Genomic DNA, 464,340 nt, shown 5'->3' with positions numbered 1-464,340 from the left:
TCTATGTGCTTAAGCACAATGACTATGCAAATACCTTAATGATGGTCCCCTTTAGTGGAAGGAGACTAATCCAATTCCAGTTTTGTCTTGGGAGCATATAGGATGCAACAGATTCATTCTGCTTCGATGGTGGTGATAACCTACAAAAAATGTAAGAATCTTTCAAGATAACCCTGAGTCAAACCAGTCATTAAACAACACAGAGATCTGCTTTGTTCTCACAAACTGTGGATGAGGGAGTAAACCTGTGTCTGGATTGTATTAAGACTGCAAGTGGGAATTCACATGACAGAAACAGAGAAAGTGGTCTGTTCTATCTCTCTTCCTGGCATGCTCATTTTCTGTGTATAGAAATATTCATCACAAGTTGGCCACAGTTGAGTTTGCCAAGGTCAAACTGATTGGAAGACATGACTTTTACACAGTGGCATCACCAGGATTTGCGTCACCCAGTATAGGAGGCCTGCACGTCACCCCATGCAGTGGGCAGGGCCCCAGGTGGTGGGTGTGGTGATGTACCATTGCCCCGCCCCCACTGGTTTTTTGGCTGTACCTTTTGTTAGAACAGATATTTCAATGTGGTTTGTTTCATTGCATTCTGCATGAAATTATGAATTGATTGATATATAACATGATGGGATTATTCCTCCAAACTCTGATTTTAGTGATTTTGAAAACTTGTAGAGTCTCACACACAAACTTGTAGAGTTGACACACACGTGTCAACTTACTAACAACTTATTGCAGCAGTTCTCAGACTTTTAGCACTGGGACCCACTTTTTAGAATGACTGTCTGTCCAGGACCCATTGGAAGTTATGTCATGGACATAAGTGATATCATCAAATTAAAATAATTATAAATAATTAAATAAGGGGGAGCCAGTCCTGTTCCACCAAGTTAATCTACTCTGAAGTAAGTCTTATTGCGGTCAGTGGGGCTTAATCTCAGGAAAGTGTGGGTAGGATTGTAGCCTGTGAGCCCAATCCTATGCATGTCTACTCTGAAGTAAGTCCCATAGTGGTCAATGGAGCTTACTCTGTAGTCTGCCTGCAATAACAACCCCCAAAAAGAATCAGTGAGATTTCCAGCCCTCCCAGTGCCCAGTTTAAAGTTCTTCTGTTTCAGTCATATAAAGATAACGACCCAGCTGGCTTTGCAAGTGCAAAATAGAAAACATTTCCCATTCCCTCAACCCTCTTTTTTGTCCTTTTTAGTGTGTGTGTGGGGGGGGGGGGGGAAGGCTTCCTTCTGGAACATCTCCAGCTCCATCTGATCAGGACCATTCTGGTGTCCTCACATTCCCCTTTGCCTGGCTTGACCAGCAGCCAAGCCACGTCTACCTAGTCGGGAGGAAATACAACGTGAGGCTGCTTGGCTTTCCATAGGGCTGAATAGACTGCAGCTGGGATGGAGGAAGAGACCTCCTTCTCCCTTTTGTGATTTTGGGGACTGCATTCATTGGATCAGGACCATTCTGACCTCCTTGGAGTCCTCTCAGCTGCCCTTTCTGATGGACTACTTGCAAGTAAATGCAGCCATGTGGCTTCCTTTGAGCTCAGACTCGCAGCTGGGAGGGATGGGAACTTCTCGGGTGTTTTTGGGAGGCTGCATTCATTAGATTGGGGCCATTCTGGTGTCGTTGGATTCCTCTCAGCCTGTCCTTTCTGAAGGACTTTGGCAAGTTCGCCTACTCATGAGTAAACGCGTGATACGGCTCACTTTCACTTTTCATAGGGCTCCATGCATTTTTTTCCTTCCCGTTTTTTGGTCATAACTTTTGAAGGAAAGGAGCGATTTCAATTCTATTTCTTTGCATTGCACTTCGCCGGCCATTCCACATCCAACGATTTATGGCATGATGCAGTAGCTCCTAAAGCTGCAAAGTTAGCACATCCTCCCCCCAGGGCGCGTCACCTGGTGCAGCCTGCACCCCCCTGCACTCCCCTAGCGATGTCAGTGACATTCACCCACAGCTAAGGCCAGTTACACAAAGTAGTCTGGTTTGGAAAAAGTGCTATTTTCCTGTCTCTACACCATCATTTTTGTGCAGCTTTTAAAAGGAGTGAGTTACTTTGACTTCATAGTTCATGTGCAAAACTATTTAAAACTGAATTTACCAACAAATTGTATTGTATTTGAAAATGATAACAAGTCAAGTATACAGACACAGAACTCATGTCATCCCACATCACTTTAAATACTTATCCAAGAACCTTAAGAGTGCTTTCATTTATTATTTATCTATTATTCTATCTATTTATGTCTATAAATAGACATAATGTCTATTTGTGTCTATTATTTTCTATGTCTCTCTCCACAAACCATCATCTTAGCATGCAGGATTGAATTCCTTGATTCGCAAGTCCTGCCACAGAAGAGCATAAAATGATCTCCAGTCAATGTTTCTTTCATAATAGCTCAAGATTCATTCAGTTTTAGGCAAAATGGTGGTTCTCTTTTCAAGAAGACTCCAAGTTTTGTTACCAATGCCTCCATAAGAAGGGGCGTTTGAGTAAAGGTGGCAACTGGGCAATTTGAGCATATGACCAAACATGAAGCACAATTTCTTAGCTTTCAGTGCAGCTCAGCACCCTTCTTTGTCTTTGCAAATTGCTTTCATAAATTTGACTTGGAAAGCACGCTGTGTGATGTTTTAAGCCTTACTTATGGGATTGTACCCTAGAGCAGTGAAAGGCATGGGGTATTGCTCACCATGGTACTGGTCAATCTACCCACTAGAGGGCAGCCAAATTCTTTTCTACTCCACCTGGAAAAAAGTTGAGATAGTGATTTTTGCTTAATAAAACTTAATCTGCTTTGCAAAATTAATTTTGTTATGGAAGATCTTTGGGAGAAATACCTAATTACTTGTGATATAAGCCATGCCCCCCCCCCAGGCTTCTTCAAAAAGATATACATTATTTCTGGTTATAGGACTTAAGGGTTTGTTACAAATCCATAGCATTTGTGGCTTGACAGTCCTTTACAATCCTTATGTGGTTTCCACACAACTCCTTGCCATGCAGTTAAAGTGACATTGTCTAAAATTTGCTTTTCTTTGCACCTGTTAAAAATTAAACAGCCCTGACCTCTTTAGTACCTGGCCATCTTCATCAAGCTAGCAAGTCTCCCCTGCTCTTGATGCGTGCGCTAAGTCAGAAGAAAAGAAACAAAACAGACATGCAAGAACTAGTAACTTAAATTACAGTATCATTACACAATTAGATTATTGCAATGCACAGCCTGGTCCCACCACTGTTGTACCTGCAGTGTAGGCAGGTGGAAACAGGCAGGGCACTAGCATTCGAAGCAGTAACTAGAATGTTTGACTGTGCAATACTCATATTTGACTGTGCCATGGTTGCAGATCCAATGCCCTTCAAGGGTGGGATGGGGATGCGTGCTTAGCCATTTGGGGGAAGGGTCAAGTCATAGCATGAGGGAGGCTCACCATGGCAAAGCCCCCGTTCATGTTTGTGTGTGTGCTTTTTTCATCTATCCTTCATCCCACCACTTTGTACATGGATCTTGGCGTCTTAGTTTTCAAGGGATGAGCTCAGAACCAAGCTGGGAAATGCATGCTCTGTGGAGCTGAAGAGTCCCTTACGTATTCATCACAAGAAGAGGGAAATCACCACAAACATGCTGCATAAGTTGCCACAGCAGAGAGATAACTGACTGAGCAGCTGACCTTTTGTGTTGAAAGTGGAACATGTCTCTGGCTGAACATGTCTTCAGGCTGATGAGAGCTCCCCAAGAGAGCAGTGCTCACCTGTCTTTCTTACACTCATACTTACACTACCTCCATCCTTTCATACAATTGCTAACTAACCTGCCTCGTTATCTTTAATGGCAAGGGAAAGCTTTGAGATGAAGGAAAGAAACTTTTGCAGACATGGCTTTAATTTCAGACAACTCTTCCCCAGCCAATGTGATTGGATTATTAGCAGGTTGGAGCAAGCTATACTACTGCCTTTGGGCCAAGTCTCCTTAAGAATGCACTGAATATAGAAAGTCTTAACATTCCATTTACGTGTACAAGTAACACAGAATGTGACACTTGTGTAGCTATTCTAGCCATTAACTAATCCACTTGGTTCCCTTCCTCCCCTATTTCTGGCCCGTACAAAGGCCCAGAGGTTAATCCTTTTAGAGATGGATGTTTTCAGAGATGAAATTCTTTGCTCCCCTGCATCACTAAGTGGGAAATCCCATTCACCTGAAGGGCACTGAGAAACACTGAAACAGTTCAGACTGCAACCGTTGCTGCAGACCAAGTGAGACATATGCAGTAACTTCTGCTTTCTACAAAGCACAATCCAGCGTCTTCAGAGGAGGGGTTGAAAAAGAGCTGAGGTCAGTTTTCAAAGAGAAGCTTGAGCTTGGTAGAAAGAAAGAATGAACATCTGCCTTGTTTAAAAGCTCTAAGCTCCACCATGCCTGGGCATGTCTCCTGTAAAATAAATAAATTCAACTCTGCAAGGTAATTTCTGCTATCTATGTCAAAGTTTTTGTTTGTAGTCTCATGTTCTAGGATGTAATTTAAGGCTCACATGATAAAGGGTGATCTATTTGCTGATGTCAACATGGCCTCTTAGGTGGGTGCTGAGTATAAGGGAGTGCAGGGTTTCAAGCTGCTCCCACGTTTCAAAAGAGGGACCATAACTCAGTGGTAGATCACATGTTTTGGATGAAAAAGGTCCATGGTGTGATCTGGTAGCTTCAGTTACAAGGAGCTCTGGGAAAGATAGTTGGGGAGCTATTCCCAAACAGAATAGAATAGTCATATATACTGAGGCTTCCATGGCTAGAATGTCCAATATTCTAATTAAAAGTGTCTGGGCTTGAAGGCCATGGACCAATACAATGTCTTTCACCTGACATCTTGCCCCCATCTGTGGAGGCAGTTTTGAAGGTTCCACGATTCAGAGATCACCACCATCCTCTTCCTGGAAAAAAGCAGAGTTTTAAGTCCTACTGTTTGCTAGGCATGTGTTTTCAGTCAGTGCCTAAGGTTGTCTATTAGCCAAACAACCAGCCAGCTGCTGTCTTAAAGTAGTGGTGCTGCTTTCTTTTCCTTGTTCTTTCTTTGTTAAAGTGACAGCACCATTTTTCTCTCATCTTGGCTCTTTACTATGTGATCCCTTGATCTTTGTGTTCTTAAGGGCTGCGAGCCAGGCATTACTGATACTTAGTTTTTCCTCCTTTCTATTCATACTGTGTCAATGCATTTGTATTTCTATTACTTTTCTATAGTGAGCTTGGTAATGGTTTTCTGTAGATAGCACCCAAGTCTGGTCAAATCTTACCTGATATCCAGTTTTTAGAAAATGCTCTGCCACTGCTGATTTCTCTGCCTGCTGTAAGTGGCAATGTGTCTCATGCTGTTTTATTCTTGTGACCACACTCCTGTTTGTTTTACCTATATACACCTTGCTGCAACTACAGGGTATATGATATACTCCAACTGCGGAAAGATGGTGTCTTGAAGCCTTCACCAAGCTTAGAGCTTGCTGGACCTTCTGTGTTAGCTTGTAGATGGGTTTTAGGTTAGCCTTCTCCAATATTTTACCTATCTGATCTGTTACATATTTAATGTACAGCAGGAACACCATCACCCTTGCATCTGACTGTTCTTGTGATTTGATTGACTGTTCTTGGCTGCATGGTCCTTCTAATCTCAGACTGAATATCCATTTGTTTGCAGCACTCATGTTATATTAGTTATGTTAGTTATATAGTTTTTATATAACTATATATAACTATATAACTATATAACTATATATATATATATATATATATATATATATATATATATATATATATATATATATATATATATATAACTATATATAACTTCGCAGCAAAGTCCAACAGACTGCCAGGAGATGTGCTAACGACTACTGGCTCCAGCTCTGTTCCGAGATACAGATAGCAGCTGACACGGGCAACATCAAGGGGATGTATGATGGTATCAAGCAGGCCCTAGGTCCAACACAGAAGAAAATTGCCCCTCTGAAGTCTGCCACAGGCGAGGTCATCCAGGATCGGGCGCAGCAGATGGAACGCTGGGTGCAGCACTACTCTGAGCTATATTCCAGAGAAAATGTAGTCACCGAAGAAGCACTGAACAACATTGAGTGCCTGCCTGTGCTGGAAGAGCTTGACAGTGAACCAACCCTAGAAGAACTTCACGTGGCCCTGGACTCCCTTGCCTTTGGCAAGGCACCTGGAAAAGACAGCATCCCTGCTGAAGTCCTAAAATGCTGCAAAGAGATCATCGTCACTGAGCTGCATGAAATCCTCTGTCTCTGCTGGAGAGAAGGTGGAGTACCTCAAGACATGAGGGATGCAAACATCATCACGCTGTACAAGAACAAAGGTGACAGGGGTGACTGCAACAACTACCGCGGCATCTCTCTCCTTAGCGTTGTAGGAAAGCTGTTTGCCCGAGTTGTACTAAAGAGGCTCCAGGTACTTGCAGAGAGCGTCTATCCAGAATCGCAGTGTGGATTCCGAGCCAACAGGTCCACCACTGATATGGTATTCTCCCTTAGACAACTGCAGGAGAAATGCAGGGAACAACGACAGCCACTCTTTATAGCCTTCATAGATCTCACAAAGGCTTTTGACCTGGTCAGCAGAGACGGCCTCTTCAAGATTCTCCCCAAGATTGGATGTCCACCCAGGCTCCTCAGCATCATCAGATCCTTCCACAAGGACATGAAGGGCACTGTTGTCTTCGATGGCTCCACATCAGACCCTTTTGACATCCGAAGCGGAGTGAAGCAGGGCTGTGTTCTTGCACCAACCTTGTTTGGGATTTTCTTCGCTGTCCTGCTGAAGCAGGCCTTTGGAACTGCAACAGAAGGCATCTATCTCCGGACCAGATCAGACGGAAAGCTCTTCAACCTCTCCAGACTGAGAGCAAAATCCAAAGTCCAGCTGAAATGTCTGCGTGACTTCCTCTTTGCCGACGATGCAGCTGTCACTACCCACTCTGCCAAAGATCTCCAGCAGCTCATGGATCGTTTTAGCAAGGCCTGCCAAGATTTTGGACTGACAATCAGCCTGAAGAAAACACAGGTCATGGTTCAGGATGTGGACTCACCTCCCTGCATTACAATCTCTGAGCATGAACTGGAGGTTGTCCATGACTTTGTGTACCTTGGCTCAACGATCTCCGACACTCATTCTCTCGATGCCGAGCTAAACAGGCGCATCGGTAAAGCAGCTACCACGTTTTCCAGACTCACAAAGAGAGTCTGGTCCAACAAGAAGCTGACGGAACATACCAAGATCCAGGTCTACAGAGCTTGCATCCTGAGTACACTTCTGTACTGCAGCGAGTCATGGACTCTTCGCCCACAACAGGAGAGGAAACTGAGCGCTTTCCACATGCGCTGCCTCCGACGCATCCTCGGCATCACCTGGCAGGACAAAGTTCCAAACAACACAGTCCTGGAACGTGCTGGAATCCCTAGCATGTATTCACTGCTGAAACAGAGACGCCTGCGTTGGCTTGGTCATGTCGTGAGAATGGATGATGGCCGGATCCCAAAGGATCTCCTCTATGGAGAACTCGTGCAAGGAAAGCGCCCTACAGGTAGACCACAGCTGCGATACAAGGACATCTGCAAGAGGGATCTGAAGGCCTTAGGGATGGACCTCAACAAGTGGGAAACCCTGGCCTCTGAGCGGCCCGCTTGGAGGCAGGCTGTGCAGCATGGCCTTTCCCAGTTTGAAGAGACACTTTGCCAACAGTCTGAGGCTAAGAGGCAAAGAAGGAAGGCCCATAGTCAGGGAGACAGACCAGGGACAGACTGCACTTGCTCCTGGTGTGGAAGGGATTGTCACTCCCGGATTGGCCTTTTCAGCCACACTAGACGCTGTGCCAGAACCACCTTTCAGAGCGCGATACCATAGTCTTTCGAGACTGAAGGTTGCCAATACAATATATAGTTTTTATATATATGTCTATATATATAGACATGTATATGTCTGCAAAAGCTGGGGTTCTGAAACTAGTTTCGCCTGAGTCATTAAGGTGTTAATCACCCGTCTTTGCCTAATCCAGTGATTTTCAATTTTTTTTTTGTTTCATGGCACACTGACAAAGTACTAAAATGGTCAAGGCACACCATGCTGTTGGTGGGGAGCTCATATCCCCCAATGGCCCTACTAATAAATGACTCTCCCCCAAACTCCTGCAGCACACCTGCAGACCATTTGCAGCACACCAATGAGGCATGGCAGAGTGGTTGAAAGTGGCTGGCCTGAACTACTGCCTAGGCCCTGATTGAACACACACACCTAGCAATCAGTAGGACTGCTTTCTTCCAGGGAGGGAGAATGAAATGGTGGTGATTTCTGGATCATAGAACCTTTGAAAATGCCCTCTGCAGATGGGGACAAAACATCAAGTGAAAGACACTTTATTGGACCATGGCCTTCAAGCCCAGACATTTTTAATCGGACTATTAGAATGGATAGTAGTGGGCTTGATGGACAAGGCAGCTTCAAATGCATTTGAAGTAAAAAAAAAAAAGTTACAGGAGCTCTGAACCTTCAAGGTGGGCTTGGTAACTGGTGTTTAGGTGAGTATGATCAATGGAAGGATCAAGAGTGACAGCAGTCTCACAGTTCTGAGATTGCATTAGTATTGTATTTTGAATGGTCAGCCCAGATGTGAGGTGGATGTGGGATCCCCTGCCTGCTGTCTCCCCTCAGTGGCATCACTAGGGTTCACATCACCCCCCCCCATGCAGTGGGCGGAGCAACTCTCAGGTGGTGGACGTGGTGATGTACCATCACTCCGTCCCCACTGGTTTTTTGGCTGTACCTTTTGATAGAACACAGATAGAACACATTCTGCATGAAATTACACATTGATTGATACAGGTCCAGCCTATTTATACACAGATTTGACTCTACACGAATGGCCCCTGCAAATGAGAAGGAATGTGCTGATCCCTGGAGAAGGATAAAATTCACCCCTTTAAAATCAGTTTAAAAAACTGAACAGTCCTTTCACAACAGCCTTCTTAATGAGAGAGAGGGGGCAGCTGGCTGACAATCCATCAATCCTTCTCTCCCCAGTGGACCCCTCCCTTCCTCCTGAGCACGAAAGAAAGGTGATCCCTTTGCATTGGTGAAGAGAGGGGCTGAGTGTAAGCTCTCAGCTCTTTGTAAGCTCTTGGAGGAGGACTGATTGATGGATTGCCTTGTTAATGACTATTATCTTACATCACAAAGGTCAGCAAGGCTGTTTTTCAATCACAAAGCAAAGAAACTTTGTTTTTTAAATTGATTTGCTATAGTTCATTTTTTGCCATCCTTGTGAGTGCTTGGAATGGAACCCACACGAATAATTAGTCTCAACCTATATATAACATGATGGTATTATTCTTCCAAATTATGATTTTAGTGATTTTGGTCACTAGTGGTATCACATACCCTCCAGGGTATCAACTTACAAACACCTTATTACAGCAGTTCTCAAACTTTTAGCATTGGGACCCACTTTTCAGAATGATAATCTGTCGAAGACCCACCAGAAGTGATGTCATGGTGGAAGCGACAACATCAGGCAAATTAAAATAAATAAGTATAAATAATAATTATATTTATAATAATAAGTATAATTATTATTATAAATAAATAAGTATAAATAAAGTAAAACAAATAATTAAAGAAGCAGAAGCCAGCCCTGTTCCACCAAGTGAATTTGCTCTGTAGCCTGCCTGCAATAATACCCCCCCCCCTCCAAAGCCAGTGAAGTTTTCAGCCCTACCCACTGCCCAGTTCAATTTAAGAACTTCTGTTTAAACCAGATCACTGTCAGGATCCACCTGGCTTTGCAAGTCTCAGAAAAGTTCAACATCAGCTGAAGCCTCTGTTTTGATCCTTTTTAGTGGGGGGGGGGGGGGAAGGTTGCCTTCTGGAGCACTTGTTTAGCGCCAGGTGCATAAGATCCAGACCATTCTGGTAGCCTTGCACTCTCCTTCACCTGATCTTCCACACCAGCCAAGGCGTGTTTGCTTACTCATGAGTAAATGCAACCATGAGGATTAGTTTTACTTTCCACAGGGCTCAATACATATGTCTGCTTGGAGGGAGGGACTTCCTTCTCAGGTGTTTTTTGGGGCTACATTCATTGGATCAGGACCATTCTGGTGTCGTTGGATTCCTCTCAGTCTGTCCTTTCTGATGGACTAAGGCATGTTCACCTACTTGTGAGTAAACACGCGATACGGCTCACTTTCCATAGGGCTCCATGCATTTTTTGTTCTCCGGTTTTTTGGCCATAAAGGTTTTTTGATAGAAAAGGAGATACTTCTCTTTGGTTTTTTGCATTGCATTCTGCTCGAAATTCCACATCCAACAGTATATAACATGATGGAGTTACTCCTAACCACCATGATTTTAGCGTGTCACCCCCCCAGTGTGTGTCACCCCCCCTGTGTGCGTCACCCGGTGCAGCCCCACACCCCCCTAGCAATGCCACTGCCTCCCCTTCTCTGCTGGCCACCCAGCCCCTTCACCCTATGCTCTTTCTTCTTACTTGCTGAAAGGATGAGGAGGCAGTTGCTACTCACCTTTTCTCCTGCACCACAAACCACCATGGCAGCGATAATGGAGGAAAAAGGAGCAGGGGCTACGGTGAGCTTGTTCTGATCCCTTCCAGGAGAGTGAACAGAGCAGGATTCATCTGCTTCCTTCTTGCCCACTCAGCCACAATCACAGAATGCCCCCAGGCCCTTATCTTTGCCTCTGCTGCCTCTCATTTGTTCCTACCTGCCACATCTTCAAACAAACAAGTTGGGTGCAGCATGCTGAGAGTGGAAGAAGACTCCTTTTCCAGCATGTTCCACCCCATCTATTTGTCAGAACTGGCTTGGTGGGAATAAATGGAAGGTGATGGAGGCAAAGATAGGAGGAGGAGGCAACAGTGGTGGGGCACTCCAGGATTGCTGCATTGTGTTCCCCTCCCTTCCTACTGCCCATCTAGCTGCTTCTTTAAATGGGGGGGGGGCGAAGAGAGTAGTCAGCAGCAGGGCATGTGTGTTCACATATGTCCCATACAGAAAAAGAGATGTTGAATATTAGGCTACCTTGTCACCATTTTAATGGGATGGTGGTGGTAAACTGTGCTCTGTTAGAGGCAGCAGCACTTCTGTCCTGTTCTGGGTAGCTGATCATCTCTGGCTGAATACAAATATCAACTGAAGCACACAGTGACAATTGCGGGTAGGATTTAGCATGTTGTTAACAGCCAAATATCACATGTAGGGCACAATCCTAACCCCTTGTGTCAGTGCTTTCCAGCACTGACATAAGGGCAATGCAGCTCCGAGTTAAGGAAGCAGTTAAGAAGCAGTTAAACCTTCCCTTACTTTGAGGAGGCCTCCATGAGTGACACCCAACTGCAGGATGCAGCACATGCCCCATTGGCACCACTATGCTAGTGCTGGAAAGCACTGACAAAAGGGGTTAGAATTGCACCCGTAGTTCTTCATGTTACATATGAAAAATACTGCTAAGCAACTGAAGCTCTTCATGGGTACAAAAGTGAAGCTGAATGTATGGCCAAGTTTGAGTTCTGCTAAGTTTTGAAAATACTGAAGTGTAACAAAAAGGAAAAGAAAAATTTTGTAAAAAGAACAATTGTGATAAAAATCTTCTCTTTAAATCTTTTCAGCATCACATTTTACTTGCAATTTCAGATAAAAATTTAATTTTTTTTAATATTTAGGAACTGCAATGAAGAATTTAAGGCGTATCAGTGATTATTTCTAAAGCAATTTTTGAATTTATTAATGAAAGTGCTGCTTTTGACAGACTGTAATGCTGGTGCTGCACCTAGGAAAAGCCAGGTGCATATTAGTATGCATCTGATAGGACTCTCCAGCGGAGATGGAAATAATTTTGTATTATATATAAAATCCATATGTCCTCCATGCCGACTAATGAAGTCCAAGTCTTAAGTAACACCGCAGCCGTTTTTTTTTTTGCCCACAGGCATAGACTGACATTGTCAAGGCAAGAATCTGGGTGATGCTTTAAGTGGCTAGCTGGCTTATATTACCACAGTATACTGCAGATTGAAAATACACATCTCAGACTCAATCACTTTGGATGGGACTCATTAAATTCTATTTAAATTCTGCATTTCATTCCACTGAGATGGGCATTTGGCCAGAGGGATCTAGTACCTAGTGTATCACCTTCCCAAAGTATTTTTTACTTTTAATTTCTTTTACAATGCCTTAATATCTTACAGAGTATTTTTTATGTGTTATCTCAAGGTTTCCTTAAAATATTATACTATAGTTGATCCTTAGTCTGCTTCTCATCACATCTATCTGTTATTTATGCATTATCATGAGAAAGCACAACACTATTGAACTCTTCGCTCACAACAGGAGAGGAAACTGAACGCTTTCCACATGCGCTGCCTCCGACGCATTCTCGGCATCACCTGGCAGGACAAAGTTCCTAACAACACAGTCCTGGAACGTGCTGGAATCCCTAGCATGTATGCACTGCTGAAACAGAGACGCCTGCGTTGGCTCGGTCATGTTGTGAGAATGGATGATGGCCGGATCCCAAAGGATCTCCTCTATGGAGAACTCGTGCAAGGAAAGCGCCCTACAGGTAGACCACAGCTGCGATACAAGGACATCTGCAAGAGGGATCTGAAGGCCTTAGGAGTGGACCTCAACAGGTGGGAAACCCTGGCCTCTGAGCGGCCCGCTTGGAGGCAGGCTGTGCAGCATGGCCTTTCCCAGTTTGAAGAGACACTTGGCCAACAGTCTGAGGCTAAGAGGCAAAGAAGGAAGGCCCATAGCCAGAGAGACAGACCAGGGACAGACTGCACTTGCTCCCGGTGTGGAAGGGATTATCATTCCCGAACTGGCCTTTTCAGCCACACTAGACGATGTTCCAAAACCACCTTTCAGAGCGCGATACCATAGTCTCTCGAGACTGAAGGTTGCCAACAACAATTGAACTAAAGGACATGCAAAGAAGAGCCCTGTTGTATCAGGGTTTCAAACAGTAGCCAGCCAGGAGTCTCTGGGAAGCCCACAAGCAGCAGATGAAGGGAGCAGCTCTCACCTGTAGCACATCCCCAGCACCTGATATTCAGAGATGCTGAATATACTTCCTTTGAATGGGAGGGTTCTAGTTAGCCATCATGTGCATGCGCTGCTGATAGAACTGTCCTGCTGTGTCTGTGCTCCAGTGAGGTAGTGTGGCTCCTGCAGCTGTCAGCAAGCTCTTCTGGGTTCATCCAGCTGCTGAGCTGCTTGTGGTCATCCAGGGAGGCCCTTTGTTGGTGGCCCCAGAAGCTATTGGCGCACAGGTGTGATCTGGAGAGGGCAGGACTGGCCATGAGGGCTACACTATGCCTTGGACTGATGGCCACACTGGATGTCATGCCCCCTCAGGACACCTCTGATCAGAAGCACTTATTAAAATTGCTGATTTTGGGGGGTGGTGAAACTTTGTGGACCACTTTTCATGTTCTCACAGACCACGGGTTGGGAACCACTACATTAGGAGAACTGTTGAGTCGCTTTTGCCTACCTGATCCTTGTATCTTTGGATGGTGAATGTCAATGATTAGCTTATGAAGGTTAATGTTTTCTATATAAATAAAAGAATCCAGAACATGCATTTGTCCTCAAAGGATTCACACTCAAGGTAAATAAGATAAAAATCACGAGGAAAGTAGGAAGTGCGAATGAAAATAAAATTTTATCTCCTTTTCTGCTCCTAGAGAAACTAGTTCTAAAAACAACTGGTGGGTGAGCAATCCTGGCTGTACTTGCAGCAGCAGGTGTGACTGTGAACATTTCAGTTTGTCTGGCATTAACACCTTCCCCCATCCTGCTTACTACTGTGGTGATGGGAAAAGTGGCTTCCATGGCCAGAGATGTTCACATGAGGAAAAGTGGGAAAATGACCAAACCCCCAAAGGTGCTTTATCATGATTAGTAAGCAGCTGAGTGGTTGACAACCAGTATTACTGATGATTTACAGTGATAAATGTTGCTACTACATATTATGTGTTGAATCCTCCACAGCCATGGAAATGGCAAGCATTTGTATGCTTTGGATAACACATTTGTACAGTAAAGCCATTAGTTATTTGATTACAGTTATTTGATTAGTTATTTGAGTACAGCCATTAGTTATTTGATTTTTCTCTGTAAACCGCTTTGTGAACTTTTAGTTGAAAAGTGGTATATAAATACTGTTAATAATAATAATAATAATAATAATAATAATAATAATAATAATAATAATAATAAAGGTCTAGAGGATTGAGCCTCCGTTTGCCTGAAGATAACATCCGAAGATCGCCAGTTCGAGGCCACCAGCACCGTGAATGGCAAGACCTTGAAGCAGCTGACAAGCCAAGCCGAGTTATGCTGAGTTATTCCACCTGCTCTTGGAGAGATGAAGGAGCTGCTTGTCAGCCTGCGTGGGAGGAATCTGGAGGCCAGAAAGTGATAACAGACCATAAAAGATCCATCTGAAATGTTGTGCGGTTCTTGAAAGATAGAACCTTTCTTCAATTGTAAAAACCCCTATGGGGATTTAGAACAGCCTGCCCATGTAAACCGCCTTGAATTAAAGTCTGAGGAGAAATCTGATGACCAAGAAAGGCGGTATATAAATGCCTGTAATATTATTATTATTATTATTATTATTTTATTATAGTACTGGAATTACTGGGGGAGAGGATGAGATGACCAAATACTGTGGGAGACAAAAGAGGGATGGAGGAAGAAAATGAGAGATATGCATGAGAACTGAAAGCAAATGTGGCTGATGTATACTGTTGCTGTATTAGAGAGGTGTGGTGTGGTATTTACCTCTTATGTTACTCTTCCAATGCACTCTGTGTCACAACATGGCTCCCTGACCCAGCCATCACCACAACCCAGTCTGGTTCCTGATTCACTGTCACCAGAGATGTATTTAGGAAACTACCTCAAGGTCACTCTCCAGCTGGATTGGATATCCAGTTAATCTGTTCCATTATCCATCCTGGAACACATCATGGAGGAGCAAAAGGGTGCCATCTGTCATGACTGATCATGCTCCTCTGCTTACCCCTGCACACACAGCACCTCTGCATTTCCTCAGTGCTCATACAGCAGTAACAGCACCAATTCAGAAAGAATGCATTCCATAATCTTTGGGCAATAAGCACAGAGTCAAGGTTCTCGATAAGCTGCACAGCCGTGTAGCTCAAAGGCAAGCTCCACATAGCTCAGAGTTTGGCAACACAGAAATTTGGCAATGATGTGTGATGTCATCCAGAGAGGGAATTGTAATGTAGCCATGATACCACACAACTACAGAAGGGGTTCACACAGCAGCACAGACCGAATAGTGGCACAGATCTACAGTCAAAAACGGGAAAAATGTAAAAAGATGTAAAGTCCAAATAATGAAAAATAAATACACCCTATATCTGGCAACCTTCCAAGTACACCTGCAGGGCATGCATAGATCACAAATCAGAGTCCTTGGCCCTCCAAACATTGACTCATAAGCCTGGTAATCCATCTTTAACATTGAAGTTCCACCCCATTCTGCACCCAAATGAAGTTGTCAAGTTGCAAAGTTAAATGAGAGGTGTCCACCTTGCTTTTACAGAGAAGCTAGAAGTCCCCTGCCCCCCCCCCCTCGCAACCAGGACAACTGCCTTGAAAAGCACAATTTAATGCTTAGACAAACATAAACTACAAACAGATCAAGCAAACATCCAAATATGTGAGGAGTGATGGGATGGTGTCTGTCTGAGGAATTCCCCCTAGCCCAACTTTCCAGCATCTTCCTTTTCCTAAAATCAGTGGTTGAATCAGGAAAACCTGAGGCCTTAGCTTAAAAGTAAGAGCTGCCAAATAACCTGCTAGGGTGTTAACGCCCTCCCACTTTCCTTAAGGTGCACCATAAAATGCATCAGGTGCACAGGAAGTATTGGCCAAGTATCACCTAAGCCAAGTTGACAACATTTCTGAACTTTCCTTCTGTAGCTAGCCCATGTATTGGTTGCTGAGGTTGCCCACATGGCTACCTGCGCCTTTGCAAACCAAGGCTCCAAGGCTACTGAGTCATAGCTTCCTGGTCCAGATGTACAAGTGGCACCAGCTGAAAATGAGACTCTCATGAAAATGAGAGACAGCATCAGCGATTCCTTTATGAAAATCTGGACCATGGCTGGCACCAAATTAGGCATTAATACATAGGCACTAAAGCATAAAGATCCTAACCAGCCTCATGACCCTGGGTGACCCAGATGTTTGCTGGTTAAAAGACAATGGCTTGGTTGTCACACCTAAAGCACACTGTTACATTCCTGAATTTGTTCTGCCAGATGTGGACAGCGACCACAATGGAAAATAATTCTGGAAGTGTAAGATCCCCTGTGTGGCCCAACCAAATCTATTCAATAAGCCAACATGCAGCACACCAGTGACCCCTGAAGTATACCAGGGAGCCCATTATTCCTGCAGCATCGGAATGAACCTGGAACTCCGCCTCCAGGAGCCATTCAGGACACCAAAAGGAGACCTCATTAAAATTCTGCAAGAATTCCAACCATACCCATTCATCATTATGCATGCTCTCGGTCACATGGAAGCGATAGTGTGGTAGCTTAAGCCCAGCCATAGCATCACAAAAGCACCTCAGAATGGCCCTCCCAGGGGTCACAATCCTGTAAGTGAAGGAGCCCTAGGAGCACCTGCAATTCTTACAATTAGCCCCCCCTCTGACAGCCCTCAGCCCCCATCAGTGATTGAGGGGGACAGAGGGAGCAGAGATCCAATACTTCTCCTACATTAGTCTTCAGTATTTAATCTCTGCTCCCTCTGTTCTTCTCAATCACACCTCTGCTAAAAGCCCATTCACACATTGCATTCCTCAACTTATACTCTCAGCCCACACAAATTGAAAGTTCTGTATTATGAGCTGGAAAAGGTAAAAAAAGTAGCAAAAGGTATTATGTGAATTAGCTCCTGATAACAGCAATTCTTAGTTTTAGACATCTGGAGTTACAAATAACTGTGTGTGAGTAGCATGAGGGTGAGGAAGGGAGGAAACCCCCCAAAATAAAAATTAAACCAAAAGAAATTCTCAAAACTCAACTTATGAGTTGCCAGCATTCTAGAGAAAAACATTTAGTTTCCAGTATACTCTGTGTATATGTGTGTAGAGGAAAAATGCTGTAAGACTTGCTCTAAACAAAAACGTAAGTTCACCCTTGCACCACCCACCTCTTGACAACATTTACAAGAAGAAATGGTTTTACTTTAATTCAGTACTAACAAAGAGCCCTTTTAGTCATCAAATTCCATTCATGTTTGGCCTCTCTGGATATCAGTAGCTTCACCATTCAACTTCCTTCTCTGGTTTCTCAGTCTTGTTGACTGCCCTGGTGTTTGGATTTCCTGTATTTCAAGAGCCAAATGAGGAGAAGGGAGGAGAGGAGTCTTGCCTGCTTTCACTGAAACGAGACACAAATCCTGGAAAAGGTTTCTCAACCAGCTCCTCTTCTTCCATTCGACTTAAGTCATTTCTGTCCAGCATTACACATACGCAACAGGGACCAAATATGTACACCTGTGGGCTGGGCAAAAATAGGTTGATCTGCATTATCTAAATAACTAGGAAATTCTCCTGTAACCAATATTTGTTTAGGGGTTAGCTTTTGCTCTAGTTTTTTCCCCATGTGATCTTGAAGTTGTACTTCTCCTATTTCCCCCCCCCCCAAACAGTAGCATAGCTAGTGGGGGTGCAAAACACCCTCACTGTGGCTTGAAAGTTGCCCCTCCCCCTCCCCTTTGGAGCCATTCTGGGCCACTAGAGCAAAATGGAGGAGATGTCTCCAATTTGCTTTAGCAGCCTGGAATGACTCTGAAGGGGAGGGCTAGTTTGCAAGTCACAGTGAGGTACACTGCAAAACTCAGTGGTTTGCTACTGGCCCCAGAAATGATGAACTAGGCTTCAAGGTATTCTCTCAGGTATAGATGACTAGTCTTGGAATGAATTTGAAAATTCCTTTTAAAAGGGCATTATACTCCATATATTATCCAAGCAACAGAGTTTTGGACTTTGTCTAGGACAGGGGTGCTCAATAGGTGGATCGCGATCTACCGGTAGATCGCGAGGCAAAATGAGTAGATCACGGAGTGCCGACTCCCCCCCTCTTCAGGTGCCTCTGGGAGGAAACGCCGGGAGTAAGGCCCATTGTACTCAATGGGGCTTACTCCCAGGTAAGTGTGGCTAGGATCGCAGCCTCACAGCCTAATCCTAGGCATGTCTACTCAGGAGTAAGTCCTGTTATACTCAGTGGGGCTCAAGATACACCAACATACATTGTACACATAAATGTTATATGTTATGATGGCACGAACATTGTAAAAAAAACTCTGGTAGATCTCCGGGCCTTGCTGGGTTTCAAAGTAGCTTTCAAGCCAAAAAAGTGTGAGCACCCCTGGTCTAGGAAAACATGGTTCAAATGCCTGCTCAGTCACACAGCTCAGTTCAGTTCCATAAATTGTGAGTGCTACACTGATGTTATAGTGGGGTTTCCTTGCAGGAAAAATGAAAAGTACAGAAATCATACATGTGTGTAGATGTACATTTGAACACCTGTGTATGTGCACTTATATACTCTGATCAGGTCAGGGTTTCCCCAGCAAGAATTAATGGCTGTTGAAAAAAACAAATGCATGTATGTATGACATCCACACTTTTTGGACATTTACACATTCTATCACAAAATGACACCCAAGGCAGCTACATCACCATGAATATTTTGGAGGATGAGTGACATAAAAATTAGACAGACAGACTCTATTGTCTCTGTCCTGAATTATAGAAACAGCCTGATCTTGCAAGTTTACTCCCAGGTAAATGTGTACAGGATTGCAGTCTGACAGCCCAATCCTATCCAACTTTTCAGCACCGGTGTAACCGCAATGCAGACCCAGGGTAAGGGAACAAATGTTCCCAAACCTTAAGGAGGCCTCTGTGACTGCACCCCCAACACAGGAAGCAGTGCATACCCTATAGGCACAGCAGCACCGGCACTGGAAAATTGGATAGGATTGGGCTGTTAAACAGTTATATACTGTTTCTCTTAAAAAATAATTTGAGGGGCCTTCTGACAAAACCAATCCAGTCATTCCCAACCCAGACCCAATTTCAGTCTTAAATCTCACTCTGAAACCAGCCTAAAGCTCAGCATATGGGGGACGTACAAAGGCCCTATTGAAATAAAAAGTCTTCCCTGCTGGAACTCACCGGAAGGCCATGCCCCGTGTGGTGCAGTCTCATCTGTTGACTTCAATACGCTAAGTGAAGATGGGGAGATCACTCCCCATGGGGATGGGGATCACTCCTGCCTCTTATAGCACCAAAACATGAGTCTTCAACCATGCGAGTAGCCAAGTGCACAGCTCAAGAAAGAAGCCACATCAGCAGCCACATCCACACACTGGCTGCCTCTTTTCATCTCAGGCTTCCCCTGGCAGCTGCAATAACCCCAGTAATAAATCTCTTTATTACGAGCACCAAGGACAAGGGACAAGAGCTGGACTGGTGTTGAATTTTCATAGCTGGTAGGTAGCTTGTGTTGCAGGAGATTCTCATGAATTTAGTATTTCAGCTGTCCCAAACATGGGTGGGGAGTCTCTGCTTGACACAACCCTCCTTGCCCTTGACAGGAGAAGCCTCCCCCAGTTATTCCTTGCAATGCCTCTGGGAAGGTTTAAAGTTTGGATTGTTTTATATTAATTTTGTGAGCTGCCTTGGGTCCCCTGGGTGAGGAGAAAAGGCAGCATAGCAATACTTGCATAAATAAATGGTTTGAAGATCTAGCAGGTATGATGGTTTGAGATGTCACCCTCCTGTGTTCCCCCCACAATTGGATACACTTGGGAATGGCACATATGACAAGAAATGGTTGGACCTAAGCATCAAACATGCCTTGTTTTCAAGGGCAGCCTCCCTGTCAAGTAACTGGTGCTGATCTCTCCACGCACCGATGTTCCAAATATCATGCTTCAGTCCCCGTCCCCCCCAACCAGAATGCAAATCCAACCATAGTGGTTTTGCTGGTCCCTGGAGATTAGCTCAGCAGGTGGTTGATTAGACATAGTCAGCTCTTTCCCAGTCATGATGGAAGATAGCTGCTTTCAGTTAAAATGCTCTTTTGTGCAGCTCCTAATTGAATTCCATTTTTCTACAGAATTCAGTCTGACTAAGATCAAATGCATAAAGTTAATTATCGAAGAAGAACTACATTTCTGAAGATAATAGAATTTAGATCTTTTAGGCAGAAAAATGTCAGGCTAAATGCTGGAGAATTGTTTAAAAAGGCTCAGTTTTAAGTCCAAATCTTGCAAACACTTACATGTGCATCATCTCACACAGAATAATTTTTTCTATCTCTATTCATATCTTTGTCTAAAACTAGAGGCAGTAGGCAGTTAGCTATACAGTATCTTCAAAAAACATGAAAAAGTTACATTAGAATGAACAAAAACAGATGACATTATATGTTGCCAACCTTTTCCTAGCAGGGATCTTGTGCCTTTAATGACCCTGTGACAAGTAGGGATCCTGCATGCAAAAAGTTTATTTTGTCCTGATCATGCAACAAATATCAAAGGGGACTTGCCAAAAAAATGTAGTTGGCAACTCTAAGATAACTAACATGGTATGGAGAAAGGGGATTGGGGAAACTTTTTTTTCTCAGAAGACTGGTGGTTGGCAACCTTCAGTCTCGAAAGACTATGGTATAAGCCTACAGCACCCGGTATTCCCAGGCAGTCTCCCATCCAAGTACTAACCAGGCAGACTAGAACCTGGAGATACTCAATTGAACTGCTTGGTAGGAGATTTCAGACAGACAAAGGCCCGTTTTCACACAGCACATAATGGAATCTGCTACCCCAGATGTGGTGATAGCCACTGGCTTAGGTGTGACTTTGAAAAGGGATTAGATCAATTCATGAAAGTTGTCTATCAATGACTATGAGTTATGATAGCTATCACCAGGATCAAGAGCAGTGTTCCTCTAAAACAAGTTGCAGGGGGGCAATAGTGGGAATGGTCTGCTTCTCTCTACTGCTTATGCCTTATGGGCTTTTCAGAGGCAACTGCCAGACCAGCATGGGCCAGGAGATGGGCCTTTGGTCTTATCCAGCTTGACTTTTCTAGTGATTTATGTGTACACAGGATTTGCATGATTTGCACATGTGACTCTTTCAGGACTGAGGTTACAATCCTATCCATATTACCTGGGAGTAAGCCCCATTGACTATAGTGGGACTTACTTCTGAGTAGACATGCATAGGATTGGGCTCTGAGGCAGCTGCCTATTTTATCTGTTTAGATTACATAGCACACAAATACTCAGGAATACATTTCACTATGGATACTCAAGCATGCCATCATTTTAGTAGCAAGAAACAACAACAAGGTATCATTCGCTGGGAAAGGATGGGACAGGGAGTGGAAAGCAGAAAAAGTATAAGCGACAAACCTACATAGAAATGACAATTGACAAATGTTCTTGCGGATGTTAAATAACAGCCTGAATGAATTCATTTTGCTGGCTCCACACACTGGCAGATAATGAAAGCCAGAAATTCAATTTGGACAATGGAAGTCAAGAGTTCCACAGCCCAGTGGAAATTTTCAGGGCCTGGTCAGAGCTTTGGACTGGAACCTGAAGGGAACTTTGGCCCAAAAAGGCATGGGAAGCCAATCTCTCTGACCTTGGGAGTAATCCCTGTTTGGGGCATGTTGCCATCTCTCTGCCTGAAAGTGCACTCTAAATTAGAACTGGCCTACTCCCACCCCCAGGGTTATCCCAGAAGTGACTACAGTAAGGACAGCAAAGCCATTATTAACTGCTATATGTAACAGCAATTACAGGGTCAAAGATGATAATAATAATAATGATAGGAAACTGAATATTACTCAAAAAATTTAGGGAGCTCCTTCCTTGGTAGTACTCCCAAGGAGATCCAGGTTATTATCTGTCAGCAACACTTTGGGTCCAAGACATTCTGTTGCTGCAGGGGGCGAGACAAGAAGGCATATGAGATGCCTTCTAAGACTGACACCGGGGAATCTTTGCTTGCATTATGATATGGCCACCACACATTGCAAAGCCATTGCCTTGCTTTGTGAGACAACCATGTTTGTGCGTTGTACACACAGCCCCAAAATAGCACATTGGCCCAGCTTGCATGTATTTTTTGAAAAATACATTCCGCCTTTCTTGTGAACATCCTAAGGTGACTTTCAACAATAAGCATAAAAATGTAATTGAACACAAAACAACTAAATCAAGCAAAAACACAATAGCACCAAACACAACAGTCCTTCCAGGAAGCCAATAAAATATAACATACTCTCAAAGTAAAATGAACAGCCGCACTTTAACTTGGTGCCGGAAAAAATACAATGTTGGGGCCAGGTGGGCCTCCAGTAGAAAGCCTTGCCAGAAAGTTGGTGTCACCACCCATTTGCCTGCTTGAGGGTTATAATGTTGTTCTCAGGGTCTCTCTTTGACACCCACACAACAGAGGTGACCAGATAAATGTTTCCAGTCCAGAGCTCTTAAAACACACTGCATAGGTGGGCCTCCAGCACAGTTTAAAGCATCAGCCAAATAGCAAGGCCATCTCTTATGTGCAGTCTGCAGGTTTGCTTTCATTGTAGTAAGTATTTCTATGTAGAAATTAAACCATTTGCGCCCAGCCCACAGATGTACACATTTCATCCCTGTTGCGTATATGCTACATTTGGGCAGAAATGGCTAAACCAGATGCTGAGAAAGAACCACTATCACCCCAATCTCTTGAATGGACTATGTCTTGCAGTGCTGAAGTATGAAAGAAAGAGAAAGCGAGTCTATTGGTAAGGTAATGACCAGCCTTGTGGCTTTCCCCCTAGTAGTTCCTGTCCTACAGGGCACAGGCTTAATGGGGGAGGATGTTTATGATGTGCTAAATCAACTCAACCTACTCTTCTTTCTGACTTTTCTCATCTTCTGTGTACACCAGTGAAGTCTTTCAGGAGACAAGCTACATGTAGAACAATATAAAGACAGAGTTATTCAGCACCTGTTGAACTCCACAAAGGGCTCAATATTCATGCTTAGAGAAATGAGTACAGTCACGATTCTTATGAATGCCTGAGCATTTGGCACATGAAGGAAATCTCAGCAGCCACACAGTCAGTGCTGCCAGGGTTGGCCCAAGACCTTCTGATTCCTGACGTAACATGCCAAATGCTGCCCCACATATTTGCCTCTGCTCCCCTCACCAGCCTCTTCCCCGCCACATTACCTCTTCCTCTATGTCCCCCCCTTCCTTTTCCAATCCAGGGAGTGGAAGGCGAAGAAGCAGTAGAAACAAGAAGACAGAGATGGACACACACATACCCCAAACTGCTGCCTGAGGCAACTGCTTCAGTTGGCCTCATGAGTGGGCCAGCCCCGAGTTCTGCTGACTATATTCTGCTGACCCCTGCTAATTGGGTAAGAGGCACTTTTTCAAGTGGGTGCTCCTTTTTTTAGCAGGGGGAGAGTAACTGGCCCACCTCACCCCAGCACTGTCTGTTCTAGTGGCAGTCTGCTGGTATTCATTTGCATCTTTTTAGATTGTGAGCCCGTTTGGGACAGGGAGCAATTTAGTTATTTGATTTTTCTCTGTAAACCGCTTTGTGAACTTTTAGTTGAAAAGCAGTATATAAATACTGTTAATAATTAATAATATATTTGGCCAATCACTGCAATGGCTCCTGCCTAGCCTCTGTCATGACATTCCTGATCATGCTGTCTTCAGAAGGAAGGGGTGGCAAGGGCTTGATCTGGTTGCTTTGTGAAATGAGGTCTGAGAACAGTTATACTTGACAGGTATGCTGCCTGACCCAGGTATTATTTTTATTCACATTGTATCTTACCCCTTTCCCCTTGAGCTCAGAGTGCCATGCATGAATGTGGTTACCCTACTTTTGTCTTCACAACCACCCTGAAAGGTAGATGAGAGAGAGAGAGAGAGAGAGAGAGAGAGAGAGAGAGAGGTCATCCAGTGATCTTTCTGCCTAAGCAAAGATTTGAACCCAGATTTTTCAGTCCCTCCCTCTAACTACTGCATCACACTCTCTCAGGCACTGAGGGCCCAATCCAATCCAATTTTCTAGGGCTGGTGTAGCTGTACCAATGCGGCATGCACTGCATCCTGCAGTGGGGGGACAGTCACATAGGCCTCCTCAAGGTATGGGAACATTTGTCCCCTTACCTCGGGGCTGCATTGCAGCTGCACCAAAGCTAGAAAGTTGGATAGGACTGGGCCGTGAGTCATTTGTGTGGAAGAGATAGACTGAAGGTCTAGTTATGCTGGCTTCATGCCAAGATAGACTCACTTCTCCTTGGAGCGTAACTTCAATAAGGATGATGTATGTAGTTAGGAGTAAGGTCTGTCTTCCTAAACCATCTCACTTGAATCAGGTTGCTGTGCTATGCTTGGCTTTATACTGTAACAGCAATGAGGAATACCAGCCCATCAGAGAGACTTCAGCATTTCCCTGACAACCAGAACCAAACTGCTGGGTCCTTCCTCTGGCTCTCACCTGTCAGTCACTTTGCACCTGACGTGACAGCAAAGAAACCTGACACTGCTTGGCAGCTGAGAGCTGACACCAGGTAACAAGCTCTCTACTGGGGCCTGACCTTGTGCCCCAGCAAGTTATGCGTCTCAAGCAGAACAGACACCAAGTCATGCAGGCCACACTCAATACTTGCCATGAACATTTTATCCCTTTAGCATACCTGGAATTCAGGTCTTTAAAAAAAATGGAAGCATAAAGACGGCTTGCTCTTACTGCTAACATTTATAAAGGCAAATAAATGTGTCACTGTGATATTATCAGTGTGCTTAAAATTCTGTGCTCCCTTGCCCCCTGTTCCAAATCCTCATCCTGAAACACAAATGAGTTTGTACCTATGTAATTGATTTAGAAACTAAGTGAAAGATTTAAGGTTGCCAGTTGTCAACCTGGAGATTGAGCCGGTCCCTTTAAAAGCCAACTTTTGTACACTGCACTGTGAAAATCACAGTTGTTAATGCAGTTCTTGTTAAACGCTGTGAATTGTGCTAAATGCCATGAAACACCAGAAGACTCTCTCGTCTTGTTCCTCCACCTGTTCCTTTGACTATCTTCCTCCCACACCTGCTGTGGGGGAAAATTAGACTCCAGCTTGCTACAGGAAGTGAAGGAGGCAGGAGGTGAGAAGGAATGTTTGGGAAAAGGGCCTGTGAAGTTTCAGGGGTTTGCACTCTTTAGGCACAGGTATGGTCTCCAGGTTGACAGCTGGCCACTGTAGCAAATATAGAGTTTGTAAAACACAATGAGGGACAAGGATATAAAAGGACAAAGGAGGAGGAGAAAAGGAGGGGAAGGAAGTGGGAGCAGAGCTGAAAGGGAGGGCTTGAAGACCCCCCAGTCCCTCACTAGCTTCTTCAGCTTTTGGAAGAAAGAACACATCTTTTTAGACTTTTTTTTTCTGCAACCACAAAGGCTAAAAATCTCATCCTTTCTTTAAAGCAGGCACCCTCAGAGTTCTTCATCAAGGACTATATCCTGCTTTAATATTCAGAGGTATCTCACATTTTGCAACCTAACTGGAGCAATGCAGATTTCTAGAGATTGTGACTTGCGCAAAGCAGAGGGATGTTTTGAATCTGACCTTCAACACATCCTAAGTCAAACACTCTCATTTGACGGATCTTTATCACCAACACAGCAATACATAGTCAATGAAGGAACCCAGTGTGTGGGCAAGAATTGTACTAGCTGAGAGGAAATCCTCCCAGTGCTTTGGTGCATATTAATCCATATACATCGGCCAAGCTCTGTAGATCTCAGCAATAGGAAGTGAATAAGGAAAGCAGGGTCTGATCCATCCAGGTTAAGGATGCCCTGCCCTCAGAGATGCTTCCTGAAGCTTTATAATGCCATCTGATGTTCTAGGAAAAGGCTTCTTGGAGGCCTGAAAACCTATGAAAAGATTTTGCCCTTGAGTTTAGGACATGGCTCTGTAAATGCAAAGGGATGGCAGGCAGAGGTTGGAGCTAGACCTGTGAAGGCAGAATGCCTTTCTTCTCCTGCCATTTGATTTTCTTTCTGCCACTGCAGTTCCAGGACTTTGTCAGCATTCTGGCATTTCCAATGAAAATGGATTTCAGGCGGAGAAGGGAATTGGGCCATGGACACCTCCTGCTCTCTGCTTTAGCAGGCCTGTCACAGGGTTCTTGTAATGCAGAACACATCAAACAAATAGGATGATGGCTTGATAAGGCTCAATGCTCTGGTTTTGCCTTCACAAAAAGAGTGAGTCAGGTCCACTCCCCTTAAGGCTAGGCTTGCATTGCTTTACAATTAAAAAAGGAAAAAAACACACATGGAAGATCAAAACTCAACACAGCAGTGACCAATACAGAACTGCCTGTTATGCACAGGCCTACCATTCACCCCAACAGAAAGCAATCTTTTTTTTTTGTTCTTTTCAATGTCAGATCTCCATAAATAAAATCTGATACTGTGTCAGACAAATAGTTAATGTCATCCAATGTTGCCAATGGGCCCTACACCCTGCTCCTTTCAGAAAACAGCAATCTAGCCTTGGAGGACTAGGTTGGATAGAAAGGTAGGACATCCATGTTTGACATGAAAATGAATGAATGGTGCGGTCTCTTGCTCAGCTTCTGTTCATTTCAGTGGACCTCACACACAGGGTGACCAGATACAATGGAAGACAGAGTGCCTCTACCTTTAACCATTGTGCAGAAGAGGGAATTTTGGCAGGTGCAGCTCAACATGGAAGGGTTGGAAAAACTGCACCTGCCAAAATTCCTTTTTCTATTCCATTGTTAAAGGCATAGGCACTCTGTCTTCCATTGTATCTGGTCACCCTGCTCACATAGGAGTTCTCGGTGGACTGTGTCCCCAGGTTGTTACAATAAGATGTGACACAATGGCAGTTCCCCCCCCCCAAAAAAAAAAAAAATCCTGAGCCTCACAATAGTTCTGAACCAAAATGAGAGGCACCCTTTCAAATCTGCACCATGCTCAGAGCAGTGGCTTGCACAGAGATGCAGCAGGCAACTCCTCTGAGGACAGGAAAATTCTGTGACAGGTGTGATTGGATCATTCAGGACTGCCACACATTACATCAAGCCTGTATGGAGCTTTTTTCCTGAGTGAACAGCACCTTCAGGTACTCCTGAACTGGACTGGGATTGTGGTCTGTGGGGAGGGGACATCAAACCTTTCCCCTCACTAAGGCCCCAATCAAGATAATCCCCCCCAGCTACTATTTGCTTTGGGAGAAAAGCTTTCACTGACACCTGTGAGAGCTTTCCTTCCAAGACAAGTAGCACCTGTGTTGAGAGTGATCTGGACTGGCACAGTGGTAGGGCAATGGACTGTATCCTCTCTTCTCCTATATCTACACCATGATCACAAGGCTGCTATTTATTCCAGGAAAAAAAACAAGATAACAAGCCCTAATAACAAGCTTTGTATAATGTGTAGTTTGGCACTCAGTCACTCCCACTATATAGCTGAATTACCTATGTTCCTAGAGGCATGCCCAGAACCCCAAAACAGCCTTTCATTAACTTATTGCTTGTGGCACAGCAGTTTCCTCAATCACACTGGGGTGTCTCACCACATAGTTTCAAAATGACTATCACCAGGCTGACTTCTCCCAATCTCTAGCCCTGAGTTCTAGCCTTTCCACAAACAAACTGGGCTAAGTCCTGCTTAAAGTTGTCAAGGAAAACTGAGAGCCCTTGATTTTTATTTGGTTCCTTGGAGGACAGCCACAGCCATGTGAGAGCTGTGGGTCCATAAGGAAGGAACTACAAGATAATCTTACTGAGTCACCTGATGATGGTTAGCCATGTGCAGTCTCCTGAACAGTGTGTGTGTGTGTGTGTGAGTGTGAGTGTGAGTGTGAGTGTGAGAGAGAGAGAGACTGCCAGCCAGCTTTTTAAAACCGAACTAAATCTGAGTTGGTTTAAGGTCTGAGCAGAGAAGTGAACAGAAGGTGATTTATTGGACCAAAGCATTTTAAGCTGGTTGCTTCTTGCTCAGGTCAATGGGAATGAATGTGGCAACTGGCAAAGTAACTGAGGACTTCACTACATGGCGGGGGAGTACTTGAGATGTGCTTGTTTTGCCAGGCTTTGGGGACAAAGTGAGGTGCAGGTTCTCTCTGGCTGTGATTTCTCCATGTTGTGCAAACCGTTTCAACGGTTTTCTTGTATGTTGTTCCTATGATATTCTTATGTTAGCTGCTTTGAGGCCATTCAGAAATAAACCAACACATAACCAGGTTGCAATTCATTCAAGCCACATTGATTTTATCACTGTCATGGATTTTGCAGCACTGTGAATTCAACTTTCTCTCCGTTCCATTCAAAAAGCTTTGATTCTTCAACTGATACAGCATAACAACAACACTTGAGTTGCTCTATTTCCTTCCTTGATACATGGCACTGTTTAGCCTCCCACTAGGAATCCAGTTCACTTTGGTCACTGTACAGATATGCATGACAATCACGATAGCCTTTTCTAGGACTAAATTGCTGATACGCATCGGTATTTACACATAGCACATTTTAAGGATTAAAAGTGCTTCACATACAACAATCCTCTAAGGTAGGTCAGCATTTTTATCCCCATATTGCAATAAGGTGCAGAGGTGAAGAGCTAATGGCTTGCGTGAACCCTGCAAGCTCATGGCAGAGGTGAGATCTGAACCGCACTTTGCATGAATTCATTGAAACTGCATTCCCAACATACCAGCATGGGGTAAACAGATATTTTCTGTTTTAAGGGGCAGCTCAGAGTTGAATGCACAGTTGTGCATTAGCTCTGTGCCTGCAGCCAGTTTGCAGTGGGCACTTGCTGTCCCCGGCAGAGTTGGGCTTTCACATGCCACTGCAATCCACCTAAAGGTTGGTTATGGTACAAGAATACTGTGGCTGCCACTCTCCTTTGGCCCCTTTCCAGCACTTTTGCTTTAGTAACTTTGTAGCCTAAGCAGTCACTTGAGTAGGGCTGACAAGAAGGTTACCTCCCACTTCAGCAGTACTCTCACCTGGGGGAGGGGGGAGAACCACACTGGTATGATAACCGTGTAATGGCCAGGTTACCAGATACCAAGATTTACCAGGTTATCAGGGGAGCTTGGGGGTGGAGATATGGGGGAGGGGGGTCAGAATCACACTGATTCCAAGAGCTGTCTTGGGCAGGTGAGCAGGTGTCCTCTTTTTTATCCTCATGTCCTGGAAAATAACTCCTTTTCCCTGTGAGCGGGCTCATGCAGGCAGAGCATAGCCTCTTCATAATCAATAAATTATATGTAATAGATTTTTAAATGTAATAATAAGTAATATAGTGTTTAAATTAACCACAAAAAATCAATATGAGTATTTTCAGCTTTTATTTTGTCATGTCTTACATTTTCACTGAATGTCCTACATTTTGAGGTGCCTGGTTGCTTTTTGTGGTTATGAAATCTGGTCACCCTGATCTTGAGCCCAAAATGTGAGTCTGTGGTCTGGTCTGTTCTGTCCTCTGTGTAGGTATGGCTGATGGCTAAAGGGAGCCTGGATATTTGGGAGCCTGGGGTTAAGGCAAGGCAGATGGGAAAGAAGGGTCTTTGCCCTGATCCTCTAAGACACTGAAAGGGATGCCTAGTTCTGCACCAGATGGCAAGGCTGGTTTCAACAAGAGGCTCATTGATCTCTAGTCCCTGGCACATCAGAGCCTCCTCGAGTGGGTCCAGGAAACAGGCATGGATGGTTCAGAGCCCAATCCTATCCACACTTTCCTGGGAGTAAGCCCCATTGACTCTAATGGGACTTACTTCTGAGTAGACATGCATAGATTAGGCTCTGAAGGGCCAATCCTATCTGATATTTGAATGCTGGTGCAGCTGAAATGCAGCACTGAGGAAAGAGAATAAATGTTCCCGAACTTGGAGGAGACCTCCATGATTGCCCCCCACCACAGGATGCAGCGCATGTCCAATTGCCATGGCTGCACCGGCACTGGAAAACTGGATAGGATTTGGCTCTGAAGCTGCAATCCTATCCACAATGACTTAGGAGTAAGCCCACTGACTGTCGTGGGACTTACTTCTGAGTAGACATGCATAGGATTGGGCTCTCGTTCAGTGCTTGAGCCCAAGAGGGACGTGGCCAGGTTCAGGCAGCAGGTTGCAACCGCGGCAAAGTCCTGCGCCGGGGCAACACCTCCCCTCGCCCAACCTGGCCAAGCCGCTCCAGCTGCGATGCCGCTTCCTAGCAGCGACGCCTCGCCCGCGAACATGCAGCCTCTCCCTGGCTGAGCGCGCCGGCGAGTGAGCTCCGCACAGAGGGAGGCGCCTGGCTCCCTGCGCACCTCCAAAGTCAGCCCGCGCGATCCTCCTCCCCCCCCTCCGGTGCCGGAGGAAGGCGGGAAAAGCAGCGTGCCCTTCGCGGCGGGGCACGGCGAGATGCTGCCCGCCGGCTCCCTACCATGAGCCCGGCCCGCTCCCCTCCGCCTCCCCGCCCAGCCCTACCCAGCCGGCAGCCGCGGGGGGCGGGCGGAGAGGCTCGGAGCGCTCGGGGAGGCGGAGGGCGCAGGTAGCCGAGCAGCAGCAGCAGGAGGCGGCTGGCGGCGGCAGCGCTTGGCGGACGAGAGGGGCGCCGCAGCCTGGCCCCGATGCGCGAGTCGGGGGCTGGGGAGGTGCGGGGGGCCGGCGCAGACTGCCCCCCGGCTGGGGCCCCCAGCTGCGAGCTCCCCCCGGCCGGGGCCGGGCGGCGGCGCAGGACGGTGCGCGCCCTCAGCAGGCTGGCCCGGCGCCTCCTGCAAACTTTGCGGGGGGCGCGGCGGCGGCGGCGGGAAGGCGCCGAGCTGGAGGACGACGAGGGCGGCTTTCGGCGCCAGCCCGGGCCCGACCGCGACCGCGCGCAGGCAGGTGGCGGCGGAGGCGGCGGCGGGGGAGCCCGGCTGTCCTGGGGCGCGCTGAGCCCCGCGCCCGCGCCCAGCGCCGCGGAGCCGCCGCGCCCGCTGGCCCCCGGCGCGCAGGGGCTGAAGAACCACGGCAACACGTGCTTCCTGAACGCCGTGGTGCAGTGCCTGAGCCACACCGAGCTGCTGGCCGCCTTCCTCCTGCTGGCGCTGCCCGACCAGCAGGGGCCACCCGGACCTGCGTCCGGATCCGCCTCCGGCGAGGTCACCCGCCACTTGGCCGGGCTGGTGCGGGCGCTCTGGACCCTCCAGTACACGCCGCAGCTCTCCGCCGACTTCAAGGTAGGGGCCGACTGCCTGGCACAGCCGAGCGGGCGAAGAGCCCCAGCCCGTGCCTTCTGCTCAGAAGTAAGGGTCCACACTGACCTGGGAGTAAGCCCCATTGACTGTAAAGAGGCTTAAGGCACCTTCTCTAGGAGGAAAGGCTACGGCGCTTGGACCTCTTCAGCCTAGAAAAGAGACGCCTGAGGGGGGGGGCATGATTGAGACATACAAAATTATGGACAGAGTGGATAGGGAGATGCTCTTTACACTCTCACATAACACCAGAACCAGGGGACATCACCAAAATTGAGTGTTGGGAGGGTTAGGAAAGACAAAAGAAAATATTTCTTTACTCAGCATGTGGTCAGTCTGTGGAACTCCTTGCCACAGGATGTGGTGACCAGATGTGGCATCTGGCCTGGATGCCTTTAAAAGGGGGCTGGAGGAAACATCCATTATGGGTTACAAGCCATAATGTGTATGTGCAACCTCCTGATGTTAGAAATGGGCTATGTCAGAAGGCCAGTGCAAGGGAGGCACCAGGATGCAGGTCTCTTGTTCTCTGGTGTGCTCCCTGGGGCAGTTGCTGGGCTGCTGTGAGATACAGGAAGCTGGACTAGATGGGCCTATGGCCTGATCCAGTGGGGTTGTTCTTATGTAGACTTACTTTTGAGTAGACAGGCATAGGATTGGACTGTCTGGCTACAATCCTCTCTGCGCTTTCCTGGGAATAAGCCTCATTGACTAGAATGGGACTTTCTTCTGACATGGGACTTCTGACATGGGACTAGAATGGGACATGCATAGGCTTGGGCTCTTAGGCTGCAGTCCTATCCACACTTTTCTGGTAGTAAACCTCACTGACTATAATGGAACTTACTTCTGAGTAGACATGCTTTGGCTTGGGCTCTAACCCTTCTGAGCCACCTGTAACCCACCCCTAAAGCTGCCTTCAGCATTGAGGCTTTAGGGACCCGCTCCAAGACCACCACATACTGGCAGTCACTGAGTCTTCTGAAGTCTGCCAGACCTTCCATAGACGTGGAACTCTCGGTGATGCTCAGCGTTCACACGTGAATTCCAACTATTCTAGCACTGGTGCTGCAGTGCACAACCGACCATATCCTCAGTATGGCTTTGGTGGTACTCAGCTGGAAACTGTGAAGAGGACCGGCTTATACTGTCCTTCCTCCAGCAGCCCCCTGTATTCTTGAACTGCTTGCCATTCTGGTGCAGCAGGCAGATCTGGCAGTGGGACCAAGGGTCTCATTGGGCTCTGCCAACACATGGGGTTCCCCTATGAGGCTGACCAAAGAAGTTTGGTGATGGCAGTGAGCTGTTCAGAATTTGGGGGTGATCCATTTTATCTACAAGTGAATTAAATCTGGGCTCCTCTGTGAGCAGCCTGATACGTTGCTACATAGAGTGGGTCACGGACGGTTGTGCCTGGCATTGCAATAGATGTGATTTCCCACAGCATATGTCAGAGCAAGGAAGAAGGATACTTTCTGTCATTAGGAAGTGTTTTGGAAAGAAGTTCTGGGACGATCATATTGAAGAGTTTGCTTAGCAAAGCCAAAGAGGAGGGATTCTTCATGCCTGCCTGTCTCAACTGCTGCAGTGATCTAAGCTGTTGTCTTTCTCTTTTGTCATATGTATTGGGGGTGGGTAACTAGCAAGCACCACACGTCTGGGGAGTCCTGCTGAACTCTACGGTGCTCAACACTTGTACGTGCTTTGAAGTTGAAAAATGGAATATTTATTATGGAGTAATTGCTGTGGCACTCCCTCCCTTCCCCTCCTGAAACCCTTTTGCTAGCGTGACGGTCATGGAGCTGAACACGCCAGCAGGTGGGGAACAGAGATCAGAGAGGCAGGGGGCTGGCTTGTCTTCTACTGTTGCTCCTGCAGAGCACTGTGCCAGTCCTGGGCCAAGGAAGGGAACACATACAACTGTTAGAGGGAACCTTTTTTTCCCTACCCCCCTCCTTTGCACTACTCCCCACCCCAGTGCATTTACTGAGATTCCCAGCTAGGATGACAGCCCAGCTGGGACAAACCAGCACTATGCTCTGGGTTAACAGTGGCTGTTTGGTGCTAGGGTGGTTCTAGGAGGGAAGAATTCTCTGGAGAGAAATGGGGGAGGTTTGGGGGAAGAGCCCACAGCTGCTGCTTACAGACATAGACTGTAGGAAGGTAGGACATAGGGATGGCCATAGGGAAGGTCATCTACACATTCCTTACAGGGCATGATTACCCATGCATCTGCTCCACCCTGATCCCAGAGACTCAGGAAAGCATTCTCTTCTGGGGTGGTGGTGGTGATCTCAGGTATTGCTTGCCAGGTGTTCAGCAGGCTGTGCATGGACCAGATGTACATAAGCTCCCTTAGGATACGGCCTTAAGCAAGAGGCTTAACCTGGACTACTCTTTGTCCAGGCTTGCTTCTTTTTCTTACTGAAGAAAAGGATGAATGTGTGCTATATATAGAGGATGTTGACTCTGTTGACTCAATAGCTATATTGATGGGTAGGCCTCTCTTCCAAGCGAGAGTGAGGGAGGGAGGAATGGTGATGGCAGCTCTGGAGTTTGCTATCTTTAGGATTTGATACATTTCAGGAATGTGTTTCCTAGAGAAGTGGACCTAGGGGAACTCAGAGGCTCTATGGACTAAGGGCTGCTTATTTCTAATTGCTCTTATCTGGTCACCCTTGATGACAGATTGGATTTTCTTAGAGGCATGCTTTCCATCTCTGATCTTCACATGTTGGCTGCGGGCTCTCAGAGGCTGTGAGAAGCATACACCTGAGCCATGGCTTTGTAAATCTCATGTTACTAATTCAGCTCTTTGTGACAATCCTGCTGATGGACAATCCTGTTTGGGGGGAGGCAGCTGGCTCTTTTCATATCAACTCAGCAGCCACTGCTGGATGTGAAATTGTTTTAGCTTCATCTAGTTATGTTTTCATCATGTGAGAAGACTAGGCTAAGGAAGAACCCTAGATGGGTACTGGATTACAGACAAGTCTCTAGAGTCCTGCAACACTTATTTTTGTGGTTGTTTCTGGAAATTCAGATTTCAGATTCTGCAGGGAATAACATGAATCTTCAAAGTAAAATATAAAACAAAAATTACCATCAATATTCACCCTTAAAATGATGGTAGGGAACTATAATCGAGGGGATAGATTTCCAAACCACAGAATTCTTTAGAGCTCTTCCTTATTATTGCAGTCACATTTTATAACTGGCAGACTTTTTTCAAAATTTATTTTGTGTAGTTGCTTGAGGCTGCAATCCTATATACACTTTCCTAGGAGTAACTCTCATTGAACACAATGAGACTTACTTCTGAGTAGGCATGCACAGGATTGTGCTGTAAGTTTAAATATTCTGGTTTATGTTAGAAGCAAAATCTGGGCTTTTGTAACATTTCAGAATTTTTGGCAGGGAACAGGATAGCATAGGGAGGATTTGATGGGCCATGTTTTTGTAGAATCAGGTGCAAAGAGGCTGGAATGAGAGGGCAACACCTCATCCTTCTGTAACAGGGATGGGCAAAGTTTCAACTTTAGGGATCCTGGACCTTTAACACTTGTATAGAAGAAATTATCTTTCCTACACAATTGTTAAAGGGCTGGGATTCCTAAAGTTGAAATTGTGCCCACCCCGCTCTATGATTACAACATCAAATGAGTGTTAATCTGTGGGAATGAGTTCTAAAGATTCCCCCATCACAGGAACAAAAGAGATAAACAAGCACTTTTTGTACCTCTCAGCATCACCTCAAATGCAGGTTTTCAGCAGAGTTTGTTCATCACATTATCTGCCAGTCATCAAGGATAACCCAGGGGTGCAATCCTAACCAACTTTCCAGCATTGGCATAGCTGTGCCAGTGGGGCATGTGCTGCATCCTGCAGTTGGGGCGCAGTCATGGAGGCCTCCTCAAGGTATGGCAGTGTTTGTTCCCTTACCCATAAGTTGCATTGCTCTTATGTTGGTACTGGAAAGTGGATTAGGTTTGTGCCCCAAATTGTGTCAGTGGACAGAACTTGCAGGTTCATAATTTTTCATTCACACAGTGAGACCTGAAAACATTTACTTTTTATTACATTTGAAAGTGGGACTTTTTTGCAGACAGCTGAGAATTTCATATTTGTGTTTGTGATGGGGGTGGTGATCTGCCCAGTGAGAGCAAAACTGGCTTTTGTGTTTGAGACATCACAGCCCTAATGTGAGAGAAATCAAAGAAATAAGGAAGAATGTCTGCGCCATCCCCATCAGGGCCAGCCTATCCATGAGACCAACTGAAGCCATTGCTTTAGGCTGCAGATTGATGTCTGCCCACTTACCTCCTCTGATCCCCCTACTCCTCCCACTCCCTGGATTGGAAAAAGAAGAGATGGACAGAGGAGGAAATGTCTAGGGGAAGAGAGTGCTGAGCTAGAACATTGAAGGGAGTGGCACATCTTTGGGTAAGCAGGCAGCATTTGGCATGCTCCTCAGGCATCAAGAGGACTTGGACTGGCCTTGACTCCCTTGTCACCTTATCTACAAGCTTTCAGAGGAGTCAGTTCATCTGTTCACCTCCAGCAAGCAAGTGTTGTGTATTCATGAGCATGAGAGCTGGTGGAGTGTAATGGTTAGGCTAGGGCTGGGGAGACCCTGGGTTCAAATCCCTGCTTAACCATGAACTTTGCTGAGTGGTCTTGGGTCAGATACCCTTTCTCAGCCTCTCTCTCTCATAGGGCAGTTGTGAATGAAGAATGCTGCCTTGAGCATCTTTGGTGGGATAAGAACATAAGAACAGCCCCACTGGATCAGGCCATAGGCCCATCTAGTCCAGCTTCCTGTATCTCACAGCAGCCCACCAAATGCCCCAGGGAGCACACAAGATAACAAGAGACCTCATCCTGGTGCCTCCCTTGCATCTGGCATTCTGACATAGTCCATTTCTAAAATCAGGAGGTTGTACATACACATCATGGCTTGTAACCAGTAATGGATTTTTTCTCCAGAAACTTGTCCAATCCCCTTTTAAAGGCATCCAGGCCAGATGCCGTCACCACATCCTGTGGCAAGGAGTTCCACAGACCAACCACACGCTGAGTAAAGAAATATTTTCTTTTGTCTGTCCTAACTCTCCCAACACTCAATTTTAGTGGATGCCCCCTGGTTCTGGTGTTATTCTGGTGAGAGTGTAAAGAGCATTTCTCTATCCACTTTATTATCCTTCCCATGCATGTATGTCTCAATCATGCCCCCCTCAGGCGTCTCTTTTCTAGACTGAAGAGGCCCAAACGCAGTAGCCTTTCCTCATAAGGAAGGTGCCCCAGCCCAGTAATCATCTTAGTTGCTCTCTTTTGCACCTTTTCCATTTCCACTGTGTCCTTTTTGAGATGTGGCGACCAGAACTGGATGCAGTACTCCAGGTGTGGCCTTACCATCGATTTGTACAATAAAATATCATAAATCAAAAACATGATAAAAATATGATAAAACAGTATTCAAAATGGTTTTATTGATGGGTATGAGCCAGACCCTGTATCATGCTGGCTGTCAGCCTAGACACAGCCCAATCCTATCCACACTTTCCTGGGAGTAAGCCCCATTGACTCTAATGGGACTTACTTCTGAGTAGACATGCACAGGATTTGGCTGTTAGTAGCCGCTCCTAGGCATTTTCCATGTGGAGTGGGGCAACTTATTTGAGACTGGAGGAATGGAAAAGAAGGACTTTCCTAGGGACATTGTTCAAAATGTGAACATCATAGTTAGGATTTCCTGCTCTGCATTTCTGAAATGAGCATGAGGCAGCCCAATTTTAGCACAGGCTGGAGAAGTTCTCACATTTTGTGTGAGTTTGGGGGATTCTAACTTTGCTCAGACCTAATTTTGCCCAGACCTCCTTCTCCAGACCTAGATGGAAGTGTTGTGTTAGCCTCTATTCAGCCTTACTCTGTGTTTTGTGGTTTTAGCTATCTGGGTAGGAAGGCTCCTTGGTGTTCCCACACCCTCCGTTTGTTTATTGTAATGTTGAGTAGTGTGTGGCTGTGTTTCTAGGAAACAGCATGCCAAAGGACTCCAGGAAGAATGTGCAGGAAAAAGACAGTGAGGATAAAGTCCTGTTGAGTAAATTTCTTAAATTTACATGATGGCATGTTGGTGCCATCACAGACAATTTTACATTCCTGTGGAATAAAATCTGCCCTTTTCCAGTCCCATTCTAGCCTCTCTCATACACTTCTGTGTTATAGACAGTTTGGGAGTGATGCAGCCCCATTGAGACACACACAAACCCCCTGTTGTATAGTCACTTGGGAATGGATTGCCGCAGGGAGCCTGTTTGGTAACCCTACCCTGTGAGCTGCCCTGGGAACAAGTGTGCAGATCTTTCATTCAGTTCTGTTTCATTCCTGGTGGGCAGGTGGAGAGGGAGAGGCTTCTGATGGCTGGCAGGGCGGAGAGCCGTAGCTCTTTAGCTCATATGGTCAACATGGAGTCTGCTGGGTTGCTCCTATGCCTTTTTAAGCTGCTGCCTTATCCTGTGTGTTCTCAGCTGTTTCAGAATTGGTTCAAGTGTCCTTCCTGGCCACATACATCCTCTTGTTGGGAAAAACCTACACCTGAAGTGCAAAAGCTGCCCTGAAAAGTCACTGGAGTGCAGGCTTCTAGAACTGTCCTGAACCAAACCTGCCTGGGCTTCTGTGGATGCTTGTTAATTGTTGTAGCAGTTACAGATTGCAAAATGATCCACAAGCAAGGGTGGAGAGTAAACTGTATGCCCTTCATAATGAGATGTAACAAATCTGGATACCTCAGCAGCTGATGTCTTTGGGAGAAGATGCTTTTGTGCAGAGAAGTGGCAGAGGGAAGGAGTGCTCAGTCCTTCTCTTATCCACTTTTTTCTGCTATGATGCCATCCCCTGCCAAACTGCTTTCCTCTGCAATGGGGTTGCACCTTCTCAAGTATGTACTGTAGCTAGAACTCGGATGGAGGGTGCAGAAGGTCTTTTGGGAAGATGGAAGCCCATGCACTGAAGCAAAACAGGAGAGGAAAGGGTTAGACACTCCTTCCTGCCCCACCACTGTGCAACAATCCTCCCGCTTGAAGCTGCTTCAGGGCCAAATCCTATCCAGCTTTCCAGCACTGATGCATTCGTACCAATTGGGCAGGCACTGCATCCTGCAGTGGAATAGTACTTGTGGGGGACTCAGACTCCTGCTGCCTGGCAGTGACCCCAGCAATGCAATGGTGACAAGCAGCAATAGGAGTCTTGGCTACACAGGCAGAGCTCCAGCATGTGCTTTGCCTGAGCCTCTTACTGGTGTTTGTCATGTTGCATCTGGCCTCCCAATCTGGAAGTAACTGATGACATTGTCACCAGTTATTTCTGGTGGTATGTCTAATTGGTGGACCATGCGAAGTGGAACAGCGGGGGGACAAACATTGAGAAACACTGTACTAGAGTAATCAACTCTAAAAGGACTTGATTCCCATGGACTGATCAAGACTGGAAAACAGAACCCAGCATCACAGGATTATTTTCCTGAGTGTCTGAAGTGCCTGTTTCCCATCATTCCATCATTTCGTGATCTAGTCCTTTTTCAGTCAAAATGTGCCAGGGTGTGTTGAGAAGTTTGGTGCTCATTCTGGGGCACTGTGATGTGAGGCGCATGCAAATAATTAGACCAAGGGCTGCATCAATACTTTTCTCCCCATGGCTGCCTGGAACCATTTTCTTCCTTTCTTCCTTCAGTGATTCCTATGGTTGGTGAATTTAACTGGCACAGTCTGGCTTTGCTGAAAACAGTCAGTATTGTCTTCCCATTGTAGTTGAGTCAGTCAGGATTGGTTAAATGGATATCTCATCCTTGTTCAGAACAGGTGTCTGTTGATTTGGTCTGCTCTGAGATTGTTGTGCAGCTCATGTTTGTTTATTGCCTTGTGCCTGTACCAGTAATATCACACTTTGATGCTGCTGCCACTGACCTTTGTTTTCATTCTTGCAACAGTTCCTTGATCAGCAATAAAGGGAGAAGAAAAAAGAATAAAACCCACAGCAGGCAGATTAACATTTGAAGGGAACAAAGCTTTTCAGCTCCATCCAGAAATTGGTTGAGGAGTACCTGAATATAAGATAATGTACCTCCATGCATGAACTTAACTACTGTGGTTTAAATCTACATTCTCTGGCTTAGCCACTGGGATGTAAGAAGAGCTTAAGGAATTAGGCTCCGTGTAGGCTTCCCCCCTGCAGTTGTGTTCATGTGGTGATATGATATATACTGTCCTGTACATATACTCTTGACTCATGGCCATTTATTGTAAGAACATAACAGCCCCGCTGGATCAGGCCATAGGCCCATCTAGTCCAGCTTCCTGTATCTCACAGTGGCCCACCAAATGCATCAGGGAGCACACAAGACAACAAGAGACCTGCATTCTGGTGCCCTCCCTTGCATCTGGTGTTCTGATGTAGCCCATTTCTAAAATCAGGAGGTTGCACATACTCATTATGGTTGTAACCCGTAATGGATTTTTCCTCTAGGAACTTGTCCAATCCCCTTTTAAAGGCATCTAGGCTAGATGCCATCACCACATGCTGTGGCAAGGAGTTCCACAGACCAACTACACGCTGTAAAGAAATATTTTCTTTTGTCTGTCCTAACTCTCCCAACACTTAATTTTAGTGAATGTCCCCTGGTTCTGGTGTTGTGTGAGAGGGTAAAGAGCATCTCTGTCCTACACAATTTTGTGTGTTTCAGGGCCCAATCCTATCCAGTTTTCCAGCACTGGTGTAGCCGCAATGCAGCCCCAAGAGAAGGGAACAAATGTTCCCATGCCTTAAGGGGACCTCTGTGACTGCTGCCCCATGACAAGATGCAGTGCATGCCCCATTGGCACAGCAGCACCGGCACTGGAAAATTGGATAGGATTGGGCCCTCAATCATGTCTCCTCTCAGGTGCTTCTTTTCTAGACTGAAGAGGCCCAAACACTGTAGCCTTTCCTCATAAGGAAGGTGCCCCAGCCCAGTAATCATTTTAGGTCCAAATCCTAACCCACTTTCCAGCACTAGCATAGCTGTGCCATTGGGACATGTGGTACATCCTGCAGTTGGGTGGCAATCATGGAGGCCTCCTCAAAGTAAGGAAATGTTTGTTCCCTTATCTTGGAGCTGCATTGCCCTTATGTCAGTGCTGGAAAGTGGGTTAGGATTGAGCCCTTAGTTGCTCTCTTTTGCACCTTTTCCATTTCACTATGTCCTTTTTGAGATGTGGCAACCAGAACTGGATGCAGTACTCCAGGTATGGCCTTACCATTGATTTGTACAACGGCATTATAATATTAGCCGTTTTGTTCTCAATACCTTTTCTAATGATACCAAGCATAGAATTGGCCTTCTTCACTGCTGCTGCACATTGGGTCGACACTTTCATTGACCTGTCCACCACTACCCAAGATCTTTCTCCTGATCTGTCACAGACAGCTCAGAACCCATTAGCCTATATGTGAAGTTTTGATTTTTTGCCCCAATGTGCATGACTTTACACTTACACTGACACACATCTGCCATTTTACTGCCCTTTTTGCCAGTTTGGAGAGATCCTTCTGGAGCTCCTCACAATCACTTCTGGTCTTCACCACTTAGAAAAGTTTGGTGTCGTCTGCGAACTTAGCCACCTTGCTGCTCACCCCTGTCTCCAGGTCATTTATGAAGAGGTTGAAAAGCACCGGTCCCAGGACAGATCCTTGGGGCATACAGCTTTTCACCTCTCTCCATTGTGAAAATTGCCCATTGACATCACTCTCTGTTTCCTGGTCTTCAACCAGTTCCCAAACCATGAAAGGACCTGCCCTCTAATTCCCTGACTGTGGAGTTGTGTTGTAGGGTCTGCTGGATTAAGCTGTAAGCCAGCTAGATTTGGCTTTCTGTAGGTATTTTATATAGAATCCACCCTTTTCTCTTCTGCGACCTGTCTTTCACACAGTGACTCTTTGTTAAGCTTTTAACCAATCTGAAATAGAGCCAAAATGCTGTTGATATGATTCACATCACCTGATGTGATTCAGTACCTAAAACCTGGAGCTTTTCTTTTTGGTGGAACAGAGGAGAATATAACAAATGGGACAATTCCTTCTTCTTCTATTTTTTTTTTTTTACTTATATCTCTCTCTTTAGTTCTCAATTTCTGTTCTGTGGAGAGAGTTGAAGGCATGCCAGGTAGGAAGCTCATGCTGCATTTGCTAATATCCACTGCTAGGGTTGATTCAAAACATCAGTGATGGAAAGGCTTTGATTCACTAGATGGATGCTTTTCAGAGACAGCAGAAAAAAATTGTGCTTACCCTACACCAGTTCTTTTGCCAGAGTGCCAGTAAGTTGGCAAGTGATGGTCATGTCAGATTTCCCTGGGAGTGTGCCTTTAGAGACATGGTTTTGCTTTTTCCTCCTTTTCTCTCTCAGCTGTAAGTACTTGAACAGCTCATCTCTTGGTCCCACACATTGCTGACAGGCAGCTGGTTTGCATCAGCCATATGGACAACTATCTCAGTGAAGAGAAATTAAGCAAGTGAAACTTACTTCATTTTTATTAATAAGCTAGGAAAAGTTTCACATGCTGAATTTCTGCATGTCGAATAGCTAGCTGTTAAAGGCATAGGAGCAGGAATAGCAAAAAGGGTTGGCAACCCCAAGTGAAAAAAACACCTCTGTATCCTTCCTTTGTAAAATAGCACTAAAGAGATTGTCCAGAGTTAGAGGTGTTTGTTTTGTTTGAACTTCTGGACAATGTTTTTAATGCTGTTTTTCAAAGGATAGGTCACTTTGGAAATGCCAGCAGTCTCACATCAAGATCCATTTTCTTATCGAAATTGTTCATTCATTGGCACAGATGTAGGAATCTGCCACAGTGAAAAGCAGAGTAACCAGCCCACCTTTTTTATGGATTGTTCTGTGCAGCAGTTTTGGTGATTGCTACCCACTTGTTTCTGAGGCATGGAGTAACCCAGAGTGGCTGCTGAGAGTGATGTTTTATTATAGTAATATTCCCAAGCAAATCCATGCTTAATTTCTGTTTAATAGGATGGTTATTATGCAGCCATAAGCAATAAGGCTTTAGTGATGAGCTACCTGCTGAGGTTTCGCTACATGCTACAGATAAGTATCTGGAGGGCAGATCTGTTAACACTCAGGATGCTCTGAGGATCTTTTAATAATCAAGTGCTTGTTGGCATTTAATTGCTCTTTAGTACCCAAAGACCATGACCGGGAAGCTTTGTTTGAGGTAGATATGGGTTTGAAGTGTATCCGCTGCCCTTTCTGGCAGCGTTCAGTATGACCCAGATTTGGAACTGGGCAGCAGGATGTGACACAGACCTGCCGTCTGGGTTGTTGTTCTTGGGCATGTGGTGGGTGCTTTGCTCTCCGATATTTCATTTTATTTTATACCGCCCTTCCTCCAAAGAGCTCAGGGCGGTGTACACAGCTGCTCCCCTCCTTTTGTCCTCATAACAACCCTGTGAGGTAGGTGAGGCTAAGAGAAAGTGACTGGCCCAAGGTCACCCAGGAAGCTTCGTGGCTGAGGGGGGATTCGAACCTGGATCTTGCAGGTCTAAGTCCACCTCCCAAACCACTACACCACCCTGGCTCTCATTGACATTGTGTTGGGTCAGTTCTTTGATAGGAACATTCCCTTAGATATGTGGTAGCTTTTGCCATTCTGCAGAGTGGCAAAATGCAGGAATGCAATGCTGGCTGCCTCAAGAAAATCCAGATGGGGTCCCGTTCTTCCTCCCCTTAGTGGTTGGTCCATATGTTATACCACACCAACACGGGCTGCACACTTACCTGGTAGTAAGCTGTATTGACTACAATGGAGCATTTTTGTGTAAACATGCTTGGGATTGGGCTCACAGTGTATGTAGATTTTCTCTGTCTCTCATCTTCTGGTACATCAGGAGCAGATCCTGTCCTGTTATGTATAACTTCTTAGAATGCCCTCACAGAGTCCTACTAATGTCAAGCAATTAGTACCCAGACAGCTCCATACGTTCTGATATTCCAAAGCATGTACTTCTATCTCCCATACATAAAACAAATGGGGCTGTGTCTTTTTCACTCCTTTCCCTCCTCTTTTGTAGATAGCATCTTGTATCTGTAAACAGAATGTAGTTGCCCTGTGGAACTGATCATTTAGTGCTCTGGGTACAAAAATTTGCCACCTGAAACAAAGGCCTCAGTTTGCCGCATGATAAGGCCAGTTGCAGGACTGAGAAAGCCCATGTCTCAAGAATTTCCACTTCTGCACAAGTGTTAAAGTTACAAGCATCTTATTTTCCGCTCTCCCTGTTCTTACTACAAGGGGGCCTTGAAGTCAGCATTGTGAAAGGGACTACATGGGCTTCCAAATTGAGTTAACTGGCCCTGGCTTGTTATGATGTATTTGTGTGGTGGTTTTTCTAGATCTTTTTGTCCCTTCACCCTTCCTAGTCCTGGAGATCAGACAGACCTGAAGGTATCCCATATATATTGTGGCATTACACTTGTTCTGATTCCAGTGTTGATGTCTGGTCACATAGTAAGGCATTGGTTTTCAAACTTTCCTGGAGAGTTTGAGCCACTGTAAGTGCTTGCACGGTTGGGGGGGGGGGAGGCAGCGGGGACGGGTGGAAGGCAGCGGCGTGATCCAGGGGCTGCTCAGGGGGCTGCAGGGTCTTGGGTGCACTTACTCAAGCCTCCTGCAGCCTCTCTGGGGTGCGGGGAGCCTGGTGTGACCTTTGGCAGGGCTCCCCGCAGCAGTGAAATTAAAAGTGGAGTGATCACGCCCCACCTCCTCTAAAGCTTAGTGGGCTTAGAACAGGACACTTGTTTGGCGACATGGTGGGTACCCAGGCCTCCTGAGCAATTGTTTTTTCCTTGGGTAGCCAATTGCTGGCTAATTACCATTTGGACCTATGGATGCAATCTGGAGGCTTGTCATCCCTTTGAGTGTGGCAGTGGAACTGCAGCTGCTCTGGACTTGCCAGATAAGGAAATGGTGCATCTCTGGTCCTCGGGCCTTATGTCTGACACCCTTGCTCTAAGGCCTGTACCTCTTCATCAGTGTTCAAAAATTGCCACTTCCTTGTTGATCTTGGCTGGCCCAAAATTCCTGTGAGTAACTAGAGTGTTCTACTTGTTTCATTTTTTAGTCCTGTCCATTTCAAGTGGAACTGTGTTGTATGGCAGGGCTGTGACTGGTTCCTTGCCCTGTTTACCTACATTCCAACACAACTGCCTGAGTGCCCTGTCTGGCTTGATGCCTCCTGCTTGACACTGGTTTGTTTTTCTTTTTTTCCCCCCATGCATGCCTTTGCTGCATATTTCCAGGCACTTAGCATTCCTGTCTTGGCATTCTGAATGTCACAGTTAAACAAGCCTAGCAGTATTTAGGAAGCAGCTTTCTCTCAAAGTAGAGGTTTGGGAGAGGCTAGTGTGGCAGGAAGGGGAATGGGGGAGTGTAGCTTTGGAGTACAGGTGATGGATGCCTTTGGAATGGAGGATGCCTCCAATTATAGCTGGGAAAAGATAGCTGATTGCTGGATGCTGGGAATGAGAAGGAATGGCCATCACCTTTGTGCCTTGACTGTGGGTGGCCAGAGGCATTAGGCTAACTGCTGCTGAAGACCAAATGCTGGGCTGAATAAACTGTTTTACTGTTTTTTACTGTTTCAAGAAGGCAGTCATTTTACTTTTTACTGTTTCAAGAAGGCAGTCATTACATTTTTTTAAAAAGGCACCCCACTGTGATTACAATATTGCAGTCAACTTGTCAGAAATATGTTGTGTGACTTTGAGGTAAGGTGGGAGGGGGAGCTAACTGGGAAGGGTTGGGAAAACCAATGATGCTCCTGATCTGCCAAGGCACAGAGGCAACTCTGCCTTGTGTAAGAGCAGTTCCTCCCCCACCCTAAACAATGAGTTGGTTGCAAATGGTTGCCATGTTTTATCTCAGGGGCCTTCAAACCTTTTGGCCAGAGGGCTGCATGAAATATCTGGTGCAGTGCTGAGGGCCAGAAAAAAATTTAAATATAAAATTTAAATAAATAAATTAGAGATGGAACTTAGATGAATGAATAAATGAATGAGTGGGCTCATTCACTGAGCCTCTGTGGCCCTCAGAACACCCTCCAGATGCAATTGGAGCACAGCTTTGGTCATGTTCAGTTGAGTGGGCCAGAGGCTTTCAGGGGACAAGAGGCTGGCCGCAGGCCGGATAGAGGCTTGCTGAGGGCCACATCTGGCCCCCGGGCGGGGTTTGGAGACCCCTGTTTTATTTGATGGGACATTTGTGCCCTAAGCTGCTATATGATAAGCAAGAATGTAAAAAGTGGCAACCTTTTGCAGCAAAGATGCAGCAATGCAGGAAGTTTCACCTGTGGAGTGACTGCCCATGTTTTGTTAAAGACATAGAAGCCTAGCAAGGAAAAGGGATGGCATTGTAGATAGTTATGGCAAGCTTGTGGATAAGGTCCTTATCCAAGGAGTGAGTGCCTCTGGGTGTGTTAAAAGTGCCTGATGATAAAGGGGTTTCCAGTTTGTGTTTGCCTGGGTGGGGTCAGAGTCAGTAGGAGTCTCCCTCCACAGAGACTGTTGGAGCCTTCAGAACACCCCCTTTACCTGCAAAGCACAACATGAAGTGGCTGGTTTTGCTTTGTGATCCAGGAGGGTTTATTTGCCTGGCAGCTGTTGTATGGAGAAGTGGAGTTGGAGTGCCAAGATGCAGCCCTGAGAGAAAAGAGCAAAGTGAAAGGCAAAGGGAAGAGACCCTGAACTCCTCTTGAGTTCTTAATAGTGTAGCTTTAGTTGTCATGGCAACTATTTGGCAACCTAGTGGCAGGCAAAGCCTGTGTTTGTCTCCTGTAGAGCGACAGGAGGGATCAATTTAACATCCCCGCCTGTTGCAGCAGTTGTAAACTGTGTCCTCCTCTTCCCTGCCTAGTCAAATATAAACAAGGGGCAAGCTGTTCAGGGGCAGAGGCTTGTAAATCTCAGTGTTTTGGGCCTGGGTTGGTCTGCTGATTTTAAAAAAATTGTGGATTGAATGATTCTTTGGAATGTGTGTGGAATCGTCCAAAAACGTATATGACTATGGTCCAAATCCTAACCAGCTTTTCAGCATTGGCATAGCTGTGCCAGTGGGACATGTGCTGCATCCTGCAGTTGGGTGGCACTCACAGAGGCCTCCTCAAAGTAAGGGGATGATTGTCTGATGTATGTCGGTGCTGGAAAGTGGGTTAGGATTGCACCCTATGATGATGATGACATCATTGTGGCAGTGTAGCATATACCTTTATAGGAAATAAAGAGCCTCTGCTTCAGCCTGCAAAATCTGACCTTTTTGCTAAAACAGAGCAAGATTCTAGTCCTCAGTGTCTTGGATAAAAACCTCAAAAGTGTGTGTGGTTACATATAAAAATACATGGTTAGATATAGAAAAATATGTGGATTGACGGGTTCTCCTTAATGTTGCCTTGAGGTTAACCTCTCTCTTAACCCATTTCTTTAAGAAGGAAGGAGGAAATGCTCAACCAAACTATCTTGTTTTCCATGTTACACATCTAAGGACCAGATTAACATCTGTGTTCAAGCCTGCTACACCCAGTCCGTACCTGCAGATCTGGCAGTACCTGCAGAGGCTTCTTTGTCTGTTAGGTCAAGAAGAGGTTATAGACCTTGTGCCAGTTCCAAGTATTCATCTGTGTAGTTAAACATCTTTGGGTGCAATCCTAACCAACTTTCCAGCACTGGCATAGCTGTGGCAGTGGAGCATGTGCTGCATCCTGGAGTTGGGGGGCAATCATGGAGGCCTCCTCAAGGTAAGGCAATGTTTGTTCCCTTACCTCGGAGTTGCATTGCCCTTATGTCAGTGCTGGAAAGTTGGTTAGGATTGCCGCCTTAGACTCAAATCCTATCCAGTTTTCCAGCACTGGTACAGCCACAATGCAGCCCCAAAGTAAAGGAACAAATGTCCCCATACCTTGAGGAGGTCTCTGTGACTGCTCCCCAACTGCAAGATGCAGCACTCGCCACATTGGCATGACTGCACCGGTCCTGGAAAATTGGGTAAGGGCCCTAAGGGCCCAATCCTAACCAACTTTCCAGCATTAGTGCAGCTGCAATGCAGCCCCAAGGTAAGGGAACAAATGTTCCCATACCTTGAGAAGGCCTCTGTGACTGCCTCCACACCACAGTATGCAGTGCATGCCCCATTGGCACAGCTGCACCGGCACTGGAAAATTGAATAGGATTGGGCCCTTAGTCTGCTATCCGATGCACACTTAACTGGAGTAAGAGCCCAATCCTATGCATGTCTATTTAGAAGTAAATTCCATTATAGTCAGTGGGACTTATTCCCAGGTAAGCGTGGATAGGATTGCAGCCACTGTCTCATTAAATTGAATGGGGCTTACTCCTGAGTAGATGCAGTGGTGTAGCTAAAGGGGTATAGGGGTAGCAATTGCACCAGGCAGCATACTTTAGGGGGGCAACAAGCTGCGCTTGACACTAGGGGCCAAAATTGTGAAAACCTTGGTATATACAAATAATACCATCATGTTATATATCATTGGAAAGGTAATTTTATGCAGAAAGCAGTGAAGTAATCCACATTTGAATATCTGTATTCTATCAACTGTTATGGCCAGTTAACCAGAAAATGAAAATACAACTGCCTTATGGAACAAAAAGTGAATTTCCTTAACTCAAAACTGAACTATGAGACTGATTGTTCTGAGAGCCAATGAGATGTTGTTATGATACAGCATGGAACCAATAAGGTGTTAATATAAGTCAGCTCTCATCAGTGATGTTGCTAGGGGTGTGTGGGCTGCACTGGATGATGCACACTTGGGGGTGATGTGCACTAGTAACCAAAATTACGGTTCGTAGGAATAATACCATCACCATTTTATGCATAATTTACAGCAGAATGCAATGAAAAATGGAGTGAAATATCTCTATTCTATCAAAAGTTATTGCCAGAAAACAAAAATGCAACTGTCTAATGTAACCAAAAAATTACATTTCCTTAATTCAGAATGGACTAATGAGACTGAGATGTTGTTATGACACAGCATGGAACCAATAAGGTGTTAGTAAGGTGACACCCTGGGGGAGTGGCACCACTAGTGACCAAAATCACTAAAATTATGATTTGTATGGTTAATACCTTCTTGTTTTATATCATTAGATGTGTAATTTATAGCAGAATGCAATGGGAAAAAAACTACATTGAAATGTCCATGTTCTATCAAAAGGTATAGCCAAAAAAACCAGGGTGGCAGGGCAATGGCAAATCACCACACCCACCACCCCAGGTCCTTACTCCACCCACTGCATGGGAAAAGGTCCAGCATGGGGGTGGTGTGCTGGCTTGCACGGACTGATGCAGATCCTAGTGACGCCACTGGCTCTTATTCCATGTATCCTAATGCAGTTACCCCTGCTAACTGGGTAAAGAGGCACTTTTTCAAGTGGTGCTTCCTTTATATTTAGCAGGGGGAGAATAAATATCCCTCTTCACCCCAGCACAGGGCATTCTTACCAGTAAGAGGCACAATTTTTATTTATTTACTTAAATAAATTTGGTTTTGTTGTGGGGGGGGGGAGCAGCTACAAAATCTTCTTTGACCCCAGATAGCAGATAAATGCCTTAGTTATGCCACTGGTTGAGGCAGCTGAGTAAGTGGGTGGCAAGTTGCTGGGGAGAAGGAGGCAAGTTTTCCCCTAATTTTCACTTTTTAAAAAGCCTGGGTGTGATGTCACTTCCAGTTGCGACATCACTTCTGGGGCCTCATTTTAAGCTCAGCACTGGGCTACGTGATCATTAGCTACACCACGGAGTAGATGTGCATAGAATTGTGCTGTGTATCTCATTGGGACCAGCTTGGTACATATAGGGCAGTAAATGGGGAGTATGCTGAAGCCATCGAGGTGCTTCCTTGCACTTCTTGCATATTTGCCTGCTTTCTCCCTTCCTATTTCCTGTTTCCCTCCCATTCCTCTTCCTATGTTCCAGACTCAATGTCTTTTTTTCCATCACTGAAGTCTAGTATGTTCTTTTAAAATAAGCATCTTAGAGTCACCTAAATTACATCATGCAAATATGATGCTTGGGTGTCAGTGAGGTGGGGAACATATGCCTGGCCTGTACCACTTCAGACTCCAGGTTGAAGGCTTGCATGACAACATAGCCTTGCATGAAGGCTTGCTTCCATGCAAACATTTTGTTTCACATAGTAAATAAGCATGTCAGTGAAAGAGCTCTAGCTTGCCTTCTCCTTAACACATACATTTTCTATGCAAAGGGAATTTGGGGGGAGGGGGGAAGCATTCTCTCTTGTGTGTCATCAACTGCAGCCCAGACACTGTTTATCATTTCTGTGAGAACTAGGCCTTATTCTGATTTCTGCTTTTTTGCTGTCATGAGAATGCAGTCCTCCTTGATGCTGCAGATGTACAATTTTCATTACCCCAACTTAGTTTTACTGTGAAAGAAAGAAAAGCTCAATTGGAGGAAAGACTTGAGGGAGATTGCCTTTTGCCTGAATGCTTTTTGCCCCTTGTGATCAAGGGAATGGAACTGTAGCTCAATGAATGAGCTCCTGTTTCCCATCCAGAAGCTCCAGGTTCAATCCCTGTCATCTCCCAGGAGGGCGGGGCAAGACTTCTCTCTGAAATGTCAGGGACCCTGTGCTGCTAATCAGCACAGAGTACTGAACTAGATGTACTGAACTTGACTCGGTATAAGGCAGCTTCCTTTCTGGTTCATATAATGTTATTAATGCTTTCACTTGTTTTAACTGCAGAATGTCGTCTCTAAGTATGGCACTCAGTTCCGTGGGAACTCGCAACACGATGCCCTGGAGTTTCTGCTGTGGCTGCTGGACCGCATGCACGAGGACCTGTGTTCTGGGTCTCTTAATCAGAAGGTGAAGTTGTCTGGAAAGGTCAGTCACTGGTAGGGGAGACCAGCTTTTTTGCCTCAAAGCTCTCTCACCTTCTGTTGTCAGTATAACATTGCTTGCCAAATGTATGCCAAATTGTTGATATGTATATGGAGCAGCTGTGATAGTTGTCGCTCAGTTTTGTTTTCCCACATTAATGTTTGATGCTTTTGCTTCTAGCAGACTTAGGATAGCAGCCTTTATCCCTTTCTTCAGTATGAGCTGTGTTTGTTGCTAGACATGCAAATAGTTCTGCAGTGACAATGGGGATTGGCTGCTGAGTTGACTAAAGCCATAGAAAGCTGTAATATTTCCCAATGTATTTCTTGAGGGAGGGGGAGACATGTGAGGGGCTGTGACCCACGTGTTTCCCAAACTCAGCCTATAACCTTCCCCTCCCTTTTAGCTTTCCAATGATCCCAGACTGGCAAATAATTCTGGAGGAGAAGGTTGACACCTTATTACTAGAGGGTGTTAGTTTCCGGTGAGTTAGAAAGGTTTACAGCCTTACTGATCACAGTGGGCTTACTTCTGAGTAAGGTAAAGGTAAATAACACTGTTTTCAAACACGTCTGTAGAAAATATCTCTATGCTCACAGTGTGAACACAAATGTTGCAATAGTAGACTTTTGTGTTTATGGCTGGGGAGGATGGGAGCTGCAGCCATGAATTTGAAATACTGGGGGCTTACTTGCTGTCTGTATGGTGATGTGCAACACACACATATACCAGCACCTTGCTATAAAACAGCTGTTGGAAGATGCTATTCAAACTGAGATCCACAACTCATATATCTCCCTGACATTTCCTGATGTTACCTTTGGGGGTGGGGTGTGCTGACTGAGTTGGGATTCCCTGTCCTTCCTGAGAGCTGAAGTAGGAAGCTGAAGTAGGATGTTGAGTAAAACAGGATGTGAAACTGTCAGTCTTCTCTTAGGTTGTGGCATAAGCTTGTGGTGTAAAATCTGAAATTCAATCAAAAGGACTGAATCACTGAAGGTGATTATTTATATATTCCCAACTAGAGCTATGGAGATATCAATGTGACCTAAAGTAGCCTGTGTCTCTTGGCTGCATTCCAGAAGTTTCATCCTAAGGATTCAGGCACAGGCTTGCCTGGCTTAGCCGTTTTTTCACTGTAGCAACCCGTGCAAAACCGTCAAAAGCCAAAACTGTCTCTTACCAGCAGACACTCATTTCCTGCGCTCATTTTGCTCTTTCTGTCTTGAGTTCTGTCTTAGCTCTTTCTGAGATGAGTGTGTGGATGAGAACAGCATCTGCTCAGAAATTACCAAGGATGTCACCCAGTCGAATGAAGTCACAGACATAGTTTGCAACAGGAGATAATAGATTAAACCCCTGCTTCTTCAGCTTATAGCTGAGGGTGCTCCTGTCCCATCCATACAGCATAGCATGACAACATCATAGCATGATTGTTCATCACAGTGATTCAGAAGCACTAAAGATCTGTCCAAAGATCCAGCAGTCACAGGGAATGAAATTAGTCAGAGTAATGATACTTAACATTGGTGTGCAAAGTGCTTCATGTGCGTTATCCTCATGTTGCCTTTCTTACAACCTTGTAAGGTGAGTGAGGGCCCAAGCCTATCCTGCATTCCAGCACTGATGCAGCTTCAAAGTAAGGGAACAAATGTTTCCTTACATTGAGGCCACTGTGAGTGTCCCGTCCCCCCGTAGGATGCAGTGCATGCACCATTTGCATGGCTGCATCACCACTGGAAAGTTAAATAGGATTGGGCCTTGAGTATTATTATCCCTGTTCTGAAGCTGAGGCTGAGAGGAAGTGGTCTGAAACTTAAGAGTACATGTTTATTTTTTTGGAAGCTGAGTTTGTTCTGCTATGTTAGAACCAAATTAGAAGTGAAGTGAAAGATCTGTTGAAAGCTCTCCCAAAGTCTTTTTCTTTGGTTAAAAAGTGGTTGTGTGTCAGTGTGGGGTGAGAGGGGGAGGTGGCTGGTTTGGATCAGGACTGTAATGTTGGGGAGTGGGTTATCCTTTCCCTTTGTGATGTTTCCGTGGCTCAAATCTACTCAAAGCTGCTATTTACCATAAAGGGGAAAAGGATAGTATTTTTCTGCTCCCTGGCTAATGGTGGCCTCAGTGAGGGAAGCTTTAAGTTGGGAAAATGGTGCATCAGAAAGGGTTAAACCCACCTTCCCCCTTTCAGTACCATGACCCCAATCCAAGTGTCCACCTTCCCAGCTGCTTTTCAAGAAAAAGATGTTTGGAAATTCCATCACGAATCTGCTCTCATACATCACATCTGATTTAGTCTTCCTGCAACAGGAAATGGAAAGGAAAATATTAAATTTGGCATTTCCATTTAATAAGAGGTTGCCTTGAGGGAAGGAACCATTTACACCTCCCTGAGCTCGTTGCAGGAAGGGTGGCATAAAAATGTAAAAAAAAAAAAAAATAACATGATTACTATTTTAAAAACAGATGATGAATTGCCTGAAAATTCTTTAATTGGTAGGTGACTCTAATTAAAAGAGCTAGCAGACAAATGATGCACCCTTAGATTCCTCAGGCTTCATCTCTAACAGCTCACTGTAACTGCGTTGCTATCTCACATGTCCCTTGACAAGTTCTGAGCCAACACAGGCTCCCTGAGTTGCTTGCAAGAAGTAAACACCGAGGGCCTTACCTTGCCGTGCCCTGTTCTTGGAAAACCAAGTGTCCAGCCACACCTTTGGCCACTACCACAAGTAGACAGACATGGCCCAAGATGCATCAGATGCACCATAGATTTAGGCCCAGTCTGTCTCTCAGTTCGCTGTGTGAATCGGAGCGCTGCTACTAATCTGTCACTAATTACACTGCCAGGCAGTTTTCTGGAATGGAGTGGCAGCTGCTTTGCTTCTGGCAAAAGCAGTAATTAAAAAAAAAAAGCAGAAAGCCTTGATGCTACAGGATGTGTCTCTCTGTCTGACTCACAAACATGGGGCAGAGTGCCAACCAGGGATTGGTTTTAAGATAGTGTTCAGGAACTGGACTACTGAGGTGAACTTTGGGGTGAACTTACTGTTTTGTACAGGTTTAAACACTACACTTACCCCTGTGTCTGTGGAGAAGAGGGTTGGGGGATGGGATACTAGAGGCAGTCAGTTCACAGATTTGCTCTGCTGTGCAAGTTCACTATTTTGTTCTGTTCCATAACAGGAGCATCTCTGCCATCACAGGGAAGTGGTGGCCCATTCCACAATTCAGCGGTCATAGTACTGCCCTGCTTTACAGGAAGATTGTGATCATTTTTGCAATAACACCTGTGAAGTGCTTTGAACACTCAAAAAGGGCTATGTAGGTATTGGTGTTAGTTGGTACCATTACAATTAGAGCAATTAATCTTGCCCAAGCATGATTTCTGCAGCTAGTTGATGCATCTGTAAGCACAGGAGGAAGTATGTGTGCTGACACACACATGTGCAGGTGAGTGAGTGGTAGAGATTGGGACTGGCTGTATCAGAGTGGAATGACGGAGAAATAATATTGATAGTCCACGGCTGTCTCTCACTGCTGGTATGTACTGCAAGTGTTTGGGACCCTGGTACCAAATTGTTGGCACTACCACCAGTGTCTCCAAAGCCAATATTTGAAGTTTCATATTTGGATCTTGAATTTAAAATGTATTGCCCAGATTAAGTCCATATTTACCTGTTATTTATTTTAGCATTTTATATTTCAACCATCCTCGTAAAACAAGCCCAGGGCAGCTAACAAATCGATATCCATAAAACCAATCACAATAAAATACAGCCTGTAAAACAAAAGTACGAAATAAAGCAGCAGCATAAAATCAACTTATCGGCAGAATAAAACAACAGTATTAAAAGGCCTTGTGAAATAAAAGAAAGTGTCTTCAGTGGCCACCTAAAGGCAGGGAGGATGGGAGTCATTCTTTTATCCCTGGGGAGAGAGTTCCAAAGTTGAGGTGTCACCATCAAGGAAGCCTCATTTCTGGGTCCTGCCAAATGATCAGTTTAAGACAGACCAGAGAGCAAGGCCTCACATACCTTATGTGCCAACATAAGGGCCAGAGCAGATTCATCTGGGAGGATCTGGTTCAGAAGTTAACCTGGCCCAGACTGTTCAGGGTGTTGCAGGTCAAGACCAGCATTGAGCTCAGAAGTTAATTGGAATGCATTGCAGCGGCCACAGAATCAATGCAATATGGGCCGAGAATCTTTTTCCTGCTAACAATCTGGCCAGTTGCATTTTGCAGCTGCTGTAGTTTCTGAACTATTTTTGAAGGCATCTCCATGCAGAATATACTGAAGGAATTTAATATGTATGTAACTGGGATGTGGGTTACTGAGATCCAGGCAGGGCTGCAGTTGGCAGAACTGTTGAAGCAAGAGAAAGACATTCCTGAGCAATCAGGGAAGCCCTGGATTGAGAAGCACACACTGAGTACTTGCTCTTGTACTATGTACTGTGTGTACTGACTGTGTACTTGCTCTTTCATCTGGAGCAGGTTGCACATCTCCAGCCTGATCAGCAGAACCCCTGACAAGCAGGACCTCTGACTTTTCTGGATTAAGCATGTTTGTTCTCATCCAGACCAACATTGCCCCAACACACACCTGATTTTATAGTGACCCTCTTTCTTTTTTCCTGTTATTTTAATAATAATCCAAATCAGCGCATCCTTGATGAGAAGGTGTTCTTCGTATCATCTGAGAAAGCACACAGTGTATCCTCTCCTGCCTGTTTTGAGTATTACGCAGATAATGTATGTGATGTGCCTTGAATACTTAATGCTTGGAATGCACTGTTGTAGTTTGTTCGAGTTCTTAATGTGGTCCACAGCATGTCCTAGTAGCTCTTTCCCTCATATCTCATCTCAACTGTTTATTCTTTTCTTCACTATGCTGCTTTTTACACATTTAGTTCCTGGGCTGGTGCCAATGTAATGTCCAGGATCACTGGCTGAGGTGGGATCAGTCTGCTTGATTGTGGGCTTGAACCCTTGATTCAGCATTCCGTTTGTTCTCTCTGGAGCAAATGTCCCCCTCCTCCTTGAACCATAGTTAAGCATTACATTAAAGCCATGGAAGTATGAGATTGGGGACCCATAGCTAATCCCATCTCCCTCCTGGGACCTGATTCATCTGCTGCCCACCCAAGTTGCTGCCTCCCCCAAGTTGCCACCTGCCCCTATCTCTTGTGTCTTCACAACAACCTTGTGAGGCAGCATCCTGAGCAGGGCCAGTCTTTGGAGCTACTAGGCAAGACAGTGAGAAGAGGCTGTGCAGGAGCATATCAAGAACACAGTTTTGATAAGGCAGTATCATTTTTGGATAGGATCCAAGCCCTCTCTAGCGCAGGCTTTGAAAAGTTGCTACAGCCCCCCCCCCACATGAGGCTTCACGACCCCATTGGGGTCTCAACCCACAGGTTGAAGAACACTGGACTAGATGACCTCCAAGATTCAGTCTAACTCTAACATTCTATGATTCTGTGATAACCACAGTCTCTTATAGCTCTGTCACTGGTGCCAATGCTGCCATGGCAGAAAGGCATGCACTGCATCCTATGGTGGTGGGAAACCCAAAGGGAAACAAGGTAAGTAAAAATAATTTTGTGTAAGTCTGAGTAAGTCCATGGGTCTCCCTGGCCACTCACCCCCAAAATAGGGGTTATAACCTGAGTGGATTCCTAATAGATCTCTGCATTTTTCTTACAACAGTATCGTCTGTGGTTTGCTGCAGCTCCCCAGCAACACATACACCATGTATGTCTTTCAGTTTTCTATATTATGAAACTTCTGTCTATGCTGAAAAACAATAAAAGGAAACCCCAAGTATCAAATCAGATTTGGAAAGTGAGCCAGAAGTAGCAAGAAGGACAGTTTTTCTTGACTGGCTTTCACTCTTGTAACATGTTTGGATGTCGGCTATTTGTTTACATCTTGAACAAGATCCTATATCATTGTTTTGCTTTCTCTAGCAATGTCAGGCTGGGCACATTACTTCTGCAGAGGTTGAATGCACCGTAATCCTACATGCTGAGATAAGTGCTTGATTGTGCAGCCTTATCTCTTGTTTTGCCTCTGGCTGTAATTTGCTCTGGTGGTTCTCTGGGGAAGATGGGACTGTGTGATTCCTGAACTGTGCCTGGCAATGCAGCATCCTCCCTCTGCCAAACTGTGGTGCTGCCTATCACCCCATGGGGTGACTCAGCTGTGGCCACTGGTGCTTGAGATTTGCCAAAGTGCCACTACCTGCCGAGGTACTGCAAGTTACTTGTGCTTCTGAGCATCCAGGAGTGCTACTCAGCTCAGTCTCCTGCAGACCTGTTACACTCGGGCCTATCAGGAACCTATACCATCAAAGAAACCCCTTTGTGTCTCCTTGGTCCTGAGTTTATACATTCCAGGAATATTAGTGTCTGTAGATACAGTATAAACGATCTGCTATGATTTTATTTTTCCCAAAGACTGAAAGCACATATCTGTGACAAACAGAAATGCATAGGTTTTGTCTGTTATCCATTAATACTTTTCCTGTCATTTTAAAAAAATGTGTAGTAAAGATACAAAATGCTAGCACACTAGATAGATCAATAATTCAAATGTAATTATCTGCCAAGCATACTAATGTGCAGATGATGTTATGGACTTTCTCACACTTATCTTGTGCTCTCTCCCACACTGTTTTTCATGCACATCTTTTCACTGCATGTACTTCTGTATCTCTCTCTGTCTTCACACTGTACACGCACGCTGTCTTTCTGTCTGTCTTCTACACACACACATACACAATGCCCTACCCAGAGGAAATCACCTGCTTTTGGATAAGATACATGAGGCTGCTGAGCAGTTGAAGTGAAAATTAATTGGCACTTATCTCAGTTTGAAAATGTGCCGTTTGCAAGGGTGTGCGGTGAACACTGAACTCCTTCTGCGCAAAGCGCTCTTTTGCTAATTGCAATTGGAGGCAGCAGCCTTGGGAGCAGAAGCTCTTAGAACCCGATTCTGCCACAGGTGGGAGCTGGGTGGATGCTGGAGGGCAAGTAGACATGAGAGGTCACTCAGCTGCAGCTTCGAAGGAGCCTGCGGAAGGCAAGTCTTAACAGTAGGACAGCACCCCTAGTATTTGTGCCAGGACATTAATTAGCAGGAGGCAAGGCCTTTGTTGGATCAGCAAAAACAAGACTTTGCAGCTCTTAGGATGGAATGCCTCCTTAAGTCAAGATCAAAGTCTGAGTCTCTCTGGGGTAACAAAGTGAGCTTATTGACACAGAATCACTCTGTGCCCTGATTTTGGAAACCCATCTGGCCCTAAGAAGCAATAGAGCTCAGGGAAGCAAAGGATAGCAGTTGTGTTGTGATACTTCTTTATTTCTGTTATTTGTTGTTGCCCTGGATAATATATTATTATTATCAGTAATTAATATATTATTATTATTATTATTATTATCATCAGTAATTAATATATTACTGATAATGTGAAAAAAGAGAGGAGCTTCTCCAGATACTAATAATTAACATTGCAGCTGAGAAGCACAGTGGTCTCATGTCAGGAAGAGGCAGTGTGCTTTTGGCAGTCTGCCTGCCTGAGACACACTGAGGAGGATTGGATCAGGTCAGGGCTTGTACCTTTCTTGGTGACCAGCCATGCTTCTCTGGAGAAGTTCATCGCTACAGTTTTGGAACTCATGCATGGCAAGCTCTTCACCTCAGATGAGGGGCCACATGAGGAACAGCGCTCTCTCTCTCTCTCTCTCTCTCTCTCTCTCTCTCTCTCTCTCTCTGGGGAATGTGTTTCATGCCTGTTACGTGTCAACTTCTTCTGTCCAGCTTGTGCCTTCAGAGGTTCACAGCTGTCTCCGCTGCAGACCCCATCATTCCTGCACGTCCTTTAAATAGCCGTTTCTGCTCTGGGCAGATGGTAGAATTCATTAACCCTGGCTGATCTTCCCCTCGGCCTGATTGCATTGGCACTTTTCATGAGGTGGCTCACGCAGGGCTTCCTGCCCAAGCAGCTAATTCAGTCCTGGAAGCATACGGAGGCAGAGGAGGCGGTGGCAGGCTGGTGGGTGGAGAAAGGACAGCTCCTTTCACGCTGACTTGGATCCTGAAATTGCAAAGTGGGAGTTTTGGCTCTGTGTTGTCACTTAGGCACTTGTGTACCAGGGGAGCCTTGAGTTAAAACTGGGCAGAGGAAGCTGTGCAAATATAAAGGAAGGAATATTTGGGCTTTGGAAATAAAGTGGGGACAGTTTATGTGCACACGTTCACCCCTAGGCAAAGACTGTAAGCCGTAAAGCCATTGCAGGATGATTTTTTTTCTTTATTCACATCTGTGACCTCCTAGCATACCTATTGCTATAAATCCAGTGCATACCTGTTGATGGCTTCACTGCCTCAGCTGTCATCTCAGTTGCTTGTTGAATCCATCCTCAGACCAAGTCTTACATCATCATCACACAATAGATGATGTGAATCATGAAATAGATGAATCATTAAGTAGATTCTGTAAAGTGACTTGTGCCTGCTGCTACCACCTTAATATGCAGCGCTGCTTTCCAGGTGACTCTTCCTTCTGTCAAGGAAAGTTTCCACATCAGCCTTGGATGCTGCCAATCACAGACTACACTGATGTGTATCTTTCCACGCCAGGCAGGAGATTAGAGTTAGATTGGAGAGTGTTTTGCAGAAGATGAGGCATCATGCAAAGGTTTTTCATGATTAAAAATAACATATTGATGAGGACTTAGTGTGGATGTGCCAAGGGGGTGAAAGTTCAGTGGACATACAAATTCATGGCTGAACATCTAACTTACTTGTGACAAACGCAAGAGATATAAGAACCAACCAAGGACCTAGAGCATTCTTAGTGGTAGGAATGGTGTGTGCGGGGCCTAGGAGAGGGGGGTAAAGTGGGTAGTTTGTACCTGGGCCTAGGGTCAGAAAGGGGGCCCAGGAGCCAAAGGAGAGGGCCCAGAAATTTCCTGGGATCTTACATTTTCCAATCTCACCCAGACTCACTGCCCATGCGGGATGCTGGGGGTATTAGTGTGGGCACATGGCAGCAACTACTGCCAGAAGCCATACACACCAGGCCTAGGGATGCATACATTCCTTAACAGTGTCACATCTGGGAGGAAACTCACCTGCTACAGTAGCTTTTTGGCTTGTGGATCCACTTACCATGAAGGAGTGTATAGGAGGAGCTCAGTGACACAGCTGTGGAACTGCAGCTGCTGCAGAAGTCAGTTTTGGTGTACACAGGACACTTTCTGTTCTAGTGTGAGCCTAAATGCAGTGATACTAATCTCCTGCAATGGTTTTCTATATTTGAAAGATTTTTGAGAGAATTAGGAGTGAGTTTGGTTTTTTTTAATTACTGCATCTAGTTGCCAGCACCAGGCGGGCAGGTAGACCTGAGCTCTGCATTGGGAAGACTGGTAGACCTGGGCTGCAAAGACTATTCCTGCTGTTGCCAATTTCCCCCTGCCTGTTTTGCCCCCATTCTGCCCACCCCCATTGCCACCCCCCAGTCTGTTTCATCCCCTCTGTCTTTGGGAAGGAACCCAAAAGAAACTTGTACCCCCTAATCAAGTTCCTCTCAGAGACCCTGGCTGTGCCACTACCCCTTGCAGTTCCTTCTTGGACCAGAATTGGACAGTGGTTCCACGCCATCACCTGACATCACCATTTCTGGTCCTAGGGCCCCTCCCAAATGTAAGACTATGCAAAGGAGACTTTCCCCAGGGGGAAAACGCTGGGTAGGGCAACCTTGATAGGAGAATTGGTGGTTGCCTTGTGGGGTCCCCTCCCCTATGTGAGCTATGATTAATATCTTTTCATCATAAATGATGCTGTTTTTATGAGTGATACTAAAGATTTGATACAACTCAGGCTCTTTAGACCAGGGAAGGAGGAAGGTAGAACGGAATCTACTAGTATATCCTTGAGTGATTTGTTGTAAAGCTTTCCAACTCTCAGTATTTTAGAAATAGCCAGTGCAGTTGTGGGGTAGTAGTGTGACCCAACCATGAGGCAACTTGAAATGGCTGCGTGGCAAGCTTGGAGGAGTGGTGAACAAACGAGCCCCCAGCCCATCAGTCCACCACCCTTTGCAGCCTGCTGTTCCACTGGGTGCTCCAGTCCTAATTGACGATGGGAGGGAGCTGGAAGATTGCAGCAGTGGCAGCCAAGGGGGGAAAGGGATAAAAGGATGGTCATGGTTCCAAATTGCTTTTCCCCACCTACTTTATAGAGCACTAAGAAGGGAGGAACAGGTACTTTGTACATCTCCCCCTGCCTTTACAGAGATCACACTCTGTAGCCTCCCCACTCTGGGCCTCTTCTGTTCACAATGAACAGGGGATGCCGGGTTCCTGTTCATGTCAAACAGAGGGATGTGGAGTGGGGAGGCCGCACGGCATGGTCCTTGTACATCAGGGGTGTCCAAAGTTTTTGGCAGGAGGGCCACATAATCTCTCTGACACTGTGTCGAGGGCCAGGAAAAAAAAAGAATTTACATTTCAAATTTGAATACATTTACATAAATGAATATATTAGAGATGGAACTTTATATGAATGAATTACAAGGTCTTGTAATAGCTCAAGGCCTACAAAGGCCTTGCACAAAGCAAGGCCAGCCTTTCCTTTGCTGCCGCTGCTGCATCACAGATGTGAAACAGCAAGAAGTGGAGGGAGCCCTCGTCCCACAGCTCATGCAAGAGGTCAAACATTTGGCTGTCATGCTGAGATCAGTTGCATCAGGCCAGTGCGGGCTCCAGCAAGTCTCCAGAGGGCCAGAGGCTCATTGGAGACTGGGGGCTCCCTGAGGACTGGATTGGGAGTCCTCGAGGGCCACAGGTGGCTCCAGGGCCGGGATTTGGGCACCCCTGTTGTACATAAAGGGTTGTGTAAGCTCACTTGTCCTCCCTGTACTGGAGAAATGCGTGCATGCATACCCAGAGGCAGCAGTGGGTGGGATATTCAGGTGGCACGGGAGCACCTGCCGCCCTGAGTACCATAATAATTCTCTACCATGGAGGGCTTTCAGCTTGTCACTTTTCTTTCAACCTTAGTGTTCCTCAGCTGTAAAATATGAATATTTATTGTCTGTGTTTGACCATGTTGCTCTGCTGTTCAGTTTCAGTTTTGCATTTGAACCTCCAGTAACCCAGATGTAGGCTTGTCTGTGCAGGCTCATCAGGTGCAGGAGTTGACTGGCTCCAGCTCCTGAGCCATCATCTGATTCTCTTCTCACCCTCTGAGCCAGGCCCCAGTTAGCAGACCTCATAGGTGCTGCAAGGCTGAAGCCTTAATGCCTAGACTGGAGGTGATGATGCAGTCACCTGTTATTTGTTGGAATGTTCTCACTCTGAATCAGAAATCACATTGTCTTATATTCTTGTTTAGCAATTCAGGGCCTTTGCCTAGTCCATGATTTACACATGTAACTTTCACTGTAATTGAGAAGCTCTTTGTTGTACAAAGGAGGAGCTAAGTCTGTGTGTTTTGCTAGCAAAGACATTCATCATCATTATAATAAGGAATGTTTATATACAGCTTTCGTATTATACATGGCCTATGTAGCAAAATAAATAGAATAAAAAAGAACATCCCAAAAGTTTCCTTGCTACAGTCTAAGGGGGAAAAATTTTAAACTTCAGGTCGACTTTAAAGCCACTGCTGGTTGAACCAAGTCCCTTAGGAAAAATACAGAACGTTGCACTGGGCCTTCTGGTGAATGTTTCTGCTCACTCCTTCAGCCCAGGGTAACGCAACAGTTGGAAACGAATGCCAACTCTTCAGGAGTAGGCCACTCACAGAATTTTGATTCTCTTGCGCCATTCATCGTACCTTTGAAGATTCTTTGCCTGTCTTGTTAGGTGTTTCTTTGGGGGAGGGTAAGTTTTAGATTCCTGGGAGTTGGTGGTGGTCACCCGGCTCCTTTTAGAGCTTGTGCCTCTGGATGCTGACAGCTTAGAAAGGGCCAGAGGAAGTTCTGTGGGGTCTTCATCCATGCTGTTGCTGGGCAAAGCTCTTCTTTCCCAGCTCCTGTCAGTGTTGCACAGTGGCCTTCCTAATTCGACTGGATCTGACAAAGGCCGGATCCCAAGGGGGTTCTTCTGAATGGCAGGGTGGAACCCACTGCTGCACACGCTCCACTGACTTTTCTTGGCCAATCCTCAGCTGTCACTTTGGGCTGTGCCCAGTAATGTTTACAACCTAGACAGCCTCTTTTGTTCCCAGCTGGAGCCTTGATAGACATGTGTTGTTCGGGGATGAACCTGTGCAAGAGAATCCAACAGGCTCCTTTCTTTATATTGGTTTATTTTGTAAAAATTGTATCCTGCCTTTCCCTTTGCAGAAGGGAGACACTCAAGGTGTCTCATAACATTTGTTTTTTTTATATTTATACCCCACCGTTTGATCAAAATGATCCCCAGGAGGACTTGTAGTAACAACTGAAAACAACCCAGAAGCTCCTGAGTTCTCTGGCAAATGCCTCCATTCACTTCTTCAGTCCCAAGGCAATGCAGTAGTGGGAACAGAGTTCTTTTTCAGGCTGGGAGAGGGAGGCAAATTCCTTGCAGCTGCTTCATTCTTTGGTGGATGGTGGAGACAGACTGATCTTTCTCTTGCCATGGTAAGAACATAAGAAGAACCCCGCTGGATCAGGACATAGGCCCATCCAGTCCAGCTTCCTGTATCTTACAGTGGCCCACCAAATGCCTCAGGGAGCACACAAGACAACAAGAGATCTGCATTCTGGTGTCCTCCCTTGCATTTGTGATTCTGAAGTTGCCTACTTCTAAAATCAGGAGGTTGCACATATCCATCATGACTTGTAACCTGTGATGGACTTTTCCTCCAGAAATTTTCCAGTCCTCCTTTAAAGGCATCTAGGCCAGATGCCATCACCACATTCTGTGACAAGGAGTTCCACAGGCTAATTACACGCTGGGTAAAGAAATACTTTCTTTTGTCTGCCTTGACTCTCCCAACACTAAATTTTAGTGAATGTCCTCTGCTTCTTGTGTTGTGTGAGAGGGAAAAGAACATCCCCCTATCCACTTTATCCATCCCCTGTATAATTTTGTATGTCTCATTCTGGTGTTCATTCTGCTTTGCAGGGAGTGGGAAGAACTTATTGCATTGGGCATATAGGTACCCTGGTGTATTTTCCGAGGATGGGCAAGTCAAGTGTGGCTTGACAGAAGTGGTGTCATGAGTCTCTGCCCACTGCACCTCGAGTTAAAAAAAGTCCTAATGGGCAGTCTTGTACGCATGTTCTTGTACGCACACATACTGTGAAATATAGTTGCCCAGAGTGTTTTGGCTACTCAGAAAGACTTGAGTCATGAGTCTTTCCCTTTAAAAAGCCAGCTGCGGCTCCATGGACAAAAACAGAGCTGCCTCCAGGCTGTGTGTGTGTTTTGGAATTCTCTTTAACCACTTCCCTGATGTCCCCATCACATCTGTAAACAAGGTGGGAGGGGGTGTGACGGACTGTGTGAGAACAGGGACAAGAGCAGCAAGAGGGAAGACAGTCATGTGCAGCAGCTGGGAGACTTTCCAGGATGACCCAGTGCAGCTCTACTCAGAAGTAGTCCCATTTGTGCCAGTTGTTCAGTGAGGCTTCCTCCTCCCAAGAAACAATGGAGCCCAAAGGAGCCATGCGGATGGGAAGCGTGATTGCTATGAACTGCCTCCTTCGGCTTCCCCACCTCCTTTTTTCCCTTCCCTGGGAAGAATTTTGCCAATTGTAAGGCAAAACCCCCCTTAGGCTCCTCCATCTGCCTTCCCTCATCTAAAGAAACAAATCAAACCACTCATCCTTCATCTATTGACCATTGGTTTCTTCAGAGATGGACAAGAGAGCCTGCTCCCACCTCCCCCCCACCCACCCACCCCCGCTTGATGCAAAAGGAAAACGTTAATCCTTCCCTGCCTCCTGGTTAGAACTTCCTTGCTGCTTACCCAACCTGAATGTTGGCTTCACAAGGTCTTTCATACTGCACAAAAGTAAGCAAGCACAGATTCAAGTCTGCAAGCGTGGGGACCGAGCACCAAGTCAGTGGCCTCAGACTCAAGTCAGTACCCGAGTGATTGACGAAGGTGACTCGAGTCTGCACGGGTCAGTGAAAAACATGTTTTTTTCAGCTCGGACTTGAGTCACCTGACTAGAGTTTCCATCCCTGGTATTTTCTCCCTGGAAGCAAGCTCTCCTTCCTGGAAGAGGAGTGCATAGTGGTAGCAATTTGCTAGGACAATTTTCACAGAAGGAATCAGAAAAAGCAGCTTATGGGCCTCCTCTGGGTGCATTCAGTATCATGTGGAGTGCTGCAGCAAGAGAGGTCTTTCCAGGCCTTTAATCTCACAGCAGAAGAAGGTCTCATTATTTTTGTTGTTGTTAAGAATATTCATCGTCATTGAATCTCATTGTGCACTCTTTTCTTAGTTGTGCTAAAAACATGTATCTTTCCCCATCTCCTGTTGTCTTAGTCATAACCCACCTTATAGCAATTTATGCTAGCGTGCACTTTGGTAAGTGAATGTAGAGTTAATAGAAATTTAACAGAAGGAGATACCATGTGCACTGAGGACCATTTGCCCTCTGTAATGTAGGCACATGACAGTACTGTATACACATCCAGCTTATACACATACAGTGACAACGTTGTAAATTAATGATACCATCCAGTATATTCCAAGCATGCTGGCATCAGCTATCAACTTCTTACCTTACTCCCACTCAGTTTTTTTGCGCATGCACGCCCAGGTTCTTGTACACACGCACACACAAAATACAAACAGGTGGGAGTGTTTATGTTTGACTGCAGTATGCCCAAATTACCTCCTGCTGCATAGTAATTAGCTGCTATAACTGGTATTATCAGCCTGGTTGTTAGAATGTAGATGAGTTGTAATTTGGGAAGCTGACTGATGCAGCTTGCTGGCTGAAGCTGATGTGTTCGTGTCTCACTTTTGCGCACACTGCTTAGCAGTGAAATGGCAGAGAGATTCCCTCCCTCCCTCATTCTTTCTGTTTATATGGGGCAGGTGAAATTCTAGTTTAGGAGCGAGATCCAAGTTTATGCCTTGGAAAGGGCTGAACCGTTTACAAGTCATAATGATGGAGGCAAACACCAAGTCTTGAATGCAAAGGAAAGCCAAGGTACAGAATACTACCCACAAGGCAAGGGAAGAGACTGAATGATGTGCAGTTGCATAGACTATTGCTTGCTGGAGTTGCTTGCTGTGCAAAGAAAAGGTGTTACCAGCTTTGTACTCCTGATGGTACTTGCTGTGATGGGAACCAGTGCATCAAACTGCGATAAAGAGCAAGCCTGAAAAAACATGCCTTCATTTCTTCCTCCTGGAGTGCTGTGCCCATTTGAGGTAAGAACATGGGGCACTCTACTGGATGTGTGTTGCTCCTCTATGTTGGTAACATTTCTTTTATAGTATAACATCTACATAAAGCCCATTACCACTGACAGCTAGATTTGGTAAACCAACTGTATCACTGATTCAAGCAGTAACCTGATTCAAACTGCGTAACTACAGTGCTCCCAACTCAGACACAGAGTTGACAGTATAAAGACAGCAGGAAGGAATGAGAGCCCTATTTCAAGGGCTTCTCAGATCAGGTTCCCCCTCCCCACCAGTCAACCTAGTAATTGACAAATCTGGGTGGGTAGGAGGTTAGAATTGAAGAAGGCTAGGCACCCCTGGCTTATGTCAGAGTATGGGCATTTTGTTCTTTCGCATCCAATTCTTAAACGGTTTGGCTCATAGTAGCATTGTTAACAAGTGGTTAAATGTCTAAGAATGGGACCAGAACCTTTGAATCCCTAGGTGAAACTAGGAGTAATTTATCTAAGGCTGGAAGGAGAGCTACACGTAAACAAAACAAGGAAGATGAAAACAGTAATCACTGCTGAAAATGTAAGAGCTAAGTTACAGTTGCCATAAGCTGAACACATTTATGCACTTTGAAGAAGAAAGGATACTCAGTCTTGCTCTCAGAATCGTAATTACGGGCCTGCAGCCAGGCAGTAAGTCATCCGCTCCTAACCTGTGCCGTTTAGCTGTATGGATGTGGGTCAAACTGGCAGTCAAACAAAAAGTCAAACAAGAACTTTGTCAACATCCCTATTTTAAGGGAAACAAATACAAAGGGGCATTGAATGGTGTTATAATAGAACTCTGTAACTTCTGACCAACACTGGCATCATTCCCAGGGGTTGCTTGGCGTATCAAATCTAGTTGTGTTTTTTTTTTGGTAGAAACAAAACTTCACTAAACATTGATGACGTCGGTCCTGCAAGATATCACCGAAGCCCGCATTCATGTAATTCAAGGTCACATTTAAAGAATGTAGATGAAGCAAGACAAGCAGGCACCTGCTTAATCTGGGTATGGACGTCAGTGATTATTAATTCAACCAGGGGGCTGTTCAGTGTCTTTTCACTGCTTGTGAAGCAACATTGTAAGATGTGAAAATCTTCAGCCTGCAGTCCTGTGGATTCCTCCCTGTAAACTTAATAACAGGGCCAGCCCAAGACATTCTGTTACCTGAGATAAAGCTTGAGATGGCTATATATATGCAGGCACACATTCTGTGTTTATTGTCACCAATTTTCCACCTAGGTTCCAGGCTGATTGGCCCACTCCTGTATCTCAGATACAAGTCACCTCTGGTCTGAGGAGAGTGCTTGCTCAGCTAGAGCAGTCATGGGTCCTACGTCGGTCATTATTGAAGACTTCTCTCACATAGTGGATCGTATGTCCTGCCTATCTTTGCTTGAATAGACAACGGTTGAAGCCCTGGTTAGCCTCTGGAGTGAGGAAATAACCTGGGTGATTGACAATGTTGCTCTAAAACACTCCCTCTGGCTCGGTGGAGCCTGTGCATTTCCATGGTTTTCCAGAGAGCTAAAGGTAATGAAGCAACTGGACAACAGTTGGAGCAAGGGTAGACAAACATTTTGACCCAAGGGCCATATTGTATAGAATGTCATATCATGTTCTTCCCCAACAGCAATCCAACAAGGAAGGAGTCTTCCCCTCACTAATTATGAAGATAGGAAACTTCTTTATACTGGGTCAGACCATTGGTCTACCTTGATGCTGACTGGCAGTGGCTTTCCAGGCTTTCAAGTAGAGATTTGTCTCTGCCTTTTTTGGAGATGCTGGGAATTTACAAGCACACAGATGCACATGTTTTTAACATTGTAAGAACGTAACTCATTGTCGCATGCCCCACGTTAGCAACTAAAGCTGCATTCCCCCCTCCCATTTACAAAGCACTCACCACATAAACAGTATCTTTAAGCCCTTTATAGTTTGGGCCGTCAATACTTAAAGGAAGGTCTACTGCCACCTGACAGGTGTGAGCCTTCAGCAGTGCCCAACTGGCAGACCTCTGAGGCCATCCCTGAGATTTCTTTTCTTGCTTTCCCCATTGAGCCGAGTAGCAAATTACTCCTATCAAATATGGGGTATACTGAGAGGTCCAACTGATATGGCATAGAACACAAACTTTTTCTTCCTCACACTGTTGTGGTAATACTTAAATATGGCTGTCGCAGGTGCATAATGGCTGAGTTGTTTTCACAATATAGGGGTAGTACAAACTGGATTTCACAAGATTGTGGGACCAAGCAGCCTCTTTCCTGCATTGCACCACCACCCAAGCACAAATGACAGCCAGGAGTATCTGGAAAGCAGACTTCTGCAGCTTCAGTCAATCCCATAATTAGAGGTAATGATAGACCACCAGCTCTGTTGGTTGTTTCTCTTGTGAAAGACTGGAAGCGGGAAGCAACCTGAAGAATCATGTGCCTGCAGCTGAAGACGAGCCAGGCACCCTGGCTCTTTGGAGTTCCTCTTTTAATCTCCTTGCCACTTGTATCTCCTCAAATTAATGACAGACATTTGTGTAACCCTTTTAAGTGTTCGAAATATAATTGTTCCCCATTTGAACTGAGCGTGCACTCTATAACACACCCAGTGCTCCCTGTGGCTTGCATTGTGGGGAAAAATTGGCAGTGGTGAACAAACTGTGTTTCAGAGTCAGGGTGTCTTTCAGAGTGTCTGTCATTCCTGAACTTTTATCCAAAGGATCCCAAACGTCTAAAGAACCCCAGGTTTCCCAGGAAGCCATTGGAATAGATGAATTTATAGCTGCACAGATGTCCTTTGAAATGTATAACCTCATCTTGATACACAAATGGTTTGATCTCTCTGGAAAAGATTACCGTCATACAGTTAGGCACCATTTTCTTCTTTAGATGATGTCTGTGACTTTGGGCCAAACGAAGCATTACCTAAGACACATGGAAATTCCTGTGAATTTTTCAAAATTCAAAATGGTGCCATGGGACTGGATTTGATTGGAGGAACAGGGAGGCTGAGGTAGCTTAACCCTTTTCCTATGATCTACTTCCTTATCACAATCACTTTCCTCGAACTGCCTTCCTCCCAGTGTGGGGCTTATATCATTTCTCCCATAGAAGCAGCAGCAGCCAGGGAGTCATTTCATCACCAACTTCCTCTTACATCAGTCCTTTCTCCTGGTGGCAGACTTTCAAGTCTGTTTTTTGTTTTTTATTTTTTAAAAAGCTGGAGAAATGTTACGCACATCTGTAAGAAATGTTGAGTTTGGCTCTTTGATGATGTAAAAACACTGCTGTTTTGACTGTGTCTTAATATGGTTGGGGGGACACTAGTATACAAAGCACCTGCCCCTTTTGGTTTTGCGTGACTACAGACTTACTCAACACTGTTCGGCTAGGTATGGTGTTGTGTACTGCTGCAGGATCCAGTTACATTTTCTGAAGCGTACTTAGTGCCCTTTCTTATGTAGGTGTGGTCCAAATTGCTTGTTTCTTTTTTGTCAAAATTTTGTTCTCCATTTTTTTATTTGAACATATGCAGAGGTCATTCCAGGCTCAGGTCAGTTATGATGGGGGTCTGAAATAATCTGTCAAACTGATTGTATCCAAGGCATGACAGAACTGAAATTCTCACTAATGAACCCACTTGTCCTCTCTCATCTGCTGAGTAGCCTCTCTACAATGTTAGCTCCGATTATGCAGAAGCTCAAGTCTTGTGCCACAAGATGTATATAGCGTAGCAATTTTTCATACTCCATACTTTAGTTTCAGGCTGAAACTAACGGGCCCTGTTGTTGTACAGTATGTATATCTCTATCAATTTCCCTTTATAGGTTAAAAGCAGCTGTGAGAAGCTGCAATTTTGAGTGTAGGACTGATGCAGGGACACCTGTTTGCATTTTCTCCTACTGATGGAAAAGCAACTGAGGTATATAGTTTCTAATGGAAAAACAGCTAGAGGGGAAAGCACTGAGCAGCTCCTCCTCTCATACCAATCTTTTGCTTGAGTTTGTCATCTCCTGCCGCTGTTCTCATGAACAGATGAACACCAGGGGCAACATACATGCAACCATGTAATGCATATTGCTTCAGCCTTAAGGCATTATTTTGAGCAAAGAGTCTGGGGACCCTCTGAAGCCCCTAGTAATGTGGGATATACTTGGAGTTGTGTAGAGTCAGCCATTGTTTGTGATGAACAGGAAGTCAGTTGTGAAAGTTGGGCTCCCTTTCCCCCAGTGGGCTAAAACTAAACCAGCAGAAAGGACCACAGGCAACAAGTGTAACTGAAATGCATCAAGTGGTTGACTGATTTGTGGGAGAGATAGCCAGGTCCATGAGATTATGGAGTAAATAAAGATACAGAATAGAAGTTACATTGACAAAACTACCAATACAAAATTGTAAAATACAATAGATATGTTGATGATTGACCAGGGAATAATTATCAAAATAATAAATGTAAATGAAACTATATCATATAGTGCAAGCAACTAATACTGTTTTCCAAAAGTTGCCTAAGCTCCTCCTTCCTCATAAGTAATCAGACATCTGCAGACCCCACTGGATACAGTGAGTTTTGAGAAATTCTGGGCAGGGTCACACTAGAAGTTCGCTCATTTAACCCAATAAGGAACTGTTGCTCAAACTGTGGGTCGAGACCCACTAGCTGGGTCGCAGGCCAATTTCAGGTGGGTACCCATTTATTTCAATATCTTATTTTGAGTATATTAGACTTGATGCCAACATGGTATGTGATTGCATTTGGGGAGATCTGTACTTTTAACAGGCTACTATGTATGTGCTTTTAGCAATGTTAGTCAATGAAACTTACTCCTGGGTAAGTGTGGGTAGGATTGCAACCTAGAATTGTTACAAATTTTTCCTACTTGATTATGTCACTTTTGGTGGGTCCTGACGGATTCTCATTCTAAAAAGTGGGTCCTGGGCTAAAACGTTTGAGAATCACTGCAATAAGGCAGCCCCCACTGAGTTAAAGGAAAATGATCAAGTTCACTTCTACTAGACTTGTTTGACTCTCTCATGACTGATTGCTGGAGATGAAGAAAGATCTTCTAGAAAATAGATTATGACCCATAAGACTAACTCAACAATGGAAGTTAGTCCACACATTTAATGAAAAAACTAGTTGAGGCAAAAGTGGAAAACATTTAATAATAAAATGCATCCACAAGGGATTTATTAAATAATAAAATGAAAGCGTGTCTAATCTCAGAGGGACAAGACAATGGAAATGCCAAATGACAAAAATTACCAAAGAATGAGAGAAAAAGACAAAAGAAAAAGCATCCCTTTTCATTTTGTTGTTGTATTCTTCTTTCATTCAACTTCACACACCAATTCCTTTTAATGCATCTCTTTTCTTCATGCTGTATTTAGAGTCTATAATTCTGTATTGTGTTTGTGTTAACCCAGCTATAGCATGTTGCCTGTGTTGCACGCAGTGTGCCCTTAATGAAGTCCCCTTTGTTTTCAGAATCATCGTAAAAGTTTCGGTTTTATCTGGTTTTCCCCAAGAGCCTAATCTGTAAAGCTGAGATACAGTATTGCGTTCTCCACTGCTTGGTGTCATGATATCATGAGCCCACTTTCTTTGTGGTCCTGTTGTTCAAGAAGAAACTAGTACTGTATTTGTGTTTTCCTCCCATTTGGCTCAGGCAGCCTCATTTGTGCAAACTTCAGCTTTTCTTGACTGGGAAACTTTTAAACCAAAGGTGTCACATTCATTTCAGACAGTGGTCTGCTGAGGGCTGGAAGTAACGTCATTAAGCAGGAAGTGACATCATTAAGCAAGCAATGACCAGAAATAAGCACTTTTGTCTCACCTAGGAACTCATTAGCTGCAAATGACAGAAGAGAAAATATGTAAATCTGATATTATTTTCAAGATATGGGAAAGCCCAAATATTATGCGGGCTGCCGTTTCAGCAGCCCTGCTTCTGCCAAAGCATCACTTTGCAGCTCAGAACTGAGAGTTGCTCTGCAAAGTGACCCTTTAGCAGAAGTGGTGTTGCTGAAATGGTGTCCTGCATGATAATTGGGCTGTCCCAGCACTGCCCTTTCAAGCAGCACTTCCCTTCTCCCTCTTTCACCCCTTTTGGTCTGCCCCTTCTGCCCCTGCCATTGCTTACCTTCTGAGGACTCCTTCCATATCTCCCTCTTGGCACCTTGGCAGAACTGGTGCTACTGAAAGGGAAGCGCTGAGAGAGCCCAACGATCATGCAGGCCACCCTTTCAGCAGTGAGACCTCAGCAGAAGCAATGCTGTTGAAAGTGTGGCTTGCTGATAATTGGGCACTCCCAGCGCTGCACTTTCAGTCGTACCACTTCGGCCGATATGTCACTTTTCAGCTCAACAACTGAGAGCAGCTGTTGGTGGGGCTTAGAGAGCCCAATTGTCATGTGGGCTGGATAAAGAGTTTCTGTGAGCCATATTGACTAGTAGACCTTATGTTTGACACCCCTGCTTTAAACTATCCCTTTTAAAGGCCTGACCAGCCAAATCCTATGGGCGGGATGCAGTGATGGATCACATGGTCCATCACTGCATTCTGTAAGCTGCTAGTGCAGCAGCTGCTCTGGAGTGCTGGTGCAAGTGCAAACTCCTAGAGAATGCATACAGATGCTAGTGAATTCCAGACCATCAGCTGCACCAGTGAGTTGGTGGTGGGGAGGATCAGAGCGGGAGGTAGGAGGGGGATGATCATGGCAGCCTTGGCTACCAAGATCCGATGTCCCTAGCTCAGGTCCGAGATACCACCTTGGACCTGCCAGATTTATACCAGTAAAGAATCTGGTGTAGATTGGTGTAGACCCACTGGGGACCAGGGCATAGTGGAATAGGTAGGTTAAAGAATTTTTTATTTACCTCTCTGCCACTGCCTGATCCCCAGCCAGCCCATGGGATACAGCGGGGACTGTGTTGGCGCCACTGCATTGCACAGGCCAGCTGAGCATAGGATTAGGTACCAAGGCAGCAGTCTTAGAGTGGTTCCCTGGAAGTAAGTTCAGCTGAATAGGGCTTTCTTCTGAATATATATGCCTAGGATTGCACTGCAACTGATGTGCCCCGCATCTTTCCAGGACCAGGTCAACATGTGGCACAGAACCAAAGAAAGATATACACTTGCTTTCTTAATTTGCAGCATAACTTTACCATAGGAACATATGAAATACCTTGCCTTAATACTGAGTCATATCAAAGGTCCATCTTGCATGGTACTGCCTACAACAGCTTTGAAAAGCCCCAGGCAAAGGTCTTTCTTATCCCTCCTACCCAAAGTGTTTTCATTTGGAGATGCCACTCATATATGGGTGTGCAGCTCTGTGCTTGCATATATACACAAACTGTTCCTGTCGGATATATACAGTCTGTCCCTTTCGTCACGTATCAGCATGCAAACACTTGCTAATTCCTTCCAAACGCTCAGTCCTGGAAGACTCTTACTGTCTCTCACATGCAACATTTGCAGAAACTCTTTCTAGGACAAGTATTGTCAGAAGGGACTATGGTAATGGTTTGTTCTTTGTTGTGTGGCTGAGTCTAAGTTGTCTTACAGTGTCTTTCTGGCACTGTGGTGTATCATTTCTTTCGAATCAGTTGCTAAAATCTAAATGCAGTCTCTGTGCAAGTAAGTGGGGCGGGCTGAGGCCCAGTTTCAAGTTTTCAGTAGCTGTTAAGGTTCCAGGCTACTGTTTCATTTAAATGCTCATCATTTGCGCTGGACCATGTGACTGCATTGCTAATATGACAGTGGCTCTGACCACTGATAAGTGCATGCCAAATGTGTATGAGTTGTTGTGCATCATAAGAGCACAATCTATGCTGTGGCCACATGAATGGCTGGTGCGCGAAAGTGATTTGTGCATTGTCACTGAATATTTACGTCCGCCCTAAGTCAGAATAAGAAGGCTGCATCCACACCTGTGTGCATTCAGATCAGTCCAGGACTGATTCACACATGATATTTCCCCATGCTGGTTTCGCTCCTGTGGGCAAGGAGCTGTGTACACTGACATACATTGCTGTGATGGAAAGAGATTTTGCGTATAATTTTATGTACATATGAACCAGTTTATTTATTTATTTATTTATTTATTTATTTATTTATTTGGAATACTTATATATTGCTTTTCAACCAGAGTAGTTAAGAACATAAGAGCCCCGCTGGATCAGGCCAAAGGACCATCTTGTCCAGCTTCCTGTATCTCATAGTGGCCCACCAAATGCCCCAGAGAGCACACAGATAACTGACACAACCTGTGTCCCGTTGCCATCCCTTGCATCTGGCAATCAGAAGCAGCTTGCCTCTAAAACCAAGAGCTAACACATACCTACTATGACTTGTAACCCGTAATGAACTTCTCCTCCAGAAATTTGTCCAATCCCCTCTTAAAGGCATCCAGGCGAGATGCCATAACTACTTCTTGTGGCAAGGAGTTCCACAAATTAATTACACGCTGGGTAAAGAAATATTTTCTTCTTTCTGTCCTAATTCTCCCAACAATCAACTTTCATGGATGTCCCCTGTTTCTGTTGATATGTGAGAGGGAAAAGAGCATCTCTCTATCCACTCTGTCCATCCCCTGCATGATTTTGTATGTCTCAGTCATGTCCCCCCTCAGGCGCCTCTTTTCTAGACTGAAGAGGCCCAAACGCTGTAGCCCAGGGGTGTCAAATTCATTTCATACAGAGGGCCGATGTTAGCAGTCAGGGCTCCAGCTGAGGGCTGGAAGTGATGTCATTAAGCAGAAAGTGACATCATTAAACAGCTTATCATCAGAAATCAGACCCTGTTCTCATATAGAAACTCATTAATTGCAAATGACAGAAGAGAAAGTACGCAAATCTTGATCATATTTCAAGATTTGGGAAAGCCCAATTTTCATGTGGGCTGCTATTTCAGCTGTAGCACTGCAGCAGCTGAGAGCCTGAGGGCCAGATAAAAAACTTGCGGGGGCCGCATTCGGCCCCCGGGCCTTATGTTTGACACTCCTGCTGTAGCCTTTCCCCATACGGGAAGTCCCCCAGTCCAGTAATCATTTTGGTTGTTCTCTTTTGCACCTTTTCCACCTCCACTATATCCTTTTTGAGATGTGGTGACCAGAACTGGACGCAAAACTCCAGGTGTGGCCTAACCATCGATTTGTACAACGGCATTACAATATTAACTGTCTTATTCTCAATGCCTTTCCTAATGATCCCAAACATGGAATTAACCTTCTTTATTGCTGCCGCGCATTGGGTCGACACTTTCATCAAGCTGTCTACCACCACCCCAAGATCTTTCCTGATCTGTCACAGACAGCTCAGAACCCATTAGCCTATATGTGAAGTTTTGATTTTTTTTACCCCAATGTGCATTACTTTACACTTACTTACGTTGAAACGCACTTGCCATTTTGCTGCCCAGTCTCCCAGTTTGGAGAAATCCTTCTGGAGCTCTTCACAATCTCTTCTGGTCTTCACCTCTTGGAAAAGTTTGGTGTCATCTGCAAACTTGGCCACTTTGCTGCTTAGCCCTGCCTGCAGGCCGTTTATGAAGAGGTTGAGAAGCACCGGTCCCAGGACAGATCCTTGGGGCACACCGCTTTTCACCTCTTTCCATTGTGAAAACTGACCATTGACACCCACTCTCTGCTTCCTGGATCTCAACCAGTTCTTAATCCAGGAGAGGACCTGCCTTCTAATTCCCTGATTTTGGAGCTTTCTCAGCCTCCTTTGGTGAGGGACCGTGTTGAACGCCTTCTGAAAGTTCAGATATGTAATGTCCACAAAGTTCACAAAGTGGTTTACATAATAAAATCAATCAGTAGTTCCCTGTCCCGGAAGGGATAACAATCTTAAAAAATAAATACAGAAGAGACACCAGTAACAGCCACTGGAAAAGATGCTGTGTAGGGATGGACAGTTGTTCTCCTGCTAAATATAAGAGGACAGCACTTTAAAAGGTGCCTATGCCTAGTTAGCAGGGGTAGGCAGCCATGTTAATGTGTCCTCCATTTTAAACTGATGAAAACCTGCCTGCTTGCTAGAATCTCTGAGCCATTGTCTCCTCTTCTGTTGTTCTTTCTTGCATATCAAGAGAGATCTACTTCTTTGTTCTTGTAGAGGAAAAACATTTTCCCAGACAGGAAAAATGGTTTGATTAATGGTGCCCTGAATTCGTTTCTTTTCCATCCAACTACATTTGAGAAATCCATTAAAATGTTAATCTGTCTTAATGGGAGATGGCCATGTGGCCAGCAGAGCTCCCTGTCTCACAGGGCCATGAACACCCAGTTCATGTGTTACCATTACCAGTGGGTAATTGCTGGAAATTCCAGCAGTGGGTGTTGCTGGAAAAAATGCTCTTGCATTAGAGCCCATGCTCTACAGCAGAAATTGATCCAGCAGCAACAATGGTTGCTGGTACATACATACTGAGATTGTATGGTTATTTCCCATGCCAGTAGCCCCAGAAGAAGCATACATGCCAGTGTGTATGTTATTGCTGCAACATGGAGCCTTGACTATGCAGTAGCTAGTTTGGAGCAGCAGTAGATACATAGCAACAGCATCATATAGGGCAGCTGTATCCCAGTCCCTCAAATCTGGGAAGTATAATTGGAAGTGGAGAATGGGGAAGGATTAAGTATCCCCCTCCCCCACATTTCTACTCTAAGGCTGCAATGTTATGCATATTTTCCTGGGCATAACCCCATTGAATACAATGAGACTTACATCTGAGTAGACTTGCATAGTATTGGGCTGTAAATCATCTCCTCCCAACACTGGGCCATTGGGCTTTTCTTGCAGATGTTTGTATGAAACACGTATGCATTGCATGACATTTTTTAAATTATAGTACATCTACTCCTGGAAAACGGGCTGGAAAATGGGCTCAAGGCAACTGATAACAATATCAGTAACAATGTGTGGTTGTTCCCTCACAGCTAAATAAAAACACCAGTAAAGTTTGAGGGCCCAATGCTGTCCAGCTTTCCAGCACTGATACTGCTGTGCCAACCGGGCATGCGCTGCATCCTGTGGTGGTGGGGCAGTCATGTAGGCCTCTTCAAGGTAAGGGAACATTTGTTCCCTTATGTCATGGCTGCATTGTGGCTGCATCAGCACTGGAAAGTTGGATTGGATTGGGTCCTGAATTGTATAAATTCATGCTCACTTGCAGAGGCTGCAGTATCCTGCATCAGTTGTTCTTCCTTCTGTACGAAAGTCCTTTACTCTTCACTGTATGCAGTCTGATACCATATCCTTTTACTGCTTTTAAGTGGCGTTCTTATCTCTGACTCTGACATGCCCTCAGACACTTCACAGATGAAAACAGGGACATGTTCACAACACGTCTGTCTTACACCAAGAATCACTTTGTGGAAGGCCTGCCTGGCTGTTTGCCAGGTTTGTAGCCTGCAGTCATTTGTCCTACATGGAGACCAGATGAATTCATTCCCCACTTAGATGTTTAACTTCTAGAGCTCTGCATAATATTTCAATAAGATATCCTCAAAAGGTAAATGCAACAAGAGGAGGATAGAGATGTCCTGGAGACCGGGACCAGAAAACAGGGACAGTTGGAGCCTATGCTCTTATGTACAACTGTTAAATTTGTTTTTAATGGCCCAGTCCTATGGAACGGAAGGCTCTGGCTACTATAAAGTATCAGTAGAGAGCATGTACTGCTGAAGTGCCAGCAGGAAATCCAGAACCTTTCTGTTTGTGCTGGGAGATCTATGGAGACCCACTGGATGAGATAAGCCAGTGCAGGGGGTTGGAGGGAGGCAAGGAGGGGCTTGGTGGGGGGAGGGCAGAATGGAGGTGTGTGGGGGTAGGATTGGCAGTGGTGGTGCACCCCAAATCTCAAGTCCTTTCTGGGGCCTGATCCACTTTCCTTCGGCAACATGAACTTGTGTCAGCAAGTGAGCTGATGTAGGTCCAAGTTGCCTCATAGTAGCTGCTGGGACCTATCCTGGGGCAAGAGTACAGATGTCTCCTTATCCTGAGGAGACCTCCACCAGCCAAAACTCCCCTTCAAGATGCAGTGGAGACTGCGAGTTGGATAGGATTGGGCCATAAGTTAGTAAACAGTGTTTTTCTAACTACTTTTAGAACATGCAACATTTCTTCTTCCTTATCTTCTGCATGGTAGAATTAGAATGGAGGTTGGGATCTGATCAAGTATGTGGATCTCTGTATTAATTTGGAGACGCATAAGAGGCCATGAGATACTTTCCTTTAATATTATTTTTAGAACGCTAAAGTCTAAAAAATATCTAAGCAAATGTACAAGTAGCATAAATTATTTGTTTGCTGCTGGCTGGCGATCCTCAGGAAAGTCAAAGCAGAACTCTGGTAGTTAAGGAAGCAGGTTCAGAAATGGTGCATTTTACTTCTTAATGGTCATAGCATAGAATTGTAATAACCAAACTTGCCCATTCTTCCTATCTTCTGGGCTTACTTTGGAAACTATTTTGTTTTTTGGGGTCTGTCCTCTGGAATGTTGTTGCAAAGACAAGAATTTCTGCCCTTTCTAAATTCAGGTCTTATTTGAGCAGGAGTGTGAGAGAGCAGTTTTAAGTAGATTGACCTTTGATACAACCTGAAATGTTATGGGGGTGGGGGTAAGTGGGGTAGTGGATAAGATTTTTGGATGGATTGGCATGATTCATGCTAGAAGGGGGCTAGGCTAGACTGTCTACTTCTCTCTGGAAACAGTAATTTGTCTGCTTGGTGCTTTTTATTCCTTGTTGTCAACCCAGTAAGGTTAACGTAATATGTTTGGTCCCTTTAGAGACTTGCAGGCAGTGACCCAGCCTGCTTACCTCAGTTTTTTGAAGGGGGGGAAACACTTAGAAATGGGTAATTAAGATGTTGCACCCTCTTCTCACACGATAAAAGCTTTATAGAGCAGGACAAAGTATATGTATATTTTTAAGAAGCTAAACATGCACACACTAGAGTTCTAAAATGGCAGTTTACAGTGTGGTCATCCAACCAACTCTGCCCTCCCCAACTTCTGGAAATGATTTTGCTACTGAAAGGTAGTGGGAGGTGTGAAAAATGAGGAAAAAAATAGGAGAGGGAGAAGCAGGTGGAAAAGCAGGGACATTGAGATGGAGCCCACACAAAAATCAGTGTTCAGAAGACATGTACCTAAGGTACTCTGAGGAGAAGGTTTGTATTGAAAGCTAATTCCAGTCTTTGCTTTCCCCACAGCCTCCACCAGGACAGGAAGAAAGCTCCAGCACTGAGACTGCCCAGTCAGCTGTCCAACCTGTCAAGGGTCAAAGTTTTGTGCAAAACCACTTCCAAGCACAGTACAGGTAAGGAGTGGGATGACAGTGCCAAGCACTGTATACAGATCTCTCTGCATCGTTTTCTGCACATTTGTAATATTGCCCAAATGTTTCATACATTCTGCCTAGGGCCCAGAAGGCACCCACCTTTGGTGTGTGATAGATACTTCAAGTGGGCCAGTGTCCTGCTTGCATTTAAATGAGTGAAGGTGTTTCTCTGCTAGCACAGTTGCCTAACATAAATAGCAGGAAGAAGCTTGTGATGGGTGAAAAGCAATAATTCCATTTAGTAATCTGTTCCAGGCTTGGTCACAGAATAAGCAGGTAATCTATCTGAGGCAGATGCTCAATTGGAGGTAGTGTCTTGATAGCCAGTAAGGACCTTGGGTAACTCCAAGAGAAAATAAAGGACTGTGGTTAAATGCTGTGGTCTGAAGAGCTCAGATGTGGCTCCAGCAAGGATTTGTGACTCACTGCATATCTTTATGTCATCTACTTAAGGAGAATGTCTCTGTCCCTTTAGCCTTAAAGGACTTTCACCCAGTCTTGTAAGTGCTGGTTTTGATGGTGCAGGGAGTGGGAGGTGTTGGCTGTATGCAGGACCCGTGGAGTTTGAGGAGATGGACAGTACAATGTCCTTGAGTCAGAGTGGGGGTGATGGAACTATGTCTTGGGATTCCCTTAGGGGCTTCAGATTAACTTGGGAAACTAGGGCTTCTCACGTTTAGCATCAGGACCCACTTTTTAGAGAATGAGAATCTGTTAGGACCCACCGGAAGGAATGTCATGACTGGATATGAAATCATCAAGCAGGAAACTTTTTAACAATCCTAGGCTGCAATCCTACCCACACTTACCCAGGAGTAAGTCCCATTTACTATCATTGTTAAAAGAATATACATAGTAGCTTGTTAAAAGTACAGGTCTGTAACAGTTCTCCAAATGCAGTCACATACTGTGGTAGTATCAAGTCTAATATATTAAAAATAAAATATTGAAAGGAATGGGGACCCACTTGAAATTGGCCTGGGACCCACCTAGTGGGTCTTGACCCACAGTTTGAGAAACACTGCTCTGAGGGAATTCACCTTCCCCAATGTGTCTTCAGCCCTGGATCTTCCACTTCATCCTTGGAACAGGTGGGGTTCTGGTCTTGTGGTCGTGACACTATGTCCCCAGGTTGGCACCCAAAGACATGACTGGGCCAAGCTTGTTAGGCTATTGCATGCGGAAGCAGTGTGCGAGCTGAGAAGCGTGCATTTAGCTGTCCAACTCCTATGATATTTCCTTGGGCACATATCCCTACCTATAAACTCGGTGTTGCAACTGAGCTCTATAAATCCAGGATGGCTTATACTTCAGATTCTTCCTCACTAGCTACCTGCACTGGAGGTGGGGATTTGCAGAGCCTGAATGGATTGGTATCTGAGGTGGCAGGAAGGAGAAATGGAATACTGGATGTATTTTCACGATACTGGGCAGCCAGAGAAGAAAGACCCCAGGATTGACTTCTTGGCTTGCTGGAAAGGGTTCCAAGTACTTGTATCCTAACTTGCGTGAGAGAAGAGTGCTTTGCATTCTGATTGTGAAGAGCCACACTAGTTCCCCAACATGCAGAGTTTTCCCAGTTATCATTTTTCGTCTGCATGTGCTTTATATACTTTGTTTGCATGATTTGTTTGCATGCCTGTAGATCCATCACAAACCTATCCATAGCAGTCATGCTGGGAGGGCAAGGATTTTGGAAGTAAAAGGATTTAGGTATGGAATAATTAATTAGCAAAAAAAAGGGTTGGACTTCCTGGAAATACGCTCTGCATTGTTACTAGTGCACTGAATAGCAGAATGGCCCAGTTGTTTTGTTGGTAAGGAGTATAGTATTGCAGGTCTTGCTCTAGGCTAGGGTGTGGTTGCTTTGCTGTATCTGACCATCTTGTGATGGGGCAGTGTGCTGAGGATCTGTGTCCAATACACAGAACTCCACCTTTCACAATTTGGCCACAAATTGGGTTCTGTGATCTGAAATGATTCAGCCTGGGATTCCATGGAGTTGAAAAGCATGCTGAAGGAACAGGCTGACAGTGTCAAGTGCTATGAGGGGTAGGTTCCTGTGCTTGCAATGAAATAGACCAACTTTGTGAGAGCATCTACCACTGTCAAAATCATGGTGAAGTGTTGGTGGGGTTAGGTCTGTAATAGGGTTTAGTATTACAGTTCTCCAGGGACCTTCAATGGTGAACCAGGTGCAGGAGGAATCCTACTGCTTTCCCTGTGTGATCCCTATCCCCGGATGCAGGTCTAGCAGATGAAAATGAAGTACCATGCATGCTCTCATACCTGAAGCACCAAACATCTCACTTTACTTGATGTAAAATCTTATATAGGCCAAAGTATCTTCCTGATAGAGAGTCATGGCATACATGTAGTACATGGAAATGGGTGCAACCAACTGACACAAACACCTAGGTCTGATACAAGAGAGGAGGTCCTTTACAAAAAGTAACCTGTGGAGGAAGAATTTATGTCCTGCTGGAGGTTACACACTGAGGGAGTCTTTGAAATCCAAGGAGATGGGCAGAATAATGTCCTCAGGTGAGGTAGGGTGTGATAGATCTGGCTTGTCAAGTTCCCCTTGGAAAGGGGATTCAGGTGAGCTAGGGGGGGGAACTGGGACCTATTTCAAAGTAAGTTTCCTTCCCCAATCTGTCTTTTCCCTGGGTCATCCCCTTCACCTCCAGTTCTGATCCAGGGGTCCAGATCCAGCAGAATTGATTCTCTCAGAGCCAAACCTATCCTCCCCTCCACTGATGTACCACTGCATCCTCTTCTACCACTGCGGGTGGGGGGGGGCAGATTGAGAGGGAAAATATTTTTCCTATAAGCTCCCAGTAAGCCTCCTGATTGCCTTTACCAGCTCTTTAGCTGGCACAAGTCTGAGTAGACAAAGAGGGCGGGGAGGCTGTTAAAAGGGGATAGGATCCAGGTCGCGCCATCACCACTGGATCTGCAGCCTCCCTGTCCCCTGTTCCTCCCATCTCTCTGTCTGGTTTTGACCCTCCCCCGCTTACCCCCACCACCACCTACACCACTGCCTTACCTTCTCCAGCGGGCATGGCTGGAGAAGGTCTCTGGGCAGGGCTACTTTAGCAATCATTTTATGACAGCAGAACTCTGTATCGCCATTGTAAATGCTCCTGTACGACAACCCAATTGGCAAATTAGGTTGCAAGTTGCTCACAGTGCTATAAGACCATGCCATTCTACCTATCTTGAAGCATGGCTCTGCCAATCATTTCATTCATGTATTGGTTTAGGAGATAAGTTAGTGCATAAGTTACCAGCTACACATTTCCAGCACTTCAGTGGTTTTTGTGCTCTTCCTTTGGTGCATTTAACTCTGTGGGCTGCTGAAAATGGAGGGTCATAGTTAGATGTTGGCAAGCACAACATCACACCCCTGCATCTATCTGCTTGTGTTCTTCGGGAGCAACTGATCATGACTGTACCTCCCATTAATACTATGTCCCCCTTTAGGAAAAGGGTCTCCTTTGGCTTCCATAGCCAAATACGGCCAGAGAGGGAATATTCTGTCTGCCAGAGTGCAGAAGGAAATGTTATATGATACAAGTCAGCTGTAGCCAGGGTTGCTTTGCGTGCGCACAGTCTTGCAGATACAGCAGCATGTTCATTATAATGAGCTGGACACTGGCAGGAAAGCATCACAGCCTCAGCTTGGCTGAGGTAGTAAGTGCTTTCTTTAGCATGCATGCACATGCATGTGACTTCTGGTGCTGACACTGCGGCTTTGTGTCTCTGGCAGTGGGATGAAAGACGTGGGAGCAGAGTTAAGTTTGAAGCTTGCGGCATGAGGCTGCTCTTAGAGATAAGGCTTTAATGCCTGTTGCTTGCCAGAGCTTTCCAATGTCCCCCCTTGGTCCCCACTGTATATTGAAGAGGGTGCAGAAAAGAAAAGAACCCCCTCCAGGGCATAGCAGAAGCAGGGATAGTAGCAAGAGAGCAAACAAGACTGTCAGGTTCCCGGGTTTGCATTCCAGTGATCAGAATGGAGTGGCAACAAGTGCTGCATTATCCCACATTTCCTAATATCTCAAGGGTAAGAGAATTTTTTACTAATAGCAAGGAGAAACTAATGTGTTGGCAGTAGCATTCCTACCACCCAGGCCATCAAGTCTCTGACAGAAGAAAGATTTGACGTTTGTGTTCTGGTACTGTTGAAATTGCAGAGGGCTAATGAGCCTCAATGCTTCCATTGCAGCAACATATTTGGGGGTGCATTCTAGTATCGATTGCTCTATCAATCCCCCATTCTTGTGGTCTGCTGCATTTTGTTGGAGCCAGGTTGTTGTGTGCATTGGGGACAGCTCTACCCTGGGTCTTCATTCTCCCTCCTGATGGCATACTGGCTGCTGTCACTGGTACTGAGTGTCCAGGGGTTGGCCTGGCTAGGTGTGCCCTTTGAGTGTGTGTGGTACCAGTGCCTGAACTGACTGACCCTTTACACCACCCCTATACCCAGATACTGGTGCCATGAAGGCGCCAGAGCAAGTGCACAGAGCAAGTATCCCCCCTCTGGCCAGCTAAAAGGGGCTCCAGTGCAGATAGTAGTTGGAGGGCTCAGGATTTTTTGGATAGGAATGGCTAGAAAGGCTAGAAAGCGAGATTTCCTTTTGAGTTTCTTTGACATGACAGTAAAATCTGAGCTTTTCTTTCCTTTGCAGAGTACAATGCCTGAAGTGAATTTGTTTTGAGAAGCGGCTGCAGGAAATCATGGTGGGGCAGAGGGATGGATAAAAGGGGAACTGAGGATCATCAGTGACAGCTCAGGTCTTTTCAGCTCTTGCACAGGTTTTGCTCTGATGGGTAGTTTACCCCATTGCCTGGAATTCAGCTTGCTCACATTTTCATCATAAGCTTGGTTTAATTGATTTCAGTAACTTGGAATAGAATTGAATTAGACATTTTCCTCCCACTGCTGTGGCCCAAATGCACAGTCAGACAACAGAGTTCACAGAAGCAAGTTGCAAAGCGATGAATTCACAAAACACCCAGGAGCAGATTCAGAATATTGATTTAAAAAATCTTAAAGACACTGATGCAACTGACATTGCGGTAGGCTTTGAATGTTGTCATTGCAAAATCAGACTGCAGCTTTGCACCTTACAAATTAGTTTTGTCTTAGGAGTCTTCGGTTCTAGATGCATGTGCAATTATTCCTTAAGTGATGGCAGGGCAGGCAGGAGCTGTGGTATTATGTTTTGCTTCGCCTTTAAGTTATTGAGTGAACCCAAGATAAGAATGGAAGAAGGATCCTGCTGGATCAGGCCAAAGACCCATCTAATCCTGCATACTGTTTCCCACAGTGGTGAGCCAGATACCTCTGAGAAGCACACAAATAAGGCATGGAGGCCAAACCTCTCTCCCAGTGTTACCTCCCCCAGCAACCAGCATTCAGTGGTATACTGCCTCTGAAGCTGGAGGTTCTATGTAGCCATCATGGCTAGTAGCTGTTAATTGCTCTATCCCCTATGAGTTTGCTTTTAAGTCTTCTAAACTAGTGCCCATCACTGCTTCTTGTGGCAGTGGATTTCTTCCTCTTTCTCCATATCACATACATACGTTTATAAACCCCAGTGGTCATCTTTTTCATCAACTAAGGGTGCAATCCTAACCCCTTATGTCAGTATTTTCCAGCACTGGCATAGAGGTGCCAATGGGACATGTGCTGCATCCTGCAGTTGGATGTCACTCACGGAGGCCTCCTCAAAGTCAGGGAATGTTTGTTCCCTTACCTCAGAGCTGCATTGCCCTTAAGTCAGTGCTGGAAAGCATTACATAAGGGGTTAGGATTGCACCCTAAAAGACCTAAGCAACCTTGGGAAAATCCCACCATTCACAGTAGTTTCATTTCACCTCTCTGATTTCCCCCCCCCCCCCGTTCTTTCTTGCTTGTTAAGCTTATTTGCTGTCATGTCTTGTAATGTTGTTTTGTGTTTGTGTTGCACAGCAGGCAGTGGGTTCACACAGAGAATTACACATGTTTGGCTGTTTTGTTGCCTGCTAAACCCCATTCGTGCCTGGAGATTTGGAAAATTCTAGGCTTTATTTGATAGCTGTATCCACCCAGAGACTTGGGTCTTTTCTAACAGGAAGAGAACCAGCTCTGACACTGCCATATGACCAATGAAAGGGCAGCAGCTGCATAGCCCAGACTGGAACAGCTACTGTACTCTTTGATCATGGACCTTCATGCCAGCATGTTCCTTCAGTTATTATGCAGTGCTGCCAGGGCTTGTGTGAAAATAGGGGAGGGTAGCCAGGCCTGGTTCTGGTTTAAAGAGCTTTGAAGAATAGCAGTTTGGCTTTGAGGACGACTCAGTCATTTCTCTTCCTTATGCATCACCAGTGGCATTGTTAAAGTGATGCTTGTCATTGGACACCCACCTGTACTGAGTCTGTTCTGAGAGGGGAGACACACTGCAGGCAACATCCTGCTGTTTGGTTGCACGACATGCCTGTCACAGCAGCATGGGATGCTGTAGGAAGAGAGCTCGTAAGCTAGCCAAGATGCTTCTGCTACATCCTGAATGCAAATGAGAAGAAAAGCTGATATGAAAACAGGAATTTCAGGGATAATGGAAAGACCTTTGGTTGGAGTTGTGTGCCTTTAAGTTACTGAGTGAACCTAAGATAAGAAGGGGACCTGAAGAGTTCACATGTAGGAAGTGGGAAGAATTAGGAGTCCTCTGAGCAAAGTTGCGCTCTAATAAAACCAGATGTTGTCAGGAGCCTTATGTGCTCACAGTTATGACAACACCCAGGCTTGTCTCCTCTGCGGTGTGTGAGCAGGTGGAGCCAGTGGCACTTTTCACTGAAACTTGGAGCCAGAATGAACCTGACAGCAGTTAAATCAAAAGGCTGGTGCATTAAGGGCCAGAGCGTGTCAGACAGGCTTTAGTGAAGTAAATGGCTTAGAGATTGTGTTGTTAAATTTATTCCTTTTCATGTGGATCTCTACAGCTTGTGGTTAGGTGGACTAAGCTCCGAGAGAACAAAGCTGAGCCAGTCTACCAGGCGTTTTCAGTCTTGGTGTGTGCAGCAAAATGACCTCAGCTGAACTCTGTTGCCCATGCCAGAAAACTTTGGAAGCTCTGTGTTGTTGGCAATGTGTGTCACCTCAGGAGTCCCCTTATGGCACTGAAACTGGAGCAAAGTCAGCTGCTCCATTTTTCTGAGTGCCCCATCATTTATTCTTGGCTGTTCTGTCAGTGCTTTCATTGTTTCCTGTCACCCAGTAGGCAAACAGTCCATTGCCAAAGCTTCATGGTGCCCTTCCTTTTGGAGTGCAGTTTGGGCTACCTGCAGTGGTTTCTGTTACATTTTTAATGTGAGTCAGCATGGCCTAGTGCAGCAGTTTTCAACCAGTATGCTGCAGCACATTGGTGTGCCACAAATTATCCGCAGGTGTGCCATGGGAGTTTGGGGGAAGGGTCATTTATTAGTAGGGCCATTGGGGGATGTGAGTCTCCTACTAGCAGTGTCGTGTGCCTTGTCAATTGTGAAAAAACCGATGGTGTGCCTTGACAAGTTTAGAACCTTGTCAGTATGTGGTGAGATGAAAAACTTGATAATTGCTGGCCTAGTGGATAAAAAGCATCAGAATGTGTGAGGCCTGGGTTGAAATTCTTTTATGATAATGGATGGCTACAAGGAAATCTTCCACTTACAGCAGGACAGAACTGCTCCTATCTACCCAGCTAGTATTTCCATAACACTTGAGATTACTGATAAGGATGAAGTCTGGTGAGTGGAAGTATTTATAGTACTTTCTCACCTACTGGGAAAAGTACCTGAGTGTCTGACAGAGTGATCAAGTGAACATTTTGCCATGTGGTCAGCTGTATTGCATGCTCTGTGCTGAAGCTGTGTTTTGGTTGAGTGAATGGCTCTTGAGTGGACTACCTAGTATCTCTGAGGCCTCATTTTCACTAGGGTAATAAAACTTGTGCCTGAACTATATCACTTCAGACTGCAGTTGGGGACTTGAATGACTGAATGCTTAATGGAGAAGACATTCCTTGTTTGTAGAAAACTGGTATGTTTGGGAAATGGGTTCTGTCCTTTTCTTCTCCTTGTTGTTCCAATTTTCTATGTATGGGTTTTTTTAAAATAGAGGAAAGTAAAATCATGTAAATCCCCACTTGCAGTGATATATGCCGCACTCAAGAGTTATTACCTAAGGCTGCAATCCTAACCACACTTTACTGAGAGTAAGCCCCATTGAACAAAATAGGACTTACTTCTGAGTAGACCTGGTTAGGATTGTGCCCTCAGTGAGGCCCAAGTCATAAAATTAACAAAGAAAAATTGGGTGGCGATCAAAAAGGTTTAACCCATTTTTGCCCAGCCCACAGGAAAACACATTTAGTCCCTGTTGTGTATATGCAACGTTGGGCAGAAATGGCTTAAGTGTGGTGCAAATAATTATCTGAATAAATAAAAGCCAATTCCCATTACTCCACCATATTCCAGGGTGACCAAGAAGTGGAAACCAAGACTTAGATGAGGACAGACTTTGTTCACTGCCTCAGGGTCACTAGGATCAGGGGGTGGATTCAGCCTTTCCTCAGCCCATTCATTTTGCCGAGAAGTGGAGTCATGTAAGTGTGGCGGGATCTAGTGTGCCGAGGACAATAAAAAAGAATGTGTATGATTGATTCAACATTTCCCAAATTACAAGGGCAGAGGCGTTCTTTATATGGTATTTGCCTATATCTGCCTTCTGTGACCTTGGATGGAAACACATTGAATCTTGCCAAAGAGATTGCACGACGTTCAGAGGGGTTGATCAGAATACTCAGATAAGGAGCCATTTGCCCATACTTTAGCGGGATAGAGAAATTAAGAGGGGAGCAAATTCTAGAAGCAAGTTCAAAGAGGTTTTGTGCCTCAATGTCTAGCATTCTTTGCTTTACCCTTTGATAAACTTCAGGGAATGGATAGAAACTTTAAAAATCCAATGAAAAACCAATTGATTCGATTTTTGATTTAATTTGGCTATACCATTTAGAAGAACCAGACTCAGATAGCATTCTGGATAGGAGACTGCCTGGTGTAAATGAATGGTTGCCATTCACTCCTGGAAAGGAGGGGGATCAGTAAAGCACTGCATGTGCTGCTGCTGCAATGAGAACAACCCCCTTCTCTCCCCTCTTGACAGTGGGTGGCTGAGCCCTCACTGATGGAGTCCTACAGGACTCATACTTGCTGTATACAAATCAACCTTCCTTTTTCTCACTCACACATACAGAGGACAGGCCATTATGATGGGCATCTTGCTAATGTTTAAGTTTACTAGTTATGCAGCTATCCCCAAAAAAGCATGTGTCGGAATCTTGTGTCTTGCAGCAATTGTTCCCTGTAGATTAGAGAAACCTCTTTTATGGAAAACAGATGAAGGAGTTTGAAGAGCCCCCAATCCCCAGTTTTTATTCCCAAGCCACACACACTTGCACTGGCTTGCTCTGCTGTGACATTGCAGCCATCTCCATGGCAACCCATTGTACTGTTGCAAAGGGTGGCTGGCGTGGTGGTAACTAGGCAAAATCCACAGAAACGCATCCATGAATATTTACTTGAGAAAACTCTGGGAATTCATCTCATCACTTCCCCTACTAATATCTGTAGACGTGACCTAACCGGGGTGAGAGAGAGGAGCCCATGGAAAATCCTTCCTGGCAGCTGTTTTGCTCCACCGGGCACCTACCTTTTCCATGCTGTGGCTGAAAGCATCTGGGCAGGAAACTGAAATGGCCCTGTGCGACCAGTGTGAAATGGCCCTGTGCGACCAATTCACCCCTCTCTGGAAGTTCAGATTCATTGCAGGCTCAGACAGGTGTTACACTTGAGGTTTTTACATTCTTTCCCTGAGGGCTACAGGCACTTGCAAACTGACAAAATTGCATTGCTTTGGCTGGGCAGTCACTATTTGTGAGCATGTACTGGGTTGCATCATGTTATGATTGCAATTTAGTATGGAATGAAAAATTCAGCATCCTGACAATTGCAGCATTTTTTTAAAAGCTAAATTTCTAACCCTTTTGTTAGTAAAGGTAGTTACACAACAACAACAGCAACAGCAACAACAACAACAACAACTACTACTACTACTACTACTACATAGCTAAAACAAGAGCACTAAAAGAACATTTAAATAACCAATCAGAGCAGCAAATCCATTTTCTTAAAATAGCAGCTCAGAATTACAAATCATAAGCTCATTGAAACAAGGGGAATGCTGTATGCCTCTTTTCAGTGACCTGATGATTCCTTTTGTGTCCTTATCTTCCTACTGCTGCTTTGTTTTCTTGCACTATTTTTATTCACTTGTGTTGTTTTGTAAAACCAAACAAAAATAATGTTCAAAGGAGGGGTGCTCAGCAGGTCTCCACATGGAGAGTGTTCTGTAGGCGTGGAGCTTCCACTGAGAGGAGTCCCTATCCTTTGAACCCCACCTGTTTGATATTCCGCAGTGACAGCAGAACAGGAGCAGACAGGAAGGCCTCTGATCTTAAGTCCCAGTCAGGCTCATGTGGGAACATGTAGTTCTTGAAGTGCCCAAGCCCCAAACTATTTAGGCTTTAAAGGCTAATATTAGCAATGGAAATTCTTAAGCAACTATTGAAGATGAAATGAAATCAGGTTGGATTTATGTGCTCTGTAGTTTTTTTTTGGGGGGGTGGTTGCTGTAGAAAACAGTTTTGCAACTGTATTTTGGACCAGCTGGTCCAATTTTGGACCAAGTTTCCAAACTGTTTTTGAAGACAGCTCCATGCAGACAGCATTGCAAGAATCTGTTCTGGAAGTGACTAGGGCTGACGTAATTGACATAATGCCAGGTCCACCTTCTCTAGGAAAGCCCACAAGTGGCAAGTTAACCGAACTGCACCTCTGCTTCTTCAGATAAGGTGTGAGGCGTCTAGAAGAGGTTGCACATCTTCTCCCAGGATGTGAACATCCCCTGACCACCAGTGCTTCCATCTTGTCTGGATTACCTTTCAACGTGTTCATCACCACCACCCCCTTTGGCTCCTAAGCTGATACCAGACGTTGTTTCATCTCTTCTGTTACCTCCATGGGATGGTAGAGCTGTGTTTCATCAGCATAAGCTTAACTCTTCAGCGCAACCATCTGGATTGTGCAAGTTCAGAAGTCAAAGAAGGCACTTTTGTTCTGCTGCTGTGTGTGGATGCACAGAGGTGGTCCTTGCCTTTCATGTGTCTAGACGAACCAGAGAGTTATTTCATAAGGTGAATAAGCAAACATATGCAAATTTTCTCATTGCATGAATACTAGAAGTTGCAGGCCTCTGCTTTTTGTAGTGCCGAATTGATTTATTTCTTTTTTCTTAAATTGGAAGGAATATTAGGGATTTTCTGAAACAGAATGCATAATGCCACACTGGGTCAGCAGAGGCTCTGTTTTGCTTGGCTGGACTGCACAATGCCAAATGAATGCCTGTTCTGTTGCAAATCTGTCCCCTTATTTTGCCTGTGTAGCATTTGCAGCAGTTGTGAGTGGAATTTGAGGAGTTTTAAGATTCTGTCCACCTCCTGCAGAAAAGCAAAGGAAGAGCTTTAGGCCTCTTCTTGCCACACAAGCTTCCCACACACCAGCCCTCCTCATCTACCCCCTTTAGGCCCCTTTTCCCATCACGCTGGTTGGGAAAGACATGCCAGGCATGCCAAATCTCTCCACTCCCCAATTAATCCCTTTCCCATTAATGCTTATTAAAAAGACCGCTTTCATTTTCAGCCTGCCAACTTCAAATCTGCGCGTCAAAGCCTGTCTATATGCAAACGACCTATTAACGCGCAATGCTCCTTTGCTGGAAGCTTGCTGGCTCTGATGCACGGACTAGAAAAACCAGAGTGCAGAGTTTGGCTTGATTTTAATTTAGGATGTGAGAAAAAGCAAGAGCTCAGGAGCCAAACTGGCTATTTTCATCAGATATTTATAATATTCACATGGAGCTTTGATAGAGCCCACGTCAGCTAGGGAGGAAGAAGTGGTGAGTGGGAGATTCAGGACCAAACTACTTGTCTGTCTAAACACATTTTAAAGAGACATGCATATGAGAGGTAATTCTGACTGGGATCAGAGTGTGTGGCGAGGTTAATGTGTGCCCCTCATGCCATTTTGTTGCTGCTCTCTCTGTTGCCACTCTCCCTCCAAGTGGCTGTTTGCCAGGGGCTCTTCATCGTGTAGTCTTGGGCATAAGGGGAGTCGCCATGATGTCATTGCCAGTCATTTCTGTATTCTGATGTCATAGTCTGTGAACACAGGAAAAGTCCTTTCCCCAAAAGCCATGGGAAGGGAGCTGTAGTGGCCTGGGGGTTTTGCCTTTGATGAACTGAGACTGCTTGTGTGCACAGTGCATGTATGGAAACAAAAAGCACATGGACTGAAATTGAAAATGACATAACAAACCTATAAGGTAGGCTAAGCCAGTGAGCTTCACGGCTGAGTGGTTACCTTCTGGGTCATGGCTCTTTCTTATTATTTGTGTTATTCAAGCTCCAAAGAATTTGGGTCCTAGTCTCAGGTGCTGACTGCAGTTTCTGGGGAAGAAAGCTCAGGCATTCTGCACATGCTCAGAGACCCATTCCATCTATTTCCTCACATATACATGGGCTGAATTGATGGACAGGCAAACTATTATTAAGTTGAATCCTGATTCAAATTAAGTATTCTTGTTCAGAGTTTGTTTGTACTGCTGGTCAAGTTCATGTAACAGATTGGTCTAATTACATTTTTCTATCCTTTTTAACTCTGAGTGGATTTCAGCAGGGCTTTTTTTGTAATGGAACGCCGGCACCTTTTTTTCCCCCGCCCCCACCTTTCCCCCCCCCCTGCCTGCACCACCCCGCCCCTTTTTTTCCCTCTTCCTTGCCCCCACCTTTTTTCCCCTGCCTGCACCACCCCGCTCTGCACTGCTGGCTAGGGAGGGATTCGAACCTCCAACCTTGTGCTCCACAGCCCAGCACTCTCTCCATTGGGCTATAGGAAAGCCTATTGTCAAAGTGTTCAGAACAAATATATAAGGTCTTCAGCCCAGCTGGTGGCTATCAGTTAAGACCCACAGTTAAGCTCCTGGAGTGAGCCCCCTGCTGGAGGCAGTGGGTTAAGTCCTACCTGGGACTTTAAAAAAAAAAAGTTCAAAAAAGAGCCTGCCTGGGACTGAACTTTGAGGAGTTTTGCAGCCTCAACTGGCCCCCCTTTTGGCAACTAGCAACCAACCTTTATATTTTGCAGCCATGGAGCACCTTCCCACCTTAAAAAAAAAAAAAAATTATTCCTCAGTGGGATTTGAACCCCACGCCTCTGGCTTCACAGATCTACAGTTTAACCACTGAGCCACCAGAGCTCTTAGGCTCAAAGTGTTTGGAACTAACACTTGAGGCACTGATGGCCACCAGCTGGGCTCAAGACCTTATATATTTGTTCTGAACACTTTAACTACTGTATAGGCTTTCCTATAGCCCAATGGAGAGAGTTTCCTATAGCCCAATGGAGCACCTCCCCACCTAAAAAAAATGGGGTGTTTCACTCCAGCTGTGGCAGGAGTGCTTTTGCTATCAGGGAGCTCACACAGGATGGACGCGCGCGTGTATAAAAAAATGGCTTAAAAATAAATAAATGAATAAATAAATAAATAAATAAATAAATAAAAAGTTGTGAGTTCCTGCACCTATTTTTTTTACAAAAAAAGCACTGGATTTCAGTATTTTGATACCATGTCAGAGTGCTTGTTTATATCCATGGTGCTCCTATGCTTACAGGTGTATGTCCAAAGGGATCATTTCAAGTTCCTTCTCACAATGCACTTAAGAAAGCCACACTATAGAGCAGCACCTTTAGGGCTTTTTAGTGGCATGAGATGATGAAGTGTGCCAGCTGAGAAAGGGTCCTCTCAAAAGCATATGGGAGTGGTGAGGCACCATTGGTGAGAAGGAGATTTTACCGCATAGTATCTAAGTCTACTTTAGATTCTGTTGTATGTGGCTTTGGCTAAGGTTGCGTTTGTGAGATGAAGGTGCAGCTACTGTTTTCTTTCTCTAATAGATTTTGCCTGGCAAGATGATTTTTCATATTCTCCAAAGCACTTCCTCTTTTTGTTATTTCTTGGAACCCTTTTATTTTATGTCAGGGAGAAGTGTTTGATCTCCCAGGTAATCTTGTTAGATACAATCCCATTAACCGGCTCGTACTTCCAGTGGCCCAATCTCATTAGGAGCTGCTCTCTCTTCTGTTGATCAGCTGTAGAAATAAGCTTGAACTAGACTCCCTCTTTCAGATAGAGCCTACATTTTGGTGTGTTATAGAAGCATCCATAGAATCATTCTGAGATAGGGGTCAGCTCTCTCCTTGAATGAGGAAGCGAGGTTTGGAGCAGACTGCTTGAGCCCTTTTGGGACAGGGAGCCATTACTTATTTGATTTTTCTCTGTAAACCGCTTTGTGAACTTTTAGTTGAAAAGCGGTATATAAATATTATTAATAATAATGATAATAATAATTAATAATATAATATGGTAGTTAGATGATAGATTTCTACTTCTTCTCTCCCCCCTTTCCTGAATAGATAAATATTCAAAGAGGTTTACAAAGTACAACGATAATTTTAAAAAACCAACAACAATGCATTATACTGAAAAAACAGCATTGAAAAATGATTAAAAACAAAAGATTATTAAAACATGAACAGCTTGCTGGCAGAGATCTGCAGCTGAATTGCCTGAACTGAACCCCTGACCTGAATCACAGGTTTATAAAACACCATCAGTGCATATGGATTTTGCAGCATAAACTAAATGAAACTCCCTGGGAGTTTGAGAACCAAGTGTGTGCAGGGGCGGGGCAAAGACAGCAATCCCCAGGATTGTGCTGCTGCTGGGGGGTGATTTTAACTTACCTGGACCAGCTCCTGCCTCCTGGGGGTGTGGGAAGCCCTGCAGAGGCTCTTAAAAAGTAAAAATAAAAATAAAAATCAGAACCCACTTGTTTTCTGGTCGGACTACCTTAGAGTCTTCTGTGGGATGAGCTCATTCTGGACCATTTTGCTTCCCAGAGATGGTTTTTGATGGCTTTCTATGATCCATCTCTGGTGAAGGTGGCCGTTTCCTGTTGCATCAAACCTTGGGAAAGGCATGACTATCTGATTGCCCATTAGAGCTGTGCCTCATGTTAGCATTGGCTCTGATTGGGTTGACAGTGAAGTTAGTGAAGGGAAGCCAGTGGCTGGTCCTGTTCGTCTTAATGCCAGGAAACTCCTTGGGATTGTGGCCATGTTTTACAGGATGAATAGGATGCCAAGGCAAAGTGCATCCATGTGGAATTTTACCAGAGGCTTTCTCCAGGCTGGGAGTAGGGTCATCTAGGGTCTGATGAACCACCTTTCATCAGGGGCTTGTGGGCTCCTGACGTGGCTCTTGTGGCCAAAGATGCTCTTCATACCTTTAGCATCTCAAACGTGAAATGGGTCAAAATTTATGGAATAGCATTGGTATCCCTTGACATGGGACATGAACTGTGGTTTTTACTTCCTTTTTAGGTCCTCCTTGACCTGCCCTCACTGCTTAAAGCAGAGCAACACTTTTGACCCATTCCTGTGCATCTCGCTGCCAATCCCCTTGCGCCAGACCAGGTAGGTAAGCCGTGTGTTATGTTAGCATTGCTAACTCTTACTCTGGGTCTGTAGTGGCCAATATCTCCAACTGAAGCAGGTTACCCTTACCCTTCTTGCCAGATCCTGCATATTCCACTTGGTTGAATATGCAGGATCTGGCTTCTTTTCATTTTCAGTGCTGTGTCTGATAATGGGTGGATGGGTACCTGTGCTTGAGGAGGAAACTAGCCTCTCTTTTCACTGAGTTGTAGCTGCAGTCTTTCCCCAAAATCAATGCGAACAGGCCATTTTGTGCATCTGCTGCAGTTTACACACAACTGCTGGGATCTCAGTGGCCATTCTTCGAGATAAGCTCCTTTTACTTGTGCTTGAAGTCATCGTGGAGGCTTCTCACCTTGCCCACCAGGCAGAATGTGGACTCTGTGCAAGTTAGCACAGGGAAGAAACACAAACACAGCAAGAAGAAAAATGAGGGAAGTGGGGCTAATTGGCAGATATAATGGTAGTGCCAAGCATCTCTGTGCACTGAGCCAGTACTCCCAAGGTCTGCTGCCACAGCTAGTATGGGCAGACACAGTGCTGCTGAGACTGCAGATGAGTAAGTAATGACTTACCCTCCAGCTAAAGACTTGTAGTCACAGCCAGTTACTGCCTTCCAGCAAGGATAGTTCTAGTTTTGCATACTGTGACTGATGTCCCTTGTAGCTAGAGGGCTTGTCCATACCTTTGGCAAGCTTCCCAGAATTCCCATTTGTAGGCTGTGTGTTCCTGGAGCAAAGCACAGGCTTGTGAAAATGTCTGTGTGCACAAGTCTGCAAGCAGAGTGGAAGGGAATTAATTGTGTCTCCCTCTGTGGATACCAGGCAAAGAGCTGTGGCTTTTCATGGCAAACAGCTGTGTCAAGAGACGGCTCTCTCTGCACTTGTTTTCAGGATCACATGGTTAATCTGAGGCTGAAACAAACTGAAAGTAAGAAAACCAGCCCCTGTTTAATTAGGAGTCCTTACCTCACTTTTGTTTAAACTTGGGTTAAGCAAGATCATAAGTGGTAGTATAACACATTAAAGATGGAACGCAGGGAAGTGTGGCACTCCACACTCAGGAGAAGGAGACAACAACTTGAGTGTAACTCCCAGAATTGGTTAAATGACCTGATTAATGAGTACTGTTAACTGATTAAAATTGTTGGGCTCAGTCAAAACCTTGGGACCAATTAGCTGATATTACCTTCATGTTGTGGGTTCTATTCCCACTGCACCCCACAGGATCCCTGGTGCCTATACTGCAGTAGGAGCTAAGGCCTGTTTCTCTGTGGCGCTAGAAGGCTTAGCTTGGGCTTGTTCCATGCCACTACTGCAAAGCTTGAGCCGTCCCATACCAGGCAGGGCAGCCTCTCTCCATATAAATGGGTCAAGCTTCATGATAGATAGTTTCAGTGTGTAGGGAGGAGAGTGGGCACCCCTCATCTTATTTAATTTTTTTTTTTAAAAATAATGCCCCGTCTTTTCCCTCCCACTGGGAAGCCTGCAATCACATAAAAAAACAACTACATGATAATTAATAAACATTTAAAACACATCAAAAAATAACAGCAGCATAACAACATAACGGCAACTATCAAATCATCAGCAAGTCAATGAGGCGGAGAAAACAAACCCAAATAAACAAAACCTTACTAACCCCCACCCCCAAAGCTAAAGAAATTAAGTTTTAACCACCACTGAAAAACAGGCAGAGAGGGAGCCAACCTGATCTGTAATGGCATGAACTTCCAGGGGTGGAGTGCCCCAACAGAAAAGGTCATCTCCCAGGTCACTGCCACCTGAACTTCCATTGATGGCAGAACTCTTGAGACAAGCTGATTCATAAGTAGGGGTAAGGCGGTCTGCCTCACCTGGGAACAGTGGGTGGGATGGTGGAAGCGGCCTCCACCTAGCAGCATCCTAGAATGCAGACTCTTCACGCTCTTAGTTCTTCAGTGCCTTTCAAAGAGCAACGTTCATTGTGAATCACCACTGGAAATTCCTGCTTCAGCAGTGCCTCCTGTTTTCTTTCCCTTCGTGCAAGAGCAAACGGAGGGGCTCCTAAACTTTATCTTCCTTCTGTTCAGAAGTCCCTGGGTCAGTCTTGTGATGGAGTCAAGTTTGTGGAAGGAACAGTGGGGGGCTGGGGCTAGCTGTCTTGCTGTCTTCAGCACCACAGGGTGACTGAGGAATAGTGTCAGAGAAAAAGCCTGTCGGCTGGAAATTACTGCTTTGGCAGCTGTTTATGCACATCAGGGAGCCAAGGTCTAAAACCTCTCAACCAGCCTCTCAAGCTGGTTCTCCCTTGAGGACAGAGCTTATAGGGGGTGCCCTGCAGGGGAGTGAGAAACCTGGGGAATGAGAAACTGGCAGCTCAAGAGAATGGCTTTCTAGAATTCCTAGATATTGCTTAAGCAGCATAGAAGAAATAGGGAATAAATTGAGCAGCATCCGGCTCTCTTGGGATCAATTTCTCTTGTCTAGGAGTATGTAAAAGTTTTGGATTTACAATGAGCTCATACTACACCATCCTATGCATGTTTACTCAGAAGGAAATCCTATAGGGTTCCGTTGGGCTTACTCCCAAGTATATGTTATAGGTTTGCAACCTTAATTAGATGGACTGGATCATCATCATCTGAATGCTAAAACTGCAATTCTGTGTGCACTACCTTAAGATTCATATTCTGCTGAACTCAGTGAAATTTACTCCCAAGTAAGGATCACACTACATTTTTTTTACATCATATCAACATGGGACCTTAATCTGAGGCATAGAAACTAAATTGCAGGCTAACAGTGTGTTTTGTGCCCTCTTGCTGTTTTCTGTATGAATTTCTGTATTATGTCACACCATCTCAAATGATGATAATGATTTATCCCAGGGTTGATGAATAGTTGTATAACACTTTTCAATAAAACAGTTCACAATGCAGTCTGGGGCAGTTTACACAAGGCGGTTTACAGAGAAAATCAAATAAATAAATGATCCCTGGTCCCAAAAGGGCTCACAGGCTAAATCAGTGATTTTCAATCTTTTTTGTTTCACAGCACACTGACAAAGTACCAAAATTGTCAAGGCACACCATCAGTTTTTTGACAAGACACACCATGGGGCTCACATTGCCCAATGGCCCTTCTAATAAATGATCCTCGCCCAAACTCCCACAGCACACCTGCAGACCATTCGTGGCACACCAGTATGCCACAGCACAGTGGTTGATAATGGCTGGTCTAAAAAGATGCAGAAGAACACCAGCACAGAGCTATTAGAAAAAGACACTGTGGCAGATTTTTTTTTGTACACAGTTGCCTTCTCCCTGCTAAGAGGAGCACTACCAAAACAGGTGCTGCACCACTGAGTTACACTCCTTAATCCAAGGCTTTGGAGCACTGCTTCCTAAAGGGAGTTGGGAGCACTATAAGTTGTTGCAGGGGAGGGGGGAAGACAACAATGTGATCCCCAGAATGGGAATGGGAGGGGGTTTTTCTACTTATTTTCAGTCAATGCTGCAGTCCTGGGAGGTCCGGGGGAGGAGTGCAGGAAGCCCTGCGGAAAGCACCCTGTGCCTGCAAAAGTGTACAAAAAAGGAACAAAAAAACAGGCAGTTCTAGTTTTGTCGTGAAAACTGGAAGTGCCCATTTTTTTCTTTTCTTTTTTACAGTTTTGCAGGCATGGGGAGCCTTTCATTGGACTCCCCCCACCCCCACCCCCAGGACTGCAGCACTGGCTGTAAGTAAGCAGAAAACCCCACTCCCATGCCCAGCAGTGGTACAATCCTGGGGATCATATTGCTGTCTTCCCCCCTCCCACTGACCTACCAGTTTGGGAACTACTGCTTTGGAGCCATTGAGTAGAGAGTCTCCTGGGTTACCAGTGGCCTTCCTCTGTTTTTCCCTGATGGCCTGAGTGGAGTACTCATCGTAATTATTTAAAATATGGATAAATATTTTAAACACTTATACCCTGCCTTTCTCCTTCCCATCAGGAGGTGCCCAAGGTGGCTTATGGTATTTATTTTTCTACATATTAGTAGATATGTTGTCCCCAATGGTCCCACAATCCTAAAAATATCTTTATTAAATATCTTCATCTTTATTACCTTTACTCTCACCGCGTGTGTGTGTGTGTGTGTGTGTGTGTGTGTACGTACATGTACATGTGTACAGTATACACCTAACACCACTTGTTGCATCAAATGTATAGGCTGTTGTCCACAAAAATCACATATTTTATGTGCCTTTTATGGGTAGGGGTTTTCAGATCTTTCTTGAGTTGCACTTTTGAATAGTTAGATATGCACACAATATGTCAGTTTCATTCCCCAGACTGCACTCACAGACAATCCATAGTGAAACTGACATGAAATTTAAATACCTCTTGTGTGCACAAGTGAGGCTGAGGGATCTTAAGACACAGGTCTCTTTTCTTTATTCTGGAATATGCTAATAACAGTGGATTGGTTTTGATTTCTCCCGAAGAGTAAAAATCCATTTTAAGAAGCCTCTTTTCATGTTGTGGGGCGCACAGGCTCTTTAGCGTTAAGGCTTTTGGGCCGGAATGCTATACACACTTACTGGGAATGTGTCCTATACAAATTTACCTGGGAGTAAATGAACACAGTGGGACTTACTTCTGAGTAAATATGTCTGGGATTGTGCTGCTGGTTGCATAACCAAATACCAATTTGGAGAACGCTTGGTAAATGCCAACAAAGCTTATTCCTTTGCACATCCAGATTGCTGCAGTGGGCATCACTCACTGGATGCTGCTGTTGCTCACTAAGCACTGCCATATGGAAGCAATGGGACAAGTGCTTCAGTGTGCACCCAGCTGCAACAAATTGGCCAGTTGTTCCCCATATCAGCAAGGGACAAGTTGTTCCTGAGTCACTGCTGAGCTTGGCAGACAGAAGTGCCAGAGATCACAGCATATTTGCTTGGCATGGTGTAAAAAAAAAAAATTCCTTGTACCTCTCTCTGTGTTATCATTGTGATCTTCCTTCATTTCTTGCATTTGTGGTGGCATCTGTGTGCTTCCTCGTTGGCTGGCAGAACGTGATAGAACAGGCTCAATATTGTATAGAATGCTCACCCCTTGTCCCCAAATATTCCGTCACTATTCTGACCCCTCAAGGTTAGAATTTAAGTTCAGTTCCAGTACAATAACTCAGTAGATCCAGCAAAGACCTTTCTAGTGAGTCTAGTTATTTGTATAGAGAACGTAACAATACTAATACTAGTATCTATGTAACACTTTCTGGATGTGTAAAGTGTGCAATGTTTAGAGGTGTTTGAAAACAGTGTTATTTTACTCAGAAGTAAGCCCACTCTGTTCAGTAAAACCGTAATCCTATCTTACTCACTGGAAATAAACACCTCTAGTCATGTGTTTTATTCTGTTGTCCTTATAGCAACCTAGTAAGATAAGCATTATTATCTTTGTGTTGCAGCTGAGGCTGAGAGGGAATGGCTTGCCTAAGGCTACTCAGAAACAAGATTTGAACCTGGGTGATCCTGATTTGTGACTCATCTTCTTAGCCACTTTGCTAGAGCAGCTCTCTGATGAAAACTGCCTCCTAATAAGGCCGTTGATCCAGCTATGGCAATATTGCCTAATCTGAATGGCAGCAGCTCCAGTTGTGGACCTGGCCCCTGTGCCGCCTGGGGCCAGGTCCGCAACATGCTACCCCTCCTGCAATACACAGCCCTCCCAGGGGATACTGCCTTTTCTGTGGAGCCTCTCCCAACTTTCTTCAACGCTCTGAAAGCCTTCTGAGACTTCTAGAGCACCTTTAACAGAACATCTCATGGACCACATGTCTTTAAGTCCACTTATTTAGGGCAAAACTGCATGTTATGTGGGATATGTTATGTAAATTTCCTCTTGCATAATTTGCTGCAGAGAGATTTTGGTTGGGCCACAACACAGGAGGAAAGGGTTGAATCCCCTCCTCTTGCACAAGAACCATGATACAGCTGCCCCCCACAGTTGAAAATGATGTTGGGAGCACGTTGCTTGGCTCTTATAGACTCCACTGAGTCTCAGATCTTTATTTCCAATATATGATTTTTTTAAAAATTGGGAGAAAATGAATCCAAATTTTGCATACATAAGTATCCACGCACATGCACACAGACACTGATCTGAGCAGAGTAAGTCAGTTAAATAAAGGAATGCAAATACATTTAATTGGTCAGGCTTAGAAGTGGGAAAAAGAATGGCTTCTGTAGAAATTGGGAAATATTCATACTAAATTCTAGTTCCCTTATCCTCTTGTTCTCCCCTAGGCCTTTGAACGTCACTCTCGTCTTCCAATCCAAGAGCCAGCGATTTGTACGTATAGGCCTGGCTGTGCCTCTTTTCAGCACTGTGGCTAAGCTGAGAGAAATGGTGGCGGAGGAAGGCAAGATTTCACCTGACCAGGTAAGTCAAACCTGTTTCCTTCCTATCAGTGTTGCAGTTGTGACTGAACAAAATGTTATCCAGCAGTAATTTATGATGTGAAAACAGGCCTTTTGGAGGACGTGAAATCTTTCTGAAACAACACTACATCCACCCAAGCTTACCTTTCTTGCATCAGCTTGTGCCTGTTTGCAACCCGACTGACTGTGGATTCAGGGCCATTTTTGTTTGAAAATAGCCCTTCTTCTTAGAATCAGTAACATCATCTTGAAGCCAAATCTGATGGGCTGTGTGATGATGTCATTGTTACTAGGAAGAGGAAGGGATATTTTTCCCCCAAATGACACATATGATCAGAACTGCCAAAAGAACTCCAGGCTTCTGTGGCCACCTGAATATGGGGGGATGGGGGGCACTTACCTCTGTAGCACCTCCGCACCTAAAAATATCACCAAAGAGGTATTTCCCCAAAATATCAACCGGACGGATATGTGTGCACATTTAAGGGAGAAGATTTGTGAAATGCACCACCTGATGTGTAACCACATTGTGGAGAAATTGCCATGTAGGGCAGAAGCTGAGGTGTCTACACCAAACAAGACCCAATGTCTTTTTGTGAAGGGCAGTTCTGGCAGTCTCCCCATGGGTTGATGGTGCATTGGAGTATCATTGTAGTGCAGTCTGAAAAAAAAGAACACTGCTGTGTCTAGAAGAGCAGAAATGCTGACAACAGAGATGGGGTGGAGTTTTGGAAGTCTGTTCAGTTCCAGCCAGGTTCCACTGGAGATTTTGTCTGCAGTTTTGACTTGTGCGTTAAAAAAAAAAAAAATCAGAGAAATAAGAGAGGGCTCTCAGTGGTACTGCAGGAAACACGAAAAGGTGTCTTTTGCACATGAATCATTGTTTCCTGCATACTTATTTGCATTGTTAAAGTATGGAGTATTTCCACTTCTAAAGAGTGTGTGAAGAGCTGGGAATAGTGATCTATGTTGATGATGATAGCAGTGCACTCGGGCATGTTCCTCATGACTATTTTCTATATATGGCACTGAGGCTACAATCCTGTTCACACTTTCCTGGGAGTAAGCTCCATTGACCATAATGGGACTTACTTTTGAGTAGTCATGCCTAGGATTGGGGTATAGGATACCAACACTATTGGAAAGTGACTGGAATTGCCAGGAAGTATACACCTTGGTAACTTCCAGGTAGTGAGTGTGTGTTTTGGATGCTCATTTCTCATATCTCTTAGAAGCTTCTCAGTGGACTTATGTCAGTAATGCACACCTGATATAGAAAATGCGAAAAAAATGTAAATGGATTGCTTTAAATTCCATAACTTTTGCTGAGAAATATGGGTGAAATATTAATCTGGAATTTCATGATTTTACTAGACCTGCCTGTCCCTGGCAAATTTCAACTGCCATTCCTGTCTCTATGAGTTAGTATGGCTTTAACCCCATTGTGCCCTGTGAACTGCAGGCAGAGGCCACGAAAGTTCCTTTTGTTGAATATCTTGTTGGCTCTAACTGTTCTGTCCTGTTGCAGGTGATCCTCACTGAACTGGGCCAATCTGGATTCAAGTGCTCCTTCTCAGATGATGAGGATTTAAACACCATCGCAGAGGGTGACAGTGTCTATGCTTTCCAGGCACTACTCTCCTTTAGCAGGGGCAGTTCTTCCCGCCTCTCAGGTATATTCTGCTGTGGTGGGTGGAAAATGCTTCCAGTCTCATGTAATGAAGGTGCCTCTTTTTGACCACAGCAGCGATGGCCATCCTTTTGGATGCAGTGATATGCCACATGTTAAATCCCAGGTATGAGACCACAGTGCATATGTAGCCCCACATCCTGTGCCTGGATTGTGACTTTGCATCTAGCCCGCTGAGGCAGAGAGCAGGCAAAAGTACAACTCTAAAAAGGCTTGCGTAAATCTAGGCATGGCTCTATGTCACATTCAAGCCCATGGTCCTGTCTGCATTGTACACTCTTAGTTAATAAGATGGAGGTATCTGGCACCGAGAGGATAAAAGCCTTTTATATCATATCAGGAAGGAAAATTAAGTAGAAAGTTAAAGACGCTGCTTTTCTCCCTCATTGATACAAGGCGTTTTTTTCCCATTGTGCACTTCCTGACAGCCAGACTAGATGTGAGAGTGGCAGATCCGTGTGTTTAAACATGAATTGTCAGAATCATGTAGAAAGCAATGAGTAGAGGTCTTCCTGAAGAAATAAGTGGAGTCTGTGAGTGAGGGGAACTGAGCTCTTTCCTTCATCTTACCTCCCTGTAGCCTTCCCCCCACCCTGGCACATTTCTTAGAACTAGGTTTACTTCCAGTATCTGTGTCCGATTGGGAGGGAACATGGAACGTGGCTGCAGGGAGATATGTTGAAGGAGGGCAGAGGATTCGGCTTCTCTTACCCGCTTGCCTCTTTTGCTTCTTAAACCACCCCCTCTCATGCTGCTTTTAACTCAGTTGTGGCATAGCTGGGTTTAAACACATGTGTGACAGCTGCATCTGTGTCTAATGGCATTTGCAAGAAGCCATGATTCCCCATATACAAAGTTGTCCCCTCTGAACTTACTTGCCAGAAGGTTTGGTGGTGTTTTTTAGGAGATAGCACACGAGCTGCTATTGTAATGATCATGGCACCACGCAGCAGAATTCACACGCTTGTGTGAAGAAAAACCTGTAACCTAATGTAGGAGGAAGCTGAGAAAGTGTTGCTGCCTTGATGCGATCTCACTTTAACTGAAAGCTGGGGCTATCCCTCATGCTGTCCTTGACTCATCCAGCCAGCACAGATTAACAGCAATCACAGCAGATAGCTTGGGGTGAGTGGGCTTTAGGGCGCAGAGGCTTTGCCTTGTAACAGCCTCTTATTAAGATCTATAGGCCAGTGATTGCATCACGAGGCCACTGGAAAGTGCCCCTCTCCCTGTAGAGTTAGAAATGTCTTTCTTCCTGGAGCTGCTTTACTATCTGCCATGCAAAGCCATTTCTCTTGTTCCTGCTCATTACCTGGATGCCTGTTTGGCCCTGCAGGTTTGGCCTGGGGGATTCTGCAGCACTGAATTGTGCCTGACGGTTTCCTAACAGAAGGGGAAGCTTCTCTAAGCAGGACCAAGCCTGTGATTACAATTGAACTGCAGCTTCTGGAAAAAAATCATATAAATAGTCCACTACTCCTCAGCCGATAACCCCATTTCCTCCTGATGCTCATGCCCCCTAGCCAGCCCATTCTCCAAGAAGTTTCAGCTGAACCGGCTTCATAAACAATGGCTATTAAATTCAACAAGTGGAGGAACCCAGAAGTCTTCCTCCTCCTCTACTGGTCTTACCTCTAGCCTGGTCAAAGCCTGTGCTTCCAGTTCCTTCCTTAGTTGCTATAGGTACAGCTGTTCATTTGGGGTGAGATCGCCTTTAACTCCTGTTGTGGTATCTATCCTAACCAATAGAAGCTGATTCAAATGACCCAAAAGATTGTGTAGGATTGTTCCAGTAGACCAGGATCACCTCAGAGTGCATACTGTTTGAAAGCACCTTCCACATCAAAACCTTCTGGTTTGTGGAAGTCTTACACGTCAGGGAGAAGGCTGGAAGCAAGGGAGGCTGGAATCATGCAAGGAGACCTTGATGTGGAGGTTCTTTCAAACATGGAGTTCTTCAGGGGAGTGCTTTCTGTGTGCTTTCCAGGCATATAATCAACTCATGTTCTCTCTTCTGACATGAGGGACACTATTGCTCACTGTGAACTATCTGTCTGTCTTTTATTCATAGATAGCTGTTGCAGCTCTTCCCACCCTCCTGCCATGCTTGTCATTTCTGTTGTAATCTTTATGGTTTCTTGTATGCGGCAAAAGGGAAATAAAATATAACAGACTGATAATTTACAATAAATAACGCATGCATGTTGCTCTGCAAGCAGATTCTGGATATTTTGGGAGAGGATGAAGAAAAATCTACAAGGCTCTGATCATATTTTATCGGAAACAGGCTTCCATAGTAGTATAGTTTTCCCTGCCCCTTCAGATTTTTCTAATTTTCTAGCAACAATAATTATGGGTTAATTTGGCCAGATGCATCAAGAATTAACAATATTGCCCAATACTGCAGGAGAATTAGGAACACTGAAGGGTGGCTATAGAGTGGGCACATGCCTATTTTAAGTAGAATTTTCTAGCCCCTCCCTGTTAAAGTATAGGAAGTTGTAGTTAGGTGAGGGGGCAAGGGATTTCCACCAGGAACAGGAGTACAGTTCTCAAGTTCTTTGGTAAAAGCTATGGCATTTATACTGGTTGAGGGTTATATGTAGATGCACCTGTAGCGAGCTGCTCAAAAGTCAAAGGAAAAATTAAAGTAGCCCCCCCCCCATAATTAAGGTGAAATAGAAGAGGACATGGTCTGACTGGTTGCCATCACTCTCATTCCAGATATGAGCAGGTAGATCAAAGAAGAGAGGTGGTAATAGGTCTGTGTGATGCATTAAGATCCCTGAGGCAGGTACCTAAAAACCCTTATAGAACCACAGCTCCTGTGCAAGCTCAGGCAGATAATATCTGGCAGTAAGCTCTAGGGCTGGAAGTACAGGTAAGAACATTGACCTGAAGTGGCATGGGTGAGCTGAGGCTGCCACCTCCTTTCCTGTGGAACAGCCTTTGGGGCTGCATTTTTGGAGTCACTTAAAAAACTTGGTGTGCTTGCTCTAGAGACCAACTACTTTCGATGAATGGCATTTTTATTTATTTATATTTATTTATACAGGTATTTATATACCGCCTTTCTTGGTCCTCAGATTTCTGCTCAGACTTTAATCCAAGGCGGTTTACATAGGCAGGCTGTTCTAAACCCCTGCAGGGATTTTTACAATTGAATAGTTTTAGCCTTTCATAGTACTCCTTGTTCCAGCTGGATTTCTTCCTGGTCATTTTACAATGAACATGTTGCCCAAAGGGGATCTCTTTCTGTTTTGCAACTAATACAAGAGGTTATTTTTAACCTCTTTGGATCTGGCAGGCAGCCAAGCCATCCCTGCTTCAAAGGGTCAGGCTTGAATCAAGATAAATTGACTTTTCAGCCTGTAAATGCCACTAGAGATTCCAGGAGCTCAAGTCAGGGGATGTTGTGAATCCTGGATTGGCAGGAGGATGTAGTTAGGGCAGAAGCTTGTAGCAAGCAAAGACAGGCAAAGGGAAACTACTGTGCCTCATAAGACAAAAAAGAGCTGGATGTTTGGGCTTTCAAAGTGCAGATTTCAAAGAAAAGAAATCTACACAGGTTAGAAACAGTCCAGCAGGTCCTTGTCTCCAAGGGAAGAGTGAGAAGTAGAGGACAAAAGGCTTTCAGTGCTGTGTGTTTAGCCTCCTGCACCATGGCTTGGTGTGTCCGTTCCTTAACTCTGCTAGGTGTTTCCATTCCTTAACCCTGTTCCTTAACTCTCCTTAACACAACCCTGTTGTGATCCTGCAACAAGACAGGATTTAATCTTGGAAGGGGAAAGTCCAGGAGACTGATTATTCTCTGTAGCTTTCATATGGCTAATGGGACTTTTGGTAGTTTGGGCTTTTTTTTAAGAACAGCTGCTAGGGGTAAAAGTAGTCCTGGCGAGCACATCTCATCCAGCTAAAGATAACAGAAGTAGGATTAGTGCAGTTGATCCAGGTACTAACTCCAGTTGAACCACCACGCTAAGATTTTAAGTCAGTGTTGTAATGTGAGTTCATGCAGTATAGTTGCCAGGAGTGGGGCCAAGTCCAAATCCCAGCCATGTTCAGCCATGAAGCTCACTGGGTCACCTTGGGCTGGTTATTATCTCTCAGGCTAACCTACTTACAGTGCTCCTGTGGATAGAATGGATGGGGGAAAGGAACCATTTACACTCCCATGAGATCTCTGGAGGAAAGGCAGGATATAAATGTAATAAGTTATGAATGAATGAATGAATGAATGAATGAATGAAAAAGTGATGGGCCTGGTGTGTCCTGCCATCCCCAAAGGCAACACATTCCTGTGGTGATCCCTTTTGCCCACTCTGAGAACATAACTTCTCCCCTACCTTCTCTTCTCCCCCCCCCACCTGTTTCCTTCTCACTCAATGTCCTTTCTCATCATGAAGATTATTCTAGTGCAGGGGTGTCCAAAGTTTTTGGCAGGAGGGCCACATCATCTCTCTGACACTGTGGGGGGGGGGGGACAGGGAAAAGAAAGAATTAATTTACATTTAAAATTTGAATAAATTTACGTAGATTTTTACATAAATGAATATATTAAAGATGAACTTATATGAATGAATGAAGGTCTTGCAGTAGCTCAAGGCCTATAAAAGGCCTTGCACAAAGCAAGGCTGGCCTTTCCTTTGCTACTACTACTGCATCATAGACGTGAAACAGCAAGTCATCCCACAGTTCACGCGAGAGGTCAAACAGTCGCTCTCACATTGAGAGCAGTTGCATCGGCCAGTGTGGGCTCCAACAAATCTCCAAGGCTCATTGGAGACTGGGGGCTCCCTGATGGCCGCATTGAGAGGCCTCAAGGGCTGCATGTGGCCCCAGGGCCGGGGTTTGGGCACCCCTGTTCTAGTGGATGCTGTCTGTTCAGAGTTGAAAAAGGACTGAGGGTGATTTGGTTCAGTTCCAGCACTAGTTGATGTCTGGATGCCTGACACTAGTTCAGGGGTGTGTGTGTCTAAATATGGCTTATAAGGACCTCTGGTATGGTGCACTCTCCTTGCTGTGGTTCTCTTACCAGTGGCATACCAGATTAACCCATTTTGGGGTGAATCATGTGTTCACATTTGGTCTCTGCTGCATTTATGCAACATTGGGCACAAATGGCTTTTAATGCTGTAAGAATGGAAATAAAGGGGCTCTGTGCAGAGGGATTGGATTAAGATCCAGTGTACACAATCAACTGAGTGACATAGTGGAAGTTTTCCTGGATGGGGGATGTTTGCCTGTTTGGGGGATGTTTGAAATTTCCCTACGTGCATTTAAAAAATCCCTGTAAATTAGCATGCTATGGATCAGCAGTCAGCTCTGGTATGCAATTAGAAACATTGCAGAAAAGTTGGTGGGTGGGTGGAGGGAACATTCAAACATGCACACTGTACCTGCAGACTGAAGTGCTGTAGTTTAGGAAAAAAGCATTGTCATTTTGTTCTGCTGATTGTAGAACCTGACTGTGAGGGACCTTCAGGGGCATCCCCACTCTTCAAATTCAGAGGTTTCTGCTGGGGCTCGATTCTGCATTGCTGAAACTTCAAAAGGACAGCTGGGGGGAGACGTTGGATTCATTTTCCCATTTGTTGAGGGGAGAATGGAATGAGCTGAGTCTTTGCTGTATTTTAGGAGGGATTAGCTTGTATATGCAAGATGAGGAGTGAGACTGGAGATGAAGTGCCTTGGCAGTGATTTATTGCCTCTCCAGGCTAAACAAGAGCCCTTAATTGAAAAACATCAGAGGAGACAGTGTGTAGATCTGGGAGATGGAGTTCATGGCAGTCTTGCCTTTTGGACAGCCCAGTTACCAGGTAGCTTTGATGAATTGTGCAGCCCAAATCTGGGGAGATAGCGAGATCAGGCTGCAAATTGGGGTGCAAGATTACACTGGCTATGCCTGAGAGCTCATGGCTAGTGATAATTAACACCCAAATGTAGTCCATTATTCATCTAGCTAATGATGATTCTTCCTTGTGAATCACAGAGTTGGAAGGGATCAGTTTGGATCACTTAGTTAAACCTTTGTCCTAAGACAGGATATCCTGTATCTCATGACTCTATTACTGATTGTTTCTAGCTTTTCTGTGAAAAGTTCTAGAGGGTGAGAATCCACAAACCCTGTAATCAACTTCTGCTTTTAAGCTGCTTTTATTGTTGAGACACTTCCCTCCTTCATTCAGTATTTTACTTAAATCCAGGACTTCCCGCTCTGCATTATTTTCTTTTCTTATCAAAACAATGTGTAAAGAAAAAGCTGGGTTTTGCCACTTGCATAAATTATGCAAATCAAGCATATTTACATATTGTCTCTTGGTTTGAATTGTGCAGCATTTACCATGTTGCATAATTTATTTTGTTCTTGACAGAGATTGCCACAAAGGGCTTTCAGAACACAGATAATCCCTGTGGATCCTGAGATTTCACCAGGCATTTGCCCATATATTTTCAGGCATATTTTTGCAGCAGTTAGGACTGGAAACGTTTTGCATCCTGCACTTCACTTATAGTTTTCTGCACTTGCAGAGATTTGTGACATCACGTAGCTGTACCTAAATCTCATTTCCCAGATTTGCTAAGACTGAAGAGTGTTTCTATCCTCTGTGGCTTAAAGGAGTTATCTGGCATGGAAGCTGAATTACAGCCTAAGTGCAGAGCATCCTTGAATATCAGTCCTATCTGCTCTCAGCACATTCAAAAACATGTTGCTCAACTTTAGAGTCAGTGTGGTCTCATAGCATTGGATTTGAGCCTAAGAGATATGTGTGCAATCCCAGCATCAGCCACAGACTTATTGAGCGACGCCATTATTTCTCAATCTTCCCCTCCCATCTGCACAGTTAGACTAATGAGCTAGTCCCTTAGCAAACTGATGTAAGGATGGATATGAGGAAAACAGAAAAGTACTGATTATAATATCCAAGAAGTGAGGGAGGGCATAGTCTTGACAGTATCCAAGTCAAGATAGATTTGGAGCAGGCGGTTATTTTGATCCCGACTTGCATCCTTCCTCACATTGTGAGCATTGCATTTATAGTGCATTCTAATTTGGGGACTGAAAATACTTTCTCTTAAAATGTCCGTTACAATTTTCAGATTCACACCTGCAGAGTTGAATCCAAAGCTCCTGTCAGATTGGCAGAATGCACAACTGAATCTTGAGTGGTGGTTCTTGAATTTTTTTCTGTGGGGAGGGGATTTGTTATTTTGTTTAATGTTTTGTAAATTGGTTAATTTGCTGTTTTTTTAATTAATTATTTTGTAAGATTGACTTGCCTTCTGAATCTCGAAGGGTACAGATAAAGCCATCAGTTTTTAGTTGTGAGCACAAAGTGTTTCAGCTAACAAGTACCCAAATTGTTATTCTTTCACTTAAACTGGGCTTTCAGTAGAGTTAGTCAAATTCTGAATTACTTGTGGAAAACTTTAAGCACCTGGGGGGCTCCAGTTTTAGCCTCAGTGGCCCTTTCCTTTCTCTCTCTCTCTCTCTCTCTCTCATGCACACATACATGAATGTTGTGTGTGCACACACATGCCAGCCACATGAATGACACTATCTCAAATGAATATCGTAGGTGTCTGCAGGGCCAGTACTATCATTAGACCAACTAGGCAACCACCTAGGATGCAGACCTCAGAGGGGTGCAGTACTGACCTTTGAGGGGCACAGTTTTATACAGATAGACTTATGAAAAAAAACACATATATTTCAGTTAGCCTTCCCTAGGATGCAAAATAGCCTGGCACTGGCCCTGGGTGTTCAAATACTGTAATAATATGGTCAGGGCCAATTGCATGGTTCTTTTGCACCCTTCCTGCACCTTCCATCCCAGACCAATGTCAGTCAGCTGAAAAGTCCACATGATGAACTCTGCTGTCATAATGTTGGTATTCATATATATACCTCCACCACATGGAATAGCTCCATGGAGGGGAAGTGGCTCCCATATGGATGACATTTGTAGTTGGCACTAGGTCAAATCCACATATCCCCACTGCTTTCTGGGAGACGTTTATTTTCCAAGATGCTTTGGGACAAGACATTTGTAAAAGTGCCCCAATTGATGTATTTAAGACCTTCCCTGAAGCAGATGCCCTCTACTGAAGTCTCTCCTTGGGTATCTACTCACTTGTGTTTTTTCTTTTCTTTTTCTCTCCTTTATTCAGGTTGTCCCCACAGCCTCCCATCTTCTCCCAACTCTTCCGAGCCAGAAGGCCAGCGTTTGGCTCATAATGGGGCCGTTTCGTCAGAGTTCCTGCACCATGGTGGGGGTGGCAGAATCTTGCTTCTTGTTTGCAATGTAGCTGGGTCAGGGCAGCAGGCTGTGAGGTGAGATCTGCTAGACAGGACCTGTTTTTCTAGAACTGTGTCTTTTCCAAAATAGGCACGTGAGCTGTGTGCATGTGGTGGGAGGGGTGGCACGATAAAGCAGAAGGATATTCTTTGTCTTCAGGTCCTAACTCCAGTGCTTTCTTATAGACTTTGCTAGTCAGGATTTGTCAGCATGCAAGCTTTGGGTCAACCCCCAAACCAAAAACCTATAACTTAAAATGGGGCTCCCAGCTTTGCAGGAATTGGTGACCCATACTTCTTTTTGAGTCCAGGCTTCATGGATTTTAGAGGCCTGCACTGCTGATTGCTCAGTAGAATAAAAGCCAATCAACCAAATTTCGCTTAGGCTAAGAGTGTGGCACTGACCTAACTAATTTTCCAGTGCCTATGCAGCCATGCCAGTGGGACTGTGCTGCATCCCACAATGTTGGGACAGTCGCAGGGGCCTCCTCAAGGAAGGGGAACATTTGTTCCCTTATCTCATGGCTGCATTGTGGCTGCATGGTTAGGACTGGGCAGTTTAGTCTGCATGAAGTCCACCATCTCTTAGTAGAGGGAAGGCACTTCAAGCTTGCAATTTTTTTTACTTGCCTCATCGTCTACATCCCAGTCTTGACTTCTCTGCTAATCGGCAATTCTGAGAAGCTGGAAAAAATCAGAGAGCCAGCAGCTGGGTTTGCTAAGAGAAGTTTTCCTTGTGTCATTTGGCACAACATCTGGACTCCATAATGTTAGTGTTAGGTTTGATGAGACGAGCGCAATGGCAAGTTAATCGTCTTCACTTGGTGACAAAGAGCTTGGAAGAGCAGTTCCGATTCTCCTGCCAGATCAGGCTGTGCAGCTGGTCTGGAACAGCAGCACAGAGCATCCCGAGCCACCCCCACTGCTCTGCTTTGGACCATTTGGCCTGCAGCAATGTTCTGCCCAGCGTGTGTGTCTCTCCTGCCAAAGCCCATTTGTTCCCATGCTGGAGATGGGGAAGCCACACTGAGCTGATGACCATGAGAAACTTGCAGGAGGGTGATTGGATGCAAAAGCACCGTAGACGGGTAATGAATTCACATTGCACATCCCAAATGTCATTAAGTAACACTCTGCATGCTTGCAGTGTCTAATAAACTATCATTTGCTGGGAAACAGCTTGTAACATGCTGAGCTTTATGGATGACAATTTATCTAGCAGTAGTTCCATTTTATGCAGGCAGGCCCAGCTTCTCTCTCTGTCTGCCCCTGCCTCTGGTGCTATTACAGGGGCAAGAACGATACAAGCTGCTCCTAGAAAATGAGTCCTTTCCTAAACCTGAACTTGTCACTCACTTTAAGCCCCATTTCTTCAGCCAGACAGCACAGGGAGTGATAGGGTATGGAGAGAAAAGTGGATTCATCCATCTCAGTAGCTGTGTCCTCATACTGACTGGAGTCAGAGTACAAGACATGTTTGAGAGATGAAGATGATAGAGCATGCAATGCTTTGTTTTGGTCCCTCTGGTTCTGCCTTGTTTTATGCAGCAAAGGGCTGCCCAATGGAGGAAGTGGTTTTATTTTTGAAGGATAAAAGGCTTCCTGACTCCCCTTCCTAAAATTTTGATTCATTCTCTTTGTAGCTCTTGCAAGGAGACCACTTTTGTGAGGTGCGCAAAGCAGACCAAAGAAACTTGGTGTTTCAGTCTGTCAGCCTGGCTTAGAGTTCTGCTGCCACCACCCGCCCCACTGCCAGCCCTGAGCCAAAATCTCATTTAAAAAGCATGAAATCCAGCTGTTCCCATCAAAAGGTATAGGTCCTGCCTCTCCAAACCCTAGGGAAATTATGTTTACCTTGAGAACAAATACAAAGAAACAAAAGAGTTATAGTGCAGAAAATCAAGCAAGCATAAAAACAAAGCAGCCCCCTTTTTTAGTCCTGAAATTGGATTATGGGACCTGGATACATTTACCTTTAGTTGCAATATTAGGAAGAAGACAGTTTTCCTACTAGGAGAACCCTTCTTGAAGAAAAGCCAGCTCCCAAAGTGCAAGTCTTATGGATCCCAAATCTTTCACACAGACTATTAGCCAGCCTAGGCTTTCCCTTAAATAATTACTCTTAGCTTTGAAGTGGAAATAAGGTTTAACATTCCCTGTAGTCAATTTGCATAGTCCCCAAGCACACATGCCCTTAACCCACTTTTTGTTAAACTCCTTTTCTCTCGCTAGTCCATCTTATGCTAGCTAAGCTATTGACTGCAGGATTTGCTCACCCGGGTTTAGGGTAATTAATCAGGGGGAAGTTTCTGAGCAAATATTAATTGGAAATATGAGATTTCCAGATAACAAATGGAAATACGTTTTTCAGAGGTCAAAATGTGCTCAGGGACAGAGACCCTGCAGATATCACCAGGTACACCCTGGATATCAGGTAAATGGATGTATCAAACACATTTGATGGATTGGATGGATTGCTTTTGAAGTGGCTAAACAGGATTTTCTAGCATCTTGGAAAACTGGTTGAGCATGGTGAAGGAGCCCCACACAAAGGGAATTAGGAGAGGAAAGTCTCAAAAGTAATCAAAAAGGCATGTAGTGCATAACTTTATCATAGTACCCTTAACTTCTCATGGGCTACAGTCCTACACGCATTTTCCTGAGAGCAACTCCATTGGACACAGTGGGACTTACTTCTGAGTAGATACTTATAGGAGTGTGCTATTAGTTTACTAATCTGTGAAACTGAGAGATCAGTTGTAGAAATTGTAGTGGGTTTGACTCCTGATTCACCCCTGGGAGTTGGAGGCCTCTGTGGAGCCTTTCCTTGTACCCAGCAACCTGTGATATGGCTGACGGTCTGTGACTAGTGTTCATCCAAAAAGAGGCACTTTCCCTTGTTCCTTTGTCTACATTGTCGCCTGCTAGTTTTGCATCAACCTCCTTGACATCTCCTTAACATGGATAAGTGACAGTGTAGCCAGCGGCAACCACTACACCTCATGACCAGAAAACACAGATACACAAAACACAAACTGCATCACCACTCAGAGGGTATCAGCTAATGGGCAGTGCAGCCAGACAACCTCAGGGCAACTGCTGAGCAGGCTGCATGCACGTGCATTCAAAATGAACTCGTCTGAAAGTTGCAGACTCTTCTCCTGGCCATTCAGTTCCAGTGTGATATCACTAAACATTGGAATGAAACAATATTTTATGGGAAGCAATAAGTGTGTGCGCTTTAATTGAGAGGGAGAACTGGCAGATCTTGGAACATTTGTTTTACATAACTCTAGGTTGTTTGTAGTACAGAAACATTCTGCGGTAAGGCAGAAAGATACCTTTCAAGTGAAAGGTAAGGCAGAAAGATAGCTTCAAGTGAAAGATACCTTTTTGAAGGGTGAGACCATTAGCAGAGTATAGAATCTATAGAACGAGGAGGCAGCTGTTATGTAATAATAAACGTGGCTTGTTTCTCCTACTGCTTCTTAGTGAGCTAATATCCAGAATCATAACTTTAAGCTTTTACATCTTCCCATAAGACTACACTCCACAATGGAGAACAGCAGCTGCACAAAGATCAGTGTGAGGTTTTGAAGCACTACAGTAGTCCCTAGCAACTATTTAGCACAAATCTGTGCAAATGAAGATGAGGGATTCAGGCTGCAATCCGGTACATACTTACCTGGGTATAAGGACTTAATCCTATCCCCTGCTACCCCAAAGTATGCTGTGCTGCTGACAAAGCACAGGCTGGGTTGGATAACTAGATTGCTCAGGAGAGATATGTAAACATCTTTTCACTTATCTCTCTGAAGGCTGTCAGGCTTCCAGTAGGTCTCCTCAGACCTGCATGAGTTCTTTAGCTGGTGTAAGTCTGAGGAGACTTCTGGGGCAGGTCTGGGCTGGAAAGGGGGGTTATGAGCTCAGTGTGTGCAACTGCTGCTGAGATCATCCTACTTTCAGCCCAGCTCAGGACACGCTCTATCCTGTACCCCCCAATCCACCCCCACTGTGGCTAACTGGTGATGATGGGGTATGGAGGTGGTTCAGGGGGGCATTGTTATCCATGCATGGTGTCTAACCATTTGCCCTGGTCATTGCAGCCCACCAAACAGCAGAGCAGTTTTCCTTCCATTGGTCTGAGACTTACACTGACAGATTGCAGGATTCATCACCTTGAACTCCAGATAGGATTAGGCTATAAGACTTGTTGAACCCAGTGAAGGACTTATTTCTGAAAGGGGAAACAAGGGACAACTTTGGGTCAAACTAGATATGGCCCTAAACATCTAAGTGACGCTTCCAGTTTTGGTTGGATTTTAGTAAATAGCATTGCAGACTCACAAAATTGCAAAAAATCACTGTGGGGAGGGGGCAGTAGAGGGATTTTTGTACTTCACCTCTGCCATGGTTCCAGTCCTGCTTGTACTACCCCCCCCCCCACTGCGGTTTTTAATGGGGAAAAAAGTTTCCATTGGCTTTCTACTCTAGCTCTATTTCTATTAAACATAGCACATGGGAGGTTTCAAACTCAACCACAGTGGGGCCAAAGTGCTAAAGCCTGTTTTGCCCCCCCCCCTTAAATGAAACAAATGGAAGATTCACTTGCATGTTTAGGATCATATCTTGTTTGACTCATAAAACACTGGGGGAGGAAAATATCAGTGATGTTTCTATTGGTTTAGGATATTAGAAAGAGTTTTGAAAATGCACCTTCATATAACTAAAGTTGAGAGCTTTGTGGATATACTAAGGAAATTATAATTTTACCAATGTAATGTTCCTGTTTCAGGTTTGTCTATTAAACGGGGCATGTTCTACATTTCAGTTTTCTGCTAAGCACAATAAAACATCATCTGTCTGGAACCTTTGGGATCTAGGTGCTACCAGATTAGCAGATACGCCAGACTATCAGGGTGTGCCACCCTGCCCTTGATGGACCACTGTTGCGATGGGATTGCTACTTACATTTACTGCAAAACTGCTCAAGTGCCTGAGCACCTTCCATAGCCGGTCCTGGTGATGCCATCACCAAGCCAGGTGCGATTGCACCTGCACAGGGGCCAGTGAAGTCATGAATTAACTCCTGAACATCTTTAATGCTGGACTGTCGAGAACACCGGACAACTGAGTGCCAGACAGTTGCAGTTCTACAGTAGCTTAATCGCCCTAGGAAACCCCTCAAGTCCTTTACTTTTGGGTGAAGGAATATACAGAAGCCCAATTTTTGTATTTTTCTGGCAATTGGGGCACCTTTGCACCATGCTTGTACTACATTTCATGCTTTAGCTCATGAAGTAGTACGATTCAGTACCTCCACTGGCATAAGGGTCGTTCTTATAGCCAGGTGAGCAAAGGCTGCCGAAGCCCTGCAAGATTTGCCCCTTATAGCAGGGGGAAAAAAACATTTCTCTTAATATGCAGGATATGTTGTATTTCAGGTTTGGCCCTCCACTGCTGATGCGGGAAGACAGAGCTATGTCATGGGATCAGCTGCAGCAGTGCATCTTGGGCAAAATGCGCTATCTGATGAGGAAGGAGGCCCAAGTACAGGTGAGTCCATCCTGAGCTGCAGGCTGCACTTTTTCTCCTGCTCCTGGCAGTAAGAGGGATACACTGGTTTTTTACAAGAGGTGCTGTGCTCAAAACAGAATGTAAGAAGAAACAGAGTACCAAGAGTCAGTAAATATGCCAGGCATCATATAGGCAGAGGATGAGTGACAGGTGGCAAAGCTATCCCACTTTCTCTTATGAAACATCTCTCCCTTTTCTAAGTCAGGAATCATGGTGTGACAGGGAAGACTGCAGTCACCTGTGGGGCAACTCTGGACCAGAGCTCTGTTAGAAACTTTTGGTCTAGTTCTGCATACACTAAATCCCTCCACAGGAGAAGTCATTAATTTTAAACATTACATTAAGTTTTGTGAGTGTGCATGTTACTTACCTTTCAGATTTGTTCTAAGTGGGTAGCATTTTAATTAAATTGCAGCTTATTAAATCATAATTGGGTGCCACAAGGGACCTAAAATTAAATTCCTGTGCAAAATGAAGATTGATGATCACATCCACTTCCAGGATAGTTGCTTGTAGAAGTTTGGCAGGTCTTGTCTCCCAGCATGACTGACACCATCTGGTGCTCTCGGGAGGGAGATAATTGTGCCTCTCAACCTTTTCTTGCTTCTCTCTTTCTTTCAAACTGAACTTAAGAAAACAAAAAGCTGCATCAATAAGCCGTATTGATTGTATGAAATTAGTTGTGAAAGCATTCTCAGGGTGTTGTTTTTGACAAGGAATTGCACTTCCTCCTAGTGAAATGCTAATCATTGTGAAGGCTATGATGTATATAGAGGGAGGGTCTATATATTGCATGGACTCTTGTGCAATGCATTGTGATTCTTTTGCTAGTATAGGCTGCCCATATAGGCTGGACCAGTCAGTGAATGGCAATCATTTATTTATGAGGGAGGAGGTAAAGTGGGTGTCATTGAAATGGTGGGGAACTGAATTTGGTCATGCTCCTGGTGACTCCTGACACTAGGCTGTCCTCTCACTCTTTTGCTGTGGACTTTGGTAGGACCCTATAAGCACTTTCTGGCCCTTGATTCTGGTTTAGATCCCAGGCACTCACCCTCCCCTCTGGTGTGCTTGGGGCCTCGGGAGAGTAGAGGATGAGCTCAGGCTTAGAGCACTTGCTTGGCACGCTGAATGTTCCACATTCAAATCCCTGACAAATCGTGGGAGAGCTGGGAAGGAGCCCTGCCTGGAGAGCCACTGCCAGTTCGTGTGGACAGAACTGACCTAGATGGGCCAAGAACTTGACTCCATATAATGCAACTCTGTATGCCCATATCAGGCGGAGGTAGCTCCTTTGCACTGGTGATTGTGTGCAGTGTTCCCACTAATCTTCACTCCCAAGTGCACAGGAGCTGCGCGGGTGCCACCCAGGAGTGCTCACCGATGTTGTCAACATCACTGTGGTCTGGAGCATGAAAGAGAGCTGTGCAGGGTTTTTGTTAGAGCTGTACAGCTAGAGCTGTTTTTGTTAAAGGGAACAGTGGTCATGTACCCTGCCTAAGAAGAGACATGCTATACTTGGGCTATTGCTGGTTTTTGTATTAGTTTTTATGACTGGATTATCTGCTACAACTCTGAACAGCACCAGGAGACCAGTAAGTTTCCTTTGTGGGGGGAGCTGGCCCATTGCCAGATTCACTCTGGATCTAAGGGCAGCGAAAGCAGTAGGTGCTCTGTTCATTTAGTATTGATCTCAGTCCAGGGTGCTTAATTTGAGAGTCAGTGCGAGTGGGCACAGATACTCTTCAGTGCATCCCATAAGCTGCCTAAGACATCGCTCCAGGTGTATGTGTTGTAAAAGAGGCCAGGGCTCAAGCCTACAAGGAAACCACCACACTCCTGGCTTGTTAGTCCTATTCATCCCATATGTGCTTGGATTGGCTGTACTTAGCAGTTAGTGTGAAGGCACTCTGCAAATGTTCAAAAGCACTCATTATTATGTCACATATGCTGGAATATAGGCTTCGAGGCTCAGCCCTGGTGTACTGCTGTTCAATTTAAACAGGAGGGGTGGTAAGGAAGAATTCGGAATACAGAGAGGTTATTTCTGAGACACTCTGTTCTTACACTGAGTCCTGTGATGGAACTTCAGGTACCTGCTGTGAGTAAAAGTAGGAGGCAAGGCAATTGTGTCACTTGCTTCTTTCTTCATCAATATCGTTAGGAAGAGCAAGGAGACATATATTGATATTTCGGACTGCATCATTTCCTGTAGATCTGTTCAGTCCATTATTTGAAGACTCGTAATAATGATCCGCTCAGAAGAAAACAACACCCTTCCTTAATGTGCCCTGTCAATGAAGCAGTGTTGTGTTTTTCTGCCAGCTGCCTTGAAACATGTCCTTGTTCTGTTCATATTGTTGCCGTTTCACCTTCCTTCATTCCATGAGTCGGGACCCAGCTACACACGACACTGCAAGTGTTATGAACCCTGATAGGCTTTGTTTTTCGGCAGTTCATAGCAGCCAGATTGAGATCATGAGAGGGAGGGGGGTTTAAGCCTCATACCACAGTCCTGATATGTTCGGTTCACAGTCTGGCCGCAGTGCGACCTGGAAAATGCATACGACTAGTGCTATCCCACTGTAATTCCAAAGATACGAGATGAAATTCACGAGTCATCACTCCCAGTGTTTGGTGATGATCTGGTCTTTAACAGCATGTACCTGCACTGTTTGAAGCAAGTGGGCATTTCAGTGGTGTGCTGCACTTGCTTTCCTCTGCTGCTATAAAGGCGGCAGTAGCAGCTCATCTCGCAAAAGAGTCACGGAGAGTGGTGAGCCAGCAGCGCGGTTTGTCCACAAGGGAGCCATCCCACGGCTGCTTGACATGAAATATTAAGATGGAGCTACCTAGCAAGACCACGTTCCATGCAGGAGGCATTGAGAGCCAAGACATTTCCCCCCGGCTGCAGGCTGGGCAGTGAGGGGAGGTTTGCGATCCATGAAGCCTTAACGAATTGGCGTCATAATATCAGCTCTGAAATGAACTCTCCAACTGCAGCGTCTTGGTCAAGCTGCAAACACTGGAAGGGAATGACTCCCTGCTGACTTCCCTGCCCCTGCTGTCACTTGTCACCTTGAAATGTGATGGCTAACCGCTTACTGGCAGCAAACGTTGGACTGGGGGGCAGGCCATTCTGATAGCATGAAATTCACTGTGTAATACCGTATCAAGCAAGGAATAGGGGGAACCCAGTTATGCCCAACTGAGGTGGAGGCTGGGAAGTGCTTCCTCCTCTTCAGTGGGCATGGGGCTAATATAAGCTTCTGGGTGGTGTGATGTGCTTACCTTGTACATACATACATACATACATACCTCCGAGGGTGTGATGCCACATTTTGCTGGGCAGGCAGGACCTTTTCCTCTCAGCAGCAGCTGGCAAAAGAGGATCCACTCATTGCATCCAGATCTTGGTATTATTTTATTATTTATTGAGCTCTCTATTTAAAATATTTATAGGCAGCTTTTCCTGAGCTACATGCAATAACAATAAAACCATTTAAAGTCACAATTAAACATAAAATATATGGTGAACAATGAATCCACCAGCTATCAAATAAATTAAATCAGTCCATCAAATCTTCCTGCCCAGATCATCCAGCATAAATAAGTTTTGTAGCCCTTCTAAAAAGGCACAAGGACAGCACTCATCCTCACCCCCACAGGGAGATAATTCCAAAGCCTTTGGGCAACTGCAGTAAATGTCCCTAGCAGTGAATGCCTTGACCTTGCATAACAAGGGTGGACAGAGCAGGGCTTGATTGGAGAATCGGAGCTGGCGTGAGGGTCCACGAGGAAAGGCAGCCTCCCGGCTATGTGCCAAGGAGGGCCATGAATTGAGTCCAGACATTCACAAGCAGCCAGTTCAGTTGCTGCAGAACTGGCTGAATGTAGCCTGCCCTCCCCATGTTTACCAGGAGGCAAACAACAGCATTTTGCATGAGAATTTTACTGTAGCTTCAGAATAATTTTCACGGGCATCCCCATGTAGAATGCAGTGAATGCTTGACATGAAAAAGCTGGGTGAGATCCCTCTTCTCCAACAAGGGCTGCAGGCTGAGGGGAGAATGCAGCCTGGAAAAACAAGGTGCTCCTGCCAACCATTGTGACCTGCTTTTCTAGCTACATCCCCAGGTTCCAAGTCTGCTCACATGGGCTGAGCATCACCTCTTCCAAGGCAGGCATAACATTTCCACCCAAGAGTAGTAGGGTTATTTTAATGTTTCACTTAAGAGGCCATGCCTGTACTGCTGGTAAGGTTCCCCCCTTTGTTCTTCCAAATTGCTGAAGTGACCCCATCCTTTCACCACCTGAAATGGGGCAGTGAAATTGCAAAGTAATGAATTTTGTCACGGCTCTGCAAACAATCTTTTGGGAGCAGACCATTATAGCTGGTTCTACCAAAGTGTGACATCCGTATCCACAAGTACCTTGATCAGACCTTGACAAAGGCCTTAGTTCAGTGTCTCTGGTGACTGGATCTCCAGTACCCTGTTCCAATGCAGAATGATAAACTGAGAAACAGTATGGTGTAGGGGTACAGGAGCTGGACTTAGACCTAGAAGATCCAGGTTCAAATCCCTACTCAGCCACGAAGCTTCCTGGGTGACCTTGGGCCAGTCACTATTTCTCAGCCTCACCTACATCACAGGGTTGTTGTGAGGACAAAAGGAGAGAAGGAACTATATACACCACCCTGAGCTCCTTGAAGGAAGGGTGGCATTAAAAATGTGAAAAATAAAGATGTTCTCTAATGTAACTCTGGAGAAAAATGTGAAAATAAGAACCAAGATATTTTCAGATCTTGTGAATCCTATGCCAACTTCATGATTTTCAAGGGCAAACCTGTGATTTTCAACATTTTATGCAAGGAACTTCTGGAGAGTGGCAGGAACCAGCCTCCTATTCCTCTGGCAAATGGCTGTCATTTGTGACTGCCATTCGTGTCCCCCCCCCCCTCCAATTCTGAGGTGGTAAGAGTTGGACATGTTCAGTATCCAGGAAAATGACCAAATAGAAACAGAAAATACAGGTGAAGAACCTGTTGCATTTTTTGTGTCCACTTGATGCAGAACAAGGAAGAATGAGCTTAAGAAACAATGATGAAGTTGAACTAAATTGGAGAACAGTTAAATCTAGGATGGAGTCCTTGATCCTATCAGATGTATCCCATCTCCTCCATTGTAGAAACCCCTCTTTATTCCTCTTCTGTCTTGTCCAGTTGTAGCAGATTGTGAGCCCTCGGACCAGAGATTGTGCAACAATGATGTTCTTGGAAATGCCTACTAGATTGTTTGCACTAATTAAATGCTGGTTAGGGGGTAGTAGATGAGAGAGGTGCTTGGAGCAAGTCTGGCAAGAGAGTGCAGTTGAGTGGGTTACTCATCCTCTTCTTACCCAAGGATACACAGTGCACCCCAGCAGCTATGTATATTTTCTTCTGTTTACATCAAAAGAGAAGCCATCTACTTAAGAAGCTAACAAGCCCCCTTGTAACTTAACACAGCATGTTCTGGGCTCGTGATTCTGAAGAGCTGTTTTCATTAAATTAGGTTTAATTAAAACATGTGGGTATTTAATTAACTTATGGCCCTCATCTGTTTTCATGGCTGCCCAGGGATATTTATAGAAGCTCAGCTCACAGTACCAACTGGCTTCTTGGAGGGAAATAAGTGTTTGCGGGGCTGCCCTGTCACCTCAAGGCTAGAAAGAAGGGCCAGGGCAAGCAGGAGAACTTGGTTGGAAGGAAGGAAAGCAAGAGCATTTAAGAGCATCTGTTAAAGGGAGAAAACAAAAGGCAGGGCTCCGGGCAATCGGCAAGATCAAAATCACAGACTTTGGTTTAAAAAAAAGTCTCTCTGTCTCTTCAATGCTCTGGCCAGGTATTATGATATATTTATTTCTGTTGTCCAGGGAGGAACAGGAACCCAACCAGAAAGTCTTGACTGCGTTTGCTTCTCTGGAGAAGAAGAAAGGGGGGAAACACACACACACTCATATGTGCACATCCTACTTAATGAGAGGTTGACCTCACCAATCCCGGTAGGCCCAATGCCCTGTCCCTGCCTCCAAGGTGGTGTCATGTGGAGTTAATGAGCTGAGACAGTCCTACTCTCTGTAGGGTCTTGTTCTTTCCCCACTGAGGAATGATGAGAAATCAGTCTTCCCAATGAATATCCATTAGTATAGCTTCCACTGACTGAGTCCTGAAGCTGTGCTGTTTACTGGTGTTGGAAAAAGGGGTATTGATCAAACAGAGACATATAAAGGAAGACCCTATTTTGCTCCCCCAAACCCATACTGGTTTGCTGCTAACAAAACAGTACCAAGTTGTCAAAGAAAAATATTTACAGTTTAAAAGCACTTACACCTCTCTGAGAAGTACAGGTACCTGGAACAGGGAATCCTAGAGTTATTCTCTGTGCATGGATGCATGAGATCTCATGGCCTGGTGGACTCCCTGCAGCTGGTCAGAGCTCATGGAGAGACATCTTGTATCTTGGAAGATCAGAAGGAGAAGGGACGAGGAAGGAAGCCAGATAGGGATGCACCACCATAGGTCAAGGGGGACAAGAGTAAAAGGTTTGAAATGGGGAGCCTCTGAGTCATTAGCTTCTTGGAGAATACACTGTCCACTACTGTCCTGCAGGTGGCATTATTTCCAGCAATTGATGAGCATTTGGAAAAATGTGTCCCATGGTTTTCTGGATTCTGAATCCCCTCTCCATGTGGTGAACTTGGCTGGGTGAGAGGGGAGGCTAGGTGCTTGTGTAGGAATCTTCAGGTCTTCTGAGATGCAGCCTGTTTCCCCAGAGTTAAGGAGATGAGACACTCTGCTGTTGATGATGCAGGTCAGTGTGTGGCAGGCATCCATGGCTGTTTCTGATCTCACTATGGGTGCTTGACATGTGTTAGCTGGGTAAAGAGCAATCTGAAGAGCAATCTGGAAGAGCAATCTGATAACTCAAGAAGCAGGACCAAGGACAAGGGGAAAAAACCCTTGGCACTACTCTAAGATTCTCCTTCCATCTGGCATCATGTGCATAGAAATGCTCCAAATTGCAGCGGAGTTTATTAATATATATAAATGGAGTTGACTGTTACATCCTCAGCTCTATGTAGGGTGGGAATTTATGCCCTAATCCTATCCCCTACCAGCCTGCACAGTGCAGCAGTGCCAACTTGACATTTATTTATTTATTTGATTTATATTCCGCCTTTCTCCCCGAAGGGCACCCAAGACTGCACCACATATGCTGCATCCTGTGGTGGGAGGGTGACCAGACAACCTAGGAGAGGGAAATAAAAATATTTTTCGATATCTCCCTGTAAGCCCCTTGGCTACCAATGGGTCTCAGTCCTACACCAGCTTCTTAGCTGGCGTAAGTCAGAAGCCTCAGGAGGTGTTTAGGGCCAGGAGAAGGAGGATAGGATCCCAGTGTGTGTGACTGCCATCGAGATCCACTCCCTCCCCCCCTTGAAACACCCCCACTCATCCTGTACCCTGCCCTGGTCCTCCCCCAAACTACCTTTGAACTGCCCCGCTGCCATCTTACCTACTCAAGTGCAGCCTGGGCAAGCCATTGGTGTGCATGCAGGGCTGCGCCAGTGGTCCCGCAGCACATAGTGGTGCACTTGTGCAGTGCCGGACCAGGACTTGTGGTGGGTCACAAGATCCACTTCTGTAAACCCCAAATTGGATTCTCTTTTGAAATGACACCAACTCTGTTATGCAAAAGCCATTTGAAGAAGATTACGGTGGGCAGGAAGAAGAAAGAGTGTTCCTCTTGTCTGCACTGAGGTGGAGGAGGTATGTTGCCCTTTCCAGCATCAGTCTAAGGGAACAGTGGATGATGATCGGAATGGTGTCAGGGTAATGGATTCATATTTGTCTCCTCATCAGGTCTCATTACATTTTCTGTCAAGAAGACAAGGGAACTGGACACAAAACATAATGAAATCCGGAATGCATTGGCTAATCATACTCTAGGTTTAATGACAAAACAGTTTTACAGCAGGGAAGGGAGGAGTAAATTAGCCAATTTGTATGACAGTTGGGAAATTGCAATTGGCAGGGGGGGTGTGGTAGCGGCAAGGTTGCAGAATGTGGAACAATTTTTGATGGAGCAGGAGTCTAGTGAGACGGTGGTGGTAGTGTGGGATCCATCTGCCTGCACGAACATGTCACATGCTTTGAGTGCATTATCACATCCATACTCTTTATTTTAGATTAATTAATCCACAGTAATGATCAACTTTTAGTTGCATATAAAAAATAAATCCCCACTCCATACCAAAACATGCAGTAAACTAGTAGAAATCATGATTCTGTTGGATTCTGTCTCCTGAACCACATTGACTGAGGGAATAGTTTATCCTTCTTGCACATGCCATTGTGTGATGGTGTGTTGGGAATTGACTTTTATATAGATATAGATAGGAGAGAGAGAGAGAGAGGTACTAAAGAATATGAGTCCAGCTGCACTGTGGAAGAGAGGAAAGCCTCTTCTGCAGAAGTGCAGTCTGGGTATGCAGAGAATATTCTGTGTTTTGAATACAGAGAAGAAGGCATGTTAAACTTGTGAACTGAGCTTTAAAGAGTCTGAGCTGTGAGTAGGTTCAGAAAGGGCTTCAGACCACTTCCTACCTTATTGTTGAGAGGTGCAAATGTACCCTCAGGATTCATACTTGTATTGAAAGGTCCAGGAGGACTATTCTACACATGGCATTTTTCCTGCATGGAGGTAAATAACTGTGTAGAAATAAAAGCATACAAAGCATGTACATTGTCTTGTACAAGAGAAGAGGTACCATGCTCAATAACTAAATGAAGGATCACATAGATCCATTTATCTTGCACCATAGATAAATAACTCAGGGCCCAATCCTATCCAACTTTCCAGTTCCATTGTAGCCACAATGCAGCCGTGTGGTAAGGGAACCCATGTTCCCATACATTGAGAAGGCCCCAGTGACTGCCCCTCCACCACAGGATGCAGCTCACAACCCACTGGCACAACTGCACCAGCACTGGAAAATTGGATAGGATTGGGCCCTCAGTCCCCCAAATCTCTGGTTAAAAGGATGTTGGATAACAAAACTGGGAAAGATTTCAGTGTACCACCTTAGAGAGTTGTTGCCAGTCATTTGATACAATTATGGGCTAGATCAGGGGTGTCAAACATAAGGCCCGGGGGCTGGATGCAGCCCGCGGAAGCTTTTTATACGGTCTTCAGACTTTCAGCTGCTGAGTAGTGCTGAGGTGTTACTGCTGAAAGGGTAGTCCACATAAAAATTGGGTTCTCCCATATCTTGAAATATGATCAAGATTCATATACAGGTGCAACCTATTTATCCACGGATTTTTCAATGTGAATGGGGTGGGGGAACCAAAAGTCACACACACCTTTGCCTCCTTTGCCCTGCACTGGTGTCTCAATCCATTTCCAGGCAGCCCAGATCACTGCAAAAAGGCTCTGCCTCACCCAGGCAGGGAAATAGCCCTGGAGCCCTGGAAGAGGTTCCCCTTGCAAAGGAACAGTAACACTTCTGGAGCCCCTGAACCAGCAAAGAGGCTGAGGAGGGGAAGGGGGGCCTGAAAATCTATGTAGCCAGAACACGTGCAGCAAGGTGGAGCTCAGTCACTCGCTCACTCACACTCACACAAGGGCAGGTGTGGTAGCAACAGACGGGATTGCTTTAAAAAACCCAGGGAGTGTTTGCCAAATTCCCCCCCCCATTGAGATGGTGCAGGCAATCACTGACACAAGCAACCCCCCCCCCATGGTGCAGGCTATCATCAACACAAGCAAGCCTTCCCACCAAGCAAAGCATGAGATATAGCCTACAATCCTCTCCACACTTTCCTGGGAGTAAGCCCCATTGACTACAATGGGGCTTACTTCTGAGTAGAAACGCAAAGGGCTGGACTCTTAAAAGATCAGCATCCTAACTGTGAAAGAAGCCTGGCAGCTAGCAACTGAGGGAGAGCTGAGTATGGAGTGGAGCGGAGGGGAGAGGATTGATAACAGCTGCCTTAGTTTCCTTCTATCCGGAAGTGTCAGGCTGCAGTGTATTTGCGTAACTCTATGGAATTTAGCACAATGTGTTTTTTGTTAATCACACCCAGTCACGGAACAGAACTAGCGCGGATAAATAGGCTCCACCTGTATTTTCTTTTTTGTTATTTGCAGCTAATGGGTTCCTAAGTGAGGAAAAAAGTGTTTATTTTTTGTTATGACCTGTTTAATGACATCACGTCTTGCCTAATGACATCACTTCTGGTCCTCAGCAGGCATCATGAATGCTCTGTGGCCCTCCGTATGAAATGAGTTTGACACCCCGGACTAGATTATTATTTTTATTACTAAGAATATATGCTACGTCAGGGGTGCTCACACTTTTTTGGCTCGAGAGCTACTTTGAAACCCAGCAAGGCCCGGAGATCTACTAGGGGGGGAGGAAGCATCTGACAGACACCCCCTTTGATGTATGGAGCCCCTGCTGGACCAGGTCAGAGAAGGCCCACCAAGTCCAGCTTCCTGTGCCCCACAGTGGCCCACCAGATGCTTCAGGAAGCACACAGGAGTCCTCTCCTCTCTCCCCATCCCACATACTGGGGGCAGCCACAGGTCCCCCCAAGAGGCACATGCCCAGCCTTGCTGCACTACAGGGCTAAAGAGCTATGGAGCCTGAAGAGCAGCTAAAGTGTCAGTTTCAGTGTCAGTTTAGTGTCAGCTAAATATGTCAGTTTCGTCTAGTCACTAGACGAAACTGACATATTAACAGTTTGGAGAGACAGGGCTCAGCGATCTACTCGGCGATCTACTCGGCGATCTACCTATTGAGCACCCCTGTGCTACGTGATTTCAGATGGTAGGAAATTCCACATGTGGGGTGCCGCCACAGCAAAGGCCTTCCTCATGTTTCTACTAACTGAACTTTTACAGTGGCAGCATCCACAGGTAGACCCCCTCCAACAGACCTAAGCAGATGGGTCATCTCATATTGGGGGAAAGCAGTGTTTCAGGTACCCTAGGTCTAAACCATGTAGGGCTTCAGAGGAAATCACCAGTACCTTGAAATGCACCCAGGAATATACTAATAACCAGTGTAGCTGGTTCAGCAGCAGCATGATTGGATAAAACTGCCTGGTCCCGGTCACTACATGTGTGGCCATATTTTTGTACCAGCTGAAGTTTCTGCACATCCAGTTTCCACGAATTCATGCCCATGCGACCCTCCCATGCCCATTAGCTTCATTTTTCTTCTTCTTGTTGGCACCAAGCAAGCATGTTTCTTCCTTTAACAGAACACTATAAGCAGGCAAGCTTATAGAAAGACAAGCAGGCAGGCAACCTGAATGCTAGAGAGACACAGACAGAATATTAACAGGAAGCCGGAAGCCAGAGGAGTGCTGGAGGGATACAGGCAGAACATTAACAGGAAGCTTCCTGTTAACCTTCTGGCTGTGTCTCTCTAGTGTTCAGGCTGTCTGCTTGCTTGTCTTTCTATAAGCTTGCTTGCACAAGTGCCTTCAGAAGCATTTCTGTTATCTTCAGTGTCATTTAGGGCGCAATGCTAATGATGCCCAGGGCCAGTGCAAGTCTCTTGAGCAGGCCTGGGACACAAATGTGCTGTAAAGCACGCTTGCACCACCTCAGATGTCAGCTGGGATGGCGCACGAATGTGCACTGGTCCATGGAGGCCGAATCCAGCCTCTGCACCAATGGAGGTAGGTGAGTTCACACCGGCCAAGCTCAACCATCGCAGGGTCAGGGTGTGTGTGGAGAGGGCAAGGAGGAGGCAGGGAGGATGTGTTTTGGGACAGGGAAAGGCGGGCCGCAGGCGGCCCATGGGCAGGTGGCAGGAGAGCGGGACCAGGACCTTGCAATTATGCCAGATCCTGTCCCCCTTCCTGGATAGTGTGGAGCAACTCTAGGCTGTTTGGATCTGCACCATCCCTTGAGGTGGCGCAGATCCAAGTAGACCCATTGGGGCTGCATCAGCTCTCTGTGAGGTAAGGGGAAGCATTTCCCTTTGCCCTGGGCTGAGCTGCTTGCAGCCTGAAACTCACCCTGGATACTGGGCAGGCCTGCCAACCTTCCTGTTCTAGCGCAAGTTAGGATTGCACTGTTAGTATAATAAAATTTATAACACAACCATTTGTCAATAATCATTATGTAAACATTGCAGAACATCCTTGGTGAGTGTCTACTTTGTTGTGAGCACATGCTAGGAAGCCTCTGGAAGTGCAGCTGAGATATATGAATGCTATAGATGTGAGATTATAGGTTTCTTTGGATCTTTAGACACAGGTATGAACAGAGCATAGTAAGATACTTAGTAAGTATCTGCTGGAGATATGATGATGAGCTCCCTGAAGGATGTATGACAGAGAACAGCCTTAGGGATCTTCCTAAAATGCAGCTGCCTGATTTGTTCTCTCCCACAACTTGATTATCTCATCCAGGACTGGCTTTAACCCAGTTCAAACAATTACTCCCAATGGGACCCTGTGCCTAAGGGCCCCCCATGCTAGGGTTAAAAATTAATATTTTTACTAAAAAATCATTTCACAGTCCCTAAAACAAGTGCTTTTGTAACTATTTACTTTTCAAAGGTAGTGTGCCCATGTTGTTTGTTTACTTGTAGACTTACATGTATGCAGTTTTATATTAAAATGTGCTTAGATCCATTTGGTTCATGAACTCACATGCACTTTCTAAGTGCACATTTTGATTGCTTTCTATTCTACCATAGAGAAATACAGTCTATAATAAAATTTATTTATATTTCCAAGTTTCTACAGACCTTGGCTGTGAACCTGAGGTACCACAAGAAATGTTTCCATTTGAGCACCATAGCTCCTAAGGCTTCATTGTAGCTCCTGGTTTTAAAAGATGACTTCTGCAAAAAGGATACAGGATCCTTGGCTCTTGTATTTTTCAATTTGTCTTTTCAGACTACTGGGAGCCTGTTCCGAGTGCGAGTGGTTGGAAGCTCTGCGCTGTGCAGCTACCTCTCTTCTCAGGACAGCCGGCCTCTCTACCATCCAGCTGTGGACAGGTAAGAGTTGAAACACAGACACTTTTGGAAATGATTGATGGTAGCATGTAAACAAAGAGCAGAGAAGAGGGATGAGGACCATACCCAGAGCCTTCTCTCTCACCTGATTGTGACCTGCTTCCTAAACTGTTCTTTCCTTAACTTTATCTGACGGGCTCCTGCTTACTCCTTCTTAGGCAACAATAAGAGTCTTCTTCTTTGTGAATTGAGGAAATGATCATCCTGATGATTCATGGTTTTTATTTTTCAACTGCCCAGTTTCAGAGTATTAATCTAAGCAGCATAAGCTTTAGTGGCTGCATTTAAAGAAGAGAGAAAAATTCAGGATGTTGAAACCTGACCCCCTCCACCAGTATTAAACCATCCAATACTAGTCAGAATACACCAACCTTAAGTATGCTTCTGGGAGGCTTGAGCTTTGGTGAGCATCAAGAAGCAGGGGTGCCCCAGCTGGGAGGCAGCTAGCAAGGATACATCTTGACTGTAGTGTGATCTCTTCTAACTTGGTGCTGTGATGTCAGTACTAATATGAATCCTGTGCAGCTTCTTCTCCTGTTACATTAGGGAACAAGTTTTAGGTTTGCATGCCTGCTGCCCTGGCCCCAACTCACCATTGGTGGAACATAGTAGCTGAACTAAAAGATCTCACACTCCATTGCACATAGAATCTTCCTGATGGTGTGATCTGCCCTGCTCCCAATCGCACTGTAGATTAGGGTTCCAGGGATGGGAATGACTGCAGGGCTTTGACAGATCTAAGAGGTCATCCTGAATTGAAGGGAGAGGTATACAACCCAATCTTAACCTGTGCTGGAACAGGCAGGCCAAGTGGCCTTCACAGTATCCAGCACAGGTTAGAAGGTGAGTGGAGCGCAACTTGGGATAAGGGGATATTTTTCCCCTTATCCCTTGTAATGCCCCTGCCACTCCCATGCAGCTACTCAGACTGGGCTAGGGTAATCACTGACACAAATCTAAGAGCCTGTGCAAGGCTGCAGGGCCCAGAACTGGGGGCTTAGGATGTGCAGTTGCCATAGTCGATCCCATCCCCTCTTGTGCCTGATCTGCCTCCTGTTCCGCCCTCTCCCACCCAAAACACCCCCTCCTTTCCACCCTCCCACCCCCTCTCCCACCCCCTCTCGGGCCTGATCCGCCTCCTGTTCCACCCTCTCCCACCCAAAACACCCGCTCCTTGCCTCCATTCCACTCTCCCACCCCCTCTCCCACCTCCTCTCGGCCTGATCCGCCTCCCGTCCCACCCTCTCCCACCCAAAAGCACCCCCTCCTCACCTCCGCTCTGCCCTCCCACCATCCTCTCTGGCTTGCCTGGGGTGGTTCAAATGCACCTTGTTCCAGTGGCGTGGGGGCTGGATCTGCCGTCTGTGGGCTGGTGCAGGCCTCCACACCAGCCTAGCTGACTCCAGCCTAGTCATGAGTGTTCTTTACAGCACATTTGCAACACTTCTGGGCCGGTGCAGGGGGCTTGTGCCAGCCTGGTGTGACATTAGGATTGTGCTCATAGTCTCTTCTGTGTGCCTAAGCCTTTTGGGCTTTTAGAGTTCACAGTCAGCATCAGAACAGAGCCTTTCTCCTTCCATCAATCTCTGACCTGTCCTACACACACTCTGCTTGGTATGTACACAGGCCAGCATTTGTCTTTGCTTCTTCCTTGAGTTTTCTGCACTGAAAATGTTATTACCAGGCAGTTATCTGGGCGTTCGCTTCTCTAGCGTACTTTGCAACTGCCTGCATCCACAACTGTGTGAAACCCATGACCAAGGGTGTTATCTTTTCTAGTCGTGAGAAAGGCAGCAGCTTACTTCCTGGATTTGCTGCCTTCTGGCCCAGTTGCTGCCATTCAGGTGGGGTGCAGTGGCTACTCCCTGAGAAAGTGGTTAGGAGGCAGCAATAGCAACAAGCTTCTGCATTGGCTGGCTTGCAGTTCAGCTTGCTCAGTTCAGATGGCACATTGGACAAGGCTGCAACCTAGCTTTGCTGCTTTAGTAATGAATGACCAGACTCGTGGTGCCCCCTCATTAGGCTTATGCAGCTGAGCAGCATGTCAGAAACCCAGCTGAAGGTCATTAGGAAACTTTGTAGAGGCTGCTTAAATTTGACCATCCTGTGCTGGTGACCTTTTGGTTTGATAAGTCAGGAAATCATCACAGAGACACCTTTTTGCAGGTGGACTGTCTGACTCTTGTTCAGGTGATGGAGCTAAATGAACAGCAGAATGCATGGCTTTTTGCAGGGGGGGGCACACTCCCTCCCTCAGCACTGTAGCTGCCATGCACCATGCCTGGGAATCTTTTCACAGCTGTGCTGTCTCTCGTGCAGCATGTACAGCTGGTCGCGCATTGCTGTCAAACAGTCACCAAGGGGCCCATGAATTATTAATACTGTACTGCTGCTAGCTGGATTCTACTCAAAGATAATGTTAGCTCAGATAATGTCCCCGGGAAGCGGGTAGGGAATCAGGTGCTGTCATCGAGCCACAATGCTTGCTAATTGCATTGCTAACTGGCTCAGGGGCCTCTGTGTATGGAGAATCCCCATTGGAAAGTTTGTTTCGGGATAGAGAGAGATATAGCAGATATCACAAACAGAGAGAATACAAGAGGGAAAGAAGCAGAAACCCAATCTAAATATCCTTTCCTGTAGCACCATTGAGATCTCTGGGAGCTACATGTCTCTTTTGATGTGTGAGGAGGAGCCCATCACAAAGAAAGGTGTCTGTTGTAGAAAAGGGCAAGGATAAAAGGCTTATGCTTTTACCAACTTACTTATCCTAACTTGAGCAGTACTAGTGCTCTGGTAGCATGCAGGCCTAGAGAAATGTTTGGCTTGTCCTTCTTAGTCCCAGGGCATAGTCTGAGAGTGACTTTGCTGAAGCTAGGCAGGTCTGAGTCTGATCAAGCCTAGGTGGGGACCATCTAGGAAAACTCTGTATGTGATGCTTTTAGCTCTATAGAAGAAAGGTAGGTAGGTAGGTAGGTTCATACATACATACAACACTTGCCTTGCAGGGTGCTGATGCTTGAAGTAATTGCTGGTTATGTAAACAGGCGTCCTGCATCTGAAGATGCACTCCTGCTTCTGAGTTTATGGCTGCTGTTGGAAAAATCAGGACTCAACAAGAAATCTCTGGAGCCTTGTAATAGGGAGCCCGATGTCTGGTAATAGGCATTAGTGGCAAGATAGTGTTGGTGTGTGTCAGGCATTAAGTCTGGCATTTAGACTGCAGAAAAAGTGGTGGCATGGTTTAAATGTGCAAAGGAGTCCAAAAGCCATAACCCCTAGTCTGAAAATCCTGTCCCTTCATTCAAGGTTTGTTCAGCAGTAGGGAAGAGAATACTTTGCACATGTTGAAAAGCATTCCCTAAAACCTTCCTTACCTCTTTTCAGGGCACTGAGAACTTGTTCAGTGACTGTCTACTTCTGAATTCTAGATGTAGGCAATGGGGAAAGGGGAGGTTGTGTCCTGCATACTCTGCTTTCATAAATAATGTACCTGATAGTTGTTGGAAGTGGGATACTGGACTAGATGGACCCTTTTGCCTATCCAGCAAGACTCTTCCTCTTCTTAGCAGCCTTATAATGGAAGGAGAGCAGGGGCAGGAAGAGTGAAGATCCTTCACTTCTAATGTTGGGAGGGAGGAGCAATGACATCACCAGACAGAGCTCACTTGTTGCTAGTCCTCAGCCACACTCCCCCTTAAGCCTTGGTTCATCCCTTTCTGCTTGCCTTGCTGAGTGATGGGAGTTCTGTTGCGCCGGATGCCTGTGGAGCAGCCAGTCACCAGGAGGGGGCATGACTGAGAGGCAGTGGCATTTTCAAATACAGGAGGGGGCTGTGGCTGCTTCTCTGTTCTGCTGTCTACTGAACCTCTTCCTTTCCTGATCGTTGTTAGGGCATCTGCAGCCTCCTGGGAAGTGGACAAGTGAGCCCAGAGATCTGCTCCTTGTTTCAAGATGTGGCCCAGCTAGCACCTAAGTTGTGGAGAAGGCTATCAGTCAATTTAGGCTTGTTTGGAGCTCTTCCTATGGGAAGTCCCCTCCTGCTTCTGGGGTCCTTGGTTAACTGGTTTTGCCCCAATGCCCATTGTCTTGTTTACTTCAGTCCTCCTATTGGCTGTACCAGTACAGACACTTCAGAGACCGATCCTGTTGACTCCTACTGATAATATGGTGATGGGCTTGTTCAGGACACAGGCCTGGGTCGAACAAGAGAGTGAATCTCTTTCACAAGGTCCTTCCTTGAGGTAAAGCACTCCTGCAGCTCCATGAACTGCAAGACAGTCCATTTGTGAGATCTTGGTGCTGCTCTCCTTTTTTCTCCCCCATGGGCTACCCTATTGCCTCGGTACTTGTCATCATTGTCATGAATACAGTGCCATTAATGTGCCTGAAACTTTAGAGCAGGGGTGCCCAAACCCCGGCCCGCGGCCCACTTGCAGCCCGCTGCGGGTCCCCATCTGGCCCCCAGGGGGTCCCCCCACCTCCAATGGGCACCCAGCCCTCACCCCAGCCCGTGCTGGCCCGCCGTGCGAGCTCCACGCCTTGCTTTCCCTCGCAGCCGCTGAGCTCAGTGGCAGTGAAGGAAAGACGAGCCCAGCCGGCGTGCAGGGCCTTTTATAGTGGGATGGTAATGTGAGACTTGCAGGTCTTTCGTTATTTCCCACTATAAAAGACCCTGCGCGCTTGCCTGCTAGTCTCTTCTTCCTTGCCCATGGGCTGGGCTGGGCTGGGATCCGCTCTGTTTGGCTCAGCTCCCCTCCCCTCCCCTCTCCTCCTGCAAGCTGAGCCAGGGGCGGGAGAGAGAGAGAGATCATGAGGGAGGGGAGCCCAGCCCAACTCACAGCGTGTCTCCCTCCTGAGTGAGGGAGGGCTGGTTGGCTGGCCAGGCAGGCAGGCAGGCAGCAGCAGCAGCAGCACATGGGCAAGCAGGCAGGCAGCCCAGGCAAACAAAGGAGGGAAGGAGGGAGGGCGAGGGGGCAGGTGAGCAGGCAGGTATATGTGTGTGAAAGTGTGGAAGATCCCCCCCCCTCCATTTGTGTGTGTGTGAATGGGATCATAAACTGGCATGAAGATCCCCCCTTATTAGGGTGAATGGAATCATAAACTGGATTGAATTCGTTCATTCATTTTCTGTCTCTAATATATTCAGTTATGTAAATTTATTCAAATTTTAAATGTAAATTAATTCTTTTTTTTTTTTCTGGCCCCCGACACAGTGTCAGAGAGATGTTGTGGCCCTCCTGCCAAAAACTTTGAACACCCCTGCTTTAGAGAGTAAAAAGGGGGGGAAGAGAGAGTAAAAAGGGAACAGGTCTCTGCCACAGGTTGCTTACACTTTAAAATTCAGCATAAGAAGGAGGCTTCAGAGGGAAAGGAGGAAGAATGAGGCAAGGGTAGGAGAAGGAAGAATCTGCATTCAGTTCAGTAACAAGTGCTGAGACTTAGGGTGCAATCCTAACCCCTTATGTCAGAGCTGTCCAACACTGGCATAGCAGTGCCAATGGGACATGTGCTGCATCCTGCAGTTGGGTGTCACTCACGGAGGCCTCCTCAAAGCAAGGGAATGTTTGTTCCCTTACCTCAGAGCTGCATTGCTGGAAAGCACTGACATAAGGGTTTAGGATTGCACCCTTAGAGTCTCATCATCTAGAAAAAGGGGGGTAATAGATGGGGCACTCACTTGTTTTCCATCTTCCTGGTTTCTCTGTGTAGTGAGTCCCAGTGTAAGATTTCTTAACAGGGAAGACAAATTGCAGCTTCTGTGGGATGATCCTGCCCCCTGCTGGTTACAGTAGGGACCTCTGGCTTAATTGTGCAGCAAAGACTCTGTGTTGTAATGGCTATTGGATGCTGGCAATGGAGCTACCCTCTGACCCTTTGGCTCAGGTGCAACTTGGTTTGAGAGTGAAAGCTGCCTTCTAGTTTGCTGACTTCTCCTGGGTTATTCCACACTCAGCCTGACACTTGAACATATTATGCCTTGTTCTAAATATATATATTTTTTAAAAGATCCAAAAGACATATTTTCATATACTGGTAAAGGGTTTACACTGCTAAGATGCCTGTAAGAAGTTGCTGTAGCTTCCCTTTTTGTAAGGAAAAGGAGTATGTAGCATGTTCCAATATTACATATTCTGCTTTATTAAATCATTTTTGTTGGTTTAAAATAATTGTGTAATGGTCTTCCCATATTTGAGATCACTCGCATTTTAAAGGATCAGTAAATATTTTCTTCAAGCATTTCACAAGGATGACCATAGCAAGCAACGGCGCACACAGCTTGGAGCAGAATATAAGCACAGATGGTTCTCCAAGGTCAGCTGTTATGCTGTGTGGAACAGGAACAGGAGGAAGGGGAAGACCTCATAAAATAAGTGGACTTCTTTAGAATAATGGACACTTGGTGTAGATGAGCACAGAAAGGGCAACGTATGCTGTTCCATTGCCTGTACAGCTGTTTGCTTGACCCTCTGGTAAAGGTCATGCATGAGTAAGGAATGGTGGCTTATGTTTTATGGACAGTGATCAGACCGCATGCCCCTAAGCCAAGGGGACTTGTGCTTTTAAATCAAGCTTCTTTGGGGAAGTTGCCTTCTGAGGAAGGATCCTAGGAGTCCCCATCTGCATTATATTAACAACCAGAACCTCATTCTGTGACTTGAAACGGGCAAGCTGAGGCATGGCCCCAGGTGTTGTGTTGTCCTCACCACCAGTAATTAATGGCTTCTTCTTCAACACTCTTCCTGCAGAGCACTACAGTTTGGTGGGCCTGGTGGTCCCACCCATGTGAAGCTAGTGATTGAGTGGGATGTGAACACCAAAGAAAGGTGAGTGTGTGTGTGTGACAAAGAAATTGCATGGCAAGAAAGCAGACCATGGGGGAATCTCCCTGAGTTCCTACTGGGGGAACAGGCGTGACCCTCCCGCAAAAGAGCTTTTGGTGCAATTTCCCCCTCCCCAAATAGTAATTAAATTTAAAATGCTTTGAGCCAACAGTGCAGGTGGCATGTTCTGTTTTCCACATTAGTACTTCACTAGACTGGGTAGGCCAGGACATGGTAGAGATTTGACACACTTTTCCAAATGCTTTGCTTGCTCATTCCCTGTCTGTAGAGCTTTTCAGCTCCAATTGCCATTTTCCTTGAGCACTGCCCATGCACCTACATTTGGACTGAGTTTTCATTTAGCACGCCTGTGGCTGGCCCAAAGTCACCCAGCTTCATGGCTGAGCAGGGTTTTGACCCATCATCTGGATCTTCCAGGTCTAAGCCCAGCACCAGAACCCTGGCTTTATCTTTTGCATTACCTGAGGCCTCAGTCCTTGGACAGGCATCTGTGTTGCTGGTTCCTGCTTGCATGTTTGGTATTAGAGCTTAATGACATCTGTACAGTCCTTGGTCAGCTGCCGAAGGGCCAAATCCTTTCCAGTTTTCCAGCACTGGTGCAGCCATGCCATGCACTGCATCCTGCAGTAGGGTGGTAGTCACGGAGGCCTCCTCTGGGTAAGGAAATGCTTGTTCCCTTTCCTCAGGGCTGCGTTATGACTGCACCAGCACTGGAAAGTTGGATAGGATTGGGCCCTAAGGCTGTTACGAATTAATGCAGTTCTGGCTGGGGATCATAAACTGCTAGCTCAGGTTCATCCATCTGCCTTGTGTGAAACCAAGTGCCTGTCCATCTCAGGATGTCCCACTAGGAATGGGGCACTGCTGAGCTGCTCATCTCTGTGTTTTTGCAGCTTGTTTGGCAACATCCAGGAGGAAGTGGTTGAGGATGATGAAAGCGTGCGGCTGAAGCAGCAGCTCCATCAGCAGCAGCATAGCTGCACCCTAGATGAATGTTTCCAACTCTACACGAAGGAGGAGCAGGTATCCCTCAACCACTTTGTCGTGATGAAGAAGTCTAGAGTAGGGGCTGGTGGATTACAAGGCAGCTTACTTTCTGAGTAGGCATGGAAGTGCCCACCTAGTTGTCCCAGATATTCTGCTCTGAGGTTTCTGTTCAGCATAGCAAATAGGGGTTCTGGAAGAGGTGGGCATGGACAGCTCATTCAAGGGGCTACTGAGTCTGCTGTTTTGTCTAAACCAGGGGCGTCCAAAGTTTTTGGCAGGAGGGCCACATCGTCTCTCTGACACTGTGTTGGGGGAAAAATAATTAATTTACATTTAAAAATTTGAATACATTTACATAAGTTTACATAAATGAATATATTATAGATGAACTTATATTAATGAATGCAGGTCTTGCAATAGCTCAAGACCTATAAGAGGCCTTGCACAAAGCAAGGCTGGCCTTTCCTTTGCTGCCGCTACTGCATCACAGACGTGAAACAACAAGCAGTGGAGGGAGCCCTCATCCCACAACTCACGCGAGAGGTCAAACAGTCGCCCTCACGCTGAGAGGAGTTGCATCGGGCCAGTGTGGGCTCCAACAAATCTCCGGAGGGCCAGAGGCTCATTAGAGACTGGGGGCTCCCTGAGGGCCGCATTGAGAGGCCTCGAGGGCCACAAGTGGCCCCAGGGCCGGGGTTTGGGCACCCCTGGTCTAAACCATACTAACCTATTGGTGGCTCTGCTGTCTCCTCCTCTGCAGCTGGCCCCTGACGATGCCTGGCGCTGCCCCCACTGTCAGGTACTTCAACAGGGTACTGTGAAGCTGAGCCTGTGGACATTGCCTGACATCCTTGTCATCCACTTGAAGCGCTTCCGACAGGTGGGCGAACAGCGCCACAAGCTTTCTACTTTAGTGCACTTCCCCCTGCGAGGGCTGGACATGGCTCCCCATGTGGCCAAGCGGAGCCGTGGCAGCAAGTGGGGCCCATGGAAACAGCCCACGCCAGAAGGCAGCCAGTGTTGCTTCCTCTATGACCTGTACGCCGTCTGCAATCATCATGGCAGCATGCAGGGTGGGCATTATACAGGTGAGTGTGCCTTTGGGTGGGTGGGCACTGCAAGAGTAAACCTTTTTTCACATTTTTATACTGCGCTTTCTTCAGGGAGCTCAGGATGGTGTACCTAGTCCTCACAACAACCCTGCGAGCTTCATGGCTGAACTTGGGTGTTCCAGGTCCAGCTCCCAAACCACTCAGTCATCCTGCCTCTCAACCTGGGCACGTGCTGCTGGAGGGGTGCATTTGTCCCAGACTAGAATGAGCACCGCATCCTCATGGGCTGTGACAAGTAACTCACCCTAGAATGAGAGGACTTGAATTGGGAACATTTACATGAATATAGGTGCTTCTTTGGCATATTTTACTCTGCTTATGAACTTAGGAAGCTGCCTTATCCCAAGTCAGACTCTTGGGTCATTTATACCATCTAAACCATGTAGCAGTGTCTCTCTCAGGTGTTAGGTAAGGTTTGGACTTTTTACATCACAGCTCTATGACTCTTTCTTCTACAAATGATGGCAGTAGATCAGAGAGCCAAGGCTTTGCCCAGAGCCCTAACACCCTGCCTTCTCCCTACTAGAAGCTCTTCCCAGCCATTCTCCTGCTTTTGAGGTTTCATTGAGTGCTGCCCACAAATCGTCAAAGTCGTGTTCAAGCTGAAAAAGGTCAAAATTTGCTTTAAAACACAGATCTTTGGGACACAGAATGCTGAGCCCAATGCCAAGTGTGTTTGTGTGGGACAGTCACAAGTGTGTGGAATTCACACAGCCCTTCAAGCAGGAGATCAGTAAGAACTTTGGTTGCAGTCACAGAAACAAATGTATACCTTCTGACCTAACCTGGCCCAACCCCTTAGTGGAAAATTACGCTGCTTCCCTATGAAACCCTGACCCTCTGCAGTGGTGCTCCAATAGGAACCAGGTACATGTGATTGGAGCCAGACCGTAGTTTGAATCCAAAGTTCTGCTAGGGTATACCTGGTACAATGTTTGACCTCTTTCTTTTGAGAGGCTGCTCCCCAGGCTATATCACAAACTTGCTTTCGAAACTGAAGGGAGCTCAGCCCCACCTGTTAGCATTCCCTCCATTCTCCAATCTCTGATTAACTTAGGCCCACTCTCTCCTCAGCCTACTGCCGTAATGCCTTGGATGGTCACTGGTACAGCTATGATGACAGCACCGTGGAATCAGTCCTGGAGGATGACATTAGCACACGTAGCGCCTACATCCTCTTCTACCAGAGACGCAGTGTGACTCCAAGCTGGTCTGGGGGGAACTCTGTTAGAGGTTGGTGGGGGAGACATCCTTTGCCTATAGTGTGGCCTTCCTGTTTATTATTTTTCTGGACATAGAATTGCATGACACTGACATGTGCCCAGGAATTCTAAACAGACATTGGGGTGGATTTTAACTTGAAAGAGCCTCTCCACTGTGATTCCGACCAGTCATGGTATGGTACCATATAACTAATAAAATTTGACTGGGTGACAAATATTGTGGATAAATAAAGCCCTCTGCTGCCCTCACTCTGAATGAGAAGAGGAAAGATGCAATGCATCCTTGTTGCCCAGGCAACCAGGCCGACCCTCTCTGTCTGCATTGCACTGATGGCTTCAGAACCTGCAAGTGTTGCATGGCTAGACTTTTGCCCTGATTCAGTTCTGGTTGTGCACATGACCACTTGGAATAGGTGGGATGTGTTCAGATGCACATCCCATTAAAAGTAATGTGGTACAGAAGGATAGTTCGGACTTGAGGTTTTCCGCCGAGTGTGCTTTTCATTAGCTGGGTGGTGCATTATTTTCCATGGGGTGTTCATTTGTATTCATGTCCAAATGTGCACTCCCATCCAATTAGTTAAGTACACCCAGCTAGATCAGGATATGGGAGCATCTGTGTAGTTGTCTCAGCAACTAGGGAGTCTTCCCTCCCCCAACAACCAACCACTTACACAAGTCTTTTTGTACCGTTTTGCAAAGGGGTATGAAAATAATCAAACAGAAGGGCACATTTCACAGGGGGAAAACTTGTTCACAAAACGTTCATATACATTGGGGTTACCAGGCATTTGGGGAACATTTCTGCTATGCATTCTGGGGTGATGCAGGGCCAAGAGACGGGGAGGAGCCTCTACACAACCCAAAAATTGCTTCTGGGAGCACCTTAGACTGCCCTGCAGCCCTCCAGTCTGATGTGCTAAGGGAAGCTTTTTTTTGCTTTTTAAAAACTTGTTCAACCATTTTTAAAGGGGACTTTTTTTAGCGACAACGCAGATGGCAATGGCCATTTGTGTTATGTCAAATCTGCAGGTTCTGAATCTGTAGATCGAAAGGGTGTATTGTATTCAGGTTTCAAAACTGTTTTGACATTAATTGGGTGGTTGAACCAGTACCTTATTTAGTGTGCATATATCCACATGACCCAGGAGTGAATATGCTCACCTGGCTCAGAATCATGCCCACTCCACCCCCTCCAGTGTGGTTACAGTCTCTCTGAGAGAAGGCTCTTCCAAGGCTTGTATTCTGTGGCTTTCCTTTGCAGGTTCCACCAGCTCTTCTGCCTCTGGACACTGGCTGGCACAGCTCAGGGGAAGCAATGCACGAGAGAGCCTGGTATCCCGGAGTTCTGCCACATACCCAACTCTGCCAAAAATGCCTGCCTCACCTTCCCTCACCAGTGCCAGCAGCAGCCAGGAAAAAGGTGCCTGCTCTTCCCTATTCTGATTGCTACACACAACCTTTCTAGTACAAAGCCTCTCCAGTCCATCTGTGTGGCCATTGTCTAACCAACTGGCAAAGGGCAATGCAAGACTCATAGAAGTCTGCACAGCCCCTTCTGATGCATGGTTGTCAGTGAGAGACACTGTGCTTGGGTACCAGATCAACAGTTCTGCTTTGCCCGCAAGAGCTTAGGATTCAACCAGACAGGTGCAGCTTAAGCAAGAATTTGGGTCCAGTTTTCCTAGCTCACTGTCTGACACAGTGAGCCCTTCACTGGGCCTTATTACTAGAGGTATTTATTTCTGGTGAGTAAGATAGGTCTGGTCTAGATGGTAGAGCCTCCATTAGCCCGAAGATAACATCAGAAGGTCGCTAGTTTGAGGACACTGGCAGCTCCCTGAACGGCTGACAAAGGCGAGACCTTGAAGCAGCTGACAAGCCAAGCTGAGTGATTCTACCTGCTCTTGGTGTGAGCAAGAAGCGTCTTGGCTGCCCTCCATGTGAGAGATGGAGCTGATTGTCAGCCTGCGTGGGGGAACTGGAGGCCAGAAGTGAGACCAAACCAGGAAGATCCATTCTGAAATGTGGTTGGTTCTTGAAAGAGAGAGCCTCTATGATTGTAAAAATCCCCTTGAGGGATTTAGAAATGCCTGCCTATGTAAACCACCTTGTATAAAGTCAGAGGAGTAATCCAATGACCAGAAAGGCGGTATATAAATACCTAGTTGTTGTTGTTGTTGTTACAGTCTAAGCCTTACTACACACAGTGGGCTTACTTTGGAGTAAAGTAAATCCTATCTGGTGTGCTCCTTGGGGCATTTGGTGGGCCACTGTGAGATAGAGGAAGCTGGACTACATGGGCCTATGACCTGATCCAGTGGGGCTGTTCTTATGTTCTTAAATAACATTGTTTTCAAACACCTCTACCTTTTGCACACACTGTCAGGGGGAAATGTTCCTCAGGCATTTTGAAACCCAATTTAATTCTGTGTTTGACTTTTCCATTGGCACAGCTTGGGTCTGTGCAGTTGGCCAAACAAGTATTCGCATTCCCATGTTGGAGTGTATTTGAATCTACCAACTTTCTGGGCATCACTGGATCTCCTGCCAATCACCTTTGCTTTCTCTTCTAGGTGGCTTTGAGTCGCGGCCCCTGGTGCGGGGTGTCCAGGGCCGAAGTGTCAGTATGAAAACATCCCCCAATAAGGCCAAATTTGGAGTTCCCAAGCCCTTGCCTCTGCGTTGGTCCTTCAATGCCAAAGAGTGGCCAGCAGAGCCCTCTGGGGAGCTAGTAGAGTACCTGGAGTCTGGTCGCCGACCTCGGTTCACGAACGAATCCATTGTCCCTCTCATGACCAAAGAAGGGGAGGACAGTGGGCCACTGTTCACCAAAGCCAAGGTGAATCCTGTGCTGCTGGGTACAGGCACCACTGAGAACACAGGCAAAGTGCCCACCGCTACGGAAAACATGAGCACCCTGAAGAGGGCAGGGAAGCCAAAGGAGGATGCAGGCGAACAGCCACGGACCCCCAAGAAACTGGTGCTTTCTCTCAGGACGGTACCTTCCATAAAAGATGAAGAACCCAAGAGTAGAGCAAATGCCAATGGGACCTTGCGCTCTGGGACAAGCCTGCCCCCATCCAAGGGCAGAGGGGTCCAAGACCAAAAGGTCACACCCTGTGTTGGGGAGAGGGAGCCTGAAGGGGAGCGGCAGCCAGAGGGGAAGCTGGCTGTCTTCAGGCCTAGCTTCCTGCGAAGGGACCCCAAGCGGCACAGTGAGTCTGACAGACATGGTGGCCTGGCACAGGCCATGGGCTCTTCTCGGGCATCCCTTTCCAGCGGGACATTGAGTTCGCTTACTGGGGCCAGGGCAAACAGTGCTCTGGGCTGCAGCTCCACAGAGGGGCTGCCAAATGGGCGAATCTGCCATTCAGAGTTGGACATCAAACGTGCTCAGAGCTCCTGCAGCAGCAAGGGGAGGAGTGACTGGCTGCTGAGCAGGTCAGCCTCTCTCTGCAAGGCAAACACCAGCATCTCCTTGCAGGGCTGCACACCACCGCTCACTCTTGAGAGGGCGTCCTGTGGCACCCTCCAGCGGGCAAGGTATCACACAGCTTCCCTGGGCAGGAGAATAGCAGTCCCAGAGTCCAGTTTCTGAACTTGGCTGTGAATCTAGCTGCAAGTACTGAAAGAGTGCCAGCCGTGATGCTCGTTGGGTCTTGGGCTAAGGACTGTTGATTTCTGAAACACTGGAATGGTGCTTGCTTTACAAGGGAATTTCATTCCTTTCAGCCAAGAAATACCATAGCTAAGGGATGTTGCACATGACACTGTTGCCTTGCCCAAGAAACAAAGATGAAAAACAGACCTTGTGGACCACGGAGTTATAATGCAAAAGTGATCAGATGGGGAAACTTAAAGTATTTATTCTACACCCAGATAGAGCTTTATTGATGCTAATGAGAGAATGTACTGTTTTTGATGGTGGCTGTTTTGGTGCCAGGTTTTAGGGCGAGGCATAATAGGAGGGGAGAATCTACGCATTGCTCTATGCAATAATCTTGACTTTTCTATTTTCTGCAGACCTTTGAGTTTTAAAGATCTATTTGTTATTAAAAATGTCTCAAAGGAGTGGTGCGCCTCAGTGGTTTGGGGAACTGAGCATGGAAACGGGTATGGCAGGTGAGGAGTTGTCTCTGTAGGGATATATTCCAAGCAGGGATGGGGTAATTTAGCTTGTTGGTTTAGTTATTGAACTGAAAGCCCATTTTTATTTAGAATCACAAAACAACCTCCAAAGAGCAAATGAAGCAATATCCAGTTACAAGGAAAACAATGCCAAATACACACCAATAACTTCGTCTCAGTGGCAAAGAGGGAATAACCACCACCACATCAGTTTTGGAAGCTTCCTGCAACAGAAAAGTCTTCAACTTCAGTTTAGAACAAGGGACAGAGAGAGCAAGTCTGACCACCTTGGGGAGGGAGTTATATAAGTGTGGCTCCACCATAGTGAAGGCTCTGTCTCTAGTAGCTGCCAATTGAGGGCCCACTCCTGTCCAACTTTCTAGCACCGAAGCAGCCACAGTGCAACCCCAAGGTAAGGGAACAAATGTTCCCATACCTTGAGGAGGCCTCTGAGACTGCCTCCCCAACACTGGAAGCAGTGCATACCCCATTGGTACAGTAGCACCAGCACTGGAAAATTGGATAGGTTTGGGCCCTGAGTCTCCACCCAGAGAGACCAGGGAAGCAGAGCTGTCGTTGTTCATCTAAAAGTCAGGGCAGGCTCACACAGGAACAGGCACTCCTTAGAGTTACCTGGTCGGAGGCCATTTAGGGATTGTATAGTGCTAAGGCTTGCACTATAAATGTCTTCGGTACTGTTAAGCTGGAAATTAATATTGCAACACTCCCCTGGAAGCCAATAATTTTAAAAGCCACAGGACGAAAAGGACTCTGGGAGCATCACTGCTTTCTTTCTGAAGCACCAGCTTACACGCTAGCAGTGATTAAAACTAGATACTCATTTGCATATGATACTCTTGTTGGTACCTATGGATGCTGGACTAGTGAACACCTCACAGGATGCTCAGCCTGTGGCTACATCTCATACAGATACCTTCTCCTAAGCAACCAGTTTACTATACTTCTGTAAACTTCCCAAGGACTGCCTTGCAAAGCTTCTGTGTCTTATTTCTTTATGGAGCTGTTTTCTGACCCACCAGGGCCAACATGCTGCCTAGATCAGGTTATGGTCTTACATTTCACTCAGGGGAGGCAATGGAGAGGTGGGGAGACAGGATGCGTATGTTTGTTTCAGGTACTCTGGTGGTGTAATCTGTTGAAATCAGTGGGTCTGTTAGGCCATTTCTGCCCAACATTGCATATATACAACAGGGACTAAATGTGTACACCTTTGGGCCAGGCAGAAATGGGTTAAGGAAGCTGGAGACTGACCAAAGGGAATAGTGCCTGGTGGTTAGTATTCAGTGCTCCCCTGTCTGCTCTCTGCTTCACAGGTTTACTGGATCAGTGGTTGAAGGGGGGGGGGGGAATTGATAGGTAGCCACTGCTACCATCCCAGGCTGAGGAAACCAGGTGGGGATGTATCTGGAGAAAAACCTTGGGAGGACACAAGCCAGGGGCTCTTGTTTAAAACCTGTGAGTGCTACAATAATTTTATTGAAAACTCCGAAGAAGAAGGAATTAAAGAAAATGGGGGGAAAAGAGTAGAAAAATTATAACAAGCAAGCTCCTGCGAAATGCCTTCACTTGGTTGGATGGACATGAAGAGAATTAACAAAATTGAATGCGGTAACTAGTAATTCCCAGCACAAGGAGCAAGACAGTTACATGAGAGCAACAGTACAGTGGTGGCATTTGCAGGCTGGCTTGGAATGGGAGCAGCAAACAAAACAAAAATAATTCCCTAAACATATCTATCTAGCAACACAGTCCCAACTGTTAGCTACTTACATTGTCCCAGGAATCTTTGCCTTCAGCACATGCTGGGAAGTAAGTGGATGTGCTTTCCATAAACCAAGAACTGATTCCAAGGGCAACCTGACTAAAGATGCCCAGGCTGCCTTGTGCTTGTCTTTAAGAAACATGGTCTTGGAAACGCCAGGGGGTTACATGATTGGAGGTGGGAAACTACGCCGCCGCCACCACCACCACCCATTTACCTAGACAGGGTTAGCTAGGAGCTATTGTCTTTGGCTGGTCCCAAGCATGGAGAAGATCAATCCATGTCTTGCAGCTGTGGCTTTGGGGAATGATGTTTCAAACAAAGAACCTCAGAGAAGGGGAGTACATGTTACTCTAGGATGCTGGATCCTGGATCTAGGATGCCAGGTAGATTCTTGGGAAGCCTTCAGCATCCCAAAGTCATGTTCAAAAATGGGGGGGGGGGAACACACGACTGATCACTGGGGCTTAATCCCAAGTACATCTGCATCTTGCATCCTGAGGCTTTGGTTCTGGCTTAGGCCAAAACAAAACAGTTTGGTGTGAAACAAACATGATGCAGGAGATCTGTGATTGGATCTCCCAAATTAAAAAAGGACACAAAATCCTTCAAATCAGCTGCTGAGGGCTTCAGTTTTGTTCAGTGCAGAGGCAGAAGAGGAAGTGGAAACCATTGAATTGGCAGTAAGACACTCGTCAGTGAATCTGGGGAGTGCGGGTTCAACAGAGTGCCAAGGACAAATGCCAGGTAAGGAGTTGTGTTGGCCAAGGGTGTCAGGCTGGCCGAGGTAAGCAGCGTGCTCCAGCAGACTGCCCTTGTGCTATCAGTGCCAGCAATGCTGTTTGCAGAATCCAATACCTCATGCTGGCCTAGGATATTTTTGAATAGTACCCTTATTCCACTGTAGCAATATGGTGTCGTTCTGCAGCCATGTTGGAAGCTTCTGCATGGAGCTGTTCAGCCAGAGTGGCTGCTTTATTCCTTGTGCATTCTGGTTTGTGCAGTTCTGTCTAAACTCTGCAGCTGTGTTGGTAGCCCAGCTGCATACCGCACTCCACTTTCACAGACTTCCAGGGAAAGGGGGTGGCCCCAGCCCCATTAGCCTACTGACACAAGCCAGTCAGGCATTCCCTTCCCAGGCTTCTGCAGGGTGAGCTTGGTTGGTGGTGGTGGTGGGGGTGGCGGCACAAGTAATCTCCCACTCCCTGGGGGCTCTTTTGTTAAGCCATTGCCTAGCAACCGCTGCAGGAGTGAGCAAGCCATGGCGTCCTCCCCGGCCCACAGCTTTTTATACGAGGCAGATGACTTCACCTTTGAAGAGAGGAGTTCATTGTATGACCTGCAGCTGGAGAGACTGAGACAGAACGGGAAGGTTTGTGCTGGGGTGAGTGGGAGAGAGACTTTCAGGGGCCCCAAATGCATCTTGGACTTCTGCTCCATGCACGCTAGCCTCCCTTGGGCTTAGCATTGAAGGGGTCCTCAGATCCCTCTTTGCACTTGTAAGAGGTGTGGATGTGAATCACCACAAGGTTGCTTTCAATGAGCAAAGGAATTCAGACAAACACTGTCATTAATTCAGAACTGGACTTCAAGCATCTCTTGTTGTTGTGTTGCATGGACCCATTCCATCTTTGACCTGTCTTATCCATCACTTCACCTGTTCTGTCTTGACATGGAGAGGCAATGGAGCCAGCCCAGTGACTGCAGGCTCCAGATTTTGCCTCTGTGCCCTGGAACCACACTCCACTCCAGCTGTAACTTAAGAGTTCTATCTTACACATTTCTACTTGGAAGTAAGTCCTATTCGGCTCAATGTGACTTACTCCCATATAAACATGTTTAGGATTGCAACCTGACAGCACAATCCTATACATGGAGGCTAGACTAGACTCAGCAAATCCAAGGAAGGTAGATTTCCCAAAATAGGGATTGTGACTGATCAGACTAAATGTTCCAAACATGCTCAGGTCAACACAGAGAAGCATTTCAGCACCAGTAATCTGATGCTAACAAACAACAGAGAATCACACTGTTAACTTCAGACTAGCATTGTCAATGGGCTCTGCTCTGGGTCTCAGAATTGCAGCTACCAAAAACTTGTAGAGCAGGTTCCAGTCCTCCCCACACCCTCTGGGTTTATACTCCTGTCACTTTTTCCTCTTAAAAACCCCTGAGTGTGCAATTGCAGTTGTTGAGCATAAGGACAGGAGCAGAAGTTCAACTCTTGTTGATATTTGTGTCCATGGAGAGTATGCCATTAGCTGTCCTACATATTCTCTGAACCTTGCATTTTCTCTCCCTCTCTTTCACTTTCTGCAATTTTTTTTGAGAAGAAAACAGAAGCAAAATAAGGAAGTGATGATGGGGTGTGTGGGAGGGGAGAATCCAGTGTGAGGATTGGGCTGATGGGGATACTGAGGCAGAGAAGGCTGAAGGGGAAGAAAGTTTTAGCAAATAACTGAGCTCCATTGATCCCCAATATCTCAAAGGATAGATGGATCCCAAGTAGTTCAGTCCCAAAGCTACTGAAGATCATAAGCTGTTGCACTGGATGCAAAATTGTCCTTCTTCTGTCATGTACTTGGTATGGGAAATTATAATGTACTATCCTGGATTTGGCATACCTGATTTCCCTTCTTGCCAATGGATGAGTAAAGAAGTGCTTTTACAGTTTTCTAGCCCTCTAACTTGAGATAGAGGATAGAGAAGAAGATAGATACGCAGAAGATAGAGTTTGGCATATACATAGACCTCAGGATGATTTGCAATAGATCATGAAGGGGTTCTGACTCCCAATTGTTGAACAACAGCAACAACAACAAAAAAAGACCTTTCCTTGTTTAAAAACAAATAGGCTACTGAAATTCCTGATTTATGTAGCAATTCCCTGGTGTGGCTCAAGAGGTGCAGTAGATAATTGGCTCCACTCCCAGATCCATTACTTTGCATATGTCTCTGCCCCGAGTTATCATTTGCACCTCGCTCCAGTCAGTGGACTTCCAGGTTCTAGGAAAAAGCAAATTAGATCCCCAAACCCTGCAATCTGCCAATATCTGCTCCATGTTGCATCTCCTGGCACACATACGGTATATCCCCTGTACGTCTTTTTCCAACTCTTAGGCTGGAAACCTGGAAAATCCCCGTCAGGTCTTGCAAGTAGGGGCATCTCAAAGGCATTTGGTCCCACAATCCATAATTTTTGTCCAGGGCATAATTTGTGAGCAACTTCTGTAGAAGCAATGTTTTTATCGACACATGTACATGGCCTAAATGAGCAAAAGTGGGAGGAAGTCTCTGCAATTTGGCAAGCGTGTCAGGAGGAGGAGGAGGAGATAAACAGCCCAGTCCAACCTAGGGCTGTATGGCCATTTACAACAGTAGACCACGGTTCTGTGTATTGTAAATGGCCATATGATGGTGCGTGAAGAGTGGCAGTGGTGGCTATTTTGTACCTGCCGCCACAAACGGTGGTGGTGAAAGAGGCCTGATGCCGGCTACTTTCGGCAGTAATGATAAGTAGGTGCTGGGGTAGGTAATAGGCAGAATGGGGCAGGGAGGGGGGAGAATGGGGGAGTTCCAGGGTGAGAAGAAGGGAGGAGTGGACAGGAGGCACAATATGGGTGGATCCTGGTGAGATTTAGTTGGGGTTTAATTAGGATTGGGTTGAAATTGTGTTATCGTGGGCTCCTTAGATGCAGTTATGCAGCCTGGCCCTCAAAATAAACTTGCCTATGGGAGCCCTCAGGGCCAATCCAAGACCTTTTGATATCTGAAGCTGCATGCCAAACACTGCCTCCCTTTACCCAATGGTGTACCAGCCTCTGTTGCTCCCACTCGGCGATATTCTAGCTCAGCACTCTCCTCCCACATTTCCTCTTCCTTTCTGGTCCCCTCTTCGTTTTCCAAACCACGGAGTGGAAAAGCAGTGGAGACAAGTAGATGGACAAAGATGAGTGCCCCACCACCACCAATTTGCTGCTTGGCGACCATTTTAGTTGGCCTCATGTATGGGCTGGCCCTGGGGGCATAATCCCAAGGTCTAAAATCATTGACCAGGCTTTAAAATATTCTCCAAGTGCCATTGCAGAAGCAATGCTTCTGAGTAACCAGCATCTGTTCCCTGATAAGTCATGCATGTGTCTCCCCACAGATGGGTTCAAAGCAGCTTCTGCATCTTAGGGCGCAATCCTAACCCCTTATGTCAGTCCTTTCCAGCCAATGGGACATGTGCTGCATCCTGCAGTTGGGTGTCATTCACAGAGGCCTCCTCAAAGTAAGTGAATGTTTGTTCCCTTCCCTCAGAGCTGCATTGCCCTGATGTCAGTGCTGGAAAGTGGGTTAGGATTGCCCCCTTAAATATGTATCAGTAACCACTGAAGCCTCATCAGTGGGTAGAGGGTAGAGCCTCCATTTGCCTGAAGATTAACATCCACAAGGTCGCCAATTTGAGGCCACCGGCACCGTGCGACCTTGAAGCAGCCGGCAAGCTGCAGCTGAGCTGTTCCATCTGCTCGGAGCGTGGGAGGATGGAGGCCAGAATGTTAAAACCAGATCGGAGTGTAACACCTTGAATGTAGTGGTTCTTGAAAGAAAGAACCTTCTTTCAATTTGTAAAAATCCCTGCATGGATTTAATAAGCCTGCCTGTGTAAACCGCCTTGAATAAAGTCTTGAATAAAGACCAAGAAAGGCGGTATATAAATACTGTATATATATTATATTATTATTATTATCTGAGACCAAAAAGAGCTTTGGCATTAATGCCTCCTTGCAACTATGAATGTAGGAAAAAGTCAAATGATGTGGATTTCAGGGAATAGTCCAGCTTCTTTCTCTCAATGTGTCACTCCTCCCTGCACACATATTTCAAATGCCATGGTAAGGCCAGAGCTGGGAAGTTAGATGTAGTGTGTTGCCTAAGCAACAACTGCCCTTTCTAGCTACCCTACCAATGGTGAATGCCAAAGGACAATGCAGTGTTGAAAGCCAGGTAAGCTGCCTGGCACTGCTCCTAAGACACAGAGGACTTCTGCTTGTCAACAAACAGCCTTGTGTGTTCAGAAGCCAGCCTCACCATCAGCGCAGAGTGTAACTAGAGCTCACCTGATTAATTCATTGTGCTGCCAGCTCTGTCTCTCGGTGTCAGGCTTTCTGTGGCCAGGCAGCAATGTTGGGGTTTAATGCAGGCCCCTCAGCAAAGAGAACTTACAAGAAAGTCACTGAGCTGTGGGAGAAACAGGAAGCATCACCTGAAGAGGAGGAGAGGACAAACTTCCTCGAGCAGCTCCTCCATGAGCGGACGCACAAAAGTAGCACAGAGAAAACAGTAAGTACTAGTGAGCAGAGCTCCCATTTGCCTCTGCTTAAATTCCCCACTTTGACTGGGAATGAGGGGGCAGTGCTTTGAATGTGAGGTGCACATGAGCTGGAGGGAAAGGCAGCTGGCACATTCAGAAAGGCCTTGGCCCCTTGCTTATGAACCATGAACAAGTCTCCTCCACAGATGGGTGCTTCTGCAAAGAGCACGGTTCCTGTAAGGAAATGAGGGAGCCAAGAGCCCAAGCCTGAGCTCAGCGGGCACTGTTGCAAATGTGCCATAAGGCTACTGCCGGGCGGGTGCTCAACCTCCACTACTTGGGGAAATAAGTGGAGGCATGGGGGGAGATGGGGGCATTCTGGGGAGGGGGGAAGTGAGTGGAGGGCGGGCGGAGGGCAGGGAGGAGGTGTTATGGGGAAGGAGGAGGCAGGGAGAGGGCATGGGAGACATACCGGAGGGGAGGGAGCAGCGAGGGAGGGAGGTGGGACCAGTGGAATGACGCTCCACTGGATCCAAAGCCTCCGTGTCGAGCTCACCACCCAATATGGAGGCACTTGATTCACTGCTGACCTTTTGGTTGGCGGTGAGTAAGTAGCCCCATTGTGGGGCTACTCTGTTTACCCGGGGGAAGGAGATGAAAGTTCCCTTCTCCTGAGGAGCCACCCACTGATGGCTGCCCAAAGCACGTCGAATGTGGCAGCAGCCATTTTTGGCACCCCAGCACCCGGGACAGCTCTGGATTGGGCTGCAAGTTTCCTATTTATTAGGTTGTAGTATGATAAAATAGATCACATAGTGCAGCATTTGTAAGTCAATATTTGTCAGCTTATTTAAATCATTCTTAATTAGCTCCAATAAAACTACACCAGGGCAAGTCCACCATCACCTTTATATTCAGATTCAATTGAACCACATTTTCAGAAAGAAACATGATTACTTGTCTTATAATTCATGTTTAATTTAGCAGGTGCTAAATACCAACAATAAAATTCTTTATAAAATTTTTAGTTTGGATTGATGCATGCAGATTTCATAGCTTCATTCTGAAAGAGCATTCTCCATCCTTCATTTGTCATCGTTTGTTATCTACTTTCCCATCTAATGTTTAACTTTTAATATCCTAAAGATCTTTTGCAACAGAATATGGTTTAGGTAGCATTTCTTTCATACACTTTGCTATTACTATTTTTTTTTCTGAATTCTTAACATCAAGTTCTAAGTAATTGATTGAGGGCCCAATTCTAACTAGGCTTTGTGATATTGTACGATGGTGTGCCTTTATGACATTACAAACAGCGTGACCCCAGTGGCTATTTCGGGACACCATTGCAAATAGTGGCAGTGGCCTTGACATGCTGACATCGAGGGTGGCTTGTGCCGAGGCAGGTAAGCTATCATGGGAGGCTTTCACTGGTGCAAGTGATTTTTCTGGCACAAGCCTGAGTAGCACCATTGCAGCTGCTGGGCCTTATCCCGGGACATGGGGACAATTGTCCCCTTACCTTGAGGAGACCAGTGTTACCAGTGATATGGATGGAATAATGCAAGGAGGAAAGAGTGAAACAACCAGACTTGGGTGTGCCCAGGTGTGGATCTTGATAAAATTACAAATGATTACAGGTAAACTTAAAAACAAAACCAATGCCCTAATTGTGTGTTTAAATCTGTTCCCTCACTGTACTTACTCCAAGGGCAACATGAAGAGTCCAGCACACCCCTCTGACCTCAGAGATGGTTGAGAGTTGAGCCACACATAGCTGCAATCACTGAGTGAAACAAGCTAGAACACACCCAACTGGCTGATTTGCAGCCACCTGGGCATCCCTCCCTCTGACCTGGTTTTGTGGGCTTGGATGCCCAACAAGCTGACTACGGCTATTGCCCAGGCTGGATGCCAACAAGGAAGACCTGGCATCCACAAAGCAACCTGTCTGCTTGGCCGCATGGCCTTTCTGCAATGATGCTTATATCACAGTGAAGCCTGTTTCCTATGTAATCTTAAGCTGAGGCTTTTCTGAAGGGAAGTTGAAGGGAGGAAAGAAGGGAGAAAGGGGAGCTTAATCATCACATGGTCAATTCCCTTAAGTTTCCTGTACCCCAGGGAACACAACTAGCCAGTGTTAAATTGCATGTGTTTCAAATGCAAGCAAGTAGGAAAGTGGCTGTGGCCAAGCTGCTGCTGCTAGTGGTGGTTTCAATGTTTACTGAATGGCTAGAGCACCTTCAAACCGAAGAAATGCATAATCCAATTAAAAAATGATCCCATGTATATCCCAAAGGCAGCTGCCCAAATGACTTTCCTAGTCTGGCACAGAGAAAAAGTGTCCCCTAGGTGACCTTTGAACCAGTCTTCGCATGACCAAGGACTTGGAAGACTAAGTGGAAGACTCTTTTCTTAATTAAGTGTGTATGCATGACTGAAGAACAGCAGGGAAGGCGATCCATAAAGCAGCACACAATCATCTCAGAAGGAGGTGTCTGGCAGAACCCTGGAAATACTGTGTGTCCTTAAGAGAAGAATGGACCACTGATTACCACAAGGCAGCAAACATCACAGATTTATCAAGTAAATTGTCAGGAAGACCTTAGTTCAAAGCAGGAGACTCTTCAAAGGAGAAGTAATTGTTGGAGATTTGCATTTTAATCTCTCAGAATACATGACAAGGAGAATAAAAAAAGAGTTACTATTGGCCACATCCAGAGAAGGGCTTTACTGTGCTCAGGAAGAACATACAGCTATTACTAGCAGAACAAGCTTCATTTTTATAACATCCAAGATGGCATATTTTTTGGTTGTATGTCACAGCATGCCAATTTTAGCTCTCTTCTGTGTGGAAAACAAGACAGACTTCTTTGGTTGCTGCCATTAATAGTGAAAACTAGATGCTTTCTCTTATTTTCTTTAGAAGGCTCTTCTTCACAGACTTATTTTCTTGGCCAAGATATCTCCAGACCTGGCTGATAAAAGGGATTTGGCTGGTAAGGAGAATTCTTTTCCTGGGTTCTTCAGTAGGATGTTTTCTAAATGGCAGAAGGTTCTAGAATGTGACAGATTAATGGAAGGGTCTTGGACTCTGATAACCATGCGCTGTTCCATCACGTTGGCCACACTAGTGGCTGGTGCTGCAAATGTCAGTGGGCTTTCTTTTGTGCTGTCACATGGAGAAAGTATTCAGCTATTGGGAAGGGGCCCTAGCTCAGTGGTAAAGCACCTGCTTTGCATGCAGCAGGTCCCAAGTTGATGTCTTCAGGTAGGGCAAGGAGAGCCCCTCCCCCATCTTTCTGAAATCCTGCATAACCACTGCCAGTTAATGGAGATGATACTGAGCCATCCAGTACTGGACCAGCAATCTGCCTCAGTCTCAGTCCTCTGCATATGCTTGTATAGTTCTTGCTCCACAGCATCTCTGGTGGCTTCACCTGCCATCCTCTCCATCCTACAGGGAAATTTTCATTTTGTCTCACAGTGTGAAGGAAGAGTCACCAAAAAGATTGGTGGTGGTATAACTCATTACATTACCTTTATTGGCATAAAAATAAGCAATTGCATACGAAGTCATAGAACAGAGAGAAAAAGCTCCTCATGAGGAGCTCTAACAGGTCACACCAGCTAACATTTACCTTGACTGTATTACATAATACAGTCCACATGTTGCAAAATTATGCTCTGGGCTCCAGGCATTGCTGTCCTCCTTTGAGTGACTGGTTGTAGATATATCGCTGTTGACTGCACGAGATCCTCACCCTTGACTATAACGCCTGTTCAGACCTTGCTTTCCCATGTTTGATCTCCATGTGGTGGTGGCAGAGCAGGCAGCAAGAATGCACCATAGCAAGACCGTTGCGCTCTGAAGTGCCCATAGAATTTGTAGAAACAAATGCTGTGCCCAGGGAGCGATTCTCTCTGTGCTCGGGAATGCTCCAGATCACAGGGAAAATCTGTCCCTTTGTACAGCATGTGCTGTTGCAGCCAACCACTGTATATGGGGAGGGCGGCGCTTCAGGAATGCATCAGTGCAGTGACAGGGCTTGCTGGAGTGCTCTTACTGCCTCCTGTCACCATGTGGAGACAGGAGGGGACGGTCAGAAAAGTAGCAGCAGGTTGTCCTGGCAGGAAGCATTAATGGTTGCCTTGTTTCTCCTCAGAATACTGGGAACAACTGTTTGGGAGTCTGCAGCGCTACTACTATCAGAGTGAGCCAGTCACAGGCCTTCTGTTACTGTATCCCACATGCATTGTCCATGTGTTGGAGGTGAGCTCTCTTTCTCTCTCTCTTTAGAAGGTATGTATGTATGTAGCAAACAAAATGCAACCTGTTGAGATGCTGCTGCAGTGCACAGCCAGGCTTCCTCATAGGTTGCCCAATAAGTTCTTCTTGCCCAGCCCTTCCATTACTTTCCTCTTGGCTGGAGCTGGGATTTTCCTATATAAATCCCATCTCTTAGCACAACTTATTTGTCTTCCCAGTCCGCCATTCCAGTTGACTCTTCTCAGCAGAAGCTGACTTGAAACAGCAAATTCTGATGACTGGACAGAGGCTGGAGGTGGAGACCAGAGTTGGAGGCGGAGCCAAGTGATTTGGGATGGATCACATGTCCAGTGGTTTGGGGACAGATCAGGGCGATGGAGCTGCTGGAGAGGGGGACCCAGAGAAGGGCCCCACCAAATGGTGCCTGAGAGTCCATTCTCACAGGCTTGCTCTTGCTCTGAAGTCCTCACTGCAAGGGCCTTGCCCCAGCTGCCTGTGCTCTATTCCAGGGCAAGGACAGCTGTAGAACTAAACTTCCTTATGGGAAAATCAAAGTGTAGTCTGTAGTATTGAGTGCATTTCATATGTGAGAGAGGGGGCAAGTCAGAGTCATTCCCGAATCTTGGTTTCAAAGTTCCATGGGGAGGCATCTTTTTCCGATGATCTGCCCCTTCCCCTTTGTCATTGGACTCTTGGATGTTGTGAAGTCAAATTTTTGCTATTTGTAACCATTGCAACAAAAGGCTGAGGAATCTTCTGCTATAGTGAACATTTCAGCCCAGTGATTGCTCAGTGGCCCAAAAATGTTTTAACCGTGAAGACTTCCTTTAATTTGGGAACCTGACTTCCGAGTTCTGCTCCTGCCATTCCCGAGCACAACTCATTGCTCTTCTAACCCCATCTGAAAAGACTGTTGGGTGGCTGGCGGTCTGGGGCACTGCATCTCTCTCTGCAAGGCTTAAACCTGCCCCCCTTCACCTGTCATGTGCACCACAAAGGTACAGTGGTTCATGTTGTAAGAATGGAGTCCACATGGCACTTTTGAGACTAGCTGCTGCTCTTTTACTGGGTCTTCATCTTTCTGCTGGTGGCAGGCAGGTTGGTTGGAGATTTTGCAGCAGGTCATTGCATGTGGTCCTCCATACAATCTCGCTAGCATCCTCCTCCAGGCTGTGGCCTGCACAGCTGAGCACATTATCCAAGAGGCAAAACAACTTGATGTTCGCTACACTTCTATAAGCATCCTGAAAATGAGCATCTCTAGTGGTTGTGTGTTTTGCCAATTTTAGTTTTCAGCAGGATTTTTTTTCTCCCAGTCATCCAGTGATGTGCTGTACTCTGTCCTGCGGGACTTGAGAGACATGGAGCAGCAGCAGAGGTGAGTCTGTGGCAGTGATGCCCCCTCTTCAGGGATATATGCTGATTCTCAGTAGAGAAACTGCTAACACAATGTTTGACGCACCACTGGCACCTTGATTTTGGGGGGCTTTCAACACTAAATCTCACACTGATAATGTTTTTGGTGGGGGAGGAAGGCTAAAGTAACCAAACTGAATCAGCATCCAGCAGGATAGGAAATGCCCTCACAGAGCCCAGAGTAAAGTGGGGAGGGGGGGTAATTGACGCATGTTCACTGCACATTTGCTGAAGCATCGGATAGTGTGTTGACTTGCATGTGTGACTGAGCTGTCATCAGAGCTTTTATGTCACTTCCTCCATTGCAAAGTGTTGCATTTGGCAGAGGCAAGAGTCCCCAAGTCCTGAGACACTGTGTGATGAGAGATATTGTGATGTGCGTATGTGCCTCAGAGAGGTAACAAAAGCAACAAAAAGTCTTGTGGCATCTTAAAGAGTAATCCATGGATTGGCATATAAGCTTCCATGGACTGTAGTCGTCCTCATTAGCTGCATGTCGGGTTGGGGAAGGTGGTGGTCCTCCTCTCTTCCCACCACTTTTGTTACAGGGGGTGGAATGAAGCAGACTCTTGGCAGAAACTGCCTCCTGCTCCATGTTGCCTCCTGGGAATACTTCCTGTTGCGTCCTGGCTGATGCCAGCAAGCAGGACAGCTTGTAAAATGGCCCTGGAGGAGGAAGATGACTGCCTGCTGCTGTTGCTCCCCAGTGAGGGATCCAGAGCCCAATGGGGAGATGGCAGAGGGGAGCAGGCAGCAGCCACCACCTCTTTGATTCCCAGGTGCTATTTCACAATTCTTGGATGCTCCAGTTCACAATGCAGTGTTGGGAGGCAGGACATCTGGGAACTGCAAAATGGCCCGGGGGGGGAGGGAGGGGGGAAGAAGGTCTACCGCTACCATTATGTCCCAGCCTCCCCCATTGCCCAGTAAACATCCCTTTGGACCCTGGCTTCTCAGGGAATGGTGGGAAGCAGTGGGTCTTCACTGTCTCAGGTATGGGCTCTTGTATGGTCATGGGCCCCTTTAGAGCCATCCCTTCTCTCTCCATCCACATGGATAATGGGAGTAAGAGAATAACCACTCCGAGTAGGTCTGTGAGCAGGCCTTCCTTCCTTCCTTCCTATGAGGGGCTGGACCAAGAGGGATGGGTCCTCTAATGGGTCCTGTCAAGTGAAGGCTAAGCTGAAAATCTTATTCCTGATGTATTTGCTTTCCATGTGGACAGTTGGTTTGTTTTGTCTCCTCTGCATGCCTTTACTGCCTGTCTGAAATGATTCTCACTCAGGCCAATATGCTGATGTTGCACAAGAGCGAATTGTTTGCCTACAGCCATGCCTTCCTGTACAGCAATTGAAGCAAGTGTCAATGTTTGGGTCTGTTTCAGAGTGCTGGTCCAGGATGCCAAGATCCTTGTCATGTCCCATAACCTTCCTTCCCGACTCTTCCAGCATTGGAATTACAAAGTGCTGAGTGTGACACAGACACACCTGGACTATGATACACCCAAGGAGTCAGTGGAAGCCATTATCACTGAGTGTCTCACAGCACTCTTGAAACTTGGCCAGCACTTGTTGAAGTATCCCAAGGTATGGCACAGGCTGCAAAGCAGCACCCAGTATGGGCTTTGGGGTGCTAACACTCAGCTCTGCTGATATCTTTGCTTCTTTAGAACTAGCAGCATGCCCATAAGTATGAGACCCCATGGAATCTCCCCTTGGCAGAGGCCAAGCTGCCCATTATTAAGGCTGTTGTCTCAGATGTGGTGGCACAGAGCTTCCTAGATTCCTCCTGAGAATGAATGGCAGCCAGGATTATGCTGCTGGATGTTTTCAAGGAGAGTTTGGTGCCAGTAATGCTTTGAGAAACATTGGGCGGACTGCAGGCACAACCCCTCTGTTTCTCAGCTTTCCTATGGAGGCTGCCTTTGCCTTTGAAACAAAACCTCACACAGCTCTTTTCCTTTCTCTTCAAGAGACCAGCAAGCAGCATAACAGCACTGCCCCTAAAAGGGTCATTGATGCAACACTGATGTTTTGTGATAGGAAAGAATCACTCAGACTACTTAGCAGACATTCCCTGCTGCTTTGTAACACCCTTGTTTCCCAATACTGGCCTTTGGGGCAACATGGTCACAGTGCCACTGTTGCCAGCTACCCTAAGCGCTGCAGAGTGGGAGGGAGATGCTTGCACTCAAATATTCTGGCTTTTTCATTGTGTTGGCCTGCCAGTGAACCAAGTTTTGAAACAAGCGGGCAGGTAAGCAAAATACAGTGTAGGATACAGTGCAGGTATGAATGCTCCTTGGGGACCACAGCCTCAAGCTGTCTTGGCTTCTTATCTGGCTTTCAGAGTCCCAAGAATCTCCCAGACACCATCCTGGCAAAGGTGACAGAGCTCATTGTTCCACAGGACACTATCTCGCACCTGCTGGGGCATCAGGAGTTGCTGAGCCCTGCTCAGTACCTGCAGCTTTATGACTCTCCTGTCAACATCCTGATGGACTCCGGTATGGGCCAACAATGTCAGACTAGGGACAGAAGAAGAGTGGGGGGAGGGGGGAGGAAGGCTCCTACTTTCAGAACCCCCAAAAGCAAATCCCCTACAAGGTAGAAGGGGAATGTAGAAACCAGATCATTTCTCCAGTTTCTATGGGAGGTAGTGGGTTCAAACCACTTTCACATTTTTATATCACCCTTCTTTCAAGGAGCTCAGGGTGTACATGGTTCCTGCCCTCCTTTTGGCTTCACAACAAGCCTGTGAGGTAGGTGAGGGCAATAGTGACTGGCCCAAGGTGACCCAGGAAGCTTCATGGCTGAGTGAGGATTTGAACTTGGATCTTCCAGTCCCAAGTCCAAAACCACTACCATCCTGGCACCTCACCCTAGGGCACCTCATGATTGGCTGAAGCTTATGGGCAATGGAGAATCCAAGGCCTCCTTAGCCCAAACTCAGGCAGGGCCATCCAGACTTATCTCCTGGTGATGAGAAGGAGCCCCAACCCAGCTGCTATTAATTTTAAAAAAAAGTTAAGTCATGGATCTCCCCTGCTATAGTCTAGCTAGTGTCTCAGTGAATGACTGAAACGTAAAGTATGCTAAGCCTTCAGTGCAGTAGAAAAAAGCCATGCTGCACCTGGTGCTCTCTCTCTCATTAAAGAAATAGTTCTGGGACTGTATATGGACAAAAGGCAACAGCAAGTTAGGCTTCTGGATATCATGGGAACGTTCTTCCCTAGGAAGGGTGAAATAAGACATCTGTGTAAGAACTTTACATGCTATTGGCCAGATGAGGTGATGCAGAATACAGTGGTCTTGGCTTCCTGGCCCAGTTGTAGACCTGTCACCTACGCCATTCGGGGGGCACAGGCCTGCAAAATGCCACCCCCCCCAAGAGACTTACCTCTGGTACAGAGTCTTTTGTGACATCTACAGACCCTTCAGAAGGCTGTTAAACAGTACTTCCATTTTTCGGAAAACCGGAAGTACTATAATAGCCCTCTGGAGGCCTCAGAAGGCTTTTAGAGCATCTGGGGACATAGTGCAGGGCCTCCCCAGCCCTTATTAGAACTCCGGAAGGCAAGCAGAGGCTGTAGCAGTGGCACCACCCTCACAGGCATGGCACCCCAGGGCTTCCCCCCCCCCCAACCTCCTCGGCCCACCACTGTCCTGATCCAGTGAGAATTTGTGCTCTTGACCATGCCAAGAAAAAGCAGTAAATAGTTTCTCCTTGAGGAGGGTTTAATTTGAAATCAAATGTTGCAATTATATGGTACTTATTTTGGTTGAAGGGCTTGTGTTTCGAAGCGATGATCCAACCTCAGTTTAAGTTCCTCATGCACTGAAACAGGTACAGTACAGAGAATTCTATGCTCTGTGCATGCTGGCACTTGCATGATGCTTCCTACTGCATGACTAGAGACACAAGTCACCCCAGCCTACGCTAGACTAACACCACTTACTGGGCCCAGAGCCCTTCTAGCCACTTGCCTCATTAACAAGTACTGCTGGAGGAGCAATAGCTTTTGAATGCTACTGTTCTTTTGTCATGCTCATTGCACCAAGCCAAGCATAAGCTTGTGTGAACAGGAAATCTTGCTCAGTACAGAGGTTTTTCTAACAGTCCTACTGTGATGTGAGCACATTTTTCTTAGCTTCGGTACAGGACTCAGCATAGGCAGACCCCAAAAAAGGTGGTTTTGATGGATTAATAAGATCCAACACGTTTACAAGTGTAACTAAATGCGTTGTAGGAAGAAAAAAATGATACAGGCTCCTGGTTCATATCTACAGTGGGGGGCATGTGGGAATTCTGGCACTCCCAACATTTCCTCTAATGCAGTGGTTCTCAAACTTCCGGGAAGATTTACTCCTGAGGATCACTGTGCTTTTTTTTTTTTTTTTTTTACAGGTATTCATATACCACCTTTCTTGGTTGTCAGATTTCTCCTCAGACTTTATTTAAGGTGGTTTACATAGGCAGGCTATTTAAATCCCCGTAGGGATTTTTACAATTGAAAGAAGGTTCTATCTTTCAAGAACCACAACATTCAGATGTTTCTTTCTGATCTGGTATCGCATTCTGGCCTCCATCCTCCCACGCTCACAGCAGATGGAATAACTCGGCTCAGCTTGTCAGCTGCTTCAAGGTCGCACGGTGCCGGTGGCCTCGAACTGGTGACCTGTGGATGTTATCTTCAGGCAAACGGAGGCTCTACCCTCTAGACCAGACCTCTGGCCCCCTGCCCCCACCCCTTAAAGGGAAGGGGCATCTTTACACAAGCTGCTGAGTTGCGACCCACCAGTTTGAGAACCACTGCTCTAATGAGTTGAAGGCAAGCTTTTAAGCTCACACACGTGCTTTCAAAGGAGCACCTAAAATCTGTGAAGAACTAAAGTGTTTAATATGACTATGGTCATTGCAGTGAACAATTCCTTGAAATGCAGTCAGGCTTAAGAAATCCTAGATCAATCTACATAAAATTCTAAATTTCTTTAAATTCCCTCCATTAGATCAGCTGAGAAGACTGATCTTTGTCCTTGCCTTCTCTTTATTTCTTCACACAAGCTGCTGCTCTGAGGGCTAAAATCATGTTCACTCACTAACTCTGCTTATGGAGGTAAGGCAGGTACTGCACTGAAAAACTTAAGGACTCATCTTGCTACTTCTTTACTCATGAGTTTGGAACTATTGACCTAAAGAATTCAGGAGCAAAGAGGTGCTGACCTGCAACTGCTGTTCTTGCAGCAGGCATACATTTGGGGGTTGTGCCAAGTTGTTGCCAGTGCCCTGGGACTCTCACACTGGAGTGAGCCTGTGCATTCTCAAACTTACTATTGCAGACACAACGGAGAACCAAACTCCAATTTACTCTTGCAGAAGTATTTAACACTGATCATCTTTGCATGTGCCACCACTTAAATGTATGTCCTTCTATGGTGAGGTTAATATCTGTGCGCTTTATGTGCTAATACACATACACACACTCTTATAATGCTCACATGATCAGGCACCAACACCTATTGTTATATATATTTCAACCTGCTTAAAACTTATAGATGATGCTGATGGTGGGCATCAACATTTAGGGGTGGCAGAAATTCCCAGATATTCAAATACTCAACAAGCAGCTGATCCTGAGAACACATTAGTATTTATGAACATACTGCTATCCCATCTTTCGACCCCCAGAGCTCTGGAATGAATGCTTGTCCATGCCCTGAGCACTAAGCCTGCCTCGTCAAGATGCAATCCTCCCCCCAACTCACAGCAGACCATCTAGCTCAGAGGTCCAGCAACAAGAGGCTCTTTGAATATCTAACTTCTCATTTCTTTCCAAACAGAGAGAGTGTGGCCTTCGCCAGAGTGGGTGAAACGACATTTTTAGGGAGTTGCAGTAAGAAAAGCGAACCTGCTTGCCATCATGAAATAAGTAGGAAATGCATTTGCAGCACCTCAGATGCAACTGGTAGAACATCAAGACTAAATCCTTGGGCTGTGATGAGACTGAGCCATGCCAAGCGATCACTGGGTTGGAAAGTTAGGCGGAGTCTAGTTTAATTCCACAGATTGTGAAAATAATCTCTTTGGCCTTCTCTAGAAGTTTTTGGCCTTACTCAGTTTCAGGATTCATCACCTGTACATTGAAAATTTCAGACTGAAGCACAGGCTTGTGCATTCTTTTAGTTTGACAGCCAAAACTAAGCTTAACTGCCCGGTAACAGCCCAAAGCAACTAGGAGCAAGTACAAGTAATTGTTCTCTTTGGTGATCACATGGACTCTCGCTTACCCTGGTGATTAACGGACAGATCTTGTTGCCTGAGTGCAGCTATGTTGTTTATCCAAAGCCATAAGTAGTGCAAAACAACACTGTTTAAGCACTCAACCTGTCTCTCATCATTCATCCCCTGTAAATACATCTGTACTACATCATGGAAAGTGGGTATTTGTTACCTCCACATCCTGCGAAGGATTACTTTTTGTCACTTCTGTTCTTACAGCCAAGGTAGTCTTTGCCCAATTTCCTTTTAGCAACTTCAACTACTGGGTCCAGGGGTTTCATGTATTTTGAAAGAGCTATTGTATGGATGCAATACTTGATGTGGAAATAGGGTATCTTACCATACTTCTGCAATCCTATTATTTCTACTGTAACATATGGAAAATATTGTTTCATACCGTGGAAAATTTTAAAATTATCCTAAAGGCCAATCTGTGTCTGTTCTTCACAAGGGAAAAGTGAATAACCAGAGGGAAGTATATACAGAGCTGTCCCACCTAGGACAACTGAGTCAGTCACCTCAGAAAGCAGATTGGCAGAAGGTCCCCACTTGCCTCTGCTACTGTGCTTCCTCCTCCCACTCCCTAGAATGAAAAAGGAAGAGGAGTGCATGAAAATGTGTGGAGGAGAGCAGTGGGCTAGCCAAATGTAGGCTGGCACATCACCAGGTAAGGAGAGCACTCAGCAGGCCCCCTCAGGTGCCAGAAGTCTTGGGTCAACACTGAGTATATATGCCTGCATAGAGATCCCACTGGGTAAGAGCAATCTTGAAAGGTAAATTAATTGCCATGTTACTTCTATTACAATCAATCACCTCAAATAAGAGCCATTTATATATATATGGCTTGCACAAGTTACTTGCAATAATGAGCAAGAAAGACTTCAATTCAGAGAGCAGCAGCTTCTCTGCCACAGAAAATGATAGTTACTTCTAATCCCACCCCCCACCCCCACCAGTAAAATGTCCTTTACTGCTTCCAAGGAAGTTATAGGACCAGGGGGCAAATTGCCAACCTGGGTCTGACTGAGCGCTTGCACTGGAAATTAATACAGGATAATTTCAAAATTCAAAGCACACCTCTTCCAGTGTTTGACCTTTTCCTTTTCAGCTTGCCCATCAAAGTCTGTAATTGATCTGAATTGAGTGTTTTAGGGAAGTATGATCTCTGTTGGATTCTACAAGCAAGGCAAATGAAAAGAGCACATGGCTCAGTTATGCTTCATGTCCCCCTTCTCTGCTTATTCGAAAAATGTATATCCTGCCTTTCCCATGCCGAAGCAAATGCCCAAGGCAGCTTACAAAGTTCCATAATAAATGTACAAGCTTCCACTGCTCAGAGAAAATGGGGTATGCAGATCTCACCCCTCCAACACCCATGAACACTAATTCACTTTTGGAGTACTTGGCTTTCGCTTCCCATGTTAACAATAAGCTGCGGAAAAACAACAACAACAACGACAGTATTTATATACCGCTTTTCAACAAAAAGTTCACAAAGCGGTTTACAGAGAAAATCAAATATCTAATGGCTCTAAATCAAATATCTAAAAACAAGACACACCATATTGTCCTTTTCTCTCAGTTACAAGGTACGTTAGTAATCCATCCTCCATATGGTGCAGCAAGACAGGGCCTGTTTATATGCATCGACATCTGCAAAGAGTCAAGTAACACTAAATATTTGGGGTACAAGGCTGTGGCCAATTTCACTACACCCAGTCTAGGAAGAACTGCCATTTCCATGACCTGTTCAGAGACTTCCCCTCCCAACATATACCTAAGATCCAGAACAGATGGGAAGATGCAACAACTGATCATAAAGCCATCACCTAATTGAATTTGCAGATGCCTCTTGTGCTAATGAGTTACATGCTTTGGGCTTTGATCCAAGGCCCTTCTGAGACAGTAGGAACATTGACACTTGGGATGGACTGCAAACAAACAAGGAAATCCCTGTGGAGTGAGAGCAGCTGTCAACAGTGAGAACATTAGGCTTCAGGCAGATGGGCCCTGGGCTGCCACCATATCCAAGGAATGGAAGAAATTAGACCTCTTCATCTGCCTATAATGTCATCTGACCTGCAATTGCTTTGAAATGACACAACATAAGCAACGTTTGGGTGGTCAAACCTGTAATTAAAACTTTTAGCTTTTTTTTTTTTTTTAACAGTTAAGCAAAACTTAGTGGAATGGGTTGCCCTTATATTTCAGTTAAAATGTTTTCCACCTTGTTTTGCAAGGAGTAAAGGACTGGTAGAAGGTCTCCTTATGCCTAGGACAGCATGCCAAATTGCCAAATTATCCAAGGATATGCCAGCCTCTGCTCCTGCCACCCTCCAATGTTTTAGCTCAGCACTCTTTCCCCTCCACATTTCCTCTTGCGTTTTCAAACCAGGGAGCGGAAAGCAGAGCAGCAGTAGTGGGGGCAAGTTGGCGGCCAGAGATGGGCACCCCCACCTCTGCTGCCTGAGATGACCACTTTGATCAGTCTCATGGATAGTCCAGCCCTGATGGAGCAAGCCAGTTAGGACCTTGAGAAAGAGAGAAATGCGAGTTGCAAGAGTGATGTGTGAATTCATTCCATTGATTCATTTCCACCAGCAAATTAAACTCAAACAGACAAGAGAAACAGAGATACCACAGAAGTCATTAACTGTACTTTAATGAGATCATAAGTTGGGGGAAGTGGGGGGGGCAAAAATGGAAAAAGCAGGAGACTCCCTCAGAAGGAGCTGCTCAGTGCTTGGGTTGGGTCTATTTTGCCATTAGTTGAAGATGCAGCATGAAACACTAATGGGCCATTAACCCCTGGCTGAGCAGCAAATACATCACATGATCAGAGTGGGGGAGAACAGCTGGAATACCTTATTTTTTAAAAATAAAAGCCTTCCTGCCTCTTCCATTTTGGGTGATAAACAGCACATTATCACAGCCTGTGGCAAAGCGAGAGCATCCAGACCTGCAAAACTGCTACCAAAAAACAGGAATTTGAGACATCATAAATCTGAGGGGATGTTGTGTGTGTGTGTGTGTGTGTGTGTGTAAGGAATAGGTATAAGCATTTAAATTTACATTGTACATTTCATACACCAGTTCAGATGGAATGGCCCCAAATAAACCAAATATATATATATATATATTTATAGACTTTATATATATATACACAAATATATATCTATCTTGGCAGATATATATATATATCTCATCTCTTTCTAAAAGGATAAAAGGTTACATCTGTCTTTGCATGCACAGCTGAAAGCTCCGCTCTGCTCAGTCAAACCCTGGGCTAAACTCTATGGGGAGCTGAAATCTGGCCATTCTAACACACCCTACTGGTGGAATTTATTGCCCCTTTCCTGGTCATCAAGGCAGGGGAAAGAGCCCAGCGTGCTGGTGAATGGGAACTCCATGTGGCCAGATTCCAGCTCTGACATGACACTGTAAGGGATAGGCTTGGGAGCCCTTTTATTGCTAATCAAGTTTCTACATCACCATGTCGCAACTACTACCCTCTCCCACTTCTGACCACAGCCAAATAAAGAAGTGCGTTCCTCCCAGTAAAAATTCCTCTTCATCGCCCTTCAGGGGCTTCACCCTGCCAGCCAGAAGGAGTCAAATAGAAAAGGGTAACAACAGCAGTGACTGTAGAAGATCCCAGAAGGCTGAATTCCCTTTTCCTTTGGAGACTCACAGATACGCAGTCTACACTGCCCAAATGCCTTTGCCACGTTTCAGAAATCAGACATTCATGGGTTAATGAGGAAGGACATTGGTTCACACTGTTCTGCCTCCCTTCCAAACAGAACCATGCACCTTTCCTTGGCTAGCCTACAGGGGAGAGAGGGATGAACCAGCACTGATGAAAGCAGAGCTGGGAGAAGGAAGGAAGGACCAGCTGGAGCCACAGCTGGAAGGAAAAGGAGCAAGAGATACTGCCAAGGCCTGTACACCAAACCCAGTGAGTGTTTTCTGTGGAATTCCTCAGTGTCTCAGTCTGCCACCGTTCATCCCCTGTTCTTGTTATAAGGCTGGAACAAAATGAATCCCCACTGAGGGAAAATGGGTTTTATTTTTCTGTAATGGGTCTGAAAGCTGGTAAGGGAGATAAATAGGCACCACGTCAAAAAGGCAAAGTTTGGATAAGGCTAAACAAACAGGAAAAAATAAATTAAATGGAAGTTGCACCAGCAACGCCCTTTGCCACACAGACAGGCTTAGCACCAGGCCCATAGGGCTGTCAGTCTCGCACAAGCGGCCGGCAAGTGGAACTCCAGCAGAGACACCCCTTGACAAGGTCCCAGGACACGTCTCCTTCAGTAGTGTTCACGGGCACCGATATGTACAAGAGAGGGCCAAGGGACTTTGTGTCATAGGGCAGTGCTTTCCGAATCCTCCTCTGAACTGAGTTTTCCTGGTACCGAGTTTCTCTGGACTTGGCCCAGTGGGTCCAGCTGGTGTGTGGCATCAACCTCTAAATGGATGGAAGGGATATCAAGGTGGGCAAGATCTGCAATCAGGTACACAGAGAGATCGAAAATTAGCATGCTGTTCATGGCAAAGTCTGCCCACCCGCACGCATACATGTGAAACCAACAAAGGAGTTGAAGATTTCATTTAGCAGTTAAGTACAATTCTCAGAGCCTAGATGCTGTTAATGCCAGAGAAAAGGGATGTCATAATATGGTTTTGGTTTGCACCTTTTGCTTTGACATTCTTCAAATGTCACTGCTCATTTGACTGAAATTCAGCACCCCATTTCTGACTCCTGGATGATTCTTAAACAGAATTCAGTAACCACTTTCTGGACTACAACAGCAGCCGCTGTCCCATCATGTAGCCTCAGGTCAAACTCTCATTTAAGTTTGTCTTAAATACAAGTTTGAAAATAGCTACTTGTCTGAACATGAGAAAAAAAATCACCACCAAATGACCAGGCAGGACACGAGAACTTGATTTTGCAATCAGGTGTGACACAAGTGATTTACATGTGTACTGGCAGGAGCGTTTAAAATGTACGTGAATTTATTTGCAAGGTTGCTTTACGAGTCTCTAAGAAAAAAATATCCACCCCCATCTCACCTGAGTTAGAGGCACCAAGAATGAGAATCTTCAGCATATCCTTTATCCTAGGCTTAATGAAAATGGGAGCCTCTAGGGAAAACACCTAGGAGGATATTACTACAATGCCAATAAGGCCTGGAAATTAAAATCTTTGTTCTCCCAAAGTGACAAGTATTTCATCTCATTCAATATCTCAAGGATAGTTCTGCATCTCCCATTTTCAAAATTATTTTTTAGTTTGATGGCATAGTATCCCTAGACTTCTTACTAGAAACAAGTGAACCCCCTTCTGCACATGTGATGGGGATATAAAGAACATGCAGACTTTAGCTCATAAGTGCAGAAATACTCCAACTGGAAAGCATTATAAAGCATTATAAATATGTATAACTAACTCTTTCAGGGCACAGCTCCTCTTGAAGTCATTGATGGCTTTGACATAGGTGGTTGGACCTCAGTTCTGAATTTTTGATCTTGCTTAATCCAGAGCACCAGGAGGTGGCGATGAATGGAGAAGTTTGTTCTCGTTTAATACTAGCCTAGGTTGCCAATACAAAGGGTCACTTTTCAAGATCTGAAAAGAGACACCTGAAGTGTGTTTGCTGTGTGCCTCCCATGCTAGTGTTAGGAGATAAGATCTGAGTTTGTGGAAATGGGTAAACATACATCCAGGAACTAAAGTATATAAGTGTGTCACTCCTTCAGATGTTGTAAAGTTCAGAATATATCTCCACAATGGACATCTGCCAAGATACCTCTTTCATATCATGTGAAGTTACTCCATGGTGATATTTAAAGTAGTGGCCAAAAATGGCTGGAATTGAGAAACAAGTTTGGTAATGTTATAAAATGGAAGATTTGGAAAACATGCAGGCTTTTATATAGAGGTGGGTTTACTTAGTTGTAAACACAGAAAAGTATCTAATCCTATGCATGTCTACTCAGAAGTAAGTCCCATGGGACTTACTCCCAGGAAAGTGTGGTTAGGATCGCAGCCTAAATTCTTAAGAAATACAATGTTCCATGCATAACCATGACCTATTCCAGGAACTATGTAGTAAGACATGGTGGCTATGGCATAATGTTCTGTTCCACTTTTGAAGGGCGAGTGGTTCTCACACGTTTAGCATGGGGACCCACTTCTTAGAATGAGAATCTGTCAGAACCCACCAGAACTTATGTCATGACTGGAAGTGACATCATCAAGTAGGAAAATTTTTAACAATCCTAGGCTGCAATCCTATCCACACTTACCCATGAGTAAGTTCCATTTACTATCATTGTTCAAAGCATATATAGGGTAGCCTGTTAAAAGTACAGATCTGTTACATGTCCCAAAATGCAGTCACATACAATGCTAGCATCAAGTCTAATATATTAAAAATAAAATATTGAAATGAATGGGGACCCACCTTAAATTAGCTCTTGACCCACTTAGTGGGTCCCAACCCACAATCTGAGAAACACTGATTAGAGAATATGGGGTATGCTGGGCACAAGGTTTGCACACCTCGAACTTCTTGATTAACAAAAATAAATTTGTCTAAACCCCTTTTGAATCCATTACTGTATTACTGACTTTCACAACATCTTATTGCAGGAGCTATACCAAGGGAGTTGAAAAAGCTTCCAATTTTAAGCAAATTTAAAAAAGATGGCATAAGCATGTGAGGGAGGAAGGCCTAGTGCTGGAGGATAAACTTTTCACCATTGGAAGAAGAAAAAAATCAAGGCTGTGCAACATGACTTGATTGCTAGTGGAGTCCCTTCTGAAGGGGTGAAACACTGACAGAGTTCCTTAGCAACTCACACAAAACTGTGAATGCTAAGCTGGCAAGTGAAATATTTCACATTTGCTATGGGGAAAAGTCTTAAAATCTTTTGGGAAGGTGAGGCAGGCCCCATTGCCCCAATAGCCTTGTCACCTGAAGTCCATGCTGGACATCCCCATGTGGGACCCCTGAGATGAGACACAGTACTATACTGGTGCTGAAATACTCCTGCACATTGTTACCTGCACTGCTGAGCTTGGAACAACATAGGTACAGTATTTCACACCAGCAGTCAGTGACATCAAGACAGCTGCAACTCTGCTACCTCTCAGCAATGCATAAACACACTTGCGAGACCCAATTTTTCTGATTTGCATTGTTTCCCTAACCCTCCTTTTGGTCAGGATGTAGACTGCCTGCCCTTCACAGGAGAATGCTACCCACTGAACTGGTTTAAATCATGAAAGTGTTTTCATAAGTCACTACTTTGCCTGCAAGTCTAAGGGTGCAATCCTAACCCCTTATGTCAGTGCTTTCCAGCACTGGCATAGTGGTGCCAGTGGGACATGTGCTGCATCCTGCAGTTGGGTGTCACTCACGGAGGCCTCCTCAAAGTAAGGGAATGTTTGTTCCCTTAACTCGGAGCTGCATTGCCCTTATGTCAGTGCTGGAAAGCACTGACACAAGGGGCTAGGATTGCACCCTAACATGAGAGTGGTTTCTGCATGTCTATGTAGAAGAAGGGAAGAAACCTGCACACCACTGATCTATGATACTTGTACCACAAGCACAAATCTCTCCCACAATACCATTTCCCACAGAGTGATTTCTGAGAGCACTCTCATGACTTAGAAATGAGAAAGCAACTCCTGGGCAGGGGGCAATTCAGGAGGCCTACATTTTAGCAGAGCACCACACTGTAAAGACTACTATTCTTAAAAGGCAACAAGAGAACCCCTCAGTTTGTGAGTAGTGGTATATTCTCTCTCATACTTATCCTTGACTTGCTCCTGGGCTGCCCATTTGGCCTCATCCACAGCAATGAGTGCCATTAATATGCATTAATGGCAATATCATGACATCCCTTTGGAAAAGAACACATGGAATGGTAGAGGGAGAGAGTCACACTGGTAGAAGGGGCTAGCAGGATAAGAGCAGGTGAATCCTGTGGCTTGGAAAGGAACTTGTTGCATGGATTTAAACTGCCTGCCTAGAAAGGGTGCTAGGCATGAAGGCCAGTGGTTTGGAGAAGCACACCCCCAAGTTTACTAATAACCTCATTATCAGTAAGCTTGGGACAGGGTAGCAGGCTCGAGCAGCCATGCAGTTCTGGGTTAGCGTGCCCCATGCAAGGCCAGCGAAATGGTGAATGGTGTCTTGGGGAACGGAAGTGACAGTCACAGGTCAGGCCAGGGGCAAGGGGGGTGGCGGTGGCGGTGATAGCAGCAGGAAAGAGGGCAGGGACTCCAGCTTACCCTGAGCATTCCCCTCACACCTATCCAATATTGCATCACGTGCCTCAAACAGCTGCAAGGACACAATAATAGGATTGGGAGAAAGGAACAGAAAAGAAAACAGCAGCAACAAGACAAAAGTAGTACACAATGAAAGTGCCAGTCAGAGAAGTGCACCTGCCTGTCTTCCTAACTATCAGCGGGAAGCTGGTGACACAAGGTTATCTCATTGCTCAAGGGGCAAACCTTAGAAACAAAAAATGTCCCTTCAGGTTATACAGGAAGACTGGCCAGTTATTGTGTAAACGCTGCAGCAACGGAAGCTGCCATTACCTCCCATTTTTTGGCTCCTCCCTCTCCCCTCCCAGACGAGACTCCAACAACCACATCCCCGCCGGGCCAGAGGTCACAGAAACACCTCAAAGCCTAAAATCAAACAGCAAGTCGAAAGCAGACGTCAACTTGGAGCAGGGCCAAAAGGGTAGCAGAAGGAGATCAAAATTCCCTCTGTACACCCACCTACCTCAGGCTTTGACCTGCCCTGAGGCAGCCCGCAAAGCACCCCCTTCAAAGTCTTGCCATGGCTCGCAAGAGCAGAAGCTGTGGGCACACAGATATGGAAACCCAGGGAATAGGATTCTGCCCAAAGACAGACTGAAATTATCAATTTCATTTTGTTTCTCTGCTTTTTAATTGAATTGGAAATTCTCAAGTTCGCACAGAACTGCCATCTGTCAGAGACTGTTTATGGCCCCCACGAAAGGCCTTCCTAGATAGTGTGGTCCTCCAACAGCAACAAATTTTCCCTCTCTTGGCAATATTTTACTGCTCCAAGTGGTTCAAGATATTATTACTCCAAGTGATAGCCCCCTTCCATTCACAAAGGAAAAGCAGTGGTCCTTGCATTCCTATTGGGAAAAAGCCTTGCTGTGGCAGAGTCCTGGGGCTGTTTAATTTGCAGGTAACAGAAGTGTGGACATTACCACTGGAGACTGTGAATGCATTGGTCTAAGAGACAAAAATGGGAGGGGGGAGAATGGCACTTTTTTTAAAAACAAAATTCACAGCTGTGCCTTTTTGGAAGCCCTGCCAAAGAGAGACTTGGCACACACATGAAAGTAATGCTGCGTGTCCGATTCCGGCACAATGACCGTGTTGACAGAAAAACATGGGGTGACAGTCGCACTTGCAACAGAACCTCTATTTTCTAGAAACTGCATTTGGCCATCAAAGTGATATGAAGCAGTGGCTTGGTATGCCATGGCTGGAGGAGTTAAGGCAGCCATTTTCAACTACTGTGCCCTGGCACACTGGTGTGCCATGAGTAGTCCACAGGTGTGCCACAGGAATTTGGGGGAAGGTCATTTATTAATAGGGCCAATGGGAGATGTGTGCCCCCACTGGCAGCATGGTGTGCCTTGTCAATTGCTAAAAACCTGGTGGTGTGCCTTGACCATTTTAGTGCCTTGGCAGTGTGCCATGAGATGAAAAAGGCTGAAAATCACTGAGTTAAGGGCTAATAACAGACATGCAATATCCCTAGTTGTGCCTCGAAAAGCCCTCTTTTTTTTTAATTAAGAAGTTCTTAATTTAAAAATAGTTAGACTTTTTAGTTAGTTAAAAAGTCTACAGTACCCTCAACTCTCACATTCATTTTCCCTCAAGGTTCCTCTCAAGCAGCAAGCAACTATTTATTGATTATAAATTTTTATATCCTATCTTCCAATTTTCAATAGCATGCTTAAGCCAGCTAACATCATAAAAGAAAGGTGGTGGAAGTTGTAACATTTTAACTCTAAAGTTTCAGATCAACCACTGTTTTGTCAACCACTCTGAGCACAAACCCTCACCACCAACCACAAAAAAGCTCAATTACCTCAACCACAGCTCAGTTCACCTATTCGTTTCAGCCTAAACTGTAGGTTTCCTTCACCCAAGTAGTGCCCCACCCTGTCAAGTGGTTCTGCCTGCAACACATGCTTCTGTACATGTTATCTTGTTTAAGAGGCAGTGCCACTTGCTACTTGAGAAGTACATATTTGCCAAACACCAGAAATGATGAGATCTTTGTTAATGGAGTTAAAATGGGAGATGGAGCACAGCTCAGCTGCTGCTTCACCATCAAAGGTTATGTGACAGGCTCCTGTAGGGTTATGTGAAAGGCTCCTGTAGGGAAAAAAAATGAAAAGACAATGACACCAGGAAAGTGCACCCTTTGTCTTTTGAATTAATGATGGTTGCCCTCCTAAAACCCTGGTTTTGCACTGGCTGGCTGTCTCCACAGTTTGTTCTGCTTTGTGGAGCCTGTGAGCAGCGGCACATTAAGCAAAAACCTAGAGACTTGGACTCTCCATAAGTTATTATCTTCCCCTGCTAATAATCCCGGCACTCCATTGTTATTCCCTTCTCCTTCACTTTGTTACCTGTCGACATGCTCTCCCCAGGGGACATGCCGTCTAGTATGGTGTGCTCCACGGACTGCGGACTAGATCCAGATGCATTTGACGTGGGTGGCTGTGGAGGTGGCAGCGTGGGTCTCTGTCGTGGCTTGGGGGTGGGCCGGATTTTGGTTAAAGTGCTTGTCAGGGAAGGAGGAGAAGACAGGGAAGGTGCAGCAGCTGGGGAGAGAGGGCCTGAGCCCAGGGAGTAGCCTTGTGGGTAACTCAGTCCATAGGGTGATGGAGTGCTTGGTGGGGTGGGAGACAGGCTGGCAGGGGATGGCTGCCCTGTTGGCTGCTCCGACATACTTCCTGACTGGACAAAAGGAACCTTGGCAGGGACTGGAGTCAGCTTCTTTGAAACTGTAGAAGAGAAGATGAGACAGAGAGAGCAGAGACAGACACAGTTGAGTGCCATTTGCCACTGGAATTCTGGAGAACTTTTTGGTCCTGCCTTTCTGCCTGCCTCAGAGTCCAAGCCAAAACTGGCCCAGCGCCAGCACTGGGTGCCATAAACATGCCATAAAGCATGTTTATGGCACCCTAAGAGTACAGAGCACCAGCGCTGGGCCTGCACCAGTCAGGTACAAGTGGAATTCAGTGAGACCACAATATGCAAAAATATGTTAACACACACACACCCCTCAGACTTCTTTTGTCAGTCTTACCCTGACTAGACCTGCTCATCCGAGTCTTCTGTTCAGATGTGAAGCCTACCTTTTCGCAGAGTGTGAGGGCTCTGCTCAGTGGACAGCTGCGACGTGGGAGCAGGCGGCTGTTGTGCAGTGCCACATGATGTCACGTGACCACAGACCGGGCTACCTTTCTGCCCAGACATAGGAGAGAGCTCCTTGGTTTTTAATGTGCTAAAAAGGAACAAAAAGTTGAACAAGAAGAAGCAGTTGTGAGCCCTGTTTTGTGAAGGGCACTTCTTGCAAACACACTTAGCTCCCACCCCTCAGCTGGATAAGCCAATGATGCTTGCAAAGCAAAGCGTTTTTATGCCCTGCTCTCCAACACACACCCAAAGTAACAGACAAACTTGCATTTCCACCTACAAAGCAGACTGAGCATGACTAGAGCATGAATGGAACTGCAGTCCTCACAGCCACTCTGTACACAGCAATGAGGCGAAACAAAATGGAGGGAAGCTGTTTTCCAGTGCTTATCCTGAGCATACATCTGTTACTCATGGGGGAAAGGGGAGGAGTTGGGGTGTCTTGCAGATTAAAACACAAACTTGCTGTTCTGGGATTGTAGCAACAGCTCAAACTTATTTCTTAGGCACCAGCTATTACACTTTGCATGGCCAATCTGCTCCAAGACTCAGCAGAAGAAGCAAAGGTCTAGCGCATACTGGAGCTGAGGCAAGGGGATGGCGAAGGTGGACCCAATAACATGGGGCAAGAAAGATGCTACTCAAGGTAGCTAGCTTAGACCAATGACAAAATGTGGCATTTTAGAACCTGGATAGCAGAAGGAATTAAGGTCTGCCAGGCTGCACTGTGTGCCTCCTGGACCTCTAGATGGCAGTGCACAGTCTGAGTAGTCACTAGACTGGCACTGTGGCCCACAACCCAGGTCAAAATCTCAAAAGCCTTCGCAACTCTGGGGGAAAATGGGGTCACTCTCTGTTCCAAAGAACAGGTAGGATGGACAACAGTCACTAAAGGTCTATCTAAATTACAAAGATATATTGGTGAGGTAGTAATCTATTTGCCATATTTTCCCCAGATTTGGTGAGGAAGCTCTGAATTCTCCATTATAAATTTCTGGGTTCCTCACAGAATTCTCTGGGGAAGCTGGATGACCAGCAAACCCATTTTTAGTTTAACTATAGCTTCAGCTGAGTGCTTCATTTCCAGGCTCCACCTGCTGATACAACTGAAGTTCTCCCTAACAGACCTGCCACAGCATGGAGGGCCTTGTTCCTCTGTGGAGGAGACGTGGATTTTAGGGTCCATTTCTGTGTTCAGAACTCTGGTACGTGGCAAGCAATTGGCTCTCACCCTTCTACTGTGAATGATGCCCTGTCACTATCAAATAAGCAATTATTTACCTAATGAGCCCGGCTCCTTTGTCTCTGGCACAGGTGCAGCTGACCCAGGGGGGAGAGACTGACATAGGGGAGCTGTAAGGAGTGCCAGGAGGATCGAGTGTGGATAAGGTGAGGGGGGGTTTCATGTAAACAGAGGAGAGGTTAGTCTCATGACCATGCAACTCTGTGAGGGAACTTTGCTTAGGGAGGTGCAGGAAATACGGCTTAGGGTTAGAGTTAATGTCAAGTTGCTGGGGGTAGGGGGAGGAAGAAGAGGAGGAGGAAGAAGACGGGGGAGGCAGAGTTTGGCTGCATCCTGACCACCGGTACAGTGGCAAGGAAGGCTCAGGTCTAGTGCATGGGCCAATCCTGGAGTGGTAATGGTGGAAGGATGGGTAGCAAGGGTACGGGGGAGGCTTGTCTTCCTCAGGGGATGGGTAGATGTAACAGGAATCCGACCAACTAGACGACACACCATCCGTGCTGCAAATGTCCAAAACAACAAAACAAAAAGAAAAAAAGCAGAGAGCATTTGTACAGGGAGGAACTGAGCAGGAGTTCTGAATACAGCCCAAAGCAAAAGGGGATGGGGGAAAGCAACAACTCAAAAGAGTCAAGGGAAAAAAGGAGCTCCCAAACTGCACAGCGGCTGGAGCAGAGGCTCCCACTTTCCTGAGATGAAAGCGACAGGCTTGGCTTCTGCTTTCTCTCCCATAAGCCATCCATTTTGAAATTCACAGCATGTGCTGGAAACCAGAAGCTAGGCCTGTTCAAGGCTGCCTTCTTTGCAGGTTGACTCAAAGACTCAAACATCTCTCAAAATGTTGACTGGGAAAGCAGGAATACATTTTAAGGTACCTGTTGTCGTGAGTGTTTCTTTCTTGGCAGAGGGGAGGGGATATTTTCAATAGGTCGTTTTCTTCCCACATAGAGAAAATGGAAGCTGTGGGTTGGCCTGGTCCCCGTACTTGGTAAAGTTGAGGAGAAAATCAGGTCTCAGGCCCCTTCAGTGCCAAGGCTTGGGCCACTTAAGGGTTCACTGTCCAAGGGAGCATGTGCCTTCTCCTGCATCAGAAGTTTTATGCTTCAAGGGTGATAAACCTCAGACTAGAGGCCCAGGTTCATCATCCTGTAACTCTGGGGCAAATTAACTCATCACAAAACATACAAGTGGCTCACAGAGCACAAACAGAAAAATATGATGCCCAATTATTTGAAAGTGAGGCCCAATTATTTGAAAGTGAGGCATAGTAGGTACAATACTAGGTAGAGAGCTACCAAGCTAAGGAAAGGCAAGGCAGGAAGGACAAGAGAAAACAGCAGGAGTATGTACTGAAATGCACAGCCAGGCAAGCACCAAAGTTGGCAAAGTTACTCCTGGACTTCTTGTAAAGTGTTAAGTATGCAGTTGCTGGTAAGGGATACCCTGGCCCCAAAGAAGCACGAAAGCATGGAATTGGGGTCGAATGAAGTTGCATGTCCTCATCTCAAGGGTGCAGCTTTGCCCCCCCCCCATCCTTTCCCAGGCTCATGTGGGTTCGTAACAGAGCAGCACAGATGCAGGCATCAAAAATTCTCATTTCAAGAAGGGAAAGGAGAAGAGAAACGAGGCATACTTTAACTGGCAACGCAGAGGAGCTTAAATGTAGGTAGCTACCAGGATGATGCTACCTCAGAGCTGATAACCACATTTCCCTTCTTAGTTGCTGTTATGAGGAAGCATCTCCTCAGTTCATCTCCAGCCATCTCCAATAATTGTCACAGATAATTCACCAGAGATAATGACAACTCTACCACAGGATACCTCTTGCAGAGCATGGGGTAAAAAATTAATTCACTCCAGGGAAAATGCAGGGGAAAAAAACCCTTTAAAAGTAGACACACACTGTGTGTGTGCATGCAATGTGGAGTAAAAGGAATGGGCTGTAGGAATTTAATGCATTGCAGCCACACTAATAAAAAAAAAGGGAATATGCTGTAGATACCCCAAGACTTTCCCAAAACTTGACAATTTAATAGAATGGAACGAGTCAGGCAAAATTGTAGCAACAATCTGAAGGCAGGGCTCAATGCCTCAGGACACTGCATTTGAGAAAGAACCAGGAAGATCACAGTGAATCAAGGGGGGGGGGGACAGGCAGCTGCAAATGATGGCTCCTGCAGAGCAGGATAAACCGTGGCAAGTGCTGGATTGCACAGGTTAGATTTTGTGCAAATCTCTCCCTCTGTAATAAAACAAAAAGGTGAGAGGTGCAGATTTTGTGAGCATTTCATTACTACCTTTTCCCTGCATGGCTTGTTTCTTGTGTGTGATCTTTCCCTACCCTGCAGTTTCTAGCAAGCATGCTGACATGCAATACATTGACCATCCAATTTCATACTTGCTTTTAGCAGAGAGCACATTTACGACAGAAGCACAGACCAGAAGCATACACATGATGTCACGTGGATAACCCTAATCTCTGCACGTGTGACTATGGCGAACATGAGAAGTTCTGTCTGGGAGACCCACTTACCATAAAGCTGATCCTACAAATGAATCCAGAGCACAAAATAACGTGTATTGGAATTCATACATTGACAAAACTAGGGAGTAAAAAAACAAAACACCGCAAATGGATGCAGAGGGGCTGCAATGAAATCAAGTACATCCAAGTACAGATAAATCTCAAGTAAACTGAAGTAGTGTTTGGGATAGTCCATAATGAAGCTAACAGGACTGGCATCAAAGCATAGGCATACAAAATACTGGATCAATATCAACTACTATTACATGCTGCAGCTGTCCCAAATGGGGCTATTCTAGCAAGAGAGGGAAAGAAATACTTCTTTACCAAATGCATAATTAGTATGTGGAACTGCTTGCCACAGGATGTTGTAATGGCACCTGGCCATGTATAAAAGGAGATTGGACAGATTTATGGAAGAAAGATCCATCACAGGTTACAAGTCATGAGAGGTAGCCAGTCTCCAAATGCCATACGCAAGGGAGTGGCCACAGGATAAAAGTAGCTAGCTCTCTGTGTTCTTCCAGAGGGATCTGGTGGGCCATTGTGAGATACAGGAAGCTGGTCTAGATACGCCCTAGGTCTGATCCAGCAGGGCACTTAAGTTCTTATGAAACAGGAGCTACCCATCCTCTGCAGTGTCCCATGAGCAGGAAAGAAGCAGGTGTGTGCAAATCTAGTAAAGAAGGCTGCTTTCTCTTATGTTCTCAGTGCCAGTCTCCTCTGCAATTTAACATGGCCTATGTGGCTGTGGCAACTCAGTTGTTTGGCTCTATCAGGCTGCTGCGCTTATGGGTACACTGACTGCTGGTTTGCTTCCAGGCACAATTCAAGATGCTGGTTTAACAAATCAGCTTAGGGCCAGGATAACTGAAGGGCTGCCTCCTTCCAGATAGTTCTGTTCATCCCTTAAGCCCATTTGAGGGAGCCCTTTTATGTGGAGGCCCATTGAGGGAGACTAGATGGGTGGCTACCAGGTGTCAGGCAGTACCGCAATGGTGGAATCCTCTCTCTAGTTATTTGAGAGCTGTATTCTCCCTGGAAGTTTTTTGGTGGGGACAAAAATGTACTTATTTTGGATGGAATTTTATTAATTAGATACTATTTTATGTCTTACTGCTGATTTTATGCTGTTGCTTGATGTAATTTTAATAATTTTACTGGTTAATTTTATTCTGTTGCTTGCAACGTATTGCTACTGCTTGTATAATTGGCTTTATTCTCCTTTGCTTCCCCCCCATTCATTTATATATCATATCCCTAACTCCACCTCTCTTTCCTTAAGACGACCCAAAGCAGCTTTTTTCCCCCCTGCACAATGATTTGTCTATTGTGGTTTTATGATATTTTTATTGTTATTTATGATTTTATTGTTAACGGCCTTGGATGTTGTCCCCCGACATTGTGGGGGTGGGAAGACAGCGTATAACAGCCCTGCTGGATCAGGCTAAAGGCTCGCCTAGTCCAGCTTCCCGTACCTCGCATTGGCCCTCCAGATGCTTCAGAGATAACAAGAGACCTGCATCCTGTTGCCACTCCCTTGCACCTAGCCTTCTGAGGTAGCTTCTAAAACCAGAAGATTGCACATACCCATCACTGTTTGGAAACTGTCATGGATTTTTCTTCTAGAATCTGTCCAATCCTCTTTTAAAAGCATCGAGGCCAGTCATGATCACCACATCCTGTGGCAAGTAGTTCCACATGATGTGGTGATGCTGGGTAATTCCATGCTGGGTAAAGAAATATTTTCTTTCCTTAAATAAGTGATAATAAATAATAAACTAAACATCTTTTGAGGAGACGATTTGCCTTTTGCTTGCATTCAGTTGGTCCTGGGATGGATCATTATTTTGTGCTTGAATTCTCTCTCTCTCTCTCTCTCTCTCTCTCTCTCTCTCTCTCTCTCTCTCTCACACACACACACACACACACACACACACGTACGTGTGCTCGCACAGCTGAAGCAAAACTGAGGAGGGCCCATGCAGGAGTGGAAGTGGCAGATGTGTTCACATAGAGACTCTGGAACCACAGAACGCAATGGCAGCAATTCACACTGCCCACAGCACTTACCTTGCCCATTCAGCCCCTGGTGGGAAACCGAAGCTAGTTGGAGTAGGGGAGGGAGTAGCTGAAATGTCAAGAGATTGCTCAGGAATTGGTGACTGAGGAGTAGCAGCAAGATCAGAAGGCGGAGCAGGGGGCTGCATGGCAGGAGGGGTGGAGGATGCCTTACGAACTATGGAGGTGCCTCTGCGAGCCACCCAAGAGGTGTCCATCACCCGGACGCCCATGCTATGGGGGGGAACACAGAGATACTCCCTTACCACCTTGGAAGCAATGTTCAGAGCATAAAACAAACACACACACTACGGGGAGGGGAGGGGGAAAGAGGGGTATCATCTAGGATACAAATCATCAGCAGACTCCCTCTTGGGATGGCATAAACAGCCAGGGTGACACACAGGGAGCCAACACCAGCCCTGAACTTAAAAACAGAGGCTTCGTCTAGCCAGAGAGAGATCACATGCTTTAAAAGTCCACTGAAAGGAACACAGTAATTGCCCCTCTGAAAGTCCAGGGAAGTTGGCCTTGCTCCCCCCTCCATGAAGCTCCTTCCAAAGATACCTTTGCCATCCTAGGTCTGGTTGCCCCAGTTGTTTGGAGGAGGGGATGGAAAGTTTGGCCACTGTTGAAAATATTTCTCAGCCAGAGCAATCCGGTGCCTTTGCAGAGAGAAAGCTAGCACAATATTCAGGGCTGTGTTTGTTTGGATCAAAACTGCTGAAACACCCAACAGCTGCCTGCAAAGGCAGCTTCAAAAGCAACAGTCTTATCAAGGTTGGCAAAGCTTCACAATCGAAGGAAGGTTTGCCTGAGCAGCAGCTAGAATAAGAAGCCGCAGGAAGGTTATTTTCTAAAGACCCACAACCTTGAAGATAGGACGTACACTGAAACTTGAATTTGCGGGGGGTGGGGGGTGGGGGGGTGGGAGTGGAGAATACAACTTGTCAACCTGCAGCTATGACACCTGCTGTTATTTTCCAAAGAGGAAATATGATGTTCTCTGCATTACAGAGCAACTGCTGCAAAAGAGGGAACTCCTGCAAGGCAAGGAGGGGGCAACAGTGGTGAAGCTCATACTTGCACACACAAGGTCCCGGCTTCAATCTCCAGCTTCAGGACCTCTGGCAGCAGAGCCAGGAAAGACCTCTGTCTAAGACACTGGGGAGCCTCTGCCAGTCACAGCACACTAGGTATGAGACCAGCTCTGTCAAAGGGTACTCCAGACGGGCTCCAGTCTGACTGTCCTCAGCGAGGACAGTCTTCAACTCTGGCATGCCACGGCACTAAGGGTGGCAAATGAAGGTCTTCAGCTGGCAAGTCTAGGGGCTCTACCGGCACTGAGTGGGTCTTGACACTGAAAAGAGGAATGGTTCAAGAGCTGCCCAGAGGATACCATACCTTTGGATTTTCCTAAGGCTGCATGGATAGAAACATACAGATATTAGTGTAACAGAAACTAAGGCCAAACGCCAATCCTCCTGGGTTAGGGTGGCTGCCTTTGGGAAAGGGGCTGAGAAACCCAAGGCTGCAGCTTAGTAGAAGCATGGGAATTAGTCATTCAGATGCAGAGAAGCACATCACTAGGCTGAAAAGCAGGACAGTCAGTAAAAGAAAGAACCAGAGGAAACTAAGGGGTTTTGCGGAAGCTGCAGCATTTGCTTTGGAGCAAGGGTGTGTGTGGTCAGGGAGAAAAGCAGATCTGGAGATGTGCGTGTTGAGACTTCCATGCAATTTTTCTCCAAGATCAATGGGATGGGGTTAGGCACTGTAAACTAGAGGTGGTATTTGATATATGGAGATTATTAGATACCAGTACATGCAGAAAAAAGCCCATTCCTTCAAAAGCTGACTTACTTTACAGTGGCTTCCTAGTTAATCTGTACTAAGATAATTCTATATTTTCCTACCTGTGTTCTTCTGCCATGGCTCCTCTATGATAAACGAAAAATACCCAAATGTTACTTTCCCTCCATCACACTTTTATTCTACTTCCCCAAGCACAGCTACCTGACACAGCCTTGTATGGAGGGCTACAGAGTCTCTCCACATATCAGGCAGAAAGGTAAATTAACATAAGAAGTGTTTTCAAAGGGCTAGCACAGCCAAACAAAAGGTCTTCTAATGTCTTCAGATGCTGCTCTGGCTATTGTCTGAGAGAGTCTTCAGGGACGGGCTTTACTTCCAGGGTACTGGTCACAGGAGGGGAAATGAGCTCTTAATGCATGCTAGGCAGTGCCCAAGCTGGTAAGATCTTTGCACGTTCAAGCAAAGTAAAAAGGGCATTCATTTTCTCAACTGAAAGAACTTAAGTAAAAACTGAAAATTTATTCACTGATTTAAAGCTCACAACTCTACCATTATCCACTATGATTATTGGAATTAAAGCTTGATTAATTAAAGCTTGAATGGTAACTTAACATTCATCCTAAACAACTGTTGGAGGTAACACCAGCAAAGGTCGCAAGTATTGACACTTTGGGAGAACTGACAGGGATGCAGGCTACGGGTTCATGCCATTTCCTTCTTCCCCAAAGAAAATCTGACAAAAAGAAATCTACAGATGACCTTTTCCATTTGTATGCAAAGCTAGTGGACATGGCAACATAACACTATTGGGGATTTTTAACATTAAGAAGCACAGGCAACTGAAGGGGATTCTGCCCTGGTGCCCATTCCCATTAAAAAGAATGGCTGGAATAATTTTTAAACGCTCTAACCATGTGCTGATTAAATAGGTGTTCCCAACAGAATCAGCACTCATTGTCTATTAGAGTCCATCTGGTTGGGTCACTGAAATATTGCCCCTGCTGTGCAGGAACTGCGAACAGAATTTATTTTATTTATTTCCAGTACCCTGCAGAACAGTAAACCCCATACTGTTATGGTAACATAAAGGATCCCAGTGTTTGGTGAATTTCAGTATGCCTTTTAATCACGAATCTTTCATGATACTGATGGGGCGTGAACTTGTTTATTTTTAAATGCACTTTGGCTGTAATCCTATACATACTTCCCTGGGAGTAAGCTCTACTGAACACAGCGGGTCTGATTTCTGAGTAGATATGCATAGGATTACACTTTGAGGCTAGGATATTTTATTAAAATTGGAAGTTTTCAATATTCCAAATTATGCCAAAAAGAGTTGGCTTTCTTTCTATGTTAAAACTTTCAAATATAATAAGTAAAAACTTCACTGGAAAAAGGAGCATCATTCTCCTTCTATCTTCAGAATGATCAAATAAAGACCTTTTCTTATGTTGCGTAATAGGTATTTCATCAACTAATTAACTAATGAATTAGTCAGACACATAAAAATCTATACAGTTGACCACTCTGATAAAGATACATGTATCCATGTGGGCATAAACCAAGTATTTCCAATAAGTACTGTTGGCATCATCTTAACAGTTTTACTTATTCACTCTTTACGGTCAAAACCGGCACCAGATTTTCAATGTATGAAAAACTCAGCTATAGAAGCAGCACTGCCTTGGAGTACATCACACAGTCTTTGCTCCCAGTGTATCACTTCCTTTACCAGAGGGATAACTTCATCCTTGAGGGTGGGGAAGATGCTAGCAAGCATCAATCTACCCATACTGACTGCTTGAATACCCTGGAGAAGAACTATGCATAATGGCTTTTATTCAGTAATGAATGTTCAGCAATACCCATAGACTAAGGAAGGCAGGGTCTGCCAGAAGGAAGTCAGGAAGTTGCTGCCCCTCCACACTGTCCCACAGTCAAACCCATGGCTCTCAAAAGCTGCCAGTGCTTTTGACTATCCAAAACTCAGCCCTTCACAAGTAAAAGTTCTGCATGTACCAACAGAACATGGAGGTGCTGCTTCCCTATTGTTCTTCCCCTGTTCCCTTATTGCAGCAGGGGAACAAGCACTAAGAACTTACTTAGAGAATCTGACATACACTATCAGCTTTTGCATAGCCTGGTGAACTCCCATGCTACCTTGAATTGCCACAGCATCTGGAGTCAACAGGAGCATATAGGCTTGTGGCGGTCATGTGTACATTTTTAGCCACAGTTGCATTGCTCACTCTCTCTCTCTCTCTCTCTCTCTCTCTCTCTCTCTCTCTCTCTCTCGTGTGGAAGTGCTCTTTGATGGGCAACAGAAGCAGGACAAGTTGTGATGGCAGACTGTCAGTCATAGAAGACACAGCCTTGGGAACCTCCTGCTACAATCCTCTGTGTTTTCTACAAGGGTAGTTTTGGATAAAAAGAACTGTGTCAAAATAGTCATTAGGTAGATAACAACTGGAAGCTATCACTCTAAGGGCGCAATCCTAACCTTTGCTGGAGCAGGCAAGCCAGGAGGCTTGTGCTGTATCCAACACAGGTTTGTTGGCTGCAGCAGCTCAGACACGGGCAAGGGGAAGCTCTTCCCCTTACCCGTGGGTGAGGGCTGCGTGTCCCAATGGGTCTCCTTGGACCTGTGCCACCTCTGCAGGTAGCGCAAGTCCGAGGAGAATGGAGCAGCTGGAAGCTGCTCCGTTCACCCCGGTGATGGGGGTTGGGATCCGGCATAACTGCCCCACCCCCGGCTCCCAGCGCACCCGCCCATGGGCCCGCCCTGAAACGCCCCCTCCCCATTTGAATGCGCCGACGTGGCTCCCGTCTAAGGAGGAGCAAACGTGCTTTACGGCATGTTTGTGACTCCTTCGGGGCACCTATACCAGCATAAGTGCTGATTAGGATTGCGCCCTAATTTCTTACAAAGTGACTGCAAACCCCCAAAGGCCAACTGATCGCCTTTGGGATACATTTATAGCACTGATCAGCAAATGTACATTAACACAGATCTCACCTTGGACAAGTTCCATGTTGGGCCTACCAGGGTCAAGTGAGGGTAAGCAGAACTACTGACTCACACTCTCAGCTGTGAGATCCCTGAACTGGTTTACCAGCAACAAATCCTTCTCACGTTGTGATGTGGGCTAAAGCATCCAACAGTTACCCAGCTAACGGGGGCCAGGTGCAGAAAGGAAGAAGTCAGGTGCAACAACCTGCTTCCTTTTAAAGAGGCCACAAACTAGATGCCTGGAGTTGAGGAGGAACTCAGGAGTAGGGTGAGATGTCTGTGACAAGGCAGTGAGGCGTTCGCACTCCTAGAAAACACGGAAGCTACTTCCACCAGGCTAGCACAGCTCTTTTCAGCTTGCACCCCATGGTTTGCTCCCCCTCCTCTTCCCACCAGCAAAGCAAAAGTGCCCCCTACCCATCCTTCTTGTAGAACTCCAGCATCATGTTGTCAGTGGCCACACTGAGCGGTCGCCGGGTCTGATCCGGATGCTTGCGGTCAGCATGGTCCATATCCGGAGAGGGCATGGAATTGTAATTTGCGTTGTGGTTCACATGTACAGGACTGCCATAGTTTCCCGTCAAGTTGAATTCAATATCTAATTAGAGAAAGCAAATGGCCAAGTGTTGCTTGGTAGTCTACACAACCCCTTAGAACCAAAGCACACGGGCCTGGCAAGGATAAGATAACTATCTAACCCCCACCTTGGCAGGAGACATTCTTCACCAGACACACATATCTATGCTCTTAATGCGGATGCGCATCCTTGCAGGCCTACATGGGACTTTCCATTATCTTTAGTGAGGAGGAGTAATTGTTCCTCTTCATGCCAACATAATCTCTTTTCTAGGGGCTGCTTGCTGGCATTTCTTCCTGTATCTTTTTAAATTCTTGGCCTTTTTAGGACAAGCAACCATTTACTTATTTAGCTATATAAACAACTTTGTGCACTTTTTTGTTGAAAAGTAGTACAGAAACATCAATAATATTAATAGTGCCATACATATTATTATTAATAGTAGTAGTAGTGCCATATAAATTGGGTTAAGGTCAGAGGGTCCCAAATTGGGGCATCATGACGCCCCAGTCAGATAAGCCCTGCCTTCCCCTTTAAGGGGCAGGGCGATGGCAAAGTGATCCAATCACCATGATCATGTCAGTTTTTTCCACTTAGCTGTGGTAGTGCCAGCCCTCCGAAGGGTCCGGGAAACCCATGAACCCCTCTTCAGGGCTTCCTGCATCTCCAAATTGCTGTAAATAGTGAAAACTGGTCACTTCCAATTTGGCGATAAAAACTGGAAATGGCTGTTTTTCACTATTTACAGCAGTTTAGAGGTACAGGCGGCCCTGCAGAGGGGTCCATGGGCTCTCTGGAGCCTCTGGAGGGCCAGTATTACCACAGGTTAGTGTAAAAAAACCCTTTTGTCCCTTGTAGTACCATAATAATGGCAATTGTGTTGTGCCTCCCCCGCAAATACCAGTTCCCAAACTCTCTTGGCCAAGGCTATAAACTGGGACCCCTAGATGCATGTTGGAATCACTAATTTGTGAGTGGTGATAGGAATCCAAACCCTGGTCTTCAGAGTCATAGGCTTAGATGCTTTGACCTAGCTAACCCTAGGCGGAATGTGAGCCACCACAGAAGGAAACAAAAATGGCAGAGAAGAATGCTAAGAAGAGGCAAGTAAGAACAGGCTCTACAAGTGACAGATCTAGAGTCTGGTCATCCCCAGGATGATGGGGATGACCAGACTTGCTTTGTGTGTGGTGATTAGAATACAACAAATACACATCAGCAACATATAAAAAATTAAATTGTCCTACCTCCCGGAAAGAACCAATCTGCATGTTGGATAAGAGGCTCAATAATTGCAACAATCTGTAGGGACACAGTTGCCATCATCTCTGTGATATTTCTGGAACAAAAGGGGAGGGGAAAAAAAAGATGAGTCCAGGTTCAGGGGCAGAGCCAGCTAAGGGCAAGAACGGTCAACACAAGTAACTGGATCACAGGGCTAATCACAGACCGGATCACAGACTAATTCTATGCCAGTGATTCCCAACCTTTTGGAGCCTGCAGATCACTGAGGCAAACACTGGAATCATCGTGGACCACCTGCAACTCCCCACCCCCTGTATGCAAAAAATAGAGGTGTTTGTTTCTGGTGAGTATGAGAGGATTGCAGTCTAAGTCTTACACAGCTGCACAATGGGCTTACTTCTGAGTAAAATAAATAGAACCAATTTCAAACACTTCTAGTAATATTGTAACTAGAGAAGATTTATTAGGGATTTATTATTTCTAGAAGAGGTGTGGGTTGCTGCTTTTGTTGCTGGCTGTGGATAGTCTGATCTTTGCCCTCTCTGGTGCTTTGTAGGAGACCATCTCCCGAGCAAGCACTTCCCCATGGACTATCAGAGATGGTGGAGACTGGACTGCCCGCAGCCACAGCTGACACTTCAATGCCGGCTGTGGGCGGTCCGTTCTGTGCCCTCTCTGGTAGTCCATGGTGGGGATCACTCGCTCAGTGAGACACTGGACGTGATGGAATGCAATCCCCCCCCGAGATCTCATAGACCATTTCTCAGGGTGTCACGGACCACAGGTTGGGAACCAGTGCTCAATGCCCTACTGTAGTGCTCTCTTCCATATATTTAATACATTTATACTCTCACAGTGTAAAACATTTCTAGGTGGCTCATCTATTCTAGATAATAAAAGCACAAATTAATGGGTAACGAAAATAGAAGTCAAAACCATAACAGATAAGACAAGATCAAAACTGTGGCATTGAAATGACTACGAAAAGTCACGTATCAGCCACAGTGCAACACTGCTTCGTGCCCAGAGCCTTGTGTCCCCTCTTCCCATTCCAGTTGCAGAAGACTGATTTCAGAAGCCCCAAAGTCTGTGAAAAAGTGGATGCTCTTCTGGTTGCTTTTCCAGGCACGTTCAGGATGAATCACAAAGAGAACAGGATAGACTAGTCACTGCCTTTGTTCACTGCTGACTCATGCTGAAGACAATTGTGTGTCTTGGGATGATGATTCCATTAATCATAGGTTAAAATCGTGGAGCTTTAAATCAGATCTCAGAACCTCGGAAATGGTATGCAGGACTGATTGCAATGGACGCAGCTTCTATCACGTAATGCTGCTGGGCAGCCTCCATTCACTTCAACAGTGCTTGCATGCCAAGAAAGCAAATACAGAGGGAAAAATGTAAGTAGCCCTTAGAAACCTGAAAAGGTTTAAGAGGGATTTCTGCACCCAGCCAGCCAGCCATCTATCCATCACATGTGCTCGTGTTGCTCTTGAAAAAGTAACTTGAAAGAGTATTCCTGTTTTGCCCCTGCTCTCTCTCAATTCCTATCCCAAACTATGGCAACTCTAAGGATATGAAAACTTTCCAATTTTGCAAACTGATCAAAGCATGCACATGAAATAGGTGCTTTCAAAATGTATATAAGAGAATCCAGGCCTAGGGATTCGTACTGACAGAATGTGTCACTTTTAAAATAGGAGTTCTGGTACTTGGTTCCTTACCCTTCTGCCTGGGGCCAAAGGAGATTGGGCCCCAGCACAATTGCTATGTTGCTTGGAGTCATTTTGTTTGCATCCTGGTATTCTGTTAGGTATGCAAGGAATTTGACCAGGTACCTGCAAGAGACATTCAGAAGACACAGAGTTCAACCAAGAGAGATGGGGTAGAGCATCTGCTGCTTGGGCTACAAGTGCATCATGGCTAGCCTCACCTGCAAAGGCATTGCCATGGCAAACACCCTGCCCACTTCAAACATACTCATTTGTGATTTTCAGGCAAAGTCAATCTTGACCAATATTGTTTGAGCATCAAGGATGACACCGCATAACCTTCTTCTGACATCACCATGAGTAAGATCAGCGGCAAAAGCATAGCCTCATTCTCTCCCTTTTCTCAGAGATGGTTGGTGAATGCTGCAGTTCTCCTTAAGCCCTTCTGTGCAGCTCACTTCCAAATGTCCAAATCCTTTGCACTAAAACCCTCTTTTGGCTTCTCTTCTACTCAATAAGAAAAGAAAAACTTTTGTTTCTAATGCTACCATTGGCTCTGTCACTCTGGATAAGAGTATGGGGCAAGTGGGACTTACTTGGCCACCTAACAAGTATCTTGGCATTACTACCTGTCCTTTTCCAACTGTTAACAATTTAAATTAGCCTTAGGATCAGTGTAGTGGTAAGGCAAGTTGCTCAGTGAGCATATGTGGTCTCCCATACTCAGTCTAGCAGAGAGCATGCCAGATTTTCTTCTCTGTTTTGTCATCCTTTGCGAGAATGATTCCTAAAAACAAGTTTTGAAGGGGAAAAGGATCTGTTGTCTTTTTCAAAGTGACAAACTAGCTTCCTTAGGGTGCACTGCAAAGAGCCAAAGGCATGACAGTGCTGATGTGCTCTGGGTCTTAGTGACTCTATTTAAATGCAAAGACCAACAAATAGCCTTATTCTTTGTGCCAGGAGGCCTATTTTGAACACGGCAAACTTTCAAAGTCAATACAAAATTCTCTCCAAGTGCAGACAACTAGTCTAGTTGGTAGTGGGGGAGAAAAGGGTTTTTACATTACTGAAAAGCAGATAAAAAACTATGAGGCTAGACCAGTGGTGGCTAACCTATGGCACACGTGCCAGACAGGGCACGCAGAGCCCTTTCTGTGGGCACACGTGCTGCTGCCCCAGCTGCCAGGCACAGAGGCTCACAGCCCCTGGGAGGCACCAACATCTGCGTGTCTGCCCTAGAAGGCTGAGGAGCCCACGCGCAGCCACAAAGCCAGCCTCCTCCTGCTTCAGCCGGGGCAAAGGAGGGAGGGGCGAGGCCAAGGGGGGAAAGGAATGGACAGCGGGGGAAGAGGAAGATCAGGCAGCGGGGGGGGGGGCTGATGCCAAAGATTCAGGCGTGCTCCCAAGCCACCCGGGGAGGAGGAAGGCTCTGTGAGGGGACTTTCTCACATCACCCGCCCCTCTGCCCAGCAGCCCAATGGGAGCGCTTCCTCCCTTCTTTGTATGGGGTAAGGCAGGTGGCACACAGGAAGCTGCTGCTGCAGGCTTTGGGGCACCAGCCCTGCATGTGGTGCTGGTCCTGAAGTAAGTCTCATTAAAGTCATTTAGGCTTGTTCCCAGGAAAGCATGGCTAGGATTGCAGCCTGAGAGCCCACTCCTAAGCATGTCTATTCAGAAGTAAGTCCACTGTAGTCAGTGGTGCTTACTCTCAGGAAAACGTGGCTAGGATTGCAGCCTGAGAGCCCACGCCTATGCATGTGTACTCAGAAGTAAGTCCATTGTAGTCAGTGGGGCTTACTCCCAGGAAAGTGAGGGTAGGATTGCAGCCCTAGTCAAAAGAGGGGGGGTTTGCTCCTAGTTTAAGAGCCCAATCCTATGCATGCCTACTCAGGAGTCAGTTCCATTATAGTCAATGGGGCTTGCTCCCAGGAAAGCGTGGCTAGGATTGCAGCCTGAGAGCCCACTCCTATGCATGTCTACTCAGAAGTAAGTCCATTGTAGTCAGTGGGGCTTACTCCCAGGAAAGTGAGAGTAGGATTGCAGCCTGAGGGCGGAGCGCAGACATTCCTGTGGCAGGGTTGGAGAGCAGCTAGGATGGAGGGGAGCATAGCTCACAGCGTGGCATAGCTGGAGGGGATCAGAGCTGGAGGGGAGCAGAGCGCTCAGGCCACAGCACAGGCTTTGCGGCGCCAGCCTTGCACATGCTGCTGGCCCTGCCTTGTTGCCCGCTGGAGTCTCATCTGTAAGAACCTCATACAAAACTAATTTTTATATGATCTTAAAGGTAAACCACAGAATTGCTTCTCCAATCCTATTGGAAAAGAAGTGCATGCAGAATTTCACATAGCTGTGAGTGTTCATGAAATACAACATGATGCAGCCATCCAACTAGGATACTGCTAGCTTAATTAAAAAATAAATGCAATCTTGCACAGTATTACTATTACTGACAGCATTTATATGCTCCCTTGTCCGTAAGGGGCTCACAATGTAAAAAGAAACAAAAGAACACCAGCAGACAGCCACCAGAAAAGACACTGCTGGGGTGCGGAGGACCAGTTACTCACCCCCTGATTAATTAAAGAGGAACACCCACTTACCCAGCATGCAATTGCCCAGCGTGTACAGAATGAGCACAATTACCCAGCATGTAATTAACCTTTAGAACTCCTTGCCACAGGGTGTGGTGATGACATCTAGCCTAGATGCCTTTAAGAGAGGATTGGACAAATTTCTGGAGGAAAAGTCCATCATGGGTTACTAGCCCTGATGGGTATGTGCTACCTCCTTATTATAGATGTGGGCCACTGTGAGATACAGGAGCTGGACTAGATGGCCCATTGACCTGATCCAGCGGGCTCTTCTTATGTTCTTATGTTCCTATGTTCCAGCCGCTCATATAGCCACCCAGCCAGCACTCTGCACAGCACAGGCTGAGGCAAGCAACACAAAGATGTTAATGTATGAGTTATTTTTTCTAAACGAAAACCTCAGTATTCAGGTTAAATTGCCATATTGGCACTTTGTGATAAATAAGTGGGTTTTGGGTTGCAGTTTGGGCACTCGGTCTCTAAAAGGTTTGCTATCACTGGGCTAGACCAACTCTTAAAACTAAAAAGAAAGGTTTTTCTCTAGAAGAAAGACCATGCGAGACAATGGCACATCTGACAAGAAAAGTCTGATGTCTGAATTAATAATTTAAAAGCTGATAGAATTTGAGATATTTTTCTGCAATCCTGCATGTTGGTACTACGGTGAACCAGACAATTCCCAGGTCAGACAAATAACACATATTGAACATTCTCACTGGAAATGGAGATAACTAGACCCCTATTTTGCAAAGGAAGTGGGAAGATTGTCTTGCCAAAAAGAGGTTGACAAACATTAACAAAGCTCCACACTCTCCCAAGTTGCCGCACTGGCATTCCTCAGGCCTCAGTGCTTACTCTCACCCCAGCCAGAATCTTGAAAGGACTGCCTTTTGAGCAAATCTTTTGTCTCCAATCAGGCGCTGGAGACAATCAAGAAGAGCAAAGCAGAAACAAGGAGAAGCAAAAATGTATCCTTCAGCAGCATACACCTGCCTTAGATTGTTGTAGCTGGCCTTGGGCAATTTCTCGAGGGCATTCCACAGGGCCTGAAGCCTCTTGTCTTGATCCTGGATGCTAAAAAGCAAAAAAGAGATAGCTGGGATTAATGCAACTGTAGATCATGAGCAATCCTGAATTTCAGACACAATATACTGAGATTCCCTCTCTGTGACTGAAGCATTGCACCCTCCCTCTCTTGTGCCTGCAATCATAAAAGCAGCAGCAGCACTGACAGAAACAGAGGGAGGCACCTTTCTTGCCCTCCATTAATTCCGTGCTCAAAATCTGTCACAGTGCAGACAGACTGTCACTGCTGGGAAGGTTGCCAGTATCTGTCATTTACCCTCATGGACCACTGCTCCCGTCATGCAATGAAGAATCAGTCGCAATGGGGCTCTTTGCACATTCACTTATCTTGACATGACAATTCCCCTGATCTCACTTCAGCATCTGGATTTATGTACAGGTTCAAGAAGAGATTTGAAAAGTGAAGTGGTCTTGAGGAGCCCACAAAGTCTGGTGAGGTCAGGAGCAATTGACTTGCCTTTTTTGTGTGCGTGCAAAGTGACTAGAGCTGGAATAAAGTTCCCATTTCTAGTCTCATAGAGAAGAGTGATATTTTAAAGTAATGACAAAATAGGACAGAATTTCTTATTTTGCCACAGAGCTTTTATTTCTCCCTTTTTCAGACTACTAGAAGCAGCTCTGACCTGGATAATAAAAAAAAAAAGTATGTTGGGTAAACCATTTAAACAGAATGGCAATTGGTCTGATGAAGGTGTTGAAATAAGCACTTGAGTTAGACCTGGATCCAGGAGAAGTTAGCTTGCCTGAGCACCACTGAAATCCCAATGATTTCAACATGGCTTCAATGCAACTAAGGTTCTCTGGGTTAAGATTTTAGTGTAAGAAACAGAGGAGAGCCAAGTGGGCAACAGGACATTATTTGTGCGACATTACAGAGTCGCTTGTATAGCTTTGGGTTTATTCACATCTCATCAAACTAGCTATTAAGACACCTAGAAAGTGGAGATTCTCAGAGATGGTGGTGGAGAATTCTTATATGGCTTCTGAATTTCCCAAAGGCAAATTACGGCAACATGACTGGACTAGTGTCATATAGTTCTTGCTCTTATGATGCCAGAATTTGGGAGCAACCAAAATGTGGGTCAATCTGATTAGGTAGAAAGTTGAGTTTCAGTCCATACCTATTGCATGATTATTTGGAAGTAAATCCATTGAGTTTAACAGAACCTATTCCCACACTTTAAGAGTCCACATCTTAAGTGGACTCTTGCTGATAAATTTTTTTTTGCTGATTTTTTTTTTGCTGATATTCTAATTATTTTTAATAAGATGGCAAAATGATGTAGGGAAAGCTCAAGACCAAAGGAAAATTCCTTTAAGAACTCACTTTGAAGCTTGAATCCATTCTTCATAGAGTTCAAATGTCATGAGTGGTTCTGGCAGCTCCCGGAGATAGGACTTCAGTGCCCCTAAGCACAAGACACAGAATCACAGAACTTGCATCCTCAGAGTAGAATGACCTTTCTCAGTTCTAATAGACAGATTTTCCTGTTGGCCTTCCTTTAGTGGTAGGCAGCACACAACTGATGTTGCTAAAACAGTTTTTAACTAACAAAAGTAGGAACACCACATACAGCACCTACCCAATACTCAGATCATTGTCTATCTACCATCTCCACTTCCTATTGTAACAAAGCTAAAGTACAAATCACTGTAACAAGTGCATAGCTCTCCTGTTTACCCCTGCCTCAATCTCTTCATCCCCTGTCATCTCCCTTGTGTCAAAACAAAGACTGTAAGCCCCTTGGGGCAGGAAGGAGGGAAGATTCCTCCCTCTGTCTTGCCATTCTGCAGAAAAAGTAGTGCAGAGTGATGGTGCCAGACTCCGCTTCGTATCTGGAGCATGGAAGCTCCTCCTATCTGCTCAGGCTACTGGTGTTCACTATGAAGCTAGGCTGAATGCCAAGAGAGTGAAGCTCTTACCTGCAATGGCATGTGGATCTGCCGAGTACTCCTGAACATCCACAACACAACAGTCAAGAGCTGCCTTGAGCTTCTTTAGTTTGGAGGCTGAGGGAGCCACGCGAAAAAGGCCCTGTAAAGAGGGTTGGGCTTACAAATCCCATGAAACATCGCTACGACAGGACAGAACATTGAGGCTGGTTCTCCCCCACCCCCAAGAACCTGCTGGGCAAGAAGGATGCGCAAAAAGAGCCCAGGTCTTAGTATGAACTGAGACACGGCAGTTGTGTCATACAGACCTCCTCCTGCATGCCGCATTCCAAGAGCATGGTGACACATGCCTCAATAGGAAAGGCAATCTCCCGACCGCTGACAGCGAGATGCTCCTCCAGGGGCTTCCCAAAGGAGGGCTTTTCGATCCAAGCTTCTGTGGAAGGCAGCCCAAATAAGAGGCACAAGAGACAAACATAACAGAGCTGGCTCACCTGCCAGCAAGAGCTCTCAGCAACTCAGTATCACACATGAACTCTTGATGACAAAGCAGTAGAAAGACCTCTGCAAGTTACTGATTTGTCTTCAGAGTATCTTCTATGGGATGTGCATGGAGTCTGGAAAACTCTGTTCACTTTTCCGTGGATTGGTGCACATATCTCACGTACGACTGGAGCTGAGAGCAAGGCCTGACATACAGGGTAACAGTATGTTTGCCAAACAACTGCTTGAGCCACTTGCCTATGAAGTGACTGTGGGTCTACTTTCATACCAAAAGGAATGTGAGGGAAGGAAGCAAAACCCATTTTTCCCCTTGACTTTGAGCAGTTTTCTCTCACGCTGTCAGTACAGGAGCCAAACTGGGGGAAACCTGCTTAAAAGCAATGAGTGCAGCAAAGTAAGGTGGAGCGAAGGGCAGGTTTTGCTTTCCAATCCCACACACTCCTTTTAATGTACACCTCCACTTTATAGTTGGATGGGAGACCACTGGGTGCTGTAGGCTTATACCATAGTCTTTCGAGACTGAAGGTTGCCAACCAACCACTTTATAGAGAGAAACATGTGCTTAACCAACATGGGCTTGCCCCAGAGATTTTGCTTCTGGTATTGAATTTTGAGTGGGGAAAATCTGGAATGGAATGTTTTAACAATCTTCTCTTTTAGGTCTAGACTGGTTTCCCTCAGTTGCAAGTAGGATAAAGTCTAACAAAACTCCTTTTATAAGAACTAGAATATACTAATGTGAAATAGGCTCAAAACACAGATTTCAGGATCTACTGCCACTATAGTTCTGTGAAAACTAATGAGAATACAAATTTACATTATCTATTGATAAAAAATATTGAGGAATTGCTTTCCCAGTTCCTATATGGGAGTGCTCAAAGCAACACACACATTTTTCTATATCTATAAATCTATAAGGTCAGCAAGTAAAAAAACAGAAATGATCCATTTCAAGATAAGAACACCAAAATAAAGTAAACTGACCATCATCTGAGAGAGATGATTTTGCTATAAGGCAACTGGAGAGGCCAAATTCAATGATGTGCCTTTTCTGGGTGATGCTCATGGAGGGCTAAGACTCCCAGAAGAAACAAAACAATAAGAGATGAAACAGGTGTGCCATAATAAACTTTATAATTAAAAACATTAAAAAGTTTAAGATGACTTTTCTCGCTTAGTAGTTCCCGAAGTCCTACTCGGACTTTGGGATCGCAGGTAAGTAGTTGCGGTGGTGGTGCCTGGGGCGTGAGGGTGCCTTAATGGCACCACAGTGATCATGGCACTGTGGAAACCCAGAGGCTTTCTCCTTTACTGGGTGTGTGTGTGTGTGCTGGCCTTGGGGAGGATCTAGGAGGCCCACAGCTCCCTTTGTGGGCCTCCCTGATGTTTGAAATTGCTCCATTTGGGAATCAGAGCGCACTTCCGGTTTTTGCCCAAAAACCAGAAGTACGCTCCACTCTCCAAACATCAGGGAGGCCTGCAAAGGGAGCTGCGGACCTCCCAGACCCTCCCTGAGGCCAGAGCAACCTCCCAGGCAAGGGGGAAGGTCCTTGGGTTTCCACAGCACCGTGATCACTGCTGCTCTGTTGGAACTCCCATTACTGGGTCACTCCCCTTAAGGGGAAATGGCCCAGTTTTGGTTCCCAATGGTGGGTCATGACCCACAACTTTGTTGATAACAAAGAAAGTCTGTTTTTTCAATTCAACTGGCTAGACCAGGGGTGTCCAAACATTTTGGCAGGAGGGCCACATCATCTCTCTGACACTGTGTTGGGGGCTGGGGAAAAAAATAATTAATTTACATTTCAAATTTAAATAAATATACATATATGAATGTATTAGAGATGTAACTTACATGAATGAATGAAGGTCTTGCAATAGCTCAAGGCCTACAAAAGGTCTTGCACAAAGCAAGACCAGCCTTTCCTTCACTGCCACTGCTGCATCACAGACGTGAAACAGCAAGTAGTGGAGGGAGCCCTTGTCCCACAGCTCAGGTGAGAGGTTGAACAGTTGTCCTCACACTGAGAGCAGTTGCATCAGGCCAACATGGGCTCCAGCAAGTCTCTGGAGGGCCAGAGGCTCACTGGAGACTGGGGGCTCCCTGTGGGCCAGATTGGGAGCCCCCAAGGGCCGCAAGTGGCCCTCGGGCCAGGGTTTGGACACCCCTGGGCTAGACAAAGAGAAACATTTTGCTCAGCTTGAGCAATCTGGATTCTTCTACAGACAGAAAAGACCCTTGCTCTGGAGAAAGTCTAGAGGTGTCTCAACCAATGTTCACAATGGGTCCATAGTAGTTTGCAAACCATTAGTGGAGTCTTTGAGAAGTTTAGAGTTGGCCCAAGTGAGCCCCAGGATTTCACAACAAGGAGATGGAAGTGGTCTTTAGGATATTCTCATTCGTAGTATTCTGACTGAGTATCCTTCCCACTTTTTTTGCTTTTAAAGACTGCTAGCTGTTCATTGTCCAACTGCTGCTGTTGGCCTGTGCAGTAAATTGGAGAATGAAGATCAGAATCTCTTTGTACTTGGATACTCAAGAGCTCCACAGACTGAAAAAAACATATGGGAATCACAGGGCCTCAGCAAGTAGCACTGATGTCTCCTTGTGTAATATATTTACCACTGTCACATATGTAAGCTTCCTCCCGCTCACCCTAATTTACCTTGCTGTGCTTTGATCTGAGGCAATACGTTCTGCAAAAGCGCTAATGACTTCCTGTGGTACTCAGCTTGCACTTCTATTAACTGGAAGAAAGACAAAATAAGGTGCAGCTAGCAAGAATTCACACTCTGCAAATGACTGCGTTTTCACAAGGTAGGGGGGAAGAGGGGAGAGGAAAGGAGTTTAAGAAAAGCCCACACTTCCTGGTACTTACAGTCTGAAAATAATTTGCATAGTCTATCTCTTTGGCCACAAAATTGTACATGTCTGCTGAGAGCTGATCCTGTAGAAAGCACAGAAACAGCACAAGTCATTATGGGAAATAAAACTGTGTTTGTCAAAGTCACTAAGTGGACTGAAGTACTGCAGAGTGCCTTGCCTGTACAGAAATTCAAATATAATCTAAAGTGCACCTAAAATAGCGAGGACTGTAAATTGGATTTGCACATTGAAATTCTTCTTGGTTACGTTAACCAGGAAGAGGCAAAACAGTGTGTGTGTGTGGGGGGGGGGAATTAAGCCTTGACTCTTTCCTCCCAAAGTGATGACATGCTCAGACTAACATAGAAGGTCTCCATGTGCTACCAACATGGGTTTTGCAGTCATCCCTTTGTTGCATCCCCTTAAGGTGAAAGGATCCTTTAGCCAGGTGAAGAGAGGATGAAAGAATTACCCTGCAAATCTCCACTCTGTTTGCTGCCTCTTCCATCTCTTCCCTGAGAGCATCCGCTTTGGCACCTGAAGGCTGCAAATTACTTGCCAAACCTGAAGACTTGGCTGACTGCTGCCACCTACAGGAGAAAGAAGATAAATGACATCAGCTATGTAAGAAGATTCGCACCTACAGGTAGGTAGACCTCTAGTGGGAGGGAAATCACGCTGATCTTTCTTACAGAGGTGAAGGCCTGCTCTGCCCAAGTCAAGGTACAAGCAGGGATATCATAAGAGAAGATGTAAGCATTCATTAGGTCCTTAGCAGAACTGTCCCGAGAAACCAATTAAGCATTAATTCTCAAAACGGAGTTGCCTTTTGTTTTTGCCCATGCCCCAAAGAGAGAGGAGTGACACTTTTGATTCCGAAAAGAACCAATCAGAAATGCTGGCAGAAGAGCGAGATTCAAGGGAAGCAACATGGATCACATATCACATTCAAGACTTTCACAGAATTAAAGTGTGGGGTGAATCCTATCTACCTCATCATCTCTCAGTCAACTGAGGCTCTTCTTTGCCCTCATTCCACCGACAGTCTTACAATTAGTGGTCCACAGCACAACACTTAAGAAAAGGGCTACAGTCTGTACTGACTCCGTTCCCCACCTCTCAACTATGCTGACTCCCAAGCGAACTTCCCATTGTTCAGAAGAAGTTAAGAGTCAAAGCATCATGTTTATTTATTCATATTTATAACTCGACATGCACACCTGACCATGAACCAATTGCTCCAGTCAAGTCCATATTATTAATGGCAAACAGCCAAACTTTCAAATTTCCCAGCATACCTTTTCCATACAGAGCCATACAACTAGGGCTCTGTAAGTCACTTTGTGTGCCCACTGGGAAGAAAAGTGGGATTCAAAATGAATAAATTATATTCATATTCCCAATTTGTAAATTGAAACATAGGTTGATTGCCTAATGTTTGTTCATTAATCTAAAGTAACACAGAATCTCCCATGATGCAAGCATGACCTGTTCAGACACATGCCTAGACAGAGACATGCTCTGAGGACAAGTCATTCCTGGCAATTTTGCCCTGATAAGTAGACTGGTGATGGTACATAAAGCTGCTACGGAAGGCTCTCCAAGACTGGAGAAGGATCCAGGTCTTTCAGAAATTGTTCCACGCATTCAAGGAAACTTCCCTCAAAGCATATGCGCAGTGACGTCAGTGCGGAAACACGCAACCACAGAATCTGGGACATCTACCACTTTCCTTGCTCTGACACACGTAACTTCCACTATTCATTTTGTTAGCCTCTGCTATAACATCTGAAGGGCTTCGCTCCCAGACTGCACTAACAGTGTCCTGTATGACCTTCTCAAAATAATTTTGTGGCTACAGCAAAAAAACTGTTAGACCTCCTAGCACCAATCAGTATCCCTCCTGACTTTTCCAAGGTGATTATGAGTTCTCTGGTACGTGAAAGAACTGACCTATGGCAGCTTTCTTCATGCCGCTGTGCAAAGTGATCAGAGGTGGATTTCAAGATGCACACAGGTCCAGTTGGGAAGAAAACACTCATCATTGAGCTATGAGTGGATTTCCAGAGAAGTTGAGGCAGGGAGCGTTTTGGACTTCACAACATCGCTCCTGGGGATCTCATGTCTTTTCCAGTTTTGTGGCATATCAAAGCTGTCTCAAGGACATGAGTTCCACAGGAACAAAGTAACAATAGCTTGCTTTTGAGGAACAAGAGAGAAATAGAAGCAGCTTGTGTATTTTTCAGACATGAGCAGAAATACCAGCCAGCTTCTTAGCTTGTCTTGGGAGCATGGTGACAGTGACACAACTTGGATCTCTCTATCACTTTTCAGATAATCTGTTTTGCCTCAGTCAGTGAAAGTTGCAGCCTCCCCATTCCATAGCAAATTTAGCTGGAGGAGGGTGGCTGAGGCAGGGTAGGTAAACTACAATTTGAGTATGATCAGAGGCAAAATATCCTGTGTAAAAGGACATACTGAAGAAACCTTCTCTTTCTTACCAGTGAGGAGCATCTGAGTGAAGACAGCCTGAAACTAACTGCATGCTGAACAATAGCCATGAAAAAATTGATAAACTGTCAGCCTGGAGAGAGTCAAATCTCTCCTGCCTTCTTTGGAATCCTCTGGCAAAAAAAATCAGAGCTAACTTCAGAGTCAGAAAAACAGAAGCAAGGGAATTCTGAACTGACAAGCACTACTTTAGCTGTCTCTGACAGTGTGAGGAGTTCCTAACCAGCCAACTGGGAAATCCTCAACATCCTCCTTCTTTCCAGTCCTGCGCATGAAGAGAGACAGAAGCATCTCACACTGCTCCCACCTCACCACACTGAGGACTTTCAGGGGCTTTCTCCTCCTGAAGGGGCACGTCTCCAGGCTCTCTATCCCTGTAACATACCCTGTCTGTCCAAGATCTCAGTCTAGCAGAGAACTATTCAGGTACGGATCATACATTCTGGAAGCTGCCTTTAAGTTTATTTAAAACAACTGCACGCATTTTTAAAAAGCAAGCAAACACGAAGCAAGAGTCTGGGGCAACAAACGGCAAGCAACAGAGAAAACACATATCTTACCTTGCCCTTGAGGAATCCATGTCCAGAACTAATTTTGCTAAGTGCTTCCTCTGTTTTTGGATGTTTGGGATTTCTACCTGAAATAATTTTTAAAAAAGAGCGTAGGTAAATTCTGTACAGAGTTGTGTTAAACATTCCATTCACTGGAAGCAGGATTTCACACCTACTATTAAGACTAGGTTTACATCAGCTTCTAGAATAGCGGTCTCCAAACTGCAGCCAGTGGTGCACCCGACAACTAGGTCTGAGTGCAGTGCCGAAGCCTTACCATTCTGGTGCAAAGTAACCCATTTTTGTGCCATGAATTTGCGGAGCCTTGCACCAGTGAGCCAATTCCTGAAGGCCGAAGATCCTGGGAGGCTCTGTCCGCCAATTTTCCAGTGGAATTGTCTCTCCGGCAAAGGCTCTGTGCATTCACAATGCGAAAACAGGTTGTTGCTGGAATGGTAAGGCTTTGGCATCGCCGTGCTGGCCTGGATGTACATGAGATCTGACCCATGGACTGGAGTATGGAGGCCCGATCTAGAAAAACAGCTGCTGGGCAAGTCCAAAATGTCAAGAAACCTCAGATTGTTTGCTAACAGTTTGCCTGCTCATCACTGGCTGTTGCTGACAGCAGGTGACTAGAAGGGAAAAAAAGAAACCTCTAACTAGCAGTGATTGGCAACTACCTATATATACATCTACATATAGGTTGTCATGTGAGCCCCAATTTTTAAGGTCCAGCCACTTATAGCAAATGTGATAGAAGGAAAGGAAAGTGACGCCAGTAGCTCAGGAGCCCACACTGCCTTTCCGAAGTACCCCTAGTTTGGCCATAAACATGAATATGTGGTCCATAGCACGTGAGGGTCTCTTACTACAAAGGATGAGAAGTTTTACACTAAAAACCCTTGTAAAGCTGTCTAATTTATTACTATACCTCTATGCCAATAAAGGTCTTATGTATGTATGTATTACTATACAAATATAATTTTCAAGTGAAAAAAGTTTATGAACGGCAAATCAAAACATCTATATGGTATATATTACAGACATGCCTTACATTTGTTGTGTATCTTTTTAATGGCAAAAACATTAAATGGCAACGTGGACAAAAAAATCACTTCAGCAGTGTGAGCAACCTGCTCAACACAAGACACTTTGCCACAGAAAGCAATATAAAGTGGGCCTTTGTGTGCAAAACTGGGTCTGAGGGCTGGAGTGAAATAACAGAATTCAAATGTCAGATTGCTGAAGAAAACCTGACAGTTTTTTCTAAGAAATACCTTCAGAAAGTTGGCAGTTGGCTGAGGAACATGAGGAGCGGGACACAGCATCTAAAGAGTTGCCAGGGCTTAAACACAGAGAAGGTGCTGATCTTGTAGAATGCTATTTAAGAAGAAATGTCATTTTGTTCTACCTTTGTGCTTCACTTTCTTCTGCCCCTGCTGGGCTTCCTGACCTGGCAAAACTTCTTCCTGCTTCCCAAGCCCTGCCAGTCTTATCAAGATCATTCTGAATGAGCCAGCCTCATTCTGTTGATCTGACTATGAACCTGTCTAGCCCCCTTATCAATACAGCTTGGTCTTCTGATTTAGAGTAACTTGTGCAGGTGCTACTGTTGTTTCTTGACTGTCTGATCTCCTAGGAGCCAAACATCATAAGCACTTAACTGAAAGATGCTTTTTTTAAAAAATCTCCTGAGGTGGATCCTGAAACGCTCCCTGCTCCAGAGCTCCTTCCTTTTAGGATGTTGGACCAACTTACACCAGTTCATCAAAGCAATCTAGCCCAGGGTTCGATGGAACTCAAGCTTGGGCAATCTCACCTCAGCCAATACAAACAGAGGCTCAATCACATCCCTTTCAACTTGCAGCTCAAAGTGGATGAGCTCTTGAGCTAGCTTGTCCTCTGCTTCCCCAGATAACTTCAGCATCTTCCTGCAGGGAAAGAAACAGGCCATTCACTAAGCAGAAAGATAAGCAAGAGAGAGAACTGAAAGTGAAACCAAGACTGATTTTCTGAAGTAGATGTGGGCTGCGTTTGTTTTTCAGCTTCCACAGCTAGAAGCACTAGAGAGCTGTTTTGTTCCTCCTTCCAGCAGCACGCTAGGGTCTCATTTGTTTTTCATCTACTAGTGTGCTCACAGTGATAGTAATCTTTCCAGCAAGCTCAGGGGTAGATAACATGGCTGCTTCCATGAATAATGTTATCAATTGCTCTGTTTCAAGGAAAGAACTGGGCGTGGTCATTTTGTATGGAAAAAAGAGGAGGCAGTGGAAGATGAGTTTTTGATCTTGGACAAAAAGGACAAACTTCATTCTCGAGATTTTAAAAGCATTATACAGAAGTTAATAACTTTAAGATTACATTAATAACTAGGGGCAGCCTAAAATGGTTCTATTTTTCATGAATTTTGGTACTATCCTAAAAAGTTATTAATAATAACTATAAGGCAATGATGAAATGACGAGAAAACCAAAGTACGTTGGACACAATTTTCCTTCCATTTTTTTTACGAATTGTGTTTCTAAGCATGCTACACACATGCTAGCAACTTCACTTCCGGCTATTTTCTAGTCAAAAAATGGAACGCAAGCCACAAGTGGTTAGTTACAAACCATGTCAGGCCCCAACAGGCAAATGGGAAAGACGCTTTGTATGGAGGGAGATAAAAAATGGTCCCATGTTGTTCCAGACTTCACAGCATTATACTGGGGTTTATCCCACATAATAAAACAGAAAGGTGTGAAAGTGCTACTTATTCATGCATCCCAGAAAGTGATCACATCAGATGCAAGACTGTAGAGATCTGACCCAAATCAGCTGGCAGTGAATATTTTACAAAGAGAGTGGCATGGCAAATCCAAAGGTAGTTGAAAACTATTTGAACAGATGCAGGAAATACTTCATTAGTATAACATGAATCAATGTGTCCCAAGGCCTTTCCAGACAAAGCAAATCTCCATCATGGGGATACTACTGTGACTGGAAGAACTCTAACAGGAGCTACATACATGCCATTCCTTGGAGGTAGATACTTGAACAAGAGAGTTCTTACCCAAGTAGGGAGTCATCCCCTAGAATGGCGGAACCTTCCATCAAGCACTGGGCAAGTGATGTCAAAGGTAACTTCTTCTGCAACAAAAGCAACTGCTGAATGAATTTAAGGGGACTGGGGTTTCTTATTCATTCATTCTACTACAATTTGACCACATCTCCCACCCAGAAAAATGACAGTATTTTTATCAATTCATTAAAACCCAAACACACAAAGGTAAATTTTACTTATTCATTTGCAGTTTTAAACACAGGAGTGAAAAGCCAGCAGGGGGTGTCTTCTCTGCTCCATTCCCTCCCCTCCTACCTCTTTCTCAATGCAGACATGAAAAGACAAGAGCCCAGCCCTACTGTCTGGTGGATACTGGAAGCTCTCACCGAGCGCTTATCAGAATCTGATCCTTGCTGCCCCTGAAGACATGCAGTCAGCTTCTTGTGTGTGCTGTGAGAGACCTGTTTCACCAGCTCCAAACGCTTTTCCACCTGTGAATGGACAGAGCAGGTGTGGCATTAGATGTACTGTTCATTCTTCCATAACTGCACTTGAGTTTTTCACTCTTGGATGAAGGTGCAGGTTATTTGTATGCAGATAGCCATATCAGAAAATGTAACGAGAATCAACTCTTTGCTATCCTGACTGAGCAACATGCCGCAATCTGAACAATGCAGCAAGAGAGTCAGGGTGGTGTAGTGGTTTGGGAGGTGGACGCAAATTTGGAAGATCCAGGTTCAAGTCCCCTCTCAGCCACAAAGCTTCCTAGGTGACCTTGGGCCAGTCACTTTCTCTAAGCTTTACCTACCTCACAGGGTTGTTGTGAGGACAAAAGAGGGGAGCAGCTGTGTACACTGCCTCCTTCTTTGGAGGAAGGATGGTATAAAATGTAAAAAAAAATCACTAGCAGCCAAATTTCATGGTTTTGGATGAAATCAGTCATGCAGTACAGCGTAGCAGGGAGAAATTGCAGGAGGGCAGAAAACAAAGAAAGTGTCCTCTCCCCTCCCCCACTCAGGATTATAAGACTTGTGATCTAGGGTGGAGGTGGGGTGGCCATTTACATTAAGGAAAGGATAGAATCCAGCAGAGTAGAGATTGAAGGTGGGTCAGACTCCACCATAGAGTCTCTGTGGGTTAAATTACCAGGCCTGAGGAGCGATGTAATACTGGGGGTGTATTATTGTCCTCCAGACCAGAAACCGGAAGGGGACCTTGAAATGAGGAACACATCAGGGAGGTGACAAGGAGGGACAGGGTTGTAATCATAGGGGACTTCAATTATCCTCACATCGATTGGGTCAATTTGTGTTCTGGTCACGAAAAGGAGACCGGATTCCTTGACATGTTAAATGACTGTGCCTTAGAGCAGCTAGTCATGGAGCCCACCAGAGGACAGGTGAGTCTGGATTTAATATTGTTCGGTACTCAGGACCTGGTTAGAGATGTCAGTGTTACTGAGCCATTGGGGAACAGTGATTTTGCTGCGATCCATTTTGACATGCACGTCGGGGGAAGAATACCGGGCAAATCTCTCACAAAAACCCTTGACTTCCGACGAGTGGACTTCCCTCAGATCAGGAGGCTGGTTAGAAGGAGGTTGAAAGGGAAGGCAAAAAGAGTTCACTCTCTCCAGAGTGCATGGAGGCTGCTTAAAACAACAGTAATGGAGGCCCAGCGGAAGTGTATACCACAAAGGAAGATGGGCTCGACTAAGTCCAGGAGGGTGCCCGCATGGCTAACCAGCTAAGTTAGAGAGGACGTAAAGGGCAAGGAAGCTTCCTTCCATAAATGGGAGTCTTGCCCTAATGAGGAGAATAAAAAGGAACATAAACTGTGGCAAAAGAAATGTAAAAAGGTGATATGGGAGGCCAAGAGAGACTATGAGGAATGCATGGCCAGCAAAATTAAGAGTTTTGCTCTTAATTTAAGAGCAAAATTAAGAGTTCAAATATGTTAGAAGCATGAAATCTGCCAGAGAAGCTCAGGATTACCACTCTAAATGAAGATGTGTCCTTTGAGTTAAGGAGTTAAGGGAAAAGGATACGTGGGTAAGAGCTGAAAATGGTAGCAAGTTAAAAAAAACACTTATTCAAGTTTGCTTAATTTATCAGCAGTTAACATAGCAACGAAGAACAGGTCACAAACAAAAAGAACTGCAGCAAATAAACCAGACTTATCTGAATCTCTGACGTATACAAAGGGGGGTTTAAGAGCTTAGGGTTCTTGGTTTTCAAACCCTAAAACCCTCAAGGCCCCTTGCCCAGTAGTACTGCCACCACCCTGTATGTTCCAGTGCCTCAGTCCAGGGACACTGGACTGGACACTCAGTCCAGGGACACTGAGACCCTCTAGGCTTATCTAGAGGACAGGTGACTCTGGGTTTACTATTGTGCAGTACTCAGGATTTGGTTAGAGATGTAAATGTTACTGAGCCATTGGGGAACAGTGATCTTGCTGCGATCCGTTTTGACATGCACGTTGGGGGAAGAATACCAGGCAAATCTCTAACAAAAACCCTTGACTTCCGACGGGCGGACTTCCCTCAAATGAGGAGGCTGGTTAGAAGGAGGTTGAAAGGGAGGGTAAAAAGAGTCCAATCTCTCCAGAGTGCATGGAGGCTGCTTAAAACAACAGTAATAGAGGCCCAGCAGAGGTGTATACCGCAAAGAAAGAAGGGTTCCACTAAATCCAGGAGGGTGCCTGCATGGCTAATGAGCCAAGTTAGAGAGGCTGTGAGGGGTAAGGAAGCTTCCTTCTGTAAATGGAAGTCTTGCCCTAATGAGGAGAATAAAAAGGAACATAAACTGTGGCAAAAGAAATGTAAGAAGGTGATATGGGAGGCCAAGCGAGACTATGAGGAACGCATGGCCAGCAACATTAAGGGAAATAAATAAAAGCTTCTTCAAATATGTTAGACGCAGGAAACCTGCCAGCGAAGCAGTTAGCCCTTTGGATGGTGAGGGAGGGAAAGGGGAGGTAAAAGGAGACTTAGAGATGGCAGAGAAATTAAATGAGTTCTTTGCATCTGTCTTCACGGCAGAAGACCTCGGGCAGATACCGCTGCCCAAACCGCCCCTCCTAACTGAGGAGTTAAGTCAGATAGAGGTTAAAAGAGAAGATGTTTCAGACCTCATTGATAAATTAAAGATCAATAAGTCACCGGGCCCTGATGGCATCCACCCAAGACTTATTAAGGAATTAAAGAACGAAGTTGCTGATCTCTTGACTAAAATATGCAACTTGTCCCTCAAAATGGCCACGATGCCAGAGAATTGGAGGATAGCAAATGTCACACCGATCTTTAAAAAGGGAAAGAGGGGGGACCCGAGAAACTATAGGCCAGTCAGCCTAACATCTATACCGGGTAAGATGGTGGAATGTCTCATCAAAGATAGAATCTCAAAACACATAGACAAACAGGCCTTGCTGAGGGAGAATCAGCATGGCTTCTGTAAGGGTAAGTCTTGCCTCACAAATCTTTTAGAATTCTTTGAAAAGGTCAACAGGCATGTGGATGCGGGAGAACCCGTGGACATTGTATATCTGGACTTTCAGAAGGCGTTTGACACGGTCCCTCACCAAAGGCTACTGAAAAAACTCCACAGTCAGGGAATTAGAGGACAGGCCCTCTCATGGATTGAGAACTGGTTGGAGACCAGGAAGCAGAGAGTGGGTGTCAATGGGCAATTTTCACAATGGAGAGAAGTGAAAAGCAGAGTAATAATAATAATAATAATAATAATAATAATAATAATAATAATAATAATAACAACAACAACAACAACAACAACAACAACAACTTTATTTCTACCCTGCCTTTCTCCCCGAAGGGACTCAAGGCGGCTTACAACATATTAAAAACAATTTAAAAACAAATAAAAACATATTAACACATACTAAAAACAGCAGTCAGAGTAAAAAAATAGGTAAAAAGAGCATAGAGCTCTTTTTACCCCAAGGATCATAGAGTACCCCAAGGATCTGTCCTGGGACCGGTGCTTTTCAACCTCTTCATAAATGACCTGGAGACAGGGGTGAGCAGTGAGGTGGCTAAGTTTGCAGATGACATCAAACTTTTCCGAGTGGTGAAGACCAGAAGTGATTGCGAGGAGCTCCAGAAGGATCTCTCCAAACTGGCTGAATGGGCAGCAAAATGGCAGATGTGTTTCAATGTAAGTAAGTGTAAAGTCATGCACATTGGGGCAAAAAGTCAAAACTTTACATATAGGCTGATGGGTTCTGAGCTGTCTGTGACAGATCAGGAGAGAGATCTTGGGGTGGTGGTGGACAGGTCGATGAAACTGTCGACCCAATGTGTGGCGGCAGTAAAGAAGGCCAATTCTATGCTTGGGATAATTAGAAATGGTATTGAGAACAAAACGGCTCATATTATAATGCCATTGTACAAATTGATGGTAAGGCCACACCTGGAGTACTGCGTCCAGTTCTGGTCGCCACATATCAAAAAGGATATAGTGGAAATGGAAAAGGTGCAAAAGAGAGCGGCTAAGATGATTACTGGGCTGCGGCACCTTCCTTATGAAGAAAGGCTACGGCGTTTGGGCCTCTTCAGCCTAGAAAAGAGACGCCTGAGGGGGGACATGATTGAGACATACAAAATTATGCATGGGAAGGATAAAGTGGATAGAGAGATGCTCTTTACACTCTCACATAACACCAGAACCAGGGGACATCCAATAAAATTGAGGGTTGAGAGAGTTAGAACAGACAAAAGAAAATATTTCTTTACTCGGTGTGTGGTTGGTCTGTGGAACTCCTTGCCACAGGATGTGGTGACGGTATCTCACCTAGATGCCTTTAAAAGGGGATTGGACATGTTTCTGGAAGAAAAATCCATTACGGGTTACAAGCCATGATGTGTATGTGCAACCTCCTGATTTTAGAAATGGGCTATGTCAGATGCAAGGGAGGGCACCAGGATGCAGGTCTCTTGTTCTCTGGTGTGCTCCCTGGGGCATTTGGTGGGCCGCTGTGAGACACAGGAAGCTGGACTATTTGGGCCTATGGCCTGATCCAGCAGGGCTGTTCTTATGATCTACTGTGAAACAGAAGCAGTCAACATTTTGTTTCAGGTTTCCATTTGTACTGAGAGTGCGATAAAGCAAGTGGCTCATGCCTGCTGTAATGTTTCTAAGAACAGAGGCAAAAGACACCTAAGAGCTCAGAAAGCTGCTTCCGAGTCCTTTTAATGAATTCCACTGGCAAATGCTCAAGCATAGGTTCAGAGCTTGGCTTTTTGCCTATCATTTGAGTAAATGAATATAATCATATATGGATGTGATTAAATCACTTGGATGTGAACCTCAACAAGGTAAGTCACTAAGGGGAAGGCCTGCCAAACATTTACCTGAGGGACTTGGGGAAAACATGCAGTTCAATAAAGAGGTAAGAACTCAGAAAACACAGGCTGCAAACGTAACACTGTAATCCCTTTGAGTATCAGGGAAAGAATGAAACAGTAACTTAGGCAAAATATATTCTGGAGCATATATTATATATTCTGGAGTAACTTAGGCAAAATATATCAAAATATATAGAATATATTTCTATATTCATTGAAATATATATATTTCAATGAGAAACCAAACTTGGGAGGCAACCTGAACCTTTCCTATTAAAATCAGAATTAAAATTCCATGGACTATTTTCAAAAATCCACAGATCACCTGCTTGACAGCTATCCACAGAAATACCCTTGAATGTTACCCCTGAATGCAGCACAATGACAAACCTACAGGAGGAAAACAATTTCCAAAGATCCGGTTTATACAGTTGCCTGAGGCTTCACGGGAGTTCAGTCTATCCATTTCTTGGCATACAAGCAAGAAGATGTTTTTGAACTCCAGATATGAGAATTCTTTCATTGGTCTCTGAAGGTTTGCATGCAGACTCGGCTGATGAATTTCTCATACCGTCACTTGATATGAAAATGGCACATGTGTTGCCTGAAGCATGCTAAATTTCATTTCCTCTCTCATCCTATTGGTTGTTGGTAAAGACTTTGTACTGCTCTTCCCTGCTCCCCTAAGCTCAAGAATTTGCATCAGCCAATAGATGTATATGACAAGCAGATCACTGCTTATGACAACTGAAATCCCAATTTCTTATATTTATTTTTATTTTAACCCTTGCAAAATCCCCTTTAGACCTGACCAATGTACAGGAAAAGCATGTGCATAGCTTTCATGGGATTCAGCGACTTCAGTGTGCAGGTAGAGGAACCATGCACTTTCATACTTCCTGATGTGGGAAGTTAGCATGTACAAGAGATGGCTAGGCTTACAGCCATCTTCCTTGAATGCAGAACTTCCATGGGTATGGATTTTTTTTGGGGTGCCTGCATGAAGGGGAATTCAATTTCACCTGCATTGTGACACAGTACACTCTCAGGGGGACTATCACCTGCTTCGTTTGAATACATAACAGACTAGTGGTTAGATGGAGTTCTAGCAACATCCAGTGGAAAGGAAGGTGAGGTTCCGTAATGGTTAAGCCCAGACAAGAAGGCTTCTGTTTTCTGGAGGAGTCTGAAGGTTGATCTTACTAATTATTAATTGGAAAGGGTTTCTGCAGCACAGTAATCCCTTAAAACAAGCTTCTTGTAAGGTTGTTTTGCATCTACTGCATAGAGTGACGTAACATTGGAAGCAATGTTGGTGTTTGCTGGGCAGAAAGATGATGGAAAGGAAGACACTGTACCTGCAAGAGATCTTCACTCAGAACTTCTGTTTTTTCAGCCCTAAAGAAAAGAAAGGAGAAGCTCAGCTGAGAAAGAGTGAGAAACCCAGAAACCCTTCACATAACTCTAGATGAGATCTGTAAAAAAAACAAAAAACCACGCACGAACACACAGTCTGAGGAGCTACCCAGATCGCATGACTGAACCCGACATGGAGATCCCACCGGAAAACAGCCTGTAGCAATAGCAACAGAGACAATGCAGTGGGGCCCAAACTGTCCTACTGTCTTCTTGACAATGTTACAGGAACAGACGAAGGTGGTGAACTGCACCCAGCACATGCTTTCCCCACTCCCACAGCAATCTTTACACCTCTGAACCAGAAACCAGTATGAAGAGGGAGCTTACTTACCAGATAGTCAAGAATTTTTTACTTCAGTTTTTATTAACTCAAAACACATGCTGAGACTAACATGTTAGAGAAAAAAATAAAACCACCATCCTTTAAAACAGGGGTGCCCAAACCCTGGCCCTGGGGCCACATGCAGCCCTTGAGGCGTCTCAATGCGGCCCGCAGGAAGCCCCCAGTCTCCAGTGAGTCTCTGGCCTTCCGGAGATTTGTTGGAGCCCACACTGGCCTGACGCAACCGCTCTCAGTGTGAGGGCGACTGACCTCTTGCATGAGCTGTAGGATGAGGACCTCTTCCACTGCTTGCTGTTTCATGTCTATGATGCAGCAGCAGCAGCAAAGGAAAGGCCAGCCTCGCTTTGTGCAAGGCCTTTTATAGGCCTTGAGCTATTGCAAGATCTTCATTCATTCAAGTTAATCTTTAATATATTTATGTAAACTTATGTAAATTTATTCAAATTTTAAATGTAAATTAATTATTTTTCCCTGGCCCCCGACACAGTGTCAGAGAGGTGATGTGGCCCTCCTACCAAAAACTTTGGACACCCCTGCTTTAAAGCAAGTGCAATTAACTTTTTCAGGGGCTGAAACATCAATGATTTTTTTTTTCTATGTATCACTTGCTTTGGACCAGGGGTGCTCAAACCCTGGCCCTGGGGCCACATGTGGCCCTTGAGGCCTCTCAATGCGGCCCTCAAGGAGCCCCCAGTATCCAATGAGCCTCTGGCCCTCCAGAGTTTTGTTGTACCCCACACTGGCCCAACACAACTGCTCTCAGTGTAAAGGCAACTGTTTGACCTCTTTGCGTGAGCTGTGGGATGAGGGCTTCCTCCACTGCTTGCTGTTTCATGTCTGTGATGCTGTAGTGCAGCAAAGGAAAGGCCAGCCTTGCTTTGTGCAAGGCCTGTTATAGGCTTTGAGCTATTGCAAGACCTTCATTCATTCATATAAGTTCATCTTTAATATATTCATTTATGTAAACTTATGTAAATTTATTCAAATATTAAATGTAAATTAATTCTTTCTTTCCCCGGCCCCTGACGCAGCGTCAGAGAGATGATGCGGCCCTCCTGCCAAAAACTTTGGACACCCCTGCTTTGGACTTTTCTAGCACCCCCGAGATTCCTGGGATACCTCAGAATCCTGAAGAGCTGCTGAGTTGTTCATATTCAGTAGCCATGTTTGCCCCATTCTGTGGTTGCTTAAGTTCAAGCACCTTTTTCTCGAGTAAGCAAAGAACTTGACTTTGAACCAGTTCACTGGAACATGAATTCTACCAGATTTTTAAGAGTGGGAAATTCAGCCTCTCAGGGACACCCTCCCACATCCAAATCTCATAGGCTGAACCCGATTAAAAAGCAGGCTATAAAAAAGCAGGGTTATAAAAAGCACAGTCATGCACCCCCCTTTTCATAGCTGCCCAGGTCCAATGTCAGAACCATCTGGTGCATCACCAAATCAGTTTGTTGCAAGTGTAGATTGCCAGGATCAGCACCCTGGAAGAACATGAGGAAGAAGGGAAGAGCGAGTATCCAGAGAAATTGCATCCAGGTTTTGATCTGCTTTGTTACCACCTCCTTTCCCCACCTCTGCTAGTTAAACAAGACTGCGTTGGTCTGCTCCGAGACTGCCTTGTGTCTGACATGCTGTGTCTCATTCTTGTGTTTTCTTGATTTTTGCTGCCATTTGCTGTTTTTAGTATTTTGTTCTTACTCTTAATTGTTTGGCATTTCTTTGATGGGCATAAAACATCCATGAGGTAACCTACTGCTACATGTGGTTTTGCACTGGGAATGACTCCAAGGGATGGAAGATGTCTCAAGCCCCATCTAGTCCAACTTTTCCTACTCCAAGGCACTGCAGTCTATACCAACCCTGAGTCATGCAATCTAAGTACAGGTGTTCTCTGGAATCTACAGAGGTTCTGTTCTGGAAACGCCTCCTATGGTTACCTGAAACCACAGATACAAGGGAACGCACCCCCTCAACCTCCGGAGGCAAGGGGAGCTCCGTCTGCAGCCTCTGCCAGACTCAGACTGAGCCTTAAAGAAAAAGAATACGACTTCTAGTTTCTCTGTGAAATTGGAAGTGACGTTTTTAATGCCTTATAAGTAGAGCTCTCCTCGCCTCTGGCGGGGATACATGGGGGGGGCGTGCAGGAGGTCCCCGCAGACCCGATCTGCAGATAAGTGAATCCGCAGATACAGGATCCGTGTACAGGAGCCCCTGTAATTACTTTCCCAATAACCATTAGCCAGAAAGGTTTCCACTACTATTTAAATTAAAGCAACCTTATATCAATTACTCCTTCAGCCTTCCTTTTGTGCCTACACAAGACAGTTGACCCATCTCTTTTGGCAACCATTCACACTGCTCTGATTTCTTGCTTCTTTTCCCCTGTACACCAATAATGCTCATTATGCTCTCCCAATAGATCTTCCTTCCAAAGCTATTACTACAATTTGTTGTCCGCAGCTGAACTATAAAATCTAAAGTTTTTGGACTCGTCTCTGAGAAAAGATCCATTATCCATCTGAAAGCTTTCTAAACACCTTATGTCAGTTCTCTCTCCAACAGCTGGGGTGAGTAGGCTCTCTTTCTTCAAATAGAAGCATGACAGTGATATTTGCCAAACTGGTGTCTATCAAAAGAACTCAGTCCCCCTCCCACCCTCACCAACTGGTTCATAGCCACAATCACACCACAGAAATAATCAACTGCAACTTGTATTTATTTTTTAATCTAGTTGCCTCCACATTTAAAAGATCGATTATTCCAAAACATAAAGCACCAACAGATTCATCTAGAAGGGGTGCTGAAAATAAATCAGTTGAATTTGGAGTTGAATAAATCAGGTTCCAGGTCTCTGAATTCCAACCATGTGGCACCTTCCACAGAAGGTAGAATGGTGAGTCATGTTTCGAGACCAACATAAAGGACACTGCTCCACAGGAATGCACATTCCAGCAGCACAGTGACTCAACAATATTGGGCCCTAAATGTATACTGATTTGGCTGCCACTCCTACAATTACAGCTGCTGGAAAAATGCTACCATATTCACAGAGTCAGTTGGTGCTTCATTCCATGTATAGTCCACTCTCATACTAACTGTTCTCCATGTGGTTGTCTATTCTTACCTTTATTAAAGAATGTTGCACACAGCAAAAGGACAATAAACACTCAGCAGCGCACTAGCCACGTAAGAAGCTGCTTGGCCATGCAGCTTATCACTCCCTGGTGAATACAAGGGAAATCAGCCACAAGCCTCATAGATCAACTGGTGCAGCACAGTCTACGGTCACAATTTAGGTCAGTCAAATCACTGGATATCCTTTGCATTTTCACTGCATTGCTTTTATTTCAAATGCTTTTAAACCTGGCACTACAGTCCACATGACATCCAGAGCAGCTCAGAGTTTTAATAAACAAGAACAATTTGAGAACTGCACAGCTGCACTCTTTCAGAGCAAAACAACTAAAATCCTGGCATTAAGAACAGCACTGAAGGAACCACCAGATAACATTGAAAGGCTTTGCGCATATGAAAACATTTTTGCCTGGCACCAAAAAGACAAGGCTATGTGAGTCTCCCTGGTGAAAAAGAGCATTTCACAGTGGGGGTGAGGTGGGTGTCACAACAGAAAAGATCCTTGACCCCCCCCCCCAATTATCACCTGCCTTACTTGAGTGGAAATTTGAAGAAGGAGCTCTTGAGATTTTAAGGTTCCTATAGGCTCATGTGGGAGAAGCTAGTCTTCCAAATACTTGGGTACAAAGTCATTTTGGAGCCGTAAAAGGCAAAAAAAAAAACAAAACAGCACCCTGAATTATACCCAGAAATGAGTTGGTAGTCTGCACAGCTGTTTACGGTTAGAGAGGTGTATTCCATTTGACAGATCCTAGTTGGTAATCTCACTGTTGCATTTGCAGTGATTGCAGATTCGGAGTAGTATTCAAGGGTGACCTCATATACAACACATTAAAGTAATCCAAATGGTATATTACCACAGCATGGATAACCAAGACCAGGCCATCTCACCTTCAGAAGTGGTTGGAGCTGGAACATCTGATATGGCTGGGAAAAGGTCTTTTGAGCCACAGAAATCACTTGGGTTCCTTTCAAGCTGCAAACATCCATTTTCTAAATCTAGTTGTTGTAATGCAGATAAGATGGTGTTTGGCGATTTTGGGGTGGCTGCATAGCCGAGATACGTGTGGTACACAAGTATGATTTCTCTGTTATCAGTTTCATCACTGCTCTCTCTTTGTTGCTATGGTATAAGCAAATACGAAGCACTATAAAAAGCACAAGGATAGCATCTCTGCTTCAGGGAGCTCACTAATGGGAAGGAGGCAAAGCAAGAGCCTTCTGTATAGGTTAAACCTATACGCTTGGCAGTAAAGTGGGTCTTGGCCATCATTTAGCCTGATTTCCAGAACATGCTCAGGTGGCAGGTTCACACATGCACATCACTTGATTTCTCTACAACCAGCAGATGGATACAAGAACTGATTTTTTAATTTTTGTGAAAAGCATTGCTCATGAGGCAAGGTGTGGTGAAGGGATAGGATCCTCTTTGTGACAACCTATCCATAATAGCCTATTCCCAAATTCTCCAGAAATTTGGGAACTGCTGTAAGTCATTGTGCGGGAGGGGCGAAGGTAGTGATGCATGAAAGACGCTGGTACATAATAGTGATCACAAGCACTTATGGTTTTGCAATCACAAACTGGAAGTGGGTCGCAGAAGCCAAGCAGTTTTTGAGCCTTAAGATGATTTTCCCTCCTCTCATTTCTAAGTCACATAATAAACATCCTTTCCTTCCTCATCTCTGAAACATACACACATGTCAGAACATTACCTTAGACCTGTGGCTCCCAAACTGTGTATGAGGCACTGTAGTGAACTCACAGGGATGTCATGGGGTGTCCCTGCTGGCCTCTTCTTTCCGGCTCTCCCTGGTGGAGCCATCTTGGATTACGTGAGATCTCACAGGGTTCAAGATGATGGTGCCAGGGAGAGCTGGGAAGAGGCTGCCACAAAAGAAGGGTGCTGTGACCATGGTAAGTTTGGGAACCGCTGTCCTAGATTCTAGAATAAGCTGAGGAAGTGTGTGTGGAGTCCAATCTTGAATGCTGACTTTAGTCCATGTTCCCTTTGCACAGCTTCCCATCAGAAACTGTGCCTGGAGAGCTGGCCAGGAGACATGGAGTCTCTCATGCATCTCAAACGAGAACACTTAAATAAAAGAGAAACTTGATCGTGTTAAATGTTGAGCGCCTGCAGCCTTGTAGCGAATGAAGCAGCCACATGAACCAATATACAACTGTTCATGCTTTGCTTCCCTGGGACTTGTGCTTAACAGACTAGCACAATTAACATTTGCCTGTGTTGGGGAAGGCTATTGTTGTAGGACAACATTCATGCACCCCAGTAATATCCCCAAAATACTTAATCAGCATCAACTGGCAAGGAAGGGAAGTAAGATATCACTGATGGAGAGAAAAGAGGGGTTTGGCATTGAGGAGAAATCCAGTAGACAATCTAGAAATCCGAAAGACAGAAGTGACAAGGGGCAAAAATAGCAAGCCTATAGGTAAGTTTAAATCAAGCTCCATGGATCTCTGTGTCCCGTTTCCTGTGTGGCCTCCACAAATCCTTGAAGGAACAACAGAGATGAGAATCTGCCTGTGGATGTTATTAAAGCAACCAAAGGACTGCATAACAAGAATTCTTGTCTGCTATTACATTCTTTAGGACTGCTCCCACAGAGAAGATGCAAACAGGTTTAACACAAAACAGCCTTTATATGCCTGTTGCCACAGGGACAGGCATATAAAGAGACTACTCATTTAAGCCTAAATTTTCTCACTGATCAAAAAAGTCAAAGGTCACCTTTTAGACCAGTGTTTCTCAAACTGTGGCTCAGGATCCACTAGGTGGGTTGCGAGACAATTTCAGGTGGGTCTCTATTCATTTCAATATTTTAATGTATTAGATTTGATGCTACCCTGGTATGTGACTACATTTGGGGAAATGTTACAGATCTGTACTTTTAACAGGTTACTATGTATATGCTTTGGACAATGATAGTAAACGGGACGTACTCCTGGGTAAGTGTGGGTAGGATTGCAGCCTAGGATTGTTAAAAATTTTCCAGCTTGATGTCACTTCTGGTCATGACATCACTTCCATTGGGTTCTGACAGAGTCTCTTTCTAAACAGTGGGTCCTGGTGCTAAAAGTTTGAGAACCACTGCTTTAGAACAGGGGTGTCCAATGTTTTTGGCAGGAGGGCCATCATCTCTCTGACACTGTGTCGGGGCCAGGGAAAGAAAGAATTAATTTACATTTAAAATTTTAATAAATTTACATAAGCTTACATAAATGAATATATTAAAGATGAACTGATATGAATGAATGAAGGTCTTGAAATAGCTCAAGGTCTATAAAAAGCCTTGCACAAAGCAAGGCTGGCCTTTTCTTTGCTGCCGCTACTGCATCACAGACATGAAACAGCAAGCAGTGGAGGAAGCCCTCATCCCACAGCTCACGCAAAAAGGTCAAACAGTTGCCGTCACGCTGAGGGCAGTTGTGTTGGGCCAGTGCGGGCTGCAACAAATCTCTGGAGGGCCAGAGGCTCATTGGAGACTGGGGGCTCCCTGAGGGCCACATTGAGAGGCCTTGAGGGCCACAAGTGGCCCCAGGGCCGGGGTTTGGGTATCCCTGCTTTAGAATATAGTCAATAGAATAATCTCTAGTTATTCTCTTGGCCCACTTGATGGTGAGAGAGGGAAAGAGAAGATTAAAGGGGACTTGGAGACTGAAGAGAAATTAAATGATTTCTTTGGATCTGTGAACATGGCAGAAGAGTTTGGGGAGATACCGCTACCTGAACAGCCCCTGTCTAAAGAGTTGTCAGAGGTTAAAAGAGAAGACATTCTGCATAACAAATCTTTAAGAATTTGAAATTGTCAGCACCCATATAGGTGTGGGTGAACTTGCTGATATTATATATCTGGTATTTCAGAAAGCATTTGATATGGTCCCTCTCTAAAGGCTCCTGAGAAAACTCCAGTTAGGGAATAAGGTTGGTCCTCTTGTGGGTTAGGAGATGGTTGCAGATCAGGAAATAGAGGGGTGTAAATGGGCAGTTTTCACAATAGAGAGAGGTGAAAAGCAGTGTGCTTCAAGAATCAGTCTTGGGACAGGTGCTTCTCAACTTGTTTATAGAGTTGGGCATATATAGTGAGGTGGCCAAATTTATGGATGACACTAACTTTTCCAGGTGATGAAGTTCAGAAGGGATTGTGAAGAGCTTCAAAAAGATCTCTCTAAACTGGGGGAATGGGTGGCAAAATGCATATTGGAGCAAAAAAAATCAAAACTTCACATACATGCTGTCTGTGATGGATCAGGAGAGAGATCTTGGGGTAGTGGTGGACAGCTCAAAGAAATTGTTGATCAAGCTCAGGATCACTAAAAAAAGCTTGAGAATAAAACTACTAATATTATGCCATTGTACAAATTGATGGTAAGGCCCTATCTGGAGCATAATGACCAGTTCTGGTCACCACATCCCAAAAAGATATAGTGGAACTTCAAGCATCATCATGATAGGATAGTTTCACTCTCACTTTGCAATAAAGAGGGTTTATAATTTATAAACATGAGTACTGAGTCACTGTAACCAGCATGTCACTGTGAATTTGGCCTGTCATTGTGTTCCTTCAGCCAATAAGTTATTAATAGGAGTACATAATGTTACATTCATTCTGCCTGTAAACTGTCCATATTCTTGTGCAAATAATATTTTTTTCCACCAAGATGCCTTGTGGTCAAATTATCCATCCTGCTTTTGTGGCACACCTACACACACCTGTTACACATGTGGGTGCATGATCAGCAGAGTTTTATTATTATTAAGAATATTTATAAACTGCTTCAATGAAAAAGTTCACATAGTGGTTTATGGAGAAAAATCAAATAATTAATGGCTCCCTTGTCCTAAAAGGCCTCTCAATCTAAAAAGATGCAGACCCAGTTTGAGAAACACTGCTCTACCTGGAACATAATCAGGTACTGAAAATTCTTAACTTCTGCTACTATATAAAGTCTACACACATAAGCCATACACTCTGGAAGAGGAGATAAGACAGCAAGTTACCAATGTACTGATGTCATGCTGTCCCTATCTGTGCTCCGGTTTGCTTGAGTTGCTGTATTAGGGACAGAAAATATATACTGATCTCTTGGGCAGGCCAGGAAAGTTAGGGCCCTCCTGTTGGCCATGCCTTGACCAGCACAGACACATTCCTCCCGACTTCCATAAATATTGGGAGTCTGCCCAAGCAACTGTATGATCCAAAACCCACTTGTGTCCTTGTACCATTGATTACTGAGTATCCAAAATGTAGTATGAAACCTAGCACCAAGACTTAGCAAGCTATCTTCAGGAAGATAGCAAGAATTGGGCTTTAAAACCTCTACTTCCTGAACGTCATCTCCTTTTTCCTTTCTCAGTGTGCAAAATACACATGGCAAGCATTCATCCACCACAAGCCAGGCACATGCACACATAACTTAGGGTTGACTGATATTTCTTACTGCATTTTTATCGAACCATTTGGTGAAAGGGATTGTTTAATGTACCTTATTGTTGATCTTTTACAATAAATCTTTCATCTGCTCGTCTAGAAGCTCCCCTTCTCTCCCAGTCTATTCTTTAAAAGCAAATGTTCTCTTTCTTGCATTAGTGCTGACTTGCAACTAGTTAATGATTCCTTATCAGGGAGATGTTTCACCAATTCACATGCAGCTCCCTTGGTAACGTACTAACCTATGCTTGGTCAGACTGAGGGCCCAATCCTCAACTTTCCCGCACTGGCGCAACTGCAATGCAGCTCTGAGGTAACAGAACAAATGTTCCCTTATCTTGAGGAGCCCTCTGTGACTGTCTCCCCACCACAGGATGCAGTGCATGCCTCATTATTAGCATGGTTGCATCAGCACTGGAAAATTGAATGGGATTGGACCCTCAATCAGAAGAATCTTCCATTTTGTTGAAGCCATTATCCCTGCTGCTTCCTTGTTCCCTGGTATACCAGGAGGTCAACTAGACTTTTATTCACTGTGAGAAGCCACTGTACCTATCACCTGTCATCTCTGTATACCACAAATCAATGATTTATTTGACAGGCATGCAATACTGTAACAGGACAATCCTTAAGGGCTGGGAGAAAATCATCCAGTCTCCTGGGCCTTATCCTAAATGGCCCTCTAACTGGGCTTCTGAAAATCTAAACCTCTTCATAAAGTGATCTGTCAATGACTCATAGATCATTTACTTGCCCAGCAGCAAGCATCAAATCCAGAGTATGGCTTGCCATGCGTGTAGGACTGGTGACATTTTGGTCAAGGACCATGGCTGCAATACATGTCACAACATATTGAACTCTGGGCTCTGAATCCAGGGCTGTACAGGGAGGGAGGGGAGATCCTCAACATCAAATATGATGCCAATTCTTCAAGGGAGACTGTTAGGCATATGGGAAGTCTGTACATGGACAGAATTTCTAAATCTGTCTTGAAATTGGGGCTCTGTTGAACAGGAGACTTAGGGGGAGAGGCAGAATTCCAATACATCACAGTGACTCCTCCTCCCGAAAAACTGAAGATATGGTGGTGCTGCACTGAGAACCAAGAAGGATTTAAATAAGCTACATTCACCCATCTCATTAAGAAGATCTTAACAATGCAAGTCAGATGAGCTTTTTTTTTTGTCCAGGATCAGTGCTTGGGGGAGAAGCTATTATTTGATGTCCTGATGTGGCATTAAACAAGAGCTCCCCAAAGCTCAATTGCTTGTTGATGGGGTTGCCTTGCAAGGAAGAAGAATCAAAAGGGCCAGCCCTCAATTAGCCGATCCAACTCCCACTGGTATCATATCTTCCCTTGCCTGTCACTAACTGAATAGGAGTGCCCCTCCTACCAGATCATTATTGACATGACATGACTAACCTAAATAAAGCAGGAAAAGCAATGGCCACCAAAAATCAGAAACCAAACAAACAAAGCAACAGAAAAAGAACCATAGGAAAAACCCCACCACGTAAACATCCAATGCACAATGGTAATCCGAAGAAGAAACAGATAACACCTCAGAAATTAAAAAGGCACATGGGATTCCTTAAAGCCCCCACCATCTCATACACTTGGGTCAAGGGAGATCCTACTAAAGCCTCACAGAGACATCCTCTGCTGTCAATCAAGGTCAACACCATTGCTCTCATACGGTTCACTCTCATCCTTCCTTCTTACCAGGGACAATTTAGATAGCCCAAAGCTCCAAACCTCAGTTCAAATAGGGTGAGCAAAGTGGTTTCCTAGCCTACACTCCCATTCCAAAACAACAACCTCTTCTGATGTTACCCAAGTCACCCAGAAGCAGTGATCCCTTAGCTGCCCTAGTCAGCAGGGAAATAGTCCACCTGGCATTATGCTGTGGGGCAATGCACCCAGCAAGCTGAGCATTTGTGATTACAGTAGTCTGTTTATTGTATTTGTGAGTAACCTTCTTTGGGATATTGAGGAGAAGGGCCTACAAATCCCAATAAATATTTTCAGTCTTTTGGGGGACAGGTCTCACATCACTCAAACAAGAAGCTGTGGCTCCAAACTAGTGGTGGTGGTTTTCTATGTGTCTTCCATGTAACACTGAGCAGCTCAAAGTCAAAGATTCTTATCCTTTGTTAACTTCTTTGTTGAAAAGTAGCATATAAAAATTCTTCATCATCATCATCCTCTCCTCTCAATGTTATGTGATTTCTGAACATGACTGTGCTGATCAATGTGTATAGCAAATTTATCGCATGCAAATGCAAATGCAAATGCACCTGTAGTCAAGATATGTGCAGTTTATAGGTTCCCATTAACACACAATGTAGCTGCTGAGCACTACAACAAAAACAGGCCTTTCACTCTGCACCTTTTATCTCTCCAGTCACAGATCACACACATGTAACACAGAAGCTCCACTAAGTACCTTTTAAATGCACCACAAGCTTTGTGGTAAGCATCTAAAGTACTTACACTTCCTTGGCTAAAGCTGCCTCTCAGAGAAACAAGCAGAAGCCACAGCCTTGTAACTCCTCTGTGAGATCGTCTCTTCTTTATGCTCTAAACATGGTTTACATGAACAAACATGCCTGGAGTCAGCATTTGACTTCAGGATACTGATACAAAGCATCTAGCTAAGACCTCTAGCACAGTTGCATGCACATAGTAGCTGACACCCTTTATGCTTTCCACAGCTGTCTGTCAACCACGCTCCCAAATCGTGAATGCTGGGAGGAAAAAACTTAAAATGTAAAGCTTTTCAAATGTTCTGCAATTATGACTTCAAGGAATTTTGTTATATAAATAAAGTATACCAGAAAAGCAGCATTGTCCTCAAGTTACTGACTCAATGCAATCCAGGATCTAGACTGTGAAACTTGCTGAATCCGTGTAGGTCTGGGTCTGGTCAAGGCCTGGATTAGAGAAATTCCGGCAAGTCTGTGCCTGCTGCCTTAATTCAAAGCATGGAAGGAAGATATACAGGTCGTGCCTCTTTATCTACTGGGGTTCTGTTCCGGAACCCTCAGTGGATAAAAAACATCAGTGGATACCAAATTAGGGGGAAAATAGCTTCAAAGACCCACTCCCAGGTTTGTTGCTCCTCCACTGTTGCCCCAGAATGCTTTGGTATAGACGCTATACTGCATTCAGCCACTAGATGGGGTGAATAAAGGAATCTAGTGTAATGAAATTATAATTATTTAACAGCCTGAAGGTAGGAAATTGCATTTTGATGCTTTTTTTTTTAACAAGGCATTTAAAGGTGGACCTCAGTATCAGTGCTGAGTCAAATCAGTGGATACCAAGGTCCCACCTGTAAGTGTAATCTCTCAGATCTGAAGACAATTTGGGGTACTTCATCATATAGTTTTTTGAGATGCCCAAGTTGATTCATTTAGCAAAATCAATCCAGAAAAGTCACACTGAACTTGTGAAATTAATTTGCACTTTGCACTGATCCTCTGCCCATTCATGCAAGCTGTGCTGAGGGAGAAGAGCAGAGTCAAAGAAGAAGAAACACGAATAACTAGACTGAGAGGGCAATCCTGAGTAGAGATAGGCCAGCTTGTGCCAGCTCAGGAATGTCACAAACATGTCATAAAGCACATTTGTGCCTCCTTAGGAATCGGCTGAGCTGGCTCAGGAAAGCCAAATTCAATCTCTGTGTCACCGGGAAAAGGTAAGTCTGCACCAGTGAAGGGGCAGCCTCACGGAAGGGGGGTTGGAGAGGGTGGAGGGAGGGCAGAACGGCAGTACTTTTGGGCAGGGGAGGGCAGACCAGGCCCAGGAAAGGGTGGGACTGGCCCGGGCAACTTAGGTAGGCCAGATCCTAACTTGACTCCCTAACAGTTTGATGTTACACTGGGCTGTTTGGCTCTGAGCCAGTGATTTCACTGGCACAGAAACAAGTAGCCCCACAGTGGTGGCTGCCTGTGACACAGGGCAAAGGGAAATGTTTCCCCTTACTCTGAGTTGCCCAGCAGCCACCTCCTAACCTGCACTGGATACAGCATAGGCCAATTGGCCTTCATATTCCAACACAGGTTAGGACTGGCATGCCCATGAAACAAACAAAATAAGAAAAACCTGCTGTTGCTAATGAGTCCAATTGCAGTTAAAAGCACGACATAAGGTTTTCAAAACTCTGGACACCAAATAACCTTCTCTCAAGCAGCTGAAACCTGCCCTAAATAGATTACATCTGTATTGTGCAGGACACTCACTACTGTTCAGACTGGGCAAGACCTGCAATGGAGTAAGCTACACATCAGGGTTGGGAACTTGTCAGGTGACTCAGACTCGAGTTGTGAAAATATGCATTTTTATTGATTCATGGACTCATGAGTCACACGCATGGAAGACAGAAAAACACTTGAGTCAAGGGCCCCCTGACTCATGACTCGCACCGACTCCGATGGCTTGAGCTGCGCACCAACAGAAATGGGTTGCGCTGCCCCCGCACAAAAATCCTCTTGTGTTCATCCAGAAAACCATTCTTTGCGCGTGTGAGCTCCAGTACCAGCAGCTAGCAGAGCACGCTATGTTCAGAGATGGGCCAGAGGGGTGGAGCAAAAGGATTAGCTTTTTCTTGCTCGCTCAGCTTGCGCTGCCCCCGCGCCCACCTGCCTGGCCAAGCTGGGATGCACCCTCGCTCCCTGCCATGTCCATGAAGTGGGGGGGGGGGTTTCCTTCATAGCTACACGGGGAAGGAAAGGGGTTGGTGCATTCCGTGCTGTGGCTGGACATTAGGGTGGGCAGGAATGGCGGGGGAGAGTTGAAAGGGAAACCCGAAGCATGCACACAGGCCAGCAGCAGCCCCTTTTTCCTCCGCAGACTTTTTAAAGTGGGGTGGGGCAATTCAGCTCGAGCTGTGGAAGGGCAACTTGGAAAGTGCCCCCATTATGACTCGTGTCAGGGATGGCTAACCTTTCAACTTGAGGGCTCCTGGACCTTTAACAACTGTGTAGAGGAAGGAATTTCAGCAGGTGCTGCTTGCCATCTGTAAGGCAACAAGCTGCACCTGCTAAAATCCCCTTTACTACACAGTTGTTCTACACAAGTCCTGGAGCCCTCAAGTTGAAAGTTTGGCCACCCCTGCTCTCTGTGATCCTTTTCTTCAGGGTTCTACAACAATCCCTGCCCAACTAAAATCAAAGACATCAACTTTCTCAATAAGAAGTTGGCATGCAGCATTTGTAAGGTAGCACTGTTGTCCATAACCAGCCGAGGTAGTTGGCATAACAAAGACTTTTTAAAGAACCGTATAAAATGACACCATCATTTAAAACTTAGCCATCTACAACCAGCCTTTTCAAGCCAGCCTTAAGTGTTTAACTTAAAACCCATCTATGCAATTGAAGCATACAAGCAGCAGAAGAATACAGAAGAACAGAATACAAGCAGCAGAAGAACAAATATGCAAAGTATTTAATGGAAAAGGCCTTGCTTAAGCTATGGTACAATTCAAGCAATTAAGCCAGTACGATGTTATTAAATTTTCTAATTATGAGATGGTTTCAGGGCATCCATTCAGTCAGGCTGAGGCAATGCAAGTCAAGATGTTCGAATGGGGAGAGAAACTTTACAGGAAATGCAGAAATTGAACACCACAAAATTGGAAGTCAAAAAATGTTCATAAAATTGGCAAACAAATAGAATGAAGGCAGGTTTTGGTAGACATGTTATAATTTGTCATCCACTGATTTGGTGGCTCCACCTGAATTCATTCTGAATGATTAATACAGTAGTTGCATATTTAGTCCTTACAATTTCAGCAGCACATCCAAGATTGCTTTCCTTTTCACATACTGTTCACTACAGTACAGTCATTTTCTCATCCACTCTCACAAGATCTACTCTTGTGACTTGTGAAACCGATTAGGATAACGTACATGAAAACAAAGCCACCAACAGCACCACAGAGCCCATCTTCTCACTGAAGGCAAGAGAAAGAATCACTAGATACCCCCAGTGAAAGAACTGTTGGCTGAATTCAAATCAGTATGTTAAATTCACAAGTGCAAGCAGTCTGCAGTCTCCAAACCTCCCTTTTCTGTTCATTTTCCCATTGTCAAATGTCCCTGTTCTACTTCTTCCTTGGCTTCTCCTCCTTCAACTACTTCTCCCTGCTACCCATAGTTTTCTCAGCTTTCTGTTTTTAGGGCTACTGCCTCCTCTGTTCATTTATGTATGTAATGAGAAAAGCACCAATGATGTTCAGGGTGCTTCAACCCCCTTCTTTTGCCCGTATTATACAGTCTAACTTGAATGCCATGCATTTTTTTCAGAACTCCCTCCCTGCAAATTTTCTTCAATGTATTTCTGAAACAGGTCTTTATTTCTCTTTTCAGAACACTATTTTTGCCTGGGGGGGGGGGGGAATCAGTATGATGCAATTTACAGTAGAACACGTAAAACATGGTTTTCCTGCTGCAAACTATAAAAATCTCTGCGACTATCCAAAACAACTGTTCACTGATCAACCTTAACCAATCATATTGACATGAAAGTTACTGGGAGAACATACATAAAAATAAAAGTCACCATTATGATTAGCAATCTCTCAGATGAGATTTTAAACAATGTAAATGCTTGCTAATCCAGATAAACCAGCAGCCAAGAGGGGGCACCATGACTATTAAGATTTATTTCCTCCAGCACGAACAAAGGAGTGTGGAAATGGAAAAGGTTAGTCCAGAAAAGATGGGGACGACGACGACAAATATCGCTTGTCATATTTTTTTCACTGAATTTGTAATTGTGATTTTGCATATTTTACAGATAGATTCAAACCCTCTTTTCAGTTCCTCCATCCTAGAGTTCACATACCTTCTCAAGGGCACAATCCTAACCAGGTCTACTCAGAAGTAAGTCCTATTTTGTTCAATGGGGCATACTCTCAGGAAAGTGTGGTTAGGATTGCAGCCCAAATCACATACCTCCTTCCCTCTCGCCCCCCTCCCCAGCCTATTCAGTTCCAGCATTGGTAAAGAAAGTACATAAAAACTTGAATAAATCTGCACAAGAACATGTAGTGCGACACTACTTTGTCACATCCCAAGGCAACTTGGGCTCCAAGCTTGAGCTCCAACACCTTTTCTCCTAAGCAAGAGTAGGGTTTTGAATGATCTAATGAACTCATATTTCTAAAACGTATAACATTCCAACAAGCCTTCCTCTATTCCTTTGCATGTTATGACCACCACAAGGTGGCATCTTTATGTTTATGTGCAGTAGCTCGACGGGTTAATCAGATAATTTTCTCTACACAGGGTCAAATATCCATAGGATAAGTTCATTCTGCCCTGGGGAAATAAATAATCCCAAACACATAAACTACCTTTGCATAGGTATGCATACATAACATGCATGCATATACTACCTTTGCATACATTTGCAACAGGAAACAACTAGCATATAAAATGCTTTAAAGCAGGGGTGTCAAACATAAGGCCCGGGGGCCGGATGCGGCCCACAGAAACTTTTTATCTGGCCCTCAGGCTCTCATCTGCTGGACAGTGTTGTGGAGTTCCTGCTGAAAGGGCAGTTCACATGAAAATTGGGTTCTCTCATATCTTGAAATATGATCAAGATTTATGTATTTTCTCTTCTGTTGTTTGCAGCTAATGAGTTCCAAAGTAAGAAAAAAGTGCTTATTTTTTTAATATGACCTGTTTAATAACATTAATTCCTGCCTAATGACATCACTTCCAGTCCTCAGCAGGCGTCATGAATGCCATTCGGAAGGAAGCTTCTGAACTAGCTGTATCATGTAAATGGATCCCCAAGTTTTCTCTCTCCTGTACAGAGATGACACCTTTCACCTCAATGATCTCCGCAGGGTGGCACTGTAGTTGATTAATCAAGAGTCAAGCAAATTTTCCCACTTTCACTCTTGACTTTTTTTTTTTTAACATTTCGGGAGTAGGAGGGAATGCAAGTTAAGATCCACCAAAAAAGGGCTATGCTTCTAAGAGCCCAATCCTATTCTCCCCTCCCCAAGCTGGTGCAGCCATGCCAGCGGGGGCAGGATGGAACGAGAGGTATCAGAGGGGATATTATTACCCCTCTGTAAACCCCTTATTCCGTAATGGGTCTCCTCAGACCTGTGCCAGCTCTGTAGCTGGTACAAAGTCAAGGAGAAGAAAAGGGCAGGGAAACTGCAAAACAAGGGAACAGAATCTGGCATGCGTCATCACGGTTGGATCATCCCTTCCCACAGCCTCCCTGCTCCCGTTCCTCCCCCTTCCTGCCCAGTTTCACCCTGTTTGCCCCTGCTACTGTCTTACCTGCTCTGGCAGGTGTAGCAAGGTCCATTGATGGACATGGGGCACTGCCACCTCTTGTGGCAGCGCTGCCGAAATGGCGGCCAATGGAGAGATCTTTGTGCTGCTGGCAGCCATTCTGCAAAAGCAGAACAGCTCCATTCCACTGTCACAAACACTTCCACATGACAGCCCAATCCGACATAGCATTGAATAGTCAAGTTAGAATGCAAGGAAAGAACAATATGCTCATGCCTTTTCGCATCACTTTCATATGATGGATGGGAGATGCACTTTGTCTCCCCTGTTGCACAAAGTCTCCCCTGTTCCAGTCTACCACAGCACTCTACTTATTCTGTTCCATAATAGCAATTGCTCTCTCTGGCTTTTCAAGAGGCCTCAACAGTCATCATAGATCATACATCCACTCAACTCTGGGTTGAACTAAACTCATAATTCTTTGACACAGTAAGCTGTCCTTGAATCAGAAGTAAGTGACACCATCAGATAAAAATACGGATTCTGTTGGGAACATTACTAGCTTGCAACCGTTTCCAGCCATGCCATAACAAATGCAGTCTTTCTGTTAGATTGGAAAAAGACAGATATTATATGTTCATATTTTCTTCCTTATCTTAGAACTACATTATTGTACTGTATTATGGATTTCATACATTGCCTGTCCTGTTATAAACGCTTTCCTGGCAGGAAAGGTGATAGAAGCATTTGTTGTGGTTATAAATGTCATTCCCTTACTATGTAGTTTGGACACGTGCGCGCACCCCGTCCCCCTTTTGTCACATAATTTCTAAAGCATGCTGAATTCTTTCTCAAGGGCCAACACAGCACTGGAGCTTTCAACAGCCAGCATGGCTCTTTACAGCAGCAAAGCTGCCTCCCATTCATTCTGTTGGAATGTCATGTCATATACCTGGCACTGTTTCAAGGTTTGTGGGCATCTTCTGCTGAAAAACGTATGTTTGTTTTTTTAATTGCGTGAAAAGACAGCAAGGCATTTAAGGCCAGTACTAGTGACTCCTGTGACCAGAAATGCCAGGGAGCTGTCCAGCCTCTGAATTCCTGCTCTCTTCATACACCACGGCTATCTCTGTCATTTTTGGGCCCTGCTGAGCACACAGCAACAAGGTAGGCAAACAGACTCATTTACAGTATTTCCACCATGAGGTGACCATCAAAAGTCAACATCACCAAATGCTAATGATTGATGGTCATGAAGTTAACCCAGGCCCAAAACAAAGTCTGATGATGTACAATTAATTGGTTTAATTGAATATCTCCACTGCTGAGCATGAACTATGTCTGGGTGGGAGACCATCTGGAATGTCCCCATATATAAAACCCGTCTGAGTTTCTTGAAAAAAGGACAGGAAGCAAAGGTAACAGACCTTGAAAGCTACAATTCTGCAATTTTATTTATAATTGAACACTCTGTACTATTAGAGCAGTATGTAGTAAACCATGTAGTGTGTTTTACATGGGCAGAAGGTTACACTTTAAACAGGATGACAAAACTTGGCCTTCTTACTTCCATCAGCAAATTCTGCCTTCTCAGAACTCAACTAGCATCCAGGGACAAAGACACAAACACCACTACATCCATCATTACTGAGCTGTGGTTGCCAAACTGCACACTATTTTATTAGCTCAGAACACCGCACAACCTGGCTTTAATAAACAAAGGTTGGAAAGTACTGTGGCCAAGCATTAGTGAAAAGTCAATTTATGTCAATGGAACAATGACTGAATTTGGAAGCCGTTAAGGATGGCCAGCAAACATACTTGTGAGAGAGATGGCCTATTTTTAACAGTATGCTCAAGTGCCAGCTGGAAGGAAAAGCAAGGAAAAAGTTTAGCAAGGTGCCCTCTTACAGCTTAAAAAAATAAACTGCTCTAAAAGCAACATGGGCAGGGGCAAAGAAAACAGAGAAAAAACAAATCAAGAAAACCTGCCTGCTCAGCTGCATCATAATCACTAATTGACATGTCAAAATACACTAAAGATAACAACAAACAAACAAAAACACCCAACTCTCTTCCCACAGTTTTCTGTTCTCCCTGCGGCAGTTCTGAATATATCTTTGTACCATTAATATTAAAGAACCTACTAGTTTTCTCCAGGGATCAGTTACCTCCAAGAATAAACACCTTCTTTATATACTGTCAGTCGTCTACATTGCCCAGGAGAACATATCATACAGTTATCTGAAAGTATATTCAGGACTGGGGTAAAGTAAATTTGCTACAGTTCAGGTGTGTTGACAAAAAAATTCTCCTACTGTATGTATAATTGTCCCTGGCACACCCCTTCTCATAACCTTTTCACTCTTTTCCACGTTTAGTCTTTGAGATGCAGAGAGCAAGACATTCCATCAAACAGTTTCAACCAAGAAGTGATTTCTTAATCTTCTCCAGGAGCTGCTTAATGTCCTTGTATGGAAAACCCAATACAGTGGGCCCTCCTTATCCATGGGCTTGGCCTCTAAGAATTTGAATACCTGGAATTCATATGGTAGTCTGGGTAACTTCTTAGTATTTATTAAAATGGCCAGCATGCAATGCTTGGAGACTGACACACACCCCGAGAAAGCTACAAATGACCAGGAGGATCCATGTCCAACCAACTAACCTTCTCTAAATGCTACAAAGTCCCAATTTGCTCATGTATTAGCTGAGGGAATCAGTGGCGCAGCTAAGGAGGTGCAGGGGGTAGCAAATGCACCAGGCAACACATTTTAGGGAGGGCAACAAGCTAAGCTTGACACTAGTGCCCAAAATTGTGAAAACCATCATGTTAAACAGCATTGGAAAGGTAATTTCATGCTAAATGCAATGAAACAAACCACACTGCAATTGCTGTATTCTATCAAACGTTATGGCCAATTCGCCCAAAAACATTTTTTTATTTACTTAATAAATTAAATTTGATATCGCTGTGAATGGGGGGGGGGCCTACAAAATCTTCTCTGAGCCCGGGTAACAGATGCCTTAGTTATGCCACTGCTCCATTTTTCACTTTTTTAAAAGTCTGGGTGCAACATCACTTCTGGAAGCATACATACATAAGACCTTTATTGGCATAGATAAAGGAAATACAGAACAACAAACAAACATCCAGAACACACACACACACACACACACACACACACAGCAATCATAATCATCCAATATCCCCTCCCCCCATTCACCAAATATAGTAGAAGACCCAGAATTCCGTCCTGCAAGTATCCCAGAAACAAAGTTGGCAACCTTGTCAAGAGAGTCAGTTTCCTCTATAGAAAGAAGGGTTTGTAATTTAAATGAATCCTCCCAACCCTGCATTTTGTTCAGCAGTGGAGCCAGATAGTTCTTATGAAGGGTGTCATGCAGTGGGCAATAAAAAAGTATGTGATGTAATGTCTCCACACAATTCCTGTCACACGTACAGCTTCTTCCTGAGTAGGGAATACCACTAAACCTGCCCGCTAGCAGAGCTGATGGAAATGCATTGCATCTCGCAAGGGAGAATGCTCTGCGAGCCTGCAGGCACTGCAGATAATAAAAGAAAGAAGCCGGTTTCCCAAAACTGACCGGGATGTGCAGATGGAGAGGAACAAATGTTGTTAGCTGCACAGAATAGCTCTTGACTCTCAATATCGAGCAATCTTTCCTTGATAGTCCTGTAGGCTTCGCTTAAACCAGGGGTGTCCAAACTTTTTGGCAGGAGGGCCACATCATCTCTCTGACACTGGGTCGGGGGCCAGGGAAAAAAAGAATTAATTTACATTTAAAATTTGAATAAATTTGCATAAATGAATATATTAAAGATTAACTTATATGAATGAATAAAGGTCTTGCAATAGCTCAAGGCCTATAAACGGCCTGGCACAAAGCAAAGCCAGCCTTTCCTTTGCTGCCACTGCTGCACCACAGACATGAAACAGCAAGCAGTGGAGGGAGCTCTCATCCCACAACTCACACGAGAGGTCAAACAGTTTCCCTCATGCTGAAAGCAGTTGGGTTGGGCCAGTGCGGGCTCCAACAAATCCCCAGAGGGCCAGAGGCTCATTGGAGACTGGGGGCTCCCCGAGGGCCACATTGGGAGTCCTTGAGGGCCGCAAGTGGCCCCAGGGCCGGGGTTTGGGCACCCCTGGCTTAAACCAATCATACCCAGGCTTGCTGTGTCTAGTCCTATCAATTTAAGCTTGGTGAGTGTATCCGCAACCTCCACAGGCAGTAATGGATCAGCCAGAACCTGGTACATTAGCCCATATGGGGCAGCATTGAAGAGGATTGCAAACCAAAATTTTAGTGATCTCAACCAAGCCAATGTTTTCAGTCCGATAAACCCACTTCAAGACACATAGCAGAGTATGGAACACATCTGGGAAAACCCAAGATCCTCTGCAGGAAGGAGGCCTGTATGCTCTCAGTTGAATGATTCAAGGCCTTATGCCAGATTGGACAGCCATAAAGAACTTGCGAAAGTACCTTAGCCTTGAACGTCTGGCAGGACGTATCTGTTACCTTGGCTAAAAAAAAAAACAAAAAAACAAAAAAAAACGGGAAATTGCAAGGGATGAGATTTTTGATGCATTTAGGACTGCATTCTGATGAGAAACCCATGAATGCTTGTAGTGGAAATTAATGCCTAAATATCTGAGTGTCTTTACCTGTTCCATTTTGTTGCCCATAAATGACCATTTAAATGGTTTCCAATTGTTGGCAAACACCATGATTTTAGATTTAGAGTAGTTAATCTGTAACTTCTTGGATGTAAAATACTCTATAGATTTATTGACGTTTTAAGCCAATTCTGAGACCCAATCTTTGGGAACTAAGCCAGTTCTATCAATCGTTGTGAAGAAGGGTGCAAGCAAGTGAGCCCACTACTCAGGATCACATTTTAAGAGTTCAGTTGGTATGTGATCCGGTCCAGCAGCTTTCCCTGATTTCAATTGATCTATTACCTGTATAGTCTCCATGGGCGCCAGACAGGTAGATCAGAAGAAGTAAAGTTGGGTCAGGTATCTGGGGATTTGCTCTTATCAAAAAATAATTCTGAAAAATGTTTAATCCACATAGAAGAAGAGATTACAACTGGGTCAATCATTTTGGAGCTAAGAGAGACTGATACCACGGCGCAAAACTGTTCACTATTTTTTTTGCTGTATCGCTTGCAACAACTTGATCCATTGAGCATGGGTAGACTTCTGCTTTTTTTTAGTAAGGCATTAAATAGTTTTTTGTAAAAAAAATATTTAACTGCCTCACATGGAGCGCTAGACTTTCTGAAGGACAAACAAGTTGCTCTGATCAATGCCTTGAGGTCTCTGCATTCTTTATCAAACCAGTCCTTTTTATCAGACACACCATGTACAGTACTCTGCTTAGGGTTGGAACCCAGGGTCCTAAGGATGTGATCAATTAGGCTTTCAAATGACTGGATTTGGGCAAAGGGATCAGGCTCCTTCAAAATGGCTGATAATAAATCTATACTTGTTGACTCCCTAATTAACTGATAAAAATTTAAAGAAAGGGTGTTGTTCACCATGATTTTGCCACTACTCTCTGTGTTTACTTTAATCTCTGGGTGTACTGGCGTTCTCCCAGAGTGTAGATCAAGTACCAGGGTTAGAGGGAAGGTGATCACTAATGGTACGATCCCCGATGTCAAACTCTTTCACGTGTGGTTTCAAAGACATGGACACTAGAGCATAGTCTACGATGCTTGAGCCACGAGGGGACATGTATGTAAATTCACCAGCATCGGGGTACTCCTTTAACCCATTAAGCCAGAGAAGATTAGAAATAACAGAAAATCTTGCAAGGGCCAAGCCATTAGCATTGTAATGAGAATTCTTTGACCATCTGTCTAACGTACAAAATGAGGGGAAAGAATCTTCTTCATCCACCATCCATGCTCTAGAATAGATTTGATTAGTTTCCAACCCTGGAATTCAGGTTGCCCAGCAAAACAACTTCAGCTAGAGGATGGTTTCTCTTGAGGTCATCTATACCAGTCAAGAGGTCACTCCAGAGCTGGGATCTCTGAGAACTGTTAAGTAAAGGGGGGATACAGACATTAATACATAATAAATCAATAGCTTCACAGGCTATCACTAAAGCTTGCATCTTATAACACCCTGAAGTTGTGATTAGGGAGCAGGGTTTAAGATGCTCTGCCACCAGTATGGCTAAGCCTGCTGATGGGCGCCCACTAGAATTAGGTTTAATAGCAGGGAGCAAAAAAGTTTTATATCCGTTAAGATGCAATTGGCCCTGGACCCACGTCTCTTGCAACATAATTATATCAAAGGTTCTAAGATAACTTTAAAAATTGGAGTCATTTTCCTTACTCCTCCATCCTGCAATATTCCAGGAAAGGATTCTCAAAAAGGGAGAAACCAAGTCAGGAGAAGGGTTGATCAGTCAATCTTCATTCATGGGCGGGTTCTCATTTTCCAGGGGGGCATGAGACACATAGCTAGATGAGGCTAAGTTTGCCTCCATGGATACCATAAAATCTCTTGAATTAATAACATGTTCCCCGGGTGAAGTAGTTTCTGATTCAGATTGACGACCCAAAGCTTGCTCTGGAAGAACCAAAGGATGCGTTCTGCCAGTCAGAGCTTCCTCATTAGGACTAATAAGTTCTGCTCTAACTTTATCCAGGTATTTTAATATGTTTACTTGTTCCATCCTTGGAAGGCTCTTGAAGGCATTTATAACTCCTTCCACAATCTCATCTTCTTCTTGAGAAGGGGAGGGAGGCAAATTTCCACCACCTGAAGGCTCCTGGTGGATCTCAGCCTGAAAGGGCAACTTCCAAAGGGGGTCTGTTTCTAGAGATGATGTTTGAGGGTCTCGTAGAGATGAACTCTTCAAAGATGCAGAAGAACATTGGGTCAATATAATGTCTGTTAATTCCTGCCAAACCATCTCAATTTTTCTGACCAGCTGTAATTGCTTTTGTTGCGGGAGAACACTGTATGCCTCCAGAGCCTCCCTAGTTAGCGTGTCCTCATCTATGTCCAGCTGGAGCAGCAGGTCCATGGACTGGGAGCTTGTATCACTGCTGTGAGGACTAGTACTCTGAGGAGGCGTTGCAGCTTGTGAAGAAGCATTAGGCAAACACGGAGTGATATCACCAGCGTCTGAGATCTCCTCTGAGCTGAACACAGGATTCCTCAGAAGATGATTCCTGACGCACACTGTGTCTAAGGCAGGCAACTTATCCTGTACCTCTGTGGTTGAGTTTGTAATCCTCACAGGGCACCTAGGAGTAGCAGGCATTGTCTCCATTGGGCAGTCTATTTCTGTGAGTGCACTGCTGGAGCTGGTTACCATGTTCTGAATGGTTTCTCTGTCTCCTCTTTTTCCCCATGGCCTCCACATTTCAAGATTTGGAATAACAATCCACTGTAATCCACGCATAGTTGTAAACAAAACAGGAACTGCCAGTGCCTTTTGGCTCAGGGACAATTTCTAAGACCTCCCGGACAAGAAGTAAATCAGAGGTCCTATCTAGGGAAGAAAAAATGTAGAAACAACTAGGAGCGGCCGGCAGAGATAACCTATTAGGCGGCCGTTTTTTCAACAGAACAAATAAATAAAAAATTGGTTCTATAACTCACTGCTTATAGATCCGTTATTGCTAAATTAGGCTGTTAATAGCCCCAATGTCAGCTGCCTCTCTTGTCACCAGGCATCCAGATTTCATGACATGCACATAAATCAATAAGGAAAATGCTTGAGGAAAGGATTGGCTGAAGTCTTCAGAGATGTCAAAGTACCTACATCACACTGTTGGCAAATAATATAGGCTTTGGTATATCAACTTCCTAGTGCTGCTCTCATGGACTCAATTACTTAGTATTAACAAGGAAGTAAGAAGAAGAAAACATTGAAATGGCTGTGTTAAGTGCGTGGCAGCAATCCACTCCTCTCAGCCCAAATCACACTGTGTGGGCAGAAACATTTACTGAAGAACAAACATTGATCGCTATGACAAGAATAGAGAGTTCTAGCAGTGTAAAGTTGTGGGGGGGGGGGGCTGGCCAGAAAGGGAGCTATCCATCCACTCATACCAAGAAGGTCAAGTCCAGGCAGAGCATGATACATAACAGAAGAGAGTTGATGAGGTCAGAGAAACAAAAGAGACTACCTATGAAGATTGGTTGTCTGTGTGGGGAATGTTCCTCGTGCTTAGAGACACTAGCAATAATTGTCTTGCAGACTATGAGACGGCAGGAACAATATTTAGTACCAAGTAATCTCAGGGACATCTGCAGTGCCCCACAGAACAGCTGTAAGTTCCACATCACATGTCTTTGTAACCATGTTGCAGAACAGCATCTGCTATAATGCACTAATAGACTCCCCAGATCTCTGGGGTGGCCCTGCCTGACTATTGCTCCCTTCCAGGGAATGGTGTAGGAGGCGGCACTGAAGGGAACGTTCCTTTCTTCCAGGCTTTATTTACTTTTTAGAAAGCGCCTGATGAGGGACTACGCAAGACCTTTTCCACTGTCTTTTCACATCACCCAACTGTTACTGACAGCAGAAGAAAAAAAAACCTAGGCACCTGGGTTGTGCTTGAAATGGCAGCATGGGAGGCCTGTTCATGTAGAATCTGCGAGTTAATGAGGGCTGTGTGTTAAAAGAAGAAAGAAAAACTATTTTGTACCAAAGTCATCTAAAGTCCTCAACTAGTATAAATTATGCAAATTAAACGACCATGAATGCATTTGTTGATATTTGCATAATTTATTCTGATCCTGCTGCTGCTAGAGGGGAGAGGAGAAGTTTGCATCACACTGAAATCAGGCCTCTTGATCATTGGTGTCTCAAAGCACTGACTACATACTATCTTCACAGCTATAGGAGATCTTTCTTTAAAAACAAATTAAAAATTAAAATGAAACCTGAGATTCTCTGAATTTTATACTAAATGTGCTTGTGTGGAATCACAGCTGTGGCTTAAGAAAGCTGAAAGCACAAAGAACAGCAGAGAAAACCGAAGTTTTTCCACCAAGTGTAAGGCATGTTTCACAGAATCACAGAATTGGAAGGGGTCCTTAAGGTCATCCAGTCCAACCCTCTGCAACAGCAGGGAATCCAAAAGCTGCAATCTTATCCAAACTTCCCTGGGAGAAAGCCCCACTGATGATCATTGTTAAAAGCATAAACATAGTAGCCTGTTAAAAGTACAGATCTGCAACATTTCTCCATATGCAGTCAACTACAATGGTAGCATCAATATGATATTGATTATTATTAGAAGTAGTATTTATATATCACTTTTCAACAGAAAATTCACAAAGCGGTTTACAGAGAAAATGAAATAACTCATTGATGCTGATATCTTAACTAAAATCTGTTAATTTTAATATATTAAAAATAAAATACACATTGAAACGACTGGGGACCCACCTGAGGCTGGCCTGCGACCCAATTAAGACCAATTAATAAAAGACCAAGTTTCTTGGAGGGGCAGGTGTTGCATCAGGAGCCTTAAGGAGCTTGTAACTAGGTGGGTCTTAAGACATAAAGTCAAAAGAATTGACCCAACAAAATTAAAGAGAGAAAATCAGAGCTGCTTATTCCTCACAAAAGTGAGGAACACTGAAGGCTAACTGACAGAAGTACTCCCCTTCAGGAAGCACTGCCAGCTGAGTGTGCAAGGGAAGAGCTAAGAGTCTGTCCCTGCATCCTTCTGCAAGGTCTGGGTAGTATATGCTTCCACAGCACTCCTCAAAAACTGTCATGCCCTGATTCCCCAGGCTCTTAAGAAACAGTTATGGCAACTAAACAGGCTCTCAGTCCTATATGTAATCCAGAACTGCCAGTAAAGGTGCTAGTCTTTAAGATGCCACAGGACTCCGCTGTTTGTGCATAAGAGAAAAGTGCCCACACTCCAGGGTTCTGCAAGGACAGCTTTAGTGCAATGAGAAAGGATTATGGCAGGAAAGAAATCCTTGCACTGGATATTGAACTAATAGGCATTATTTAAATGCTTCCAGGCTTCTGAATCATGCTCTGCAGTGGAGGAGGAAGCATGAAAGGATTCATGGAGCAAATCAGATATATGAAGAAGCATTAAAGACCCCATCATAGGTTGCACTCTCCACAGTGCATTTCCCAAGTGTTTCTTCCTGCACTGGTCTTCTCCTCCTCATTGATGTTTGACCCAGCACAGCTTCAGATAGGTGCATCTTATCATACTAAAACTGCGCCCAACACAAAGAAATGAGTATAAAACAAGACTATGATGCCATCTACCCTCACCATGGCTGTCCAGGTCAAGGAATGTTAGGAAAGAAGAGTGGCTGAAACAACAGCCATGTTAGCATGGGTACTCACAGTCAGCAATACAGGAGGGCCACGGTGCAGGAAAGACCGTTTCGGAAAGGGGAACTGGCAAGCAGAGGGGGTGTTTAACCCTTTCCCTGTAGCTGATATCTGCATATGCCTCCCAGCTAGTTTCTAAAACCAGAAGGGAGCTAGGCTGAGAATTACGGGGGGGGGGGGGGAGAATTTGCAGGGGCAATGCATGTATACACACCCCTACCAATTCTGCCCTATAAGCTGCCACCCCCCTCCCCAATCCTCATATTCCATTAACTTTCTTCCATATTCCATTCCATTAACATGTTTTGCCAAAGTACCGTAGTGTCTGCTTCTGCCCGCCATTTGACAGGATAATTGTTTACAGTTAACATCAAATGCAATGGGATAAAGCGTCCTAGTGTCTGAGCAAATAATACTTGAAAATACTTCATGTTGTTAGCTAATTGTAAGAAATATAAACAGCTTTGAGGGCTTTGCAATTATGCAGCCCTTGTTAACTAATTTCACTTTCAGCTGTGTGCTTTTCCTTTGGATGTCCAGGTCCTTTTTTCATATACTGTATCATCATAGGGCAAATCACCACAAGGGAGCATTCTGACTGGTTGCTTGACAACCATGATGTCAAGTCTTGTCATTTTGCCAGTATTCAAGCTGAGGAATCCTGGGCACTGGGGGGGAGGTAACATATGGCGAGCACCAGGACCACGAGACGACCTTCGGAGTCAAGACATTTGGATCCTCTAGTCACAAAGCATGATTAAATCCAATTAAAACTCCCTCTCGCCAGGTGCTTCTACAGTGCCTATTGACATGGCTGCTACGGAAACGATCAAACCCTTTTCATCCTCACTCCAGCCCTGGGCACAGCAGACAGGTGCAGATAGAAACTACAGGAACACACAGGTATGGGTACCAATGCCACCTGACTATAAAGTCAAAGTGATACTTTAGGTTTGGCATAGAAGCAATCCCGGTGCAGCCGAATTGGAGGTGACACATACGTGTTTGTGGAGGAGTGTGTGGGAGATGAGCCAGTAGCACAAGGAGCCTAACGCCTACAAGGTTTCCTGGCAACAGGTTCTAGAGTACTAAAATAGAAAGCCCAACAATTCCATGGGCACCTCGCTGAACTGAAGGAATCTCTCTGCTGCCACCTGCTGATCAGGCACCCCCGGGCATTCCATAACTAGCAGGATCAAGCCTCCTGTTCATATCTGGACCCAGACCCCTTTCTTTGCTCTGACTGAGGGGAAAGAGAACAAGTGCCACACTTGGTTGCTGTGGAAGAGCCTTGTTATTCCCAAGCAGCTTACTGCCAAGCGAGTGTTGCTTCCTTCCAGTCCGACACTTGCTACAAACAAGTCCAGATAACACACAAGAGGCAAGGCTGCCAGGCATTTTCATCATGTGCAAAAGGGACTGTCTGGATCTGGCATTAGCCTGCGTGGTGTTTTTACAGGAAGCTACAACACACCAGAGCAAGGGGAAGGAACAGTTTTGCGCTTATTTTCTTTGTGCAGTTTTCAAAGGAAATCGAACTGGAAACACATTTGTTTTTCCCCAGAGGAATTTACTGTTCCAGTTTCTCTATTGGTACATCATGCTGTTGCTAGGCTGCAGTCTATGTTGTTAAGGTTTCTCCCCCTCCCGCCCCAATGTGTCTGTGAGAATTTCATTAGTTTGTTAAACACATCTCTGGAATTATCTTTGGATGTTCTCTAACGGTGAGTCACCTAATGAGCAGATGCGGTCAAACATACTACTGTTTCTGGGTCTATCCTTGCCGGTTTTGGGCCATCACTGCAGCATATAATAAAGAGTATCTGCATGCACAGACTCACACATTTACACGCAGGTGTGAATCTATTTGAAATAGTACAAAGCAATATATTAAATGTGGGTGGCTTGTCTTTTCTGTTTGGGGTATTTCTACCCTTAAAACTCATGGGGCCTCTTCAAATAGCAAATAAAGGTTCTGCTTTCCTTCTCCTGCCCAAAGTGTGAGCCGATGTTCAACTGATACAAATATTCTTCAAACAGAGTTCCAGAACGCATTTTTCACTGTTAAAGTTCACTCCTGGAAGGTGTGATGCAAGGGTACCTTTGAACACGGGCAAAATGCTTTCCCCCCAACCCGAGTAACTGAAATGTGCTAACTGAACAAGGATTTCAGGTCAGAGGGTATGATTTGCACCTGCAGGCAGGCTTGAGCTGTGGTATTGCTCATATTAGAAATTAAGCACAGGCTATGAATCTTCCAGTTCAAACATGTTACCAAGACTGGCCACAGGTTTCAGCATTAAACACGACAATGATGTTTAAAGAAACAGCATTACCTGCATCTTGCATGTCAGTAGCCGAAAGCCAATTGTTTCCAAATAGAATAGCCGTACATGCTCAGCAATCTGGTGACTGATTTCTTTGCAAAATGTAGATGCTTGTTAACACTTGGAATTACTGAAGATAAAGAGAAATGGGACTAGTACCACAGGACATTGTGGTTTGCTATTTGGGTAGTTCGGAGGATTCAGGGAGATGTACAGAGCAAAGACATCACAACTCCATGGCTAATGAAATAATATTTAGATACAAAGTTATCAATAGATACTACTATCACTATTTTTAAAGCCTGTATGCACAATAACGAGGGCTAGAGAAAAGGTCTGTTCTTTAGGTAACAGGCAAAAGACTCAGGTGTCTGAAGGAAGGATGCGCCACAGACTAAAAGTTAAGAGCCAGTTTACAAGACATTATCCACAGTCATAGCCATACAAGATTTCTAGTCTCCTTGCCAAGTTAGGGCAAAGGTGGGCACATTCTGCGTGAAGGACAGGACTGCTCCAGGATCTTCATGCGTTTTCGGTTGTGAAAATCCTAACAATGCTCAGGGTTTTCACAAAGAAATCTGTGCTCACAAAGACAACTCCTTTACCACAAGCACAGAGCCACTGGAAATGGGCTGGGCAAAGGCACCCACCACAGTCATGTGATCCAGTATGTCTCAGCTCTACGTAATCACTGACACTTGACTTCATTCGAAACAAAAGGAGACATAAAACCAGTTTGATGTCTTTGCAATGCTTTGCTTGCCCTTGCAACAAACAGCCTCCAGTGCCAGTTGGGGTGCTGCCAGACCACCCATATCACAAGCTATCAGTGAAGTTTTATTTGCTTTGTCCAGCAGTATTGAACACCTTGATGACAAATGGGTACAGCTTTTGTGTTGAGGTAGACTCATTCATTTGGAATGTTATAGATAAACTAGACTTCTAATAGTGAACCCCTTCAAGCTTCATGATTCCTTTTCGTTTGCAAGAAACAGGTATAACAAAGGTCTCACATTGGACTGCTGTCCGTTTCCTTTCCAATTCTAAGGAGGCCAACACATGTACACCTTCCTCCTCCTTCATTCATTTTAACCAGCAATCCCACTGTGGCAGTAGAAGCAATGTGAGAGCCACAGTTGGCTAAAGATGTATGTAGACATACCATACACAAGCAAAGGTTTATGTCCACTGCAGATATAAAATGGGGAACATTTTTGACCTCTGACTTATGTTCAAAAATGACAAACTCAAACTGGAACTAATGCAAACAGCAGCAACTAAAACATTCACAGAAGTGGGGAGTCCACATTAGAATGGTTTGAGCAAATGTATTTCTTGTTAAAGAAAAAGAAAAGGGTTAAAGAAAAAGATACATTATACAGAGGTGTGTCGCTTAACAACCTTCTGGACCACATATACATGGGTCTCTCACATATACATCAAACACACAACAGAGAGGCTCTTAATGGGTCTCCAGTAGCCTGCACAATAAGTGTCTGTTTACACAACAAAGAGGCTCTTAGTGAGGCAGTTGGTCTCCAGTAGCCTGCACAATTTGGCAGGGAGTGTCTATTTACACAACAAAAGCACTAGATGGGGCTGAGTGTTCGCATATCAACCTAATCTAATAAGTAGTTCACACTTGTATTGGATGCTGTGTTAAGTCACCACTGCAGTGGAAGAAAAATCTGTCAACAGACCACTCCAAAACAAGGATAACAAGGTATCATTTCATCCCTGCTACACATCTGTCCCCTCTCTGCTCCCATTCATACCCACCCTGGTCATAGCAATTTTGCTATGATTTTGCTAACCCTCGATATAGTTACGTTGAAGAGCACAAGACAATCTCCTAATGATTGCAGATACAAGTTCTGGAACACCAACCTCAGAACAGACATGAGAGCAAAGAACTCCTCTGGCTTTCTAACAGAATTGAATCAACGAGGTGCTTTGAAATGGAACTGGCTTTATAGCTGGTGCTGGATTGGGAAGGATTTCACCCCTAACATCTGAAATGGAGCTGATGATTTTCTTTCCTGTCGGAGCCTCAGACTCTAAAACAGGGGTGTCCAAAGTTTTTGGCAGGAGGGCAACATCATCTCTCTGACACCGTGACGGGGGCCAAATTAATTTACATTTCAAATTTGAATAAATTTACATAAATGAATATATTAAAGATGAACTTATATGAATGAATGAAGGTCTTGCAGTAGTTCAAGGCCTGTAAAAAGCCTTGCACAAAGCAAGGCTGGCCTTTCCTTTCCTGCTGCTACTGCATCACAGACGTGAAACAACAAGCAGCGGAGGGAGCCCTCATCCCACAGCTCACTCGAGAGGCCAAACAGTTGCCCTCATGCTGAGAGCAGTTGCATCAGGCCAGTGTGGGCTCCAACAAATCTCTGGAGGTCCAGAGGCTCATTGGAGGCTAGGGGCTCCCTGACGGCCACACAGAGAGGCCATGAGGGCCGCAAGTGGCCCCCGGGCCGGGGTTTGGGCACCCCTGCTCTAAAATAAAGAGTTGATAGGGAGGGGCTTGTATGGGAGGGTAAAGTGTTGAAGAGACACTAAGGATGGGTTTTACTTAAGAAATGCCATTCAGAATTATTCAAGAGAATATTGGTCTATATGTGTGAAATGCTGTACTGTTGCTCAACTTCCTGGTTGCTAAGGAAAGATAAAATGAAATAGACATTAGAAAGGAGGAGGCCAGACATGGACAAAATGGAGACAGAGAGAGGGAGGCTTGTATGGTAACATGGGCTGCAAAAGCATCTGTGAGTCAGCTGTGCAATGCAGGCGCATACAAACAGCCTAATAGTTGCCAGCATCTTTCTAAAGATTTCCTAGTCTGGGTGATTGAGTCACACCATCCCATTTTATGCATATACACCCCAGTATTTTGAAACAAGGAAGAGTCTGCATGTCCCTCAGAGAAGAGCCCAGATGCTTTATTTCTGGATAACAAAAATGGTGGAGATTAAAAATCTTTAATAATGCCCTGTATACAGAAAAGGAAAGCACATATCCACTGGATCATTTGAGTTTAGAAATTAAATTTCTTAGGACTGTAATTAAAATTCATCCTAGGCTCTACATCATATTAAACATATTCATGCATTAAAAAAAATGTTAAAGGAGAAAAGACATACTTGGAGTCAGATGAATGTGTGAAGAACGTGTGATCGCAAAACCTAAAGCGGATACGGTCACCAAAGGAGGCAGTTTGGAGAAGCAAGAAAGTCCACAGAAGGGGCTGAGAATCCCATGCACCCTCAGGAGGCCAGCATTACCCCCCCATATGTTTCCAGCCCCTTGATTGTGGCAGTGCAATTGCAGCAGTGTGGATGTCAGCCCCTCCCCACCCCCTCAAAGACTTTCAGCGGTCTCAAAGTATGAGTAGGACGTTGAGAACCACTGCTCTAGAAAATAGTCACATTCTCTAAATTAATTTCCAGAACCTTCAGTTGAGGGTTTTCCCTTAAAAAGGCATGTACATTCTAACATTTTGTGTATATCCCTCTAATCTAGAAGTACCATGGGAACGGATTCCCCCAAGCTTATTTAACAAAATTTTAAAATGTATCCGTTTTATGTATACCCAGTTGTTAAGTATATCAAATTTCATGTGCTTATAATGCAACCCTATGCACACTGACTTAGAAGCAAGCTCCACCAAGTTCAATGGGATTTTCTCCAAATGTGTTGCAGTCCAAGCCAAAATTTCCATCTAAATTCTGCAGATCTGTCTCTTTATATTTGTGTTTTTTTTTAATGAGGCAGAACTAAAATGGCATGGCTGCTTGCAAATATTAAAGTTAACTGCATGCCACAGTATTTATTTTGGGAAGTTTGGTTTCTTTCTGATTCTCCCCCCCCCCCCCCTTATTTGCAGTGCCACTGCAAATCTCCTTCCTGGGAAAATCTCTCTCAACTTCTTTGACCCTCTCAGACTGTAGCAGCAAATTTTTAGTTAACCCGTGTTGATCTCACACCATATTATCCCAACAAGGCCATTGTTTCTGTACATGTTGCGGCCACAAGCTGGACTCAAAAGGCTACATCTGTGGTGGCACGCTAAAAGCCAATCCAATATGCGCCAAGTTTGGCACATAGTGGCAGCATGCGCACGACCAGCTGACATGGCTGTCAGCTATTGCAGTCTGTTGGAAATCTGACACAGACTGAGTGTGTCAGACAGCAATCATCAATATATGGTCAGGCCCAGACACCTGAGCTCAGAGGCTGTCAACCTCTTTCTTCTAAACATTCCTGCATGGTACGAAGTTACATTAAAGACACCAGGATATCTTCACCACAACTAACCAGCTATCTTCAGTGTGTTGATAAGGCAATGAAACAGCCTCTGAAACAGAGACATAGGCTGCCATGCTGCCAAACCACATCCAGGTGCAAGGTCACATGGGAGAGAAAGGGCTTTCAAGACCAACATCACATTTCCCAAAGGCACAGGAATTATCCATGTACTAAGCTAAGAAACAAGACAGGCATCTTTCCATTCAGCCTTCCACTGGGAAGTTGAGTAGCTAACGAAGAAAGCAACAATTATTCTTCTTTCTGCAACTTGAAGCCCTTCCACTCATGTTGGAAGCCCTTCCAACATATGATTCAAAATCAGAACCTCGTGTGGAACTGGATCCAGCCCAAGGAGTGGGAGCTTTGAAAGACTGAGAACAGAGGAGAGCTTGGAGGTTTCCTCTTACTTGTGGCTGAGAACCACTGGGTTTTCAGCCACCATAAACCAAGTCACAAATGCTTTGCATTAAGGATTTAAATCAATAACCACACTGAGAACTCAGTCCTCAAAAGCCAGTGTCATGCAATCCAATTCTTCTGCAATTTCACTGGGATCATGACACATGCTTTGGGAAACCTTCATTCATTTACAATTCTATTGCTAGCATGACATTACAGTATGGTATATTTTTTGCAGATGACCCATATCCTCCAATGTGAGAGACAGCATCTTGAATTTCACTGGATATCACAGGTTCTGAATTTTGCACTGAAAACCAAATTTCTTCTGCTTAGGTAACAGCTCTCAAGAGCATTATAAAAGCAAAGAAATTCCTCTCCGAACAAAAATGCTCTGGAATAAACCTCACTGTGGAGCAACTCATTCTGTTGTCCACCATTAGAAATCTGCATCCAAGACGAAACCAACAGAAACCCCAAAGCAACCATTTACAACTGGCCCCAAACACCAGTGATCAACACTTAAACCGACAGCACCCTGAAAGGGAGGGCTGGAGGAGAACTGTCCAGCATTGTAAAAAACCAGAGTTTGTTCTCACTCTCTTTAAAGCTGGAGGGCAATTTCTCACTCTGGTGGTTGGAATGAGAAAGATTCATTGCCTTCATCATAAAGCCCCCTGAAATTCAAAAAATGCAAAGCAGTGTCGCTTCCAAACACAGTCTGCCATTTCAATCGGTGGGGAGGACCAACCCAGACACTGCTCCTTAGATATATCAGCTGCGATATGCTCTTGTGCCTGCGGGGAAAGATGTATCTGAGAGCGAGAGAAGATTGCTCCGTACTCGGTCACCGTACTTCCAAAGTGATGCTAAGCCAGTACGACAGGATGTCACTACAGCTGCATCGTGATGGGGAAAATAATTTCTCTCTGCTCAGGGGTGGGGGGGAATAGCCACGGGCTACAGCTCTTGAAAGGACATTTTCCAAAGCCTGCACACAACTCAGACACTGCAGATATTGCTACAACGTCACAGCCTGACTGAGACCTCTTGCACTCCATGAAAGGTTGCTCAGCTGATGGGGGAGGAAAAGCTCTGTGTGTGTGTGTGTGTGTGTGTGTGTGTGTGTGTGTGTGTATAAGCTCGGCTAAGTTCTTTTGTGCTCCTACTTGCACATGTATCCCAGCCAGTGGGGGAGGAAATTGCCTTGGGTGCTGCTCCAGTTTTTGAACGCTTAAGTCCTTACATGGCTTGCGTCCTGGATACATTCCCAGAGTAACGTGCTCCTAGATCAGCCTGCCCTATCAGCTGCCTTACAGTACCTCCCAAGTCAGAAACGTCTAATCTTCCTCAGTGAATTCTTCCCCCAGAGATGCCAGGTCTAAACAAACAAACAAACAAACAAACAAACAAACAAACAAACAAACAAACAAACAAACAAACAAACAAACAAACAAACAAAAGGATGAGGAAGAGCAACAGATCGGTGAAATATACGAAAAAAGCTAAGTCACAAACTGGTTCGGGCATCAGGCAGACTCTAAATACTGATATCATTAAGAAAGCACAATGGGCTTGCAATGAGATCTTACAATAAACCAAAAAACGCTGACATTCAAAATTTGAAAAGATTGTATAGGCCATTTGTTGGGCATATTTATTATTTAAATTTTTTCAGAACAATTCTGCTAACCTAGAACCAGCTTTAAATCAGCTTTATCGAATGTTTTGTTTAACTTGGCTTCAATAGAAAAACTGTAGTTTTAAATCTGCATACATTTTAATGAATTCATGCATTCCACCAGGGATTCAGGATGGTGGGAGGGGGAGGGAAGAGATGGACTACCGCTCAAGGAATACATGTGCAGTATGCGTATGCCAGTTGTCTGAACTGTGGCCTCTGGCAGTTGCCCCAAATCTTTGTTCTCAAGCCAACTGCCACATCAGGGCTAAAACAGAAGACTTCCTTTTTCTTTTCCCCTTGCAGAACGATAAAGGTTTGTGCAGCGCACTGTTCCCTAAGATGCCACAACAGTGCAGATGAACTGGTTGGAAAGAAAGAAGACTGGAAAAAAAAAATCACCAATGAGAGTGGGGGTGGGGCTAGCTGGCGCATCATTGGCAGGAGTGTGGTTCGCACATTTGTTCCCAAAGAGAACAATTCCCTCTCCACAGACAGAAAAAGGCTTTTGACTTCTTCCACCATGGAATCAGGTACACTAAACAAGTTTACTTTCTCTTAGGGTGGCTGTGCAAAATATTTCCTTCTATTTATCCTAAATTTCCAGCCTATCTACTTCATTGGATGACCTGATAGGCAAACAGGGAAGATGAGAGGCAAACAGGGGGGGAAAAGCAACGTATTAAAGACGTATCAAAGAACTGGGTGTGAAGACCAGCTGCTGGGCACTAGGATAGACAGCCTGTAACACTGTACAGGGTTCCTCCATCAATCCTATCTTCACTTTCTGCAACACTGTGGGACTCAAAGTCCATCTACTCCTATGTTCTGACTGCAACTCCATTTCATAGCTGTGTCTTTAAATGTGCTGAGAAGAGGCACTGACGGGAAGCAAGAACACCAACCACAAATTTATCAAGACCAGTGCTCAATGAAATTGTTGGGAGATGATGTAATATTTATTTTTAAAATCAAAGTACAGTAATTGGCTTAATGAGTTTTGATGTCTTTTGGCAAAATGCTAGTTAGCATTGATGCTGGTGCCAATGAATGGTTATTTGGGCCCTGGCTTATTGGATTCATTCAGTATATTCTTGTTCTCCCCCCCCCCAAAAAAAAAATGTTTGATTGGAAAACAAACATCTGTGAATGATAATTGAGGGTGATAATTAAGAACATAAGAACAGCCCCACTAGATAAGGCCATAGGCCCATCTAGTCCAGCTTCCTGTATCTCACAGCAGCCCACCAAATGCCCCAGGGAGCACACCAGATAACAAGAGACCTCATCCTGGTGCCCTCCCTTGCATCTGGCATTCTGACATAACCCATTTCTAAAATCAGGAGGTTGCGCATACACATCATGGCTTGTACCCCGTAATGGATTTTTTCTCCAGAAACTTGTCCAATCCCCTTTTAAAGACGTCTAGGGTAGACGCCTTGATTTAAGCCAAAGGGGGAAAAAACTGAAAAGAAATGGGCTCAAAATAATGGGCATCTGTTACCAAAAGATGTAAGAAAAAATGCAATGTTTTAAAAGGGGAAAAATCCATCCATATTTCATAATCTTTGCCTGAAGATGCCAAAGTGATTTGTGTTGCTCACATGTGCATGTGGTACTGGGTGCATACACAAAGAGTACATGTCCCAGGATAGACATGTGCTGACTTCTAGGCAAGTTTTGCCAAGGAAGCATCAATCCCACAAGCCTTTAGTAAAAGGTAAACAGAGGTTCTTGAGAGCAACTCCTCAACCGCTTCCCTAGTTTAGAGAAGTCTAGCAAAATCCCAGAAGTGGCTGCATCCTGCCCTGTGATCAGACCTGTAAAACAATACCATAGCTCTAGAAGCTTCCTTGACTTTATGATGAACAGGACCATTTGGTGAAGTGAGGGGTCAGAGGCACTTTTTGTGACCCCAATTTCACAAAAAACTCAATTAGAATCTTGTGCAAAATCAGACACATGTCTCATGAGCAATCAAGAAGTGCTTAGTCACACCTTTGCCCAGCAGTAGGAAACCACTGTCTCCCCCAGGAAAGGGTGATAGAAACCCATCAAGAACAAAAGGATGGTTCAGGGTGAGCTCATCCCACAGAAGAATCCACATAGTCTACAGCCAAACACAAATATGGAGTGTCTCACCACAGACCCCCTAAAGAGTGCATTTCTCCTCCCGCCTACCCTTGGTGTGTCTGAGATTTGACTATTGGTGCTATCTCAAATGCCACTCCCTCATTGAACCACCCCTGAGTAACTAACCTTTCCCTCCAGCCTTGCGATTCCCTTTCTTCTTTCCCTGTACCTCCCTTCTTGAACCACAACTCAGTGTCCACTGAGCAGCCTGACAAATCCTCCTTGCCTTCTCCTCTCAAAAGCATTTTGGCTTTCTTACCTTGAGTACCATCACTTCCTTCTCCCTCCTTCATCGACTGAGCCTTCCCTAGGAGTTTGTGGATCTCTCCTATTTAAATCTGTGGCTTTTGTATCACTTTATGTCCAGGTATAAACCTGGGTATAGCCACCCATGACCTAGCCTGGACTATGCACTTAAGTGCATCTTCCTCTTCTCCATGCCTTATTCATCAGCTTTCCTTTGGGTGAATATGCCACATGCCACTATAACAGCAAACACCTCAAATGTTTGGAATTGTTATAAAGCTCGGGGAAAGGGGTTTCTGGATCAGCTACTACACTTGCAGATTCAGCTGCAGAGTAGCTAATAAACATGGTTAAAAGAGCAATGCCAAAGAAATAAAATGCCTTTTATTTGGAGCTATATCTGTAGATAGCTTTGTAGAGAGAATGTTCTCTCCGCTTGGAGACATTCATGCACGCCCCCATGCCACCCTTGCTTTTCATCTCCTCTCCTACTCTCATCTGCTTGTTTTTTGTTGGTTTTATTGTTCAGTGGATAACAAGCAGCAGAGTCAGTTCCAAGCAATCAAGAGGCTTCTTAGTTCAGGCAGATCCTAATTCTCAACTCCGATTGGCTGAATTCATTTTCTAGTGTGACCGGGTGGTAGAATGTTTTGTTGCACTGTTGGGATCATGTGTGGCAGTGCTGGTTCTATTTTCAAACAGGATGCCATCACATGCAGCCATTCTGGGTGAGAAAATGAAAATACGTCAGGTAGGGATTTGTCCATGCTGGGGAGATCCCGGACGCATTAAAAAAATAGCCCTCTCCCAATCCACAAGCACCAGGAAATACATGTGTGTGTTGCCCAGTTTAGCAGTCCAGCTGAAGGGAAGCAAATGGTCAGCATCTTGCCTTCAGCCTACAACCCAAAGAGGTGGGAGAGAATTAATGGTCACAGAAGAGCCCAACTTCCCCTCCAAAAGCAAGAGGGTCTGCCTCTTCACAATTCAAAGGATGGGTGAGGGTGCAGACTCAGGTTATCTAGCCATGCCTAGCATAACATACTAGGACTCTGATCTTCTTCCATTGTTTGGTTAACAGAGAAGTGCTTTCTGTTTGTTGTACTTCTATCCAGCTTCTATACCTTTTATAGTCTGAGACCCCACCTCCAGCAACCCTCCACATTTACATCAGGGTATAGCCATTCATGTACAGCTGAATTAGGACCTATTGCTCATTGACTCCTAATAAGTAGCAGCAACTTGGGTGCTTCTGTCCACCGGTTCCACAGAACAAGTACAAAAGAGGAAAGCTCACCAAGGGGAGAGGGCCTGCCACTTCACAGCATAAAGGACCTTAGGCGGGGAAACTGAGCACCAAAGTCATGCATCTTTTGGTATAAAGTTTCTGAAGTCCAACTTCCCATTGAAACTAAGGGCGCAAACCTTGACTGCCCCCCAACTGCAGGATGCAGCACATACCCCACTGGCACAGCTGTGCTAGTGCTGGAAAGTTGGGTTGAATTGCACCCTCAGACTCTAAACTGCAAGAAGAGCATGCTGCCTCATAGCAGAAAATGCTCAAGTCTAGGTTAAATAGGATAGTAGTCTAACACCACAATCCTATGCATGTCTCCTCAGAAGTTAAGTTGTATTATGTTCAATGAGGTTTACTCCCAGGACAATGTATACATATGCATGCTTGCATGTTCACAAACTACAGATTTTTCTCCCCACAGATCTATACTTACTAGCTATAATTTCAAATGTAAAGAATAAACTATTTTAATAACAAGTCAGAGGCATACTGAGCTGGGTCAAGCCCCCAAACTTATTTGGAACGTTGTTTGGTCTGGTATCAGCAATCACAAAGTTTGAAAATAAGCTCTTTTGGAAGTTTTGGTTATGAAATTCAGTAAAGAGCCATGGACATTAATGATACTGTATTACAGTTCTGATGAGACTTGTTTTTGCAGATTCAGAACAATGTAAGGCTCTAATCGAAGCGCTTCTACTTGCAGTCTGTCATATTTATTAAGAAAATGTTTGCAATGGGCAAGTCAAGACACAGCTTTCTCTTCAGGGGAATTTGAGGCACTGAGTCCTGCAAATAATCCTCTACAAAATGAGCCAGAAATTTAATCAGAAGACAAATGCAGCCCAAGACCTCCAACCATGTGCAAAGCCAATGAAAAAAATCTTGAGCTGTAGAAAGAGCCACTGAGAAAGATATTTATAATGAGAAAGATATTTGAACTGACCTCAACAACACTAAAACTTTCCTGTACTCCCCACCCCTGTTCACATACAGGGAACCTTCACTGCAGTCATATTTGATTCTCCAGAAATGCAGTCAACACTTACATGTACACTTATCTCTGACTGGTAAGGCGGCTTCTAGCCCATCTGCTCCCAGGTATTGCCAGAGTTCTGGTTCTTGTGTTGGTAGATTCCTTAAATTGTCACTTCCAATGTATCTATGTTAGTGCTTCCCAAACTCCGATAAGGGAGTTGGGAGCACTGGTAAGTGTGCAGGGGGGGGGAGGCAGCAACATGATTCCAGGATTGTGCTGCTGCCAGGAATAGGAGGCTGTTTTGTTTGTTTTTTTACTTACCTGCAGCCAATGCTGCAGTCCTGGGGAGTCCAGGAGCCCTCTGCAGGGCTCCCCATGCAAAATTCAAAAGAAAAGAACAGAAATAAAAAATGGGCACATCTGCTTTTGTTGGAAAATGGCAAGTGCCCATTTTTTTTTAAGTTTTGGTGGCACAGGGAGCCCTGTGGAGGGTTCCCCAGACCCTCCTGACACCCCAGGACTGCAGCGCGAGCTGAAAGTAGAAAAACTCCCATCCCTGGCAGCAGTACAATCCTGGGGATTGTATTGTTGCCTTCCCTCCTCCCCGCCCCTTAAAAGTTCAAGGAAAAGTGCTCCCCTGGCTGGTCGGCCGCAATCCACCAGTTTGGGAACCATTGATATATGTCATCTAAGAAAGTTCATTCCCAAACCATCCATGGGTTGATCCTGGCTTCCCCAAAGAGCCTTCCCTATGCTTCTTAAACAGGAGTGTCAAACAGAAGGCCTATGGGCTGGATGCAACCCCAAGAGGATCTTTATCTGGCCCCCATTATAATTGGGCTCACCCAGGGCAGCCTTTTCAGCAGCACCACTTCTGCTGAGGCATCACTTCACAGAGCACCTCTCAGCCACTGACCGACTCAGCTACTGAGCTATGAAGCGACACAACAGCAGAAGCAGCCCTGCTGAAAGGGTGGCCTGTGTGATAACTGGGCTCTCCTACATCTTGAGAATACGATAAAGATTTGCACATTTTCGCATGCATCAATGAGTTGCTATGTGAGAACAAAGTGCTTCTTTCTGGCCATCATCTACTCAATCACTTCCTGCTTAATGATGTCACTTCTGGCCCTCAGCAGGTGTCATGAATACTATTCGGCCTACTATAAGAAACATGTTTGACAACTTATTCTTAAAAAAACCCAAATAAATGATTTAATATCTGTGGTTTTTATAAAATCGATTTTAACTGAAATTTTAAATGGGCATTTCATATTTTTATTTGTTACACACAAATCTTTCAGAATGGCATAAGGCTACAGATTCAGGCAAATGACTAAAATTTCACAATGACCCCTACTCTCCTGGAGTTGTTCTCTCCTCCAAAAGAGTGCCACTTTTGACTCAATGGAGAAGTCCAGATGTTTCTGCTTTCTCTAGCAGGAGATGGGAGGATTCTGTGAAGAAGCCATGCCAGAGAACAGAATTCCACTAATCAGTGGGTTAAACTCAGAGATAAGAAACTAGTTCAGTTGAGTCTATTTGGTCAAGCCGGAGACCTTAGAGCTGGAATAAGTCTCAGCCCAACTTCTTACATTCACAACTACACAGGCTCCTTTTAGTTTAGGGAGCGTGGGGGAGACAGAACCTATTCAAGATGCCACTGCCGTTTGCTGAACAGTCCATTCCTTTGATGTTTACAATGGCATATTTCTGAATTTCAGAAATGCCTAAGCTATCCAGAGGATTCAGCAGCCAAGAAAATTGAAACTGATTCCTCCCTTCAAGCTACCACCCCCCAAGCTAAACAAAAAAACATCTCCTTAAATGCCAGAAGGGTCTATGAAAAGGAAATAGAATTCCCAAATGGTGCTTCGTGAACCTAATAGAAACATTCCACTCCATCCTGCTGTCCAGCTGTACCACTCAGGCCCAGAAAGCAGAACAGGCCAGGGTGGTGGAGCTTAAAGAGCTGGAATGCACTCCAGAGTTCTACAACACTTGCAGAGGGCTCTGGGGTGCACTCCTGCTTTGCACAAGACAGCAGGCAAAAACAGTGCCAAGGAGATTGACATTCTGCTTCCAGTCCTGCTAACTTCCCTACACAAAATGACAATGTGCCCCAGGAGCATTATATGAAGATGAATTCAGGACATGCTCTGACTTTGCACAGGGCAGACATATCAGAACATCAAGGGATCTTGTGTTTGTAAATGAGACATCACAGATTGAATGCAATACATACAGCTTTCACATCATCTCAAAACTCAGTGGAGTCTGTTCCCACATTAAGGCTATATATTCACATGTGGTAGAATGAATGGTGCCACTTCAGGATGTGGATGGAGACAGAATTCTTTAATGTTCCCCTGCATTTCTCACACATGCTCTCTCTCTCTCTCCTCCCCAGTAGAACGCTAGCACAGCAGCAGGAGGAGGGAGCAAGAAACACTGTTCTCTCTGTTAGTTTTCTACCTAGTACAGCATGCAAAAATGGTATTTATCTGCTGCCTGAAGTGGTATAGTGTTCTCTGCTATTTTATGGTATCTACCACCTCATTCTTGCTGCTTGTGTTGATCCATGAACGAAAGTTACAATCACATTAAGAACAGTGGCCTGCCTCCATATGAATTCACTAATATGTTAAGACCTGGGAGGAAAGACTTCTTGCATTCTGAGTCCTCTGAGGCTAGGCTGATGGGCGACAAACGAGAGGACCTTCTTAGCAGTGGCCTCTAACCTCTGGAACTCTCTACCACTTAATGTGTGCATTGCCTCCTCCCTCCCGGCTCTTTGCCAAAGACTAAAGAGTCTCTTTCAGAAGGCATTTCCTGGGCTCTCTTGATTTAGTTGCAGCTTTATGTGTTTTGATTCAGTTTGCTTTGGTTAAAGTATGTTGCTGCTGCTGTTTGATTTTCTTTTTTAAAAAATTCTATGATTTATATTGATTGTTTTAATATTTTTTGTAGCAAGCTCCTTTGGGTCCTCTAAGAGAAAATGTGGGGTATACACTTAAAAAAATGTGGTGTTATTTGCCACCCTTCTGGTAACATGTAATTAAAAGAATTCTACAAAGCAATAAAAGCACATAGAGACAGCAGGTACTGTGTGAGTATGACTTAGCTCTCAGTTTCCTTAGAGAAGAATGCAGGTTGCTGTCTCTCTGCAGAATTTGGAGCATATGAGATCTGGAGTACTGAGCTCCATATGTTTTACACATACTGATCTTTCGTCAGCATATTTGCCATACCTCTGGTTTACTTTCCATAAAGCACTTTGCTTCTGGTAATGAACAAATTTGGCATTTCTTGGCAAAATTAAAGGAACAATTATGTAGAGGGGCGGTGTGTCTGCTGGCACAGACTGTGGGAGGCAGTAGCATGAAAAGTAGCCATGGAGGAAAGATGGAGAGCTATGCCATGCACAAAAGCCTCACTACTAGAGGATTATTAGAAACCTCAGAGCAATCCCCTTCTGGTTACTACCTACATGTTTCCTGCTATAGCAAGAGGAACTATCAACTTGCTTCTGAAAAAAGGGGGGGAGCCAGGCACCTTTCAGTGTGCAGAATAACATGCCAGACACACAGCAACATGCTAAATTCAATCATGTGGTGGATATAGCAAATACAGAGAGCCTAACACAGACGTTTCATTGCACCTGTTATGTATACCTCACACTGCTGCTGTGGGCACATGATCCACTTTTAATCCTCCCCCCCCCCAAACCCCCTAATATTCTTCTCAGAGTAAAAAATTATCGCTGCATCCTCTCTTGTGCTGCTGCTCCATTCGTTAAATAACTCAAGTAACAATATAAGATCTGAATAAATATTACATTGTGGTGAATAATTTAAGGCAGCCTAAGTACCAAGCAGGCCAGGGTTGTGTTTGGTGACATATCTGGCGACATATCTTGCAGCAAAGTGTAGTGAATGTGAAAAGCATCACCCAGCACTCTCAATTATTAAAACCAGCACTTGCAAAAGGCAGCAGTTGTCACAGTGCAGGCTTCCTAGGGAAAATCAATGCCCCCCTTTCACAGGACAGTTGGGCAGAGAGTAGGAAACCAAAGTCACAATTGCATAGCCACAGTGAATGCCTGTAAAGGGGTGTGTTTGGTGGGATTTCCAAAATTGAAACATATATTTATGAACGACCAGTGCAATTCCCCATAGTCCTTAAGAGTCTGAAATGACACAGCAATAGGTAAAGTAAAAACCTGTTACAAGCACAACATCCAGCTGAATCAACGCTCACCAACATGCCTCCTCCTCACAGATTCTCAGATCCTTATAATCTCAAGTATTCAGGAATGAAAGGGCCCATGACCTTAAACAGGATGATGGTAGGGAAAGGCGGGCAGCTGATGCCTTGATACAGGCTAGAGCAGCAATTTTCAACCCTTTTCATCTCATGGCACACTGACAAGGCACTAAAATTGTCAAGGCACACCATCCGTTTTTTGACGATTGACAAGGCACACTGCACTCACAGCAAGGGCTCAAATTCCCCATTGGCCCTACTATTAAAAGACCCTCTCCCAAACACCAGTGGCACACCTGCACACCACTCGTGGCACACCAGTGCGCCATGGCACAGTGTTTGAAAATGGCTGGGCTAGAGAAAGAACAGCATGGATCAAGCACACATTTATTGAATTGTAGATGTGAGGGCACAAAGCTAAAAGAGATCCCAAAGCTCAGTCAAGCAGCCTCAGCTCAGGATTACCAATCTAAATGAAGATGTGTCCTTTAAGGAGTTAAGGGAAAAGGATACGTGGGTAAGAGCTGAAAATGGTAGTAAGTTAAAAAAAACAGCACTTATTCAAGTTTGCTTAATTTATCATCAGTTAACATAGCAACGAAGAAGAACAGGTCACAAACAAAAAGAACTGCAGCAAATAAACCAGACTTATCTGAATCTCTGTCGTATACAAAGGGGGGTTTGGGAGCTTAGAGTTCTTGGTTTTTGAACCCTAAAACCTTCAAGGCCCCTTGCCTAGTAGTACTGCCACCACCCTGTATGTTCCAGTGCCTCAGTCCAGGGACACTGAGAACCTCTAGGCTTATCTCTTGCAGGTGCTGAGCTCTTTTTAATTAAAGCCTCAGTCCTCAAGTTACTAGACCTCAACGGGTACTTGGTAGCTTGCTGAACGGCTAGGCAGGATTCTGAACCTTTGTTCTCAATAGACAATGAAACAACTTGGTAAAAGGTATTTTAGTTTATTAAGTACATAAGGTTACATAAGGCAGCAAATGCTAGAGGCATAAACATCTAGGAAACATATCAGCAATAAAATAATAAAGCTAGCTGGCTATCTCTATTAATCCCTATCTCTCACCTGGGTCAGTTACTCTTGTAGATCTCTTAGCTCCAGGGCTACCTATGGGGCCAGGTGCCCATGATGGACAATGGAGCTCACACGCGTGCAGGATGTTGCACCCAAAACTCTGTCCAAGAAGAAACCTCCACACACCCCCTAGGCACGCATTATTATACTTCTTATGCTAATAGTACTGAGGTGACTTCATACTTATTAGACTGTCCAATCAGAACCCTTGAGGAACAGAACCTTCTCAAAGTTGGCCTGGTTGCTAACCCCTCATAGTTCTTACCCTTCCCAACTGAAGATCCACAGCTGCACCCAATCACCCTTGATAAGGCGCCTCTCTGTCTGCTACAGCAGTGCTATTCAAACTGGGGCGTCGCGACGCCCCAGCCTGAGGGCCCTGGTCTCTGCCCCCTTAAGGGGCAGGGGCAGCCTAGAGGCAGGGGGAAGGGGATCGCACCGCTCAGGGGGCTGCAGGGCTTGGGTGCACTTACCCAAGCCTCCTGCAGCCTCCCTGGGGTGCGGGAGCCCAGCGTGACTGCTGGCAGGGCTCCCCGCAGCAGGGAAAGTGGAAGCGGAGCGATCGCGCCCCGCCCCCGCTAAAGTGGAAGTGGGGCACGATCACTCCGCATCCACTTTCCCTGCTGTGGGGAGCCCTGCCAGAAGTGGTGCCGGGCTCCCTGCACCCCAGGGAGGCTGCAGGAGTCTTGGATAAGTGCACCCAAGCCCTGCAGCCCCCTGAGTGGCACGATCCTGGGGATTGCGCCGCAGCCTTCCCCCCGCCGCTGCCGCCTCCTCCCCCCGCCCCTGGAAAGACTTACTGGCTCTCAAACTCTCCCAGAGAGTTTGAGAACCACTGTGCTAAGGTGCTAAACATTTCAATTGGTTGTAATTCTTGTTATCTGTCCTTCCTGGCCAGCAAAGGAGAGACAACAAATCTTTTTGTTTATTTACCCACATTCCTGTAGCTGGGAACTGCTAGCAACTTCTCAGTTACATTTTCTTAGTTTGGTTCAGGCTTCTCAGGCCAACTTAGGCCTAACGTGTACTTATTCATTACAATCTCCAAGGAAACACCCTCACTCCAGAGATCCCAAGTTAGCCTGCAACAGCACACAACCAATCCCGGACCTTAGGGAGCCCACCATCTCTGAACAACTACAGTGCTCTCACAGTGCCAGATTACATGCCATGCATGATCCCCATGTTGCCACCAGGGAAAACGGAGACAGGTTCCCTTTGATTTATTAGAATCATAACCCTTTGATTTATTGGAATCATTCACCTGTTAGCAGGGGGATTCAGGCACAAAGGAAGAGGCCTGTTGGATCAGATCAAAGGTCTACCCGACTCAACATTCTGCTTTCCACTTTAATTATCTAGGTACCTCTGGGAAGACTGCAGAAGGGCACAAAGGCAAGAGGCCTTGCTTGCCATCACTCTCGCCAGCATCTGGTATTTGGAGGGATCCTGGCTCTGAACTGAGAGATTCAGTACAATTGTCAGGACTAGGAGATCCCAGGGTGGCAAGCAGGCAGACGTGGCACTTCTGAGGTTAAGGCATCCGCAGCCAACCCACAGGCATCAAGAAGATTGACTTTACTGCCTCCTGCGGTTTCCCGGTCCCACAGCCTGCTCGTATATGTGTACATCTGCAAATACAATAGCAAAGCAGCCATGAGGAAGAACAGCCTCTCTCTGGAATCTTGGCTGGAACCCACTAGAGTGAAATATGATAGCCATACACAACGTGACTAGCTCACCTAGATTTATTTTGGAAAGCCAGCCCCTGAAAGCGCTCTGTGGAGTTTTCTCAAAATGTTTTGAAATTGCCCTCCCAACCTTTCTGAACTTTCTTCATTTGTAAAGGTTACTTATTTGTGTCAAGATCACACAAGGGAAACTTGCTGAAATTTGGACCTTTGGCTCTGTCAGTCCACGATGGTGAAGATCCATGGTATTAGAAAAGAAATAGGACATATATGATTCCCTCCCAGATCTAAAGGGGATTATCATTAGATCAAAGCCATGTTATTCTAGAGTTCCCTAATTTCAAGATTGGGTTGAGATGATACACACCAGGAGAACCACAGTCATGCTCACATATCCAAAACAGAATGGTTAGATCCATTGCGAGGGACATGCAATGCACCCAGGTCTTGATAGTGGGATGGGAACCTCCAGAGGGCTATCTTTCCCTGAAATCTTGCACCCCTTCTCCCCCCCCCCCCAAGATTCAGTGTGCCACACAAAATTTGAGAGTCATTTCGCTAATCACATACTTGTGGGGGAAGGGCTAAAGATTAGTGGAACATATGCTTGGCATGCAAAAGGTCCCATTTTCAGTCCCTGGCATTTCCAGATAGAGTTGGGCAAGAACTCTGCCCGAAACCATGGTCAACAAAATGGACACAGATGGACCAGCAGCCACCCATGTTCTTCAACTGATACACCATGACTGGGCCAAGACTTTACAGAACAAGAATTATTATTCTCCACTAGAGATGACTGGAGGCTGCCATCTAGGAGGAGCTTCTTGTGACATCTTGAAAAATGAGGCAACAATGGCAGGAGCCTTGCCAACATTCCAATTCTCCATTCAGCAAGCTGGGATAAACATTACGAGTACGACACTCATCCATCCTTCAAGCATTAACAAGCCACTGGAGGCAAAGAGAATCCTTCTAAGCAGAGCAGGTTTTTTATGGATCCTCTGTAAAAATGTTTAACCCATGAAGAAGCAGGAGACAGCTGCTGCTAAATGGGTCAGTCAACCTGACCAACAATATGGTGGTTCAGTTCCTCCTGATCTAGAGTTGTAGAAGTCTGGAATATAGAATTGCATTCAGACAATATCTCAATAGGGATATCTGGTTCAAACTTGGCCACTCTGACGTAAGGAACTCTTTTAGCACTCAAGCTTTGCATTGCATTATACTTCACTTACTAGGAAAAGCACTAAAGTCACATAAAATATACATTGCAGTCATAAATTACTGCTTGTGTCCCAAGTGGCTGCAACTCCGACTGCACGTTTTCAGCCACACACCAACAGGGATGTTGCTGTACTTTAAATATTTTATGCAGAACAGCATCAGAAGCTTTTTCACAAAACAAAAACTGGGCACATAACTCCTGCAGCTCTAAGCATTATAAAACCAGACCTCATGAGTAAGCAGAGCCATGTGTACTCTATGCAAATTAAGTAAAAATGAAACCACACACTCTAAAGCAATCAAATCCAGCACTAATTTTAAAAACTGGATTGTGCAACCTGCAAATGTTCTGCAAATTTGCACATACATTTTTGTATAATTCATTCTGCAGTTTTACTGTTTTGCCTCAGATATTCCAGTTTCGATAGACAAAAGAGAAGAAAGGACCTACAAAAACAGAGGCGTCACCCAACTGCAAAACTTTAGAGTGACGATAGGTAGCAGCAATTTTCAACCTTTTTCATCTCAAAAGGCACAATGACAAGGTGCTAAAATTGTCAAGGCACACCATCAATTTTTGGCCAAAACTAGACACATCATGCTTCTGATGAGAGGTTCACATCTACTAATAAATGCTAGAGACCCTACTAATAAATGACCCTTCCCAAACTCCCGCAGCACAGCTGCAGATGCTGCATTACACTGGTTGAAAACCTAGATTTTCAAACTGGAGAAGTGGGAAAGGCCGGCAAAACAGGACAAGGAGGAAGAACGTGCAGGAAGTCTGTGAATGATCTGCAGACATTGTGGATACAAAGGCAAGGAGTGGGAAAGGCTCACTCCTTAGGCCTTAAATGTGCTCACTCACTCTCTTTCTCCCATCCCTACCGCAAATTAAGGCAAAACTCAGCCACGAGTACCTCCTCATTCCCCACAATCTTTTCATCAATGCAGTATGATGAGGCCAAACAGAACTTGGCAGCTGCGCTATAATTATGTTACTCTGTTTTCCCAGAGTCGCGTCTAAGCCTAGATCTGGGCATTTTTTGAAAACATTTTAACATCTTCCTCTTTTGGACAGGATTTCAGAACTAAAGGCATATTGGATAGGTTTACATTTGATTTCCATTTCAATATCTCATGCCTGAATTTTATTCTGCTACTTTCTCCATGCTCCCAGGATGGGAGTTCACTTAAAATATACACATAAATTGGAGCACATGCCAATCAGCTACCTGAAAACCAGTCTAGTCAAAAAGATCAAGTGCATTCCTACTAAGCAAGATAGGCTTGTCAGAAGCCCAAAGTGCTCAAGAAATGAATGCATTTTTTAAGATAGCAGGCATGCTGCTTCAGGATGGTATCCTTTACAAGAAACTTGGGATTCAGGAAATGGGCTGAGAATGAATGAAGGCAAGCAGACAAGGGGGGGGGGACTTTAGGCAGGCATGAAACAGATGGGAAGAGCACAAAGGTCTGAGAGTACAAAGTACTTCTGCTTCAGGGACATACCATTCCCTGTGGCCCAGGGAGCACATCAGTTCTCACAGCAAGCAAGCAAATCCAGCTCCAAAAATGAGGACAACAGCTGCTTTTCTTAAGATATACCCCAAGATATGATGGAAGCAGCTGGTGCAATCTACACCTCATCCTGGTGGATTTGCTGAAGACTTCACTTTCCAGGTTTTCTTCTGGAAAAGTCAGAACCTTGGTTAATTAGGTACTGAATTTCCCACCATGCTCCTTGCCATGTCAGTACACACTACAATCGTAGAAAAAGCAAACAAGAAACAAAAGAAGCAAAAATAGAAAAAAAGACTTTTCAAAATGGAGGAAAATGCCAGAGGTAATGGGGCTTATACAGAACAATCCTATACATGTCTACACAGAAGTCCCATTATGTTACTTATGGGGCTTACTCCAAGGCAAGTGGGTATAGGATTTTAGGCTTAGACTGTGTTACTTATGGCCAGAGTAGGACATCCAATGTGGGCATCTTGGCAAAAACCACCTTCCAGTCCATTCACATGTTAGAATGGGTCAAGAGGATCAAAACGGAGGGTTCAGCTCTCTGGGAAGGGAGAACCGGTTTCCAAGCAAGAGGGCACTCTTGAAATTTACCCATAAAAACTATGCACTTTGTTTTCACTTGTATGAATACAATGACTGACATACGGCAAACATCTGAAAGGGGAAATACTGAAAAATGCCAAGTTCCACAACCAGGACAAATATTCCTGGGGTTGCTGGCTTCATGCTTCTGCACAAGAGTTCCAAGGAATCTGCAGCAAATGATAACATCAAGATGAAGCCAAAACAAACCTGTACAGCAAAGAGGTGCGCACTGGTACGCACTTGTCCTCCTCCTATCTGTACAGGGGTTGAAATGACACCACGTCTTCCCATGCCATCCTATGTTCTTCAAGGTCCCTTGTACTTCCTCCTTTTTTCAACAGAATCAAAGTGGGAAGTGCAACCCTGGTAAGAGGTAAAGGACTTTCATTATGATTTATGGAAGAACAGAATATGTCAATGAGGGAAATACAGCATGTTCTATGGGACATGACATTCTGAAATAAGAGCCTCTCTTTATAGAAGGAAACTCTGGTACGCAGACTTTTATGAAAGCAGCTTTTTCCAAGTTGACACAACAGAAGCAAACACAGAAGCTCAGGCATTACATCCCTTTAATCCTTATAACCTAAGGGAGGACATGAAATACTGCAGTTGTGGGTCAGGATGAGCCTTGTCTCTCTTGCAAGAGCTCTTTCCACAAGGTCACCTTTGCATTCTAGTCTAGCCTGAGTAGGGCTCAGCACAGGCAGAAGTTCTGTTCCTCCTTTCTCTTGCCAGAGTGAGAGCAACTTAGGGGCATGCTGATTCAGGAAGCCCCCAGAACCACTGTCATCAGCATCCAAAGGCTACACAAACAGCATGGTTTTCCCACGCGCAGCAGTGATGTGGAGGAGTACAAGCACAGAAGGTGGCTTTGACCTCCTCCATACCATTAATTTCTGACTGCAGTGATAACATTAACCCAGTGGACATTGCAACAGCTGATGTATTTGCAGGAGGGTGGTAGAACACTTGGAGTTAAGTGAACAGCCCTCCCCAAATCCATACCTTGGCCTCCCACGCTCTTCTGCAACCAGCACAAACTTGCTACAACCTCATCATGACTTCCGGTACTTATTTCCCAATATATGCCTGCCTACAATTTTGGTTTATTCCATTTCATGGGGGCAAGTCTCCTGCTCTGTCAAGTGATTTTGTCCATTCCCCCTTGCAGCCACACTGGCAGGGAGCTCCCGCGCAGAATGCCTATGACATCACCTCCCGTCCACAAAACCCATTAAGTCTTCAGTGAAACTTCCTCCTCCTCATCCCCAGTTGAACTGCTGTCCACTTGGGCATGTAACATGTAACTGCACTTACCCACGTTCATCCCTCCTAACACTCATCTCTATCATGCCTCCCTTCCTTCCTGTTCCCCATTTGCAGAGGCCAAAACGGTTTTATTTATTCATGGATGCGGCTGTTATCCTAAAAAAACACCCCTAAAAAGGGGGGGGACTGAAGGTGGTGTTATGTGTTTTTATTCCCAATTAATTTTTATCACATGTAGTCACCTAATGGTTCCAAGCAAACAACTTAAAACACTGCCAAATTAAAACACTGAGAAGATTGCAACTTGAACCAACAGAATTGAACATGGCATTGAATTGCCATGAAAACAAACTGGTTTTAAAGTGCAGGAAAAACCAAAACAAAACACCACACCAACATAGCAAGGAACCGTTGCACACTAGCTTACTCGCAAGTAAACGCAACCGTGTAGCTCAGTTTTGCTTTCCATAAGGTTCAATACATTTATCAGCTGGGGGGGGACTTTCTTCTCAAGTGAGTCTGCATTCATTCAAGGGACCATTCTGGTAGTGTTGCATTGCTTTCGGCTTGCCCTTTCCAAAAGGATCAGGGCATGGTTGCCTACTCATGAGTAAATATGCACTGTGGCTCAGTTTCACTTTCCATAGGGCTCCGTGCGTTTTCATTGGCAGCTTCTGGGCATGTTCAGAAGACTCTACAGCCCATTACAGCAACAGAGCTCTGAGGGAGTCAGGGGCTTAGAAACAGTCAGAAGCACTTGATGCTCTGCAGCCACTCTAATGTTGGTGTTATTTTGTTAACTGAGCAGGATATTGCATTTTATCTCTTTATAACTCCAATTTCACTCTATAGCGGTTTTATTTCGTTTTTACCATTTTAGACTGCCCTACCCATTTGTCATCTTCCTCGCGGTCAAAATTGAGATTGCACTGAGGAGCATTCAGAGTCTTGTTATTACTTGTTATTACTATCTTGTTATTACTCTGAAAAGTAAGATGACACTATACATTATTGTAAAGCGGGAGCAGCATAACAAATGCTTCTGATTATACAGGCCTACAAAATTGAGGGTCAGAAAAGTTCTTCCCAAACTTTATGGTGGTTTGATATGAATTTGAGGTGCTGATTCCAAAAATGGCATCTGTTTTGACCTATCATGTCTAGTTTTGAAGCCATGATATAGGCTTCCTCATGAGGAAGCTGCTTGAACCATTCACTAAAGAAGCTATGCCATGTCTCCAAAACTAGACGTGATAGGGCAAAACGGATGCCATTTTTGGAATTGGCACCTCAAATATACCCAGGAATTGGTGTAATGTTTAAAGAAGCAAAATGTGTGTTGGCCTGTGTTATCAGTAGTACAGCTCTTACTGTTGTGCTTCAGGTGAAACTATTTTTAACACCCTCTTCAGGAAGTACAGTACATGTGGCTCTTGATTTATCTCTCCATATAGGAGAGTCGACCATCTTCATTTCAGACATTAAGGCCTGCTGACTGTCAGCACACAGTCTACCTATCTGTGGGAAAAGAATCTTTAAATCAACAGCTTAAGCTCATTCAGATCAGATTAACACGCAACATTCCAGACCTCCCAGGAAGTATCTGCCACCCCTAAGAGCCCAACCTGTAAACTCTGTTGCTTCCCCCAAGGATAGGCTAATAGATACCAGTTCCCTCCTGTTATCACCATCATCAAAGGCCACAATTACATGCTTCTCCTCTACCCCCAGATCCCCTGCACAAGGTTTTCACCATGGTTTCCTCCCATCAATTATTGAAGTGGGATGATTTATTTAAAGGAGCAACTCAGTACTCCTTGATGCATGCAGCATTTGGCAAGGAATTCCTCTGGGTCTACAGCTCTGCACATACACGTGTGACCTTAAATTAATATCTGTAGTGCAGATCAGGTGATGACTGGAGCAGAGCTGCTTGAACAGACAATAAAAGGAGGCAGCAGTAATAACCAGGGGTAGGAGGGGAGGGAAGCAGAGCTGACCTAGCACTTACTATCCTGTGTAAAAACTGAACAGTCCAAGATTACATGCATTCTGAAAAAGGTGAAAGCCAGAAAGTAGAATAGGATGCATTAATTAGAGAACAAGATATGCATTTTATTATTATGCACAAAATATGCACTTTATGATAAATGTAATAACATGATAACGTTTGGTAAATGTCCAAAGCAGTAGGAGCATATTTATAGCAACTACCCCCCAGGAAGCCACCTCAGACAGCCGTCTATAAGTCGACCCCACAGATAAGTCGAGGGCAAGCTTTGAGCCAACAACCATGGAATTTTCTATGACCATCGGATAAGTCGGGGGTGTCTGACTATAGTTTTGTCTGATTTTACCCAAGGCCAGATCCTGAAAAATAACCTACCACTAATTGTTACCTAAGAACTATACCGTCTCTATTAAAAACATAGTAAAAGATTATAAGATACATTTTTATTCTTTTTTAAATTCTGGTCTTCACCACTTTTTTGTAAACACTATCAGAGTAAGTGCACTGTAAACAACATACCAGTGGTTCCCAACCTGGTATTCATGTACTCCCAGGGACGCTCAACAGGACCTTTAGGGGTAATTGAAAAAGAATGAAATAATGGCAGAAAAAGGCAGGTCGTGCTCCAGCATGCTTTGCAGGGCCAGCAAGGCAGAAAGGAAGGTAGCTAGTTGGCTGTGAAAGCCCCACCAACAGCTAGTTTTTGGTCATCAATTTATCTATGAACCAGTGATTGAAAACCATCACAGTAAAAAAGCTGAAACATAATATGAAAAGTGATCAATCACCCAGAATTTCTTAGCACACTTCTGGTGCAAAACAGTGCAACGGCAGAGTCTTTTCTTCTTCAAACAGATGAAAAGAGAAAACACTGTGATGAATACAAGAAGACTGGTTTTCATATGGAGGAGATGAAGGCTTGCATTATTAATTACAAACATTTTGCTAATAGGAAGGGTACAATTTATGGAAATGGGCTGCCAAGGGATATGCCAGTGAAAAAGGTTGAACCATGAATCAAAGACACCTTTAAGGTGTCTGGTGTGTTAAGCCAGAAGCTCTACATACAACATACAACCCATAGCTGGGAGCGTGCAATTCAATTCACAGCAGAGAGAGGCAGCTGCATATATTTGCAACCCTTTTCACTCAGAAGTAGACCCACTGCTTTCCATGGGTGTTATTCTGAAGTAATGGTGCACTGAATTGTAGCCTGGGAAGGAGGGATCCATCCTGGTGTTTCCAAAAACAGACCTGCTTTGCAAGCATTTGCCAAGCAGAACCAGGCTGCAGCAGAAGGAAGGAGTTTAAAAGGTAAACTTTGGCTGGAATTTCCCAGTTGCCGTAGAAAGGATCTCTGCCCTGCCTGCCTAGTACCTGCCTGCTGCTTGAGAAACTTGGCGCCTGTCTGCCCTTGAGAAACCAAACTGTTCAGAGTTGAAAGGCTCTGCCCTCTGATTGACCCGGAGATAAGGCAACGTGATAATTGGAGCTTGATTACTTGGCAAAAATTTCATGTACTATACGTGAGTATCTACGGTAAATTTCTGACATAGTATAGATCCTGTAAAGGTCTGGTCAATGCCCCTCCCCCAACAATCATGTGTTTGTCATTTGAGTTGGTGTTACAAGAAATGGGCTCCTTATGCAATCCTTTTTATAAACCTTACTCTTTTCATAGCCACATACATTCTAAACTTCTCAGGCTCCTTGAAAGAAATATATCTTGCATGCCACAAAATTCTTTCCATGTGCAACATTTATGTCACAGAATGACAACAAATGGATCAATGAGTTGTTCAGAATACCCAGTGGCTGCCAGTTCACTTGGCTTCATGAAAGTTGTGGAAAGGTTGCTACTGAGTCATGAAGGTCCTTGGGAAGCAGCTACTGACTTGAGTAAAGGACAATATCCCTGACCTTTCCTCCCTGTAACACCTTCTCTCTTTCCATGCTTATCTTCCCACTTGTTATTTTCCTTTTCAAAAGAACCAACCATACTACCTGTTGCAAACGCACCCAGTTGACATGCACAATGCAGAGATTTGAAACTTGAAACAAAAAGCCCCAGTCTGAGATAAGGCAAATAAACAAAGAGGGTAGTTGATCTACAGATACTTGTTAGGGATGCTCAAGACCAAAGAAGCTCATGCTTGTGAAAGAAGAGATACAGTACCAGGGAAAGATGGGCCACAGCTCACAGTTACAGCAGATAACATTCTTGGAATAGGCACCCAAAGACTGTCAGGTGCCTGAGCTGGGAAGGTCCATTGCTTGAGATTCTGGAGAATCACTGTCAACTGTTGCGGGCTGGATGGACCTTTGGTATAACTCCGCATCAGACAAGAAAAAGCAACAACTAATAATGTTGGTTGTATTCTTAGCACTCTAGGAAATTACTTTCTACAAACGTGCTGCCCTTTGTATTGCTGATAAGGCAGGTCCCTTTCTAACCTACCTTACTGTATAAAACAGCACACAAGCTGGGCCCTTCAAAGTCATTTGGCCCTCCATTAGAAGCTACCACAGTGTGCAGGACAAAAGTGATTTGCAGCATTCAGATTCTGTTTCCTTCTACCTCTTTTTTGTCCCTGTTAGAGACCTGATGCCAGCACCAGGTTACTTGGGGCCCTGTGACAAAGATCAACACCGTACCCCATGGCTCACTGTGGCCCAAATGCCATCTGCACTGGGGGGGGGGTCACCTTGGCTAGGTGGGCACTAATAGACTAGGCCAGTGCTCAACCTCTAACACCACCCCTGCCTGAACCTTAGGATCCTCCTCCTCCCCTCTTCCAAGACCAATCCTACTGTAAAAGGTGATGGTCAGTGTGACTTGCAGAGGTTCTCTCCAACATTAAGGTGGTTTCCCGTCATAGTTCTGGGAAAAGCTTTTCGCCTGAAAGTATCCCTAAGGGGATCATGTTTGTTCTCATCTACACACTCTCAAGCAGCCGCTAATTTGTACATGCTCACTGCAACTGTGTCTGCCGTTCCCCAGGCAGAGGAAAAAAATGTTTGTGCTCTATGCTCAAATTTAAGAGCAAAATTCTCCTCACATTCACTCATTAATATTTGATTATCAGTTTTATCATTTTTTTTAAGCAAAAGAAGGGAGGCTTATATTTCAGATATTTCCCTTTTCAGGGCACAAGTATGGAAGGAAGCTCCTATTTTTCTGACAGAGCTTGATCCATTCTCACAGCTGGAGGATGCCCGGATTACTTCCGAGGCCAATTAGTCAAATAAATGGTCAAAGAAGAACTGAGAAACTCACTAGTGAGTAACAATTAGGAAGAGGATGTGGCTGAACTGAGGAATGACTTAAACCATAACAAGTGGTTTAATTGGTGTTCACGTCTTGTTACAAAGTATATTCCAGTCAACTTTGGCAAGAAAGCCAGCATGAGCATGCAAAAGGGATACTTTTCCTGACAGATGGGGGGCAGTTCATATTTGAGAGATCAATGAGGCAACACCCCCCCCCCCCAAATCACATCCCTCTAACTGTATATCCAGGAGGCACAGCACTTCACTTTTATGTGTAGCAGAGTTATTGACAAAGTACTTTACAGTCACTAAATGCCAACTGTAACAATTTCGCTGGAAGAATACAGTCAATCCAACTTCTCACACTTTGCTTGGGAACTGTACACACAATGCAACAGCATTTTTGCAAGCTGAACAGCTCAAACCAAGGCAGAATTCAAACTGGACAAATGGGTTAAGACTGGGTCATGTCATCCTGCCTAAATCTCTCTATGGGGAAGATAGGCCCCTGCTCAGTGGAAGAGCATCAATTTTGCATGCAGAAAGTCCCAGGTTTGATCATTGGCATCTTCCATTTGTTTTGAGGTTCAGCCCTACACAATTTGAACAGTAGTTCAGGCAAAGGGTTCTAGACTTGGTGAATCCCACCAGATACTTTAGCTTGGGGGGGGGGGGAGAGTGCTTTGACCCACCTTAAGTAGACACCATCAGTGTCTCATTCATCTGCTTGCTCTTCAGCAGCATTCCCACTGTGTTGCCTAGCCTCACTTATTCTCTCTGTCCCTCCACTTTTCCAAACTGAGTGTATGCTGTTGCTGAAACACTCTGTTTCGCTCCTCTCCTTCCAACTGGTCTGGAAAGAAAGGGCAGAAGACACAGCAGCAGCACACTTTGGTTGACCATCACTGGACAGGAAAGGAAGAGCAAGAGTGAGCAGAAGAATTGTGGCAACTCGCTTATCTACCCCTTTCATCCTCTGGATGGATGGCAACTCACTTGTCCACCCCTTTCATCCTCTGACTGGCCAGCCAACATGCCTAAACACATCCTGCCATAGTAGGCACAGGAGGAGCTGCCTGCCATCATCATAGGTGCACATGAGCCACCTCTTTCTCCAACTGCAGCCAGGTGTGCAGCACTGTTCTCACATGCAGGAGATCCCTTTTATAAGACAGAGATAGCAACCAGAAAGTTTGGACTTACAAGTTAAGCAACTTTAAAAGGGTAATTTTCTCCCATAAGAAATAAGGTAAATAGGGACCATATGCACATCCATGCCCTACATTTGACTTAATTTATCCCATAAGAAACAATGGAATAAGGAAGGTATAGGAACTGTAGAGTGACGAGTGAAGATGGGTCCTTATGGCAGGTTGGGATCTGAGGTGGGTCTCAGCACCAGACAAGTGAAAGACCACTGCTTTACAGACACTAGACTAGCTTAAAGTGTGATGATATAACCATAATTCCACCTTAAAAGGAAGCTACATAAGTATACCACAGGAGAAAATATAGTAGATATGTCACGTACATATCTGTATACTGTATACAAGGAACATACTGTATACAATGAATGGTACACATCTGCAACATTTTACTTGAGCTGTGCAATCCTGTACACACTTACCTGGGAGCGACTCTCCAATTCAGTGGGGTTCACTTCTCAGTAAAGCTGCAAAAGATCAGGCTACATGTTCATTAGCTCATCTCCAGTGCAACATATGCTACTATCTACCAACAGTGCCCATCTGCTGTCTACAAAGGACAAACAGGTCAGCCTCTCTATGCAAAAGCGAAAGAATAAATTTGAGATCAGGAATAGCTACTTCCAGAATCTGTGAGGGAGCATTTCAACAAGCCTGGACATTCCCCTATAGATGTCAAGGTCACAGTCCTCCAGCAGAAAACATAGAGAGTGGATCAGAAAACAGCTGAATTAAAATGTGTAATGAGATTTAACACCTTCACAGGAAGGTGTCTAAATCACAACAGGGGCTTGTTAGTACGCGGCATAGCTAATTGGCTTAGCATTGCTACAAAGTGCTTATCAATGTCACTGTACTTCTCTCATACACTTTTACGCCAGTGATGAGGGAGACTTTCTTTTCGCAAATTCACTCTATCCAAGCCCCCTTCGTTTTTTCCCCACACCCATGTACAGAAATATACATGCTTATCAGAAATTTCACTTTGTGCAGGTGATTTTGTGCAGGTGATGAAGTAGCCCACAAACAATGAGTAGACTCTTTGCCATGTTTAACAAAATTGTGTGCAACTTGTGATGGGGGGGGGCAAAATTCAGAATATAATCATATTGCAGCTGCTGGAATCATGGAAATTCCATGGAATCTTGGAAATTGTGCCTATACACTCAGATTTTTCAAGTAGAGGAGTCTCGTTATTTTAGGGGAAAAGCCACTGAACTGGTACTCAGCCTCAGGGATTCATTCCCAGAGCTCCACATCCACAGAGTCTATGGCTATTAAATATTCCGTTAGGTAAAGAGAACTACTCCTCTCCACCTACAATGCATGCACGCACCATTCTGCATTCACACACACACACACCATCCTGCATTCAGACCATCCTTATAATTGAAAGTTTTACAAGAGTAAAGTCTGACATGTGCAGAAATGCTGACAGATCAGTGAGTAGGTGGGTACCAACCAAAGAAATGGAGTGGAAGGAGCCTTTCTGCTGTGCCTCCTGCAGCACACAGCTCCTTTTCGGCTATCTGGGCTTGCTCCTCTTATTTAACTAGTTCTGTTCATTGACAAACCACACAGCTGTTCCCTTGACAAAACCTTGCAAAAATACAGCACTTTCAACAATAACTCTAGTATGCACACCTGGTCATCTCTTGCCTTGACTATGCAGACTTCCCCTTACTGGCCTTGGCCACTTCAGTCTTCTAACCTCCAACCGGCATTCTGCTGCCAAAATCATTCATCTCCCTCACTACACTTAAATCCACCTTCCTGTGCACTCCTTAGCATAAGCAAGCTTGCTATGGTCTTACCTGCCCCACTAATCTGTTCTCATGGCCCATTATATCCCTTTCCTCCACCACCTCAGCCATTCAAGGCCACTGACTCCCTTAAATGACTCCATCTTTCCTCTCTTGCTCCTCCGAGACTTGGACCTGCCTCCCAGAACACTGCCATAATACCTACTCTATAGGACTGACTATTCACACATTATTACACTGTATGTATGTACAGGTGTCTGCACGCATACACATGTTTCTGTGTAAATTGGCTGAACATGCATTTGTGTTACAAGTCTGCTAGGGGGGTGGATCCCTCAAAAAAAAAAAGGACATTACTAGCTGTAAGTACAATTCTGCATGTAGTATGTGTTAATAACCAACATAAACAATCATGCGTGCATTGACTGTATGCTCATTGGATGCACTATATGAATAGGGTTTCTTATTTTTTTCAAATTCCTCCTCAAAACCCACCTTTCCAATGAAGCTTCCGACACAACCCTCTTGAACCCACACTCAGTTGTATCTAAGCCTAGGTAGGTGTAACTGAAATAGAGCGTTCCTCCTCTGTTAGCTCCACCTCCACTTTCCTCCCCTTCCTTCCTCTACTGCCTCCCTTATAACAATATCAAGATCATAAAACTCTCAGGGCAGGGTCATAAAACTTAGTCATCCATATAACTGGCACTTGACAATCCTATATAGACACAGACACCAAATGCCACTCTGCCAACTTGTTTTGTCCATTTCCTTCCTGTTCTGGAATTCCTTTGGGAGCTCTTTTAACATATAGATTCTCAGTGATTCTTGCCTACAATAATATCTCTATTAGTAACAAACATAAGAGTACAAGAATATTTATCAAATTCCCTTTCAGTCAAATTTAGTCTTTCCTTAAGTCTTCAAATAGGTATGGACACTAATACATTTGCTCAAAGGCAAAATGCAACACAGAATCTTGTAGAACCTTTAAAAGTATCCTGTTTATTGCAGCAAAAGCTTTCGTGGACTAAAGTAAGGGTTCAATACCTTTGATTGGTTCAATACCTTTGATTGAGTGATGGGTTGTCTGCCTCCTGTGCCTCTATATAGCAGTTCCTTGAGTGTTAAGAGTTTTGTCCTCCTCCAACTGGTTTTATTTATTTTTTAGTTTATTCATTGTTTTTATAAATTGTATATTTTTTTTCTGTAAATTGTAAGTAAATTTCTGTAAACCATTTATTGAAATAAACTGGTTATGCTTTAAGATGATAGAAAACTGTTGTTTTTACAGCAGCAACCATTTAACACAACTGGAAGTTATTGCATGAACAAAACAGAGAGAGCCACACTGTCCTCCTGAACCTGCAATCGGTCAACAGACAAGCCTCTTCCCTTGCCCATATTCATTCTCCAAGCACTATCAGCATAACGCATTTAATTTTACAATGGCAGGAGACAGGCTTCTGGGAGCACCAACAAGACACTTAAACAAATAAGTCTCAAGAATTGTCACACTGTATCAGAGCAATGGTCCATCTAGTGAAGCTTGCTATCAGCTCACAGAGGCCCTGAGAAGCTTCTCAGATGCCTCCGAGAAGTCAGTAAATTTCAAAATCATGCGGGAAGCATATCCTGCTTCCATACCATTAATCTCTAGCATCTGCTAGCCAGAGGTATATGGACCAGTAACAGAACCAGTATATGGACCAGTAACAGAACATAAATGTAACAAAAGGGCCCACTGAACCATGGTTCAGAAGGGACCTGGTCAAGCCACTGACATCTCCACTTACTCTTCAGAGTTCAACCCTCTCCCACTTTAACTGGTTAAGCATTACTTTGGCTGCAGCATTAGCTGTGACTAAGACTAAACAGGCTTTCCACTTCAGCAAGACTGAAGCCCAGCTTCCAATCCCACAGAAGGGACCCCGATAACAAAGCTATTCTCTCAGCAGCCTTTCCTTATTCTGCTTCTCATCTCTGTTTTCGACAGAAGAGGTCAGGTGCTGGGAAAGATCTGACAGGCATATTTTCACGCAAGTACGTTTGCGGGCTGAGATTGCAATGCAGTCCATTATCCATTACTGCTTCCATTCTCTGCATGCAAGTGCGGTGGAGGAAAGGAAAAAAAATTTCCAGCCTTCCAGAATGATGAACTTGTTTTCTGGAACACACACAACTGAAAGGATGTGAATTAATTTAACCCTCTTCTGCCTTCATCTCTCTACGCCCACTTCCTAGTCCGCGGCAACCTGAATGCATAGATTTCACTGAAAGAAGATCCCACAAAATACAAGAGGGAGAAAACTTACTGTGTCCAAAAAGGGGGCACAGTAAGTGAGTGGTGCTCTTCCCTCCTGCCTCACTTCTACTACCGGAGGCTTCCTTAACAAGCAGATATGCTGAAGGAGATTTTGTAATGGCCAAGGAAGAAGCACCTTCAGAGCCAAGAGCCAGCTAAATGAAAACATTTATCCTGCATTTATCAAGCAAGTTCCTCTTGCTTGCAAGAGAGTGACCCTCTGGAAGGCAGTCTTCCTTCTGTATACAACTCGGTGAATATATCTGCTGGGCACACTGCTGGAACCTGGAAACCCTACCACAGAGGAGGCTTCTCTAAGAAACATGCAGAGAAATAGAGGGTGGGGGAGAGATGGGACAAATCCAGTGCCTCACTCTAAACATAAGGTGTACCATCAACACTGGAAGCCTTTTTATGACTGCATAGATAATTTTAGTTAAACAATACTGAGTGTTTAGATAAATCCAAATTTTTATACTGACAAATATGATAGCTTTTGTATTGATGACTATTGTGTTTTTCTCAGTCATTTGATTGCATTATTCCAAAAAAGCATGTTGTAATCTATGGCCAGTATCCTCATGCGTAACCTGTGCAGTACCAGCCCCAAGTCTAACCCATTTGCCTCACCTGTATCTGTAATAAATAAATAAAATACTAATTTAAAAAAATTAACACAAGGTGTACCATCAACATAAACTTATATCTCCTCTTTCACTTCAACCAGAAATGTCCAGAAGAACAACGAATGGCCAAATTCTCACACCTCAGAAAGCAAGAGCAGGTGGACCCCACCACAACCATTTCTGATGAGGCAGGACATCAATCTTTAAAATAAATAGATTTGTAAAGTAAACCTTAATCAGATCATGGTACTTAGGCAAGGTGATAAGAGTGCACTGCATCCTGTGGTGGGGGGGCAGTCATGGAGGCCTCCTCAAGGTAGTTAAATATTACATGGGCAGCAATGCTAACTAGGATTAACACTAACCAGAGTCCACATTTAACTAGGATTTTCAAAACTCTGGTGCCACATCTTAGCTAGACATTGATTGTTCAGGGCAGTGCCCATGTATTATTTAACAACAGTTAAGGTAGACTGGGTAAATTCAGTCTGGGAAGGACAGGAACCAGAGAAAGGACTGCTCTCACTTGCTAATATGAATTGCTGATTGTTTAGTTATCAGGGATCTGAAGGCCTTAGGGATGGACCTCAACAAGTGGGAAACCCTGGCCTCTGAGCGGCCCGCTTGGAGGCAGGCTGTGCAGCATGGCCTTTCCCAGTTTGAAGAGACACTTTGCCAACAGTCTGAGGCTAAGAGGCAAAGAAGGAAGGCCCATAGCCAGGGAGACAGACCAGGGACAGACTGCACTTGCTCCCGGTGTGGAAGGGATTGTCACTCCCGGATTGGCCTTTTCAGCCACACTAGACGCTGTGCCAGAACCACCTTTCAGAGCGCGATACCATAGTCTTTCGAGACTGAAGGTTGCCAATACATAGTTATCAGGTAAATTAATTGCTGATAATTTAGCTATGTCACCATGTAGAATAGTGGCTAAGACTACAGTCCTATACACACTTCCCAGGGAGTAAGTCAGCTTGAACTTCTATGTTAACTCGAACAGAATAGCACTAAGAATCAGGACTGCTTGGTTCTAAACTCGTCTCTGCCAGGTGACTCATCTTGCTAGGTGACCTCAGGCAGACCAGTCCTCTTAACCTCAACTCCCCAGCAGCAATATGGGGATAATTATCAGACTTAACAAGATTGTTGGAAGGGCTAAATTCAGATAAGACACAAGGAATCATTTGCACACTCAGAAGGCACCTTACAGATGTTGACAAGACTATTTGTCACTGTTTGCACCAGCCCAAGCAAAGTCTGATGGCAAATGTCTGATGGCAACCAGAAGTATAGTATTGCATAGAGGTTCATGGAGGTTTCATGTCTAGTTATCACAGCACTGAGAGAACCATCCTCCACAAAATTGTTTGGGTCATCCCTTCCTCTTCTTAAGAAATGAGGTGAAGCTCAGGTTGGGGCGGGGGGGGGGGAGAAAGAAATTGATAATTAAAAAACAAAAATCCTATTAGAGTAAGTGTTACTTCTATAAAGTAACATGCTTTTTTTTTTTTTTTTTAAGATTTCATCTTCAACCAAGTTAACTTCTACATTACTCCATACCTAGGACCACCCTAGTTCTAAAGTGATTCTTAAATTGCACAATGGTGCGAGAGCCAGGATGGTGTAGTGGTCCAGGAGTTGCACTAAGATATAGAAGATCTAGGTTCCAATCCCTGCTCAGCCATGTTAAGATGGGTTAAGCTTCCTGGGTGACCTTGGGCCAGTAATGATCTCTGTCTCACCTACCTCACAGGGTTGTTGCAAAGACAAAGTATTGGAGGAACTATGTATACCACCCTGAGCTCCTTGGAAGAAGGGCAGTACAAAGTGTGAAAAATAAAATAAATTTCATGAAAGCACGTCCAGTATCTCCAAAGATGTAACACACTGTCTACCAAGTGGAAAGAATGCAGCTTTCTCAAGGGAGTGATAGGGAGGGAGCATTTTGACCAGACCCTTCAGAAATCTCAGTCATTTTGGAACTTTAGGGACCAATTTACAGACATGTCAAGGGTAGCATCTCCATTAAAGCCAAGAAAAACCATTGCAGTGTTCAGACAATACATATGACTGGCTTTTCTAAAATGAAAGTAAATTAGCGTGTACATCTCTTTCCCTCACTGGCGTCGCTAGGGGGGTGTGGGCCACACCAGGTGATGCGTCCTGGGGGAGGATGCGCTAATCGTGGCATTAGGAGCTATTGCATCATGCCACACACCACTGGATGCGGAATGGCCTGCGGAGTGCAGTACAACAAACGGGATTGAAATCGCTCCTTTCCTTCAAACGTTATGGCCAAAAAACTGGAAGGAAAAAATGCATGGAGCCCTATGGGAAGTGAGCAGTTTCATGCGATTACTCATGAGTAGGCGAACTTGCCATAGTCTATTCGAAAGGGCAGGCTGAGAGGAATCCAATGAATGCAGCCCCAAAAAAACACCTGAGAAGCTCCCCCCTCCCAGCTGCCAGTCTGAGCCCGAAATAAAGTCACATGGCCGCGTTTACTCACGAGTAGGCAGGCTTGCCTTAGTCAAGGCAGGCTGAGAGGCTCCAAGGACGTCAGAATGGTCTTCATCCAATGAGTGCAGCCCCCAAAAACACCGGAGAAGGAGGTTCCTCCCTCCCAGCTGCCTCCCTCCCAGTCTATGGAGCCCACTACATGGGGTGACACACGGGCCTCCCACACCGGGTGACGCAAATCCTAGTGACGCCACTGCTTCCTCTGGCACACTGAACAGCTGCATAATTGCAAGGAGAGGCAGACTGTCCACACTGCCTCACTCACAGGATTTAAATACTACTTTTCAAGTAGTGTTTAAGCTGCACAGTGAGGGGGATTTCTATGGTCCATTCCCTCCCACAGTTATGTGGAGTGGAATGGCACCAGGGAGTGTAACATGCACACTCATGCCTCCTTATACAGTCAGTGGACATGAGCATAATCAAAACTGGTACATTGTCATAAAACAACAATAGTTATGTAGACCACTAGCTCTTCTGTGGAGTCTGATATATGATGAGGGGAGCTAAACTCTGCCTTAATTGGCAAACCTAACCTCTAAACAGGAGTGCTTAGCTTCTATTCATGGATTTGACTTCATGCCCTCAATACAACCCAAGTTGCCTTATCAACTCACCATAGTTGCTTCACAGTACCACTAAGGCTGAAACCACCAAGGGCCACAAGGTTATCCACTATATATTCTAGTTGCATGGGAAAGCAAATATGAAACTCACTGATTCCAAAGAGGCTAAGCAGGGCGATATATAGCTCTTATGAATGTAGAAGTGCCATATGGCCAAGTTCCAATGCAGTCAAAATTTGAGATCTATTACCAATAGAGAACATCTGAAAAACATTACATATTAATATGTAAAGAATCATGGTACCCAAACAACCAAAAATTGACAGATGCCAATGATTAAATAATTTATGTTCCTTCCATTAGATTTAATATTAGTAAACTGTGGAGCAAAAATAATTCTGAAAACCCATTAGCAATTTGTTCTGGCAAGAAAATTAGAACTCAAATAAAAATGCACTGGGATTTTGGATCTTATGGTTTCTGAGCCCATACAATCTTAAATTTACTTAAAGACTGGAGCACTGTTCTGAAATCCAGAGCTTAGCCAAACAAGGATTCTGGATCACATTCTCTGACCAGAAGTTTCAGAAGTGGCATGAAATCTCATCATACTTCCCCATTTCTATTTCTTAAAGACAGTCCAGGACACACAGCAGAGCCCAGAAACTTTTTCTCTCTCTGTGGCTCAGCTGCATCACTACAATTCATTGGTAGCTATCTACTTATGCCTTAGAAGCATCTATTCATGCTGGAAATCAGATAAAGGGCAAAACAGAAACATGGAGAGGCTATCAAGGAGAGGCTTGGCATTCACACAAACTTTAATTGAGCCCAGCAATTATATGCAATCAGCATATGCAAACTAGTTATAGATTTCTAGCTCATGAACAGGTGCAGCAGGGTTGTCCTAAAACAATTTGAAGTGGTCCCTTGATTCATACAACAGGCAAGCACATGACTCAAGTCACATGAGTTATACATTTACACCTCTCCCTACTGATCCCCATTCAACCAATTCCCATTTCCTTGTCTAATCTAGGTCATTTGCTGTGCAAACTGGCTGCAATCATTCCCATTGGCAGACCTCACTACAGCAGAACCAAAGCCTTAAGCAGCCTCCCCATCCATAAGCACAGGTGCCTATGGCTGAATAAGCTGTCTGCATTCACAGCCAAGTCACTAACCAACAAAGGAACTGGCTTTATAAACTGATGGATTGTCAAGGAATTAAAAAATCATGAAACTTCACCTCATTGTTTCATGGTCTCACTCATTTTCTAGGGATTTGAAAATGAACTACACAATTGGGGGGGAGGGAGGAAGAGGGAATAGCTTTTAGACACACTTATCAAGAGCAGCCTGCACAGCAGGGCTGCTGCTGCTGCAATGGCAATTAAAGCCGAAGCCCTGACGTGATTAGAGTCCTCAAAAAGGTTTGAGTCAACTAACAGGAAAGCAAGCAAGCAAAGCAACCATGGCACAGGGCCAAACTGAAGGCTTCAGAGGAAGGGAAAAGAATAAAAACATCCCCAACATTGATGGCACAGATAGAGCTATTCCTTATCGGTCAACTCAAGGCTGCAGGGTGCTCACAGCTGCTACGAGAGCAATGCCAGAATAGACCACAGCTGCTAACAGAAGGGATGTCAGGATGGACACATGTCAGCTTGATTGATTGGGGAAGGGAATGAATGAGGTTCAAGCCCATCTGGAGTGTCTGCAAGCATGGATACAGCAGAACTACTCAATGCCTTTGCTGTTTCCTCTGCTAAAGCTGTCAGAGGAAGACTACAACTAGGTTGTAAAGCCTCATGAGATGAGATTGCCCCAGAGGAGGATTTTTTCTGGGTTACAGTGTTCCATGTAAGCCACACAGCTCCTCCACATCCCACCAACCCTTCATCTTCTTCATACCTCCAGCCAAATTGCAGACTGCAAGACCTCTGAGAATTATACAACCACAGTAAACGGAGTCGAGGTTTTGGATGCAGGCCCAGCTGGCACAGCAGAGCCTGCACAGTGCTCTCGAAGCTCCAGACCAATCCTGGCAGCCATACCAGGGAGAGTTGATATTTGCAGTGGTACTGCCCAAAAGCAAGTCCTCATCTTCCCGGAAAGGGGTGCAGCAGGACCCCATTTGAAAGCTGATTAACGGGCAAATGTCCATACCCCAGAAAGCCAGTGGATTCCCACAAGCAAACCATCCAGAAAACCGAGCCTGGAAAATGGAACAAGCTTCCCACAGGAACATAACCACCTTCCGTGACCCTGTCCAGAGCCAAAGAGAGTCTCCTTAGCATTTGGAACCCTACCTGACACTGCAGACCAAGCCTGATTCAATGAAGTGGTGCCCTTACTGGATGTCCTAGTGACCTGACCTAAGCTGGGAAAGTGTGTGTGGGTTTAACTTGCCTCCTTGCCCCTCCTGCCAGCTGCTTGCGATGAAGCCATCTGAGAACCTCAGGATCTGGGCTAGGAGAAGAAGAAAATAGCCCTGCCATGACTGGTGCAAGGGCTACCTTGGTAATGGCAGCATGGCACTGATGAGCAAGCATCTCCTTGCTCCCAGTGCAACCACAGCAGGAGCACCAAAGGGGGGGGGAACTCGGACAAACCAAATTTGATGGGGGGGGGTAAAACACAACAGCTCTCCAAAGGATGAGGGTTTTGAGGGGAGGGGGGAGCTGAACGACCCCCTCATCTCCTCACGCCATGACGCGCCAGTGCGCACCCGAGGGGATCAAGGGGGCGGTGCAGGCGGGGGCGAGGCGAGGTGATGCATCTCCCCCACCCCCACCCCGCTTACCTGCCCACCGTCTGGTTGGCGAGCTGCCGCATGCGGTTGAATTGCTTCTTCATGGTGGCGCCCTTGGCCGAAGAGCGCAGCGAAGGCGAGCTGGAAGGGTCGGGAATCGGTGGCTCTCCCGGGCCGGGGAAAGCGCTTACATGGCCCTTGCTGGGCAAGGCAGCCAGCGGCCGGTGGGGGGCTCTAGCACTGCAGCTGCTGCGGGAGGGGAGGGAGGCAGCCACAGCCCCGCCGCCGCCGCCGCCGCCTCCTGCATCCTCCAAGCGAGCACGCCCGGCCCCGCCGGCTAAGCAGCCACCATGCCGAGCTCGGGCTCCACCGCCAGCGAGAGCGATCCCGACCCGCTGCGCTTCTGCAGCCGGAGGAGGCTCGGCAGCGGCGTGAGCTCAGACTGCGGCTGCCCGGCCTGGAGGCTGGAATCCCCTCCTCCTCCTCCTCCCGCCCGCCTCTTTCCAAGGTGGGGAGGGAGGGGGCGCTGCAGAGCTCTCCGGGATCAGGCAGCAGGGGTGGCAGGCGGGAAGGGGCCACCTCGTCGCAAGTGTCGCTGCGGAAAAGAAGCGCTGGCTTCTTCCTCCCTCCCAAAAACCTGCTTGTGCCTCGTAGAATGAGAGCCCCGCCTAGGCAGGTCTACTCAGAGGTAAGTCCCATTGTAGTCAATGGGGCTTACTCCCAGGTAAGTGGCAGCCAGAGTCGCATCTCAGTTAGGCTTCTCCCTCCCACCCAAAATGGTTCTCATCCCGGTGCTGTGCAGCTGCCGAAGGGGCCAACCAACTTTCTAGCACTGATGCAGCCGCAGTGTAGCCCCAAGGAGGCTTCCATGACTGCCCGCAGGTTACAGCGCATGCTCCGCTGGCACAGCTGCTAGAAAGTTGGATGGGACTGCAATCCTGGAGCAAGCCCCTCTGATCATAATGGGACTGACTCCCTTCTGAGTAGACATGCAGAGGGCCCCAAGTAGTGCAACCGTCGGGGAAAGAGGAGGGGTAAACAGGAGACGAGGTGGGGCGGTTCTGGGTAGCGGCACACTGCTTGCACCCCTTCTTTGCATTTTAACGTGGGAGATGAGTTAGAACATCAGAACAGCCCCACTGGATCAGGCCATAGGCCCATCTAGTCCAGCTTCCTGTATCTCACAGCGGCCCACCAACTGCCCCAGGGAGCACACCAGATAACAAGAGACCTCATTCTGGCGCCCTCCCTTTCGCCTGGCATTCTGACATAGCCCATTTCTAAAATCAGGAGGTTGCGCATACACATCATGGCTTGTACCCCATAATGGATTTTTCCTCCAGAAACTCGTCCAATCCCCTTTTAAAGGCATCCAGGTCAGATGCTGTCACCACATCCTGTGGCAAGGAGTTCCACAGACTGACCACACACTGAGTAAAGAAATATTTTCTTTTGTCTGTCTTAACCCTCCCAACACTCAATTTGAGTGGATGTCCCCTGGTTCTGGTGTTATGGGAGAGTGTAAAGAGCACCTCTCTATCCACTTTATCCTTCCCATGCATAATTTTGTATGTCTCAGTCATACAAAAGAGAGAGTTAGTGCTCTCTCTGTCCGCCTGTCTTTCTATTCCTATAAGCAGAGATGGCCAAAAGCATTCTGGTGAGAAAGAGGGTGTTTGTACGAAATAATGTGCAATTTACTGCCCTTCGAGACTCCCCCCCCCCAAAAAAAAATTTGCAGTCTGAAGTGCTCCACTCCACCTTCCTAGAGCATCTCACCCTGCAATTCATTTATTACCACCCCTTCCTCATTCCTTGAAGAAGACAAAAGTTATCACCTCGACAAAACAGTTAAGCCAGTGGTGGCACTAGGGTTTGGGTCACCAGGGTGCGAGAGCTCATTACGTCACCCTCATGATGGACCCCCTCCCGTGCCTGACCATCCAGAATAAATGACAGTATCACCCGCACAGGCTAAATACAGTGGCACCACTAGGGTCGGTGTCACCTCCATTATTTATTTATTTATTTATTTATTTATTTATTTAAAACTATACAGTACAGGTGACCCAACAAGTCGGTAACCAACCCCCCAACCCCCCCCCCAAGCTGTGGATGGATGGGGGGGGGAGATGGATGACTAAGGGCCCAATCCTATCCAATTTTCTAGTGCTGGTGCTGCTGTGCCAATAGAGTAGACACTGCTTCCTTTGTTGGGGAGGCAGTCTCAGAGGCCTCCTCAAGGTATGGGAACATTTATTCTCTTACCTTGGAGCTGCACCATTGCTGAAAAATTGGATAGGATTGGGCCCTAAGGCTGCAATCCTAACCACACTTTGCTGAGAGTAAGCCCCACTGAACAAAATAGGACTTACTTCTGAGTAGACCTGGTTAGGATTGTGCCCTAAGGCTACAATCCTATCCACACTTTGCTGGGAGTAAGCCCCACTGACTATAATGAGGCTTACTTCTGAGCAGGCATGCATAGGATTGGGCTGCAAGGCTACAATTCTATCTACACTTTCCTGGGAGTAAGCCCCTGAGTTCAGCCCCTCATCGCAGGCAGACAGGAGGGCTGCCCCCCCACCTCCAGGCTACTGCTGCAGCATCCCCACCTAGACCATTTCCCCTTCCTGACCCCCCCCCCCGTGATTCTCCACCTCCTGGGAGAGGAGCCACCTGGAGAGAGGGAGCCAAGAGGCCCATCTCTATCTGTCCCACCACCCCCTAACACAAGCAGGACTGTCCAACCAGTGCCTGCTGGTGCAAGTGGGCAGCAGCCCCCAGGGAGGCATCCCTGCCTACAGGAGTCCAGCAGGACACATGGGGCTCTGCAGTCTTCACCCCTCCTGTTGGGCAGCCTGTCGGGCAGTTCCAGTCCCCGAAATGATGGCATCTGGGCTGAGCTTCAGACACACAAGGAGACCCAGACAGGGTGCTTTACAGCTCCAGAGAGCATGCCATGAGAAGGCCCACCTGCCCACAGGACCTGTGCAACACTAGGAAAAGCACCCACCAGATCCTGAGATCCAAGAGCAGAGAGGGAGAGAGTCCGCCAGCCAACCAGCCAGCCCCTGCATCCAGCACCTCTGTCTGTCCAGTCCCCTTTGAAAAATATCTAGGCCATCAGGTGTCACCACCACCTCCTGTGACAAGGAGTTCCACAAACCAATCAGAGCCAGGCAGCCCCTGTCCAGCCTTCCCATCCAGCATCCCTGTCTGTCCAACCCACTTCAAAATGTATCTAGGCCTTCAGGGCAGTTTACGCCATCTAGTGTGGGAGGTCAGTACTTCACCCACATGATGGACCTGCTCCCATACAGTGGGTGGGGCAATGACTGGGGTGGTAGACATGGTGATGTACCATTGCCCCACCCTGCTGATTTTTTGGCTATATCCTTTGATAGAACAGATATTCAGCATTTTTCATTGCATTCTGCTGTAAATTACTCATTGAAAGGACTAATACCATTATATACCAAATAACTGCAATTTTAGTGATTTTGGTCACTAGTGGTGTCACACCCCCCCCCCCCCCGTGTCACCTTACTAACACCTTATTGGTTCCATGCTGTGTCATAATATCATCTCATTGGCTCTTCGAACAATCAGTCTCATTGGTCCATTTTGAATGAAGGAAAGGTACTTTTTTTTGTTACATAAGGCAGTTGCATTTTAGTTTTTGGGTTTTTTGGCCATAATTTTTGATAGAATGGAGATATTTCACTCTGGATTTTTCCATTGTGTTCTTCTGTAAATTACACATCAAATGGTATATTGCATAGTGGTATTATTCCTAATAACAGCAATTTTAGCAATTTTGGTCATTAGTGCATGTCACACACAAACACACTCCCGCATGTCACCTGTTGCAGCCCACACCTCCCCAGCAATGCCACTGCAATAAGCTACTACCAGCAAGATAGTGGCAGTGCAGTCAAAGTCATAGTAGCAGCAGGTAAAAATCAAATCCTATCTATGCTTATTCAAAAGTGATGAGAAGCAAATCAGTGGGACGTACAGGTAAGTGTGCATTGAACTGCAACCTCAGCTTCTCAGGCTGCAATCTTTTCGTACTTCTGAAATACCAGGGTGCAATCCTATGCACACATAACTGGAAGTAAGTACCACTGAACACAGTGGTATAGGATTGTGCTGAGAGTGGTATAGGATAGGTACATTCCTTCAGATACTGGCACAATGAAAGCTACGCTGGTGTATCAAGAGTCCTGCCAAATTATTATTATTAAATGAATTTTTACCCTGCCACCCAATGGGGCACCAAGGTGGCTCCAGTTACAGCTCCATAGTAGCTCCAGTTACAGTTTCAGCTCCTCACATATAATGAACCTATGTGAATTTTGCCTCCAAGTGTGCACTACATCTGTGGGAAGTGCTGATTTATATGTGGGTTTTAAAAAAATGTTTGTTCTGAGCCTCAGAGCTTGTTCTGAACTTTTCTCTCCCCTGATAGTAGAATGTGGCAGTAGTACTTGATATTGTTGAGACAAAATGCTGCCCAGTGCTTTGGCCTGGCTGCAGCCCCTCTCTTGCTCCCCAAACCCTTGGCAGGAATGGTTGGTCCTCCTCCCAGTGCAGTAGTTCTGCTGTTTCAAGAGCAGAATGAGCTCACCTTCCCCAACTCCCCCATGCATAGTCACTTATGGTGCTTGGGGATCAATCTGAATTAACATTCCAAGCTGCTGTGGAAGCAAGTGCAAGGAACTTTTATCCTCCTAGCCCATCCCCCCCTTTCCATCTCAGCAATCCTAACACAGTGTTCACATTGCAAAAGACAAAAGACAGCACCTGGAAGGTAGGGTATTGGGACCCAGTGGTTATAAAGATTATAGTAATCTGCCGGCAGCTTCTTGTTCCTGGATTTTCCAGTTCAGAGCAAGTAATTATTTGAGCTCTCAGTCTAAGCAATCAGGAGGGAAGGAAAGAGAAATGAATTTGGAACACAGAAGGTGCTCAGTTTATGCAGTTGAGCCCCCCCTAGACAATAGAATCAGGGTCTGGCTATTATTGTCCCTGCAGCTGTCACTCCCACTTTCAAGATGCTGCAGCAATCTGAGCTGGTCAAGAGAGGCCCAAGATAAGGATCCCAGTGAGGCCACCAAATGGCTTATATTCTGAACAGAGTCCACCAGCCTTTGGACAACAGAGGATAAGGTCCCAATCCTATCCAATTTTCCAGCACCGGTGCAGCCACAATGCAGCCCCGAGATAAGGGAACAAATGTTCCCGTACCTTGAGGTGGCCTCTGTGACTTCCTCCCCACCACAGAGTGCAGTGCACACCCCTTTGGCACAACTGCACTAGCAGTGGAAAATGGGATAGGACTGGGCTGTTAGTCAGTTTCAGGCCACTTACAGAGTTCTTATCCCAAACATTAAAAAAAAAAATAAGGTATTGACTTGTCTTAAACCCCAATACATTCCATTTTATTTATTGGAAATAAGGGGCGGGGGGATATAAATTAGAGGTTAATAAAAATCCCTAGCCCACTGACCTTCTTAGTTAAGAAGGATTCTTCTGGATTCCCAAGGTGGCAGCTTTGGCTGATGCACCAGCTGCGGTCATACTTACGGTAGATTGTGCAGACCTAGGCACAGTGATCAATGTCACAGTGACATCAAGACTAAACTACTGTAATGCGCTCCACTTGGGGCTGCCCTTGGAGACGGTTCAAAAATTGCAATTAATGCAGAATGCAGCAGCCCCTGTGCTTGCTGGAGGTCAGAGGTTCGACTCCTTCAGGCTGCTGCTCAGGTGGCTGTACTGGCTGCCCACTTGTTTCTGGGCCCAATTCAAGGTGCTGGTTTTGACCATTAAAGCCCTATATTGCTTGGAGTCATGGTGTTTGAGAGACTGCCTTCTTCCATATAACCTGGCTTGAACTGCTGGTCATTGGAGAGGGCCCTTTTACAGGCGTTGCTGCTCATGGAGGTGGGAGGGGTGGCAGCAAGGAATAGGGCCTTCTCTGTAGAGGCACCAACTCTGTGGATTTCCCTCTCTCTCAGTTTATGAACTGCTCCTTCCTTAGAGGCTTTCCGGCAGGGCCTTAAAACATGTCTTTTTACACTAGCCTTCTGAGTTTTTTTAATATGAATATTTTAAGTTTTTATGCTAATTAGCTTTATGGTTTTGCATTTTAGAATTGTCTGCTGCTGGTTTTCTGCTTTTTTATTGCTCCTGGTTTTTAATGAGAGGTTTAGCTTGCTTACTGGACTTTAGGAGTTTTTAATTTTTATAATGTTTATATGTTTATTGTATCTGGAAGCTGTTTTGAAAGCCTATTAGGGAGAGAAAGCAGGGTATAAATTTGTCAATCTAAAATGGGCAGTTTGAATTTTGCAGTTACACGCAGAACAATGGTGTTGCTCAACACTTTTTTTACTCCTCTTTTTACTCTTTATTTGGCGTAAACTTGCTTGTATAGATGTGTATATGGTGCCAGGCGCCTGCCTGGAAAACATGACTATCACTTTTGAACGGGACTGGTGGCATGAGGCATCAGATCCCACAAGTGTCAAAGAAGGCCACATCACATCATCAGACCAATCATCATCTTCCCTCATGCTAACTGGCTGGCATGGGAGAAGCCCATTGTTTGCTTTCAGGGGAATGAAATGGTGGGATCAGTGCTTAATAAAGATGGTTCTAAGTGGCAGGAGAAGAAAGCACTCTTAAAGGGGAGTGTGGGGTGTGTGTGACATAGCTGTGTGTATGTTCTGATGGGAGAAGCCCATGCTTTGCTTTCAGAGAAATGAAATGGTGGGATCAGTGCTTAATAAAGATAGTTCTAAGTGGCAGGAGAAGAAAGCACTCTAATAAAGACATTTAAAGGGGAGTGTGGGGGGGGCATAGCTGTGCGTGTGTTCTGTTGAGCCCTTGTACTTATTATCAGCTACAAACAGCACGGAAAGAGAAGTGTGCAGGAAAAACACAAACCTGACACAAGGCCTTTTATAGGCCTTCAGCTATTGCAAGACCATCATTCATTCATATAAGTTCCATCTCTAATATATTCATTTATGTAAATTCATTCAAATTTGAAATGTAAATTCATTATTTTTTTTCCTGGCCCCCGACATAGTGTCGGAGTGATGATGTGGCCCTCCTGCCAAAATGTTTGAACATCCCTGCTATAGAGCATCCCCAGCAGGTGCCTTTCGAGCCTCTTCTTAACGATCTCCAGTGAGGGAGAATCCACCACCTCCCTTGGCAATCTGTTCCACTGCTGAACCACCCTGACAGTCAAGAATTTCTTCTTGAATGAATTTCTTCAACTTGATATCTCTTGCAGTTTGAACCCACTTGATCTAATTCTACTCTCAGAGGCAATTGAGAACAATTTTGTTCCTTCCATATGACAGCCCTTCAGGTATTTGAAAAGTGCTGTCATATTCCCTCTCATTCTTTTTGTCTCCAAGCTGAACATACCAGGTTCCCTCACACTTTCCTATGAGGGCTTGTTTTCTGGTCTTCTGTTCATCCTTGTCGCTCTTCTCTGAACCCGCTCCAATTTGACTGCAGCTTTCTTAAAGTGTAGTGCCCAGAACTGGACATAGTACTGCAGGTGAGGTCTGACCAATGCAGAATAAAGCAGAACCACAACTTCTGGCTTGGAAGCTACAGTTCTACTAATGCAGCCTATGTAAAGACATACAGGTACACACACATATAGTGTATGTGACTACCTGGTTACAATAGAAACAGGCCACAAAACCACTAGAGGCCACTTACCATAGTACAGCAACCAGCACAATGAAAACTTCTCAGTAAGATTCTGAAACTTTAAAGACACAACCTTTGAAGAGTCATAAACCCTCTTCAAATGTTACAGTAGCCATATGTGCCATCCAGAATTACAGCTGCTCCCAGGCTGGTGCACTCCATAGTGCTGCCCCTATTGTCATTGGGAAGAGAGTATTCATGAGATCAGAACACTGGGGTTACAGATCTTGTTTGCAGCTTGGGGGTGTTCCTGGACCCCATCCCTGCTCCTGGGTGATCAGGTGGCTATGAATGCCCTTAACTAGCTTTGGCTTGCTTGCCACTGGCTCCTTTTTCAGGAGAAAGAGACTTGACTGCTGCCATGCATACCAGGTTAGACTACTGTATTACACCTGTGTGAAGTTTCCCTTGAAGGCAGTTCAGAAGCTTGTTGGCCCAAAATGCAGTTATCAGGGTTTTAACTGGAGCCTAGAGGTCATACCATATTATTCTGACCTTTTACCTGCTATGCTGGCTACAGCTGTGTTCCCTAGGATCAGTGAAAGGTGTTGATTTTGACTTAAAGCCTAAATGGCTAGAACCAGAGTATGGGTCATATCTGCCCTCATAGAAGACCCTAAAGGGGGAGGAAACCTTAAGTCGTTTCACCAAGCAAATAATTATCCTCTACTAAACCATTAGGTGGCAGCAGAGGACAGAAAAAGGCCCTTTTCCTGAACTTTTCTATCCTAGCAATGAAGATAAGCTTCCCAAATGTCTTCCAGTAGGCTTTGCTTCTCTCCTAGAGCAGAGAATCTCCCTGCTTCTTTGCTCCCCTTTCAGGTCACCTGCAGCCACTTTTAACCCCTACAGTACTTGCTTTGTTTCCAGCCTTTCTCCCTGCACTTGATTAGCTTCCCCACCACCATGAAGCTGGATGTTCCTGCATGCAGGGCCTAGGAGAGGGGGTAAAGTGGGTAGTTTGTAACCATGCCCAGGGTCAGAAAGGGGGCCCAGGAATCAAAGGAGGAGGCCCAGAAAGTTCCTGGGATCTTACACTTCCTATCATACCTGGGCTCCAAAGACTATTCTGGCTGTTACCACCCTCCCCCTGCTCAATTTTGCACCCCATTCTGCCTGGCCCCATTGCCCCCTCCCCTTTTGGGAAAGGGCCCCCCAAAAAACTTTGTACCCCCTGATAAAATTCCTCTCAGAGGCCCTGCCTGCATGCCATCTGAGATAGGGTTGAAGTGGCTATTCGTGGCTCCTGATGATCTTACCAGATACAATGTAAGTTCAATAGGTTGGAGGCAACTTTCTTCTTAAGAGTAGGACACACCACTAAGTTTGGCATTGTGTTTGGCTATCTTTCATACTTGGTTTCTGCCAGTCTTGGTTTGTAAGACAAGTGGGACCTTGGTATCCACTGATTTGACTCACCACTGATACCAAGATCCACCTTTAAATGTCTCTTAACAAAAAAAAAAACACACCAAAATGCAATTTCCTACTTCCACCCATGATTTCATTCCACCGATTCCTTTATTCACCCCATCTAGTGGCTGAATGCGGTATAGCGTCTATATCAATGCATTCTGGACCAGCAATGCAGGAGCAAGAAACTTGCTGTTTTAATGGAATCAATTTGATCTTGCATGAATGTTGCCCTTAGGAGCCTGACAGTGCATCCTCCGAACCAATCTGAAGCATAGGTTTGAACAATGCTAAATTTCTCACATCTTCTAGTGATCCTGGAAGAGCAAATCCCAAAGCTTTCCCAGCTTTTTCATTTCTTCCAGTGTGCTCAGGCAGTGGTTTTCAAACTTTTAAGCACCAGCGTTGCAAGGTTGAAGGAAGCAATTCAGAACGACTCGGTACTCAGGAGTGAAGGTTCACAAGCTTTTATTTGAATTGCATACAATTGGTTCACGGGACTCATGTCACAAAGCATGGACCCAGTTTGATGGTGTCCAGAACCCTTATACCAGTGTTGGCGAACCTATGGCATACGTGCCAGAGAGGGCACTCCAAGCCGTCTCTGTGGGCATGCGCGCTGAGCCAGGTAGCTTGGAGAGGGGCACTGCAGCTGCTGTCACTCTAAAGAAAATCGAGGCTCTCTCCGAGACTCCCTGTGTGGGGAGGGCGGGCTGCTTCCCTCTGCCCCCTGAGCTCTCTACTCTCCTCTTCCTTCGCTCCGTTGCCCCCACCTCCCCCGAGTTTGTTTCCCTTTTCAATCTTGCCTGCTCTGCAGGCTTAAGGTCCCTGTTTTTCCTTCCCCAACTCTCCAGCATGTAGCAGTGCAATGCTACTTGGGAAGCAGCCCGAGACCCGAGAGTCAAGGCCTGCTTGGTGTGGCGCAGGAGCCAGAGCAAAGAATGAGACAACAGACAGGTGTGGAAGATAGATGCAGGAGGAAGGCTGTGGGATTAGCCTTCTCTGCCTTTTTATTCACTCTCAAGCAATACATAGCAGGCTGGGGTTACTGTCGGTGAAAGATTACGCTAGCTACTACTAGCTGGCAACAACATTCCTTAGATAAGAAATGCGTCTCTAGACACTGTCTTCCCATCCTCCCATCCTGTTTACGGTACCAGGCAAGAACAGGGCTGTGGCTTTTACTAGGCTGTGAATCAAGGCTGAGGCTCGGAGCATGCTCTGACCAAACAGGTGTGCCTGTGGTGCCAAATCCACTAAAAGCCTAATGTTACTATGCATTTTCACTACATCCCCCCATTTTTTATTGTTTATATATTCACTACACAGCAGGCTCAGCCAATCAGCATCCAGCAGGCTCCTGGCTTTTTCTGTTGGAATGGCTCAGGGCCCTTCACTGGCTGACCACCAGCCAATCCTGAGCCGCCCTCCTCCTCAGCCATTGCAAGCCCGCCTTTCCCTGAGCAGCTCCCCACTCAGCGCCAGGAGAGGCTTTTCCTCCACAGCACAGGCGCAGCTGGGGGTGAGCAGTGCAGCCAGAGACAAGTCCTGCGTGTCTACTCAGAAGTAAGCCCCATTACAGTGTATGAGGCTTACTCCCAGGAAAGAGTGGCTGGGATTGCAGCCTTAGAGCCCACTTCTGTGGGTGGGGTTTTAAAATATATATATATATATTATTGTTTGAGAAAATGAGCAGTGGCAAGGTCTTGCAGCCACCCCCTCCCTGCCAATATTTCTTTACCCAGCATGTAATTAGTCTGTGGAACTCTTTGCCACAGGAAGCAGTGATGACAACTTGCCTAGATGCCTTTAAGAAGGGATTGGACAAATTTCTAGAGGAAAAGTTCATTATGGGTTACAAGTACTAGTAGATAAAAGATGTTAATGTATGAGTTGTTTTTTCTAAACTAAAACCTCAGTATTCAGGTTAAATTGCCATGTTGGCACTTCGCGATAAATAAGTGGTTTTTGGGTTGTGGTTTGGGCACGTTCTCTAAAAGGTTTGCCATCACTGCCTTATACAATTCTTGGCTCTTTGTCCTCAGATCTAGACTTCCTATTGGCTGAAATTTTACATCAGACATGGGGCTAACTCCAGGAGGGAATGGGGCCAGAGGCAACTGAATGGCTGTGCTGTTCTGAGCTCTTGAAAGCTCTTGGAAAAGCATGCTATTTCCTCCCAAAAATTCGTGGGTCTGATGAGATCCTAGGATCTGTGATCAGGAGAGATTTGATCCTACTCATGGTGTATGGTTTCAGAGAGGAAGGGTCCAGCCAGGGGCTGTTTTTTTCCAAGGGAACCCAGCCATCAATGTCGGTGTTGGTGAGGATTCATGTTGAAACTAAGCTGAAGGCCCCAAGCAGGGAAGGACATTGGAAGAACTAAGTGAGTGTTGTTCTACTGTGTGTGTCTGGCATTGATTGATTGACTGCCTGATTAAGCTTTTGCCCAAGGGAAGAAGAAGGAGGGGCAGGTTTTCCCCCACTGGGAAGAGGAAGAGGCAGGAGGCTCATTTGTTTGCTTGTGTGAGAAGAAGTTTTGGAGGAGACCTGTGGAGCTTGTTATGGAAATATGAGAGCATAACTCTAACTTTACAAATCTAAAACTCGTTGGATTACAAATTAATCATTTTGGAATATAAACTTTGCTTTGAAATGCTCAGTTTTGTTTTCCTGTGGAGATCTTGGAGTGCCTGTGGAGAGGGCTGGAGATCTGCATTACTTTGTTTTGCAAATGTGGTTTTATTGTTTTGAATTTGACCATCTCATGGAATGGAATGCAGTTGATATAGCAACAAACATAAGCAATAGAACCAAAACAATAGAATAAGAAGATCAGAACATCTAGTGGATTTGAAAAGGATCCTTATTGCAAGGATAAGAACAGGACTTGACAAGTGAAGTAAGGAGGATGATATGCTGAGGACATCAAGTGGTGTTAAAAAATATTGCAAGGCAAAGGCTCATTGAAGACTGGGGGCTCCCTGAGGGTCGCATTGAGAGGCCTCAAGGGCCGTAACTGGCCCCAGGGCCGGGGTTTGGCACCCCTGATCTAGAATACTGGAGATAGAACAAAACCAACATGATGGAGAGGCAACTTTAATGGAAATTCAGATGGAGAGTGCAGCTCGAGTGGTGAGAATACAAAATGTACTAGAAGAAAGGGGAAGATACATGACGTCTGAATGGTGATTTAATATCAGAGTGGATCGACATGCCAACAGAGGAGATACTCAGCGAGAAGAGTGAGCACTTTTTATCTACGAAAACATGAACTACCAAGAGAAATCCATGTGAAATTCATTAGAACTTTTTACAGAGATAAAATATTGAAGATCTCACAGGAAAAGGAATGTATGGTGGAGGTTAGCAAAGTGAAAATTCTGAGACATGTCCCATGGAGAGTGAGAAAGAAGAGAAAAGAATATGAAGAGCTAGTAAAATTCTTAAGAAGAAAGCAAATACCATATAGATGGCTTCTCCCGGAATGTATGTTTTTTCAATTCCAGTCACAGAGATATAATATAAATTCAACAGTGAAAGCAGAAAATTTTCTGAGTACAGTGATGAAAGGTGAGACAAGAAATGAAGAAAATGAGGAAAAGGAACTGAGAAGAAAAGAACTAGAAAGTGTAGAAATGGAGCTGGAAGAAAAGAAATCAGATGATTCAGAAACAACTGAGTAATCAGAGAAGGAAGAAACTAGAGGGGCAAGGAGGCACTCACTGATAGTAACAAGAAGAAGACAAAAAGAGAAGGTGAATAGTAAAAAGAAAAATGATGGATAAGGGAGGATGGAGTATTTACTCTGTCAACATAAATGGCTTAAATTCACCTCTAAAACGAAAGAAAGTCTTCCTTCAATTGCAAAAGTTATTTGCTAATATTACCTTAGATATTAGAGGTAAAGAAAATGATGTGTATTTAGTTATTATGATATTAACTGCTGCAAGGATTTTATATGCTAGATAATGGAAAGATATTAAAATTCCAATGAAAGATGAATTAATAGAGAAAATAATGAATGTGAATGAAATGGATAGGCTTACAGAGATTTTGGATCAACAGCGTAAACCGACACAGATAGAGCAATGGAGACCATGTTATGCTTGGTTGAAAATGAAGTTGTAGAAGTATATGGTAGGACATTTAGATGAACATATTGTATACATGATATATTATACAGGATATGATATGATAGATAAATGATATTAAGAGGCCCATCTCTCCTGCTGGCACTTGTTATGCAGCCTCTGTAAAACTTCTGTGAAACTAACCTTACTTTTACTAAAACCAAGCAGCTCTTTACTGTTGTTTGTTTGCTATAGTATTACTGGGCTATCCAGTGGCTTTACAGTCTAGGGTCAAAGGTCACCTTGCCTTACCAGGACCCACTTTTTAGAATGAAAATCTGTAGGGACCCGCCAGAAGTGATGTCATGGCTGAAAGGAGGAAAATTTCTGACACCCCCCACACAACCAAATCAAATCTAATTAAATAAATTAAAAGTTTACAATAAGTATAACTTTAAAAACTTATTTAAAATAAATAATGTGTTGGCAGGCTCCCAAATACTCCTTTTAGAAGGGTAAAGGGCTGCAGGGTTCAAAAAGCTGAGAACAGCTGCCCCAGACCAAAGATGCAGTTATTCTGTGGGAAAATGCATCCATGGATCACATGGTGGGTTTCACGACCATGTGTTCACGACAATCCAGGGCTTTCTCTGAAGCACAAATTGTGCTAGTCCCTCCTCTAGGGCTGCCAGTCATACTTCAGCAAACTTTCTGTATCTGCATGTATCCCAGCAGCATGTGTCAGTCAAAGGGGGTGGGAGCTTCCTCCTGAGAGTTTGACCTCTTGATGAGCCGAAAACATTCTGTTTTTGCCAGTGACACCAGGAGTCATGTTCTGTTTGTTTTCTGTGCAAACACACACAGAGTGTTGACTCTCATGCGAGAACAATCTATTGGCCACTTCCTGGGACTTCTGAGCAAAGTCCCCAAAATTCTGCCCTAAGTTTGCCACCTATAACAGAGTCTGAATGTCCAAGCAGTCACTGGATCATGCCCCATAGCACACACCCTCCCATCTCTCCCCCCCCCCCCACTCAAATGAGCAGACAAAGATATTTTAGTTTCATCCTCTTTCCCTGCCTCACTCTCATTCATGGCCTACTAATATGCAACTTGAGTTGCAATCCTGTACTCACTTTCCTGGGAGTAAGCTCTATTGAACACAGTGGAACTTGCTTCTAAGTAGGAATGCATTGGGTGATAATCGTAGGATTGTCTCAATGATCTTCCCCTGATTGGATTGCAGGGGGAAGAAGTGATCCAGCACTAGCTGAAGCCAGGGATCTTACTCTCATTCTCTGAGAATTGGTTTTGAGACACTAATGCTGAGTTTATTAAGAAATTTTAACCTTCATTTCAGAAAGATATAACATTTATTGCAACCAGAGATATTGTTGCCCCAGAACAGTGCTTTCCCAGATTGTTTGGAGAAGGAGCAGTGATGTAACCCAACGCTTCTCAAAGTCTCTGCTGTGTCTCAGACTGGCAACTTTTTTCCCCAATGTGCCAGTGACTAGCTATATGGAGGCCCATGGCACATCATCACTCCTGCTGTTTCATAGCCTCTCGCCAGGCTTGGTGTGCATCCAAGTCCCATGGCAAGTCCCAAAGACTTCACAGCTCTGATTTCTTGAGAAGTCAGAAATCCACAAAGGATCTATGCTGTGGGCTGGCAGCCAATGGTTTGTGGATCAGTACTGGTCTGTAGACCACAGTTTGAGAAGCACTGACGCAAGCAATTAGATTTACAAATGGACTGTGAGGGCCTAAGAGGACCTCCCAGAAGCGACTGAAAGACACTTGGTTTGCGCCAGAACAAACCAAAAGTGCCCTCCAGTCATGTCCAGGAGGACTTCTGCGAAGGCCTGGAGCTGCTGCCCCCAGGTAATGGTTAAGGTGCTGCTCCGGGCTCCCATGGATTGAACCATCTGTGGAACAGATCCCCCATGGATACCAAGGGGCCGCTGCACTGCCTTTCCCATGGTAACAAAACCTGGATCCTAAGGCGGTTATGTCATGTGCAGAGCAATCCTATCTTGCACTGGAACAGGCAGGCCAGAAGGCCTGCACAGTATCCAGTGTAAGATTGGGACCAGAAGTGGCTCAGATGAAGGCAAGGGGTAACTCTTCCCCTTACCCCCGAGTAAGTCACCACAGCTCCAGTGGGTCTCTTCACACTTGTGCCACCTCAGGAGGTGGCACAAGTCAGAGGAGAATAGAACAGCTTCAAGCCGCTCTGTGCTGCTTGGGGAAAGGGATTGGGATCTGGCATTACAGCCTAGTCGCAGTTAGAATTGCACCCTTAGCTAATTTGCCCCATCCCTGTCTAAGCTATAAGCATCCCTGCAGGCATATATCTGGAATGGCCAACTCCAGCATAGGCCCCAATTCTGATGCGCATACATGGCCTCTGCCTTAGGTCAGCAATCTCCATTGTGTTGCCATGCTGCGTTCCTTCTTAACCCCACTTCTCTGCTCCTCTGGAACTTCCTTCCATTGCCAACTCAGTGTTATCTCTTTCTCCTCCCAGGCAGATGAAGCAGTTCCATTGGTACATGACTTTCTGGCTGACATCAATTGATCTCTTGTCTCGTAATCTCGTAATCTGTTTGTTCAACCATCCCTGAATGCTGACATTGTTTACCTGCTCTGCACTCAGTTTTCAGAAGTGGAGGTCTTTGAACTGGAAGGCAGCTTGCAGGGGAGGTGGCAGGTAGGGCCTAGGAGAGGGGGGTAAAGGGGGTAATTTGTACCCAGGCCCAGTGTCAAAAGGGGGGCCCAGGAGCCAATAAAGGGGGCCCAGAAAGTTCCTGGGATCTGACATTTTCCTGTCAGACTTGTTGCCCATACAGGATGCTGGGGACAGTACCATGACTGGGGATGCTGGGAACACTACTGATGCCACATGGGTGGGTAGACCTGGGCTCCAAAGACTTTTCCAGCTGTGTCTACCCTCCCCTCACCCTGCTTCACCCCTCCCTCATTCTACTCGCCCATCACCCTCCCCTGCTCTGTTTCATCTCTCCCTCTTTGCAAAAGGACCCAAAAGGAACTTTGTACCCCCTGATAAAATTCCTTTCAGAGGCCCTGGTGGCAGGTTCAAAGCCCAGGAATCCACTCTTTTCAGCCACAACTTTAGCCTTTCAGCCGTCTTTGGTTGTGCACTCATGCATCCTGCTACATCCATCTAGCATCAATTCAGCAATGAAAACTTACAAACTTATATCATAATACCATGCTTGGCAAGTGAGCATCTATGTCTGGGATGTCAAACTTGTTTCATACAGAGGGACAGAGAGCCAAAGTTAGCCTTCATGGCGCCTGCTGAGGACTGGAAGTGACATAATTAAGCAGGTGATGGCCAGAAATAAGCACTTTGTTATCACGTAGAAACTCATTAGCTGCAAATGACAGAGGAGCAAATGTGCAAATCTTGTTCATATTTTCAAGATATGAGAGAGCCCAATTATCACGCTGGGAAAGCCCAAATATAATGGGGGCCAGAGAAATTGCTTCTAAGGGCTGCATTTGGCCTGTGGGCCTTATGTTTGACACCTCTGATCTATGTCTTCCCTCTCCTCCTCCCCAATCTCCTCTGAACCATGGTTTGGTGCAAACTGTTTTGAGAACTTTTTTTGGTGGAAGATGGTATCCAAACATTTTGAATAACAACAACACAGGCCTGAACTTGGGTTTTATTGCCAGAGTTTTCAGCCTAACACCAAACATAAAATCTTATTTGAATCTGTTCCTTTCTCTAGGACTCAGCCTTAGGCAAAAACAAAAAACCGGTAAGCATGATGATAGTGACTTGTCATAGAGGCAATGGTTCTTTTTCAGCTACGAAGGCAGTGAACATGCTGGTGAGGAAGAAGAATACTTATTAAAGTGAGATATGACTAAGTCCAGGTTTATCACCGCAAGCTACCAATAGAATTCAAACGGGAATAGCAATGCTTACATTCCTCTGTATTGCTCCAAGTCACCCCTTTATGCACTTCCTAATTTCCTATCCAGTAACAGATGTACTCCAGTAGCAAATAGGTTGTGTAATGCTTGTCCTGCAACTTAGGCTCACAGTGAGCTGACCATCTGATAGGGGTCCTGAGGGTTGAAATACTCTGAGGGCACAATCCTATTTCCAGTACCAATGCAATCAAATTGCAGCCCTGAAGTAAGGGAAAAAAATGTTTCCTTACCATGAGGAGGCCTCTGTAACTGCCCACCCACCACAAGATGCATCATATGCCCTGTAGGCAGGGCTTTTTTTCTAATGGAACATGGGGGGACGGAGTTCCGGCACCTTTTTGCAGGGGCCCCTCCCCTTCGGAGGCATTCCAGGAGGGGGGAGCAAAATAGAGGCAGAGTAGACAGGCATAGGATTGGACTCTAAGGATGCCATCCTATCCACAGTAAGCCCCATTCACTAAAGTGGACTTCTGAGTAGACATGCATAGGATTGGGCTCTTAGGCTGCAATCCTAGGCACTTTCCTGGGAGTAAGCTCCATTGACTAGAACAAGACTTACTTCAGAGTAGACATACCTAGGATTGGGCTCTTAATCCTGGCAGAGATATATATCTGCACCCATTTTCACATGCTAAGGGCAGGTGAAAAGGGATTCTACGTGTGTACAACATGCTGTCCAGCCTTGCCAGAGATCTTCCTCATCCTTCCCCCACAAGCATGCCCTCCGCCAGCCAGTGTTTGCAGCTCCTCTCCAGCAGTGCACAGCAGCTGCTCAGGGCAGCAGAGAACATACAATTGCATGCCAAGCGCATTTCCAAAGACACAGAGTATTCTGATACCTGAATTAAACCATATTTAATCACTTGTTTGCAAAAGTAGCTGTTTCTATGTGCACCTAAGGACCCCTCTCATGTAAGCATTTCTTTTTTGTTCTTACTCCCACAGTTGCTTAGAGTAATTTTACTACATGGAACTCATGTAAGCCATTTTTCGGAATCCATTCACTGCTTCCTCTTCTTGAAGTAGTGCCACACTACATACTACACACTACAAGTGCACCTGTACAGTATTTTTCCCTATGTGTAGAAAAAATAGCTAGGGGGAAGGGGATGTGGAGATTGACAGCCCAATCCTATGCATGTCTACTCAGAAGTAAGTTCATCTTTAGGGGGGAAGCACATAAAAAATATTTTATTTCTCCAATAAAAAATGGTTTAAAAATAAATAAATAAATTAATTAAATAAAAGATTAACAAGTTGTGAGTTCCTGCACCTTTTTTTCCACAAAAAAAGCATTGCCTGTAGGCATGGCTGCATCAGTGCTGGAAAACTGGATTGGATTGGGCCTAAGACTATGTGATTGTCCTAATTAGGTAGCCCCAATTAATGATTGTGATCATGTAATTTATCAACTGGAATAGGCATACGTATTTCATTCTCAAACACTATCATTTTGAACCTGCTTTGAACCTGCCTGCATCCCCTGCAAGCTGCCCTCCAGTTCAAAGACCTCCAGTTCTGAAAGCTGAGTGGGGAAGTTATTTTTTCATGGATTTCAGTGTTTTCCAAAGGTAGAAGTGCAGAAGGCGGTGTTATATGTTTTTATTCAAAATTTACATTATTATTATAAATTATAATGGCTTTAAAAGTGTACTTGATAGGTGATATAGGTAGTATAGTATCAGCAGATGAAACCACAGTCATTACCCCAGCAACCCTCTTCCCCATTAAATAATAACCAGTAAAACTGGTTTTTTGTTTTTGTTTCTTTTGCAGATTTTGGGTTTTTTTGGGTTTGTTTTTTTTGTTTTGTTATTTTACAAAAATGAGGAGTGCAGAAAGCGGTGTTTATGTGTTGGGTTTTTTTTTTGCTAACACCATTTTCTTCCACCTCTATCAACCATACCTTCCACATCCAGCTGTCTGGGCTTGAAACAATGCCCAGAACATTCCAAGATAAAACAACAAAAGAGACATCATCCTGATAAGCATTGCCCTCTGCTTGATTCCAAAAACTAGCTATCATGAACTCAGCAATTCTAACTGAAAATACCAGCATAATAGGTAAATGATCACACCTCAAGCAGCAGACTGGAGATCCATAAGAACTTATACAGGCCATACTTTCTCCTCGAGATAACAGTGGTATTCCACAGGCTGTCCCCAGTTACAGAGCACAGACTATCTCCTTATCTTAGTTTACTCAAGATTTTCTTTATTAGGCACGAAAAAAGATACAGACAGCAGAAGTGCTCTTTGTGAAAGGCTTTCTGCCCCTGAAAGACTAGGCTTGGTCCCAGGTAGTTGTGGAGAGTGCTGAACTCCTTGTATTCAGTAGAATCTAGATCAATCACTGCTTCTCAAACTATATGTTGTGATGGACCAGCAATTTTCCCCCCAATATGCACGAAACCAGTGCCACTTTTGTGCCATATTTTTACTATTGTTTCTTTCCTGGAAATTTGCTGCTGATTGGCAAATGTTAGCTCACAGACAGGCATTGGTTCGCAGACCACCACTCTGAATAGCATTGAACTAGATCAGTGATATTCAACCTTTTTCTGCCTTTACCCCTAATAAATAATGAGATTGGGGACCCACCTCCCATGACCCAATCTGCCCCAGCAGCAGAAATTTATGTAACAGAAACACCTGTCTCTTTCTTGCGTTTTTATCCCGTGCGTCCTCCAAGGGGATTGAGTTAGTTTCCCTTTACCTCTTGTTGTCTTCACAATGTGAGGTAGCAGCCTGAGACCCTGTGACTGGTCCAAAATGTCACCCAGTGAGCTCTAGCAAGAGAAAGATGATTCAAACCTTGGGTCTCTTCCTCCCCATCCAACTAATCTACAGTGACACCCATTTGTACACTTCTGCTTCATTATGAAGGGCCACGGTGTGCGTGCAAAGAGAGCCATCAGGAGATGAACGATGCGACTACTAACTTTCCTCTTCCAGACCATGGCATTGTAGCACCTTGGCTTTCTGTCAGCAGCTGTTTTTGACTGATAGCACTGACAGCCAATGACGCTGCATGAAATTGTGTCTTCTGACAGTGGTGTTTTTTCTTTGGTGAGTTGGAATTCAAACAGTCACAGTGGCCTCTCTCCTCCACCACCATCATGTCGGTGAAGCCTTTGAAGCCAGCCTGGCACAGGCACACATGCTAAGCAAAGGGCACAGCACTATTCTCCTGGCAGGGAATGACTGCTGAGGGTGTTTTGAGCACCATCTTAGGTTAGGGAAGGATGTGGCACTCCAGCAGAAAGGCTTTGTGTGGGGGTGGAAAGAAAAGGTGGTCTTGGTTAGTACAGGGATGCCTGGGCACTTAATGAGAGAGAAGACTGTGAAGCTTGAGCCATTTTGTTCCTTAAGTTCATGGAAGTTGTAATGTAAAATGAGGGAGACTGAAACTTGAGTCGTTGTTCCTGTAAGAGGTGGGCTTCTGAAAGGTTGTTGCGACTCTGTATATGAGGCTTCGCGACTCCCTTGGGGGCATAAACTACAGGTTATAGAACCCTGAACTAGGTGACACACCTATTGTGTAACTGTAGCCTGCATTCTTGACTTCGCAAATAGAAGAACAGCAATTCAGGGCCCAAATCAGGTATGTTACTACACTTGAAAAATTGGACATCTAATCTTCTATTACTCAATACCCATATCTTCTAGCTTGGACCTAATATTGATAGAGAATGCAATCAATTTATTGTCTGTGATATTTGGAAATTACTTTTGTAATAAATACCTTTGTGGTAGTAAATTTGTACTGGACTCATGCTTTTCTCCTATACAATTCTGAGACAAGCTAATTTTCTAGATTACATTATTATTATTAACAGTATTTATATACCGCTTTTCAACTAAAAGTTCACAAAGCGGTTTACAGAGAAAAATAACTAAATGGCTCCCTGTCCCAAAAGGGCTCACAATCTAAAAGATGCAAATGAATACCAGCAGACAGCCACTAGAACAGACAGTGCTGGGGTGAGGTGGGCCAGTTACTCTCCCCCTGCTAAAAAAAGGAGCACCCACTTGAAAAAGTGCCTCTTACCCAATTAGCAGGGGTTAATTATATTATTATATGGGGCCAGTTGGACAAGTTATGTCAACTCTCTTCTCTCCATGAAGCACAGCTCTGTTTTTGGAGCTGTTACATCAGTATGACACCTTGGTGTGAGCATTTGTATTTTGCTTTTTGAGCATGCTAGGTACTTCATATATATTATCTTGATGTTGTACTTACAACAAGGACTCAGTAAGTTGAGCACGTTTTACTGTCTCCATATTTACAGGTGGCAAACTAAGGCTGAGGGGGGGGGCATGTTTAAGACCACCTAGTGGGAATTCATGGCAGAGGTGAGATTCACATCAGGAGAGTCCCAATTTATTGCTTGTTCTCTTTGCCAGCTTACTACACTATATGATGGAGGGCATGCGGTGCAAGGCTGCTTCACACAGTGGCAGTGATTAGACCTTGCACAAAACATTAAGTGTTCTCTATCAGATGCATCAGTGAGGAAGTAGACAGCAAGACCTTTGTGTGAGACATCTCCTCCTCCTTTGTGTGAGACATTCTCCTCGCATCTGTGCGAGGAGAAGGAGAAGGCAAGTGAACCTCTGAGGTTTGGAGAAGGAGAGGGAGGACCCTCTGAGTTGTGAAGAGGAGAGGAGGAGGAGGACGAGAAGGAGAAGGCAAGTGTACTCTTTCTAACTCTTTGTCTTTCTAACTTTTTGTCTTCTAACTTTAAATCAACCTTAAATCAACATTGAAATTTAGCTTTACCTTTAGCTTAGCTTTACCTAAGCTTTACCTAAGTTAGCACCTAATCTAACCTGAGGGAGGGAATCTAAGGTCCAGCAAGTTGGGGCATAGGAGCTAGGTGAGGGCAATTAAAATAAATAATCTAAGTTAGAACATAATCTAAAGGTTCAGTAAATTGGGACACAGGATCTAGGTGAGAGCAATAAACAAACAAACAAACAAACTCAAATAAAAACTAGCTAGAGGTTAAAAAACAGTCCAGCCTAAGAGAACTGAATTGGGAGGGTAAGAACCTAGGAAGGGCCAGTTCCCAACCAGACAGGGCAATTTATCGTAGTCATTGTCCTTTAGGAGTTGATAAGAGCCCCATTAGGCTAATCCAAGCAACCCATTCAGGAGTCTGCAGAGTAGATTAAGCCCATCAGCAGCTTTTTGTCTTCCTGATCTTTGTAATCTCACCTGGGAAGACCAGCCCCCTTTCAGTCAGCAAGGAGGGAGGGAGGAGGAGCTAGCTAGGGGTATAAAGCTAGCGCCTGCCACCACATGAGCTTCTCTGCAGAAGCGTGTGTGGCCTCTGGAGAACCAGTGCCTCAGGAACAAAGTGCCAGGTAAGGCACCGCGAGTTTAGCATCTGTTTGAGTTCAGCAGTAGGGCAAGGAAGCCAGGCCGCAGATACCACCCTTCTCTTCCCTTGAGAAGAGAGGCAACAAACCACTGTAGGGTTTTTAAGCACCCCTAAACAGAAACTTCCCCTGGGGGCTGGGGATAAGAATAGGCCCTCAGTTTGGCTGTACTTGTCGTAAGAGGCGACTAAACAGCCACCGGGTAGATGGGACTCGTCAGCCTGGGAAGGCAGCTCATCTGAGAGAAGGAAAACTCTGATCCCAAACCTCCACTGCCTTGTGGCTACATCCAGTTATGGAAGAGGCTTCAGGAGTCAACCTCGAGGCAAAATCCGGAGCCGGAGTCCCTGAGGCAGTTCGTGGCTGAACACAGTCACGTTCTGGCAACTCCTGCGACGCCGCTGGAACCAACCGTATTGGCCTCTGCCTTTCCATTGGACCATTTCAGCGACGTGGAGAGGGGGGATTTGCTGCATGGGTGACAGTCTATCCTCCATACCTACTTTACCCAGGCTTCGCGCACTGGAGAGGACACTCTGTTCCAGAACCACCACTCAGAGCGTGACACCATAGTCTTCCGAGACTGAAGGATGCCAACAACAAACAGAAACAAACCATAAAAAGCTATGCAGTCAGACAGACAGCAGCAGTTTGCATTGAGTGCCACATGTATGACTATATGCCACTGAGACATAAGTCATGGGTGTGTCCTCGGTGCAAGGAGCTCCAGGGACTCAGGGAACGTGTCCTCTCCCTTGAAGCCTTAGTGGCCAACCTGGAGAAGCAGAGGCAGGCAGAGAAGGACCATGGGGAGACTTCCGGGGACGATCAGTCTTTGTCCCATCCTCAGGTGCGCAGCTCCTCAGTTGCCCGGGTGGGAAGTCTCGGGGCAGGAGGATGTCATCCTGGAGAGGAGGGAAACAATCCCCTGGGGGGACCCCTTCTCTAGGGGATGGGCCCATATCCGAATGCACTCAGAATACTCCTCGGCAGGAGGGGGGTCGGGGGCTTCTTGTAGTGGGGGATTCGATTATCAGAAACATAGAAACATTATCCGTTTGCAACGGATGTGAGGACCGCATGGCGACTTGCCTGCCTGGTGCGAAGGTTGCAGACATCACTTCTTGTCTAGACAGGCTGGTAGACGAGCTGGGGAGGAGGTAGCAGTTGTAAATGTTGGCACCAATGACTTGGGCAAGTGTAGCCGGGAGGTCCTGGAGGCCAAATTTAGGCTATAAGGTAGAAAACTGAAAGCCAGGACCTCAAAGGTAGCGTTCTCGGAAGTGCTACATGCAGTTCCACACGCAGGGCCAGCTAGGCAGGTAGAGATCAGGGGTCTCAATGCATGGATGAGACGGTGGTATAGAGAGGAGAAGTTTAGATTCGTGAGGCACTGGGGAACATTTTGGGACAAGCGAGGCCTGTACAAGAGGGACGGACTTCACTTGAACCATAATGGAACTAGACTGCTGGCGCATAACATTAAAAAGGTGGCAGAGCAGCTTTTAAACTGATCCCTAGGGGAAAACTGACAGGAGCCGAAGGGCATCTGATATGGGACTCCTCATCCCTATGGGACGAGGACGGGGAGGTTAGAGAACAACAAGGTAAAGGCAGAGTAGGAGAAGGAATTGGGAATAGTAGTGTGATGGGATGTGATAGACGATTTGGCACAAAGAGAGGATGCGGGACGAAGGAGCTAATAAGCAGCCCATCCTGGGACAGTCCATGTACAGATGCTTTTATGCAAATATCTGAAGTCTCTGAGCAAAGATGGGAGAACTGGAATGTCTGGTGATAAGGAAAAACATTGACATAGTGGGCATAACGGAAACCTGGTGGAAAGCGGAGAATCAGTGGGATACTGCAATTCCGGTGCTATAAACTCTACAGGAGGGACAGGGAGGGGCGTGTTGGAGGTGGGGTGGCCGTTTATGTTAAGGAAGGGATAGAATCCAACAAGGAGGCCAAGAGAGAATATGAGGAACACATGGCCAGCAACATTAAGGGGAATAATAAAAACTTCTTCAAATATGTTAGAAGCAGGAAACCCGGCAGAGAAGCGGTTGGCCCTCTGGATGGTGAGGGAGGGAAAGGGGAGATAAAAGGAGACTTAGAGATGGCAGAGAAATTAAATGAGTTCTTTGCATCTGTCTTCACGGCAGAAGACCTCGGGCAGATACCGCTGCCCGAACAACCCCTCCTGACCAAGGAATTAAGTCAGATATAGGTTAAAAGAGAATATGTTTCAGACCTCATTGATAAATTAAAGATCAGTAAGTCAACGGGCCGCAGTGGCATCTACCCAAGAGTTATTAAGGAATTGAAGAATGAAGTTGCAGATCTCTTGACTAAGGTATGCAACTTGTCCCTCAAAATGGCCATGGTGCCAGAAGATTGGAGGATAGCAAATGTCTTACCAATCTTTAAAAAGGGAAAGGGGGGGGGGGACCCGGGAAACTATAGGCCGGTCAGCCTAACTTCTATACAGGGTAAGATGGTGGAATGCCTCATCAAAGATAGGATCTCAAAACACATAGACGAACAGGCCTTGCTGAGGGAGAGTCAGCATGGCTTCTGTAAGGGTAAGTCTTGCCTCACCAACCTTATAGAATTCTTTGAAAAGGTCAACAGGCATGTGGATGCGGGAGAACCTGTAGACATTATATATCTGGACTTTCAGAAGGCGTTCGACACGGTCCCTCACCAAAGGCTACTGAAAAAACTCCACAGTCAGGGAATTAGAGGACAGGTCCTCTCATGGTTTGGGAACTGGTTGAAGACCAGGAAACAAAGAGTGGGTGTCAATGGGCAATTTTCACAATGGAGAGAGATGAAAAGCAGTGTGCCCCAAGGATCTGTCCTGGGACCGGTGCTTTTCAACCTCTTCATAAATGACCTGGAGACAGGATTGAGCAGTGAGGTGGCTAAGTTTGCAGATGACACCAAACTTTTCCGAGTGGTGAAGACCAGAAGTGATTGTGAGGCGCTCCTGAAGGATCTCTCCAAACTGGCAGAATGGGCAGCAAAATGGCAGATGCGTTTCAATATAAGTAAATGTCAAGTCATGCACACTGGGGCAAAAAATCAAAACTTCACATATAGGCTGATGGGTTCTGAGCTGTGTGACAGATCAGGAGAGAGATCTTGGGGTTGTGGTGGACAGGTCGATGAAAGTGTCGACCCAATGTGCGGCGGCAGTGAAGAAGGCCAATTCTATGCTTGGGATCATTAGAAAAGGTATTGAGAACAAAATGGCTAATATTATAATGCCGTTGTACAAATCTATGGTAAGGGCACACCTGGAGTATTGTGTCCAGTTCTGATCGCCACATCCCAGAAAGGATATAGTGGAAATGGAAAAGGTGCAAAAGAGAGCGACTAAGATTATTACTGGGCTGGGGCACCTTCCTTATGAGGAAAGGCTATGGCATTTGGTCTTCAGCCTAGAAAAGAGACTCCTGAGGGGGGACATGATTGAGACAGACAAAATTATGCATGGGAAGTATAAAGTGGATAGAGAGCTCTTTACACTCTCACATAACACGAGAACCAGGGGACATCCACTCAAATTGAGTGTTGGGAGAGTTAGGACAGACAAAAGAAAATATTTCTTTACTTGGTGTGTTGTTGGTCTGTGGAACTCCTTGCCACAGGATGTGGTGACGGCATCTGGCCTGGATGCCTTTAAAAGGGGATTGGACAAGTTTCTGGTGGAAAAATCCATTACGGGGTACAAGCCATGATGTGTATGTGCGACCTCCTGATTTTAGAAATGGGCTATGTTAGAATGCCAGATGCAGGGGAGGGCACCAGGATGAGGTCTCTTGTTATCTGGTGTGCTCCCTGGGGCATTTGGTGAGACACTGTGAGATACAGGAAGCTGGACTAGATGGGCCTATGGCCTGATCCAGTGGGGCTGTTCTTACGTTCTTATGAGACTCTGGCTAGCTATATCAGCAGAAGGAGACCTGTTGTAGAGATTTAAGGTGTTCCCCATGACCCCACTAAACCAAAGCAAATTTTTATATTCTTCATAAATCAAGGAAGGAGCCAGGAAAGAACCAATTTTTGTCCAGCAGAAATGGACAGATTTCAGAGAGCCAGGGTGGTATAGTAGTTTTAGCATTGACTTAGACCTGGAAAGTCCAGATTCAAATCCTTGCTCAGCCATGAAGCTTCCTGGGTATCTTTGAGACCATCACTCTCTCTGAATCTCACTTGCCTCACAGGGTTGTTGTGAGGACAAAAGGAAGGAAGGAACCATGTATACCACCCTGAGCTTCTTGGAAGAAGGGTGGTTTAAAAATGTAAAAAATAAATACAGGTGGGACCAAGGTATCCATTGGGGTTCCGTTCCTTAACCCTCAGTGGATACCAAAATCAGTTGATACCGGGGTTCACCTTTAAATGCTTTGTAACAAGGTATAGACCACCGATGTCAAACTCATTTCATACAGAGTGCTGAAGTTTGCATTCATGGTGCCTGCTGAGGGCTGGAAGTGACATCAGTAAGCAGGAAGTGTCGTCAGGTGATGGCCAGAAATAAGCAGTTATCACATACGAGTAGAAACTCATTAGCTGCAAATGACAGAAGTGAAAAATGTGCAAATCTATGTATTTTCAAGATATGAGCGAGTCCAATTATCATGCTGGGAGAGCCTAATTGTAATGGGGGACAGATAAATTGCTTCTGGGGGCCGCGTTTGACTTGGGGGTCTTATGTTTGACTCCTCTGATACAGATGCTATACTGCACTCAGCTGCTTCATGGGGTGGATAATTCAATTAGATTTCATTATTCATCCATTTATTGGCTGAATGCGGAATAAAATCTATACCTATGCAATCTGGGGCAACAATGGAGGAGCAAGAAACCCGGAAGTGGCCTTTAAAGCAATTTTTAACCCCAAGAAGCTTGCAACTGGTGCAGCTTAACAGCACAAAGGTAGGAAATGGGAAATGGGATCCAAATCAGTGGATACTGAGGTCCCATCTGTAACAATAAATGTTACCTCGAAATGGGTTATTGGCATCTCCTCATTTTAGTGCATGTACAGCCCAATCCTAACTAACTTTCCAATGCCAATACGACCATGGTGAGTGTGCTCTGTAACCCTGGGGCTCCATTGCAGCTACATTGGCACTGGAAAGTTGGTTAGCTTGTTAATCTTCTGCAATATCCTGTATCTAAACATTCAGGAATTCAAGGTCATTAACCTGTTTGTCTCAGGGTCAAAATCCTTTCAAACACCTCTGTCAACAGAGAACACATTAAATAGAAAGAAGACAGGAGGGAGTGAACAAAATGTGAAGTTGGTCTTGTGGAGTCTCCCACAAACCTACTGTGATTGCTCTAGTCTCTCTTCAGCAGTTTCTTGGATTTCCAGCCAAAGGAGTGACGGGAAAGATGGACGTGGCTGGGACAGGAGCCCTGTTCCTTCTCTGTGTTCTCTTCATTTTCTTCTTCTCCACTTTCAAAATGTACAGGAAGCAAAAAGAGCTGCCTCCAGGACCCGCTCCCTGGCCGTTTCTGGGCAACCTCTTCCAGAAAGATGTCCTGCCTGTGTGCAACTCCTATCTAAAGGTGAGGCCATCCCTTTCACTGCTTCTACTCTTTGTAGGGAGAAAACAAAAGTTGCATGGGATGAAAGGATGGATGATAGGAAGGACACAAGGCTAATTTCTCCCTTCTTTGCTCTACACCAGCAGCTGGCAACCTTCTTCTGCATAGGGGCCGGACATTGGGTCCATCAGTAGTAAGATATGCATGCTTGAACCTTCTGATTAGGCCATCGAGCTAGGAAAAAAGAGCTGAGCATGGCGTGGAGAGATGCATGCCCAGATAGAGAATGCCTCTCAAGAGAAGCTTCTGCCCTTGATTTGCTTATACTGTAAGCCTTACAGAGACAGAAGTACAAGGGCATGGTCTTTGTAAGTAAAGGGGTATGGTGGACAAGGGTGTGCCCCCTTGTTTGTTTGATTGCCTGGCTGCCCTCTATGAGAGGACTGTGCGCGTGCATTCACCAGAGCTGCAGTGGCAGTGGGCAGGGGTTCAGAGAGTGTGGGCACACCTGCTGACCCGGGATTGGATCTTAATTTACATCAACTCCTGGGAGTTGGGTGAGACTCCAGGAGCAAGAAGATGGGTATTCTGCCGTCACTGACAGGTAAAAAAGAGACTGAGAGTTTGCAGCTGACTTTCCCTAAGAAGAACATGAACACTGTGGCAAGGGGAAGACCAGCTGGAAGAGGAAAGGGTGCAGGGGGCTTGCTCTCCTCCTTCTTGCTTGAAAGAACTGCCATTCGTGCCATTTTTCTATGACCCTCAGATAAGTCGGGGGTTAAACTTAGGGGGGTGTCTGACTATAGTTTTGTCTGATTTTACTCGAGGCCTGATCCTGAAAAATAACCTACCACTAATTGTTACCTAAGAACTGTAGTCTCTAATTTATTAAAAACATAGTAAAAGATCATGAGATACATTTTTATTCTTTTTTAAATTCTGGTCTTCTTGTAACCACTATCAGAGTAAGTGCACTGTAAACAACATACCTGTAAAACAGTGGTTCCCAACCTGGTATTCACGTACTCCCAGGGCACTCAACAGGACCTTTAGGGGTAATTGAAAAAGAATGAAATAATGGCAGAAAAAGGCAGGCCATGCTCCAGAATGCCTTGCAAGGACCAGCAAGTCAGGAAGGAAGGTAGCTAATTGGCTGTGAAAGCCCCAACAATAGCTAGTTTTGGGTCATCAATTCATCTATGAACCAGTGATTGAAAACCATCACAGTAAAAAAGCTGAAACATAATATGAAAAGTGATCAATCACCCAGAATTTCTCAGCACACTTCTGGTGCAAAACAGTGCAAAGGCAGAGTCTTCTGTTCTTCAAACAGATGAAAAGAGAAAATATGTGAAGTCTGGGTTTTCATATGGAGGAGATGAAGGCTTGTATTATTAATTACAAACATTTTGAGAATATGAAGGGTACAATTTATGGAAACGGACTGCCAAGGGATATGCCAGTGAAAAAGGTTGGGAACCACTGCAGATCAATGAATCAAACATGAGGAGAACCATGAATCAAAGACACCTTTAAGGTGTCTGGTGTGTTAAGCCAGAAGCTCTACATATAACATACAACCCATAACACATAACTGAGAATGTGCAATTCAATTCACAGCAGAGAGATGAGATATTTGCAACCCTTTTTACTCAGAAGTAGACCCACCGCTTTCCATGGGTGTTATTCTGAAGTAAGGGTGCACTGAATTGTAGCCTGGGAAGGAGGGTCCCATCCTGGTGTTTCCAAAAACAGACCTGCTTTGCAAGCATTTGCCAAGCAGAACCAGGCTGCAGCAGAAGGAAGGGGACTAAAAGGTTAACTTTGGCTGGAATGTCCCTGGAGCAACCAAGGAGGTGCCTGCCTGCCTTGAGCAACAGCAACAGCTCAGCTGAGAAAGGAAACTGTTCAGAGTTGAATGGCTCTGCCCTCTGATTGATCCTGAGATAAGGCAAGTGAGAATTGGAGCTTGATTTCACTTACTGCTGGTCTGAGATAGGGGCTGTTTACACAGCCACCAAGGACCTTGGTGGGGGCTGCAAGTCTCCAGGAGCCTGCAAGAGGCCAGCTCTGCCACTCAAGTACTAAACACACCCCTTGGTAGTGAGGGAGCTGTGATCACTGCAGCAATGTTGCTGCCCCCCTACCCGCCCACGCAAACACGTTCCCTTGTAGGTGTTTGGGAACCACTGGTCTAACTAATCTCCTTATGTTTTCTTCTGCATTGAGCCCATTTCTTCTGCATTTTTCTTCTCCCGGCAGAAAACTCGGGATGAATCCGATCAGACAGAGCCTATTCTTTGGCAGTGGTAGCAGCGAAGAGATTGTTCTTCTCTGCTACCATTGCGTCTGCTGACAACCATCCGGCAGAGCTGTTCCGTGTGGTGTGGGGCCTCCTCCATCAGGCCCCTCCAGTAGACCAGGAGGAACACACGGTCAGCCGCTGTGACGTGTTTGCGCAACATTTTGCAGATAAAATCGATCGTATTTGTCACAACTTGGATGCCACATTGACAACGTCTGACAATGTCCCCTTGGCAACTGCTTGTCCAGTGTTGTGGGATTCTTTTCAGCTTGTACAGCCTGAGGATGTGGACAGACTCCTTTGGAGTGTGAGGCCTGCCTGCTTGATCCTTGCCCAGCTTGGCTGATAAGAGCTGCCCGGGGTGGACTGGCTGAGTGGACAGGGAGGGTGGTCAACTCTTCCTTGATGGAGGGGACGTTGCCATGTGCTTTGAAACGGGCAGTAGTTCGCCCCCGCCTGAAGAAGCCCTCCCTGGATTCCACCGTGTTAGACAACTACTGACCAGTCTCCAACATCCCGTTTCTGGGCAAGGTAATTGAACGGGTGGTGGCGTCTCAACTCCAGAGGGTCTTGGATGAAGCGGATTATCTGGATCCTTTTCAATCTGGCTTCAGGCCGGGCTTTGGGATGAAAACTGCCTTTTTACCTTTTTATTATTTGTTATCTGACTACTGTTTTTATGATATGTGTTAATATGCTTTTATCTGTTTCTAAATTATGTTGTTAATCTGTTTTTTAATTATGTTGTTTAATCTGTTTTTAACCTGTTGTAAGCCGCCTTGAGCCCCTTCGGGGAGAAAGGCGGGGTAAAAATAAAGTTATTATTTTTATTATTTGCCTGACATTAACAATTCATTTCCTCACACTGAAATATTTGGAAATATGAGCAGATAATGATGGACATCTAAATACCATTCACATGGAGCTGTCCTTGTGAATAATCCTACAATGAATTTCAAAGGGAGTTCCATAAATAATTATGATCATTGTCCTAATGAACCTTGCCTATCTTTCATTTTGCCTTCAGCTCGTTAAGAAATATGGCCCTGTCTTCACGGTCTGGGTGGGACCAAAGCCAACAGTCGTGCTCTGTGGATATGAAGTGGTGAAAGATGCTTTGCTGGGTCATGCCGAAGAGTTTGGTGGGCGTCCTGACATCCCCCTCAAAATCCCAGGGACCAGTGGTCAAGGTGGGCTCGAACAGATGTGATGCAGAAGATATTTCTTGTTGTGTCTTACATTTTCTGTCAGGAAAGTTGATGCGCCATTTCATGTGCAGTGGGGACTTGGGCTGGGGCTGTCATTTAGTCATTCTTTTTACAAATCTGTTTCTTTTATTTGGTTCACGCCTCCACCATTTTTTGCTAGAAATCTGTCAATGTGAGGTAGGGATAGAATATGGAGATGGACTTCATTATTCTCTACCTATAATATTGATGTCTTTTGGCCTATAGACTTTATCTGCAGCGAAGTGTCAAATAAGGAAATGATGTTGGAAGGTTGAAGGGGTGGTGCCAAAGGGGAAATTACAGTGGGGTGTCCCTGCAGCCTATCATTTGTATGAAGGGGGGCCATCTTGTCACCTCAGGCAAAATGTTGTCTTGGGCTAGCCTTATTAAATTATGTTGTAAATATAGTTAGAAATTTATTGAAAAAAGCATCCTTCCTGGTCATCCACACAGAATGTGTTTCTCGGTGTTATCCCTCTTATTTGAAAGACATGAGAGTATGGAAACAGCTTGGTTTTAAATAACTTGTTACTACTGCAAACGAATACAAGTACACCCCCTTCTGGATGTTTTATTTTAAATGGCAGAATATTAACAAAAAGATACGCATAGCTTGAACTGAGAAAGCAGCAGAACCATCTTTTCTCTTAAAACATATTGTTCTTTTTTTCTTTCTTTTTTTAAACTGACAAATTGTTTCGTAATGGTTTGTTTTCAGGTTTTGGCAACTCAGATGAGAAGAAATGGCGGGAACTGCGCCGGTTCACACTTTCCACACTGCGGGACTTTGGGATGGGGAAGAGAAGAATGTCCGATCGTGTGCAGGAGGAAGCTCTTTGCCTGGTGGAGGAAATAGCAGCCAGACAAGGTTGAGTAGAGTAATAAGACATTTCAAAGCCTCAGGATCAACTTTTAGTTTTAATTTAGGAATATGGTTTTAAGGGGGGGGGGGTTCAGATCCCAATCAACGTCTTCGGCTCTCCTTACAGGGCAACCATTTGATCCAAGAAGCATCATCACAAGTGCTGTTTCAAATGTGATCTGCTCCGTTGTCTTTGGGAGTCGGTTTGACTACAAGGATAAGGTCTTCCTAGAGCAAATACCCCGTGTGACAGACCGTATATCCTTCCTCCGAAGTTTCTTAGGAGTGGTATGTTGTTTCTTCTCTGTGCTGACTCTGGGGACTTCCCTCCATTTGCTTTCGCTGCTTCTGTTAATGCTTAAGAACTCGCAAAAGTGTTACCCTGCAGATGCCTGATCTTGTCTGATCTCGGAAGCTAAGCAGGGTCAGGCCTGGTTAGTACTTGGATGTGAGACTGCCTAGGAATACCGGGTGCTGTAGGCTTCTACCATAGTCTTTCGAGACTGAAGGTTGCCAACCATTTCCACAAGATTCTTTTGTGTCATGATGGGATGGCAATGGTGTTCTCATTCTCTTTGTTACATGTTTGCATAAGGCCTGCTTAATGACTTCCACCCCAGCCTCTTTGGCTGAGAGTAGCTTTCGTAAAGTTTGGATCCTCCAAGCCATCCAGTAAGCCTCCTGGTGAAATCATGCAATGCTATCTCAGTTGGCTCTGTTGTCTCCTGTATCCCAGCATCCTTGTACCTTCTTCAGGTGACCCAAGTTCACATATATCATTCTGGGTGACACCTGAGTTTTGTGAAAACTACCTCTCATTCTGGAGGAGGGTCCTCTCCTGGCCCCAGGCTGTCTCCAGTCAGCCATCAAAATCTCTGCCTCCTTACTGCTACCCACCATTCCTGTGTCTATGCGGAAGACCTCCCATAATGAGAATTAAAGATCAATTCTGCCACATTTTTAATCAACGAAATAGTCTTGTTTTTGTAACAGTGTGTGCCAGCCTGGTAGACACTTTATGCAGGGGTGTGCATTTGATTTGGAAAGAATTATGCTCCACATCAAATCGTTCTACTTCAGAGTCATTTCAGTTGAAATCAGTAGCAGCTGAATGAAAGCTCCTTATTGGTACAGTACTTCCTTTTCATCCTCTTCCAATCAGTAAACTACTTGGGAGAAAGGTTCACTTTCTGTTTTCTCATTCAGTCAATTTTTCCAGGAGATTCTAGTGTGTGTGTGTGTGTGTGTTTTTTTAAATCCATATCTTCCTTCCCCTAAGGTTGCTACCAGCCCCAGCAGCCTCTTACTCTAGTCAAGGGCATCTTACTTGTGAAAAGAGTGAAATAAATAAAGATTGAAGAGGTTCAAGGTGATGTGGGGAGGGGGGGAATAATGCAAACAGACAAAGATGATGATAGCGAATGCAAAAAGTGACAGAAAGATACAGAAGGAGAAGGAAAACTGGAAGGAAGAGAGACATTCTGAAAACAAAAAACCTGGGACAGATGCAAGAGAGGAAAAAGAAACAGTAGGACAAAATGAAAGAAAGCCATATCCAAAACATAGGGCATGGTAGAGCAATCCAACTTGAGGGGGGACATGATTGAGACATACAAAATTATGCACGGAAAGGATAGGGTGGATAGAGAGATGTTCTTTTCGCTCTCACACAACCCCTGAACCAGGGGATATCCACTAAAATTGAGCGTTGGGAGAGTTAGGAAAGACAAAAGAAAATATTTCTTTACTCAGCGTGTTGTTCATCTGTGGAACTCCTTACCACATGATGTGATGATGGCATCTGGCCTAGATGCCTTTAAAAGGGGATTGGACAAATTTCTGGTGGATAAATCCATTACAGGTTACAAGCCATGATGTGTATGTGCAACCTCCTTTTAGAAATGGGCTATGTCTGAATGCCAGATGCAAGGGAGGGCATCAGGATGCAGGTCTCTTGCTGTCTCGTGTGCTCCCTGGGGCATTTGGTGGGCCGCTGTGAGATACAGGAAACTGGACTAGATGGGCCTATGGCTTGATCCAGTGGGGCTGTTCTTATGTTCTTAACCTGGCGATGGCAGTGCAAAGCGGTTTGCCTTGAACATCCCCAATGATGATGTCCTTGAAGGGCGTCATGGGACTGAGGGAGGGAGACACTGCTGCAGCTGGAATTGATGAGGGTGGCTGTCTGGGACCAACCTTTGAAGGCTGACTGAAAGAGGGGCAAAGGGGGAGGCCAGGAAGGGAGAGGAGGACGAAGGAGTGGAAGAAAAAAGGAAGAGATCACAGAGAGAGAGAGATAGAAAGAGAGAAGAGGTGGGGGAGGGGAGAGGAAGGAGATGCAAAGGGAGGAGAAGGGGAGGAAGGAGACCCATTTCCTATGGATAGAGGTGTTTGAAAACTGTGGGGCTTCATGTTTTTATTACAGTGCAAAATAGAGTGTTTCGTGTTTTTATTTAATTATCAATAAAAACAAACACTTCTACTCATTGCTCATCCTTTTATGTTCTGGTTTAATCCTCTGGTCTAAACAACATGGTAAAATGTTTTCACGGTTGTTTGTCATCTCAGACACTATTACTTGTTATTATTCTTACTTTAAAATCTACAAAATATTCAGCACCATAAGGAAGAAACTGTTACACAAGTTTCACAGAAATCTTCATTGAGCAGTAAATATTTCCATTGTGCCTAATCAGACGTCGTTTTATATATTGAAGTTCCAACTATACAGCTGTCACCTACCTGCTTTCTTGATAATCCATGTACTCTCAGATACAGTTCTCTAAAACTATGATGCCATGTTACCTGGGCCAGCACTGTGCCATTTTGAAGTTTCCCAAGTGTCAATCAAGGTGAAATTTCCCATTGTGCATCACAGGTGCGGCTGGCAGTACAGAAGCAGTTTTTATTATATTATTCCATGCCTCCAATACTTCAATAATGATATATCGTTAACCTTCCATCTTATGTGCAACAGACTTGCACAAATTCAAGTATAGAGGTATAACCTAATTAACCATGGATTTTTCACCCATGGTTTTATTTTAACACAATGAGTAGGGCCCTTTAAATTAAAGGGAAAAAGTCATTTAACAATAGCCCTGTTAATAGAGGAGAGGACAGCCAGCAGACAATCCATCAGTCATTCTCTCTCCAGGCGCTTAGAACAGCTTACTCCAAGGCAAGTGACCCCTCCCTTCCCCCTGAGCATGTGAAAGAATGCAAAGTGGAAGTGATTATCACCTCCACTCCCGGTGAAGGGAGGGGTCACTGCCTCAGAGAGAAGCCTTTCTAAACTCCTGGAGAGAGACTGTCTGCCTGATATCTCTGTCCTGCATTACCAAGGTCAGCAAGGCTGTTTTTAAACCACTGAGCAAAGGGACATTGTTTTTAAATGGATTTGCTTTAACACGATTTTTGCCATCCACGTGAGTTCTAGGAACGGAACCCTTGTTTTGCCATTCAAAAGCTGTAAGTGGTCTATGCTGTGTCGAGATTGTTCTTTCAAGATATAACTTTTGGAGCGGATTTCTGAAGGCCTAGTGTGGATGATCTTTTTTTGCAGGGGTGGGAGAGTCTTGAACATGCTGCCTGTATATTCTCATCCAGGTTTACAATTCTGTAAGTCGTCAGAGAGAGTTTTGCAGACATTTAACAAGTGGGACTGTGCAGGGATTAGCTATCAAATCTGCATGACTGTGTCTCCAGTCAGGATACAGTATCTATTACAGCAGAGGTTCTCAAACCTTGAGGGAGCTTTACTCTGTCAGTAAGTTCTTGCGGGGGAGGGGCTAGGGCAGCAATGCGATTCCCAGGATCGCGTCGCTAAGGGGGGCGAGGGGGGTGCTTTGCACTCACCTTATGCAGGCAGGGCTGCAGCAGGCTGCAGGAGGTGCGGGGAGCCCTGCACAGCACTCCCCAAGGCTTGGAACGTTCACTAAAAGTGGGCGCAAAGTACTTCTGTTTCGCAGGAGGTGTTTTGTGCCCGCTTTTAGTGAACGTTCCAAGCCTCGGGGAAAACTATGCAGGGCTCCCCGCACCTCCTGCAGCCTGCTGCAGCCCTGCCTACATAACGTGAGTGCAAAGCACCCCCCCTCACCTGCCTTAGCGACGTGATCCTGGGGATTGCATCGCTGCCTCCCTTACCTTCCCCCGCCCCTTAAAGGAACGGAAGAAGCATTACAGGAACTGGTGGGTCGTGACCCACCAGTTTGAGAACCACTGTAATACAGTATCTAATGTATGTGTCATCTCTATTCCAGGTGTATTTTGCTCTCCCAAAAATAATGAACTATCTGCCTGGAAGGCACAAAAAGGTCATAGCAGAAGGTCAAAAAATGTATACATTTATCCGTGAGAGGGTGAAGTCCCACATGGAGAGTCTGGACCCTCAGAACCCCCGGGACTTTATTGACTGCTTCCTTATCAAGTTGGAGAAGGTAGGGGATTCATAACTTTCTTTCACTGCATCCTAAATTTCAGTGAAAGTTGCTGTCCTGTCCACCATTTCTTGTGCATGTACTGCCTGTGTTCCTCTTCTATGGGTAGAGGCTGCTAAAGAGCATTGTGTTGCTCTCCAGAATAACTGCGGATGAGAGATGATTGTTGTTAATACAAGTGATGGAATTAAACTATTTTGGGGAACATCTGGAACATTGATTGAAGCAGGTTGAGAAGTCTCTTTTTTTGCATCTATCTTTCAAGTGGTAATTTTATTCTCCCTTTCCCCCTTCATCTACTTTCAATAGGACCAGTCTCACAATGAAGTCATCTTCAGTCATGAAGATCTTGTTGTGACCGTCCTAGGGCTCTTTGTTGCTGGTACAGGGACCACAAGTCAAGCCTTGCTCTACAGCCTCCTGGCAATGGCCAAATTCCCGCATATTCAAGGTACAGTAAAGAGAACAGTGAAGGTAATGGGACTCCATTACTACCATTACATATGGAAACAATAACTGTTACCCTGCACATGCCCGATCTCGTCTGATCTTGGAAGCTAAGCAGGGTCAGGCCTGGTTAGTACTTGGATGGGAGACTGCCTGGGAATACTGGGTGCTGTAGGCTTATACCATAGTCTTTCGAGACTGAAGGTTGCCAACCAATAGAAAAGACCTACATTTGAGAAGTATCAAAGATTAATCTCTGCAGCTTAAACAATTGCAGGATGCATCTTTCTTGAACTTCCTACTTTATTCCCGAACTTGAGTTCACAACAGTCTTTGTATATTGGATATGCAAAATTAACAGAACTGATTATAAGATGGTAAGTTTCAGTGGATCTGCGACAATGCCTTGTGGTACAGGCCCACGATGAGGGCATTGACCCATGATATGTCATCACATCTTGAGTGTGATGCAGAACAGTGGCATAGCTAAGGCATCTGATGCCTGGGATAAAAGAAGATTTGGGAGCCCCCCTCCCCATAAGAATGCCTGCCACAAAAACCAGAAGTCCAGGAGCTCTTCTGAGCTCTTCTCAGAAATAGGAACTAATTCATCAACCAGGGAATCAACTCAAAGGCAGGTGAATCAATTTGCTAGGCAGGGAGCAGAATTCCTTAAGTGGGAGAGAACATTAAAAATTCAAATCATTCACCCACCTGGGAGATTGAAGACCTTAAATGAAATTTATTCCCCAGACCAGGGAATCAAACTCACTATCCACAGCAAAATACTTGCCAAAGATTCCTTAGGGAGCTTTGTGCCCAAGGAAGGATTTAAACCCGGGAAGCCAAACCTCCATTGTTCTAGTCCAGCAATCTCACCACTTCCTGTGATGGCTTTCCAACTCCTGAGGCAAAGGAACCAATTCATAAAGCAGGGAATCAATTCAAAAGTAGGAGGATTGCTTTGCTAAATTGGAAGAACAATCCATTATGCCAGTGGTTCTCCAACTCTCAGGGAGCGTTTCAGAGCCACTAAGTCTTTGCCTCAGAAGGCAGGGGGGCAGGGGGAAGGCAGAGACGTGATGCCCAGCATTGTGCCTCTGATCAGGGTGCAGGGGCACGCTGCCACTCACTGCACCTGGAGGAGCCACCCGGGAATCGGAGGAGCTCAGCGCCAGCCTCAGCAGGGCTCCCCATGCAGCGCAGACCCCTCCTGAAGGTGATTGCCAGCGCAGTCTGATTTTAGACTCCTGATTTAGACTGATTTAGACTCTGATTTAGACTGATTTTAGACCCCTCCTGATTTTAGAAATTGGTTAAGTCAGAATGCCAGATGTAGGGGAGGGCACCAGGATGAGGTCTCTTGTTATCTGGTGTGCTCCCTGGGGCATTTGGTGGGCCGCTGTGAGATACCGGAAGCTGGACTAGATGGGCCTATGGCCTGATCCAGTGGGGCTGTTCTTATGTTCTTATTGCTACCACTTCCTGTTTCTCAGTCACAAAACTGGAAGTGGTCACAGTTGCCTTCTGTAGGGCTCTGTGCTGTGTGGGAAGCCCTGCTGAGTTTGGCACCGGGTTTCCCTGATCCCTGGGAGGCTGCTGCAGGTGGCGGTGAGTGGCAGTGCACCCCTGTGCCCTGATCAGTGGCAAGATGCTGGGCATCATGTCTCTCCCTTCCCCCTCTCCCCGCCCCTTAAAGGAAAACAGCACAGGGCTCTCAGGCTGATGGCCTAGTTTGAAAAGCACTGCAATATGCAGTGAAATTAAGTCTGTGTTTCTTTTTTTTTTAAAAAAATAGTTTTTAGCTGAATGTCCTGCCTCTCTCTGATTATCTTCTGTGGAAATCTCTGCTGTTGCTGGCTATATACCTTCTCTTTGCTCGTGTATTCAGTAGGGGTTTGAGCAGCCCAGTGGGTTATATATATCTCCCCCTCTTCTATGATAAAAATGTGTTCCTTACAGCTAAAGTCCAGCAGGAGATTGCTGAGGTGGTAGGTACCCACCGCCCTCCAAGCATGGAAGACCGTATGAAGATGCCCTTCACCAATGCGGTTGTCCATGAGATTCAGAGATACGAGAAATCCAGTACTGAGACCTTCCCACGCGCAATGACTCGAGATACGGAATTCAGGGGCCACACAATCCCTAAGGTATGGTGACTCGGCATGTTATCGGGTGCTGTGGTGAGAGAAAGGAGGAATGTTATGCTATAAATGTCCCTGGCTTTCCACATCTATCTTGTGCTTACAAAGATTTATTCCATATTCATGAATATCCTTAAAATGTAACATAAAACTTCTGCTACAGTGTTGATAATTACAATTCCACATCTATGTAGGGGTTATGTTCCAAGATTGGAATGTAAAGCCAAAATTGTGAAAAGTCGAAACTCCGTAAGAACAAAAAGCATAATACGGGAGTTGTGTATCCCTGTCAATTGCAAATTAAAGGTATCAGTATTAGAGTTCTTGGGGATCACACTGAATAGCGTATAAGCAGAGATGCCATTCACCCCAGACTGATTTTGACATGCCCCGAGCTGGCCCTGATCCCTGCCCCAATCCTTCCCTGGAACAGCCCGGAATGCCCGCCACTGACTTACCTGCTCCAACGGGGGCTGAGTACTCAGGGCCTGATCCTGAACAGTGTGCACTGACTCACTGCCGGTGTGCATTGTCGCAAAAGTGCTGTAAGGCAGGTTTGCGAGTCCTTATTGCAGGCCCAGCACCGAAGCTAGCCCAGCGCAAGCTCGCACTGGACTAGCTCCAGTGCTGGACTCACATTCCATCGCCCAGTGGTTGCTCGGACTGCCTGGTGGCAGACAGGTGAATGTGGGTATGGAAGGAGGTGGGGAAGAGGCGTTCCGTTGCGGGGGGAGGCAGGCAAAGGGCTGGCGAAGGGCAGGGAGGAGGCATAGTGGTGGAAGGAGTGGGGTTAGCGGGGGAAGGATCAGTGGAGCTCGGCTCCACTGGATCCCGAGCCCCGTTTCAGACCGCACAGTCCAACACGGGACTCTTCGATTCTGCGCTGGCTCGAGAGCCACTGCAGAATCAAGTAGCCCCATTGTGGGGCTACTTCCCTTACTTGGGGGATGGGGACGAAAGTTTCCTTCTCCTGTAGAGGCAGCTGCCTGGGGCACATTGGATGCTGCAGCCATCATTTTGGCACCATGGCAACCCCACGCTCTGGGCAGCTCAGGATTGGGCTGTCAATTGGCTCATGTCTGTGGCAGCCAGCCATTTGTACTGGTGACCATGGCCCATGCACTGTTGCTGTGGCTGCCATGCCATCAGCACTGGTCTTGAACTGATGGAGGACAAGTTCCATCAATGCAATGCCTGGATAGGATTGGACCATTAGCTTTCAATCCTCTGCAGAGGGCCCAATTCTATCCAACTTTCCAGCACCGATGCAGCCACAGTGCAGCCCTGAGGTAAGGAAGCAAATCTTGCTTTCCCTTGAAGAGGTCTCTGTGACTACTGCAGGATACAGCACGGGCCCTATTGGCACAGCTTCATCAGTGCTGGGAAGTTGGATAGGGCAGGCCCTAAATGACTTAAGTCCCATTTAATTCAAGAAGGTGAATAAGTATGCATAGAATTGTACTGTTAGGGTACTTTGAATAGACCATTGCTAGTACATCACCCTCATGGAAATTCTTTTCACAGAGTCCCCAGATCTTTCTCAGACAACCTGTTTCTAAGATAGCAAGCGGAAGCAAGTAATGTCCTCTCCTTTCCTTGAAGGGCACCTCTGTCATTCCGCTGTTCACCTCTTTGCACTTTGACCCACTCCGGTGGGAGACACCAGAGGAGTTTAACCCAGGCCATTTCTTGGATGAGAAGGGCGAGTTCACAAAGAAAGATGCCTTCATGCCTTTTTCAGCAGGTAAGGACATATTCGTGCTGTCGCCCAGGAGTAGATGAGTGTGTGCTGGGATGATGGAATATATCTGGATCTGCATAAAGACAAGCAAGGACTGAAGTGTTATTTCATAGCAGTTCTCTGTCTGCATCTTATGTCAGACCTTTACCTGGAAGGCTACAAGTAACAGCTGAGGAGAGAGATGTTAAATTCCTTTAATCTGAGTCAATGTTTAGAAGAGTCAGCTTGGCCCAGTTGACAGGTAGAACTTGAGCAATGGGGTGAGGGCCAAGGGGGATGCTCACGCTAAAGTCACTTTTTATTTCCTTCATCCTGAGTCAGAGATTTTTCAGTGCACCCTTTGCACAGGAATGTCCTTTGCACCCTTTGCACAGGAATGTCTTCGGAATACCGTCAAATTCCAGGCATGTGTTCAGCAATGGGTGGGGGTGGAAAAAGTGTTTGCTAAAAGCAGAGTAAGGTTAGAAGGGAGCAAGGCCAAAAAGTTGGAGACATTCAGGCATGTGTGTCCTTAGTTGCAGCTTTTTTGCTTTGTGATTGGTGGGCATTGTTAAGGTCAAGAGAGGGGCTGCCAACAAACACACAGTGATCCAGGATAGTAAGGCTCAGTGGTTAGCATGCTCACTCTCTTCTGGTTCCCTTCTCTTCCCTGTTTTGACACACAGCTTGAAGCTGCTCTGTTCTCCCCAGGAACGGGGCTTGTGATCCGGCATAACTGCTGGATCCCAGCACCGCCTCCTGCTCCCCTCCCGCCCGCTCCTGGCGCTGCCCACCCTCCCTGCCCCCCCGCCGACCTTAGAGCCTTGTGTCAGCGCAACCAGGTTGACACAAGGTGCTCGGAGGAAGCCAGAGCGGAGGCTTCCATCAACCTCCGCAGGCTGGCGCTTCTCTGAGCGCCAGCCCGGCTTCCACCCAAGGAGGCGCAAACATGCCCAAGTCAAGGGCAGGACTGCACCCTGAGTCTTCTGCCACCAGCCCAGGAGATCAGCCTAGCCTGAGGGGTTCCCCCTCTAAAACAATAATGAACCTCAAGGGTCTCTATCAAATCATTCTCACAGTAGCGCCTGAAGAGTGAGGAGATGTGACCATCCACTGATTTTTCCCTTGCCAGGAACTAGATAGAGTAAAAAGTAAAAATTTTGTTACAAGTCTAATAAAAGAAAAAGGAGGTAACAAAACCAAATGAACAAGGAAAGGGGTAAGGAGCATGGAATCTGGAAAAAAGCATTAACCACATGCAATCCTACAAGTCTTGGACACTCTGATTGACTAACTCTGCCTGCTTTTTCTCCCCAGGGAAGCGATCCTGCCCAGGGGAAGCACTGGCTAAGATGGAGCTTTTCCTCTTCTTCAGCACTCTCCTGCAGAACTTCACCTTCCAGATGAATGGAGCAGCTGAAGAGAAGGAGCTATTGTCTTTGAATGTGGACTTCCTAAACAAGAATACATATCCCCCAATACAAGCCATTAAACGTCCACTGTGATTGAAAGCCAGAATATAAATGGACAGACCAGAGCCAATGGCTCCAAAATATTCAGAGAAGCTACAGCAGAAGTGCTGAGATAATCTTTCTGTCATGCATTCAGCACCCTCAACTTCACTTAGAAGATATATGAGATTGTCCAATATTCCTACCTTTCAATCATTTGTTCACTATCACTAATTAAAATGCACTATGTAAGGAAGTAGTGAAATTGACTTTATTTTTGGAAGCCCTTCCTGCATGTTGTCACAATCTGTTAGGGTGACTGGAGAAATGTGCTCTCTGATATGCACCATTCATTCATATAAATTCAATTAGAATGGACCATATTTAAAATAGCAACAAGAAGGATTGTGGAACCAGGATTCATGATACTGAAATGGGTTTATAAGATGGAAGTCCAGAATTTGATTTTGAAATTAAAGTGTGCGCCACACACTTGCTATGCTTTGTGAGGGGTCGCACTGATCTTCCTTCCCCCATGCCCCTGAGGTGCAATCCTAACCAACTTTCCAGCACCAAGGTAAGCAGCTCCGAGGAAAGGGAACAAATCTTACCTTAAAGAGACTTCCGTGACTGCCACTCAACTGCAGGATGCAGCATATGCCCCATTGGCACAGCTATGTCAGTGAGAAAAAGTTGGTCAGGTTTTGGGCCTGTGTCTCATAAGGTCAAATTTCTTTTTCTCAGCCCTGTTAGGGAATGAGAACAAAGGGCTTGCATGCTTTCTCTGCCTACTATGCTGCAAAGCTGAATTATAGGTGTATCTCATTAATTTGCTGAGCTCTCTCATGCAGCCTCACATAAGACGTTCTGTGATGTGTTCTGTGTGTTCTCTGATATTATGCATGATGAAAGTCCCACTGGAGTGACCCATTGTTTCCTCCACGTCTAGTTCCTGTGCATGTTGATACTGTGTGGTAGTCGGTGATGCAATGCATTTTTTTCTTTGTGGCACAGCCAGGAAACTCTTAACCTTAGGAAATCATAGAAACATAAAGCGTACATATAAACTCTTACATGTAACTATATTTTGGGACCATAACTGGGAAGCCAAGCCCTGGACATGCCTTTCCTATCCAAACCCTCTGAAACATTAATCCAGATAAGACAGAAGCAGCTTGATCCAGATTATGCAGTGGGATCTGTTGATCCAGAGTTATCGCAATTCTGACTCAGGAAGGCACCTCAAGTTGGGTGTGCTTTTGGATGAATGGTGCCATACCTGTTCAGGAACACATAGGAATGGACCTATGGCTGTCCCTCCCTAAAGTGCATTAAGGGATCTTGGACTGTTGGTCATGATGCACTTAGGGAGAAATGCGTAACTTATAGGAGAAAAGAAGAAAAGGATGAAGTGAGAGAGTCCAACAGGTACAAATCATGATGCACAATTAATTTAGGGGCTGTTCACAATAATAGGAGAAGGAATCAAAATATAGTATGGGATGCAAAAAAAAAAATAACACAAACAAGCAAGATAAATGAGCCACATAATAAATACATGGACAACTTCATTTGAGCTGTGTGTCGTCTGTGTGTTTCATCCCAGAGAAGTATGAAGATGAAGAGGGAATGAGCCTGGCTTCTCATAGCAGAAGGAGTGGGGAGATGGGAGAGTTCAGAACTCAGGCTGAACAGGAGATATACTAGCAGCCTTTGGTTATTGGATGATTTACCTATGATGCAAGCGAGGTTTCAGAAATAGAGACTCTAAGATGAATTAGAGAAGAACCAGAAGATCTGGGTGCCTGACACCAAGAAACAGACCAAGACGTGAGGTTGCATCAATGGCTTGCTGCATACGATGAGCTGGAAAGCAGAGACAAAGAGGGAGGAAGCTGGGTCTAAGTGGCCTCATTCTTCACTTACAGTTCATTTTGTCCTACTGTTTCTTTTTCCTCTCTTGCATCCGTCCCAGATTTTTTGTTTTCAGAATGTCTCTCTTCCTTCTAGTTTTCCTTCTCCTTCTATATCTTTCTGTCACTTTTTGCATTCGCTATCATTATCTTTATCTGTTTGCATTATTCCCCCCCCCCCCATCACCTTGAACATCTTCAATCTTTATTTATTTCACTCTTTTCACAAGTAAGATGCCCTTGACTAGAGTAAGAGGCTGCTGGGGCTGGTAGCAACCTTAGGGGAAGGAAGGTATGGATTAAAAACACACACACACACACACACTAGAATCTCCTGGAAAAATTGACTCTGAATGAGAAAACAGAAAGTGAACTTTCCTCCCAAGTATTTTACTGATTGGAAGAGGATGACAAGGAAGTACTGTACCAATAAGGAGCTTTCATTCAGCTGCTATTGAATTCAACTGCAAGGACTCTGAAGCAGATAGTAGCAGAACTATGAAGTAGTATGGAGCATGCTCAGCTTGCAGTCCTTAACCCTCACTGATCCTTGTCTGGTTGGTTGCTAGTTCCCAGCCTGGGATCGCTTCTCATCAAAGTGAAATCTCTCTTTTCAACCCCCTCCCTCTTCCACTCCCCCCTTTCCATCTCCAAACCTTCCCGCTTTCCTCCCCCTCCCCAAATAAAACGCTTCTCAGGGGTCTTAAACAACTTTAAACAACTTTGTTTACATGCAGTTGGCAAAGGGGGGGGAGAGAGAAACACACACGTTACTTAGCCAAGAGCAGAAAAAGGGAAGTTTTTAAAGTGATTTATTAATCTTGTATGACTGAAGAGGAGAGGCTGTAGTTTTAAAGTGATGGATCTTCCTATTTGAAGGGAACACTTATCAGCCATTGATGAAGTGATTGCCAGCCCAATCCTATCCACACTTTCCTGGGAGTAAGCCCCATTGACTCTAATGGGACTTACTTCTGAGTAGACATGCATAGGCTTGAGCTGTGCATCTCCTAGTATAGAAGACAAATCAGCTTCCTAACCAAACCCTCATCAGCTCTGATATATTTTCATGGTCTATTTTTATTTTCCCCACCAGCTGCTGGAAAAATTTAATTTAATTTAATTAATAAAGGGTTCAATCCTATCCAAGAATGGGAGAAATGACTAGTTGGATTGGGATCCACAGGGGTGTGTGTATGTAATGTTGGTCAGACTGGTTGTTCACAAAGTTCATTTGCTAAAACAATTCTAGTGGTATGCTTACAAAGTTAAAAAAAATGAGTCTTCCTGGACTAGACAAAATCTACCTACGCCAGCATCCTTTCTCCAACAGTGATCAGCAGCTGATCATTTATAAAGCATGTATATTGCTGTGTATTAATAATATATTTTTAAGAACTACATTTAATGATTATATGATTATATATATATATGATTACTATAATTAATATTAATATAGTTAATATTTCTGGCCACTTCCTGTTTAATGATGTCACTTCCAGCCATCAGGAACATGGTGGGGAGTCATGGCCAACAGCCACGGGGGTCAAGAGAGCCACTGGCCGGAAAAGTTTGAGTACCACTGAGGTAAGGGAATGTTTGTCCCTATCCTCAGAGCTGCATTGCCCTTACCTCAGTGCTAGAAAGTTGGTTAGGATTGTGCCCTTAGGGACTTTCCAGCACTGGCATAGCTGTGCCAGTGGGGCATGTGCTGCATCCTGAAGTTGGGGAGCAGTCACAGAGGTCTCCTCAAGGTGTGGTAAGATATTTTTACCCCTATGGAGCTACTTGGATCTGCACCAGCTATTTAGCTAAAATGGGCTGCTTGGCGCAAATCCAAGCAGCCCATTTTAGGCTGCCAGGGCTGGAAGTGGGGGTTAGGATACAGCATGTGTTGTAGCTGCGGATCACACCACTTCCTGGCCCAATGCTCTCTCCGTTCCGCCCTCCTCCACACAGAAACTCCTCCTCCTCCTCCCCTCCAGAACACCCTTCCACCACCCTCTCACACCCCCTGCACCACCTGGCACAAACGCACCTTTTCTGGTTGGCACAGCTGTGGGATTTGTCCTAGGTGAGGAAGTGTGGGTCTCTGCGCTGGCCCAGGCAACTTCCAAATCAGCACAAATGTGCTTGATGACCAATTTGCAAAACTCTGGAGATGGCGCAGGAGGTCTGCACCGGCTCAAGTTGATGTATGAATTGGACTGTTAATCTTCTACAAATATAACTAAACATTCAGGAATGCAGGGTTACTTAGCTGTTCGCAGCAGAGTCAGAGTCCATGGTTGAAAGCACCTTTGTCTTCAAGGTCTATAAGTTTCAAAGTCTATTTCAGTGGAAGGCAGAGAAAAACATTTCACGGGGCAAAGGCTTGTGGAAGGGGGCTGAGGCAGGAATACACTAATCCTTCCCCACTGTAGTTCCTCAGCAAACTGGTGTTCCAGATCACACAGCATTTATACATGGAGTATCTGTATGAGCATTGTGTGGTGTCACCACTGTGTGAGCAATCTGTATGAGCATTGTGTGGTGTCACCACTGATAGACCAAATGTGAATCAAATGATAGACATGAATGTGTCTAATCCTCTTTTCAAGCCATTAATGCTCATGCCAGTTACTACAACTTATGGCAGTGGATTCAGTAAGTTAGCAATACTGCAACCATTTCTTATGCTAATGATACAAGAGCCATTGTCATAACTGCGCTAATGGATCTTGCCTTTCATTCTGCCTTCAGCTCACTGAGAAATATGGCCCTGTCTTCACTGTCTGGAAGGGACCAAAGCCGACAATTGTGCTCTGTGGCTATGAAGCGGTGAAAGATGCTTTGCTGGGTCATGCTGAAGAATTTGGTGGGCGTTCCAACATCCCCCTCAAAATCCCAGGGGCCAGGGGTCAAGGTGCGCCAAACCAGATGTGATGCAGGAGAACTGTGCATAGTTTGAAAAATAAAGAAAAGTAGCACTGAGTGCAGTGATTCCAGTTAAGACTGTGCCGCAGGGCATGGGAGTGCTTATTTTTTCTCCTGTGCCATTTTCCAAATACAGTCACAACAAGCTGCAATTTGCCTGAGCTGGGGCCAGGCATTCTTTTTTCTTTTATTTGGTTCATGCCTCCACCATTGTTTTCCTAGAAATCTGTCCACATGGGGCAAAGAATGAATGTGGACAGAAACTTCAGAATCAGCTACCTATAATAATGAGTTATTTTGGCCCTCAGTTTTTCTCCTCTCTGATTGTCGATTAGAACTGAGGATCAATCTAATCAGGTCTATCAGTCACCATCCAGAAGTGATCTTGCTCTGGGAAGCCACAAGCAGGGCATGGAGGACTGCTGCTGCTGTATGCAGGGGGGGGCAGGTTTAGCACTTTGGCAACCGGTGATGTTCAATATGAGGCTGCATATTAGAGCGCAATCCTGAGTACGTACCGCTGGTACTCTGGCGGTGGTGAGTCTCACAAGCATACTGTAAAGCATGTTCGCAGCCCTCAACACCAGCCCAGCACCAGAGGTAGCTCAGTGCCAGTCAGTGCTGGGTTAGCGCCAATGGATCACCGGTACTCCACTGCTCTGTGGTCGTGCAGACCACCAAGAGACAGAGAGGATGGGGAGGAGGCATGCCAGGGAAAGGGAGTGGGGCGGGAGGGAGGTGGGACCAGAGGAGCTCTGCTCCTCCACATCCAGCGTCTCTGTTTTGGACCTGGGGCCCAACACGGAATTCTTGATTCAACGGTGGCAAAAGGGCTGCCACAGAATCAAGTAGCCCCATTGTGGGGCTACTTGACTTACTTGGCAAACAAAAGTCCCCTTCCCCCAAGGAGCAGCCACAGCTGCCCTGTTGCACACAGGATGCCGCGGAAGCCATTTTGGTGCCACAGCAGTCCCGGTGCAAAGGGCAGCCCAGGATTGGGCTGTTGGTCTAATTAGAAAATAAGAAATGCCTCCTGTTGCCAGATCAGGCCAAAAGCCCACCTTGTTACAGTATGTGCCCCATACAGTAAGGCAATTTGGTGGCTGGATAAGGCAGGCCTACAAGACTGCTGTTGTGTGTAAGCAAATGTAAGCATACCTGTCAGACAATGGGGCAAGGACCAATCAGGGCAAAGTGCTGAGTCATTGCACAGAACAAGGAGAGATGGGAAAAGCTGATGCAATCCCCACCCAGGATGATGCAATGACATTCCTCAGTGATGAGGTCATGGTGTTTCCCATTGGCTGACAGGAGTATAAATGTCCAACCAGCACACTCCACTGTGTGGGTTGTAGGAGTGAGTTGCTGCACGAATCTCTGCTGGACTGACACCTGATTTGCTGACTACTTGGACTGCTGGACTGCCTCTGGCTGCTGATTTCTGGAACTGCCTTCTGCTCGTAAATACTGCCTGTAAATAGACTCTGGTGCTGGGACTTCCCTGGGTCTTGCCTCCTTTTTTTTTGGCATTCTTCCCTGTGCTCTGAGCACCACACACTGCAGCTGCAGGCTTGCGCTTCTGCTATCTCTGTGTTTTGCCCATTATCTCTAACATTAACATTATCTCTATCTCTGACCTAGCCTGGCAACCTGTTTCCCACAGTTGACCACCAGTTGCCTCTGGGTCTTATGTTTGACTCCTCTGGTATAGACGCTGTACAGCATACAGCTGCTTCATGGGGTAGGTAATTCCATTAGATTTCATTATTCACCCATCTATTGGCTGAATGCGGAATAAAATCTATACCCGTGCAATCTGGGGCAACAATGGAGGAGCCAGAAACCCGGAAGTGGCCTTTAAAGCAATTTTTAACCCAGAGAAGCTTGCAACTGGTGCAGCTTAACAGCACAAAGGTAGGAAATGGGATTTTGGTGCTTTTTTCCTTGCTATAAGGCATTTAAAGGTGGACCCTGGTATCAGTGGTGAGTCAGATAAGTGGATTCCTAATCAGTGGATACTGAGATCCCATCTGTACCAATAAATATTACCTCAAAATGGGTTATTGGCATCTCCTCATTTTAGTGCATGTACAGCTCAATCCTAACTAACTTTCCCATGCCAATACGACCATGGTGAGTGTGCTCTGTAACCCTGGGGCTCCATTGCAGCTGCATTGGCACTGGAAAGCTGGTTAGCTTGTTAATCTTCTGCAAATGTCCTGTACCATAACATTCAGGAATTCAAGGTCATTAACCTGTTTGTCACAGGGTCAAAATCCTTTCAAATGCCTCTGTCAACAGAGGACAAAGAACACATTAAACAGAAAGAAGACAGGAGGGAGTGAACAAAATGTGAAGTTGGTCTTGTGGAGTCTCTGGCAAGCAGCCTGTGTTTGGTCTAGTCTCTCTTCAGCAGTTTCTTGGATTTCCAGCCAAAGGAGTGACGGGAAAGATGGACGTGGCTGGGACAGGAGCCCTGTTCCTTCTCTGTGTTCTCTTCATTTTCTTCTTCTCCACTTTCAAAATGTACAGGAAGCAAAAAGAGCTGCCTCCAGGACCCGCTCCCTGGCCGTTTCTGGGCAACCTCTTCCAGAAAGATGTCCTGCCTTTGTACAACTCCTATCTAAAGGTGAGGCCATCCCTTTCACTGCTTCTAGTCTTTGTAGGGAGGAAACAAAAGTTGCATGGGATGAAAGGATGGATGATAGGAAGGACACAAGGCTAATTTCTCCCTTCTTTGCTCTACACCAGCAGTTAGCAACCTTCTTCTGCATAGGGGCCGGACATTGGGTCCATCAGTAGTAAGATATGCATGCTTGAACCTTCTGATTAGGCCATCTAGCTAGGAAAAAAGAGCTGGGCATGGCGTGGAGAGATGCATGCCCAGATAGAGAATGCCTCTCAAGAGAAGCTTCTGCCCTTGATTTGCTTATACTGTAAGCCTTACAGAGACAGAAGTACAAGGGCATGGTCTTTGTAAGTAAAGGGGTATGGTGGACAAGGGTGTGCCCCCTTGTTTGTTTGATTGCCTGGCTGCCCTCTATGAGAGGACTGTACGTGTGCATTCACCAGAGCTGCAGTGGCAGTGGGCAGGGGTTCAGAGAGTGTGGGCACACCTGCTGACCCGGGATTGGATCTTAATTTACATCAACTCCTGGGAGTTGGGTGAGACTCCAGGAGCAAGAAGATGGGTATTCTGCCGTCACTGACAGGTAAAAAAGAGACTGAGAGTTTGCAGCTGACTTTCCCTAAGAAGAACATGAACGCTGTGGCAAGGGGAAGACCAGCTGGAAGAGGAAAGGGTGCAGGGGGCTTGCTCTCCTCCTTCTTGCTTGAAAGAACTGCCATTCGTGCCATTTTTCTATGACCCTCAGATAAGTCGGGGGTTAAACTTAGGGGGGTGTCTGACTATAGTTTTGTCTGATTTTACCCGAGGCCTGATCCTGAAAAATAATTTACCACTAATTGTTACCTAAGAACTGTAGGCTCTAATTTATTTAAAACATAGTAAAAGATCATAAGTAAAAGATCATTTTTATTCTTTTTTAAAATCTGGTCTTCACCAACTTTTTGTAAACACTATCAGAGTAAGTGCTCTGTAAACTACATACCTGTAAAACAGTGGTTCCCAACCTGGTATTCACATACTCCCAGGGACACTCAACAGGATCTTTAGGGGTAATTGAAAAAGAATGAAATAATGGCAGAAAGAGGCAGGCCATGCTCCAGAATGGCTTGCAAGGCAGGAATGCCTTGCGAGGACCAGCAAGGCAGGAAAGAAGGTAGCTAGTTTAAGGCAAGGCCAACAGAGAGGACAAAGAAATGTTATGATGTTTTGTTCAAATGTATGTATGAACCAAGTGCACATGATGCCAAGAAATAGTCATGCTAATGATGTTATGTTAGAGGGAAAAATGCATTTAGCATGACCAGAGTCAGTTATTCTGTAAAGGCAGATTGTTTGAACAGAACTGTTTGTGCTAAGGACAGTTCAAAAGCATTTCACAAACAAGACTTAAGCATATATGGTATGCAAGCACAGTTGCCAAGTAGATATAAGAAGAGTTTGAATCCATTTTGCCCAGAAGCCTTAGAGCAGGGGTGCTCACACTTTTTTGGCTCAAGAGCTACTTTGAAACCCAGCAAGGCCCGGAGATCTACCAGAGGTTTTTTTTACAATGTTCGCACCATCATAACATATAACATTATGTGTACAATGTATGTTGGTGTACCTTGAGCCCCACTGAGTATAACAGGACTTACTCCTGAGTAGACATGCCTAGGATTAGGCTGTGAGGCTGCGATCCTAGCCACACTTACCTGGGAGTAAGTCCCATTGAGTACAATGGGCCTTACTCCCAGCGTTTCCTTCCAGTGGCACCTGAAGGGGGGGGGGTCGGCACTCCGTGATCTACTCATTTTGCCTCGCGATCTACCGGTAGATCGCGATCCACCTATTGAGCACCCCTGCATTAGAGGGAAATGCAATGGGTAAATAAGTTTGGAAATAGAGAATACAGGAAAATCAGAATGAACTGTAATTGAACTTTCTAAAAGTACAAGGCAGAGAAAAAAACCTTCCCAATTAAGAGAATTGTAAAATTCAGTGCCTAGCTGTTATCAGACGAGCTGTCAGGATGATATACTAAGCTAGGGACTCTGCAATTAGCAGCCTAACTGTCAAACTGAGATATATAGGACTCTGCCTGACTTCAAAGAGTAGAATGTAAACCCCCCCCCCCAAACCTATGGGCTGCCTTTAGACAGAGGAAAAGCAGTTTCAAAGCTGCTTTCAGAACAGAGGGGAAAATGAGATTTTAGAAGAATTTTAAGGAAAGTTTAATGTGAGAATTAGATATTAATGAGAGATTAACAAATATGTGGATTTAAAGAGAGGCTTAGCAGTGCTTAAACAGGACATTCTATAGACTCTGAGGCAAGCAGCAAAGTAGCTGGACCATCAGTTAAGATCAAATTACAGATTCTGCTACTGAACCAATAAAACTTAATGCCTCAGGTCATAAAGTCATTATCTGGGAGCTGACAGCCCTCACAGGCAAGAGAGAAGCAACTCGGATTTCTAAATTGTATTCATTTAGGGCTTCTTTACTAAGAATAAAATAAAGTTTCTTTTAACCAAACAACACAGGAGCTGCATGGCTTCAGGAATTGAAGAGCAAAAAGCTTCTAAACCATAGGAATGCCCATGTTCCCTAATGTCTTAGGTTAACAAAAGCCAGCAGCTCTGTAACTTCACTTAACAGATCTAGATATTTCAATTAGAACTTCTAATTGAGAAATAAGAATAGCACCTAAAGCAAAATGCAATATGTTTGCATGCATTCTTTAATCAATAATAAGAAAAGACTTGGGTCTGCCTTAAAGTGAAGCTTGAAAATAAAGGCAACACAGCTAATTTGGAATGTGGTGTTCTTATCTAAGTAAAAGTTTTCCAGACTTTATGAAACCAAGAATAAGGGAGTAAGTTCAAATATTTGTCTTTCTCCTGACCCAAGAGCAGACCCAAGAATACAGAATAATGAGAATAGTTAAATCAAAGTTGACAGAACAGATATGAAACTAGTGGAACTACATATCAAATTGACAAAGTCCGATAAGAGACAATTATCTCAGGAATGTGAATCTCTTGAAAATGCAACTTATATCAGAGCAGAGCTGAGATTTTATAGAAATCAGAAATCACTTAATAACTCTGTGTAGAAATAAGATATGAAATATTTGAAACCAGAATAAGAAAGAGGATAAAATAATTATTAAAATAAGTATAAACACTAATTAAAATAAGCCATAATTACAAAATTAGAGTAATTAGGAAAATTAAGATAGATGCACACTGCCCCCTGGCGAGTCCTGAGAACAGTGCATTCTGGAAATGTGATAGCACTAGGAAGGAGGAGTTCTCTAAATATGGCATGCTCCATATATGGCAATAGCCAATGAAAAATCCCCATTTCTGACATCATGGGCTCTAACAAATAGGAGTGCGATTTTCTCAGACAAAGAACCTTAGGGGTATTTAAGCTGGAACATGCATTGGAAAGTTGCTTTTTCTCTGGAACACTGAGAGACCACAGCTCTCTGTGTTTCCCATTTTGAACCACCAAGAGAAGCCCATTGCTGGCAATGAATAAAGCTTGAAGATAACCACAATTCTAAGTCTGCTGAGATTGTTCTTGAACCCTGATTCGCCGTGCAGCAAGTTGGCTGTGAAAGCCCCACCGATAGCTAGTTTTGGGTCATCAATTCATCTATGAACCAGTGATTGAAAACCATCACAGTAAAAAAGCTGAAACATAATATGAAAAGTGATCAATCACCCAGAATTTCTCAGCACACTTCTGGTGCAAAACAGTGCAAAGGCAGTCTTCTGTTCTTCAAACAGATGAAAAGAGAAAATATGTGATGAATACATGAAGTCTGGGTTTTCATATGGAGGAGATGAAGGCTTGTATTATTAATTACAAACATTTTGCTAATATGAAGGGTACAATTTATGGAAACGGACTGCCAAGGGATATGCCAGTGAAAAAGGTTGGGAACCACTGCAGATCAATGAATCAAACATGAGGAGAACCATGAATCAAAGACACTTTTTAAGGTGTCTGGTGTGTTAAGCCAGAAGCTCTACATATAACATACAACCCATAACACATAACTGAGAGTGTGCAATTCAATTCACAGCAGAGAGATGAGATATTTGCAACCCTTTTCACTCAGAAGTAGACCCACTGCTTTCCATGGGTGTTATTCTGAAGTAAGGGTGCACTGAATTGTAGCCTGGGAAGGAGGGTCCCATCCTGGTGTTTCCAAAAACAGACCTGCTTTGCAAGCATTTGCCAAGCAGAACCAGGCTGCCTCAGAAGGAAGAGGACTAAAAGGTTAACTTTGGCTGGAATGTCCCTGGAGCAACCAAGGAGGTGCCTGCCTGCCTTGAGCAACAGCAACAGCTCAGCTGAGAAAGGAAACTGTTCAGAGTTGAATGGCTCTGCCCTCTGATTGACCCTGAGATAAGGCAAGTGAAAATTGGAGCTTGATTTCACTTACTGCTGGTCTGAGATAGGGGCTGTTTACACAGCCACCAAGGACCTTGGTGGGGGCTGCAAGTCTCCAGGAGCCTGCAAGAGGCCAGCTCTGCCACTCAAGTACTAAACACACCCCTTGGTAGTGAGGGAGCTGTGATCTCTGCAGCAATGTTGCTGCCCCCCTACCCGCCCACGCAAACACGTTCCCTTGTAGGTGTTTGGGAACCACTGGTCTAACTAATCTCCTTATGTTTTCTTCTGCATTTGCCTGACATTAACAATTCATTTTTTCACACTGAAATATTTGGAAATATGAGTAGATAATGATGGACATCTAAATACCATTCACATGGAGCTGTCCTTGTGAATAATCCTACAATGAATTTCAAAGGGAGTTCCATAAATAATTATGATCATTGTCCTAATGAACCTTGCCTGTCTTTCATTTTGCCTTCAGCTTGTTAAGAAATATGGCCCTGTCTTCACGGTCTGGGTGGGACCAAAGCCAACAGTCGTGCTCTGTGGATATGAAGTGGTGAAAGATGCTTTGCTGGGTCATGCCGAAGAGTTTGGTGGGCGTCCTGACATCCCCCTCAAAATCCCAGGGACCAGTGGTCAAGGTGGGCTCAAACAGATGTGATGCAGAAGATATTTCTTGTTGTGTCTTACATTTTCTGTCAGGAAAGTTGATGCGCCATTTCATGTGCAGTGGGGACTTGGGCTGGGGCTGTCATTCAGTCATTCTTTTTACAAATCTGTTTCTTTTATTTGGTTCACGCCTTCATAATGTTTTCCTAGAAATCTGTCAATGTGAGGAAGGGATTGAATATGGAGATGGGCTTCATTATTCTCTACCTATAATATTGATGTCTTTTGGCCTATAGACTTTATCTGCAGCGAAGTGTCAAATAAGGAAATGATGTTGGAAGGTTGAAGGGGTGGTGCCAAAGGGGAAATTACAGTGGGGTGTCCCTGCAGCCTATCATTTGTATGAAGGGGGGCCATCTTGTCACCTCAGGCAAAATGTTATCTTGGGCTAGCCTTATTAAATTATGTTGTAAATATAGTTAGAAATTTATTGAAAAAAACACCCTTCCTGGTCATCCACACAGAATGTGTTTCTCGGTGTTATCCCTCTTATTTGAAAGACATGAGAGTATGGAAGCAGCTTGGTTTTAAATAAATTGTTACTACTGCAAACGAATACAAGTACACCCCCTTCTGGATAGGCATAACTTGAACTGAGAAAGCAGCAGAACCATCTTTTCTCTTGAAACATATTGTCCTTTCTTTTTTTAAACTGACAAATTGTTTCGTAATGGTTTGGTTTCAGGTTTCACCAACTCAGATGAGAAGAAATGGCGGGAACTGCGCCGGTTCACACTTTCCACACTGCGGGACTTTGGGATGGGGAAGAGAAGAATGTCCGATCGTGTGCAGGAGGAAGCTCTTTGCCTGGTGGAGGAAATAGCAGCCAGACAAGGTCGAGTAGAGTAATAAGACATTTCAGAGCCTCAGGATTAACTTTTAGTTTTAATTCAGGAATATGGTTTTAAGGGGGGGGGGGTTCAGATCCCAGTCACTGTCTTCGGCTCTCCTTACAGGGCAACCATTTGATCCAAGAAGCATCATCACAAGTGCTGTTTCAAATGTGATCTGCTCCGTTGTCTTTGGGAGTCGGTTTGACTACAAGGATAAGGTCTTCCTAGAGCAAATACCCCGTGCGACAGACCGTATAGCCTTCCTCCGAAGTTTCTTAGGAGTGGTATGTTGTTTCTTCTCTGTGCTGACTCTGGGGACTTCCCTCCATTTGCTTTCGCTGCTTCTGTTAATGCTTAAGAACTCGCAAAAGTGTTACCCTGCAGATGCCTGATCTTGTCTGATCTTGGAAGCTAAGCAGGGTCAGGCCTGGTTAGTACTTGGATGTGAGACCGCCTGGGAATACCGGGTGCTGTAGGCTTCTACCATAGTCTTTCGAGACTGAAGGTTGCCAACCATTTCCACAAGATTCTTTTGTGTCATGATGGGATGGCAATGGTGTTCTCATTCTCTGTGTTACGTGTTTGCATAAGGCCTGCTTAATGACCTCCACCCCAGCCTCTTTGGCTGAGAGTAGCTTTCCTAAAGTTTGGATCCTCCAAGCCATCCAGTAAGCCTCCTGGTGAAATCATGTGATGCTATCACAGTTGGCTCTGTTGTCTCCTGTATCCCAGCATCCTTGTACCTTCTTCAGGTGACCCAAGTTCACATATATCATTCTGGGTGACACCTGAGTTTTGTGAAAACTACTTCTCGTTCTGGAGGAGGGTCCTCTCCTGGCCCCAGGCTGTCTCCAGTCAGCCATCAAAATCTCTGCCTCCTTACTGCTACCCACCATTCCTGTGTCTATGCGGAAGACCTCCCATAATGAGAATTAAAGATCAATTCTGCCACATTTCTTATCAACGAAATAGTCTTGTTTTTGTAACAGTGTGTGCCAGCCTGGTAGACACTTTATGCAGGGGTGTGCATTTGATTTGGAAAGAATTATGCTCCACATCAAATCGTTCTACTTCAGAGTCATTTCAGTTGAAATCAGTAGCAGCTGAATGAAAGCTCCTTATTGGTACAGTACTTCCTTTTCATCCTCTTCCAATCAGTAAAATACTTGGGAGGAAAGTTCACTTTCTGTTTTCTCATTCAGTCAATTTTTCCAGGAGATTCTAGTGTGTGTGTGTGTGTGTGTGTTTTTAATCCATACCTTCCTTCCCCTAAGGTTGCTACCAGCCCCAGCAGCCTCTTACTCTAGTCAAGGGCATCTTACTTGTGAAAAGAGTGAAATAAATAAAGACTGAAGAGGTTCAAGGTGATGTGGGGAGGGGGGGAATAATGCAAACAGACAAAGATGATGATAGGGAATGCAAAAAGTGACAGAAAGATACAGAAGGAGAAGGAAAACTGGAAGGAAGAGAGACATTCTGAAAACAAAAAACCTGGGACAGATGCAAGAGAGGAAAAAGAAACAGTAGGACGAAATGAAAGAAAGCCATATCCAAAACATAGGGCATGGTAGAGCAATCCAACTTGAGGGGGGACATGATTGAGACATACAAAATTATGCACGGAAAGGATAGGGTGGATAGAGAGATGTTCTTTTCGCTCTCACACAACCCCTGAACCAGGGGATATCCACTAAAATTGAGCGTTGGGAGAGTTAGGAAAGACAAAAGAAAATATTTCTTTACTCAGCGTGTTGTTCATCTGTGGAACTCCTTACCACATGATGTGATGATGGCATCTGGCCTAGATGCCTTTAAAATTTTTGGAGGAAAAATCCATTACTGGTTACAAGCCATGATGTGTATGTGCAACCTCCTGATTTTAGAAATGGGCTATGTCTGAATGCCAGATGCAAGGGAGGGCACCAGGATGCAGATCTCTTGTTGTCTTGTGTGTTCCCTGGGGCATTTGGTGGGCCACTGTGAAATACAGGAAGCTGGACTAGATGGGCCTATGGCCTGATCCAGTGGGGCTGTTCTTATGTTCTTAACCTGGCGATGGCAGTGCAAAGCAGTTTGTCTTGAACATCCCCAAAGAAGATGTCCTTGAAGGGCGTCATGGGACTGAGGGAGGGAAACACTGCTGCAGCTGGAATTGATGAGGGTGGCTGTCTGGGACCAACCTTTGAAGGCTGACTGAAAGAGGAGCAAAGGGGGAGGCCAGGAAGGGAGAGGAGGACGAAGGAGTGGAAGAGAAGAAAAGAGGAGAGGAAGAGATCAGAGAGAGAGAGAGAGAGAGAGAGAGAGAGAGAGAGAGAGAGAGAGAGAGAGAGGTGGGGGAGGGGAGAGAAAGGAGATGCAAAGGGAGGAAAGAGACTCATTTCCTATGGATAGAGGTGTTTGAAAACTGGGTTTTTATGTTTTCATTACAGTGCAAAATAGAGTGTTTCATGTTTTTATTTAATTATCAATAAAAACAAACACTTCTACTCATTGCTCATCCTTTTATGTTCTGGTTTAATCCTCTGGTCCAAACAACATGGTAAAATGTTTTCACGGTTGTTTGTCATCTCAGACACTATTACTTGTTATTATTCTTACTTTAAAATCTACAAAATATTCAGCACCATAAGGAAGAAACTGTTACACAAGTTTCACAGAAATCTTCATTGAGCAGTAAATATTTTCATTGTGCCTAATCAGACGTCGTTTTATATATTGAAGTTCCAACTATACAGCTGTCACCTACCTGCTTTCTTGATAATCCATGTACTCTCAAATACAATTCTCTAAAACTATGATGCCATGTTACCTGGGCCAGCACTGTGCCATTTTGAAAAGTTTCCCAAGTGTCAATCAAGGTGAAATTTCCCATTGTGCATCACAGGTGCGGCTGGCAGTACAGAAGCAGTTTTTATTATTTTATTCCATGCCTCCAAACCGTAATAATGATATATCGCATAAGCGGGCGCAAAGTACTTCTGTTTCACAGGAGGTGTTTTGTGCCCGCTTTTAGCGAACGTTCCAAGCCTCGGGGAACACTGTGCAGGGCTCCTCGCACCTCCTGCAGCCTGCTGCAGCCCTGCCTACATAACGGGAGAGCAAAGCACCCCCCCTCACCTGCCTTAGCGACGTGATCCTGGGGATTGCATCGCTGCCTCCCTCCCCTTCCCCCGCCCCTTAAAGGAACGGGAGAAGCATTACTGGAACTGGTGGGTCATGACCCACCAGTTTGAGAACCACTGTAATACAGTATCTAATGTATGTGTCATCTCTATTCCAGGTGTATTTTGCTTTCCCAAAAATAATGAACTATCTGCCTGGAAGGCACAAAAAGGTCATAGCAGAAGGTCAAAAAATGTATACTTTTATCCATGAGAGGGTGAAGTCCCACATGGAGAGTCTGGATCCTCAGAACCCCCGGGACTTTATTGACTGCTTCCTTATCAAGTTGGAGAAGGTAGGGGATTCATAACTTTCTTTCACTGCATCCTAAATTTCAGTGAAAGTTGCTGTCCTGTCCACCATTTCTTGTGCATGCACTGCCTGTGTTCCTCTTCTATGGGTAGAGGCTGCTAAAGAGCATTGTGTTGCTCTCCAGGATAACTACAGATGAGAGACGATTATTAATACAAGTGAAGGAATTAAACTATTTTGGGGAACATGTGAGAATTACATCTGGGACATTGACTGAAGCAGATTGAGAAGTCTCTTTTTTTGCATCTATCTTTCAAGTGGTAATTTTATTCTCCCTTTCCCCCTTCATCTACTTTCAATAGGACCAGTCTCACAATGAAGTCATCTTCAGTCATGAAGATCTTGTTGTGACCGTCCTAGTGCTCTTTGTTGGTGGTACAGGGACCACAAGTCAAGCTTTGCTCTACAGCCTCCTGGCAATGGCCAAATTCCCACACATTCAAGGTACTGTAAAGAGAACAGTGAAGGTAATGGGACTCTACTACTACCATTACATATGGAACGAACAGAAAAGACCTACATTTGAGAAGTATCAAAGATTAATCTCTGCAGCTTAAACAATTGCAGAATGCATCTTTCTTGAACGTCCCACTTTATTCCTCAGCTTGAGTTCACAACAGTCTTTGTATATTGGATATGCAAAATTAAAAGAACTGATTATAAGATGTTGAGTTTCAGCGGATCTGTGACAATGCCTTGTGGTACAGGCCCACTATGAGGGCATTGACCCATGATAGGTCATCACATCTCGAGTGTGATGCAGAGCAGTGGCATAGCTAAGGCATCTGATGCCTGGGGTAAAAGAAGATTTGGGAGAGGCCCCCCCCCCAATAAGAATGCCTGCCACAAAAACCAGAAGTCCCTGTTTAAAGGCTCCGGGAGCTCTTCTGAGCTCTTCTCAGACTTAGGGGCTAATTCATCAACCAGGGAATCAACTCAAAGGCAGGTGAATCAATTTGCTAGGCAGGGAGCAGAATTCCTTAAGTGGGAGAGAACATTAAAAATTCAAATCATTCACCCACCTGGGAGATTGAAGACCTTAAATGAAATTCATTCCCCAGACCAGGGAATCAAATTCACTATCCACAGCAAAATACTTGCCAAAGATTCCTTAGGGAGCTTTGTGCCCAAGGAAGGATTTAAACCTGGGAAGCCAAACCTCCATTGTTCTAGTCCAGCAGTCTCACCACTTCCTGTGATGGCTTTCCAACTCCTGAGGCAAAGGAACCAATTCATAAAGCAGGGAATCCATCCTAAAGTAGGGGGATTGCTTTGCTAAATTGGAAGAACAATCCATTATGCCAGTGGTTCTCCAACTCTCAGGGAGCGTTTCAGAGCCACTAAGTCTTTGCCTCAGAAGGCAGGGGGCAGGGGGAAGGCAGAGACGCGATGCCCAGCATTGTGCCTCTGATCAGGGTGCAGGGGCACGCTGCCACTCACTGCCACCTGGAGGAGCCACCCGGGAATCGGAGGAGCTCGGCGCCAGCCTCAGCAGGGCTCCCCATGCAGTGCAGACCCCTCCCGAAGGTGATTGCTACCACTTCCTGTTTCTCAGTCACAAAACTGGAAGTGGTCACAGTTGCCTTTTGTAGGGCTCTGTGCTGCGTGGGAAGCCCTGCTGAGTTTGGCACCGGGTTTCCCTGATCCCTGGGGGGCTGCTGCAGGTGGCGGTGAGTGGCAGTGCACCCCTGTGCCCTGATCAGAGGCACAATGCTGGGCATCATGTCTCTCCCTTCCCCCTCTCCCCGCCCCTTAAAGGAAAACAGCACAGGGCTCTCAGGCTGATGGCCTAGTTTGAAAAGCACTGCAATATGCAGTGAAATTAAGTCTGTGTTTCATTTTTTTTTTTTAAATAGTTTTTAGCTGAATGTCCTGCCTCTCTCTGATTATCTTCTGTGGAAATCTCTGCTGTTGCTGGCTATATACCTTCTCTTTGCTCATGTATTCAGTAGGGGTTTGAGCAGCCCAGTGGGTTATATATATCTCCTCCTCTTATATGATAAAAATGTGTTCCTTACAGCTAAAGTCCAGCAGGAGATTGCTGAGGTGGTAGGTACCCACCGCCCTCCAAGCATGGAAGACCGTATGAAGATGCCCTTCACCAATGCGGTTGTCCATGAGATTCAGAGATACGAGAAATCCAGTGCTGAGACCTTCCCACGCGCAATGACTCGAGATACAGAATTCAGGGGCCACACAATCCCTAAGGTATGGTGACTTGGCATGTTATCGGGTGCTGTGGTGAGAGAAAGGAGGAATGTTATGCTATAAATGTCCCTGGCTTTCCACATCTATCTTGTGCTTACAAAGTCAGGATGTAAAAAGTTACATCCTGTAGATTTATTCCATATTCATATTCATGAATATCCTTAAAATATCACATAAAACTTCTGCTACAGTGTTGATAATTACAATTCTACATCTATGTAGGGGTTATGTTCCAAGATCAGCATGTAAAGCCAAAATTGTGAAAAGTCAAAACTCCGTAAGAACAAAAAGCATAATACTGGAGACACGTGTATCCCCGTCAATTGCAAATTAAAGGTATCAGTATTAGAGTTCTTGGGAATCACACTGAATAGCATATAAGCAGAGATGCCATTCACCCCAGACTGATTTTGACATGCCCCAAGCTGGCCCTGATCCCTGCCCCAATCCTTCCCTGGAAGAGCCCGGAATGCCCCCCACTGACTTACCTGCTCCAACGGGGGCTGAGTACTCAGGGCCTGATCCTGAACAGTGTGCACTGACTCACTGCCGGTGTGCATTGTCGCAAAAGTGCTGTAAGGCAGGTTTGCGAGTCCTTATTGCAGGCCCAGCACCGAAGCTAGCCCAGTGCAAGCCCGCACTGGACCAGCTCCAGTGCTGGACTCACATTCCAACGCCCAGTGGTTGCTCGGACTGCCTGGTGGCAGACAGGTGAGTGTGGGTATGGAAGGAGGTGGGGAAGAGGCATTCCGTGGCGGGGGGAGGCAGGCAAAGGGCTGGCGAAGGGCAGGGAGGAGGCATAGTGGTGGAAGGAGTGGGGTTAGCGGGGGAAGGATCAGTGGAGCTCGGCTCCACCAGATCCAGAGCCCCGTTTCGGACCGCACAGTCCAACACGGGACTCTTTGATTCTGCGCTGGCTCGAGAGTCACTGCAGAATCAAGTAGCCCCATTGTGGGGCTACTTCCCTTACTTGGGGGATGGGGACGAAAGTTTCCTTCTCCTGTAGAGGCAGCTGCCTGGGGCACGTTGGATGCTGCAGCCGTCATTTTGGCGCCATGGCAACCCCACGCTCTGGGCAGCTCAGGATTGGGCTGTCAATTGGCACATGTCTGTGGCAGCCAGCCATTTGTACTGGTGACCATGCCCACTGGTGACCACAACTTCCATCAATGCAATGCCTGGATAGGATTGGACCATTAGCTTTCAGTCATATACAGAGGGCCCAATTCTATCCAACTTTCCAGCACCGATGCAGCCACAGTGCAGCCCTGAGGTAAGGAACAAATCTTCCTTTACCTTGAAAAGGTCTCTGTGACTACTGCAGGATACAACACGGGCCCTATTGGCACAGCTTCATCAGTGCTGGGAAGTTGGATAGGGCAGGCCCTAAATGACTTAAGTCCCTTTTAATTCAAGAAGGTGAATAAGTATGCATAGAATTGTACTGTTAGGGTACTTTGAATAGACCATTGCTAGTACATCACCCTCGTGGAAATTCTTTTCACAGTCCCCAGATCTTTCTCAGAGAACCTGTTTCTAAGATAGCAAGCTGAAGCAAGTAATGTCCTCTCCTTTCCTTGAAGGGCACCTCTGTCATTCCGCTGTTCACCTCTTTGCACTTTGACCCACTCCGATGGGAGACACCAGAGGAGTTTAACCCAGGCCATTTCTTGGATGAGAAGGGCGAGTTCACAAAGAGAGATGCCTTCATGCCTTTTTCAGCAGGTAACTTTGTGGACCTACATATTCCTGCTGTGGCCCAGGAGTAGATGAGTGTGTGCTGGGATGATGGAATACATTGGGATTTACATAAAGACAAGCAAGGACTGAAGTGTTATTTCATAGCAGTTCTCTGTCTGCATCTTATGTCAGACCTTTACCTGGAAGGCTACAAGTAACAGCTGAGGAGGGAGATGTTAAATTCCTTTAATCTGAGTCAATGTTTGGAAGAGTCAGCTTGGCCCAGTTGACAGGCAGAACTTGAGCAATGGGGTGAGGGCCAAGGGGGATGCTCACGCTAAAGTCACTTTTTATTTCCTTCATCCTGAGTCAGAGATTCTTCAGTGCACCCTTTGCACAGGAATGTCTTCAGAATTCCAGGCATGTGTTCAGCAGTGGGTGGGGGTGGAAAAAGCATTTGCAGAAAGCAGAGTAAGGTTAGAAGGGAGCAAGGTCAAAAAGTTGGAGACATTCAGGCAAGTGTGTCCTTAGTTGCAGCTTTTTTGCTTTGTGATTGGTGGGCATTGTTAAGGTCAGGAGAGGGGCTGCCAACAAACACACAGTGATCCAGGATAGTAAGGCTCAGTGGTTAGCATGCTCACTCTCTTCTGGTTCCCTTCTCTTCCCTGTTTTGACACACAGCTTGAAGCCTCTCCGTTCTCCCCAGGAACGGGGGTTGTGATCCGGCATAACTGCTGGATCCCAGCACCGCCTCCTGCTCCCCTCCCGCCTGCTCCTGGGGCTACCCACCCTCCCCGCCCCCTCCCTGCCCCCCCGCCTACCTTAGAGCCTTGTGTCGGCGCAACCAGGTTGACACAAGGCGCTCGGAGGAAGCCAGAGCGGAGGCTTCCATCAACCTCCGCAGGCCGGCGCTTCTCTGAGCGCCAGCCCGGCTTCCACCCAAGGAGGCGCAAACATGCCCAAGTCAAGGGCAGGACTGCACCCTGAGTCTTCTGCCACCAGCCCAGGAGATCAGCCTAGCCTGAGGGGTTCCCCCTCTAGAACAATAATGAACCTCAAGGGTCTCTATCAAATCATTCTCACAGTAGCGCCTGAAGAGTGAGGAGATGTGACCATCCACTGATTTTTCCCTTGCCAGGAACTAGATAGACTCAGAGTAAAAAGTAAAAATTTTGTTACAAGTCTAATAAAAGAAAAAGGAGGTAACAAAACCAAATGAACAAGGAAAAGGGTAAGGAGCATGGAATCTGGAAAAAAGCATTAACCACATGCAATCCTACAAGTCTTGGACACTCTGATTGACTAACTCTGCCTGCTTTTTCTCCCCAGGGAAGCGATCCTGCCCAGGGGAAGCACTGGCTAAGATGGAGCTTTTCCTCTTCTTCAGCACTCTCCTGCAGAACTTCACCTTCCAGATGAATGGAGCAGCTGAAGAGAAGAAGCTATTGTCTTTGAATGTGGACTTGCTAATCAAGAATACATATCCCCCAATACAAGCCATTAAACGTCCACTGTGATTGAAAGCCAGAATATAAATGGACAGACCAGAGCCAATGGCTCCAAAATATTCAGAGAAGCTACAGCAGAAGTGCTGAGATAATCTTTCTGTCATGCATTCAGCACCCTCAACTTCACTTAGAAGATATATGAGATAAATAGATATTGTCCAATATTCCTCCCCTTCAATCATTTGTTCACTAGCACTAATTAAAATGCAATCTGTAATGAAGTACTGAAATTGACTTTATTTTTGGAAGCCCTTCCTGCATGTTGTCACAAATCTGTTAGGGTGACTGAAGAAATGTGCTCTCTGATATGCACCATTCATTCATATAAATTCAGTTAGAATGGACCATATTTAAAATAGTAACAAGAAGGATTGTGGAACCAGGATTCATGATACTGAAATGGGTTTATAAGATGGAAGCCCAGAATTTGATTTTGAAATTAAAGTATGCGCCACACACTTGCAATGCTTTGTGAGGGGTCGCACTGATCTTCCTTCCCCCATGCCCCTGAGGTGCAATCCTAACCAACTTTCCAGCACCAAGGTAAGGGCAATGCAGCTCCGAGGAAAGGGAACAAATCTTACCTTGAAGAGACTTCCGTGACTGCCACCCAGCTGCAGGATGCAGCATATGCCCCATTGGCACAGCTATGTCAGTGAGAAAAAGTTGGTCAGGATTTGGGCCTGTGTCTCATAAGGTCAAATTTCTTTTTCTCAGCCCTGTTAGGGAATGAGAACAAAGGGCTTGCATGCTTTCTCTGTCTACTGTGCTGCAAAGCTGAAATATAGGTGTATCTCATTAATTTGCTGTGCTCTCTTATGCAGCCTCACATAAGATGTTCTGTGATGTGTTCTGTGTGTTCCCTGATATTATGCATGATGAAAGTCCCACTGGAGTGCCCCATTGTTTCCTCCACGTCTAGTTCCTGTGCATGTTGATACTGTGTGGTAGTCCGTGATGCAATGCATTTTTTTCTTTGGGGCACAGCCAGGAAACTCTTAACCTTAGGAACTCATAGAAACATAAAGCGTACATATAAACTCTTACATGTAACTATATTTTGGGACCATAACTGGGAAGCCAAGCCCTGGACATGCCTTTCCTATCCAAACCCTCTGAAACATTAATCCAGATAAGATAGAAGCAGCTTGATCCAGATTATGCAGTGGGATCTGTTGATCCAGAGTTAACACAATTCTGACTCAGGAAGGCACCTCAAGTTGGGTGTGCTTTTGGATGAATGGTGCCATACCTGCTCAGGAACACATAGGAATGGACCTATGGCTGTCCCTCCCTAAAGTGCATTAAGGGATCTTGGACTGTTGGTCATGATGCACTTAGGGAGAAATGCGTAACTTATAGGAGAAAAGAAGGAAAGGATGAAGCGAGAGAGTCCAACAGGTACAAATCATGATGCACAGTTTATTTAGGGGCTGTTCACAATAATAGGAGAAGGAATCAAAATATAGTATGGGATGCAAAAAAAATAACACAATCAAGCAAGATAAATGAGCCATATAATAAATACATGGGCAACTTCATTTGAGCTGTGTGTCGTCTGTCTGTTTCATCCCAGAGAAGTATCCATAGGTGGCTTGATGTTAGAGAGAAGAGAGGGATAGAATGGGATGAAGAGGGAATGAGCCTGGCTTCTCATAGCGGAAGGAGTGGGGAGATGGGAGAGTTCAGAACTCAGGCTGAACAGGAGATATACTAGCGGCCTTTGGTTATTGGACGATTTACCTATGAGGAAAGCGAGGTTTCAGAAATAGAGACTCTAAGACGAATTAGAGAAGAACCAGAAGATCTGGGTGCCTGACACCAAGAAACAGACCAAGACGTGAGGTTGCATCAATGGCTTGATGCATGCAATGAGCTGGAAAGCAGAGACAAAGAGGGAGGAAGCTGGGTCTAAGTGGCCTCATTCTTCACTTACAGTTCATTTTGTCCTACTGTTTCTTTTTCCTCTCTTGCATCCGTCCCAGATTTTTTGTTTTCAGAATGTCTCTCTTCCTTCTAGTTTTCCTTCTCCTTCTATATCTTTCTGTCACTTTTTGCATTCGCTATCATTATCTTTATCTGTTTGCATTATTCCCCCCCCCCATCACCTTGAACCTCTTCAATCTTTATTTATTTCACTCTTTTCACAAGTAAGATGCCCTTGACTAGAGTAAGAGGCTGCTGGGGCTGGTAGCAACCTTAGGGGAAGGAAGGTATGGATTAAAAACACACACACACACACACTAGAATCTCCTGGAAAAATTGACTCTGAGTGAGAAAACAGAAAGTGAACTTTCCTCCCAAGTATTTTACTGATTGGAAGAGGATGACAAGGAAGTACTGTACCAATAAGGAGCTTTCATTCAGCTGCTATTGAATTCAACTGCAAGGACTCTGAAGCAGATAGTAGCAGAACTATGAAGTAGTATGGAGCATGCTCAGCTTGCAGTCCTTAACCCTCACTGATCCTTGTCTGGTTGGTTGCTAGTTCCCAGCCTGGGATCGCTTCTCATCAAAGTGAAATCTCTCTTTGTAACCCCCTCCCTCTTCCACTCCCCCCTTTCGATCTCCAAACCTTCCCGCTTTCCTCCCCCTCCCCAAATAAAACGCTTCTCAGGGGTCTTAAACAACTTTAAACAACTTTGTTTACATGCAGTTGGCAAAGGGCGGGGGGGGGGGGAAGAGAAACACACACGTTACTTAGCCAAGAGCAGAAAAAGGGAAGTTTTTAAAGTGATTTATTAATCTTGTTTGACTGAAGAGGAGAGGCTGTAGTTTTAAAGTGATGGATCTTCCTATTTGAAGGGAACACTTATCAGCCATTGATGAAGTGATTGCCAGCCCAATCCTATCCACACTTTCCTGGGAGTAAGCCCCATTGACTCTAATGGGACTTACTTCTGAGTAGACATGCATAGGCTTGAGCTGTGCATCTCCTGGTATAGGAGACAAATCCGCTTCCTAACCAAACCCTCATCAGCTCTGATATATTTTCATGGTCTATTTTTATTTTCCCCACCAGCTGCTGGAAAAATTTAATTTAATTTAATTTAATTAATAAAGGGTTCAATCCTATCCAAGAATGGGAGAAATGACTAGTTGGATTGGGGTCCACAGGGGTGTGTGTGTGTAATGTTGGTCAGACTGGTTGTTCACAAAGTTCATTTGCTAAAACAATTCTAGTGGTATGCTTACAAAGTTAAAAAAAAATGAGTCTTCCTGGACCAGACAAAATCTACCTACTCCAGCATCCTGTCTCCAACAGTGATCAGCAGCTGATCATTTATAAAGTTCCAAACAACACAGTCCTGGAACGTGCTGGAATCCCTAGCATGTATTCACTGCTGAAACAGAGACGCCTGCGTTGGCTTGGTCATGTCGTGAGAATGGATGATGGCCGGATCCCAAAGGATCTCCTCTATGGAGAACTCGTGCAAGGAAAGCGCCCTACAGGTAGACCACAGCTGCGATACAAGGACATCTGCAAGAGGGTGTGCAGCATGGCCTTTCCCAGTTTGAAGAGACACTTTGCCAACAGTCTGAGGCTAAGAGGCAAAGAAGGAAGGCCCATAGCCAGGGAGACAGACCAGGGACAGACTGCACTTGCTCCCGGTGTGGAAGGGATTGTCACTCCCGGATTGGCCTTTTCAGCCACACTAGACACTGTGCCAGAACCACCTTTCAGAGCACGATACCATAGTCTTTCGAGACTGAAGGTTGCCAATACAATATTGCTGTGTATTAATAATATATTTTTAAGAACTACATTTAATGATTATATGATTATATATATATGATTACTATAATTAATATTAATATAGTTAATATTTCTGGCCACCACCTTTCAGAGCACGATACCATAGTCTTTCGAGACTGAAGGTTGCCAATACAATATTGCTGTGTATTAATAATATATTTTTAAGAACTACATTTAATGATTATATGATTATATATATATGATTACTATAATTAATATTAATATAGTTAATATTTCTGGCCACCACCTTTCAGAGCACGATACCATAGTCTTTCGAGACTGAAGGTTGCCAATACAATATTGCTGTGTATTAATAATATATTTTTAAGAACTACATTTAATGATTATATGATTATATATATATGATTACTATAATTAATATTAATATAGTTAATATTTCTGGCCACTTCCTGTTTAATGATGTCACTTCCAGCCATCAGGAACATGATGGGGAGTCATGGCCAACAGCCACGGGGGTCAAGGGAGCAACTGGCCGGAAAAGTTTGGAGTACCACTGAGGTAAGGGAATATTTGTCCCTATCCTCAGAGCTGCATTGCCCTTACCTCAGTGCTAGAAAGTTGGTTAGGATTGTGCCCTTAGGGACTTTCCAGCACTGGCATAGCTGTTTCAGTGGGGCATGTGCTGCATCCTGAAGTTGGGGAGCAGTCACAGAGGTCTGCTCAAGGTGTGGTAAGATATTTTTACCCCTATGGAGCTACTTGGATCTGCACCAGCTATTTAGCTGGCGCAAATCCAAGCAGCCCATTTTAGGCTACCAGGGCTGGAAGTGGGGGTTAGGATACAGCATGTGTTGTAGCTGCGGATCGCACCACTTCCTGGCCCAACGCTCTCTCCGTTCCGCCCTCCTCCACACAGAAACTCCTCCTCCTCCTCCCCTCCAGAACACCCTTCCACCACCCTCTCACACCCCCTGCACCACCTGGCACAAACTCACCTTTTCTGGTTGGCACAGCTGTGGGATTTGTCCTAGGTGAGGCAGTGTGGGTCTCTGCGCTGGCCCAGGCAACTTCCAAATCAGCACAAATGTGCTTGATGACCAATTTGCAAAACTCTGGAGATGGCGCAGGAGGTCTGCACCGGCTCAAGTTGATGTATGAATTGGACTGTTAATCTTCTACAAATATAACTAAACATTCAGGAATGCAGGGTTACTTAGCTGTTCGCAGCAGAGTCAGAGTCCATGGTCGAAAGCACCTTTGTCTTCAAGGTCTATAAGTTTCAAAGTCTATTTCAGTGGAAGGCAGAGAAAAACATTTCACGGGGCAAAGGCTTGTGGAAAGGGGCTGAGGCAGGAATACACTAATCCTTCCCCACTGTAGTTCCTCAGCAACTGGTGTTCCAGATCACACAGCATTTATACATGGAGTATCTGTATGAGCATTGTGTGGTGTCACCACTGATAGACCAAACCTTCATGAATGTGTATAATCCTCTTTTCAAGCCATTAATGCTCATGCCAGTTACTACAACTTATGGCAGTGGATTCAGTAAGTTAGCAATACTGCAACCATTTCTTATGCTAATGATACAAGAGCCATTGTCATAACTGTGCTAATGGATCTTGCCTTTCATTCTGCCTTCAGCTCACTGAGAAATATGGCCCTGTCTTCACTGTCTGGAAGGGACCAAAGCTGACAATTGTGCTCTGTGGCTATGAAGCAGTGAAAGATGCTTTGCTGGGTCATGCTGAAGAATTTGGTGGGCGTTCCAACATCCCCCTCAAAATCCCAGGGTCCAGGGGTCAAGGTACGCTGAACCAGATGTGATGCAGGAGAACTGTGCATAGTTTAAAAAATAAAGAAAAGTAGCACTGAGTGCAGTGATTCCAGTTAAGACTGTGCCGCAGGGCATGGGAGTGCTTATTTTTTCTCCTGTGCCATTTTCCAAATGCAGTCACAACAAGCTGCAATTTGCCTGAGCTGGGGCCAGGCATTCTTTTTTTCTTTTATTTGGTTCATGCCTCCACCATTGTTTTCCTAGAAATCTGTCCACATGGGGCAAAGAATGAATGTGCACAGGAACTTCAGAATCAGCTACCTATAATAATGAGTTATTTTGGCCCTCAGTTTTTCTCCTCTCTGACTGTCGATTAGAACCGAGGATCAATCTAATCAGGTCTATCAGTCACCATCCAGAAGTGATCTTGCTCTGGGAAGCCACAAGCAGGGCATGGAGGACTGCTGCTGCTGTATGCAGGGGGGGGCAGGTTTAGCACTTTGGCAACTGGTGATGTTCAACTTCAATATGAGGCTGCATATTTGAGCGCAATTCTGAGTACGTACCGCTGGTACTCTGGCGGTGGTGAGTCTCACAAGCATACTGTAAAGCATGTTCGCAGCCCTCAACACCAGCCCAGCACCAGAGGTAGCTCAGTGCCAGTCAGTGCTGGGTTAGCGCCAATGGATCACCAGTACTCCACTGCTCTGTGGTCGTGCAGACCACCAAGAGACAGAGAGGATGGGGAGGAGATATGCCAGGGAAAGGGAGTGGGGTGGGAGGGAGGTGGGACCAGAGGAGCTCTGCTCCTCCACATCCAGCGTCTCTGTTTTGGACTGCGGGGCCCAACACGGAACTCTTGATTCAATGGTGGCAAAAGGGCTGCCACAGAATCAAGTAGCCCCATTGTGGGGCTACTTGGCAAACAAAAGTCCCCTTCCCCCAAGGAGCAGCCAGCAGCTGCCCTGTTGTACATAGGATGCCGCGGCAGCCATTTTGGTGCCACAGCAGTCCCGGTGCAAAGGGCAGCCCAGGATTGGGCTGTTGGTCTAATTAGAAAATAAGAAATGCCTCCTGCTGCCAGATCAGGCCAAAGGCCCACCTTGTTACAGTATGTGCCCCATACAGTAAGGCAATTTGGTGGCTGGATAAGGCAGGCCTACAAGACTGCTGTTGTGTGTAAGCAAATGTAAGCATACCTGTCAGACAATGGGGCAAGGACCAATCAGGGCAAAGTGCTGAGTCATTGCACAGAACAAGGAGAGATGGGAAAAGCTGATGCAATCCCCACCCAGGATGATGCAATGACATTCCTCAGTGATGAGGTCATGGTGTTTCCCATTGACTGACAGGAGTATAAATGTCCAACCAGCACACTCCACTGTGTGGGTTGTAGGAGTGAGTTGCTGCATGAATCTCTGCTGGACTGACACCTGATTTGCTGACTACTTGGACTGCTGGACTGCCTCTGCTTGCCGATTTCTGGAACTGCCTTCTGCTCGTAAATACTGCCTATAAATAGACTCTGGTGCTGGGACTTCCCTGGGTCTTGCCTCCTTTTTTTTTGGCATTCTTCCCTGTGCTCTGAGCACCACACGCTGCAGGTGCAGACTTGCGCTTCTGCTATCTCTGTGTTTTGCCCATTATCTCTAACATTAACATTATCTCTATCTTTAACCTAGCCTGGCAACCTGTTTCCCACAGTTGACCACCAGTTGCCTCTGGGTCTTATGTTTGACTCCTCTGGTATAGACGCTGTACAGCATACAGCTGCTTCATGGGGTAGGTAATTCCATTAGATTTCATTATTCACCCATCTATTGGCTGAATGCGGAATAAAATCTATACCTGTGCAATCTGGGGCAACAATGGAGGAGCCAGAAACCTGGAAGTGGGCTTTAAAGCAATTTTTAACCCAGAGAAGCTTGCAACTGGTGCAGCTTAACAGCACAAAGGTAGGAAAGGGGATTTTGGTGCTTTTTTCCTTGCTGTAAGGCATTTAAAGGTGGACCCTGGTATCAGTGGTGAGTCAGATAAGTGGATTCCTAATCAGTGGATACTGAGATCCCATCTGTAACAATAAATGTTACCTCAAAATGGGTTATTGGCATCTCCTCATTTTAGTGCATGTACAGCCCAATACCTAACTAACTTTCCCATGCCAATACGACCATGGTGAGTGTGCTCTGTAACCCTGGGGCTCCATTGCAGCTGCATTGGCACTGGAAAGTTGGTTAGCTTGTTAATCTTCTGCAAATGTCCCGTATCTAAACATTCAGGAATTCAAGGTCATTAACCTGTTTGTCACAGGGTCAAAATCCTTTCAAACGCCTCTGTCAACAGAGGACAAAGAACACATTAAACAGAAAGAAGACAGGAGGGAGTGGACAAAATGTGAAGTTGGTCTTGTGGAGTCTCTGGCAAGCAGCCTGTCTTTGGTCTAGTCTCTCTTCAGCAGTTTCTTGGATTTCCAGCCAAAGGAGTGACGGGAAAGATGGACGTGGCTGGGACAGGAGCCCTGTTCCTTCTCTGTGTTCTCTTCATTTTCTTCTTCTCCACTTTCAAAATGTACAGGAAGCAAAGAGAGCTGCCTCCAGGACCCGCTCCCTGGCCGTTTCTGGGCAACCTCTTCCAGAAAGATGTCCTGCCTTTGTACAACTCCTATCTAAAGGTGAGGCCATCCCTTTCACTGCTTCTAGTCTTTGTAGGGAGGAAACAAAAGTTGCATGGGATGAAAGGATGGATGATAGGAAGGACACAAGGCTAATTTCTCCCTTCTTTGCTCTACACCAGCAGTTAGCAACCTTCTTCTGCATAGGGGCCGGACATTGGGTCCATCAGTAGTAAGATATGCATGCTTGAACCTTGTTTGTTTGATTGCCTGGCTGCCCTCTATGAGAGGACTGTGCGCGTGCATTCACCAGAGCTGCAGTGGCAGTGGGCAGGGGTTCAGAGAGTGTGGGCACACCTGCTGACCCGGGATTGGATCTTAATTTAGATCAACTCCTGGGAGTTGGGTGAGACTCCAGGAGCAAGAAGATGGGTATTCTGCCGTCACTGACAGGTAAAAAAGAGACTGAGAGTTTGCAGCTGACTTTCCCTAAGAAGACCATGAATGCTGTGGCAAGGGGAAGACCAGCTGGAAGAGGAAAGGGTGCAGGGGGCTTGCTCTCCTCCTTCTTGCTTGAAAGAACTGCCATTTGTGCCATTTTTCTATGACCCTCGGATAAGTCGGGGGTTAAACTTAGGGGGGGTCTGACTATAGTTTTGTCTGACTATAGTTTTTACCCGAGGCCTGATCCTGAAAAATCCTGAAAAATAACCTACCACTAATTGTTACCTAAGAACTGTAGTCTCTAATTTATTAAAAACATAATAATAATAATAATAATAATAATAATAATAATAATAATAATAATAATAATAATAATAAAAAAACTTTATTTCTAGCCCGCCCTTCTCCCCAAAGGGACCCAGTAAAAGATCATGAGATACATTTTTATTCTTTTTTAAATTCTGGTCTTCTTGTAACCACTATCAGAGTAAGTGCACTGTAAACTACATACCTGTAAAACAGTGGTTCCCAACCTGATATTCACATACTCCCAGGGCACTCAACAGGACCTTTAGGGGTAATTGAAAAAGAATGAAATAATGGCAGAAAAAGGTAGGCCAATGCCTTGCAAGGACCAGCAAGGCAGGAAGGAAGGTAGCTAGTTGGCTGTGAAAGCCCCACCAATAGCTAGTTTTGGGTCATCAATTCATCTATGAACCAGTGATTGAAAACCATCACAGTAAAAAAGTTGAAACATAATATGAAAAGTGATCAATCACCCAGAATTTCTCAGGACACTTCTGGTGCAAAACAGTGCAAAGGCAGAGTCTTCTCTTCTTCAAACAGATGAAAAGAGAAAACACTGTGATGAATACATGAAGACTGGGTTTTCATATGGAAGAGATACAAGCCTTCGCTTGTATTATTAATTACAAACATTTTGCTAATATGAAGGGTACAATTTATGGAAACGGACTGCCAAGGGATATGCCAGTGAAAAAGGTTGGGAACCACTGCAGATCAATGAATCAAACATGAGGAGAACCATGAATCAAAGACACTTTTTAAGGTGTCTGGTGTGTTAAGCCAGAAGCTCTACATATAACATACAACCCATAACACATAAGAGTTATTATCTGCCTCCATGGGTGTTATTCTGAAGTAATGGTGCACTGAATTGTAGCCTGGGAAGGAGGGTCCCATCCTGGTGTTTCCAAAAACAGACCTGCTTTGCAAGCATTTGCCAAGCAGAACCAGGCTGCAGCAGAAGGAAGGGGACTAAAAGGTTAACTTTGGCTGGAATGTCCCTGGAGCAACCAAGGAGGTGCCTGCCTGCCTTGAGCAACAGCAACAGCTCAGCTGAGAAAGGAAACTGTTCAGAGTTGAATGGCTCTGCCCTCTGATTGACCCTGAGATAAGGCAAGTGAGAACTGGAGCTTGATTTCACTTAGTGCTGGTCTGAGATAGGGGCTGTTTACACAGCCACCAAGGACCTTGGTGGGGGCTGCAAGTCTCCAGGAGCCTGCAAGAGGCCAGCTCTGCCACTCAAGTACTAAACACACCCCTTGGTAGTGAGGGAGCTGTGATCACTGCAGCAATGTTGCTGCCCCCCTACCCGCCCACGCAAACACGTTCCCTTGTAGGTGTTTGGGAACCACTGGTCTAACTAATCTCCTTATGTTTTCTTCTGCATTGAGCCCATTTCTTCTGCATTTTTCTTCTCCCGGCAGAAAACTCGGGATGAATCCGATCAGACACGGAGTAGAGCTCATTACAGAGCCTATTCTGTGGCAGTGGTAGCAGCGAAGAGATTGTTCTTCTCTGCTACCATTGCGTCTGCTGACAACCATCCGGCAGAGCTGTTCCTTGTGGTGCGGGGCCTCCTCCATCAGGCCCCTCCAGTAGACCAGGAGGAACACACGGTCAGCCGCTGTGACGTGTTTGCGCAACATTTTGCAGATAAAATCGATCGTATTTGTCACAACTTGGATGCCACATTGACAATGTCTGACGATGTCTCCTTGGCAACTGCTTGTCCAGTGTTGTGGGATTCTTTTCAGCTTGTACAGCCTGAGGATGTGGACAGACTCCTTTGGAGTGTGAGGCTTGCCTGCTTGATCCTTGCCCAGCTTGGCTGATAAGAGCTGCCCGGGGTGGACTGGCTGAGTGGACAGGGAGGGTGGTCAACTCTTCCTTGATGGAGGGGACGTTGCCATGTGCTTTGAAACGGGCAGTAGTTCGCCCCCGCCTGAAGAAGCCCTCCCTGGATTCCACCGTGTTAGACAACTACTGACCAGTCTCCAACATCCCGTTTCTGGGCAAGGTAATTGAACGGGTGGTGGCGTCTCAACTCCAGAGGGTCTTGGATGAAGCGGATTATCTGGATCCTTTTCAATCTGGCTTCAGGCCGGGCTTTGGGATGAAAACTGCCTTTTTACCTTTTTATTATTTGTTATCTGACTACTGTTTTTATGATATGTGTTAATATGCTTTTATCTGTTTCTAAATTATGTTGTTAATCTGTTTTTTAATTATGTTGTTTAATCTGTTTTTAACCTGTTGTAAGCCGCCTTGAGCCCCTTCGGGGAGAAAGGCGGGGTAAAAATAAAGTTATTATTTTTATTATTTGCCTGACATTAACAATTCATTTCCTCACACTGAAATATTTGGAAATATGAGCAGATAATGATGGACATCTAAATACCATTCACATGGAGCTGTCCTTGTGAATAATCCTACAATGAATTTCAAAGGGAGTTCCATAAATAATTATGATCATTGTCCTAATGAACCTTGCCTATCTTTCATTTTGCCTTCAGCTCGTTAAGAAATATGGCCCTGTCTTCACGGTCTGGATGGGACCAAAGCCAACAGTCGTGCTCTGTGGATATGAAGTGGTGAAAGATGCTTTGCTGGGTCATGCCGAAGAGTTTGGTGGGCGTCCTGACATCCCCCTCAAAATCCCAGGGACCAGTGGTCAAGGTGGGCTCGAACAGATGTGATGCAGAAGATATTTCTTGTTGTGTCTTACATTTTCTGTCAGGAAAGTTGATGCGCCATTTCATGTGCAGTGGTGACTTGGGCTGGGGCTGTCATTCAGTCATTCTTTTTACAAATATGTTTCTTTTATTTGGTTCACGCCTTCATAATGTTTTCCTAGAAATCTGTCAATGTGAGGAAGGGATTGAATATGGAGATGGGCTTTATTATTCTCTACCTATAATATTGATGTCTTTTGGCCTATAGACTTTATCTGCAGCGAAGTGTCAAATAAGGAAATGATGTTGGAAGGATGAAGGGGTGGTGCCAAAGGGGAAATTACAGTGGGGTGTCCCTGCAGCCTATCATTTGTATGAAGGGGTGCCATCTTGTCATCTCAGGCAAAATGTTGTCTTGGGCTAGCCTTATTAAATTATGTTGTAAATATAGTTAGAAATTTATTGAAAAAAGCATCCTTCCTGGTAATATACACAGAATGTGTTTCTCGGTGTTATCCTTCTTATTTGAAAGATGTGAGAGCATGGAAGCAGCCTGGTTTTAAATAACTTGTTACTACTGCAAATGAATAGAAGTACCCCCCCCCCTTCTGGATGTTTTATTTTAATTGGCAGAATATTAACAAAAAGATAGGCATAACTTGAACTGAGAAAGCAGCAGAACCATCTTTTCTCTTGAAACATATTGTCCTTTCTTTCTTTCTTTCTTTTTTTGAACTGACAAATTGTTTCGTAATGGTTTGTTTTCAGGTTTTGGCAACTCAGATGAGAAGAAATGGCGGGAACTGCGCCGGTTCACACTTTCCACACTGCGGGACTTTGGGATGGGGAAGAGAAGAATGTCCGATCGTGTGCAGGAGGAAGCTCTTTGCCTGGTGGAGGAAATAGCAGCCAGACAAGGTTGAGTAGAGTAGTAAGACATTTCAAAGCCTCAGAATCAACTTTTAGTTTCAATTTAGGAATATGGTTTTAAGGGGGGGGGGGTTCAGATCCCAGTCACTGTCTTCGGCTCTCCTTACAGGGCAACCATTTGATCCAAGAAGCATCATCACAAGTGCTGTTTCAAATGTGATCTGCTCCGTTGTCTTTGGGAGTCGGTTTGACTACAGAGATAAGGTCTTCCTAGAGCAAATACCCCGTGTGACAGACCGTATAGCCTTCTTCCGAAGTTTCTTAGGAGTGGTATGTTGTTTCTTCTCTGTGCTGACTCTGGAGACTTCCTTCCATTTGCTTTCATTGCTTCTGTTAATGCTTAAGAGCTCGCAAAAGTGTTTCCACAAGATTCTTTTGTGTCATGATGGGATGGCAATGGTGTTCTCATTCTCTTCGTTATGAGTTTGCATAAGGCCTGCTTAATGACCTCCACCCATCCTCTTTGGCTGAGAGTAGCTTTCCTAAAGTTTGGATCCTCCAAGCCATCCAGTAAGCCTCCTGGTGAAATCATGCAATGCTATCTCAGTTGGCTCTGTTGTCTCCTGTATCCCAGCATCCTTGTACCATCTTCAGGTGACCCAAGTTCACATATATCATTCTGGGTGACACCTGAGTTTTGTGAAAACTACCTCTCGTTCTGGAGGAGGGTCCTCTCCTGGCCCCAGGCTGTCTCCAGTCAGCCATCAAAATATCTGCCTCCTGACTGCTACCCACCATTCCTGTGTCTATGCGGAAGACCTCCCATAATGAGAATTAAAGATCAATTCTGCCACATTTTTAATCAACGAAATAGTCTTGTTTTTGTAACAGTGTGTGCCAGCCTGGTAGACACTTTATGCAGGGGTGTGCATTTGATTTGGAAAGAATTATGCTCCACATCAAATCGTTCTACTTCAGAGTCATTCAGTTGAATTCAATAGCAGCTGAATGAAAGCTCCTTATTGGTACAGTACTTCCTTTTCATCCTCTTCCAATCAGTAAAATACTTGGGAGGAAAGTTCACTTTCTGTTTTCTCATTCAGAGTCAATTTTTCCAGGAGATTCTAGTGTGTGTGTGTTTTTTAATCTATACGTTCCTTCCCCTAAGGTTGCTACCCGCCCCAGCAACCTCTTACATTAGTCAATGGCATTTTACTGGTGGGGAGGGGACCAAGATGCAGGTCTCTTGCTGTCTTGTGTGCTCCCTAGGGCATTTGGTGGGCCGCTGTGAGATACAGGAAGCTGGACTAGATGGGCCTATGGCCTGATCCAGTGGGGCTGTTCTTATGTTCTTAACCTGGCGATGGCAGTGCAAAGCGGTTTGCCTTGAACATCCCCAATGATGATGTCCTTGAAGGGCGTCATGGGACTGAGGGAGGGAGACACTGCTGCAGCTGGAATTGATGAGGGTGGCAGTCTGGGACCAACCTTTGAAGGCTGACTGAAAGAGGGGCAAAGGGGGAGGCCAGGAAGGGAGAGGAGGATGAAGGAGTGGAAGGAAGGAGGAGAGGAAGAAATCACAGAGAGAGAGAGATAGAAAGAGAGAAGAGGTGGGGGAGGGGAGAGGAAGGAAATGCAAAGGGAGGAGAAGGGGAGGAAGGAGACCCATTTCCTATGGATAGAGGTGTTTGAAAACTGTGGGGCTTCATGTTTTTATTACAGTGCAAAATAGAGTGTTTCGTGTTTTTATTTAATTATCAATAAAAACAAACACTTCTACTCATTGCTCATCCTTTTATGTTCTGGTTTAATCCTCTGGTCTAAACAACATGGTAAAATGTTTTCACGGTTTGTCATCTCAGACACTATTACTTGTTATTATTCTTACTTTAAAATCTACAAAATATTCAGCACCATAAGGAAGAAACTGTTACACAAGTTTCACAGAAATCTTCATTGAGCAGTAAATATTTTCATTGTGCCTAATCAGACGTCGTTTTATATATTGAAGTTCCAACTATACAGCTGTCACCTACCTGCTTTCTTGATAATCCATGTACTCTCAGATACAGTTCTCTAAAACTATGATGCCATGTTACCTGGGCCAGCACTGTGCCATTTTGAAGTTTCCCAAGTGTCAATCAAGGTGAAATTTCCCATTGTGCATCACAGGTGCGGCTGGCAGTACAGAAGCAGTTTTTATTATATTATTCCATGCCTCCAATACTTCAATAATGATATATCATTAACCTTCCATCTTATGTGCAACAGACTTGCACAGATTCAAGTATAGAGGTATAACCTAATTAACCATGGATTTTTCACCCATGGTTTTATTTTAACACAATGAGTAGGGCCCTTTAAATTAAAGGGAAAAAGTCATTTAACTATAGCCCTGTTAATAGCGGACAATCCATCAGTCATTCTCTCTCCAGGCGCTTAGAACAGCTTACTCCAAGGCAAGTGACCCCTCCCTTCCCCCTGAGCATGTGAAAGAATGCAAAGTGGAAGTGATTATCACCTCCACTCCCGGTGAAGGGAGGGGTCACTGCCTCAGAGAGAAGCCTTTCTAAGCTCCTGGAGAGAGACTGTCTGCCTGATACCTCTGTCCTGCATTACCAAGGTCAGCAAGGCTGTTTTTAAACCACTGAGCAAAGGGACATTGTTTTTAAATGGATTTGCTTTAACACGATTTTTGCCATCCACTTGAGTTCTGGGAACGGAACCCTTGTTTTGCCATTCAAAAGCTGTAAGTGGTCTATGCTGTGTCGAGATTGTTATTTCAAGATATAACTTTTGGAGCGGATTTCTGAAGGCCTAGTGTGGATGATCTTTCTTTGTAGGGGTGGGAGAGTCTTGAACATGCTGCCTGTATATTCTCATCCAGGTTTACAATTCTATAAGTCATCAGAGAGTTTTGCAGACATTTAACAAGTGGGACTCTGCAGGGACTAGCTATCAAATCTGCACGACTGTGTATCAAGTCAGGATACAGTATCTAATACAGTATCTAATGTATGTGTCATCTCTATTCCAGGTGTATTTTGCTTTCCCAAAAATAATGAACTATCTGCCTGGAAGGCACAAAAACATCATAGCAGAAGGTCAAAAAATGTATACATTTATCCGTGAGAGGGTGAAGTCCCACATGGAGAGTCTGGACCCTCAGAACCCCCGGGACTTTATTGACTGCTTCCTTATCAAGTCGGAGAAGGTAGGGGATTCATAACTTTCTTTCACTGCATCCTAAATTTCAGTGAAAGTTGCTGTCCTGGCCACCATTTCTTGTGCATGTACTGCCCGAGTTCCTCTTCTGTGGGTAGAGGCTGCTAAAGAGCATTGTGCTGCTCTCCTGAAAATAACTACGGATGAGAGATGATTGTTGTTAATACAAGTGATGGAATTAAACTATTTTGGGGAACATCTGGAACATTGATTGAAGCAGATTGAGAAGTCTCTTTTTTTGCATCTATCTTTGAAGTGGTAATTTTATTCTCCCTTTCCCCCTTCATCTACTTTCAATAGGACCAGTCTCACAATGAAGTCATCTTCAGTCATGAAGATGTTGCTATGACTGTCCTAGGGCTCTTTGTTGCTGGTACAGGGACCACAAGTCAAGCCTTGCTCTACAGCCTCCTGGCAATGGCCAAATTCCCACATATTCAAGGTACAGTAAAGAGAACAGTGAAGGTAATGGGACTCTATTACTACCATTACATATGGAAACAATAACTGTTACCCTGCACATGCCCAATCTCGTCTGATCTCGGAAGCTAAGCAGGGTCAGGCCTGGTTAGTACTTGGATGGGAGACCGCCTGGGAATACTGGGTGCTGTAGTCTTTCCATAGTCTTTCGAGACTGAAGGTTGCCAACCAATAGAAAAGACCTACATTTGAGAAGTATCAAAGTTTAATCTCTGCAGCTTAAACAATTGCAGGATGCATCTTTCTTGAACTTCCTACTTTATTCCCCAACTTGAGTTCACAAAAGTCTTTGTATATTGGATATGCAAAATTAACAGAACTGATTATAAGATGGTGAGTTTCAGTGGATCTGTGACAATGCCTTGTGGTACAGGCCCATTATGAGGGCATTGACCCATGATAGGTCATCACATCTTGAGTGTGATGCAGAACAGTGGCATAGCTAAGGCATCTGATGCCTGGGGTAAAAGAAGATTTGGGAGCCTCCCCCCATAAGAATGCCTGCCACAAAAACCAGAAGTCCCTGTTTAAAGACTCCAGGAGCTCTTCTGAGCTCTTCTCAGAAATAGGAACTAATTCATCAACCAGGGAATCAACTCAAAGGCAGGTGAATCAATTTGCTAGGCAGGGAGCAGAATTCCTTAAGTGGGAGAGAACATTAAAAATTCAAATCATTCACCCACCTGGGAGATTGAAGACCTTAAATGAAATTTATTCCCCAGACCAGGGAATGAAACTCACTATCCACAGCAAAATACTTGCCAAAGATTCCTTAGGGAGCTTTGTGCCCAAGGAAGGATTTAAACCTGGGAAGCCAAACCTCCATTGTTCTAGTCCAGCAATCTCACCACTTCCTGTGATGGCTTTCCAACTCCTGAGGCAAAGGAACCAATTCATAAAGCAGGGAATCCATCCAAAAGTAGGGGATTGCTTTGCTAAATTGGAAGAACAATCCATTATGCCAGTGGTTCTCCAACTCTCAGGGAGCGTTTCAGAGCCACTAAGTCTTTGCCTCAGAAGGCAGGGGGCAGGGGGAAGGCAGAGACGCGATGCCCAGCATTGTGCCTCTGATCAGGGTGCAGGGGCACGCTGCCACTCACTGCCACCTGGAGGAGCCACCCGGGAATCGGAGGAGCTCGGCGCCAGCCTCAGCAGGGCTCCCCATGCAGCGCAGACCCCTCCCGAAGGTGATTGCTACCACTTCCTGTTTCTCAGTCACAAAACTGGAAGTGGTCACAGTTGCCTTTTGTAGGGCTCTGTGCTGCGTGGGAAGCCCTGCTGAGTTTGGCACCGGGTTTCCCTGATCCCTGGGGGGCTGCTGCAGGTGGCGGTGAGTGGCAGTGCACCCCTGTGCCCTGATCAGAGGCACGATGCTGGGCATCATGTCTCTCCCTTCCCCCTCTCCCCGCCCCTTAAAGGAAAACAGCACAGGGCTCTCAGGCTGATGGCCTAGTTTGAAAAGCACTGCAATATGCAGTGAAATTAAGTCTGTGTTTCGTTTCTTTTTTTTAAAATAGTTTTGAGCTGAATGTCCTGCCTCTCTCTGATTATCTTCTGTATCGGACATGGAGTAGAGCTCATTATAGAGCCTACTCCGTGGCAGTGGTAGCAGCGAAGAGATCGTTCTCCTCTGCTACCATTGCGTCTGCTGACAACCATCCAGCAGAGCTGTTCCGTGTGGTGCGGGGCCTCCTTCATCAGGCCCCTCTAGTGGACCAGGAGGAATACACGGTCAGCTGCTGTGATGTGTTTGCCCAACACTTTGCAGATAAAATCGATCGTATTCTTCGCAACTTGGATGCCACATTGACAATGTCTGACGATGTCCCCTTGGCAACTGCTTGTCCAGTGCTGTGGGATTCTTTTCAGCTTGTACAGCCTGAGGATGTGGACAGACTCCTTTGGAGTGTGAGGCCATCTGCCTGCCTGTTTGACCCTTGCCCAGCTTGGCTAATAAGAGCTACCTGAGGTGAACTGGCTGAGTGGATGGGGAGGGTGGTTAATTCTTCCTTGATGGAGGGGACGCTGCCACTCGCTTTGAAACGGGCGGTGGTTCGCCCCCTCCTGAAGAAGCCCTCCCTGGATTCCACGGTGTTGGATAACTACCGGCCAGTCTCCAACATCCTGTTTCTGGGCAAGGTAATTGAGCGGGTGGTGGCGGCCCAACTCCAGAGGGACTTGAATGTAACGGATTATCTGAATCCTTTTCAATCTGGTTTCAGGCCGGGCTTTGGGACAGAAACCGCCTTGGTCGCCTTGGTGGATGACCTACGCCGGGGACTGGACAGGGGGAGTGCGTCCCTGTTGGTCCTGCTGGACCTCTCGGCGGCGTTTGATACCATCGACCATGGTATCCTTCTGGGCCGATTGGCCGAGTTGGGAGTTGGAGGCACTGTCTTGCGGTGGTTCCGCTCCTACTTGGAGGGTCGGTCCCAGATGGTGGTGCTGGGGGATGCCTGTTCAACACCCTGGCCTTTGAGGTGCGGGGTGCCACAGGGTTCAATTCTGTCCCCCATGCTATTTAATATCTACATGAAACCGCTGGGAGAGGTCATCCGGGGGTTTGGAGTGGGGTGTCATCAATATGCTGATGACACCCAGCTCTATCTCTCCTTTCCTCCAGACTCCAGGTTGGCAGTTGAGGGCCTGGAGCGCTGTCTGGAAGCAGTGAGGATCTGGATGGGGGCTAATAAGCTGAAATTAAATCCGGATAAGACAGAGGCTCTCCTGGTTCGGAAATCCTCGATGCAGGTGCTGGATTATCGGCTTGCTCTGAATGGGGTTGCACTCCCTCTGAAGGAGCAGGTCCGCAGCTTGGGGGTCCACCTGGACTTGCAGCTGCTCCTGGATTCCCAGGTGGCAGCTGTGGCTAGGGGGGCCTTCGCTCAGCTTCGGCTGGTGCGCCAGCTGCGGCCATACTTGGATCGGGCAGACCTGGCCACGGTGATCCATGCCACGGTGACATCGAGGTTAGATTATTGTAACGCGCTTTATGTGGGGCTGCCCCTGAAGACGGTTCGGAAACTGCAATTAGTGCAGAATGCAGCGGCCCGTGTGGTCACTGGAGCTAGGCGGTTTGACTCTGTCAGCCCGCTTCTCCCGGGGCTGCATTGGCTGCCCATTCGTTTCCGGACCCAATTCAAGGTGCTGGTTTTGACCTTTAAAGCCCTATACTGCTCTGGGCCAGGGTATCTCAGAGATCACCTACTTCCGTACAATCCGGCTCGTCCTCTTAGATCATCAGAGAAGGCCTTTTTACAAGTGCTGCCGCCTAAGGAGGTACGTGGGGCGGCGGCAAGAAATAGGGCCTTCTCGGTAGTGGCACCAACATTATGGAACTCCCTTCCACTTGACTTGAGAATGGCTACCTCTCTTGAGACTTTTCGGCGAGGCCTGAAGACATTTTTGTTTAAAGAAGCCTTCTGAGTGCATGGCCTTTTTAAACATATTTTCTGTATCTTTTTAGTATTTTTACAGGCCTGATTCCTCTGATTTGCTACGTTTTGCTCTTTTTATCTGACTTTTTATCTGACTATGGTTTTTATGGGTATATGTTAATGTGTTTTTAATATGTTTTTATTTGTGGTTAAATTATGTTTTTAATCTGTTTTTAATATGTTGTGAGCCGCCCTGGGTCCCTTCGGGGAGAAGGGCGGGATATAAATAAAGTTTATTATTATTATTATTCTGTAGAAATCTCTGCTGTTGCTGGCTATATACCTTCTCTTTGCTCGTGTATTCAGTAGGGGTTTGAGCAGCCCAGTGGGTTATATATCTCTCTCCCTCTTATATGATAAAAACGTGTTCCTTACAGCTAAAGTCCAGCAGGAGATTGCTGAGGTGGTAGGTACCCACCGCCCTCCAAGCATGGAAGACCGTATGAAGATGCCCTTCACCAATGCGGTTGTCCATGAGATTCAGAGATACGAGAAATCCAGTGCTGAGACCTTCCCACGCGCAATGACTCGTGATACAGAATTCAGGGGCCACACAATCCCTAAGGTATGGTGACTCGGCATGTTATCGGGTGCTGTGGTGAGAGAAAGGAGGAATGTTATGCTATAAATGTCCCTGGCTTTCCACATCTATCTTGTGCTTACAAAGTCAGGATGTAAAAAGTTACATCCTGCAGATTTATTCCATATTCATATTCATGAATATCCTTAAAATATCACATAAAACTTCTGCTACAGTGTTGATAATTACAATTCCACATCTATGTAGGGGTTATGTTCCAAGATTGGAATGTAAAGCCAAAATTGTGAAAAGTCAAAACTCCGTAAGAACAAAAAGCATAATACGGGAGTCGTGTATCCCCGTCAATTGCAAATTAAAGGTATCAGTATTAGAGTTCTTGGAGATCACACCGAATAGCATATAAGCAGAGATGCCATTCACCCCAGACTGATTTTGACATGCCCCAAGCAGGCCCTGATCCCTGCCCCAATCCTTCCCTGGAAGAGCCCGGAATGCCCCCCACTGACTTACCTGCTCCAACGGGGGCTGAGTACTCAGGGCCTGATCCTGAACAGTGTGCACTGACTCACTGCCGGTGTGCATTGTCGCAAAAGTGCTGTAAGGCAGGTTTGCGAGTCCTTATTGCAGGCCCAGCACCGAAGCTAGCCCAGTGCAAGCCCGCACTGGACCAGCTCCAGTGCTGGACTCACATTCCATCGCCGGGTGGTTGCTCGGACTGCCTGGTGGCAGACAGGTGAGTGTGGGTATGGAAGGAGGTGGGGAAGAGGCATTCCGTGGCGGGGGGAGGCAGGCAAAGGGCTGGCGAAGGGCAGGGAGGAGGCATAGTGGTGGAAGGAGTGGGGTTAGAGGGGGAAGGATCAGTGGAGCTCGTCTCCACCAGATCCAGAGCCCCGTTTCGGACCGCACAGTCCAACACGGGACTCTTTGATTCTGCGCTGGCTCGAGAGTCACTGCAGAATCAAGTAGCCCCATTGTGGGGCTACTTCCCTTACTCGGGGGATGGGGGCGAAAGTTTCCTTCTCCTGTAGAGGCAGCTGCCTGGGGCACGTTGGATGCTGCAGCCGTCATTTTGGCGCCATGGCAACCCCACGCTCTGGGCAGCTCAGGATTGGGCTGTCAATTGGCACATGTCTGTGGCAGCCAGCCATTTGTACTGGTGACCATGCCCACTGGTGACCACAACTTCCATCAATGCAATGCCTGGATAGGATTGGACCATTAGCTTTCAATCATATACAGAGAGCCCAATTCTATCCAACTTTCCAGCACCGATGCAGCCACAGTGCAGCCCTGAGGTAAGGAAGCAAATCTTGCTTTCCCTTGAAGAGGTCTCTGTGACTACTGCAGGATACAGCACGGGCCCTATTGGCACAGCTTCATCAGTGCTGGGAAGTTGGATAGGGCAGGCCCTAAATGACTTAAGTCCCATTTAATTCAAGAAGGTGAATAAGTATGCATAGAATTGTACTGTTAGGGTACTTTGAATAGACCATTGCTAGTACATCACCCTCGTGGAAATTCTTTTCACAGTCCCCAGATCTTTCTCAGAGAACCTGTTTCTAAGATAGCAAGCTGAAGCAAGTAATGTCCTCTCCTTTCCTTGAAGGGCACCTCTGTCATTCCGCTGTTCACCTCTTTGCACTTTGACCCACTCCGATGGGAGACACCAGAGGAGTTTAACCCAGGCCATTTCTTGGATGAGAAGGGCGAGTTCACAAAGAGAGATGCCTTCATGCCTTTTTCAGCAGGTAACTTTGTGGACCTACATATTCCTGCTGTGGCCCAGGAGTAGATGAGTGTGTGCTGGGATGATGGAATACATTGGGATTTACATAAAGACAAGCAAGGACTGAAGTGTTATTTCATAGCAGTTCTCTGTCTGCATCTTATGTCAGACCTTTACCTGGAAGGCTACAAGTAACAGCTGAGGAGGGAGATGTTAAATTCCTTTAATCTGAGTCAATGTTTGGAAGAGTCAGCTTGGCCCAGTTGACAGGCAGAACTTGAGCAATGGGGTGAGGGCCAAGGGGGATGCTCACGCTAAAGTCACTTTTTATTTCCTTCATCCTGAGTCAGAGATTCTTCAGTGCACCCTTTGCACAGGAATGTCTTCAGAATTCCAGGCATGTGTTCAGCAGTGGGTGGGGGTGGAAAAAGCATTTGCAGAAAGCAGAGTAAGGTTAGAAGGGAGCAAGGTCAAAAAGTTGGAGACATTCAGGCAAGTGTGTCCTTAGTTGCAGCTTTTTTGCTTTGTGATTGGTGGGCATTGTTAAGGTCAGGAGAGGGGCTGCCAACAAACACACAGTGATCCAGGATAGTAAGGCTCAGTGGTTAGCATGCTCACTCTCTTCTGGTTCCCTTCTCTTCCCTGTTTTGACACACAGCTTGAAGCCTCTCCGTTCTCCCCAGGAACGGGGCTTGTGATCCGGCATAACTGCTGGATCCCAGCACCGCCTCCTGCTCCCCTCCCGCCCGCTCCTGGGGTCGCCCACCCTCCCCTGCCCCTCCCTGCCCCCCGCCTACCTTAGAGTCTTGTGTTGGCGCAACCAGGTTGACACAAGGCGCTCGGAGGAAGCCAGAGTGGAGGCTTCCATCAGCCTCCGCAGGCCGGCGCTTCTCTGAGCGCCAGCCCGGCTTCCACCCAAAGAGGCGCAAACATGCCCACGTCATGGGCAGGACTGCGCCCTGAGTCTTCTACCACCAGCCCAGGAGATCAGGGTAGCCTGAGGGGTTCCCCAGGTAGAATCCCCCTCTAGAACAATAATGAACCTCAAGGGTCTCTATCAAATGATTCTCACAGTAGCGCCTGAAGAGTGAGGAGATGTGACCGTCCACTGATTTTTCCCTTGCCAGGAACTAGATAGACTCAGAGTAAAAAGTAAAAATTTTATTACAAGTCTAATGAAAGAAAAAGGAGGTAACAAAACCAAATGAACAAGGAAAAGGGTAAGGAGCATGGAATCTGGAAAAAAGCATTAACCACATGCAATCCTACAAGTCTTGGACACTCTGATTGACTAACTCTGCCTGCTTTTTCTCCCCAGGGAAGCGATCCTGCCCAGGGGAAGCACTGGCTAAGATGGAGCTTTTCCTCTTCTTCAGCACTCTCCTGCAGAACTTCACCTTCCAGATGAATGGAGAAGCTAAAGAGAAAGAGCTATTGTCTTTGAATGTGGACTTGCTAATCAAGAATACATATCCGCCAATACAAGCCATTAAACGCCCACTGTGATTGAAAGCCAGAATATAAATGGACAGACCAGAGCCAATGGCTCCAAAATATTCAGAGAAGCTACAGCAGAAGTGCTGAGATAATCTTTCTGTCATGTATTCAGCACCCTCAACTTCACTTAGAAGATATATGAGATAAATAGAGATTGTCCAATATTCCTCCCCTTCAATCATTTGTTCACTAGCACTAATTAAAATGCAAACTGTAATGAAGTACTGAAATTGACTTTATTTTTGGAAGCCCTTCCTGCATGTTGTCACAAATCTGTTAGGGTGACTGAAGAAATGTGCTCTCTGATATGCACCATTCATTCATATAAATTCAATTAGAATGGACCATATTTAAAACAGCAACAAGAAGGATTGTGGAACCAGGATTCTGATACTGAAATGGGTTTATAAGATGGAAGCCCAGAATTTGATTTTGAAATTAAAGTATGCGCCACACACTTGCAATGCTTTGTGAGGGGTCGCACTGATCTTCCTTCCCCCATGCCCCTGAGGTACAATCCTAACCAACTTTCCAGCACCAAGGTAAGGGCAATGCAGCTCCGAGGAAAGGGAACAAATCTTACCTTGAAGAGACTTCCGTGACTGCCACCCAGCTGCAGGATGCAGCATATGCCCCATTGGCACAGCTATGTCAGTGAGAAAAAGTTGGTCAGGATTTGGGCCTGTGTCTCATAAGGTCAAATTTCTTTTTCTCAGCCCTGTTAGGGAATGAGAACAAAGGGCTTGCATGCTTTATCTGCCTACTGTGCTGCAAAGCTGAATTATAGGTGTATCTCATTAATTTGCTGTGCTCTCTCATGCAGCCTCACATAAGACGTTCTGTGATGTGTTCTGTGTGTTCCCTGATATTATGCATGATGAAAGTCCCACTGGAGTGCCCCATTGTTTCCTCCATGTCTAGTTCCTGTGCGTGTTGATACTGTGTGGTAGGCGGTGATGCAATGCATTTCTTTCTTTGGGGCACAGCCAGGAAACTCTTAACCTTAGGAACTCATAGAAACATAAAGCGTACATATAAACTCTTACATGTAGCTATATTTTGGGACCATAACTGGGAAGCCAAGCCCTGGACATGCCTTTTCTATCCAAACTCTCTGAAACATTAATCCAGATAAGATAGAAGCAGCTTGATCCAGATTATGCAGTGGGATCTGTTGATCCAGAGTTAACACAATTCTGACTCAGGAAGGCACCTCAAGTTGTGAGTGCTTTTGGATGAATGGTGCCATACCTGCTCAGGAACACATAGCAATGGACCTATGGCTGTCCCTCCCTAAAGTGCATTAAGGGATCTTGGACTGTTGGTCATGATGCACTTAGGGAGAAATGCGTAACTTATAGGAGAAAAGAAGAAAAGGATGAAGCGAGAGAGTCCAACAGGTACAAATCATGATTAACAGTTTATTTAGGGGCTGTTCACAATAATAGGAGAATTTGTCAAAATATAATATGGGATGCAAAACAATAATCCAAACAAGCAAGATAAATGAGCCATATAATAAATACATGGACAACTTCATTTGAGCTGTGTGTCGTCTGTCTGTTTCATCCCAGAGAAGTATCCATAGGTGGCTTGATGTTAGAGAGAAGAGAGGGATAGAATGGGATGAAGAGGGAATGAGCCTGGCTTCTCATAGCGGAAGGAGTGGGGAGATGGGAGAGTTCAGAACTCCTGCTGGACAGGAGATATACTAGTGGCCTTTGTTTATTGGACGATTTACCTACAAGGCAAGTGAGGTTTCAGAAATAGAGACTCTAAGATGAATTAGAGAAGAACCAAAAGCTCTGGGTGCCTGACACCAAGAAACAGACCAAGACGTGAGGTTGCATCAATGGCTTGATGCATGTGATGAGCTGGAAAGCAGAGACATACAGGGAGGAAACTGGGTCTAAGTGGCCTCATTCTTCACTCATAGTGAGGGAGCTTGCTCTCCACTATTAAGTGATGTCTCAGTCCTCCTCAGATTGAGTGCTGAAGAGGAGCTGGATTTTGCTCCTTGGCAGAAAAGGCTGCTGCTTCAGTACAGTCAAACGTCATGTGTTCAGAGGTCCTGCTCAGGGGAATCCTGTTCTAGCGGCTGATTCTCCCAGCTTCCACGTGTGTGTGTGTGTGTGTGTATCGCTGATTAATCTGATGCTGCCCCCCTTGCCTATTTTAATGTATTTCTGGACACTTTTACCTCCCCAGAAGCTCCTGTGCTATTTCAGCCACCTGAAAAAGCTGCCAGGGCATACTTTACCATCAGCCTTTGCCCTTTGTATGAAACTCCCTAATCCAGCCTGTATGTGTTTTTGGATTGAGGATATTCCTTCCTGCCTGGAGTACTGCGATTGGTGTGCATTTAGCAATTGGGCAGCCACATCTGTTCATCTAGGGCAGGGTGTCCAAAGTTTTTGGCAGGAGGGCCACATGGTCTCTCTGATACTGTCTGAGGCCAGGGGAAAAAAAGAATAAATTTACATTTAAAATTTGAATAAATTTACATGCGTTTACATAAATGAATATATTAAAGATGAACTTATACGAATGAATGAAGGTCTTGCAATAGCTCAAGGCCTATAAAAGGCCTTGCTCAAAGCAAGGCTGGCCTTTCCTTTGCTGCTGCTACTGCATCACAAACGTGAAACAGCAAGCAGTGGAGGGAGCCCTCATCCCACAGCTCACGCGAGAGGTCAAACAGTTGCCCTCACGCTGGGAGCAGTTGCTTCGGGCCAGTGTGGGCTCCAACAAATCTCTGGAGGGCCAGAGGCTCATTGGAGACTGGTGGCTTCCTGAGGGCTGCATTGAGAGGCCTTGAGGGCCGCAAGTGGCCCCAGAGCCGGGGTATGGGCACCCCTGATTGAGGGGGTGGGATGGAATGATCAGGTCTGACTGGTCAGACTCCATTCTGATGCCACTTTAATGACATCATTAAAAGAAAGTTATAAATTTCCCAACCCACAAGAAGGAAGGGAATTCCCCAACCCACAGGAAGGGATTGTTCTCTGCTAATCCCCTGTCTTTGGGAGCTCCCTGAGGAGTACATGCTTGCTTGCAAATGCAATGAGTGGGAATTCTTTGAGCAACGTAAAAATCTTAAACCAGGGAGTATCTAGTTAGATTGGGATCAGGGAATTTTTGTTGGGGAGGTTTGGACTGAGAGTTTGAGCAGTATCCCCAGTCCATCTGCTGGGCTTTACTGGTCACTGCATCCATTTGGTGACATGGAGGAAGCCCATGCCTCTATTTGCTCATCGTCCTCTCTTATCCCCACCACAGAACCACCGCTCAGGCAGTGAGTGCCTGTGTGTCAACGAGAGGATGGCCTGGGTGCTTCTTGCATGAGCACCCACCTCTGCCCTCTTGGCACACAGCAAGATACATTCCCCTGCGTCTTGCAGCTCAGGACTGGGGAGTTGTGTGGAAAGAGGAATGCTGGACCTGTTCTGCTCGCTGCCACTCCATTAGATTGAACTGGGGCTGAATTCAGATGCTTCAGAGGAAAGTCAGAGTGGGAGAAGGACCATAATCTCAGGAATGTCCTTTCCGGATACTGTCTCTCCCACTTCCCCACCCCTGTTAGTTTTTACCCTTGCAGCACCTGAAGCCAGTTCAGCCATGGAGCTCCATGCCTTAGGTAGAAGGCAAGGAAAGCAGACAATCCTCCTCTGCTTGGATCTTAACCCAAACTGGAGAATGATCTCTGGAGGCTTTGAAATTCTGACTCACCTTTGAGGCTGATGTTCTAAAGCAGGGGTGTCCAAAAGTTTTGGCAGGAGGGCCACATCATCTCTCTGACATTGTTTCGGGGGCCAGAAAAAAAGAATTAATTTACATTTCAAATTTGAATACATTGACATAAATGAATACATTAGAGATGGAACTTATATGAATGAATGAAGGAAGGTCTTGCAATAGCACAAGGCCTATAAAAGGCCTTGCACAAAGCAAGGCCGGCCTTTCCTTTGCTGCCACTGCTGCATCACAGATGTGAAACAGCAAGCAGTGGAGGGAGCCCTTGTCCTACAGCTCATGCGAGAGGTCAAACAGTTGGCCGTCACGCTGAGAGCAGCTGCATCAGGCCAGCGTGTGCTCCAGCAAGTCTCCGGCTGGCCAGAGGCTCATTGGAGACTGGGGGCTCCCTGAGGGCCGGATTGAGAGTCCTTGAGGGCTGCAATTGGCCCCAGGGCCAGGGTTTGGGCACCCCTGTTCTAAAGTCCCTGCAGTTTGTTTCTGATCCTACTTATTCCTAATTCTGAATATGAGAGAGGATATTTGGCAACTCTAGCCCTTCTCATCAAAAGGTGTTCAGGTAATTCCTTATCCCATCAATATGTAACCCTGGTCATACAATACCCGATGCAAGGTCTCTGGCGCTTCTTGAGGAAAGTGCAGCAAGATACTCTGGTTGGTATACTTACATGTTTGGACATGTAGATGGATTTTGTTGTGGTCTGCCGGTTCTGTTCATGTTTAATGCTATACAGGCAGTGGTACTCAAAACCTTTCCGGCCAGTGGCTCCCTTGACCCCCGTGGCTGTTGGCCATGACTCCCCATCATGTTCCTGAGGGCTGGAAGTGACATCATTAAACAGGAAGTGGCCAGAAATATTAACTATATTAAATATAATATTATAATGTTATAGTTATTATAATATAATATTAAATATTAAATATATTTAACTATATTAATATTAATTATATTAATCATATCATTAATTAAATGCAGATCTTAAAATATATATTAATACACAGCAATATACATGCTTTATAAATGATCAGCTGCTGATCACTGTTGGAGACAGGATGCTGGAGTAGGTAGATTTTGTCTGGTCCAGGAGGACTCTTTTTTTTTAAACTTTGTAAGCATACCAATAGAATTGTTTTATCAAATGAACTTTGTGAACAACCAGTCTGACCAACATTACATACACACACCCCTGTGAACCCCAATCCAACTAGTCATTTCTCCCATTCTCCTTGGATAGGATTGAACCCTTTATTAATTAAATTATATTAAATTTTTCCAGCAATTTAATTGGTGGAGAAAACAAAAATAGACCATGAAAATATATCAGAGCTGATGAGGGTTTGGTTAGGAAGCTGATTTGTCTCCTATACTAGGAGATGCACAGCTGAAGCCTATGCATGTCTACTCAGAAGTAAGTCCCATTAGAGTCAATGGGGCTTACTCCCAGGAAAGTGTGGATAGGATTGGGCTGGCAATCACTTCATCAATGGCTGATAAGTATTCCCTTCAAATAGGAAGATCCATCACTTTAAAACTACAGCCTCGCCTCTTCAGTCAAACAACAAGATTAATAAATCACTTTAAAAACAATACCCTTTTTCTGCTCCTGGCCAAGTAAAGTGTGTGCTTCTCTCCCCCCCCCCTTTGCCAACTGCATTTTCAAAAACCTCTTCCTGATAATTCACACACAATGCGGTTCTTAGTGTTATTCTTCCAATTTGAGGGACACAGGAACATGGAAACAGCTGTTTTTTAAATAAGCTATCTCTACCAGTGGTTCTCAGACTCCCAGGGAAGTGGTCACGATTGTTATTTTGCCTGTCTCTGCATGTTGGGGAGCCCTGAGGGGGGCTGGCACAGGCTTCTCGTGCCCTTGGGAGGCTGCTGCCTACCTCACAGGGTTGTTATGAGGACAAACGGAGGGAAGGAACCATGTATACCACCCTGAGCTTTTTGGAAGAAGGGTGGTATAAAATGTAAAAAATAAATGCAGGTGGGACCAAGGTATCCATTGGAGTTCCGTTCAGTGGATACCAAAATCAGTGGATACCGGGGTTCACCTTTAAATGCTTTGTAACAAGGTATAGACCATGGATGTCAAACTCATTTCATACAGAGGGCTGAAGTTTGCATTCATGGTGCCTGCAGAGGGTTGGAAGTGATATCATTAAGGACGTGTCATCAGATGATGGCCAGAAATAAGCACTTAGTTATCACATAGAAACCCATTAGCTGCATATGACAGAAGAGAAAATGTGCAAATCTTCATATTTTCAAGATATGAGAGAGTCCAATTATCATGCTGGGAGAGCCTAATTATAACAGGGGACAGATAAATTGCTTCTGGGGGCCGCATTCGGCTTGGGAGTCTTATATTTGACTCCTGTGGTACAGACGCTATTCAGCTGCTTCATGGGGTAGGTACAGGGCCTCGGAGAGGTAATTTTGTAATGGGGGTAAAGGGGGTAATTTTGTACCCAGGCCCAGGGTCAGAAAGGGGGCCCAGGAGCCAAAGGTGGGGGCCCAGAAAGTTCCTGGGATCTGACCTGAACTTGCTGATGGGCTCTGCATCAAGAAGGCTAGTAGAACTGATCTTCAAAGACTATTGTGGCTGCCAGCACCCTCCCCCTATCCCAGGGGTTGGCAACCTTAAACACTCAAAGAGCCATTTGGACCTGTTTTCCAGAGAAAAGAAAACCTCGGAAGTCACAAAACCCTTTTGACATCTAAAAGGAAGTACATTGGCAACCTTCAGTCTCAAAAGACTATGGTATCGCGCTCTGAAAGGTGGTTCTGGCACAGCGTCTAGTGTGGCTGAAAAGGCCAATCCGGGAGTGACAATCCCTTCCACACCGGGAGCAAGTGCAGTCTGTCCCTGGTCTGTCTCCCTAGCTATGGGCCTTCCTTCTTTGCCTCTTAGCCTCAGACTGTTGGCAAAGTGTCTCTTCAAACTGGGAAAGGCCATGCTGCACAGCCTGCCTCCAAGCAGGCCGCTCAGAGGCCAGGGTTTCCCACTTGTTGAGGTCCATTCCTAAGGCCTTCAGATCCCTCTTGCAGATGTCCTTGTATCGCAGCTGTGGTCTACCTGTAGGGTGCTTTCCTTGCATGAGTTCTCCATAGAGGAGATCCTTTGGGATCCGGCCATCATCCATTCTCACGACATGACCGAGCCAACGCAGGCGTCTCTGTTTCAGCAGTGCATACATGCTAGGAATTCCAGCACATTCCAGGACTGTGTTGTTAGGAACTTTGTCCTGCCAGGTGATGCCGAGAATGTGTCAGAGGCAGCGCATGTGGAAAGCGTTCAGTTTCCTCTCCTGTTGTGAGCGGAGAGTCCATGACTCGCTGCAGTACAGAAGTGTACTCAGGATGCAAGCTCTGTAGACCTGGATCTTGGTATGTTCCGTCAGCTTCTTGTTGGACCAGACTCTCTTTGTGAGTCTGGAAAACGTGGTAGCTGCTTTACCGAAGCGTTTGTTTAGCTCGGTATCGAGAGAAAGAGTGTCGGAGATCGTTGAGCCAAGGTACACAAAGTCATGGACAACCTCCAGTTCATGCGCAGAGATTGTAATGCTGGGAGGTGAGTCCACATCCTGAACCATGACCTGTGTTTTCTTTAGGCTGATAACACTGCATATATAGTTTTTTGTTTTTTTTACCTTTATGCTCTTATAGGTCCCATTTTTATAATGTAGCCCCCTCTTGTAGCTTTTAGTTAGTTTTGTCATACATTCTTAAGAACATAAGAACAGCCCCGCTGGATCAGGCCATAGGCCCATCTAGTCCAGCTTCCTGTATCTCACAGCGGCCCACCAAATGCCCCAGGGAGCACACCAGATAACAAGAGACCTGCATCCTGGTGCCCTCCCCTGCATCTGGCATTCTGACATAGCCCATTTCTAAAATCAGGAGGTTGCACATACACATCATGGCTTGTAACCCATAATGGATTTTTCCTCCAGAAACTTGTCCAATCCCCTTTTAAAGGCATCCAGGCCAGATGCCATCATCACATCCTGTGGCAAGGAGTTCCACAGACCAACCACACGCTGAGTAAAGAGCGTTACTCATTCTTGTCCTGTGTTTTCAGACGCCTGGTCCTCTATGGCGGTTATGGCATCTGCTTATCTTACATGGATACTAAAGAACTCCCCCCACCTTCCAGAGGCACCCTGCTGGAAGGAAAAAAGGATACAGACTCCAGAGGTGGGGAAAAGAAGAAGCCAGAGCTGGGGGGGAAGGTGGGGGGACAGCCACAGGCCAGCGTCTGCCCTGCCTGCCTGTCCTCCCTCACTCAGGCTGCAACCCTCTCCACACTATCCTGGGAGTAAGCCCCATTGACTACAATGGGACTTCTGAGCTGACAAGTTGGTTGGAGCTCTCAGGTTGCAGTACTCTCCACACTTTCCTGGGAGGAAGCCTCACTGACTACTTGTGAGTAGACCTGCATAGGAGGGGGCTGAGGCTACAGCCCTCCACACCTTCCTGGGAGGAAGCCCCACACTTACTTGTGCGTAGACCTGCACAGGAGAGGGCTGAGGCTGCAGCCCTCCACACCTTCCTGGGAGGAAGCCCCACTGACTACAGCGGGGCTTACTTGTGAGTAGACCTGCACAGGAGGGGGCTGAGGCTACAGCCCTCCACACCTTCCTGGGAGTAGCCCAGGGACTACTCGCGAACAGACCTGCCGGGCACAGGCTCCCACTCACCTGTCCTTGCACTTGCCCTTGAGCAGGCTCCAAGGTTGCAGTCCCAGGCACCCTTTCCTGGGAGTAAGCCTCATCTGCTGTAATGGGGCTTACAACTGAGTAGACACGCACAGGAGCAGGCTCCAAGGCTGCAATCCCAGGCACCCTTTCCTGGGAGTAAGCCTCATCTGCTGTAATGGGGCTTACAACTGAGTAGACACGCACAGGAGCAGGCTCCAAGGCTGCAATCCCAGGCACCCTTTCCTGGGAGTAAGCCTCATCCGCTTACTGCTTACCCGCAGGGAACGAGCCAGCTCTCCAGGCGCCCCCCCGCCGCTGCCGCCTGCAGGGAAAGGCTCTCCACCGGCGCCAAACTCCCCAAGTGGGCAGCACGCGCCTCACCTTGCTCCTGGGAGTCTCCAGGGTCGAGTGCTCTCCCTGCCCAGCTGGGGGACCGGCAGCTTCCCGCGCGCCCCTTCCTGGGGAGCGCGGCAGTGCTTGGACTCCAGAGGGAGCCGCAGCAGTTGGCTGAAAGAGCCACACGCGGCTCCAGAACTGCAGGTTGCCGACCCCTGCCCTATCCTATTTTGTCCCCCCATTCTGCTGCACCATTTTGCCCCTCCCCCTTTGGGAAGGGGCCCTGAATAAACATTGTACTCCCTGATAAAATTCCTTTCATAGGCCCTGAGTAGGTAATTCCATTAGATTTCATTATTCACCCCATCTATTGGCTGAATGCAGAATAAAATCTATTCCTGGGTGTCTTTGAGACCATCACTCTCTCTGAATCTCACTTGCCTCACAGGGTTGTTGTGAGGACAAAAGGAAGGAAGGAACCATGTATACCACCCTGAGCTTCTTGGAAGAAGGGTGGTATAAAAATGTAAAAAATAAATACAGGTGGGACCAAGGTATCCATTGGGGTTCCGTTCCTTAACCCTCAGTGGATACCAAAATCAGTTGATACCGGGGTTCACCTTTAAATGCTTTGTAACAAGGTATAGACCACTGATGTCAAACTCATTTCATACAGAGTGCTGAAGTTTGCATTCATGGTGCCTGCTGAGGGCTGGAAGTGACATCAGTAAGCAGGAAGTGTCATCAGATGATGACCAGAAATAAGCAGTTATCACATAGAAACGCATTAGCTGCAAATGACAGAAGTGAAAAATGTGCAAATCTATGTATTTTCAAGATATGAGCGAGTCCAATTATCATGCTGGGAGAGCCTAATTGTAACGGGGGACAGATAAATTGCTTCTGGGGGCCGCGTTTGACTTGGGGGTCTTATGTTTGACTCCTCTGTGTATCTCCTTTGACTATCTCTGTGTTTTGCCCATTATCTCTAACATTAACATTATCTCTATCTCTAACCTAGCCTGGCAACCTGTTTCCCACAGTTGACCACCAGTTGCCTATGGGTCTTATGTTTGACTCCTCTGGTATAGACGATGTACGGCATACAGCTGCTTCATAGGGTAGGTAATTCCATTAGATTTCATTATTCACCCATCTATTGGCTGAATGCGGAATAAAATCTATACCTGTGCAATCTGGGGCAACAATGGAGGAGCCAGAAACCTGGAAGTGGGCCTTTAAAGCAATTTTTAACCCGGAGAAGCTTGCAACTGGTGCAGCTTAACAGCACAAAGGTAGGAAATGGGATTTTGGTGCTTTTTTCCTTGCTGTAAGGCATTTAAAGGTGGACCCTGGTATCAGTGGTGAGTCGGATAAGTGGATTCCTAATCAGTGGATACTGAGATCCCATCTGTAACAATAAATGTTACCTCAAAATGGGTTATTGGCATCTCCTCATTTTAGTGCATATACAGCCCAATCCTAACTAACTTTCCCATGCCAATACAACCATGGTGAGTGTGCTCTGTAACCCTGGGGCTCCATTGCAGCTGCATTGGCACTGGAAAGCTGGTTAGCTTGTTAATCTTCTGCAAATGTCCTGTACCAAAACATTCAGGAATTCAAGGTCATTAACCTGTTTGTCACAGGGTCAAAATCCTTTCAAACGCCTCTGTCAACAGAGGACAAAGAACACATTAAACAGAAAGAAGACAGGAGGGAGTGGACAAAATGTGAAGTTGGTCTTGTGGAGTCTCTGGCAAGCAGCCTGTCTTTGGTCTAGTCTCTCTTCAGCAGTTTCTTGGATTTCCAGCCAAAGGAGTGACGGGAAAGATGGACGTGGCTGGGACAGGAGCCCTGTTCCTTCTCTTCATTTTCTTCTTCTCCACTTTCAAAACGTACAGGAAGCAAAGAGAGCTGCCTCCAGGACCCGCTCCCTGGCCGTTTCTGGGCAACCTCTTCCAGAAAGATGTCCTGCCTTTGTACAACTCCTATCTAAAGGTGAGGCCATCCCTTTCACTGCTTCTAGTCTTTGTAGGGAGAAAACAAAAGTTGCATGGGATGAAAGGATGGATGATAGGAAGGACACAAGGCTAATTTCTCCCTTCTTTGCTCTACACCAGCAGTTGGCAACCTTCTTCTAGATAGGGGCCGGACATTGGGTCCATCAGTAGTAAGATACGCATGCTTGAACCTTCTGATTAGGCCATTGAGCTAGGAAAAAAGAGCTGAGCATGGCGTGGAGAGATGCATGCCCAGATAGAGAATGCCACTCAAGAGAAGCTTCTGCCCTTGATTTGTTTATACTGTAAGCCTTACAGAGACAGAAAGTAAGTAAGGGTATGGTGGACAAGGGTGTGCTCACTTGTTTGTTTGATTGCCTGGCTGCCCTCTTTGAGAGGACTGTGCGCATGCATTCACCAGAGCTGCAGTGGCAGTGGGCGGGGGTTCAGAGAGTGTGGGCACACCTGCTGACCCGGGATTGGATCTTAATTTAGATCAACTCCTGGGAGTTGGGTGAGACTCCAGGAGCAAGAAGATGGGTATTCTGCCATCACTGACAGGTAAAAAAGAGACTGAGAGTTTGCAGCTGACTTTCCCTAAGAAGACCATGAATGCTGTGGCAAGGGGAAGACCAGCTGGAAGAGGAAAGGGCGCAGGGGGCTTGCTCTCCTCCTTCTTGCTTGAATGAACTGCCATTTGTGCTGGGATAGCATTAGGGAGGGGAAGGACACTCTGTGTTCTGGTTGCGACCCAGAGGAATAATGGAACGGGAATAATGGATTTAAAACATGTGTTTCTGTAAACTACCTTGGAGACTCTTTGATCGAAAGGCAGTGTAGAAATCTTTAAAGAAATAATAAACAGATAAATAATCTGTTATTTATTATATATATATTTCATTTTGCCTTCAGCTCGTTAAGAAATATGGCCCTGTCTTCACGGTTTGGGTGGGACCAAAGCCAACAGTCGTGCTCTGTGGATATGAAGTGGTGAAAGATGCTTTGCTCGGTCATGCCGAAGAGTTTGGTGGGCGTCCTGACATCCCCTTCAAAATTCCAGGGACCAGTGGTCAAGGTGGGCTCGAACAGATGAGATGCAGAAGATATTTCTTGTTGTGTCTTACATTTTCTGTCAGGAAAGTTGATGTGCCATTTCATGTGCAGTGGGGACTTGGGCTGGGGCTGTCATTCAGTCATTCTTTTTACAAATCTGTTTCTTTTATTCAGTTCACGCCTTCACATTGTTTTCCTAGAAATCTGTCAATGTGAGGAAGGGATTGAATATGGAGATGGGCTTCATTATTCTCTACCTATAATATTGATTTCTTTTGGCCTATAGACTTTATCTGCAGCGAAGTGTCAAATAAGGAAATGATGTTGGAAGGATGAAGGGGTGGTGCCAAAGGGGAAATAACAGTGGGGTGTCCCTGCAGCCTATCATTTGTATGAAGGGGGGCCATCTTGTCACCTCAGGCAAAATGTTGTCTTGGGCTAACCTTATTAAACTGTTGTAAATATAGTTAGAAATTTACCAAAAAATAAACACCCTTCCTGGTCATCCACACAGCATGTGTTTCTCAGTGTTATCCTTCTTACTTGAAAGACATGAGAGCATGCAAGCAGCCTGGTTTTAAATAACTTGTTACTACTGCAGATGAATATAAGTACACCCCCTTCTGGAAGTTTTATTTTAAATGGCAGAATATTAACAAAAATATAGGCATAGCTTGAACTGAGAAAGCACCAGAACCATATTTTCTCTTGAAACATATTGTTTTCTTTCTTTCTTTCTTTCTTTCTTTCTTTCTTTCTTTCTTTCTTTCTTTCTTACAACTGACAAATTGTTTCGTAATGGTTTGTTTTCAGGTTTTGGCAACTCAGATGAGAGCAAATGGCGGGAACTGCGCCGGTTCACACTTTCCACACTGCGGGACTTTGGGATGGGGAAGAGAAGAATGTCCGATCGTGTGCAGGAGGAAGCACTTTGCCTGGTGGAGGAAATAGCAGCCAGACAAGGTCGAGCAGAGTATTAAGACATTCCAAAGCCTCAGGATTAACTTTTAGTTTTAATTCAGGAATATGGTTTTAAGGGGGGGGGGGGTTCAGATCCCAGTCACTGTCTTCGGCTCTCCTTACAGGGCAACCATTTGATCCAAGAAGCATCATCACAAGTGCTGTTTCAAATGTGATCTGCTCCGTTGTCTTTGGGAGTCGGTTTGACTACAAGGATAAGGTCTTCCTAGAGCAATACCCCGTGTGACAGACCGTATAGCCTTCCTCCGAAGTTTCTTAGGAGTGGTATGTTGTTTCTTCTCTGTGCTGACTCTGGAGACTTCCTTCCATTTGCTTTCATTGCTTCTGTTAATGCTTAAGAGCTCGCAAAAGTGTTTCCACAAGATTCTTTTGTGTCATGATGGGATAGCAATGGTGTTCTCATTCTCTTCGTTATGAGTTTGCATAAGGCCTGCTTAATGACCTCCACCCCAGCCTCTTTGGCTGAGAGTATCTTTCCTAAAGTTTGGATCCTCCAAGCCATCCAGTAAGCCTCCTGGTGAAATCATGCGATGCTATCTCAGTTGGCTCTGTTGTCTCCTGTATCCCAGCATCCTTGTACCTTCTTCAGGTGACCCAAGTTCACATATATCATTCTGGGTGACACCTGAGTTTTGTGAAAACTACTTCTCATTCTGGAGGAGGGTCCTCTCCTGGCCCCAGGCTGTCTCCAGTCAGCCATCAAAATATCTGCCTCCTTACTGCTACCCACCATTCCTGTGTCTATGCGGAAGAACTCCCATAATGAGAATTAAAGATAGTTCAATTCTGCCACATTTTTTATCAACGAAATAGTCTTGTTTTTGTAACAGTGTGTGCCAGCCTGGTAGACACTTTATGCAGGGGTGTGCATTTGATTTGGAAAGAATTACACTCAACATCAAATCAACTACTGCAATCATCAAATCAATCTACGTACTTCAATCTACTTCAGAGTCATTTCAGTTGAATTCAGTAGCTGCTGAATGAAAGCTCCTTATTGGTACAGTACTTCCTTTTCATCCTTATCAGTAAAATACTTGGGAGGAAACTTCACTTTCTGTTTTCTCATTCAGAGTCAATTTTTCTAGGAGATTCTAGTGTGTGTTTCTTTTTAATCCATACCTTCCTTCCCCTAAGGTTGCTACCAGCCCCAGTATCCTCTTACTCCAGGGGTGTCCAAAGTTTTCTGCAGGAGGGCCACATCACTTTTCTGACACTGTGTCGGGGGCCGGGGAAAAAAAGAATTAATTAACATTTGAAATTTGAATAAATTTACATAAGTTTACATAAATGAATATATTAATGATGAACTTATATGAATGAATGAAGGTCTTGCAATAGCTCAAGGCCTATAAAAGGCCATGCACAAAGTGACCTTTCCTTTGCTGCCGCTACTGCATCACAGACGTGAAACAGCAAGCAGTGGAGCAAGTCCTCATCCAACAGTTTATGTGAGAGGTCAAACAATCACCCTCACGTTGAGAGCAGTTGCGTTGGGCCAGTGTGGGCTCCAGCAAGTCTCCGGAGGGCCAAAGGCTCATTGGAGACTGCGGGCTCCCTGAGGGCCGCATTGGGAGTCCTTGAGGGTCACAAATGGCCCCAGGGCTGTGGTTTGGGCACCCCTGCTCTAGTCAATGGCATTTTACTGGTAGGGAGGGGACCAAGATGCAGGTCTCTTGCTGTCTTGTGTGCTCCCTGGGGCATTTGGTGGGACACTGTGAAATACAGGAAGCTGGACTAGATGGGCCGATGGCCTGATCCAGTGGGGCTGTTCTTATGTTCTTAACCTGGCGATGGCAGTGCAAAGCAGTTTGCCTTGAACATCCCCAATGATGATGTCCTTGAAGGGCGTCATGGGACTGAGGGAGGGAGACACTGCTGCAGCTGGAATTGATGAGGGTGGCAGTCTGGGACCAACCTTTGAAGGCTGACTGAAAGAGGGGCAAAGGGGGAGGCCAGGAAGGGAGAGGAGGACGAAGGAGTGGAAGAAAAAAGGAAGAGATCACAGAGAGAGAGAGAGAGAGAGAGAGAGAGAGAGAGAGAGAGAGAGAGAGGTGGGGGAGGGGAGAGAAAGGAGATGCAAAGGGAGGAGAAGGGGAGGAAGGAGACCCATTTCCTATGGATAGAGGTGTTTGAAAACTGTGGGGCTTCATGTTTTTATTACAGTGCAAAATAGAGTGTTTCGTGTTTTTATTTAATTATCAATAAAAACAAACACTTCTACTCATTGCTCATCCTTTTATGTTCTGGTTTAATCCTCTGGTCTAAACAACATGGTAAAATGTTTTCACGGTTGTTTGTCATCTCAGACACTATTACTTGTTATTATTCTTACTTTAAAGTCTACAAAATATTCAGCACCATAAGGAAGAAACTGTTACACAAGTTTCACAGAAATCTTCATTGAGCAGTAAATATTTTCATTGTGCCTAATCAGACGTCGTTTTATATATTGAAGTTCCAACTATACAGCTGTCACCTACCTGCTTTCTTGATAATCCATGTACTCTCAAATACAATTCTCTAAAACTATGATGCCATGTTACCTGGGCCAGCACTGTGCCATTTTGAAAAGTTTCCCAAGTGTCAATCAAGGTGAAATTTCCCATTGTGCATCACAGGTGCGGCTGGCAGTACAGAAGCAGTTTTTATTATTTTATTCCATGCCTCCAAACTGTAATAATGATATATCGCATAAGCGGGCGCAAAGTACTTCTGTTTCACAGGAGGTGTTTTGTGCCCGCTTTTAGCGAACGTTCCAAGCCTCGGGGAACACTGTGCAGGGCTCCCCGCACCTCCTGCAGCCTGCTGCAGCCCTGCCTACATAACGGGAGAGCAAAGCACCCCCCCTCACCTGCCTTAGCGACGTGATCCTGGGGATTGCATCGCTGCCTCCCTCCCCTTCCCCCGCCCCTTAAAGGAACGGGAGAAGCATTACTGGAACTGGTGGGTCATGACCCACCAGTTTGAGAACCACTGTAATACAGTATCTAATGTATGTGTCATCTCTATTCCAGGTGTATTTTGCTTTCCCAAAAATAATGAACTATCTGCCTGGAAGGCACAAAAAGGTCATAGCAGAAGGTCAAAAAATGTATACTTTTATCCATGAGAGGGTGAAGTCCCACATGGAGAGTCTGGATCCTCAGAACCCCCGGGACTTTATTGACTGCTTCCTTATCAAGTTGGAGAAGGTAGGGGATTCATAACTTTCTTTCACTGCATCCTAAATTTCAGTGAAAGTTGCTGTCCTGTCCACCATTTCTTGTGCATGCACTGCCTGTGTTCCTCTTCTATGGGTAGAGGCTGCTAAAGAGCATCGTGTTGCTCTCCAGGATAACTACAGATGAGAGACGATTATTAATACAAGTGAAGGAATTAAACTATTTTGGGGAACATGTGAGAATTACATCTGGGACATTGACTGAAGCAGATTGAGAAGTCTCTTTTTTTGCATCTATCTTTCAAGTGGTAATTTTATTCTCCCTTTCCCCCTTCATCTACTTTCAATAGGACCAGTCTCACAATGAAGTCATCTTCAGTCATGAAGATCTTGTCATGGCAGTCCTAGAACTCTTTATTGCTGGTACAGGAACCACAAGTCAAGCCTTGCTCTATAGCCTCCTGGCAATGGCCAAATTCCCACATATTCAAGGTACAGTAAAGAGAACAGTGAAGGTAATGGGACTCTATTACTACCATTACATATGGAAAGAATAGAAAAGACCTACATTTGAGAAGTATCAAAGATTAATCTCTGCAGCTTAAACAATTGCAGGATGCATCTTTCTTGAACTTCCTACTTTATTCCCCAGCTTGAGTTCACAAAAGTCTTTGTATATTGGATATGCAAAATTAACAGAACTGATTATAAGATGGTGAGTTTCAGTGGATCTGTGACAATGCCTTGTGGTACAGGCCCACTATGAGGGCATTGACCCATGATAGGTCATCACATCTTGAGTGTGATGCAGAGCAGTGGCATAGCTAAGGCATCTGATGCCTGGGGTAAAAGAAGATTTGGGAGCCTCCCCCCCCCCATAAGAATGCCTGCCACAAAAACCAGGTCCCTGTTTAAAGGCTCCAGGAGCTCTTCTGAGCTCTTCTCAGAGTTAGGAGCTAATTCATCAATCAGGGAATCAACTCAAAGGCAGGTGAATCAATTTGCTAGACAGGGAGCAGAATTCCTTAAGTGGGATTAAAATTCAAATCATTCGCCCACCTGGGAGATTGAAGACCTTAAATAAAATTCATTCCCCAGACCAGGGAATCAAATTCACTATCAACAGCAAAATATTTGCCAAAGATTCCTTAGGGAGCTTAGTGCCCAAGGAAGGGTTTAAACCTGGGAAGCCAAACCTCCATTGTTCTAGTCCAGCAATCTCACCACTACCTGTGATGGCTTTCCAACTCCTGAGGCAATGGAACCAATTCATAAAGCGGGGAATCAATTCAAAAGTAGGGGGATTGCTTTGCTAAATTGGAAGAATCATCCATTATGCAGTGAAATCAGGTCTGCTTTTTTTGTCGTAAATAATTTTTAGCTGAATGTCCTGCCTCTCTGTGAATATCTTCTGTGGAAATCTCTGCTGTTGCTGGCTTCTGAGCCAGCCTTCTGAGCAAGCCTTCTGAGTTCTCGGCCTTTTTAACATCTTTTAATATTTTTTACAGGCCTGATTCTTTTATGACTTGCTGCTGCTCTATGCTCTTTTTACCTATTTTTATTATGACTGCTGTTTTTTATGACGTGTTAATATGTTTGTATTTGTTTTAAATTATGTTTTTTAACCTGTTGTAAGCTGCCTTGAGTCCCTTCGGGGAGAAAGGCGGGGTAAAAATAAAGTTGTTGTTGTTGTTGTTGTTGTTGTTGTTGTTGTTGTTATTTATATACCTTCTCTTTGCTCGTGTATTCAATAGGGGTTTGAGCAGCCCAGTGGGTTATATATATCTCCTCCTCTTATATGATAAAAACGTGTTCCTTACAGCTAAAGTCCAGCAGGAGATTGCTGAGGTGGTAGGTACTCACCGCCCTCCGAGCATGGAAGACCGTATGAAGATGCCCTTCACCAATGCGGTTGTCCATGAGATTCAGAGATACGAGAAATCCAGTGCTGAGACCTTCCCACGCGCAATGACTCGAGATACAGAATTCAGGGGCCACACAATCCCTAAGGTATGGTGACTCGGCATGTTATCGGGTGCTGTGGTGAGGGAAAGGAGGAATGTTATCCTATAAATGTCCCTGGCTTTCCACATCTATCTTGTGCTTACAAAGTCAGGATGTAAAAAGTTACATCCTGTAGATTTATTCCATATTCATATTCATGAATATCCTTAAAATATCACATGAAACTCTGCTACAATGTTGATGATTACAGTTGTTCCACATCTTATGCAAGGGTTATGTTCCAAGATCAGCATGTAAAGCCAAAATTGCAAAAAGTCGAAACTGCATCACTTAAAGAACAAAAAGCACAGTACAGGAGACACAACTATACAGGAGTCCAATATAGGAGACCCTTGTAAATTGGTCAAGAGGCACTTTTTCAAGTGGGTGATCCTCTTTTACTCAGCAGGAACAGAGTAACTGGCCCTCTTCACCCCAGCAGTGTCTTTTCTAGTGGCTGTCTGCTGCTATTTTGCGTTGTTTAGATTGTGAGCCCTTTTGGGACAGGGAGCCATTAGTTGTTTGTTTGATTTTCTCTGTAAACCGCTTTGTGAACTTTTGTTGAAAAGCGGTATATAAATACTGTTGTTGTTTTTGTTGTTAATAATGATGATGATGATGATGATGATGATGTATATCCCTGTCAATTGCAAATTAAAGGTATCAGTATTAGAGTTCTTGGGGATCACACTGAATAGCATATAAGCAGAGATGCCATTTACCCCCAGCCTGATTTTGACATGCCCCAAGCTGGCCCTGATCCCTGCCCCAATCCTTCCCTGGAACAGCCTGGAATGCCCCCCACTGACTTACCTACTCCAACGGGGGCTGAGTACTCAGGGCATGATCCTGAACAGTGTGCACTGGCTCACTGCTGGCGTGCATTGTTGCAAAAGTGCCATAAGGCAGGTTTGTGAGCCCTTACTGCAGGCCCAGTGCCAGAACTAGCCCAGCGCAAGCCCTCACTGGACCACCTCCGGTGCTGTGCCCGCATTCCGCCACCCGGTGATCGCCCGGGCTGCCTGGCGCCAGACAGGTGAGTGAGGGTGTGGGGGGAGGCAGGCAGGAGGTGTTCCAGGGCAGGGGGAGGCAGGCAGAGGGCGGATGAAGGGCGGGAGGAGGTGCAGTGGGGGAGGGAGCTGGGCGAGAGGGGGCAGGACTGGTGGAACTTGGCTTCACCAAATCCAGAGCCCTGTTTCAGACTGCATGGTTCAACACTGGACTCTTTAATTTTGTGCTGTCTCGAGAGCAGAATTGAGTAGCCCCATTGTGGGGCTACCACCCTTACTCAAGGGAAGAGGACAAAAGTTCCCTTCTTTTGTAGAAGTGGCTGCCTGGGGTGCACTGTCATTGGATGCCGCAGCTGTCATTTTGGTGCTGGGGCAGCCCCACACTCCAAGCAGCTCAGCATTGGGCTGTAAGTTAACACATGACTGTGGCTGCCATGCCATCAGCACTGGTCTTGCACTGATGGAGGACAAGTTCCATCAATGCAATGCCTGGATAGGATTGGGCCATTAGCTTACAATCCAATGCAGAGGGCCCAATTATATTCAACTCTCCAGCACCAATGCAACCACAGTGCAGCCCCGAGGTAAAGAAACAAATCTTCGCTTACCTTAAGGAGGCCTCTGTGACTACTGAAGGATACAGCACATGCCCCATTGGCACAGCTTCATCAGTGCTGGAAAGCTGGATAGGACAGGTCCTAAAGTGACTTAAGTTCCATTTAATTCAATAAGTTAAATAAGTATGCGTAGAATTGTACTGTTAGGGTACTTTGAATAGACCATTGCTAGTACATCACCCTCATGGAAATTCTTTTCACAGAGTCCCCAGATCTTTCTCAGACAACCTGTTTCTAAGATAGCAAGCTGAAGCAAGTAATGTCCTCTCCTTTCCTTGAAGGGCACCTCTGTCATTCCATTCTTCACTTCTTTGCACTTTGACCCACTCCAGTGGGAGACACCAGAGGAGTTTAACCCAGGCCATTTCTTGGATGAGAAGGGCGAGTTCACAAAGAGAGATGCCTTTATGCGTTTTTCAGCAGGTAACTTAGTGGACCTACATATTCATGCTGTGGCCCAGGAGTAAATGAGTGTGTACTGGGATGATGGAATATATCTGGATCTGCATAAAGACAAGCAACAACTAGAGTATCTGTGTTTTTTCATAGCAGTTCTCTGTCTGCATCTCTGATATGCACCTTTAGCTGGAAGGCTACAAGTAGTTGTGGATGGAGATGTTAAATCCTTTAATTTGAGTCAATGGTTGGAAGAGTCAGCTTGGCCCAGTTGACAGGCAGAACTTGAGCAGTGGGGTGAGGGCCAAGGGGGATGCTCACACTAAAGTCACTTTTTATTTCCTTCATCCCGAGTCAGAGATTCTTCAGTGCACCCTTTGCAGAGGAATGTCTTCGGAATACCGTCAAATTCCAGGCACGTGTTCAGCAGTGGGTGGGGGTGGAAAAGGCGTTTGCAGAAAGCAGAGTGAGGTTAGAAGGGAGCAGGGTGAAAAAGTTGGAGACATTCAGGCATGTGTGTCCTTAGTTGCAGCTTTTTTGCTTTGTGATTGGTGGGCATTGTTAAGGTCAGGAGAGGGGCTGCCAACAAACACACAGTGATCCAGGATAGTAAGGCTCAGTGGTTAGCATGCTCACTCTCTTCTGGTTCCCTTCTCTTCTCTGTTTGGACACACAGCTTACTGGGGAAAAGGCTTGGTAGGTTGAGTCTTCTGCCACCAACCCAGGACATCAGGCTAGCCTGAGGTGTTCCCTGAGCAGAACTCCCCTCTAGAATAATGAACCTCATGGCTCTCTATTATCCTGGATCCCAGTTATGTTGCATCCGAATCCCCGTTCCCGGGGAAAACGGAGTTTCAAGCCGCTCCGCTCTCCTTGGACTTGTGCCACCTCCGAGGAGACCCATAGAGGCCAGCAGCCTTTACCCGGAAGTAAGGGGAAATGTTTCCCCTTGCTTCCGGTTGAGCTGCTTATGGCCACTATCCTGCGCTGGATACAGCGCAAGCCTCTCAGTTTGCCTGTTCCAGTGCAGGATAGGATTGCGCCCTCAGAGCAAAAAGTAAAAGTTTTATTAAAAGTTTAATAAAAGAAAAAGGAGGTAACAAAACCAAATGAACAAGGAAAAGGGTAAGGAGCATGGAATCTGGAAAAAAAGCATTAACCACATGCAATCCTACAAGTCTTGGACACTCTGATTGACTAACTCTGCCTGCTTTTTCTCCCCAGGGAAGCGATCCTGCCCAGGGGAAGCACTGGCTAAGATGGAGCTTTTCCTCTTCTTCAGCACTCTCCTGCAGAACTTCACCTTCCAGATGAATGGAGCAGCTGAAGAGAAGGAGCTATTGTCTTTGAATGTGGACTTGCTAATCAAGAATACATATCCCCCAATACAAGCCATTAAACATCCACTGTGATTGAAAGCCAGAATATAAATGGACAGACCAGAGCCAATGGCTCCAAAATATTCAGAGAAGCTACAGCAGAAGTGCTGAGATAATCTTTCTGTCATGCATTCAGCACCCTCAACTTCACCTGGAAGGTATATGAGATAAATAGAGATTGTCCAATATTCCTACCCTTCAGTCATTTGTTCACTAGCACTAATTAAAATGCAATCTGTAAGGAAGTACTGAAATTGACTTTATTTTTGGAAGCCCTTCCTGCATGTTGTCACAAATCTGTTAGGGTGACTGGAGAAATGTGCTCTCTGATATGCACCATTCTTTCATATAAATTCAATTAGAATGGACCATATTTAAAACAGCAAGAAGGATTGTGGAAACCAGGATTGATGATACTGAAATGGGTTTATAAGATGGAAGCCCAGAATTTGATTGTGAATTTAAAGTGTGTGCCACGCACTTGCAATGCTTTGTGAGGGGTCGCACTGATCTTCCTTCCCCCATGCCCCTGAGGTGCAATCCTAACCAACTTTCCAGCACCAAGGTAAGGGCAATGCAGCTCTGAAGAAAGGGAACAAATCTTACCTTGAAGAGGCTTCTGTGACTGCCACTCAACTGCAGGATGCAGCATATGCCCCATTGGCACAGCTATGTCAGTGAGAAAAAGTTGGTCAGGATTTGGGCCTGTGTCTCATAAGGTCAAATTTCTTTTTCTCAGCCCTGTTAGGGAATGAGAACAAAGGGCTTGCATGCTTTATCTGCCTACTGTGCTGCAAAGCTGAATTATAGGTGTATCTCATTAATTTGCTGTGCTCTCTCATGCAGCCTCACATAAGACGTTCTGTGATGTGTTCTGTGTGTTCCCTGATATTATGCATGATGAAAGTCCCACTGGAGTGCCCCATTGTTTCCTCCATGTCTAGTTCCTGTGCGTGTTGATACTGTGTGGTAGGCGGTGATGCAATGCATTTCTTTCTTTGGGGCACAGCCAGGAAACTCTTAACCTTAGGAACTCATAGAAACATAAAGCGTACATATAAACTCTGATATGTAGCTATATTTTGGGACCATGACTGGGAAGCCAAGCCCTGGACATGCCTTTTCTATCCAAACTCTCTGAAACATTAATCCAGATAAGATAGAAGCAGCTTGATCCAGATTATGCAGTGGGATCTGTTGATCCAGAGTTATCGCAATTCTGACTCAGGAAGGCACCTCAAGTTGGGTGTGCTTTTGGATGAATGGTGCCATACCTGCTCAGGAACACATAGCAATGGACCTATGGCTGTCCCTCCCTAAAGTGCATTAAGGGATCTTGGACTGTTGGTCATGATGCACTTAGGGAGAAATGCGTAACTTATAGGAGAAAAGAAGAAAAGGATGAAGCGAGAGAGTCCAACAGGTACAAATCATGATGCACAGTTTATTTAGGGGCTGTTCACAATAATAGGAGAATTTGTCAAAATATAGTATGGGATGCAAAAAAAATAACACAAACAAGCAAGATAAATGAGCCATATAATAAATACATGGGCAACTTCATTTGAGCTGTGTGTCGTCTGTCTGTTTGATCCCAGAGAAGTATCCATAGGTGGCTTGATGTTAGAGAGAAGAGAGGGATAGAATGGGATGAAGAGGGAATGAGCCTGGCTTCTCATAGCGGAAGGAGTGGGGAGATGGGAGAGTTCAGAACTCCTGCTGGACAGGAGATATACTAGTGGCCTTTGTTTATTGGACGATTTACCTACGAGGCAAGTGAGGTTTCAGAAATAAAGACTCTAAGACGAATTAGAGAAGAACCAGAAGATCTGGGTGCCTGACACCAAGAAACAGACCAAGACATGAGGTTGCATCAATGGCTTGATGCATGTGATGAGCTGGAAAGCAGAGACAAAGAGGGAGGAAGCTGGGTCTAAGTGGCCTCATTCTTCACTCATAGTGAGGGAGCTTGCTCTCCACTATTAAGTGATGTCTCAATCCTCCTGAGATTGAGTGCTGAAGCTGGATTTTGCTCCTTGGCAGAAAAGGCTGCTGCTTCAGTACAGTCAAACTTCATGTGTTCAGAGGTCCTGCTCAAGGGAATCCCGTTCTAGCGGCTGATTCTCCCAGCTTCCACTTGTGTGTGTGTATCGCTGATTAATCTGATGCTGCCCCCCCTTGCCTATTTTAATGTATTTCTGGATGCTTTTACCTCCCCAGAAGCTCCTGTGCTATTTCAGCCACCTAAATAAGCTGCTGGGGCATACTTTACCAGTTGCCTTTGCGCTTTTTTTGAAACTCCATAATCCAGCCCATATGTGTTTTTGGATTGAGGATATTCCTTCCCACCTGGAGTACTGCGATTGGTGTGCATTTAGCGATTGGGCAGCCACATCTGTTCATCTAGGGCAGGGGTCTCCAAACCTTTTGGCCAGAGGGCTGCATCAAATATCTGGCACGGTGTAGAGGGCCAGAAAAAAATTTAAATATAAAATTTATACAAATAAATTAGAGATGGAACATAGATGAGTGAATAAATGAATGAATGGGCTCATTCATTCAATCTCTGGCCCTTAGAACACCCTCCAGATGCAAAGAGAGCACAGCTCCAATCATGTTCGGTCAAAGTCAGAGGCTTTGAGGGGACAAGAGACTGGCCATGGGTCGAATAGAGGCTCGACATGGGCCACATCCGGTCCCCGGGCCGGGGCTTGGAGACCCCTGATCTAGGGGGTGGGATTGAATGATCAGGTCTGACTGGTCAGACTTCATTCTGATGCCACTAATGACATCATTAAAAGAAAGTTATAAATTCCCCAACCCACAAGAAGGAAGGGAATTCCCCAACCCACAGGAAGGGATTGTTCTCTGCTAATCCCCTGTCTTTGGGAGCTCCATGAGGAGTACATACTTGTTTCCAAATGCAATGACTGGGGATTCCATGAGCAAAAGAATCTTAAGCTAGGGACTATCTAGGTAGATTGGAATCAGGGAATTTTTGTTGGGAAGGTTTGGACTGGGAATTTGAGCAGTATTACTGTTATTATTAACAGCATTTATATACCGCTTTTCAACAAAAAGTTCACAAAGCGGTTTACAGAGGAAAAATCAAATAACTAATGCCTCCCTGTCCCAAATGGGCTCACAGTCTAAAAAGATGCAACAGAACACCAGCAGGCAACCACTAGAAAAGAACACTGCTGGGGTGAGGAGGGCCAGTATCCCCACTCCATCTGCTGGGTTTTACTGGTCACTGCATGCATTTGGTGACTGAGGGAGGAGGAGGAAGCCCATGACCCTACTTGCTCATCCTCCTCTCTTTTTGGGAAAGGTCCAAAGGCTTCCTTGATTCTATCCCCACCACTGGACCACCACCCAGACTGTGAGTGCCTGTGTGTCAACGAGAGGATGGCCTGGGTGCTTCTTGCATGAGCACCCACCTTTGCCCTCTTGGCACACGGCTAGATCCTCTCCCTTGTGTGGTTCAGCTCAGGATTGGGGAGTTGTGTGGAAAGAGGAATGCTGGACCTTTTCTGCTCTCTGCCACTCCATTAGATTGAACTGGGGCTGAATTTAGATGCTTCAGGGGAAAGTCAGAGTGGGTGAGGGACCATAATCACAGGGATGTTCTTTGAGGATCCTGTCTCCCCCCACATTAGTTTTTGCCCTTGCTGCACCTGAAGCCAGTTCAGCCATGGAGCTCCACTGCCTTTCTGATCATACTTATTCCTAATTCTGAGTTAGAGAGAGGATATTTGGCAACTCTAGCCCTTCTCATCAAAAGGTGTTCAGGTAATTCCTTATCCCATCAATATGTAACCCTGGTCATACAATACCCGATGCAAGGTCTCTGGCGCTTCTTGAGGAGCGGAGCAGGATACTCTGGATAGTATACCTACATGTTTGAACATGTAGATGGATTTTGTTGTGGTCTGCTGGTTCTGTTCATGCCTAATACTGTACAGGGCATCCAGAAATCACAAATGGAATCCACAGGTCAGATTCTTGACGAGAGAGAGCATCATTCTGCAGCTCAGACTGGAGGGTTTGAGTTTCAATTGGCTAGACTAGCGTCTAACGTTTTGAGCATGCAAGGCACATCATATACTTTGTCTTGATGTTGTCCTTACAACAATCCCATAAGAGGAGCAAATATATCTCCATATTGCAGGTGGCAAACTGAGACTGAGAGTGGGAGGCTGCATTGCCCTTACCTCAGTGCTAGAAAGTTGGTTAGGATTGTGTCCTAAGGGCAGATTTCTAACCTGTCCTGGTTTAGCCAGGTTGCAGTGGCCTGTGCTGTATTCAGTACAGGTTAGAAGCAGGCTGGAGGTCACCTTGGGGTAAGGAGATATTTTTACCGCTTGGGGCTACTCAGATCTGCACCAGCTATTTAGCTGGCGCAAATCCAAGCAGCCCATTTTAGGCTGCCTGGGCTGGAAGTGGGGGTAAGGATACATCACACCACTTCCTGGCCTGATGTTCTCTCCATTCTGCTTTCCTCCACCCAGAAACTCCTCCTCCTCACCTCCAGAACACCCTTTCACCACCCTCTTGCACCCCCTGCACCACCTGGCACAAACGCACCTTTTCTGGTTGGCACAGCTGTGGGATTTGTCCTAGGTGAGGCAGTGTGGGTCTCTGCGCTGGCCCAGGCAACTCCCAAATCAGCACAAACGTGCTTGATGATCCATTTGCAAAACTCTGGAGATGGCGCAGGAAGTCTGCACTGCTTCAAGTTACTATATGATTTGGACTGTTAATCTTCTACAAATATAACTAAACATTCAGGAGAGCAGGGTTACTTAGCTGTTCGCAGCAGAATCAGAGTCCATGGTTGAAAGCACCTTTGCCAACAGAGGACAAAGAACAGAAAGAAAATAAGGAGTGAAGAAGTTCTGGCTTGTGGAATCTCCAGCAAGCAGTTTCTGTTCCCTCTCGTCTTTCTTCAGCAGTTTCTTGGATTCCCAACTAAAAGAAGAGTGACGAGAAAGATGGATGTGGCTGAATCAGGAGCTCTTCTCCTTCTATGTGTTCTCTGTGTTGTCTTCACCTTCTTCTCCTTTAAAATGTACAACATGCAAAGGCAGCTGCCTCCAGGACCCACTCCCTGGCCGTTACTGGGCAACCTCTTCCAGAAAGATGTCCTGCCTCTATACAACTCCTATGCAAAGGTGAGGTCATCCCTTTCACTGCTTCCTGTCCTGGTATAGAGGAAACATATTACTGTAGTTGCATCAGAGGAAAGGCTGGATAAGCTGAAGAACACACAGCTAATTTTTCCCTTCTATGCTCTACCCTCCTCTATTCCATCTGCAGCCATTGATGTCTATATCACCATTTTGCTGATTTATTTAGTGTTCAGTTTTACCACTTGCATTATGAAGTTTTGTGTGTGCTGTAGGAGGGTGCTTGATAGGGATGGGAAAATCCAGCAGGGCTTGACTCAAACTGAGTTGCCAAGTCACCGCCCTCCTGCAACTTGACTCAAAAACGAGTCAAAAAGAACTCATAAAGTCACTCTAAAGGATTCAAGTTGAGTTGCCCTCTCCCCTTTAAAAAGCCCACTGTGGAAAAACGGGGCTGCTGCCAAGGGGTGTGTGTGTGTGTGTGTGTCAGAGTTCTCTTTACACACTCCCCTGCTGTCCCACCCATCTGTAAACAGGGTAGGAGCAGTGGGAGAGATGGCGGGAGAGCAGGGACGGAAGCGACAAGAGGGAGAAGGGTCACAAGAGCAACTGTGAGGTTTACCAGGATGACCAAATCCTTTGCAGCCCTACTCAGAAGTAGTCCCACTGTTGCTGGTCATTCGATGAGGCTCCTTCCTTACCACCACCCAAAGCATTACCACTATGAACTGCGTTCCCTGCCTCCTCCCCCTCCCTAGTCTTCTTAAGCCAATCGTAAGGCAAGAACCTCCTTGGGCTCTTCATCCTGCTCTCCCTCAGCCAATGAAAATATCAGAATCCCCATCCTTTGTGCAATGATCATCCATTCCTTCCTTCCTATCAGAGACAGGAAAAGAAAGCCCAGTCCAGCCTCCCCTCCATTCATAGCAAGAGGAAAGCATCAACCCTTTCTTGCCTCCTAATTGGAACCTCCTTGCTGCTCGCCTGGCTGGAATGCTGGCCCCATAAAGTTTTTCACACAGTGAAAACAGTAAACAAGCACATCCAGAAACAGGCAATGCCAAGTCAGTAGGGCCCTGCCCTGAGTCTTTTTCAGAGTCTTCCACACACAACTCATGAGTTGCCGAGTCACCCCAAATCACTCATTTTCACAACTCGAGTCTGAGTCACTGAGTCAAGTTCCCAACAATGGTGCTTGACAGCTGATTGGAGGGTGCTGCTGCCGGGTTTTCAGGCCATTCATTTAATAGAGGTGAAAATAACAAGAGTCTACATCAGGAGGGTTTTTGGAGTAGTCATTCTTCTGTGTCTGAGCTGTCTCTCATCCACCTGAGTTTCAAGGTCTATTTCAGTGGAAGGCAGAGTAAAACATTTCACAGGGCAAAGGCTTGTGGAAGGGGGCTGGGAGCTGAGGCAAGAAGGCATTAATGCTTTCCTACTGTAATTCCTCAGCAACTGGTGTTCCAGATCACACGGCATTTATACATGGAGTATCCGTATGAGCATTATGCGATGTCACCACTGATAGACCAAACCTTCATGAATGCGTATAATCCTCTTTTCAAGCCATTACTGCTCATGCTGGTTACTATACCTTATGGCAGTGGATTCAGTAAGTTAGCAATACTGCAACCATTTCTTATGCTAATGATACAAGAGCCATTGTCATAACTGCGCTAATGGATCTTGCCTTTCATTCTGCCTTCAGCTCACTGAGAAATATGGCCCTGTCTTCACTGTCTGGAAGGGACCAAAGCCGACAGTTGTGCTCTGTGGCTATGAAGCAGTGAAAGATGCTTTGCTGGGTCATGCTGAAGAATTTGGTGGGCGTTCCAACATCCCCCTCAAAATCCCAGGGTCCAGGGGTCAAGGTACACTGAACCAGATGTGATGCAGGAGAACTGTGAATAGTTTGAAAAATAAAGAAAAGTAGCACTGAGTGCAGTGATTCCAGTTAAGACTGTGACTCAGGGCATGGGAGTGCTTATTTTTTCTCCTGTGCCATTTTCCAAAAACAGTCACAACAAGCTGCGATTTGCCTGAGCTGGGGTCAGGCACTCTTTTTTCTTTTATTTGGTTCATGTCTCCACCATTGTTTTCTTAGAAATCTGTCCACATGGGGCAAAGAATGAATGTGGACAGGAACTTCAGAATCAGCTACCTATAATAATGAGTTATTTTGGCCTTCAGTTTTTCTCTGCACTGATTGTCGGTTAGAACTGAGGATCAATCTAATCAGGTCTATCAGTCACCATCCAGAAGTGATCTTGCTCTGGGAAGCCACAAGCAGGGCATGGAGGACTGCTGCTGCTGGAAGCGAGGGGGGGAGGGGGCAGGTTTCGCAAACACACTTTGGAAACTGGTGATGTTCAGCTTCAGTATGAGGCTGCATATTGGAGCTCAATCCTGAGTACGTACCGCTGGCACTCCGCCGGTGTTGAGTGTCACAAACATACTGTAAAGCATGTTTGCAGCCCACAACACCAGCCCAGCACCAGAGGTAGCTCAGTGCCAGCCAGTGCTGGGTTAGTGCCAATGGATCGCCAGTACTCCGCTGCCTGGTGGTCGTGTAGACCACCAGGTGGCAGAGAGGTGAGTGGGGGCAGGGGAGGTAGGGAGAAGGTCTTCTGGGATAGGGAGAGGTGGCTAGAGGATGGGGAGGGGCGTGCCAGGGGAAGGGAGTGGGGCAGGAGGGAGATGGGACCAGTGGAACTCTGCTCCTCTGCATCCAGAGTTCTCTGTTTCAGACTGCAGGGCCCAACATGGAACTCTTGATTCAACGGTGGGAAAAGGGCTGCCGCAAAATCACAATGGGGCTATCTGCCTAACCTGGCAAACAAAAGTCCCCTTCCCCCAAGGAGCCACCAGCAGCTGCCCTGTTGCACACAGGATGCCGTAGTCACAGTTGACCACCAGTTGCCTCTGCATGGTCCACACTTGGGAGATGAATGCAGACACGATCTGCCACCACCACTCCCCTAGAACTTGTGTTAGGTTTCCTGAACTCTTCCCCAGTTTAGAATGAAAAGGGGGCTGATGGGCTCATAGACTACTGTGATTCTATTTTACGTGTTTCACTTGTTGCTCATAAATGCTGGTTTCTCTCTGAATCAGCACTGGCAAAGCACAGGGACTGCCTCTTGAGATGGTGCCTGGTTGACTATTGATTGGGGGAAGGAGGAAATTCCTGTGCAGGTACTACCTTGTCCCCTCCCTTTCCACCAGCCAATCAAGCATGCTCTCAGGTCTCTCTGCATTATCACAAGGGGTCCTGGGGGCAATCCCATTGAATGCTGTGCAATTCAGTGTAAAAAAAACACACACTAGGTCTTTTTTTTTAAGGTGTGCTGCAGATCTATATTTTCCTAGTTCTATATGCAGCTGAGCTGTTCATAGAGCTAGGTAAATATACAGCAACCATGCAACTGAATTTTTAACCAGAGACCGAATTTATGACCTGTGTGGCAGCTCACCATAGGGTGAATTGACCCCATGCGAGCCCTTTTGTAAAGCCAGTGCGCCTTGGGCACCTATGTTACAAGGCTGCATGGGTGGAGCTACCCTGATAGTTATAGAAATTAGAAATGTTAGAAGTCATGGTGGAAAGATTTGTTCTAGTTTAAAGAGGGAAGGACAAAGGAGAAAAAGGTTGTATTAAGAGAAGGAAAGGGGTCAAGGAAAGCATAAGGAGTCAAAGCAGGAAGTGATGTTGAGAGGATGAAGGGGTGGTGCCAAAGGGGAGGAACTGTGGAGTTCCTCTGCCATCTCAGTACAGTGGGCCTTTGGTATGTGCGGGAGATTTGTTCTTGGACCCCCTCCGGATACCAATTTCCATGGATAATTGAATCTGTGAAGAGGACCTCAAGGACCTCTTGAATGCGACCAGACAAGTCTTCCGGTTGCATCTGGAAGGTGTTCTGAAGTGTGGGGAAGCATTTACTATACATTGGCACCCATGTTGAATCAAACCTGCGGGTGTCAAACCTGCGGATAAAGAGGGCCCACTGTAGTATGAAAGGGTGCTATCCCGTCACCTCAGGCAGCGAGTTGTCTTGGGTTAGCCTTGCTTATGCAATAGTAAACTGTGTTATAAAAATGGTTAGAAATTTATTTTTAAAAACCTCTTCCTGACAATCCACACACAATGCAGTTCTTAGTGTTATTCTTCCAATTTGAGGGACACAAGAACATGGAAATCGCTGGTTTTTAAATAAGCTGTCACTACCAGTGGTTCTCAAACTCCCAGGGAAGTGGTCATGATTGTTATTTTGCCTGTCTCTGCATGTTGGGGAGACCTGCAGAGGGCTGGTGCAGGCTCCCCGCACCCCTGGGAGGCCGTTGCAGGGTGTGGTAAGGCTCAGCAAGCCCCAGCGCCCCTCCAAAGCGACACGATCCTGGCGATCGCGTTGCTGCCTCCCCCCCTCCCTGCCCCTTAAGGGGGCAGAGGCCAGGGCTCCTTGGTTGGGGTGTTGCAACACCCCAGTTTGAGAACCACTGTGTTACTACGATAATTGAATATAAGAACACCACCTTGTGGAAGTTTTAGTTTAAAAGGCAAAAAGACTGGGCAGGACACACTTTTTAAAGTGGTGCTCCTCATATATTTAGTAGGGTAAGAGTAACTGTCCCTTTTCACTCCAAGGCCTTTTCTAGTGGCTGTTTTCTGTTGAGCTTCTGCATCTTTTTAGATTGTGAGTCCTTTTGGGACAGGGAGCCATTCGGTTATTTGATTTTTTCTATAAACTGCTTTGTGAATTTTTTTGTTGAAAAGAAGTACATAAATATTGTTGTTGTTAATAAGAATAAGAATAAGAATAATAGCTTGAACTGGGAAAGTACTAGAACCATCTCTTGTCCTGAAACATATTGCTCTGCTTTTTGTTTTTTAACTGACAAATTGTTTCCTAATGATTTGTTTTCAGGATTCGTCAACTCGAATGAGAACAAATGGCGGGAACTGCGCCGGTTCACACTTTCCACCCTGCGGGATTTTGGAATGGGGAAGAGAAGAATGTCTGATCGAGTGCAGGAGGAAGCTCTTTGTCTGGTGGAGGAAATAGCAGCCGCACAAGGTCCACCAGAGTAATGAAATACTCCAATGCCTCAGGATGAACCTTTTAGTGTTAATTTAGGAATATAGCTTTAAGGGAGAGATCTCATTCACTCTGTTTGATTCTCATTGCAGGGCAAGCCTTTGATCCAAGAGAAACCATCAGAAGTGCCGTTTCAAATGTCATCTGCTCAGTTGTCTTTGGGAGTCGGTTTGACTACAAGGATAGTGCCTTCCTAGAACAAATGGAGATTGTGACCGACCTTACAGACTTCCTCCGTAGCTTCTTAGGAATTGTATGTTGTTTCTTCTGAGCTGTCCCTGCGAAAATCCATCCATTTTCTTTTCCTGATTCTGTTTAAGTATAAAAACTTGTAAAGAGTTTCCACAAGATTCTTTCAAAGTTATGACGAGATGGCAATGGTATTCTCATATTCTTCTTTATGTGTTTGCCAAGGAGCTATATAATCACCCTCCCATCTTTTTGGCTGAGAGTAGCTTGCTTAAACTTTGGACCTCAAAGCCATTTAGTAGGCCTCCTGGTAGAATCATGTGATGCCATCAGAGTTTGGTATGTTGTTTCCTTTATTAGACCATCCTTGTATCTTCTGCTGGTGACCCAAGTTCACATATATGACTCTAAGTAGCACCCCTTACTATCCACCCTTTCAATTTCTACTACTTTCTAACCTATCTACCTGATTGGAGGAGGGAGCCCTCCTGGGTATCTGTCTTTGCCCTCCTGAACTGGGAGGAATGTGAGCTAATCAGTCTGCTCATTCCTAACTCAAAGGGTAGGGCTTTTCTTCCCCTTGTTGCCTGTGGCATATTTCAAAACAAATGAGGCAGTCCTTGCTTGTGATGTTCCCCGCAACTGAGTGGAATAGAGTGCTGCTGGTGAGTTACTTACCCAAAGTGCAGGAAAGTAGGCATAAAACACACAGAAAGAAACAGGAGAACTTGTGAAAACCCAGGGGTTCATCACAACATTGTGTGGGCCAGCACAGTGCCAATTTGAAAAGTCTTCCAAGTGTCAATCAAGCTGAAATGTCTCATCATTTATCATATCCACAACAGGCAGTACAGAAAGAACTAACATTTTACTATATGTATTCCATGCCTCCAAGATTGTAGTAATGACATAACCATCGTTTCCATAAAATTGATTTCTTTTCCTATTAGGCAGAGAGAGCAGGTTATCTATGAGTTTGCTATTACCTTTTCTATGACCACAAATATAGTGTTCCAGGACATTTGGACTTCTTTACATTCCCACGAAATATACATAATTGTCTCACATGACATCTCCAATCTCTTTCTGAAATGTTCCCACACATATTTTGTATTCTTGTGGGAGTATAATACCACTGGTGACATATAAAAACTCTCATGAACTAACATCCATAAATTGCTTAACTATTTCTTTGCCTATGGGCGCAATCCTAACCCCTTATGTCAGTGCTTTCCAGCTCTGAGGTAAGGGAGCAAACATTACCTTACTTTGAGGAGGACTCCGTGAGTGACACCCAACTGCAGGATGAAGCACGTGACCCATTGGTACCACATGTCCCATGGTCCCATAGGTACCTGGAAAGCACTGACATCAGGGTTAGGATTGCACCCTATGTTACTTAATTCATTGACTTTCTCAAACAGTAACATTGAATTCTATCTTCCTTTTTTTTTTTTTGGCAATAATATCCATTGGTTTCTGACTGTTCAGAAGCTGTTAGTGGTCTGTGTATGCTATAATGAGGTTGTACTCTCAAAATAGAACTTTGGACCTCTCTTCTGCAATGCTAGTATGGATGGTCTTGCCTTGTAGGGGTGGGAGGGTGTTGAACTTGCTAACTATATGATCTTGTCCATAGGGACGCAGGGACGCACGCTGGCCCATGGAGGCTGAATTCAGCCTCCACACTGACTCTGGCAGGGAGGGTTGCATTGCCCAAGCTCGGCAAACGCAAGGGTCTGGGCAGGGGAGGGAGGAGGTGTGATGGGAGGGAGGCATTCTGGGGCTGGGGGGGGCAGGTGGCCGGCAGTTCTCCCTGCAGGCAGGGAGCAGGAAGCAGGGCTGAGACCTGGCTCTTATGCCGGATCCCAACCCCGTTCCCTGAGCCGCGTGAAGTGGCTCCTTGGACTTGTGCCACCTCCTGAGGTGGCGCTAGTCTGAGGAGACCCATTGGGGCTGCGGTGGCTTACCCAGGGGTAAGGGGAAGAGTTTCCCCTTACCTTCAGCTGAGCCACTTTGGCACCTTATCTTGCGCTGGATACAGTGCAGGCTTCCTAGCCTGCATGTTCCAGCAGAAGATAGGATTGTGCTGCACGAATGCTAGTTCTGGGAGTATAAGGACCTCACAATATTGGAACATAATTTTCAGTCCAAGATACAGTATCTGATACAGAATTGTACGTGTCATCTCTATTCCAGGTATGTTCTGCTCTTCCAAAAGTTATGGACTTCTTTCCCGGAAAACACAAAAAGATTTCAGCTGAAGCTCAAAAAATGTACACTTTCATTCATGAGAAGGTGAAGTCACATAGGCAGAGCCTGGATCCTGAGAACCTCAGGGACTTTATTGACTGCTTCCTTATCAAGTTGGAGAAGGTTTGGAGACTTTCTTTCATAGCACCCCAAATTTCAGTGACATCCACCATTTAAAGTTAAATATGAAAGCTATTCTCCAGCCTTGTAATCATAACATGCATTTGCTGCATTCGCTCCTCTTTCTAGGTGTAAGGCTGCTAAAGAGCATTGTGGTGCTGTTGGGGGAAGATAGATGAGAGACCATGGTTGTTAATACAAATGATAGAATTAAACTATTTGGGGGGATATCAGGCGAATCCCATCTGGGACACTGATTGAAGCAGACTAAGGCGTTTCAGCTCCTGCATCCTTCATTCAAGTGGTATTTTTCATTCTCCCTTTTCCCCTTCATCTACTTTCAATAGGACCAGTATCACAATAAAGTCATCTTCAGTCATGAGGATCTTGTTGTGGCAGTCCTAGGACTCTTTGTTGCTGGTACAGAGACCACAAGTCAAGCCTTGCTCTACAGCCTCCTGGCAATGGCCAAATTCCCACACATTCAAGGTAAGGTGAACAGTGAAGGCAATGGGACTTGGTTAGGCATTACCTTTACATAGAGAAAGAAGAGAAAAGGCCGATACTTGAGGAGAACCCAATTTCCTTGGAAAAAAGAATAACAGGAATCTTTAGAATCCTTGTCATTTCATCCTGGCAGCTTAAAAAGAGAATAGTATGCGAAATAACAAGAACCGATTATAAGATGGTGAGTTTCAGTGAATTTTTCACAATGCCTTGTGGTACAGGCCCACTATGAGGGCATTGACCCATGGTAGGTCACCACAACTTAAGTGTGATGAGTAGGTAGAGCATGTGAAACCCTAGTTAGTGGGAAATGGGTCTCAGTGAACTGTGTGATTGAGCAAGGATAATTTTATTCTGTAGTTTAAAAATATAAAAATTTCATGCTAATAGATGAGGTTTTCCCCCACCTTTTCAGAGCTCAAGCCAGCTAAAAAAATTCTTAATCAATAACAAAACATATATAAATCTATCTCCTCATATATATACCTCTTATATAATAAAAATATGTTTATTATAGCAAAAGTCCAACAGGAGATCGCTGAGGTGGTGGGTACCCACCGTCCCCCGAGCATGGAAGACCGTGTGAAGATGCCCTTCACTAATGCAGTTGTCCATGAGATGCTGCGATATGATAAATTCAGCTCTGAGATCTTCCCACGTGCAGTGACTCGTGATACCGAATTCAGGGGCCACAAAATCCCTCTGGTATGCTGACTCAGAAAGTATCTCAGTACAGTCTCTTGTACTCAGAAAGTTAGGATATACAATGTTGTTGAGCAGATTTATTCCATATTGCTTTAATTAAAATTTCCTTAAAACATAACATAAAATTTCTGCTATTCACTGTGTTGAAAATTCTATCCTTGGACTTCTGCAGTATATATCTTTGTTAAGGACAAAATAAAGGTTTGAATCTAGAGTTCTCAGGGGGTTGCATTAAATGTAGAATTTCTATATGTGCTTGTGAAAGAACAATACAATTTCATATGAAGGCTGTATTTATAGTAGTAGTTGGCAACCTTCAGTCTCGAAAGACTATGGTATCGCGCTCTGAATGGTGGTTCTGGAACAGTGTCTAGTGTGGCTGAAAAGGCGGGTTCGGGAGTGACAATCCCTTCCACACTGGGAGCAAGTGCAGTTTGTCCCTGGTCTGTCTCCCTGGCTATGGGCCTTCCTTCTTTGCCTCTTAGCCTCAGACTGTTGGCCAAGTGTCTCTTCAAACTGGGAAAGGCCATGCTGCACAGCCTGCCTCCAAGCAGGCCGCTCAGAGGCCAGGGTTTCCCACTTGTTGAGGTCCACGCCTAAGGCCTTCAGATCCCTCTTGCAGATGTCCTTGTATCGCAGCTGTGGTCTACCTGTAGGGTGCTTTCCTTGCATGAGTTCTCCATAGAGGAGATCCTTTGGGATCTGGCCATCATCCATTCTCACGACATGACCGAGCCAACGCAGTAATGTTAGAAATAGTAGTACTACTCTCATGTTGTGCTACTTTTGAACAAGCATCGCGGTGATGTTGTATTTTCAAAGATGGCCCAGTGGTGACTCAACACTGCTCATTTTTAGGACATCTGAAAATATTTTAGAACTGAGAATGATGCCATTTGTATGCTCCTCTCCCCAAGAATGTAAAATAGTGTTCTGAAAAGCATAGAGGTCTCTTGCCCATTGGCAAAGCACAGTCATAAAACTTGTGGGACAGTTAATGTTTAATTACATTTCACCTGAAGCACAGACCTCAGGTACAGTGGGCGTAAATGCCACTTGAGTCAATGAGACTTACTTCTGAGTAAGCATGCATAGGATTATGCTGTTTGTGTATTTTGTGGATGTTCTTCTCAGAGAGTCCCAAGATCTTTCTCAAAGACCAGTTATTTCTAAGATAGCAATCATGTTGAAACAAGTCATGTCAACCCAATTTTCTCCCTAAAGGGCACCTCCGTCATTCCGCTGTTCACCTCTTTGCACTTTGACCCACTCTGGTGGGAGACACCAGAGGAGTTTAACCCAGGCCATTTCTTGGATGAGAAGGGCGAGTTCCAGAAGAGAGATGACTTCATGCCTTTTTCAGCAGGTAACAGTGAGATTCATGCTGTGGGATGAGACCCAGGAGTAGATGCGTGTGTGCCAGGGTGCTGGAAGAGTGCTTGGGATCTGCCTAAAGACAAGCAAGAAAGGGAATATGTGTGTGTCCTTTCGCAGCAGTTCTGTGTCTGTATTTTCATTTGTCAGACCTTGACCTAGAAGTCTACAAATAGCAGATGAGGACGGAGCTGTTAAGTTCCTTTAAGTTCCTTTAAGTTGGGTCAAGACCTGGGGAGCATATGTCTGGCTCACCACATCTCTTCCCCAGAGCAGATTAGCAGTTGAAGTAGCAACAGTAACCTCCGATTTTGGTTTAACTGCTGTTTTATTGCATTGGCTGATTGGTGATTTTAATGTTGAATTATATTTTTTTTCAAGTATTAAGTCTCCTTAGGCACTGTCTGAGTGGAAAGGCAGCATAAAAATACCAGTATAATCAAAGAAGTACAGGCTCAATTTGCTTGGAATGTGACTCCCCAAGCTCTGGCCCCAAGAATACAAAGTATATTTTTTGGAGTATTTTGGACACTCTGTAGGTCTCCACTGATTGACTAACTCTGCCTGCTTTTTCTTTCCCAGGGAAGCAGTCGTGCCCAGGGGAAGCATTGGCTCGGATGGAGCTCTTCTTGTTCTTCAGTACTCTGTTCCAGAACTTCACCTTTCAACTGACTGGAGATGCAAGGGAGAGGGATCTAAGATCTTTGTATTTTGACCACATGAAGAATCATTTGTATCCTCCATTACAAGCCATTACATGCCCAAGGTGATCTAGAGACAGAAAATAAATAGGCAGGGCTGAGTCAATGGTTCCAAAATATTCAGAGAAGCTATAGGAAAGATGCTGAGAAGAGACTGTTTTCCCTTCACTCATTCAGTACCCTCACTTTCACCTAGAGTAGTGGTTCTCAAATTGCCAGTTGCAACCCACTAGTGCAGTGGTTCTCACACATTTAGCACCGGGACCCACTTTTTAGAATGAGAATCTGTCAGGACCCACCGGAAGTGAATGTCATGACTGGAAGTGATGTCATCAAGCAGGAAAATTTTCAACAATCCTAGGAATGTTTGCAGGAATGAATGCAAACAGGAATTCATTCATTCATCCTAGGAATGAATGCAGCAGGAATGAAACCAACATACATTTGGCTCTAACATCACCAGTTTACCTGATTGGAGGAGGGGACTACCTGGCTACCTGTTCCCACCCTCTTGGGTTAGGTCCAATGGGAATGTGGGCCTGTTAGCAAGCAGGTTCTGGTTTCTGTGGGAATCCTGACTCAAAGGCAAGAAAAGGGCTTTCCCTCCTCCCACATGGCTTATTATGGCCTTAGCAAAACCAAGGGACAAGAGCTGCATGCTGGTCACCACGGCTGAATGGCACAGACCACTGCTGGTGAGTTAAAATGCCCCAAACACAAGAGAAAATAGGCTGAAACACACAGAGAAGAAGCAGGGAAGCCGAGGAAACACAGGGATTCATCTCAGTGGCTGTCTCTGTTTTTCTAACCCATCAAGAATTGACATCCAGTGGCATCACTAGGGTTTGCATCACCTGGAATAGGAGGCCAGGACATCACCCCCATGATGGACCGCCTCCCATGCCATGGGCAGGGCAATGCCCCAGGCGGTCAGCATGGTGAGGCGCCATCACCCCACACTCCTAGGTTTTTGGCTATAACTCTCACTGCGTTCTGCATGAAATGATGTATTGAATGATATATAGCATGGTGGTATTATTCAAAAATAACAAGTATTCAATACCAAGTATTCAAAAATACCAATAATACCAAGTATTATTCAAAAATACAAAATTTTGGCCAGTAATGGTGTCATCTTCCTGGTGTGTCACCCTGTGTGGCCCGCACCCCCTAGTGACACCACTTCTCACACTCACAAGAAGAGAGTTTTTAACTTGCTCCAATGGGAGTTACGAGCTCGTATATGCCAGCCATTTTTAGGACTCTTGGAAATACTATGGAAATAAAGCACCTGTTCTTTGCAAACTTTACCACTTTAAGAAAACAAAACTGTGACCAAATGTTTTCTGAGAAAAGTGGAGGTCTTTCCCGCATGCAAAGCACCAGCAAGAACTTCTCAGTATCGTTGTTCCTTCATTATTTGCTTGCATAATCATTGCTAGAGTATTGACTAGCAACATTCCTTTAAGTGTGCTTCCCCTCTTTACTTTCTTCCAAAGTAGGCTGTTTCTTAGGTATTTGAGCCAGTTCAGATGACATCTACCCTTGTCCATTATCACATGTTTTTATGGTGATCCCATTAGTGCACTTAACACATCCCAGTGAGATGCAACAGAAAAGTTCACTTCTGTTCACTTCTCCAGCGGCTGCATTGGCTGCCCATTCGTTTCCGGGCCCAATTCAAGGTGCTGGTATTGACCTTTAAAGCCCTATACTGCTCTGGACCAGGGTATCTTAGAGATCACCTGCTCCCGTACAATCCGGCTCGTCCTCTTAGGTCATCAGAGAAGGCCTTTTTACAAGTGCCGCCGCCTAGGGAGGTATGTGGGGCGGCTGCAAGAAATAGGGCCTTCTCAGTAGTGGCACCAACGCTATGGAACTCCCTTCCCCCTGACTTAAGAATGGCTCCCTCTCTTGAGACCTTTCGGCGAGGCCTGAAGACCCTTCTGTTTAAACAGGCCTTCTGAGTTCTCGGCCTTTTAACATCTTTTTAACATCTTTTAATATTTTTTACAGGCCTGATTCTTTTATGACTTGCTGCTGCTCTATGCTCTTTTTACCTATTTTTTTACTCTGACTGCTGTTTTTTTTATGATGTGTTAATATGTTTTTATTTGTTTTTAAATTATGTTTTTATATGTTGTAAGCTGCCTTGAGTCCCTTTGGGGAGAAAGGCGGGATAAAAATAAAGTTAATATTATTATTATTATTATTATTATTATTATTATTATTATTATTATTATTATTCACTCTGGGCCATGCCTTGGGTGTGAAGGGCCTTTTTTTGGAGGGCCTAGATTCCAGTGCTGCAGTGGGATAGCTAGGGTGGCAAGCATGAGGGATGTGATGCTGGGAATGATCCAGGGCAGCCAAACAATGAGCAACAGCTGATAGGCTCACAAGAATTCCTTGTCCGCCTCTCACCTTGAGTGAGAATTCTGCAGCTAGTGGAAGGAGAGGCTCCATTCCTGCATTTTGGGGCACTGGCAGGAGAAAGCACTTGGTACAGGCAGGCATTGCCAGCAACCCATGCAAAAACAGTTGCGTACACCAGTCGGTGATTGCTTCCACTGCTGGCCTCTTCATATAGCCTCTGTGCCAGACGCTTTAGACCCATACTCTTGTTTTCTGTGTCTCTGATGATTGACGAGCTCTGCCTGCTTGTTCTCTTCCAGGGAATACAGTCTCATCAAGGACTCACCTACACTATTTTTCCTTGTCTTTATCTTGTGTGAAGTCAAATTCATTGCATGCTTAGTGATTAGAGGCTCAGTCCTATCCCTCACCAGCCCAGAGCATGCAGTTCTGCCGACAGAGCATGCACTACATTGGGGGGGGGGGGAGGTACCAGACAGCCCAGGAGGCAGCCTGGTCTACAATGGGTCTCATTGGACTTACACCTGCTCTTACCTGACATAAGATTAAGGAGACTTCTAGGGGCTAGACTCCCAGACTAGGATGGGGGGGGGGGGAATAGGATCTTGGTGTGTGTGGCTGCCCTCAAGGTCCTCCCCTTCCCACCCCTCCCATCCTCAACCTTTGACTGGTTCACATGTGTCTTTGTTAGTAGATAGGGATCCCTTCTTCCACCCTAGTTGTTCACCCATGTGATGAAGATGGCAGAGACATGTCATTTGCCACCTAGTGGTCAAAACTACACTGCTACTTCTTTGAACTGTTATGTTCTTGAAATGCTTACTATGTTGAACTTTGAACTTGTTATGTCCTTTGAAATGCTAGGTTTTCTTGAGAAGCAAGGGTGATTTAAAGATCCATTTGGTGCTAGGCTCCAAAACTCCTTATGGGTGGCTTATTTGCACCAGCATAGTGTTGTCTGGTCTGTGATGTTCCTCTTCCTCTGCCTTTCTGGGTGTACTTAGGATACAGTGATTGTTGGACTGGCACTGGTGTAGCATCTGAATAGGGATGTGGCCTAAGTATTCTTATTTCCATATTGCATGTAGGGAATTGAGGCTGAGAGTGGCTTGAGTAAGGTCACCTTGTGGGAACAAAGGTGAGATTTGAACAGGGGAAATTCTAGTTCATAGCTCATTCAGCCACTACACTAGACTACACCAGCCTTGACTGTCAGGGACATGATGCAATACTGCACAAGACAGTGACAGTAACAAACTCTTGCACAAAATATTAAGGGTTATACATCAGATGCACCCATGAGGATGTAGACAGCAGCAAGAACTTTAGTGTGGGAGCCTGGTTAGATACATAGGCAGAAGGACTTAAAACTGGTAGTATCATGGTCAAACAAGAAACTATAGCCAAAATTGGGGAACTTCAGATTGTCTCACCCCCCAAAAAGGAATTCAAGTTTTATATCCTTGATACCTCCAGAAGGGAAAAAAAATCAATTACAGTATTGTTGAGCAGAAATGTTACCTAAGAACAGGCTCACGGAGTCTCTTCATTTTAGTAGTTAATGTTTTACAAATATCTGATATTCAACTCTCCAAGATTAGTAACCTGTTTACTAGCAGGGTCAAAGTGCTGGATTAGATTAAATTACCTTTGGCAATATCACAAAGGACAAAAACCACATTAAGAAGAAAGAAAACTGGAAATAGAGAAGAAGGTTGAATATAGTTGTATCCTGTGTGATCTCCAGCAAGTTGCTTTTATTCCATCAAGTCTCTTTTCAGCAGTTTCTTGGATTCCCAGCCAAGTGACCAAAAAAATAAAAAAAATAAAAAAATGGACACGGCTGGGATAGGAGCTCTGCTCCTTCTCTATGTTCTCTTCACCTTCTTCTTTTCCACCTTCAAAATGTACCGGAAGCAAAGGGAGCTACCTCCAGGACCCACTCCCTGGCTGTTCCTGGGCAACCTCTTCCAGAAAGATGTTCTCCCGCTTTACAAATCCTGTCCAAAGGTGAGATGTGGTGGGGCACAACTTGAAACTTATGACAATTTTTGGCAGTCTATTCACTAAATTAGTAATACTGCAACCATTTCTTATGCTAATGATGCAAGAGCAATCATCGTTATTGCCCCAAGGAATTATTATTAATTATTATTAACTTTATTTCTACCCTGCCCTGGAGGGACTCAAGGCGGCTTACAACAAGGTTAAAACAAATTAAAAAACATAATTTAAAAACAGATAAAAGTATATTAACAACATATCAAAAAAAAGTAGTCAGGTAAAAAGAGCATAGAGCAGCAAATCATAAAAGAAACAGGCCTATAACCAGGTATTTAAAAAGATATTAAAAGATGTTTAAAAAAGCCGGGAACTCAGAAGGCTTGTCTAAACAGAAGGGTCTTCAGGCCTTGCTGAAAACTTTCAAGAGAGGGAGCAGTTCTTAAGTCATCTTAAGCATCCTTCTTTCATTTCATTCTATATTCAGCATCCTTATCTATCTATCTATCTATCTATCTATCTATCTATCTATCTATCTATCTATCTATCTATCTATCTATCTCCTTCCTTCCTTCCTTCCTTCCTTCCTTCCTTCCTTCCTTCCTTCCTTCCTTCCTTCCTTCCTTCCTTCCTATATTCAGCTTGCTGAGAAGTATGGCCCTGTCTTCACTGTCTGGATGGGATCAAGGCCAGCAGTCATGCTATGTGGCTACGACGTGGTGAAAGATGCTTTGTTGGGTCATGCGGAAGAGTTTGGTGGGCGCCCTGATATCCCCATCAAAATCCAACAGTCCAAGGGCCATGGTGAGTTCAATCTGAAGTGATTCACGAGAACTGCATATAGTTCAAAATGTAAACAAACATACTATAGCATTGAGGAGAGGAATTCCAGTTGTGACTGTGGCACAGGGTGTGGGTGAGAGTGTTTATTTTTTCTCCTGTGTCATTTTCCAGATTAAAATCACACAGTCAGCCCCACTGACTATAATAGGACTTACTTATAATAAGACTATTATAGGACATGCATAGTATCAGGGCCAGCCTTACAGCCCAATCCTGAGCTGCCCAGGGCATGTGGCTGCAGCGACGCTGAGAACGGCTCCCACCACACCCTGCATGCCTCAGCCTGCTGCAGGCGGTGACTCGGGAGAAGGGGACTTTCGTTCCCTTCTCCCAGGTAAGGGAAGCAGCCCTGCAATGGGGATACTCACTTTACTGCTGACCAAAATGTCGGCGGTAAGGTAAAAGCATTCGTGTAGGACGCTGAGCCCCACATGAACGTCTTGGATCTGGTGGAGTGGAGCTCCACGGGACCCGCTTCCCTCCCTCCCCCCAGCATGCCTCCTGTCTGCCCTTTCTCCACCTCCTGCCTCCCCGTCACACCTCCTACCTGCCCTCTCTCCGCCCTGTGCCTGTCTCCCCCCTCCGCAGAATACCTCCTTCCCACCTCCCTCCCCGCCCCCGCTTACCGTGCCATGGCGTGGTGGTTCGTGTGACTGCTGAGCAGTGGAGGACGGGAGCTCACCCGGCGCAAGCTCAGCGCCGGCCAGCACTGGGCTAGTACAGGTGCTGGCCCGGCGGTAAACCTCACAGATGTGCCTTACATTACAATTGCGACAGTACGCCTCGGTGGAAAGCCAGAGCGCCGAGCTCAGGATTGGGCTCTTAGTTGCTTTAGGGCCCAATTGGAAACATTTTTTGCAGGGCCTAGGTTCACAGCCAAGGTCTGCAGAGTCTTAGAGATAGATATAAATCAAACTGTTTATAGACTTTATATCTCTGTGGTATATACTGCCTTTTAAAGTAAAATTCTCACAAAAGTATGTACAAATCTAATTTAGTCTTGTATGCAGATTTATATTAAAATATGCTTAGATTGATTTGGTCCATTAACTCAAATGCATTTTTAAAGTGCACATTTTGATTGCTCTTCATTCTACCACAGAGATATAAGTTGAAACTTATTGCTCTGCTTTTTTTTAACTGACAAATTATTATTATTATTATTATTATTAACAGTATTTATATACCGTTTTTTCCTAATTTTTTCCAAATGGTTTCCTAATGGTTTGTTTTTAGGATTCAGTGATCCAAATGAGAAGAAATGGCGGGAACTGCACCGGTTCACACTTTCCACCCTGTGGGATTTGGGGATGGGGAAGAGAAGAATGTCTGATAGAGTGCAGGAGGAAGCTCTTTGTCTGGTGGAGGAAATAGCAGCCACACAAGGTCCTCCAAAGTAATAAAACACTCCAGTGCCTCAGGATGAACTTTCTAGTGTTAATTTAGAAATACAGTTTGAAGAGAGAGTGGGTGTCAGATCCCACTCATTGTGTTTGGCTCTCATTGCAGGGCAAGCCTTTGATCCAAGAGGAACCATCAGAAGTGATCTGATGTGATCTGATGTGATCAGACGTGATCTGATTTCAAACGTGATCTGCTCAGTGGTCTTTGGGAGTCGGTTTGATTACAAAGAAAGTCTTTGTAGAGCAAATGCAATCCATGACAGACCGTGTGATCTTCTTCCGTAGTTTCTTAGGAGTGGTATGTTGTTTCTTTTATGTTTTGGCCCTGGGAACTGCTTTAACTGATGCTATTAATGCATACAAATTAGGAAATCCGTTTCACTACTCTTGCAGTTGTAAGCATTCTCATTGCTCATTTTTAAAAAGCATTCTGGTTCAATCCTTTGTCCATAGTAAAATGTTTTCAGGCTTGTCTGTCAACCCAGAGACCACTACTTATTATTATTGCTATAAAAATGTAAGAAAACAACAGGAACATAAATAAGAAACTTTCATGTACTGTACTAATCATAGAAATCTTCATTGGAAGGTGAATACTGTATTTTCATCTTGCTTAAGCATGCATGACTCTGTCTACAGAGAGAATACAGTACTTAATACTATGCTGTATGTTTCACTTTTATTTCAGGTGTATTCTGCTCTCCCCAAAATAATGGACTTACTTCCTGGAAGGCACAAAAAGGTCACGGCTGGAGGTCAAAAGATGTATGCTTTTGTCCATGAGAGGGTGAAGTCCCACATGCAAAGCCTGGATCCTCAGAATCCCAGGGACTTTACTGACTGCTTCCTTATCAGGTTGGAGAAGGTAGAATGATTCACAAATTTTCTTCACAGCATCCTAACTTTCAGCGATTTAAAGGTAAATCTGAAAACCGTTCTCCAGTACTCAATTGCTTGTTTGTGATTTGTATATGTTCTTTTCTAGGCAGTGGTGTACCCAAGGGCTGTGGCCCCTGGGGTAGTGACATCATATGATGTCACTTTTGGGTTTTCCTTCAAGTAGCACCCACAGCACATGCCCTATCTACCATTCCCTAGATATGCCACTACTTCTATGTGCAGCTGCTGATAAAGAGCACTGTGGTGCTCTCCAGAGTATTTACAAATGAGAGACCATTGTTGTTAATACAACTGATGGAACTGAGCTGTTTTGGGGAACCCTGGGAGAAATTCCATCTGGGATGCTGACTGAAGCAGTCTCAGATGTTTCTGCATCTTTCTTTCAAGTGTTATTTCTTAGTCTCTCTTTCCCCCTTCACCTATGCTCAACAGAATCAGTCCTACAATGAGATCATCCTCAGTCTTGAAGATATTGTTGTGATTGTCCTAGAGCTCTTTATTGCTGGTACGCTGTCCACAAGTCAAGCCCTGCTCTACAGCCTCTTTGCAATGGCTAAGTTCCCACACATTCAAGGTAGGAGTAGCTCAGTGAACAGTGAAGGTAATGGGACTCCATTAGGGACCGCCATTAACTGCATAAGGAATAGAACACAAAGGACACTTGAGAAGTATCAAAGTTTCCTGGACTATTTTTTCCTTTTCCATGAGATTCTGCATTGGTCTGAGGTGCATATGGGATGGTGTCCTCCCCCCTCTGTTTTTATGAAATTTAAAGGATTCCAGCTCTCTGTTTATGTGGCCTGTCTGGCCATGGACTTACCTGGGTGGGACAGCCCTGAAAGGGCTGCCTGTGGAGTCCCCAGGAACAATACATTTGCTGCTTCCTTGGTGTGGCTCTCAGCTTCCCTCAGAAGAGAAAGAAGAGCAGGGACTCAGCAGCAGCTGGCCCAAGTGAGGCACCAGATTCTCCCACCAACAACACACCCAAGGGGTTGTTTTGGACAACCATGGTCAACGTGGTGGCCCCTTTCCCCCAGCCTTGGGTGGATGGGTTGGCTGGATGGAGAGGTGAGGAAGGGCAATAGGGGGAGGGATCACACAAGGGGGATTAGGCAGCTTAAGAGGCTGGATCCAATGCTTGCTAGAACACAGGCTGATGATGAGGGGGAGGACTCCAGGGTGGGAGGCTCTGGGTGGCTGAGGGTAAAGGGCAGGCTTGGAAGAGGATGCTACTGATCCCCTTCCCCACCTACTCTGAATCCATCAGCCCAGGGCAATGCTTCCCACAGGGTCAGAAAAACCCCATCAGGACGTTCGGGGACATATGGACAGTGGGAGTGGTCCCATCTTGTTGCTTCCTCCTTCCCCCTTGCAGGGCAGGGAAGCCCCCACACGAACACTGAGGGGAAAACACTATTTGGAATCCCTGGCATTTCAACCCTGCAGCTTCAGAAAAGAACAGTTGCAGAAAGCATCTTTCTCAAACCTCGCATTTTATTCCCAACTTCAGTTCACATGACAGTCTTTATACTTTGAATGCACAAAACAAGAACGGAATATAACTTGGTAGTTTCAGAGTTTGAAAATGCCTTGAGTGACAGGCCCACTATGAGAATGGTGAAGGGCATGGTAGGTCTCATGACTCATGGTAGGTCACCACAACCTGAGTGAGATGAATAGGTAGAGTATCTGAAGCCCAGGTTGGGGGAAATGGGCCTTGGTTAAACTGTGTAAATGGTGACTGGACAGGAATAGTTTTAAAAATATTTATATTTAAAAATATTTCATATTTTTATATGCAATATTTTTATCCCACCTTTCCAAAACTCTCTCCCTCTCATCTAATAAAAATGTATTCCTTACAGCTAAAGTCCAAGAGGAGATTGCAGAGGTGGTGGGTGCCCACCGCGCCCCAAGCATGGAAGACCGTATGAAGATGCCCTTCACCAATGCGGTTGTCCATGAGATTCAGAGATATCAGAAATTCAGCCTTGAGACCTTCCCACGTGCAATGACCCGTGATACAGAATTCAGGGGACACACAATCCCTCAGGTACAACGACTCGGCATGATATCAGAGTTTTGTGGTGAGGGAAAAGAGGAATTTATTACCTATATTTCCAGAAAGGTAATATTCTTTTTAGATGTGGAAGCATTGTAACAGAGCAGTGGAAGAAAAACAGAAATTAGACATTAGCTTTGCACAAGCAAAAATCTCCCAGACAAACAGAATGAAACATAGTGTTCTTTCATTCCTCAAAATAGAAGGGGTGCCTCCTTCTATGGGCTCAGTCTTCTCATAGGCAAGTTTGTGGTGCATGTCTGCTGCAGCCATCCCGTACAGTTGCCAGGTGCAAAACTAAAGGTGTTTTCAAGCCCCTTTTAAGGGTGTGGGAGTGTGTGATGCAATCTCCTGAGATATTGTCTCGCCCAGGAGCATGACCTTGGCTTGGCATCCAGCACCTTTCAAAATATAATGGCAAGTGAGGCTTTATTGTACTCCATTGAAGCTGCCTTGGGTGCTCCCAATGTGTGGGAGAAAGGTGGGGTAGAAATTTTTTAAAATAAATAGATAATTACTTACAAGTGTGAAAGCAAGTAATGTCATCCCTCTTCTCTCCCTGAAGGGCACTTCTGTCATTCCACTGATCACCACTGCACTTTGACCCACTTTTGTGGGAGACACCAGAGAAGTTTAACCCAGGCCATTTCTTGGATGAGATGGGCAAGTTCAGGCAGAGAGATGCCTTTTTCAGCAGGTAACTTTATGAACCTAGAGATTCATGCTGTGAGTTGAGGTCCAGGAATGTGTGCTGAATATATAGGTTCTGCCTAGAGACACACAAGAACGAAAGTGTGTGTCCTTTCATAGCAGTTCTCTGCCTGCGTCTTCTTTGTCAGACCTTTAGCTGGAAGTCTACAAGTAACAGCTGAGGACAGAGCTTGCACCTGAAACTTGTTTGCCCAAGTTAAAGAAATATGAGTCAACATTTAGAAAAATCAGCTTGGCCTAAGGCAAGAGAACTGGAGCAATGCAGTGAGGGTCAAGTAGAAGGCTCATGCTAAAGTCACTGTTGATTTCCCTTCATCCTTCTGAGCCATAAGAATAGCCCTGCTGGATCTGTCCATAGGCCCATCTAGTCCATCTCCCTGTATCTCAGAGTGGTCCACCAAATGCTTCAGGGAGCACATAAGACAACAAGAAACCTGCATCCTGGTACTCTCCCTTGCATTTGGCATTCTGAGGTAAACCAATTCTAAAATCAGGAGGTTGCACATACACGTCATGTCTTATAACCCATGATGGACTTTTCCTCCAGATATTTGTCCAACCCCCTTTTAAAGGCATCTAGGCCAGATACCATCACCATATCCTGTGGCATGGAGTTCCACAGATTAACTTTACGCTGAGTAAAGAAATATTTTTTTGTCTGTCCAAACGCTCCCAACACTCAATTTTAGTGGATGTCCCCTGGTTCTAACCACTCTATCCATCCCCTGCATAATTTTGTCTGTCTCAATCATGTCTCCCCCCCCCCCAGGTGCCTTTTTATAGACTGAAGAGCCCCAAATGCTGTAGCCTTTCCTCATAAGGGAGGTGCCCCAGCCCAGTAAACATTTTGGTCACTCTTCTTCACCTTTTCCATTTCCACTATATCCTTTTTGAGATGTAGCAACCAGAACTGGACACAATATTCCAGGTGTGGCCTTACCATTGATTTGTATAATGGCATTATAATATCAGCTGTTTTATTCTCAATACCTTTACTAATGATCCCAAGCATAGAATTGGCCTTCTTCACCACTACCACACATTGGGTTGACACTTTCATCGAGCTGTCCACCAGCACCCCAAGATCTCTCTCCTGATCTGTCACAGACAGCTCAGAACCCATTAGCCTATATGTGAAGCTTTGGTTTTTTGCCCCAATGTGCATGACTTTACACTTACCTGCACTGAAACACATCTGCCATTTTGCTGCCCATTCTCCTAGTTTGGTAAGATCCTTCTGGAGCTCCTCACAATCTCTTCTGGTCTTCACCATTTGAAAAAGTTTGGTGTTGTATGCAAACTTAGCCACCTCACTGCTTAACCGTGTCTCCAGGTCATTTATGAACAGGTTGAAAAGCACCGGTCCCACAACAGATCCTAAGGGCACACCGCTTTTCACCTCTCTCTATTGTGAAAATTGTCTATTGACACCACTCTCCGCTTCCTGGTCCTTATACAGAATATTTTTTTTTCTTGGACATTCTGTAGGTCTCAACTGATGGGGTGACTGCCTGCTTTTTCTCCCCAGGGAAGCGATCCTGCCCAGGGGAAGCACTGACTAAGATAGAGCTCTTCCTGTTCTTCAGCGCTTTGCTTCAGAACTTCACCTTCCAGCTGACTGGAGCTGCTAAGAAGAGGGATCTCCTGTCTTTGTGTTTGGATCTCCACACCAAATTTCTGCCTCTGCCAATACAAGCCATTAGACGCCCAATGTGATCTAGCGACAGAAAACAGGCAGTTGGGGCTGAGCCAGTGGCACTAAAATATTCAGAGAAGCTGCATCAGAGTGAAGGAGACTTGTTCACCAGCTTCACTTTTACCTAGAGGGCATCTCCTTGTACCTTGAACAGTGACAATAAGGTATTTATCTTATCTGAGTGGTTAAATGGAATCTTATGATGGCTGTTAGGCAGAGATTGTCACCTTTCCTACCTTTCAGCTGCTTCTTCACTGACACAAATTAAAAAGCACCACATAGGGCGCAATCCTAACCCATTTTCCAGCTCTGTCATAAGGAGAATGCAGCTCCGAGGTAAGGGAACAAATATTGCCTTACCTTGAGGAGGCCTCCCTGATTGTCCCCCAACTGCAAGATGCAGCACATGCCCCACAGGCACAGCTATGCCAGTGCTGGAAAATTGGTTAGGATTGCACCCATAATCAAATCAAATCCAAACCTTTATTGGCACAGACAATGAAACCCAAATATTAGTCCAAGGAAATATTCACATCGTGCATTGAGTATGCTCCGCTCCCAGAGACAATTCTTATATAAATATAATAAAGTTATTTAGCCATGTTGGTTGATACAACATTCCTGCCTGTTAGTAACTGTCTGACGATATCAATTTCAGATCCATTAAGAGACACAAGAAGAGGGAGTAAATAACAGCTCCATAAGTCAGAGTGACAGACACAGGGTGCAATCCTAACCCCTTATGTCAGTGCTTTCCATCTCTGGCAAGGCGGTGCCAATGGGACGTGTGCTGCATCCTGCAGTTGGGTGTCACTCACGGAGGCCTCCTCAAAGTCAGGGAATGTTTGTTCCCTTACCTCAAAGTTGCATTGCCCTTATGTCAGTGCTGGAAAACACTGACATAAGGGGTTAGGATTGTGCCCACAGTTTAGTAAGATATGAGGGAGTGTCTTCAAGGAACCTGAGCCACACGACGTGCTTTGGATTATTGAGCGTTGAGCCTAGCTTTCATTTCATTTGAAGGGAAAGCATTAAATCTAGTTAGGGAAAACACTCTATGTTCTTGTGGATTTGTTAAGAAGGTTAAGTAATTACTACCAAAATCAGTAGTAATTCACCCAAGATAATCCAAAGTGAAGTGGGGAACAAGATTTTTTGGCTTTGGCTAGGAGCTTTTGTTTTTCCATATCCCATAGCCAGGTGCGGAGGGTCTTAAGCGCTATTGTCCACGGCATCATACCCAACAAGTCCAAGGAAAACCCAAAAAATTGGACTTCCTTACTGAGTAAGGTCAGTCCTGGGGGGGGCGGGGAGAAGGAGTCTTCTAAAATTGTTTTCAGTAAAAGGTCCTTTGCAGTGGCAGAGTCAATTCTGAATCAATGTTTGAAAAAGCAGAGCCAGGCTAAAGACTCCACTTTGAGTTGCCTGGCTTCCAGACATAAAACAGCGTAAGGTACACATTGGGATACTGCAAAGATTTTATAAAGGAAGAGAGGATGAATCCTCTCGACCATGATGCAGAAGGCAGAGATCCAAATGGGGATACCATATAGGAGCTGTGCCACTACCTTGCTATTGAATGTCTGGAACGCTGCAGGTATAAAAGAATTCCCCCAAGCATAGAAGAATCGACTAATTGCTTGAGCTGTAATACTGCTTTTTTGGATTGCTGATTGTCAGTGTACAGTCCACAAATGCCTAAAACGAAATAAAATCTGAGATATTTAAATGTTTTCACTTGTTGGATGGAATGACTGTCAAAGGTCCATGTTGTCAGTTTCCAGGAGCAACCAAAAACTACTATTTTTGATTTATCAAAATTAAGGGTCAGCTTGTTTTGTTCAAAGGCACCACATAATCAAGTACAGGCAAGCCCTGTATCTGCTGGGGTTCTATTCCTGCCCATCACTCCAGATACAGAAACCATGAATATGGGGGAACCCTATTCAAATAGTAGGCCTTATGCCACCACTGCCCCCTCGCCCATTTCCTTAGTTTTTGTTTAGTAGTGCTGAAAGCACTTGTGTTTCTTCCTTAAACAAAATAACATTCTTGCTGAACTAAACAGCAACTTGCCTGCATGCTACAAGCAGGAGGCTAACTGAACATTAACAGGAAGCACTTCTTGTTAATGTTCAGTTAGTCTCCCTCTAGCATACAGGGTGGTTGTCTGCAGGTCACTCTTCGGTTCAGCATGAATGTTGCTTTGTTAAAGCAAGAAACACCAGTGCTTCCAGCACTACTAAACAAAAACTAAGATCCTGGAGTGGGTGCGAGGGCCTCCTGCAGATAAATGAATCCATTGATACTGGATCTATAGATACAGGACCCGCCTGTACTGAAGCTGACTTTTTCTTCCCCCCATTAGTTTTTGTTCCTGCAGCTCCTGAAACCATTTCAGCCATTGAGCTCCATAGGGGGCAAGGGAAGCTGACAACCTTTCTCTGCTTGGACCTTAATCCAAGCTGGAGAATTACCTGGAGCCTTTGAAAGTTCACCTCACCTTTGAGACATGGAGACACCACCTTCTGATGAGGAACAGGGCCCCAGGACGTAGACATCTGGGAGTACTTCATAGCACACAGTACATTGGCTGCTGAGAATGAGTGTGGGTCAGTGTGGAGGGAATAATGGATCAATATTGGGGTGCTTGGTCCACACTGCTTTGTGAACTGACTATGGGCCCAATCCTATCCAATTTTCCAGTGCTGGTGCAGCTGTGCCAATGGGTCATGTGCTGCAACCTGCAGTGAGGAGGCAGTCACAGAAGCCTCCTCAAGGTAAGGGAACATTTGTTCCCTTTCTTCGGGGCTGCATTGCGGCTGCACTGGTGTTGGAAAGCTGGATAGGATTGGGCCCTCAGTCTGCCTATCCCCACCCAGGGCCTAGGAGAGGGGGGTAAAGGGGGTAATTTGTACCTGGGTCCAGGGTCAGAAAGGGGACTCAGGAGCCAAAGGAGGGGGCCCAGAAATTTCCTGGGATCTGACATTTTCTTATCTACTTGTTGCTTGCATGGGATGCTGGGGACACTACCACGAGCGTGCAGCTGCAGCTACTGGCAAGCCATATATGCTGGGTCAGGGAATGCATACATGATGCTCCTTAACAAAGTGTCAAACCTGGGAGGCAACTGGCTGGCTACAGTAGCTCTTTGGCTTGTGGGATCCGCTTAGCATGAAGGAGCATATAGGAGTTCAGGGACACAGTTGTGCGGCTACAGAAGGATGTTTTGGGTCACACAGGACACTTTCCCTTCTAGTTCAAGCCTAAATATGATGATGCTAATTCTCTGCATGATTTTCTATATTTAAACGATTTTAGAGAGACTTAGGAGTGTGCCTGGTTTTCCATATTACTGTATCTAGCTACCAATGTCACCTGGGTGGGTAGACCTGGGCTCCAAAGACTTTTCCAGCTGTCTCCACTCTCTCCCCACCCTGTTGTTCCCCTCTTTGCCCCCATTCTGCTCTCCTGTCACCACCCTTTCCAACTCTGTTTGACCCCTCCCCCTTTGCAAAGGGGCCCAAAAGAAACTTTGTACCCCCTGATAAAATTCCTCTTAGTGGCCCTGTCCCCATCCCCAGCATCTATGGAGAATGCCATGGTAGGGGGAGCAGCAAGTGCACCAGGGAAGCAGGACCAAGAGCCACGGCAACAAAGGGGAGTCGGCACCTGGTCTGGTGCTGTTGTGAGCATGTCTATGCCCAGTAGATAGTATCACAACTGGCCCCCACTTCGCCAGGGCACTCTGAGTCAGGTTCTGTTAATCATTCACCATTCGTGGAAAAGCCTTAGTAGGAAAGAACCCTGCAGAGATGTCAGCATGACATTACATTAAAATGCAAACTGTTGGTGAAGGGGATCAGTGGTTTAAGTGAGTACCTGTGTGCAAGGGAAGCAGGCAGGCTATTTTGTTGCCAAAAGGTGTTACAGGGGAAAAAAGAGAGCTGACACTCAAAATAGTTGATGAGCTGAATTCCAAATGGTGCTGATGATGCAGCACTTATTATAAAGCAGGATTACTTATTTCTGGTTTATAATTTTTGAAAAATAAAGTATCTTTGTAGTAAATGTTATATCTTCTGCCCTCTTTAGAGTGTGTCTTCTCTTTTTTACTTTTACCCAAACTATTTAACAGAGCATGGAATGTTGATTTTTTTTTTTAATTGACTGTTGTTTGGTTGGTACAATTGTACCTTGCTCACAGAAATAACTGATCAACATCATTCAAGACTCAGGATACCTAAGAACCACCCATTGCAAGTTCAACAGTGTTTTGAACTTTGAAATGCAATGGCATTGCTGGGGGATGCAGGTGACACGCACGGGGGTGGTGGAGATGACACCATTACTAGCCAACATTTTAAAAATCTTTATATTTTTGAATAATACTATCATGTTATATATCATTCAATGCATAATTTCATGAGGAATGCAATGAAACAAACCACACTGAAATATCTCTATTTTGTCAAACGTTATAGCCAAAAAACTAGCAGGGTGGGGCAATGGTGCATCACCATGCTCACTGGTTGGGGCATTGCCCCATCCACTGCATGGGAGGAGGTTCATCATGGAGGTGATGTGATGGCCTCCTACACCGGGTGACCTAAACCCTAACGATTTCACTGATGAAATGCATTTGTACAGATTTGATTTCCATGGTCTGTCCTCAGGGGATCCTAAGAAATTAAAGAGTGGAACCAAAAGAAATCCAACCCCCCTGCCTTTTTGGGTGATGTGGCGGGAAAGGGCCAAAGGCACCCTTGGTTCAATCTGCAGCACCAGAGCACCATTCAGAGTGCTAAGTGAGAGGATGGGGTGGCTGCTTCTTGCATGAGCACCCACCTCTGCCCTCTTGCACACAGATGGTCCAGCTCAGGACTGGAGAGTTGAGAGTGGAAAAAGGAATGCTAAACCCGTTGTACACGTTGCCTCCACCCTCTCTGCCCAGTTATGCTCCCAGTCCTTGGTCAGTTCACTTCCTGTCTTTTGGATCACTGGCAGAAGAAAGCACATGGTGAAGACAGGCATTGTCCAGAACCCATGCCATAAGAGTTGTGGGCACCAGTTGATGATTGTTGCTACTACTGTTGGCTTCTTGATATTATCCGTGTGCCAGATGCTTTGGCCCCACAGACTTTCTTTCTGAGTCTCAGATGTCTGACAAGCTCTGCCTGCGTCTTCTCTCCCAGGGAAATGGTTGTATGCAGAAGAAGAACTAGCTTGGAAGGAGCTCTTCCTCATCTTTAGCACTCTGCCGCAGAACTCAAATTTGCAAAAACCCAGTGTAAGGAGGCACCCAGATGCCCTCAGCATCACAGCCAAAGCATTCCTTCTAATGGTCCTAAATGGTCCTTGATTAACTTGACATTTCCTGAGTTTCAGCATGTCCTCACCTCTTTCTGGGCTAAAGCCGGTTTCACTGTCAGAAATGCCAGTCCAGATATCCAAAATGGAGGAAGTTTGGACTGCACATTTGTTGAGAAAGTGAGGACATTTATAACAACCTAATGACCAATGTTTGAACAGACACAGTTGAAGTCCTTGCTTGGGAACTCTGTCCAAGCAGGGAGGATGATGAAGAGTCATGCCCCATTGGCTGGGAGTGGATAGGCACAGTGCCATTGTCAGTCTGACCCAGACAGGATTTCTCAGAATTGTAAACATATATGTCTTCATCCCATGACCTCTGCTCTGTGCTGTTACTAGGCAAAAGGAAAAATCATTAACTTTAGAGTTATGATAGAAAATACCATAAAAATTTAGAGGTAAATGCCATCACAGGGGAGAAGATTAACAGGAGTCACCAAAGCTGCCATTCACAACTGCCATTGCCATTGTGTACCTTCCACAAATGACTTGAGACCAGATATACTTGGGAGAATGGGCCACTTTATTAACAGCAATCACTATGCAGCAGTTCCTGATGAAGGAGCTCCTCCTTCCATAGGTGCGGAAACCTCCTCCTCAAGAGACGGAAAGCCTGTGGTTTCCCCCCTGGTCATTATCACCTTGGCTCAAACTTGGGGTCACCCAATGCACCCAGATTCTCCACACCAACCCCTGGAAAGGAGGATGAGGTAGCTGAGTTGTTTTGCCCATCTCAAGCCAGACAGCCTTTGAGACAGATTGCCCAACTCAAGCCCATGGGGCACAGTATGCATCCCAGAGCCAGGCCGCCTCTTGAGATCTTGCTCACCTCAAGATGCATACCAAATCCCTACTTGTCCTGCACAATTCCTACCTATGTGCCACCTGACTAAAAGCACTTTCAAAGACCATCTGGGCTAGGTGAAAAAACTCCCCACCAAAAGTCAATCATGTGAAGAGCAAGAAATTCCTACCCAGCTCCAAATGGCAACCAGTTAACCTCAGACTGCATTTAGGTGAGGTGTGTTAGGTTAGCTCCGGAATGGCCAGTAAGTGTTGAGTGTTTGGGCTCCTGGTTTGCTGTGCCTCACAATCATGCTTGGGCACTGGTCAGGTGATGGTACAACATACCTATCTTGTGCAGTGTCTAGGATTGGGCAAAGAATATGACAGAAATATATTTAGGCATTGAAAATATAAACCTGGAGCATGAGAGTCTATCACATTCTTATGCTTCCTGAGAAGGTCTCACCTGGGTCTTTGTTTACAATAATAAAACTTAGCATTTATACAGCACTCTCAAACATGCAAAGCATTCACATGTATTATCTTGATGTCATCTTTCCAAGAACTCTGACATCACTTGCAGATAAGATTCTTCCATATAGACTTAGGGCTCAATCCTATTCAACTTTCCAGTGCTGATGCAGCCATGCCAGTGGGGTGTGCACTGCATCCTGAAGTGGGGAGGCCGTCACTGAGGCCTCCTCAAGGTAAGGGGAGATTTGTTCCCTTACCTTGGGGTTGCATTGCAGTTGCATCAGTGCTGGAAAATTGGATAGGATTGGGCTCTTGGAGTGTTGATCTTACCATAAAGTGCATTCTGTGTGGAGAAGTACTCCGACTGAGGATCCAATATGTCATTAGAATTTCCTCCAATCAATAAATGATCATTCAGCAATTGTCCAAAATATTAGTGAAACATAGCTGAAGAATCAGAATTCAGGCCAGATAGATTTATCATAGCAACATTTACTCCAGAGCAGTGCACCATGAAATAATAAATCAACCTTCTTGATCCAAAATAACCTAAAGAATCTGGAAAGAAACACACCTTTTTAGATTGTGAGCCCTTTTGGGACAGGGAGCTATTAGTTATTTGATTTTTCTCTGTAAACCGCTTTGTGAACTTTTTGTTGAAAAGCGGTATATAAATACTGATAATAATAATAATTATTATGAATAAATACAGCCACTCCTTTAGAATGAGTAGAAATATTTGTAATGTGTCTCCAACTCAGTTCGTACACAAATAATCTTTATTAGCCATTGTTAAATCGGTTTCTTGTAAAGAGAACTATGCACTAAAAACTTTCAATTTAAAAAGAACTTTCTGAAATTTGTGATCTTCTTGAATGCCCCATACATTCCAATTAACCAACTTAAACATAGATATCACCCACTATATAATAATAGAAACATAAGAACAGCCCTGCTGGATCAGGCCATAGGCCCATCTAGTCCTGCTTCCTGTATCTCACAGTGGCCCACCAAATGCCCAAATAACTCCATCCCCCAAAACCATTGCTTATAAATCAGATAGGATCCTTATTAAACATTTATTAATACAATACTTACAATGCTAGGTTTATTATATATAACTTTAAAATTCAATAGACATGATAACACAACAGAAAAAACACAATAAAATGTAACTTCAATCCTTTGAGTGTGATTGTGAAGTGTGAGTGTGAGTGTGAGTGAGTGTGACAGGTGAGTGTGAAGAGAACAGTTAACAAAAAGAAAAAAAATTGGAAAGGAAAAGATGTGCAGAACACCGTGGATGTATGCCCAGAGCAGGTAAAAAAAGGGGGTAGTGGGAGAGAAAACATTGCCAAATATTGCTGTCTTTACTGCTAAAGTTTGGGTTCAGTCCTAGAACTGGTATAGTCATACCTACATTCCATCAGACGATTGCAAGGATCTGAATATAAACTCACAGCACAATCTTATAATCATATGCTGGAGTAGTGACTGCTGTGCTGTTGCGCGCTTCTCACAAATGTGCCATAAAGTATGTTGTGAACGTGTAGAAGATAGGGACACTGGCAAGAAGGCCTGTGCCATCCTGCTGGTGTGAGTGCCAGGAGAAACACTCCCTGGAGCAGGTAAGAGCTGCTCTGAGCAATGCAGGGGTGGGGGGAAGCAGGGAGGGGGTGTAACAGGGCAGGGGTAGGCAGGGAGGGATGGGAATGGGCATACTGGTCCTGAGAGGGGGGCAGGATTGGTGGCAGAAATGCACATCGTATCCCATCCCCCTCCCTGGGCCTGAAATTCTGACACGGACTTGCGGCTATTTAGAAGGTGCAGGTCGGAGTAGACCCATGGTGTAGGCTGGGGCTACCGAATACCTGGTTGTAGCATCTGTTTCAGTGCCAATGGAGATGCTCACCAGGGTCATTGGAAGCTGCACCCTTTGTTCTGTTGCTTCAGGAGATGCTGGTGCTGAACCTCAAGTTGCCCAAGCCGAAGCAGGGGTGGGAGGGAGCCATCCCTGCTCAGGCAGTGGGTCCATTCCTGGTCACATACTAAAGCTGATTTTATCTCATGCTGTTTCAAGAAGTAACAAGGCAAATACAGGCACATGACCCACTGCTGCATCTGACAGAGAGGGAGCAATGAAATCTTGAAGAAAATATTAACAGTTATACATCAAATGTGCCAATGAGGATGTAGTAGACAGCAAGAGCTTTGGTGTGAGATCCTGGCTAGGTACACAGGCAGAAGGAGACCTGAAGCTGGCAGCGTCATCACCAAAGAAAGGAGAAGCTAATGCTAAAATTGTGGTGACTTGAAGTTTTCCATCATCATCCCCCACAAAATGCAAATTTGATATGATCATACACCGAGAAAGGGGGGGAACAATTGTTGAGCAGAAATATTAAGTCACAATGGGCTCATAGAGTCTCTTTATCTTAATGCAAGTCTGTTAGTTCTTAGGTATACTGCAGGACAGTTAATGTTCTACAGCTAACTGATATCCAGCAATACAAAAGTGATTATTAACCTGTTTGTAGCAAGGTCAGAGTGCTGGTTTGGATAAAAGCATCTTTGGCAACAGAGAGCACATTAAGAAGAAAGAAAATCAGGAGTGAATAACTTGGAGAGAATGTGAAGTTGGGTCCAGTGGGGTCTCCAGCAAGCCTTGTCTTGTCTCTCTTCAGCAGTTCCTTGGATTCCCAGAAAAAAGAGGAGTGACAAGAAAGATGGACGTGAATGGGATAGGAGCTCTGCTCCTTCTCTATGTTCTCTTCACATTCTTCTTCTTCTCCTTCAAAATGTACAAGAAGCACAGGCAGCTGCCTCCAGGACCTGCTCCTTGGCCATTTCTGGGGAACCTCTTCCAGAAAAATATCCTGCCTCTGTACAAATCCTATCTGAAGGTGAGGCAATCTATTTCACTCTCCCTGTGTAGATTAAGGCAGCCCTGAGCCTAGTGATGAGGACAGGGCCAGAGATGTGCAGCTTGCATGTGAACCCATCCCTTGGCATTCCAAGCCTGGAGGAACCTGTGATCCAGCCACCTCCCCATCCATTGTGATAGTCTGGGATTAGGAATGTTTTGCTTTATACCTGATTGCCTCTTGGTGTGGAATTTTTTTTCACCTACCCCAGACTTACAGTGTAGTGTTAGCCAGGGTAGCCACAACTGGCAGGTATAGTGTGGGACAGGTAGCAAGAGGATTTGGTGTCTATCCTTAGGCAGTGGTGTCACCAGCGTTTGCGTCACCCAGTGCAGGAGGCCAGCGCGTCACCCCTATGCAGTGGGCGCAGCAACACCCCAGGTGATCGTGGTGATGTACTATCGCCCCGCCCCCACTGGTTTTTTGGCTGTACCTTTAGATAGAACAGATATTTCAACATGGTTTTTTCATTGCATTCTGCATGAAATTATGCATTGATTGATATGTAACATGATGGTATTATTCCTCCAAACTGTGATTTTAGTGATTTTGGTCACTAGTGGTGTCACCCCCACTCACCAGGGTGTCAACTTACTAACACCTTATTGCAGCAGTTCTCAAACTTGTAGCACCGGGACCCACATTTTAGAATGACAATCTGTCCAGGACCCACTGGAAATGTGGTCATGGCTGGAAGTGACGTCATCAAGCAAGTTAAAATGAATAATTATAAATAATTTAAGTAAAGTAAAAGAAATAATTAAATAAGGGGAAGCTAGCCCTGTTCCACCAAATGAATTTTCTCCTTAGCCTGCCTGCAATACCCCCACCCTCGGAAAAAGTCAGTAAGGTTTTCAGCCCTAGCCAGTGCCCTGTTCAATTTAACTTCTGTTTAAACCAGGTAACTATCAGGATCCACCTGACTTTGCAAGTCTAAAAAAGAAAAAAGTTCACCTTACTAGTTGAAGCCTCTGTTTTTATCCTTTTTAGTGGGGGGGGGGGGGCTGCAGTCTGGAGCATTTGTTGAACTCCAGTCCCATTGGATAGGGACCATTCTGGTGGCCTCACATCCCCCTTTGCCTGACCTGACCACAAGCCAAGGCATGTCTGCTTATATGCAAGTAAAAACAGCCGTGTGGCTTAGTTTCGCTTTCCACAGGGCTCAATACATTCGCCAGCTTGGAGGGAGGGACCTCCTTCTTGGGTGTTTTTTGGGGGCTGCGTTCATTGGATGAAGACAATTCTGGTGTCGTTGGATTCCTCTCGGCCTGCCCTTTCCGGTGAACTAAAGCAAGTTCACCTACTCATGAGTAAACGCGTGATATGGCTCGGTTTCACTTTCTATAGGGCTCCATGCATTTTTTGTTTTCTGGTTCTTTGCCCATAACTTTTCATAGAAAGGGGATATTTCACTCTGATTTTTTTCATTGCATTCTACTATAAATTCTGCATCCAACGGTATATGACATGATGGCATTATTTCTAACCACCGTGATTTTAGCATGTGACCTCCCCCAGCGCGCGTTACCCCCTTGTGCGTGTCACCCGGTGCGGCCTGCATCCCCTCGCTTTACAGTCAAACTTACATAAGAAAATAAGAACATAAGAACAGCCCCACTGGATCAGGTCCATCTAGTCCAACTTCCTGTATCTCACAGTGGCCCACCAAATGCCCCAGGAAGCAGACCTGATAACAAGAGACCTGCATCCTGGTGCCCTCCCTTGCACCTGGTATAGCCCATTTCTAAAATCAGGAGGTTGCACATACACATCATGGCTTGTAACCCATAATGGATTTCCTCCAGAAACTTGTCCAATCCCCTTTTAATCCCCAATACCCAGGCCAGATACCATCACCACATCCTGCGGCAAGGAGTTCCACAGACTGACCACACACTGAGTAAAGAAATATTTTCTTTTGTCTGTCCTAACCCGCCCAACACTCAATTTGAGTGGATGTCCCCTGGTTCTGGTGTTATGTGAGAGTGTAAAGAGCATCTCTCTATCCACTTTATCCTTCCCGTGCATAATTTTGTATGTCTCAGTCATGTCCCCCCTCAGGCGTCTCTTTTCTAGGCTGAAGAGGCCCAAATGCCATAGCCTTTCCTCATAAGGACGGTGCCCCAGCCCAGTAATCATCTTAGTCGCTCTCTTTGCACCTTTTCCATTTCCACTATGTCCTTTTTGAGATGTGGCGAACAGAACTGGACACAATACTCCACGTGTGGCCTTACCATCGATTTGTACAACGGCATTATAATATTAGCCGTTTTGTTCTCAATACCTTTTCTAATGATCCCAAGCATAGAATTGGCCTTCTTTACTGCCACCGCACATTGGGTCAACACTTTCATCGAGCTGTCCACCACCACCCAAAAATCTCTCTCCTGATCTGTCACAGACAGCTCAGAACCCATTAACCTATAAGTGAAGTTTTGATTTTTTGGCCCCAATGTGCGTGGCTTTACACTTACTTACCTTGAAACGCATCTGCCATTCAGCCAATGGGAAGTCTAGATTTGAGGACAAAGGACGGCAAATTGTATAAATGTCCAAATCTCCATTAAGAAGGGCTCTCATGCTTCGAGACGTTAGTCCCATGAGATGGCCATTGCTTGCAATGAAATAAAAGCCTGCGAACCTTCATTCCTGAGTACCGAGTTATTCTTGAGTTGCATTTTCAGCCTTGGAACAGTGCCACTTCTGCCAAGGCACTGGGAGGAAGAGAAGGAATGAGGCCTCAAAAGGTGAGGAATGGAGGGGCTCCTTGGGCAGAATCCTCCTCCCAAAACAATACTGAACCTCAGGGGTTCCGGTTCGTATTACAATCACTCTCACAGTAGTGCCTGAAGAGCAAGGAGATGTAACAATCCACTACAATTCCCAGCTTAGACTGGTGCAACAGTTGTGACAATACCGGAGTCGATCAGACCTGACCAGAGCAGTTCATGCTTTGGTGACATCTCAGCTGAAACTACCATAACAGTTCGACATGGGGCTGCGGTTGAAGAAAGTCTGGAAGCTGCAATTAGTGCAGAATCAGAGGGATAATAATTTTCTTTATTAAAAAAGAGAGCAATTAAAATCATTGCCCGAAATCCTGCCTTTCTTTTACTTTGTGTTCAGCTCACTGAGAAATATGGCCCTGTCTTCACTGTCTGGATGGGTCCAAGGCCAGCAGTCGTGCTCTGTGGGTATGAGGTGCTCAAAGATGCTTTGCTAGATCATGCTGAAGAGTTTGGTGGGCGTCCTAGTAGCCCCATCAAAGTCCCAGGGACCAAGGGTCAAGGTGAGCACAATGAAATGTGATGCAAGAGAACTGTGAACATTTTGAAAAATAGACAAAAGTAGCACTGAGAGTGGGAATTCCAATTGTGACTGTGGCACAGAGCTTGGGCTAAAAGTGTTTACTTTTTCTTCTGTGCCTTTTTCCAAATAAAAACCATACTTAATCTGGTATTCACCTGACAGATTCACCTGTTCACTTTAAATTGTCCCACCCACCCATTCTGTGAATGGCATCAGTATTTATTCATTTGAAACACGGAAGTTGTTAATCATAGCGATCCCATGTTATTTCTCATTTTGTCCTTTAAAAAAAAGGACCCACTCAAATTTCCAGGCAAGTGATAATTCTCAACTATATCTGGTTTGGGCCAAAGAAACAATTTTAGCTCTCCGGAGGGTGTTCTGAGCATTGGGGAGGATGCGTGAAGCTTCCCCAGCACTCAGAAGCTCTTCTAAGGCTCCTGAGAAAGTCAGTTCCAGTCTTTCGGAAAAACTGGAAGTGAAGTTTTAAGGTCTTAAAAGGCCTTTGGAGGGCCGGGGAAGCCCTCCTTAAGGGTTCCTTGCCTCTTACCCCTCGCCTCCAGTGGGTCCTGGTTGAGCCATGTCAGGCTCAACTGTATGTTTCTTTCATTTGCTGTGCTCCCCCACTCTTTTCCTTCCCCCCTCTTGATTCCCTAGAATTGTGTTCCTCTGGGACAAGGATTGAAAGTGGAGAGAGGCTTCAGTATTCCCTAACCTAGAATACTGATGTATTTTGGCCTATAGCCTTTATCTGCTGTGATTTTCATTAGGAAGGAAGTGATCATAAATCCAATCAGGTCTGTAGTTGGCATCCAGCAATGATTCTACTCTGGGAAGCCACAAGCAAGGCATGGAGGCCCTGCCATGCAAGCCAGAGCAGCTTAGAACACTAGTTTTAAAAAACAGTTCAACAGCTCTGTTTCTTTGCTCTGTATTTTCCTAGCTCTATATGCAGCTGACAGTTCAATCCTATCTTGCGCTGGAACAGGCAGCCCAAGAGGCCTGCACTGTATCCAGCGCAGGATAGGTGCCCAAAGTGGCTTAGCCGGAGGCAAGGGGAAACTCTTCCCCTTACCCCCAGATAAGCCACTGCAGCCCCAATGGATCTCCTCGGACTTGCACCACCTCCAGAGGTGGCATGAATCTGAGGAGAGCGGAGTGGCTTGGAGCTGTTCCCGGCTGCTCAGAGAATGGGGTTGAGATCTAGTATAACAGCCGGATCCCAACCCTGCTCCCGCTCCCCACCCGCCCCGTATCCCTCCTGCCTCCTCCTTGCCCTCCCAAGACTCCTGAGTCAGCTGAGCTCAGCCAACGCAACCTACCTGGGGCAAGCTGGTGCAGAGGCTGGATGCAGCCTTTGTGCTCCAGTGCACTTCTGTGTGCTGGAGCATCTTGCTTCTGAAGAGGCGCAAACGTGCTTTACTGCATGTTTGTGACCCTGCTGGGACCCAGCTGGGACAACAAGCGACTTGTGCCGGTTCAAGCGCGCTTTAGGACTGCGCCCTGAGTTAACTTACATCTCTATCTATATTACTTAATGAGAGATCTGGGTTGCCATGACATGCCTGGCAGTTTACTGCAGTGTGCATTATTCATGTGTGAAACTTTGTGTTGTTGGGGGTCATGGACACCAACAGCTCCAGGAGTGGTGCCCCTTCATTTTGGAAATTTAGAAAGTTGTGGTAAAAGAGATATTTTAGTTTAATGATGAAGGGCAAAAGGGGGAAAAGTTGTGTTTAGTGAGGGATGTGCCTCCTCCAGAAGCAGGAGCAAATAAGGAGGTGGTGTTGAGAGAGAATGAAGGGGTGGTGCCAAGGAATAGAGTCAGAGAGAAAGTACCCTGGGGCATGTTATACCATTTTGTTATACCAGGCAGCAAACTGTCATGGGCTAGGTTATAGCCCATTTACTATTACTGATTTGTAATTTACTAATTTGTATTATGGATACTATTACGGATTTGTCATTAATGGCTCAGCCAGGCCACGCGGCCTGCACAATATTCAGTGCAGATTAGGAAGTGGCTAGAGGTCTTCTCAGGGCAAGGGAATATATTTCCCCTTGGATAAAGTCCCAGTCATCCCTATGGGGTGTCCCAGATCCACGCTAGCTATACAGCTGGTGCAAATCCAAGAAGCCCAGTGTAATGTTGGGCAGGCTGGGAGGAGGGCTAAGATATGGCAGAGGTCTGCTTTGATGAACCTGCCTTTTTCCTGGGCTTGATTCGCCCCCATTGCACCCTGCTCCACACAAAAACGCTCCCCCAAAATACTTTCCTGCCACCTTCTCCCTGCACTGCCCAGCACAAGCATACCTGTGCTGGCAGGCACTGAGATGGAATGTGGCACTGCCAGGCTGGTGCAGGCCTTTGCGCCTAGCCAGCTCATGGGTAGTTGCAAACATGCTTTTTGGCACATTTGTGATGCTCTAAGCTGGCACAGGGACAACTGCACCGGTTTAAGAAGAGGTTTGCATTGCATGGTCAGTGTCATCCTTATCTTTCAAGACCCATGACGGCGTGGAAGCTGTTAGCTTCTAATAAGCTCTTGCAACTACAAATGAGATAGGTATATGGCTTGTGAATGCATTTGTTTAAAAGACCATATATAAATAAATATATTTTGAACTGGGAAAGCCCAAGAACGTTCTCTTATCTAGAAACGTAGTCTTTTGTTTTTTGTTTTAACTGACAGCATATTTCCTAACTGCTTGCTTTCAGGGTTTGGCCACGCAAATGACAAAAAATTGCAGGAGATGCGCCGGTTCACTCTTACCACCCTGCGGGACTTCGGGATGGGGAAGAGAAGAATGTCTGAGAGGGTGCAGGAGGAAGCTCTTTTCCTGGTGAAGGAAATAGCCACACAAGGTCCTCTGGCTTATTCTTAAAAAAGTGAATATGGTCTGTCAGGACATAAAGAGATTCAGGAAGAGGGATTGTTAAGAACATATGAACAGCCCCACTGGATCAGGCCATAGGCCCATCTAGTCCAGCTTCCTGTATCTCACAGCAGCCCACCAAATGCCCCAGGGAGCACACCAGATAACAAGAGACCTGCATCCTGGTGCCCTATGTTATGAGAGAGGTGCCAAATTTCACCCCTCTTGATTCAGAAAATGGCACTTAATAAGCAGCCCTGCACTGGACCCCAAGGGGAACTTGTAGTACATTGAGCGCTGTTATTTCTCCCCTTATTGAGGTTTCTGGCCTGATCCAGGCAGGTGGGCCCTATAATGGGGGTGGACTCTCAACCAGTCTCCAACTTGGCAAACCTCTGACACCACTCCTGGCAATCCTTTAATACAGCAATTTTCAACCAGTGTGCCTTAGCACATTGGTGTACCACCAATGGTCTGCAGGTGTGCAGCAGGAATTTGGTGGTGGGTCATTTTATTAGGAGGGCCATTGGGGAATGTGAGCTCCCCACCCGCGGCACAGTGTCCCTTGTCAATTGTCAAACAACAGGTGATATGCCCTGACCATTTTAGCACCTTGTCTGTGTGTTGTGAGATGAAAAAGGTTGAAAATCACTGCTTGAGTATGAGAAAAGGATTTAAATCTCCTGAACACTTCTCCAGTTGAGGGAGCCATGGAGTATTATTAGTCCATTTTACATGCTTCACTTTTGCAGATTCCATTCTGAGTCTGCCCTGTCCTGGTCATTGTCCATCACTTAATCTGTCTTGGAATTATGGCCCAATTCTATCTGTGAGAAATGCTGGCAAAATTATAATCCTGTCAGTGCAGTGACAGTCCTGCCAGCAGAGAAACGCATGCACTGCAGGATGCAAACCATACACTGGTGTGCTGTAACCAGATACTGACACAACCCTTGTACAACCATGCTAGCGGGAATGGCAAATGTGAGGCAGGACATGGGTGTGTCATGGGGGGGGATGTGGGTTTGTTGAGGTCAACGCTTCATGGAGATGGCAGAGGACACATTTTAACCCCTCTGCATTGACACAGGGGGCTAGGCAGTGGTCCTCCACTGCCACCTCCCCCCATCATGGAAAGATAAGGATCCCTGACTCCACACTCTCATACCCCAACAGCACCACTGTATGTTACCCACAGTGGCACCAGCCTTCCTCACAAATATGAGTACGCCCTGCAAGACAGGGAATAGGAATCACTCATGCTGTCATTGATGGCTTGTGTCGCTCCTTGCTTCCTCCTGGGTACTGTTCCACAGCCAGGAATGGTCAAAGTCTCAGATGACTTTGACTCAAGTCACAAAAACACACATTTTTTGTGACTCATACGGACTCGAGTCATGCATGTCAAAAACTTGGGCACTGACTTGCAGCTTCAGGCAGGGTTGTTAATTTGTGAATACAGTTCTAAGGGGGGGGGAGGATGCCAGATGTCATTTATTGTGTGCTATTCTCATTGCAGGGCAAGGTTTTGATCCAGAAGCAGCCATCACAGGTGCCGTTGCAAACGTGCTGTGTTCTGTTATCTTCGGGAGTCGGTTTGACTACAAAGATAAGGTTTTCCTAGAGCAACAGGGGTTGGTGGTAGATCGAATAAACTTCTACCATAGTTTCTCAGCACTGGTAGGTTGTTTCACCTGTGTGCTAACCTTGGGATCCACCTTCCATTTGCTTTCTCTAATTCTGTTTAAGCAAAAAAAAAAAAAAAAAAAAAACAACTAGCAAAAGAGTTTCCACAAGATTCTTTGAGTGTTTTGATGGGATGGTAATGGTATTCTCTACTTTATATGTTTGCTAAGGAGCTATATAATCACACTCCCATGTCTTTGGCTGAAACTAACTTGCCTAATGTTTGGAACCCCCCCCCCTCCCAATTTATCAAGCCTCCTGGTAGAATAACTGTCACAGGTAATTCCATTGTTTCTATAACTGGAACATCTTTGTACCCACTAGTGGTGACTCAAGGGGTCATACAGGTGTCCTCCTGTATCCACAGGGGATACATGTAGATACTGAAACCACAGATAAAAGGGAACCCTATACTTACTGTGGCGCTAAGTACTCCTGTTTCTTCCTTTGCAGCCGGTTATACGTAGAATGCTAGAAGAGGAACATGAGAAGTGGCCATTCAGAATGCTAGAGGCAGGAAGGAGCCAGAGTGCTAACAGGAAGTTGGCAAAGCAAGTCCCAGCAGCTTTTAGGTGTTGAATAGACATAAGAGCTTCTGAGGAGTTAAAAGTATTCAAAACACGGGAAAATGGGCAAAAAATTAAGGGAGAAAGAGAGAATTGATCACAAGTGTCAAGCCTTCCCAGCTTGCTTGTGCAAGGGTCAGACAAATGATGTTAAATGATGTTCCTGTCTCCAAGCTTTCAGAGGGGAGGTGGCAATTAGAGCAAATAGTTCTGTGTCCTAGAGAAGACAGCAGTCACTTGGCATTATGAGGGGAATACCCAGCTGAAAAATCAGTCATTCCTTATCATTATAGAGTGTAAATCCTATTTCATATCTTCCCTTGCAACTATGATTTCCAAAACACTGAAAAAATCAAAGGATGATCTATTTCTTATTCTGATCTTTTACTGCAGTGGTTCTCAAACCTTTTAGCACTGGGACCCACCTAAAAAAAGTTTTACTTTACCAGCTGCTCAAGCCTCTGTGGCTATAATGGTGATTGGGAAGCAGAGCTCCCCACAAGTAGCAGGTTGTTTAACTCTTGATGCACATAGCCTGATCTACACTGTCAATTTCATGAACCACCAAAAATTGGGTAGTGACCCACTTGTGGGCTACAGACCCACAAAGTGAGAACAACTGTTTTACTGTATTTATTCCACACCTCCAATATTAGTAATGATGAAACTTTCATTTCCATAAAAGTTATTCCTTTTCCTTTGGCTTAGTTAGAGCAGGTGATCAATGAGGCCACCACTACCTTTTCTGTGACGTCTAACATCAGGGCTGGTCTTGGGAGCTCTGGGTCCCAACTGGAAGCATTTTTTTGTGGCACCCCATGTTCATAGCCAAAGTCTTTGAGCTATAAAAAAAATTTATTATAGACTTTATTTCTCTATGGTAGAATGGAAAGGAACCAAAATGTGTGCTTAAAAAGTGCATATGATTAATGGACCAAATGGATCTAAGCATATTTTAATATAAAATTGCATACAAAGCTAGATAACCCTAATGCCAGGCAGTTGGGAGCAATTAGTCCATTTGGCTTAAAGCAGGCCCTGTCTATTATATTATTCCAGTACTTTTGAGCTTCCTACATTCCTACCAAATCTGCACAAATGTCTCACGTGAGATTCCCAATCTCTTTTGGGAACATTTCCACATCCACTTGGTATTCTTGTGGGAGTATAATGCCACTGGTGACATCAATCATGTGAACTAATATCCATAAATTGCTTAAGTCTTCCTTTGCGCATATTATTCCATATTGACACCAAACTCCCTTTCCTTTTTTTCTTTTGCAGTGATGTGCATTGGTTACTGACTCATTAATCTCAGATATTCTTGAAATATATGGTTTTTGTTTATTCCTGCCTACCAATTGTTCAAAAGCTGTTAGTGGCATGTGCATACTGAATTGAGATTGTAGTTTGAAGATATGACCTTGATGCTGACTTCTGAAGTCTGGGTGGTCTTGCTTTGTAGGGGTGGGAGAATCTTGAACTGGCTGGCTGCATGTTCTCATACAATTTTACAATTCTATGAGTCATCAGAGAGTTTGCAAATGTTCAACTAGAGGGGCTATGCAGGGTGTGGGTAACTCAGCCCAATCCTAACTACCAGATTTGCTGGCAGAACATGCATTCCACCAGCAGGACTGCCAGGTGCAATGATGGCATGCATGACAAGACCACCAGCATACATGACTGGCGGCTGCTGCAGGCATATGCCATGGAGGAGCCATCCACTGCCAGTTCCTAAAAGTTGGTGGTGGGGACAGATGGTGGGAGGAATGGGGCAGTGAGGGGGAGGAATGGGGAGTATTTGGGTGGGGAGGGGGCATGTGGGAGGTGGAACAGGGGAGAGAGAGGGTGAAGGCCAGTCTCACAGGTATGCACCAGGATCCAAACCCCTTTCCCTCCCCTTTTTTCTTTCCTTTATTCTCCTCAGACTTAAGCCAGCAAAATGGCTGGCACAGATGAGGAGAACCACTTGGGCAGTAGAGACTTGCCCCAGGGTAAGGGAACAAAAGTTTCATTACCATGAGGAGACCTCTGTGATTGCCCCCCCCCACTTTAGGATATAGCACACTGTGATAGGACCATTGTATCCTAGGCATAAGAACATAAGAACAGCCCCACTGGATCAGGCCATAGGCCCATCTAGTCCAGCTTCCTGTATCTCACAGCGGCCCACCAAATGCCCCAGGCAGCTGTGTTCTGGTCAAATGCATCCACATATTGGGAAGTGCATCCCTTCTTTTTGCGTCCCAGACATTTGTGTCCCAATACATCTATATTACTATATTACAACAAATACTGTTGTTATTAAATGTACTTTTCATTTTTAAAATGAAAAGTTAAGGTTAGGGATAGAACTGGGATAAGAGGCTTAGGATATAATATAACATGGGGTTTGTTGTCCAGTTATAGTTTGTTTGTTGCCTAGTTATACTGGGATACAAACACTTGGAATACAGATGCGGATGTCCAAGGATGCCAATGACTGGTACACGTTTGACATTTATAATGCCGCTGTACAAATCAATGGCAAGGCCACACGTGGAGTATTGCATCCAGTTCTGGTCGGTACATCTCAAAAAGGATATAGTGGAAATGGAAAAGGTGCAGAAGAGAGCGACCAAAATGATTACTGGGCTGGGGCACCTCCCTTATGAGGAAAGGCTACAGATTTTGAGGCTCTTCAGTCTAGAAATGAGGTGCCTGAGGGGGGACATGATTGAGACATACAAAATTATGCAGGGGGTGGATAGAGTGGATAGAGAGGTGCTCTTTTCCTTCTCATACAACACCAGAACCAGGGAACATCCACTGAAATTGAGTGTTGTTAGGACAGACAAAAGAAAATATTTCTTTACCCAGCATGTAATTAGTCTGTGGAACTCCTTGCCACAGGAAGTAGTGATGGCATTTTGCTTAAATGCCTTTAAGAGGGGATTGGAGGAAAAGTCCATCACGGGTTACAAGTCATGATAGGTATGTGAAATGTCCTAATTTTAGAAGTTGGTTACCTCAGAATGCCAGATGCAAGGGAGGGCGCCAGGACACAGGTTGTGCCTGTTGTCTTGTGTGCTCCCTGAAGCACTTGGTGGGCCTCTGTGAGATACAGGAAGTTGGACTAGATGGGCCTTTGGCCTGACCCAGTGGGGCTCTTATGTTTTTACGAACAGGATACAATAGTCCAGGATGCAAATACCCTAGTACTGCAAGATGTACTTCGTTGGAGCCAGTGCATTGGTGGTGGAGGGGGGGGGGGGGTTCCATTAGGATTGGGCTGCCAGTCAGGTTATTACAGGTCCAGCCTTATTAGACACGGATTTTTAATACATGGATTTGACTCAACAGGAATGGGCCCTTCAAATGAGAAGGAATGTGCTGATCCCTGGAGAAGGGGAAAAATGCACCCCTTTAAAATCAGTTTAAAAAACTGCTTTTTACTGTTGCAGAGAGGCAGTCATACAAGTGATTACAGGTATAACCTAATTATCCACAGTTTTTTCTATCCTCAACATGATGAGAAGTACCCTTTAAATTAAAGGAAAACAGTCTAATAATGCCAGAGACGACAGCTGGCTGACAATCCATCAATCATTCTCCAGTTTCACTCCTCCCTTCCCCCTGAGCACGTGAAAGAAGGCTAAATGGCAGCGATTATCACCTTCTCCATTCTTTCCCCCTCGCTGGGGCTCCTGGTGAGGGAGAGATTGCTGCCTCCTAGTGAAGCCTAAGTGCCTGGAGAGAAATTGATTGCCTCTGTGTGCATTTCAGTAGGTTAGCAAGGCTGTTTTTCAATTACAGGAGGAAAGAGACTTTGTTTTTCAAATTGATTTGCTATAGCAAGTTTTTTGCCATCCACTTGAGTTCTTGGAACGGAACCCTCACGAATAATGAGACTCCTGGGTGCAGTAGCAGATTGCTACATGCTGTTCCATCTGACCATAGAACTGACATCAGTATTCCTTTTGGAACAGTGTTTAGGAAAGAAGAGTTCTGAGCTATAACTTCTATGGGCAAGTCTAAAAACACACACTTGAGGTATCTAATATTTTATGTGTCACATTTGTTCCAGATGTTTGTTGCTATCCCAAAAATGATGAACCACCTGCCTGGAAGGCACAAAAAGATCATAACTGAAGGTCGAAAGATTTATGATTTCATCCATGAGAGGGTGAAGTCCCACAGGCAGAGCCTGGACCCTCAGAACCCCAGGGACTTTATTGACTGCTTCCTTATCAAGATGGAGAAGGTAGGTGGATCCACATCTTTCATAGTATCCTAAATTTCAGTGAAAGTTGCTCTCCTGTCCACCATTGCTCATGCATTCACTACATATGTTCCTAGTTGTAGATAATGCTAAAGTGCATTGTGATGCTCACTGGAATAACTCAAGATTAAAGACTGTTGCTGATACAAAGGATGGAACCCAATCATAACTCCACCCCGCCAATTTAGCTATGCAAGTGAAGCACACACTACATCCTGTGGTGGGGGGCAGTTGTGGAGTTCTCCTCTTGGTAAGTGAACTTTAGTTCCCTTACCTTGGGGCAAGACTCTGCTATCTGAATGGGTCTCCTTGTATCTGCACCATATATTTTACTGGCACAGGTCTGAGGAGACTAAGGGAGAGGAAAGAGGAGAGGGAATGGGGTTAGAATCCTAGCTCATGCTGGTGCTGCTGGGCTGCACTGCTCTCTCCCCTGTTTCACCTCCTTCCTGCCCCCTCCCCACCCAGGCATCCAGTATTGTGCCAGTTCAAGCATGCACTGGCACTCTGGGGCTCCCCTAGACTTTGTGCATGTGCCGGCAGGACTCTCCCTTTTAGGAGAGTAAAGGACTCTGGAGACCCAAAGGTTTAAGAACAGCTGGTATAGAGTGTGTGTTATAAACACACCCCTCTTTTTTAACTCTGCAGGGCTGTAATGGTGTTCCACCCCCTTTGGAGAGAATCTTTGCCAGTATGAGGGGTGTCGGCACTACTAATTAATAGCCCAATACTGAGCTGCCCAGCAAGTGGAGCTGCAGCAGCACCGCAAATGGCTGCTGTTGCATCCTGAGCAGCGCTGGCGACTCCTTGGGAGAAGGGGATTTTTGTCTCCTTCCCCCAAGTAACACAAGTAGCCCCAAAATGGGGCTACTCAATTTTATGACGACCCAAGGGTTGGTGTAGAATAAAGAGATTTTGTGTCGGGCCACTGACCCAACACAGAGGCTCAGGATCTGGTGCATTGAAGCTCCACCATCCCGCCTTCTTCCTGCCCCACTTCCTCCCATCAGCACACCTTCTCCCCGCCCTCCTCTACCTCCCCCTGCCCCGGAATGCCTCCCCCCACGCCCCCCACTACCTCTCTGCTGCAGAGGGACTTAGAGAGACTTAGGAGTGTGCCTGGTTTTCCATATTACTGTATCTAGCTACCAATGCCACCTGGGTGGGTAGACCTGGGCTCCAAAGACTTTTCCAGCAGTCTCCACCCTCCCCCACCCTGTTTTTCCCCTCTTTGCCCCCATTCTGCTCTCCTGTCACCACCCTTCCCAACTCTGTTTGACCCCTCCCCCTTTGCAAAGGGGCCCAAAAGAAACCTTTTACCCTCTGATAAAATTCCTCTCAGAGGCCCTGGCTACAGTCATCTGAAGTCTCCAGGACTTGGTTTCTGCAAAGGGAATCCCGCTGTTACCACGGTATCTGCCAGATCATTGTTAAGATCAATGCCAGCTCTCCCTGCTCCCACTTTCCACAGCTTTGGTAAAGTATTTCAGAACTTGCACAATCCTTACTACAAATGCCAAAGGCAGGAAGGACATCATCTCCCTCCCTGCAGCTCTTCATGCTCGAACCAACTGGTCACCCTCCCACTTCCCAAAATACTTTGCACAGGGGACAGGGACTAATTACCTAATCTTTGTTGCAACAGCTTAAACAGCAGTGGGCCATCTGCATCACCATTGCTGAGGATGACCCTTAAAGTCCCTCTGGAAGTGCATATCCTTGAGCATATCTGAAATGTAATAGGACAGCCTCTTCATGCCAAATGTCTACAAAGGCTCTCAACTCCTCCTCACTCCACAGAGGATTCCTCAGATGGCAAGGAAGTTCCTTGCTTCCTTGCCATTGAGGGGAGTTGCTGCAACAGTCAGAAGAGTGCTTTGCTCCATTATAAACCGATCAAAAAGATTCATAGAATCAGCCTTGCATCTCTTTTGTCTCTCTCTCTCCTACTCACCACAAGCAAGGGGAAAGAGACCCCTGTATTTTTAAAGGTGAAAACAAGAACAGGATGAAGTGTGGGGAAGGAAGCCTCAGCCAGGAGCTGGCCTAGGGCAGGGGTGTCAAACATAAGGCCCATGGGCTGGGTGCGACCCTTTGCAGCTCTTGATCTGTTACATGTTATAATTGGGCTCTCCCAGAGCTGCCCTTTAAGCAGCACTACTTCTGCCAAGGCTCTGGAAGAAAGAGACAGAAGAAGGCCTCAGAAGGCAAGCTACACTCTGGGAGAGGGGGCCAAACAAGAGGGGTGAGAGAGGAAGATCCTGCTGAGGGAATGGGAGAGCCCAATTATCAAGCAGGCCACCCTTTCAGAAGCACCACTTCTGCCAAGGCATCACTTCACAGACTACTCCTCAGCTGCTGAGTTGAGAAGTGATGCTGCTGAAGGGGCAGCCCATGTGATAACTGGGCTCTCCCAGCAGGGATTGACTCTGCCATATCTTGACAATAAGATCAAGATTTGCCCATTGTCTCTTCTGTCATTTGCAGCTACTGAGTTTCTATGTGAGACCAAAGTGCTTGTTTCTGGTCATCATCTACTTAAGGCAGTGGTTCTCAAATTGGTGGGTCACGACCCACCAGTTTGTATAAAAGTTCCCCCATCCCTTTAAGGGGTGGGGGAAGGGGAGAGGCAGGGAAGCGATCCCCAAGATCATGTCTATATGGAGGGGCGAGAGGGGGTGCTTGTGGCTTACTTGGGCTTGTGCTTGTGAAGGCAGGGTTGCAGCAGGCTGCAGGAGGTGCAGGGAGCCCTGCGCAGTCCTCTGCAGTGCTCCCCAAGGCTTGGAACGTTCCCTGAAAGCGGGCACAAAGTGCCTCCTGCAAAACGGAAGTGCTTTGCACCCACTTTCAGTTAAAGTTCCAAACCTCGGGGGAGTGCTGTGAAGGGCTGCGCAGGGCACCCTGAACCTCCTGTAGCCCTGCCTTCATAAGCACAAGCCCAAGTAAGTCACAAGCACCCCCCCCTTAGCAGCATCGCTTTGCTGCCCTAGTCCCTCCCCCGCAAGAACTTACTGAGGGAGTAAAGCTCCCTCAAAGTTTGGCTTAATGTCCCTCAAACTCACTGGCTTAAGGACATCACTTCCTGCTTAATGTTTTTGCTTCCAGCTCTTAGTAGGTGCCAGGAATGCTACTTCAAAGTGAGTTTGATACCCCGGTCTAGGACATCTTCTCACTTCCCAGACTAATAGGTGTTGGCAATCACATGAGTTTTGTGACAATACATTAAAAACCCCTGTGGAGAATGAGGAACGTGGGGATTAAGAAGTTGAAAAAGGTATGCAGATAATCTGTGTCGAGAAATTCACAGAGGTCTCTTGGATAAGGAAAGGATGGTTATGCATCCAAATATGCACTTATTCTATAGAAACCACCCATGCTTACATGGGTCTTTGCATGTTTGGCTTGGACCTGAGTTTTCTTTTTCTGCATCCTTTTTTCAAGTGGTATTCTTTATTCTCTTCTGTCCCCTTCACCTCTATTTGACAGGACCAGTTCTACAACAAGGTCACCATCACTGAAGAAGATTTTCTTATGATGATCTTTGGGCTCTTTGTTGCTACTATGGGGAACACAAGTCGATTGTTGTGCTACAGCCTCCTGGCAATGGCTAAATTCCCACACATTCAAGGTACAATCAGTGCAGAGAACATTGAAGGCAATGGGACTCCATTAGGAGCCACCATTAACTGCACAAAGAATATAAAAGGTCTCCAGTTGAAGAGTGTCAAGGTTTCCGGGAAGTATTCTTCCATTTCCATGCAATTCTGCATTGGCCTGAGTTGCACATGGGGCAAGAAGATGCTCCCCCTCAACAGGCTTATAAGATGAATTTTGAAGCTGTATGGTACTCTCTTTAGATTACTGCTGAAGGAAAATTGTCTCGGTGAAAGGTAATTTCATCTCTGCAATATATCTGTTCAAAGCAGCTTTCTCAGCCTTTCCCCGTTTGAGTTCATGTGACAGTCTTATAGACTGAATATGCAAAATAGCAAGGAATAATGATAGCAAACTGAGGGCACAATCCTATGCATTGCCACTCAGAAGTAAGTCATGTTATGTTCAGTGGGGCTTACTACCCCCACTGGATTGATAGGATTGGTAAGGATTGATAGGATTGCTGCCTGAGTTTAGGTGGATTATGGAATATTCCTTGAGGTGCAGGCACACTATGAAAATGGTGAAGGACCCTGATAAATCATCACAAGTTGAGTGAGATGAGTAGACAGCGTATGTGAAGCCCTGGTTAGGTGAAAAAACAGGAATTTGACTGACCTGGGTAAGTCTCGTTCCTGGGGGAGGCAGGGGGCATTCCTCACCAATGGGATTGTCCCTCGCTGCTGCTGGAGGCAGGGCCAACAAAAAGGCGGTCAGAGCTCCACAAGCACAGGGATCCAGAACCCAGACACTACTTGCCGAACTGTGACAGGATCCTCATACACACTACTGTGACTGGTTGCAAACTTGCATCACAATTGTATTCTGTTTGGAAAACTGCTTTGCACATGAATAGGTTTAATACCCCAGAAACAGAAGGGTTTGAACAAGGGAAATAGGTCATAGGAAACCCAAAATACCACCTTGCATCATTTATAGAGTAGAGCAGGGGTGCTCACACTTTTTTGGCTCGAGAGCTACTTTGAAACCCAGCAAGGCCCGGAGATCTACCAGAGTTTTTTTTACAATGTTCGCGCCATCATAACATATAACATTTATGTGTACAATGTATGTTGGTGTACCTTGAGCCCCACTGAGTATAACAGGACTTACTCCTGAGTCGACATGCCTAGGATTAGGCTGTGAGGCTGCAATCCTAGCCACACTTACCTGGGAGTAAGCCCCATTGAGTACAATGGGCCTTACTCCTGGCGTTTCCTCCCAGAGGCACCAGAAGGGGGGGTTGGCACTCCGCGATCTACTCATTTTGCCTCGCGATCTACCGGTAGATTGAGCACCGGTAGATCAATAGATCCACCTATTGAGCACCCCTGGAGTAGAGGGAGTGATCCCCTGAAGTGTGGTGGGTGGAATGCCTCCACCAGGAACAAGACTTACACAGGTAAGGCAAATTTCTGTTTTCCCTGGTGGAAGTGGGGGCATTCCTCACCAATGGGATCTACCAGATCAGTATCGGGGGGGGGGGTGTTAGATCACTCATTCTCACACCTTCAGTACCCTCTGGAGAACTTTCTTCCTGAAGGAAGCCTCTGCTGAGGCTGATAGATTTACCTTGTAGTGTTTAAAGAAAGTGTGAGGTGATGACCACGTAGCAGCCCTGCATATATCCTAGAACGATGCCACACTTTCAAATGCTGCCTAAGCAGCTGCCATCTAATGGAAATAAGCTTTTAAACCACCTGGAGGTTGTAAACCAGCTGCCTTGTACACCATCAGGATGTGAACTCTAAGCCACTTAGCTAGAGTTACCAGGGACACCTTCCCACCCATGGTAAATTACAGATAGAGCTTCTGTCTTCCTGAATGGGCAAGTGCGTTCTGTATGGAAGCTTATGACTCTTCTGACATGTAGTGTGTGCCAAGCCTTCTCCCTTGTGTGTTTAGGGTTAGAACAAAATGATGGTAAAACTAGTTCTTGCTGTCAATGAAAAATTGAATTAACTTTGGGTAAGAAAAATGAGTCAATTCTAAGTACCACAGTGTATATGACAGGACTTCATGGGTCTATGGCCACAGGCTCGAAGGAAGGACTCATTAAAGATGTTAGGACCCTGTTCAGATCCCAATTTTGAAGCCTAGGAACAGGAGGAATGTTCAGTAACACTACCCCTCTGAGAAAATGTTCGGGGAGGGGTCTGAAGATAGGCAGACAGACCCACCCCCTGCCCCTTGGATGCCTTGGAGAGCTGCTACTTGATGATGTAACGAACTAGTTCTAAGCTCCTTGACTAAGCCATCCTGGGGAAACTCCAAGATAACAAACACATCAGGTGAGATAGGAGAGAAAACCTTATCCCTGCACCAGTCCCTAAAGGTTTTCCAGGTGGTCCTATACACGTTTCAAGCATTCAGAGGATAGTCTGGGCTTTATAACCCTATCGAAGAAGCCCAATTGGTGTAATTCCAACTTTTCAACCTCCACACTGTCAACTGGAATCTGTGTGGTTGTGGGTATTGTAAAGGGCCTTGTAAGAGTAGATCTGGCCAGACTGGAAACTCCCAAGGTTCCTGTCTTAATAATTGTGTTAAGTTTGGGTACCAACCTGGTCACTTTTGTGCCACCAGAACAACTTAGGAGCCCCTGAGGTCAAGGGCTTTGATAGTGCATCCACCACTTCCTTGTCTCTTACCCTGGGGTAGAATTTGTTAAGTTGCGAGTTTTCCGCAGTAGAAAACTATTACAAGTAGCAAACTACCTACTATGGGTGTCCGAATCTGGTCCTCAGTTTCTGGATGCAACCTGCACTCTGTTTCCGAGAGGCTCCATCTGTGTAGGCAGTCTGCCTCTATGTTCTTCTCTCCTGCTAGGTGTTAAGTTGTGAGTGAGAACTGTGTTTGTTTTCTTTTTGTGTACACTGTCTGTTCTTACTAGAACATGACAATGGCAGAAATGAGGTTTGAGATGAAAACAGAGCAAGACAGATCTCAGCTCCAGGAGACTGATGCTTTGAGACATCTCCTGAGAGGAATAATGACCCTGAATCACTGCCATTTAGTTGGGCCCTCCAATCAAATATGCTGGCACTGTGGTCAGAATTACTTGTTGCCAGTCCTGAAGGCTCACCCCTTGGACAGCTGTCCATTGTACACCCACCACTGCAAATCCCTCTTCAGGGGTGGTGGAATCAGAGTGTGGAAGTGGCATCTATCTTCTTGAGTGGAACCAAAGACATTCCTGAAGAGTTCTGGTGTGGAATTGGGTCTAGTTGACCAACTGGTGACAGAACCAACATTCATAGCAGGTAGACCAGTGTCATGATATCTGCCTACTTGACTGAGAATCTGGAGGATTGTGTCTGTGATCCTCTATCATCTCTCTGTTGGCAAAAAGGCATGGAAAATGTGGGATACTGAAAAATCCAGTATCTGAATGGGAACCAGTGAACTGTTTGACTGGATTATCACAAAACCATGAGTTTGCAGGCAGAGCACCATCTGGTGCATGTTGAGCTCTGCTTGCTCCCTGGACGACACCTTTATTTAAAAGTCATCCAGGTGAGGGAAAAGAAACAGTCCCCTCTGCCTGAGATGCGCCAATAGTACCACTAACACTTTTGTGAACCCCTTTGGGGAGGTCATTAACTCAAAGGGAAAGCCATGGTACTGAAAGTGGGAGGATTTGTAGGAGACCTCAGATACCTTCCGTGATTTTACAAAAACAGTTCAACCACCTTAGATCTAGGATTTCATGCCTCTCTCCATTCCGCTTCAGTACTGGAAAGAGCACCAAGTAAACCCTGGTACCTCTCTCAGCAGAGGGAACTACCTTTATTGCCCCAATATAAGGTAGATGGTATATGGCTGCTAGGATAGCTGCATGTTTATTTGCATCTCTTGATTTTGAGATCTGCCTGAACCTGTCCCTTGGTTTCCTTACAAATTCCAAGGAATAGTCTTTGGAGACATGTCTCCAGGAACCATGCATCCAATATTGTGTTGAACCAGGTTCTCACATAATCCTGAAGCCTAGCCTGCACCTTGGGTGAGAAACCCCTGTGTATGTCATCATGCCAACCTGTCTCTAGCTTCATTCCCTGCCTTGGAAGAATGGGAATGCTGGAACTTTCTGTGGAAGTTCCCAGATTTGTGCCACTTGGGGTTGAATTTGGACGGCTCTCTGTTCAAGATGAAAGGGGCGAAAGCTCTGGTTGGCTTTAGTTTTCCCTGTCTTGGAAGCTGTGGGAAGTGCTCTGTTTTTATCCTTGTTTCAATGAGAACAAGTTCTAATGCTTGTCAAATAACTTAGATCTGGAGAATAGAGTCCCCAGTAATCTACTTTGAGATTGCACAGCCACAAATTTCTTATGGCCACCACATTGGAGGTGGTAGCTCTAGAACAAATAATCAGCTGAGAAAGCAGCTGGCAAGGATACCTTTTCCCAAATGCCTTGATTGGTTTGGATAAGGTGTTGTTCCTCCTCCCAGAAGCTCTGTAGCTCTGGAGAAAAACAAATTGGCTGCTGAGGCTCTGAGAGCAAACAAAATAGTCTAGAAAGCTCTCTTCAGCTACACGTCAATGCATTTGTTGCATGGGACGCAAGGGTCATGTTCCCCATCTGAAGGGATCACGGCCTGAGAAGACAGTGCTGCAACAGGTGCATCCATTCACTGATGGTACCTTGAGTTTATCTAAGGTTCCCTTAGGAAGAGAGTAAAACTTCTCATGAGTTTGGTGTCTCACTAGCTGTGCAGTGAGGAGGACCACTCCATCTCCATCATTTTAGGATGGCTTCTTGAAAAAGGCATCTCTGCTGGCCTCGGTGGACCCTGAGGAAAAAGACTTTCTGGAGAAAGAAGTTAGAGTTGCAGCACTGGCTCTCATTCTGAAGCTTTAAGGGTCAATGGCTTAATAACCTTATCAAATATCCTGAAAAAAACTCCCTCTGGAAAGAGGTCTTTTCCACTGATGTGAGCTTCTGCACTCTCCACATCCTCACCATTTTTTTTTCTTTTGGTCCTTTACTGAGGAATGGGCAACTCTGAATCTGAGGAGTCAGATTGGCCTGAACATTGTGAGGGAGAGCTGGAAGGGACAGGGTTCCTCAACGCCTGAGGTTGCTTTCCCTTTTCCAACCTTGGTCTTTCAGTTGTTTAGGGAGAGTAAGCAGACTCTGCGAGGTTCGCTTTCTATCAATCAAGCCCTTGAGCCACAGCACCCAGGACAGGAGGAACAGGGGTGACAGCAGTACCACTGCTTGACCTCTTGTTAGCACCTCTAGGCTATATAAATATATATTACCACACGGAACAGTCAAAGAATAACCACCTGGCTGTTCACTGGACTGTTTATGAGGGGAAAACAGAAGTTGGGCAAAAAGAGCGGGAAAACAAACCCCTTACTGGGTTACTCACTGCATGTGAGGAAAATGTTGCCTGCTGAGATACAAAATGGCACCCGCTGAGGTAAAAAACAGAGCCAGTGCTTGTGAGCATTGGGCAGGCTCCGAGCACGCGGATAGAGAGTCCTGCCCAACTGCCCCTGACACTGCAATAGTGCCTGTGATCAAGGTGTCTCCCTCAGTTGCTCAAACCTGCCGCCACCTCAGAGAGGTGCAGACCAGGCACTGTGAGCCCAAACAGCTGAGGTAAAAAACAGAGCCGATGCTTGTGAGCATTGGGCAGGCTCCAGGCACGCTGAAGGAGAGTCCTGCCTGATTGCTCCTGACACTGCCATAGTGCCTTGATGGAGGGGTCTGCCTCTGTTGCTCAACCTGCCGCCACCTCAGAGAGGCGCAGACCAGGCACTGTCAGCTCCAACTGCTGAGGTATAAAATGGCGCCCGCTGAGGTAAAAGCAGACCTGATGCTTGCGAGCGTTGGGCAGGCTCTGGGCGCTCAAGGAGAGTCCTGCCTGATCGCCCCCGAACACAGCAATAGTGCCGGGTCGATCCAGGGGTCTGCTGCTGACCCCCAAACCTGCCGCCACCTCAGAGAGGCGCAGACCAGGCGCTGCCAGCCCAAGCAGCCACAGTGGGAGAAATGGTGAAAAAAGCAACAGTTAATGTTTCTGTGGTGGAGAGAGCCGGCCTCAGCTGCATCTGTCAGGCAAAAACGCTCCTTTCTCTCCAGAACTCAATGGACCTGACTCACTGAGGTGGGGAGTTGAGACAGGCTGAAGAGAACCATTTTCCCTTTGCTTTGAAATCGCTGAGGAGAAGCTCCAAAAGAGATGACCGAACTCCAGCGAGGCAGGGATGGTCTGGGGACTGGATCCCTGTGCTTGTGGAGCGCCGCCCGCCTTTTTGTTAGCCCTGCCTCCAGCAGCAGTGAAGGACAATCCCTTTGGTGGGGAATGCCCCTGCCTCCACCAGGGAATAGTAATTGAACAGGGACAGTTTTCCAGTTTAACTCTGTAATTGTTTGAAAATATAACAGAAGTTTCTTATAAAAACAGCTCTCTCTCTCTCTCTCGCTCTCTCTCTCTCTTTCACTCTTTCATCTAATAAAAATGTATTCCTTACAGCTAAAGTCCAAGAGGAGATTGCAGAGGTGGTGGGTGCCCACCGCGCCCCAAGCATGGAAGACCGTATGAAGATGCCCTTCACCAATGCGGTTGTCCATGAGATTCAGAGATATCAGAAATTAAGCCTTGAGACCTTCCCACGTGCAATGACTTGTGATACAGAATTCAGGGGCCACACAATCCCTAAGGTATGATGATTCAGCAAGTTACCAGTGTGTTGTGGTGATGAAAAGGAACAAGAATACAGGTGGAGCCTATTTATGCACGTGCATTCTGTTCCCTGACTTGCTGTGATTAAGAAAAAAAAAACATGTTGTGCTAAATTGCATAGAGCAGGGGTCTCCAAACTCCGGCCCGGCGGCCAGATGCGGCCTGCAGCAAGCCTCTATCCGGCCCACAGCCAGCTTCTTGTCCCCTGAAAACCTCTGGCCCATTCAACTGTACATGACCAGAGCAGTGCTCTGGTTGTGTCTGGAGAGTGTTCTGAGGGCCATAGAGGTGGAAAGAATGAGCCCATTCATTCATTTATTCACTCCTCTAAGTTCCATCTCTAATTTATTTATTTAAATTTAATATTTAAATTTTTCCCCCCGGCCCTCAACACCATGCCAGATATTTGATGCGGCCCTCTGGTCAAAAAGTTTGGAGACCCCTGGCATAGAGTTATGCAAATATGCTACAGCCTGACACTTGGGGATGGAAAGAAACTAAGGCAGTGGTTCTCAATCACCTTCCCCTCCTCCGCTCTGCACTCAGCCCTCCCAGCTGTCCCCGCTTCTTTCACAGGTGGGATGCTGAGCTTTTAAGAGTCCAGCCCTATGCATTTCTACTCAGAAGTAAGCCCCATTCTAGTCAATGGGGCTTACTCCCAGGAAAGTGTGGATCGGATTGTAGCCTAAATCTCATGCTTTGGCTTGCTGGGAAGACTTGCTTGCTGGGCTGTTTTGTTTGTGTAGGCTGGAGCACAGAGAGCCTGCACCATCTCAGTCTGAAGGGGGGGGGGGAATTCAGCAAACACTCCCTGGTTTTTTAAAGCAGTCCCCTCTGTTACTACTACACCTGCCCCTGCCCCTGCCCCTGCCCCTGCCCCTGCCCGTGTGTGTGTGTGTGTGTGTGTGTGTGTGTGTGTGTGTGTGTGTGTGAAAGTGAGTGTGTGTCAGAGAGAGAGAGAGCTCCACCGTGCTGCATGTGTTCTGGCTACAGAGGTTTTCTGCCCCCCCTTCCCCTCTTCAACCTCTTTGCTGGCTCAGGGGCTCCACGAGTCTTACTGTTTCTTCGAAAGGGGAACCTCTTCCATGGCTCCAGGGCTATTTCCCTGCCTGTGGGAGGCGGAGCCTTTTTGCAGTGTTTTGGGCTGCCTTGAAACCAGCAAAGGGCAAAGGAGGCAAAGGTGTGTGCGACATTCAATCCCCCCCACCTGATTCACATTGAGACAAATCAAAGATAAAAAATCCATGGATAAATAGGTTGCACCTGTATAAGAAGAGCCCCGCTTGATCGGGCCAAAGGTCCATCTGGTCCAGCTTTCTGTATCTCACAGCAGCCCACCAGATGTCTCAAGGAGCACAGAAGACAACATGATACTTGTATCTTTTTACCAATCTTTTGCATCTGAGATATTGTATACTGTCATCTTGACTTGTAACTTATGATGGCCTTTTCTTCTATAAAACTGTTCAATTTCCCTCTAAGGATATCTAAGCCAGGTGCCATCACCAAATTCTGTGGCCAGGAATTCCACAGATTTATTACATGCTGGTTAAAGGAATATTTATTTTTGTCCGTTCTAACTCTCCTGCCAGTCAATTTTAGTGGATGCCCCCTGGTTCTGGTGTTGTGTAAGATGGAAAAGAACTTCTTTCAATCCACTGTATCCATCCCATATATAATTTTACAAGTATATGTATCAAATCATGTGTTCCCTCCCTCTGGTGCCTTCTTTCTAGACTGAAGAGCCCCGAACATTGTAGCATTTTCTCATAAGGATTAGTGACCCAGCCTACTAAACATTTTTGGACTGAATCCTATGCATGTCTACTCAGAAGTCCCATTATAGTAAATGGGGCTTTCTCCCATGTAAGTATGGATAGGATTGTAACCTTGGTTGTTCTCTTCTACACTTTTTCACCTCCGTTATATATTTTTTAAGATGTGGCAACCAGAACTGGACACAATACTCCAGTTGTGGCCTTACCATTAATTTCTACAATGAAATAGTGAGTCATAATGACCTTTTTACTCTCAATCCCTTCATTAATGAACCCAAGCATGGGATTGGCCTTTCTCACAGCTGCTGCACACTGGATTGACGCTATCATCGAGCTGTCAATCACTACCCAAAGATCTCTCTCCTGATCTGTTATAGACAGTTCAGAACCCATTAACTTATATGTGACATTTTAATTTCTTGCCCCCGTGTGCATGACTTGACTTACATAGAAGCACATCTTCCATTTTGCCACCCATTTTCCCAATTTAGAGAGATTCTTCTTGAGCTCTTCACAATCTATTCTGGATTTCACTACCAGAAAAAGTTTAGTGTCATCCGGCTGTTCAGGCAATGATATCTGCCCAGGCTCCTCTGCCGTGAAGACAAAGAACTAATTTAATTTCTCTGCAATCTCTTGTTCCCCTTGTATATCTCTCCCCCCCCCCCCAGAGTCTTGCAGGCCAGCTGTTTGTCTAGCAGGTTTCCTACCTCTAATGTACTTGGAAAAAAAGTTTATTTCCCTTAATGATGCTGGCCATATGCTCCACAAAGTGTTTCTTTCCCTCCTGTATTATCTGTTTACATTTCTCTTACCACAGTTTCAAATTTTTTTTTTATTCCCCTTATTAGGGCAAGACTTCCATTTATGGAAGAAAGCCTCCTTGCCCTTTGTAGCTGTACTGACTCTGGTATAAACCTGGATGTATGGCCCAATCATATCCAGGGCTGGTCCAGAATGTGCAGTGCTGCTGATGGAGAGTGTGCGGCGTACGATGGGCTGGCCAAGGTCCAGGCAGTCCAGGAGAGGTAACAGTGGTGCACCAGCTACTTTGCTGGTGCAAGTCTGAGTGGGCCCAGAAAGGCAGATCAAGACCAGGAATAGAGATAGGATAGTGGTGGCACAGCTGCCACAAATGCTGCTCCTTCCTGGCCTTGATCTGCCCTTCACCATCTCCTCCCCATTCTTCCCACGCCTGTCAGACTTGCCTGTCTAAGTCCAGCAGAGGTCCTCCCATGTAACCGCCATCTGTGGCAGCACTTCTAATACAGCAGCCAAAGGTGCACTACACATGCTGTCAAAATCCATTTTACAACTATCCTGCTTAGTTGTACAGGACAACTATCCTGTCCTGCTGTCATAAACCCCTCTGCGTGCCTGCCCAATCACATTTATTTAACTTTACATTATTTTAAAAAAATTGCAAAACATCATATAAAATGTCTCATATCTATGGTGTTGAAAAGTATATCCTTGGACTTTTGCTGTATATATCAAACTTTTGCTGATACTTTTGCTGTATCAGGGGTGGCCAAACTTGCTTAACGTAAGAGCCACATAAGATAACCTTCAGATGTCTGAGAGACACAAGAAAGATGTTTGAGAGTCACAATATTTAAGATGCATTTAAATTCTTAAATATATATTTACTCACCACAAACATTAAACTTATGTTTTAATCCGTTGGACTCTCCGTTTTTACCTGGTAAATTATAAAGCTTGAAATTTCTTATTTACCTCTTATATTAATTGTGATGCAACAAGGAGCTCAGCCAGCATATTTCTGCAAGCTGCACATTATATGTCAAAGAGCCACATGTGACTCCTGAGCTGCAGTTTGGCCACCCTTGGTATATATCCTTCTCAATTATATCTTAAAGTTCAGTTTAGGGAGTCTTTAGGGGATCACACTGAATACAGAATTGCTGCATTAGCAGAGATGCAGACAGAGGGAACTCGAGTTAGAGTCACAAAAATCAGTGTTTTTCGCTGACTTGTGGAGACTCGATTCACCTGTGTTGATGACTCTGGCACTGACTCAAGTCTAAAGCCACTTGACTTGGCACTGATTGCACACTGACATTCGCACTGGAGTCTGTCTGGGTGTGCTTGCTTCCTTTTATGCGTGAAAGACCTCGTGGGGCCATCATTCAGACCAGACAAACAGGAGGAAGTTCCAGCCAGGAGGCAGGGAAGGGTTAATGTTTTGCTTTTGCATTGGGTAGGAGGCAGGGAAGCGGGAGTGAGCACTCTTATTCATCTCTGAAGGAACCAATGCTCATTGGACGAAGGATGGGTGGTCTGATTTTTTTCTTTGGATGACTGCGAAGGGTTGAAGGTAGAAGGGCAGAAGGCAGAGCCCAAGGGAGTTCTTGCCTTAGAATTGACTGGAGAACCAGAGAGGGGCAGAAAGGAGAATGGGGGGGAGCAATTCATAGTGATCACGCTTTCCAAACGCATGGCTATTGTGAGCTCCATTGTTACTTGGAAGGAGGAAGCCTCATTTAACAACGTGCACAAATCAGACTACTTCTGAGTAGAGCAGCAAATTCTATCCAACTTTCCAGCTCTGGTGTAGCTGTGCCAATGGAGTTTGTGCTGCATCTTGTGGTGGGAGGGTAGTTATGGAAGCCTTCACAAGATAATAGAACATTTGATTCCTTGCCTAGGGGCTGCACTGTAGCTGCACCGGGGCTGGGAAGTTGGATAGGATTGGGCCCTGGGTCATCCTGGTAAGCCTCATAGCTGCTGCACATGACCCTCCTCCCTCTTGCTACTTCTGTCCCTGCTCTCTCAAAGTCGGTCCAGCCCCTCTCACCTTGTTTACAGATGGGATGGGGACATAAGGGGGGGGTGGTTAAAGAGAACTCCGACACATACACACACACCATGGAAGCAGCCCCCTTTTTCCTCATGTCTGGGTTTTTTAAAGGGAAAAACTCAAGAATTGAGTCTTTTTGAGTTGTGAAAATGCTCTGGACAACTGGGAAAGTGCCTCCGTTAGGACTCATTTTTTAGTCGAGTCACGGGGAATGGAGACTTGTGACTTGATTCAAGTCAAGCTGCACTGGACTTGCCCATCTCTGTGCATTAGTTTAAAAACAGCACAATTTCATAGTGAAGATTCTATTTCTAGTCTTAGAATAACAGCCCAATCCTATCTAAATTCCCCCTGGCACTGATATAGCCACACCACCGCAGTGTGCACTGCTTCTTCCATGGGAAGGAAGTCTCTTTCAAGTAACAGAACATTTGTTTCCTTGCCTATTGGTAAGCCTCTGCTGCCATGATGGGTCTACTTGGAGCTGCACCAGCAATTTTTCTGGTGCAAATCTGAGCAGTCCCAGGAAGGCGGATTGAGGCTAGGAAGGGGTAGGATATCGGCAGAGGTGCTGGCACAAATACTATTCCCTTCTCAGTCTCAACAAACTCCCCTCCCTGCTTTGGTCTCTCCTCTGTTCCTCTTTCTCCTCTCCCTGTTCTGTTCACCCCCCATTCTCACATTGCCAACTTACCAGCTCTGGGGCTCTTCAGGAGGCCACTGGTATGTGACCACTGACCATTTTCAGTGGTGGCACAGATGCATGGAATGTTGGGTAGGATTTTGTGACTGTCATAAAGCATGATGTGCCACTGGAACATGACTTGTGGCTGCACAGTGAGCTCATAGAATTGGGCCATCAATCATGTTATCCTGCTTTCACACAAGCATAGCTGTAATGTATCTTTAAATATGTTCCAGTGGCAGCTCTGTATGGCTCATTAATAAAACACTATTAAATATGTTCAATTTTAGAAATAAGAATATTGCCATTTGTACCCATTCTTTCTCCAAGAAAATAGTGTGCCAACACTTTCTGAGTAATATAGAGGTCTCTAAGGAATCTAGAGCAGTGGCGTCACTAGGATTTGTGTCATCCGGTACGGGAGGCCTGTGTGTCACCCCATGCAGTGGGCAGGGCAACGCCCCAGGTGGTGGGCAGGGTGATGTACCATCGCCCTGCCCCTACTTGTTTTTTGGCTGTACCTTTTGTTAGAACACAAATATTTCAATGTGGTTTGTTTCATTGCATTCTGCATGAAATTACGCATTGATTGATATATAACATGATAGATGGTCTTATTCCTCCAAATTCTGATTTTAGTGATTTAAAAAACTTGTAGAGTCACACACACTCACATACACACCCCTGTGTCAACTTACTAACAACTTATTACAGCAGTTCTCAAACGTTTAGCACTGGGACCCACTTTTTAGAATGACAATCTGTCCAGGACCCATTGGAAGTGATGTCATGGCCAGAAGTGACATCATCAAGCAAATTAAAATAAATAAATATAAATAATTAAATTAAAATAAAATAAATAATTAAATAAGGGGGAGCCAGTCCTGTTCCACCAAGTGAATCTACTCTGAAGTAAGTTCTATTGTGGTCAATGGGGCTTACTCTCAGGAAAGTGTGGGTAGAATTGCAGCCTGTGAGCTCAAGCCTATGCCTGTCTACTCTGAAGTAAGTCCTATTGTGGGCAATGGGACTTACTCTTAGGAAAGTGTGGGAAGGATTGCAGCCTGTGAGCCCAATCCTATGCATGTCTACTCTGAAGTAAGTCCCATAGTGGTCAATGGGGCTTACTCTCAGGAAAGTGTGGGTAGGGTTGCAGCTTGTGAGCTCAAGCCTATGCATGTCTACTCAGAAGTAAGTCCCATAGTAGTCAATGGAGCTTACTCTGTAGCCTGCCTGCAATAACCCCCCCCCCCAAAAAAAGAATCAGTGAGATTTCCAGCCCTCCCCAGTGCCCAGTTTAAAGTTCTTCTATTTCAGGCACATCAGAATAAAGACCCACCTGGCTTCACAAGTGCAAAATAGAGAACTTTCCCCTTACCAGCTGAAGCCTCTTTTTTGTCCTTTTTAGTGTGTGTGTGTGGGGGGGGGGGGAGACTGCCTTCTGGAGTATCTCCAGCTCCATCGAATCGGAACTATTCTGGTGTCCTCACATTCCCCTTTGCCTGGCCTGACCAGCAGCCAAGGCACGTCTGCCTATGCACAAGTAAATGTGACGTGAGGCTGCTTGCTTTCCATAGGGCTCAAGAGACTGCCGCTGGGAGGGAGTGACCTCCTTCTCCCTTCTGTGTTTTTGGGGGCTGTATTCATTGGATCAGGACCATTCTGACGTCTATGGAGTCCTCTCAGCTTCCCTTTCCGACAGACTACTCGCGAGTAAATGCAGCCACGTGGCTTCGTTTCCGGCTCAGGCTCTGACACAGCTGGGAGGGATGGGACCTTCTCTGTGTTTTTAAGAGGCTGCATTCATTGGATTGGGACCATTCTGGTGTCCTTGGAGTCCTCTCAGCCTGCCCTTTTTGCCTGCCATAGCTGACGGACTATGGCAAGTATGCCTACTCACGAGTAAACACACGGTACGGCTCACTTTCACTTTTCACAGGGCTCTATTCATTTTTTCCTTCCAGTTTTTTGTCCATAACTTTTGAAGGAGCGATTTCAATTCTGTTTTTCGCATTGCACTCCACTGGCCATTCCGCATCCAATGGTGTATGGCATGACGCAGTAGCTCCTAACCCCGCGATGTTAGCGCATCCTCCCCCCAGGGTGCGTCACCCCCCCATGTGTCACCCAATGCGGCCCATACCCCCCGCACCCTCCTAGCGACGCCAGTGATAGAGGCACTAGCATAAAACTTAGACAACCAGGTAATTTTTTTACTATTTTTTAAGGATCTTTGCTAGTGCATTACATTTGAGGAAGCCCATTCCCAGATCTCTCTCAAAGACAAGCTATTTCTTAGATATTAACCAAGTTGAGGTAAGCAATGTCACCCCTCTTTTCTCCCTGAAGGGCACCACTGTCATTCCACTGCTAGTTACTTCGCACTTTGACCCTCTCCAGTGGGACACACCAGAGGAGTTTAACCCAGGCCATTTCTTGGACGAGAAAGGCAAGTTCCAGAAGAATGATGCCTTCATGCCTTTTTCCGCAGGTAATGTATGGACCTACATATTCATGCTGTGGGATGAGGCCCTGGAGTTGAGGGTGTGCTATGATGTAGAATAGATTGGGATCTGCCTAAAGGCAAGCAAGAAGAACTGGACTGTGTGTCCTTTCCTAGCACTTTCCTTTTTCCATCTCCTTTCCTCAAACCAGGAGCTGGTAGTCTACAGTAGCTGAGAATGGAGCTGTTCGGTTCTTTTAATTTGGGTTAATGGTGAGAAGAGTCAGCCTTGCCCAGTTGACAGGCAATTGAACTGGAGCAATGGGGTGAAGGCCAAGGGGAATGCTCATGCTAAGGTCACCTTTTATTTCTTTCATACTGAGTCAGAGATTCTTCGGTGTACCCTTTACACAGGGATGCTTCAGAATACCCTCATATTCCAGGCACATGTTTAGCAGTGGGTGGGGTGGGGGAAGGGTCTGCAGAAAGCAGAGTAAGCTTAGAAGGGAGCAAGGTCAAAAAGTTGGAGCCATTCAGGTATATGTGCTTTTTTGCTTTGGGATTGATGGATGTGGTCTTGCATTCCTGAAAAACAGTAGCCAAATTCTAATCATGACTCTGCAAACCAGAAGAGAAAACTTACTTGTTTGCAAGCATGGATGCTTGTGAAGTAGCAATGCCACTTTTCTGGCTCAAGGTACAAATTCCTGTGGCTCGTGTTCTCCTGAAATCTGAGATGAGTATTGTGGTATTGTCATGCTACTACCCCAAGGGGCAGTGCTAGTTTGCAGACAGGTGTGGATTTTGGTCCATTGCCACTGAATCAATAAGCAACACTAGAGGTGGAAGGTTTAGAGGATTATTTTATTGCATGCAAGTGGACCCCAGGAGATGAGCTCAAATCTGGGGACCCTGGCTGACTGATGTGGTCAATATTGATATACTTCATACAGAGTTAGGAAAAAAACCACAGAAAACTTCTCAATATTTTCCTATTCTGTCCTTTTCATTCCTTGCCTCCTCCCTGTTCCTTGGGTCATGGGGCTTGTGGTTTTACATGTCTCAGCCAGTCTGAGATTGCTAAATTTTTCACTTAATTTTAGCACATTAGCAAAGCTTTGCAGACTTTCTCATCAGCAAGTGTTTGGTTTGTGGTTAGCCAAGTAATTTGTCAAGGGGTCAGAAAGAAGCAGGTGGTTACAGTGTCACAAGCTTTCTCCTAAAATACACGCTCTTTCTGTCTCTCCCCCCCCCCCATTGTATAGGAATCATACCTGCTTGTAGCTTTCACAGGTCTGACTTTACCTGCTTACAAGGGGTGGGGGTGGGGGGTCTTTGAGGCAGGAAAATGGATGTCAGCTTTGACAATTCTTCTCGGGCTCAAATTGTAATACAAGTCAGTAAAAGTCCATCCTCTTCCCTTCTCCCAAGTTTATCTACTGGTGGGAGAGAGGAAAACATTTCATTGCAGGCTTCCGCATTCCTTCTCTGCCCTTGGTGTCTGGGATTCTGCAGTAGCAACACCCCTGACACCAGAGAGTTTGGGAAGCAAACTTAGGCCTCAGGCCATCTGAATCTGTTGAAGAGCAAACAGGATTCTCAGGCTTTGCCCCTGTTGTTTGCAGAACAGGTCATTTGCCCCTGTTGTTTCCAGAACAAATACAGGGAGAAGAATGTTTTTTGGATGCTTCATGCTCAGGGTAAACACATCTGGAGCTTCCTGGCCTCAGCCTCAGCTGCTAGATGGCATGGCTGAGTTCCCCTTGTGTCTACCACAGAATCTTTGAAGAGCAGCCATTGATGCAGCAGCAGAAATATCTACCTAAGACCTTGGGAACATACATCTGTTTCACCAGATTTCTCCCCTAGAGCAGATTAGCAGTAGGAGTAGCAACAGAATCCTCTGATTTTGGCTTAATTGCTGTTTTATTACATTGGCTGATTGGTGGTTTAATGTTGAATTATATTTTTATTCCAATTGTAAGTCTTCTTGGGCACTATCTGTGTGGAAAGACAACATAAAAATACTTACATAACAATATAATCCAAGAAATACAGGCTCAATTTGCTTGGGTGTTGATTCCCTGAGCGCCAGTCCCTGAGCGCCAGTGCGCGCGCACACACACACACACACTCTGTAAGTCTCAGCTGATTGTGGGATTAACTCTGCCTTCTTTGTCTCCCCAGGGAAGCGATCCTGCCCAGGGGAAGCACTGGCTAAAATGGAGCAATTCTTGTTCTTCAGCACTCTGCTGCAGAACTTCACCTTCCAGCTGACTGGAGATGCTAAGGAGAAGGATCTATTGTCTTTGAGTTTGGACCTCCATATCAAATGCCTGTCTCTCCCCATACAAGCTGTTAGACGTCCAGTGTGATCTAGAGACAGAAAATAAACAGCCGGGATTGAGCCAATGGCTCCAAAATATTCAGAGAAGCTACAGCAGAAGTGCTAAGACAATCCTTCCACCATTCATTCACCAGTTTTACTTTCACTTAGTGAAACTGGTGAAGTGGTTAAATGGGTTGATTAAATGTTCTTATGATGGCTGATAGACATTGTCAAACATTCCTTCCTTAAGCCATTTGTCCACTGGCACTAATGAAAATAATCTGAAGTTGAGTTTATTTGTGGAAGCCCTTCCTGCACACTGTTACAAGTATCCTATAGTGACTAGAGAGATGTGCTCACTAATATGCATCATTCATCCATATAAGTTCAATTAGAAAGAGAAGATCACATTTAAGCCATTTCTGCCCAACATTCCATATGCGCAACAGGGATCAAATGTGTACACCTGTGGGCTGGGCAAAAATGGGTTAACTAAAACACCAAGTTTGTGGAAAGCAGAATTCAAAATAGTGAAAAGCTTTTCAAGATGGAAGCCCAGAACTTGGTTGTGAATCAAGAATGTGCTTCACACACTTGTACTTCTTTGCACGGTCTTGCACTGATTTTCCTAACCCATGCATCTGATGTCTCATAAAATTGAATTTCTTTTGTTCAGCCCTGTTTGGGAACTAAACTAAGAGCCCAATCTTACCCTCCACAGTGTTATAGTATGCAGACATGCCAAACCTTTTACTTACCTCTTTGTATTTCTTCTGGCCACCTATGGGTCTCCTAGTACCAGTAATGGCACTGGTATTAGTTCAAGGAGAGCTGGGGGAGGGGTGTTCCAGAGTAGGGTTATGGGGATAGGATGTGGCTTGCATTACTGCTGCCAGATTCAAACCCCCTGTCCCCTGACACACTCCCAGCACTTCTCCCAAGAGGTCCTGATCCTCCCACTCCCTGCTCAGCCCACCATCAACTTAATGGCACTGGCAGAATGTCCAGCCGAGTCTGGAGCAAGGAGCTGCTGGCTGTTTCTGCCAGTGGCTCCATCAAGCACAATAGCAGCATGACATTTCTGCTGTTGCTGGCCCTTTGTGTCAGCAGATCTTGCAATGTGCCAATACACAAAGCCCATAGGATTGGGCTGGAAGGGATCTATTCCTATTGAGGTTAAACCCAGAATTCATAAGCTCCATATTTCCTCCCAACATTTACTTTTGGATGAAGGAGCACACATCATGTGTTATTTCTGTGAAATAATTATCACACAGTCAGTAAGTAGCCTGCACATGGGAAATATGAAAATACTTCAGAGGAGCCACTGGCCAAGAAAGGTCATTGTGACGTATTGTATTAAAATGCAAACTGTTGGTGATAGGGATCAATGCTCTGAGTGAGTACCAATGTGCAAGGGAAGCAGGCTGACTTTTTGCTGTCAATACTTGATACAGGGTTAAAAGTTTGGGGAAAAAGAAATTGGCACCGAAAATAGCTGATGAAAGAAAAGTAGATGAACTCCAAAGGTTGCAGCTGATGTAAAACTTATTACAAAACTACTTAACACTTTTTCTAGTTTAGAATTTTTGAAAATTATGTTAAAAAGGAACATAAACTGTGGCAAAAGAAATGTAAGAAGGTGATACTGGAGGCCAAGCGAGACTATGAGGAACGCATGGCCAGCAACATTAAGGGGAATAATAAAAGCTTCAAATATGTTAGAAGCAGGAAACCTGCCAGAGAAGCGGTTGGCCCTCTGGATGGTGAGGGAGGGAAAGGGAAAATAAAAGGAGACTTAGAGATGGCAGAGAAATTAAATGAGTTCTTTGCATCTGTCTTCACGGCAGAAGACCTCGGGCAGATACCGCTGCCCGAACGGCCCCTCCTGACCGAGGAGTTAAGTCAGATAGAGGTTAAAAGAGAAGATGTTTCAGACCTCATTGATAAATTAAAGATCAATAAGTCACCGGGCCCTGATGGCATCCACCCAAGAGTTATTAAGGAATTGAAGAATGAAGTTGCAGATCTCTTGACTAAGGTATGCAACTTGTCCCTCAAAACGGCCATGGTGCCAGAAGATTGGAGGATAGCAAATGTCACGCCTATTTTTAAAAAGGGAAAGAGGGGGGACCCGGGAAACTATAGGCCGGTCAGCCTAACATCCATACCGGGTAAGATGGTGGAATGCCTCATCAAAGATAGGATCTCAAAACACATAGACGAACAGGCCTTGCTGAGGGAGAGTCAGCATGGCTTCTGTAAGGGTAAGTCTTGCCTCACGAACCTTATAGAATTCTTTGAAAAGGTCAACAGGCATGTGGATGCGGGAGAACCCGTGGACATTATATATCTGGACTTTCAGAAGGCGTTTGACACGGTCCCTCACCAAAGGCTACTGAAAAAACTCCACAGTCAGGGAATTAGAGGACAGGTCCTCTCGTGGATTGAGAACTGGCTGGAGGCCAGGAAGCAGAGAGTGGGTGTCAATGGGCAATTTTCACAATGGAGAGAGGTGAAAAGCGGTGTGCCCCAAGGATCTGTCCTGGGACCGGTGCTTTTCAACCTCTTCATAAATGACCTGGAGACAGGGTTGAGCAGTGAAGTGGCTAAGTTTGCAGACGACACCAAACTTTTCCGAGTGGTGAAGACCAGAAGTGATTGTGAGGAGCTCCAGAAGGATCTCTCCAGACTGGCAGAATGGGCAGCAAAATGGCAGATGCGCTTCAATGTCAGTAAGTGTAAAGTCATGCACATTGGGGCAAAAAATCAAAACTTCACATATAGGCTGATGGGTTCTGAGCTGTCTGTGACAGATCAGGAGAGAGATCTTGGGGTGGTGGTGGACAGGTCGATGAAAGTGTCGACCCAATGTGCGGCGGCAGTGAAGAAGGCCAATTCTATGCTTGGGATCATTAGGAAGGGTATTGAGAACAAAACGGCTAGTATTATAATGCCGTTGTACAAATCTATGGTAAGGCCACACCTGGAGTATTGTGTCCAGTTCTGGTCGCCGCATCTCAAAAAAGACATAGTGGAAATGGAAAAGGTGCAAAAGAGAGCAACTAAGATGATTATGGGGCTGGGGCACCTTCCTTATGAGGAAAGGCTACGGCGTTTGGGCCTCTTCAGCCTAGAAAAGAGACGCCTGAGGGGGGACATGATTGAGACATACAAAATTATGCAGGGGATGGACAGAGTGGATAGGGAGATGCTCTTTACACTCTCACATAATACCAGAACCAGGGGACATCCACTAAAATTGAGTGTTGGGTGGGTTAGGACAGACAAAATAAAATATTTCTTTACTTAGCGTGTGGTCGGTCTGTGGAACTCCTTGCCACAGGATGTGGTGATAGCGTCTAGCCTGGACGCCTTTAAAAGGGGATTGGACAAGTTTCTGGAGGAAAAATCCATTATGGGGTACAAGCCATGATGTGTATGCGCAACCTCCTGATTTTAGAAATGGGTTATGTCAGAATGCCAAATGCAAGGGAGGGCACCAGGATGAGGTCTCCTGTTATCTGGTGTGCTCCCTGGGGCATTTGGTGGGCCGCTGTGAGAT

At 45.4% G+C, this 464,340-nt stretch overlaps 7 protein-coding genes and 4 pseudogenes across 14 annotated transcripts; 10 read left to right on the top strand and 1 right to left on the bottom strand.

The window, feature by feature from the left end:
• The first annotated feature begins 30,635 nt into the window (after positions 1-30,635).
• Positions 30,636-144,115, top strand: USP43 (ubiquitin specific peptidase 43). Of its 2 annotated transcripts, none has more exons than XM_066617156.1 (15): positions 30,636-31,415; positions 50,253-50,393; positions 79,014-79,120; positions 94,724-94,816; positions 101,113-101,248; positions 102,776-102,920; positions 111,110-111,272; positions 116,681-116,792; positions 129,781-129,884; positions 136,652-136,729; positions 137,641-137,770; positions 138,495-138,822; positions 139,921-140,079; positions 141,334-141,492; positions 142,646-144,115. In XM_066617156.1, exons 1-15 carry the CDS (start codon positions 30,825-30,827, stop codon positions 143,668-143,670), a joined length of 3,471 nt encoding a protein of 1,156 aa, XP_066473253.1. In that variant the 5' UTR covers positions 30,636-30,824; the 3' UTR covers positions 143,671-144,115. The 2 variants fall into 2 exon arrangements, with proteins under 2 accessions (XP_066473253.1, XP_066473254.1); XM_066617157.1 differs by having other exon boundaries at positions 31,176-31,481.
• A 3,068-nt stretch (positions 144,116-147,183) lies between these two features.
• Positions 147,184-165,719, top strand: LOC136638862 (testis-expressed protein 47-like; annotated as a pseudogene).
• A 655-nt stretch (positions 165,720-166,374) lies between these two features.
• ARHGAP44 (Rho GTPase activating protein 44) lies at positions 166,375-280,666 on the bottom strand. Of its 7 annotated transcripts, none has more exons than XM_066615059.1 (23): positions 280,428-280,666; positions 210,700-210,739; positions 204,363-204,467; positions 203,986-204,062; positions 202,753-202,864; positions 200,943-201,019; positions 198,344-198,461; positions 197,885-197,953; positions 197,672-197,753; positions 194,810-194,937; positions 194,532-194,643; positions 193,936-194,017; positions 192,516-192,596; positions 188,944-189,057; positions 187,222-187,313; positions 185,815-185,995; positions 182,489-182,512; positions 180,588-180,809; positions 176,029-176,490; positions 174,687-174,835; positions 173,955-174,332; positions 171,553-171,604; positions 167,665-167,751 (listed from the first exon to the last, which is right to left on the bottom strand). In XM_066615059.1, the coding sequence occupies exons 1-22, from the start codon at positions 280,478-280,480 to the stop codon at positions 171,597-171,599; spliced, it is 2,766 nt and encodes a 921-aa protein (XP_066471156.1). In that variant the 5' UTR covers positions 280,481-280,666; the 3' UTR covers positions 167,665-167,751; positions 171,553-171,596. The 7 variants fall into 7 exon arrangements, with proteins under 7 accessions (XP_066471163.1, XP_066471160.1, XP_066471161.1 ...); XM_066615065.1 differs by having other exon boundaries at positions 174,279-174,332; XM_066615060.1 differs by having other exon boundaries at positions 203,986-204,059.
• Positions 280,667-280,939: 273 nt separating this feature from the next.
• LOC136641366 (cytochrome P450 2C8-like) lies at positions 280,940-323,361 on the top strand. The gene is made up of 10 exons (XM_066617096.1): positions 280,940-281,100; positions 308,449-308,545; positions 311,857-312,019; positions 312,777-312,926; positions 313,048-313,208; positions 317,183-317,359; positions 317,669-317,810; positions 319,769-319,956; positions 321,553-321,694; positions 322,988-323,361. The coding sequence occupies exons 1-10, from the start codon at positions 281,084-281,086 to the stop codon at positions 323,173-323,175; spliced, it is 1,425 nt and encodes a 474-aa protein (XP_066473193.1). The 5' UTR covers positions 280,940-281,083; the 3' UTR covers positions 323,176-323,361.
• A 7,041-nt stretch (positions 323,362-330,402) lies between these two features.
• On the top strand, positions 330,403-345,353 carry LOC136638861 (cytochrome P450 2C20-like). The gene is made up of 9 exons (XM_066612889.1): positions 330,403-330,579; positions 335,451-335,607; positions 336,327-336,476; positions 336,598-336,758; positions 339,755-339,931; positions 340,251-340,392; positions 341,969-342,156; positions 343,740-343,881; positions 345,166-345,353. The coding sequence occupies exons 1-9, from the start codon at positions 330,403-330,405 to the stop codon at positions 345,351-345,353; spliced, it is 1,482 nt and encodes a 493-aa protein (XP_066468986.1).
• A 7,980-nt stretch (positions 345,354-353,333) lies between these two features.
• LOC136638860 (cytochrome P450 2C20-like) lies at positions 353,334-368,657 on the top strand. Its single transcript, XM_066612888.1, has 9 exons — positions 353,334-353,510; positions 356,714-356,870; positions 357,641-357,790; positions 357,912-358,072; positions 360,780-360,956; positions 361,268-361,409; positions 365,262-365,449; positions 367,032-367,173; positions 368,470-368,657. The coding sequence occupies exons 1-9, from the start codon at positions 353,334-353,336 to the stop codon at positions 368,655-368,657; spliced, it is 1,482 nt and encodes a 493-aa protein (XP_066468985.1).
• LOC136642554 (5S ribosomal RNA) lies at positions 361,467-361,583 on the top strand (annotated as a pseudogene).
• Positions 368,658-379,277: 10,620 nt separating the features above from the next.
• LOC136638859 (cytochrome P450 2B4-like) lies at positions 379,278-390,083 on the top strand (annotated as a pseudogene).
• A 5,045-nt stretch (positions 390,084-395,128) lies between these two features.
• Positions 395,129-406,190, top strand: LOC136638857 (cytochrome P450 2B4-like). Its single transcript, XM_066612887.1, has 9 exons — positions 395,129-395,224; positions 396,888-397,050; positions 400,102-400,251; positions 400,365-400,525; positions 402,661-402,837; positions 403,182-403,323; positions 403,859-404,046; positions 405,271-405,412; positions 406,003-406,190. Exons 1-9 carry the CDS (start codon positions 395,129-395,131, stop codon positions 406,188-406,190), a joined length of 1,407 nt encoding a protein of 468 aa, XP_066468984.1.
• Positions 406,191-410,330: 4,140 nt separating this feature from the next.
• Positions 410,331-418,133, top strand: LOC136638856 (cytochrome P450 2C5-like; annotated as a pseudogene).
• Positions 418,134-427,472: 9,339 nt separating this feature from the next.
• On the top strand, positions 427,473-460,821 carry LOC136638855 (cytochrome P450 2B4-like). The gene is made up of 9 exons (XM_066612886.1): positions 427,473-427,649; positions 430,797-430,959; positions 433,699-433,845; positions 435,376-435,536; positions 440,178-440,354; positions 443,859-444,000; positions 450,510-450,697; positions 458,353-458,494; positions 460,634-460,821. Exons 1-9 carry the CDS (start codon positions 427,473-427,475, stop codon positions 460,819-460,821), a joined length of 1,485 nt encoding a protein of 494 aa, XP_066468983.1.
• Positions 460,822-464,340: the final 3,519 nt, after the last annotated feature.

Source organism: Tiliqua scincoides, chromosome 2 (genome assembly GCF_035046505.1).
Source record: "Tiliqua scincoides isolate rTilSci1 chromosome 2, rTilSci1.hap2, whole genome shotgun sequence".
NCBI lineage: Eukaryota > Metazoa > Chordata > Lepidosauria > Squamata > Scincidae > Tiliqua > Tiliqua scincoides.
Note: the sequence above shows the minus strand (reverse complement) of the source record. Positions and strands in the feature narration are given on the sequence as shown.

Bases quoted from the DNA above. Each gene is read 5' to 3' on its own strand.
- USP43 (XM_066617156.1), top strand. From the start codon at position 30,825: ATGCGCGAGTCGGGGGCTGGGGAGGTGCGGGGGGCCGGCGCAGACTGC. The intron at 102,921-111,109 runs GTATATTCTGCT...TCCTTTATTCAG, and splicing joins CAGTTCTTCCCGCCTCTCAG to GTTGTCCCCACAGCCTCCCA. The intron at 136,730-137,640 runs GTGAGTGTGTGT...GTGTTTTTGCAG, and splicing joins GATGTGAACACCAAAGAAAG to CTTGTTTGGCAACATCCAGG.
- ARHGAP44 (XM_066615066.1), bottom strand. From the start codon at position 280,480: ATGAAGAAGCAATTCAACCGCATGCGGCAGCTCGCCAACCAGACGGTG. The intron at 202,865-203,985 runs GTAAGAACTCTC...CTTTCCCTGCAG, and splicing joins GGGGATGACTCCCTACTTGG to GAAGATGCTGAAGTTATCTG. The intron at 176,491-180,587 runs GTAAGTGCTGTG...GGACATTTGCAG, and splicing joins CCAGGGGCTGAATGGGCAAG to CACGGATGGTGTGTCGTCTA.
- LOC136641366 (XM_066617096.1), top strand. The intron at 312,020-312,776 runs GTGGGCTCGAAC...GTTTGTTTTCAG, and splicing joins CCCAGGGACCAGTGGTCAAG to GTTTTGGCAACTCAGATGAG. The intron at 313,209-317,182 runs GTATGTTGTTTC...TCTCTATTCCAG, and splicing joins TCCGAAGTTTCTTAGGAGTG to GTGTATTTTGCTCTCCCAAA.
- LOC136638861 (XM_066612889.1), top strand. From the start codon at position 330,403: ATGGACGTGGCTGGGACAGGAGCCCTGTTCCTTCTCTGTGTTCTCTTC. The intron at 339,932-340,250 runs GTAGGGGATTCA...TACTTTCAATAG, and splicing joins TCCTTATCAAGTTGGAGAAG to GACCAGTCTCACAATGAAGT. The intron at 340,393-341,968 runs GTACTGTAAAGA...TGTTCCTTACAG, and splicing joins CAAATTCCCACACATTCAAG to CTAAAGTCCAGCAGGAGATT.
- LOC136638860 (XM_066612888.1), top strand. From the start codon at position 353,334: ATGGACGTGGCTGGGACAGGAGCCCTGTTCCTTCTCTGTGTTCTCTTC. The intron at 353,511-356,713 runs GTGAGGCCATCC...TTTTGCCTTCAG, and splicing joins TGTACAACTCCTATCTAAAG to CTCGTTAAGAAATATGGCCC. The intron at 361,410-365,261 runs GTACAGTAAAGA...TGTTCCTTACAG, and splicing joins CAAATTCCCACATATTCAAG to CTAAAGTCCAGCAGGAGATT.
- LOC136638857 (XM_066612887.1), top strand. From the start codon at position 395,129: ATGCAAAGGCAGCTGCCTCCAGGACCCACTCCCTGGCCGTTACTGGGC. The intron at 400,252-400,364 runs GTCCACCAGAGT...TTCTCATTGCAG, and splicing joins GGAAATAGCAGCCGCACAAG to GGCAAGCCTTTGATCCAAGA. The intron at 405,413-406,002 runs GTAACAGTGAGA...TTTCTTTCCCAG, and splicing joins CTTCATGCCTTTTTCAGCAG to GGAAGCAGTCGTGCCCAGGG.
- LOC136638855 (XM_066612886.1), top strand. From the start codon at position 427,473: ATGGACGTGAATGGGATAGGAGCTCTGCTCCTTCTCTATGTTCTCTTC. The intron at 427,650-430,796 runs GTGAGGCAATCT...CTTTGTGTTCAG, and splicing joins TGTACAAATCCTATCTGAAG to CTCACTGAGAAATATGGCCC. The intron at 430,960-433,698 runs GTGAGCACAATG...GCTTGCTTTCAG, and splicing joins CCCAGGGACCAAGGGTCAAG to GGTTTGGCCACGCAAATGAC.